At 36.2% G+C, this 550889-nt stretch overlaps 11 protein-coding genes and 1 non-coding gene across 13 annotated transcripts; 4 read left to right on the top strand and 8 right to left on the bottom strand.

The window, feature by feature from the left end:
• Positions 1-3692: 3692 nt before the first annotated feature.
• Positions 3693-95693, bottom strand: LOC143342092 (multiple PDZ domain protein). The gene is made up of 38 exons (XM_076765576.1): positions 95543-95693; positions 95164-95236; positions 94695-95077; positions 94490-94615; positions 94282-94397; positions 59756-59898; positions 57274-57608; positions 52116-52250; positions 51308-51466; positions 49643-49816; positions 47224-47443; positions 46472-46773; positions 45937-46161; positions 45641-45814; positions 45159-45320; positions 44837-45079; positions 43304-43534; positions 33251-33356; positions 31062-32571; positions 22649-23795; positions 21097-21201; positions 20688-20813; positions 13251-13418; positions 11775-11872; positions 11326-11533; positions 11157-11247; positions 10718-10914; positions 10421-10515; positions 10278-10344; positions 9972-10022; positions 9800-9901; positions 9614-9685; positions 9324-9447; positions 9095-9252; positions 8850-9005; positions 8522-8656; positions 7851-8024; positions 3693-7409 (listed from the first exon to the last, which is right to left on the bottom strand). The coding sequence occupies exons 2-37, from the start codon at positions 95177-95179 to the stop codon at positions 7854-7856; spliced, it is 8031 nt and encodes a 2676-aa protein (XP_076621691.1). The 5' UTR covers positions 95180-95236; positions 95543-95693; the 3' UTR covers positions 3693-7409; positions 7851-7853.
• Positions 95694-97172: 1479 nt separating this feature from the next.
• Positions 97173-108187, top strand: Nompa (no mechanoreceptor potential A). The gene is made up of 19 exons (XM_076764878.1): positions 97173-97311; positions 98844-98967; positions 99481-99566; positions 99657-99918; positions 100139-100268; positions 100459-100610; positions 100680-100955; positions 101199-101510; positions 101855-101950; positions 102118-102883; positions 103594-104162; positions 104545-104723; positions 104928-105076; positions 105668-105814; positions 105890-105979; positions 106396-106780; positions 106877-107046; positions 107117-107260; positions 107636-108187. Exons 2-19 carry the CDS (start codon positions 98886-98888, stop codon positions 107835-107837), a joined length of 4197 nt encoding a protein of 1398 aa, XP_076620993.1. The 5' UTR covers positions 97173-97311; positions 98844-98885; the 3' UTR covers positions 107838-108187.
• A 421-nt stretch (positions 108188-108608) lies between these two features.
• Positions 108609-110030, bottom strand: LOC143341833 (uncharacterized). Its single transcript, XM_076765113.1, has 3 exons — positions 109588-110030; positions 109154-109377; positions 108609-108992 (listed from the first exon to the last, which is right to left on the bottom strand). The coding sequence occupies exons 1-3, from the start codon at positions 109854-109856 to the stop codon at positions 108619-108621; spliced, it is 867 nt and encodes a 288-aa protein (XP_076621228.1). The 5' UTR covers positions 109857-110030; the 3' UTR covers positions 108609-108618.
• Positions 110031-112284: 2254 nt separating this feature from the next.
• Positions 112285-112477, bottom strand: LOC143342274 (U2 spliceosomal RNA). Its single transcript, XR_013079771.1, has one exon. It is a non-coding gene; the product is annotated as a U2 spliceosomal RNA (small nuclear RNA).
• Positions 112478-137783: 25306 nt separating this feature from the next.
• Dpr1 (defective proboscis extension response 1) lies at positions 137784-501726 on the top strand. The gene is made up of 6 exons (XM_076765000.1): positions 137784-138895; positions 235154-235317; positions 371193-371403; positions 469256-469475; positions 473873-473970; positions 494180-501726. Exons 1-6 carry the CDS (start codon positions 138820-138822, stop codon positions 494281-494283), a joined length of 873 nt encoding a protein of 290 aa, XP_076621115.1. The 5' UTR covers positions 137784-138819; the 3' UTR covers positions 494284-501726.
• Positions 311766-322898, bottom strand: LOC143342008 (E3 ubiquitin-protein ligase MARCHF3-like). The gene is made up of 6 exons (XM_076765489.1): positions 322711-322898; positions 316505-316630; positions 316166-316287; positions 315834-315961; positions 311972-312120; positions 311766-311796 (listed from the first exon to the last, which is right to left on the bottom strand). Exons 1-6 carry the CDS (start codon positions 322896-322898, stop codon positions 311766-311768), a joined length of 744 nt encoding a protein of 247 aa, XP_076621604.1.
• A 13586-nt stretch (positions 501727-515312) lies between the features above and the next one.
• On the bottom strand, positions 515313-522637 carry LOC143341846 (4'-phosphopantetheine phosphatase). Its single transcript, XM_076765142.1, has 13 exons — positions 522139-522637; positions 520737-521016; positions 519721-519904; positions 519550-519642; positions 519163-519322; positions 518913-519103; positions 518527-518801; positions 518045-518197; positions 517887-517974; positions 517592-517796; positions 517343-517500; positions 517083-517252; positions 515313-517000 (listed from the first exon to the last, which is right to left on the bottom strand). Exons 1-13 carry the CDS (start codon positions 522251-522253, stop codon positions 516691-516693), a joined length of 2382 nt encoding a protein of 793 aa, XP_076621257.1. The 5' UTR covers positions 522254-522637; the 3' UTR covers positions 515313-516690.
• Positions 522638-523345: 708 nt separating this feature from the next.
• Alg9 (alpha-1,2-mannosyltransferase Alg9) lies at positions 523346-527834 on the bottom strand. Of its 2 annotated transcripts, none has more exons than XM_076764728.1 (12): positions 527741-527834; positions 527289-527427; positions 526798-527003; positions 526617-526730; positions 526415-526525; positions 526057-526339; positions 525874-525990; positions 525585-525798; positions 525341-525482; positions 525127-525256; positions 524926-525056; positions 523346-524738 (listed from the first exon to the last, which is right to left on the bottom strand). In XM_076764728.1, exons 1-12 carry the CDS (start codon positions 527818-527820, stop codon positions 524597-524599), a joined length of 1809 nt encoding a protein of 602 aa, XP_076620843.1. In that variant the 5' UTR covers positions 527821-527834; the 3' UTR covers positions 523346-524596. The 2 variants fall into 2 exon arrangements, 1 of the variants encoding a protein (XP_076620843.1); XR_013079667.1 differs by having other exon boundaries at positions 524717-524738; positions 524926-525051.
• A 248-nt stretch (positions 527835-528082) lies between these two features.
• On the top strand, positions 528083-529618 carry LOC143341765 (cilia- and flagella-associated protein 300). The gene is made up of 6 exons (XM_076764923.1): positions 528083-528361; positions 528587-528668; positions 528799-528868; positions 528930-529102; positions 529172-529344; positions 529420-529618. Exons 1-6 carry the CDS (start codon positions 528249-528251, stop codon positions 529616-529618), a joined length of 810 nt encoding a protein of 269 aa, XP_076621038.1. The 5' UTR covers positions 528083-528248.
• Positions 529619-530235: 617 nt separating this feature from the next.
• LOC143342040 (uncharacterized) lies at positions 530236-534259 on the bottom strand. The gene is made up of 9 exons (XM_076765522.1): positions 534147-534259; positions 533876-534060; positions 533663-533783; positions 533055-533583; positions 532767-532972; positions 532442-532679; positions 530685-530901; positions 530432-530604; positions 530236-530334 (listed from the first exon to the last, which is right to left on the bottom strand). Exons 1-9 carry the CDS (start codon positions 534257-534259, stop codon positions 530236-530238), a joined length of 1881 nt encoding a protein of 626 aa, XP_076621637.1.
• A 36-nt stretch (positions 534260-534295) lies between these two features.
• On the bottom strand, positions 534296-549349 carry LOC143341764 (phospholipid-transporting ATPase IF). Its single transcript, XM_076764922.1, has 20 exons — positions 549274-549349; positions 542670-542774; positions 542347-542601; positions 541835-541987; positions 541475-541773; positions 541169-541383; positions 540638-540924; positions 540346-540525; positions 539956-540103; positions 539626-539768; positions 539291-539530; positions 539041-539183; positions 538766-538925; positions 538383-538691; positions 538095-538281; positions 537865-538010; positions 537672-537775; positions 537309-537534; positions 537107-537240; positions 534296-534420 (listed from the first exon to the last, which is right to left on the bottom strand). Exons 1-19 carry the CDS (start codon positions 549343-549345, stop codon positions 537181-537183), a joined length of 3432 nt encoding a protein of 1143 aa, XP_076621037.1. The 5' UTR covers positions 549346-549349; the 3' UTR covers positions 534296-534420; positions 537107-537180.
• LOC143342007 (2-oxoglutarate dehydrogenase, mitochondrial) lies at positions 543820-550217 on the top strand. Its single transcript, XM_076765487.1, has 15 exons — positions 543820-544082; positions 544160-544346; positions 544430-544711; positions 544799-545009; positions 545088-545265; positions 545319-545434; positions 545555-545694; positions 545769-545914; positions 546542-546731; positions 546810-547031; positions 547263-547539; positions 547615-547700; positions 547994-548314; positions 548508-548792; positions 548882-550217. The coding sequence occupies exons 1-15, from the start codon at positions 543820-543822 to the stop codon at positions 549080-549082; spliced, it is 3105 nt and encodes a 1034-aa protein (XP_076621602.1). The 3' UTR covers positions 549083-550217.
• Positions 550218-550889: the final 672 nt, after the last annotated feature.

Here is a 550889-nt window from a genome sequence, read left to right as displayed (position 1 = left end):
CGAACCACCAGATCACTTTATGCATGCTATCTTAATTCGTGAAAGTTAGAATCCACGACGAAACATTTTAAAAATTATTCCATGTACCTATCAAAGAAATTTCTATTATTACAAACTCGGTGGGTTCATTTTTCTCAGGGTTAACTTTAAAAATAAATTTATAACATTCTGAATTTTATGACAAGTCTGATCGGGAGCAGAAAGTGGATTAACGGTTTTCGATGTCTGGGAACCGGTAGGATGATTCGGAACTTCCGGTTGGTATCACACGTTTATCAGATTTCGTTTCGTCCGGACGAACTCTGTTCAAGTTTCCGGAAGTTCGTCGTCGCGAATCAACCTGACGCAAGACCCGAGTGGCGATCGTGAAGTTTTTAATTAAAATCCCTAATGATCGAACGGTGTCCCGACGGGCTCTCGACCGCGCGGTTTATTCACTGCGTCGACGAAGTTTCAGATCGAACTGGTTCGAAAATTTTTGCGCCAAAGGCTCGCGACTTTCTTCTTGCTCTTTCAGCCGCTGAAACGAGTCTGAGCACCCATCGCGGCAGAAACTGACATAATTACCGGTCGGGTAAGAAAATTGCACGACGCGGGTATTACACGAGACAACGTTACGAAAATATGATCTAGAGAGAGAGGGACAGAGAGTGGATCGAGCGTAACGGTGCTAAATTGATCGCTGCACGGGTCACTCCACGCTGAATCGATCACTTTTCTATTCGATGTCGACGATTTTATGCGAATTGCGATATTGTATATCGTGGTCCATGGAAAAATAAGGAGGGTTTAAGTCACGAAAATTTCGAGCTCGAACGCCCGTGAATTACTTGGTTACTCAATCCGCCTTCATGCGCGGATAACAATCGACCCACTTATCGAGATCAGCACTCGCGACTCCCCGTGCGCCTTAATAATCGGTTTCTCGAAGTTCGGGATTAATTAAATTTTAATATCTGTAAACGAGGATAACTTTGAAACTTATTAGTCGTAACGATCACGAGAGATTTGCGTATGAATTCTGCTCCGTACTTTCCCTTTTCTTTTCTTTTAACGGTTTATCGATACTTTCGGTAGGAGAATCTGGTAACATTCGAAATGGCGATTGGTTTCGATACCTGTTCGAATCGAAGCTGGACAATTGCCACGTATCAGTATTAACGAGCGTGTAGTGGGATTGGTTCTATCGCTAGTCACTTGGAACATGACTATGATCAATGATGTTTCACTAACGTCAAAATTGATCGATGTCGTGTGATACGTACAGTCATAAATAATCCACCAGTTACATGACAGAAATAATACAAGTGAAACTGTAGGTGTAGAACAAATTAATCATATTAGGGATACATAGATTCACCGTGAGAATAGAAATAAAAAAGTCCTTCTTCATCTTGCGACTCGAGTCTTCGTTTTTGAAATACGAACTGCACAAGTCTCGAGGCGCGAAATTCAAATCGCGAATAACGACGCGCCTGCGCTCACGTTACGATCCCGTCGGTGGACTTAAATTTATCTCTTCCTGGTTTCACTTGTCTCTCGGATTTTAAACGCGTAAATCAACCCTTCGATGGATAGAAATTTCTTATGTCATACTGACGTTAGAAGATTACGCTTTTTCCCCACGTACGTATCGGTGAATCGAAATATTTGCACACAGTGCCCATTGTATGCATATTATTCCTCGTCCTTGTACAATTAAATGTACAATGAAACGCGATAGGATAGTAATTCGTGCAATTTATTCGTTAATTCACTTCCTCGTACGTAAATGAATTTTGCACCGCAAAATCGATGCTATTATTTGTTGTTGCATCGTGGAGGATAAACGAGATAAGCGACAGAATATTCTCAGGGATGTAACATATATTACCAACATTATCCGTTATCTGTTCGCAACTATGGCCGTTTATAAACGGATAAACATACTTTTGTAACAATATTGTATACCTTTCGCGATATTTATCGTAAAAGAAAGGGGTTCTTTAGTGTAGAATAGCGATACTACGAACTCCAGATATTCGAACATGATATGGATACGCAAAGGGGGAAGGGGAAACAATACTCTGCAAGTTTCGTTGAGTTTAACGTGACTAGGATGCCCCTTTAAAGTTTGCACAACATTCTCCAGTTTCTTCCGCTGAATATTCGAATATTGTATTCACGATCGTAGCAGATTTGAAACTGTAAATTTAAAAAATTCATTGCTCTCGGATAAACACTGTTTAACTAAAAATTCATTCGTCGTTCACGAGTGAGTGTTGCACGAATAAATAATCCGTTAAGGGTTCGCTTAAGAATACAACGAATAAGAACTGATTCCTCGATTCCTAAACTCGATTAATTCTGAAGTTCGAAAAGCAGAACAAAGCCACCCGGAGTGATTAAATGTTATTCCAAGGGAGGGCAATAAATCTCCCGGAGCCGTCGTGAGCACACGAGTGCCAGGAAGCACAAGTAAAACGTCGAGTTTGAGTTTTCAACGGGTGGATAACGGATGATCATCGACCGCGAATTCTCAGCTTTCCTCCTTTCCCTCTTTCTCATTTGATCGCAAGTGTGAAACCGTCGGAAGTCAAGTTCACGTCGTGAGATCCATCCATTAGCTCCGGGCAAACCGCAATCGGCTGCACTTGGCAAAAATGCTTAACGCCTCGTGAAACAGCCAAGCGATCCGTGTCGTTCCATTTCGACACCGAAAGAGAGACGCTCTTTCGACACTGAGATCATCGTCGACCGCGAAAATATTGCGTACAGCCGGAAACGGACGTATAAGATAATGGGAAAAAAAACCTCGATATCGCGACTCCACCGGCGATCGATAAAAAGAAATAAAAATTTCGCAAATTTATCTGCAGGAAAATAAGAAATATAAATTACAATATCTGGTAAAAACGATAAATTGCTATTTCGCTTGGAAGAAGATAATTTTAAAAGCGTTTGGAAATTTGGGAAACGATTATGTGCAGAGTTCGTTGGGGAATAGTAAACGCTTTGTATGCATACCGACTATAATGCGTTCGTATTTTTATGGTTAATTAATCGTGCAGTTTGCGAAGCCCCGTGCCGGTAACCTACTTTTGAGGCCAATAAACGATTTCTTTGGTCCACTTAGAAGCCGCGCGCGTGAAAGAAGAGCACCGGCGAAATGGGTCTTCCGTGGCAAAACAGACAGTGACATTTGTCACTCTATTTATCTAATGGCATCGAACGAATTGGTAATTTATTCCACCGAGAACAGAAGCTACGACCGTGACTGTGCAAATAATTCAACGTCCAGCGTTCGAATCTAATCGATCGAATGCACTCGTACATTGCACCATTATGTCAATTTAAAAAATTTTCAAATTGTCCCAATTCGTCAGAAACTTTGAACCGTTTTTTACCATAATGGTACAGTTTCTTCTCCACCCAATATCATCGAAATTATTCACTTTCTCCACCTAAAAAAAATATTTTCCGTATCACAAAGACATGCTAAATAAATGATAAAAGTCTCAATCAAATCGAGGGTACTTTTGGAATAAATTCTGCCAATAGTGCCATTTTCCGCCTGAAAAAGTGACTACTCTTTCAGAAGAATTAATTGGCCTGGGGCCGCCAATTAATTTCGAACAAACTACGTTCACTACTCTAAAAGCCACTTACCTTGACATTAGGTTTCTAGGGGAGTATCAGTACACATGATCGCGTTATATTGCCACTTTGCAATGAATGCTTTTAATAGATCTCGATCTGTTCGTCCGCGCTCTATAATCAATGTTCTCTTCTGTGTCTTCGACGGTGCCGCGCTACAATGACAAGTGACCGTAATAACAATAATTATAATAATAATGACGATGGCAATAATAATGATAAATGCTAACAATACTCATAATAAGAATAATTTAAGTCGTTGACTGTAAAAGTGGCTCGATTGTATTGCTCCCCGAATTTCGAAGGCGTGTTTGGAGCGACGCAGACTCCTCTATTAATTTGCAAAACGCTTCTAAGTCCCTCTAAAACGCTACTCAACGACGAATAAATTTCCTTCTGTCCCCCCCCCCTTTCCTCCCCACCTCGTACACGCGCGCGCCATTTTACAATCAAACGTGCCCGTTGCGCAATGATGCTACTCATCGTTTCGTAACACGCGGTGCATGTAAACAGAACGTACTGTTTTACGGAGGCGGGTGCAATAATTATCAATTTTTTTTTTCTTTTTTTTTTCTTTTGCGTATTACCTTTGATTTCGATCCGGCGTGTTAATAACAAAGCGTTCTTGTAAATATGTATATAGTATATATAAATACGCGTGACTTCAATGTTCATTGGTTTTTGTTCGCTGACTAGCTTCCTATGTTTCGTTGGCTCGCTTCTTCGCGTGGGCTCGACTCGAATTCGATGTCGTCTATCGAAATCAAAAGCAACGAACAACGAACGACTAGCTCTTACGGTGCAATTCGCTCGCAGCTAGATCCCACGGGGCGATCCGTTTCGATCCACGATCCGTTTCGCGATTTTGCGAAGCAGGTTTGCTCGGAACGAAGGTGTCAAGGACACTTCAAGGTCGTTTAAAGAAACAAAATTGCGTGGATATTCGAGGGGAACCGAAAGGACCGAGGACAGCGAAAATAATGAAAGACTACTTCGAGGTTAAGAGCACACCTCAAACTGACGATCGGGGTCATCGAACTTGGACGTAAAGATGCGTGGGTGCAAAGTGTGGGGAAAGTCGTGGAGTCGGTTGATTTATTTATGAAGGTGGCGAGCAACGTAATAGGATCTCGGAAAGGATGATTCGTGGAAGCTAGTAGAGCATTTCAAGGTCGTTCTTCTATATCGTACTATTTTGTTATTTTCAAAAATATCAGCTTGGTAGGACGAGCAACAACTGACTGATAATAAACAGTATTTTAAATCGAGTCATTACTTAAATTTGCAACTTAATTGTGTACCTACCCCTGTGAGACTAAACGAGTGTAACATATTTATTAAATAGATTAAGCTTCGTTGTTCGTTTTCAAAATATATAACTAATACTCGAACCAATATGTTTGCCACATTTAGAATATTTGTACTTCTTTCCTTACCCTATTCTACCCCCCTAATACAAATGACCTTGAAATATCCTTAGCCCAAATCTTCCAAATTGCTATTGATACTTTATGACGTATAATTTCGACCTCTCTCAGCTTCCTAAACATTTTTTCCACCTGCTTTTTGGAGAAGTGATTCGAAAATTGAAACGAACCACCCCGTGTGCATTCTACCACTAAACGTTCGTGTGCTTCGCGAGGCAAGCGAAGTTCTACGGCGTTTCGATTCAGGCACGAGTGCGTGTAACAATTAATTCGAACGTCTCGAGGATATCAACGGAGGACGCGTGTCACTCGTGCATGCATCGGGACATCGACATCTCGCCACGATTAAATTCGAGCGAAAAAGCAGTCCATTGGAACCATTTCTCGCTCGAATAAACGCGTCTTTGAGTCTTCTCGCGACATTATACTATTCTTCTCTCGTTCTCACGCGCTCCTCTCTTTGAAAATCTACGCTAAGGACTAGGATAATAGGATAAATTGAACTACACGCAATCAACAAGCCGCCCTGGTGCGTCCAAAAAGGAGTGAGGCAAACTCTATTCGCGTGTAACGAATACAAACGTTTGGATCCATTCGTAGACTAGTTTTTATTTATTTTTTATTCGTTGGTCGAAACTTTTAACCGAACAGTTTGCCCAACTCCGAGCTGGACCATAGTCTGATTCCCGCCAGCGCTCAAACAACGATCAAACGACTATAAAAATTTCTGTGTGATGTTTGCAACGCGGGAGACAGTCTTTTCTTCTATAAAATGCATTTTCATGGCGATGGTGCTCTTAATTATTAATTTACGCGATAGGAAATGGGGAATGGATATTTTTCTACAAAGTCTGAACGCTGAGTTTGAATTCTATATGAGAATGGTTCCCAAGTTTGTTAAAAACAGCCTACAGGTGTAGGAAACACTGATGGCGAATGCAAAACATTCAGAATTTTGTCTAAAATATTGATTGATAGATTTTCCAAAAACCTTCCAACCAACAAGGAGATACCGGTGTCTAAAACAGTGAGATAATTATATTATCCGGTGAAGGTGAGCGTCGAGTCCCTTGAGAGCTAGTAGAAATCAAACATCATTTTCTCATCGACTCATCCTTTCCTCTACGAAAGTCTCTCCGACCGGATGTGCTGGATCTCGAAGAGAGTCAGAATTTCATCGCGAAAGTCACAGATGGTTAGACGCGCGCTTCATATCGCGCGACCCCTAATTATCTAATACGCCTAACTTAAACGTAAGTAATACGAAACGTACAAGCAAGATCTCTGTTTTATACGAAGACACGGTGAACTGGCCTCGAAAGAAAAGGAGGCTCGAGAAAAATGGCTACCCGTCTCGCGACTGCTCTGTTCTCTGAAACGAGCTCGCGATCAATCAACGTCGTCGTCCATAATTGATCTACCGTCTCGAGGGATCTTCTCGCTCCGGACGCTTCAACAAATCGATCTTTTTGCACTCTCTTAGAATGTTTCTATAAAATTATCGAAATTATTACGCTTCGAATTTATGTCACAACTCAGTGTCATATTTTTCTACCATGATTGATGTCTCGAGAATTTTAGTAGAAAACTAATTGAAATTATAACGTACAAGAAATTTTTAGATGTCTCGTGGGTCCAGATTACTTTCTGTGACGATGCGTGCATCGATTTCCTGGCTATAAAAATTCTAAAACCCTACTATGCATCTGACGAAAACGCGTGTAAAATTTGAGAAAATTCAGAAGCGAGGAGGTTCCTTGGGCGTTCCTCGACTTCCGGATGCTTTTCTCGAGATTCATTTCCTTTGTTCCCGGCACGTAAACCGTTCACCGGTGTCCCCGGGACTATTAAATACAATATTACTCTCTATAACTGCATAAATACTCTGTCATCGCTAAATAGTATGCGGTGTAACGTGGCTCTCGTATCAACTACTTGCCGGATGTTCATCTTGGCAGACGGAATCTTTACAAGTTTGTTTTCGACGCGGTTGTCGTCGACGTGTCGCGTCGAACAGGCTATAAAATCGTATTGTTCTTCGTGTGTTACCTTGCCCGTGCAACGAAACGCTCGTTTATCGTTTTGTTAAGTCGCGTTTCCTAGTTACTCGGTGTTCGCGGCGTGAAAAATGTCGGTCGCGTGGATAAGAACGTAGTTTGGATCGTCGACGCGATCGACTTGCTCTCCGGTACTTTTTCTTTTCTTTATAGAATTATGATCCTTATAGTAAACGGTACTTATATTTATAATTACTTTGGTATAGTCAGTTACGTAACACTAGAGTCCGCGGTGTCTGAGGGGAATTCGTATCCAAAGATTCGTGTTCAGAGTTCCGCCTGCAGAACCCTGGAAAAACAATAGTTTAAGTGACGTACACGATTTGGTACAATTATTAATCTTTTTGGCAAGTTTGTTTCCTCATGAGAATATTATCCAAGAGTGGTTTATCAGTTCTCTGTTATAATATTTCTACACTGGAACAGAATCTCACTTCGTACTTTAACCATGAAAATAAGTAAAAGAAGAGTTTAAAATAAAATTATTATCAACTAAGAGTTTTCTACTATCGATATAATCAGAGCATAAACGCGTTCTTGTGGGATTTGGATATAAATCAGTGACAATGCGAGTGGGGAATTTTTAATACTCTGTCTAGCATTTAACAACCAGGGAGCTTTCTCTCGACGTTAACTGGGACAAAATTGAGGACAGAAATTTTTGTTTGACTGAGTAAAGAGCGTACGCGTATCGTCGAAAGTTCTGTGACAGATTTTGAAAGGTAATTACCTGTCATTGCTTAGCGGACTTGTACCTAGCAAGTTTCAATTGCACCGGGTTAGAAACTTTCACGTGGACCGCGATGTCCTCGACAGGCGCTTCGCGAACGTCTTGGCCTCCGACTGCTACCACTCGATCACCTTTGCAGATTTTACCACTTTCCAAAGCGCTTCCGCCAGGTAACTATAACACCGTAATTTATACGTCGTTACGAAAATTACTGGCTAGCCACAAATTAACCCCTTCCCGTGGCATTTAGCTCGTAAACAGACCAGACTGATGCTAAACTGCTTTGTAACAGAGATTATAAGAATCGTGACCAACTCTTATAGCGTACTGATAGGAACTAAAACTCAATCACGATCGTCATTTGCTGTCCGCGAGCCTGGCTCGCGGTGTTTACGTTTGGGCCGACCTTCTGTTCGCGAGTCTGGCTCGTGATATTTATGTTTGGGCCAAAATCTTCATCACGAGTCAGATTCGTTAACGTACGGGAAGAGGTTAATATTCCTTCGATCTGCGTTATTACTGAGAAACGACTATATGAACCTACATTGCTACAAGATCAAATGTTTAGGTAAATCAAGGGAATCAAAGCAGTATTATTTATTACAGGTAAAATTCTTTTATACTGGAGATTTCTAAATGGGTAAAAGTGTTTATACGAAATTATATCTTACCAAATCCGATACGTATGCTCCTTTGCCACTCTTGTATCCCGTCAAACAGAGGCCAGCTCCTTTTCCGGATTTCTTCTGCAGCTCGACTTCGATTTCCTCTTCTGCTTTCTCGTGTCGATGTACCACCATCGTGATCTACGAATGCAGATTCAGAACAATCGATACAGGTTCTACGAAGGCTGTAGAGACCTCACATTGTTATATCTTATTAATATTCTACCAATTTCTATTAAATTTCTATTAATAATCTTGGAGGATCTTTTATATAATTTTATCCGCTGTTAAAAAATTGGAATCACATGTATAAAATGGGAGAAATGTTACTCACAGTTCCTGCAACTTTCAAAACAGTCGCGTGGGCCTTCTCGTGTTCGATCTCCTTGAAACTGTTAGCACACATATCGAGTATTTGGTCGCCAGCCTGCAGCCGGCCATCTTTGCCAGCTGCGCCGTCAGGAAACACTTCGATGATGAAAACTCCTTTCTGGAATGGAACAATTATTGTTTGAAAATTGTCAACACTCATTCACAAGACGATATATTCAAAAAAAATTATTTTAAAACGGATCTTACGCATGGCGTGTCGGAGCCACCAGCTATGGTGAATCCTATGCCCTTGTCTTTTTCTTTCTGGAACTCTATCGTCGTGTCCCTTCCAGCCACGATCTTGCAATCTTTTGGATCTTGGGGTGGTTCAGGTTCCTTCGGTTTCTCAGGTTCCTTTGGTTTCTCTGAAATATCGTACACAGTTCCACAACCATGTTCTGCAATTAATTTATCATAGGTGAATTATTTTCTCAACCTTTCTCAGGTTCTGGAATAATGCCCTTTGCCCTATCCTCCTCCTCCTTTGCAACTTTACTCTGATTCGGATTGCACACTGTCAGTGTAACGACCCCCTCTGCCTTTTTCAAGAGACTGGTAGCCTGCACATAAAAACGAGTACAAGAAATACACTGGGCTACTGTAACCAATCGCTTACAATAATTTCAAGAAACAGGATGGACCAGTTATTACTCCATGCTAGAAATTATAAATTTAAAATCGAAATTTGAAAATAATAAAAGCACACAGTCGATGTACGACTATTACCTCGTCGTAAGTGGAACCCAGCAAACAGTCCCTGTTGACAGCCAGAATCATGTCTCCCACATTCAGGCCAGCCTATAAAGATGCAAATGGCTTTATGTTCAAGAAAATACAGCTGTTCGTCTATACACTGTTATTCCGTGTACAATTGACGCGCGATGGGAATCGTTTTGTCTACGAATTAATTACCTGCTCCGCGGCGCTGCCTTCCTGTATGTCGGAGATGAATATACCTTGGCCGACCTCAGCGTGTTTTCCTTCGATGATCATTATACCTAGTCCGTACTGACCCTACATGTTGGAAAACCCTCATTGTAGTAATCGAAACGCTTCAAAGTACGTTCTACTCGGTAACACTTGCCTTTTTCACGGGCACGCTGCGTACTCCTTTATAGTGACTGAACATTTCCGACTGCGACAGAAGAACAATTTTCAGTTGTTTGTTATTTATGGAAACGGTGAAGAAGTGACTTTAACGTGGAAAAATTTGAGAAAGAAAGAGCAAACAAAAGGATTGCACGAGAGTAATAAAGAAGGAACGAAGAATTAAATTTGCCTGAATTTGAAGTATATAGAAATATAGACGTATAAGTTTGATCTACCAAGGGTCAGAACAGTTCTATTTGGATGGTTAGAAAATAGAAAGGACATTGAAATCGAGACTCACGTCGTCCAAAGTCGGAGGAAATTGAATGATCGGTTTGACAGCGAGTTGATCAATGCCTGCACTCCTTCTGTGGACATATTATTGTATCTAAATCGATTTTCCTCGATATAGGAGGCCCCAAGAAAAAAGAAACCGCGTCTTACCGTATGACGACAACCTTGAAACATGTACCAGCCATGCCTTTGATGCGAGCTGATGCGTTTAGGTGACATCTTCCTTGCAAAACACAGCCGTTTACCTGAAAATGTTTAAATCCATATTCCAAGTTCTCTAAAGAGGTTTTATTTTTTATGAGTAAACAATTGTAGTAAACATGAATAAACAAATGAGTAAACATAGAGCCTTGAAATTGATACTCAGGATGTATATAGGATTGCATATAATTAAGATTCTGAGTTGAAGAAACATTATGGAGTAGTGAGAAAAGAAAAATGGCGTACCTCGAGTATCTCATCGCCAACAGCTAGCTGACCCCCTTTATACGCTGAACCCTTCGGATTAAGGCCACAAATGAACACTGCCATCCGATTTCTGTCTTTGTGTCCGGAGAGCGAAATGCCCAAACCACACCTGTCTTTCTCCACTTTGACTAATAGCACTTTGTGTCCCAGCGAGTGATACTTCTTTTGAACTTTCACTGCGAAGAAATATGCGTCGTTGCATTATGCATACGTGCACCAAGTACATCCATTGATCAAAAAGAAATGTATACTTTTGGGAAAGCGAATTTTCGAATAATTATTTTCTCTACGAGAACAAAGTACCATTTTATTTTCGTATCGTTTCTTTCGATATTCCAAACTTGGAAGCATTGCTATAATTTATCAGAGTGATACTTTTGATAGTCTTTGGAAATATTAAAAGTGTATAATTACGTACTGTTCGTGTACCCGAATTCGTCTTCCTGTTCCGGATCCGCTTCGATCTCCTGCTTCGAGCGCTTCACGTTCCCGGCGCTTTTTCTCGAAATCTAAAAAATGTATTTCACCGTTTCGGCCACCGATGCAAATTAGGCTCGAGATTCATGGCGATTTGGTAGTCAAATTACCTCCATGCCAGCTTTGGTATAAACGTTTCCCTCGAGATCTCTGGTGTCCTCTTCCTCCGAGCTCTCGTCCGAAGAATACTTCCGTCTCGGTGTCTTGTCTTCCGCTTTCGAGGCATTGTCTTCCTTCTCTTCGCTCACTTCTCGCAATATTCCCGGATTGGAAGGCGGTGACGGCGCCTTCTTTCGAATCGACTTCTTCATGGAGGATCTGGAGCGAGAAATAGGTCCTCAACCCCTCATTCTGCGATATCGAGACACCCAAACGCAACGAAAACGAGTCATATTCGCGATAAAATTAATATTCGAGCCTTAACCCCTCATTCTGCGATATCGAGACTCCCAAACGCAACGAAAACGAGTCATATTCGCGGCAAAATTAACATTCGAACTTCCCCCAAATATGGCGGACTTGATTCGATCGCAAGAAGAGAACTCAAGAAGAGAATTACCTTCTCGCACTGGTTCCCGCGCCATCTGAGGTTCTTGTACTTTGTCTTCTGAAATCCGACCTCGAGCTACTCTGCTTTTCTTCGTCCTCGAGTCCTCCCTACCAAAATAGAGGAAGATAAACGCGAGATAGTTTGTTCGTCCAGCTCGAATCTTGGAAGAGTCACTTAACCCCAATCTCACGGAGCTTCTTTCGGTTCACAAATAACGCCACGTTCTTAGGGTTAGTCAAAGAAATGTTACAACACTAGAGGAGGGGATCAAAGTCTGATACGATTATGGTTAAGGGCCAAACCATACTTCTGTTGAGGGATCAACGTCAAGTACAGGCAAGTCAAAGTAAACATTTCTTCTATGTTCGTGTTAGACGTTAAAAAAAAATTATAATTAAAAATCTGAGCATAATTTAATATTGTCAACAACGAAAGAGCAATAGAAACTCTCTTATGTTTTAGAGGAAATTTTAAATAGACAATAGGTACATTCCGAAATCCATGGTAGTAAGTTGCGACGCTGGTGACCCAATGAACGATCTTCGCGTAAGCTTTGCACACACTTTGCTTCATTTTACGTTTCTATACCGAGTGGCAGGGTTCATCTTTCGCGGATAAAGTTAGAATTCGCTATCGTTCGCTATACGGGCGTTTACGAGAGCCACGATACATCGAATCGCGAGTGGATATCACTTCCGAGAAACGCGGGAGATTATCTAAAATTGGTAGCGCCCGCCTAAGCGTTTTAATCGTGAATTTCGAGCGCGATACCGCGCTTCGATGCGCAACGAAATTGACTGACAACGGGATCCGAAACGTTCCCGCAGCCCGAAGTCGTAACAATCGATTCCGTTGACCGAATTAATTTACATCGAACACAATCGAATGACGTTTCTTTTCCATCCGTTGACGATCAAGGTCTCCCGACTCGCGCGACGCGCGATGAAACGAAATGTACTTCTGGACGATTACTTCTGCACGAAGTGTGTTCACTCTCGCGAAATTTAAATGCAGAATCTACGAATCAATGCAATTTTTATATGGACACTTAATTTAAAAGATTCTGGAGACAAATACGAGGCTTCGACAAAGTAAAAGATTTATTTGAATTTTTTATATAGAATTTAATCCTCCCTAAGATTCGTTCCAAGCATTTTTAAAAATTTTGACAAATAAGGGATATATGTTATTCTTGGAGAGACGATGTTTCCATTCATTTTAATTCACCTGGATGGTCGAATAAATTCCTTCTGCTCGATGAAACAATGTTCAACAAATTTTTTAACGCAAATAGACTCAGTGGACCAGTTACTTTTCACGGTTTAAAAATTATTATCCTCATACGTACGGGTCCAGAAATATTTTTTAAAAGTTTCGAAAATTGTCAAGTAGGATACATTAGTGGATTATAACTCTGGAGAAACTGGAGTGGATGGTAGCCGCGGGGGGTGGAAAGAACAATGTTGGAGAAAGGAAACGACCCACCTGTGTCACTTCCGGCGTGATGGACCTGGCTGGCGAGACGGGCGACGCTTTCTGACGAAAGGACGCCGTGGGTGTCCCTGGAGCTGCACCGGAGGCAGGCAGACGATTCTTGGTGCTCTGCCTCCTTCCTGGTCTGCCCCCGTCGTCGCCTTGTTCCTCGTTCTCGTTCTGGAAGTCCAACAAACACCGACAGTCGCGTCAATATCGTGCAACGACGCGAGAACGACGAGGAACCCCTTGGAAAACTCACTGCGTCGCCGGAACTAACAATAGGACCTGGATCTGGTCAAAGATCTATACGTCCCAAGTCACAAATCAATTGTTTCTTATTAGCTCGATCGATCGTTTTTATATCAATTTTCGCCGTCTAGATTTTTAGATGTAAACTGTGTTTTTACACTGAGAGTGAGAGATGTGGCAGATTTCAATGACAGTATCAAGGGATGGAGAGTTTAAATTTACGTGAACCTTATTGCAAAATATTAGACGAAATATTAAAAAATCATCGAGAATAGTCATAGAGACATCGAGTCCATTTCGAAAGGTGTGTTACAATTTTTTACTTTAGTTAACATACCAAATAGATCGTCACTTAAATTTGTATGCTTTCTAAATATTTAAATTTAAGAATGCCGTGTTATTGTTTTCGAACACCGATAATTCAGTAATAATTATTTGTTCTTCTGTTACTCAAATAATACAAATGCATTCGTATGCTCCTAATTCAATGGAAGTGTTTTAATTCATTTGATGCTCCGCTCAGTTTTACTGTGTTTCTCAATAAAATACACAATCTCCACTATAAAAGGTGTTCTCGTAATTATCCACATCCGACATATCTCAACGTAGAAAAAATTAAGAAAAATTTCTGATAGTTCCACCGATGAAAGAACGATACAAATCACGTAGCACGGTTCACATAGTGGATCATCCATCCCGATAACACTGTCGTTGATATCCTGGATTCTCGCGTGTCTTGCCTGCACCGTCCACATTCTACTTACTGACGGTACCAGAGTTCCCTCGATCCCGGGATCGATTGTATTTTTTTTTTCAGTTCCTAGAATACACTATTTCGGTAGTCGATGCAGGAGCCAGAGTAAACCGTTCGAATTGAATTACTACGCGGGTGAAACGTTCGCCGGTAACGTCTTGAATTGCTGCCAGAACAACTGTAATTTAACAGCGTGACGCGTTCGATTCCATCGATCCAATCGGCGGTAACAGTGAGTTTCCCCGCGGGCTGCCACTACTGTTTGCTGGGGAACGTGATTAATGCGTGTTATTAGATCTCAGGTTCGCACGAGACTCGCTGCGCATTCCACTGACTGGGCTCAAGGATCTCAGACGTAACTTCTATCTTCCGCATGGCCGGTCTCGTTACGCGTGGTTAGAGATCGGAGACAAATGGCAGACGGGACGGATTAATTCGAGGTCATTCCACGTCGAATCGATCGTTGTTAGCGAAAAATATTGCGAAATTGAAACCGTCGAACGGAAATATTAACAATCGTCGACCCTTCGCTGGCGGCCATTTTGGAGAACACATGTTTCGAATTAAAACGGGTCTCGAGAGTTGAAAAATTTTATCGAAGCTATGGATTGGAGGGATTAAAGGCTACTCTTTGCGACTGTGAAACTTGATACGACTTGTACAATAATTTAATTTCACGATTCAAATTTTATTGTGAAATAATATTGCCTGACATTGGCTTATGTAACATAATGCCATTAACCATGCTCTGTCCACAAACATTGAATCGTGCAACACGTGGTCTTCACCTTCGGAACGAGACTATTATTTCACGTTTCCAACTGATAAAATAATGAAGAGGCGTAATAAATTTATGTTCAGTTTGGTATGAGAATCACATTGAACGTAATTTACTGATTCTTACCAATGTCAATGCTTCCCTACTGCAATACAGAAATAAATTCTATCGTTCTCCTTTCTTAAACTTTGTTATTATTTATTTTATCGTGATAGAAATTATCGTCCAAGGTTGGCTCGAAGAGAACAATTTATTTTTATTAATTCTTTTGTCTTTCGTGGTTTAGGAAGTTTTTAGATTCTTTGGAATGACCAAACGCTTATTTTTTCCCGTGGATTTTGTTTCTTTGCGCGATATTGTGAAAAATAAACCTTCGCTATTGGATCTCGATCCTCGGGCTGACTCAGAATCATAACATTACTGATTTGCTTACATAGGGAGCGTAAATACTCTGCTAGAAAAGATTCTGGAATTGTTAGAATGAGAAATATACTAAGCGTTTCCGTAGATAAATATCTGAAACTTCGACTTCAATTTTTAACGAAGTCTAAATTAACGAAACGGTGACCCTAATTTCGTCGTCGTGTTTCAATTAAAACGACATTAAAATTGTATCGATTTAGCGTGGAATGTCCCTTTGATCTAGACTTTGTACGCCGTGCAAATGATCGAATTAAGTATTCCAGTCACAGTCTATACAGGGTGTCCCGCATTGGATGGTACTTAGAAGTCAGAATTCAAAGTGGTTGAATCATAAAAAAAAATATAATTGCTACAATTTCAGTTATCCCCTTTCGATCGAAAAATAAAATCCATGTAAACGTACACAAATAGGTGAAGGGACCAACAAAAAAATAAATAAAAAAATCATTATGGTAATATCAGTGCCACCGATTGCATTATACTTTCAAAATAGCACGTTACTAATTCAAGATACAAAATCTCCTACGTCACGCATTTTCAGACGTTATCAGCCACGGTTCGATAAAAAATATATACATTATTTAAAATTCTATTCTTTCTCTGCACCGTACGATTCTTCCCAACTCACACATTTCTTTGGGAAGTTTAATCCAGTATATTTCACCGAAAACTGTATTTTTATTTGAGAAAATCGCGAAGGAGCGAAATAAAATAGTCGAGTCCCCGGAATCCGGATAAACTAAAAATTCTCAGGGAAACGCAATCACTGAGTCTGATCGTCTGGCCTCGTCCCTGCCCACTCACTTATCCACGCTCGAGCCACTACCTCGGGGATCTCGTTAAAACTCGTCCAGCTGTGCCTTTACGAGCAAACGTGGTCACTGATATCTCTCGAGTCGTCTTCCGCGCGAGTCGAACCCCGAAAGTCGAAAGTCGCGTGTCTTCGCGCTCGAAACGGCCCCAGATAACGATTCGTAACTCTATTTGCGTGTGTGTGGGTGGGTGTATGTATTCTTATGCAACGTACAACGAACGAGACGCATTTACGTCCAAAGAGGCGATGCATCGCGACGCTCTTGAGAACCGAGCCAGTTAACGTCTACCGGCCGGTTTCGTCTATGAAACTGCGGGTGTCGATATATCAGAAGCGACAGAGAGAGAGAAGGTGGATGGTGGTGTTGATCAGAGGGGGCTGAAGGCAGGTGGAAGGGGTCGGGTCCATGGTGTCGATGATGGACGCCTCGTTGCAACGACGTAATCCACACTTTCCGTCAAACCGCGGCATCCCTGACTCATTGTCAATCGCGGTCATCTCCACTCGTCTCCTTTTTCTGTTTTTTTTACCCCCACCCCCTTTGAACGTTCCCCTTTGTTCGCGATCGCCCCGGATTTCCGAATAAATTTCTACGGAATCAACCCCTGCGACCGCGGAGACCAGAACAAGGAATTTAGACGTTTCGGGGATCAATTTCGTGTCAGTTTAGGGAAATATTTAATTGAATATTAACACTGTGTGGATTTTGTAATTTGGAAACGTGTATTGGTTCCTTCTAGATTTGTGTAAATTGTGGTAGCATAGATTTTTAAGCACAGAGTGTTTATTTATGGGTGGAAGATCGTTTGGAGAATCAACCCTCTCGCGTCAGTTTGGAAAATATTTAATAGAATATTGGCACTGTGTGGATTTTGTAATTTGGAAACGTGTATTGGTTCCTTCTAGATATGTATGAATTGTGGTAGCACAGATTTTGAAGCACAGATCTATGTTTATCTATAATTTATCTATGGGTGGAAGATGGTCTGAAGAATCAACCCTTTCGTGTCAGAGTGATGTGTAAAATATTGAATATTACTACTATGTAGATTTTGACATGTAGGAAATTTAGTAAATGGTGGTGGATAAATTTTGAAGCTCAGAGTGTTTAGGACATATGATATTGTCATTTCGTCGATTTCTGGAATCTTTTAACAAATCGACCGATAAAAGATTCTCAGCAAACAAACGTGGAGGATGTTTTACGACGAGGGGATGAAAAATTCCAAGAAGAATTTGCCTATCGATCGTGTTAAACCGTGTTATTGTCAGGTGTGGTATCTCGGTGGACAAACATGGAATAGTTTGTCTTGGGTCTACCCAAGAAAGGTTTAATCCCAGAGTGGTAATGTGAAACACTTATTACGTAATTGGTAGGGTGGAGCCTGGCAGATCCGTATCAGAAAAATAGACGTTGCGCATACATTTCGGTTTAATTAAATATGATCGTGTCTGTTGGCGCTAGACCTACAAAGTTTAAGACGAAATATAATATCAATAATTTAAGTTGGCAAAATATCCTGGATCAACATAGATCGTAACATAAGCGTGAAATTTGCTTTAAAAATACATTAGTTTGACGTTGTACGACAAAATTCCAAGCAAGACAACTCTACCGATCATAGAGTGCACTGAGTTTCGTATAGACAATGGGTATAACCAATCAAAGAGATGTTTTGAAATTCTATATGGGTCGTTCGGCTCCACTCTATCAGTCGAGCTTTAATCCAACGTGTTGGACGGTCTCGCGTTCGCGAATTACATTTCGATCGACGCTTCGTTGCATCGAATAACTTCGTTCGTTCCGAATTGGGATAAAATCGATTAACACGTTTCAAATTACAAACGTACGTAACAGTTTGCCCGACAAACAGCAATTACCATCTGCAAAAGATGGTTCGTTTTTTCGAAAAACAACGGCAAATCCATTATTTAGAATCTGTCGAATAGTTTCTATGTTTGACGCTGTATGAGAGTGTTTGATCGTCTAATTCTGTTTCTAGGAAAATTAGTCGTTTCTTTAGAAACAATAATAGATATCAGTTGCATTAGGCTGTTTTCCATTTGCTCCGATTTGCACGATTCCCATTTCGTTTCTGCCTTCCACCCTGTTTCCTTCGTTTCGCCCCCAGCCTCCCTCGCCAGTATGTTTATCGGAAAGTTCGACCTCGATGCACCGTACACGTATAAGGGATGTTCGTCGACAATGGCTGTGTCTACGTGTCTCCCCCTTTTGCTTTTTTATTCACCCCTTCTCCTCCCTCTTTTTCCCACTTTCGTTTTTTCTTCCCCTATTTCGCGTTTCTCGTACTATTTCTCCCCACTTTCGCGTTCGATGCCGCTCGGTGTGTATAATTTCCTACATCGTTCTTCGAATCTACCGAAATCGAGGGTGGAAGGAATCGCAATCCTCAAATTCGTAGGCTTAGAAAACAAAACGAATTAGATATCTTTTATTTGGAAGCCAATTTTAAAATTAACTCGATTATTTCGAGTTTTATTTTTACTCTAAATAATTTCTATTTAAAATTCTATCTTGAGTTTCGTCCACTCTGAGTTATACTTGTTTGGGATTCTATTTCAGAATTAATTCCTCTGTTTCGAACTATGTCTATCTGTAATTCCATTTCAGAGTTAATTATTCCGTATTGGGTTTCTATTTAGAATTCGATTTGGAATTACTTTCGTTACCCATCGGAACGAACCTTCATCCGCGTCTACGATGGAAAACACGAAAACCGAAAACTCGATCAATCGTTGACAATTTAGAATGTGAATGAAACTGAAGGACACAGCGAGGATGTGTTCAAGGATTCGCGTCAAACTAATCTGACGTTTTGAAACGCGTGTCTTCTGAAAATGTATCGCGATAAGAACAGCCACACTGTGGCGCCTCTTGCACTTTATTGTTTGATATACATAGCGGGTCGAAAAACTGGGACAAGCAATATCCTATTTTCGTAGGACGGGAAATTGGCGGAGGATAATGGCGAATGGCTAATGAAATGTTCTATAATCTGATTTTCCTCAATCTTAACTTGCACTTCTTTTTTACAAAATAGTGCATCGTCGAATAAATCGATTCTTTGCATTATTTTTCGTACCAAACTTATAGATTCATTGGTACAGAAAGTATTATTAATTTTTCAATAATACGTACCGAGAATTTTTAAACTTCTAGCAATTATTTATATAATTCAACTTTAAATAATTTCTAGAAGTTTATTCTGTCTAGTAAGGCATTTGTTTTTACGCCCAGAAAATTTAAATCTCCAGCCCTTTAAATATCGAAAAAACCAGTCGAGCATTTTTTATTTTAATCCAAATAGCGCTTTGGCGACTGGACAATTCAGGAAGCTATTAAACTCTGTAAATGGAAATTCATGATCAGATGTATGTAAATTCTTGTTTCGTGAGCATGGATTTCAACGACACTGGAAATAATTTATTCAGTGGTTAGTATTATAAAATGGGCAGATATCGTTGAATCTCCGAGCGAACGATGTTCGAAAGTATGTATAAAACGTATTAGAAAATAAATAAACTTTTAACGAACGCGTTGAGAATGCCAGTGCACGGTAACGAAATTATACGCGCGGCGCAAGTTACTGACTTCGTTAAATGAAATATGGAAAGCAAAATAAACTGTGTTGATCGAAGTGATCTTTTCTACGATAAATATTAGGTTGCTGTACAAATTCTATCCTTGGCTTTCTTGTGGAATTCAACATGAAAATATCGTTTCTACAGTGATCTATCGATACTGTTTCTGCGATACGAAGGTCAATTCAAAATACTTTCGTTGCGACAATAAACGATAGTAATTGCGAAATTATACATTTACAGAAAGCATTGTTCGAATAATTTTAAACTGATAGTATTCGAATGAATTTTCTTTATATTGCAATATTTTACGACAAATTGATTTCTTCTGTTTACTATTGGACAGAACTTCTACAGCACCTGATACTCTAGGAATACTCTTTAACGACTGAAAATGAGAGACTATAGACTAGAGAAAATACGAGGAACATGTACAGAGTGTTCACGCTATTATCAGCCGTATTTTCTGTAAGTAGTAAGGATTAGAAAAAAAAAGTTGACACTTTTTTCTAACAGCTGCTTCTTACGGAAAAACTACTATTAATGGCGCGAACACTACAGTAGCAAAGTCAACGAACAAATCGACTTTGTCGAAGGGTATCCCAAAAATAGTCGTTGAATTCATTAATATTCAGTTATAATACTGATAACAGTGGTAAATTATTACCAAAAAATCTAATAGGTAAGAATCTAATGGAAGAACCTTCCAAGTCGATTGTTTCGTCGACTTCGTTCATTAATAACAATTTCAAAGTGTGACAAATTCGGGATAACGTGGGAGGGGGTGGGAATACATCGATATTCCTGGTCGTGGCGAGGTCTCACCAGGTGCACCAGAGACTGGACGAGAAGACAGACAGGATTTCCGGCGGCTTGTATGACCTCAACTGCCCGCTCGTGCGTGCCGTGTCGCAGGTCCACGCCATCGACCTCGATTATCCGGTCTCCGACCTGAAAGTACACGCGAACGGAAACGCAACCATTAAATCCTTCAATTTTGCTCGATTCGCCACCGTTCGTCTACTGCTTCCCCTTCTCTCTGCTTAAATCGACGAATCTCTATCGATCGAACGTTTAATCGAGCGTTCGATTATCCGGACGGTGTTGTCCAGGCTTTTTTTTTAAATCTATACGCTTCTATTTTCGTCCCAAGTATTGTATATTATGAATTTCTCCACCGACTAGATTAGGAATTTTTAGTTTAATCCCTCGTTAAAAATTTGAAAATTATTACCTTCAATTCACCGGTTCTTCCGGCGGGACTGTTCGGCAGAACGTTCTTTATGAATATCCCGGATATGTTCTGAGACTTACTAGAACTGCCATTGTGCAGATCGACCTAAAACACATATTTAATATTGTCTGAAAGAATTGTTAAACAAGGCAGAACGATAAAGCATTGTATAATATGTCAACGCGATAATTCGTTTAACCTTTCGAATGCACCGAGCACCTATAAGCATTTTCACGGCCGGAATAATCCGCGCGCGGTGAACGCCCAAGCGCGTCCAGTGAGCGTGTTTAAGAAACGCGGCTGTGAGACCTCTGCACACCAGCGCGTGTTCAGCGATCGAATTTTAAAATCGAAGGAATCGAAGCATCGAAAATTTCTGTAGATCGATTCGAGGTTCCTCAATATTCTCAGCGTCGCGAGCAATTTTTTTAAAAGCAGCATCGAAGCAGAGAAAATTGAAACCGACAATTCTATTACGTTACAAAGTCGACTTTAATGTCTCGAAGCCATTTGGTACGTTAATGCACTTATACTAGTGCAACTTTGTGCGTCATATAGACGTACATTACTCGACTGAAATTAACAACCAATGCCATCAACGTGGGCACCATTAGCTGCTCAGTACACGACGTAATTAGTCGAACAATTACCGAACCGAGAAGAATTACGTTTAACAATTGTTGACAGGGTCTGTTGTATTGCTAATTAAGTTTGTTCTAAAATTAGGAAAACGTTGAGTGAGGACGTCTAAATTAATCAATTTCATACTAAGGTTGACGTTTATTTTTATGAAAAAATATCTCTCGAAATAAATATGTATTTTCGAAAATTACAGTTTCTTTTATCTAATCGACCCTACTTTATTTATCGACGATCATCGAATCGAACGTTTTCTTGTAATTTCTAGGATCACTCTGTATAGTACTCGAGTTTCGTTAAATATACGAACGAGCGCCGTTTAGATGTAACTGGGCTTGAAATGTAGGCCACGATGAATCGAAACAGATCCTAGAATACTAGTTTATGATCAGCTGTTTTGATAAGAGAACCAGTGTTGAATATTAAAATTTCCAAAACGGACTGCATTCATTTTTAAACAAACATAGGCGTTAAAAAAAGATTGTTTTCAAAAGTTCAGGTACATTTTAAGTCCAGTTCTACTCAGATACCGCTCACCTACCAAGATCAGTCATACAAACACACATACTCACCAAAATAGTATCAAACTTTTGTTTCAATTCAACATAGGTGTGTTGAATTACGTTTCCTCCTACGATGCTCAGACCCAAGCTAGTTTCTGGTTACCTGTAGACCTCTACGAGCCTCTCTGGGCCTCACAGACGCAAACACATGCATGCAAATACACACCAGCAACATCAAACTTTGATTTCAACACAATGTAGACGCGTTACGTTACCTTTCCACCTACGATGTTGAGTTCTAAGCTGGTTTCTGATTACCTGTAGACCTCTACGGGCCTCTCTAGGCCTCACACACGCACACAAACCACATCGAACTTTGATTTCAATACAGTTTGGACGCGTTACGTTACCTTTCCTCCTACGATGCTCAGTCCCAAGCTGGTTTTAGGTTCCCTGTAGATCTCCACCAGTCTCTCCGGGCCCCAATGTTTGGACCAGTTGACGTTCCCGTCGTGTTCCCGGTGTGTGACCGTCATGTCGACCGGTTCGTCCGCGAACACGACCGCCGGGATCCTGCAGGGTGAGCCGCAGCTGGAGGACGCCGAGCTCTCGGTCTTCTGGGACACAGAGCTGACGGGTCTGCTCTGCAACCGTGGCTGATAAGCGTCTACTTCCGCCTCTAGCAGTTCATCGTCGCTGCACTGGATAGCTTTGGACTCCTGGTAGGTCTGAACCTCGACCTCCCTTCGAGGGCTGCGAAAAGGCTTGTCGCGGATCGGTGAACAGGCTGAGCTGCTGATGGACTTGCCAGGACTGGTGGATATGTCTTCGGGGATGCACTGGATGCTCTTCGACTCCTTCGCCTGGGTCCTCTCCGACCTGGATAGGCTGTCGAAGTCCTCGGTGTCCGCGTTCTTCGTGTATTCAAGACTACCTAAGTCGTCCAAGCAGCACTGGACGCTCTTGCTCTCGCCTTGGGTCTGGGTTTGTACTTCTCTCCTAGGACTCTGGTAATACCTTCGAGCAACGTGCAGAGGACTGTCCTTAGAAACTTCGGAAGGACTGACCACGGAGCTCTGCTCCGGGCTGCACTGAGTGCTCTTGGTTTCCTGGTGGGTCTGTGTCTCCGCGTCGCACTTCTCTTTGGGCGAGTACTGGGTTTCCTTGAAGCTGTGCTCGACCTCCTCCGAGCCTTTGTCTTGGATCTCGTCCGGCCAACAGTCCGGCACGGACCTCAACAGATCCTCCAAGGACGACGAGATCGCCCCGTGCAACAGATGATCCGACTGGCTCTCTAGCGTCTGGCTCTGATACTCTAACGCGTGCTCCTTGCTGATTAGGCTGTCCTCGTCGGTCCTGGAGACCGTTTCCTCCGGCAGCGGATGCTTCTGCTGCCAGAGGAGCCTGTCATAGTCCTCGTTCTCCGGTCTCTTCTCTGTTTCGCTGTCCTCGTACGGTCCTAACCTCCCCTCGTCCTGGGATGTCTCTGTTTCGGGGGACCTCGAAGGTAGCTCGGTTTTCGTCCGCGTTTGCCGCGGGCTAGGCTGATCCTCGGCTCTTCATGGAAACAGGAAACACAGATATAGAGAGGCGGAGCCAAGAAAAAGAACCGCGTAACGAGGCTGGTCTAACGAAACGAAGTCTACCCGACTCTTAACGAGCAAGCTCCGAGGGCTTCTTATTCTGGATAACGTTTCCAGCGAATCCGCTAAAGCAGCGAATGGAAAGGTCTTCCGTGGTGACCCACTAATTGCGGCGACGGTTCTGGTCGGACGGTTAATACGGTCAATGGGGGAAAAGGGTACGCAGCTGCATTGTGGAACGGGAATTGTAAGACGTCGCGCCTAATGGCTCGATGCTGGGACGTGTAACGATTAATCGCGATTGGGCAGCGATGGGATCGAGCACCAATAGGCTTCCGATTGAAAAAAGTGGGATTTCAAACATCTCTAAGCATTTGGAGAGAGGGAAGTCTCTGATAGATGGAGGATTAACCCTTAAGTGGATTATTGAGCCCATCACAAATTTAAAATAATACATACTGTATTATTCTACAAGTAAAAGTAAGACTAAAATGTTATCTAACAAAAAATCCATAAATGCTTTGTCAAGAAGTTACAACAAAAATATGAACTGTGAATCTCGGTTGACATTCAGGACATTAAAATAAGAAAAAAAATGTACAATAAAATAAAAATAATCTTTTGCAAGCAAACAGGTTTATAATTTATAATTATATTGTACCCAATATCGATTCTATTTTGTTCTATGAATATTTCTATATTATGTACTATGTTATTCATGTATGGGCATTGTTTTCTACCTCAACTGTAAAAATATAATTGTATTTTCTCTTGTACACTAATGAGGGTTTGTCTGTGTAATAAATAAATAAGAATTCTGAAATGTAAATATTGTTTGGTAGATGAATAAATGGACTACCCAAGAAAAACACTGACATTCGTCTAATCAATGCTTCGACTGGATTCTTCATTATGGAACTAGACAAATTCTCAAGTTGAAATATACGAAAGAAATAAATTTTGGTAGAATTCATGATTACTAAGACTGAAAAAAGAAAAGTGATTTACGGTCATCTGAAATCCCTAAAATCTTTGCCCCCAGTATTTTCAGCAATTAATAACTGAGACACCTGTCACTATAACTAATACTCTATATTGAACTTGACCCCATTACTGATGATGGGTTAGAAGCTAATGTCTCTACGGTGGAAATACGGTCTGTCAAGACGAAAAGATTTAAATAATCCTGTTGAGTTATGGCGTCCGTTGTACTATTGTTCAGAATATATTGTTTTAGATAGAGAAGAGGTTGAGGAAATTAAAATGAAACTAATTACAATACTTTTAATTTATAAAAAGAACCTGTAAAGGTCGGAAATAGAAATTGTTGGATAAGATTTAGTAGACTCGTAGCTTGATATGTGTACTTTTTACTGTTTATTCGGAACAAAGTCTCTGAATGTAACATTTTTCAGGCCATCAGCCTGTCGTAACCCCTGGAGTCGCGTCGCATCGAAAACACGCTTCCAAAGTACCGTTTTATAGGGTCGTCGCAGTTTACTATCTCAAAGCACCGTTTCGTGGCTGGTTTACCTGCACTGTACGCCCAGCGAACTGTTAAGAATTCAATGTTCGATCGTTTCGTAACCAGTTCCCAGAATCGTCGCTAAATCGAACAAAACAAACGAATTCTACGTGCCACGGTGCATCGAAAAGCGACCCTGGGACGTGCAGTCCATCAGTACATGAGGTTCGAATAAAAAGAATGAATAGAACAGCTTCGAAATTTGGTAGAAATATTTATCGAACATATAGAAGGTTCTACAAGATCAGAATTTTATGGTCAGTTGCAAATATCTTGCGAACTGTTATTATTAAAATTTTGAGTACGAAATCCCCCACGTAATTGGCTGTATTTTCAATATTTTTAAACACATCCATCGACCTATAAATAGTGGCGATAAAAACTAAGCTACTCCAGCTGTTGTCGTTAATCCTCGAATCATCAACGATCCCGCTCCACGTTTTACGATCGAAGTCGCGTTTGTTAACTTCAATCTGACTCTCCCGTCTAAATAAAATACACTAAATTTCTTTTCCTTCTAATATTTTCAGATAATTTTTTGTAGCTATCAATCCATCAACATTCACAGTCGATTTACTCCCAAACTACTACAGCTGTCAAAAACATTCACAGAACTTATTATACAGAGAATTACATGCCCTTTCGCTTCGATAACAATAATTTCCCCCTTAAAATGCATACATCGCAAGATATTTGCAAGTTCCACGACTCCGATCCTCCGAGCTATTTTCCCACCAGTGCAAATATCACCAAACAACGAAAACCTCGAAATCACCCTTAGTTACGGACTAAACCGGTGCGTTCGAACTCTTACGAACTCTTACGTTTCCTCGTTATCCAATCACCGGGTGCCGGATCGATTCGATCGACCGTCTCCAAGCGTATTTCCGTCGATTTTCCACCAAACGTTCACCAAACCGTCGAAAAACCGGAGTCGCGAAACGAACGACGATTCGAATGGAAACTGGGGGAGATAGGGGGCGGGTGGGAGGAAAAGTATTCGCGGAATCGCGGGCAGAAAAAGTCCAGATACCTCTGTCACGTTCCGCTCCGAAGCCAAGGTGTTCACTGGCGTGTCTTTGGGCGGGCGTGCGTCACTGCAAACTGGCTTACTCTGATCTAATAAACAACACACTCCGTGCCGCGTGTACACGAAAACGTGGCGCGCGCTCGCGTGCACCCGCAAAACAAACGCGCACCGACACCTACACACCTGGCGCAGCCGTGGTCGCGTGTTCAGGGAGGTGGGGAGGAGGGGTTTGTCTCCGTCGCGACAGAGAGTACACCACGATGCCTAGGCGGTCCGAATCACGACTAATCGCGAGCAACCACCTCCAGGAGTATTCTCCTTCGAGTGCATGCACACACTCGCGCACGCACACACGGATCCCGCGGCTCTACGTGTCGGTGAATCCACGCGAGTTTGCTGGGAAGACCGTGTGCGTGGGAGTGAGCGCCCGGCCGAGCTTCGTTGCGGCAAAGCTAGCCGTCTCTGTTCCTTCGCGAGCTCCTACAGGGCGAGTCAAAATGCAGGAGCAGTTGAAATCAATTTTTAGTGGTCCAAAGTTTTTTTTCTTGGCCCCAAAATACAGTGGATGCCTGCTTAAGTATTTTTTAAACTTGCTCCAGTCGAACTTGTGGGCTTATTTACGCCTGTGGGTGTTCTAAGATCAGTCTAGGTTTCAGACGATCGAGGGACATAAATGTCTTTTGGGGATGATTCATTGGCGACCGTTTTCTACGAAGAACTATAAAGTCTTTTAGTACAAGAATATTTATGTACATTCTCCAGCAGTCACTGAACACGCTTGACAAATTTAAAAGTTATTGCTAGAATTATATAAATTCCCAAAGACACTTCTTCCTGCTCGTCAAGAAAAGCAAATATTTTTAGCTACATTTCTCAAAATATTTTCCATCAAATCTAGTGGATCTACCGAAGTAAAAAAATTCGTACATATAGCGCCACAATCCCTTACAATGCACACCAAATTTCAACCCAATCGATCGAGTAGATTCTATATTATTAATTTCCAAAAATGACCCTTCTTCAACCTCGCCGAGAACTGCAAATATTCGCACTCAAATTTCTAAAATTATTTTCCAAAGAAACTAGTGAATCTACCAAAGTAAAAAAATTCATATATATAGCGCCATAATCCCTTGCAATACACGCCAAATTTCAAGCCAATCGATCGACTGGATTCCATTTAATAAATTCTCAAAAAAGACCCTCCGGTTTGGAACCGTCCAAACGAGGATTCCCATAGCGTAAAAGAATGTTCCACGCGTTAAAAAGTTCCAATTTCCGGGTACGCGTCCCTCCGCCGTAAATTCCAGAGATCGTCGAGTGGACCTCGTAACTTTTGACCCGCCCGGTAGACGAGTCCCCTCCCTTCCGGTGCCAGTCGCTGGCCATCGACGTCTCCGTCTTTCGGTTACCTTACGGTTTACGGTCTGTAACTTCTGTTTCTTTCAGCGTTGTTACGCCGTCGTGCTCCCTCCACCGACCGACACAGACTGTTGGTCCTTATCTTTTATCGTCTCTATTCGTCTCTCGTCTCTGACAAGCACTTTCCTATATTTATATTCGTGTTCGGTTTCCGCTACGCCGCCGATGCTTTCTGTTCCTCTAACCCACTTTCGTGGCTACTCGAGCATCGTCTTTGCCGGGCTTCTATTCGTTTCCTGTTTCCTTGGCTCCGTCGTGCAACGGTTCGACTCTGTCGTCGAGATAGACGGGTTCACCGGATAAGGTTAAGGGTTGCGAAACGAACCGGGTTTCGCACGCGAACGAGACATATGCGCGGTTGCACAATGGAACAGAACAGGCTATTTCCACGTCCGCACGCTAACTGAATATAGTGCGACTGTTTGAAAGGTGAATGTCAAACAAGTTCAACGAATTGCTGACGCCGTGTATCTGATCTGAATCACGCGTGACTTTTAACACGCGAACGATACGTCAGTCTGAGCTGGGCAAATTTCATTCGCGATCGAAGAATGAAACTTTTGGATTAATTCGTGAACTGACATTTGCGAAGACTTACGTAAATTAGAATTTGCAAATAAATGTTTTAAAGTGACATTCAGGCGAGCAATATCTACTAAATCTAGTTTTAGTATGAATCTAAAAAGTTTATTGGTTAATCGTGAATGGAAACGGTGTCGTTTTAATTTCTGAGTCCTCTACGAAGCTAAAATTTGATGAAGTGTGTAATACAGTTAGGATAGAAGGTCTTGCATGGAACAGTACAAGGCAATATTGATTTTAGAATAGTGATTAGAATTTGTGAGTCTTTTCGAGGAGTACTGAGGCCTTTAAAGTCTTTGTTTCAATGATCCAAGCTTTCGAGTGGATGTGCTATAGCTTGCTGGGATGGAAAGGATCACTGGTGTTAATTACTTAAGAAATTTTGCGGTTTTAGCAAATTGGGCACCCCTAATTAACGAACACGAATATAGAATCCGTTGGGGTGCCATTTGTGGAAACTTTTCGAGCCCCTACAGATGGTTTCACAAGTAATTCCTAAAGTCTAATGAATTTCTCGGTCTAATAATCTGACATTACAATAAAACACCCTTGTAATTTGAATAAATAATGTTAAAATAACAGTGGGTTAAGGGGTTTTCGTCGAGCATTTTGCGTACGTTTTTATGTATTTTTGAAGCTCGACTGTGCACGATGATAAAAGGAAGGGGAGAGCAGAATGATACTAGACGAGGATCGATGCTTTGAGGCTACGGAATATCGACGACATCGGGAAAGCTTCTTTCGGAATTGAAAAAAAGCTGGGCATTCTCCTCGACGAAAGTCCATGAATAATGGTTGACGGAACAAGAGATTTTGCTTCAGGAAAAAAGTACATGATTACTCGCGAGTGTTCGTGGAAAGTAACTGAATCTGTTTGTAGGCAAAAATAAAATCTGTAATTACGAGTGTTTGCTCGTACGATCAAACATTATCAAAGTGAATATCAATTACTTCTTTTTAACGATCCACAATGGAGTTTTCTGTTGGAACAGTGTTACGTGTAACGTTGAGCTTATGGAAAAAGAAAATCATAAGTAAAATCGATCACAAGTACGCGTGGTGAGCCTGAAAGAAGCCATAAACGACGCACGTAAGTATAATAGATGGGTCGACCGTAGTTCAACTATAAATTTCGTAGTTTCGCGGACACAAAATCATTCTACGCACTAAACTTCGAAATTATTTAGAAGAATATAAATATTAAATTGCCAAATTGATAGAAATAAATGTGATTATTTAATTTCCAATAAAAAAAAAAAATTATGATACCAATATTATAGTACAAGTGAATGCTAAATGAAAATGCTCGTTTGAGCAAAAAAATATGTCAGTGTCGAGTTTCGACGACGCGGAAACGTTAAAACGATCGTTCGCGACGCCCCTCGAGCGAGGTTCAAGACATTCGAGGCTGGAAAGAAAAATAATTGATTGCCGTGCCTATTTTGGGTTCAATCGCTCGGGGGAATGAGAGAAAGGGGATACGGCCATAGAATTTTCAGGTCGCGAAACAATCTGTTATATTCCAGGCGACCTACATTTCCGATCAATTGTGCGCATTTCTCGGGATTTCGACGGTCACCGCTGGTAATTTAACCAATAGGTAAAGAAAAATAATAATATTCCTCGTCAATCTGCATTGGAGGCTTTCCTCGAGGTCCACTGGACTGTAAGACTCGGTTATACGAGACTCAGAAATCGCATTAAACCTGTGGATATTTATTTAACAATCTTCTTTGGGCATACAGAGGATCTACATTGACTTATCTGGTCATCAGATCGTGGGTAAATAAGATTCTCTAATTTTAAATTCTCAAATGCACCACAATATAAAAAATTGTTCACCAACATATAGCCAAGGTCCCTAATATTAATTTCGATTTTATTTGTAAAATTCGAATTAAGAGAGGCTTAACGTTCGAGAATGTGAGGCTCGACGCCATTATTTGGAAATAAAAATAAGCTTATGAAAAGACATTTGAATTTATTTTAGAACTTTAGTGCGTCTGGACTACTGTATACGAAACGTAGGATTCGAGTAGACTCTCCTACATCACACCTACGGTAAAATATGGCGGCGGATGTGCCATGATTTATGGCTTGTATCATCGAGGGTCGAAGGAGTGTTTATATGCGATGGTCGAACGAATACAGAAAGTATACAAACATGTTGCCAAGAAATTCGGAATCTATCAATACATAACTTGCTCGAAGCACGAGAGCTTACATTTTTCTACAAAAGATTCTTGTTATACTTGGGAGGAATTGGGGAGTGATCCACTGAGAATACATGATATATGTACACTAATAATTTTGAACGTGCCCCATACAGAACGATTTTGGAGACTAGGACAAGCTGAATCTTTTTTAAGCGACCATATAAAGAATTCATAAAGTAAAAATTTGAATTCCCCATAAAAAATAAATATAGTCGATGTAATACAAAAATAAAAATAGAAGAAAAATACTTATGGGCCCATCATTTCATAGGCAAGCTAATAAAAATTTCCTTCTTTAGCAAAATACTGCAAAGTTCTTAGATCCAATGACCAATTCTGCAGAGTTTCTTTAAAATCAGAGTGCTCATTCCACGTTTAAATTACAGTTCTGAGGGGTTGAAAGCTAAACAAAAATTCAAGATGTCTCCCCTAAGTCCATCCAAAAATCTATCCATACTCACTTACATTTTAGCATCCTCGAGCGAGGCTTCTCTAACGTCTTCTAGGCTCCTCTTCCTCTCGATTAGGGCAGTTTCCAGGAGGATGGTCAGCTCAGGTTCGTCAGGTTGCGCCAGACTACCGAGACTAAATCCCTCGCGTTCCTTCGTCCTGGCCTGAGCCCTTATCGCAGCCCTCTTCGATCCCTCGCTGCCTGTTCTGCTGAGTTTCCTCTCCTTCCTCTCGCCGCCAGCCTTCGCAACTCCATCGCCAACATCGACTTTCGACAGATCCAGCAAGATCTCAGCCTTGAGGTTCCTCTGGGACACCTTGTTCTCCTCGTCCAGCAGCGGGTCCACCAGAGTATTCTCCGAGGTGGACTTGGCCAAGCTCGCCAACTGCAGCTGAGACTTGTCTATAGTCTCTGGAGAAGGTACCCTTCCGGTTCTGACTCTCACAGCATCCGGAACGACGAACACTTCCGGCGGAGAGTGAACCTCTATCCTCGTTGGAGGCTCCTCCAACCTGTTTGCAGCCGCTTCCTCAGCGGTGATGATCCTAGCCTTTACCAACTGGACCTCTGGCAGGGTCCCAACCTGCTCACAGGGCACCTCGAAGAAGATCTCCTCCACGTTCTCCTGTATCCTGACCTCCTTCTTGGCCTCGTCCAACAGGGACTCTCTGGACGACTCCCTGGAGAACGTCCTCTTCCTCATCGAGCTTCTTCGTTTCGTCCCAGACACTTCAGTTTCTGGACTCGTCACCTTCAGCTCCTCCACAGTCACGGGAAGTCGTTCCAGCGTCGTGGGTCTCTCAGACTCCGTCGTGGAAGGCGTCCTGGAGACGATCTTCGGGTCTTCGGACTTCTTCTCATCCTCTTGGGCTGGCAGAACCTGGTCCAGCTCGTACAAGCTACAAGGACGCGCGATTCTTTCCCTCGAAGGATCTCCAGGATGAATCTCTGGCTCCGAGTAGCCCAGGACACCGTGCTTCGCCAGGAACTCCGTGACCCTCTCGATGCACTCCTGCTCCTTGATGCTCTTCCTGTGCTCCTTCTCCCTCGACCTACTCGTCTCTTCGTCCTTTCTCCTCGAATCCTCGCTCTCCACAGAGTCCATTCTCCTCGTGGAGTCTTCGCTGTCCTTGGCGATCTTCCTCTTGGCACCTTTGTCCAGGGAGTCCCTGGACGTGGACATCCTCTCCACCGAGTCCATACGCCTCAAGCCTCTCCTCCTCTGCGTTTCAGGCACTTTTTGTATCGATCGTTCGTCCTCGACGAGCGGTTCTCGCTTTAACTTCACCTTTGGCGCCACTTTTTCCACGCCTGTCGCCGCGTCCTGGCCTTGCTTCGCGATCGTCTTGGTTTCTGGGGACGCTTCGCTGGCCAGGATCACGACGTCCCTCTCGCCCTCCGCGGCGGTCTTCGAAGGAGGATGCTTCGTGGGGCTGCAGGTCGGCGTCAACGGTGACGCGTCCTTCCAGTGCTCGTCATCGTCCTCGTCCGTCTCTGGCTTGTCCAACGACAGCTCCGTCACTCCTGAGGAGTTCGTAACCAGGACGATTAAAGTGTAATCGCGTTCCGGGCGATCGCGACGCCTTGGCAGGCCGTTATTGATCTCGCGATGACGACTGCAATCGCTGCAGAGGCTCGCGGTAACTGAACGCTAATTGTACCGTTTTCGAGCGGCGATCCTAATTAATTGCATAATCGTTTGCCCGCGAACAACATTCATAGACACGTGGAAATAGAATTTCGACCTTTAATTATGGGGAAAAATTCGTAGGATGTTTCTAAATGTTTGGGTTAAAATGATGGGGATTCGTTATGCAAATACTTAATCAAGGACGATTTGGGGTCTTTTGATTTTATTCTTGCGTATTTATAGGTGCTTAAATTATACTCGATGCCAGATTCTTACTATTGCCAAGTAGCGAACACTTTCGTGGTCCAAATTCTAGCAATGAATCGAGACATAGAAATTGGATTGGTCCTGGCATCGCTGATGAAACGAGGTTCTATAGATTAGAAACCCGAGACAATCGCAAGATAATTTAGATCTAATGTAGAAAAAATGAGCTTAACTTCAGTTTTGACATTGTAACCAGACTATAGAAAATATTGTACGATTCTGATCAAAGTGAATCGATATTCGCGTGTGTAAATAAAAAATATGGAAGAGATTGAGGTTTTGGAAAACGATCTAATGAAAGAATACCTGATCTTGAGGAGAGGAAATCCTCGAGCTCGGCTGCATGATCTGTCGTTTCGCTTTCGTTGGGGAAGCTTTTGCTGCGTCTCACGGGACAAATCGGCGGCACCCTCTACCGTGGGATCGGCCATCGGGACATACAAAAAAACCGAGAAAAAATCAGGCAATTATTGTCATCGTCAAGCATGTCCGTCGCGTTCGCCTCTATCGCGGCAAAAGAAGGGAGCGACTTACGCGGGAAAGAAAAGCGGTTCGACAGAGCAGACCTGGGCACTTTAAAGAATAATATATTTTTATTTAAAACAAAACAATGGAAATACTTGAAAAAATTACGTGTAAGTTAATCCTCTATAATTTAAATAAAATTGTGAGCATTGATGGACACTGACAATGGGTTAAAAATTGGAATTTTATTTGTAAATTTTAATATTAATAACCCTTCAATCGTACCCACCCTGATGTGAGAAATTGTATTAGAAAATAGTTCTTCCAGACTAAAATACTCTGCGTTCAAAATAAAGCTTCGTTGCTTCAAGTATATCTCAGTTATTTCTAAACACTGTTACATTTAAATAAAAGCCTGAAATATTATTTTTTATTTTCATTTCGAATAAAATTCGCCCAGGTCCGCGACAGAGTGCTACTTTAAAAAATACAATCGGTAGCTCGAAGCGTAACTTTCAGGTGAAACGATAGAATCGAAGGTAAAGGTGCTGCTAACGATAATTTTGTCGTTAAATGTCCCGAGATACATAAATGTCATATTTAGTAAATTTATACGCCTTTTTAAGTCACTGAATTTTCAGTATAATGATTAAAAGTTGCAGTAGTTACCAATTCATGTTTGAGAAGTTTCTAAGAGAAGAGTAACTTTTAAGAGTCACGAGCAAATGTTATTTGGAACCTCAAAAGCAGATACAGTAATTTTAACAACAATTTCATTTGCAAATATATAATTTAGACAAGTAAAAGGAGAGACAAATAAAACAAGGGGAAATGGTTAATATATGGTCAGACATATCCTGCAACTAATACAAAACAGTGTACCAACGTCTAAATTTTTGTAAATATAATATAGAAAATATTCTTTCGACCAAAATGTACAGAATTATTATCGAAAATATTGCAAATTATTTATATGCAAAAAGTAAATGCACGAAAGAAATTAAATATGAAAAGAAACAAAACAGTGTCCAAGGGAAAATGGATTGTTTATATTTATGCTGTCGTCGATAGATATATTTATAATTCTTCGTACGTACAATTTCTGATAAAAAATGTATCGAAAAAAAATTGCAATAAAATCTACATATAAAGTGCTAAAAAAAATAGAAAATTTAAATCGCGATGACAACGTACAAGTGAAAATGGATTGTCTGTGATCAGACGTGGTCTAAACCGACCGCGACAGGAAATATATAGCATCCATTATCATGGAAATTGTTTATACCAAAAGCTATTTACTGTGACAAGAACCTCCAATATAAGAACGACTGTTAAATATTTTATTAAACTCACGAAAGATAATAGAAGCCCAGAATAATGAATCTAATTGGTAATCATTAGCAGCACCTTGGCTCCAAAGTGGAAAATACGAGCTGAACGTTAGTAGAATTGGAAATTATAGTACAGAAAATCTCAGGTATCGGACAGAATAATAGACTTCAAAATAAAGAACATTCGACAATTTGGAACATTTATAGAAAAAATTAGCTAACTACTATTTACATCGCTATTTTCACTACATCGTTTTCACCAGCAATTACTTTTTCCTGTTTTTAAATCGTGATAAATATATATATATACACAACTATAATAAGTTCTGCTCTATTCTTTAGGATTCGATATCGATGTTCGAACGAAAATTTTCCAATCGTTTCTCGACTAAACCGCAGGATATAAGGATAAGCACATATTAAACGATAAATTATCGGTGCTGATAAATGCCATACGCTGAAAATATATTTATATAGTTAATGACTAGCATGTACCGACGAAGTGCATGGAAAAGACTATACGAAAAATCTTCCTGTCTAACAATAGCCAATTAAAGCTACTTTCTCTGTCGTCGATCGAATTCTGTCAAGTAGAATTTCTCTGTGTCGAGCAGTTTATTAAAAAAAAAGTAAATACTTTGGACAATACACTTGATAAGAGGTACAACACGTTGAAAGCGATACATGTTCTGTATGTACAAAATGTACAAGGTGTACTTTGATTCAAAGACTATCTTGTTTAACCCTCTGACGTCAGACGCTAAAGAAACTATTTTATCGAACAATAAAATACTCCTTTTATCAATGTATCCAATTATTAATATTCTATCGTTTATGCCGAACTGAAAATTTTGATAATAATTCGAGAAGCGCCTCGTCCAACGGACAAAGGGTTAAAGGGCGTTTCAGCGAGAAGACAGCGGGTTCAAAAGGATTTCGCCTACTTAGAAACTCTTTCGAAAAACACACTCCGATCTTTCGTCCAAGATCCAAGTCTTTTTGCCTTGATGGAAGTCGACATCCCGTTATGTAAGACAAAAAGCATTATTTTCATTAGACAAAAAAGCGTTCCACGAGTCTGACGACTCGGTCGTTTTATCCTCACCTTTCCGTCGTGCGCTTCGATCCTGTTCAACTTCGATAAATAGATTACTAGAAATCGCGACGAGGACGAAAATTGGACAAGATGGCGCGCGAGAATCGGCTTTGCAAAGCCTCAAAAAAAATGTATCGAGAGGCAGCACCTCGACGGGGGGGCGCCTCGAAAATTTCAGATAAATTTAAGACGCACGCACCACTCCAAAATTTTTACAAGACGTCATAAACAAAATTCCGTATCCATTTATTAACGTCGTATATAATGCATCGATGTATCGTTCCAAACTTGAAAACTTACCTATTTTAAAAATACATCCTTCAACGAAAAATTAGGAAAATCGATATTCCCAATAGAGCATTAGAAATACTAAATGCACCAAAAGTAAAATTATAATAAACGAACGTCCAAGCACGGTTTAATAGGTCAACGCGTATCGTCTCTGGAAAAATATTACCACGTTGTTCAGACACGTCATAATGAAAACAACGAATAATAATTAGAAAATTGACCGTATACCGTTCGTTGGTTTGCAAGATTATTCGATCGACGATGAAATCACTAGATTTTATATATGGATCGAAAAAGTAATTCACGAAAATATAATTTGAAAATTCTATCAACTGGTTTAGAAACTAGTGTTATTTTCGTGATTCTTATTTCGGAATATGCATAAAAGTCTGTGCAATTTTATCACCAATTAATTAATCTCGCTAATAAAAACGTACGGGTCTTCTCAAAATGTTCGATCGACGAAAGTTGAGCAAATTTTATTTCCGAATAACGAATACAAATTTTAGATTCGTTCGGAAATTAATTATTCGTGGCTCGGTTTTAAAAAGTTCGAGTGAAAATTTACGAACGAAACCTGAAGGGAAGCCAGTTTACGAATGAATCCAAAATTTTTATTCGTTGTTCGAAAATGAAATTTGCCCAACTTCGATAGATAACGGATAATAAAGACACAACGAAACGATAACGGGGGAACGTGGAGGGTTTTCATACGAAGAACACGTTTAGGCAAAAGAAAACACTCATGTATAATATTACATCATGATTGGTCATTGCTTTCGGATATGAATATCATTGTTATTAATAAAACGGTCATAAACGTGCACATCGTGTATCTTTCAAATTCTTTTTTTTTTCTTTTTCGTTCGATTGTTCGTTCTTTGGTCGGTTAACTGCGGCAAATTGATCGAACTTGCTTCGCAAACGGTCCCGGTGCGGACGTTTAAGCATTGCCCTGAAAATGAAAATAAAATTGCCGAATTAGTAGCGGGAACGCGTGCACAGAGCGACGATATATACATCGCCACACAAAACGTTTCGAACGCCCTTCGATCTTTTGTACGAATCGAACCTTTTCACACGCGTGTGCCAGTTTCGTTAAAAATTCTACCCTTTTATATTTAGAAAATTTTACGAACAAAAAACACTTGTCTCTATTCGTGCTTTTTACTATTATTAATATTAAATCATTATTCGACTATCCCTTCTCACTCAATATTAACAGAAAAAATTATTTACACGCTTGTTATACTTCGTTTTTAATTTTCAAGTTAAAAGAACACATTTTCCAATGTTTCAGTTTTTTGAAAAAGGTGACGATTAAGAGTTCAAAGCGAATATAATTATGATTTTCCCCCTAAAATGCTTAAGCAATGCTCAGATGATATGCAAGAATAATATTTTCAAGGAAACTGTTTACGTATTTATGAGAAAAGGTTCGTTTACGTAATAGATCGAAGTGTACTCGATATTTTTATGCAACGGTGTAACTGTCCTGATTAAAAAGAATGTCTAGTACCGTGACCGTACGCATTCCACGCGGAGCATTCCCTCTAATCTCTACCATAGAAACAAGCGCGCTAAAAAATGTTAGACGCTAGAGATGCCTTCTCACTGGACGCGAATCGTTTAACGGAAACGGGGAATAATACTCGACTATAAATATTCAGTTGACTGCTTGTTTTCCAATAAATGTAATTCATAATCTTTGTAACCCGATTTAAACAATTTCAACCAACGAAACCAACTTATTTTTAATTCAAATTAAAAACCTTCGATGCTAAAATAATTGGAAAGTTCGATCGAATTAAAACGTGCGCTTCGTTATGAATCAGTAAATTTTTAAATAAATATTAAAAAATTCCCAATGAAAAATAGACTTGACCAATTGTTTCTAAAAATTCCCTCGTACTACTGCCGTGATCGAGATACGTTTTTAGAGATCAATGTGGGTCGTTTCGACATCCTATCGAAGGGTCAAGACCCTAAGCGGTTTAGGGTCGAGGATCATGGAAAATACATCGACTTATCGATTCCACTGCGGTCCAGGTCACGAAATATTCATACGCTACCGTCTTATTCCCCCTTTCGAGTAAATGATTCATGCTCGTGTAAGTAAATGTTGCAACGAGAGCTCAAAATGGCGTACCACGGCGAGGCAAATTTCGAGCTTCGTTTCGCGAAAAGTTGACAAAACGAGGGACAGCCGTAATTCGTTTCGACGTTACCGAACTCGATCCGAAGTTGAAGCACGACTTTGCCTTGCCTCTGGTCGAGAAACAAACCCGACGAAGAATAGTTTCAAGTTTTCCAATTTGCTATCCCGGTGTCGCGCGAGATGGACGAGCTTCCTAATCAATTTTGACGCCGTTCTCCGAGAGTCAAAGGTCGTAGCCACGCAATCGAAGCCGAATTTGAAAGACTTTGGGTCAATTTGAATACCAGAAATTAAGAGTTATTTCGAGGAAATCGGAAACTTTCTTCGTTCGCGGCTCTATTTATAGCGCAACCGACGTGAATTCACGTTTTTCTAGCACGTGTTTCACGGTAGATCGCCATATTGCATTCAACTATTCTTAGCGAAAGAGTTGCGAATTATTGTTCTTATCGATGCGAGAATATAGACGATTTCTGCGAAAGACTGTGCATGTATGGAAGATCTTAACAGCGACAGTGGTTACTCTGATACTTGGGTAGAACACTGAATAATAAATAATTTATAGTAATTTCGATATCGCGGAAAATAACATTATAAAAAAATTAACACTGCGTTTTTCCAGGTTTTTTCCCCCAGTGTTCTCGTGCGAGAAGTTTGTTCCATTTGTTGCTAAACTTAGTTCTGGAAACAGAAAATGGTTTCAATATTGGTAGAACAATATAACGATAGTGATTCTTGAAATAGAAGCGATGGTGATGTTTTATTGTATTAACAATAATAAACTATCAATATCTAACCTAACGCTATCGATAAAAAAAAAACACTATTTAAAAGAACTATTACAGTGATTCAAGCACTATTACAATGTCTAAGAAATGGAAAGTATCGATGCAGAGAAATAATTACGATTTCACCCATGAAAAAAGAAAATCCAACGTCACAATAGCGTATCAGAGTCGTGTTCTACCCGGGTTGAGTCGGATCAAAATCAATTGGCCGCTCAAGGTTACCGATGGGCCGTCCCCACTCCTCGGTTTCGCTACCCCCACCACCTGGTACCTCGTCTTCTCGCGTAAATCAGCACATATTCTCGGTGTTTCTCTAACAGAGAAGCAAACTATCGTATCTGAGTGACCCTGAACGGCCAAATTGACTTTAATCCGACCAACGATGGTCAGAGCCCTATAATAAAAAGCAACGCGATCGTTAAGACTCATCGATGGGAACAATAATTAGGATGACGATGATGATGGCGATCGTGAACAATAACGACAGTGATTAATCGCGTGCCTTCGAGACTCCGGGTTTAAAGGTAACTCATACATATATATACACATCTGTGTATATACGTGTATAGTCAAAAGTACATGTAGACGAAGTGATGAATAGAAAAAAGGAAGCCTGCGGGAGAATCGATTGTATTACGTAACTTGCGGGCAGTTATCCAGCGGCTACCATCGAGGAAAGGCTTATACCATCCGTTTGCTCGTTTCGAGTATTCAGGGTGGTTGGGTAGTCGAGAAGAGTAGTAGTTTCAGGTATAAACGTGTCCCCCGTGTTAAGTAGTGGTAAACGTACACGTATCGATCCCCAGACACGAGAGCCTCTTGATAATAGTGAAGAAAGGTGCCAGTGAGTAGTAGACAGTAGTGGAATGGTAGTAGACCTCTACAAAAAGGTGAAAAGGTTCACATACGAGCTGTGATCGTTATATTCGTTAGAGAGAATCGAACAGAAAAAAGATAAAGGCGTTACATAAAAAACAGAGACAGAGAGAAGCGATGAGAGTGGAGAGGGGGGGCTGGGCTGGGTCAGGGTGGGAGACAAAGAGAGATCACAGAAAATATATTTTACGAAGGAGAAGCCGGTGAACTTGTTTCTACTTGCCTCTTCCGTAACCGTGTTTTTGCCTTTTTCTCTTTAAATTTAATTTTGTCTCCCCCTTCTGCCTTTCGTACTGTCACCACACGTTCGCGTTTCTTTCTCCCCCCCCCCCCTCCCCCCTCCCAAGACAGTTCCAAACGCTTTGTTCTAAGAACTCTTCGTCAGGATGCACCCTTCCCAAAGTATTCTCTCTCTCTCAGTCACGCAGCCTCTCTTTCACTCTCTTCCCCCTCCCCTCTACTCGACTGTAAAGAGACAAACGGCAAACGCAGTACAGTAACTCCCGCTTTCAAGTGACAATCTATACTTGGAATTTAACAAATTTCACTTTTGAGTACATATATTCTTTGTAAAGTATAATTGTTTACTCTGTTAAATCTTCGCGACGGCGTTACCAACGGATTGGCGAACTCCTCCCGATGAAAACCAGTCCAAACACGACACAATTCGAACTACTTTTAATTACACATAGTTTTCAAAATTTACAAAAATGATCCCACAAGGTAAAATCAAAAGTAGTCAGAAGGGGGTCGTGTTTGGACTCATTCAATCACGAAAACTTTACCCATCTATTTTCAACACTTTCATTAAGGTATAATGAGGAATATAAATACCAACCCCGCTTTGAAGCGAACTAATCCCGACAAATCGCTCGAAAGCGGGACTTGCTTTACGCGCGAAGAAAGAAAATCGATCAAACGAATGCAACTTGCTAAAACAAAGATCGCTAATACGGTCGCGTTCGTTTGCACGTGTTTGCGTCTGTGTGTATGTTTGTGTATGCGTATGAATCACCGACGTAAGCTTCGGACAGTTCGAAGGAATGGTGAGAATAGAGTCAGTCGAATGCAAAAATACCGTTCGTTCTGTTCAGCTACTCTACCAGGCAACTTTCATTCACTATTACAATCGTTTTATTCAGTACTTACTTAGTCGATGGTTGGCATTTCTAAAACCCATCCGCGGTAATCGCACGAACCGCATACTATCGAATCGTCATTTTTTTATTATCCATTCTCGTGTTTTAGCGCGACCCTTTCGTTCGTTCGTTCTCTCTTCTCTTTTCGTTTGTCCGACACACGGATGGATCGGCCACGTCGGGGCAACATTGTACCCCCGAGGATTCGCACACTCGTCACGTTCGTCGGGGAACGCGGCATCGTTTACCATCTCTTCTTCCCGACAATTTACCGTGCTCCGATAACTATGTTATCCGAGCTCAGCCACGGCCCTAAAGTCTTCGTTTCGTAATCGATATCGCTCGGATCCGAGTCCGAGCCGATGGCACGCGTCTCGGACAATTACGATGTTTGCATTCTCTCGCGACAGAGCATGATCGAAACTAGGGCGAAAGTGTGCTTTGAACTTCGAATCGTGCCAGAGTCAATCATCGACACGATTGGAATCGAGATTCCCGAACCGTACGCTTCCGACTAGAGCCTGAAAATATTGACTGCTCAAGGTCACTACCACTACCCCCACCCTGCATACTCTGCACGGTAATTAAACGAGGAAATTTTATTCGCAAATAAAGAATCAAATTTTTAGACATATTTGGGATTTGATCTAAAATTTTTATTTATTCGCGAGTAAAATTTGAGAACTACCCCCCAGTTTTAAGTGATTTGAAAGACAGTTTTTGAAAGACAGAGAGTGCAACGTGGGGGAAATGACCATGAGCAATTAATATTCTGCCCAGAATACAGAAGCGACAGTATCTATCAAGGTTTTGATCTTTGCGTGATTGTTAATTTTATGAATAATGCAATTTAACAGTAAAGATTTCCTTGCATCTCAGTATACTTGAATTGTCTAACCTGACAGTTTCTTTCGGAAAAAGCGGTAAAACAGAAATGGTTAAAACACAAACGAAAAGAACATAAATAACAAAACAATAATTAACAAACTAAAAGTGCAGGTAAACATAAAATAAATTAGTCGAGGCGTGACACAAAGAAAAGGGATAGGAAGAGGATTTCCGTGGACAATGTTAAACAAAATAAAACAACGTGTACGGCACCCTATTTATTATTAACTCATACACGCTGTGAAACGTTTATTCGATTTTCAAAAGAAGATATTTCCTTCGTTATACTATAACTGCCGTCTTTACTTCTAACAAGGATAATTGTCGCACGAGTCTTGTACAAAGATCGAAATAGAAACGAGTAAAATTCTCAAAGATTACGCTGGTCGATAATATGCAGTCTTGTATATTCTTTAAAAATGTTAGCAATTCCGTGCCGTAAACATAAATAAACTTTCAAAATTTGCAGTAAGATGGATGAAAACGTGCGAACTATTATATTTATGCGTTAATACTTTGCACCTCGTGCTTGTATCAAAAACGGTCTAAAAATCTCCCGAATTCAAAACGACCGTTTCTTGATACCAAATGTATATATATATATATATAAAAAAAAACAAGTCGACTCCCTTTCGTGAATACTTTCAACGATTCGATATAAACTATTTGAGCACTGAGTTTCGCCGCGAAACGGATCGGTTGTTCAGCAAATACAATCGTCACTCGAGGTCCCGGACAGCGTGACGAAGTACCATTTTCAAAGTATCAGGAAGTCAATGGACGGAAAGTTGCCGGAAAAATCGCGCAACGATTCGTTGCGCTGCGACGGTCTCGTCGTCCTAGAAACTGAGCGAGAAAGCTTAAAAATTGTCGTCGCTATTTGGAGGTCTAGAAAAAACAAAAAAACATCACACAAACGAGTCCTATCATCAATGAAACAACAATCGATCGATCATGAACGCTGACGTAAAATGTCGATCGTCTCGAAGACACGCGGAGTCGCGAACATAGGTCCAACAGAGGCTGAATAATCTCGGAAAACCGTGTCCCTGGAGGGGAGCAAACAATTATTTTCGACCAACTGGGGACACACTTTTTTCTCTTTTTCTTTTTTGTTTATTTTTTTTTAGAAACTCTCAGATTTGACGAGATTGTGCTGGTGCTTCAATCCCTCGATCAAATCCATGTGATGGGGCGGCTCGATTACGTTCACTTTACGCTCCCTGAAATATTCTCGCCTCTGTTTGTGGCTATCCATAATCAAGCACGTGGTGGTCTCGTTATCCCTATCTCTGGTCGGTTCGATCCGATCGTCCTGATCGCTCACCTGGACAATACTGTCTGGAATTGGCAACGGCTTGGCCACGCCGATGCGAACGGTGCCCTTCGGGGCCCCCTTCAGCGCTTGCACCGCTTGGTCCAGCGTCGCGTTCTCCAAGGCGATATCGTTGACGAACAAAAGACGATCGCCGGGTATCAGTTGCCCGTCTACCTGAGCTACGCCTCCAGGCACGAGCGATCTTATTACTATCACAGTCTCGTTGGGGTTCATTGGATCCTGCAACGCGCAAAATTACATCGTGACCCTCTTAGTCCCCCCGTTCCTCCACTGGAACTATCAATCGTGAGCTCTACTAACCCCTCAACGACTTACGCAATTATTTATTTTGCCTTAAAATTAATTTGGATCCCAGACCCATCACAGTTAGGTCTGTGTTATGCTCTAGCTGTCGTTGAAGGGTTGATCATTGATCGAAAACCGCGTGGAGTAGTACCAAACTTGTGAAGAATTTTATAATACGAGAAACATAATAAGGGAATTTTTCAATTAAAAGAAAGCGAGTGGAGAAGTAGCGTCCTTACTACATGGAGTAGAAATATGGAGTTTGGGGCAGACAAGCAGCAGTGAAAGGGCTCCAGGACAAGTTTACGAGATGAACGTTAGGGTTACGCCAGCGAAGGGGAAAAGATAAGTTGGGAATAGAGGCAGGGAGGAAAGTACCGAAAGAGGGAACAACGAACTGGCAAGATGCAAGGATGAAATTAGTAGAAGTAGGAGAAAGGGAAATTCGAAAAAAGGGAAGGTGAAGGATGAAGAAGTAGATAATATAATGGGAAGAGGAATACAACCAATCGATGAATTAGAGAGTAGTCGTAGGGAGACACGAGGGTAGGAAAACATTAGAAGATTAAGATATAACCAAATATATAAAGAAACTAGAACGATGGGCTCGAGATATTTCGAGGAAATGGCGAGCACGGCAAAATTTAGATTAGGAAATGTGTCCCATGCTGTAATGCTCAGGAGTTCCCAAGCTATTAGGACTATAATCTTAATCCAACAATCACGAATATTATCAAGCGTCCTCAGAGTATACCAAGGGATACTTGAGTGGGAATAACTAGCCCCTTTCTCATTATCATAGTCACAAAGGAAGGGGGTCCATTCTGTGCGTAGTTGTAAGGAAGTTTTCTCTTGGGTTATTCTCTGTTGAAGTCTAACGTAACTCTCGCTGGAATTTTTAGTATGGAGGAGGAGCAAGCCGAAGGAATGAGAAAGAAAAACAAAAGGGAGAATAACTGGAAAAAATATATGGAAAGTCCAGTAAATGCGAAAGGTAATAAAACAAATATTTTCTTTCTCTGAGTGCTCGGAAGTCAAATGATTTCAAATTACTCGAGTCTCAAGACAATAGAAAGAATATAGATTATGCACAAATTTTTAAAGAGGCATACATAAAATAATAATTCTTCGAATAAATATTATTTCGACCATTTTGTGGCACTCAAATCTTCCTAAAGATGGGTAATACCATCAACGGAATATAAAGAGTAACTGGAATTTATGTAAAAGTAATACCTGATAATCCAAAATGGAGAACCCAAGGCCCCGCTCTCCCTTTACCAATTCGATGATTTGCGGCTCGGAGCTCCACATCGCCAGGCCAGTCAGCGGTTCCAGGGAACGCGACTTTATTCTGTTCAAGCTGGCGTCAGTCATGGTAGCCGTGGTTGTCGTCGAGGCCAACGAACCATCGGACTTGGCCTTAACCAGACGATCCATCGTTGGCAACAAATTCTGCAGAGATCCGCCGAGGATGCTCTACGGAATAAATGGAACCTCGTTAGATCTGACTTTGCCTCGAGTCACCTGCCAGTTCAAAGAATATTCAATCCCTTACTCTGGTCTGGAACGCTGCCTGATGTTGAGCAGTGTCGATCGGGCAAAGAGGATCTTGCGACGCGATGTTCCTTCCGCAAACCATTCGAACGTGTATGGGTAATTCTTTTAACACGCTAACTACTTCCATATGATTAATACCGAGCAACCGATATCCGTTCACCTTACAAGCACACAAAACATGACTCTTAATTAACGAATTCCGAATCTCCTTAACCCCTCCGACCTAGCAGGATACATAGCCCACGAACATCGCCATCTTTCATTCTAGTTAAATTATTTTAGGGTTCTTCGTCATCGAGAAGAATAAAATTAGAGCACTCTCTAGCGAATATTTATGTATGTACCCGAACAGTGGCGTAACCTGTTGTCGAACTTAGAGTTGGCGCAGTGTATCGAAGCGCCGGAGGCGTTAATTCTGATGGTAACCGCGTTTATGGCGCGACAACATTCTTCATCTTATCAAACAAGTTGATACGTTACCTCCAGCAATTCGTCCCCGGAACGCAGCGTTCCATTTTGTCCCACGGGTCCTTCCGGAAGTATCGACCGTATGTAATGATGAGGTCTCACCTCCTGACCGTTCTCTACGTCGACCGTCCCTTCCAAACTAATCCCAAGACCGCTACCCTCTGCAAACTTCTTCAGCTGCGCCACCTAGAACGAAACGGAAAGGAAGCCCCTTAACTCAGTTTTCACCTGGTTATAGAATTCGTTAATCAACTGTAGTTCAACGTTATGTCGTGGGGTAAAAAGAACGATTGAATTTGGATGCTCACCACAATTTCCGTGTCTGGACCCACGATCTTCTGCCACTTGGACTTAATGGCGGCCCGAATCTGTGGCGTGAGCTCGCTGGATGGATCGCTCAACAGAGCCTCCACGTTCGCCGCGTCGTCCAGTTCTTCCGAGGCTCTTTCTCGTTCACCTTCTTGGAGGACCGCGCTGTCCACGGTCGTATGCGACTCGCCTTCCGGTTCTATTTCGGTAGTGGTTTCTCCATCCTGTAACAGGACGATCGATCACGCGATAATAGATGTTCGAACCGAATTGCTGATCAGGATTCAGGGGGCCATCACCCAGATTAACCGAGTTATTAATTATCAAAATGTGATAGACTGCTGATGAACTCGATGAATAATGCAACGTCAGAATATTTATTCGCTAGATGACTTAATACAGTTATGACTGACATTCTTCCAGAAAGATTTAATTAATGCATTAGACAGACGTCTGCGAGGAAGAGTCATCCAGCGAACAATCTAGGTGGTAATATATTCTATCCAAAGGATTGTAACCGCAAATAAAACTCACAGCACTGATGGGGAAGCTTGGTAGACTTGTTATCGATGGCGAACTCGGCTGAGGTAGTCTAAGTTCGCTGGCCGCGATCGCCTGCTGAAGCTGCTCGTACTTTGGTCCACGTAAATATCGTTCCAGGCACAAAACTACCGTTTGCCCGGTGCGCCTTAAAACTTCCACAGCTTCGTGATTCGAGTAACCCTGTAAAGAATGGCCATCCACCTCGACTATTCTATCGTTGATTTGGATCTTGTTGCTCAAGTCCGCCGCGCTACCCTCGCTGATGCTTTTCACGAAAATACCGGACAGCTCCTCTGCAAAAACCCCATCATCAAAAATTAAAGAATCTAAATCACTATTAGTTAAAATAAGTGAGCAACTATAAACTCTACAAAATTCATGGAATCCCAAAAATTTAAGACTACCAAAGAACGAATTTTCTATTTACTGACAGCACTATGTAGAACTACATTTTTACTGCTATTATTACTATCAAGGTTATAATTTTGAGACTTTGGTGTGTCTCGTGCCTATACAAAGAGTAAATTCTAGGATTATAAATGATGTTTTAAAAGAACACGTGACTCCAGCCTAGAAATAAACGAATGGACATTCAAGAATCAGCGTAAACGAATCCCCACCGATTAAGGTTTAATCTATGATAGAACCTGCCTTCGTATCGTAAAGGACAATCAAACGTCCCCTCTACGAATCTGAGCCTCGACATTAACTGACACTGATATTGTAACTCTTCCATGGATTACCCTTCTCGCAAACGTATCCGGCAATAGTGATCCCAAGGCCGTAAATGTCTTTCTTAAGCTCGACAGTGAAACGTTCCATTTCTGGCAGTGAATTAACATCGATGGTGTCCATGGTGAGAACAGGTAGCTCCGGGATCTGCACTGGAACCGCCGATATCACTGGCATGGCTCCAATTGGCATTGGATTGCGTACTACGTCCATGATGAGACCAGGTCTTGCCTACAGAAACGAGAATCTCTTGGACAACAGCACCATCAACAAGTTACAAAAACGTTTCGATGTTACGCAAAAAGACAAGCCATTACATGAGACTCTGGGAGAAACGGGATTAAGAGGGTGACTACAGAGGACCCATTACAATTACAGAATAAAAGTTAATTTATAATATTACTCTCTAGCATCGAAAGAATTGTTCTATTGTATGATGAAAAATACGATGAAATTACTTTTCCATCGGTAAATTAAATATCGAGTTTTATCTGGCAGCTCTTTGCAAATTACATCCGAAACTTGTCAGTTTGGCTACCCTCGATGCACGCTATATACGGCTGCGATTGAAATTGCGACGGAAGTTGATTGCGATTGAAATCTGAGTATTTTAATTGGAATTAATTGTTAGGTCGATTGATCGAATAAATAAAAATATAATTTACAGAGTGTCCTAGTATACAGTGACCCGATTTAAATGAAAAAGAAATACAGCACAGAAGAAGTTTATACAGTAGAGTTTCGATTATCCGGCAAAATCGACAGAGGGTAGGTGCTCAAATTTTTCAGCGAAATTGAAAAGTTTCAAATCACTCAGGAAAAATTATTTTCGATTGCAGGGGTCTATTACAATCATTTTTGGTCAATAGATATACCCTCGAAATCCTAATCATTTTCGAGAAAAAAATTCCTTACCGAAAATATAATTTCAGGCCAGAAATGTCACTCCAAAATTTCGCGTATATCTTTCAAACGTCATAACTTCTGAACGGAATGGACGATTTTAATGTTTAAAAAAGCAAACTACGCGTATTTTAGTGGGCAATATGTACAAATCGCAAAAATATTCGAAAAATTAATCCTTGACCCCGGAAAATGAGAAAAACCTCATAAAAATGGTCCAATTTTCAAACAGCCATAACTTCTACAATAGTGAATATATTTCAATGAAACTTTTTTCTGAAATAGAGCTCATGGGTACCTACAAAAAAGTATTAGACAACTTTTCTATAGGGCGTCAAACAGAATTACTAAAAATCAAAAACTAATTTTTAGGAAAAATCAACAGGGAGTAGGTGCCTAAATTTTTCGGCAAAAAAAAGTTTTTCCAAATCGTTCTAAAAAAATTATTTTTAGTTGCAGGGGTCAATTGCAATCATTTTTGGTTAAGAGACATATCCCCGAAATACTTCGCACTTTCGAGAAAAAAATTCAAGTAGGTACTAAAATTTTTTGGCGAAAAAAAATTTTTTCAAATCGTTCTGGAAAAATTATTTTCGTTTGAGGGGGTCAAATACAATCATTTTTGGTTAAGAGACATACCCTCGAAAGCCTAACCATTTTCGAGAAAAAAATTCATTACCGAAAATTTCATGTCTGACCATACCATTGATATATTTCACTGAAATTTCATGCGAATCTTTAAAACATCATAACTACTGAACGGATCGGACGATTTTAATATTTAAAAAAGCAAACGACGCGTATTTTGGTCGAGAATATGTAGAAATTCTAATAATATTGAAAAAATTGTTCCTTGACCCCGTAAAATGAGAAAAACCCCATAAAAATGGTCCAATTTTCAAACAGCCATAGCTCCGACAATTGTGAATATATTTCAATGAAACTTTTTTCTGAAGTAGAGCTCATGGGTACCTACAAAAAAGTATTAGACAACTTTTCTGTAGGGCGACAAACAAAATTACTAAAAATCAAAATTAAATTTTTAAGAAAAATCGACAGGGGGTAGGTGCCTAAATTTTTCGGCGAAAAAAAATTTTTTCAAATCGTTCTGGAAAAATTATTTTCGTTTGTGAGGTTCAATTGCAATCATTTTTGGTCAATAGACATATCCCCGAAATCCTTCGCACTTTCGAGAAAAAAAATTCGAGTAGGTACTAAAATTTTTCGGAGAAAAAAAGTTTTTTCAAATCGTTCTGAAAAAATTATTTTCATTTGTGGAGGTCAATTACAATCATTTTTGGTTAAGAGACATATCCCTGAAATCCTACGTACTTCCGAGAAAAAAATTCGCAAACCAACGAGAAATGCACCAGGCTTATGTTGGTAACCCAGTTTTTCACCAGGGTTAGACAACGGTTACGATTCCCGGTGGGTGACGCCACACCAGATAAAAATACTCGATATTATCCGACTGGAAATTTTCACTCAGCCCCCTGTACAGACGTTAAAAGTGTATGAGACACTCACGTGCATCTCGACGTCGGATTCCTGAGAGTACATGTAGCCGTTATCGTAAGCTGTATCGCTCTGCACGTGACGTATGTTATACGTCTCCGGAACGCTGTGCACCAGGTGGCGATCCAACTCATCCGGGTCGCCCAGAATCTTCGTCGGTACGATCGGAGCGTGGCTACCGAGTGCCTGAAACGCACCATCCGATTGGAATCCGCATTTCTCGTTTCTAACCGCAAGATTCTTCGGCCCTTTTTGTTCGAATATTGCCAATAATTATCGGATTCTAGTCAGGCCCGGCCCTGCGTCCTACCGCCAATTAAAACTCGCATCAAAGTTTCGTAATACGGTAAACTTAGCGTCCGTTTCAATGTAGGAGAGCAGAATCTTCATTTTCTCCTAACAATAATGGTCAAACTAAATCATACCAAAAATTCCAAGGTGCAATAAAACTTCTTTTATATGTATATCTTATTATATATTAGATTTAGAAATTAATTCTTGACTCCCAGGATTAAAGTTGGGTGGTAAATGCATTATTTATAAACCATACTTGTTCGTTGCCAAGTGTACGACGTTGAAAGCTCGAAAATTTTAGATTTCCTTATTCGTTCTTCGTATTCCAGACTCGTACAGAATCGGTATATTAATATTTAGCTGTATCGATCGCATTGCAGATGCAAAAATCGGCTAATGCAAACATTAATCTCGATTTTGGGGGCAACCTCCATATTCATCGTGTCCGAACAGCTTCTATCAAGAGTTCGTTTCTTTGCAGGGCGAAATTAACCGTCGTTCACCACACCAAGGTCCTCTGAATCTAATTTTGAACTCTGAGTTTATCTTTTTTTTTTTTTTTTTGCCAAATTAGAATTTCAAATCGAGTTGTTTTTCGGTGAATGAATGGCGATGAATATTTTTCTCGATATACCGGCAGCAAACCATTTTAAATAATAAGGAAGAACGCACGAACGATTGAATGAAAATATTGCGATTTTCTTCGTTCACTTAGATAGAACAATGCCCATTATCGACTGACCCGATACATATCCTGCAGGACGATCAATTATAACGTATTTACTGTACAAACAGACCTTACCCGATAATTTGTGAAACCACCCTTCTTCAATTTAATTAAGAAGAAACTCAATTAACCTATTCCATTAGTACTTCGAGAGGCAAGCAACCGGGCAAATAATAATCAAGTTAGAGACACAAGTGTCCCTTTTGTACATAACAATTTTTAATTGCGAATTCTGCCACGAATTCTCAAGGGGAAGCTTTCATTTCATTTGCCTCGTCGATACTTTGCAACACTGAGAAAGCTGATACAGAAAACAGAATACTTTCTTTCCTAAATTCCAGCTATTCAAATTTTACGGCTTACTGTTACCTGTAGCGCAAAAATACATGCGACAAAAGTTGTTGCAAATTAAATTTTCAAGCCTTTTTATCTCGTACAAATTTTCGATAGCAATGATACTAACTGAGATATCGACGCGACAGTTTCACACGCACAAATACTATTTTAATAAAACCTACGAATTTTTATACTGTATGTTGTGTACTTTTTTTAAAAAAAATCGTGAAAATCGCCTACTTTTCGAGCGTTTCGACGGGATGGTCTTATTTCTATGATTCGTTGGCGCGAATTGAAAGGGGGGAAAAAATGATACATACCTGGTAATCGGGGGAAGTTGGTTCCACAGGTCGCGCGACAACAAGGCGCACGTGTGTGCCGGATTGTCGCAGAACCGCGGCAACCTGTTCACTTCCCATTCCGCGCAGATTGACATCGCCGATTTGCAATATATGGTCCCCGCTCTGCAGCCGATTATCCTGCAATTCGCATCGCAAACGGACGATGTTTAATTAGCAAATTGATCGGCGAGTCAGCGAACGTGCGTCCCTTGGTTATTTCTCGCTCAGCGTTTTATTGTTATTTTCTATATCGTTTCTTTTTTTTCCATTTTATATCGAAAACGTGATTTCTAACCGTCCATGCGCGAATTCCCACGCGCTCGATTCGCTCGCGTCCATAGCGCGAACGTCAGGGAATGCGGCGAATAAACCCGGATTGGACGAATTCCATTTTGTGGCAATTTACAGTCCATCGAATTTATATTCGGTGCGTGCAAAGATACAATAGCTTATTTTTAATAGCATCAAACGCGTTTCGATGTATTTGCGAAGGAAGTTTCTTCGAATTTTTTATACTAAATTCCTGGAATTTATTATCGATGATGATTTTCCATGAAAAAACGAATGGAAAATGTAGACGAAATTTGTTTGTACGAGGCTTCGTTCTCGAGGAATTCGAATTTTAATGCGCGCGGGGCACGCGCCCCGAATATTTTTGAACCCAATTATCTTGATATCCAAGGCTCGTATGGAAAAACTTTATTGCATGTCTTTTACGCAGTTTTTGACGTAGAATCGTATGCTATGGGTGGTCCTGGAAGAAAATGCGAAAGTACGGAAAACTCACTCGATCTGCAACGCCTCCGGGGAGGATTGTCTTGACGACAACGCCGGTGCTGCGTCCACCGACAATTCCGAATCCAAGACCGCTGCCATCGTTGATGAGAATTATAACTTCAACTTGTGCCCATTCCGTGTTCAGCTGGGAACAAATAAAACAGAAACTCGTGTAAGCGATTTCTTTGTTTCTTTAAAAATAAATTGCTTCACGAAACTTTTGACCGGCTGGTGCTATACAGTTTCGTAGAAAATATCCGACAGCACTTTAGATGGACTATCCTGTATACCCGAAAGACCAAAGAGTCTGTCTCGGCAATCCGATAATTACGGCTCGAAGTTCCATTAAAAGTACAACTTAAAGTTTCGATAGATCGCTTCCTTTCGAAAGTAAAGTTCTTTTCCTTTTTACGAACAATTCCGTCGACGATCGACTTTATCGAGGCAAGTTAAATGCCGAGAAATATAGCTCGGGGACGAGTACAAAACTGCGCCGATAATAAAATTTCCCTTGCAAGCATCGTCGGCGACGCTGTTCTCTTTATCGCGGAGTTTTCAAGGGAAAAATCGATGGGGGTATGCCGCTAGACTAGATCAGTAAAATCGACGCCAACCTTATCTGAAGTCTCGATAAACCCGGAGGGTGTCAAACATCGTGGAGGGTGACTTATATAAGATGTGGCAAACTGCTTTTGCTCGAGACGATTAACCCATTAGCTATCAAACTTTTGTTTCTTAGAAAAACGATTTTAATCAGATTTAGAAAATGTGGATAATGGATAAGTGACTTTAGATTATAAATTCTCAATTAAAAATGCCTGTGAATCTAGAATGCCTCTGAAGAAAAATTCCTGTCAATTTTTATCAATCGCGTTTGATTTTGAAGATAGATTTACGTTTTGCAGACACGCAAAAAGACTCGAAATGAATTCTTTCTGTTCCTTGTATCAGAAAAAGTTCAACCGTAGGACTTACATCGAGCTACGAAAAGCCAATATCGAACGATTAGTGCTAAATCGAGGTGTTGATTGCTTTTGACGTCGATAACGAAGTTTGTTCGAAAGAAACCAATAACTTCTAGCGACCCGAAGTGGAGCTACCTTTGAGTCGATAATTGAATGAATTTTGTAACGCTGTTACTCACGCTGAACGAGCACAGCAGCGCTTTGAACGCTCGAAAAATTTTGAAATATTAAACCACTTTGAAATTAGATATCTCAAAGGACAACTGTAACGACTATATTTATTTAATGTCTTTCTTGCGCATGTATGAAAGCACAAATTCATGAATATAAATATGACTTCGTGAAAAATGAAGTGTACCTACAATGCTGATCAAACTTAACCTCGATCTAAGTAGGACACCTTTGACCCCTGTTGACGGTATTCATTTTTTAAAATAATGTTGCAGACATTTGAAAGGCTAATGGGCTGGTTTTAGAATAAGGTGATCCTTCTTTGCTTTTCCTAAAAATCTTCTCATTAAAAGTGTTCGGGGATCGGAACATTTCTTTTCTGAGATTTGCACTTGAAGATTCTATCTCGTAGTCTTTTCCACGTTAGAAAATGAAGTCATCTTGATAGCCACGACGCTAATGTTTCCGCGAAACCTATCCATTCCAAAGCTGACAGTCTCCATCCACCGTATGACAGGATTGATCCTTCGGGGACAGGGTTGATCCCTCAGCTGACGTCCACAGAAATTTGCTCGACTTCCGGTATAAACGATTTCACGACTTGTCTGTTCATACAGTACACGAATCCGTGCCACGTGCGACAACTGGGACTTTCTCAAATTGATACACATTTAAATGAAACTCTAACAGATAATATTGTTTGGAAATAAATGAATGTAGCGTGAAACTAGTCTTCCACGTTTAGAAATCAAATTTTCGAGGCGCGAATATTTGGCATCCATTAAGTTCATGAACGTTTGCTGTGTTTATCACGTCCGAAACGAAAGTTGTTGTTTCGCTGCATAAGTTACGATTAAATTAACCGCCGGAGCGAGGTTAATCGCATCAGATTTACCGTTGCCTTACTTTAACTCCCCCGTAATTGTGGAACGAGGCCGTTCGAACAACTCCCGACGAAATCAAACGTTCCTCCAAGACTCCGGTCCAACGAACGCCGGAAATCGATAGGCCTCTGGAAGGGAATTCATCCCTTCTTGTAACGGGGGAATAAGGGAAAGCAATAAGCCAATGGATCGTTAATTTTTTCTTTTTTCTCTCTCTCTCTACAATCTATAATGAGAGCTTCGAATGGTCCTGGCAGCTGCATAAGAAATGGAATCGCCGTTAAAGAGAACCGCCATTTCTCTCTCGAGGGGGGCAGTTCGTGTTTGCCAGCAGCGCTTATTCGATCCGTTGAATTGCACCGGCTATTGTGATCTCGTTAACGATTCGAGTGACGTTCGAATATTAACGAGACCGTCGTGACGCCGCGCCGGGGACATTGTCGATTTTAACGACGCTCGCGTGCACGCGAATTGTTCATTCCCGTCGATCGAATGACATCTGCTTCCCTTATCCCGTTTAGGCGCCGCAAATCTCGTTGTCTTATTATGAAAACAGAACCGGTAATCGAACTGTACCATTTCGTTTCGTTCGACGATTCTGTTTTAGTTCCAAAGCTAACAAATTTAGGGTGCTCGATTCTTCGACATTTAATTCTCGAGCCTCTGTCAAATATTCCTTAAACTCCATGTTGGGTTCTAATTCGAGCTTTAAATATCTATTCTCAGCTACTTCGTCTCTGTATCAACAGTGGTAAATTTCTGAAGTCCCAAGATTATATTTTACAGTGTCTAAAATGTTGCTAGGTATTTTCCTCAACAGTGTAAAGAACAATCGATTTCTGAACCTAGTCTGTGTATCCCAGTCTCTGAACTTCACTGTTTCTATAGTACCAGTATATTATAGTTGAACGGAGTTTGGGAATTGAAACGATCTTGATAAGGCGCAAACATTAAAGAGGAGGCGATCGTCGACGTCACAAAGGCTAAGAAAATTCGACAAGTCTGCCGTGAAGAATGTCTTTGCGCGATATCGTCGCAAACTAGCGGAACATCTCGCCAATAATTCTATTTTCGCCGCACTTGGCGGCGTTATTACCGTGAAGCGGACGGGGGATTGGCGGAAACGACGTGAAAAATACAGAAGGGGTGAGATCCGTAGCGAAAAGCATAGGCGACGAAGGGGTATCCAAATGAGGCCAATTATAGCGAGTATCGATCAGGATTTTATCGCGACACCGGTCGAACGAGCCTCGACGCAAATCTTTCTCGAATCTCGACGGAGCACCCTCGATTTTGAAGGGGACACAAAGGAGGTACAAAGGAATCAGAAAAAAGAACCGATGCCTCTTCGATGTCGAGGACGGCCTTTCACGAAACCCGAGCCAGATGGAACATTACAAGAGTGTGTTTGCCAAACCGGCGTTCGCGCAACCGATATTATTGACGATCAAGGTATCGTTAACCCGAGAAGACTTTTCCGTCGAGCATCTTATATTACGATGATTTACCCTTACTTCAGCCCTGAAAGCACCGCCAGAATCGATCAAAATCTACTGACGAGCGACACAAACTCGACTGAATACTTGTATACAATGTTTCTTCAGGAACTATCAAAGATTACTATTTTTATTAGGTATTCCAACACGAAGAATTTGATGTAGAATTTATTTGATACGTGTGTAATTCTGTTTTATGATCTTATAATATTTCTTTAAAATTAAATTTATTAATTTGGACCCTAGTATAAAGAAGAAAAGTGAAAATTGCGACTCCATTGCCAGTTTGGACGTGCAGTATTGAATTTTTTTAACGTTACGAGTATTATATTTAACTTGGATCAACACTGGCCAGCAAACAACAATATTTGTCGCTTTTCAAAGTGACTGACGCACACGGAAGTCATAGGAAAGGGCGCTCGACGCGTCAAAATAAGCGAAAATAGCTCATAGATGTGAAAAACCGGGTTTATAACAACTCTTCGCAAACGAGCGGAGCCCTCCTCGTGGGATAGAAATAGCAGACTAAGAGCAAGTGCCATAAATAAATTATTATGTACGTGGAAGATGCATGCACAACTTTAAACGCGATTTTCTCGAAACAAGCTTCTAGGAGATTGCGGAAGTAATCTCATCAAAGTAATTAAGACATTAATATCCAATTTTAAAAGCTTTTTACTGGAAATATAAAATACTTTTTTACGATGACAAACATTTTCCGAATTCTGGAGCCTGAAATCTTTGAAAAATACTGCTCTAGATGTTCGATACCCGTACGGAAAATAACGAACGTTTAATGAAGGAATCCAGAAAATTCGGGGAGCAAAAATCGGGTCGCAATTAAAAATTGTACTGAACTCAGAGACGAATAAAGGGTCTCACGGTTCGAACGACAATTGTTCGACACGACAAAGGCCAGCACAGCTCTCAGAAATGAAATCGTTCAGCAATACAAGAATTTTGTAAAAAAGGGAGCTGCACTCTACAACCTCTGTATATCGAACTAAAAATAAATATCATAGAACTCTCATATTTGTCCAGTATCTCATTTTTCTCGAAACGCATGATACGATTTTAAAGTTCGATCAAGAATAATATACAGTGAGTGTAAAAAGTATTCGTACAGTGATTAATTACGACTAAAATGCTGAATAATAATGTTTAATTAAATAAAAGTAAGTAGAATAATATAACATTATAATAAAAACAAATTCTGAATGTAATGGTCGTAGTATTTTTTTATTTTTTTATAACAAACGTTTAAATTACTTGTACATTTGATAATGGCAACAGAACTGTACGAATATTTATTACGCGTTCATTTCTGTTATTTTATTCATTTTTTGCTGAAAGCATGTAACATGTTTGCTCAAAAAATATTGTTTAATAAACATTATTATTCATAATTTTAGTCGCAATTAGTCACTGTAGGAATACTTTTTACATCCACCGTAAATTCCTTTAAAAATACTCTGTGTATTAAAGTATTAAAAAATTGAAACGTAATGTGGGACCAAAATGAAGGCTGTTCCGTAGAGTTCTGATCTAAGTTGAATTTAGTAAAGAAGGAAAATAATTTGTATTTTTTCGGCGTACCTGGGAAGGGAACGCGAAAGAACGAAACGAAAAGAATAGCATCCCGTGGCACTTACCACCATGTCAGAGCCACTCTTGGAGGCGTCGCTGACGGCGGAAGGGCTCCTTTCGACAACGAGGCCTCCGGGTAGCGGTGTTGGGGTCGGCGTGGGTGTCGGTGTGGGTGTCGATGTCGGTGTTGCCGCCGAGGTGGTGCTGGCTGGTTGGCTAGACTTCGGGGTCGGCGCTGGTGTAACGACGGACGATACTGACACCGATTGATCCTTGTCAGAGCTGGCCTGGTTGGACGCCGCACCGACAACGCCGCCGATGATGGACACACCTGCTCCCGCGGCCGTTGTCGAACTCGAACCTCCGGACAATTCATCCGTCGGCAAGGAACTCCCAATGTCTGTCGACGGAACAGCAACAGGGATGTTATAATCGTCGCCATCGATGGGGGGATGAAACGGTACCTCGACGGATACCGCCTCACCCAGCGACCCGATTAGCGTTAAGGGGGGAGGCTCATGTGAAATGGTAAAACTAGAAGCGATATTTGACATTTTTTTTACAGCATAAGGGTTCGATGAAACTTTTCGCCACTTTTTACATATATTCTTTAACATTTCGAGATACAAATGTCTTTTTTTCGTTACGTTTCTATCGACTTTGGACGAAATAATAAATGTTACTCCTTAGGTGGACGACGTTGATCGGCGTGCAGTCTAGCATTTTTTTCCTTCGATCTAGAATAAAAAATCGAACGACATTTTGTTCATAATAGTACTACGCGTCGTATGAACTAACATACTTCGTAATAATAATTATTTAAACTACGTTTATTGCATAATTAAATTAGAGATTTATTGCAAGAATCATTTTTAAGGAGGATTTCAGTTCATACTATGAACAAAATGTCGTTCGATTTCGTCCCCCTTAAAACTGTGCACGAGGACCCTAACTGTCGCACCCAAAACGAGGATCTATGGGGCTACGACTATTTTCTGGGGTGGAATTTTTGGTAAAAATAATGATTGCAAGAAATATGGTCTTTTAATAAAATACACTGATACTGCGAAGTATTTGGTATTAAAAAACAGCTAAGAATAAAAGCGTTTCATCCTGAATAAGTGATGGGGGATCACAGATCTAGAGCAAGATATCGTTATTTTTAGCTGTCCTTTATTACCAATTTTAACTATTACCTTAACTCGATTACTAGGAATATAGAGCGAGTAAAATTAAATTAATTTGTTCCCATCGTTCGTTTCTCGATTATTTTCAAGAGAACAATTATTAATTTCGCTGGTTCTGCGCCATTACTGGACTAATTCCTTAATTAAACCCATAATTCGCACAGTGTATAATTCAGACATTGTTCCGCGACCTTTTCCGAACAATAGCTTTTTGAGCGAGAGGTGACTCGACGCAATAATGGCGACATCAAATGCAGATGCGTGGGATATTTTGCGTGCAAAAAACTGGCATTGTATCGCGGAGGGACGCAATTGTTTTCAGAATCACGACAGAGGGCCATAAATCATTGTATTTTTCAAAACTATTCATTTACGATCTCCAAGTTTCTTTTTTTTTTTTTTTTTTTTAACTGAAACTAGACGTTTAATATATTTTGAATAAATCAACCAGATATTCGTATCGTTGAATTTAACGGGAGTTGATTATAATTTTCGGGGGAACAAGTTTTAAACTAATAACGCGAACTCTTCGTTTTACTCTGTTTTTGCGAATTCGAAATTTGTTTGTATGCACATTATAACTAATTTAGTTTGGTGCACGGGACGCATCATATTTCTGGATCCAGGAGTTATACGAAACTTCTGCGAGCTCGAGTTCGTATTCGCCGATACTCTGGTCACCGGTATCATATTTAAAATTTTCCAACTAGTTCAATTACTCGCGTACATTTTCTAAGTAACTTCATCATTAACCGTGGAAACGGGTACGCGACGCGCTTATCACAATGGCGGGGCATCGCAAACAGCTTCCGACACAATAATGATATTACATTACGCGTATAACAAATATACTACTGCTTTAAAATACCTCCATCCCTCCATTTTCACCACAGCCATATTTACATATTATAAACCGCGTACCATATATTTAGAATTATTGAATAAAATATTGCGTCTAGTCATATTTAGTACATATTTTGATATATTACCATAACATCCTCGAGATATTTTCGATGGATTTATCGACCAAAGGGTTTGCAACGAGAACTTTGCAATGCAAATCATCGAATCAGCATACATATTTGTGATAAGAAATAATACGAAACAAATATCTGAACGTTCTCGAAACGTTATTTTCTCAAATAGTTTCGATAATTTCGGAATGAATTAAAATATTTTAAATATCTTTTGATTTCAAATTATTCTACTTTTGTATAATATTTTATCCTGGTGTAGCGAGAGTGTGGATTATTTAATCTCTTTTCATCGAGCAAAATGGCGGATCGAAACAAGATTGGACGGCGAGATCAGAAGGGCGAGTTATATAAGGGAGAAAAAAAAAATATAGAATATAAATTACCTTGGGCGCTTCTTGCTACGACCAACTCAACCAGACCACGTGCCTTCTGAAGAATCGAGATTGCCTGCTCATGAGAGATGTTAGAGTCTAGTGGCTGTCCATCTATCGCCAATATCTGATCTCCTTCTACCAATCGACCATCACTGAAACAGAGCAGTAAAACCACTAATGAAAAAAAACGACCGACCGGAGCACGTAATTCAAAACACCATTGCGAATTATCGCGTTCCCATCGACCACTAAAGCGACCAATAAAACGAAAAAAACGCAATTGTATTATTATTCGAACGAGACACGATGTACAACAAAGTATAGCGATGTTAAATGTCTTTTATAGCGGGATCAGCGATTCGATTCGCTGTAACGAAGCAGACTGATTATCTGTTAAACGAAATTCAATCGAACCAATCCACTCATACGTGCCTCGGCCATTAGAATCTATTAACCGCGCTAATTGAGATGGTCGCGATTAAACCAGCCGTATTTACATACCATTTCCGCGGATAGAATGTGAATCAATTCATGTAATCGATACAAAAAATCTATCCCTACGTACATTAGGAAAAACAAACTATTAAATATACTTTGAATAAAAAGCTTCGACTCTAATAATCGTAGCAGACTTTTAAAAAATTATTAAAGCGATCGTTCGTAGTTTCTAATAAAAATTGCAGAAAATTTACTCGACTGAATTTCCGCAAAATTTTCGATGATAATTTACCTCTCCGGTGGGAAGTGAATCGAAGTCGATTTGAGGGGAATGGTTACAATATGAAATACCAGCAGCAATTAAAATTCAACGTTTCCGGGGAATCATGAAACGTGCTTGGGACGTCGTACGGTCGGCCGTAATCTGTCAAAAAATTTGAAATTCAAACGCGGGAAGCAACGTGACAAGACGGTTGCGATCCCCGACAAGTCGCGAGTCCGTTTTCTGAATTTGTTCCGGCCTCGTTCGCCCAGATGTGCCTTTATTAACGAACTCCTTCTCCCGGGCGTTTTCGCTGTCTCTTCGGTCGAATTAAATTGTCACCCGGACGGAAATACGCGATTACATCGACGCGTTGCAAACAGCGAAACGTTGAATAATTAAATTTGATCCTGCTTCGTTCTGACTCCTCTTTGCTTCGACTCGCCGAAACGAAGACGCTTTGAACCCCCTCTGATGTATCGAATTCCCCGTTTAACCCTTTCACGGTTCACGTCGCGAATGGGTCGCTTGTGACCCGTTAAAAATTTCTCCTTGCAAGAATATTCGTTCGATCTATCGAGTATATGAAAATTGTCGAAACACGGTACTTTCAGTTATAATTTTTTGAGTCGACTGTTATGTTCTGCATCGTAAAAATTACACGAAGGGCGTAACAAGCTATGGAGATAATGGGGAAAAGGAAGCAGAAAAAATTGTAACGTTAGGACGAGGAGGTAAACAGTAATATATGAAATACAGAAACAAAGAGAGAATGGAAAAAGCGTAACAACGGGCCAACGATAAAGGTTTCTCATTAGCGGTGTTTAGCAATTAATGCAGTTGCTGCGCGCTTGACGGAGTAAAAGGTTGATAAGGAACGATTCACGAAGGGTAGGAGTGAGTTGCTGTAACGCGAGACACGGTGAAACTGCAGATACTGTTGTACAATAACAATGATTACAACTACGTTTCCGAGATACTAACTTTCCATAATTACTAATGGCCAAGTTAGTGGCCCTTCTATCCTATGATTGATTAATTTAAATGCTCTTAAACGCTGTGGTTATGTTATATGCGGAAATTAATTCACAATAATATTCAAAATAACTTCAGATAGTGTCCACGGAAAGAAAAGCGCAATTATAAGTTTCATCAGTGAAATGTTTGAGTAAGATTGTTTGAATCCAACCCCCGTAAACAGTTGAAATTAGTTAAATAACGTCGTTATCGCGTGTGCTTGCAATACGCGGTCGACTTTCATGTTCGACGATGCGACAGCTAATTTTCTGCGCGGTGAAATCTAGTTTGAAGGCGTTTGATGTAACACACGATGCTCATAGACCTTTCGTATTAAAATCTTCTCTCGTTAGAAGCGTTATAATTTCTGGAAAATATCGAAAGTACGGTTTAGGCAATCTTGCCCTGCCAAAAACGGAGAGGATAAAATCTAGTTTGAAGGCGTTTGGTGTAACACACGCTGCTCACAGACCTTTCATATTAAAATCTTCTCTCGTTAGAAGCGTTATAATTTCTGGAAAATATCACAAGTACGGTTTAGGCAACCTTGCCCTGCCAAAAAGGGAGAGGATAAAATCTAGTTTGAAGGCGTTTGATGTAACACACGCTGCTCACAGACCTTTCATATTAAAATCTTCCCTCGTTAGAAGCGTTATAATTTCTGGAAAATATTGCAAGTACGGATTAGGCAATCTTGGCAAAATCTAATTTGAAGGTGTTTGATGTAACACACAGTGCTTTGACGTTTCATATTCAATTTTTCTTTCTTTAGAAGTATTAAAATTTCTGAAAATACCGAAAGTACGAGGCCGGGCTGTTCACGAGAGGAGGTTAATTTAATTTCGAAGATCGAAGGGTGCTCGAAAGTTTCGAGTATAATAACTGGAAGAGGCGAAGTCGATCGAGGAGTTTCTTTCAAGAAATTTGGAAAATGTCGTCGTCGTCGCCTTTAGAGAGCCCTCGCGATGTTATTTATCGGGCGAATGCTCACCCCTTGAGCGTTGGGGTGAGAGCTTTACTCCTGGCAAAGGGGTATTTAGTGGCCCGATAGCGGTTGCGTTACCTAATTTCCGCCAAAGCGAATTTCGCTACCTCTGCCCTCGCTAACGATATCGCGTCGCGATCGGGCTAATCTATGCCCCGAATTTTCCTCCGTCAAAGGCACGACGAGCCCGTGACATTGCGTTCGTGTCGATGTACAATTCGAGATTTCACCGTGGGAAATACGATCCCTCGCCACGCCATGTTACCGTAATTTCACGACGACACGAAGCCACGATCCCACCGATTGAAATTTAATTGAAAAGTTCTTCGGTACCGTTGGAAAACCCGATAGAAATAACAGACTGCGAACTGCAAACTCATCGACGTAAGCAGTTTACTTGTTTGCGACCGCAAAAAGGAGACGATGCTCGAATTAACAGTCGAGAGTTTACAATTACATCAACTGGCGTCGAGGGGCTATATAATATAATTCTAATTAATATTGGGCTCGTGACGAATGTAATAAAAAATTCTGTCGTCGTGAATTCATTTGTGAATTGTTGTATACGAATGCAAAATTTCCTCGAGTCCCGTGTACAATTAGGGAAGATAGTCGAGTCGTATAAGAAAGGTAATACTCTTATTCGATCGATCGTCTATTTTTCATTATTATCTCTGACAGCGTCGAACCGCTCGAGCAAAGTTTCTCGGCATAAATGCTTCGGTTTGATAAAGACGATCGCGAGATGAACTGTCCCTAAGAAAAAGTGGAGGATTCTTGTGGGAGGAAGCAATCTATCGAAACTTTAAGGTTGTGCCATTGAAGAACTTTCAAGATGTAATTACAGGACTGATGGGAAAGAGTCTTCTGCGCCTCGGTGAATAGTTTCGATGAATTATTTATTTTTTCTTATTACTGGACGCAAACTTTTCTTGAATGGAAATACGGAAACGTATATAACAAACAAAAGTAACACAATTTGAATAAATTTTTTTTTAAGCTGAAAGATGTACTAAATTTTGTGCTCGGGGACTTAATTTTTTAAATTCGTTACCAAGCAAAGTATGACAGGAAAATGCTGTCTGGGCAAGCCGATTTAGCGAATCGGAAGGGACCAATTTCGTTCTGCAATGAGGCAAGACGACGCTAACAAAGACCCCTAAAGAACCGCGACAATTGGGCTACGAAGTTCTCCCTCGTCCGTTTTATTTCCTCGGATCTCTCTTACAAATTACCACCCATTTAAAAGTCTTGACAACTTTTTAAAAGTAAAACAACGACGTAAGATCCGCGAACAATTCCCGGGGGATTGCTTGAGATTTATGGCTAGAACACGATTTAAAAACGTCGTAATTTAACCGGAAATGCGCGATCTCGATCGAACGCGTACAGCGTGCCAAGATCGATGGGAACGATGCTACCGTAAAAAATAATGGCGAAAATATACGGCCCCAGCTCCTTTGACTGCAACTCGTAAATTATGAATGCCACGAATATTGCGAGACAGGTCTTGAAGCTTCAGAGGGTGCTTTCAGCGAAGAGAAACGAGGCTCGCTAACGGACGGAAAACCAGTTGACGTTTCCCAATGGAGGGAAGCCCTGTATGCGCTAGAATTTTAAGAACACCTCTAAGCTTGGCTCTCGCATTTAAATTCGCCATGTGTACCGGTGCTCCAGGAATGTCCGCGGTGACTTTGTTCACTTCTTATTTACATCATAAAGCTGCTACGTTACGCGCTGAAATTGGCGAGATCGTTAACGTCGAGTTTTCAACCTGAACACGATTCAATTCTTAAGTACTCTCAGACGTGTATCAATAGAATAGAATTCCACGCAATAGGTACACGTGACTTTCCAAGATTTAAATATACTTTTTTCTTAACAAAATTCATTTCTCGCGATCAAAGGCAACACTGAAACCATAAAATTCACGACCCCCTTATATTAGATTGTCCAAAAGATTTAATGACACCATGCGTTTGATTTTTGGAGCAATTTATCGAGAGTGAACCCAACAGAGTAAAATTCATTAACATGGGAAACTAATATCTAGAACTAGCGCCAAAATTAGGTTTGAACGCTGAGTAGTTAACGTAGTTATAATTACATGTATAGTAGTCTGCGGTTAAATCAGCTATATCCTGTAAATAACTATCGTTCAGGAAGTTCCTAAAAACTGCTAATAAAGCTGTTGTTACAGTTCAATTCTTGCAATTTATTAACACTGCGTTACGAGAAATTTTATAACACTCTGAATTTTTCCTCTTATATTAATAATAATCCTCAGTTTTTAAAAAATATTTCACAAGCAACACACCACTAACGGTACAGAAATTTATTTCTGACGTTCACTCTGCATCGATCCAGTTTTTTCTGTTCATTTAACGACCAACGCGTAGGACGGTTGTTCATATTTTATTTGTTGCTCGAAGCTCGGTACGAAAATAATTTTTCCTCGACCGGATGTATCGTCGAACCGTAAGCTCTCGGCTGTTAGTGGTTCGAGAGAAATGTAATCTCTCTCTCTCGAGCGGGACGTAAAACGTGAATTATGCTTCCTAAAGGCGCCCGTCGCTCGATAGTCCGCCATAGTGATCCATCATCGTTCATAATTTAATGCGACAACATAATGTCCCGCTTATAGCGATATCAAACCGTGAACCTACCGTTCTTAATCCTTTCTGAAGCGAACCAGCGCTCTACTGCGAACACCGTTTCGCCAATAAATTTTCCCTCTCGCTTACCGACGTTGTTTGACGTTCGTTTCATTATTGACATTCTTTGAAACGAGATAATCGAAGTCACTTGCAACGGTTACGGGGATTAACCAGACTGTCGATGGATATTGCATCGACGCGTGAAAAATCCCAGTTCCTTTATCAGGATTATTCGAATACCGAATAAAGTACTCTTAGTCGATCAATGCTCGATGGTTTCATCTAATTTAGTAACTTTCCATTGAGACTATCAGTCAAGAAGTATTTAAACATCATAGATTGCTGGGAACATCAACGACTTGCATCTGGGCGAGATGAAATTCTGTCTTACAATCGAGGAATATTGTTACATTCTTCTAAGTAGATTTCTAACTTTGTTATCGAAGTTTTATCGTGGATATCTGAACTAGAATCGTAAATAACAGTTTGCAAGCCAGCTGGTCGCTAGATATTATGAATTTTTGGCCGTCGAAATGGTTGCACTTCTATTTTTAGCGCGCGTTAGAGCCTTCAGGCCTCACGGTAAACATACCCTTCGCTTTTTTATTTACGAACTCTCCCTTTTCATCCACCTTCGGCTTTTAAATATTCCCGTCTTCGCTTCTTTTCTTCTTGACTCCGCGAGCGAATCTCGAGTGCTCCTATAGGCTGTGCATTCGGGACCATGAACGTGGCCTCGTGGACGATAAAATCTTGACGACTTTCCACGACTTTCCATCCCCCAACCCCTCCTGGGAAGACCGAAGCGAAGGTTTCATTCACCCGTGAACGCGATCATGCTAAACGGAAGCAGAGAAGTTAAATGGAGATGGATTCGCCATACGCGGCACTATGACACCCATGATTTCGTCTAGTCGCTGAATTCTGCCCATCTTTCGAAAACTTTCTTGATGAACCCAGCTCTGATTCGCTTAGGGCATTTGGTTTTCAAGATAATTTCAATATCCAACGCTTGACATATGCAAATTGCACGTGTGAAAAATATAGAATACGTATACTTCGATATAAAACGAAATTACTCTCGAAATATAAGTAACAGAGTGTTTGAAATATTACTTTCCATTTCCTGTTTCAAATATTTTATGTCCAAGTCTTGATATAAAGTGACTCGATACGGTCTGGGTTAGAATTATGTCGATATCTGCAGAAGTTACAGAATTGAAGCTGACAATCGAACTTCCTTCTGTATACAAGCCACGGTCGCTTGATAAAAACTGAACTAAATAAAATTATTTCTTCTCCTTCTGTCTCTCGATTTATTAGAATTAATTACGCAACAATGATTTATACTTTGAAACTCTGCGACAGTGATATTACGGTAACTTTGCTTCGACAAAAAGCAGACCACTTCAACTTCAAAGACAAAGAGACCCAGTCTTCAAGTAATCCTTATTACTATTAATTAAGCAAATAAACAAACACAGCTCACTATGAGGTGTTTACAATAATTTTACAATTACACTGAAGAAGTTTATATCTTTGATAGAAGTAAAAAGAACTTTCATACCTCGATTTATAGATTATGGACTATACAGGGTGTTCGGCCACACCTGGGAAAAATTTTAATGGGGAATTCTAGAGGTCAAAATAAGACGAAAATCAAGAATACCAATTTGTTGATGGAGGCTCCGTTAAAAAGTTATTAATAATTAAATTTAAAAATTTCAAATCGTTCTGGAAAAATTATTTTTGGTTACAGGAGTCAATTACAATCATTTTTGGTGAATAGACATATCCCCGAAATCCTACGCATTTTCGAGAAAAAAATTCGAGTAGCTGGACAAATTTTTCGAGAAAATTAAAAAATTTCAAATCGTTCTAGAAAAATTATTTTTGGCTGCGAGGGTCAATTACAATCATTTTTGGTCAATAGACATACCCTCGAAATCTCAACCGTTTTCGAGAAAAAAATTCCCTACCGAAAGTATAATTTTAGGCCAGAAATGTCATTCCAAAATTTCGTGTATATCTTTAAAACGTCATAACTTTTGAACGGATTGGACGATTTTAATGTTTAAAAAAGCAAACTACGCGTATTTTGGTGGAGAATATGTACAAATCGCAAAAATATTCGAAAAGTTGGTCCTTGACCCCGGAAAATGAGAAAAACTCCCTAAAAATGGTCCAATTTTCAAACAGCCATAACTCTTACAATTGTGAATATATTTCAATGAAACTTTTTTCTGAAGTAGAGCTCATGGGTACCTAGAAAAAAGTATTAAACAACTTTTCTGTAGGGCGTCAAACAAAATTACTAAAAATGAAAAATGAATTTTTAAGAAAAATCGACAGGGGGTAGGTGCCTAAATTTTTCGGCGAAAAAAAAAAATTTCAAATCGTTCTGGAAAAATTATTTTCGGTTGCGGGGGTCAATTACAACCATTTTTGGTCATTAGACATACCCTCGAAATCCTACCCACTTGCGAGAAAAAAATTCGAGAAAAATTCGGTGAAAAAAAAAAATTTCAAATCGTTCTAAAAAAATTATTTTTGGCTGCGGGGGTCAATTACAATAATTTTTGGTCATTACACATGCCCCCGAAATCCTACGCACTTTCTAGAAAAAAATTCCGTACGCGCGGAACTTTAAACGTTAATAACTTTTTAACGAAATCTCCATCAACAAATTGGTATTCTTGATTTTCGTCTTATTTTGGCCTCTAGAATCTCCCATTAAAATTTTTCCCAGGGGTGGCCGAACACCCTGTATAGAAACTGTATAAAAAGTCAATAAAAGTACTTAATCGGATAAAAATGACGCGACAGCGAACTTTGTAACGATAGTGTACTCGAGAACGGATCGCGAAACGAAGTAACGCGAAGTAACACGGTAAATTGCACCACGGTAAGGCTAATTATTTCCACCGATCGATTCGCTACTGATCATTTCTAGGTACTCCAGATAAACCAATCGAACGTGAGTCTAAACGATATTGACCTCGTGGGACTTCACACCTAATCATTATCCACTGCAAATTAATCGTCTCTAATACACAGAGACACGACGCGTGCTTTCGCTTCGTCGCGATTTTTATTTCAACGATTGTAACTCGAACAATGACGCACAGGAATATCGTTCCCGACACCATTTTATTATCGCGATCCGGTCCAAGATAGAACTTGTATACGTTCTTACGTAAATCAAGCCTTCGTAAATCGTACGAATATTCTTAAACAATTTCCTGATACACGTTTCTTATTCCCAGATCGAACAGTTTATTTGATTTCAAATTACATTTGTGTTTATATTTGTATATTCTGCGAGCTGTATAAATAGCGTTCGCTCACTGCATAAATTTGTTGCAATATTTTTGTTTAACCTGTGTCCCTGAATTGATATATTTTGTCTACAGAAACCTTGCGCGTCCATATCAAGCGTCAGGTAATATTTGTATAGGAAACTTCTGACTGCAAACATGCAATACACTTGAGTCTCGTTTTACATTGTATATTTTCTATTTTTTAACAGAGATTTCGTAACGTATTTCACGTTCGAAAAATGCTAATTATTCGACGGGAAATGTGAAAATATTTCGATTCAAATTTTTCTTCGTTGCACTGTGCAGTTCTGTTTTTTAATTGACTTGAAACATATACGCGTTATTTGCACGAGTCCTTTATTTTACACGGTTCTTTTTTATAGTGTGCATCCACCGTGTAAAAAGAGACCCAGGTGTGCATTCATTTGCTTTTTTCTACGCTTGGAAAAATTCGATGTCGAACTAAAAATATTGTAAATATTTATTCAAGAGAAAAGTGACCATCTTTTATATAATTACTCCTAAATATTTGAAAGAATTTGTTACGAATTTCAAGAAATAACATAATTATTTTGTAAATGATAGTTTATTTTATAACAACGGAAAATCTCGATTTCCTTTAACTGTTAGCAGAAGGGAAAATTGTTTCGTGAGAAACTCGGAAACAATTTTAATCCTGCGAGTTTTTCGAGAGCGGAGATGTTTCAGCGTAGACAGGAAGAGTATCGGGAAACAGTATCTCTTTGTTAATGTTTAATTATTAATTCACAAGGGAAGCAGCCGCTTAAGAAGAAGCGAGGAACGAGGGGTACCTCGGCTATCTTTTCTTTCGCAGACTTATTAATAATTCGCCCGAGCGAGAGCCTGACGTTTGAGAAAAGTGTACGGCAAGAAGATACTATTTCACGTCGCGTGGAATGGATACTGGCGTCTTTAAGTATTCAATTAATTTTCATCAAGACGATCCTCTCTCTTGCCACCTTCGCGAGGGCAATTCAACATTCGACACCGAAACGCGTGAAAAAGCTTCTCGCACAGAAACGAAAAGTCTGTATAAACAAACAAAGCGTCAAAAATTGGAAATTTTACTATACAATTCTTTAATACTAAATTTAATAACCTCCATTATCCAAGTGCATCGAGAAAATGCATTTTGCGAATGATTTTATGTACAGAAAAGAGATATGAATAAAAAAGTTTAATGAAAAGGGGAATATGTAAGAGAACGTTTAAAATGCGATGCAGAAACGTTCGAGTACTCGTAATATTAAAAATAGGATGGAGTATCTATTCGAGTACTCTTGGCAAAGTTGTCGATAACCTAATCAGAACTTCTTGCGCGCAGAATGAACCGAGGGATCGATATATGTAAAAGAATCATACGGTTCCATTTAAAAGAAACAAGTGCAATTAAACGCTGCCGACGAAACAGGGGGAAAAGTTGGATAATAGAGGTCATCGAACCATACAAAATTTTCTTTCATAATTTTTTTCTATATTCGCTCTCGACATACAAAGTGGCCCAATTACTGGAATCCATTAGAAAGAAACAAGTGCAATTGCATTTTGCCGATGCGCTCGGGAGAAAAAAAAATTTGGACCGGAATAACAGAGGCCAATTGAACCGAATAAAATTTACATTTTTAATTATATTTGTTTCGTTCTATAGCAATTTATTGATAAATAACCGTTGGTATATTCGAGTGTTCGTTAATATTTAATTAATTCCTATGGCTTAAATGCTGTAATTGTAACTGAAAGGGTGCTTCGATTCATGATTGTTCACATTTCTACCAGAAACTGTTGCTTCTAGCGCTAGTAACGGGATTTTCCGTAGATTGTTTGCCGATACTGGCTGCGATCATCCGTCATTCGTTCGGAGGGCACATTTCTGCGTGCGTTTGTGTCAGTCGATTTCGTACACGAACGATACAGTCTGCTACGACTGTACTCCAAGCTGTGTCGAGTTCGAATCAATAACGAATCTCTCTCACCCACCCAACCTCCAAGCCCCTTTCCACCCACCACTCGCTCCTTCTTTTCCTTCTGCCATACCATACAACCGCGTTCTTACTGTTTCTGTTTCTATTTCAGTGACTCCTGACCGAAAAACGTGCTACAACACCCGACGAAAAGCAACGGCTGTTGCTCGAAAGAATTCGATCATCGATCGTCATAATGGAAGCTTTCGATTCAATATTCCATGCACAAACTCTCCACTGAATTCTCACAAAGGAGACAATTTATAAAAAAAACATTTATTTAGCACTCGTTAAAATAGTTCGGCATTTTTAGATTCATAAAGAAATCTAAGAACAAAAATTAAAGTCGTAAAAAGAGGAGAATTATTGCCGACCGTAAGAGCAGAAAAATTAATCTAAAAAATAGAGAAGGACGAGTGAAAAATAATTGGTATCCGTCAAAATGTCATGTGGTTTCCGGGGACAATATTTCGATCGTAACGATGACAAAACGGACAGAATAAAAAATAACAGGCGTAAATAGGACAGAATCGGAATTGGAGACTGTGTCCAACTGCCCAAGAAAACTTATTAAACGTAATGTAATTGTGTCGGCGAGAAGTTAGCGGGGTCCAAAGAGACAGAGCAAAAGGATCCAACTCGATTCAAGTTGGACTGTATTATGCAGAAGGTTCACTGCAAGAGTTATTGACATGGTCTATGCCCGCCTGCGAATGTATTGACTAGACTAGTCCAAACTAACTTAAACTGAAGTCCAAGCAGTCAACTAGATACGGGATAATTTCATTTTGCGTAAACTATAGGAGATAGCTGCGCTCCAAAGGTTGTCAAAATACCGATAACTGGAGACACATCGACTGGAGTATTTCAAACTACCTTAAACTAATGGAAACTTTCCGAACAAGCTATATTAGATGGGTTAGAGAGATATCATTGATTGACTGATGCGTTCTAGAAATTAAACTCGAGTAAAAAGAATACGTTTGAAGTTTGAGCAAACTATGAAAATGCTACAGACATTTTTTAAGTTTGACTAAATACTCGAATCAAAGTAGAAAACTATTAGAATCGATGCAAAGGTTGCTTCCAAACTAACTTAAACTAGGGCGAAGACCGTAGTCGTTTCGAAGAATCCAACTTTGTTTTAATTAAACATCGTTACACGAATTCGTAGCACGAGTTACGAAGATATATTATCGTAGTTATAAATGTGCTGACTAGATTCTTACAAACTGCCTTAAACTGTCCAAATGCTCGAATCGAAGGATCCAACGAGGTTCAAAGTTAATTATATTCGACGTGGTGGATTTTTACAAATTAATAGAAATCTCGAACGCTCAAGAGGATTCAAGTTTCGTGGAACTGTATTAAATTGGTTCGCTGGAATGCTTATTGTCATAGTCTAGGCTACAGACACGCCGAATAGATTCCTCCAGATTAACTTAAAGTACACAGAGGAGACAATTACGTCAAATAATGCAACTCTAATCCCAACTCGGTGTATCCCAACGCGAGGGCAAAAGCCAATTTCGAATATTTTGGAGAACGGTATTAAATGATTGCAAGGATTTACTAAGATACAGCTGCAGTATCTACAGATACTCTATGTAAATTCTTGTAAACTAACTTAACTTGATCATTCGGAAGTGAACACTCCGAGAAGGGACTCTTCAATTTATTCCCCCTATTATAGATTCTCAAAGTTTCCGCGGTTATCCAAGTTCTTTTGCCATGGAACGAGTTACAGAACGATCTCGAGTTCCTTATCATTAGGATAAACTGCACGATTTATGAGTTTCTCGTCTTCCATCGTCAAAGGAATAATCTACTTTTCCATTTTTGATCATTCGTCGCGACCATCACCGTAAAATTGCAGACTCGATAGATCATCGTAGATCCAATCTGTGGCTCTTTTAGCTCCACCATCCAACACAATTTATACCCTCGAGTCTCTAACATATCTAACCAGGGGAACGCAAGAAACTTAACGGATGGTCCGAAAAAGTAGGGTTGAAACGTGTAATTTATCTCTGGAACCGAAACGAGAATAATTCGAAAAAATGACGGATATGGTACGAAGAGCAAACTAAAAATAAGGGTAACAGGGGACAGTTAACGTGTGCATTTCGACATTATCTTTAGCGAACGTTTCTTGCCCCCGTTTCCAGCTCTCGTAAAATCGACTGTTTCAAACAGTAGCTCATGGTACTGTAAATTTATCAGTATCGCGGCGCAACGGCAGCTGCAGCAGCAGGTTTTCTCGCTACCGGGTCATATAACTCTTTAATGCCTCGAAACCAACCCTGCCTCGCGAGAGCTTTCGTTTATTCCCCGTTTCAAGACCCCCATATCACGCAATTCTTTTATCCAACGCGCGGAAACGCCTCCGTTCGGGGATTTAATTTTTTCAGCGAACATCCGCCCGGAACACGCAAACCGTATTATCGCGCCGAACGATCCGCCAAATTAGCAATATTGCGTGCGAGTTCAGGAGATTTTTAATACTTTGCTTTTTATCAGCTTGTCTATTCGGGGACAAAAATAAGATCGTTTCGATCCTTATCAGGTTTGAAATATTTTTCGTGGAACGAAATGCACTCTGTTTTATTATGAGAAATTTTAAGAATTTTGCTTAGTTTGTAAAATAAGTATAAAAATATATTAATACCATTACGTAAACTCAAAGCTATTTCAGTGTTTTTGTGACCGTAAAAAACACACTCGATACAGAGTATATGTAACTCATGCAAAATATTGTTCTCTAAAATCAACCGATACGAAGCAATTTTAATTGGCACTCCCCGCTGTGTTCATTGTGCCCGATCAATCGGTAAACGAGTAATATTTCGCGCCTGATCAACCTACATTTGTTTACGAAACGAAGCCCGTTTTATTACAGAAAATTAAAGCAGAAAAATTATTTTCTGAATTCACTGAACTCGGAGACCAAGAGATTCATTGAACGCCAAGATCTTTCGAACATTTTTATGATTTCTTTGAATATTTTGACAAAACAGCCTCGTGAATTTCGACGCAAAATATTTTGTTCTAACCAATGACTGTTTTAATTGGCAATCGTCGTACGCGCATTGAAGGGAGAAATTGCAACATATTGCTACCGGAATACGTAACAGGAATATCAAATTCGGTGGACGTATAATTTGAATACAAATGTCCTGATAACGCAAGGCCCGGTCTCATCAAGTTTCCGTACGATGCTGTCGGTGGCCATCGATTCGCGTGGAAAAGTAATCAAAAATGTTTCGACGCGTTCTGATCGTTATTAATGGCGTGGGATGGGAACGATATCCGCGGGAAACGATATTTTCCATTCCCATCTGGCCACTACCGACGCGTAAATCGCTTCGATAAGATTGATTCGGCATCAAATCGTCGTTTTCGTATAATGGACGCGGCGGTAGCGCGTCGAGCAGCATCGCCATCGTAAATCGAGTTACTCGTCGACATATTTCACCGTTCCCCGCGATCTTCTATTATAAGACCCGCGGAATGTTAAATCGAGGTTTCGACGAGGTATTTCGAATCGTTTTACGGTTGCTTCTCGCGGAACGGGTGCACAACGATCGCCCGTGTGTTTTCATTTTCGCGCCGCGGCCACGTAAATCGTTGCAAGATGCTTGCATTCCCATCTCTTGGGAATCGTTAACAATGAAAACAGAACTTTCTCCTCGCATTCTACGGATCTGCTTTACAAATGAATTGCCAGAGCTAGAGGGGTGGCCACCAAAATATATCTCAAACGTATAAAATTCTTTGAACGCAAATCAAACTCTTTCCTTCCCTCTACAGACTGATTTTAGATTATTTAATAAAATACTGGTCTTTGAAAATTGTCTATTTTAAAATCCTAATGTTTCAGATTTTATCCAGTAAATACTATACGAATTTATGCAAGTGAAACGATAATAAATAATTTACAGATTCAGTAATGCAGAGACTCCAAAGTGGTACCAATACTGTTACGAAGGTACTTGAGTCTAAACCTTGCACATTATTATTATATATTATTTTATCCTTTCGTTCAAGTATACTCACTCCAATTTACTGCACAGATTTCTTACACAGAGTGTGTTCGCAAAGAAATTTGTATAACTATACGTTACTCTGTTTACAGACTCCGAGGACGTCCACCACGGATAGAGCTGCCCCGTTTCTCAGAGAAAAGAGCAACAATGGAAACCAAAATTGCCCATGGAAGAATTTTATCTGCATTCCCGGGGTGGTTTGGACAACAGCTCGTAACGTCTCGTACGAACCACCCTGTAGACTCGTTCCCATCGTACTGATATCGTAGCAAACTAATGCTGATGGTCGATAAACACGCGGCGTTTATCCGCGTGGAAGGTGTTCTTCCTGCTTTCGAGGCAGGGAGAAAACGAACAAAGCCACGCAATCAGCCACGAAATATACGCCGAACGAACCCCGATTCGTCGCTAATTCCTTTTTCACGCAGAAATTATTCTGATCCAAGTAATAAATTCTCGAGACCTTCTCTACCTTCGAACTTTAAATATCTTAATAACGTGACGTGTTTATCTGTATTAATTTTTAAATTTGATATCCTTTGGAACCAACACGTATTCGCAAATTTAATATTAGACGACGATAATGTTTAATTTCGTGATTCTAAATAACCGTAGGGCAACGTCGAAAACAAAAGGGTTGAAATTTGAACGTACACGCGAATTTTCTTCTCTGAAGACCTTCTCTACCTTCGAACTTTAAATATTTTAATAACGTGACGTGTTTATCTGTATTCATTTTTAAATTTGATATCCTTTGGAACCAACACGTATTCGCAAATTTAATATTAGACGACGATAATGTTTAATTTCGTGATTCTAAATAACCGTAGGGCAACGTCGAAAACAAAAGGGTTGAAATTTGAACGTACACGCGAATTTTCTTCTCTGAAGACCTTCTCTACCTTCGAACTTTAAATATTTTAATAACGTGACGTGTTTATCTGTATTAATTTTTAAATTTGATATTCTTTGGAACCAACATGTAATCGCAAATTTAATATTAGACGACGATAATGTTTAATTTCGTGATTCTAAATAACCGTAGGGCAACGTCGAAAACAAACGGGTTGAAATTTGAACGTACGCGCGAATTTTGCAAGGTTGGTTATTTGCAATTTTTTCCCCGCAAAACTAGTCGGCTTATCTTTTACTTCCATTCATAGAACAAGCTTTCCCCTGCAAAACAAACCGGATTTAGTTGGTTAAATACTTTCATCGAAAGTCGTTACTGCAAGCTTACAACCAGTTGGTCCGTTCGAAAATTCCTAGCGCTCAAACGAATATCGTTAGACCAGTTTCTCCAATTAAAAATTCAAAGAAACTTAGTTACGCCAACAGAAACCATTTAACTATTGTCCAGAATTTTTTCCAAACACGGATACCTTTTGAAAAACGATTCTAAAATAAATAGGTTTTGTGGAAACGTTGGGTCTGTTAAAATCGGTAACAAAGTTCGTCGGTCTACTCGCAATTACTGGAACGGTTATATCCGGAGACTTAGCGAGAGACTTTATAGCGGAGATATAAGAGGAACAGGGCCATAGATTAAAGAGCAGAACGCAGAAGATTCGCGTGGCTTATAATTTAGTCAGTATTAAATATGTCTCTTATATTATTAGAGGCGACTACTATTCAGCCCGCCTAATGTTCTTACCGTAATACGAATGTGTGTAATCTCACTTTAAGACCAATAATTTGGCGCTCAGCAACAGGTTAACCTGGATTTCTAGATTCAACTAAGCTAGGGGGTAACGTCGCTTTGGAGCATTTTTATTTTCTCTAGAAGAATACTCGAGGGCCCGCGCGAAAGAAAGAAAGCCAACTCCGCGAGAAATAAATTCATTAAAAGCACCCGCATTCGTATGTTGATTTCCCGAGGGTGCTCTAATTGTAGAGGACGGCCTGTGGGAGGAATGGCGAAATAAGCTGTTAAAGGAGCCTGCAACTACAACTATCGCTAACTCTCTTGAAGTTTGGTTAACAGTGTAATTTCGCAAGAAACCCCCCGGAGAGAAATGAAGCAAGTTCTGGGACTAAATGTTCCATCGCGGTATTAATATATTATTCCACTTTAATTATAGTCATTAATAATATACCGTTCAAAACGGCCAGGGACAGAGAGAGATCTGTAACGAGATTTTATCGCGTGCACTCGACAACTTCGACCGGTTCACTGGGTCATTCAATTATACATGGCCCTCTACTTAAACGTATATTTAAAAATTAACGAACCGATACGATGGTAATGTACGATTATGAATAGAAGATCCGCGGATGAATAAACAAACGAAGGTTCGAAAGATACGCGTGAAGCTCGTATCTTCCAGTTAATAAAATTAACATTTTTATTCGTGATATTGAAAACTGAGATTAAAACATTGTCCCAGATTTGCGATTCTGTATTTAAATATATTTTGCAGGAACCTTTTGTGCTTTCAGCATCGAGTTATGTTCGCTATTAAGGTAAATATGCACGAAACAGTTATCGAATTACGTTTCTGGGTATTCCGATAGAATGCACCAAATATGAAGAATGGAAAAAAAACGCTGTGCACACAGGGTGACCTACATAACTTGATCACCTCAGTTATTTCCGATGTTAGCGGAACGATTCAAATTTTTTATGAATAACTGAATTCAGAAGGGACCAAAGTTACGGTACAATCTCGATAAATCTATTTTTAAAAACATTCGACGTCGAAAGTGATATCTTTATCGATGGTTAAAATAAAGTAATTTGTCGGAATCTCCCACGTTTCGAGAATGTAATCAACTTGTTAACAAATGTAGGCACAAACAACGCGCGAAAATTTTTTATTATGCCTCTCCGTCAACTTTTTTATGACTTCTACACTAAATTGCACCGAATGAATATGTAGGTCGAGAGTCGAATATAAATTTGTATCGGTCGTGCTCGTCAAGATGTAATCTGGCGCTCGAAACTCAATTTTGTAGGGCGCGAAGCTCCCATTCGACTTTTTCGAACGTTCCATTCGTTGAAACGTCTGTTTGCTTGACAGATAAAAAAACATTTCATATTTTTTTTACATTTTCTTAAAGCTTCGAGCCTGAAACTTTAACGAAATACCAAAATAAGTTACGAGACTTTGACTTAAACCTAACCCAGACCTAACCCCCTGTCGATTTTTCTTAAAAATTCGTTTTTCATTTTTAATAAATTTGTTTGATGGTGTACGGAAAAGTTCTTTAGTGCTTTTTTGTAGGTATCCATGAGCTCTAGTTCCAGACAAAATTTCATTGACATACGTTCACTGTTGTAGAAGTTATGGACGTTTGAAAATTGTACCACTTTTATGGAGTTTTTGTCACTTTACGGGGTTTAGGAACCACTTTTCGATCATTTTTAGAATTTCTACATATTCTTGACCAAAATACGCGTAGTTTGCCGCGTGAAACATTAAAATCGTCCAATCCGTTCAGGAGTTATGATGTTTTAAAGATATGAATGAAATTTCAGGGAAACATATCAATGTATGATCAGACATTATATTTTCGGTAAGCAATTTTTTTCTCAGAACTGCGTAGGATTTCGGGGGTATGTGTAATGACCAAAAGTGATCATAATCGACCCCTGAAACCGAAAATAATTTTTTTAAAACGATTTGAAATTTTTTAATTTTGTCGAAAAATTTCACACCTTCTCGAATTTTTTTCTAGAAACTGGGTACGATTTCGGGGCTATGTCCATTGACCAAAAATGATTGTAATTAACCCTTGTAACCGAAAATAATTTTTTTAGAACGATTTGAAATTTTTAAATTTTGTCGAAAAATTTAGGCACCTACCCCCTGTCGATTTTTCTTAAAAATTCGATTTTGATTTTTAGTAATTTTGTTTGATGCCCTACAGAAAAATTGTCTAATACTTTTTTGTAGATACCCATGAGCTCTACTTCAGAAAAAAGTTCCATTGAAATATATTCACTATTGTAGGAGTCATAGCTGTTTGACAATTGGGCCATTTGTAGGGGGTTTTTCTCATTTTCCGGGGTTACGGATCAATTTTTCGAATATTTTTGCGATTTGTACATATTCTCCATCAAAATACGCGGAGTTTGCTTTTTTAAACATTAAAATCGTCCAATCCGTTCAAAAGTTATGACATTTTAAAAATATACACGAAATTTTGGAGTGACATTTCTGGCCTGAAATTATATTTTCGGTAGGGAATTTTTTTTTCGAAAACGGTTGGGATTTCGAGGGTATGTCTATTCACCAAAAATGATTGTAATTGACCCTCGCAGCCAAAAATAATTTTTCTAGAACTATTTGGAATTTTAAAATTTTGTCGAAAAATTTGTCCACCTACTCGAATTTTTTTCTCGGAAGTGCGTAGGATTTCGGGGGTATGTCTATTCACCAAAAATGATTGTAATTGAACCTCGTAACCGAAAATAATTTTTCCGTAAATGATTTCAAATTTTTTAATTTAATGTTTTAATAACCTTTTAACGAAGCCTCAAGCAACAAATTGATATTCTTGATTTTCGTCTTATTTTGATCTCTAGATTCACCCATTAAAATTTTTCCCAGGGGTGGCCGAACATCCTGTATATTCGAAGCCTGGAATTGTCTTTTTCTTGCTCGGAACTAGGTGAGTCGATAAACTAACTGTGATAAAACGAAGCCAGCAGAAACTTTTATTAATTTCCAGATCTTTACCTCCCTTAACGGTTCACGTTGAAATATGAAAAAAGCTTCTGTTACTTATTTGTCTTACTTTCCTCGGTTCTCTTTTTACTTTTGTACGCTCACAAACTTCCATCGGATCTCATAGTCACTGTAGATACAGTTACGTACACACACGTAACACGGTCGGGCGAGGCATTAATCGTAAAATTTAAGCAAAGAATATGCCCGCGTCGTTTCATTAAGAGAAATGCATGCTTTTTTCCCTCCCACGCGGAATAAAAATGAACGGATATTTTCCTTCGCGAAGAACCGACGCGCGACTATATGCGTTTAACAATCTCCACGTTCATTAGGATGCAAAAAACTGTTTATAAAATTATACGCGGTTCGGAGGAAACACTTGCTGCGCTAAATTGAGAGCCGCTAAACAATTCAGAGGCTATCATAATTTTTCCCCCGGGTAGAAACCAGAGGATTCCAGTGGAATTGAAACTGAAAAATGTTATATTATTCACATTTTTAGTGTGTTGTTTCCTTGGTGAGTTATAACGGGTTTTTAACTGGTTGAGGGATAGTAATATCGACTGAAAGAGATAATTCCACACCGCAACGTTCGCAAACACCGACACAAGTGAAAATAACGAGTTATGGGCAGACGCGTAACGAAGTCGCATTGAATCGTACGCGTAACCCGCGGATTTTCAAACTCGATTTTCTCGAACGCCTCGTACGCAAAAAATTGCATTCTGTATTTTTGATTCATTCCCGCACGGAGAACGGCATTCCGTTTGCTTCATTGGTTACCCGACGCTCTGCATTTTTATGCACTTCGAGCATACTCGGATACGATTGGATATAAAAGGAAATCAAAACTCTAAGAGATGATATATTTATCTGTAACATCTTTAACGAAGAAAAAATTGAATAAAATTTTAATCTTAACTGTTTCACGAACTGAATAAAAAATAAAAAATACTTAAAGGGTTATTAATCGCGTATATTTCGGTGAAAAAAAATATTTGCAGGGTTAAAATGCATCGCAATATTCGAGCAATTTCGGTAATAACGCCTTATGTCGTTGGTTGGCAATATCGGGGCTTGGACCGAATCTACAATCACGGATATCATGAAAGCGGTGAAACGAGAGTGGCCGGTATTTCATCGTGACTTCGACGAGAGGCTTTCCCCGGGGCGGGAAAAGTGATTAAACGGAGCAAACTGTACGGCTCAATAAATCGAAAGAAACGAATGGATTGCGCAACAGCTTTCCCGTGGCAGCCAACTGCATTCGATTACGCAACGAGACGACGAACGGAACGGTTTACACAACCGTCGCTCTATGTAAGTTAGCACGAACCCTTGGATTCCTACGAATAATCGATTATTATGCAACAAAGGATTCCGTAATGATGCCTTGGACTGATATTATCGTTTCCGAGATATAAACAAGATTATCGTCCATACGATGGAACTACGCTCATCGAACTACCGTCAGTCACAGTCTATACATGACAAATACGAGCAAAATTCTTATTCGAGTAGAAATTTAAATTGTCCTGTAAAATATTTCAAAATAAACATGAAAAGCCAAATAATATAAGATTTGTCTGATTTTTCTTCGATCAAAATTCATGAATCTAGATATTTATTACACGAGATAAAGCAAAAAAAAAAAAATACGTCTCAAGTTGTTAAAGTCTGATGATCAAAACAATTTTTCTGGAGATTAATTACGGTTGGAGAGTTTGATTATTTATGGTATAATCCTTCCTATGATTCCATCTTATTGTATTTAAAGAAAGGAGATCATACTGTAACCAGTTAGACTATTTTCTGGTCTTTGTAAACCTAGTAGACAAACATGTCCGACCATCGTTGACTATCTCTACTTGCAATCAATGTTTGTGAGTATTAGCAACGTGTTATCTGCTTTTCCTGGTTCTAACTAGCTCACAAATACCAACATTGACAAAAAGCATCATGGTAGGATGAAATCATAGACGCAATAATGGGATAAAACAACAACGAACGATGCAAGTAGAAATATCGAATAATAGTCAGACGCGTACAATATTTTCCTCTATCTTGAGTAACCCACGTACGATTCAGTTTTATTTAACATATAACGATGTAAACAACTACAAGAAATGCTTAAGAATTCCTATAATAAAATAATATAACAACGAACAACGATGCAAGTAGAAATATCGAATAATAGCCCAACACGTATAATATTTTTCTTTATCCCGAGTAACCCGCGTACAAATCAGTTTTGTTTCACGTTTAACGATGTAAATAGCAACAAGGAATGTTTAAGAAGCCACCCGTTTCTCAAAGCAAACGCCTCCAATGCAGCCCCTTGGTTGAACCGGGAAATGAACTGGAAAATAATATGCTCGCGCTGGCGGCTAACCTCTTCCTGACTTCGATGTCGGTGATTAAGTCGAAACAAAGGGGGCGGGCAGCTATTAAATTTGATCCATCAACCGTCAGCACTGTCCCTGTGCGCAACGTTAACGCGTAAACATTAATTATGGCCGGGAACAGGTTCCAGGGAACGAAACACGCGAAGAAAACTCGCGCTCGCGGGGGTGTCGATTTCCCAGACCGGAAGTGCGGGGAATCGATTGGTGTCCAAGCGACTCGGGGGAGAATATCGACCGTGTGTGTTCAAGGGAAACGTGTGACGGCATGAGCCGTCAAGCATCGAGTCACACGATATGACCGACTTTGCGCCTCGTTAAAACTGCATTAGCCAGACAGGGGAGAGGAACGTCGGACACTGACGGCTGAAAATACGCTGAAAAATCTAAGCGATCTCAGGACTACAACGTATCGCAAGAATAACGATCCACCTTTGCCTTAATATCGTAAGCGATGTTCTTAGGCAATCGTCTAGACTATTGTCTTAAGAACTGCCTCGAGAAAACATTATAATTATTTTTTGAACGACTTAACTAATATAAAAAAATTTATTTAGTACCCTAATGATAATTCTAACTGTCGAGAGATAATTTTTGTGCCGAATTCGAGAGAAACATCACCCAATATTGTTTATATTTATATGGTACGAATGACCCTACGATTCATGTGAATCGATAACAATTGAGCCCGATTCGAGATAAAAATTCCCAGTTTTTCCCATCCTCGTTGCTCGAAAGCAGGGATTAGAACACTACTGTTGCAATTGAGAACAATAATTTTTGCTACAGTCGCGAAAACTTATTAGTGATTCCAATGACACTGCCTTTAAAATAAAAGAAACGATTTTTAAATGGCGTCGAATGCACCCCAAATCGGGGATTTATTTCCTGGCGCGGTTTCCTCTCTCGTTTCGTGGGAGAATTTCTTTTTTTGTGTACAGATGCATTTGCTTCTTCCTAATCTGTCGTTGAATGACGGAGGCCCAATACGTCTCTCGATTTCGCCGTAATATCGTGGCAGATCAGCAGCCGTAAAAATTTCTCTCCCGCGATTGGAGATTTTGTGCGTTATCTACTCTTGCTCGCGAAACAGAATATCTTTCCGCGATCATGTTCTCGTACAAACGCGGTTATAAAGTGCCGCGTTTCGCATTACGCTTTACGACAGGAAAAAAGGACCATAATTTTCAACGCGCGTTAAAAATAATTTTAAAAACTACGCGATATATTTTCATTATGAGATAAAATTAATTTGAATACATAGTGCTATCTTTCCGGATGGCGGTTTCTAATGTCTCCGTCGGGGACGTCGATTTTACGATGGTGGGAGTTTAAGGGTACGTTCGAGGGGAACAATGCCGTTTTTGCGATCGTCACCGACGCGTTTCCGGATTGTTATGTTTCTTAGGGACCCGGGTACCGACTGGTAAATGTCAGCCAACTTTCTCTGGGGAACAGTCCAGCCTGTGAATGGCAATTGACGCATCGTAAACCAACACGTAGCGACCAAAGGGACTGTAATTTATGCGCCAGTGGAAACTAAGGGACTCTTGTGCAACGTCCGCAGAGCCTGCATGCAGAACGTGTCAGACTCGTAGGCGTTGCACGATTTAGGAAAACACCCTACGCCATCGACAAATTACCGGAAGTGTCCAAAACTCTCGACCGATTCAAAATTTCGTTGCTCGACCCAACACGCGTCACAAATAATTTATTAAAATGACATTCTGCTATGCACGCTCTGCAAAACTATTTTTCTCTGGTCCAAAATTCGAAACCGAGAGTTCTAATTCCATTTAAAAGAAACTTAACTTAGACACTTAATCTTTGCAAGGGTCGCGAACAAAGGTGAAGCCTCGAGGAGAGAAACGGGGACTTTTCGAGCGGTTCCTTCTGTTTTGCACATGTCCTGCTAAAGTCTCTGCGCGAGACAAGCAATTATACAAATGCACGCGTCCTAAATTTTAAGAAACCGACTCGCAAAGCATCGCATGTTCCATCGTTTTCGAGGAAGCTGGCGAGCCTTCAAAGTTCTAATTAATTCGTGGCCCTCTCGGTTGTTTAAACAGAGGCGTGGGAGAAAGAAAGGGAACGCACGAATCCGAAATCTCGAAAATACCGCAGAAGTCCGTGTCATAAATCCAGCCCGTGTTGCGGACCTTAACAAAAGCAAATGACCTGGTTCAAGAACGGCCTCTCCTCGCTCTCGCAACTTTTGTGCACCCACGGTTCTTACTTTCCGAAGGTATCTCACGTGCTGCAATAACGGAAACCCGATACAAAGATTGAAACTCGGGAAATGTTCAGGAGAACACTGCTTCTTGAATATTACGGCTTCTTCAGAATACGGAGCTCGACGATTTTTCCATATAATTGATCGCTACACGTATTGCACCGGCAAGTCAGCACCGTTTCAATGAATTATTATGCAATCTACATTTTCTAAAATAAGTTTTTACTCCGTCTTTTACTTGTATAATCGCCTAACGATGAATGAAAATTGTAATCGTGGCTTGAATCAATTTTGTTATGTAATTGGTACGCGAGAAAATTGAAACCAATATTCCCTTTCGCGTTTCGAGTTGCGAAATGTAGTTACTTTAGAAAAGTGAAATAATAAATTATTTTCAGACTTATCACTTCGACTACTTTCATAATTGCTGGTATAAATTACTTCATAGTTTCTCTCGCTATAAAGACACTTTAGAAGCAGCTGGAAATGAAATCCTTTTCTCGCTAAATTGTCGTCTTCCACGTAACAAGAAACTTCCGTAACTCTTCGTTCCTGCGACGATACTCTATATACTTCAGCTAAATAAATTCTACCTCCTCGACGATTTTCCATTTATACAATTTTCCGTTGCAATATTTACCATCAACTGCTTTCACGAGGGATGGTTCTTCATCCTCGACCACTTCTTAAAACCTTCAATGAGGGTTCGTTATTGATAAAATTACTAAAAAAATTCTGTTACAAATAATTGGAAGATGGAAACGTTGAAAATAAACACGATTGAACTTCGTTAAACACGAAATGACAAGATATTAAATAATTATAAATTTGTTACTGAATTTGTACGTATTAAATATGCAGACTAATCTACGTCACTACTACTGGAAGGAATTTTTGAAACAAATTTGTAACGTAGCAAATAAATATAGTCCGTATAATTCAGGTTGCAGACCGTGTCTGGCCATATACAGGCCATTTCCCCTTGCATTCTATTCTTCATTATGCCACTCACACTCTAGTTACGCGGATCAATGACCATACACAATATCCCCCTGTAACTTCTAGTACTATCCATTCTCTCTAAATCCACTATCCTAACATTAACAATATTTTCAAAAATAGTATGATATTTTCCGTCGACATCGTTTAAAATTCACGCGTCACTTCGCTATTTGTCCCGTTAGAAAGAGTTTGAAATTTCCTTTTTACTCTTACTGAAAGGCCATTTAGTACGTTGAAGCACTAAATAGAAACGATGAAAATGTCATGCTAAACGAGATTAGCGAAGCACCCTGTATATGGAGATGCGTCACGCAACTGGGACAGATCGTTTCACCTGTTTCGTTAAAGATGGGACAAAATGGTAGAGGGAAAAAATTGAATGGTATTAACAAGTTCTGCCTCTCTCTGCGACCTTACTTTTTGCACATGTGCAACGATGCACCTGGTAAAATTCAATTGCACTCCTTTTTAATGGACCCCTATGGTCCCTCTTCGACTAGAACGAGCCTTCTTGTCGTTTCACGTGCAAAAACATTAAGGGAGGATGCAATATTGAATAATAAATATTCTTTGAACCACTCCTGTATTCGTTCAATGTTACGTTGATAAAAAAGAATACCAGTGTAATGTATTCTTATTATTATTTTTCGTGTTCCTCCTAATATTTTTACAAATTTCTGTTGCGACTCGCGGTATTCCAGAAGTTAAAGTTACAATTCCAAACGTTACAGTCGAAATATAAATCAATAGGGAGTATACAGAGCGTACAAATATTATCGAGCAATACGAGAGTAAGGAGAGGGTACAAAGAAAAATTTGATGCGTTTCGTGGTACAGTTAGGGAAAAAGCTAAGGTCACAGAAAGACCCTGTCATAGCATTCAACTGTGTGTTCTATCGCGTTCTCTATCATCTCGACAGAATTATATACTTCTAGTTCCCATTAAGATAATAATGATCGAACGTGTACAGGTTCGACAGTAACGTTAAAAAACATACGTCCACAATAGGGGCGAGATCGTAGAATACACATGTATCGAAAAACGAGTCATCGGCGGCTCGCTTAGCTACGACAGATCAATTCCCATTGTCATCGCGTCGTGAATGCACACCGAGCCAAAACTCTCTTCGTCGGAGCGTACGTGAAAATAATACACACTCCGGGGGGAGGGGGGTTAAAAAAGGAGCGATTTCGCGACGGCAAAAAAGATCCGTCCGGTAAGTCCGATCTAGAGCACTGCAAACTTCGCGTCCGTCACATTTCCAGGGATAATCCGGATCGTGCAAATCCGCCGCTTCAAATTCGAGTATTCGTCGACGTTCGAGTTTACGGCCGATCGAATTCTACCAAAATGCACCGAAAATCCGCGCGATAAGGCGATGTGTCGCGAGCAACAGCGATTTCCGTCGTTTCGGGGTAACGAGCTTAAAGAAACAAACGCTTTCGAGAACCTTTCCTCCAAGAATCTTCAAAAATATTGGCTCGTTTAATAAATCTGATCGCGATTTTTTGTGACATTATTAAATACTACCAAGAGAATAAATATAAAATAATTTGATATATATCCGAGTGAAAATTATTTCACATATCCGATTAATATCAATATTGGAGACTAAGAGTGATGTGATAAGAAAGTCGACTACTTTCGAGGAGAACAAATTCTCCTAAATAGAGGGAGGATGGATTACTATATTTCCTGGCTGAAAGAAGACACCTGGATCGAACGAATGAGACACGTATTGATCTAGCATCCCGACGGAGGTACGCAACGAGTTAAGGGTCAATCAATTTCCAAGTTACGACGTAGTAACGTGGCGTGTCGAGTAGACCAGAAACATGGTATTATCCGTTGCTATAATTCTTCTGGCTGAGACTGCTAAGTGAGACCAGGGAACTGTAATCGCGATTGCATCGAAGCACTTGCGCTTTTTCTTGTTCGGTCGTAATTGGCTGCTATAATGGCGCAAATGTACACCGTCGACTATGGAGTTTGAGGAGCTTTGGATCGACTAAAATCGCGAATCTACACACGGAGCTTACAAATTCACGAAAACAGAAATTTCTACCCTAACTAATATCGTGGATTCAATTTAAAAATTTTGTACTCGTTCATTGTGAAACGTTTCATTCTACGATTTATTTTCGATTCCAGATTTGTCAGTACCTAATAAGCCCAATTTGCTTTTTTATAAATGGACCGCGACCAGAAACACGTTAAGGATAATATCAGTCCATTTGTATGCAATGCCATTCAAGATGCAAACTGAAATAATCCGTGACAAGGATATCTATTTCTGGGTCATCTGTTAGTCGCTGACAGTGTTGAACTCTGCGCTGAACGATATCAATCATTTTACGACACGTGCCCGTGATACAAAGAACTGTTTACTTTCGAACGAAAAAGCTGCATATCTCTGGAACTGTCAGCTTCTGGGACACGTGTTTATCAAGATTCTGTTCCATCTCACGATTTCTACCTCCAGCACTTTTATTTAGAATTTCTATTAAAACCCTATAGAAATGATATGTTTCCCGTGTTCTAAAAAAGGGATAAGTTTGAGCTGTGCAAATTCTGGCGTTGAAATTTGTCGTCGCTGGGTTCGAACAAATGAAGTAACAACACAGTTTACTTCGGAAAGAGCCAGCTATCGAGGATAGCGATCTCTATTGTATAGGCTTAACCTATGCCGCGTAACATACGTGGTGTACTATACTCGATAAGATTGAATTTCTCTCGAAACATTTGTTCCTCCTTTAACAATCGAGTAATAAAACGAGCGAACGACCGTGCGACTGTAACTGACGCGTCGTGCTATAGTGTCACAAATAATTAAAACGTTCCGTGCCCCGGGGGTGTCGACGAAATTTTGAAAATCTCGAACACGCACGTTCGACGCGTCTGTCGATTAAATCGATGTAAAGGAAAAAATGATTGTTTTTAGCGTAGCCTGTGCACGACGAAACATGCGAGACTCGACGTCCCGTGAAATCTGAAAATTATTAATTCAATTTCGGTGATTTATCGTTCGCGCCGGACGGGATCGTCAGTTTTCAACTTTACGTGAAATCCATGGAAAATTTACCTTTAAAACGATTTTAAAATGTACATCGGGGGATGACCAAAAATTACTAAATTTTAGAGAATATTTGAAAAATTCATGAAATACAAACGACTCGTAACGTGGAGTGTTTGATGTAGTTGTAGGGTTAACAAACGAATCGCGCCGACATCGTTAACTGAATTCATCGTTCATTGAAGGAACGATTAGAACGGGAGAAGAAACAATGACAGACTGTGTACATAATGTCTAGACATCGATCGGGTAATATTGTTCGGATTGAATCGCAACCGCTGAGCCCCGAGGCATAAATAATCCAGAAAGCGGAATAATTTCACGTTGAATTCGAATCTGAGATCGATGACGACTACACCTACGGACGATCTAACCCAGTTTCACCTTCGAGGCGTATACATACCAGTTTTCCCGCAGAATGGAGGTAGCTCGATAAAAACACGATTTTACACCTTTTTCCACTTATTTGTACACCTCGTGACGTTGAACTCCACGATCCTCTAAACACCCCGATGTTTCGAACTTCGATCGAGTCGAAATAAATTAATTTTCGCGTACTACGATGTATTTACGCCATTGTGGAAAAGTTTCCTAAACACTTTTCGTAACTAAAGATACGTAGGATGTGAGTATCGAGCGAATTTTTAGATATATTTACTTGTACATCGAAATAAAAATAAATTAAAAAATTCGGTGAAAATAAAATCGTAAATTTTAGTACCGCGTTGAAACTTGTAAATATTTTGGAGTTATTTATCGTTTGGAATTTGTTGGTACAAGTTGAAACAACAACCGGGAGATAAAGTTTTCAATATTTCAGGAGCCTAACGTGTGCAATTTCAAAGCAAAACAAATATTCAAAAGCAACCAAGAGTTAATATATAATATCACCGTGGTTCGTATCGACGATAACGTGTAATCGTTAAATTAATCGAACGAAATTAACTCGCGTTAAATATTTTTTAACAATTTCAAGCTGAATATTGTGCGCCAGTAACTGAATTCAAAAAATGAAAACCGTAACCCTTTCTGCTCGTTAATTTTAAATATGCAATTTAATTATTCTTCTCGTTTATTCGTTTCTCGCTTTCACTCGTAATTAAAATTTAAACTTAATAGAGGGAACATACAAAAGTGCAGAGTAGAAAGAAATAACGAAGTTACTTCTCATCTGAAGTATTCTATTTTTATGCAATACCTGACCCCTTAACCGTCGTAAAACGTACAAATATAAAGTGGCTTATTATTATTTAACATACTAGTTCCTTTAATTTTAATGTCAAAAATAGGAGGGATTTTGTTTTCGACAAATCTAAGGATTTTAAATTTATAAATGCATTTCTATCGTTGAATTGGTACGTTGCAAATTGCAAAGTGAATTGAAACCCAATTGCCACGAGATTTCAATTTTAGTCAAAGACGCTTTGATTGACCCCGAAAGGCGTTTAATTTCTGTGAAAATGACTTAACTGCGCACGAGTCCTTTAAGTATGCGTGCGTGTGAATTCTATTTACGTAAATCCTGATCGATCTGACACATTCTGCCTTTCGTGCACGTAATTTAGAACAGTTTCTCATTCGAGCCTTTAAACCCCTATTTCGCATCCATTGTACACTGCCCAGCAGAGTTAGGGGATCGCGTTTCCAAGCAATTCAGGAAAATAAATATCAAGAGTGAAAGGCCTACTATGCGTTTAATAGAGTCAAATTAAACAACACGTCTTTCAACTTTGCAAGCTTTAAAGTATACTACGTATATAAATTAACCATTTAATACATATTGAATATAAAACACGATTTACTATTCCAATTATATGCGAAAACATAGTTTCTAATGAGTGAAGCTGACACTCATGGAAATGAATTCTAAAGATAAGATCAAGAGACGTTTCATTAACTTAATTAAACCCTCTGCTGGTATTCGTTTCAGCAGCTTGCGGGTCTCCGACATTTGACAACGATGGACTTTGAAATTGATAAATTACATACCATTAGAATTTAAATTAATCGTTAAAGAATACCGAAATTATATCCCATTTATGGTTCGAAAATTCCGTTAAAAAAAAATAAGGGTAGCTCTTTTGTACAGAAAATAAATACCATGATAAAAATCTCGCCTATTTATTTAGTTTTTACATCACGGTGAAGTTTTTAAACTATTGGGTAGCTTAGTGACAAACTCGTTCGACTAGAACCTTGTTAGGCTAAACCTTTTCGCTATAATTATTTTGAAAGGTACAAACTTTCACGAAGGGACACTGCAGCGAAATAGTTTGCAAAAATTGGGCCGAGTTAATAATAAAAAAAAAATGGAGGCACTCTTAGCGTATATAAAATTATAAACGATTCGAGGCAAAACGGAAAATTCAAAACACTTTCAAAGATAAGATAAATTAGTATTCTTGGACAGTGAAATAAATAACATTAGCATAAACCGAGATTCCACAAAATAGACAGATTCTAGTGTTCGACGACCGGGCGGATAATAAAAAAAAAAATTATATTTCTTGCTCGTCCCTCGTAAAAACGAAGCCACGAAACTCACCAGGCTGAAGAATGCGTTCAAAGGGCAGCGATGAGCATTAACTGGAGCACAGTTTCTCGTTCCCGGTGTTCACTCACCTCGATGCCACCAAACGTCAAAGAATCATCGCGATGACCCGGCTCTGCGTGCAACACATACGCGCGTAAAAAAAAAAAGGGGGGTCGAAGGTGGCCGATCGACGAGCTACATGTCTCGGGTGGTCCGAACCGACGTGACCGGCACCGAGAACGACGGTGGACCGTCGATCCGTAGGGACGTCGAACACCTCGTGAAAAACCGCGCACACCGAGCGAAAGGTCAAGGATCGCGCGTCCAGGTCGCGATAGGCTGGCGAAAACCGTACCGCGACGATCGACGAAAAACGGTGACCTGGGAGCTGCTGCTCGTGTTCGCGGCAACGGGCGAATGAATGACGTCGAACCAGCCAGCATAATACGACGAACGTGTTCACGGAATCCGCGCGCGTGCGAACAACGCCGCGACCTATCGCGCCGAGGAACCGTCGAAGACTGCGCGACGCGAAAGTGGGGAGGCCCTTTTTCGAAAGCATCGTTTTCTCGACGGTGGCGAGGCTTCCGGACACGGGTAACCGGGCATGCGTGCGACGGCCCACCCGATCAACGCACCGTGCACAGGGTGTGCCGAGAAACGCGCGGTTCGAGAGGCGACTCGAGGAAACACACACGGTTAGCATTTCCCGACCGAAATGCGAGTGCCATCGAAACGCAATATGCCCCGAATCCTATTTACGAGCATTAGTCGCCTGAAAGAGGACACAACGAAAACGCGAAACGGCTGTCGAGGGTAAGCTCCGCCAGCTTACGCAGCTTTCCACGGTCTGTCATCTGTTACTAAGGGAATTATGGCTAATATCGACACCCCCCGGGAATATTTTCCATTATTTAGACACGTTATATTGGACTCCTACGTACGAATCTCTCGTTTACTAATTGGAAAATTCCAGCACTAAGCCGAGTCCATTTTCTTAAAAATCGAACTATACATTGCACTACCCTTTTCTTGCTATAACAAAACAATATGGACACGTTTGGGTTACGTGTTAAGGAGCAGAGCTTTAAAACACCGTACCTGAGAGCTAAGTCTATTTTCCTAAAAATCGAGCTATACATTGCACTACCCTTTGCTTGCTATAACAGAATAATACGTACACATTTGTGTTATGTATTAAGTAACAAAATTCTAAGGGTATGAGCAGCTTCAAGTTTATTCGTTTATACCCAATTTGCAAACGGAAATAAACGTCCTATACGTCAAATGAATATACTTCTAACGAAGCTCTTGCAATGGATACCAGAAGAACGGTACTCAAAATGTTCGAAACATTGGGAAACAATTGGATAAGTACACTTCTCTTTACGACTCAGTGGTTAGACGAAAATGAAACCTAAATTAAGCCTTCCAGAAAAAGTATAACTGTTCCGCAGCAGGCATTATGCATTATTCTTTTTCGAAAGCTAGAGAGATAATAAATGCGGGAAAATATTGTATAGAATTGCAAGATATGCAAAACAACCTATTCTCGTAAATAAACATGGCATATTATCCCTTCGCGATAACGCCCGACTACATGTTTCGAAAACTACGTTACAAAAATCACGTGAATCGCGATACGAAGTACTTTCGAACAATTCCTATTCTCCGAACATGTCTCCAACTACCGTAAACAATTTCATAAGAGTAAGACTTTTTAAATAAAAATATAATCCTTGAATCGAATAAACGTCGAGAATTTTCGCCATCCGTTTAAATGCTTTGGATATTGCGACAGAGAATGGACGGCTGTTGACGACAGTGTAATAGACGGATGTTCATGCAACTACATTGTTGGTGAGCTCACATTTAACCCTAGAACGCCACACTAGTGTCCAATGGACTCCTTGTCAACTGGACAATATCTTGAGTAACAATAGTGATGGCGGCATAAATCACGTTCCGTACTAAGCAACGAGAATGGAGAGTACGGTTTAAATCGCCATAACTCAGCAGAAAAAAATTACAGCCCCTTCGGGGAAATACCGAGTTAAAGTGGATGTTCCAAAGTTTAATGTCCCGGTGATAAAAGTTAAGGAAAAAATTTTTTCCCCGTCGCGTGCACGACCTAAAAATTGATGTCACGCACTAATAACGAGTTTGATCGCAGCATTCGAAGGCTGTGACTTTAAAATTTCGAAATGCTTTTTTTCGTTTTACCGTTACACGGTTATTTTTCACGAAATTACGAATTCAACGCGCTGACACGGCAAAATATTTCCATAAAATTTGAAATGAAAATCTGTCGATAATTTCAACAAATTTAATTGACTGACACAATGTCATAAAATTCACAGCAGAATGTAGAAAATTTTTTAAGCAGCAAATAAATAATAATCACAAAGTTTATTTCACATTGTTTTCAGCCAAACGCAATTAAATTCACGCTGCCCATATTACTCCACGTAGTGCCCAGGTGCCCATATTACCCCACATAGGTGACCATATTACCCTGCATTACGGAGAATATGAGCACTCATATGTGCTACTATATTTCTTCTTACTGCAGCTGTCAGTGTGAATAAAATTATACGGAAAGTTACATGGAGTTACAGCCAATAAAACCTTTTTATAATATGTAAATAAAACATGAGTATTTTTCTTGTTCCTTTATTTTATAAAATAAACTCAACTACGTTATAAGCTTAGGTATAAGCTCAATATCTTAGAGGATATTTCATATCTTTTCCTATGATATTTTCTCTAAAAAATAAAGTATTTACCCCGTTTTATTTCGGAAAATAATTAAAAAGAAAAACATAAAACGTATTGTATCAATTTGAAGACAACGATACGATTATATTTATTTCATAAAATCCTTAATTCTTCGGGGATAAATTATTTCCCATAAAGTAAACTAAAATTCAAACAGATATTGATAAATGACGTCTATTAATTCTGTAACGATATTGCCGTGTTATATCATTGGGAAATTTAATCGTGAATATTCATTCGCAACTGTGACAGGTACCTCTATTCTACAGTATTTAAAATTGGGAATGGTTAAATATACGTATCGTTTGTCTCATTTAAATAAATCATTCCTGAATTTTGGCTCACGGAAATTATACAAATATGCAACTTGAATTTTGCATGATTTTTGGTTTCATATTTACTTACGATACATACTACAACAAACATAATTTGTTTATCGCAATGTTTTCCTAAATAAAACCCTAATCTAGGACTTGCAATTTAATAATTTTAATACAAAAAAATGTCGGTAACTGAAACGTTCCTTTTTATTAATATTAGGTTGTTGCATACGAAATATCCGACGTGATTATTTACCACGTTAGCCTCATCGATTTTACTGGCTTTGAAGAATGTTAGTGGGAAGAGAAATGGGGGAGGAAGAATCACTGACAAGCAGCAGTCGCGAAGAATGTCCCCCCTTCCCAAGTATTTGATAAAACTTTGTAGATTTATAAAACGATACAAGATAAGACACAGACATTTTTTAAGCTGCGATAACGCAAGTTTAAGGGCTTAAACTACCCTCATACCTTCCGAATACAAGGAAGTTTTTCTACAAAATCTATAACATGCAATAAAAAAAAAAACATTCAACGTGTGTTCGTGGTACCACGTCCATTATTTTTCAACACATATGGTGTTTCTTGGTATCGATAGTGGTACGAATAAAAAAATATCAATTCTGTTTTTACTACACGAATGAACTTGGTGCATAGGGCTCGTTTAAAAATCATTTAAACGCCCGGAATTCTAAATTCTAAAATTTACTTTTGCTTCTAAGATTTTAATCGCGATCGAATCCCCGTAATATCGAATTACTTTCGATACGCAATTATTCAATAATCAATTCTATAAAATAAAAACTGACTCACCAGCCTGCTATGCCATTGGGTTGTATCTCCTGTAGAAATATGCCAAGTTCTCCTTTGTCCTTACTACGAAGACCAACAACACTGAACCCCAGGCTGGTACCCTCTGGTTTATACAGCTTGAAAAAAGAAAATTATCACCTTATATACACATCTGTATTATATGACCCTGTATAGTAACATTAATGGAAACAAAACGTATTTTACGAACCTGCACAGTAAATATCTGTCGACCTCTTGCTGCAGCTTCAATCACTTTCTTGAACTCTTTAGCATACGTTGTTGTTGTGATTGGAGGCATTCCAATAACTTCTGATGCAAGGCTTGGACTTGTAACCTACGCCAAAGTACATGCTTTGTACCTTGATGAACAGATACACGAATAAGCTTTGGGTGTTGTTGAAATAATATCTTACTTGCGCACTTGTATCTTCGCTGCTGCTATGCACACATGGAGCAACTGGTACTCTTTGGTCCTCCAATTCGCTGCTATCTTGATATAAATCCTGGTACATGTTTGGTCCCAATGGTTGCACAGGTGTGCTGGGAACTGAGAGCTCCAACTGTCCACTGATATTGATGTCAAAATCTCCAGGCAAAATAGATGGATGCTGTCCCAATTGAGTATTTAATTCGATCAGCGAGTCTTGAATTGTCACTATACTGCGGAACACTGGATCTTCCAAAAGAGAAATTAAAGATCTTATATCCTGAGTTGTATGCATCTGTAACTTAGGATCATCACAGTCCTCCACTCTTTCTTGAACATGCTCCAATAAATGGAGCGCCGTGGATATGTCTGAAATTAAATAGAGAAAACAACTTATATGTGATAAAAATTCATAATATTAAAATACATTAAACTATCTGTCAATATTCGCTTACCCGCGCTTAAAGGCATTTTGATGCTGTCAGTTCTGATTTAACAAAATGAGTATAAAAGTCCTTGTGTGTCTACCTGTAAAAAAAGGCATACATACGTATATAAGTACACGTATTTATGCTCCTTATGTTTAAAGTATAATGTTTGCTTTCTATTTCGCGAAATTATTTAAGTATAAAATTATCATAACCTCAATAATTGACAGGAGTTAAAAACTAGCGAGTAAAATGTACCAACTATTCGATTGAGGGTAATCGCTACGATGTGGTTTAGAAATTATTCGCCATTAAATAAACTGACGTTAACTTTAGCTCAACCATGAATTTATCGTAAATCGATACGTGGACAATTACTTTAAGTATTAATACGATGTTAATTTACCTCAACAAAATTCCGTTATGAAATTCAAATAGAAGATATACGAATTCTAAATCGATAACTCCCAAGGAATTTTACAGTCGCGCACGAAAATTACAAACAATTTCATTAAATATCACAGAAAGCATGTAATTGCATTTTGCTATCAGCTGACTGTACCAAACTATCGAGTACTTGACAATTCTTACCATAGACAACAATTAGATAGATTGGCATCGAGTATAACAAAGTGATCGAACGAGCGCCACGTTGGAACGCGCGAAAGTTTAAACCTCTAGAATTAAATACTTCGTTTAAATAGTACGTGCAATAAGATAATAGTAATTCTGTTAACAGAAATAAAACATTCACAATATTTATTAGAAGTTATTATCAATGTTTTTCATTTACAAGTTCATTATAGACTAATACTGTAACACACACTTTTTAGATTATATTACCCTTACAATTTAAATTTAATACTAAATAGAACATAAATTTATTATATCATGAATACCAGTTTTCCATTTAAACTACTGCAATATTTGGAATGCAATACATAATGTTTAATTTTAATAATGATTGCAATCAGTTAGTGTCATTTAAAGCCTACTTTTTACTAATATCGTTAATATAAAGTACAATTACTGTAACTAAATTGCAAGAAATCCTAATTAACGATGCTTGCTGATAACAACGATTATCTCTACTCAACGGATCACTAAACAATGATCACAAATACAATTATCTACTATTGCTGGCTATGACAACTTGCAGCTGTCTCCTATGGATCATTAAATCTCGAAGACGCCTGCATAAAAGATTCACCAGTTGTTTAAATGACAATACCTTGAACGATAATGAACGCTAGAGACAGCGACTCCCCTTTCTAGCTCCTAAAATTTAAATAAAAATAAAATCACGCTAAAAATAGCTCGCAAATAAAGAACAGACGAGTTCGTGTTCGGATCAGTCGTCGACCACCTATCCCAACTCGTTGTTCATCCTAGTTGACCTCGGGTAGGAATCTCTAATCCATGATTCCGCTACGAGCGAACGAGCGAGCGATCGTCCATCGGCACAATCAACCCAACATGGCGACTGTCTATCGCATCGATTCTCAAACTATGAAACGCGAGTCCCCAGGGGGTCGCCAGGTGAAATCAACAAGCCCCTCTCAGTGTACCGTCTAAACCTCCATGGATACAAACAAATATTTTGGATCATCGTCCGTTGTCCTGTCTGGAGTCCCAATAAAATGACTTCGATCGAGCGGAACTCGTAGCTATCGACACGTTGTTGCAGAGGGTCGCGAAGTGACGAGGCTTGAGAACCCGCGGATCCAGCGTTTACACGCACGTTGAACGTTTTCCCGGATGGCCCCACGGAAACCGGACACAATGGAGTCACTTCCGCTGAGCACAAGGCCAGAAATCGGACGTGGGGAACACACCGCGCCTGTGTACCACCGGCGTTATCTCGCCACCTACGCGCTGCCCCCTACGGCTCGTCTATACGAATCATTCATCGAAACGATTCTTCCATCGTCATCGTTTCCCCTCCACACCCCGTCGGCCGTGTGTTATGCATTATTTCCATGGTTCGCGCCGATTTTGACCGTCAGTTTGATTACAGGTGCCATTCGCGTTGGACGGTTCTGTTGGAATTTTTGTTAGACCCTTTTCGAAGGCCCGTAGGTCGGAGTTCATCCTCTCGGGACCATCTTGGGTCCACCTAGCGGAAGAGTTCTTAGGATCAAGACGATACGTGGGAAGTTTATCTGTAACATTTCCGTAAGTACAGTGACAAAGATTTATAGAAGCTTCTGATCAGACGACAAAAAATATTTGATGGGTTTTGTTGTTTGTTAAATTATGATGGAAATTGTATTATAATGTTTTACTATGTTATTCGGATTCACAGTCTAGATTGCACAGTTTGAAATGCGTGCAAGAATGTTATCCATGCATAGAATTCAAATTCCGACAACGATAACAGCTTTGTTTTGTAGTTTATAACGAGATCTTCCCAAAACAAATGAACTTCCGGAACGCGACAGTTCTTTTTTTTATACAAAGGCAATTTACTTGAAAGGTATCCACGCGACGGTAACTTTCATAATACTGGGAATCAAATGATCGGGAAACTTATGCTTCTGAAATTTCAGCGCTGTGACTGTATGAAAAGGAGATTGCATCATTCTTTACTTTAAAGAATTTTTATATGAATAGGTGATTGCTCATATCCGGAACAATTAATAAATTTTTGATCCTGCTATTTTCTGTTTAGTGTCTGAAAACTGAGTCGTAAAGTGTTCATTTACGTTCTACGACCAACAACGCAATTACATAAATTTAATAATATATGATCACTATATTATTCAATGCAGTATTATATGTTAGGGATTCAAACAAGCGAACGTATAATTTTCTCTTGTCGGCCGTAACATTAATCACTGAATGAGCATTCATACTCTTTGGACAGACAACCACAATTACCGAGGCGATAAACCATAACGTAATTAATAAGCAGAACTTCTATGCGTAGGTCGAGTACCGTTAATGGCAAGCCACGTGTGCAACGCTTGACAATTTGTTCCAATTAATACGTTTTCTCAATAATTACTCAACGAATCAAATTCTAAAATCGATAAAACATTAAAAATTACATATGCAACAGAAAAATTAATTCTAACATATTGACAGACAATTTCTTATCCAGTTTTTTCCTTAAATGGGATTCCCAAATTCTATTTTGTCTTAGGCCCTACAAAGTTGTAGGGCACTGCTGTAAAAGTATGTTTGCAAATTCTAAATTTAGTACATCGAAAGGATGTTTTCTCTTTTCTCTGGTACCTACTTCGCGAAATAGTAACGTTGAAGTTCAGACGAGATCGCAACATGCAAGACGAGTTCATTTTGTCTAGTGGAAGCGTATTCAAAGCGCGGAGAGACAGCGCAAGGTTTTATGGAATTCCTGAACCGCACTCACCCTGAACACTTCCCACACACTGGCACCCCCGTGAACCTTTTTCTTTGACACGAGTGTAACGTACGCACCTACACGATGCCGGAGGACCAGCACACGCCCGTAAAGGCAACGGACCGTGTTTCCAACTTTCAAGCATTACATTATTAGTTGCCCATTATCGTTCCAGTTATCGTTACTAACGCTCCATTGGAACAAACCAGATGAAAGTAATCCCTCTACGGTCACGATTCATCACCAACAGAGTCACTGTGATCAAATTTCGACCGCCTCTGAGATCGTCCCTGAGATGCAACACTAAATTTCAATTTTACAAATTATAATTTTGATTTTACAGTTCCATCGATGTGGGAACGACCACTGAACGGCGAATCAACAAATGAAAATGAAAAAGTTTAACAATATATCGGATATACTACAAACGATCTCCCTCTTGGCTACCTTAAAAGTGGTAGTTAATGGTAAGTGAATAACAGTCTGTTAATTTAATTTCCATAAACCTCACACTATTCATAATTCATAGGACGTTAAACGGATGTTGAAACTTTGATTAGTTAACGGTCAAGGAACTATTCAATTAGTTAATCGACCTATTCATTTTCGATCCGATAGAGTCGACGTGTATGCTCTAAAAAATCTCTTTTGTACTCTGAAATCTGTGAATCATAATAGTCGCGGTATTCGCGGCCCTGCAAATTAGCGATGGAATGCACAACAGGAGTGATGTCACTTGTGTGCTTGCGAAATCACGTTTCGTTCCATTGTGCCCCCGTCTGTGCCACTTATGGCACATGAAAATGTCGCGACGATAAAATCGTAGCGCTCAGGCACACGTCGCCAAAGGAAATAACCTGATTTTTGCGTCACGGGGAGAGACGAAAGAGGAAATAATAATCCATTCGCGTGAAAATAACAAAAATACCGTCCATTAAATGCATTCCGAAGCGATAACGGATGGACTCCCGTGTTTTCAGGACAAACAACCTGTAATGGCGGTTTAGGTCGAGTTGTTTACGAGAGACTTCCAGATCAACAACTTCAAGGCTTCGACGATGACGTGGTACCGAATATTTACCTATTAATTCTCGTTGTGTGGCAAAATTAACGCTAAAGCGTTTTCGTTTAATTCGCGTGGGAACGTTTCCTCCAGGTACGAGACTCCGCGCCGCCGTTCAGAGTTTTGGAAAAATGTCAGGAACTTTGTCTACGCGATCGAACGGCAACGAACAACTTGGTACGCGCTTGCACGAGCTTCGACTTCCAACCTGGTAGCAGAATCGCGTCTTTCAGCGGGGCTGCAGAGTACGAGGAAAGTACTTGTTACTTAACCAGAGAACAGGCGCAACCAGAGGGCATCGGGAACCTGATGCTGGTACCAAACAGCGTTCACTTCACGGAAGTTTGTCTCGGATGTGAGTGCACTTTCAAATTTTTAACGCAATAAGACTCTAAAATTCCATTTGTTAATCCTATTGTATAATCTACTTAACCCCCGAAGAGTTCAAACAAATATCACTGCAAGAAAAGGGCCAAAAATTAGAACGCAACCTTTTAATGACTTCGACGAACTTATATACGTGTATTAGATTTATGCATTTCGTTTTTTGTTAGCAAAGTTTTGTTTTTGTACAGCGGATAGGATAGAAAGAGAATGCCCCAATAGACGTTACGTGTACGAGAGACATCCGAGGAAGAAACTGAAACTACCGTTGACAGACATTAAGGAAGTTAGCGCGGCAAACAGAACCGACTGCGAGGACAGGTATTACATAATTAAAACGACGTTAAGTTAGTAATTGCATGGGCTTTCATTGAGCCCCGCGATGAAGAATAGTATAAATACATTTTCAACAGGTTTATCGAAGTACAGACACGATCAGAATTTAGTGAAACTTAATAAACTCATTGATAGATTCTGTTCTTACTTTAATATGTCCTTTTCTCTGTGGAAGATGTCTCAACGAATTCAGTTTCATTTGCCGATCGGCGACCTACGACACGGCGCTGAGGAGCTGCGCTCTGAGTCGCTTCACCAGAAGAACGCATCCTGAATTATTGGAGGACGATCCTAATTCCGATTACCTAGAGAATACGTGTCTCAACGGTGAGTAATTAGAAAATAATTTATACATTAAGAAATTGGATGATTTTATCCGTGTTTTGAATTCCCTAGCGGAGCGACGTTGCGATGGATTAGCCGTGTTCGTCAAAGAGGAGAACAAGCGTCTACGGGGACCGTTCGAAGTTGACATTTACACGAACCTAACCCTGGACGAGTGCCAAGCCCTTTGCCTCAGAGCGGAAAAATACTTTTGTCGAAGCGTCGAGTTTGACGAGCAGACGCGACAGTGCGTCATTTCGGAGGAAGACTCGGTCTCCCAGAAGGATGATATTGGAATCAGCAGCAGCCCGAGCCACCATTTCTACGATTTGGTTTGCCTGGATAATCGTAAGTGCACCTTGGATACTTGGTGAGCTGAATTATAGCTTACGAAAGAGTATTCTGAAATCACTTTGGTCTTCGATATCCCTGTTACGGTTAATAGGATGAATATAGTATAATAATAGAAGGATAAAAAAATTATCTATAGAGTCTTTTACAGTCCAGAGTTTTAACGTTGAGTGTTAATAAAAGTGCAACGATCAATTAGTACCTTTCAACGGTTTACCAGTACCCACTTACGAAGCGTAGATCCGCCCATAGCACGTGGCTCCGAGTATCCAGACAGCAGCTCCTCGTCGCACCTCTTCTCCGACGGACGCCGACCTGACACTGCCTTTCAACGTTACCGGAATTCACGTTTAAGCGGAGAATTCCACTCGGAAATAACCGGGCGCAGCTTGAGCGAATGCCTTGACGAGTGTCTTCGACAGACCAGCTTCCAATGCAGGAGCGCTGTCTATTCCGAGCATTACCATACCTGTCGACTGAGTCGATTTAATCAACGCGACGGTCACAGGATCATCTATGATGCAGATTACGATTATTATGAGAATCTTATGCGTGAGTGTTTGGGCAAAGATATACTTACAGGTCACTTTCGAGCAGCTCGCAACTGTTGTTCATCTTCTTAAAAAACTATAACACTGTTTCTACGAAATCTCGTTTCACATTTTTAAAAGAATTCTTAAGGTACAAGTCACTTTTTTATAAAAGTACCGTAAGAACAGATATTTTTTAAAAGAAAGAGCATAAATTTTGTAGTATAAAATTGTCCATTCAAGAATATATGAAATTCGTTGAAGTGAAAATAATGAGGAACATTGTTCGATAATCAGAAAGAGTTTTAGCATAATGGTATTGGATGATACATTTTTCATGATGCTGGGGTAAAATTGTATGGACAGATCAATATCTGGACGGAGACCGAGACAACCCAGGCTACCGACCAGATCCATTAGGACAAGATACGAACTTTGGCCGTCCATCTCTTGGAAGACCCGGTTAGACACGAATTTCACTATACATTTTATAAGTTTATAATAAGAAAATCGTTTAAAAAACAATCAGTGAATATTCATAACGATTAGACTATCCAAAACATAAAAATAATTGATGTTAATCAATATCAATGTAAATAAATATAAGAGAAATTTCACATTGCACGCAGGCTATCCAGACGACTACGACAAAGGATACACCAGCAGCGTGAAGCCAGACCGATTTCCGGATCGCCACCCAGACCGATTCCCCGATCGTTACCCAGATCGATACCCCGATCGTTATCCAGATCGTTATCCCGACAGATATCCAGATCGATATCCCGACAAGTACCCAGATCGTTATCCAGACAAATATCCAGACCGTTACCCAGACAAATATCCAGATCGCTATCCTGACAAATATCCAGATCGCTATCCTGACAAGTACCCAGATCGCTACCCTGATCGTTATCCAGAAAGATATCCCATAAGTGGACACTACCCAATCGGAGCAGGTGGTGACAACTTCCCTGAACCGATAGATCGATATCCTATCAATGATCGTTATCCCACGGCAGATCGTTATCCTATAAACGATCGTTACCCGATTGGAGATCGATATCCATCCTCCGACAGATATCCAGTTTCCGATCGATTCCCGATCAGGGGCGGCGATCGTCGTCCAGTTCCTGCCGATCGATATCCGATACCCGATCCAGCTATAGACAGATATCCAACGAACACTCGTTATCCGTCTGGAGGCGGTAATCGGTATCCAATATCTCCAGGTCGCTATCCAAGCGACAGCGACCGATATCCCAACACCATAGACCGGTATCCCATTCCAGAGGATCCTTTGGATCGTTATCCTTCAGGATTAGGTGGCGCAAGGCCTCACGCAGATCGATATCCCATCAGTGAAAGATACCCAGACAAGGACCTTTATCCTAGCCGGTAAGCTACGACAGACCAGGACACATTGTTCCCGTTTCTGATCAGATTACATCGAATTCATTCCGAGCTAAATAGAGGGATAGAGGGAACAGTGGGATGTGCTATACTTCGTTCATTATATCTTTTACAATTTCATTTTCTCGGTTATTAACAGAGAAGAAGTATTGCTCCCGGTCAAAATTTTATTCCTTGCACTTATGAGTAAGTTGAGATATGCAAAAATCATTTAGGAAATCTGTTTTGCTTTATATCTCAAGAGAGATGTCTCTATGTGACTCCTATTGATTCAACAGAGTTGACAAAATGCTTCCTACTCCCCTATCCAGGCCAATGAAATTAAATTATCATAGTGCTAGTTGTTGACATTGCATAAGAAGTTAGAGTCTCATCGTGTGAGATGAGGTTTGGGAAGACTTTAGACCAAGGCAGATGGTGCTTGCAACCTAATATCATAATAATAGTTCACACTATCCTTAAAATACTTAATTCCTCGTCCTCTACCTAGGCCAATAAGGTTACATCATCACAGTGCTAGTTGGTGGATCCATATAACAAATTATCTTGTGTACAATTAACCCTGCAGATATAATAGAGGTTTGGGAAGACTTTAGCCCAAAAGCAGATGGTGCTTGCGCCCTAATATCCTCATGGTAGTTCGATATCTCCCAAATACGTTACTCACACTCATCTACGATTCTTTTCGTTCTCAGATTTCCTTCTCCATCTCACCCGAGCGGCTACCCTGCCAATTATCCGGACGACGGATACGGGCCACACGCGCATCCAGAGCGTCCTCATTATGGCGTAGCTGGACCAACGCGTCCCTTGGGCTACGGTGGTTACAGCAACGACGGTAGCATTATGGGCGGCGGCTATGTGGGTGAAGGTGGAGTCTACAACACTCGACCTTTCGGGACGAGCGGTGGTCCTATCATTGGTCGTCCGCCTCTGGTGTCGAGATGCGACGAGCAGGACAATTTCCGTCAAGTGGGGCCCCACACCAGGGTCCGAAAGCCGTTCGTCAGACGATACACGACCGCCTCGTCGCTGGCCCAATGCGAAAGGGAATGCGCGGATGCCAGGGACTTCGTCTGTAGATCCTTTAATTATCGTCCTTACGCAGCCCCGTACGGCGCTGAGAGGGACAACTGCGAGTTGAGCGATCGAGACTCCAGGGACATGGACATGGGGAACCCCGTCTACTACGACACTGGCTCCGATTACGATTTCTACGAAAGAAACAACGGTAGACAGGGCGTGGATTCGGAGTGTCTCGACGGTAAGCGTCGTAGCCGACCTTCTTGGACTCCTTGGACTAGACGGAGATATTTATCGCGCGGCTGAACTATCACCACGCGTCCACGTGGAAACCATGCGTCGATAAAGCTTCGAAGTATTGTACAGATATTGTCGAATATTGTCACTTGGAATCTAGCTTGAAGAAATAAACCGCTTGTTCTTTCCACCGACACGTATACAATTTTTTTTTTTACTTTTTTACATTTCGTTTCGAGTACGCGTTCATTGGTTTTTAATAATCTTCTTCGTCTTCTTCTTTATATATTATCGAAGAGAATCCAAACGATACAGGGCATTAGATTATTTTTTATTCGATCTACGATTCTTCGAGCGCAAGTAAATTGTGTGCCTGGTCGTTTTAGTGAGTCAAGTCTGTAGCGAAGACGGAATGGAATTTACTTTAAGGACTCCGGAGGGATTCATTGGCCGGATATACACGTACGGCTATTACGATCGCTGCTTCTTCCGTGGAAATGGGGGAACAGTAAACGTGCTGCGAATCAGCGGTCCTCAGGGTTACCCCGAATGTGGCACGCAAAGAGTAAGAAATCGCCTTATCCCTCTATGTTCTGAAATATCTCAACGTCCACCGTGTCTCATTTTTTGGTCATTTTACAAATTTTTTGATTCAAAAAGCTCTCAAATCTGTAAAGATATCTACCCACGTGGATAAACTTGCACCTCTCTCGCTAATTTTTCGTTGGATACCCGCATAATTGAGATTACATTTGACAAACAATTCCAGTACGGCGACACAATGACGAACATCGTCGTGGTACAGTTCTCCGACTACGTGCAAACCGGAAGGGACAAACGCTTCAATCTAACCTGCCTGTTTCGAGGTCCTGGCGAGGCTGTTGTCACATCCGGCTACATCGGTGCCGGGTATGCCAGGTCATATCGATTGAGAAACCGTGCCTTGCACCTGGTGCACTCGCCGTGTCCACAATTAAATATAAAATGCACCGCGCGTTGCATGATTTATGCATACAACACCGGGTGCAAGCACACTTACTTTAATATTGTATAAACACTTCCGACGAAGTCGAGATGCTTCAACGATCCCGAATTTAAACGAAACTTGCAATCCGTGTACGTCGATAACTACATCCAAGAATTTACAAGATTATTCGTGTAAATTTACAGGACCATTTAACATACACCACTAGAGAAAGAACTAACAATACTGTAGTAAACATGATAAAATGACTAAAGATGTACGTTTCCTGTTTTCTCCCTTATCTTTCATATAATTAAGTTTGAACCCTTGTTCGTTGAAGATGGGGAAAAATGGTGGACTAAAAGCTGAATGGTGTACCTGTAAATTGCACATTATTTGTGCAGAATACTTTTGTACATTTTTGGATGACATTATCGAATCACTCTGGTACATGTCTTACTTTCAGTAAATATAAAGAGTTCAAAGAAGCTGAAGGAAACATGAATTTCAATTTCGCTAATAGAATCCACCTTAATACTGTGTAGGTCAGGGTCCCCGATTCCCATTGAATATCTGCCAGCGGAAAATACCCTAAGTTCCAGAGTACGATTGCTAATCCTCTATCAAGGTAGACCTACAACCACCATCGCTGTGGGTGACCCGCTCACCTTCAGGCTGGAAGCTCAGGAAGGGTTCGTATCTTTGCGCAACATTCTGTTCAACTGTGCAAAATTGATTTTTTTACACAAGTATACTGTTTCTGATAGGTATAATTATGTAACCGACATCTTTGCTACCAATGTCATAGCGAGAGATCCTTATTCAGGGAGAAGCGTTCAACTCATAGACAGATATGGGCAAGTACTATGCAAAATAATGTAATTTTTATTCAAAGTGAATCACATAACTCTATTATTTTGATCCCTCTTTTATCGTAAACAAACAAGTATCGACAATGTTGTTAAAAATATATAATTCCGAAAACCTAGAAGACACAATGTTATAGCAACGATCAAGTACTATAGTCTTTCATATTAAATCAGGAAAAAGAATCATTCCCATAACAACAGAAAAAGCCCAGATAATGGAGTTTTGTGGTTCACTCTACGGGGGTGTGTCCACTCACAAGAAGAAATAAGAACACGTCGAAGTTCTTTGAAGGGAAATATAGTTTTCCTGTTAACGCTAATGCACCGTACAGACTGCTTTCCTTATTCGAGAGTCTGTTGAAGCAGACAATAATCTTTAGTATTAATACGAATTCTTCGTACAGTTGTCCAGTAGACAATTACGTGTTTCCTGGATTGGATCGTTTACGAGAGGGGGATAGTCTTGAGGCACGTTTCAACGCCTTCAAGATCCCGGAATCGAATTTCTTAGTGTTCGAGGCAACCGTGAGAACGTGCAGAGATGGCTGTCAGCCCGCGTATTGTTCTGGCGGAACCGGAAGAAGCGAGCCATCGTTCGGAAGGAGACGAAGAGACGTGTCGTTGAATGACACCGCCGACAAAGAGAATGAAATAAGTACGATAATCGAGAATAATGGAAACGACACATCCCCAGCGTCCAATTCCACGGACATCGATGACATTAACGCGGATGAAAAAGAAGAGGACGAGGAAGAAGAAGAAGAAGAACACGTTAGAGAAATGATCGAGGTACGACAAAGTTCTTTTTATTGACCCTTAACTGGTAACGTGGGGTTACTATTTATTTTTCTCTAATTTCTTCGGTACTAATGATCATTGTCATAGGTTCTGGACTCAAGAATGGATATTGACGAGGAGACGGTGGTCGAACGACAGACTACAATCATGGAAAGCGTTTGCATAACACCGAACGAATATTATGGTCTTGTGACAGCGGTTGCAGTGCTCGTGGTCCTTCTAGCTTCCGTAGTATTGTTATCCATGCTGATTTACAGGTATATTGTTTTAATGGAGCGTCAAATTTGCGTCTATTTACACTAAATCGATCGAAATCAATTGTTTCAGAAAATATGCTTACTCGGTAATCACGAAGAACCGTAGAGTTGATAAACCGTGCAATCGCAGCAGCCACTCGGACGACGCTTACAGCAGTCGAGCGAATAATTTTTCCTTTTTGCGATCAGGCCTTCAAAAACCATTTCAATCAACGTAAGTAAACTCTTCGAATCTATTTAACCCTGATTTTCTTAATTAAAAGTAACGTTCGAACCATTCTATTCTGATCCTCTTCAAAAACAATCATAAAGAGGAAGGTACAAAAAATATGATAAAAGTTGCCTGTGGCTAGATAATATAATACTTGCGTAGTAATGTGTAGGAAGTTATTAGTTACAGATGATGCTATTATGTAAACAATTTTTTCATCTATGAATAATAATACCATTGTCAAAAACTGGTTCATCCATGACTAATAACTTCCTACACTTTATTGTGTAAATATAATATACAATATCTCGTTTACTGTTGCCTTTAAAGTAAAAGTAGGTACAATAAGAATTAATCGTGGGATTATTTCATTTACAGGTCGATCTCCAGATCCATGAGTAACGTGATTAGTCAGCGTGTGAGCTCGTCGTCCACAGCGCTGGAGGGTGCTGTAGGATTATCGTCCAGAAGGACCGGCTTCGACCCCAGTGAACCTATTTACACCGATCCATCGCTATTCGAGGTTGCTCGATGCTCGTCGCCCAAACCAGCACTCAACGATAACTTCCACCTAATGTGAAAAAGAAAAATTCTGAACGAAACTTGAAAACGTTTAAAAACGGAAACATCGACAAGTTCAAATTTGAATGACGTAACTTTTGGATACCATTCGATCTCAATACTACTATTTAACAATCTGCGTTATACTTAAATAGCTTGATCTATAAATAATTGATAAGTTTCATCGTCTGTATTTTTAAACAACACTTTAGCTTTATCGTTGTTTCTTTCCATCACTCAAAAATAACAAATACAGCTACGTTCAGTGCTAGTCAAGTTTACTGACCACTGCCAGCTACGACTGCCATGTCAATATATTGACAACTGTACCACTCGTTGGGATAATATATCTACCAACCGTTTATTGAAATCACCACAATAATATGAAACTACTTTTCCTGATTGTTTTCATTACGTTTATACATATACAGGCACGAATACTATAATCATAGAATATTTTATTGCTTTACGATAAAACAACGCAATATTTGTTTATATTTGAACGTTAAGGGAGAAAACGTGTAAAATATGTACTCCTATCTACGAAAACAGAGACTAAAATGGTCTAACTTCAGGTTAAAAATACTAACAGAAAATTGTCATGTAGTTAGTGCTACGAACTTTTATTTATTATGATTATATTTGAATTGTACCTAGAGTAGATATAAATAGATACAACAGAATGTACGTGGAATCCATTTATTTCTAATCTAAAGGTGTCTTCTTTCTTCATTTTTCAAAACGATCAACAAGAACGTTACGCGACATCGTAGTTCCCATATGCTCGTCGCTCTCTCGAGTCAATCCTCTTTTATTCTATCGAGCTTGTACGTAAAAAGAAGCATCCTCAGTCTGGCCTCCTCTTTGCGATAGTGAGCCTCTTCTAATTTAATCCGAGCCTCCTCTTTCAACATTGCAGCGATGTCGACCTTCATTTGTGCTTCTGAGAGGGCCAACGCGTGCAGTTCCTCGTCTCTATGAAGAGATCTTTTACCTTTACGAGGTTGCTCGTGAATCGAAGGAGAGATCAACGTTTGCGTTGCGTTCGATTTATATATTAAACGACTTCCCTCGTTTTCTTTGGTAGGCGAGCCCCAATCTTTGGACTTTTCGAAAGCATCCCCCATCGGACCGTGCGGTAATAAATTAGAATCGACTTTATTCCCGACGGAATCTGAGAAAACGGAGAAACGTAGACGAAATTAATCGTTAACGATACTTTCGTCTTACAATTCTTAAGATGTACTGACGTATTTCCACAAACACTTTATTATAAACTTCGGGAAAATTTAGGATCGAAATTTACACTCTTACGTAACCAGAAAATTATATAACCTGTATCTTTACAATGATTCTCTTCTTTCAGATTTTGTTTCGAGGGCTTCACGGTATAAACGCTTTGCAACGTAAACGGTTCTGATTCTTTTGGCTCGAATACGATGTTCGGCGGCAACCCCACAGTGCCAGCAGGTATGGGAACTTCTGCCTTGGGGTTTCTATTTTCCCAGTATTTTGATCGTGCGTGATCTTTGGACAACTGGCAGAAACTCTTCGAGATGCTTCAAAAAGAGACATTAATATCAATATCGAAATACTAAAAAACACTAAAAGGAAATATCCTGTAAAACGTAAAGCTAACCCCTTTGAAGAAACAAATTTTTTTACTGCGCCATCTTTCTTTTTGACGTAAATATTTGAAACGATCGCGACAAACGAAACACCCTGTACACCGATACGAAAATTTATGAATGCGTTGTAATTGTAATTACCGTAACTTCTTTTCCTCCCGATTTCGTTTGCAAGCTTTCATGTTTTCCCAGCATCGCCTTAATTGTACGGCCGAACGCACGCCTTGGGGACCTACCATCGAGTTATATTCGCTGGCAAGTTGAGACCAGGCTGACTTCCGTTTACACATTGATACCGGATCGGACTTCTTCTCTTCGATGTCTTCGTATTTGTTTATCAACGTGATCAGAAGCTCACGTTCCTCGAAGCTGTAGGTTTTCCGTGTACTTTTCAACGACGAAGAAGCCATTTTAACGCGGTGAAAATGCTAGACTATCGTTGCCGTCTTCTGCTGTTTATGTTTCGATGCAAGCACAATTTAATGGCAAAGTTATTATACAAGGGTCAGTGGCGTAGCTAGAGTTCCTGCCACCCGAGGCGGTTCTTCGCTTTGCTCCTCCTTTCACCGATATTTATTTCGGTTTTTGGAAATACAATGATACACAGTATTTCGATATAACTTTGCTGGCATACTGATTTTCATACCGGTATCGAGTTTTTGCTTTTAAGCGGGATATCATACAAGTACTAGAAATGCCACCTACTGGCAAAATTGAAATACTTTGAGTTTTCGCCGTTGAATACCTCATATTGGTAAAACGTTCATGTTTGCAACGAAATAGTTCGTTCACAAACAAAGGTATACGAGTAGACCTTACACCACCGACGAGGTATACGAGTAGACCTTACACCTTATGGACTTTTGTGGCCCAATCTGACTGCCATACCGACCTGAAAATTCAGGGGTGATTTTAACGTCCTCTTCTCATGGATGGCGATCAGTTGAGAAACTATTCACTGAAATAATATTGATAGGCAAACAGCTGTAGTGTTGCGTAAATACATGTGAGTTGACTATGGAAGAGATTAAAATACATTTCTGAATCTGTTGGTAACGTTGCGAATGACACGAAAATGGTAATGGGGTTTCGAGACCCCATAAAAATGGGCCGAAAAAATACATTGGGTGAAAGATCTACTCGTATACCTCGTCTCTGACAATACTCTAGAATCTTTGATGAATCAATGAGAATCCAAACTAACCTAGCGAAGAAGCTCTATATTTATGATGACCTATGCAAAGCGGATCGCAGCCAATTTGCTAATATTATTTAGTTTTTAATTAATAATTGCATTACCCAGCTAAGAGCGATACGATTATTAATTAAACGCTAAATAATATTACCCAGGTCTCACCACGAGGAGGTTGCTGCGAATGGAGACCTGCCCTAACCGATTCCCAACCACCCTCCATTAATAAAGATCTTCTGTGACCAACGATCGTTGATCGAAAGTGCAAACGAAAGTGCAAGCAATGAAAAATGCACAACCTACGAAGAGAGTTGAAAGAATTTTCAAAAGAATTTATCTTCAAATAAAAATAACCTGCCTAACATATTGGTTAACCAAACACCTGCCTAACTATAAATCTAAATTCGTTTATTATATCAAGAAACTAAATTCGCAGCCATTAACTCGGTGTCACCCACGAAGAATAACTTTTCTATCGTGGGTGACACCAATTACCAGGTCTCACCACGAGGAGGTTGCTGCGAGTGGAAACCCGAAGGGAGATAGTTTTGAAAATATTTCTTCTGTTTGCTTTTGCCATTTCATTCTATACTCCCCAGCATTCGCATTCTCTTTTTTATTCAAGCGTCAACCTTTTTAATACTGTAGTATCTTTAATTTCATTATTTATATTTTTTATTGTATTTATATTTTTTACTTTGTATTACTTATTGTTTTAGTTATTGTATCTCGTTATTTATTTTTCATATTTTATTTTTGTTACATTCTTTTTCAAATTATTTACAGCGTTCTCCCGTTCATTCTTTTGTTTTTCCCGCTTGTCACTTTTCTCTCCTCGGCTATTCTCGCCCGCCTTCGACGTTTCCACACACACACACACACACCACCACACACACCACACCACACCACATCACACACACACACACACACACACAAAATTTCTTACAAATGTATTCAGTTAATATTGATAAAGTATATATTTCCAGTATATAATTGTATACATTTTATGTATTTTTGTGTTTCACGTTCATTTTTACGTGCAATATTTTTGTTCGAATATTGGTAAGGTTTTCTGCAGTTTTCCTTACCTTAGCAACAAGCTGTTTTCCTTCATAGAAACTTTTCTCTTTCCCTGTAACATTCTTAAATTTTGTTCCTTACTGGGATCCAACGGTACCCTAAGTTTTAGTTAAGTTACGGCAGTGAGGTCTGTAGCGCTCGCTCCAGTGCGCATGATCAGGAAAATCCCACTAAGTCCACCTCTGGTCGAACATAGTAATATATTTGCACAAACCTAATCACAAGGTTATTTTTATAATATGCCCCGGGGATCAGGTACACAACGCACACACAATATTGTTATACATATAAAATATCATTTTAAAGGGCGCAGGGACAATTCCCCTGCATAGTTGCAATAAGTTAAAACCACTTAGTAGCGCTAAGGCGTCCAACAACTAATGTACATAAAACAAATACTTCTTAATCAATCAATCCTTTCAATAGATATCATCCAGCCTGTGAGCCCGGTAGCAGTCAATAGAACAGAAAAGAATTTTAAAAATATTGGAAAAAAAATTAAAAATTTTTTTTTTAATTTTTTCCTAAATTTTGTTCCTATTCCTGTAAAGTTTATGTTTTTATTAAATAATTGAGCCAATCCTGGCGGCACTGCAATGCCAGGCTGACTCGCGACAGAGGTGGAGCAAGCTCCAACTGCTCCGTCAATTTCCAAAAATCAGATTAATATTCTGACTCCCCGATGGGGAGTGTATCAGATATTAAGCTGATAAGAACAGATACTACACTTTGATCTTAGCCATAAGGCCGAGAAGCGATAGCAATTGAAGCTTTAACAGTCTTTTTATACTGTATAGAAGCAATAATAGCTGTGAGAAAAAAGTTACCGAAGACATCACCTAGCGGTGGACGCTAGAACCAAATTACCACTCTTCCATGTATAGTGGTTACAATTTAAAAGATATGGATCGATTATAATACATATGTTAAATTGATATTATTTAGTATTATAATATAATTAATAAAAACAAATTTTTAAGAAAAATTGGCAGGGGGTAGGTGCCTAAATTTTTCGGCGAAACAAAATTTTTTCAAATCGTTCTGGAAAAATTATGTTCAGTTGCAGGGGTCAATTATGATCATTTTTGGTCAATAGATATACCCTCGAAATTCCAACCACTTTTGAGAAAAAAATTCATTATCAAAAATATCATTTCTGACCGAAATGATATTTCCGATGAATTTTTTTCTCAAAAGTGGTTGGAATTTCGAGGGTATATCTATTGACCAAAAATGATCATAATTGACCCCTGCAACTGAACATAATTTTTCCAGAACGATTTGAAAAAATTTTGTTTCGCCGAAAAATTTAGGCACCTACCCCCTGCCAATTTTTCTTAAAAATTTGTTTTTATTTATTATATTATAATACTAAATAATATCAATTCAACATATGTATTATAATCGATCCATATCTTTTAAATTGTAACCACTATACATGGAAGAGTGGTAATTTGTTTCTGCTAGGTGATGTATTCAGTAACTTTTTTCTCGCATATATTATTGCTTGTATTAGACAATTTTCTTAGACACCCATGAGCTCTACTTCAGAAAAAAGTTTCATTGAAATATATTCATTATTGTAGGAGTTATAGCTATTTGAAAATTGGACCATCTTTATAGGGTTTTTCTCACTTTACGGGATTAAGAAGCAACTTTTCGAATACTTTTAGAATTTCTACACATTTTGACTAAAATAGGCGTAGTTTGCCGTTTGAAACATTAAAATCGTCCAATCCGTTTAAAAGTTGTGATGTTTTAAAGATACGCATGTTCGGAAAAATTATTTTCAGGTGCAGTGGTCAATTACAATTATTTTTGGTCAACAGACATACCCCCGAAATCCTACTCAGTTTCGAGAAAAAAAATTCCTTAACGAACTTTATATACAACTAAAAGAATTTAAATTACAAGTGGCAAGAGTTACGATTTGATAAACGATCGAAATATTGATCGTTTTGGTTCTGATGAAGAAGCTATGTTTATACCAAACTAGACGAGGAAAATCGCAGCCATTAGCTCATATTATTTACTATGTAATTAATTATTAAATAATTATATTATACAATAACAAGCGATGAAATTAATTACATACTAAATAATAATCCCCAGGTCTCACCACGTGGAGGTTGCTGCGAATGGAGACCCGCCCCAGCCTCACCCCAACCACCCTCCTTTGGTGAGGAAACCTAACATCCATGGATATTTTTTGCTAAGAGAGAACCGATCGAAAATCGATCGTTGAAGAAACTAACAACAAACTAATAGTTTTTAAACGAAGTGCCTAATAATGAGGCAAAAAATCTAACAAAATGTTGATACATGTGAGATTATCCACCTTATGTTTCCTAGGAACGAAATAGGTATGTGATAGAACACTAACAACAAACTAAAAGAATTGCCTAATAAAGAGGCAAACAACCTAACAAAATATTGATACATGTGAGATAAGCTACCACATGTTTTCTATGAACAAAATGAATACATAAATGATACATAAATATCAATATGTATTTATGTCTTGTATGTACGATAGTGTCTAATAAGACACTGAAAAACGAAGTAGAAACGTGCGACTGCACGTATGAACTTAATATTAATTGGTCCTACTTAAACGTACGTTTATTTCGACAGTATATACTAAGGTGCTGTAATTTTCGTTTCTTTATTTTGTAATTTAGGTACTTATAGTGGCCACTAATAATATAACAAATTAACTATACATTTATACTTATATTCTAACGCAATCTGTGGAAATATGAAGAAATATGAGAAGATATTCTTTTCTTGATATCTTCCTTAATTCCACGATGTTTCCCTGAAACATGCACTCATATAGAATAAACATAAAACAAAAAAATACGAGAAGATATTTCCTTCTTGATATCTTCATTAGTCCCATGATATTTTCTTGAAACATAAACTCAGATAATGAATAGAATTGTATGAAATAGATATTTTCCTAAGAATGATCAAGTTCGAATCCATTGACTATTTCCAATTCCATTCTGTTATGCTTATATATTCTGTAAAAAGAACTTGTTCAAAGGATTAGTAGCTGAAATGAAAATGTATTAGTGCATACGGAAAAAAATAAATTATGTACCGTCAAGATTAGACAGTGTTAAGATAATTACCGTGTGACGAAAATCACTTATCGACGCTGCGACTCCGGCCCACCGACCGGCCGCACGCGAGCAACTTCGACGGTCACCGCGACGCGGCGCCACGCCACTAACCGTTCTCACAACTGATTTCGCGTACGGCCGAGTATGTAAGAGGAGCCTCACAATTAAGCAATTTTCTTTACACTAAATACGTGAGTTTAGTTGTATATATTGAAATAATTATATTTTACTGTATTGAAAATTGGTACACACAAGAGCAATAATGAACACAGATGTCGATTCTACATGGAAATTAAATCTGAGTATGAAATGTCAAATTGCCATTTGCATACTCTTTTGATACAAGCATTTTATTTTCCATGGATTGAAACAATCATCGCGAAAAAACTTTGATCTATGCAAACAATTCCGAATATTTATAAAAAAAATCCGCTATTTATAAATGAATATTGTGATTGGAAGTGCCAGTATATCCCGTAAAAATTAACAACTTTAACAATGAATAATTAGTGATATTTATATATTGGAATCCTGAATTCGATTTACAATCAATTTAATCATAATATAGCATTTTGAAATGCATTACACATCTGTGATAAAAATGTATTCATAAAAATTATAAATTTATACACGTTATGAAAAATGATACATTTGGTTTATATACAGCAGTTCTTTCAAACAGTATTTCGATTGACAAATATATAAAAGGAAACATATATTTCACATGATTAGGATAAAAGTCCACTCATAAATTCAAACAACCCGTGAGTGGACCATTGTGTCTTCCGCAACGCTAATTTATAAGATACAAAAATCGCGAAGGGTGCTTATTATTCGTGAAATAAACCACACAGGGCTGCTTTATTAATTAAATCGCGTGCACCCATATTAAATAATACGCAACACTAATTTTAATAATAAAGTTGAGCCATTTGAGGCTTTGTAGAATCCCCAGCTTCATCGTGATGATCTTCGAGCAATTGCCAGCGTCAAATTTTGGGCATTGGATCGCAACACTACTTAATAAAAAGCGCGATAAATCAAGATCGCAACGCTAATTTAATATAAAAATTCCAAACGCGATTTATAACAATGAAAGCAATCGCGAATTGTGATTATTCGCAACACTACCCTGAAAAGCAAACGCGAAAAATAGTAACTCGCAACGCTAAGAGCAAACCGATCAGTGCATTCGTAACGCTATCCTTAAATAACAATAAAAGCAATCGCGTATGAAATTCGCAACACTACCCTGGAAAGGAACCGCGAAAAATAGTAATTCGCAACTCTAAAAGAAACGCGATTATTGTATATTTTTCGCAACTCTATCTTTAATGGAAATATTATATTTATATCTCGCAACGCTAATGCAAATCGCGTTGCCCAAAAATGCTGGATCAGGTGCTGGCGTCTTCAGTTGTAGCTACAAACATACATGCATGAAATAAACTAACTACTTCAAGCTACTTCAAACTACAATAGAGTGGCGCATATGGGGATGAAGTTAGATGTTTTAAATATCGCAACACTACGGGTCAAGCAACGCGATAAATCAACAATCGCAACGCTAATTTATAATAGAAAAATTCCAAACGCGACTTGTAACAATAAAAGCAATCGCGAGTGGTAATTACTCGCAACACTACCCTGAAAAGCAAACGCGAAAAATAGTAATTCGCAACTCTGATTCGCAATCGCGTTCATCAATAATTCGCAACGCTATTATTCAAGCAAACTCCCGGTTCCTAGGTTTGCATACAAACAATCGCGACATATCAACGCGATAAATATTTATTCGAAACTCTACGAACAAACGCGAACATTGTATATCATTCGCAACTCTAACTTTAATCAGGGGTTAATGGCACATGTGAATGCACATGTACTGGCCACACAATAAACTAACTACTTCTAGTACTACAGTTCGGGTGGAATTTAGGCATTGAAAATATCGCAACGCTAAATAAAAAATCGCACGATAAATCGAGAACGCAACGCTAATTTATAATATGAAAATTGCAAACGCGGTTGATATTCATTATGTGTATAAAAGAGTAAAAAAGCAACGCGAATTGTGACTGTTCGCAACACTACCCTGAAAAGTAAACGCGAAAAATAGATATTCGCAACTCTACGAGCAATCGCGTTTATCAATAATTCGCCACGCTATTTTTAAAGCAAACATTCCGTACCTAAGTTTGCATAAAACCAATCGCGAATCGTGTCGAGTCGCAACGCTACCCTGAAAAGGCAACGCGAAAAATAACAGTTCGCAACTCTAAGAACAAACGCGATTATTGCACATTCGCAACTCTATGTATATTAAAACCGCGAGTTGCCCTGATGGCTGGCATGTATGGTGCAATCATGTACCAGGTGCATGCATACGTGAGCCAGCCAAGAGAACACAGGGAAGGTATGGCTGGCATGTATGGTGCAATCATGTACAAAGTACATGCATACGTGAGCCAGCCAAAAATATAATCTAACTACAATTACAGGCAAGTAAAGTGACATGGTAGTAACTGGAATGACTCTCCATCCTCATCCAAAGATGAAGATGAAGAGCCATTTGTTGCAGCCCATTCTTGAGACAGTTTGTCAGGACCTCTTCAGCTCGTATAGAGCCTTTTCTTTCTTCGGCGGTCCTGCCGAAGCCTGAAACTTACTTAAGACCGGGCTCGAGATTTTGTGCAATACGTAGTCTTCCAACAATGCACGAATTGTTGGAAGAGCGTACGTGGTGAATCTCGAGGGGGACGAGCGTTTCGTAAGGGACCTAATCACGACCGCGAGCGCGAGAGAGCGACTTGAAGAATCGCGCGATTCGAAGAATCGAAAATAAAGCCGAAACAAACAGTGTACACTGTTTGATTCAGCAAGATTTCTATTCTCCAAATCGTAACTACAGGTACAGGACTGCCACGCGAAACGCGCCTACCCGAGTGACTAATGTGACAGCCCTGCCCTGACCCTACCTACTTAGATTAAGCACACACACCAGAAAGTTACCTACCTACCTAACTCTATATTTAAAAAAATGCAAAACTCAGTCTCTCAAACAAACACTCCACGGTTCTCATTCTCAATGTCCGGGCGCGACCTAAACTAGAGAGGACTCCCCGGGGTTCCTCCGACACCCGGACATAACACTCCATTCATACTCTAAATGTACATACCAGTTTCTGAAATCGTCTGACAAAGGCTAGCGACCATTGCGTATTTATATTATAGATAATGTTTTGATATAATATAAAATCTTTATATAATTTAATATAATACAAAGTCATTCATCAAGTATATTGTATTTATTACTTTATTCTAGTATGAATTACTAGAATATCGTGTATGGAAACGAATATATAAACAGCAAAATCAATAATTAATTTGATAAATTGGTAAGTAAAAATTTAATGTTGCAGTTAATAGAAATACAGAGAATTGTAATGAATTGTTTAAACGACGCACTTCCACAACCTAACCACAACACACACATATGGACAGTACGTCGCGCACGATTCACTAACACAATGTCAGACGCACACATATAGATTATTATTGTAAATTGTTATAAACAAAGTCATCGTGCCCGTTGCCTTCGCTTATGCAAATAGCACCTGGGCATGTGCATGAACTCAGGCAACGAACACGGAAAAGTATCCTGCAAATCCTGACTAGAAAAGTTAATTAAATATAACTAAACGGTATTTCTTGTTTAATTTTTAATTAAAACGACTCGATTTCATATATTTAATACATCAAGAATAAAATACATTAATATTGAAAAATATTATTATTCAAGAAAATTATTATGAATTTAATTTAATTATTTGAAGCAAAAGACTTTAATTAAGATTTTGTAATAAAATAATTTGCTTAAAAAATTGGAAATACATTATTGAAATGAATTTATTAAACTGGTATTTAAAATATTTAGTTATCCTTGGTCGACTCTGTCGTCAAAGTAAATTTTTTAAAAGATGAAATTAATAGGCAATGCAAGTTACTTTGACTAAAAAATCGACCAGTCGCGAAATGCCTTCTTGCACGTAAAATACATCGTATGATGTATTAATTGAGAAAACGGTCGATATTAATTATTATATTAACGTGGAAGAATTAGCGTATAATGTCGTAGTAATTGATATTTACATTCTACTCAATCATATGATCAATATAATGTTTTCACATTATAATACTTCATATTCTATTCAGTCATACAATTAATATAAAGTTAATAGAAATATTTCATATATTTCCTAAAAAATATTTATTATATCGTAAAACATTTCTTTGTTATATTAAAAAACACGAGTGCAAGAAGACCCTAGCCTGCGCTAAAGAAATATAACAATAGATGGTACCACGCGCGGGTATGAAAAATACCCGCGGTCACTAAACTTGCCAAAAATACTAAGTATACAACTGGTCACCCGTGTTGATTCGGATCTTTCATCCTACAACATGGTTGGGGACCAGAGGAACACAAACAACATGCGACTTACCAATGATGAATTTCATGGGATGTACCTTTGGAATGCTGCTGCCTAGTGGAAGTCATCAGTCATCAGTCAACCTGGTCCAGCTGGTCTTCAGGATCAGGTTCAGGAACTGTAACAATCCAGCAAGAAAACAATTATAATCTATTGTTAAAATTATAGAGATTTTTAATGAAAAATTGAAAGTATAAATTTATACTTACGTTGTTCCATCATTGTCCACCGCCCGATACCCCCCAGGTACTGCTGCTGGTTTTCAAGATCACGTTCAGACTGTAAGAAAACTGTAAGAAAGCAATTAGAATCGATTGCTAAAATTATAGAAATTTTTATAAATATTTTTACAAGTATGTATTTATACTTACATTGTTCGCTCGTGGAGCATCGCTCAATAATCCTCTTCAGTGATGCACTGATTCTAATACCGCAAACGTGTTTTAATTTAAAATGAAAAAATTGTTATGTTTATTACAAGGTATTAAATTAATTTACCGCGACCGAAGATTGGAAACGGCGAACAAATGATTCTACTTTCGCGATTCATAAAATAAGGAGAGCCACGATGCTCTGGAAATACTTCAAAATTGCGTAAGAAATACTGCTTCTATTATCGCGTTTGCCTAACTACGTTGTACGACAACTTACTACAGGGTCACTTTACCCTGGAAAACAAACTGTTGCTACGCACAATCACTGAACCTACCAGCCGCATTGCGCGCGGCGAACAAATTTCCTGGAAAAAGAAGCTGAAAGAAAAGGGACAGGAGACAAGAAATACAACAAGCACACGTGTGCTTTTCCTATCGGTTTTCCTTTTCACTCTCCTTATTCAATGTTCGTCAACAGAAATACTGTTTTACTTAGAACTGTTATATAGTTCGTTACGACTGGCCGTAAAAGGTCAATGCCTCGAAGGCGAAATATTCTAAAACGATGTGAATTTTAACGATAAAATATTATCGAATTACTTCAAAGTAATTATTCAATTTATAAAAATAGTATCACCAACTTTCACAGTTAGAGTTGTAGGAATGATTATATTTATTTTATCGAATGTTTGAATATGTTGTAATTTTTATAAATATTCCAAAATTTGCAAAAATCAAAGTTCGTTAATTATTTATGCTTTAATAGCACATTCCAACTACGTAGTTTCTACGTTTTCTTCAATTTGCATCGAAAATGTATGCAAATTACAATTACAACAATTCATAGACAGATTTATGAACAATCAATTTAATAAATAATACTCGCGGACAGAATACAGTTCAATATAAACCATTCCAATTTACCCTTCATGTCTACCGTTAGCCATTCCTAAGTATCACACAAACGAAAGTACTTCGATATATATCGAAAAAGGTAAACAGTTCATTAACCATTTTCGTGATTTATCTTAACACAGACCGATTACAAAATTATGTACCAGCACATAACTTAATAAATAGATAAAAATATATAAATATGAATATGTATGTTAATTAAGTTACCAAACTCCTTTCGAAAATTGAGTTGTCTGTCATCTATCATGGCGTTTACGCACCAATATTATATCTACAGGTTAAACGTAACCAATATTCCCTTCGAAAGTTGAGTTGTCTGCCATCTGCCGGAGTGTCGTTTACGCGCCAATATTCCATGGCGTCGTATTCCAATCCGAGACTGCCATAGAAATAAAATATAAATTAAAGTCAAATGCATTGAAATAAACATATCTAATCATAATTAAACAATAATTGATGTACAAGATACGTAATTTCGTTTAGAAAGGTATAATGAATCGACGCCGGTTAGTTATCGAAGACAACGCGTGAAACCCGATTCAGTTTTTGCAACAATTCCGACTCAATTTATAGTAGAAACATATTAATATTACACGAAAGCATCGTTAGAGAATAAACGTGTGTAGTAATAATGATAAAATATCAACAGATTAGAAATACGTACCTTGTAGATAGCAAAACACCCCGACAAGTTCCGACACGTCTTATCACGCCAACTTTTAAAATAGTAATGGCGATCCCTCGTTGTGCCCAGCAGCGCTCGCGAATTGGGTGGTGGGTGGTGGTACTCTCCGATGTTTCATGAAGCTTCCATTTTGAGAAGAAATTTCTCGACTTTGAATTTCAGAGACTATAACAGAAATAAAATACAAATTAATAACAAATGTCTTACAGTAAACATAATTAAAGAATAATTGAACTTTAGATAATATGTATAAGATTCGTAATTTCGTTCAAAGAGATATAAAGTATCGACGCCGGTTGAATATCGAAGAAACCATGTGAAATACGATTTAATTTTTATTAGAATTCCGATTTAATTTATAGTAGAAACGTATTAATATTACACGAAAGCATCGTTAGAGAGTAAACGCGTGTAGTAATAATGATAAAATATCAACAGGTTAGAAATACGTACCTCGTTGGTCGCGAAACGCCAACGCGTCTCGACACGTCCTGTCATGTCAACTTTCAAATTACGAATGACCAACACTCGCGCTCTACCCAGTAACGCGTGCGGGGAGGGGGGAGCTCCAATAGCTCGCGAAGCCTATATTGCGAAAAGGAAAATTGAACCTCGTTTTCACATGTCATTAATTCGCGTAACTAAGGATGCCCCGGGTAGAAACCGCGGATACAGACAAAAAGAACAAAGATAGTAGGCCTACGTAATAGAACAACGTAAATAACCATGAGTTTAGAATCGTACTGACGAATGACAGTATAAATTAAATATAACTTACACTTTTCTCGATTTATGGTAGCAGATGACAGGGTTCTTGAATTTGTTAACTTATTTCGATGATTACATGTATTTATGATTCACAGAGTCACATTTCTTATGCATGGAGTACGTACGTGAGACGATCAACGTTTCGATTTGATTATCGATTTAAGAATATCGTGATCTGTGGACACTTCACATTTCGTAGTATTCACTATATTAAACATTTTGGAATAAATATACTTCTTACAAACACTGTTTAATCAACAATTTGGTATTGTACGCACCACCGATTCAATAAGAGGTTGTGTTCTAACCGAACCTAACAGAACCGAAATACTGACCACGTGAAAAATCAGCTTTGTAGCGCACTCTGTGTTTAAAGATAATGACTCCGAAAATTATATTTAGCGCGGTCATCGACGTCGGTAAAGTCAACAAATTCACAAATTCTTCTAATGTGATATCGACAAAAGCTTTGATAAAAAATTATTTACCCATTACCATCAGACTTAGAAATAAACATAAAGGGAAATAAAACAGAAAATGACATTACAGAAATTTTATTATTTTTTAACGGAATGAAAACTGTACGATCCCGAATTGGGCATCAATCGATTAATTTGTTTGACGACTTACAAAAATGTTGTTTAATACTTTTTTGTAGGTACCCATGAGCTTTGCTTCAGGAAAAATTTCATTGAAATATATTCACTATTGTAAGAATTATGGTCGTTTGAAAATTGGACCATTTTTATGGGGGTTTTCTCATTTTACGGGGTTAAAGAACAACTTTTCGAACATTCCTAGAATTTCTAAATATTCTTCACCAAAATGCGCGTAGTTAGCAATTTAAAAACATTAAAATCCTCCAATCCGTTCAGGAGTTATTATGTTTTAAACATATGCACGACATTTCAAGGAAACATTTCTAATCTCACATTATATTTTTGGTAAAGAATTCTTTTCTCGAGAGTGCGTAGGATTTCGTGGATCTATTCATCAAAAATAATTGAAATTGACCCCCGCCACAGAAAATAATTTTTCCAGAGCAATTTTAAATCTAACCGATGCTGACTGTCATACCGACCTAGAAATTGGATGCTGATTTTTAGCGTCCTCTTCTTATGGGTGGTGGTCATTTCGGAAACTATTCATTGAATTAACGTGGTAGGGAGACAGACTATAGGGTATGTGTAAACATGTGAATTGACTATAGCAGAAATTGAAAAACGCAATCATCATTTACGTGTGCAACAATAGCTTTTCATGTCTTTGGATTAGGAATGTTAGCAATAGTAAGAATAAAATTACTTTAAAAAAATATATTTACATATTATTAAGTACATATTTCGATCAATCGAGTTTCCTATGAATAGCATAATACATGAATATTTCATCTTTGAGAGACATTATCGATCTATCGAATGTATCGAAATAGATAATAAATATTAAGATAGTAAATATTAAGATATTAAATCATTGTTTGTTTGATATCTTTTTGTATTTACTATATTTATTTTATATATTTCCTTTATTTATAACATTTTTGTTTGTATAAATTAATGTTATTGTATCAAAAGCATTGATTAAAATTTCGATTAAAAATTAATATATTTACATATTATGATCGATCTAGTTACTTACGTGTCTAGTAATATATCGATATACGATGTTCAAGCAGCGCCACTGATTGGCTGCTTCGCATCGTGACGTCACAAGGCTATAAAGATAATAAATCATTAAGTAATCGTTTGTCTGGTATCTTTTTGTATTTATTATATTTATTTTATATATTTCTTTTATTTATTTTCAGTTATTCGAGATATCAGGTTTAACTTTTCCTTGGAAGATACATCGAAAGTCGTAACGGACTACGTGACTCCCTCACTCCACTCCCCACTCCTCGCGCGGGCAACGCGTCCGATCCTGTTCGTCATTCTTCGTCTGGAAAGTAGTGGGATAAGTACGTTGACAGTTTCGCGTCTAATTAGGTACGCATTTTTTATATTTAACTGTTTCTATCCGTTTCGTCATTCTCCATCGATGCATTTATACAATGTTAATAAGTGTCTGTTAACAAATTTGTGTTTTATTTCTGTTAGAACCCGTAATTACGATTGAAACACAGGTGACGCTCAAGTACGGTCAAACTACTGCCCATAGTGCTTTGAGAGTTTGTGAACACATTTCGACAGAAAAGCTGTATTTATGCAAAAAAGAGTATTTGGCGATGCCCACATGTGAAAAATGTAAGTGTCCTTCGTATTTTGTTCTGAGTTTGCTTAAAAAAAATTGTTTAATTCAAATTTTCCTACATCAAGTTTTCAAGTACGGTAGAAACCTTTCCGTTGAAACATTTACTCTTTCTTTCTACAGGATCCTGACATCTCATCGTCGTACTTGTGGATTCAGAGAAATTCGACGATGATTTCGCTGCTGGCATTGATGCTGACTTCGTTGCTGACATCGTTGATGACTTCGTTAATGACTGCTACCAGCCAATATCGTCGCCGGGTGCTTGTATTCTACAATTGGTGAGTCGCATGCTATTTTGTTTCCTCTGGTCCCCAATCATGTTGTAGGATGAAATATCCGAATCGACACGGGTGACCAGTTGTATACTTAGTATTTTTGGCGAATTTAATGACCGCGGGTATGAATCATACCCGTGAGTAGTAACATGTTTTATATTTCTTTAGTGCAGGTTAGGGTCTTCTTGCACTCGCGTTTTTTAATGTAACAAATAAATGTTTTATAATATAATAAATATTTTTTAGAAAATATATGAAATATTTCCAATATTGTATGATTGAATAAAATATGAATTAATATAATGTGAAAACTGTAAATATCAATTACTATGACATTATACGCTAATTCTTCCACGTTAATATAATAATTAAATATCGTTCGTTTCCTCAATTAATACATTATACAATGTAGTTCACGTGCAAGAAGGCATTTCGCGACTGGTCGATTTTTTAGTCAAAGTAACTTGCATTGTATATTAATTTCATCTTTTAAAGAATTTACTTTGACAACAGAGTCGACCAAGGATAACTAAATATTTTAAATACCAGTTTAATAAATTCATTTCAATAATGTATTTCCAATTTTTAAAGTAAATTATTTTATTACAAAATCTTAATTAAAGTCTTTCACTTCAAATAATTAAATTAAATTCATAATAATTTTCTTGAATAATATTTGTTTCTTAAATAATTCAATTTTAGTCAGAATATTTTTCTTTTCTAACAATATCGTTCATTATTAATGCATATTAAACTTTTGATCTTTATTTATCACAAGTAGAAAGTCTATTAAAAGAAATAAATCAGTATTATTTTATTATTCGTTAGCATTCACTATAATTATCTTTCTAGTTCAGGATTTTCAGGTTATTTTACCGTGTTCATTGCCTAATCTCACTCAAGTGCCCAGGTGCTACTTGGGTGAGTGAAGGCAATGGGCATGATGACTTAGATTTATAATAATAATCTATATATCTGCGGCTGGCAATGCTAGTGTATCGTGCACGACGTACTTTCCACATTTGTGTGTTGTTAGGCTGTGGAAGTGCGTCGTTTCAAAAGTCCATTATTTTGTAGTTCAGAATTTTCTAACACTAGATTCTCAATTATAACAATAATATAAAATTTCTATTTACCATTCATTTGGCAATAATTGATACTCCATACACGACAATAATATTATAAAATGCTTAATAGATTAACTTCTCAATTTTACACACATTTTATTAAAGACAACATTAAAACATTCTGTATAAATGCTTGTACATATACATATAATAAAAACACGCAATGGTCGTTAGTTTTTGCCAGCCGATTTCAGTAAATGGTACGTACCTTAGAGTATGAATGTTGTTACAATGTTCGGGTGTCGGAGGAACCCCGGGGAATCCTCTCTAGTTTAGGCTCTTGCGCCCGGACATTATGCGTGAGAACCGTGGAGTGGTTGTTGCGAGAATGAGTTTTGCAATTTTTTAAGTATAACGTTAGGTAGGCAGGTAACTTAACTTTCTGGTGTGTGTGTTAGTTGTAAGTAGGTAGGGTCAGGATAGAGCTGTTACAGATTTTATTTCTGTGGCAGATTTATTCCTGTAGTTCGATTTTAAGAGTCGAAACGTTAACCGATCCAAGCTTGCACTGTTTGTTTTGGTTTCACTTTCGATCCTTGGAATCGCCGCGACTTTGGAAGTCGCTCTTCGCGCTCGCGGTCGCGGCTAGGCCCCCCTCCCCCCGAAACGTTCGCCCAGCTCGAGTTTCTGCAGCTGTTTCGATAACGATTCTCAGAATTGTTGAAGGACTGCGTATTGCACGGAATCTCGAGCTCATAGGATTAAGTTTCAGGCTTGGACAGGACCGTCCGAAGAAAGAAGAGGCCCTGACAAATTGTCTCAAGAATGGGCTGCAACAAATGGCTCTTCATCTTCATCTTTTGATGAGGATGGATAGTCATTCCTGGTTACTACTGTGTCATTATATTCGCCTGTAGTTTGGTAGTATTTGTAGCTTTTCAGATGGTACCTTCTCCAACGTCAAGAAGAACTGCTAAGAAGAATTTTACGCATTAGTAAAATTAGCGTTGCGCATTATTTAATACGCGATTTTATTAGCGTTGCGAAATATGAATATTAACCGCGTTTTCTTTTAGGATAGAGTTGCGATTTATATCAATATATCATAATTACTGCTAGAGTTGCGAACCATGAATGTTTTTCGCGTTTTCTTTCAGAGTAGTGTCGCGAATAAGAACTGATAACGGTTTGCTACTAGAGTTGCGATATACATATTCGCGTTTCTTTTTTTAGTTAAAGTTGCAAATAATTTGCAATCGTATAATTTCATTTAGTGTCGCGAACGATTTTTCGTGTTTACTTTCCAGGGTAGCGTTGCGTGTAAACATTAATTTCGGTTTGCAGTAGCGTCGCGAAATACAAATGCTAATCGCGTTGCAAATTGCTAATAATATGAACTTGATCGCGATTGTCTTTAGTGTTGCGATTATTTTTTCGCGTTTGTTTTTTAGGGTAAGGTTCAAGGTAAATTTATTAATTGTGACTTATTTCTGTTTACTACATTTTCAATTACATTCGTTAATAGATTGATTTTTCACATTAAATTAATCGATCGATGCCTAGTTCTGAAACGTACAGTGTTCATTTTGTTAAAAAAACAGAGAAATTCCGGTAATATCATTTCCTACCATAATAGGCGCTATGGTCGTTTTCTGTTGCCTGTTGGTAATGTCGCGAGCAGCACCAAAAGATAATGGGGGAGCCCCATAGAAATGAACCGAAAAATACATTGGATGTAATGTTTACTCGTATACTTCTTCTGTGGTACTATGGCGTAATGAGAAAATTTATGTTAGGAACAGCTAATGAAATTAACTTACAAATTCGTAAATTTATCGAAGTAGTTGCAAATTTCATTTATTAACAGACGAAACGTGGCTTACGAATACGTTATCTGATGTTGATACATAATCGACCGTCGATACTGATAGGGTTGCTGGAAAATGGATTTAGTGTCTGTTATATAATGAAACTGATAGTTGTGTGAAATTATGCGTCGTAATAGTAATTTTTCTATATATTCATTTCATATATTTCTAAATGGGTTTTCTATAGAGAGTGTTCGGCCACCCCTGGGAAAAATTTTAATGGGAGATTCTAGAGGCCAAAATAAAGCGAAAATCAATGATAGTAATTTGTTGATTGAGGCTTCGTTAAAAAGTTATAGAAACTATCCGGCCACACAGTATATTTTCGGTAAGGAATTTTTTTCTCGAAACTGAGTAGGATTTCGGGGGTATGTCTATCCACCAAAAATGATTGTAATTGACCCCCGCAACCTAAAATAATTTTTTTAGAATTAATTAAAAATTTTTTTTTTCCTCGAAAAATTTAGGCACCTACCCCCTATCGATTTTTCTAAAAATTCCTTTTTCATTTTTAGTAATTTTGTTTGACGCCCTACAGAAAAGTTGTCTAATACTTTTTTGTAGGTACCCATAAGCTCTACTTTAGAAAAAAGTTTCATTGAAATATATTCACTATTATAGGAGTTATGGCTGTTTGAACATTGGACCATTTTTATGGGGTTTTTCTCATTTTGCGGGGTCAAGGATCAAGTTTTCGGATATTTTTGCGATTTGTACATATTCTCCACCAAAATACGCGTAGTTTGCTTTTTTAAACATTAAAATTGTCCAATCCGTTCAGGAGTTATGATGTTTTAAAGATTCGCATGAAATTTCGGGGAATAATTTCTGGCCAGAAATTATATTTTCGGCAAGGAATTTTTTTCTCGAAACTGAGTAAGATTTCGGGGGTATGTCTATTGACCAAAAATGCTTGCAATTGACCCTCGCAACCAAAAATAATTTTTCCAGAACGATTTAAAATTTTTCAATTTTGTCGAAAAATTTGTCCATCTTCTTGAATTTTTTTTTCGAAAGTGCAAAGGATTTCGGGGGTATGTCTATTCACCAAGAATGATTGTAATTGATCCCCACTGCCGAAAATAATTTTTCCAGAACGATTTAAAATTTTTTTTTTCGTCGAAAAATTTAGGCACCTACCCCCTGTCGATTTTTCTTAAAAATTCCTTTTTCATTTTTAGTAATTTTGTTTGACGCCCTACAGAAAAGTTGTCTTATACTTTCTTGTAAGTACCCATGAGCACTACTTCAGAAAAAAGTTTCATTGAAATATATTCACTATTGTAAGAGTTATGGTCGTTTGAAAATTGAACCAGTTTTATGGGGTTTTTCTCATTTTGTGGGGTTAAGGACCAATTTTTCGAATGTTTTTGCGATTTGTACATATTCTCCACCAAAATACGCGTAGTTTGCTTTTTTAAACATTAAAATCGTCCAATCCGTTCAGAAGTTATGATGTTTTAAAGATTCGCTTGAGATTCCAGTGAAATATGTCAATGGTATGGTCAGACATAAAATTTTCGGTAATGAATTTTTTTCTCGAAAATGGTTAGGATTTCGAGGGTATGTCTATTTACCAAAAATGCTTGCAATTGACCCCTGCGACTAAAAATAATTTTTCCAAGACGATTCGAAAGTATTTTTTTTTCACCCAAAACTTTCAGCACTTACTCGAATTTTTTTCTGGAAAGTGGGTAGGATTTCGGGGGTATATCTATTCACCAAAAATGATTGTAATCGACCTCTGCAACTAAAAATATCTTTTCCAGAATGTTGTGAAACTTTTTAATTTAATTTTTTAATATCTTTTTAACTTAGTCAATCAAGAAATTGATATTCTTGATTTTCGTTTTATTTTGGCCTCTAGAATCTCCCATCAAAATTTTTGCCAGGGGTGGCCGAACACCCTGTATATGATAGTAATATAAAAGGGGAATTAAATAATTATTGTTACTAAATCTGAGAAGATTTCATATGGAGTTTTCCTATCTTTATGAAATAGTGTATTGAAAAACTATTAAGTATATATTTTGTTGAAAGCAATTAAAGGAGAAATTAAACGTTTAGCTTACGGTTACATATAAAGTAATATTTTAGTCTCCTTGTTCCTTAAAAAGTAATATTCATTAACGTTGATCAAGAAGTTTCAGGTAGAGAGTATTACAAAGATTTCACTGATACTTAGTATGTCAGTGATATTTGAATACGGGCGTCTCAGTGATATACATGCAGATTTCTCTTTCGCAGCCACCACAGGTGACTTCATTGTCTATGCGGTAACTTTCGCGAGAGAAAGTTTAATTCGATGAAACTTTACCTTACGGAATTGGGTTTCTCGAAATCGCGGTGAGTTATCTCTGCGAGTTCAGGGAGGAATTAAATCTGCGATTATAAGTGTTCGACTAAACGAACATTTCGTTGAACTCACAAACTCAATAAGGACGTTTCAATTTCATTCAATCGTTTATTCCATACGGAGCATGGAAAATTTCTAAAAGAGACTCTCAGCGTCCGGAAAAGTTTCATTAACTTGGAAAACGATCCCATCCTTGAGAGTCTTTGATAGATTCGAACTACTTTGTATCAAATCTGATCGTCCTTCAAACAATTGACGGGAATACTGAAATCTACTGCAAGATGAAATTGCAGAGACAAGTATAAATTTTTGGTCAGGAAAATTGATTTCGTACGGGGAGATGCATCGAATTTATTACACGCTCTTGAGTATATATGATACTTGGATGTTACCTACATTTTCCATAATTTCTCCAAAATTATCGAACAGCCCCAACGTGAGAAACTTTGAGCTGTAATATTTCACTAATAATAACTTACATTTCATCTTGCATACGTATCGATTCTACCATAACTTCAGGTTAAAGTGTGGTTCTTCCACTTCACTTGAAATCACTGACATAGATTTTACTAACAATATTTTCGACACCATTGAACTAATAGAGACCCCTTTTGGGTAATAGAAACAATCTTTAGTATCGATTTTGACGGACATTCACGGTTAATTTTACAAGTATTCAAACTTCTGTTGTAAAGATGATATTAGCTGCAATGTTTATTAAAATAATGCAACGATATGCAAAGCAGTTTGTTTTTTTTCAAATTAGTTAAGTAAAACGTAACATGTTGTGTCTTCTATAGTAATATTTTTCTGTTTAAAGATTAAGATTATTTACTAGAAATATTTATAAAAACCTTTTCTATTAGATAATATTTCTAAATAAGTTATTTGGCTTTGAAAGAAAATTAGCACGGTTTATATTATTTTCGAAATAAAAGTAACGGAAGTAATTCAAGTGCTTTATTATTTAGAGTATTATTTTGTGAAGCTTGTTTAAAGAAATTTCTGTTCCCGTTTAGTTGGTGTATACGAAATACATTTTCTTCTAAACGAAGGTATTTAACTTCCTTAAAACTTTGTTTGCTCATTTAGAACAGTTACAATATAACTTCAGACATTTTGTCAAGAGTGTGGAAAGTCTACTTTAATATAAATCAGAAGCTTTAGAAATGAAGATTACTATAATTTGGTTGTTAACTATGTGCTTTGATTTGTCTTTTTAATTACTTTTCAATTATGCAATCAGAGCTGGGTAAAGTATTATTTCAAGTAGTAAGCAGAAAATAGTCTATTTTATTAAGAATAATGAAACCAGTGAGGCTTTATTTCGAAATATTTAAGTAATTTTAATTAATTTTCATTTCATATAAAGATTAATGAATTAATTTCGTTATCTGTTTCATATTTTTGTAGCATGCAATTGAATTCCTAGAAACTTAAGAGAAAATATACGTAATTACATTGAATTACGTTAAATGCGTTGCTTTTATTTAATTTTTGACAGCTATTTCTAGGAGGGTAATGAGCAATGTAATTAAAATATAAAATTACTTTCTCACTTCAAAGTGAAGCATTTAATTATGGAAATAATGCAGCTAACGAAGTGTCCAGGGATATCAGATTTTTATACAACACGAGTTTGATTAATCACGGTACTGCTTGTTCTTATTTGAAGTATCACGCAATTGTTCATTTTCTATAACGTATTGCTTTGCAGGGACGATCGATCAAACTTTTCAGTATACTCACGGTGGGGGTCCGAAAATCTTGTTACTGTTAACTGCAATACATCATGTGTTTATTGTTCCACATCATTAATTTTCATTTCTGCATTGTAAACACATTTATATTTCATGAATGTTACGATTGTCGGAATTTTATTTTCGGTTCGAACGAGCGAAGGAGATTAAACAGAAATTACATTATGATCGGCTTTGTCAACTATGCAAAATTGGAAAATGTTCGATGTTACTACAATCACTTTGAACTGTTTAAAACGATTCGCAACCTTTTAAAACTATTTCAAAGAAAATTCGGTATAGTATAATATAAGTAAATAAATACATAAATGTAACCAAAAGTCACCTGTCGATTCGATTAAGGTTAAAAGATACTATTTAAAACGGTTTGGCATTTAAATAATGACTACTGAAAATACGTATGAAGTTCTTATCGAATACTGATATCTCGCTACATTTTGCGGATATAAACTGACAGCGATGTACTTTCTTGGCTGAAGATTTTATTGGATGGAAAATCTGTACATTCTGCAGTCCTGTAAGTGCTTGAGGCGATAAAAATACGTGTAGAAAATGCTTGCATATATGGTTATAAACGTGTGTGTTTCCATTTCGGACATACTTCTTCTAGCTTCTCGATAGTATACAATTTGAAGACAATTTGAAGACTCTGATATACAGAGTGTCTTGAAACAAATATCGCGTATATGTGTAGTATTTTTATATTTCGATGGCGGTTCGAAAGCTGTTAACTCTTTGTTAGATTACGAGGGTCGATGAAAACCGTATTGCCGTTGAAACGTCTCTAGTTCTATTAAAATGTGCCAATTACAGTGTGGGGCGTAGCAATTAATCAGCGGGAACGAAAACCTCATGCCAAGAGGAACTGTGCCAGTCACCGAGCCATTATTACATACGCCGAAGGTTAAGGAAGATGTACTAAGGGTAATGGCCCGTTTACATTGTAGGTACGAGCGCCGCAGAGAATCGATATCATTCACACCAAGGCTGTAGGAAACTAAGGGATGGATCTTAAACCGCGATTTCTTAGCTGCTAGCGAAACGACCGTGTCCCACAATACAAAACACGCGAATTCACTGAATATCGATAAACTATTAGGGGCATGCATTGCAAATACCGTACGAGAATAGTCATTGTAAATACAGAAACATCAACAAAGAGTATACGTGCATTCGCGTTGCGGTGGAATTTAGGTGAATAAATTAAGCATGCAAAGGCTTAAGTATAAACGGTGGATTTTACTTGTTTATTTTGAAACGAGTATATTTATTTGTCGTATTTATGACGTTCGTTTTAAAGTAATCTCGAGTATAACAAATTTGTCTCAGTTTTTTCATAAATGAGCTATTTAAAATAAAGCTCCAACAACGGTATAAGTAATTTCTTGGACATGAAAATCCACAGCGAAATGGAAAACCAGTTATTAGCGTCAGTACAGGAAGCAACCTCCGTTTATCATAAAGTGGCGAATATCCACAGCTTTAAATCCAAGGATTGCATAACAAGGACCGTCGACAAAGTTTCCAACGACAAATTAAAATATTTGCAAACAAAGTGCAAAGCAATTATCATCAATGTTGTTGCATTGTTATCGAATTACTTAAATAGAAAGTTAGTACTTCTAGTTGTGAGATATTAGCAAGCAGAAAAAGGGATGCAAAGGTGAGAGCATTGGAGTTAATTAATTTAGGCAATAAAACTTCAGAAGTGTTACGTTTTCATCATTTGGAAGTTTTATAGAAGTTGATCTCCTTGAAAGAGTTATTCCTTCATCAGCAAATAGGACAAATAGAAAAAATAATTGGTAAACACACAATTTAATTTGTATTGGTTGTTCTGCACATGTGATACATAATGCTGTGCTGACTGCCACGGATTCCTGAAAATCCACTTGCAATTGCACTCTTACGTTTCTTTGCCAGCCAGTTAAAAATCTTTTCTGAACGATAAAATGTGTTGGAAAGCAAGAAATAACCGTAATTGAAACGAGGAACGAAGTAAAGAAATCGTTGTAGAAGTTAAATTACAGGAAGTCAGAAAAGTTTTTCAGTTCTAGAAATCAGTTCGAAGAATTAGAAAGAGAAGGCCATACAAAAGTCGAAAAGTTGAAAAGTTATGCAGTAGATTTTTATGACGCCTGCATTGAATATATTAAGGACTGGCGTACACCATTTCTCAAGCTTCTTCAGTCTATGGATTGGATCGATTTGGAGGAAAAAAAGTCTGTGACTTAAGAGAGCACATAAGAAAACTATGTATTCATGAAGACAGTATCAACATGGATGTTTGAAATCGATAAAATTGTATTTTAAACAGTCCAGCAAACATTGAAAAATTCTCATCACCATAAGGATATTCAGAATACTATTTCATCGATGCCAATCTTAGAGATTTTAGAAGATGCTTGAATGCTTATTTAAAGAATCCGTGAGCCCTAGAAGAATTTTAATTCTTGAGTTAAAAATACGAAGAGACCAAGTTCGTCGCTCTTGTTCCCCAAGAAAAGCCTTGGTCATCGTTTCCAACCATGACGGAAGATAGGACTTTCACTCGATTTTCCCTTTAAACCCTCTAATTCCAATGCACGTTCTCTACGTCCTCGTTGTTTAAGCTCAATTGCCTTGCTGACAATCGTTTGCAAGTCCTTTCTTGCCAATGGGCCGAAGAAAATCACCGAAGGAGGAAAAGGCGGCAAACCATTTGATAACCCTTCACAGCGGCAACTTACATGGACGATTCTCCTCGTCTCGTTACCTTCGACACGAACCTAGATTCACTTACTTGAATATAGCCAAGTTTTCCCTAGAACTTATCGATTGAATTTATCTACGATATCTCTGAAAAAACTTTACTCTCAACCTCTCAAAGAAATTCATTTTATTATTTCAAAAGATTTTTAATTTAAAAAACAACTTCTTCGTCTATTTTTGGGTTTTTCTTGTATAGCTAGGACTGTTCAACGTGCACCTTCCTCCTTCATAGCAAACTCAGTAAATTAAGACTCTAAAGAGGACACGTATCAGGGTTGAAACCGTAACTGCAGTTCCGTGTACGATTCATTTGCACCTAATGACGCCAATCCTATAGTACTGATGTTTCTAATGATGCAGCATCGATGCCTGCTCAAATTCATCTTCTTATCCGAATGGGTTTGTCCCATCCGGCATCCCGTTATCACCAAATCGACATCAGTTTCTCTCGTTAGTTCAAGCATATACTGAGATCGTTTCGACAAACCGTGAGAGTACCAGCAACGCACAGTAACGAAGACCACCATAGGCGGCATACGTATGCTCGCTCGTACCGGCGTGTAACACGCAGAACATTCTGCTCCAGATCCGTTCGATCAATCCCACGTGAAAGGTGTTTCCAAGCACAAGCTGGTACCTATCCTTTTACGTTGATTCGCAAAAGCCGGGCCAGCGTGTACACGGAAGCTTCTAAAGCCGTTTGGAAAATCAGCGCGATAGGCTGATAACGTGCCTGAAAGAAAGTGAGCATTCCATTTCAAGGGATTCGACGTTATTCGAACAGCAGCTAAAAGAAGAAGACAAAAATGAAGAGAGCACCTTTCTGGACGAGTAAGATAATCCAAATCGTAAGGCAGAACCCACTAATTCAACAGTTACGGATGGCTATTCCTTTAACCAGAGACATCATTATCAACTGGTCGAGCGAAACGAAATATGTTTCTCGAACTAAAAGTTACTAAGGCGAATATTGATCATAAATCAAACTGATCTTCAAATTCATTTTTTCCGTCATCGTTTTGTTCTTGGCGAGAGCCATTTTTAAATACTGAACCGCGCAGCTATCGCTATTTGTAGCTGTTACTTGGAATGATTCTAAATCTCTCAAACTAATATTTACGACCGCGACAGCGCCGATAACTGATACGAAGTTCCAGGTACAAATGATATTTCTTGCAACGAGCCTTGCTGCCAGCCATAATTGTTTGCGCCTGGTCTACGAATTATTGAACTCTCACAAGAGTCAGCTAGTGTTGCCAAACTCCAACACATTGATAGCGAAGCGTAATCGGTTCCTGTTTACAGAAATTTATAGGCGCGAAATCCGTTGCCAACTATGCAGCGACGCCCACGTTCCCTATGTATACGGTGGATGGTGTTAATGTCCTCAAAGCGTAGCGTGCGTTATTAAAACGCGGGCAATTTTCAAAACGCCAACTGGAACTACTAAAACTCGTTAACGAAACCTTTGAAAATTTCGCGCGTTCGTATGAATCACAAATACCAGTCGGAATCGTTGGGATGCGAATTGAAAAGCACAGTCTGAATGCAACGTTCAACGGTATCTACGTAACACGCGTTCCGAGAAAATTTATTACTGTTTCTGTGGCACAACGTTCAAGAAGAAACCCGGAGAAAGGCCTAATTCAAGCGTTCAAAAGGGATTGAAACGTAGTAACCAGGAGAAGTTTTTTCAACAGGGCTTTCCTCCTAAGTCAAGGAGGAAACCTGGCTGGCATACTGGACGATAATATGGCGTAGCACTTTCTTTAAAATCCTATGGTTAAGAAGAGGAACGTGAAGATTAGCGTGCGTCTTGTGCCGTTCTTAAATGCAACGTGCTGCGGATGTAACGTAAAAGCCGCGATAACGAAAGCTTTATGCAGTCTGTACATTTACGACGAACGTGGGGGATAATTTATGTTGGATTCGTGCACAATGCTCGTGGATTCCGTAGCTTCTTCCTAGACGCTTTTCATATTTTTCTTTAGAGCCGAGGGAGCATAAATTTCTGACTTGCCGCTTACCATTGATTGCAGTTAATCGTATAACTCGTCGAGAATGTATTACCGAGCAAAAGCGATTTCGATAATCGATATTTGACTTCTCAAACGTACATTACGTCCAACGCTCCGATATTATTTTATAACATTCGGTACTAGTATATTTCTTCTGTCAAGCATAACGGCTGGCTAAGGTTTGAATTATTTCGATCGAAATTCGTTATATTGAACAGGTGCATTAAGATGTGTTTCATTTTTAATTAGGATATCTAGGATTTCAGAGGTGTTTAGTTATGTGAACTCATATGTATACAGTTATGCCCCTATTTGATACGATACTCTTTTTTAACTCGTACAGATAGTTCTTGCTTTCACGAGTTAATTTAACCCAATCTATTTTTTGTAAAGTAGAACAGGAACTCGTATTCCATAGGTGCAATCTAATAAACGTATATGTTGTTCCTGAGAATTAACTGTCCCCATTTAAAAATTCTATTATACCAAGTCAAGAATTCGTAAAATGGAAACTCATAAAGCGAGAACTGCTTCTATACGTATTCACATATCAAATAAAGTTTTATTCTATTCAATTCTTCTTTCCATCAAGAAGTTCGTATGGACCCGTTTATTAACTTTTTTAATAAAGAGAAAATTAAACGTCAGTGTATAGAAATTGCGAATCGTGTTGGATCAGAGATTTTAGCTGCCTTTTAAACGACTAACGAGTAAGAGAAATATTTTTGCATAATCCACATTTCCCTTGTTTGAGTTACCACGTTGTTTTAATCCAAGCCTGATTTTTATTTTTTGGAAATGATTACACTTTGTAATAATATACCCAACAAATTGTGGAGTATCAAGTTGCTTGTGCAATTTGACAACTCCTTCTTTAAGGGAGGATCTTAAACATTCGATTCGCACGGTTATCCAAAGGTGTTATCAAGGATTCGATTTCTAATCTTAGATGAATGTTAACAAAATCGTAGAACTTCGTGTTTGACACATTTCCAGTAGCATTCGACCGATGCAATAAATACGTCCAGTGGCGTACAAGTGCATAGTAAGTTCCGATTCCTGACAAGCCCGGTATAATTATTTTCCGATCCCATGCACTCGGAGCAAGAATTCCCGAGATCTTTTTCAAAGACCGAATCCTCTGCAACGATACCCTCAAAGATTCTATCGCGGCGGAGGGCTCTGTAGCAGCTGACCCGACGACAAGCAGCCCCGACGTGCATTCCTGCACCGCTGCATCGAAGCAGTCGCCCCTTGAACGCGTGAAGTAGAAGTGGTCTGCGCGTAATACGTCCGCGTCTGGTTTCGCAGTAAATGGTGGGCGCATGCGCGTCCTAGGAATAGTCCCGCAGAATCACTTCGCGCCGCGACGCCGAGCGGCATCCCATCCGTGTGTACGCGGCTAGTCCATGTGCGTTCAACGTCGTCGCGTGGGACGCCGACGACGAGGACGACGAAGACGCCTCAGTATCGCGTGCCCTCGTGCGTTTTTTCGCGGATCGGTCGCGGTCGCGGACCGATCATTCGCGAACCGCAAATCCATTGTCTCGCGTTCGTCGAGCGAATGTCTTGGTACCGGTCCTCGCGACAAATTAGAACAGAGAAACGAGTCGAAAGATGCAATTAGCCGGCGACAGTTGCGTGGAAATCGTGACGATGATCGCGAGTGATTCGCGCGAGATCGAGCAACGCTCGGAGCGTGGCTTTCAGCACGGTTCCGCGGGATTAGGGGTCGGTTTCGTCGCCGCACAGGTTCAACGACGCGTTTGAGCGTTCCGCGTGACAGTTGGTGCGTTGACATTAATGCATACATCTGCGAGTGTCCTACGAGTGTATCTGGACACCGTGCGGACATCCGCCTGCAAGACTCTTGACACGCGATTTATTTCCGGGACTCTGGATCTCCATGGTGCGTTGCTACGTGACTTTGTCGGTGGATCGTTCCGAGGAGCATCGTTCTTTAACGACGGAGAACTTGGATATACATCGAGGAAGTATACCCTGGACAACGTGGACAGGTTTCGTTCCGTGGTGAAATCCACTCGCTATTGCCAGCTACGGTGTCCACGACAGTGAAAGCAAGGATGATCGATGACTTTCATTAGACCGTGGATTCACATATTTTAGTGGATATCTGACACAGTGTCTGGATTCGTGGATACGATAACTGGAGCAAGTTGCATAATACTGGACGTAGAGTGTGTGCCAAGGGTAGCGTGTGAAAGGTTCAAGGGAAACCAGAAGGGCGGAAAATCAATCGAAGCATCGATTTTAAAGTCGATTCAACCCGGATATATCGTCGATTTTGACTCGCTGTTGTGCGCGCTGAGGGAAGCAGAAACGATTCGACCAGGAAACGATCGACAGTGAAACGAGTGAAAGACGTGTTAAAAATGCTGTGTCGCTGGCTCGCTGTACTGATACTCGCTGGTTTTCTGCTGGTTATCGAAGGGATTGCGGTCGGTCAAGGTACGTGGTAGGAGCATACTCAAAAATTCGCAAAACGTACTCGAACTCGTTCAATTATCCTTCGAATTCGCCTCAGGCATCAAAGTAAGAACCTCTATTGGTTTCTCGGGAGGCATTCGCATGCACCGTCTACTTTCTGTGGAAGTTTGCGTAACGTTCACCGCGTGGTTTGAGAACCTAAGAATTGAATCGAAATGTTCGCTGGTTCGGTAGTTGTGTCTGTATGCGCCAGGTCAATCTCACGGCTCTCCGTATTAATACGTGACCGCAGAGTTGAAGTGCGTGCAGAGAGCTTTAAAGTGGAATGTAAAAATTCGAGAACGTTCCACTTTTAACGCTGAAATGAAGTTTTGCACGACATGCACGTGCGTCATTTTAGTTTTTAACACGTTACAACGAAAATACCTCGAGATAAATTCGTGTCGGAAATTAAAACCTCGCGAAAAAGTTCCCTGCAGAACGGTACGAAAGCAACGCGTATCTGACGAGCAAACTTTTACAGAATGTGGCTGTAAACAGTGGATTACTGCAAAGCCATCGGGCAAACAACTGATACGGATTGAACTTATTTTCAGAAATAAATGTAGCGACCCGCTTAATGTTGTCACTAAACTTCTATTAAATTTTATTGTGGATATGGTCAACTGGCGATAATACTGTTTATTTAAGTTTAGTTTAATTATGGTCGATATTATCTGATTGTCAGATCAACGTTGAAAGCTTAATTCTCGTGTTTCTTAAAAGATTTGATGGAAAGTTTAATTTTCGTTTGATGCAATTTTTTGCGAATAGGATTGAAATTTCATAGCGGAACAGCACGCGTATCGTTAATCCTCGGACGGAATATTCTCACGAATGTCACGCTGTTAACGACCTAGTATCTAGAGTGCTAACTACTTGGACTTGCATGTTTCGTGCATCATTCAAATCCATAGAGCAATAACTTTATAAACCGTAACAGATAGTTACAGCTAATTTAAACGCTTTAACAACTTCATGTTCGCGAATGTGGGACGTGCATTAGGACGCATCATTCACCTTCGCGTCTCCATACTCGTGCATAATGCGGTTGCTCGCGGACTCAGACGTCTCACTTCAACAGCTTATGAAGCACTTTAGAAGGGAACGAAGCAATCTTAAATTCTAAAACTAGACGTTTCATTCGATAAATCTGCGTCCCTGTGTTTCCCAATGTCGTCGAGCACTGCTTTATTAAAGCCGAGAGGACACTAGTATTAATAATGGGAAGAACCCGCAGCGTTGATATAAATTTTGATAGCAAAGTAAGACAACAACGGAGCGAATACGACTGTTTATCCAAAGTGTTTAGAAATTAAACCAGATCGCGATGTGCACGGTAGCAATTTACGGAATACGTGTGCTAATTGAATAATTAAAAGTCACTGCGGTCGTACGTCCATTGGACGGAAAATACAATGTTCGAGGCAGCAGTGACACACTGTGGTAAAGCAAATAATCACTGCTCGTAATTGTGCAATCACAGGAACGCGGCTGCTCAAGTGGCTACAACGAAATTTCACGCGGAACGCGTGCGTTCGAAATACCGTTTGCATTTCCTCCTACGAAGCAGTAACTTACTATCGGTCTATTTTACGTGTTTCGTTCGCTTTATTGTTGCCGCTGAATATCTGTAACGGATTACTAATTTAAATACGCTCAAAGTAGCTGTCAACGCATTTATTTCACGTTAAAATATTCGCAGAATTTGTGGTTGCATCGTAAATAAGTTTGCTTACATTCAGCACTCTATTTATTTATTAACAAAGTACAGAATTATATTGAAACTATTATATAATCTCTATCATTATTCATGACGATTTTTCCTTTTGAAGGCAATCGGTAAATAGCATTCGAATAGAATTCTTATAATTAGAATATGTTTGTACTTGCAATTGAAGTTATTTATGTTACAATTTAAATTGTTATTTTGTGTATTGAAATTAAAAATTGCTTTAAAAGCCTTGGGAACCGAGACGTAGACTCATATTTTTTATAGTAATGCCCAATAGTAAAAACGCTTGGACACGTGCGGATTTATTTTTCGATGCAGATTTGCCATATTCGAGACTTTCAAAATACGGAACGTGTCAAGCTGTGTGAGAAGCTTTACTAAAGTCGGTGTAGACGACATCAATTTCGAGACCATTGTCAAGCGTAGTCGGTATGTAGATGCAAAGCTAGGTTGTTAACAGATTGTCAAAGTGTGAATCCGTGTTGCTTGTTATAAATTATTGTGGATACAAGCGAAGAGGATTTGTCCGTGATAACACGAAGACCCTCGATATAACAGCGAATAGAGGAACAGATATATAATTTATAAACTCAAAAATTGGTGCAATTAACCAATATAAAGAAAAGTTATAGAAAATCTAAACTATGAGTGAGGTACGAACATCTGTCACTTTCGATATGGACGCAACCTTAATCAGTGTTTAGCTTTTGTGTTGTATCAATAAACTCAGAGACTTTTTGTACTTTCCAACAATATACGTGTTTGTATCGTAAACTCAGAAAACGAATTTTTCGCAAAAGACCTTTAGAAATTAGGAATTTCACAAATTTTGTCTCGTATTTTAGTGATTTCTAGATAGTCGAATGTCAGTCCCCATCGTAAATAAGAAACCTCGGTTAGTTTGTTTATTCCAGATACAAAGCTAGTTCCAGGAACTGGTAGGTCAGTCAACAATAACGACAGAATGCTTGCTAGCTAACGCGACGTGATTCTATTTACTGAAAAATGCTGTTAGTATACCATCGTTCCCAGGAGCCTTTATTAATATTTATTTACGAAGATCTAAAAGCCGGCGAACCTACCGTATAAACGTAAGCGCGGGCATACAAATCGCCGGATCTTTAGACGATAATCAACTTTCGGTGCGCCGGTGGGTAAAGCTCATTCATCATCGTGTATTTCGGGGTAGCGCATTGTTCGCATCACGTGCACGCGCATTGGGAACATTAAATCGATTCTCGTTCACGCGTGATTTACCACGGCGAATTGAATCGTAAAGTGCTCGGCGTGCTTACAATTTTTCCTATGTAATCGACCGCTATATCCTCGTTATTTATCCTGGCCCGGATCAGTCCTCTTCGAACGGTATTCGCGCCGCAGAAGGCACTGTAGGACACACGCAATCGAAAGTAGCTGACAACCTCACAAATACAAGAGCTCAAACACCGCTCGTACGTAATTTTCTCTGCCGACACAGACAAACAAGATTCCGGCCACGTCGACTGGGTCGTCCGTGCTTTATTCGCGCGTCGCACGTTTCGCGCAACATGGCCGTCGATACCTCTCGTTGACAGTGTCCGCGCCTAATAAAATTATTGCACATCGTATATATCGTTCTACGCGTTAATGCCATATTTGTTCGACATATTATCAGCGTCAGTTTCGTAATGATTATTTGTCGGTGAATTATGAAAGTTTCCTAGATATTAGCGTTTAAGCGGCAGGGCTCGATCGGTCTTAGGGCATTAGCGCTGATGCTGATATAATCTGTCTGTTTGATATTTCCAGTAAATTTCTGTCGAACGTTCTCATCGAATACGAGATATAAGAATTTTCATAGAAATTGCTTTACCTACGGACGTTTCTTCCGAGGATATTAACCCAGTTTTCTCCGCGAAGACAAAATATATCACTGGCTGAGCAGACTCGTAAGATCATATCGGATGCAGTTTGTAATCGTACTTCAGTTTCGAATTTGCAGAGTTAGCGATCAACGCTCTGCGATAAGATGTTGAATATGACATGAGATTAAGATCATTTTCTCTCTGTAGCACGTTGACTATCGTAATGAGCGTATATAGGTCACAAACAAAATTCTATAATGTATTAAACGAACCATTAGGTGTTTTAAATCTTATAAGATAATATAGGAACGTTAGTAAATAGATTTAATAACGTAAAAAATAAATATGTTTCCTAAAAGTGGATAGTTCTTCCAAAATACGACAGTTGAATTGTGTTTGATTCTCTCACCTTACGGTATGTACAGTTTGGACTCTCGCGTGCTTAAAGCGCTTACACTTTAACTACTATAAGCTGTTTTGAAGCTGTAGGCAGTTGTAAGAGCGCCAAAATGGAAGCTGAACAAGGGGAAATAATGCAGACCATGCAAAAAGCGACAGAATTTATAACAACTCTACTTGCAATTTGCTGTACGTTTTATTGCTTTCTCTTGGGGGAGTGAAATTGTCTTACGAAAGCAAATAAGCATATTCGGAATCTATGCACAATAATTTTCCGAACTGTACGTACAACACATAGTTCAATATGTAGTGTTTTTATTAAAACTACTTTTATTTTATATTGTAAATAACTTAAGTAGAGTGACGCGGTAATTAACAAATTTATTATGTACGTACATATTTTGTGTAAAGTAGGAAAAATGTGAAAAAAAGATGTACAATCCGCTTTTTTATTTTCGTTGCGTCGCGTTCTTATTCTGTCTCATTGAACTGCCTCACCTTGCAGGAGTCGTTTAGCGGTTGCTTTTTCTTTAGAATCGAGAGAATTTTTGGAGCAGACTTGCTCCTCGATATGGCACGACACTGTTTTAGTTTGCTACGTCGAGCAGGATTACTTTCTTTCGCGTATTTTCGAGCAGCGGAAATTGAGAAAAAGTTTTTAAATCTTCGTACGAGAGGAATATTATCCGGAATCTGTTCATTGCTAGTCGTAACAGCACACCAACCACCTACGTATCCAATGACAAACCGTACAGCGACAGGTCGTTTTGTTTTTCACTTATAATAAATATTTGGCTTTATCGTTTCTATAGACTCGAAACGAATTAAAATGTTTAAGATTTTTGATAACATAACGTGAAGTGTACTTACTGACATGACTATTATTCACTGCATTTACCAAACGAGAAAACGTATTAATGTTAAATTGCTCAAGTTTAAATGTAATGCTACTTTTACAGACATAAAGGGACAAGTGTTGGATGAATAAACTGGTTTTATGAAAGTATTACGGAGAGGCTTATTACTATTGGACAATAAACAACCATAGGACTTGCAACGAGGAAACTTTGTTCCCTTTATTCCAAAGAAAATTGAAAAGAATCGTTTAACTATATTTAAAGTGCGATTCCAGGAAACTTGTACTTTGGTCTTTAAGCATCGTTTGAATGGAACTTTTGCCGGCGTGCAAGCTCGTTCGTTTTAATACCTTTCCGAAAGAAGTAAAAATTTATTCTTGGTTTCGATGATATCGCAATTTGCACGAAACACACATTTATTTCGAACGTTAACTTTACATAATACTAATTTACGAAGTATGAACTGTTATTGTTTTAAGTGGCTTTCAGAGGTAAAACTGATAAACTTAATTTTCTACCAGGTGATTTTATAAATCGGTGCTTTTTCACAGCATATTTTTCACTACCTCTTTCATAAAAATCAATTTCAATACTTTTAATACTTTTTAGTTTGGCGTGTTTTCCTCAATTTTATAACGTCAAATTTCTGTACATTTTGCTTCGTAGAGTTTGACTTTCCAGGGTTTCAAGTAGGAACAGCAACAGGAAAGAGGTGTAAGTTATTTGCTTTTAAGTTTTATTACATTACATCTGGCTCTTTAGTTCGCGTGACTTCAGAACATCGAGGTAATTAAATGTTCTTTTTTCAAATTCGAGGAAAACGATCGCCAGGTTCTACAATGTAGAAAGAAGACACGCGAGCAACAAAATTACGAATTACATCACTTAGAGTTCCATGCAGAGAGAACAGCCAGATGCAATGTAATCACGCATATATACGTGAAAGGAGAGTCTTATCGAGCATACTCGACTTATGTAATACATAATACAAAGTGCAGTTTCACAATATAAAGCCAGAAGTCTTGCGTCAGGATGCTAGGCACCGTAGAAACACGAGAAGCGCGATGATTTATGATCTTCTATACGAAAGTTTATGCAGATTTTTGTGGCGATGCCTGTATTCGTTTCTAAAAAATTATTTGAACTATGTAGTTTGATATTGATTACATCGAAATTTCTACGTATTCCTCAGTAATTCAGATAGATCGTATTATTCTGAATAGATTAATTGCTATGGTATCGTATTCTCCGTTTTCAATACCCTGATATACAATATTATTAATCCATGTATCATTTGATTTCCATTGTAGCAAAATTGAATTGTTAAACGTTGACTAACTTATTCTGTGGAATACAATGTTTAGTAATAAATCACGATGCCTAAATGCATAATTTGGAATTAAATAGCGTGTGCAAATTAGTGCATTGTTTAGAATTCAGATTTATACAACCGTGTAAAATATTATTATCTTTGATTTCTTTTTGGAAACGGTGTTTTTCATGATAATAACAGAAAAAAACTTATTCTGTAAAACTTGTTTACTGCGAATAGATTAATCTATGAAAACATTTGCGGAAAGAATATTTATAGTGCCTCTCTTACTAAATATGGATCAGTGGACTGCAATTTGTACAAATGAACGGAATGTAACATCGTTTTGACATGCACAAGGGATAGATATCATCGTATAGCTCGATATTAAGTAAACAGTAGTATTGGCATAGGGATTATTCGAATACTAATAGTTTAATGACGACAATTTCCTTGTAATGTACGTAGTATTAGCTTAGCTCTGTCTACAGATAGTAGCATATTAGATGAAGATTTAGATACGCCCAAGGCACAGCTAACTTTGAGACATATACAGATATACAACGTGTAGCGTTACATGTAGTCAAAATGGTGTCCTGAGCACAAGTACGTAAATTTTGGTATACACAGTTTTAGTGTGATACACGGTACCGCTAGTGTTGACAATGAAATATACAGCTTCGTGTAAAACAATAATATTTAAACAAATAGAAACGTTCCGTATTTAATCTGTAATATAAAGTATACATGAGTAGTTGAATTATTGTTAAATTTTAACATTCGAACGTAATATTCATAATATTTGAATTTTGAAATATGAATAATAATTTTCACTTTTCAATTTCTACAAAAATAATATTAATATACATCGACGATTATATCCGAAATAAATTCGTTTGCTCGTGGAAGTGATCTTGTTTCACTGTTCGATCCTGTATCATTTCATATTTATTTTGAAACTATACATTAATATTTGATGAATGAAATTTGACTAAACGAATGGAAGAAATTTTTTAAAACGACTGTTGAAGCATCCATCGGTATATAACAAATTTCTTATGGGTTCTATCGTCAGTGCGTCGCGGAACTCGGAAAATATAAAGGTAACTTATGAGTATCTTCACAGTAGCGATTCCCATAAAGAGCTCACGCCATCGATAGTGTTTATCGAAAGCACTGCACCATAATAGTGGCACTAGCGACTCTTTATCAATGACGCGAAAATCGTCTTGCAATAAACCCTGCATTTACGATGCTCCATATGAACATAAATTGCCGTTTTATATCGCCATCCCAGTGTTTTCTTTGCGCGAACAGAATAACGCGAAATGCTCGCCTGAACGCGCAAACTTTGTACCAAACCTTGTTAACGGATTTAAAAACTTTGGTTCGACGAAAACATACTTTAATGTCAAGAATAGCCGCGTCCCATTAATTACTAAGTCGCAAAACGAATACTCTGACGAGGCAATTACGCAGCACTGGTCCTTGTTTCCATCGAATTCGCAAGCACTGCTTCCGTAATTACCCGACGCACGCCTCGCATGATCAGTTTCAATTTGCGAAAAAAGCTTACTCGACAGCAAAAAACAAGTCGAGCTGCCACGAGAAATTTATCGCGCAGTTTCATAGTCACAGATACCGTTATACTCCGCGTCCGCGTTTTTAAAAACAGCTTCTGCGAAGATAATTCACGTCCCGCTTTTATATCTTCCATTGACAAGCTGTGCCTTTCACGACTCGAACCTCATGTTTGCACCCGCAGCTGCGAATGTAGTAATTAATGTGTCGGATCGTTTCATAAGCCTTTGCGTATTCAACTGTGCAAACTATTGAATGAATGTAAACATATACAGGGTGTTCGGCCACCCCTCAAAATTTTAATGGGAGATTCTAGAGGTCAAAATAATACGAAAATTAAGAATATCAATTTGTTGATTGAGGCTTCGTTAAAAAGTTATTAATGTATAAAGTTCCGCCTGTATGCGAGTAGACCTTACATCCAATGTATTTTTTCGGCCCATTTCTTTGAGGGCTCTAGAGCTCCATTAATACGTATTGTTTGAATTTTGAATCATTAAAATCCTTCAATCCGTCCAGAAGTTATCGGAAACATTTCTGGCCACACAGTATATTTTCGGTAAAATTTGTACGGAAATGTTGTCTAATACTTGTCTATAGGTGTCCATGAGCTCTACTTCCACAGTAAATTTCAATGAGATCCACTGACTATTGTAGAAGTTATGGCCGTTTGAAGATGGGGCCATTTTTATGGGGGTTTTCTCACTTTACGGGATCAAGGACAAACTTTTTTAATATTGTTAGAATTTCTACATATTCTCGACCAAAATACGTGTCGTTTGCTTTTTGAAACATTAAAATCCTTCAATCCGTTCAGAAGTTATGGTGTTTTAAACATACGCATGAAATTTCAGTGAAACATATCAACGTGTGGTCAGACATTATATTTTCGGTAAGAATTTTTTTCTCGAAACTGAGTAGGATATCGTGGGTATGTCTAATGACCAAAAATGATTGTAATTGACCCTTGCAATCGAAAATAATTTTTCCAGAACGATTTGAAAAAATTTTGTTTTGCCGGAAAATATAGGCTACCCCTGTCGATTTTTTTAAAAATTCGTTTTTCATTCTTAATAAATTTATTTTACGTCCTACGAAAATTTTGTTTAGTACTTTTTTGTAGGTACCCATGAGCTCTACTTCCATACTAACTTTCATTGAGATACATTCACTATTGTAGAAGTTATGGACGTTTGAAGATTAGGTCATTTTTATGAGGTTTTTCACATTTTACGGGGTTAAACAACAACTTTTCGCATATTTTTGCAATTTCTGCATATTCTCCATCAAAATACGCGTTGTTTGCTTTTTTGAACATTAAAATCGTCCAATCCGTTCAAAAGTTATGATGTTTTAAAGATACACACGAAATTTTGGAGTGACATTTCTGGCCTAAAATTATACTTTCGGTAGGGAATTCTTTTCTCGAAAACGATTGAGATTTCGAGGGTATATCTATTGACCAAAAATAATTTTTTCAGAATGATTTGAAGTTAATTTAATTTTTTAATAACTTTTGTATGAAGCCTTAGTCAAGAAATTGATATTCTTGATTTTCGTCTTATTTTGGCCTCTAGAATCTGCCATTAAAATTTTCCCAGGAGTGGTCGAACACCCTGTATAAGTATAATTCTATCAGATTCAGATCAGTTATTAATTTCTTCAATGACTAACGGATACGTACATTTCCGAAATACGTTGTACAAATACCAATTATTCCCATGGTATAGTCAAATTATGATATTAATTTTCTACCAAATTTACTGAATCGAACCCTCGTGCGTGGCGATGGATTACGCGGATAACGTGGACGCCCCCTCTAAACACACCCTGGACAATCCAGATAATCTTGCGCAATGGGAATGAAGAGTCCCGTATTCTTTCGCCCTTCGACAAATCACCGTCGTAATAATTACGGCAAATCCCGTGAACAAAGACTGAATGGTTCGTTATTGCGTTTCAATTAGCAAGACCGGATATTTAAGGCAATTCCAATCAGTTATTTTGTTGCGATGCACCGAGTACCCGCGATGAAAACTGGTCGAGATGGAAATACAGACAAATGGTGATTTATTATTGGACGCCAATTATATCGTGATTAATTTGAATTTCTGTTGGAAATTTAGGAATAAGAACTTTAGAAGGGATTTAACACCTTGTTACGGCGCCAACGATTAACGATACAGAATAGAACATAACGCTTTATTAAATTAGCAAACACGCTACGATATTCCTGCATTTTCTATAGTTAACTAGAATTTCAAACGCGTGTGTAGCACCTCTGATATTCTATATTAATTGGGCAAATAACTTTAGGTGAACTCAACTAACGCAAGTCATTAATTTTATTTCTTTTGAATCTACAGCGTTATGCAAAGAAAAGGAAGTAATTCCATTAATATATTGACTTTTCGCGTAGTAGCTAAAACAATTAAATCTCACGGTGAAACGTTATAGGAAGTAAATTTAGATTAGATCATGAATTTTCATGAGGTTGCCAAAATAAGTACTGCTTAAAGAAGAATTAATTAACTAATTAATCCGTGGTAGGGAGTCGAAACATGAGTGGAAGAGCCGAGTCGATATGGCGGTTACGATAAATTCTCTCGAAAGTATATATAGAACATAAAAGTTTCCTAATTTAATTTGCAATAGCTTCAGTTTTGTACTTTCTTGGTATAACAGCAACGGTAAACTAGGTATCATATATAGTAATTTTCTTAGTCTCCATCACAAACACTTTTAACAACAAATTAAGTATGCCATGTACCTTATATTTTAATTTGAACAACTCATTAATATAGTTTCAAGTTTCATCGTGATCCTTTTAAAAGTTTCCCGTGGCGCTGTAACAAACGTGTAGACGAAAGATCGACTTTCTTTTAACTCGATTACTTCCATATATTTTTATTATAAACACTACCAGTGGTCTCCCTCAATAATAGATTTACGAACTAAAGTTTTTGTAGCACTTTGTATACTCGAGACGATGATTAGAGAGGGTGTTAAGCAAACATATATCGTTAATTCAGGCGAACAGCGAACATTAAGCGACGAAAATTTTCCCCGTAGATTATCTAGTCAAAGTTCACAAAACTAACTTGTTTTCGTCTAATAAATTCATAGAGTATAGCTGATAGCATTAAAAAATTAGTAGCATCGTTAAACTAGGAAAGTGCTGCTATAATTAGTACTTTGCTAAGGCACAAAACGGTTGAGAGATGGCTGCTGGGTATTCTCTCGTAAGAGATTCGATGTGGTTTACAGCACAACTACGTAATGAGATTGTGTCGAGTTAATAATGATTACCGCATCTAGTATACCAGTTATGGAATCCCGTGCATGCGAAGAGGCGATGATATTTGAAGTACAATTTACAGCGAACTCGACTGACTCGCTTGGGAGAAATTGGAAGCATCGTTGAAATCCCCTTTAAGTACTATATTGCTAACTGGCGTGCTACTTTGACGTCATATACGGGTAACATAAATTTTTGTGTGCGGGTCATGAACTAAAGCACCGTGCACTTAACGCCTTCTTAATTATTAGTCAGTTTGCAATAATCCACGCGTCGTATGTTACATTAATCTCACCGATTACTTACAAGCAACATCCCTCAATTGACAATTTTCAGTATAAAAATACAAAATACTGGAAGAAAGGTTTATTCTTGACAACTCTGAGAGTAATTTCACACTTTAAACGTGAATATTAGTCAACAAAAAAGATACATAATATTTTTTAAATGATGTTCCTTGTGAATAAAAATGATACACTCGGTGAGACTATTACTGGTAACGTAAAGGTGTTAGATAGCCTGTTAGCCAAAGGTTTTATTGGGCCATTAAATTGAGGTAATTTAATTAAGTTTTATAGGGCAATTTAACCCTAGGAGTGTGCAGTCATTTTTATACGCGCAAAGAAAGCTGTGCCCAAGTGGAATCGAATCACACCATTTTCAATCTGACAATCAGTTATCATTCTATTGAAGAGGAATTTGAATTAAAGATGGCGACTAAGTCGAGTGCCAGTGTTCTATTGTATGGTGTTTCTAGGTACAAGTACATTAAGGGGGTTGAAACTCCAAGAGGAACATGCATTGCGATTCTGTGTGGCACTGTTATAAGTGGCGAATAACATGTTTGGCGTCTTGTATACTCAAGGCTATCCATTTACTACCTTAGTGTGCCTCAAGCATTTCGCAGTATTCCTTTCATCCAGTAAAGTAGTTCTCCACGGTTCGTCGAATATCGTTTGTGTTTAACGGTGTTTACATATAATTATCAGAATAAAGAATGGTAATATTCGGTGCTCTGATAAATTTTACACAGATGTGTCGAAAACAGCATGAAATATAAATAGTTAGTTTTATTTGATTTTTCATCCTACAATTGAAATTGTAGTTCTATTTTATGAACATTCCTGACAAATATTTTTGCGAATATCTGGCATTTTATAGAATCGCGCATATTGTATCAAAATTCGATACAATGCTTTTGTTCACGATTTCCTTTTCGATCTATTCAAATAGCATTATTTTCTTTATTTCCTAATAATATTTATTTCATGGATAAATAAGATCGATGAATGATCGGTTAAATAACGATATCGTTGTGCACACAAAGAACGCATTTCAGCTATTGTTTTCATCTGTTTTTCTGTTTGCCAGCGCTCTTTGAGCGATCGAGTGCTTAATCATCAACGAAAAAACAAATTGTTAATCGAATAAATTCAACAACATAAAACATCGATGACGATTCCTCTCTTGTCGATTAGCTTTGAACAAATTGACACGACGTAAAACTAACGAGATCGATTGAAAATTGTCAATCAATATTGAACAAGAAACTCGTGTCAATCATTTTTTTTTTCGTTGTGGAGTAAACCGACGGTAGAAAATTGGGATCGAACGCGCTTTTATAATTGTTATCTTCTTTTTTATAAATGTTCACCAAAGACTCGAATAAAATTGGGCAGGGCTCGCGATCTCATATTCTGATGAGACGTATTTCAGCGTTTGTAGCTCGTTTAAAAAATACGCGATCGTATTCCGCGAGTCCGATTCGCGCGTTCGTTACAGCCCTTATCCTCATTCCGTTATTTCTCCTCCCGTTAGTATCAGCTCGTTTCAGCCGATTCGTGGGGACACCAAACGCTTATAACACACGAATGAAAAGCACACGCGTTCACACCGCTCGTACGCGTATATGTGCATATATGCACGCGGTTCGCGTTACACGTGTGCAATCGTTGCGGTTAATTTGCAACTGCCACGCTTGGGATTATTGTCTCGAGGGGATTTCTGCCGAGGATGTGTCGGTGCACGCACATTCGCCAAATACTTTTCCGATTCAGTTTGCGGCCGCCATATAGCGGGAATAATCTTTATTTCTTTCCGTTCCGTCGAGTATTACTGTAGATGTTGCCACAGCGTCACGTTGTAAAATCATTATCGTAATTTTCGCCGGGCAATAACGGTTGCCGTGTCAGAAAAAACTACGGTCACAATTTGTTTTGCATTTATTTACTTTGTACGCGTATCCGCGGTCACCTGAAAATCATTGCGACACATGGAATTAGTAATTTGCGAACGATGCGTTCAATTTGACGATTTAAAACATAGCCCCATAAATCCTTCGCAGGAAAACAGTGTGTGGTCCGTTGCGTAAAAAGCAATAATTACTGTTACGTTGAATAATCTTCTTTGCTGTATATTTCCATTGTAACCACTCTTTTCATTTTCTTAAAATTTTCCTTGTCGAGTATATCTGTGAGTTTTTAGAATTTTCATATTAAGTTTATGGCTAGTTTCGATTTTTCCCCAAAAAAACTATTTACAGGTTTTTTATCGTACTCCCTAGAACAAATAGACTTTGTTTAGTGAGAAAGATGAATTTTTCCGCGTTTAAAGCATGTTCCACGTTTACCTCGTAGTCGTTTTAGCAGCATATATGGTTGTATAGCTCGTTTTGGACTTATACAGCACGCAGTTCTGTTAATGAGACTTCAAATATAGGCCACAAGCACTTTTAATGCCCGATTTACATCCGAGTTCTTTTTTAGGGGTATATAGAAAAGTTTCGTACACACATGATGACCCAGTAACAATTCGCACTTTGATTAGATTCGAAAGTATAATATTTAAAGGACAATTTGTTCGATAAATTTTGCACAAAACATGTCTATATAAACAGAATTGTAACTGACTGTAATTATAAAATTTGTAGACTATTTTAGCCGATACGTTATTCTACTAGGTATTTAAGTCGTAATTCATATTTTCCGAATTTTTGAAGTTCTATCTCACTAAGTCAAGAAAACTCATTACTCGCGAAATAACTTGGGACTTTCTTTTCATCAAATTTACCTTTATAAAAATTATATATGTCACCGGAAACGTTTAAAATTCACGCCTTTTAAAGAAGTTTCAAGCGATGTTCTTTGGAATACCTTTGAAAGACGTGCTGAGATCGTTGCTTATAAAAAATGTCAAACTACTTGAAAGTTTCGTAGCCTTTAAGTCTGACAAATTTTCTACATACTGTCTTAATAGTTACTGCTCTTTTGTCTCGCGTGATCGAGAATCTTTCCTTTCTGAAGGAGATTCTTTGCAATTTTGTAAAAAGCTTTTCTACTTAGAACTTCTCGCAAATCCGTGAAAAAATACAGTCTAATTTCAAAGTTCCGGAGTAGCTGAAACTTCGTCGTAGTCGTGGGAAATACTGCACTCGGTTCGTTCCTAGATGAAGACTACATCGCGACACTGCGTTTCTCTAATTTTTTAATTGCAATAGCAATTAACGCGCCCAGGCGCTGTTTCACACTCATACGGTCCGTCGACAGAAAACATACAGAAACCGCAGTCGTTGGATATTCCTTGACCCACGTTTTGTAGTTGTAATATTTATATAAGAATGTTTGTTTCCTTTTAATAATTTTGAATATTATTAAAATGAAATTCCAGGTCTGTGTGTTTACGATTCTTCTATAACTTCTACTACATTTTCTAATTCAAACGAAAATGTTTTTAGACGTTTTCAAGCTATTTATGATAAATGGGACAGGCTTATATTTGTAGTATGTTTCGCGTTTCGAAATTTAAGTTACGTAATAAGTGTTTGCATCTCGTAATTTCGCGAAGATAAGTTCGATCACATTTCAACGTCATCCAACGCAGCAGAAGGAGCCTTTGAGTAATCGACTGCCTTCGTATCTTCGTATTCCTGTTTTTCACGAGAGGGCTAAAGTTGGCCAATGTATCAAGCTAAAAAATAAATGATTCATGAAAAAGTAGATTAAATATCTCGGTCAAATTTAATAACCAATTTCCGAAAAATGTACGACACGGTACGACTAAGTAAATCAGATTACGTGACGCTAATTACGATTTAATTCAGCTTTTAAAAATGTTACCGTATAAATATTTAAACTTTTATAGGATTCTTTTGCTCCGTTTCTTTTATTTACAAATATGAAATCAAGTTTACCTTTTATACGGTTCGAGAAAAATCTCACGATCAGAGTAAATAAAATCCATTTCGAACGAAATACCTATTTCGAGGGGTTTCGTGTGACTCATCTACGAGCTAATAATTCCATGGATAAGAAATACGAAACTAGAATCTCGTAATTGACCTGAGATCGTGTAACGACAGTCGTGTGACCGCGTGACAAGTCCAATTATCCGATGAGTTGTCCCCCTTGCTCGTTGCACAATGTTCCAATCTACTTGGGAATAGCCTTTAAGCACGCGTTTCGATTGTTAAGAGCTCTTGGCGTAGTTTCACCCGGTTTCGCGCACGTGCACCTATCGTTTATTGTGTTTATCGCGATGGAATGGTTCTATGTATTCAGCTTGCAAAATTTCGTTCGCGACGCAAAAATCCTACTGGAATTGTAAATTATCTAATAACAAATTTATTCATGCTATTTTCTTTGCGGGTGAATTCAAAAGAAATTTCAATGTTGTTTTGTTTGTTTTATTTTCGAACTTATTACATGCAATCCATATTTTGAGCTTGCTAATATGAAAAAGAAATCAGCATTGCTGGAAATAAAATCGATAGTTCTCAAACAGCGCACCGTAATTACACGATCAAGATACCTGCAACGTTATTTTGAATTAAAACGTAGTTCGTGCCCAAGTTCGATCTGCGTCTAATTAAAAAGCTTTCGCTGCAATTAAAAATTATTCTCTTAACATTCTTTTTAATCGCGTCGCGTCTCGGGCTCTCGGCAATTTCTTTTCGCGTCCATGTACTTTTTATTAACTAGCGATGCTTTTAAACTGAAATTCCGTAAAAACATAATGCTTCGAAAATATCAATAAAATAGTCAGTCTCATTAGGTCGTATTTTGTTCGTCTTGTTTCATAGAACACGAGATACTGCCAGGATATTACACGTCTTACAGGAATCAGCGTTCTATTAAAAGTCGTTTACCACGATAAACAGATGTCGTGCAAATGAACTGAAAAGAATCCGGTAGAAAGAGCTTCAGCTTGCGATACTTTATCGAAACGACGCGAGGAATTCTTTTATAAAGCCACTAGGGAGATAAAACGAGTAGTTCATTTACAGAAAAGGAAACAGTGGTTTATTTCAGAGAAGTTAAAATGTCTCTCGACGATTTCTTTGATGACAAATAGTTCGCGATTTAGCAGTTAAACAAGATACGGGATCAGTGAGGTTAAAAAATCGTCTTCTATATAATGTTGTCATTCCTGACGTCTAGTTGCTTATCTGAAATATAGAATGATTGACGTTACACAAAATTACTCCCATAAAAGCGTATACATGTTTGATATTTTCCCCAAAAAATGAACGATCTTTGTTTTGATTTAAGAAACAAATGACATATATTTTATAAAATCGACTGTTTCCAATGATACGATATAATAAAATGTTAAAAATATGTATAATTTTATTTTATAAAATTAATTCATTGAAATGTTAGTCACGTTTGTTTCATAAAAAGTCTGTAATATTTTCGGAAGCGTGGGATGACGTTTTGTTAAAAAATTTGGATGAATTTATTACTCAGTTTAATAGTTTCGCCGAAATGTATAGATTCGTACTCTTTGTCTCTAAACCTGCGGTTTCTCCTCGCGACACGTTCCTATTAACAAAAGATACGTGGATCCTGGATACCCGAGCTCGAAATTCCCGAGTGTGTCGTTTAGTGGTCGCGATAAATAAAAGAACGCTATGATCCAAACAGCCCAGGCCGTAGCTTACGTATATATGAAGGGGTGTTCTCGCGCCCAACATGGACAGACGCTCGACTATAGGCGTAGGCTGTTCCAGAAGTTGATGTACAGCCTCAGGAGACGATCCCTGCTAGCCTTCGACATTGAATTATAATCGGTTGCCTTTGATTCAATCGAGAACTTGTTATTCAGGGTTATGACAACGTAAAAATAATTTTCCGTTAAGCTAACACTGACGAGAGTGACGTTGACCATTATCGCTGCATTGAACGGATGCCTCTGTTACAAGGGTTTCAGAAACTCCAGTTTTTCCATCCCTCAGAGTCGAAGGAACTATTCTATATTATTTTTGTCAGTAGTTATCGTCTTTATATGGAGGGCAACGAGAGCATAAAACCTAATGGCAGCATTTGAATGTAGTTAGACGAGATTGAGAACCTTTTTACACCCGTAGCGAAATACAATCTCATCCTCCAGGGGGAGGAAATAAAATTTTGTTAGGTGGAAAGATGGTTATCGTTGAATTAATTTAAATAAACGTCGATGGATAGCTTCACACTGTGTATGAATAATGAAGTAACGTTTGAAAGATATTTAGCTTTTAGAAGTGACTTGTTTCGGAATTTTCATATTAGAAATACAGGACATACGCACATATATGTACGAACATAGACACTTCGTTTACATAAACGTCTGCTACTCGTTGAACGTCATACACCGTATAATATTTCATCCTCATTATTCCTGTCTGTCTTTTCTTTCTCGTAAAAGAGCTTATGCGTGTTATTATGTGTGTTTGTGTTTTATTATTACTAATAGCGATTATAACAAATTCTTTTTTATTGCTCATAACAAATGAGTTCTGTGTCACTTACTAAGTTTAAGTAACTGTTGGGTCTGCAAATATATTTTGTGTATAATTAAGTCGTATCGGACATTTATTATTATAATAATATATAATAAATTTATATATAGACTTTACAGTTTACTCAGTATTTTACCTAAAGTCAGTGATGGATTCAAGAGTTATGAAATCTTAAAAAATTAACAGAAGGATATATTCTGTGCAAAACATCGTATTTTAGACGCAAAGAAGATGCATGAAGAACTATATTTTCTTTGTCGAAAGAAGGCAGCGGAAAAAGAGATGAGAAATGAAAATTGACGAATAAAATTGGATATACAATGAATTAGATTGCCAGTGTACTGGAATAGGAAAAAGAACATAAAAGAGAAACAACAGTGACTGTCTGAGGGTCAATAATTGCATAGCTTGCCATATGTTACATTATAACCGTAGAACTCATTAGCGAAATGGAGCAATACTAAAGCGAAATAACCACGCCGATCTGCTTTGAATATCTACGTGATATTCTCTAGTTTGTTGTAGGATTTTTATAGACGTATCCATTTTTTTTTTCCTGTATATCATTCTGTCAAGAGTGAAAGTCTATTACGGCGATGCTAGTTAAGGTGAAATATAACTTCGCACCGGAGGGCAACCGTATACAGATGCATTTAAATCGTAATCTATTTTCATCAGTTAAATTGAACGCAGACTTGACTGATTGCAGTACAGAACGTTAGAACCTAATTATCTTTTAATAAAATACAATGGAAAGTTTACATTCAAAGTTTTGTACAAGGGTATTTAAATTTTGGATTTTGAAATCATTAATATTATTGTATTAACTTTGTCAGTGTATTCGTTGGATTCAAATAAGAAACAAATGTTATGTAAACATATGTCGTTTAGAGTCTTATTCAAAAGTTATGATAGAATGTTTACCAACAGTTTACAAAAGGACAAACCAAATGTAAATGTTTAGAGACAGATCGAATATTCTTCGAAACTGAAACCTTTGTAAAATAACATCCCTATTAGAAGTAACTTCGTTCGAGGTAAGGAAACTGGAGAAATTCCCCTTTATAGTTTGAATCGAAATACCTAGTCGCGAATACAGTAGCAACGGCCTTTGTGCGAGAACAATTCATTCACTTCGTTTCTCAAATATGGAGGAATGCCAAAGAATTCGCCTGAAACATCTTTCTCCTGTGCTAGCCACAGAAATGTATCCTCTCTGTTTATCAGGAGCATTGTACTCGTAGAATGTCCTCGACAGCTTCTTTCGGAAACTGCACGCATGCCGGGGTAAGTGGCTGTCGTAAAAAAAATTGCAAAAATACGCGGGGTTTCGTGTAATGTTGTCGTGCTGCATTACCACAACTTTGTATCGTTATTATTCGAGGGCATTTACATTATTCAGAAGACGTCGTGTCATGTTACAGACCAAAAAAGTGAATCACTATTTAGTTGCGTTGTTTTCAACTTTTTCTTTTCTTTCTTCTTTGTAATATCATTTTTTCACAAATTGATTAATGTCCTAGTTTGCCAATTCGATAATTGATTGGTTTTGCAAAATTGTTAAATGTCTCCATGGGAAAATATCATGTGCAAATGCTATAAAATTTCAATGATCTCTGGAGATACATAATATAATAAAAAATTCAATTCTATTGTTCATTGCCTGCAATTATAATTTTCAATAGCTTCTCGTTAAAATCATTTCCGTTGTCCCTCGAAACTGTTTTGAAATTATTAAAACTTCGTAAGTATTCGTTTAACTCAAATATTCCAGGAAACAGTGAGGTATGGTATTTCGTATTTATGATACTAATGCTCGACAATGTGTGCAGCATGAAAACGTAAATAGTTTGTGCTTGCTATTTCTGCAATGAACAGCAACGGCCACTCGGTGTTTTCTTTGTGAATTTATATTTATAATCTAGTTTACTCGATGTTATGAGTCCTGTAGACTTTGTTATTATTGAGAAACAAATGTATTTTTAATACCAGTAAATATTAATGGTACGTAAATAATATGTACATAAGTTTTCTACTAATTTTTGAAATGCTAATTAATATTTACATTGACTTGTGGATCATTCTGACGAGAAACTTCGTCGTAATTTTACGGAATACTATGACCAATAAAATTAACGGGATGTATTTTCATTGATCAACAATACTCGACAATTGAATCCTGATTATGGCAGAGTAATAATTAAATACCTACTTCCCTTCCAACGCTTTAGTGCTGGCGCATGCTATTCCACGATATGTTTGGGTCTGCAGGTGGCCTAAATAACCTCGTTTCGCACAATTTGCAATTATTTGATAATCCGTTAACATGCCGCGTTTAATTGATTACTAATTTATTAGTCCGAAGAATTCATTGAAATTACTGAAATTGAGAGAGATTATTATCAGACAAACCGCGGCAATATATTGGCAAACGTGGCCCCCATTGTTCGAATAACACAATGCCCGACGCTCCAAAACGCTTCCGGTAAATCAATATTTAAATCTCTTGAGCAGGACAAAGAAAACTGTTCGAAGATAGTCTTTCGATTTCTACCTCAAGAATACGGTTGTTGAGCTTTGAGGATATTTTTCCAAGTCGAATAAGACGCGGTTATTAGATTAGTATCGGGATACCATACAGAAATAATAATAGTTACGGTGTAAGAACAATAATTACATAAACTAGTAGTTTCATATACAGGGTGTTCGGCCACCTCTGGGAAAAATTTTAATAGGGGATTCTAGAAGCCAAAATAAGACGAAAATCAAGAATACCAATTTGTTGATGAAGGCTTCGTTAAACAGTAATTAACGTTTAAAGTTCCGACCGTACTGAATTTTTTTCTCGAAACTGAGTAGGATTTCGGGGGTATGTCTGTTGACCAAAAATACTTGCAATTGACCCCCGGACCCGAAAATAATTTTTTTAGAATTAATTAAAAATTTTTTTTTTCGTCGAAAAATTTAGGCACCTACCCCCTGTCGATTTTTCCTAAAAATTCCTTTTTCACTTTTAGTAATTTTGTTTGACACCCTACAGAAAAGTTGTCTAATACTTTTTTGTAGGTACCCATGAGCTTTACTTCAGAAAAAAGTTTCATTGAAATATATTCACAATTGTAGGAGTTATGACTGTTTGAAAATTGGACCATTTTTATGGGCTTTTTCTCATTTTGCGGGGTCAAGGACCAACTTTTCGAATATTTTTGCGATTTGTACATATTCTCCATCAAAATACGCGTAGTTTGCTTTTTTAAACATTAAAATCGTCCAATCCGTTCAGAAGTTATGACGTTTTAAAGATTCGCATGAAAATTCGGGCAGACATTTCTGGCCAGAAATTATATTTTCGGTAAGGAATTTTTTTCTCGAAACTGAGTAGGATTTCGGGGGTATGTCTGTTGACCAAAAATGCTTGCAATTGGCCCCTGCAACTAAAACTAATTTCTCCAAGACGATTCGAAAGTGTTTTTTTTCACCCAAAACTTTCAGCTCTTATTCGAATTTTTTTCTGGAAAGTGGGTAGGATTTCGGGGGTATATATAATGACCAAAAATGATTGTAATTGACCCCCGCAACCGAAAATAGTTTTTCCAGAACGATTTGAAATTTTTGAATTTAATTGTTAATAACTTTTTAATAAAGCCTCCATTAACAAATTGGTATTTTTGATTTTTGTCTTATTTTGGTCTCTAGAATCCTCTATTAAAATTTTTCCTAGGGGTGGCCGAACACCTTGTAAAGTAAAAAGTAAACTGTAAGCTTTGTTCGTGAAATTTAACGTAAAACTCGGGAATTAAATTGTTAAATATTTCCACAATAATATTTCCATTTCATAACAGAAATTCAATAAAACTGTGTTTGCGTTTAGAATTGATTTTACGTGTGTCATGTTAAACAAGCATTCTTCAGTTATTTTGAATAACATGCACGTTTATTGTTCCATGCAATAAATTTGTCGGTTCTCAAATACGAACATTGTGTACTTAAAACATTAATTAAGTACTGTGCAATTTGCCATGACATGGAAAGAATTTAATATTTATATATCTGAAAGATTAACTTTTATTACAGTATTTTTCTCGTTCCATATGTCTATAGTACTTGATTGCTAAAAAGCAACTACGAGTTTATATTTATTAAATTTTATGTTTGCTAAAAAATTTCACGGAATAAAGTTTTAGGAAATTAATATTCAAATTTCCTCGTAGAGTGTATTACTATTTTTAATACGAGTTTTAGTATTTTACATTTCTAGTTCAATGGCTTTTGAAAGTGAAAAGCATGTAATTCCTAGCACCTATTCATTTGCTTCTGTTTTACTCATTCTTTTCCTTTACTACATATTTTCAGAACTAACTTTATGTAACGTATATTTTCCATGAGCTTTTGTAGAAGTGGGCGCATATGAATTCACTTTACTTTCGACATTTTTATCAGAACGGATTTAAATAGCTTCAAGAACTTCCAGTTTAATTAATTAAAGTTTGATATATATTTTTCTTGGAAAAATCACAACATAAAATCCATTTGAAAAATTGAAAATCAAAAATTCGACATTTTAATTTACTACAGTTATCACTAATTGTCCTAGAGAACATACTTGAATACAAATAAAATTATAGTCTTGTTCTATTAATATCTTTTTCACTTTCGGGTATATTTCGTAGGATTACAATTAATTGGGATCAAAATTTCACAATATTGAAGAATATTTTTGTTTCATTTTGTACAGTTACCTAAAATAAAATCGTCCAAATGGAAAATAACAAGGTATCAGACCGTTACCATTCAATATGGTTTGGACCTGATATTTTCGGTTTATTCTGAATATTGGAGGAATACTGGTAGTTACGTTTATATTTAAATAAAATTCCACTGTCGGCATTAGATGAAAAATTTATCATTTTGAATTATACATTCTTTTAAACATAATAATTCGTATCAAAGAGATTACAAAGTCATAGTATATTTCTTTCAAAAGCGTGATCTCTTTTGAAGTGTGCGTTGAGACTTGTTATCTTGTGGAAATCATATATTCTGGAAACTTAAACGTGGCATCTCCGGTACGATAAAGTTCTTTAGCAGCAGAAGGTACCGTTCGCCATCTACGGGAACGGAGTTACTTGCTTCGTTTAAAAAAAAACGAAAATTTAACCTGTAACTTTGGAAATAGTTATGTCGTACCAAATATTAACTTATCAAAAGTAAAGTGATGATAATTTTGGATTTTTTTCATTTCCAAGACTCGATTTGTATAAAAATATTGATTTTTAAATAAAATTGTTTACGTAGAATGATGATCAACGTCTGTGTAACTCTCAATAATATTCGAATGTAATATTTACCCACTTGATTAACTAGCCTTTATTACAGTATGTTTCCTGTTTTGTTCGTATTTGGTTATTGAAAAACAATAACGAGTCAATTAGTGGCATACGTGTTAAAAGCTTCATAATATTTTTGTGAGAAATTTTATACAATAACAGCTTTTGTATCGATTAATAAAAGAACTGCATACGCTAGGTTAAATTAATAAAAGTATAATTACCTTAGTAGCTACGTTAATATTTTACATATTAAAGTCGATTACTTTTGCAATATATCTCAAGCCATTCGCTGAGATAGAACTACAGACCGATTTTGATATTGAAACCTTCCTGTACATCTACGTATTACTTTGGTATGGTGAACATGCCTCGGAAGTTCTATTCATTAATAACGTAACAATGCGTTTAATTTAGCATACATGTAATACTATTCATGATTCATTTCATTTGCATTATTACAATTATCGTTCTACATTCAGTACACAGTGGAATTGATTTCACTTAACGATGCACAGTGTTCCTCTTATCTAGTAACGCGTAAATAATGTGTACGTCTAAATTATTTGCTGGACCGTTTCTGCGTTGAAAGTATTGGAAAACTGGGGTTCTATACGAAAGCCAAATATCAACACTCTGAAACTACGCAAGAGAATCACAAATGCACGTGAAACAATAACGTAGTGCATATCAGGTAACGTTAATTAAGCCGGGGGCTTTCGAAAATGTTTTGACATTAGCTACAAGAATATCTAATAAAAAAATATAGGGTTTAATGAAACGTAATCCTATATTAATTTATCGTGCATAGTTTTTGAGATATTTACATAATTTTAATTAAGCTGATTAGTATAATCAGTTACAGCACTAGAAAATGCAAATCAACGAACTTACGTTTCAATCGATCAAAATATAAAACTTTGATTGGTGGAAATTTCATTTTTGGACATTTTTCGACGAGGCAGTCTCGACCAATGGCAGATGAACGATCGAAAGTTTCTTCGAAAGCCGTAAACCGCGTCGTAAATCTGAACGCAGCTTTCTCCTGCGAAATTATCGTTCGAAGTTAGCCTATCGCGCGGGCTCAACGGAAATTCGATTTCTACATTGGGAAACGCGTACCATCCGATACTTTATTATGGGCGGTCAGATGGACGGATTCAGGAAGTTTGCAAGGTCTGGTACCGCACTTTAAGCTGACCTCTCTGAAGCGTATCCAATCTTCGTGAAGATGCAAATAGAGATGCACGTAGTTGAACCTGTATAGAGGTGAGGCCAGGAATGCTAATAGTAAAACTTTCTGTTCGTATTCTCCTTAACTTGTGCCAGCGTCTGTATTCAATCACAACTAAAATGCGGCTTTTTCAGCTCATAAAAGACCCTCACGGACGCTTTGCGATACAGGTTTAGCTCTATATTGCTCCGTATTCCCGTCCGTACTTCTTCATCGTTTCCATTTGTGGCAAGATTTATTGCCAACCTTCGATACATGTCTAATCGCCTTGATGGATTTTCCGATCGGTTAACGCGTAAAGCAAATATTCGTTTTTTTGACTCGTCATTCAACAGTAAATTGAAGTTGCTCTGTTCGTGAATATCTGGAGGTTAAATTTATGAGGAAGCTTAATATTGAATAAATCAAACGATTAGGTTAGTTAAGGTTGGAGAGACGTTTTAAAAGCATTGATTAAAAGAGTAGAAAACTAAATTAACGTTTCGTTCAAGTTCTGCCGATGAACTCATTGGTAAGTCTGATCCAGTATCTCTTGGGTAGGATTAAAGTTTGATCGGCTCAAAGTGTCTTCAGGATATAATCTAATCTGGAGGCAACAAATTAGGGAGTTTTTAGAATTTTATCAGAGAAAAATATTTAAGGTTTTAGTCGATCAGTCTGTACCATTATTTATGTGTATCTTGTCAAATTTTATACATTTCTTTTTTATACAAGAATACACATGAAAAAGAAGTATTAGTACATATATTTTGGCAACCCCATAGATTGAATTTGAAAAAGGGAAATAAATTATTAAGTCATATGAATGTAGTTATAATTTGAACTAAAAGAAATTGAGAAATTCAAAAATTAACAAAGTGGTAACGTTTTTGAGTCAGTTGATCAATGATTTTCATTTTCAAAATCCATTCGTGTTCCTCTATACTAGGTGTTTTCTGTTTTCTGTCAGCAGAGGTTGTTATGTTTGAGAAGATATTGGAATTGACTCGGTATTCTCCTGATCAGCTAACATTCTCTCATTTCCGGAACTGCAATTTTCCGATCGAGTTGTCGAAGTTGTTCCATTTTCTATCTTGTCATATAGTTTTCAGTTCGATATGTGGTCTCTCGAAATATCATTATTTTCTTTGCCTTGTCTCTATGAGGCAACTAATTTGATTCGCGACGGTAAGAAATTGTTAAATTTTCCGGAAACGCATCGTTACGCTTAATTTAAGATATTTCTTGCGTTTCGGCATCGCGAAAATTTTTTAACAATGTTTCACAGCGGAATGTGTGAACTGAAATATTAAGATAGTATCCGAAAAAAAGTTGCAAAAACGTAATGGATGAAGAAATACGAAAGAACCACTTTCATAATTTTTGAGAAAGTTGTAAAAACTTAATGAAGAAATATGGAAGGACCACTTCCATAATTTCGGGAAGATAGGATCCCTTTTTAGTAAAAAGTCATACCTTTATAGGTGTTTGCAGAATGTACCTATAAACAGAAGATGGTCATAAGATGGAAGTAGATGCATAAAAAGTAGCAGTGACGTATATTGTATACCAAACATTGATGACCATTATTATTGCGTGTAAGAAGTTTTATTAACTTTATTATAATATACAAGATTTATTAGTCTTCAGTTTAATATGATGAATATAAAATTAAACTGGATACAGAATATGCTGATGAAAAAGCTACAAGCAATTTAATGTTGAAAACGAGTTCCATTTACGAAAAACTGAAGAAGTATGCAGTACTATGGAATAGGATAATCGTCCCTAATGCATATTATAATCAGCGATAGATCAATTATTGACCCACGAACGTTTAAGCTCGAGCTAACGATTTAACGGTGCCAGATTGTAAACACGTGATGCCAAATAGTCGTTAGGATAATTCAAGCATCGAACAAAGGAATTTCAAATTAGACCGTAGGGGTGCCATCCCTCAACCGTCAAGAAACGACCCACCCGATTCATTAGGCAAAGATATGTAAGCTTACCCATCCGAAAAGACAGTACAAATTGTTGTTAATTCGTTCCAATTATCGTATTTATTTCAATCAGGTGTCGTAATCAATCGTCGTAATCAATCGTTCGCAATCGATCGTCGTAATCAAACAACGTAATTAATCGTCGTTAAACATCGAGCATTGATAACCAAATCATGTGTTACCTCAAACTACTAAAACCTGTTAGGTAAGCTCGTGTATTAATTATGCATAATACTTATTACCATTGTAATCTGATTAGATTACATATCGTTACGATCTTTATTCTTAAACTTTCTGACATTGCGGAACGCGATATTAATATAATTTCTTACATCGGATTTCGAATTAAATATATTAAAAGTACGAAGAATTCTTTGTTTACGAATTTAATGCTCAGAAATTCTCTCCTTCTTTAGAGGTGCGTATTACAAAATATTTGAAAACCGATGGTACAGTTAACCCTATTATGTATATACTTCTTTAAAATGGATGAACACTCTTTCGAGAACAATGCACCGACGATTCGCGCGTTTATTTAAACTTTGACGGCACAAGATAATAGTATTCTGGTATGAAAATTGTATGAATTTATGAGGACCGATTTGCTGCACCGCTTTGTCGCTGCGTAGTAGGTTGAATACAATGGAACGCGACTGCGATAAAAGGAGACAGGATTAAAGTTTCCAAAGCAGATTATTGCTTGCCGGTGTGTTTTAAACGTAAATTTTATAAAAGAAACGCCGTAGCTGAGAGTATTTCTGTTTAAACAGTATAAGCGATACGAAACATAAATCATAAAGCATTTTATAACTACGCTTCGAAGGTGTTCGACGCGTGCGATTGCATTTAGTATAAAGCTTGAACGTGAAATGTGAAATTTGACGAGCTAAAGCGTACACGGCATGACGATAATCACGACCAAAACATCAGAAACACGAATTACAGGAATAATAGAATCGAACCACGGTTAATTGAACGCAACGAGATTTTCATTTTAATCGCGGCTCGCTCACTCGAATCTCTAACCATCGCCATCGATGCGTTGTTTCGCGCCTCGTCACCCTCAAACCTCATCAAAGCATTCAATGCGCGTTTGCCGGAATTAAACGCAGGGACGAATAATTACGTCGAAAGACACATGCGATAAATAAATTCTGATTTCGGCTGAGAAGTCGTCCGGCATAAAGCAAGTGCGAGAATCAACGATTCGATAAGATAAGAAAGAGGTGTGCGAGAACGCAAAAATATCGGGTTGAAAATTTTTCTCAGGATCGCATTTGGTTCTCAAAAAAAATAAATTAAAGTTAACAAAATTAGAAAAGCTGGAAGATGGAATAAACGAGAGAGAGAACATTTTCGAAAGAATGTAGTTCCATATTAAATATTTAATATTTAACTCTCAAAATGGAGGTACAAACGTGTACAGACACTTAAAAAAATTTGGAAAAAAATTTGCATCGACGATTTCGTGGCTTCGAAATCGCCAAGCTTTCATCGCAGTAAAATCCGAATGCTGCTTGAAAGGTGGAGGAAAGTCGTTGACAAACGGAGAATATTTCAGTGGCTGAGCGTATTTTAATTTCCTTAAAGGAACGATTGAATTGTGCTGGAAATAGCAGAGAATTCTATCCCACGTCTGATCTATTTTCCATTAATATGAAGAAGTTCAAATACTTGTAAAATGAAAAAAAATATTAGTCTTTATTAAAGTTTACCAAGGTTTTTAAATGAAATAATCTGTTTCTCTTTGTGTCGTTTAAAAAATTGAAGTACGATATCTTTTATTTTATTTACTTTATAAATTTTCATACTTTTTCTTTTTATTTTCGAAGTATATAAAAATTGACGACGATGGGTATGAATTCGAAACATTTTTCGCCGTCGATATTTTTATACTGGAAGTTGAGAAATTTTTATAACGTTTACAGTTTTTGGTTGGAGTATTTTCGCGAGCAATTGCACGTTTTTCGATTATAGTCGTAACAGAGTCGTTCGACGCGAAGCGACTGTAGGAATCGAGGTTCTTCGAATCGAGAAATAAGAAAAGGGTACGGAACCGACGCGGTTGCGGTGCATCAAAAAGATAAGGAAGGTTATTCGGCGTAGGGACACCAACGGGAGGAAAAAAGAGAAAAGTGGACCATTGCTCTGCTAACGGCGTGCATAAAACCGTTGCAAGCGATACGAACTACCACGGTGAGCCGATGTATCGAGCAGCCTTCCAGGATATAATCGTGATATACAGCCAATATTACGGGACATATAGATACTGCAACAGTGCTTTCAGACGCAGCGGGGTATATGACAGAGGGGACCGGACTGAACGCTGCTACGACGGGGTATAGAGAAAAGTAGGATTAAGCCCAGCACGATGTATTGGAATCCTGTTGTTCAAGCTTGCCTGTAACGCGCCTTTCATTCGCGTGCTGAGCGTTGAAATTAGAAAATTTTTGGGAAAGAATCGTGGAAGAATAATGGACGGTCCGGTGCACGGTTCGATGACAGTTTATAAATGTCCTGGCTTCTTTCCGCTTGGGTAGCTTATTAATTCTTCGTGACCTATTATACCCTTAAATTTATCTGCTTTCTATTTACTAACTACATATACGGTGTTCGATATAGTTTACGAACTTTAAGAAAGATTGTATTTAGGTACTCTATGTTATTGATTAACTTTATTTAAGAGGTTACGTGTATCTGCAAGATTGTAAATACTTCTCACGTAATTCTTTCGTATAAAGCATTTGAGGCTTTCGAGACCCGGGTTTTGACAATTGATACTGGTTGAAGATTCTGGATTCAAGCCGTGTCCTTTTACGACAAAATTCTGAAATTCTTCGAGCATCGCAGCTAGTTCCTTCAGGGTTCATATTAGACACTGATATCGGTGTCTTTAGTGTGGTTTAAATTTATTTAGCAAAGTTTCGATTCATGCCACGGATCAAATATTGAGCTGGAAGATGTATTAATTTATATTATTTTCATTTGAGCCTCATTTCTCATAACGTACATCAGTCAATCAAGTATTAAAATGTATTAATGACATCAAAAGCTTTCTTCGTAACTTATTTTAATAAAAAACTACATGATTCATTTTTGCAATTAATACGAAGAGAGCTATCCAACAAAGTATTAATACCCTATACTTTATTTAGATTGACAAATTTATTAAAAGTACGCAGTATTATCTTGGATATTCTAATATTTGAAAGATACTAAACGCGGACACTTAAATCGTAAGCATGACGTATAGTAGAAGTTACTACAATTATTTACGTATGACAGATTCCAAGTTTCAAACTATAAACAGTACCTATTAGTGCCGGCTTTGTGGTGTTATAGGTCAGTGGTTCTTAATCTTCTTAAGCTCATGGCATAGTTTCGAATACTGATAGAATATAAATGGCACATGTACCATTTTCGAATCGTGATAAAATTATATTGGCACGCTTAAAATTTAATTGAATTTTTGTTTCATTAAATTCTGTCTTCGATCACTTTAAACGCATTTCAATCGTGCATTAAAATTTATCCGGAGTATTGCGTACTTTTTGTATTAAACAATATGAATTATAAGTAATAATTTCTTTCGAAAATGGGTTAAAGATTGAAATTTTATCATGATATTTCGTAAGGAAAAAATAACATAATAGTATGTCGCTTCTAAGGGTATTTTAGAGCTCGCCTTTAAAAGTTTCGCGAAAATCGGCTGAGAAAGAAAATCATTAAGGTTGCGTCATTGCAATCACGTTTGTCCGTTCTTGCGCGTCCTCGGTGATTGTCGACGACAATGGAAGTCCGACTAAAACTCGGTAACGGGCTCTCCCCGGGGTATTACGTTTCGCCGACTGTCGTGAAATAATCGAACAATGAGGTCGTGTAATTAATCGATCACGCGAGAAATATCTGACATCGTTCGATGTTTGGTCTACGTTAACGCATTCCGAAGCATTGATCAACGAGGATCATTATTCGACATATGGACTACAGTGGCCTGTTCGGTGATTCAATTATACCGGGACTCACACATTTGAACGTGTTTGGCATTCTTGTACGATCTGCGTTTGACGCCGCTTGATTCATCCCGGCGTGTTAACAACGAAACGCATTTTCCGCTAGTTAATACTGCCTCGAAAATCACCGCGGAACATTGAAATCGTGGAGGAACGTCCTCGGAACGGCACAATGGCGTGTCGGATTTTCAATCAGAACCATGCCGTTCTCGGTTACGAGCCAGATCGGTATACTCTTGTCGTAAAAATATGCTCGCGAGCCTGTTGATGGTCTTTCGAGTGGGGTGTTCTATACCAAACCGAAACCAATTTGTAAACAAGCTCGTATTAACAATATTGGTCGAGTTAATTCACTAAAGCGGCCGATGAAACTCGGTTCAATTTACCGATAAATTTGATTCAGCGTGTAATATGGTTACAGATTTAGACCCTAAAGTTGCAATACATTTATTGTTGTGGTTACTTGCGACCAGCTGACGTGTACTTTGCGTACTTTGAAATTATCACGCGACACTTTCCACTTTGAGATTTTCTTTTCAAGGACACAAAAGAAAATTTCACGATCTCAAAACACATTAATATTATATTTAACTCGTTAGTTTGTCAACACATCAATTGAATGAAGTAAGCACGATTCCGATTAACTTTTTACAAACGTCCTACAAGTAAATTCAGATATCTCATTTTCAAACTTGTAATTAGTAAAGTTCTCTAAAAGTAAGGCTTATAAATAATAATAAAGTCTTTATTCGATATTTATTTATATTCGGAATTATTTACACTCGAAATTGATAAATTTTATGAACGTGCACCAACTATCCGGTTTGAACTTGGAAAGTGCTATTATTCTATTAACATATATCGTCGTGTACATCAGGAATGAAACTGTAAATCCGATAAGTCCCTTTAGAGTGGGTCAACGTACATCGACTGTTTCTGTATCGAACTTCCTGATACTAGGGATACTTTATGTAGAAGTTTCCTGCTTCCTCTAATCCCGTATTAAAAGTTTTCCCTAGTGTTAAAGCAGCTAGTAAACCTAATCCACTATGATACATTGGATGACAGCTTGAATTGCAGATGTGATGGGAACCGATGTTTCGGTGCTTGTTCGAATGGCGGACTATTATAACTTGTAGCGCGCAAGATAAAACGCAAAGTTTAGCGTTGCAGCTCGGTAGGTTTTATTGCGACGAGAAGACTGCCCGGCAAGTAACGAGGCTGCCCAGAAGAGTGAAAAGAAAGAATGGCTCGAATGAATATTGTACCACGAGATTGTAATAAGTTCTGATGCACCGTCAAAAGTAGAGAAAAGTTCCGAGATTTGTATTCCCGTCAATAGACTGGATGCTTACTCTTTGACAATTTTTTTAATACTGCTCCAAAGGGATGTACATTCAAGACTGTCTTATCACTGTTCTTTCGAGTAAGTTTCTAAAAAATAGCAGTGCAGTCTTTTGTTTTTGTTTGGCTACAACTATGAACAGATAGAAGAGTGCCACTCTTAAGGACAACGAGCTATAAAATGTAGTCTTTTGCAATTTAGTTCATAAACGGGTACGAAACATTTATAAAATGTTTTTAAATAACTAAAAATTTCATTAATCTACGCGTCTATTAAATTCTGGTCACGAATGATGGTCATTTTTGTGTGGTTGCTTTTAATTTATCCAGTTGTATCTTTCGCTATTAATCGTTTGGTTTTGCAGTAAAAAAATTGATAATAATGTATTACAGAATAAAGTAGGTACGTAAATAACTCTTATAAGTATTTCTTCACACTATAAACAATTCATAATTTATTTAACAACTCGTGGAAAGCGTGTATGTTGTTAAATAGATCACAAGTAATTTAACGTGTTTTGGCATTTTCATTAAATACCGCTATAATGGAGGTAATGTCATCATTCACGAGTACGAGATTGTTACATTATGGTGAAAATACGTTATAAGGTGTGAAGAGTAGTGGCAAATTAACTTCGCATCGTTTCATCAAGCGTTACGGTGATAAAAGGTTTTTTTAAATATTCAAACTATCAAATTTGCAGGCACACATGAAAATGTTCGTAGATATTATAGTACTTTGTAAATAGGGCATCCCAGGATAGATGGTAAAATCGGATTGGAGGTGATTTTGCATGCAAAGATAAGTCGTAAAAGTAGAATAACATTTGTTCGTTTAATGCTTTGTTTTCGAAAGAATCGAGTTTAAAAATTCATCGATTACTCGTGCCTGCGACTTGGATATCAGCGCAAGTAGAAATAGTGAGTTATGGTCAGACGCGCCGGCAAATTCGTATTCAATTGCTCGCGTTCCTGGCAAATTTAAAAATTCCATCATCTCGAAAACGAAATATCGCATGAAAAAATGTTGTTATATCTTATTTTATTAATAGAATATATTTTATTAGGAGTTTCTTCGTTATTGCGATCAATAATCCTAATGACGTTTCAAGTTTCTTAAAATTCGTTAAACGATAACTATATTTTGGTCTGAAAGTCGAAGTATTTCGCGATAGAAAATTGCCAAGATTGAACGAAGGAATAGTACGGTACAAAGGGCTGAAGTAACAGGAAACAGTGACGTATCGTGAGAAGGCATTTGAGGGAACTTCAGAACTCATTCTCTGGGTACAGCGTGTTAAGTATGGCACGCTATATCCGACGCGAACCATTTCGATTCGTGTCACGAGTTATAATCGAGAGAACGCGTTTGTCAGAGTCGCGAGCGTTATGGATCCCGTGGTATGGAAAATGCTGTCGAATCGAGAATGATTTACGATTCAAGGAGTCGCCGCGACTTCGTTCAAGCAGCTTGGTGTCAGAAGTATTTCTCAGGGTTGGGGAACCGACAGGATTTTCTTCACGAATGCGTCACAAGCCATATTACTTTCAGAAACATTTCAGCGTCGATTTCCTGTTCCTTCATTACGGAAATTCTCGCCGAACTATAATTAATGTTGCCAAGAAGAGAACTCTGTACAGACGTCTTGCTACGCAATTCATTACACTCGAATTTCGTGAAAAATTAAATACGCTACAATTAACTCCCAAAATCTTTGCATGAATGTGGAAAAGGTATGAATAAACAAACGATTCATCGAATACTTTATTAATGTGATTATAGTGGGCGCGTTGCTTCGAAAAGGCCATACGCGAATAAAACAAATAGAAAGAGAAAGTTGAATCTAGGAAAAGAGTTTATTTTTCGTTGTAACTTTTGCAAGTATGAATAAATAAAATGTTTTTTGCTCGGATAGTGAAGCAAATATTATATAAAGTAAAAGAATTTAAAACTTAACGTCAGGTACGTTGTAACAAGTGTAAGAGGAGGAAGATTGCACTTCTACATTGAGAGTATAAACAATAATTGATATTACAGACACTTCGAATAAAAATAAATATTTGGAGATTCTAAAACTAATTTGGTAACAAAATGCTAATATAGGGATTTGATAGTTTGAATTTTTATCAAGACAATGATCTCAAGCATAGATCAAGCATTGTAAAAAAATACTTGTGTCGTTGTTAAAAAGGTTTGTTTAGAATTTTTTCAGAAATAAATACCTCAAGTTAAAAAGTATTCCTACGAATTTACAGGAAATTTCTGGCCAAATACTTCGAAACTCTTTGAGGTTTGTTTGATCGAATAAAAATATTCACATTTGATGCAATTGCTAGATAAGAACCGCAAACATGCATATATATACGGGTGGTTCAGATTTGCTGTTTGAAAAGTTAAAAAATGCTGGCATGCCGAGTGCGTGGCTAGCATACTCAACCACATTGCGGCAGGTCATGAAATCGCGCAACATTTGTTGGGCTTTCTATCAGGAGTGGCTCGATTTTCGCAGTTTGTTGCACGGTCTCTATGGTGTAAGCAATTTTCCCACGCCTTTATTGAGCATGGGCAGCAGTCAGTATTTCATTGTTCCGAAAACTGAAGGGCCTTTTATTTTTTTCTATCTCATATTACTTTTACTTCCTTTATATTGTTGTTTTCGAACATATTGCGTTTGCGTTTTTACCATTTTCAAAATAATAAAATTTTCAATAACTAAAATGACGTCCAGGAACTGTAAAGTTTTGAACATTTTTCACACCTGTGAATTGATATTAAAGTATAATATAGTATCGAGAACAGTATAAACGACAAACAATTAAAATTACCGTGCAATCAAGTCATAATTAGTAATCATTGTTTCTGAGTAGTTGGTAATTATGTTGGTAATTAGTTGGTATTATTTCCACCCCTGGAAAAAAATTTTAATGAGAGATTTTAGAGGTCACGAAAATAATAATAATACGAAAATTAAGAATACTAACTTGTTGTTTGAGGCTTTGTTAAAAAGTTATTCACTAATACATAAATAATACATCCAATGTTTTTTTCGGCCCATTTTCGGGGAAACATTTCTGGCCACACAGTATATTTTTGGTAAAATTTGTACAGAAATGTTTAATACTTTCTTGTAGGTACTCATGAGGTCTAGTTCAGAAAAAAGTTTCATTGAAATATATTCACTATTGTAAGAGTCACGGTTGTTTGAAAATTGGACCATTTTTATGGGGGTTTTCTCACTTTACGGGGTTAAGAAACAACTTTTCCAATATTCTTAGAATTTCTACGTATTCTCCATTAAAATACGCGTTGTTTGCCTTTTGAAACATTAAAATCCTTCAATTCGTTCAGAAGTTATGGTGTTTTAAACATACGCATGAAATTTCAGTGAAACATATCAACGTATGGCCAGACATTATATTTTCGGTAATGAACTTTTTTCTCGAAAGTGCGTAAGATTTCGAGGGTATGTCTATTCACCAAAAATTATTATAATTGATACCCAAAACCGAAAATAATTTTTCCAGAATGATTGAAATTTTTTAATTTCATTTTTTAATAACTTTCTATCGTAGCCTGAATTAAGAAATTGATATTCTTGATTTTCGTCTTATTTTGACCTCTAAAATCTCCCATTAAAATTTTTCCCAAAGGTGGCCAAACACCCTGTATAATTATGTGGTATTATTAACCAATTAATAATCAATCACAAAATAAGTACACCTTTAATTAAGATTGAATCAGCAAATTAATAATATAGAAACTAAAAAAAGCTGGCAATAAAGATTCAATAAAGTATGACTAATAACAAGCATAAAGTAAATATTGTTGATTTAAAGAGAGATATTTTTTACAACTTGACTACCTTAAAATTTTGTTATAATTAGTTCTTGTCATTTGTCATAGAAATCCTACCTCGATTTTTGAAGAAAAGTAATTTATGTGTTCCTTTTAATCTCGTTTTCGAAACAATACAGGATTCAAAGAATGCTTCATATTTCATATGCTCGCTAATTTATTACTTGCACGATATTTGCCGTTTGCTTTGTGAACTTCTCAAGTTTCATTAATAAATTTCGGCATGACCTAAGACAATATGCTTAGTCAACAAAACGTTATTAGAAGAGCCCGAAAGAAAAGTAGAGAGAAGTCACTTTTGTTCTCGTTTCGTTCATAGCTTGCAGCTCCTTTGTGGATGCTGAAGTACTTTTAACTTCACAGTAAGATAGAAGGCGGTGCGTATTCTGTCTATGAACCTTCGTTGAAACTAACAAACGGATTGGATTGGTACGCTTTTACCGGCGAATTGGACCTATTTGAATTCTAAAGCACAGACGATCCTTTGACATCCTACGTCGACTAAATGAAACAAAGGTCCATTGTGTCCAGACATGTGATTTTCTGTTTAAAATGTGACCGCGTTTGAGATCAAACAAGAAAGTTCACGGGTCCCTGAGGTCAATTGATTGAACGCATGAAAAAGTTTGGTAAATCAGAAATCAGAAACTGTAAAGAAACAATGATAAAACTTTTCTTAAAACTAGACCGTGACAACAGTGATCTAGGTCCGAGAAATACTATTTCCAAAAATAGAATTCTTGTGGTCATTCCCTATATTAGTTAACCTAAAAGATTACTATTATTCCTATTGTTTCTAAACACGTTAGCAATGTAAGAAATATAATCACTTTAAAGAAAGGTAAAATTGAGAAATATGAAAAAATTAGAAATTTGTATTAAAGAACATAATATTGGATCAATGTAATTATTTTTTACGGAGAACATATTTCAATTTGACGACTTGGATCGATACATATTTCATTAGAGCATTCATCAGCAGTCACTATTAATAAATCATACCCCTCGAAAGAATGAAACGGAAAGGAACGTGTTTGAAAGACGAAATTAAACATTTACATTATAGAACTACGTTTCTTGCTTTATTGCCGTAGAAAAGGGTGAGAATTGTAAATTATTCATCTCCAAAAGTATGTATATTCGGTATTTCATCTTCGCTATAAATGGAAATTCGAAATATTTTTGTATTTTTATTTTAACATTTCGTATAGCTGTTTTATCGTTACATGTTCCTCTCTTGTTCATGCTTTATTCAGTAATACCACTTGTTTGTCTTATGTCTATATTACAGGAAATCCTAACAAATTTGTCTAACTAAATCAACGATAACTTACTTCGATACCCATTTGACTCCATAGCACAATGCTTGGAAATTGATGAATATCGGTATTAGTAATACTGATACGCGTCATTATTCATGCATTTTGGATGTTATGCTATTGCTTCTACCATTACTGCTACTTATGGAAATATATCGCAGTTACCATGCCGAGGCTACGTGCTTTCTCAAGGGGCAACAACAATAATCTATAAAACAAGGGACCTTTGCACTTCCTTTTTATTTGTGAGAATGTGCATTCACGACCATTTTTCAACGCTTGGATATGCGATTTGTGATGTATGGCAGATTGTACAAAGCCAAGATGGTCGCCAAGAAACAAGTATGACTGGAAACATGACTATACATAACTTAACCATAGAGGTAAAGAAGATGGAATGAGTAAATAACAAGAAATTGTGAAGAGAGAATTTCTTTTATGAGAGAGTTTACTCCACGAGAAAGTAAACTTTAAATGTAGTCAACATTTGTGCAACGTTTTCTTCGTTTGTAGCATAAAGAGGCGTTACATAATAGGAAACAGATCATTACGTCCGTAACCTAGAACAAATTCGTTGTACTAACGTTAGTTACGTAAAGTATAATTGGCCATTCTTTCTACGGCATTGTGCTTCTCGGTTCGGTACGCGTTATTGTCCCTATATTTGCAAGGAACATAATTTCCTGCGTTTTTCATTTAAAAACGAATCTAATATGAAAGAAAGTTAATTTCTCGAGTCATATTATATTTACGCTAGGACTTCGTAGCCTTGGTCGTCGAAGACGCGACATCGTTGCGAGCGAGCAAGCAAAACTGTCAAGAGATTTAATTTCATGGATCAAAAATTCAAACAATTCGGGCAGTGTCCAAATCCTAGCATATTTTATACGCGCTGCAACCGCATATTTCGTCGAAACCCGCTTTGAGCTTATTTCTGTTCTCTCCTCTGGCTCTTACGAGGAACAAAGAGAACTATATAATTTAATTAAGTACTATAGAGAATGTTCCAAATTTAAGGTACAGAAATGATGTAACGTTTCTATAATAAGATTAATAATACTTCGTACTTTTTATGCATCTGCTTTTATTTTGTGGCCAGCTACTTTTTATACTAATATTCTATACGCATAGATAAAGTTGTGTATTTTGTACTAAGAAAGGATCTCATTTTCCAGAAATTATGAAAGTGGTTCTTTCATATTCTTTCTTTCAAGTTTTTTCAATTTTCTTTAGAAATTATGGAGAATGGGTCTTTTGTATTGTTTCATTTGTTACATGTTTGCAACTTTTTCTCAGATACTATATTAATATTTTGGTTTATATATTTCGTTTCCGGATTACGAAATTTGCTCATAATATTCCTAGTTCAATCGTATACACCGTGAGCTAGTATGAAAATTATTAAGACACTGGAAAGTCTCAAAACAAGGAAGTCAAAATAAACATGGATTTCCTTTTAGTCAAATATAACAGTGGTATAAGACTATTTTATTGCAGGTAGTAATAGCGTAACTTCAAAAACTGGATTTAAGCCATTAGTCCGGATATTCTTAAAATCAGAAATTTTAAATTCATTCTTATATAAATAGAAATCCGTACAAATTAAACAGGTTAACAGAAGAAGTATACTTGAGATTTACTATTTTTATAACGAACTCAATTTTCATAATGGTGAGGTGTTGTCGGTTGTTAACTGAGTTTAATATCATAGTATCTTCCAAAGTATTTAGAAATGTTTCACTATTGAAAAGGTGCATCAAATATTGCCCTTTACGTTTCACCATCTCTATGATTAGCCTAAAACTAATCGAGCACCAAAATGGGTGCTAATCAATCGGTACGTAGCAGAGTTGGGCAGCAATTAAATTAAATTAAATTAAATACATGCAATCATGATAATTATACTCATTAATTAGTTAATCATTACTTCAGCTTTTTCTAGCTTGTTTTAGTGTTTTTACTATTTACCTAATCAAGTCGAATAATTACAATCGCTTTGGTTATTTGATTTGACCGATTCGAAAAATGCATCTTTGCTTTTGGAAGTGTCATACTCGGATGTACTATTCTGTCTAAAAATGATTGCATGTAACATGGCCGACATGCACAAAGCATCAAATTTTAGGCAGGCCTCCGATTCACGATTCACCAGTGTTACCGAGACGCTGCTGTTTACAGCCCGATTCTGTGAGCCGTGCAGTCAACGTTATACTTCGACGAAAACTCATAAAATCAGAATATAAATTATGAAACAATAGGCCAACAGATACCGTGAGGAAACCATTGTATTGCTAGTAGCCAAGTAACAATGGTCTACTGGGACAATAATATGGCAGGGAGGGATGTAATTATCTTTGGTACAGGGGATACTCTGCATTGTCCTGTGGATGTCTATCCGACCGCCATCCGAGGCGTTGGAGATCCGTCAAACGATGAAAGATCTGCGAGAGTTTCAAAGTTCCACCATAGAGACTCCGTCCATCTCGATTAATATCGGGATACGCATAATAACCTTTTGTAAAACTTGAATGCGTTAAATGCCGTCATTATCGCGTATTAGTTTCTATTGTTAGCAACCGAATATTGGTAGTACAGAGTTTTTCGTTCTTATTGAACGAAAGAAGTAGCTTTCAATTGACGTTGAATGTAGTTACGAAGATCTGGAACGAGCCAATTGTTTTATCGGCGACGGTGATTACTTGTTCTTGGTTAATTAGGCACATTGTCCGCGTAAATGAATAGGGATCGTGTAATTAACAATGCAGGTATAACGATTATAGTATTTTCAACGATTTCAGCGATATGTCATAATTACTATTAATTTAAAACTAGAGTAATAATTATGTTTCCACGAGCCTTTCTTTATAATTGGATATTGGGTAGCTATTATCAAAAATATATTATAATTCCTAAAAGAAATATCTGTACATTATCAGAGGCAATTATAATCAACGCATAAAATAATTTTTGGACGTGCTTTCAAAATGTCTCGAATGGCTTGATTATGGCAAGTAAACTAAGAATTTAACGACTAATTTTAGCTACCAACAAGGCTCTTTCATTTCACCCGTCACTCTCAGGTTTCAGTTTTGTTAATATTTAGTATCGTATCAGCGATTTATTTTAAAGCAGCTTCGTGATTACATATTTATAACTGTATACAATTATTATGTATATTCGTGCGTGTGTGTTGCTTGGTCAGCGTACACTTTGTCTTCCATGTTCTCGCATGCCACCCACGATTCAATCTCCGTCTTGCGAGATCCAAGCGAAATATACGTGCATTAATAAACACTCATTATCTATCTCAGAAATTAGTCTTTTCCTACAATTAATGAGTATATCCACTTATATGTCTTTCAAAATATATCGTGCTCATTTTTTGCTATCGTTCCTTTGTAACTGTAATGTTTTTCAAATTTAAGCAATTATGGCGAAGAGAAAAAAGTTGGACACATTTTTGGCTCTAAAAGGTATTCAGAACGAAAATTTATTAGTCAAAGTTTCTACGGTGCAAACTTTCGTCAGTACAATACCTACATTAAAGTTTAACAAATTAAAAAAAGTTAAATTGCACAACGTACTCTGTTTCTCTTCTCTTTGTGAAGTTATTGATTATATTTTACAGTAACATTAAAATTGTAACTTAAAAAATAAAGAGAAACATTAAGAAATTTTAATCAATAACAACTTCTTTCTCGATTTCATAAGGAATTGAACGCATACGAATTGACTTTTATTACTCTAGTAACCTCGTAGAGAATATCAGTATTTTCAATACGTGCCTTGGTACTTTACATTTTCAGGTCAATGGCTTTCAAAAATGTAGATGTGGAAACTTGTTTTAATTCTTTGTTTGGTTCTGTTATTTACATACTTTCATCGTTTGCTACATATTTTTAGAACTAACTTTACATGACCTATATTTTCCACGTGCTGTTGTAGAAGTGGACGACTCTGAATGTTTTTTACGCCGAACGTTTTTATCGCAGCGGGCTTTAATAACACAAAGATTATAATTTGCTTTATTCCTCTTTTCTTCCTGTATTATCAAGATATTTTCGTTTCGTTTTCATTTTACTGATTTTTTCATGTTTCTCGACAAGACTCGTTAACTGTTTTCATATCTTCAACCTAGTGAATGAAACTTTTAATAAATCACACTATACGTACATAACTGTGTCATTAAAATTGTAATTGCTTAAAAAATTACAAATTTAAGTTTTTTCAATTTTCCTTTATTCGGTGATTATTTGGAATGACTTAGATGGCATTTAGCGTCACTAAAAAGTTACTTTCAACTTTCCTACTTATAAAAATGAACTCTAAGAAGTATCGAGAAGTACTTGACGCTTATTTTGATCTCGAATCTTGAGAACACAATGATGTATCAAATATTCTACAGTAAAATAACGCGCCAGTTCACTTCGACAACAGTACGAAAGCATGGTTTGCTAATCGAGAAATTCTTATGCTGAATTGAACAGCTCCTTCCGATGGAAATCCTATTGATAACCTTTGAGGCATAATGGCGCTTCGTATTTATAGAAATGGAAGACAGCATCACGCAGTTCGTGATCTCAGAACGGCCATTAATGATGCTTCCAAAGAAATCGGCGTTAATATCATTCAGAATCTCGTTGAATATATGCCAAATAGAATTTTTCAGTTAATTAATCTTGTCGTAGTTCCTATTAACTAGTGAAATTTATTACTTTATTCTATTATGCGTAATTACATTAAATAATCATTTTTTTGAGATAGAATTTATAATTGTTTCCAAGTAAAAAAATGTCTAAAAAGGAAAAAGAAAATCATATCTGTTACACGAATCTTCTTATTTTGTGTTTGGTAATAGTGGTATAAAATGTTAGATTGATATTGTTTGAAAGGTATAATTTCTAGCCCAAGAATAACGTATTCTTCATACTCTCGTTTGAAAAATTAAAAGTAAGATTAATATGTATATAATTTTATACATGAAATTCCTTCCCAAACTACAGTTTTAATGCTACTGGCATGATACTAATATTCGTATTTGCATATTGTTTGCGTGCAAAGGATACACACAAAGCCGCATCATTTTAGAATCTACAGGTTCATGTTTCTCATGGTTTTGATTTTCTCTCGTAACAAACCTTTGTGCGTACGAGAATCACCGAAACCGCGTACACGACTATGGCACACTATGCTCGCAACCTGTATAAGCACGTACATTCATCCTCAAACTGATACTTTATGTTACAAGAACTTTTCGAACTTGCGTACGCTTTCTATTTACCTGTATTTTCGTATATGCTTTGTGTTTATCACTGCTGCACACATGTTTATCATCGCGTCTACGGATTTCCTGGTGTCTATTCTTTACGACCGTACCTTCGCCTACATTTATAGTATTCAATATTGTTTGTACCTGCTCTCCGAATTTACGTGTATTTCTGCGTTGCCTGCGCTGCACCCATCTCCATTACACACCCGTCTGACTAGATATGTGCACTCTCTACTGGCCAAGTAGTTTCACAAACGCATAGCATAGTGGGGAGGCCTCCCATTTGCTTGAAATTTTTATACGAGTAACGGACAGAATGGCTTTTGAACAACTTGAACATAAAATGTGTACATTTGTCAATGCGGATTGTACAAATCTCTACACAGATGCTTGTACGAATAATATTTTATACGATTTTAAATGAGCAAGAGCTACGTGTTTTTAATTATCGAAGTTGTTATGTTCAATACTTGTGCATGTGTTACTCCTAGTGTGTTAGTGGTAAAAATCCAATATTTAATAACTATTGATTTTATGCAATATATGTATATCCGAAGAATGTCGCTTTTCCCAATAAGGGAATACATAATGTTTGGATATATTTTGCATAGTCAATAGTCATTAAATATTGGATTTTTACCATCTCGTCTTTAGAAAGGTTCAGAAGCACGATTATATAATATTATATAATTTTTTGATTTTTTAAACATCTCGATCACGACGTAAACTTCAATTTTGCTCGCACTTCCACTATCATTTGCCACACATTCTTTCTCGTGACTTTCCATCCAATCTTCATATTCTACAGTGCTCTTATCTTTCTCATGAGCTTCGCAACTCTTGCAGTATGCACATAGAGCCTCGGGAAAACTGCTAACCGGGGAACGTGCAAGCCTAAATTATTACCGATTGCTTGCCGTACACGCTGTTCCAATTTTAAATACAATTTCGTCAAATTCCGGAATATTTTCATGAAACTTTCATGAAATATTCTCTATATTATAAACATTTAAATAAGTAGATAACAAAATCGACTTACGAACTTGTAAAAATATTTACCTACACCTTCAATGAATTTATGAATTCATTGAATGATTGCTTTCTCCTCTTGTCTTCTTCATTAGTATTTCGGTTAAATCAATTCTGATCCCTATACACGAATCTTATACTGACAAATATTCACAGGTAAATTAATATTATAGAAAATTTTAATACAATAATTTTGAAAATGAAGTTTATACGGTTTATAAAATAATCAATATATTGATTTCACGTTTAAGCTTATTGCCTCTGTCGCGAATATAGAGTTTATTGAAAATAAAAAATATAATATTTTTACTGAACTGCTCTTCATCACATTCGTGAAATAAACTGTCAGGGTCAACGACCGGGTTAGCCTCGAAATTAAATGCACTTGTCTTACCGTTAGTTAGTAATGTCAACAGAAAACATGTAATTAGAATTCCTAATCCACTAAATTACTTTTCTGAAGATATTGCTGTTGCATATGTATGTAGGCAGTGACAGTTGCCGGTTCAAACTTCTTGATTGCTTTACAGCTGTTTCCCCCTTTGGTTCAGTTTACAGGAATAGAAATAAATGTCGACTTTGCCATTAATTAGATTTCGAGGGATGATATTACGAATTGCGTACTTGATTTAGGACAAACATTTACGAAGTATCTGGAGAAGGTATTTCCTATAAAAATAGATGTTTATTATAACAATTAAGCACGTACCGAGTCTCTATTTACGTAAAAGAACGTACGGTTTCACAAGCAATAAATCTGTAGAAGAGAGATCTGATAAAAAATACGAAAGAAGTGAGCATGAACGCGATCAGACAATAAATCACCTTAAAAGATCTGGCGGCTGTGAACGAACCGACAGAATTTCAGAAAATAAATGGCCAACGTCTATCAGCTTTATGAATTTCCTTTCACGCAGCAGCAAATTACAATTATTACTGCAACACGTTGAAAACGATCGTATTTACCTTTGCATCTTCACAAACAAAAAGGTTCATCTATCTAAAAATCTATGAGCGCTATAAATTAGCTGTAACGTATATTATTTGATGGTAACGAAACAAATAAAAGAGAGATATTTTGATCGTAAATTTCGTTGAATTTCGGGTCCGTTTGTACGTTGCGGTGGGCATATGTGTGCGACGCTGAGCACACATTAGCACCTGCGCCCGGCAGTGGTGGTGGATGTAACGTGTCTAGGTGCAAGTGGATTCTCACGAGGGATAACTGCAGAGGGCGGAGAAGAGGTTGCGCGCCTCGTCAGCGTCTCCAACCTTTCGGCCTTTCATTAACTCAAACAGCCTGGCTTCCTCCCTTTCAGCTAAATGTAACCATGGAACCGACGCGATTGCATTCTGGAAGGTTGCCGGCTACGGTACTAGGTGAAACTACCCGTTTCTTTCCGCCTGGATTTCTCCTTTTGTTCGCTTGAAAATTAACGAGTAGACAGGGAATCATGACCCCCATGCAGCCGGTTGTTTTGCGCGTTTGTTCGCTGCGTGAGAGCGTCAGAAAGAGGTAGCCGGAGCGAGGCGACCGCCACCAACCGGCGAAGTGACGAAGGAAAAAACCAGAGAAATATATGAAAGGACAGATAGGAAATAAGGACGAGGGAGCAAGGTGGATGACGACAGAAAGAGAATTCCACTCTTTCTGCCTAACCTTCGCCCGCAACTTCCTCGCTACGATTTCGGGGCCCTGCGCCGAGGAAAAATTTCTCTGCAAACATGGATCGCTACTTTCGCTCGTTTCACGTATCAGTGGCTACGCTTTCGTACAGCGTTAACCCGAAGTAGTAGATATGCTCCCTTTCGCGAAAGGCTATTCAAACATATAACATTGTTTTAGAATACTTTTCAATATTTTCGCGCAGAAAATAAACCGACACGATTCAATAGTAGGCACCTGAGTAGTATCGATTCAGCTAAGATTCGATTAAGTAATTATCTTCGTTCTCGATATAGTGTACGTTAATTAACAATTTAATTGTCACTTCTGCTATTCTGTCGCAAAGTTCAAACTTCAGAAACACGACGTCACATTCCACCAACGTTTACTTATGTATATTCATGTTGTAATTACGAATAGTTTACAGATAATTGTTGGTTAATGAGACACTTATCATTACATTGATGACTTTGGTCCACACACATACGCTAATTGAAGTTCGCGTGATCGTGTTGTTGCATGAAAATACGCTCATAACTTGCTGAGTCACGTAGTTAATACTTGCATCTGAATACAGTGTTTAGTGCATCGTGTCAGACGGTGGCATCGACCTCCTTTTCCGGTCTATACCTCGCTCCTAGGCAGAATTTTTTGCTGAGTATTTCGTTTGACAGGTGCTCCACATGTAATCTTTGTTTGCTCGGAAGTCAGCGTTCTAATTTTGTTGTAGCGTGCGTTCGTTGTTCGCACAAGAATATAAACTAATTTATCAAAGCCTCGAATTCAGAAGCGTTCTTTAGAGAGTATTTTCTCCGTCGACTTTATTTTACTTATAGAAATTCAGACTCTTTAGAAATTATTTCTATTCCACTGATTGGTTTACCGTACAATTCGTAACCGCGAAAGATTAATCAGAGATCGGTTATATCTCTCTGCTTTCTTCTACACTCGGAAAATGCAGTCTGCAAACTTAATTACAGATGAAGTTGTTGCACGGTCATTGATGATCCCGCATTGTTGAATGGAAGAGCGGATATAAATGAAAATCGCAGACCTAAGATAAAATTACAGATGAAATACTTAAGGAAAGAAAGGACCGCGAGGCCAATGAAACCCAAAGCCGATTCTTATTTACACGGAACTTGAACGCGAAGTCTTCAGCTTGACTGCATACGATTTCTATGAATACAACGTGCATTGTAGGTATATTAAATTCTGTAGAGCGTATTTCATGCCATTCGTATTAAATATTACGTAACGTTCGCGTATACAAGTCACGAATGAAATTTGTACACAAATGTACGATCGAATGTTTTGTAGTTTTAATTAGTATTATTGTCGTTCCTGCTCGAATAAATCCCATAACGTATTCGATCAATTATTATTCTCGTATGCTGAGTAATACCTTCTACAGAGAACGACACAATTTTGTTGGGTAAAAGATACATTAACGTCGAATAAAAATAAAGTGTGTATCTGGTGTAAATTCCTTCGAATTGTTTCCTCTTCCTTTGAGATCAGATAAAAAACTTTTCTTAAAGTATCACCGAGCAACCAATTGTTTAATTTCAATTTCCATAGCGTGTAAATGAGTGTTTGTAAACGACCGAATTAAATAAACGCGCGATTCTTTCGTGACTTCGATCTCATTCCTCTGGAACACGATTTCGAGCGACCGAACAAACCTGTTCCTCGGTGATTTCGTGATACACCCTGTGGTTTTGCGTACGAATTAAGCGGCGTCTTTATGAACTTGTTGCAGCAGTTACGTACGTGTTACGTACGTGCCGGCACGAATGGAAATTTTCACCCCGTGGGGACGATTGCGATACACGCGGGGACCGATTCAATTAGACGGCGAATATCTACGCGTTCTGGTTGCCTAAGTATTCGAGGAGTACACGCGAAAGCGCCACCGACTTCGTTACCAGCGTATGCATGTAATTTCGCCTCCTTGTACAACTGCAGCAATCGTGCATCGGGGGAAGAAGTGAAACAAAATTTCATGAAGGATTCTAGATTTCCACTAGAATTCGACTCTATGAACATATTGTGAGGAACAGCATTTCTTTCAGTAAATAACGCTAGATTAGAATGTTCCAACTTTAAATTATATTTATTTAAAGCTAAAATTTATAGCCCGTAAGGTGGTATATTCGTTGGTATATTTTCGCGCCATAACAATTCTAGATTTTTCTGAATTTCGAGGATGAAAAGCTCTCATGCATTGTTTAAGCAGGGTGTACTCAAACAACACTGTTGCCACAGTACCAACGAGCTTGCACGAGTAAGATTGGACAAAACATTATTCTCGGGTCAGAAGAGTTTTTTTTGTTGCGTCATCATTAACGGACAATAACTTGCAATGTTACCTTGAAGACCACTCCAATTACAGTATTGCAGCAGCCGAATTGCTCTTTGTACATCCTCGTACGTATCACGTCCCAAATAGTTTGAAAGAAGACAAAACAGAACTCAAATAACGCTCGAAAATCCACGACTCTGATAGGGGTAACTTTAATTCCTTTTCAAGGCTCGTTACTGCACCAGTAAATCTTTTAGTGGCGGCGCGGTATCTTTATTCTCAAAGAGAAAAACTTAATTACGTGTTGTAAAAGTTACAGATTATCGAAAATTAACCTATAATTATTGAATATAATCTCGGTCGACACATTTAAACTAGCATAGTTTTATTAAATGAAATCTTAATCGTGCAGTTCCGGAACTACTAGAGTTTTATGTATAATTGAGCCATCATTAGCAGCGGTAAAGCTTCCTCTTTGAAATGGCTTTTGGTTTACGTCGATTCGACTTTTCGTTTTGAAAATATCGTAATTTAAGTTAGTTACAAGAATTTACTACGCACGGTCATTGACCTCGCGCTAATGTCAATAATAAAAAGTAAACAAACGCTTTGATCCTTTATATCTGCGGAACTAATTACGCTATCGACTTAAACGAGCACTCATTTTAAAGGGCATTTCATCCTCTGTTCTATGAATTTATAGAACTATTCTAATTTATGCTGTCTTCTATGTTCATTTTGTTTTATTTACTTTGACTCTACACACTCAAAGAAGTTTCAACAATATCTATTAAGCATACATGAAGTATCGGTAGATTTAGTATTTAGATGGTTTCAATTAACTGCCCAGAATAATATTACGTTACTAGTTAATAAGACAGATGGATAATTACATTGTGGTAGACGTGACAAACGCGCGTATGAAAAAGAATTACATATTTTATCTTATCGCACCTTACATGCAGCATTGCCCGAAGAATTATTACTATTATCGCGACACCCTTCAGAATAATAACCGCAAACTCGCAGTTACACGCTCAGATTTCGCCGTGCTTCGCGTCCTGAATAAAACCTTGCAGCATTTCGAGACCCCGTTTCGTCGACTCGATTGCTTTAAAATTTAAAAGATCGCGTCTCGCGCAAGTCAGCTTCTCCGCTCGTATCGATAAACGAGCGGAAAAGCTTAATGCCGTAGCGCGGTAAACGCCCTTACTGTAGGGTAACCGCCATAACCCTCCCTGTTCGTGAATTTGTCGCAACGCGAGGATGGAGGTAACGTGCGTACACATGCCAACTGAAGGGAATTTCGCCCCTCGGCGGGTAGACCTTCTCATTCCATACACGACTCAATTATGCGATCTCCTTGCTTTTGACATTTAACGGTTTATACGTCTGAAAGTAATCGCCCGTGAAGCTTAGCTAATGCGACTAGCAAATATCTCGTAATTATCAATCCGTGTAACCGCTGTGCCACGCGTCAGCAATTCACGTCTAATTGAATATCGATATCTGATCTTCTTATACCATAATGATGTTACTAACGATTTTCTTGAAGTAAACGCAAACGTTCGTTCGTGTTTTAGCTTTAGATACGTTTTGGTGTATAATAGAATGTCGATAATTGGAACGTCGATTAACAATTCGCCGACGAAAAATCGGACTCGCTCTTTATCGCTTCGTTTTGGTTGTTTTGTGTTTATATTAACTCTGTAGCATAGTATGCTATAAGAAAATGGCTTGTCTAGACTATGGAGTTTACAAGGCTGCGGTGTTAATACTCAAATATCGGTATTGTTTGAAATCCTGTGTTGGTTTTCATAACAATTTCAAGATCCTCGATGTTTTGTAGGCGTAACATGTTAAAACCGTGGTAATTTATATTTATTGACTAAAAGTACAATACAGGAATAAAAGTTAGAGGTGTGCATTCATTCGGTTGGAGAACAGGGTACAGAATAATTAATATCTGTTAAATAATATAGAACAAGTGTATTTACATAATTATAATTTCTCAGTAAATATTTTGCCATTTCATATATTCAATAATTAAAATCAGTTTACAGATGATGGTCTTGACATGTTTGCATTTTCAATGGAAAGTACGTGTGCTAATAAAGCAATGAATTAATTATTTCGTAATTTGGTGTCCTACATACAGTAACGAAGTTGTTTCTGTTATTCCTGTGAATGCATTACATGAAACATTTTTATCATCGTGATATTGAAAAATAAAATAACATGAGAATATCGATGTTCGTTAAGGCATGGTTGTTCTGTTCTTTATACCATCCGACGAATCGAATGAAAAGGGAATTATAAAATGAGAAGAACAAGAAACGACACTCTTTCTTATTCAATATCATTTTGCTCGCTCGTTTGATATTTCCATTTTATTGTGAAACATGGTAATACAAATCAAACGGAAAATCCTGATTGGAAGTCTTAAAAAAACATTAAAGGATAGTCATATAAAACGGGTTTAATTGAAATATTTATTTAAAATATTTGTTAAATTAGATATTGGATACAACTTTATATGTGTCGGTTATTATGAAAGTTAAATCATATATCTTTCGTTTTTAATGAATATACATGATCTACACAGTAATATTAGTTTCATCTCACTGTACTTTCATGTGTATTAGAAATGTGAAATCCTTTAATCCCTTTTATTATACCATGCACATTGAAAATATCATACAAGGTCCGCCTGTACAATAACCGAGTAAATGCTCTGAAATGATTTATTGAGAAATTATACAATGGAAATATTACATTTCTAATATACCTCCTTCTCCGATTCCTTAACTGCTTTAAGCAATACAACAGATCCTTCTTCGACAGCATTCAACCCGTCGCGTTTGCGTTTACCACATCTAAAGAAACAGTAAATTTGGTAAATACGGTAGACACTCCAACAAGGTGATTTTGTAAATACTTCGCAAAAAGCTGCTCATCGGAGAGCTTTTCCTGATAATAGTTTCTGGAGATCGTCAGTAATTCCTGAATTCCTGTTTCCGTTGCACCGCGAGATCAAACGTTTCGAGGATTTTCTAGTTAAAAGAAAAATTATAAACGAATATTTCTATTTAATATTTAACTTTATTGATATTAGGTAGGTTGGTGGATATAATGTCCTTCGCCAACAACACGTACACAGATCGACTTTCGCTTTGATCGTGGCTTAAACGTAGCCGAGCGAAGCACTGGCGTAGTTGCAGTAATAATCTGACAGTAAGGCTTACAAACTAAACGAAAAAGAAAATTCAGTTTCATGCTGAATGTTTTAAGCCAGCCTGCAGAGGAAGTATCTCCGAACGCACGTACTGAGTGCCATCTGCAGTTGTCGTGGCAGATAACTTTGCGTATTCCCCGACTTGTCCAGATTCTATCCGCTATTCTGACGTGGTTCGACCGACAAAAAAAGAGGACAGAAGTTCCCTTTCCTTTCGTAACTTTTTGATCGACCGATGCCTTTCTACTTGCATTCTATTGACAGTTTTCATTCGATTGCCGGACTCTCGTACGCTTCCATGGATATATTTTTTCGTGTACGCGTTTCATGAACGCTGACCATACCAGCACTATCCACGTGACGTTTGTATATTACGTACCGTATTATCCATTCAGCATCGCTCTCGTCAACCATTCAATAAGATTAGGCGCGATATATCATATTCCATCGCATTGCAGCCATTTCATTGCGATATCGGCATTAATTTCAATGCGCGTTAAACACGGAGATTTCAGCGACATCTGAATGCTTGATTTTCGTCCGGCGGTAGCAGCGATTGTTTCTGACGAGTCGCCCGCCGGTTAACTGAATAGTTTTTGCCCGTATATCCGCGATTGCTCTTAATCAAAGTCGGATCCTTTTGTGCTCTTCGCTTTACACCGCGATGAACGATCGATCGCTGGTGAAGGCTGCGATGTAATAACAAATACTTCACAACTGACGTTCACTACATCGTAAAAAAGAAATACAAAAATTGTACAAGGTATAACGAAATATGATTGCACTACTAGAAATATGGTGAAACAGCTTTGTTGTAAATCGACGAAATCATTTTTTTGGAAATACCACAGCTATGGGAAACATTTTTTGTCACGAAGACAATTTGAAATAAAAAACACATTACTTTGGATAAACTGTTAATTCTGAAACAAGAACACATGAAGCTTGTCCATTCTTTTTTGTAAATTTGGCATCTTCTAAATTTTCATGTTTATTAATAGTTTTTATAAAATTTTATGGAATATTCTAATATTCTAGAACATATGTTTCGATATACCGTGCTATAATTTAAGCTCGGGTTTGTTCAAAAAGCGTACGTCCAATTCGTGTCGTGCTATTCTAAATGTCGAGGGTGCGGAGCAGAGGTTTGAAAGTGCGGTTTCACGAAAATCAAAATAAATTTGTAACTAGATTGTGGCTTTCACGCACGTATGATATGTAAAATGGATATGACATTTACGCACGTAAAATATGCATATATACGAAAAATATGCTAAGTGTGCGAATAACACGTACAGTATACAGGGTGTTCGGTCCATTTTTGTAGTCTTTCTCACTTTACGGGGTCAAGGAACAACTTTTAGTAAATTCTTAACATTTCTACATATTGTTCGCTAAAATGAGCATTGTTTGCCTTTTTTGAAACATTAAAATCCTTCAATCCGTTCGGGAGTTATGACGTTTTAAACATACGCATGAAATTTCAGTGAAACATATTGATGGTATGGTCAGACATTACATTTTCGGTAATGAATTTTTTTCTTGAAAGTGCGTAGGATTTCGGGGGTATCTCTATTCACCAAAAATGATTGTAATTAACCTTTATAGCTAAAAATAATTTTTTTAGAACAATTTGAAATTTTTTTTTTTGTCAAAAATTTCTGCACTTACTAAATTTTTTTCTCGAAAGTGCGTAAGATTTCGAGGGTATGTCTATTCACCAAAAATAATTGTAATTGACCCCTGCAACCAAAAATAATTTTTTCAGAATAATTTGAAATTTTTCAATTTCGGTCGGTGTGGTAGTGGGATTGTTATATGGAATATTACCCGAATTTTGGATTATTGGTAACAAAAATTTCATGCAATAACGTGTAAACAAAATTATCGCCATTTATATTGAAGTAAAGATATATGTGAATGCTATTATTGACTTTGCGTGACGCATACAAAGAAGTATAAATGCTGCTTATAACTCTTGTAATGGAATTTGAGGACAAAAACGCAGCGACTGTCGTTATCATTCGCGTACAAACATGGATAAATGTGATTACTGTCCGAATAAAGCGCTAAAATATGCAATATTTGCTACCTACGCAATTACGAGATATTCTTGGTTGAATGGCGAAGCTGAATAATAATCTGTAGTGAGACAACTTTTCTATATACTGAAAGCAACATAAAATAAACAAACGTTTATTACGTTCCAAGAAATACCTTGGTGTTCTCGATGAATATTTCGTTTGTTTAGGTTCTTACTCCTATTGCTGCCATTCGTTCCCACGGTTCAGTCTTATGGCAATATGACGAAAAGCAAGCTTGAAAAGGGAAAAGGGAGCAAGAATCGCGAATAAGGTTAGGTGCTTTTTGTCCTAGGTCTTTCAGAGGACTCTCGGTAAAGCTACTTCTAGTGATGAATAGAATCGCTTCGAATCAGTAAAATGGCGGAAAATTCGCATCACTTTGAACATGATTCGAAGCCTAAAACTTTGAGCAGCGTCGAATAGTCGTTCACAGCTTTCAAGTCTCGACTGCTTTAAAAATCTTGAAAGTTTTAATCGTTTTAAAAGCTTTGAGAGTTTCGATGTGTTTTTAAAATTTTATGAGTATTTAATATCGTACAAATATTTTTATTATTCAAAAGTTGTAGTTACCAACTTCAAATTCTTATATGCAATTTAGATATGAATATATACGGTTATTTCTTTTTTGGAAATGAAAGTGATACTGAACACAGACTTGAACGATATTAAATTAGACGAGAAATAACACTCAAACGATTAGAATTTTTCTCCAATATAAACATATTCGAGCCGACTAGAGAGATAAGAGCGATCAAGTGTCGTATCTCTGTCTTTCAAGTTGCAGAAACCGGGTCCCAATTGTCCTGAAACATGACTGACATCACTGCACTGCTAGAATACCAAACAGATTAGCCACCACTCATAATAGATCCATTCCACCGACATATCTGGTAACATTGATACGTATTAATTTCCAATCATTGCGTGGACGCGTGAAACAGATATCGAAATAAGTTGTCATTGATATTGATAAGATATAATCGAGAAGAGCGCCGACTGACGAATTTTTAGATATTTTGAGATCCGATTTTTATTACTGGAAAATGATGGAGATACACTATGAGAAGAATAACTGTGAAGGATAAAAAGTTAATATGCTTTATTGTCGGAGATATTTTGCTTAGAATATTTGGAAAACAGAATATTGACAAATTTCTAACAAAAGTAAATTGAGATAAAAATTCGAAAACAATCGCTCTCTTTCCCCCACACGTGTACAGTTATTATGTCGTATAGTATTTGTATATTTGGCAGTTTGCTCGAATGCTGGAATCTTTCTGCTAACGTACAACTTGTACAACGCAGTGCATAACGTTAATTCTTGATAAACCTGGTTTTTCATAGAATTTCGCTTGCAGTAAGAGGCTCTGTAAGTCGATTGCGAGAGGATAATGCGAGAAGCTCGAGGAGCACATACCTCTCAACGACGTAAAACCGAACGTATCTCGAAATTTTCAGCCTCCGCTCGATCACATAAATACGCTGTAGCTTTTGTTTTTAGCGCTCTCGCGTACGCGAATTTACGATTTAATATATCGCCACCACGCGATTATTTCTCGAAGAATATTTAAACGCTAACGCATGAAACGAATCGCTGATTGTGTAAATTCTGTAACACGCATTTGCATTTTATGGAAATGTCGCGATAACGGCTATAGCAGTAAGAAATGTTAAGCTCTAAATAATTATTGGCATTAATTATGAAACACGACGTCGCTGTTGAATGAAATTTATGTAACAGAGAGGAAAATCGAAATCAGGGCGAATTGGATTCTTTTCAGTAACACCGAGCAAAATTATTATATATTCATTAATTATCTGCAAAAATAATGCAAAAGTAAACAATTATTCTCCTGTAATTTTATTATTCGGATCTTGCTTTTTCAAGCTACAAATTGTCAGCAAATATTGTTGCTATACAGCCGAAACAGAAAAATCGTACCATTTTTCTTTTCCTTCGAGTAACATACTTAGTTCGCAATTCTTCTCGACAAACTAGGAAAATAAACAGATTCCAAGCGGATGTTGCAGAGACATGAAACGGTGAACGAGTAAACATACTTGTTCACGGTCAAAAACATAAACTGAATTCTATCGTTAGATCCAAATACGCGGAAGGTAAAATCTGTATTCAATTTGATTACATAACTATCCCACAGATGCATTTACTTGGATATATTTTGGTCGGTGTAATTGAAAATTAATTGCGCCTGAATTTGAATTACGAGCACAGAGTCCAACAACTACTCGCATCACACGTTTCGTAAGCACTCTGATTACATCGCTTCAAAATACTCAAAGCAGCGTCCCCGTTTCATTAATCCAACGGTTTACTAGACGAAGACCACTAGCCTGCTATGACCCTAATTAATATGATCCCGCTGCCAGCAAACGGAACAAAGGCTGGCGAGATTACTCTCTTCGGTGGGACACTTTGGGCACAAGAAACTGGATTGAATTCGTACGATCGATCAGAAAACAATTTACATAGACGTGTTTGCCACAAGACGGGTCGCGTACGCTGGGCTCCAGCTGCTACATGCACTCTGAAGTGGGTGCTTAAGACGTTACGCTTTGCCTCGAATATTCTTGTTTTTCCCTCTCTTGCTTGGTCACCTTTAAAACGAAACCTGTCACGTTGGTCGTGCGCGCCGCGTTCGCGTGTTTAATGCATTTCGAATTTCTTCTACTTTCTGAGAACCGTGTCTTTACGAAGATCGTGGATGATGTCTTCCTCAAAAAGCGATTTTCATCGTAATCCTCGAGGAACGCATCTAGCATTTTGAAGAACGGTACGAATTCTATACTCGTCGATCGAAAAATGCCATCGTTCGAACAACCTCGAACTTGCACTTCTTTATAATACGTTTATCGTTTGAAGCGGTGTTCGATAACGTTGCGAAAAGATGTTATTACGAAATACTTTCTATGGTAGCACATTCTTCGATGAATTCATATTCGAGTCTCCATCGTTGCGACATTCGACAATGTATAGGATGATGGAATCTACTAAAATTCGAAGCATTAATCGAGTATAATCAATTTCTGTTTGAAAGCCAATAAAGAAATCGTGTTCTCATAAAATTCTTATTTCTTATCACCAAGCATATTTTTAAAGCCACCACGACCTTTCTTCTATTGCATCTTGAATGCGCCACTCCCTGGAGACGAGGTGTATGTCAGTACTCTCATTATTTTCATGGTAGACTTGCAAAATGTCACTTTGATCTTTGCAATCGACAAATATCTGTCTTCTCATTAAAAAATGAATAGGGTGAATATATTTACCTCTGTCTATGCGTTTCTTCATTAGGAAGAAGTCATATATTCTCACTTTGGCCACTGGCACTGAATTCTTAAAAATAAGAATGTTCTTGTAATCGTGTCACGCCACAGTGAACGTCATAATCATTTACAAACCAAATTATAGAAATAGATAAAAATTTTCAGCTGTTGTATAGGATATTGTAAAACAGTTGTCTCTTTCATCTTAAACGCAACCGAGGAGGATCGTTAAAGTTTTCGTCACTAAAGTCTCTCGCTACGAACTTCTTCCCGATGAAGCTAATTACCGGATCCCATTTCCCATATTTATTGCACAACCCTTGTACTTATGATTCCAACGTCCTCGAGACGGATCGTATATCATCGCGCGTTGAATGCGCCAATAGTTTGTGGAGTATCATGGAGATGAGACGACGAGAGCGTTGTACATCCACAAATTATTGAGCCGCTTAGTCGGCTTCCCAGTCACACGGCTTGATTGAACTCAGCAGTGATGTACGCCACCGTTAGACGTTGGCCACGTACCGATTTCACATCGGTATCGACCCAGGTGTCGCATATTGTTGCGTGCGGCAGCCTCGTATTTTCCAAGGAAACGTGAAAGATCAAATTTTGACTTTAATGGGTCTCGAGCAACGCTATGGTGGCTAGAAGGAACCTCCAAGACCTTAACCGTATTCCGTCAAGGCGATCAAAAAAGTTTGTGCAAACGTACAAAACCTATGTAAAGATACAGTGAAATTGATCACATTGTAGTATAGTTTCTAGTAGTCTTGACACACAGATTTATTAGAACATTGAAAAAATATTCAATTTAATTTCTTTCCATTAAAACAATTTTGCATTGATCGAAGTATGTGGTAGTGGTACTGTATGAAATTTTCAATATCTCTGTCTCGAAATTTTCGAATAGTCCTTATTACGTATAAATGTGTATAAACAATGCCAATGATGACAGCACTAAATGGACTGTTAAAAAGTAACAGGAACTGACGTTTTGATAAATTAATTTCTGCATACTACGATTCGCAGGTAACGTGAAATATCGTTTTAAAATATATGTGTCTACATATACGTATAACTGATTTAATGCAGCAATATCCGGGAAATGTAATGAATCGAAAATCAATCACTTTCTCTTCCATATGTGTAATTAACTAGATGTATGCAAGCGAAAGATAATATTTCTAATAATTGGGGAAGTGATCTGCAACAACCAATTTGATTTGATGCTGCTACAGTTAACAGAGATTGATGTGGATGTGACTTCTTGTTGTTTAGAAACTCGAATTATTCATTTTTAGAGGTGGTGAAACTTAGTTCCCTCAGAAAGAGTGAAAAATTTGTTGTATTTGCAAAATATCATTGGATATTGAAGCTTCTGACAATGAAAATAGTTCACTCTTAAACCTTTACGGGTGGTGTCCCAAAGGTTTAAGAAAAATGTTTGACATTTTCAATAAATATTTGTAAGACGCAAAAGTGTTTTACAAATGTCTGTTTGATTTAGTCGTATAGTTAAAATATCAGGATGACTTAAACTAGTACACCACATTCATGAGGAACACGAAGTCGACATGTCCCTTAATTCCGTGGTTCCTAAATTCTCGTATAGGATAAACAACCAGAGACAATAAGACACTGAAACGGAACGTGCTGTAAGCAACATGCAAAATATTCGGAAACGGTACCCAAAGGAGCATTTCCGTACTTGAGCGCCTCCGTTAGTATACATTATTGTGTTGGTTACAGTGTAATTTTACTTCAAATCAAATAGGTATACAGTCTGTGACAAAATGATAGAACGCTCCATATTTTTGTTTGTTTTGCAAACTTTTGAATTTTTCATAGCTGTCTTCTATTTTACTAAAATCCAAAAATATGTACATACGTACCACGTTATTTCCAATGAAAGAAACGTTCGTTTCGTTAAGTGATTTCATTGTTGGATATCGAGGGAACTAAAATAGTATGTATGTTCACTGTTACTTGAATAGAAGATCAAGGTATGTTTACTATTACTTGAAATGGAATTGGTATACTAAATTTGACTTCTACGCGACTGTAAAGGTTACGAATCGTTTCCGCCTCTTCCTACATGATAACGTGAACAAGTTTCGAGGAGGCACCGGAGAAAAATGAGGTCAACTGTGCGGGTAAAGCAATCCTAATGCAATAATAAAAATTCTTTTATTTGTGATTCTGTTTTCTGATTAAAATAAGACTTAACGTAATATATTATCGTTTACTAAATTATAGTTTAAACTATAATGTGTTTGGTTTTATTTTGATTGAGGAGGAGCTATTTCCTATTTGTTATTGTGCAAAAAACGAACATTGCACTGGCGGGATCGTTAAACGATGGTGGAAATACCATAAACGTGATAACCCAAGAAGTGTTTTATGATACGTTCGATGACGATATCGATTGACGTATCTGTGTGAGTATCTGCATCCGAAATGCATTGTGCTTTCGTCGCGTGCAGTAGGTCGCAACCTGACTGCAACGTGATATGTGATATACAGTCTCGTAAAAGGATTTGACAAGATATCAAGAGACATATCCAGCGGTGAATTGTGCTCGTCTAGTGTCAGCCTTGTATGGTTAGTTCGCTAGAACAACATAGTCCAGATAATATTGACAGGGAATATATTACTAACCGGGCGCTAATTGATAATGCTCACTATGATCCATCTATACTCAACTGAAACCTGTAAATTGCAACTGTATTATGCAGGACAATCCTTTACAAACAAAACATTCTATTGCCTTCTTTGCAGATGAACATGAAACTCCTAACGTAAAAATCAATTAATTTTATCACGAACGTAAAGAATAAGAGTCGAATAGATGTGATATGGCGCTTGTAGACTAAATTATAATAAATTAATTATTTCTGAAAGTACGATTTAGGTGGGAACATAGTAATACGATTTAGAACAATTTTCAAAATAGAATCTTTTTATTTTCTTTTTAAATTTATAAATATTATAAGATTAATAAATAACTTCATTTAATATTCTTTGCCCATGAAAGCAAGTCTCTTAAGGAGTATGATTTAGTCAAGTTAGTCAAGTGATGAATAAGTGGACTTTCAAAGTCGAAAAGTTTCGCTCTCCCGTTCTATACACATACCGTATTATTATTTTTCCTTAATCAGCACTACAAGATTAAACAAAAACACAGACAGAGTGAGGAAGACCAAGTTGTTGCCAATGAATCGAAAACTCACGGAACGTTTGCCGCTAGGGAGCTTCAGTTTCTATTTTCATTTCCATATGCGCGAATCGAATAAAAAACGACTCGATTTTTTTAACTTTTCTTTTGACCTCTCTATATCGACACGCAGGAGCGATGCTAAAGATATTGTTAAATGTTTCTTGGGGATTTCGGCTTGATATCGTTTGCTCACTCGTTTGGAATACTTCATTACACACTTCAGCGGAAGGTAATTAGCTGGCCATGCAGAGTAACGTCGTAGCTGAACTTCCTTCGTTTCTCCACCACCCACTTCTTCATCCGTGGCCTCGTTTCCCGGAAACATTAGAATTAGCCGTGAAATTAGCATATTCAGAAGTTTTGCAGTTTAACGGACGACTTCTACGCTCTCGAGCCGAGTAACCTCATGCTGACTGCACCGGATGTCTCAAAGCAGCCAGTGCAAACAATGAACTCGCGTCGTCTCATGGGCAAAAACAACTCTAAATTCGAATAATTGTAAAGGGGGGGGGGGATATTCTAGGCGTTTCAAGGCAAATGAGTAGGTACGGTACGTGTATTTTTATCACATGTTTCCCCTTAGTTACTGGATCGAGCAAAATACTTGCGGTTTAGTATAGTGGAACTCCATTTAAATGAACCGGACGGGGGTCAAACAGTTCGTATCATAAGAGCCCGCTAATTATCTTCGCTATTTGTAACTTCTTCTTCGAGTAATTGGAGTTTTCATTCAGAAAAATAAATATGAATGAATAATATTTCAATCCTAATTAACTTGGAAATAATTTATGGAGACAATGATTTGATAAAGCTTGGTAAATACATTCTGCATTTGGTTAAATAGTAAACCATGTTTAAATATTTCGTATTATTTAATAAACATGCAATAGTAATACAAAATATCTAACGAAATATCAATTATTAGATACATAACATGTTTTGTTAATTATAAACATAGTTAAATACAGTAGTTTAATATTGTAAATATATAATATTTAAATAATAATTACTAAATTCTGTTTGCTGATTTATTGTTTGCATTACGTGAGCAAATGTAAGTTTACCATATTAATTGAAATATGCAGTAATCGATATTTACAATATAACCTGACGAACGAAATCAGAATTTACAATTCAAGCACCGTATTGCGAACTATTCATGTTTATGAAAAATATGCGTTTGCATACATTGTACGTAATAATGAATAAGTTTACCGTGCATTCAGATCACAGCTTGCACGAAGAATTTAATTCGAAGTTACATACACGTAGATCTATGTATGTTGAATTTGATTAGTGCCATGAGATGAATACGAATGCTGATTAAAATGAAACAGTATATTTTAATGTGACTGGCAATATGTCGACTTTCAATAATAGTATGTCCATACATCTAGTGTTAAACAATTAATGCACTAACCAGCTTTACATCATCGAACAATTTACAATTATTTCTTAACAAACCAGTGAATTCGAATTTATAATTTGTTGGTAGTACAAGAAAGAGACTCGAAAATTTCATTTAAGAGTGCAATTAGTAACTCGTATTTCATCCCCTTCGTTTCCAATACGTCTCACAGGATTCTTTGCCCAAGCTGGTCCCTTGTCATTAATTAAACGGCATTCGAGGAGGAGAAAAACTTTTTCTTTTCAAGGAAGAAAGGTGAGAGGATTACTTACTCCCCCCCTTTCCCCTGCAGCGATTTCCGTACTGTGGCGTGGGTTCGGTTGTCAATCACCTAAACTTGCTAAATTGCCTATATCTCGTGCTACCTTCAAATTTATTTCGTCGATACCGTAATGGTAAAACTTTTTTAGTACTGTGTTTCACTGTATGAGACTGAAATCTACTACGCGATTCAAATAAAGTGTTACGAGCTGTTTTCTTCGAAACCGACAAAGATCTAGGTTTCATGTTTTTAAATTACATAAATGATCCATACATAGTATAAAATGTTTATGTATATATGAGGTCTAGATCTTTATCGGTTTCGAAGAAAACAGCTCGTAACTCTTTATTTGAATCGTGTAGTAGATTTTTTATAGAAATTTTTTATACATAGATTTTTTATACAAAAGCTTCGGTAAATAATATCAGATTTTAAAAATACGTACAACGAACATAAATAAAATATGTAATATAAAAAAATACAATTTTAAAATCCTGTAGTGATGAAATATTTCTATCCAGGTTTCACTTTTTTATCTATTTTGTATAAAAACATGCATTTCCATCAATATTCGCAGTTCACTGGTCATTCGATTTCCTAATGAATCTAATTACAATGCTCGTGAAACGTTGGTTCGTACTGCACGTAACGCGTGAACGAAATTAATACAATTTGTATAATGAACATAATTAGAACATCGAAATAACATGAAACGATGGTGTTTATTAGACGAAATAAAGACGAGCGATGGTAGAAAATTCACGACTTGACGGCGTGTAAAATGTCTGGTATGGAACTTGAACTTGGAGAATTGTTATGTGTCTTCACGGAATGTCACTTTGCGGTTTAGATGTCTGGCCACCAATTACAACAAGTATCTGGAAAGTATTTCCCAGAAACATACAGACACTATTTCGAATTACGGTTTAACAGTATCCATTTCTTATCGTCTGACAGAATGTGGCCAAGAAACTGTTTCTGTACACAGCGAAACAACAGGGAAACGCAAACATTTATTCGTTGTCGTCGGTTGGGATCCGTTAACTACGAAAACACCTAGTTTCCAAACATTCAAACCTTTTCAAACTCGTTTAACCCTTACGCTGTGACGTTCGACTTTAGTCAAACGTTGCTGCGTATACGTTAAACACATATGGACAAAGACTAAGAAATAAAGTAAAAAGGTGCACTGAAATCTTGAGAATTATACGAGAAAAGATTTATAAATGGAATTAATATATTACAGTTGAGAATATAACTAATCGAAGATGACCAAACATTAAGTAACAGTATAATATGTTTGTAACAATTACGATATTAAAAAAAGGCAGAAGTTCCACGCTGTTTACATTGCATTAGTATGATGTCAATAAGCTCTTTGCTTTATTAAAAGCTTGGCATCTACGTAACATTGAAATGACTAACTTTGTGCACTGGTCCATTAGCGTCTGGGAGCACAGTTTCGTTATTTGTCGAAGTAATTCATTTTTGTTAGCGAATGGCCGTAAAACCAACTGTCGTTTTGTGTACTCTCATAGATGCTTTATGGGATTTATACCAGGGCGACTGAGTAATTTATTTGAGAATGTTGATTTTCTCACTATATAAACAATTTTCAACCAACTTGGTCGAACGCTTCCGATCATTATCATTCTGGAGCAAACTAATGCGGGTGTTGTTAATTAATCAATTAATTCAATGATAAATCGCGATCGTGAGTGAGCTTTCGCGATAAGTAGTCGACGATATAGTTTCTCATAATAACGTTAATATTAAATCGAATATATCTATCTTCAAATTGCAATTTTAAATAGGCAAAGAAATATATAATAAAAAACATAAACAGTTTTAAGCTTCGTATACCATATTTTTATTTGTAACAATTGTTTATAAAACATTCCCAAAAGAGTACCAAATTCTCTTCTTTTCCTATCAAGAGGGTTTCTCGTCGCTTTTCAAGTCTCAAAATTCTCAACTCGGTTCGGATAGCGTGTTAATAACTTGAGTGGCCAAAATTTAGGGATTTGTAGACAATTTTTAGAGGAGCATTTTTTGCCAATATATCTATGGATTACCGCGGCAAAAATGGGGAGAAACGCATTGAAAACAAAATGACGAGCATAATGACGAAAAAGTGACCACTTACTAAATAAGAAAACGAGCAACACCTATTTGGTGAACAACACTCGAGTGCTTGTTGAGAGGTCTTCAGCAGAATGCTACAACGCCTCCTCTATGAACTGAGGAGCGATTGTCATCTTACTAGGTGCTTTAGCGGGCGTCTTTAGCGTCGCGTAATGTCGTAACAACGTGTCGCAGACAATGTGTCTGTTACTAAAAAATACTCCTTTGGACGTCGTCTATGAGTCTTTAAATTTTTGGGATTCCAAATTGTACAGGTAAACATAAATAAATATATATATACATAAATTGTACAGTGTACAACCGTAAACAATATTCCTCTATTTACGTCTTTGTACTAGGTAATGACAAATATTGGAGATAGCCAATTGTGACGAGTCGAATATCTAAAGAAAGTGTGAATGATGTACAATGACAATGAATGATATACACGAGACAAATTGTTCGGATATTTATAATCTTGGATCGTAAGATAAGGCGAGTTCCCTTTGCGGTGGGGGAAACGATGGAGTGGGGATATTATCCTTTGTGGTATAGGAGACGATAAAGTGGGGATAGTATCTCACAGCCAACGCAACGGTCTAAATTGAAATTCCTGTGCTCAGAATTAACGACTACTTTGGATCACGTGTTTACAAATATTGAACCGTTAAATTGTTAGCTCGTCTTTGGAGCACCGTGGCTCGATAGTTTATCTGTTGTCCATGCAAACGATCACGTATCGATTCGTAGAGTCAGTCCTAAAAATTTATAATATTTGTATTTTTCTAGTCTCTTTAAAAAATAGTTTGTCAAAATATCATCGAGATAAACGTGATCGTTTAAAAGTTGCGTTGTGTTACGTGTACGTATAAATGTAATATAACGAATCCGCGAACTGTGCGCAAAGTATGTCGAACCTTTGTACGATGCGAAAAATTCCGAACCGGATACGCGTTAAGTAATTCAGCAATCAATCCTTGCGCCGATTTGCCGCAAATGCGTGCAGTTGAACAAAAGTTGAACTCTCCCGTTTCACTCGAAGCACCGCGAAATTGATTCCCGTCGAGAAACGAACAAAGTTTCAGACCGTTTCAATACACCGTTGCCTGGAACTCGAAGAATCGAAGGAACGATTGTATCGGTGGCAAGCACATCCACAGCCGTGTTCGACGATCGGCGAAGAAATTCGTTTTCCTGAATTACAAATCTGGCCCCGTTCGACTTCTCTCGCGTTAAACGAACGCTGACAAACGAAAAGACTGATCGACGGAATTACAATCGACTCCCGCCTTTTATGATCGAACGGAGGAAATCGCTGCTTCCTTTCCAAGTGCAATTACCGGCCGACGATCGAGCGCCGTCTAAGCCTGCAATTAAACTTTATCTTTAATCGGCCGGTATAAGTCAAATTCGAGCTACCGTGGACATTAGTTGCCTACTAGAAACCTCGACGTTCGATCTGCACGGGAATTAAATCTTTCTTGGTCGAACGAAGGACTCTTACTCGGATTATTTGTAATCGCCTCTGTAGTTTTTTGGCTTCTTATATAAATTTCAACTCTTTGACGTTTCAAGTACCGTCGTTCCAATTTTTTACTTTTAATTCCATTCTCTTCGTTCCTAATCCTAATCCTACTGGGACGCGAATTTGGAACACATGCCAACGAATGTTCGAGTAACTGTAGACTATCGACGAGACATCATTTTTTCGGGTCAACAATATATACTGATCCATCGTTATTTCCGTAAGTACGATTGAAAAGTTATTATTCGCTTGATATTTACTTGTGAAACGGAACTTGTTTTAACTAAGCAATTACTGTTTGTAATTACGTGATAATGAGTACCGTCGAACGAAATATATCGATATATTTTCGTAGTAATCAACGGTGGCGGTCACCGGGAGTTTCGTGTAACCATTAATAATACCCAGCAACTGTAAGTTAACATTAAATTGTTTCAACGTAATAACGTAATGGCGAAGCATTTCTACAGATACCATCAGCAAATGTACGCTCCTAGTGTGCGCTTTAACGAACAAATCAGTTTGCCAAGTTGTCAAATATTTTCACAACTCTCGCTAAACAAATTCGACGTTTGACACGTTTACCGCGATACGAGATATACAGGGTGTTCGGCTACTGACGTTAATTCTGTTGGAGAAATTAAGAATTAATAGAATTGATAATTAGATCCTGTGTTGTCGTACCACATCATATTTGGTCGAATAACTCTTTCGTCGACGGTAGAAACGTAAAATCAAACAGGTTTCGATTATCGGGAAATGAAAAGTGACTTCCGTTTAGAACTAAACGATGACAATTAAATTTCTTGAACGGAGTTTGAAGGAAGCGGATAGAAAAAAGGGGAGGAAAGAAAAGGAATTACGGGCGCAATATGAAAGACTGACATATTTAATCTTGAACGCGGCACTACGACGGTACTTAAAATGACTCTGTCGTCACTGAGGACGGAACAAATGTTCATGGTTAATTGCCACGGGCGATCTTTTGTGGCCGTGGAAAGATTAAGACTCTCTGTTCTTCTTCCTCGCATTGTCCCTGTGAACGTTCTGCTGCTTTAAAAGCCAGGACACTCTTAATATCCACCGAGCGAATAAAGGCGTTAATTCGTGGTAATTTCTCATTGACAATTTCGGGCTGTCCCGTTAACACTTTTGACTGCTTGATATTTTATGAGAAATCCGTTCCACCCAATTCTTCTATCATCAGTGTCCTAAATTGAAAAAAGTTAGGAAACAAATCAATAGTAGAAAGAATTCCTTTTTTATTAATTATTTATAGACTCAGGACTGCTCACGAGTTACAGTCTATGGAAAAATTTTATTCTTTTCTTAATTTTTATCATTGTATTACTTAAAGATACTTCAAATAATCTTTTGTAAATTTTAATTCCACACTTCGTTAAAGCTGTATATAGAAAACATAGGAGACTACAAATTCATATTTTCTCTTACTTATTAGCAACGATTCTCGTTAAATAAGTATTGCCCCAATCTTCAAATTTGTACGCGAAATAAATATCAGCCCTGAGTAGGAAAAACATATATATTCCTGGGACAAGAAATTCGTGTTGTTATCATAGTCGGCAAATGAGATAAACCGAAAAAGAATGCAAAGAAAGCAAAAAAAAGACCACGGCGGTCTGAAGAAGAGCAAGGAGGAGAAAAACGGAGAGAAATTTATCACGTACAGGTGTCTACGAGGATACATCAGGGTAATGAGATTCGTGCTCCTTTCTCAGCCATAAACTTGTAAAAAACTTGGCGGCGTGTAACAATGTTCCCTGGTCCACGAGTGATCCGTCCGTGTTCCTTCTTTTTACGACGGTTTCGAAGAGGCTCGGCGTCGGTGGATAACGAGTGACAGTAGTTCCTTAGGGTCATGCCCAGACTGGAGAACTTCGTTTCGGAAACATCGTCGCCGTACTTGCTGCACAGAGAGTGTCCTATAACTTCTCCGCATTTTTATGAGCGTCTCTATTGTCATCTAGATTGCCATCGATAGCAAGCGCTCGAACGTGTCTATGATACAGAGGAAAAATCCTGAAAAATACCGTCTCCCTTGTCCTTCTTACTTTCTTAAGTACGAGGGAAGGAAATATTATAATGGAGAAGATTTTTATGATTACATTTCTTAAAAAGAATTTCAGTTTCTTTTCTGGTATACATTCGTTGCAAAAATTCCTTCAGTTCAGAATTTGTTCACTTTCAAGTAACAAGAAAAGAAACCAGACTAAATGTAACTTTATATTGAGATTTATTGAAACTTAACTTGTAATTCTATTTTTAAAAAAATTGTACCTGAACAACATAGTTCTTAAGTGTAGAACTGCTCATCAACTAATTTCCATAAACTAATTATGGAGCTACCTGTCAATTAGTGCTTGCTCGATGACTATCGATTATATTTGGTCAGATTATAATCTATCAGCCAAGTACCAAGTTAAGTTCCTCTCAAAGTAAATTCGGAACATACATTAGACTTGATTTTGTCTGGCTCTCTCTCTAATATTAATTTGATAATTGAAACTGTCCGACAGTCGTGAAAAATGTAGTCGAGTTATTTTTAAGAACACGTTCCGAAGTGTTCGGTGAGTTAATTATTATTAAATATAACGGGGCAGAATTATTTCTAGAAAAAGTTTAGTTGATATTTGTTATCTGTACCCACGGCCTTAAGAAACTTGTATAAAAAAAAGCATGTTGGTGACGACTTCAATAATGGCATTGTTCACTTCGACCGTAGAATAAGACCAGTTATGTGTCCTTAAGACAAGCCTCAACAGCTGGTCTAAGGGCCTTCACGAGTTCTGTCACGAACGTTGTGGCGCAAATCATTTGGAAGAAGCGACAAGGGTCATTTTGCTAAGGAACCGTTTTACTGAGAACTGTTACTCGCCCAGGGCTCTCTCAGCCCACCGACTTTCCGTCGCAAGAAAATTGTCGTGGGTGTAATAGAGGTGATAAAAAACATTATTCTGTAGTATAGACCAGGTTGGGTAACGAATACAATGAATAATATTTAAGCAGGAGTATTAGAAAATTTATGAAAAAAGAAACGTTGATCGTTAAAAACAAAAAGTGAAAACTGTTTATGTTACATTAAAAGGTCTTGAAAAGAATTTTAATAAACCATTAATTATCTCTAAGATCCCACAATGATAGTGATCGATCGACTTTGCATAGTAATCGACAGGTTGTGTAATAATGATTGAACGTTGTTCTGAAACAGATAGACACATTGAATAATCGTATCGGTAACATTGTTTATTTATAACAGAAGGAAGAATTACAATAAAAAATATAGTAAACATTTTTATCCTGCATAATATTGTGTGTTATTTGCAATTCTGGCTGGGTTTAATTTTTCTTTCTCCCTGCAACACATTTTCTATATAAATGAAATTTCGAAATTGGTTTTCTGGTTCGGAAAATTATTGTACATAAATAGGAGGTTACATTAATTACGTTACTGATCTCATTAGGAGAAAATATCGATATTCTAGATTCTAGATAAGAGTCTCCCCACTGTGGGGCGCTCGAATGTTTCAAGGGGATGTTAAAATGACATAAAACTTTAGGAGTACGTTAAGGCGTTATAGAGGGTCATAAAAATTGTAAATTTAATGCAATAGCTAAAGGGCTAAAATTTTAATTTATCAAATATATAAATCAACAATTTGCAAACATTCTTAGGTACTTCGATATGTTCCTTTGCAAGAATAATCTATTAATTTCGTTAAAACATTTCAAACCTATACATTCTTAGAGCTTGCAAAACATTAGGCAGTATAATTTTCTCTTATATCTTAAAATACAATTTTAAATTTGCAGTCATTTGCTCGGTGTTACCCACGAAGAAGGACTATTCATCGTGGGTAACACCGATTACCAGGTCTCACAGGGTGGCTGCTGCGAATGGCGACCTGAAAGAAGATAGATGGAATCCAAGTTCCATCTATCTCCCTTTTACATTCTTAGAAATTAGACCACTAAACTAAAGAGATAGAAGGAAGCAAAGTTCCTTCGATCTTCCAGTTTAGTTATACCAAACAATTCTTTCGTTTAAAGGGGATGAAGATAAATTTGAACCATGTAACGGATCTGCGAATGAAATTGATATCATGTAAGAAATGCCATGAAGTACGTATTCGAAGGTTCACGTATGTAAACAATGAATGAATGGGTCTTTTGCGTGAACTGAGACATTCTATACCGACATGGAAATTCCAGATGTCGAGCTGCGAGCAGAATCTATCGATAAATTACTTATTTACGTCAAATGCTCTGGAACATTCTATACGGGATCGGTCCAATTGCAATGCAATTCCATCTACTGCCGATATAATGCTCTGTGTCTGTTCGACGTGCCAAACGGGGATGTTGAATTAACTGCCAGATTAGTTCGTGATTTTGAAATCTACTACGTAATTGACTCCATCCTTCCGTAGACGTGATTTGAGGTATTTAAATGTTCATGATAGTAAAATTGGGAACTAACGAAAATTCAATTCAATCGACAGAAAATTTACTTACATGTACACTACTTTTCATAAATATTGTGCAATCTTCACTTTATCAGAAGTACACACAGTATAGTTGAAATGAGATCTTCCAATTGTACCTTTACATTAAATTATTTTGAGAGAGGCTAACATAAAATCGTACAAATATATAATAATCCTCATGATTTCGAGCATTAAAGAATCTCGCGAATTATTCGTATAGTTAATAACAAAAGAATAATGCTTTTATACAGAATGATCACCTGTTGCAATTATACAGACTTATCAATCAATTGTCATTGCACGTACAATTTTCGAAGTTGTTTCAAAAGCTACTTTTATTGGAGTGTTCTTCAGATTAATCTAAGTTTTTAAAAACTGGGCTACCGGAGAGCCAATCTTCAGCTAAAATGAAAACTGGAACATTGTTTCGTAGCTACACTTGAGTTATTTCTTCTTTAGAAGTTGGAACGAAGTCACGTTGAAAAACCATCTTTATTTTTGAAAAAGTATCATTGTCTGGGGTTTTGCTACTCCTTTCAAGATTGAGTGAAGTGATTGAGAGATTCGATAAGTGTAAACTTGGTAAATAAATTTGAATTTTGTGTGAACCTTTATTAGTAAGTACTCTACAATTTAGACTATTAAACATTTACTTTTCATGAATAAATTGTCAAACGAAGATATACTTAAACTTCAGTGAACGCAAATTAAATAAGTATTCCATTAATTTGTATAAAATTATTATGTTTTGTTTTTAATAAAAATTCCTAAATAATTTTATTTATTTGATGTATTAGGATTAATTTTAGTTTTCATATTTATTATTAATTGAGATGTATCTGATTTACACAAAATATGTTCACGAGCAAACAACTGGTCTACAACGATACTTATATGTAAATCTGTGTTATGGACGCAGTTAATTAACACAGATTTAATAATAAACGCAGCCAATTAAATGAAATAGAAGCATGTAAATTTGATACGTTTCATTGTCACAAACAGTTACAGTGCAGTAAACATCTCATTATTTAATAATGGGCTTATTTATTCAACTAAATAACTTCTCGATGTAAAAGCTGATTTGTCCATAAAAAATCAATTTAAAAAGTTGTCTAAAATAATAAAATCAAAGACAATAATAGCAAAATTTTGCTAATCGCGTTTTCTTTTTTCCCATAAACTATTATCGTCGATGAAAGCTTCTATTCCCACAAAAGCAAATCCAGAGTCTCTGAGTTAGAGAGGAATTTCATGTAATTCGGACTTAAATATGTATGTAACACTTGACAAGGTACCTTCTGCCGGTTTGCATTCTAACGAAGGTATTCTACGGGAATAATTCGCAATCGACTAAATGGATTTCGCCACTATTCGCAAAGAGGCTGTAATTACTCGACGAAACTCGAGTGTTCGAGCACACCTGTCGCTAGTAAAATAATATTTTACAAGTTTCCTGACGTCGTGACCTGTTCGATCGTCTTCGGAATTAAAATCGAATTAAAGAAGCCGCCAGTTAACATTTCTTTAACCCATTAACACTTGAATTTTCTATTGCTCTTTTTGGCCAGTATTCCTCAGTTTTCTTATCGTTCAAAGCACATTACTGATTATACAAGACATTTTAGAACTGCAGATACACATGCAACTGATTGACAAAACTAATAGCCAATGCCATTCAGTTGTACAATATTTATTTCAATAGAATAAATTAATTTCTAAAATAATTTATCAGGTAGTCTTCGTTTGACAATCAATCAGAGTGAAATCTAAATTGACAAGGACGAAACTATTGTTTCATTAGAACAGTGTACACTGTTGCATCGTTACGCCTAATTCAGTTTACTATCACAATCGAATTGTCTTTTGTGCGCGTACAATTAAGTCGTAAACCTTGACATCCGTCTCTGACTGAAAGCCTTTGTAATGGTACGAGACGACTTCACCTGTTCCAAATTACCGAATTTTCCAATCCTCGACCTTCATCCTTCTGCAAATCTATAAACTTGTTTGCAGAAATTCTCCTGCAAATCAAAATCAATCAGATTCGTAACCTTAAAAAACAAACGAAAATATCGACTTTCTTAATTTCCCACTTTTCTTTTGTACTTCGTCAGCGATCATTTCCAAACGACATACGAAGTCTGTCGGAGTGAGCCCGGTGAAATTTCTAAATCTAGGTCGATCTTTCCATTTCAAAGTATCGAAAAGGTTAACGTGTCTGTATTCTTCTGCGAACAATTGACGCATCCACCAATGTTTCAGTTTCCTATTCCTTTTGCTACAATAACTATTCTTTGTACGCCGTACAACTTTTATATACATTCTTTTCATGTATCAAAAAATAACAGAAATATTTCAAGTGGACGGAATTTCTATTCGACTCTGTATGTGTGTATACAGTGTGCTCCATAACATGTGAGATTAATTATTAAATTAATATAATTATTTCGTTTATGTTTCTTGAATTTATTGGAATTTTCATGTTGGATCTACGTATTCTTTTTTTTTGGAATATAATTTGAATTAATTATATTATTACTGATATCCAGTGGTTTACATTGTGTGTGCATTCGATTTACTCAAATAACGTGCTCTGCACGGTTCCATTGATCGAGCATTAGATTCTGTCTCCGTGATTTTCAAAATCACACGCCACTTTCTGTTTTGCTGCGCCTGGCAAATAACTGACAGGTGTCAGCGCACGTTGACACGTGGCACTCGCAACAAATATTATTCCCTTATTTATCTATTCTTCTTGGTTCTCGAACGCGAACAGATGTCCGTCGTTTTCGGGTCTTATCCCTCCGTGCAACTGTTCGAACGTCTCGGGATCCAGGAATTTGGAAGTCCATATATTGCGATGGTAACTGGCAGGTTGCGTTCCCTCGTGGCACGTCTTAGCAGGCCCTAAGGGTCTCTTCCCTCTTCCTTTCCCAATTTCCTCGCTTCGTCCAGTACACATGGGAGATTCCGGGAGCAATAAAAGCGCGCCACCTTCTTTCTGTCCGTTTTAAAAGTTCGACCGGCCTGCCATGGAAAGACGAGTTTATGGCCATGGCCTCGCTACGATTCGCACGGGAGATACACTGCAATTGGCCAGAAGCCCGTCTTCTTCGTTCTGTGTTTTTCGTCGTTGCTCTTTAACTAGTTTTTCGTTTCTCTCGAGCAACACCGTGAATTATCCAGCGCGTCAGTTTAATAACAGTGTTCAATTAGCTTTTCGTTTTACGGTATCTGGAATTCATTAGATAAATACGTGCTATGTTAAAGCTTATAACATTGTTTTTGATAATGAAGATAGCATTAAATTTTTCACTTTATCAATATATAATCTAGAATTCGACAAGGGAGAAGAGTAAAATTTGAATTTATAAATAATCGAATGGACAGAAATAATTTGCATGAAATACCGTAAATAATAAGTGAACAATTTTGCACTGTGTCGTTGCATATTTGGAATAAAATTCACTGAATCATATTAACTGAAAATCAGAATCCTTTATACATGGGATGCGTTATTTTTCGGAGTTTTGATCTTTCAAGTAACGTTTTCCCTAGATTGACAACGTCAAAGGGGGAAATCCGGCAATCAATACAAAAGGGAACTCGTAACGCAGGCAATAAAATCGATTTTTTTACCTTTTCACCTGAAGTGATAATAAAAGAATTTGTTTACCTTTTCACCTACAGTCTCATAAAGTGTTTTTAAACGCATACGAAAAGAAAAATACGTCGAATCGTAAAATATATCTAAACATTAACTGTTTTGCCCAGAGATACCTTTAGAAGTAATGAATATTTTATTACACTGTGAAACACAACGTATGCGTATAGGAATACCATATCGAATCCCTTTTATATTCCCGATCGATAAAACTGATTCATTTGCGCATGGTACCGTAAATCAGAATCGCATTCGGCTTTATTCAAACGGTCTGTTTTCAAAGTTCAATCCACTTTTACCCATGGGGAAGTTTATGGTTGTACAACAGAATAGTTGCTGAAAGGAACATAGAAAACAGGGGGGACTTCACCAATATTTGTTTTTTCCCTCATTCTTGAATCTATGATTTATACAAACAACATTATCATTTATAATGTTGTATACAACACATTGATAGAAATAACAGTACTATTTTTTAATTGGAACATAGATAGTTTAGATTAGTGTTCTTTTGTAATTTGCTTTGAATATTCAAAGTTTCTTATACAGAGTGTTCGGCCACCCCTGGGAAAAATTTTAATGGAAGATTCTAGAGGTCAAAATAAGACGAAAATCAAGAATACTAATTTGTTGATGGAGGTTTCGTTAAAAAGTTATTAACGTTTAAAGTTCCACCCGTACTGAATTTTTTTCTAGAAAGCGAGTAGGATTGCGGGGGTAGGCCTATTCACCAAAAATTATTGTAATTGACTCCTGCAACCGAAAATAATTTTTCCAGAACGATTTGAAATTTTTTAATTTAGTCGAAAAATTTCGCTCCTTCTCGAATTTTTTTCTCGAAAGTGGGTACAATTTCGAGGGTATGTCTAATGACCAAAAATAATTGTAATTGACCTCTGCAGTCAAAAATATTTTTTTTAAAACGATTTGAAATTTTTTTTTCGCCGAAAAATTTAGGCACCTACCTACCCCCTGTCGATTTTTCTTAGAAATTCGTTTTTGATTTCTAGTAATTTTATTTGACACCCTACAGAAAAGTTGTCTAATACTTTTTTGTAGGTACCCATGAGCTCTACTTCAGAAAAAAGTTTCATTGAAATATATTCACTATTGCAAGAGTTATGGCTGTTTGAAAATTGGACCATTTTTATGGGGTTTTTCTCATTTTGCGGTGTCAAGGACCAACTTTTCGAATATTTTTGCGATTTGTACATATTCTCCATCAAAATACGCGTAGTTTGCTTTTTTAAACATGAAAATCGACCAATCCGTTCAGAAGTTATGACGGTTTAAAGATATGCATGAAATTTCAGGGAAGCATTTCTGGTCTCAGATTTGATTTTCGGTAAATAATTTTTTTCTCGAAAATGCGTAGGATTTCGGGGGCATGTATAATGACCAAAAATGATTGTAATTCACCCCTGCAATTAAATATAATTTTTTTAGTATGATTTGAAATTTTTTAATTTCGTCTAAAAATTTCAGTACCTACTCGAATTTTTTTCTCGAAAGTGGGTAGGATTTCAGGAGTATGTGTATTCACCAAAAATGATCGTAATTCAGCTCCGCAATCATAAATAATTTTTTCAGAATGATTTGAAATTCTCGAATTTAATTGTTAATATCTTTTTAACAAAGCTTCAGTCAAAAAATTGATATTCTTGATTTTCGTCTTATTTTAGCCTCTAGAATCTCGTATTAAAATTTTTCCTAGGGGTGGCTGAACACCCTGTATAGTGTTTAGTGAACGTCCACTTAAATATTTAGTATCAAAAGGAAGGATGAATTAATCTGGAAAAATGATGTGTTTTTTTGTCATTTCTTTTATATTAATATTGAAAAATTATATATTCTATGATCCGAAAATTACGTCCCGGAACAGTTATATCATTCTATTAGTCCGGATAACGTTGGTTCTATTACAGAGGGTGGATATAATTTCATTCCATGAATTACATTCCGCGGTTAACGTTGCAATAAATTATTAGAAATAGGTTATGCAGAATTTCAGTTTGCCCTTAGATTGAATACGGTGCCCATTAGAGTGAACTGATTATAGTCAGTTTCTGTGCCCGTTAAAACGCGATTTCAACGAACATCGTTCTCGATGGTATCAACATGAAAAGGTGAAACCGATGAAAGAGAAAAATGGCACTTGAACGGAATAAGGGAACCAGAAGCACGGGAAAATAGAAGCGAAAGGAGCGCTTCGTTTAATAGAAATTCGGTTGATTCAATAATCTTATCTTGTTGCTCATTCGTATGTAGCACAGAGACTGTCTCTTTGATATCATACAAGTTTCCTTCTTCGTGTGCACTCGCATCAGTCACCTTTTCCAACGACAAATGGTTTGCATTACGTTTGATAGATACCATCTGTAAAATGCATTTTCGAGAGCAATAGAAAAGAGATTGTTTCTATACAAAAATTGTTATTGGTTACTTATCTAATAAATAACTAAACAAGCGTAATTTAACTTTATCGCATTGAACGTTTCGATTCTAAGATTGGGCCATTTTCAATTAAATTGTAATTATATATTTTTAATAACGTGCTAGAAAACCTGAATATATTAATTGTTAATTATAATTTGTAATTAAATGAAAATAGCACTGGCTGTACTACACAAAAGTGGAAAGAGTACGTAATATGAATTTTAATTTGAAATGCTACTTAATTTAACTTTAAAAGCGCGATAAAGGTTTTCTTCAATTTTCAAATTTCCAACTTCCATGGAGCGAAAAGTAAACCTCGTTGAGTAGGGATAGAAAATTGAATTCTACCCGAACTAAGGTTCCTGAAGTACGACTCCATGTAAATCATTTTCCTCAACTACAGTCGTAGAGCAATTAGTATGTAAATACACTTTCATTGCTAGTCTATGAGTCAGCAAAGTACGAGAGCTTATGCTTCGACTTTTACCTCGTTTTCCGAATCACGGTTGCCGCGCTGCCGCGTACACAATTCGATTCTTCTTTGCTTCCAGAAATTCAAAACAGTGAGGAACGCGCTCGTTAAAGCGAAGACAAATAGTTCCAATCAAAAGTTCAAAAAGTGAATTCAATCGCCTTCTTACTTCGTTTTAATGAAAGTTTCCTATTGAAGTATTCCTATAAGTACTTTGAAAATAATTAATGCAACGAGGTCACGAATATTATTAAAACGACGAACTGGAGATTTCTATATAAATGTTAGAATTTTTATAACGAAAGTGATGAAAATGATTCGTTCAATTTCTCTTTGACAACTAGTATAAAAAGTAACAAAAATGTTTTTTAGTTTGAAATAAAAATCATTTCACTATTATAGCATTTACAAAAAACTGAAAATAAAAGTGGTTAGATTTTGATATTTTTATTCGTTCTTTTACCGATGTGTACATATATGTTTTCAATATATGAGTACGTAATATTAGCGGCTTCAATTTTTCAGCGATTTTTTATTGATCAGAACACGACTACTACAAACATGCACATGTCCGCGAAACACCATACAAGATTTATTTTTAAAACTTCCATTTATTTTATTCGATAGGGAAAACTTTGGAGGGTAGTTTCATCCCTTAAATCTGAGTTACCGTAGGTAAAACGATACGTATCCCTTACTTTACGTCGATCTACAAACTTGCGAACTTTCATCTAAATCGGTGGGAGGAAATACTATGCGGATGTTTCTTGTAAATTCTGTATTCAATCAATGAAATTGCCTTCCCAGTCCATATCACGTAAAAGATACATTCAATCTTGATTATCCGTAATGGTATACTTATGATCGTTTGTGGATTTAGTTTCGGGCACAGATAACATGAGTTGCATTTGATGGTCGATTGCGCGTGTGTAGGTTCAGTATATCAGAAGTCAATACATTTCTCATTAGCAAATAATAATTTAACCCTTTGAAAGAAATTTCGTTAATTTAACGCATCCGCAGAGAGAGTTGGAAACAATAGAAACGATGTATGTACGTTGCTCAGATCCGAAAATGGACGTTCCTGGCCACTAGTTTTATCGACATAGCGAAGATAGTCGTGGCTCCGCCCTACCAGTACAGGAGAAAAATAAGATCGAAGGAATTGGTAAATCCTTGCTGGATTCTGGCCCCTTAACTATAAGTAACGTAGCAGGAAGAGATTTAGACACGTACCTGGCGGATACGTATAACTGTAATGCGTCGTTTCAACAATGAAAAATGTTTTCTTGCCGCTTCCACGCACGTTCATCCTTTCTTTTCGTCAGCCGAACTTTCTTCCTGAAGTTGAAATTCTTAAGAGTCACGAAGTTTCTAACGTTCCACCGGTGACCAGGGAAGAATTACATTAGAGCCATGGGGGTAGTTTCTCGCTAGCGTTAAATATTTATGTACTTTTGCAATTGCCATGCAAAACTTAGGATTTCGTTGAAGGAAATATAATATTTCACTTATACAAGGTGTTCGGCCGCCTCTAGCAAAAATTTTAATGGAAGATTATAGAGGCCAAAATAAGACGAAAATCAAGAATACCAATTTCTTGATGGAGGCTTCGTTAAAAAGTTATTAACGTTTAAAGTTCCGCCCGTACTGAATTTTTTTTCTCGAAAATGCGCAGGATTTCGGGGGTATGTCTATTCACTAGAAATGATTGTAATTGACCCCCGTAACCGAAAATAATTTTTTTTAGAACGATTTGAAAACTTTTTTTTCGCTGAAAAATTTAGGCACCTACCCCCTGTCAATTTTTCTTAAAAATTCGTATTTCATTTTTAATAACTTCGGTTGACGCCCTATAGAAAAGTTGTCCAATACTTTTTTGTAGGTACCCATGAGCTCTACTTCAGAAAAAAGTTTCATTAAATTATATTCAGTATTGTAGGAGTTATGGACGTTTGAAAATTAAACCACTTTTATGGGGTTTTTCGCATTTTACGAGGACAAGGAGCAACTTTTCGAATATTTTTAGAATTTCTACATATTATTCACTAAAATACGCGTTGATTGCTTTTTTAAATATTAAAATCGTCCAATCCGTTCGGAAGTTATGACGGTTTAAAGATATACATGAAATTTCAGTGAAACATATCAATGGTATGGTCAGACATTATATTTTCGGTAAACAATTTTTTTCTTGAAACTGAGTAGGATTTCGGGGGTATGTCTGTTGACCAAAAATGGTTGTAATTGACCCCCGCAACCGAAAATAATTTTTCCAGAACAATTTGAAATTTTTTATTAAACTGTTGAAGCCTCCATCAACAAATTGTCACTCTTGATTTTCGTGTTATTTTGCCCTCTAAAATCTCCCATTAAAATTGTTTCCCAGGGGTGGTCGAACACCCTGTATATAATTCCCATACTGAATCATCAGGATTACGAACTAAATATTAGGGGTTTCGAATTTGTTTAAAAATACAGACCTCCATAGTTCACGACTTTTATAAAATGGATTGGAGTTAGGAATTATTAGGATTTCCACTAATCTTTGTTCTTTTATTTAAACTGTTAATTATAATACTCGTATTAATATAACGCGAAAGTGGACACGCGGTATTTTTTGTAGTTTGTCACGCGATGTTGAAACCTTTCAGATAAGCTTCATTTCCGTTCACGATTTTGTCGAAAGGAGTTCGACGGCCAGTCATAGAGGTAACTCTCCGGCACGCCATCAAAATTTCCGTGTGTTGGAAAAGAGAATCGTAGAGGGAAATAGGTTCTGCATATCACCGATTTGTTCATGACGTCTGCACGTCGGTAGATTACAAAATTTTTATCATTCGCTGACGAGTTGTGTTTCCAGAGCTGGCTTTCTGCCGATCATAAAAGGTAACGACACGACCAGTCATTTTCGTTTCATGACATTGTCCGGATTTTCAGCCGGAAAAACAGAAAAACGCAGGGAATCGCGGAAAGAGAGTTATTCGGTACGTTTATAATTTACAAAAAGATGTTTGCGATGCATCGGTGTGTTAAGACATAGAATTAAACATACACTTTTATTTTATGCAATTTTAATGTCCTTCGGCAAAATCTACAATGCTTTTTACAATTTTGGAAACATACGTTTCAAGTATTTAATGAGCTCTATTGAGAACTTTAACGAGCTCTATTTTTCAGCACTTTCGTAAACCTTAGTCTGCTTTTTGTACGTAAAGTGAAACTTTCTTGCAACGTTGATTTTAATGCTTGTTATTTCTAAGTTTATTTATATGCTATCCATTAAATTCTTTCCCCAGTAATGCTTCAACTGGATTAAATCCGTTTTTAAATTCTACAGCAAGTTATTCTAATTATTTAATAAATAACATTTTATGATTTATGATTTTTAGTTCCAAAGTCAATCACATTTATTTATAGAAACGAGGAATTATAAAACGAAAATATTACAATTGTATTATGTATTATGTTTCTTTCAAGTAAATTCCATTACTGTTGATTAAAGGGAATATACTTTGTGTTCAATACGTTATTCATTTCCTTTTCAATTTTACCTTCAATATATAATAAAGACAATAAAGAACATATACCTGCAAATCATAAATATTTAAATGTGCAAGAAATTAATGAACTGCATATAATACTAACAATACTCAGAGAACACAACGTCAATCAGGAATTATCGTTGAACGAAATGATAACGTACAATAACATCAACATCGCAGGTTGAGCTTAAAAATTGCTGAATATTTTAACGCTGTTACCAAATGTAAGCAGAATATTTAACTGCTTTTTATTCTGAAAACAAAATACATAAATTTCAGAGAAGTATTTTGAAAATTAAACAAAATTTGAGTTTCGTGTATGAATGTTATAGCATATTCGTGTTTGTTAATTTCTACTTACACCCTCCTTTCTGAATGTATGTCTGTTGTACTGTTTAATTTAATGCTGCTTCCCCACCGATGTATCGTAATCGAGGAAAGCAATTCAGGAAAACACAGAACAAACCAAAATAAAACGATTTAAAGCTGCACCACACCAACCAAGATACCATCGTGCTCACGTGGAACCGTGAAAATTTCAAGTACGCCTTTGGGTCACAGCAGAGTGCATACCCTTCCGCCGAAATTCCAAAGATTCCACGAGCGAACTTGCAAGCGAAAAAGGACACAGGACGTTCATTTCTGTTAAAAGGCTTCCTTCCCAAGTCGTGTTCTTAATGGGTCACTCGATCCTTCCGCTGAAACAGGAGTCGCCGGTAAGAACAGCTTTGCAAACCAGCCTGCAATAAAGTGTTTCTCTCGCTTACGTTTCGAAACGCCCCTCGTCACGTGCATGCGCCATCCTTTCTTCTCGCAATAGCGCATTCGGACAACCGCTTCTCCCTCGTGTTCCTCGTTTTCTGAATTTCAATACAATTCGAGCGAGCGCCGTCTGTTAATTACCGTCTTCTGAGTTTAACAAATATTTGGCGACTATTCGCTACGCGAAGCGAGACGATGGAAGCGTCGCACTTTGAAATGGTAATTTAACGCAGTTCGAAGAACTTTCTCTTCGATTCTCAGACCAGAACCTTTGGAACTTACGTGTGCATTGAAATACATAAAACGTAAATGCAAACGTTAAGAGATATCGAATAAGATTCACAAACAAATCGAATCCTTGCTATGAAATTGAAAATGTTATTTTGTAGCTGCAAGACAAGAGTTCAGCTTTTACGTTTTCTTTTTAAGTCGATTGAAAAGCAAGCGATTTTACGTGAAAAAGTGAAGAGAAAATGTAGAATTGCAAAATTGTCTGGCGATCCGCGTGTGTACATACATTATGGTTCAGTAAATTAATGCAGTCGAGAGCAGGATATCGGCCGATCGGTTGATAAAATAGAATGAAATTAACAAAAATGTTTACGAAACATCAAGTAACCGACGTCGTTTCATTTCGATGAAAGCAGATATTCCAAAGTGGAGTTTTAATTACGATAAAACATCGATAAAAGTTAAAATATCGTGGTTTTAATTCGCGTTGTTACCACCTCATTTAATCGCTTTTCCGGCGCTTAGTTCTCGTCCTCCACGAAAAATTACTTGATTTATATATTTGAACTTTCTACTCTAAATTTTTATAACTATCCCCCCCGCGAGAATGAGTTAGCGGTTGTTTCACGTGGTCTGTCTGAAAACTTTTTTCAATGAAGATTGCGAAACTTTTATTACTAGCGGCATACATTTTAATACGACAATAGCGTCGGCAGTCCATTGTTTCCGGTGACATTAATATTATGGTCGCTGGATTATTCGTCGTAGAAAGTACAAAGGATATCCTTACGTCGTAGAATAAAAGATAAATTCTGAACTTACGTGGATGACACTTTAACGATAAGTCTTCTACTCTTGTATGGGTCATTCCATGCCAAATCGATTACTTTTTCTCGAGTGTCGGAGATTTTGCTCAAATTAAAATATATTGCAGTCCACGCGACAATAGAGAGGGTTTAATACATCAAGTTGCTGTATCAGAAATTGTTTAAAGAATACAGATTCGCAAAGTTAGCAATCTTCGTTAATTTTTGCGAAAATATTGTTGAGGTAGAATGTAAGTTTGGGGTTTTATATTATATCCTGATATTCTTATAAATAACATAAATCGTAATATTTGTAAATAATGTTGTGTAACTGACCGACTCTAACTAAAAACAGGTTCTGTAATTTGTAGCAGTAAATTCAGTAGTTTGCTACGCGACCTGCGGGAATAGGAACAATTTGAACGGAAAGGAATAGATCCATATTGGCACATTAAATTGGCAGATCAATAGAGGCCATACTAACTTGTTTGAGTTTCAATATCCACAACAACTGAACTGAACTGACACGAAGAATTCCTTTTCACCTGTTTGTAAACACTCTCCCTTCGATGCAACGAGGACCAAATGTTTTATGCTTGTTCGTTAACCTGCCATTCATTATCTCGTTAATTAAAACAGAATAGAATTCTATATTGCAAATCCAACGAAGGAGGAAATAGTTGAGGACGTTCTAGAACGTTCTCAAAAGCCAAAACTTCTTAAGGAAAATATTAAGATTAAATAAAACCTAATTAGTTTTTTTTATAAGTGCATTTCATTGCACAAATATGCAATCTCACTAATTGTGTTTTTCTGAATGCTCAAACATTCTTTTCTTAAGACTGACGGACCATCTAGTTTCATAATTATGGTTACGTTTATTGTAAATATGGATTTATCATCGTACCGAGTTTCATTTAAATTGGTGAGGGTCATTGAGACTTTCAGTAGAACAATACAAGCATTAATCAGACATCTCTGTAGATAACTACTCCTCAAACACTTTCCCTCTCAAAACCTGAATAGTTGATGTTGGAGAAACCCTGAAACTTCAAACGTTGATGATGAATGGGGTTGGGTGGTTGGGTCGGTTGATCAATGCTTGACCTATTCTACTAAACTGCAGGTTCCGGCAGCTCTGAATGACAGTGGTGCGAGGATTCAATACCGCCTCTATTATGTATCGAACAAAATTATTTAGTTTCTACTAGGCGGAACGTTACTCGATAATATTCGGCATCGTGAGATCTCCCAAATCGAACATAATGTCAAGAGGTACTATTTTAGATATGATTCAATATAACTGTACATGTCTCCTTAGAGAAACCACTTCATATCAATTTACTATTTCATAAGGTTTGCACATCTCTCCTTGGATCGTGCTTTCGCAAAAGAAAACTTGGCAAAATGTTTGAAAAAGTAGTTTTAGGAATATACGATTAAACTTAAAACGTGTTGAAAACGGTATGTTTATTTATTGTGTATTTCACAATTGATGTTGTAAATAATATGGTTACTCTAGTATAAATAAGGAACACTTTGCCCCAGTTTTATACAAGTATTTAGACTATTAATTTGTTAAAAATACAACTATAATCTTCTATTATGGTTAGACTATTAAATAACTATATCTTTACAAATTATTATTGATACACAGAATAACCAACATTTATTCACGTTTTTATTTTTGAGGGCGTAATTTTAAATCGTGCACTTTGACTTCATTCGTGTAAAAATATACCTGTTCAGACGAACCATAAAGATTGATAGCTTTGGAAGACAAGAACGTGTAGTGAATACAAGATGTTGACATCAAGACGCGTATCGAATAACTCTGTTGAAGGGTGTGTCCAGAATAGAGCACGAAAGTACTGCATAATACCACACTGATGGTTCTACTTAAAAAAAAAATCACTCGTTCACGCTTCGTTAGTAATGACTGTAAATGTTTATATTTATAAAATTCTGAAATCTAATAAAATGGTACTAATCATTTTTAAAAATAATTAATAATTATAAAAGATTTGTAAAAGATTTTGCAGGTCTGATATAAGTGGGAATGTAGCATTGGTCGTTCGACTCGTGATCGATTCTATTTGGTTTGGACTCACCCTCAGGAGTATACAAACGCGAACTAAGTTACGTATGCATCTATAGACTGACGCGTTACGTCTGATCAAATTGACACAGCAAGTGTGAGAATTGTATAGTCATTTGTTTTTCAATTTCCCATGGTATTGCAAACACGTACGCACACACGCCTCGAGGAAAGGCCATTCGTTTCGGTCATCCAGGACAGGAGAATTTTCTCCTCGAAGTAACGACGCAGGATTCTGGAAACTGTCGATCGACTTTCTTCGTGATAGATAGCTCCACGGTCGTCTAGATTTTCTGCTTAGCTCCCGATCTGTTCCGGTACAATCTATCTTGCAGGTAATCACCTACTGAAAATCCCGATGAGCCTTTTGTCCGTGATTGTTGCGCGTAATTATTCCAAGGCTCTAATCACTCGCTAACGCGTGTTTGTCAATCGCATTATAGCGTCAACCAGTTGTTATTTATTTTAAAAACACGATATTTGTTTATTTTTTTTCATATTTCAATATCGAGTGCATTTTATTATTTCCACGATGGCGTGAAACTTCCAAGTTATCGCATTGATTTTCATTCATCATTCTATTAGAAATACGTTTCTCTGTGCATACGATTTACAAAGTAAGTAATTTTCACGATTGTTTCGATCGTTCGGGCGATACACTTTTTTACGTAGCTCCGCGCCGAACTTGAACAATTTCATCAAACTGGAGCGAAAGGATTTGTTTTACCAATCTTGATGAATCAGCACAGCGTCCAGAATTCACAGGGGCGTTGCGTTGCCAGATTAATCCTCCGGTGTGTCGAGAAAGTATCGCTAGTTCCTTTGCCCCGCATATCCGTCGATGACACGGACAAAGCCGAGCGCATCGCAAAGGCAACGACCTACGATTTGTCAGAGTCGCAGGATCGTTTCGCGACGACAAAAAGAAATGTACGACACGTCTCACGACAAGATCTCCTTTTACATTATTTCAAATCTTATTTGCGTCCAAGGGGCGTCTTTTCGAGGAGACAAATATTTTCTCGGTAAGAACTAATTTTAATTGCGATACACGAGTGTTGCATTATTGATGGGATCCGTTTCAACGCGTTGACTGTCAGACAAATACTCGTGAAATTTCCTACAAAGCAACAATTTTGTCCTGGGACAGTTAGAAACTGCGTGGCCCAATATTTTATATTAGATAATTTGTTATCTTCACTAGGTGGGTCAGGTTTGGAAAAAGATTCACTTCTCAGGCTGTTTTTTTAATTAGAATCGATCCATTTACTCCATAAACGTCTTGGGGTCTCAATTTTCGGGCGTACATCCAATTTTTACATTCTCGCTGTAATCTGTCTTACATATGGCGCCAAATAGCACTTCTTTACACTTTTTATGGCACTCAGCGAGTTCTTTCTCCTTGGAACATAATAATACAACTGGCGACCAAACTGTAGCTTTTTAATCCTTCTAAACTTCTAGACATTTATTGCGACTTCCTTATACTTATGAAACTCGTTAAACGCAGACATTTATTTAGTCTCATCTTCTTTTATACTATGACTCAGTATTCCAAACTTTAACGTTCCTCTTCCCTTCTCGCGTCTATTAAAATTCCATTTACGACCTTTCAGATTTTATTCACTTCTAAATCTGTTCACTAGTTGTTATAACACTTTATTCTCTTTCATAATTCTCACATTCCATCGTTCCCATTGCATAGCTTACGTTTTCTACTTTATTCGAATTCCAAGTATTTGCTTGTTGGCGTCGAATTTTGTGCTAGTTTTTATTTCTCAACTGACTTCTCTCTCTAGAGGTTATAAATATTCGTTGCCTGTAAATTTCTTGTAACTGTTATTGCACTCATCCTTTTCTGTTTAATTGGAATTCTGTGTATTTTTGAATAATAGTCGTTCACAAGTCCTGTACAGCTTATAAAACAATGTTAATTTATACTCCTCGAGCTTGGATGCTTCAACCTTGTTACTTATTCAGAGGACTAAAATCAGTTTCATGAATATGTTTTCATAAATTTATATCAAACATAAATCTCGTATTACTCAGAGTACTCGGAGAAACATACTTTTGTAACCGAATGCTTTGTAAAATGCATTAATTGAGTAATTAGCAAAACATTAAGGTCTTAGGAGTTGCTTCAAAATTTCTATAAATTGTAACACATACATCGGTTGGAACTTCAATATAAAAATAGTGACATTCAAGGTACCATGATATACACGAATAGAAAATTCCACGGGGAACGCTTACAGTTTTTACATATATTTTTTATTTTTACTGCAAATTACTCCTGTTTTCGTATTTTCATTAAAACAGCTTTTTCAGGTATCATATAATATATGGTATGAACGTGCAATAAGTAATCTTATTCAGTGAGCATGCAGCCATTTAAGGTTTAAAATGGCAACGAAGAAAAACGCAGAAAAAGTTCTAATTAGAAGCTCGCGTAAAATCCACAGATTAAACGATGAAAGCTTTGTACATAACATCAGCCGACCGCGCAAAGACCGCATACACATTTTTACACATTTCCTCTGTCCCTTTTTCCCACAAATACTGCTGCGCGGAATTAATTGAGTTCGTGGAGGGCGGGCTTTCTCGTTTGCAGGCACAGTTTCTTTAAAACGAAAGAAGTGCCACCAGTTATTTGGCGCGATTAGTTGTAATCTTTATTTATAGATGATAAATCGGGGCGGTCCTGCTAATTTCTTTAATCACGACGATCGCACGGCGGGGCGTACTAAATGCCAGCAGTTTCCGATTGCTTCTATGTTCCATTATCGAGAGAACGTTTAAATCCAGAATACGTGTTTTAGAAACTAAGTGTCTGTTAGTTTGTTACGCGATCGTACGGCATGATTGCGAGTTACAGAGTGGTCGATAGGATCTCGAGTGGTCGTAACGACAATTACTAATCGTTCCACGCAATAGAAAAGACGTATTGTCTCCAGAAATACTTGGTAGTTAAAATTTTATTTATTTCGCTCCTTTCTTTTTCTTTCCTCTTACTGTCTCGCTTACTCACAAATTCATTATCATTTTTATAGTATTTCTTGATTTGTTGGCTAAAAAATTCTCCTATTGGCCGTGACATAATGTTTTCGGATTGTATAATCATTCCATCGCAAGTTTATCATTTTTAGTTTTTAATACGGTTTCCACAATAAAGATTATTGGAAAATTCGTGTAGTATTTCTGGCTAACTTCGGAATTTCATCTCATTGTGGAATTGCAAAGTCAACAATATAGACTGCGATCACGTCGTGGCCTCAATACCGTACGTCTCCGAGTTACATTTCAGTAAATTGAAGCACATTTTGGGAAGTTTTATTTGGAACGTAACAGCCAGGAAGATCGCAAATTGTCGTCAGGCTAGAATTCCGCGAGTAGGATTTCACGTCAAAGCCAGAAACTTTGTCGTGTTGTTCTATTATGAAACAGAAAAACCGGGGACAACAGCTGCGTGCGACGTTTGGAATAGGATTTACTATCTTTCGTCGGTGACTTCTTTCGGGTACAACCGCAACACTCTCTGAAATATCGATGAGACGCAAGCGAGCACGAAATCGTTGCTCATCCAGTTACATTCCTTGCGTGACTTCTGCTACCGCGAGCACGCTCGAACGGATCGAAAATTTTGCAAACACTTCACAAAATGATTTATAGCGAATCGGATGTTTGAAGAGTCACTGGGACGCGCCGATAGCTGCATGCAAATCTTGGGAATTTATTAACCGTGTGTGCAAACTCGAATGAAAGCCATATAGATTATGGTTTGTTTCGACGTACAGTAATATCCGCGGCAGACGGTTATTCGATGGATTGGAAACTACGTGATATTTTTAAAAAAATTGTGTACGTGTACAAGATAGAAATGTTCTCGAGTGCAACCGCCCTTGTAATTAAAAATTCTCAGTATTCGATATAATATTCCTCGTAAATTATATATTTTAAACTTCTCACTTCTAACTACTTAGTTTGTAAACAGTTTTTAAAATGTTCTTAATGCAGATACGTAACATCCTTGACTGGTAATTAAATTTGAATTTTAACATAAAATGTGACTTCTAATGTGATAAATTTTAAAACTGTAATCATTTGAATCGTAAATAGCAGCAAATAATTACAAATATGGATGCCTATGGTTTTTAACTTACATTGTGAAAGTAACTATTCTTCAATTCAAATTATGAAATATAATTTTACTTTCGATAGTGACGCTAATTAGGGCAATTAACAGTAGTGACGGATAATTGAAAAAACCTGAGGAAACATTAAGAGCAAGGAAGGATAGAAAAGCCAGGAGGGAGAGGGATCAAAGTGGGCAAGTTGGGCAGATCCAGTCGCAGTTAGTTTGCAATGATCGTTAGTCGACCTCTGGCCTGATCGTACACTGCAAATGAGCTATTTCGTTTTCCACCTTGATTGCGTGTCAACCACGGTGATAACGTTTGTATAGAGTCCCTTTATGCCGTCTAGCCGACAAGGATTCCGAGGGATTTCGTGTGCACCGTCACTAATTTCAGCCGTGAAATTGTGGCCCAACCTTCACTCTCGTCACCGGCCTGTCACATACAAATTTCGCTATTTGGGTCAACATAGCTAAAATCGTTCTCGTGAGAATTAGTTTCGCCGCGGGCCTTAAACGATTCCAATCGAACCTCCTTAGCGTTTTTCCGTTCAACCGCGTTTCCTTTTCCGCGGTTAATTTGCAATTCGAATAATATCGCGAATGAATTTACTTCCCACGAAACGGATTGTTGGTGTGTTGCATTGGAAAATCGAGAGTCTATTTATAATAATAAACAAAAACATTTTTAAATTCTTGCTAATTCAAATGATATACAGGGTGTTCGGCCACCCCTTGGACAAATTTTAATGGGAGATTCTAGAGGCCAAAAGAAGACGAAAATCAAGAACACCCCCTTGTCGATTTTTCTTGAAAATTCGTTTTTGATTTTTAATAAATTTGTTTAACGCTGTACGGAAATGTTGTTTAATACTTTTTTATAGATGGCCATGAGCGCTACCTGAGAAAAAAATTTCATTGAAATATATTCATTATTATATAGTCATGGCCCTTTGAAAATTGGACCACTTTTATGGGGGTTTTCTCACTTTACAGGGTTAAAGAAAAACTTTTTCAATATTCTTGGAATTTCTACATATTCTTGGCCAAAATACGCGTCATTTGCCTTTTTAAACATTAAAATCCTTTAATCCGTTCAGAAGTTATGATATTTTAAACATACGCATGAAATTTCAGTGAAACATATCAACGTATGGCCAGACATGACATTTTCGGTAAGGAATTTTTTTCTCGAAACTGCGTAGGATTTCGGGGTTATATCTGTTGACCAAAAATGTTTATAATTGACCCCCGCAACCGAAAATAATTTTTCCAGAACAATTTGAAATTTTTTTTTCGCCGAAAAATTTAGACATCTTTAAACGTTAATAACATTTTAACGAAACCTCAATCAATAAATTAGTATCCTTGATTTGCGTCTTATATTGGCTTCTAGAATCACCCATTAAAATTTTTCCCAGAGGTAGCCGAACATTCTGTATACTATATCATACAGTATCATACTTGGTACTTCATGACTGAGTATTTACAAAATTAGTAATTTCTGTTTTAAATTATATATATTCAATCATTTGTTTCCTATTGATCTTAAGTCGCCCTAATAAACGGAGAGTGGTATTAAATTTGTGTTCTGAGTAAATTATTGTATATGGATAATAATTGGTTGATTAAAATTTTTCATTACAAATGCAGTTGTTTGTGCATTGCTATTATCTGGTTCTTCGTCGGTCAGCTATTTCCATAGCGAGAAGTGCATACCACTCTGAAAATCTAATTAACCGGTTGCAATTACTAACTCCCCACCCGTATGTAATTAAGGCTGATTCTCATAACCACTCGGGGTCGCAACAAAATACACTTTTTGATGAATTTCCGAGATCCATGTACGGCCTCTTCCTTCGCAGAAATTTTCGTATTTAATTACGCATGAAGCATCGCGCAGAACGATCGAATACTAAGCTCGCGCTTTAATATGTTTCGCTTTCTTTTTTCGATTTTACGCAAACTGCAATTACGACGATATTGTTGCTTGTAATTTGCTTCGTTAGTCTCGTCGCAGTCTACGCTAGAGCGTAAAGTCTTTAAATTTAGCGAAATAGTACACTTTTTGCAAGTTAATTAGATATCCTTTTGATCATTTTTTCAACTACATAATTAGAAAGATGTACTACTAGCACGAAATAGTACAGTAACTTGAAAATATATAAGGACTTGAAATTACGTTGCTCATTTGATAAAAATACTACTGAAATCGTATCTTAACCAAGTGTTTCTTAATAAGTGTTTATATTCGTATAAATTAAAAATTTTCTAAATTGGATATAATAAGAAACTACATCGGGTTTAGTAGTGTTAATTTATTGAAGAAGAATTTATTAAATTACAAATCATAACTTTGAATAATTAAATCAACAATTAATTAATTCAAATTAAGTGGTCTTCAGAGTTTTCGAATCATAAATTGAATCTTGTCTTCAATAAGGACTTTTCTATGTATTGAGTGCTATCAAGAAATTTGTGAGAAAAGAAGATAGACATTCGTTGGGCATCAAAGATGAGGGTTTCTTGGTCTCCACTAGGGCTTTGAATTTTCTCTGTTAATATGTGCATTGATCTTATAAAACAGAATATTTTATTAAACAGGTCACTTTGACGTACAGTTTGACGTATAGGATGAAAGTGTGTATTTCCGTTATGTTTTCTTTCAATATCTTCTTTCAATTTTCAAATATGAGCAGTATATTGTAAATAATCCATTCTTTTACGATTCAAGCTGTGAAAGTCTTTCAATAATTCCAGTCTGAATATTTATCAATTAAAATGATGTGAACTCTATTTCATTTCGACTGTTTCGAATTAGAATTTATTCGAATCATTTCTGAGAACTGTCCAATTATGTAGACTTAAAAATAGTTCAAATGAGGTTATTCGTAGACTTATTTTCAACGGGAAAATCCCATCAACCGTTTGATAATACTTTCATGAGGGTACGAGAAATATAAATGTTCCTATTGCATTATTTAATAGCCGCCAGGTCGATACGCGTGCGACATCGCTTTGAAGTTCGGTAAGTCGGATTTTGTTTTCACAGCTGTTGGCCTCCCGAGTCAACGCACAACAGGGATTAACAAAATTCATATAATATATTGAGTTCGTGGAAAGTAATCTCGGTTTTGCAATTTAAAATAGTTTCACTTTATTGAATTAGTTATATAGTTTCTCTTATTTTCTATAATCTTTTTTCCAACGCTCCTAGATTACGTCATTCCATCCATATGAACTCTCTTATGCTGGATTTCACAACCGAAAATACTCTAATATTATTTTAAACGCGAGCGTTAGTGGCAAATCGTTCTTGCTCGATGCGTCTCGAATTTAGCGTGAACGTTCTTGGGGTTGAACATCCCTCGAACGTTGGTGGGAATCAACCATAATAGGGATCCTCTCGTTAGCTCCTTTTGTACTATTTGCACCCTTCGCGTTTAACCACGAACGGACTTAAGAGCGATGGCAACCAAAGGCACACGAGTTCGAATTCTAACGTTCGGGTCAAAAGGATCTGCAACCCTTGCAGTTCGCACAAGGCGCCAGCAATTTTTTTACTATAAGGTTTAAAAGACGTTGTTAATCGTTTCTGTACGAACAAACTAAGTCAAAAATTTAAAATACAATTTTTTCATACGAGTCTTTATTTTAAAAATGATAATGTATAGGTAAATTGTTCTCATTCTTATTTACGTCAATGTATGATACGTAATTTTATTATTTTAAAATTAATATTGTTTTTTATGTTCCTTTAATCAACTACAAACAAGTTACTAAAATTTAATTCAATTTTTTACGTTCACAATATCACCAAGACCATAAATACTTACTACGTGTGCGATATTTTACTTTTTTAAGAAATTCACTTTATCTTTGCGTCGATCGAACTGACTGACGATTTACATTCATAGCGCGATGTATCTGACAGTATGATGTCTTTTCGTATAGAAATAAATATCTGACCCACGAAAAAAATTCACGTTATCGTGACTAATTTATTATTAATCGTGAAATAGAGGAATTGAATTATGACATAGAAGTGTTCTAGGCACCTCCGACGCGAAACGATATTTCCTGGTTGCAATTGACAACTCAGTTATTTAGCGTCCTCTATTTATTGATCAACGTCAGTTAAATATTTGAAATGACAAAACTGGTACTCAATGCGATGAAAATGTGCAAGGTATCCTTTACGCTTCATTAAATTTACTAATCGTGTGCGAACATTAAAAACAAATTCAGAATGGATTTTGACTCAATTTTATTCGAATTGTGAATCTGAAAATCGGGGTGTTGGTCCAAATCAAAATAACCTTTGCTAGAAATATTTAATTTCTTAATAATATTAAGCGTCCTTAAGTTTCATACATAAGTGAACATAATTGAGCTTGAGTTCACCACATATGTGATAATTAACACGATGACAATTTGTATTATAATAATACTCATGATTACAAGAAACTATGAACTCGATTACGTTGTTCTTAATTTTCGTCTTATAATATTTATAACTGTAGGAACTCGATGAGACACATCTGTTCTCGACGTACACGTCGATGGAACGAAAATTCGCGCTGCATCCCGGAATGTTAATTTCTCATTGCGAGTCGACCTTGCATTCATAAATCTTATTTCCTTAAGATTAATTACAGCTCTCTTGCTCAAAATTGCCTAAAGTTTCGCGGCTCGAACAGATGCTTTTTCATCGATAGTTTGGGAGTGAATGGCGGGATCTCGCGAGAAGCTTCTGCGCTCGAGTCGAAGGCTATTGGTTCGAATATAACGCGAAGAAGAGGAACATTTGCACAGAATTAACATACGAATTCCGACGAAACTAATAAAATTTCCATCATCGCGGGAAAGGGGAATCTGCATAATTCGATCGCGCCGGCGCTCAACAGAATTCCATCGTAGCGCAATAAAATAAAATTCGAATATCCTTTCGCGAGACGATCCGCGCGCCTCGCGACTCCGTTTGACCTAAATTTCTTCGATACACCCACGCGCTCCAAATGGTACGATTACAGCAGCCGTTAGTTCAAAGATTACCAGTGAAATAGTCTTCGTCAAACATCTGACAAGTCGTTTTACGACTGTTGTATAGTGCTAGAGAAATATCCCGTTTCAACGTGTCAAACATAAATCACCATTCTCGCGACGTTTACTACACTCCTGTCAAAAGACCAACGAGTGTTGAAATTCTGCTGAAAGTACTGCTTGCCAGTTGTATAAAATTCAAACTTTCGTTCGCGAGTCATCAGGGTCCTCCATTAAAGAATTACGGTTGGAAGAGAAACTCGTTTATTCGAAGCCATCGCCAAAACACTTAAAGCAAAACGTCAACATAAACGTTTACGTGCTACGGTTCTCCAAGTAATTTATTTCCGTAGAGACATTAAAATGTTTCTGTTCTCCTTGCTGCATTAAGCAAATGTACATTTGAGAGATCCAAATGCAACGGAAGTTTGATACTTCGAAATACATTTAGAGTCTTCTGTACGAAGACTCTACGTGTGGTTGCGCTGCCCAGAAACCTAGAAGAGACTGAAGAGACTTTAAACGACAATATGTACCTGTCACGAAACCTGAAATATGTACGTGTCAAGTGCAAACAACAATCGCAACTGTTGGATGACTGGTGCATTTGAAGACATCAAGTTGACATGCACTTGCTCTTTGAATAATAAAATTTTATCTTTTTGGAATTACGTAAAGTTTCAGAAAATTACATTTGGCACATAATATCACTTGGAATACCTTGCATTGACAAAATATAATTAAAAAGTGTACATGAATCTTATAATCAGGATAAGAAAAATATAGAGGAAATTAGTGACATTGTGCATATAGTTATTTCATATAATCATGATTCACTTATAAATAGATTTGCAAGTTTGCATAAAGGATAACTAATATGGAATTTTCGTGTTCGAAACCGCGGGTAATAGCTAGTGTATTATAATTTTCGTCGAAACTTGAGAGAAGTATCTAATGCAGAAATGGACTCAATTTCCAAATCTCCCGTCAAAGCAGTTGGGATTAGATGAAATTGTGCAGAGATGCATGTGTATAATTATAATAATCGCATTATGCATCCAGTAGTACCAAGTCAGGAGGGTATTTACAATAGTGTTTTTAATAGTGTAATACAGAATGGACAGTAAAATTGATTTACTTGAACGTCTCACTATTTTGGCAAATTTTCAAACACTTCTTTGATTCAACAACGAGTAAACGTGATTTGACCAAGAAAGAAAGAAAGATCAAAGCAAAGATAAATAAATAAATGCGTTTCTCGTGATTTAAGAAATCAACGTACGTACGTGCTACGATCTCAGCCAAAGAATTACTGGCACACCACTTCGAAAGCTATCTCTTTAGGATATTGATTACCGATTCGCGAATTCGAACTCGAACTCCACGAAAGCTAACTACCTGGAATCAGTCAATCGTTTTAGGGACATTTCCCTGATTCCAGTGGTCTTGATAGAACGGTTTCGTGATTGCCTTGATACACGCTAATTAGTGAAAAGTCCTTTCTTTCGACACTTGTCGAGAAAATTGTATCACTCAAAGCCAGAAAGATGATTAACGAGATGGCACAGAAGCCAGAGGATTGCACGTTTCATCCAATATCCACCATTGACACTTCTCTAACCACCACCGCTCGATCCTTGGTAGTACGCACTGACATAGAAGTAGCTTTGAGTTTAGTAAATGCGACCACTTCGGCCATTAATGAACGACGAGATGTGTGCGTAGAACTGTAAGACTAATCTTCTATGGCCAATCGTGCCCGCATTCCTTCCACTCGTCGTCCTTTCAGCTTTGCACGATACATGTGAACATATTTTGGCTAGATTCTAGGGGCATATTCACCCCTTAAAATCGACCTCTGAAATTTTGTTGCGTTTTTTTCATCAGCCTCTATGGTATTTATATTACTAGAATATTTAAATTTGTCCCAGAAATTTCGCTGTTATTAAATGTACTTCGCAATACCAGGTGGATGGACATTTCACGTTCGAACTCCAAATTCTCTGGCATAGAATTTAAATCTTATTCAAATCACGTATCACCTCCGTTTAACCGCGAAACTTTACACGGCAACGTGGAAATATGTGCCGGATCACAGGGTTCGGTGAATTGAAACTTTAATCTTTGATGGGCGATAAATCGTTCGCCGAGAGAAACGTACCAGGGCACTGACATGTCATCGATATCGTTTTGTCGATAATTGACACTCTGCTGGTCGATGTTACGTGATTTTATTTCTGCAACCAGTATGTTACCACTCACGATCAGCTTATTTTACGCTTGTTAAGAATTAGGTCTTATGTATAGTTGTTTTATCTAATATTACAATTGCTTCTTTCATCGTAATATAATGTCACAGAAAATATTGCTTACCTTAGTTACTTTAAAAATGTCTGTAAACAAAGTATATGAATACTTAAAAATTTCACCCTCAAATTACTGGCATATTATTCCAGGGGAATACAATTAATTTCAAAATAGTGAGAGAAGAATGAAATATTGTTTCGATGTAATTATCACATATTCGATTAATGTTTTGATATGTGCAATATTATCTGGAACACCTTATAATTAATAGTTTATTGGGCTTTCATTGTACACATAGATAATAACATGGCAGTGTACGTACATTGGTCGTTTATTTTGATCTATTGTATATCATATCAATTGCGTGCATGTAATATGAGTAAATTTATGCATAGTATGCCTAAAAGAAGCAGCGAAAAACAGTTTGAAGTCCTTTTTACGAAACGTATAAAAGATATAATCGTAAAAGTGTTACATAATTTTATGGATGTTTCTCACTTTCGAAGTAAAATAATTAATTACTTGAAAAGTTCAAGTAGGGTTGTAATTACGCGCTTTGAATCTTTTGACGAATCCTTAGTTCGCAACTGCGCGCGACAAAGTGGTTTTTTTCATACCAGCGCTATTAGTCAGAGTAAAGCCCGAACATGGCCTTTTTTTATAATAAAAAGGAAGCAAATTAGGGAATGCAATGAGTACTGATATTAAATTAAAAGCTTCTTACCTAAATTACGAACCGGAACTTTTTTCAGTAAAGGATGTTTTCGTAAAAATATTAATAAATCAGTGGAACCTAGTAGACCAATAATTCGAGTAAAAAAAGCAAGAACGAAGGTATCATTACCTTGAAAGCTATTAATCTAGCCTATAAATTACGATTGGTATATTTTTCGTATACTCTCGACATTGCAATCTACTTAAACCAATAATATCTTACTTCGGTACCCGTTTGGTACCATAACACAATGCTTGTGAATCAATAGATCTCAGTACTAACACATGTGACATTGAATTGGTCCCACTATTGCCTTACATTGTTTCCAGCTTATTTAGGCCATTGCTGAGAGCACCGATTAATCTGTCGTTGACGATCTCGGGTCACGGTTAGGTAGAAACACCTACGGTTATCTAGTTCAAGCGTCAACAATCAATAATGAAGTAGACATAGACAGCTGCCACTGGAATCCGTTGTTTCTCTTGATAGCAGTAACAACGTCCAATAGAAATTACAATGCTCGAGCCTTGGCGATACAATTTCATAATGGCGGCTATCATAAAAGACCATCATGGCCGCGGAAACAATGGGGTCTCAGGTGTTAATTTTGACGTCAATGATGACCAGTCGATTTCGAACAGCGTTATTGGATTTCACTTAGCATACGATTATGCAGTACTAGGGATGATGTTACAATGAAACGAGAGATTCCTAGTCCAGCGGGAACAACGTTGATAGCCAAATTTTAAATTGGATGCCCGAAATTAAGTGCACGAAATGCTGCAAACGTTTTAATTTTATCACGGGTAGCAATTCGTGTATTTTATAGAACTAAAACTTACTCGTAGACTTTTAACTTTTGAATCGTTTCTTGTATCATTTAAGTTAATCGTTTACATTAACTCTTTAAAATTATCGTGAATTGTTTCAATAATTGTTTTAAGGCGATACGAAATTAAACAATTCACCTTATCTTAAATTATGAAGTGGATTTGAATAAAAATTAAGAGATTCGTTCGTAATCAAGCTTGAAACGTAAATGTGTATATGTTCAAAGAATATTTAATTGGTGTTTCTGAAATGGATCGACGCACTGACCGTAACGCAATTAGCCTTTCTTCTGTATCTCTCGTTTTTGTTACCAAAATAAAATTTCAAACGGAATTTATTAAATAGAGCGCGAGGAGGGTAGCGACGATTGTCAGTTAATTCTTTCGTGTTATTTTTCGCCAGGTAATTTTGTACGGGATCAGAAGCTGCTCGGCGGAACTGTCTTCAGCAATCACAACGTCACTAATGCGACGTTCGAGATGAACGTTTCACGAAACGTAACCACCGCAGTCGGTCAGTCGGCTTTTCTTAATTGCATAGTTCATCAGTTATCAGGTAATGAAGAGGTGAGTAAATTTATCTGTTACTTACGGTCAGAAAAGAGCTAAGCCCGGAAACAGGGGGTAACAAAAGAACACTTGTTCTACTTATTTCGATTTAATCTCTTCAAAGTTAAACATTTACAAAGACTTCAATTATTATCTACGATTTTTTACAATTTTTTGCAACAATAAACGCTTTTGTAAAGCATATGTGAAATGTTTGGTGGCGTAAGAACGAACTGAACAAAGGCATGGTTAGATAAAAACGTGCTTTGAACATTTTCCATAAGGATTAACTCGAGAAAAGTGTTCTGGTATCTTTGTAATTATAAAAATATGAATTTCATGTGTATTTTGATAACTGAGCAGGTAAACGTAGTAAGCGTGAAAGAAATTGAATACTCTTTCGGATCAAAGGCGACTCTGTAGCTCTGTTGTGGTTACGGTGCCTCTATTGTTTTTCAAAATTTTCGATCCAAAGGTATACATTCGCATGGTGTATATACATGGCTATATGAATCTGAGAGGCTTCTGGGATAACAATACCGCAAGGCTGCCGTGCGGTTTTGAAACTAGATCGTTGATAGAATATTCATTACGTGTATTTCAAGAGTGTAATAACTTTAAAAACGGAGTAAATATGCGTGAAATCGTAAAATTAACATCATGGCTGTTTCTGCGAAAGTTTTACTAGAACTAAAATCAATGCTATCACGAGTTTGTGCAAAATTCGGAAAAGTCATGGCTAAATGATATATATACGTATTAATGAACACATATTAATTATTAATATGATGCAGGGCTCATTATTAAATTATATAAATTGTTTTTATCCAAACCTATAACGATAAATTAATATCGTAAATTCCAACGATATTAAACGCTGTCAATAAACTCGAATTTTAATTGGCAACAAGGACGACGACTGTATTAATTAGACCGCGGACGTCTATTCATTTTTGGGAAATTTTAATTTTCAAAAAACTACCGTAATCCACTTAATATACAAATATATAGGAAATACTTGAAGTAAGATACGAATTGTTATATTTTGGGATTGAGGCAACCCTCTACAAAGCACCAAATTCATTAATTCTATTAACAAAAATATGAATTTGCATAAAGATCCGCAGTCTAGTAATAACCAAGAATTATGAATTCAATATAAGTTTCTTGATACGATAAGCTTATGTCAGCACGATTTATTCATACCTCCGTCATTAAAGTTTAATCAAACCGCATGATCTTCACGTTCCGTAGACGCGCACAAGTTCAGAGAACGTGCATAGTGCCGATATTTGTTGAAGTTTCAGTAAATGCTAAACTTTCGAACTATGGAGACCCAGGAACTGCAGAAGGAGATTTGATACAACGGAATGCCGTATACTACGAACATTTCCATTATAGATGCATGCTTCGATTAACCATTCGATATTGATATTATTAAAATTAGATATTGATCGACTGCGACAGAAGTTTTAAAATGACTATTAAATTTGTGATGGATTTTAAATCTTAAACTGAAATCTGACAGTTAACACGTGAAAATGACTCGAAGCATCCTAGTATAGATTTATTTAGAAATTCACAAGAGCATTGAAGTGCACTAACAACAGATTATTCTCACCGTAATAATGTTTAGTCGTTACACCTAAACTTTGCCTGATGTACTAGTCTCTTCATGCAAACCTGCAAGTATTTTGATGAGAATGAGTGCTCTTCCTTGGGGATTATCACAGTCATAGAGATGACCGGGCTTAGTGTCGTAGTTATATGTAGTTGGCATGGTAGTTGTGTTGCAGGAAGAAGGCTAGGTATAGCTAAACAAGTTAAATAAGATCCCTGGGGTCAGGAACGTTAACCATGCCCCTTCTCCTTCGGTTCACCGGTTGGTTCTTGTCATCCTTCCGTAATCGTACTTCCTCCAAACAGTATCGAGTGACACTCGTGATATCGCAAGGATCATATTAAACTCGTATACGTGCCCATAAGACAAAACAAATACCCAAAGAAAGTCTTTTATTCTCCGTGTATCACATGCTCTCTGAGTCTGAAGCAAAGTGTTGACATCAGTCCATTTCACTACGTTCCCATTACACATAACATTTTCTTTAAATGTTACGAATTATCTTTGTCATAATATTACAAAGTTATCCTCACAACTTTCTGTGACTGCTCAATTTACATAAACATTCAGACACATATAGTCTTCGCCTTGCTTCGAATACAACTCGACGGTCAGTATCCAATATTTGTTATCACTAGCATCATTTTGCTAGTTATTTACTAGAAACTACATAGATACGATGTTCTTCCAATTTTTCCCAGTTTCTAATTTTCTTCTCACGCGATCGGTTCTGCCGGAACTCACCGATCAGGATATTAGCTAGCATTTCACGAACAAAGACGTCATTATGTGTTTGTCACAAAATTACTAGCTAATCGTGAGAAAGGGCCGCTGGTTTTATCACAAGTTAACGACGTGATTATTCATCTGCGGGTCCGTAACGTGAGTTTCGAGCATTCGCGACCAACCTAAAATGCGGCTAGCATTCGATTATCCCGCATCGATGAATTACCATCGACGTCATCCTATTTTCATTTCGCTAATTACGGGAACCTTGGTCTGCAATTTCGGTGTGATTTCAGCGAATCGGGAAACATAGTTGTCAACCCTCCAGTAGATGTAGTTTGTTGCTTACACGTTGTGCATATAGTTGTATTTTTTCGAAACATCCTTACATTCGTGAAATTCACAGCCAGTGTTAGAAACGTCCATCGATATTCGTAGAATTTTAACGATAAAAGAATACCGAGTTATAGCTACGCGAAGGCCCATTCCGTCGTTGAAGCGATGCAAAATTACGGAAATGCAATTACAACGCGCAGGCGGTTCATAAAAGAAAATATAACGTCGTTACTCTGGAGCAAAGTAACTCGACAGATACCTCCTAATTTAATTTTGGGCTTTCGAGACACGCTGCATATCTCTCGACGGCCTTAAAAAGCGCAAGTTCGTCAAATTTTAAAGAAATAGCAGAGGGTAGAACCGCGTACGGTGCGTGTCGAAATCCAGGCGGTCTCTTTTCGGCGCTTTTACGATGAAAAGTTTCAAGTTTCGTGCTCAAACCGCGCTATTAGTCCGAATATCGTTTCGTCCCTTCTAATTAGGTCACAGCTTGTCGGTGGATGCTCCTTTCCTTTTAAAGCTATTGATGTTCGGTGAACGAGGCAATTAGAAACGTGAAAGAGCCCTGAAATATCGGTAGAATAGTATTAATCGATTTTATCTTTAAATTTAGAAATTCATCGACCCTCCGTGTTTTCACCTAATAAGCTGGATTTTTACCAGAAGATAATTTAACTCGGATTTTTCGACGTGTTTCTAGCGTTGAATAAATCACGATATACGCGTCAATTTTAATAATCATTGAGAATTGTTTTTGAATTATTCTGAATGATTGGATTAAATAGATTTCAAAAACTTTAAACGTGAACCTATCAGAGAATTTTCCATTTTGTGTTTGAGAGGATTGTTATAAACTGCTTTGTGCATTATAAATGTTTATTTCAACGATTCAATCTCGACTTAAAAAATAATTGCTGATAATTATTCGATATATTGCAGTACGATTTACGCGAGTTTAATTTAGTTTGTGTAATGAGTTACGCATAGACGAGTTTTTCTATGGTTTTTTTATCGAGTACTTTAGACAGAATGGTCTACTTCCTTCGAAACGAGTTCTCCAAGTACCAATTTTATTATTCTTAACCGTTTTATTTCAACCGTTAAATACAAGCAATCTTAGGCTTAGTGTCTTCTTCTGCATTCTTCTAAAACTAACATAATTCCTTATGGAATATCTTCTGGAATGATTCACACAGCTATATTATTATAATTAAAAAAATTTCGATAGTTTTGAAATGTTGAAGTAAATAACTTGTGAAATAATTGTCACTTCGGTTGCACGACAAAATATCACCAAGCAGTAATATTATAAAAAATATTATTAAGAAACATCGCGAAGAGCATACCAAGCAAGAGAAACTACTTTTTACGTTGAATCAGAATTACAAAATATCTGTTAAATTTTTCATGAGTTTGTATAAATTCAAAAAATTTTATACAGAGTCTTGAATTTCAAGGTTTTTATCATTTTTAATTCTTAAGATGACACGACAGTCAATGTGTTAAACAAAACACTTTATTATCATACATACAGAGTGTTCGGCCACACCTGGGAAAAATTTTAATGGGAGATTTTAGAGGGCAAAATAACACGAAAATCAGGAATGCCAATTTGTTGATTTGTCGTTAAAAAGTTATTAACGTTTAAAGTTCCGCCCGTACTGAATTTTTTTCTCGAAAATAGGTAGGATTTCGGGGGTATGCCAATTGACCAAAAATGATTATAATTGACCCCCACAACCGAAAATAATTTTTCCAGAACGTTCTCAAATTTTTTTTTTTCGCCAAAAAATTTAGGCACCTACCCCCTGTCGATTTTTCTTAAAAATTCGTTTCTTATTTTTAGTAATTTGGTTTGACACCCTACAGAAAAGTTGTTTAATACTTTTTTGTAGGTACCCATGAGCTCTACTTCAGAAAAAAGTTTCATTGAAATATATTCACTATTGTAGAAGTTACTGCTGTTTGAAAATTGGACCACTTGTATGGGGTTTTTCACATTTTAAGGGGTCAAGGAACAACTTTTCGAATATTTTTGGAATTTCTACTTATTCTCTACCAAAATACGCATCGTTTGCTTTTTTAAACATTAAAATCGTCCAGTCTGTTCAGGAGTTATGATGTTTTAAACATACACATGAAATTTCAGGGGAACATATCAATGATATGGTCAGACATTACATTTTCGGTAAGGAATTTTTTTCTCGAAAGTGCGTAGGAATTCGAGGGTATGTCTATTCACCAAAAATGATTGTAATTGACCCTTCTAGCTAAAACTAATTTTTTTTAGAATGATTTGAAATTTTTTTTTCGCCGAAAATTTCTATACTTACTGAATTTTTTTCTCGAAACTGCGTAGGATTTCGAGGGTATGTGTATTTACTAAGAATGATTATAATTGACTCCCGCAACTGTAAATAATTTTTCCAAAATGCTTTGAAATTTTTTAATTCAATTTTTTAATAACTTTTTAACGATCTTTTAACGCCAGTCAAGAAATTGATATTCTTGACTTTCGTCTTATTTTGGCCTTTATAATCTGTCATTAGAATTGTTTCCAGGGGTGGTCGAACACCCTGTATAGCAAGTTATACGAAGTAGAATAAGAATTATTCTAATGTTTATAGTTAGACATTCTTTTTTTCTTTGAATATTTTATCTAAACATTTAAATGATGATTTATATAGAACTTCATATCGTTTTGTTGTAAATTAATTTAATATCTAGTAAAAGGGAATTTTAGAAATCTGGAGAATGTTAAAAAATGTCTGCCTCGGGGGTTTGAAAAGTTTTGTATGAAAACTGGGCTGATTAGTAGGAAGTAGACTTTCAGATATTCTTTACGTTCGTGTCCACAAATCAACCGTACCTATGGCAAGCTTTTTTGAAGTTTCCAAGTTTCAGAAATAATTCATTCGATAACTTTATGTATACTGTTCCGCAAAAAATTTATCGAAATTAAATAAAGAGTCAAATTAAAAAAAAAAATGAATAGAATCCACATTCAGAAATATTTCACAATATTAAAATTAAAATTATTAATTATGTATGAATTTTATATGCTTCTATCAAACGGCTTTTGTTTAGTAGAAACACAGATCGCGAATGCAATAAACTTCGTTCGTAAAAAAATTTGTTTGTCGTCTCTTGAACAAACACTGATGAAATACATGTTTCGTGATAATTTGACGGGAATATTGAAAAATATAAGCGACGCTGTTTGTATACAATCCTACCACAAATATTTACGATCCCGCAATTTCGTTTCTTCTTCGGGAATCGAATTAAATACGACAAAATAGAGGTAAAATTTCCCCCTGCGGGGAAGCCAAAACGCCATGGCAGAAATTGCATTTCCGCCCATTCAAACTGATTCAACGTATTGTCAAATAACTTCTGAATTCAATAGCTCCTGGCATTGAACTGATTCGGTTACCACGTGGGAAAGTACAGACGAGACGCGGACATAGGAAGTTTCTTGCGATCCCGGTCTCTGATTCTTCTTTCGTAACGAAGTTACTAACGCACGACGGCACGTCTAATGCTATTTAGACTGTTCCGGAATTTCGACATAGTGTTTACTCCGCCATATTATGTCAGTGGTTTAGTCCCGCTTCGAAATCGGAACATTAACTACGTTTGCACGTGCGGCAGCAGCGACTTCGGTCTGGCTTACGCGGCTTACACAGGCTGCCCATCCGTAAAATGGGACAAAGCATTTGCATTGCTAATTTTGCGCACGACGTTACATCGCACGTTTGTTGACCTGGAACAGGATTTCCAAAGGGAGAAATCATTCATTTCGTTCGTAGGCTCGTGCCTCTGCCCTCGATGTACACGTTCTCTCGTCTTTGCCCGTAGCATGCTGCTCGATGGAATTAGAGGATCAGCTGCACGAATAGCTTTAGCGTTCGCTATATTAGAAACTCAAACGTGATACGCAAGTTGCCCCCAGCTGTCAAATCAATGCGAATTACATTGAAATTATTGGCCAAATATGCAAGTAATATGATATAGTTCTATTGCAACATATTTTATTAAGTAAACAACTTATTTTTTATCTGTTGTCATTCTATCCAAATATTTATCACTCTTATAAGCTAGGAATTTTCGTCGTACAATCCAGATTCATTTACTTGGAAACGATTCCAAATCTGATTAAATAATATAAATTCTGTATTGTAAATTTTATTAGCGGATTTGTAATAACTTTAAATTAATATTCGTTGAATGTTACATTTGTCAAATAGAATTTTCTAATCGCTTTTTTCAGTCCATGCATTTAAATATATCATTTGCTTACCAGTAGAGCAATATTTAGAATATACTTACAATCTTTAAGTTGTTTATTCTCGTGAAGTAGTGATTCAGTACATGTTTTATTAACGAACAATATTTTTGTGTCTCGTTACGTTCTTATTTGCAACGTTAATATTCTGAAAATAAAGCTGCACAGAATTCTATATTATATTGAATGTAGCTCCATGCGAATACGGAGAGGTAAAAAGATACTCTGAATATACAGCTTCTTATAATAATAAAGAGTTCTTATCTATTGTCAATGTAATCTCACGGACGAGCACTATAATACGTAATACTATGTATATTCCTAACAAATGTTTCAAGTAAGACGCGGAGCGAGCTCCTCGGCTTCATATTGCTGGGATATCAGCAGGAAGTACGTTATTCAGAAGTTCTCAAGAAATAATTATCTATGTATTAAATATAACCGAAAGAAGAATGCAGACTTGCTTATTCAATCTATTAAAAATTATAAATATTGTATATACAGGGTGTTCGGCCACCCCTGGGAAAATTTTTAATGGGGGATTCTGGAGGCCAAAATAGGACGAAAATCAAGAATACCAATTTGTTGATGAAGGCTTCGTTAAACAGTTATTAACGTTTAAAGTTCCGACCGTACTGAATTTTTTTCTCGAAAATGCGCAAGATTTCGGGGATATGTCTATACACAAAAAATGATTGCAATTGACTCCCGCAACCGAACATAATTTTTCTAGAACGATATGAAATTTTTTTTTTCCGTCGAAAAATTTCACACCTTCTCGAATTTTTTTCTGTAAAGTGGGTAGGATTTCGGGGGTATGTGTATTCGCCAAAAATGATTGTAATTGATCCCCACTGCCGAAAATAATTTTTCCAGAACGATTTGAAATTTTTTTTTTCGTCGAAAAATTTAGGCACCTACCCCCTGTCGATTTTTCTTAAAAATTCCTTTTTCATTTTTAGTAATTTTGTTTGACGTCCAACAGAAAAATTGTCTAATACTTTTTTGTAGGTACCCATAAGCTCTACTTTAGAAAAAAGTTTCATTGAAATATATTCACTATTGTAGAAGTTATGGTCGTTTGAAAATTGAACCAGTTTTATGGGGGTTTTCTCATTTTGCGAGGTCAAGGACCAATTTTTCGAATATTTGTGCGATTTGTACATATTCTCCATCAAAATACGCGTAGTTTGCTTTTTTAAACATTAATATCGTCCAATCCGTTCAGAAGTTATGACGTTTTAAAGATTCGCATGAAAATTCGGGCAGACATTTCTGGCCAGAAATTATATTTTCGGTAAGGAATTTTTTTCTCGAAAATGCGTAGGATTTCGGGGGTACATGTAATGACCAAAAATGCTTGCAATTGACCCCTGCAACTAAAAATAATTTTTCCAAGATGATTCGAAAGTTTTTTTTTTCATCCAAAACTTTTCGACACATACTCGAATTTTTTTCTCGAAAGTGAGTAGGATTTCGGAAGTACGTGTATTCACCAAAAATGATTGTAATTGACTCCCGCAACCAAAAATAATTTTTCCAGAACGATTTGAAATTTTTGAATTTAATTGTTAATAACTTTTTAAGGAAGCCTCCATCAACAAATTGGTATTTTTGATTTTCGTCATATTTTGGCCTCTAGAATCCTGTATTATAATTTTTCCCAGGGGTGGCCGAACACCCTGTATAAATATTTTTGTTCTATATACATTATTTTCGTCTGAAAACATTGTCATCTGAAATTTAATTTGGGTATAGTTCCATTTCATTTAACTCTTGTTCGTTATTTGAAACGTTTATCTAAATCTTTCATTATGTAAATCCGATAGAAAAATTGTCGCCAGAAAGCTGGAATCACCGTCTTCCTCGTAACGCATCAAACGTGTTAACTAATCTCTTCTCGTTAATTCAGGCTCACCTGTATCTCGCGGTTTAATATAAGAATAATATTGTATTCCGTTGCGAAACCTATAGGTCTGTTTTTCCGAAATAATCTGTTCCGTGCTCGAGATATTATTTCTGAGCTCATCCTAACTTTATCAATATGAATACTTCTCCACGGAATTTATCACAACTTTCGACTTCGAGACACAACACGTGCAACCGTGAAGTTCGCTTCAAAAGCGCACCGATGCTCGATTCACAGCGGCCTAGTTGTCGTAAAAACACCGTTAAAGAAAGTTTAATTCGAACGAGTTCTCCTGAGAATGTCACGAAACGAAGTTACTCGAGAGAAAATGTCAGGAGTAGGCAGTTTCGTAATTTGATCGCTTCAAAAGAAGCCCCTCGGCTCTTCCCTCATCTCACATAAATATCACTTGGGAGATGTTCCGTTTCGTACATCGATCCTCTCGGAAAGACGCATCGGGTCGTAAATAGATAAATTACTTGTTTACTTGCCAGATATTAAACCGCGAGATTCGCTCTGACACGAAGTAGATTTAACGAGTCGACCGTAGATTTTTAAATTAGAATGTTGTTAAATCTTCGTGTATGAACACAAGTATATTTAGATAGCTAATATTCTCATGAAGTCTTTTAATATACAGTTTACCTACCCCTAAAGTGCAAATAAATTAATAGTTTTGTACGAAACACGTTTGGTTGGATTCGTTCCTCTTTTAAACTCTAAAACTTTTGTTTCTGACGCTTTATTCTTGAGAACTTAATCCTTGGAAGGTATTTCAGGTTTTTATTTTTCGTTTTATTTTCTCATTCTGTAAAGATGCTCGACAGTGACGACGTGTTCACAGTTTGCATTAACCTTGCAAGATCGTAAGCCGTGGATATCCCTGTCGCAACACTTTTACTGTTCTAGTCGTAAATGGAATATACCTGACACGCACAGTAACTCAGTTTTACGTTAGTCATTGACTCAAAAATTATTGATATTAAAGTGTTACCTAACACTTTGCTGTTTGTCGACGGTATTGGCTGTCGCAGCACTTTTACGGTCAATTCGGGGCAAAGAGATAGCCCACTCAACATTTCTGGTGATTTCTAACCATATATGTAAGAAAATATAAACGAAAAATCGTTTCCGTGGAATCTGGTTTCCGAAAGTTATAAAAAGGAAATGTAAATAGAAGGTAAAGCCAATGGGACAAAATGACAGCACACTATACACATACATACACGTAAACTGTGTTGAAAATGCTGACACGTTGCTGATATTCAATATTGTTTTGTTTGATAATTGAAAGCAATAGAAAAGAATTTTGTTACTGATTTGATTGATTTTAATTTTTCAATGATGGTATAACATACCTTGTTATTTGGGAAATGTCTAAAGCTTACCTTATGTGCTTGTTCTATGTAAAAGAGAAAGGAAACCGGGAATCCAATTATTGTAATAATACTTGTAAATACCTGGAAACCAGTCTGTATATATGTATATAGATTATTTGTTTAAATATATCTTGTCAGAGAAAAGTATATCAGGTAATTAAAATATTTACTAAATATGTTGTTTTCCTATGACACACTTTAAAATAATTTATATCAATTTACGTTAATTTGTACATTGACCAAAAGAACAATGTTTATTTGATGTATAGAAATTATGCCCAGGAAAATAATTTCTATGCAGAATTATATGTTTTAATTAATTTAATTTTCATTTGAGATTTATTCCCGTTGATAGTGAAGAAATTATTCGCTTTCGAGTAGGTCGTCTACATATGAAATTTTGTGTGTACTGAAAAACAAGTAAGAAACGTTAGTGTCTGCATAATACAGTTCTGGAAGTCGATTAATGTTTCTACTTCAAAGTTTCGGCATCTTCCTGGTCGTTACAGAGTTTTGATTGCTTAATGAGCTCGTTAGTACTTCCTGAATTTTGAAGGATTTCCGGTGAAAAGGTCTCAGCCATCTGTTTTTGTAGGTACCTCTTACGTGCGTACAAGTTTCAACATAGAGAAAATAATTTAATGTAAAATTATCAGTCTATATCATCCAGGTAATAAATTATTGAAGAAAGTTATGTTTTGGATATTCACATTAACGTGCAAACAAAGTTAAATTTATAACAGATAGAGTAAAAATATTACTCCAAAAATTTCTCGTCTCGTCCTTATTAAAATACTTAAGAATTTATCTGATATACTCTGATATTTTCAGGAAAGAATCTCGTAGCATATTTACATAGGTCAAGTCCAGAGTTAATATTTTCATTCCTTTTATTAAATGCTGTAATTTGAAATTTAAGGTTGAACTGTTTATTGTAGTAAAATAAGAAAGATGGAGAAACTTAGAGTAAAATACGTTTGTACTACTTTCCACGAAACTTTTTAAATCAGACTGTACGATACAATTTCTGTTCTCAATTTAAGAAATTTTCTTTCTTATTCCTGTTTATCTTTGAAGGAAGAACACACGAATTTTCAGTACTGTTGCTTAATTTTTCCTAACAAGCTCACGCATTGGAAAAACAGGTTTCCACAGTTTCAGACGCGAACTCGAAAAACAATTAACACTTTGCTAATTCCCGTCGTTTAAATAGAAATGCCACGAGCGAACAATGTAGTTTCTCCTTTGCATATCGAATGCAGAAACATTTGGACGCGCCATGCTCCAAAACTGATATCCTGCGTTTCCGTTTTGCGACATTTACCAAAAGCTTTTAATTTGTTCCCAGATTAAACTGAAATAGACCCAAATACTCCGCATCGTAAATTCATATGAAACGCGCGAGCAGATCGTGGAAATACGAAGCAAAATTTTAGATACGATGAGTGTGTATTGTGCAACTGAAATAAAAAGTGCTGAAATCGAGGAACGTAATTTTATCAAATTACACTTTCTATAATTAAACGAATCTGCTGACAAGAATTCAAAAACGTTAATTGGCAAATGAATCTTCGTTTCTGTATTGTTCTCACAACCAAGAAAGAATCTAACTTTTAATATTAGTTTATACAATTTTATTGTTCGAATAACATCACTTTTAAAAGAATATTGTTCTCACGAATTAAAAAATTTTAAATGATAAATAAAATGAAAACCATATAGGCATTTAAAATAGAAAGTTCAAGTTTTTCCATTTTGCTAGAAGTGTTTACAGTTACGCCAAATATTCTATACATATAGAGTACGTATGGGTTGATACATTATGTATCAGTATCTAAGAGCAAACCACCAATTTACACGGTAACGAAACAATTGTTAAGTTTGCACGTCGCCATTAAATTATAATTTACATCTGCTGGTGTATTGTCGTATTTCTCAACAAAGCAGAGTTTCAACTTTAGCTACTGCTGGTCTATTCGCCTGACAAAGCAATTTATACAGTCGACGCAACTAACCGCACACGAGTTCTACTATTTCATTCCCGTATGATTTATGCTTGTTTTTTATCCGTGGTCGATCTTTCGATCATTCGAACCTTGTAATGTATTTGCATACGATGTATTGGCAATTAATATAATTCTCGAAGAACTATCTTCAAAAGAAACAAAGTTTATGGAAACAAAACTAAAGATCAATATGAGGCAAGATGTAAAAAATAAACTGTTGTTTTTGTCTTAATCTCAGCTAAATCAGATCTCATTTTTTTTCTTCGTGAAATGTGTCAACTAACTTGAGGAAATTCTACGTGCAATGTCTCAAATAATATTTATGACAAGATTTCCGGTTTCTCTAATGATCGAGACAGGCAACAACGAAATGCAGCTTGTTAGTGGTTTCTGGTTATATTTCAGTAACAAATCGTCTGACTCGCAGCAGCTTGTTAGTGCAAACGTAACGCTAATAATACGGGCGCGAATTAATCGATGCCATTAAATTAAAATGCGTTTATTTAAATCGGCCGGTAGCAGGCAACCACAGACAAATCGCGGTAAATTTCGGATTGGTTGCAACCGGAAACTGTACGTGACGTTGAACGTTTAATGTGCCCTAAGAATAATTATCGTGCGCGATAGCGTGTAGCAGTTAGTAGTTTTCTTGGGGAGAAACTGTGTCGAGAAAATAGGGGCGCGTTGAATTTAAAATGACGTTTATGGAGCTTTAATGGTTATTAACAGTTTCCCAAGCCATTGAAAGTAAAAAAGTTACAGAAGTTTTTGACGCCTTTTAAAGTAAAATTGAGAAGAAAATACTAATACTTATAGGTAAACGTTTAAATATTGGAAGCATTAATTTTCCACGCGTTGCAGCATACAAATTTACAAAATAGAAACATTAAATCTTTGTACTTTTTCGAAATTCAAATATTGAAAGCAATAATTTCTTTGTGAATTATGTAAATTGTTTTTATTTGATCGAAATTTTGTCCAATAATTAAATCGTAAAGAGTTTATGATCTACTATGGTTTATAATGTAATTAAAAAATTTTCTGAAGTTTGCTTTGGGTTAGTCTTCAATGTCACATTTTGTATTAATCGCAGTTAATTTTCCCAACAACATATTATTTTACACATACTTTACTGAGCTCAAATTTAAATTCAGTACCCTGACAGGGGATAAAATATTTCACTTGAATTTTCTTTGAAGTGAATTTTAAATTAATCTTGCTCGGCCAAAATGTAAAACGAAATTTACATCGCTCATGCTAGCGCAACAAAATGGATGAATGTACCATATTAAGTAACATAATAAACGTACTGTATAAAATTATTACTATGCAAATGCAGAAGCTTTATTAATATATATTAGTCAACGAAAAACAATGACGCCATGTGGGTCGTAATATCGAACATTCTATTGATATTTATTCAAATAAATATTCACCGTATTTAACAGAGAGATAATAAGAGCAACATTTTATATTACAACAAGATACGCCCTACGTTCGTTCCGTATTAATAAATTTTGTATAAAACGGAATTAGCATTTAAAACTTATCGTTCGATGTATTCAAAAAGTTCTTAAAAATATTTTGAAGGGCAATCCTACACACGTATCTGATTACAGGGGTGGCCCTGCATGATTAATTGGATATTTCGAATTTCTGATCAGCCGGCGATAATCGCGATTCGATCACACCTCCCGCGCGCTAGGTACGCTTCGGGAATAAATTAAATCTGGATATGAAAAAGACCACGGGAAAACTGCTGCGTTTAATTCGAACAATTGCTTCTCCGATGCCACCATTTTGTTCCACGCCCGTCCGTTTTCCAATTTCGTGTTCTCCTCTCTCCCTTTTGCGCGCTCTTTTTTTCTGTTTACTCATCTCACGCCCTTTTTATAGCGCAGCAATTGGCCGGACAAAACGAGCCGATAAAATTGCAAAATAACTTGGACCGGCCAGCAGAATTCGATTTCCTTTTTCCTCGTTTCCCACGGAATTATATTCGTTAAGAACGCGGCTTTGTCAGAAAATGCCTTCATTGTTCGTTTTACTGTTCCTTCCTTTCTTTCCGTCGACGTTTTACAGTTCGCTAACATCGCAGATCCGTTCGTAACAAAACATTTAACATGTAGCTTTTTAACTGCTCGTATAAGAAACATGAATCAAGAATCATTCGAACAAATAAAAATGGATGACATGTACGGAACATATAAAAATATTCGACATAACGTTCAAAGATAAATCATATCTGGATTGGTATAGATTTGTTAAAAAAATTTGTTGCAAAATTCATCCGGGCTATAGAAATCGGCTTAAATCCATTTATTATTTTTACGTATTGTACTGGTAAGAGGACCAAAAATTTAGGATGGACTACGAGTGTAAATGATTGATTTTCTTACAAAAAATTGTTAAAGCGTCGACGCTAGTGTTTCACTTTTAAAATCAGTAAAACCTGCAAAATTTCAGGGCTTACAGTTTTTAAATAAAACAGAAACAAAAGCGATTTATTTAATACGGAATGGTTCATATTTAAGAATGCGTAATAGTAACCGTTACAAAATGATGCACGATCGATCACTACTAGCCTAATTTATCAGCGTAGCAAACTTGTTACAATTAGCCAAAATAAAACTATTGCTCCCAAATTGTAAATTGACTTTTGTAAAAACTAGATAAGCTGACAGCCGGGTTTCCAGGATACACAAAACATGAACGTAACGTATTTCGTGAATATTCCAGCATTCTGCTTGAAAAAGTCCCGAAAAATGTTCGCGGTTAAGCCATAGAAACTCCACATGCAAACACTGCGTGTAATAAATAACCAGCCAGCGTGTGTACTAATAAAAATATCACCGTTGGCGACCCTTCGAGCCTTAGAACAGAAATTCTCGGTTGCCATTCTATTGCCTATTTCATGGTGTTTGCTTATACAGTAGGTGTACCGAAGGCTTGCGTAAGTAATATGTGTATGTACCATAGTGTTTGCTCGCACACAAGTTTGGAAACACCTCATAGAATCTCTAATATCGATAACTTACATGCATCTTTTCTAACCACTTTTAGTGTTTCAGAGGGGACAAGGTTTAAAAAAATAATTTTTTATCATTTGTAATGTTTCAAACATTCGACATAATGTGGTGGAATATGAGCCTTATACTTTTTCTGTCGATAACACGGTATATTTAAATAAAACTAAGCTAGATTGCAATTAGGTCACCCTATAAGCTACTAGATAGGTGTCACGTATTAAAATCTTACTCAGTTTGATCCTACAAATCAGGTTGAAATCTACAATATAAAAGATTGTTTCCATCAAATACGATTGCCTTACACTTGGTTTTCACTGGAGAATTTCGCTGTCAAGAGTAAGACTGTTGTGTATACAGCATTGAGAGTAAGAATTCTTTTGCACGAACACACGGGGGCCGACCTTATGATTGAGGAGGCAACTTTCAGCATGGAAGCTTTTCCACTTTCTCCCATGAAACAGCTGTCATTCTCAATTTCAACTCTCAAGAGTAGAACTCTCAAGTGAACACCAGGCATACGACAGACTCTGCTAAGCTATACTGACGACTCCTAGAAATTTATGTTCCAGCATTTAAGAATTTGTATCACGTTCTGGTAAATCGTTGTCGCGATGCTAAGCATTTATAATATTATTAACACACTCGTGGCAGAAATACCTGATAATTTGCGGTAAATAATTTCACATGAAAATATTACTGGCCAAGCTTTTGTTGGACAGACTGTACATTCATCGTCTGAATTACGGTACACTCACAATTTTTTAATTTGACACTCTATTCGCTGGCTCTCAATTTTACGATTCTCGCCCATCGGGCTGTTTGATCTGAACTTTCTGCGACCCCTCTAAACTCAACCGTAGCTCATCCTCGTACTTTTTTAAGTCCTCAACACTCGCGACGTACATTCGTGTCACTTGTCGCCAAGTGCTCAGAATTCCATGTAGATGCCTAGAATCCATTCACCCTTCGTCATTCTTCTTATAAACATACACTCGACCTCGTCAGTTCCGTTTCAAACATTTGTTATTTACGCTCGGCTGTACTGTCTGCAGCTTACAGAGACAACTCTTACCTACGATAGTAATCTATTATGTAGCTTCATTATTCATTTTACCCGAAGAAAGGAAGATTAAAACGCAGAAAGACCGTGACTGACAAAACAAGCGTACATTTTAATTCACCTAACAAACTACAAACAAGACGAATCACTTATTATCTTTATTTTTTAAATGAAAAATTACATTGTTTTGGGTGAAAACTGGTAATATAAATCAAACCTTTGGAATTGGAACTTGGAAACTTTAATTCTTTAACGCACTTTCTGCGATCAAAGAAATCCCAAATCGCACAGAAATATACAAGGAATAAATTATGCAGCAATGCAAAGTACACCACTCCAAGCAAACGCGTACTTCTGCTCTCGAAGTGGAAAGCGAAATTTTCTCCCCTCTAGAATTATTACATTTGTGGGAAAATTATATGAACTTCAGAATTTTTAGTTACTTTAATTTCTTCTCGTAGATTAAAAAATATTGCATATCAGTGTATTAAAAAGTTAGTGAATTTTAAGTGATTCATCCTGCACATATTAATTCACGGTGACATAGCATACATATTTGTCGCGTGAAAATCGAGAAACCACAAACCTGAACACTCAGTTGTCCGGAAAAACGTGTAACTATTCGCGTAATGGAAAACACGTCTATGAAACGAGGAACCATCTTCGTCTGCACGCATTTCTGTTCGAAATTCACAAGCGAGACGTTCCCCGCGGATGTTTTTTAACAAAGTGGAAAGCCAAAAGTGCAACGACCGATTGTGAAACCTTTCGTCACCGAGTTCTTATTGTTTCCGGGTTGCAATATTTGAAAAATGGATGGTTTTAGCTGCACGGGGATACCAATGTTCACGCTACCTCTCGTTTAAGCGCTATGCACTGTTAACTTGACCCATATACTACTCGGCGCACCTGGATGCAGATGTAGCTCTGTGAAAGCGCGTAGAAATACATGAGCGTAGAGACGCAAGGAACGTATCAACAATGCGACACCGAGGCCTGCTGCTCCGCCGATGAATTATTCTTACGCCAGTCTCGCCATCGTCACGATTATTGCTTGCCAGGGGAGACTTTGTCGTATGAAACGTTTCTTAGCGTATGTATAATGTATTTTTATGTGTCGGAATACACGTAGTGGCGTATAGGATGTCTCGCGAGATCAGAGACTTCTACTTGAGGGATGAATTTAAAGCCCCTGGCCATCGAACTACGACCACTTAAAACTCTTAACATTTTTCATTCATCTAGTAGAAGTAAAAAAGGTTAGCAAATTCTAATAGTAAACTCTATTAATTACTGAGGTGTTACTCAAATAAGTACAGATATATTTATCTAAATTTATTTCATTTTATTTCATTTTTATTATTTTTGCATTTAATTGCATAAATATTTTTGCGCACATTCTAAACTCTCGAAGAAATCAATAACGCTCTACTAACGCACTTCGACGCAAAATAAAAAGCTTCTTTAAGTCTAAAATCCGAAAGCTTGTTGTTCGATGGTAAACAATAGTGTCTATGAAATTATATAATTAAGACAGTCGCATTTACTTTGCTATTTTGTTCTTAAATTACTCAATAAACATAAATCAAGTGACAAATGTAAAAACTAATTGTATTTTGCACGTCTTCCTGAATTTATATGCATCACAGACATCAATAACGAAGTATTATAATACGCCTAGGCATTGTAATGAACGATCACGTTGACAGACCAATTATACAAATCAACCGTACAATGAAGGAAGTGTACAGCTTAGAAATTTTGCTCCCTCCCCTAACCATACGATTCTAGGGAATCTCTACTGAGTTGGAAGGATTTATTTCAGTCGAAGAGTTTAAGCGTAAGGAACGTACAATCAGTGCCTGCATTGAAATTCAGTGGATTTGAAATTCTGAAGCCTTCTGAATGCGAAATTAATGAAAATATAATATTTACATAAGCCGATTTCCCGGTGAATTTTAAACTACCTTTAATCTCTACTCCTCGCCGTACACGTGTGCGTCGAAAAAGAAAAAGGAAACCGTCGCGTCTATTTTAATCAAATATTTTACCTATCGTTTACCGTACGATTCGAACTAGGTAGTTTGCGATAAAATATTCAATTCTTTAGTTAATAGGAAGTACATATCTGTCTGATAATAGTAAAATACAATACCACGTTTTACGACATCATGATTCTGATAAGAAAAGGCACGCGACTCGTCACTGTTGACACATTAAACGCACAAGAAATTCATTTCCTCGCGTACAAGATCGTTCACTTTTCCTACGCGCCATAAAACAGTGATTATTTCACAGTGAATAATTTCACATGTTCGCGGAACGTTCTCCTGAGAGCACTACCGACTTTTCGCGAAACTGTGTATCGAACTGTGAACTGCAAAGAGCCCGAACGAGTTTACAAAATTGCAGCGTGGTTTTAAAGTTATCGCTTCTTTTCAGTCTCAGAAACCAACCTCATCAATCTCTAGCGTGGTTTCACCTTAAAACCATATACGAGAAGCAGTTTCGCGATCGCATTGACTTGTTTATACTCGAAGGGAGAGCAGGAAATAAAAGAGAAACGAAAGGGTGGTTCGCAGTTAACAGTGGGATCGTTTGAAACGCGCAGCATCGAGTACATCCCAGATCGGGTTGTTCGACCAGATTGACAAATATTCAATGATACGCAATGCGCGGTAGTTCGAACAATGGAGTCCAAAGACTATTCGTGAATGTGTTGTTCTGAACGTAAATTCAACGCTATTCAATCTTAACGACGTTAATTCGCTCTTTGCACGCAATAAACGAAATGCTTAGTTACGCTACTACGATTGAATACGAGATCCGAAACGCGCTGCATGTCAATAGTTTCGCTTCTATGAAATGTGTATTACACAGTGTTAACCAGAGTTGGGCAAATTTTATTCGCGAATAACAAATACAAATTTTATCAAAAACAAAAAAAGAAACGTTCGATTATGTAAGAATTAAAAATGATTAAAATTATTTAAAAATTAAAAAATGAAAGTTTCTTTTTTTAAATTTTCAATGCTTTTCTTCTTTATGGGTTTGAAAGTAAAAATTATTGACTGACGGAATTTCTCATCGAAGGAAAATGTTTAACTATCCATTTTCCGATATCGACGCTAAAAGGAATTCGATAACGGACCTTACTTTAAGATTTCATTAGACGAAGTTAAATTTCAACTTTTATTAAGAACCGAAACTCATTGTGCAGTTGTTTTCACGTCTAATAAGAGTTTAATTGAAATTGGTACATACGTAATTCAGTAATTCCTTTTGTCGAATAAAAACAACGAACCACTGTTTCCTTACTGTAAAACATTTTAATTAGAAATCACGAGTCACACGTGTCACACAAGAGAAAATCGATCAGATTCTATTAACGATTGAGTGACCTAAGTTGGCCCATATTAGGCAGTTCACCCTGTATGCTATATACATATGTTAGTATTGTTCCATTCGTTTTTCCATTCAATTTGTGAAGTTGAGATTCGCGAGTCTTGCAGTCGGTGTCCAATATCACGGAAAGAAAGTAACGATGCAGCTTTCTGGAGGCTATTGAATCCTCCGAGAAGTCGATTGGCCTTAATTGAGCTGTCGGCAATTGCCGTGTTTCGTTCTCCAATGGAAAGGTGTTACTTCAAGCAGAGACGTGGTTCCTTCGGTCGCGTTTTAAAGTTACCCGTCGCGATTCAGCTTTCTGTAATTTGATCAATTTCGTGATACTGTCGGTTCCGTCACGAAAATCGGTGTAAATCCGATAACTTCTTCGCAAACAGAGATTCACGGCTGAGAAAGAAACCGTTGGAAACGAGGTTGTTCGTTTCGTATAAAACAATAATGCCTAAACTGTTACTCGATGTACTTTCGATCCTGTCAAAAGGGAAGTTGGACAAAATTTGCCCGCATTTTTTATGGCTCTGTTGCATGAACGGTAACTCATCTCCGCTTTAATGGTTTTCGCCGCTCTTCCGTCTTAAACGTTTCCCTTACGGTTGCACCTTTATCTTTTCAGGGATTCATAAAGTTGGATGTTACGTCGTCGTTGGTTTTATGGGCGTTGTAAATGCCGAGCTTAGTTCTCGCTACTCGAGTCGGTTTGATAAGTTTTTGCGAGCAACCTGGCATTGTTAAAATAGAATGCTGTTGTTTTGTTTTCAAGATTATACGAAATATTTCATTAAACGATTCTGCCTCGCGCGCGCGGACACGGCAAGCGTTTTCATTAAGCATCGATAAACTTTGATGTCATTGTAACGTTAAAATTATTACGTTGTATGCATTTAAAGGAAACATTGCAATTTAAATATAATGTAATTAAAAGGCAATCAACCTAATACCGAATGAAAAAGAGATTAAATGAATTAATTTATTGTATATATTTTAACGTTACAATTGCCATTCGATACGTATGTATGTGTTTGCATATGTTTAATATTTGAACATGTTTTCCTCTTAATTTGAAACGAATAAATATTCTCGTTGTTAAAAATTAATTTGACACAAAATCCTGCGAAATATTTACTGTTACGAGTTAACTCGAAACGTATTTTTCTCAACTTTGTGAATAAACAGGTCGATCTGCCCGATCGCCACTAAAATTTTTGTTTCTGCCAGATTGTTGATAAAACACGATTACCTATACGATTATCGGTTTTTCCGGCAACGGTAATGAAACGAAAACATTCGACGCGATGAAATGGGTTTCTGCTCGGTAAGCAGGACTTTTGAAAAATCCATGGACGATTTAAAGTTATCGTACCTTCGTCTGTACATATAACACAGTAATGTAAATATACTCTCATTTACTCACGCACTAGTTCGTTGCATCATTTGGTCTCCATTGATTCTGCCTTAATTATTAGATAGAATTTAATGAAGGCGTCCACGTAACTCGTTAACTATGACAGCTAATCGACTAAACAAAATTTGAATCCGAGTTTTGGTTTCCTCGTTGAAGATGAAGAATCGATTGACAAATGCGATACACGCTTTCGGTTCCCAGCGTGTATTTTTCTTCGCGCGCGTTCTAGCAAGATTGATACCAGAAAGCTAAAGGTAAAAATCAGAAGAGGACGATATTGATTCGTTTGTATTTTTCAGAGCTAACGGAAAGGTTCTCGGGCGTGGATTCGCGCGCGAGCAATGTACGAAAAAAATATAATTTATGACACGCTATACTCTCGAAAGTCATCAATCTTTGTAAACCACAGCTGAGCACGTTTCCGCGTGACCGCAGGGAATCATGATAGGAAATCTCATTGCTAACACATTCGAGGTTCGGGGCGAGGTTTCAGAGACCGTATATCGTTCAGTCGAAACCATCGTTTGATTCCTTTACTCATAACTAATGGTACGTCGACCCCGTCGGGAATACATACTATATGGGTTGTTCTATTTGAGCATCGAGCATCCGAAAATTCATTTCTTCGACGTTCGTTCGATGCATGCATCAAAGTTAAATACCAGTATTCGGTGTCCTCGATTCGCTTGACTTTTATCAATCACTCGTAATACTTTACGTACAGCCACGCTCTATCTTCATCCTTCACAATGCCACCAGCGCCTACAGGCGTTTAGTTTGTCAGTGTGGCGTGTGCGTTGAATGCCTCCGGCCGTTTGGTGAATACACTGCGCGAAACCTGTTGGGACTTATCTGAATTTTATTACGAATATTGTAAAATGGAAGGATTGAAGCAATGGAATACTATATATTTATTACTTACAATATTATAAACGGATACACATTGTTTTATTAAACTTTCTATATTATTTGTTGGTCAGTTTAGTCGATAATGTGTTGTGAAGTCTACATTTAACGTAATATATAGTAAGCAACATTTTCTGCATCAAAGGCTAAATAAAAAGTAGAATTTGAATAACATATACATTTACATATTGACATATTGACAGAAAGCAGATAAAGTTACTTTTGAAATTCAATAAAATCTAACTGAAAATTATTTAATAACTAGATTTCAAAATAAACATAGAAAACATCGTAAATAATAATAGTTTGTACATTCATCGGATAGAGGATAAAAAAACCCTTTAAAATGAGTGTCTATTCAAGTTGATCACGTGGTTAGTTTCGAAAATTGTGGATGATATTTTCAATACAGTTAGGACGTTTATTGGACATATTTGACGACTCTTTATATAAGAATCGTCTAGATAGAACATAGAGTAACAATAGAATTGTCAAAATAGTTTGAACTTTAAGAACTTTGCGTTACCAAAACAACAGTACATTTTCAGTACACATTGTGAATAATTGGACATTTTTGTGGGCATCAAATTGGTTAGACAAGGGGTGATAAAATTCCTTTATCATTCAGTCGATTTTCCACCATTAGACAGCCGGTTCATTGTTAGCATTCCTTTCAGCTCTGTGTAGTAGGTATAAAGGGAGAAATTCTCTTCCTGTGCTCGAGTGGAACAGTGAAGTAGGGGAAGGAGCCATAACTAGCTAGCGAGACGCCAATTCGTCACTTCTGAATTGAACAATTCAGTTATTACGAGGACTTTGAAACATTTTACTTTTATCTGTGTTTACACGTGTTTTTAGTAGAATAGTCATTGTTGGCTGATAAATTACTTTGCTTTGTAAGTAATAAATCAAACGATAATTATTGACGAACCTTAAATATATATTTGTAATATTCGTCCTTAATATTCATAGAAAGTGCACTTAGTCTTTAATATCTACTTTTCGCTACTTTTGAGTAATTTTCATTGCCTTTCCGTTGCTTCATTCGCGTCGGTGTGAACTTTGAAGTAAGTAAATTGAACTAAAGGAAGTCCTGGGATATTAAATACACGGAGACGATCTTCCTCGAAGTTGTAAATCTATTATATAGAACTATAATTAACAAACGACGCATACGTGACAAGACTGATGCCTGAAATTGCTTTACAGTTCTTGGCAAGCTAACGCTGTGATCGTATATCAAGTAGAACGAATATACCATTTGTCGGACTGGGATCTCAGTCATTGCTGCTAGGTCGTATCGACGCGTGACTTCATATTTGCGTGAATTTATTAATACAAATTATAGATCAATACGAAAATTACGCGTACCTTGAAATTTATTTCATTCTCCCAATTAGCGCAAATATGAAAAACCAGTTTGAAAGACAAACATATTTCAATATATTTCAAAGAAACGAATATATTGGATAATTATTTGCATGATAAAATTTGTTATCTAAAAGAATATAATTTTTGTCTAGATACTGCATATTCGTTTAGATATTGAGGAAAAGAATTTAGTTTTTCAACCGTTCTATATAAAAATTCACTAATTACATGTGAACATCTGTGGACAAAAGTACAAGAAATCTTGTTATTTTATTCAAATTATATAAGGAATTAAGGAAATAGGTTAATTAGGCTGCCGCTTAAATAGAAAGCATTATATGAATACAGTTATCGTTTCATCTAAATTTATAAAAAGGAACGCATAGAAAACTCTTTTCTTTGAGTTCATAGAGAACGCTTTACTAAGTTTCTTCTTTGTAAAACGGTATAATGAAATGTTTTTAAACATTTTCATTGAAACTTTCGAGAATGAGAATACAACTTTTTAAAGGCTCGGAAATCCGTAGCAAATGTCATTTTAAATGAACATTATGTAACTTTCAATTGAATCCTTTCAGATAAATCCTAAGTAATGAGCTCAGAGAAATGTAAAAGTTGCTAATAGAAATATGAATGTTTACAATATGCTGTTGAATGTTAGTAGTCTGTTTTTGTTTGGTAATTATTTTCTTCCACTTGTTAGGAAGAGAATTCTTTCCCTTATAGAAAAAGGAAGTGTACTTGTTTGCAGTTAACAAGGATTCTTAATCATCGAAAGAAATTTATATTCACTTCTTTTGTTGGAGATATAATAATCATTGGATGGTCTCAACCCTTTCTGTCTTTATGGATGCAGTGCTTTAAGTTAATCCATCTTACCGCTACATTAGCATAAAGCCTTTTTGATCGAAGGAGTTAAAAGAAAGTGCTTCAAAGTCTTCTTCTGATGAAAATTAACTGCATCAAAGCGGAGTGACTTTAATGCAAAGGCAATCTGATACTTTCAAATAAAAATATTTCACGTTATACAATCAGAAATTTAGTGTTGTCAATTTGTGCAAACATATTAGTATCTAAACGTAATAAAATTTATTTATGAATAAGTTAACGTTCAAATTTGTCTTGCTATTCTATTAACATAAATTGATATACATAGAATGTTATATTTAAAAATATTGGAGTATCTACTTCTGTTTTGATTATTTTAGAGTTATTGAAAATTAATAGAGTTTATTCGCGTATTAGATATTTTGCCTAGCATAGGCGATACCAGCGAGAATACACATTAGATATGCATACTGGCATCGAAGGAAACCGTGAGTGGAAGGTGTAGATGCAAAACAACGTGAATTATAGATCCACGTTAACGTTGAAAATGCATGTGCAATCAGCAAAGTGTGCCTGAAACGTTATCAGAATTATTAGTATCCCAGTTTCATAGATTTTAACGCGAATCCGATATTTTCATATATAATGCAACGTCTATAAACTAAGCGTGAATCGAAATACAGGAATGGAAATAATAAAAAGTGTTCGAATCGCTGGACGTTCGTTTCAGTATAAAGTGCATTGAAACAGTGGCGCTTCCAATGATATATTAAACAACAAAATTTTCATGAGAATCGAACGTTTTTAACTAACATATACACATATCGAAATAATGATCCATATAATACGCGTCGGTAAAAAATCAAACAATAAATGAACGTTACTGCAAAAAGAACCGAAATAAATGCTCGCCGTTATTACTAACGATACTTTTAGAAATGAAACGGAATTTAAAACAATTCGTGGAGCAGTATGGCAAGAACAAAAGTTTGTACGTAACAGAAGCGGCAGAATTCTCGACGAAACTGGAATAAATTTACAAACGTGTGAATAGTATTTTAAATTAAAACTCCAACGTTTGTAACGAAGGGATCTCATAATAGCAAGTGAGGTCTGTCCGTTTGAAGTTCACAGCCGCACCTTTAAACACTTAACTCCGAGATGGTATAAAACAAGCGTATACATTTTTTCTTGTAGTTCGCTCTGTTGTATGGTAAACCATAACCGATATAAGTACATACAATCCCTCAGAGTTGTTTTTAATAACATTTATGAATAATACTATGTCAAGACCAAAGAAGAATCGAATAAATTTTGTACAATTATTTGCATCAACTGTGTTACAGTTTTTGAAAAAATTTAATTCGTTTTGGAACGTATAAAAATGGTGAATATGTATCTTGATAACTTGAAGGAATGGGGATGACTACCGTTCACTTATCCAGTCGAAATGACTCGCAGTTGATTGGTGTTCTTTGTAGATGATATAAATTTTAGCTATGATGTTTGACTAGCTAACGTTCTTTTTACCAACGGCGATCGTAAAGCAGAAGAAGTTTCGATATCATTGAAACAATTTCGAAACGAGATCGAGGCGGAGCCGTCAAAGGAGCAAGCCGTACTGAAAGAATATGCAAGGGCAAACGCGGTAAAGGAGATAATCATTGGTAGCGAGAAGCGAATGTGAATGAAATGAAAATAAAAGGAAACGTCTGTACGGAGTGCCAATGAAAGGCTTTGTGAGATTGATAGAGTGAATCAGATATGAGCCGCGACGAGACAAAGTGCGAAATAAAGTGTGAGTCGTGAACAGCCAGTGACGTTACAAAGGGTTAAAAGACGCGTTACATTTTTCCGGATGAAGTAACTGCACTTGTCGCGCAGTTAAACTTCACCGACTGTCGGGAATATCGATTGGGCGCCCCGACAATGCGAAGGTGAAAATGATTCTACGAATGCAATCGTATGGTTCGCTGGAAATTCCAAGCTCCTGTGAACTCGTTTATTTACGCGTTCATAGTCTGCGAGATGTTGTCGATTTTTCTCAAATCATCGAAATATTTGCAACTTACGCCACGTCCTAATTACACGTTATCGATTTGTCTATATACAGTCGAGTACTATTTACAACCGAGTTAAGGCCGGAGCATATGTACATATCCGCCACGGCACTGGTAAATTTCGACTATTTATGTGCTCAGATATAACAATCAAGAGTATATGTTTAAACTCCCTTAAATTCATATTTCACAAAAATCTAGATTATACCTTTCGTTGGTCTTTCTGGATAATATTTCTGTTTATAGTGTTAAAAATCTTTTTCTAAACCCGGGTGAATTCTATTTTAATTTTATTTGCTGATATGTTACTTTCCAAATATAACATTTAAATTGTAGAATGATAACATTTTAAGATCTTAAGATTTTTGATATTCAAGTTTTTATTCCTAGTAATTTCCCAAGAAATTTGTACCGTCAGATGAAACAATTAATCAAACGTTTTAACTGAACGTTCTTTGAAGACTGTGAAAAAAAGCATACCATCGGATATCTCTTGCTCTGCATTCTGTAACATGACAATGTGCTGTGTCAAACTTCTTTCAACGTACCTAACCTTTTGTCCGGTAATAAAATTCCGCGGTCCGGATCTGGCTTCTTGTGACTTCTACCTTTTACTAGAAATAAAAGATCAACCGATAGGTCATCGCCACGGGACAATACAGACCGTTCAGAAACATAGGCTTTAACTCCCTAAAAAGAAAAGACATTTCATCTTGGAATAAGACGATCTTCTTTTTATGTTTTTCTAATTAATATTACTGCGAATGAAAAACTGAAATAACATTTCGAATCATCGTTTCTGATACTGATTTTAAATAAAACCTATGCAACTCCGATTTTATATTATTTGTTGATCAAACACGCGTATTTCGGCGTCGAAAATATCAATAACAAGGGCATTAGAGTGCGATATGTGGCGATTACAAGGATAGCAATAAAAGCACAGATGTTTCTAATGAACCTTGCACAAACAACAGATTCACAGACGAGCATATCGGACAGAGATGTCAAACCTATCGAGTGAACGATCGAACAACTAGATTTGGCACGTTTACGTGCACGCATTGTACCAAACATTGGATCAAAGCTATTCCTACGTCCACCACTCTCCCTCTATCCGTTCGTTCTTGGTTCATCCTGGCAGAATGTGTGTACCAACAGGAGGTCAACCAATTGCGTTACACGCTGCGAAAGCTATCGTTACAATGCTCAAAGTCGTCTTTACGTTCCGTTACGTGACTTGGTCACCGCCGATAACGGCAAATCCTGAAATCCAGCGCGATCCGAAAGCCATTTTCGTGTGCTCGCTGCTATGTTTGCTTGCAACGCCTATGTAAAGACCTTCGCCGGAGATTGATTGTCTGAATTTGATTGAAATATGAAACGCCTCCGCAGTAGTCTAACGCTTTCCGTTTACTTTGGCAAATGTCTAGCGAAATTATTCCGACCAAAGCAATTGCCCATTCGGTCATCATTAACTGTTAAACGGTATTACTGATCGAATGAACGTTATGATCTTTGTTAGGGTCAATAATGTATTCCGGTGGTGTTTACCTTTCACCGCACCCCTATTTAACATGCCAGTAGTTCTTAGAATATTTGATCGAGAAACTAGGTATTAATATCTAGACTGTGGGATGTTCATTATTAGATCCTTTATTTTGCATTTCGAGTATACGTGAAACCTAACCTCAGATAAGCAAACGCGAAGAGTGTAAAAATTTTATCGCGATATTTTTATGTGCACTCGTACTCGTTCATATATCAGTCGCGAAATGTCAATGCAGCGATTCGCTATTAAAAAATGTTGTTAGTTACGCGCGCGACGATGCATGCAACGCGTCGAATCAGCAAAACGAGAGATTTTTAAATCTCGTATCCTAGAAAAAAAAAAAATAAATGACGCACTTTTACACTGCGTAATCGCTTCCACTCTGCTGATTCCACCACTTTCAAAAGTTGCAGTTGTCGTTGCCCCGTAACTCGCACTACTCCGTTAATGCCTTCATTTTCTTCATTCTCTGCTTCATTTTCTTCAACACCGAAGAACGACCCTTAACCTTTTTATTTCCAGCGAGCTTAGTGTGGTGTTTTCTAAAACTGCTCGACCATTATCCGTAAAAACGTACGGTACGAGTTTATTAAATCTGTCTTCTTGAAATCAAAATTTGTCAGCTGTGATTTATAAAATATTACTAACACTGACATTTTATCATTCTCGCGTGTTGAATTTACAACGAATTTTTAACTATATTTTTCAATTCCATCATCGTTATTCTACACCTTTTACTATTTTTCACTATTTTTTTATCTTGTTTTTATACACATTCCTCGTACACAAATTATGATTCTATTTTCATCTTGTGCGTGTGATCGTACGTATTGAATTTTCGACAAATTGAATGATGTTTAGAATCCTGCGTTATGTTGCGAAAAAGAGTGAAATGTTCAGGATTGTTAAAAGTTGTTTGTAAAATTTCAAATACCAGGCATCGTATAACATTTTCCGGCGTATTCAGAATAACATAGCGCATTTACAGTCCGCAAAACAAGCAGAGATTCTCTGTGCTCTGGAAATAACATAGTAAATTCCCCAGTAGTACACAGTTACAAACAAACATTGCTGGCTTTTCTCATACTTCTTTGTGCGTGATGTGCAATACATCGAATCATGTATGGAAAAAGATATAGAGATGAAGGGGTAATGAAAATAATTCTGCAATATTAGACATACCAGATTATTTTCTATTAATTTCGTCTATTGATTGTCAGTAAGAACTTTAATCCTGGAAAAGCTCCTAAGAAACTTTCGATGGAAGAGTCGGAGCATTCCGGTTAACTAAGCCAAGTGATTATTTCGACACGTTCGTTGGTGATAGGAAGTCGAAGTCGAATGACAGAGTTCCGTCGACGAGAGTGGAAATTGAACAAATTATTACTCTTCGATAATGAGGGAACTCGAATGGCGATACCATAGAAGGACGTTAGCCGTCGGTGTATGAACAGCTTATTGTGACTGTCGAAACTTTTAACAACGGCAAGGGAGCGCGTGATATCTGCTTCTGCCGTAATGAGCTTAATGCAGAAGTTTCGGAGTTCTCGTTCGTTTCTATTTTGCCGGTCCAAAACTTCCTTTAAACTCTGTCCGTTTGACCTCCATTTCCACTGGAGATTTTTATGAATTGAGATTGAAGCCTCTGCAATTGTTTTCGACGGCCGCTCGAGATATAACACAAACTGTCACGGATAAATCTTTGATAAGCAAAAATTACTCCTATCGCTCTTATACGTTCCTCTCTCTGACAAAGTATAATTTATTTGAAAGGATTTCTAGATTCTAGGTAGAAGAGAATTAAAATTCAATACTTATTAAAACTTTTACATTAACCAAGCGTTTCCTCATTCTTTCTGTAGTATTATACAAGATCATATTTCACATGGATTCCAAGTAAATTATTTATTTCCATTAATGGTGCCAGTACTTTTTATCATACGTATTTATAAAAAGGCTATACGGCTTTGCTTCGTACAATTATTTCCATACTCGTATAAAAATTTCAGTACAACAATTTTCCCAGCCCATTACATTATTTTAATAGGAATGCTGATACGAATACAAACAAAAATTGCAGTTATTTTCAAATTTCAACATCCATAATTTCCAGTTTATTGTTTCATACTTTTACTGTCGACGAAAGGAAACTTTTTAACAAATCAAAAGAATTTTCGATTCCACTAAACAAGTTTGTTGGTGTTTTTCGGTGCTCGTGGATCATAATTTAAAAACCGTTAAATGGATTAATATTTGATACACTAACCGATTGGATTGATATTTCTGATAAACATCTGGCAAAAGAGGAGACCATTTTACGAGACTCCAGAAAATCAGCCGAATAAAACGAATTTCTAACAAAAGAGCGAATGCTTTACCACCAAATTGGTAAGAATCAATCATCGCAGTTACTATCGCTTTATTCGATATCCGCCGCTCAAGGCGGCAGACGAGAGGCTTCAGAAAAGCTCCTCGAACGTCCTGCAAGTTGATCTGGAATCTGAAAACGGCAATCCATAGATAGTTCAGAAGCTCGTCGTCGATGGAGGACGAGTCGTAAGAAGTGGCAAAAGTTTCCACCGAGAAGTCCGATTTATCGTATTAATTGAAACTCATCTCTTAATTTAACTTAGCTAACAGTTTCGCCCGGATATCCGACAGACCTTTGTCCGGTTGACTCGGCGAGATCGAGAGTTTTCTGAGAATGGTCATCAGTACAACGCTAGATGGAAATATAATAATTGTGAAATTGAAAATATAAAGAACTTTATTTTGCTTTAAACAATATTATTACTCATAATTTTAAAAATTCAATCCTTTGGCGGTCGCTCATAACGAAAGATGTTACTGCGACTTTAAACGAACAAAGATGAACAATACAGCGCTTCCTGGATAATCGAACAACACCAAATCCTCAGCGTTTCAGTTATCCGGAGAAGGTCGAGTTCCCATTCCAGGAATCCAGTGCTTTTATCTCGAGCTGAGACTGAGCTGCACATACCATCCGACGCGGAGAGTGAACAGAATACTCCTAGAATGAGTGAAGTATACCAATAGCCAACGAGCTTTGGATTATCTGCGTTCGGAGGCTTGGAATCGAAAGTGCAAGATATGCCATTCACTAATGAAAATTAAAGTTCTCACATTGTTCACTATATTTTCATGAAAATACTGCTGACGGAATTGAAAAATGTTCCGATGGAAATAATATAATATATTATAATAATATTATTCGAATTCTCAGTAACCTTCTAAAGATATTATGGCGATTATAAATATTTTAATTTTCCTTAATGGATGAAATTCGACGAATCGCTTGCGATACATATAGGTGAATTTATTGCAATTCATATTTCTAAACCGTTTATTTCGAACAATTCCGAGAATTGTTAATCGGGACATTACATTTCACTAATTGCAAAGTTTCGAGTAACGACATTGTTCGAATGTCGATGTTAAGAAATAATTAATTTTCAGCTTTAAAATGAAATAACGTGTAATTAGCTCATTCATCGCAGTACTTTTTATTCAATGGCATTCAATTAAAAAATAATTTGAAAGTAAACGTAATTGTTTGTGTTTTTCTTTGTCTTAAGGTTTTTGTTACGCGTGAAGCGGCTTGTACAATCTTATTTAATTTAATTATTTTTTAATTGAACAATACTTTTTATGATTAGTAGCGGGCACTATAACATTGAGGCCCCAGATCTCTGCTCTCACGATTATCAGAATTAATCGAACGTTTGCGCAAAATCTTCGTGGAGGGTTCCCGGAAATGTTAGGAAGACAGAGTTATCGTCACCACTGCGCACAAACCTGCCATTATGATGCGATGAGTCGACGATAATCGTTATCATCGAAGTTAAGCACCCTACATTGAGATTGAGTTTAGAAGGGATGACATTTAAGCGACCGCATTTAAGTAATGGGGGTTTTCCCAAAGTACAAATTATCTAACTTAATCGAGCGAGAAGAAGAAATTATTCGTTCCAACAACCGCGGTGGAATATTACTTCTAGTATTAAAGATTTTATATTTTATTAAAGCTCCATTTTGCTTGAATACTTTCTCTTACGACTAATACGTTTTATCAATTCTGTGTCACTTGCAGGCATTTCAATCGCATCAAATTATCATGATATGTAAAAATAATAGTATAACGTATATTTAAAGAAATTTAGGTAAACACGTTGTTTCTTTTCCTCCATAGCTTTGTTACAAAAATTTGTTAGAAATTCGAAATCCTTATAGAGCGCTAATGTTATAAACAGTTTCATTCGAAAAGTAAAAAATATCGAAAATATTGGAAAAACAAGGACTGTTTGGTTATAAAAATCAATTAACGCGTACGTTTATCGTTCCGGGGAAGGTTAAGAGTCACGTTTGGCCGTAATTGCAGTATTTCACGCGGAGAAACCCGCGTACCGTTTAATGACGACTTCAATGCTTTAATTTTTCACTGTCCGACCATTTAGTATTTTTGATTGCTCACAGGAAGCCACGCATATGCAAATTATTAGAAACGAGGCAATTTAAAAGTGCAACGGTAGAAGCCAGAAAAACGAAAAAAGTACTTTCGTTTCGCGTTGTGCGGACCTCCAGTTACCGTAAAGCCGCCGGACGCCTCGAGTAACGAGTGTTCTATTCAAAAAATCCGCTTCCGCAGAGTTCCCCGAGGCACTTTCTACGGTCACTTTCTTTTTTGTTTAGAAAAGCAACTTGACTCCCGTATTCGCCGATAAACGAATACTAACTTCTTGTTCTATTTACTTTTATCGTTGGTCGTATTGTTCCGATTGACCACTTATTGAGAATTCGTTGCAGATTTATGTAGATAAAATGCTAGTTGTCGTTGTTGTTCTTTAACTTTTTAAAAAGTCGGGACAGTTTTAGCAGAAATATTTATTACAAAATATTTTAAATGTCAACTGAATAATCAATGATTTGTCTGCGCGTTAAATGAGTGAAAAGATTTTGAAAGGTCCATCCTATGAATGGTAATGAGATTTAAATTTAATTTCATTTAATGCACGGTCCTCGGTATTTGCCAATTGACAAATCGTATTAATGCAACAGTATAAAGTACTCTCGGCATGAAAAGTGTCATCGTTACGAAAGCATTTCGAGTCTAAGTCATTGATCCTGTTCGCACTAACGAGAAGAGTATCGTATTCATTATTTTAAATTTAATTGTGTTTTCTTTAACTCGAGGGTTACAAGAATAAATTATCTTCTATTATTTTTCTATCTTTCTATTATCGACAAATTCGTTCATCAGGAATAATAGTTTTCCTTCTATTTCCAATGATCGACTAATATAAAATATACTAAATGAAGAAAGAATATTATCAAATGAATCATATACAGGGTGTTCGGCCACCCCTGGGAAAAATTTTAATGGGGGATTCTAGAGGCCAAAATAAGATGAAAATCAAGAATACTAATTTGTTGATGGATGCTTTGTTAAAGTTATTAACAATTAAATTCAAAAATTTCAATTTCTCGAATTTTTTTCTAGAAAGAAGGTAGGATTTCGGGGGTATGTCTATTCACCAAAAATGATTGTAATTGACCCCTGCAACCGAAAATAATTTTTTTAGAATTAATTAAAAATTTTTTTCTTCGTCAAAAATTTAGGCACCTACCCCCTGCCGATTTTTCTTAAAAATTCCTTTTTCATTTTTAGTAATTTTATTTGACGCCCTACAGAAAAGTTGTCTAATACTTTTTTGTAGGTACCCATGAGCTCTACTTCAGAAAAAAGTTTCATTAAAATATATTCACAATTGTAGGAGTTATGACTGTTTGAAAATTGGACCATTTTTATGGGGTTTTTCTCATTTTGCGGGGTCAAGGACCAACTTTTCGAATATTTTTGCGATTTGTACATATTCTCCATCAAAATACGCGTAGTTTGCTTTTTTAAACATTAAAATCGTCCAATCCGTTCAGAAGTTATGACGTTTTAAAGATTCGCATGAAAATTTGGGCAGACATTTCAGGCCTCAGATTATATTTTCGGTAAGGAATTTTTTTCTCGAAACTGAGTAGGATTTCGGGGGTATGTCGATTGACCAAAAATACTTGCAATTGACTCCTGCAACTAACAATAATTTTTCCAAGACGATTCGAATGTCTTTTTTTTCATCCAAAACTTTTCGACACATACTTGAATTTTTTTGTCGAAAGTGGGTAGGATTTCGGAAGTATGTGTATTCACCAAAAATGATTGTAATTGACCCCCGCAACCGAAAATAATTTTTCCAGAACGATTTGAAATTTTTGTATTTAATTGTTAATGACTTTTTAACGAAGCCTCCATCAACAAATTGATATTCTTGATTTTTGTCTTATTTTGGTTTCTAGAATCCTGTATTAAAATTTTTCCCAGGGTTGACCGAACACCCTGTATATAAAATGGACCTCTATTTTGTGATACGTCAAATTGACGTCGTGTCATCGTTGTGGTAGCCATCGAAGGTTAAATACGTAACGTGGAAAATTTCGCACCGATTACGCGCGACCGTAATCGTTTAAGCGAAATAGTGGGGAAAAAATCCGTTTGAAAATTATTCCTAAACGGTAACGTGTATTCTACGTCAATTGTCAGGCGACTTTGTATCATTTGCAAAGTGACGATCGAAATTTTCGGGTCGCTTAATCGAATGAACGCGACGTTCCCCGCAGTACAGCAATCAGCAGTCCGATTTCCCGGCATTTGTCCGTGCAACGTTCGCAGAAGCAATTTTCCGAAGCGGAAAACCGTTCCCGCGCCGAAGACAGAACAGAGAAAGAGAAGAGAACGCCGAACGGACACGGCATGGTCACGTTTTACGGTCACGGGCCATGGTAATTGTTTTTTTATTGAACGTTGAGTCTCGCGCCAAGTCGACTGGTAGCCTGTCGATCCATATAAAATCCCCGCGAAATGACTGACTGACTAACTGACTGATGACATTCATTTCATACGCAGCCATTGAGCGCCTCGTTAATTTTGGCAACGCGGCACGCAGATTAGCCGCGAAACCGAACGCTTTGATGTCAAATTGACAATTTCGCCGGCGCGTTTACGATGAGATTTACCTTTTATAAACGCGTAATTTATTTCTCTGCCCGCGTAACCGGCTTATTTTCGCGTGGTTGATTTTTTTCTCGAGAACTCTGTTATTGCAACGCCAATATGAGAAAACTTCTGACGGGACGAACAACAGTGTTTCATTAAATTATAACGTCGCGAGAAACGGGCACTGAATGTTTGCGTATTGTTGGCCATCCAAAGTGACGAGCGTGATTGAGAAAAATAATAATCTATAACGACTCCCACCGCGGAGATGTTTAAATAAGTTTTTCGATTCATCAACGTGTTGCTTCTGTTGACGTTCGAGAGACGTTGGGTCACTCTTGACCCATGCGTTGTTTCCGTTTAGACGAAAAGAGAGTATTTGTACAAAATGACTATTAGATACTAATCATTATTATATTGCTTTTTAAATAAAAAATGTAATTATATTTCTATGAAGACGAAATAGAAACTATTCCTCGAAGAGTTAGGGAATGAGCTACATTCATAAATCACACAAAATTGGCTTGAAAATTCTTGAAAAGAATATTATATGTACTTAGGCAGACTAAACTGAGTTTACATGTTTTGAAATTTTCGTTAAGTACCTCTTTTGTGAATGTAACCACTTTCACAGCTTTTGCACGGTTTTCATATATTTTTGCTTATACATGTTAATGGGAACCAGCAGTGGCGGAAAATTAGTTTTACATCGACTCGATATGCGATATGGTGACAAAGCAGTAAAGTAAATGTTCAAATTACCATTAAATTTACATACCAGAACGAATTTCTAAAGACTTTTCACAGAAAGAATTTTCGAAAAGAAATTTTTGCTGCCTAAATTGACTAAACATCGTCATCAGTACTATAAGTATTCATATTACTTTGAAAATTTGAAACGTAAAACTAATTTTTTGCTACGGTTGGTTTGTTTTAACACGTGTTGAAAAAATGTTTGCCTCCATAAAAGTGGTACTCGACGAAAATACCAAAACACATAAATTTACTTTTGATCTGCTTAACAAGATATATTCCTTTAATTAACTTTCAGGTCAATTATGAATTATTCATGTATCAACGAAGCATCCATGGTGATAATTTATCTTTATAAAATTCGACGAAACAAACAACCAAGTGACATTTTTTATTATACATTAATATAGACATTATCCAATTAATTTCACTTGCGTTGACAGAGTGTTTTTGTGTGGACCAACAAAATTTACTTGCAGCAACTCTAGTGTTAAACATAAATTTTATTTTCTTCTATGTTGCATAACATATCTAAAAACAAAGGAAATTAGCTACGACAAAATAATGTTCTTTGTAAGTCCGAAGGCGGAACAGAAATGATAGGAATAACGAAATATTTCATAATCGTGTCGTTTTAATTTAGCTTTAAAATGTTTATTTATGGAACGACAAAGAAGAACTATGCTCCAGTTTTTAATTAGAATGGCACTTTCTCTTGGCTGACATAAATGAAAGAAGATCTGTTAAGGATAAAGGAATATCCCAGCGACTATAATTAGAGATTACAGAAGACGTAGTAGCCGTAATTATCTCGAACAGGCAAATATCTCACCTGGGATTTTTCCACAACGAAGCATAAAAATGAACGGGAGAAAACCTGCCAATGACCTTATTCCACCGGACACTCGCATCAGCTTTTATCCCCTCACATCCGTTTATTTGCATACCGTACAGTCCGTTAAAGTTTTATCTGCCCAATGTCAGTCCATGTTCACTTTTATTACACCAGAAGTTTTCATTGAATGCGTCTTGAAATGACAGAAAAATAGATCGCTGACATTAAACTTCGAGTTTATAAAATATTGCTAATTAAAATTCCCATATATTCGATGTTCGTATCTTCTACAAGACCGATATTTTATTATTTCGCGCGTATATTTATTATCATCGATAATCAGCTTTTTAATATGAATTCTAAATCAACTGTGAAGGTATCTTAAATATATAAATTTCAATTAATAATGCGTAAAAATTTACCAACGATCTGTAATGTGACATTTCGTTAGTGACTGTCGATCAGAGGCCTTCGACGGTAAATGCATCGCAAATCGATTGCGCCGATAATGAATTTCCAAATTCAGGCGCAGCTGGGTAATTAAAAATCACCTTAATGCATCTGGGTCGTGGCGCGAATAACTGAATTCATCGGTTCATTGATTTTCTATTTTTCCCCACCTCTTCGGTGCGGTGCCGTTGATGAGTGTTTGGTTTAATCGAGATGAAACGAAGGTATCGGTTGATCGGCTTGGTAAATAAATCGTTGCTCATTGCACGCATCGTCGAAACGGATTAGTTTGGCTCCTCTCCAGGAATAGTTGACATCGACGACATTGATCTTCGGCTCACTCAAATTAGGGGAATGGAATAACCAGATATCGGGGTGGTTAATCCTCGACTGGTTATGACAAACTAGTCAAATCTGAAGGCGTATTTGATCGAGTTTCGAATTTAATTAGATTTTAAAATCGATATAAGACAATTCCTTTTTTCTTTTTTTAATAATATATTCGATACATAACATTTCAAAAATGTATTCCAAGACGTTGATCAGATTCTATAATTTGTAACTAATCTTTAATTTTAAAGGCAAATTTCGTTTTCCAAAAGTTACAAATATCGATGATAAATTCAAGTGTTGACTAATCTATTATTTTTAGCATGTTATAACACATGTTGTCGTCCATCATATACATCCTGTAATTCAAATTTACCGAAACTAATTCTGTTATCCAATAGAAGTTGTAAATCAAGTACCTGTTACACCATTCTCTGCCAGCAAGTTAACATCAGGATCGTAATTTTATAACATGTGTGTTCTATTAAACGGTGAAACTTTTCTAATATGAACGTCAATGCTCCGTGAATACTTCACATAATAACATTATTATAATTACTTACTAAATAACGAAAATCTAGGCAATTACAAATTATGAAACAAGTTCATAAACGTTTCAAAATACGAATTAGTAATTGATATATCTTAATCTTTGATCGTACAATCTAATTGTTTCAATTTCGTTGCGCAACGGATAATTAGCCGTGAATCTTAATGAAGCAAGAATTATCCCCTATTCGTTGGAAACCCTGACTACTTAACACTTTCCAGTACGCAACGCTACACAGAGTTCGGTTTAACGGTTCAATGAAACTCGGTGTGTAACCGGTTACACGGCTAGAAGATTCGTTAAACAGGCAACATGTAGGTTACATAGATCGTATTAGTGAGTAATGAGAAGACCGAGCGGGAGACAAGATTAGAACGATATCTCGGCAACTTAATCCCGAGGACCACAATTTCCCCTTTAAGCTCACCACTCCTCATCGGATAAAGTTCGCACAATTAACGGGCAGACACTGTTAAGAGATCCTCCAATGTGCGGATGCGCCACTTTCATATTGCTTATTTCTCAGACGAGGCTGATTTCGAAAAGAAATCGTTTCAGAATCGCGATCGATCGGTTACGAAAATTCGTCGATACCTATCGTTTAATGTTTCGTGTCAGCAGATCATTAAAAAATATGTAGTTGCACTTTTCAAATGCATCGATCTATAAAACGTGTTAAATATTTTTTTTTAATTTCATTTGGAATAGAATCACAGTCACTCGTTTCGTAATAACTGGCACAATATTTTAAGCTCGCCAATTTCTTCCAGATTACGTAAATATCGTAAAATAATAGTGGCAGTTACGTTTAATGCTTTAGTAATCTCGCGAGTCGTGAAATGGCGGTTGCTATCAATTGTAGCCTTGATTTCATCCATATCTATGGTGACAGCTGGTCTGGCGTGAGCTGCATATTCGGCAACAAAATTTTTCTCCCCAAATCTAGGAAACCATTGTACACGTTGTATCGTCAACAGTATTGGCTTCGTATACAGCATAAATTTGTACAGATGTTTTCAACGTTATTTTTCTCAATACGAAGTAAAATTCACCTTTCAAACGACACAACACTTCTCTAACTAAAATTAGTTATTATTTGCATTCGTTTACTAATGGGCTTATTGATTTGTCTTAGCATTATTAGACTTTGTTCAATAGCCTTGTCCTCTTAAAAAAATCAATTCATTTCTTAGAGTTTATTCGGTATCGTTAGTAACAAAGATGAGCCTCTAAAGAAAAAATATTTCATATAATATCTGAAATAACAGATGCTATAAGTAGAAAATGAAATTAATGTATTAGAATATTAAATAGGAAATTAAATTTCTAGCAGGTTTATCTGTTCTTATCGTAAGGTGAATGTAGGTTAGCTTCATGTAGCCTAATTTAACTTTTACCAATTTTGTTTATCTGTTTTTACTAAGATTGATTTACTATAGCCACAAGTTGAATTTACAATACTCTACAGTTTTGTGTGTATTTGTTATTTTCACGGGTTTTCAGAGTTTATTCTATGCTTTGTTGGCGGCTTTTGTATTATGTTTGATAATGTTTTTATCTGGGACGAGTATAGAATTTCTGTTCAGTGGTTTGATTGTACCTACCTTTGCAATTCAGTCGACCAATTTGTTTTCTATTATTGCTTTGTGTACGGCATTCAAGCTCAAACAATGCTAAATTTGCTATTATCCAATTCAGTGTACAGTTTTCTAATTACCAGTGTTGCAATAAAATACAAATTTTAGTCTGGTAATCTTAAAAAATCCATTATTCGATACGTATAGTTAAGTATTAAGCAAGAAATTTCTTATTTTCGTCTTGAAATTATTGAACACACTTCAAATGATAGCAATTTTTTTAATATTAAGGTCTACAAATAATCTGAACACAGGGAGAGAAGTACACGTTTATATAATTTATAATTTAAATGTCGCTTTGCTATATCAATCCTCACATTAGGAGACGTGAATTAGTAGTAAATAGACTCAGTTTAATGGAGTACTATAATTAGAATACCACCAGTTCTAGAATTATTAATGTTTCCTGCCAATATATTGGGTATGTTTCATTTTATTAGTCAACCATGAAGCGCTGCGGCGTACCTCACATTAAACGCTACAGATCTATAACAGTGAGTTACGTAATTAAGCTTTTAACTTGCATGGTGCAGAATTTAGTATCCCATTACTCCGTACAGAAAAGTAGAGGCACAAGTAAACTGAAAACAACTATTAATAAAAATAGCAAATAGAAGTATTGACAGATTTAAAAAGGGTACATTCTTTAATGAAAAGGTCCTATATTATTCTGTTTTATTTTTATATTGCTCGTCACTTTATATTTTGTGATTGTTTGTGACATTCAATAATTGGGTATTTCAAAACTGGTTATTCATTAAATCAATTTAAGGTAGAAATACGATATCCTTTCAACTTCCCGCAGATTCTTCGGAAATGGAATAGTTCTTCAAGTACTTAGTGATCTTCAGCTCGGGAAGTTTCTTTGAGTACTCGCCAATGTCTCTTGTAGAATTTCCCTCTTATTATATTAGGAATTACTCAAAGAGCGAGGATAACTTTATGCAGCCTCAATTTCTACGATGACATTAATATTATTTATGACGCATTCTTCGCTTCCAATGTTTTCAGAAAATTCACGATAATATCGTAATTCCTCGCCTGAAAGTAACTGATATAATTTTCGAAGCTGTTAGAAGTATGACTTCAATCTACAAGAAATACGATCTTTTTAAATTTTTAATTTCCAACGAATGTTTACTTTTCATTTTGCTCTTATAACTAACAACTAGTCTCGCAATTAACATCGACCAAGAAAGAGCAGAATTAAAAATTTAAACATGGATGTCACACTTCCAGACAAGAAGTTTCCTTGACTGTAATCGAAAGAAGGAGACGAGTAGCATTTAAAGATGCTTCCAGACCAAAGACAATGGGAAAACATTATCCGGAGATTAAATCGATCGTCTGCGAATGACTGCGAGATCGGTCACGAAACGACCAATGATTTAGCTCCGTATATAACTGACCATCCGATGGATTCTCCGGATGTCGTGGCCCAGGAATCTTGGTCAGCCTGCTCGAGAGGAAAACGTGACGATCAGCGCCATGTTTTTTGGCGCGTTGCCAGATATTTCTACGGATCTTGTACGATCACACTCAACCAACTTAGAACATCCCTCTATGAAAGCGTCGCGAGTCCCTCAGGTGCTTGCTAGACGATATTGAGATTCTATCTTGCTCTGTCTTTTTCAGCCCTTCCCCCCTCGATTCTATCGATCTTTATCTATCCGAATCTGCGCTTGCTTAAACGCCTAGCTGGATATTCTGCCAGCTATCCGAGCGTGTAGCCAGTTTTTGTGCATCCTCGTTTCTTATGTAAATCTGTTGTCTGATAAATAATTTCATGCGAAACTTTCTATCCTTTTGTCCTCTTCGTTAAAGATGATTTATTGAAAATACCGAAGAGCACTTTCCATTAAAGAAAAGAGCGAAAACCTTGAAGAGGGTTGACAAGCCGCCTTTTGTGCTTTTCGGAATCGAGAAGATGTACCGATAGCTTGGTTAATTAGCTTCGTTTTAAAATTACACGGCGCACTCGGAAAGAGAAGAAAACGATCCGTTGGAATATGATACGGACTTTCATATTTTATTAAAAATAAATATTATATTTTGCTGAAATTAAGTTTATACGGTATTAAAACTACGAATAGCGATTTTTAATATCAGTAAAATTTTAGTGGAAGATTCTGGAGGCCAAAATAAGTGATAAAAACGAGTAATATAATCACAGATCTCTGGCCACACTATATTTGCGGTAAAGAATTTTTTTCTCAAAAGTGCGTAGGATTTCTGGGGTATGTGTAATGAACAAAAATGTTTGTATATAACCCTTTTAGCTAAAAATAATTTTTTTAGAACGATTTTAAATTTTTTAATTTCGCTGAAAAATTTCTCCACAATCAACAAATCAACAAACAAATTGGTGTTCTTAATTTTCGTTTTATTTTGGCTTCCAGAATCCCCCATTAAAATTTTTCCCAAAGGTAGCCCAACACCCTGTATAGTTATGAAAAATCGATTGGCTCTAAAAATGAGTTTTATATTTGCGTACATTTTTAAAATGATGTATAATCAAGCATTAAATTATGAATGTACCATTTATTAAAGCTTTTCAAACTGCGCAAAATATATTAACTTTTTAGAGAATAATATCCATTTGAATTTATTTTAAAATGTTAATATTCAGTGATATATCCTTTATACTTCATTTGCATGATTTTATTAAATTTATAATTAATTTTATCGGTAGGCTATTCTAAATATTACGTAGGTCTTTGGAAAGTTCAATAGTAGTTTTATGAATATATTATGAATATAATTATTTATTTATTATTAAGTATCGACGTTTAATTTCATATACATAATAAATCATAGATTTTCTATGAAGTGAAAATCAGATGATGAATTAAAAATAACGTCCCTGTTTCAAAACAGTTATTGTCGCGTTTTCCAAAAGTGAAATGAATATCAATTACCGGAAACAATAATAAATTTTATATTAAATTCCTGTTCAACCTTCATTGCTTCATTTCGCAAGCTTTTCTCGTCATATCCGTTTTATCGCGTTCAGTAAAATACAGATTACTCTAAAGAGAACATAAATGATTTTAAAATGTCGATCAATCATTTTCTTACATCCCCTTCGACCCTTATATTTTCAACTTTTTCAGTCCTATGTACTTCTCGAGGTATATCGATTTCTAGATTAAAATAGTATATTCTGTACATTGGTCCACTAGACTCAGAAATGGAATCACCAATGGAAATCCCAGCGGAGGCTCCGTGGCGATGACACTTTGCATTTCCGAATTCACGAGACACCATTGAACAGTAACTACTATTGCTCGACCCATTTGTTCCCATGGATACTGTGTTTCTGCCGCGTTGGTCTCGAGGTGGTGTTGTCTTGTTGGCGTTGGTACTTTCGGTGGATGTTCACTTTCAAATTCGTATTAGGTGCATGGAATATAGTCGAAATAACGCGTGACAAGGAAATGGGTCACCATTTGCGGATTCAGTGACAGTGCTCGTCGTATTGATCGACATTAAAACGTCTTAAGATACAAAAGTACTCTCGATGACAATTTAACATAGTGAAGGTATACAAATCTTGCAATACTATCCATTGATGACCAGCCATTTAAAAAAAAAAAAACTCTAAATGTATGTCTCCTTAGTTTCATTAAAATCTAAGTTATGAAATGGAATTCTGAATTTTGAAAACTAAACTTTTGTTTTTTATAATGTTCTTCGTATTGAGATTTATTACCAAAAGAATAATACACTTTTTTCGATTTTATTGGAAATCTAATTGGAAATAACGTCATTTACTAATACAATACAAAGTTTTGCATTTTTTTCTATTATAATACCTTGAAAATAATTACAACTGAAAATAATGATACAGTGCATTGCTGCATTGTATGATATAGCGTCCATTCTAATTAAAAAAATAATTTTCATCAATATTTTTCATATAATATATTGTTCCTTTTTCCTAGCAATGCATCGGTGCACACGACGAAACAAAACCAACATACGTGTATTTTTTTCCAATTTTGAAAAATTTCCAGGAAATGGAAAATATCGATTTCTGTTAGGCGTGGATGCAGCGTTATATGTTCCATTCTGAAGTTTGGAAAATGGGTTTACAAAATAATATGCAAATAATTGAAAGAAAGTTAGCGGTGTGTAAAAACGGAAATAAATATATTGTTACTAACTATAATAAGGGAAGAACGTATGAAAAGTAACATTCTTTTAATGACTCAAATATCGAAATGAACACTTACGAGAAAACTGGACGGTATAGTTTCGAAGCTTAAATACGCGGCAATCGTTTCTCGATTAAATTTATTCCATTACACCCAGCACATTCGAAAAGTGCAATAAAACGGAAGCAAATATTTTCCTTCCGATACCATAAAATGTACAGTAGAAAGGATACTGTTCCGTAAGCTGGAACGTCCTAGTTTTTTTGAAACCTTTTGACCAAGTCATGACTTACTAATTCGACAAAATACAGGGAAAGGTTAATTTCCTTCTTTGTAAACTGGAAATAGTATAATATTATAATGAGGTGAATAGTTTCACCTTATATGACTGCAGTGAAGATATTGAACTGATTAATATCGAATAGAACATATTATTTTACGAACTTATTCCTGAAATTCCCGAAGTGACCGTGCAATGCTTCACCAGCGTCCAACAGAAATCGATATTTTTCATTTCCTGATAATTTTACGAAATTGAAAAAAATAATACGTACGTAGGTTTCATGTGTTGGTAACAGATGTTATTTTTCGTCAAAATACACGTCTTTCATGGAAATTATTTTTTTCCTACTCATCAATTTTATCTACCAAATATGTATTTCCGCTATTAAAGAATATATTGTTGCATAGTTGTAGATACTCTATCTGTTTGCCTAATGTCCCTAATTGGTTATTAATAACAGTGTCTTTCCAAACTGTATTTTATACTTAATTATTAATCGTAGTTTCCGTAGAAGAATACTACTTTCAAAGGATAGCCCTTTCTTCTGTGTTAAAAATTAATATGTCGTCATAAGAGTCACCAAATATAATCATGAAATTTAATTAAAAATGTAATATAATATCTCCGAAGACAGTACGTAGAAGACTATATGTACACACTCGTCTCAAAATAATATATAAAAAGCTCTTCTTCATTAGTCGTGCCAAGTACCTTCCCAAGAGTGTAAAAACAAATATTTATACCATTTTTCATAAATAAACACGTTTAGGTCTTTAACATTTATATAAAAGTTTGTTTGATTAACAACTGTTGTATGTACTGAAAAATCAACACACATGTTTGAAACTATTTACAACAGGGTACTGAGAAAGGTACTATGTATATATGTCAAAGTGTTTGAGATAAAAGTATAAATTCATATTATTTAAGAATAAAGTTGCATACGACTTATTTTACGATTTCATCTTACTGAAAAGGCTAAATATAAATTCTAAATTATGTTTTTATTAAAATATGTGTATACAAAATAAAAGGTGAGTGACGACTGCACCCTAGACTATTAAACACGTTATTTTCACGCGACTAATGAAGGGTTAACTTTGTAGCCCATTGAGCATTTATCGTTTATTATAACGCTTGCAACCCTTATGTTGGCCTTCCTCGGTGAAAAATTTGTTTGAAACTACAATAATAATATGAGAAGTATATACATTAACATATTCTTCTTTCTTTTCTATTCATCTGTTTATGTTTGTTTCTATACATTTAAAATAATTCTAATTGAGAAAGGGTTGAAAGCATTATAATGAACGATAAATGCTTAATGATCTACAAGCATACCTTTGAAGAAGAGCTCTTACCAGCAACGTATCAAATATAGTATTCATCATCTCACTTTTTAAATATGTAGCTACCGAGTTTCGATGCGTCCCACGACGCTGATTTAATGGAAAACACTCTAGTTATTAGAACTCAATAATTAGATTTATGAAACGGGCTGAAATGCATAGTTTATATATTATCCCAGTATCTCAATTCTACAATGTTCCTTCAAAATCATATCTAGAAACTCACATATAAACATTATTTCTCTCTAAAACGTCCATTGCTGCATGATAGATAAATACAACAAAGAATACATTGCAAAATCACGAGGCTTATACAAGATCAATCCAATTAATAAAACACGTGTCTCAAAAAATATTATACACATGTGTTTCTATGACAAATATTTTAAAATTATAAGTCGATGATAGGTTCATATTTAGGAAGAACTTATATTAAATATTTAAAACATTCCTAAGTTCTTTACTTTGATGGATTTCAATTGCTCCTTTCCCAAGTATTATTTTAAATAGAGGAGTTACGTATAAAATGGTAAAATTTATATTAATATTTTAGTCTGTTATGGTTGAAAATCAGCTTAGGGTAAAACTAGAATGCAGTCACTCGCATTAGTTCCCCCGGCGTCATTCCCTCGGCTTTTGGCACGTTCGAACTTAGAACGTTTAAAAGCGTATTGGGATTTCAGAGGAGCAGTTATCCTTGTGCTTCTAGCCATTTAAGTTCACAGCTCGCGGAAAGCATCGCGTTGGGAAATCTCTCTCCCGAGAACGTAACCCGCTCCGAATTCCCTTTCTTTGGAAAAGGGGTCCCACGATTTCATTTTTCCTCTTCCCCTTTGCTCCCTCGCTCTTAGTTCGTAATCCGGTAACTTTACGACTCTCGCGAGTACTTTAAAATGAAGAAACAAAAGCAATTTTTGGCCTGGGATTCCGTAAAGACGTACATAAACACGACCGCGACAGAGATATACTCCGGATAGAAATGAAATGCAGAACTTCTTGTTCAAATCTTGAAATGGTCGACCGAACGCGAAGAAAAATTATGCGGTACTTTCCCTCGCTAAACCAAGTTGTAAAAAGTATATCGCGTTTTGATGACGAAAAGAACGGGGAACTATTATTTTGAAAACTTGAACTTTAGAAATGACGCGAGTAATAAAACATTTTTTTTTTTTTGTTCCAAAGTCATTTCTTTCTGTCACTAATGATTTTTTACGCAAATTTTGAAATCACTAAAACTTTAGCGCGACCGTCTCGAGCTAATGGATTTCTTGCGATCTTGGATTTCGTGTTCGCTAATTTTCTCGGAAAATAATGCATGATAAGCTTCGCAAGCATCGTACGATTTACTGTAAACAGTTTCGAGATGTTCAAAAATGCCACGGTTGTACGACAATGTAAAGATTGAGTATTAATCCAAAAAAACAGGGAAACGAAAAATTGAGTATCACGGTTTATAAACTACGCGTTTCTTGCGATTATACTTTTAAAATGCCATCAAACTTTTATTGCTTACCTCGGAACTTCTATTGCCAATATAAAATTCATGCGTTTCGAAGTCGTAAATTTTCCGCATTTTGCATTTTCATTTACGAAAGAAGAAACAGAGAAATTTCCACGGTATAGAATCTAAGATCTGGAAACGATCCACAAAAAAAAAGAAGCATGAAATTTTATTGTGGACTTACTATGACTGAGAAATCTTACAGCAGGTACTTTTTATTCGTTACAGTGAATAAAACTTGGGTTAAAAAATAATAAAAAGTTGCAGCTTTCGGTTTATATAGTTTACATCGGGGTTTTCAATTTTCATTGTATTTAATACCTGATATTGAACTTCGTTTACGTTTCTAGAAGACATATCCATCACAGTGTCATTTTGAATATATTTTAAATTTCGAATTTATAATCTACGACTTCAAAAGCTGCGTAACAGCTTTCGCCACGATCTGTTTAATAGAAAAATTTATGCAACGAAGGATTGAATGGGGCAAAAACTGCAAACCGGCAGGTACGCCGTTTCCGTTCCAGCCTCGAACAAATACCTCACCAAGATGAGAGAATAGGACACGACGAGGGTGAGCGAGATGGAGAAATAGAAATGAACCGCGGCTTATCTGCTTTCAACGGTTAACAATCGAAAGCATCAAAGTTCGCTCACGGTTTGAATTCCACCCTCTGACGAGAATCTCTTGCATGGCTAAAGGGTCTTCCGTTCCAAGCAAGAACGAGGAAGCGAATGCGAGAGCGAAAGAGAAAGACAAACAGGTATCACTGGCATGAAAGAGATTGACGATGAATTATAATTAACTTTATTTTCAAACAAAACATGCTCAAGTGTGTCACACAGTATTATCTGGCTTTTTAATCGAATCAACTTTAGAGGTTGACACGCGTGAAAACGAACCCCAACCGGTCGAATTTCAAATCGATGGCAGACCAATATCGGGCAAAGTGTAATCTGATTACATTTACCACGATCACAACTACCAAATAATTGCAATGCAAATTATCTTGCAGGTGACAAATCTAATCAAATTACATTTCAGCTCGACAGTTACTAATGCAACATAAAAACAGTTGTATTTTATTAATCCTGCGATTAATCGTTCGATGAAATTTTCCAGTTACCTTTAATCAGGACTTGGAGTTTAAAAAGATTGAATTCACTGGTTCATCGTTTTATCGTGGCCCTTACTTTTTAATTATATGCAGTTAACAGTTCTATAAAAAGGATTATAAATTATAATTAGAAGCAGCTCTATTGATATCGATACGAATCGAAACTCGTTTCGAAATAATTCACATATCCGTTAATATTAATCTCGCGAAGATAAAATGGAAATTTCTTTTAATTCGAATTCGCATTGGCGCCGACGCGCAAATACGCGTTTGGCATCTCTTTGAAACATCGGCAACGAGCGTTCCATTCATACGCGGGAATGAATTCCAGCTGCCAAACTCACATGGACGTGGATGAAACCGTTGTTGTTACTGTATTTCGTTTACGACCGTTGTTGTTTCTCATTCACTTTTATTGTCGAATGGCACCTGTGAATACTGGCGATTACAACGCTGTTTCTTCAATGCGAAGTTGGATTCCATTTTGACAGTTAAAGCGAGCGTGTGTGTATCGATTTTTATTTCGAGCCGATTCGTGCAATTCCTGATTTAAAGTCGACCAGAGTCATAGGGAAACCAGCCATAAATTTTCCACGCGTACGAGCCCACATTAGGTCGAAGCTTACTATACCAGATGCCCCGGAACGTGCTATATTTTAGAAACTTCTGCTAGTAATGCTAACGCTACTAGCAACTAATTGAGCCGGGGATTAAGGCTCGAGAAATCTCTTCGTTGTCAGAAACTTCGGCATATCTGCCAAACACTGTTTCTAAGCGCTGCTGTACCGAATAGCGATTGATGCATCGTAAATCCATGATTCGAGGCTCGGAATTCTATATCTAAAATAGTTAATAACGATGAAAAAAGAGAATTAATCGAAGAACAGCTTAGAAGACTAATATCTATCAAAGAAACAAATTACGTTCTATAGAGGATTACGAAAGAAAACGCTTAAACCTACATAAAAATAGAAAATGGCAACTGGGCACGGAGTGACCCAGAAAAGGCAAAAGCATTCGCAGACCACCTAAAGGCAGTATTTAAATCCTTCCCGCAAGAAATAACGGACGAGAAATGGAAGGAAATAAACGAATACCTGCGAGAAGAACAACAAACAGTAATTTCTCACAAGCTATTTGAAATAACCAAAGTCAAACAGATTAGCGTTAGAAGGGTATTAAATTATTCCTGATTCAGTGAAAAATTGCACAGGTTATATTAAACTGTCAACAGGATATATACAGAACGATAAACACTTTTTCAATTTCATTTTTTAAAATAATTGCGACAAAGAATGGCTAATTAACGAAATACATGGGTATAGGTGCGTGTACAGGGTGTTCGGCCACCCCTAGGAAACATTTTAATGGGAGATTCTAGAGGCCAAAATAAGACGAAAATCAAGAATACCAATTTGTTGAGTGAGACTTCGTTAAAAAATTATTAACGCTCAAAGTTCTGCCTGTACCATTTTTATGGTGTTTTTCTCGCTTTTCAGGGTTAAGGAGCAACTTCTCAGATATTTTTGCGATTTGTACATATTCTCCACCAAAATACGCGTAGTTTGCTTTTTTAAACATTAAAATCCTCCAATCCGTTCAAAAGTTATGATGTTTTAAACATACGCATGAAATTTCAGTGAAACATATCAATGGTATGGTCAGACATTATATTTTCAGTAATGAATTTTTTTCTCGAAAGCGCGTAGGATTACAGAGGTATGTGTAATGACCAAAAATGATTATAATTGACCCCTGCAATCAAAAATAATTTTTTTACAACGATTTGAAATTTTTTAATTTTGTCGAAAAATTTCACACCTTTTCGAATTTTTTTCTAGGAAGTGGATAGGATTTCGAGGGTACGTCTATTAACCAAGAATGATTGTAATTGACCACTATAACTAAAAATAATTTTTCCAAAACGATTTGAAAATTTTTTTTTTCGCCGAAAAATTTAGGCACCTACCTCCTGTCGATTTTTCTTAAAAATTCGTTTTTGATTTTTAGTAATTTTGTTTGATGCCCTATAGAAAAATTGTCTAATAGTTTTTTGCAGATACCCATGAGCTCTACTTCAGAAAAAAGTTTCATTGAAATATATCCACTATTGTAGGAGTTATAGCTGTTTGAAAATTGGGCCATTTTTAGGGGGTTTTTCTCATTTTCCGGGGTTAAGGATCAATTTTTCGAATATTTTTGTGATTTGTATATATTCTCCATCAAAATACGCGTCGTTTGCTTTTTTAAACATCAAAATCGTCCAATCCGTTCAGAAGTTATGACGTTTTAAAGATTCGCATGAAAATTCGGGCAGACATTTCTGCCCAGAAATTATATTTTCGGTAAGGAATTTTTTTCTCGAAAATGCGTAGGATTTCGGGGATATGTGTAATTACCAAAAATGCTTGCAATTGACCCCTGCAACCGAAAATAATTTTTTTAGAACGATTTGAAATTTTTTAATTTTGTCGAAAAATTTCACACCTCGAATTTTTTTCTAGTAAGTGGATAGGATTTCAAAAGTATATCTATTGGCAAAAAATGACTGTAAGTGACCCCTGTAATCGAAAATAATTTTTTCGTGAATGATTTGAAATTTTTTAATTTAATTTTTTAATAACTTTTTAACAAAGCCTCAATCAGCAAATTGATATTCTTGATTTTCGTCTTATTTTGGCCTCTAGAATCTCCCATGAAAGTTTTTCCCAAGTGTGGTCGAACACCCTGTATACAAAATAATAGAAATCGTGGAATTAATTCAACACATTTATGTCAAATATAACATTGCATATGAGTAAAGGTGGAGAGAAATACGTACAAATCGTATTATATGACTCAGATTCAGGTACATAAGGAAAATTTAACAGTACTTAACATGAAAAGCGTTTTTGTCTTTGTATAAAACAATCGCAAAGCCCCTTGTCCCAGAGTTAATAATAAATTTATGGATTTATGGACAGGTGTATGAGAGAGGATAAATTATTCTAATAAGGTTTTGTGGTGTGAATTAAAGAGGAGAAACATTCTTATCCATTATGTATGATCGATAATGTGCAGTGCACGCTTTAAAATGTATAAACGTAAATTCATCTGATTTTTATCAAGTTTATGTCTTAAGCAATGCTTAATCATTACATTAAAGGAACATGTTTACGAAGTATTCTTTTGATCTTGTATTTCTGTGTCGTCGTTAATTTTTCTATTAATTTGTAAATAATTTCTTTATTATGTGTTTATAAAGATGCAACCGAATAGTTGCACTACTTTTGTAACTGTTTTTTTTTACGCGTGATTTGCTTGTAAACTCAGCACTAATAATGCATCTCTCATACAGAAGCAAGAGATGGGACACTATACAATTTGTATCCTAGTAAGTGGATCCTACTTCAAGGATGGATGAGAAACGATAAAAGAGGTTCAAATTATAATCTACTAACCTTTGTAACTAAATATTTTCATTCCAAGATAACGTTTTCCTGCGTCGTACAACTACTACGTCATATTAGACAATAAGGTCTATTTTTTAAAACTATATTTACACAATATGACATAACAGTTACCTTTTATAGGGCATAATAATTGTAATTTAATATCTTTGAAATTATTATAACTCGATATCAGATTTTATATAATTTATGACGTACGCAAATGCGAAAACGGTATACAAAACGTATGCAAATTGAAACGTTAACATCATTATATTAATTTACGAAATCTATATTGATATATATACATTTTGCACATGTTTTCTATATTAGCATACATCAGATACATATTGAATAAATAATTTAACGATGACGTTAATATATTAAAAACAACGCTTCGTATCTTTTGAACAATATTACTGATCATTCTGTGAACACTTTCTTATTTTGTTCTTCGAGTCCTTACAGTCTATTCCTTCGAGGAGAGCCATTTGCGTTGACGATCGTATGTCTTATCTTCGAAGTTACTATTCCGTGCTCCTCCACAAACGTACATAGACATACATGTAGCAGATTTGACGAAAATTCTCTGATGCGACGGGTACGGTGACTCACGAAAATATTTGGCCCTCTGTGTGGGTTGGATTTATATAAAAAAACACATGAAAAATTTATTTAAAAAAAAAAAAAAATTAAAATAGAACAGTAAAATACGAAAAGTATCCAACTCCTATATCGTTTGTCCTCGTTAATTCGAACATTGCAATTTCTTCGTGCGTTTAATAATGGACGCGTACGCCAGAGTTACGGTCGAACGGTTACATATCCAAAATGAAAGGAAAAAAAAACAAGCGCTCGTCGTAAACGTTTCTTTCAATCTCTTTCATCCGTATTTTCTCCGTAACGCAATATTTTACCAATTCCGTGCCAGCAAAAAACCAGAAGTCAGAATCTCGGGAAAGCATCTTTGTTCTTCCCGGGGATCGATAAACCCATTAAACGTATTTTCCTCGTGTCACGATATTTCTTCCATTTCATAAAAACAATTCGAAAGCTCGAGGTCGCGAGTTCGAAGCGCGGGGGGAAGGAGGAGTGGGTGGAAGGCAAAAGGAAGTTCCTAGGATCTCGTTTTTTTTTTTTTTTTTTTTTTTTTTTAACCGTGGATCGATCCCTCGCAAATGCTTTTTCCACGCCCAGGAAAATGACACTGGACAAGAGGCGCGTATGTGCACTAGGAGCGGCGTATAATTTCCCAGTATCCAGCGGCCAGTGACACAGACGTGGTGGCACCGAGTCTTCCGGTCGGGATATTGATTAAATATAGACCGAACTAGCGACCAGTTTCTTCCTGAAACGGGGACAATAATTTCACGACCAGCAGCACAGGATGCTCATGTTAAGTGGAGCATCCCTCAAACTCGAATACGGGCCACAGGGGAAGATAAGAAATTTAAGGAACGTCGTGATAAGTTGTTTTTAAGTCGATACCGCCGAATTTCCGGCTCAACTCAGATTTCCGCGCGGAAACGAACCGGAAAGCGGTGCATCTTTCGCAGAAAACGATCGATCTTATCGGCCAGAAAGAGGAAACACGCTTTAGTCCCCTCGAGGGACCGAGGCAGTTGAATTGCTCAAAAATAAAATCTTCCTTGTATCTGTATCTGTATTAACAAATTTATAAAAAAAAAAAAAAAAAAAAAAAATATTTCGAAACAGCATTGTTAACGCATACGCTATTCAATGACTTCCGTCAGCGTGGTACAATGTTTTTAGAATTGCATCAACGTCGCGTGGCCGCAGACTCCACATTCGGCTCTTGTTTGACTTATTTTTAAGGTAAAAAATTTTTTTTTAAATCGAACTAACCACCGATCATTTTGTGAACACCTTCCTACTGTCAAACTAGAAATTTTTCGAATTTCAACACGTACAAAAGAACATTTTATTGACGATAAAAAAGTAGAGTAACAAAAAAAAATTGACGTTTTGACTGCCTGTTCCCCTTAACGCATAGGTATTTTCCACTTTACAGTTTAACCGCTTCGCTCGTACTTTTTTTATTTCGCGAGATAAAAATTCGAGTTTTGCTACGCACGCGTTGCCCCGGTTTTGTTAAATTTAGCACATTGTATACGAACGTTTGCGAGATCAGTCTGATCTGTCAATCTGAAATATTAAAATATATTATTCTTTTTTTATAAAAATATCTAGCCTGTGTAGAATTCGTAATCATCAATAGCTGTTTCTATCAATTTACACGATTCACTCTGCATACAGAAAAATAATACAATGTATTGTAATAAAACACGTACACAAACACGCGTGAAATACTACAATTACATAAAAGCTCGCTCCAAAAATGAAATGAAACCTGAGTCGAAAGAAAATCAATATTATTCTGTGTTCTAATTTTGAATATAGCAAACACAAAAGTTTTAATTAATCCGGTGGACATTCATATTACCTCAGTGTTGAAAAATACAATCCCGAATCGTATGAATAGGCATTTTTTTTGTGGAGAAATAATGAAAAGTGTCGGTGAATTGAGAAATTGGCGAGTTATTTTAATTAATGGCGATCGCCTCTTGATATCGACTATTCTAAAATTTAGTTCGCGTAGAGTTTAATCCAGATTCGTTGGAAATTCGAGGCCCTTTCAACCTTGTCAAAGGTATTTAAAACGCGTACATCATTTGCAAAGCCACGCAGACTGGCTACTATTTATTTGGAATTTTTGCCAAAACGAAAAACGGTCCAGGCATCATTAGGAAACGTATCAATACTCATTTCCTTTCTCGTGTTACAGTAAACAACTTTCTATGAGTTTCTTTCGGCGAAAACCAATTCAAATCCGCGCTTAAGCCGATTCTTTTCACGCTGCTCTAGTAATTGCAAACGAGACGAATGCAAACTGTTCGGTGTCAATTCACGGGGCTACATTTGCTCTCTTTTTTACGCGTTTTATTTCAAACCGAATTCCGAGCGCTATGAAACATTCACTGGCGTCTGGGTGTTTTGTTTTATTCAATGCTTTTGGCCTACTCCATAAAGGGCGAATCAGAAATATTCACAAAGGTAAACAGAAGATTCAATTTTCCAACTGTGAATGAGGCAATACTATTTACACCGGCTCGAGCCACGTCAAATGGGAACCTTTTTGGAGTAACATTCTGGTATATTCTAATGTTTAGCAATATTCAAACGTATTTCGAAGAATTTTTAACAATTTGAAAAGGTATTATAAATGTTAAATAGTTATTGGATGAGAAGGGACTCTAAAGAGTTTACACTAGAGACAGAGGACAACTAAATAATAATTACTTTACTTGAAAGAGAAACTTGTTTAACGATTCCTCGAACTTTGTGTCTATCTCGAACAGAGCTTCTATTACAGCACTCAGTTGCGAGTCAGCGATGTTATTTTGAACGATGGACGAACCATTTCGAGAATCGATTACCTTATCCACCATCGACATAATCAACTATGATTATATCTCGCGAAAAATGTATTGTTAGAAGGTTAGTGGTTATCGAAACGTAGCAACTTTTCTGCTTCGGTAACTCATTAGTAACCTGAAATTCTCGCGAGTTGGAAATAATACCCGGAGCTCCAAGCTTGCTCGAGGCGAGCAATTTCAAAAATTAATATGGATAATTTTGTGACACAATGGATGGAACAAATTCTGACACAATAAAAGGCTTTTACGTTAATATGGAAAACACATTGTATTTTAATAGACGTCTATTAAGACAACGTGTCTAATTTTTCTGAAAATTTAAATACCGCAAGATTTATAAAATGTTCATTGTAAAATTGTATTTGTCGAGCATGATGCAATGAAAGGTCTATTATTGTCTCTACAACTTTGCTTCTAAAATTTAAATCAAAACAAATGACTTTCAGTGATCAATGTCGTTTTTGGAAATGTGAGTGTCAAAAGTAAAAATGGTGTATCTCGTTAATTAATTCCTTGTTTGTGTCCATCGTTAGTTCGTCCCATTGTTATATTTCCACGAATATATATTAAAAGGGGTTGAATGAGTCTGAAGCACGTCTGCGACGCTTTGAAAAGGCACATCATTATGTCGATCGCTCAGCAGTCAACGGCCAAGAGCTCGTGGCGAACATTTCTCACGAGCGGTAACTCTTTATACCACCTTTTGATTTGCACACGCGCGGTGAAAGAAGTTTGTTATTCCCTGTGTAAAAAGGTCGATGGAAAAGGCGAGACGGCGAAGTAGAACACCGCTGGCTTTCGGAGACGTTAGGGATACGTCGATCTTCGTACAGCTTTCCGACAATAAAGTAAAAGTGGAAACTTTTCCAATCTAGATGGATCGCGTGCAGAAAGAAATCAGTCTTAGACTTCGCGTTTCGATTAATCTTGCCGTTCTCTGATCCTTCTTTTTAAAACTAAGGTTAAATGATTCATTCGGGTCAATCGAATGTTGGGCCGTAGATAATACCGTTACTCAAACCTTTGGGTACTAAACTCCAACTTTCGAGCGATCTTTTTTGTGGCCGATCGTACCGATGCCATTATGTTCCTTTAACTTCATCGAGAAATCCATTAATATTTCCTATCGTAAAGAAAGACGAACGTCGATGAAATTTCATTGTACTGCCAGCTATTGTTTGCATTGTAGGCTGGTTTATTTCACCATTCGATTCTGATTTGTTATATTCTGAACAGAAACGAGTCATTTTGAGTGACGATTCTTTCCTCGTTGATACGAAATACGACGTTTCGGTCCGTTTTCTTGAAATCATATTCAGGTCTTAACATAGTGCATATACGTACATTAGAATATTCATCAAGAATGCCTTGTAAAATCTCTGTTTTCATAGAAAGCAAAGAAATTTAATTGCAATTGCACGGTCAAGTACATGCATCGTTTAATATCTTTAAATAAATGCGCGTTTGATATAATTTTCATCGTGGAAACCCCATCGATCCGATTAACGTAGTTTTATAATAACAAAATAAAAAACGTAAAACTTTTACTTTTCTGCCTTAGTATCTTATTATTAACTTAAAACATCCTCGGTCGCGTATTGGAAATATAATACAATAACACGAGGCTCGCTCGAGGCAAGCAGTTTCAGGAACAAATGGGGATATTGTGACATAACGGAACGAAAAAATCGCGGTAGAATGGAAGGATTTATTATAATATAACTGATTCGTTAAAATGTAATGCGACTAACAAGCTGAGACAACGTATTTCCTTCACGTTACGAAAATGTAACAGCTATTAAATTATATTTTATTAAAATATCTGGTTACGAACTCTATTTAAGTAACTTTTGAAAAAATAAGAGAATCTTTCTTGCTATGTTAGGTATAATAAATATTTATTTTAGTTTAAACTTTCATGTATCCAATCATGGTCCGGATTCTTTTCAAAACTTGATTGTATCCAGAAATTACAAAACCAGTATAACATAAGTTGCAATAATAAATTATGATTAGAGAAGAAATAATATTATCACTGGTAGTTGATGCAAAAGTTTCAAAACAATTATTTTTCCAATTGAAGAGATATATTGTAATATTTAATCTGAATAAATAAACGTTAGAAAATGAATTCTGTAAAAAATTTCGCGCTATTGTGTTCGGTTACATCGAGCGAAGAAATACGATTACGATAGGAATATTTCAATGATAATTACGGTATCCGCGTGTAACTAAAAATCCCGTACGCCGAGAATTTAATACGCGGAAAATTATTTTCCACGGTGAAACGAGCCAGCTGAAACGAAAATCACCAACGCGCGTAACGAATAATGCGTGTATTTGCATAAAAATGTTCCGTTTGCACGATCGAAAGAAGCCAGGTATTGATCGCGAAAAGGTATCTAGAATTTAAATAGTTCACGGATGCACGGTATTTGTTTCGTCTCGAGCGAGATCAATACGTATCTTTATGATTCAGCGAACCGTAGACGTCCCGACGCTAACGGAAATAAAATTACGATGCTACGATACCGAATATTATAGTCCACGTTCGAACACTCGATAGGAAACTTAGCAGGTAAAAAGCCTTTTCAACGAGCACACGAAAAACAAAGCTTTTCAAACAATCCCGTCCGTATGCGCGCACGCACACAGTCAATTTCGATTCTCGATTGTTGACGGAGTCTCGTGTTCAGCAATTTGCAGCGAGGAATATTAAATTGCGAATTCACTGACTCTCCATCGACGAGTGCGTTTGATTTCTCAATACACGGTTCCCTTAATTTTCAGAGACATTTTCTTAGCTGATTTCTCACGCATTTCATTTTTTATTTGTATTAGTGGTTCTCTTGCGTTGCGTTTCTTAATTAAGACTAAAGAGAATAGACGAAAATTATAGAAAAGCACGACACAAAATTATTTTCTTGATTTTTATTTTTATTTTTCTAATGGTACAGGAGAAATATTAGAAAATTTAACAAAACGGTAGAAGGAAAAAGCGACAGATGTTTATAATACAAATGTAATTAGATCATAGACTGTTTAGAAATTGTTTCCCAGAGTTGAAGCTGAGTAAAGTAGCAACAAATACGTTCTCGTCTCAAACAAATACTGTTTTTTATTTTGGTAGGATAAGTCTCAGTGTAATTCATTCTGAGTTGTTAACACTGAACCAGACAGTGCGAATTTTTATAGCGAAAAGCTGTCGCAGCTGAACGTAGAATTTTATGAAAAGGCTGCAAAATTTTACTGTCTTAAACTAGGAGGTCACGCTTCGCCCACCTTATTCACCCGAGCTGCTCCGAGAAATTATCATACTCTTCGTTGCCTAGTAAACTTTTTATCTGGGGAAAAAATTCTCGAATAAAAATGTTTGAAACATACTTTCATAATATTCAGTCATAAAAGCAGTATTATTTAATCAGAGTTAATTTTATGACGATGAAATATTACGAAGAATGGTAGAGAATATGTCAAACATTAGAAACAAAACCGTGTTGTTTGGATAAGCTGTATATTAGAAACTCTAATATATATAATAATAATATTTAAAGTCACCCATACATTTTCAAGATATTTTGCATGTAGTTCGTGATACAATCGAATAGTTTGCAATCTCTTGTGTAAAAATAGCAAAGAGCATATAAAAGATTTTCGTACGAAACTTTGTTTTTAAAAAAATTGACTTCGAAGATTATAACCATCCCAAAGATGAGGAGTAAGCTAGAGAGTTTAATTACTTACGGTATAATCTACTTCCTATAGACGTATCTACTTCCCTGGGTTTATACGAAGGAGATTATATCATAACTAATCAGGCCAGGTTTCCAACTTCTGGTTGTTGTACCGTATGAGAAACGACTTGAGTACTAAGTCTGATCATTATACGCCATTTCTACTTGCAATCGTACTTCTAAGCATCGATAGCGGTGCAATATTGTCTTGCCTAGTCATGAGTATACAATATTTAACACAAATTCGTTGAGTTTTATTTATACATATTTCTAATAATAATATATAATAATGGAAGACAATACATGTTGTTTATTTAGCGTATTTTTATTTTTGAGTCATATAAGTATATCGAAATAATATAAACGTATAATTTTAATTTCCTATACAAGATTGACAGGACTTTTATTTGGAATAGTGTTTTTACAGTTTTGCCCACTGTGTCGCAATTAAAAAGGAGCATCGTGTTTTTAAGCGGGATTTTACGCACGAACGTTGTGGCTACAATTCGAGCAACGTGTATTAAAACATCGCTGGACGATGAAACGATTAGGAACAAAAATTTTGTTCGCATTATCGGTCGAGTGGCCCTACAGAATTATGAGTGGACCAGTCTCGAAGGGGTGGAGATGGAAACAGGAAGGAAGATGGTTGGTAGAGAAGTCGCCAGTAGCTCGGTAAAGGAAGAAATAATATCTCCCACCTCCGGCTAGTCGATAAGCATCATTTCGAGCCAGTGGATGGGAAATTGGATTGTCTCCTTTCATACATTTTACCCCTATTACCAGAAAGTACGCCCGATACGGTCTGATTCAACTTGACACTTACGATTAGTGGAGCTACAGAAACTTCTGTCCGCTTCTTTTATGCATCTTCGAGATTGTACCGGTGCCCAATTTCTATTCTGCATACGTTGTCGACTCCTCTATTCCGGTTTTCTCCCAACTATACAATAAACAAACGTTCGGAGGCTGAATTGCTTAATTGGGACGTTTTCCCCCTCCGTTTAATACTGCGTGTCAACAAGTCTGCTTGATTGTTGCAACAGCCTGTGTTTGGAAAACCGTCTAACCTACACACTTTTATCGATTTTTCGTACGTTCAGTATGCTCGAACGTTAAAATGTTTAGAATTTACATGGTTCACGCTAGATTCATAGACATTGATTGCACACTTTTTTATCGAAACCCTTAAAATGTTTAGAATATCTTCCATTACATTTTAACTGCTTAAGAAAGACTTGGAATAAAATTAAATGTATGTTATATTCGTATTTGTAAATATTACCAACATAATGTAGTTCTTATTAGCTTAATAATCTCCATACATCGCGTCGTACAATTTCTCATACGTTATTTAAAGACAATTTTCAAAGGTTCCTACATTATTGATGAAGAATTTCTTTGTGTGCCTCTGTTATATTCTAGACGACTTCCATTTCAGTTTTAACAACTAATCAAAGTTTGGCGTTAGGCACTATTCCTCTATTCTATTTAAAGTTTCAGAAACAGAAGTTGTTTGACCGCAGTTTCTGAGACTACTGCATAATGAATTGCGATCCCTCCGTAACTCTGATTTGCACTTAAATGTTGAATTTAACCGTCAAGATTGCCCAGTACTCGCAGGAAACGACGTATATGTTTCCTTGACACGTTCTTTCTGTCCGTAACGCGTGACGTAATCAATTTCTGAGCTTCCAAACGGAGACTACGGTCGAACAGAGTTTCAGTTTTCTGATATTTTGGCAATCTGTTTACGTCGACGCGAGAAGGTCGGAGATTTACGACGGTACAAATCTTTGTCGCTCGAATAGGCCAGGTATCTAGCGGATTAACGCTTGCCAAAAGGAAGAAGGGGGGCCTCGTTCCGCAAATCAGTGACACACCGAACGCTGACGAGAACGGATCGCGAATCGCGGATTCAAGTTCAACGATCGAGCTTCGTAGTGGCCAAGTTGTTCGTTACCTGTGCATTTTGACAATTAACCCCTTGACATACAATGATGAGTCTGATTCTTGACAAGTTCCTAATGTCAAGTTTACACAATCATGTGGCCACTGGTCATCAAGTCTTATAAATTAAAATCAACACATTTTTACATTCACAAGGTAGTCGTAAAACAAATCTATTCTTTTTCGTGGCCTTTCCTTGTACGAACAAATTTAAACAAAATTAAATAGTAGATAGAAATAGTTACGCGAGTGTTGAAAATCAAAATGTAGCGACCACGGGGTACGTCAACATGCACATTTAGACCAGAAATTTTATTGGTGGGCGTTCATCAAACACAATTAACTAGTTAGCTAATTTTCGCTGATCTCATAAACATATGTACATACGAGTTAATCGCCCGCGAAGGGACACGTATATTTAACGTACATACGATACAAAATGATCTTTTTCAGTAGTACAGTATTTTTGCATAAATTGTTTGTACGCATAGCTTACGGATCCGTGATTATCCATCCGTATTTACTTTTGAATAACTCCGTCCGTTGTATCGGAATCGTTAACCGAACCGTCTCTTTTTGCAAACAGTTCTCGTGCAGAGCTGTTACTACGTTTGTTTAAAGGCAAAAATATATACAACGGAGAGAACGTCATCCCATAAAAATTTTATCGCTCGCGTTCATTGCGTATCTTTGCGTTTCTGTTGCCTCCGGGAAAGCTTTAGTTTAACGGAACCGACGAAGACCGGGCAGAGATCATTATGAACTAAGAAAATAGACGGCGTGGAAAGTTAAAGGGTCGAATCGCGTCTGATAAACGAGACGCATTTGAAATAATACGTGAAAAGCATTCTCCGTTTTGCTCTTCGGTCTCTCTGTCTGGCTGTCTGTCTCTATCTCTCTCTCTCTCTCGTTTCTCCATCAGATTCCCTTGAGCTTGTCTGAAGGCTGTCCTGCGGCAGAATTCGAGAACGATAAAAAGCTCGGAACTTTTGGTGCTTGCGAACAATCGTTTTTCCAGTTGCTTCGGGGCAACTTCGAGCCGCAAAATTCGCACGCGAAGTCACGAATACCAATGCGCTCGCATGACTGCATTCATGACGGTACGTACAGACTGCATTTTCTTGCATCTGGTTGAAACGAGCCGTAAGTTTGGAACTGTTAGGAATTGTAGGTAGAGACTCTTGACCGAGAAAGTTCAGCATTCTTGCTTCTTACGTGACGAATTCCGCGAGACGTTTCAGCCGCGGGTCTGAAAATTTTTAATGACGCGACCATTGTTCTGCCCCTTGGGAATTTGGACGTATTCGAATCAATGGGTACCGTTGGCTAAATAGAAGCATCGACAATAGCGAGAAACTTTATACGTTTAAACTAGCGTGATACAATCGACGCTGTTGAACGATAATTGGCACATCATAATTTTAAGGATGTCACTGAATGAAAAAATCTGATCGATCTAGACCATTCTAATTATTTTACAGGTCACTGTACCACTATACCATCGCGATGCAAAGGGATCCAGAGCATATCTCTGAATTTCTCGAGCAGAATATTGTTTAAATTCTTCGAATATTTGTGTGGTTTCCCGTGAGTGATTATTCATATATTAATTAAAATTTTCCTATCGATCGTTTGCAAGCAGAAATAGAACTCATTCCAGTTTTCTAAAATCATGAAGGTAGCTTTTACTTTGACAACTTCTACCACCCATATTTGAATATTTTTAACAAAATATTGATGTTTATTCTAAGAAAATGTTGAATTTTAGTCATTTTTCAAATTAGAGTATGCCTTAGTTTAATGATTCAGTTTACAGAGTTTAATTGTAACGTTCTTTTATTCCAATGTTCTAAACTCATGAAGAAAGCTTTTACTTTGATAACTTTACCAATCATATTTGAATATTTTTAACAAAATATTGATGTTTATTCTAAGAAAATATTGCATTTCAGTTTTTCAAATTAGAGTATGCCTTAGTTTAATGATTCAATTTACAGAGTTTAATTGTAACGTCCTTTTTTTCTATTACCACAGTGCATGCAATAGTCTGGCATAATTTCGTCCACGTATAGTAGTTTTCCTTTTGCCAAAGTTTACTAATAAAATTCCATCACGATCCCAAGACACTGGAGCCATAATACTTCCTGTCGACTTTGGCCATTCTTGGAGATGATTCTCCTATTCGCCGCCAATTCTGTTGATCCTTTTTCTAAAATATGATCCTGTTAAAGTACCACAGTTTCATCCACCGTTGTAATGAATTGCACCACTACTTTTGCATTAGCCTTACAAAGCTTTAAAAATGAGCGCGCAGAATCCACGCGACGTAACACTGACGCTGAAGGGTTGACAGAATCATTCGTCTTAGTGCTGTTCAGACAATAGTGGCAATAAAAATTTCACGGTTTCACGGTTTAATACTATAAGCTAGCATTATTTGTAGCGAACGCAATGTTTGTCGTGTGCATTCGTAAATAGATCGGGTGGGAAACTTTTAACGCGAGTCTTTTTTAAGAAATAAACATATTTAGAAGGAATTAACCCGAGTTCGAGTTTTACCGATAGTTTCATTCGACTTGCTAACTAATCGCCTTTGTATTTGCCACCAAAGAAAAACCAGCGATCAATCGAGTCTGGGCCGGCAACTATTTCTCTTCCTTGAGCATCGTACGTCACTATAAGCACAGGGCATATTTCCAGGTTCATCTGCGCCGAAAGTGAGGAAATTCATTTTGTTGAACGACCCTCGTGCGTTAGCTACCCACGGTAAATTGCTATTGAGGTCTTCACTGAGAAAAGGTAATTTCATCTTTATCGGTTCACAAGTTATTTAAAACATCCGATTGGTAGTACTTTGAAGAAAAATAGACCGTAAAAGTATCGATGTCAGAAAATATAATTAGCAACTAAAACAATTTTTCGATTCAATGAACTATATTACAGTAAATATTAAAAAGAAATAAAAAAGTATCAGGATACTACTCCTACCTAGCGTTTGTCATTTCACTGTTAGATTTATAATGATATAAAAAGAATATTTTTTCTAGTGTTTCGTTTTTATTAATCAAACAACTATTTCATTCATCATGAATATCATGAAAATTGATATTCTGAATTATTTTTGGGAAACGTATAAATGCATTCAATTCCTTCGCGCTTTGTCCCGAATCTGCAAGTTGGTCTCATCAATAAGGCTTTAACTACTAGATGTGACCTCAGATATAATGGTTTCGAATTGATCAGGATTCTGTTTGATTTATTATATAGTATTCACTTCAGATATCTGCTTTCTAATGTTTGTAACATCTTAATATAATTTTGGGGCAAAAAATGAAGGAACGTTAGAAATCTATGAAGATAATTTTAGATAAAATTGAATATGAAAAATATGATTGAAATGCTTGGAGAGATTTAAAAGTAACAGCAATGATGATATTATTGACCCGGAAAGTTTTAATACAAAATCATTGTTTGATTTCCTATCGATTGTATTTTGTGCTCGTTTCGCATTTGCGAAGCCGATTAGCTCTTATTGAATGTATATTTAAATTTCGACAACTCATCAATCGGCTTAATTAAAATCGTATTAGTCTTGTTTAAGTAGAGACTAACACGGTATCAAAGCAAACGAAGTTTCATGAAATAATCATTCTCAGTAACGTCAAAAACATTTGATAGAATTGTTATAAACGAAGTTATCCGAATAATTAACTTAGTAATTATGGTATTTTAATAAATAGTCTAACAACGTGTATTAAAAGTACCCAAACTTTACACGCGTGCAGTTCTGAAGCCATTCATGTTTTCTATATAACTGAGCTATAATTAAAAGCGGTAAACCTTCTCCTTTAATATGGTTTTTGGTTTTTGACGATCGGACTTTCCGTTTTCGAGATATCGTAATTTATGTAAAAGGTAATTTTTTTTAATCCGACTCTCTCACTGCCCGGCTCGTGTATAATAGCCTATTCATACGTATCAAAAATACTAAAAGTTTAGACGCGTGCAGTTCCAAAACTATTAGCATTTTATTAATTATTAAGGTATTGTTAGCGGCGGCAAAGCTTCCTCTTTGAAATGGTTTTTTGTTTTTGTCGATCCGACTTTCCGTTTTCGAGATATCGTAATTTATGTAAAGAGGTAATTTTTCTTAATTCGACTATCTCTGTCTCTGTCTGATGCGTCGCGCCGGACCTCTCTTTCTCGTACGTGACTCGTGACCTAGTTACTACGAGTCACGTGTGGTCAACGACCTTGACAAGGCCATAATAAACAAACGCTTCGGATTCTTATATCTCCGGAACTAGCCACCGTATCGACTTGAAACTAAAATCGCTATATCTCCGAAACTAATAAAGCTATCGACTCGTACAAACGCTCATTTTAAAGGGCATATCATCCCCTATCCGATGAATGCAATAGCTGTTCTAATTTATACAGCCTTCTATGTTTATTTTGCAATTTACTTTGTCTCTACGTACTCAAAGAAGATTCATCAATTCCGATTAATTATCACAGGCATTGTTTAGTAGAAAGGAACATCCTCATCTATGCTGGGTTCGTTTTCTGATAATTCTTCGACGATAAATAAATAAAAATAAGAATTAAATTCTTTTTATGCCTCCATAGCGAAGTCTTATATTTTCTGCAGTATAAGTATGATATCCCGCCAGTACAGCCATTAAGGATTAATTTCAAAACGAATATTAATTTATTTTATCAATGTCCAACAAAAGGAATCAGTAACAGTGGATCAGAATTAATTCGTTGTGCCGGATTCGATACGCTACAGAGTCAGTTCGATTATGAATACTTTTTACACCTACTGTATGCCATAAACTTCGCTATGGTAACATTATCTGAAGGTATAAAATGTCGGTGTTATAAATTCCAAGATGTTATTCGATATCCGGGCACAAAAGTGTATATCGTGCTGTAACGACGTCATTAATCGAGCAGAATTTTGTACCCATTGGGACCTCTTTACGGTAGATACGCAAACAGATATCGCCTCGATTGGGGATTAACAATGTACAATCGCGCAAACTTGTTGGGTTCTCTGTTCGTGCTATATAAACTTGTCCTCCTCTTTCAGTTGCATTTCTCCTCCTTACCCTTCGCCCTATCCTCTGTTCTCTCTTCTGGAGATTCTGTTGGCATCCAATTATCGGTTATTTGGAGCGTCAAAGCAGGTCAGCGGGTCAGGTATTCACGCTCGCAATTGTTGTTGTTGTAATCTTAGTGGTAACAAGTGGTACAGTTGTGTTGGTCGCGAGCGGACAAAGCGTTTCACGTTGACGGAATAAAGGTCCGACGCGTAGGATGCTGGCCCAACGTGTGTAATCACGTTTTTAAATTGCTAAATTCCTTTCCCCCACGACGGAACGCGTCGTTAATCATTGACCCGTGATGGGAATTCATTGACATGATTGTTTCGAATATGACGTAGGAGACGAGGAAACAGGATCATGAAAAGCATTCTACAATCGATGAGGTATTTGTTTCCGAGTGACGCGAGAGAAAGGAAATACGAGCGACGAAATAGCCTCGAGTATTCCTGAACATTCTATGGTACGGAGAATGTTCGATTTAGCCTCGAGAAGTGCCATCCCCGAGCACAATTTGTTAGATTCTGTACGCTTATGCAGACTTGAAACCTTGAATTGGGATGCATTAACACTGTTTTAAATTCGCAGTCATTGGCTCGGTGTTAAAGCCGATAAAATAATTTAGTGGAATATATGTTACGATCGCGCGAAATTCGAGCACCTAAAAGCATACACTTTACCGAGGCGTTTATCGATCACGTGCATCGATATTAAAGAAATGCTAAGGAAATATTCGATCGCTTATTCAGTACAATTTGTTCATTTTCAGCGTTAGCTTTTCGAATGCAAGAATCGTTCGCGCCGTTATTAATATCCGTAATATATTGGGTAAATCTTAAGTGGAAGATTTGCCAGTTTCGTTATAATCTGGTTCATTTTCCAAATCGTGGGATAAGCGCAATCCACCGCAATTGGGGACGTATTCTCTCCGCCAGGCAGATAGTTGGTTGACCCAATCCAGTCATAACCATTATAGCTGGCTTTGCTCCTTTTTCCTCGCTCCAGCAGTGCACTTGGATTTTGCATCAACTGCACGTTTACTACCAATATCGAGTCCTCTTTTGATTTACGGTGGTGAAGTGCCATTATAACGAAAATATAACCGAAGAACGTAATACCGGTGCTCGAGTACGATTGAGTAGTTTACTGCTAATGCAAACCAAGTCCAATCTTAAGTTGAATTCAGTGTCAGTAAGTAATCATTGACTGTCACAGTTTTTACACGAAAGCGTATTAAGTTCAATCAAAATCACTGACAATTCCTTTTTCTCTGCAGGAACGAACGTAATGGATTTTTTGGAATTATTTATACGTATCAATGGATAATTTTCCTATGTAAATTCTCTGATGTATATCGATCGTCTTAGATTATTATTTCAAATTAGCGCTAAAATTTACACTCAAATGCTTCAAGACAACTTATATAAACTTGGAACTTGATCTAGGGTCAATAACCTGGAACTAAATATATCAAAGTGCCATATAATGAGATTTCGTCGTAACTCTCACATCTATCTTCATCCCTACATTAAGGAAAACGTGCCTCTTAGCAGCGTCAACGAGGTTACTGATTTTGGTGTAATTTACCTTGCTCACCTCCCCACATTATATCACCGAAACCGTTAATAAATCCTTAAAAATTTTGGTTTCACTTCCTATCAATATTTTCTAAATTCAGGATTCTCGAATCTTCGAAAACTCGAAATTTTTTAACGATTTTTTGTTACCTTTCTCCCCTTTGAACTTTTCTACATCTACCATTTCTTCGGTATATTTAATTAATATACGTGAGGCATGAGAATTAGATGCAATTAAAAGTGGTGATTACATTCGAAATAACTATATTTATTTTTGTAAGTACCCACTTCCACAAATAGCGCGCGCGCGCGTGTGTGTAATTCAAGTTTAGTATCGTTAGTGTACCATTCGATCGAACTTTTCTGTCGCAAAGTTTCTTCTCGACGTAATTCCGTAAAATTCTTTCCTCAATACTTCCGTACGGTCGGAGACTCGATCAAATGCAGGATAATATCGACACACCTAGTTTAGACAATTTATAAAGTTCGCAAGAGATCTCGAAACGCGGCGAATCCACCTAAAGAAGACGCTTTAATAACCCGACCCGGAACGTAGAGGGAGATAAGACCAGTATGAAGTTCTGTTACGCCTTCGATGAGATTTAAACTACTATAGAACACCGTACTTTCTTGACTGCAGTTTTGAAACACCTATAAAACTGTACTTATCAATAATTTACTGGTAATTCATTTGATTCCAGTCCTTATGGTCGCTTGGAAAATTGAAGATTTCAGTTGTTACTGCAGCGACAATAGTTTTGAAAAAATTTAATGGCATCCTTATATACTTTCCGCTTTGTTCGTAACATTCTTACGTTACGTTTCATTTTTTTGCAGTATTATTGTAATTAAAATAATAAATCAGAATATTAGCACGCGTTCGAGAATTTATAGTCAAATGTTCTTTCTATTTAATCTAGATCGATGCTAAAATTATTCTTTTTCTATAAAAGAGGGTTCTAAATTAAAAATTGTAGTTTTATCGAGTGTTGCTGACCACTCCAGATTACGAGTAGTATCTTTACAAAATTTATAGAATCATTTTCGTACAACCGTTTTATCCTTTCGCAATATAAATATTTCGCGTCAATGAAATGATAAACTCCGAACATGAAAATTGTATTTTTCAATCGCATAAATCATCGAAAATATTTCTACCTCTCAGTTCCTTAAAATAGCGACTCTACTACTTCCTTATATTTTAGAATAACTTATCTCCGTCAGAAATGCATTCATCATGCAACATCCTGAGCATAATTCGTCTGACAATAAATCATCTGTGTGCGCTTCTTATTCTGAAAATAAATGGACTTCCTGTTATGAAGAAGGTAGAAAGTCAAAGAATTAACTGGAGCCATTCGGGTCAACCGAGAAATATTAACCATATACGCGAATTTGATCGTTTTAATTATTGACAATTCGTTTCACTCGATTTTTTCGTAAATAATATTCGCTTTTAAATTCTAATATTTTCCAATATAAATTTATAGTAGCGGAAAACGATATTTAAAAAAATAAATGTTGTTGATTCGCAATCGATACAAGACTTTTGAAAGGGCATATTTCGCGTTCGTGGATAATTGATATTTCATCGCAGGAAGATGTTATAAAAATTTCCGTTCGTCAGCGTAAATCACTCTCCCGTAACTATTGTGCGTTTCCCTTGGTCTCATTCATTTCGTAGTCAGCAGTATCGATAATTGGCTTTTCCATATCCACGGATTTCTTTTGAAGGATTGTAAACCGTGTAACTACAGGCTTCTGATCGCCTGCAAACCGTATCCTATGAATTGTGAAATTGAAAGAACCAGATTGTTATTTGCATGTGAGCGTGAAACAATTTGTTTTGAGCTTTATATAAAGGAAACAAATTAAAACTTTAACCGTAAGTACAATGAAAATATAACGAATCGCGTGTCGAAGTTGTTGAAATAAATAATTTGAAAAGATTTAATTAGAGGATTCGAAAACCATAAAACAAATCATGATTAGAGGAGTCATAAATGTACATTTTACAAAGAAATTTTACAGAACGAATTCAGTTCTTTGGGCTCTGTTCTCTGTTTCGTTTATATTTATAAACAAGATAAGAGACCTTTCGTCGTTGACTTCTTATCTTCTGTCCACGATTGTGTTTCTGACAATGAGTGTTCTTTGTGTGGTTAACTTTAATTACACGCTTTGATATTGGCGCAAGTGCGAAACAAGTCAGATCTCCAGGTAGCATAAACGTCAGTCCCGACACGATAATTATATTCTGCACGACAAACACAAAGACTCCGACAAAACTGTGCATTAAACGAAATGCTTACATAAAACATTCGGAATAGAAAATTGACCACGCGTATAAACACGATGTTATTTCCTGTTTCGTTGGCATGAAATGCTCGCAGAATTTCGTTGCAGGTTCCCTTTATATTTCGTTGACTCGTATAAACGTTTTAGTCGTGCAATATACTTATAGTTACGCAATGGATGTTGCAAACTAGTTTTCTAACAAAGAGCCACTGGGCAAGAAAATTGTAACTAAAAAACATTTTAATTGATTCACTTAATTCAAAAACGTTTATTCTTTTTTCTAAACACCCATTGCATAATCAACTTATCAATTTTCTCAACTACCAGATTGCAAAACAATTTGAAATTAAAGTAAAAATTCTATTGTGTTTAAAGCACTAATGTTACGATGTTAAAAATTACTATTTTAAATGCTACGAGAAGCTTTCGAATTTTACAAGTCTCGCAAAATATATTTCCTTCCAACTTGAATACTTTCGAAGATTTTTGAGTAATTTAATTTAATGTAACTTGTCGACCTTGTATGTTTAATTTTGATTAGAATAATGCAAAACCGTATAATCTTGAAGCAGGCATCGCTCTGCGAGCAGATGGACACTTTCCACTGTAATTCTTTCATTAACATCAACGTCCAGCATTATCAGGCCTCCAGGCAAAATATGAATATTGAAATTCTCATTATTCCTGCCAACTGTAGGCCGACCGCGGTCATGTATCAGTAGATATAATTTAAAGTTCGTAAACTAGCCGGTTTAATTATGGATGTATTCAGGTGTCATCAGACATTCACAGTGAGTTAGGTGGATGTTCATCTTGACCCTCGTTCCTTTTCACTCAGGACACGTGACTTTTGCCATTAGAGATTTAAAGGGGTTAAAAAGGGTTGAATTGAGCGAACGCCCCTTTCATCTTAATTAAAAAATACACAAGAGCGAACTAGGTTTTGTACACCACGCTTCAATCTCAGTAAATCTCTCGTTAATTTCACGGTGATTCTTAAAAATATTTTGTAACAAGAAGGCTCTTATATTGTTTAAAATATCAATAAATTCTATTAGTAGCTTTTCTTCAGACGAAAGTGTAGAGAATACGCGATGATCAATTTCGTTCTTCTCTTCAAAATATATAATTTTTATTACATTAGTTGATGCAGTTCTTGATTTAGTACGAAAAAGTAATATGGCATTTGTGTAAAGTAAGTTATTAGTTTTAGAGATATTTTTATTTTAATATCGGAAAATGGAACTCATTGATTTCAATATAACTTTTAACATTTACACTCGATGTTATGTAGGACGCTTTCAAACGATTAATTGCTTTAAAATTCTTATCTCGTGGTGCATATCAAATATAACGTTTCTGAAATGCGTGTATGAAATTATTAAAAATTGCAGATTATACTGCAAGCGAAATTATTTACATAATTTTAATCTTGACAGAGTGTTATGGGAATTACAGCGGAATTTCTAATAAAATGCTTGGGGATCAAGTGAATCTATGTAGTCGGACTGAAAGGCATTCGTTTCACTTTGCAATATTAAAATCAATACTATTTGTTATAGAAATTATATAATCGCTATAGTTGTATCGGTTCACTTAGTGAAATAATGTTGACTCTTATGTCTCCTCAACGTCTCCGCGTACAAGAAATTCATTAGATTGTAAGGAAAGTTCTTGGATATTCTACAAGATGACACTATAACGTCTCATAAATCGTGTCTCTTCAGAAATGTGTCGTCGTCGTTCCCTACGTATTCTCCTATTCGCTATTTATTATCAAACCAGAAGCGTACGATGTCGTAAACGCAGTTCATTTTGAATTAGCAATATCTACCACTAATTAAAAGATTAATTTATTAGTATTTAAAACATTCAAAACTCATTTTATTAAAAGGAAAAGCATACACGTATAAATATTTTCTGTTGACATTTTCGTATCTATTAAACATAAGTATTATATTGACTTGTTGAAACAAATACCTTGAAAGAATTATTAATAGAAAAGTTGGGAAAATGTGCAAACGATGAGGCAAGCCTCGTTTAATTCGAGTGTTTACTAGATGTCGAATGTTAATGTATACGTAGCTTTCTTTCAACGTTTTCAACATTCATTCTACTTTGTACCTTAGTCTTCGTCTATTCCTTATTCATACGTAAAATATTACGGTGCGGACAGTCGATATTTCCCTCCAACTTCCCTCGTTGAATGCGCTTCTTTCACCAACTATAATGCAAGAAGGTTCTCAAAAACAATGTGGTCATTCATTCTCAAAAGCTCTGACCGCATTTCCTGGGAAAGCATTATTGCACTAACTTAGCTCTTAAACGGCGCCATAAATTGCACAGCTATTACTATCAAAAGTACTTCAATGAATCTTTGGAAAACTGTATATTTTGTAGTATCATTCGTACCTAAAACGAAATAAATCGTACCACGAGAATATCTACATTTGTTTTAGATTACTTAAACATATGACAATAAAAACAGCAATGTCTACAATTTAATCAATGAACTTCAACACTAGTTCAAGTGTACTCTATTATATATTAATTTTTCGGTTAGTTTGTTCAATTTTTAGATACAGTTTTGAACGTACATGCATTCAGGGAAATTCATGCAAGAAAATATATTACATATTAAGCAACAGTAACATACTTCTCTCCTGAGAGGTAAGATTACGCGTGGAACAATATTTCTTATTTACTATTTCCTGTACTCTAAACCAGCAGTTCATAAAGTCTAGCTTGCAGACTAATCCGGCCTTTGCATTAATTTCATCCTGGTCGCAAAATAAAGTTGAAAACAATTTAAAAAGGGAATATCGTAATATTCCACTAATTAGCAAGTCGATTGTTGTAGTGTTTCTGATTATGCAAAATTCGTGATTTTGTTACGTCGATGAAGTAGATGAATTTCACGCGTTGTAGGATCACGTCAGAAATTTTAGTAAACGTTTAAAGTAATGAAAATACACGAAAAGAGATTAATATTGTATACTACACACTCCATTCTATATATTAATCCCTCCAGGCTGTGGTAAATACGTTTTAATCCCTTGAAATCTATGGTCAGCCTCTTTTTTAAGGATTGGTGTGACCGCCTGTGCATTCTAGATATTAAAATGTCTCATATTTCATGTATTTCTTTTACGTCTTTCTTTTTCCCGTTTCACTTTCCAATACATTATAATTTGCTAACATTTCTATACAAAGGAAGGTTTCAGATACGAAGCACTACTTCGATGCAATTACTAATGCACGTGTTAAACTCAAAGCACTATAAATACCATATTTACTTTTAATTGTAACGTTTTTTGATAAACGAGTACTATTTTATTCGAAATTGTCATACAGATAAATATTTAGACGAATTTAAATTCGTTGACACGATAGGAATTTATAGAACGATATTCGCGAATAAAAATTAATTTCTTATTAATCTTTATTATCGTATAAATATACGTGCAGAGCTTACCGTTGTTTACACTCGATATCCGATCCATAGTTACGCGATGGAATTAAGATTTAATGCGAGTCGCCGTGCATCAACATTTTCAGACATTCATTCCAAAGCTTTGAAATAATGAATCTAAGCTCGAGTCCCTTCTGTTTATTGTATTTCTCAAACTGTCGTCGTTTGTCTGTGTACAGATTTAGTCAATAACGCGGCACGTGTCAAAGTGTCGGTGGTAACTCCCTATCGTAAGCGGCTCGTCTACGCGGCCATTAATTACACCACCTAATTCCGCGAATTGGTCATTAAGGATCAGCTGTTCCGCACTTAACGTCAAGCTAACCGCGCAGTTCACTTCGTCCCTGATCCAACGATAGTCAGTGCTCCTTCGTGCGACGCGGGACACTGTAATTGGTTTGTTGGAGCTTAACTAACTACCGGATAAAGTCGAACGAACCGGCCGACGTTTAAGCGCGGATTATCCAGAACGAGGTGAACAATATTTACTGCTAATTGCCAGGCTTTGGGTATCCGATTTATTTCCGCGATAAGAAAATTTGGCGAAAGCGCAGCTGGCCGTTGGATTTCTTTTTATCGGCTTTTGACGTGGTCCCTTTACGCTGGTTCGATTGCTTTCCCATTTCTGATTTATAATTCGATCGTTAGAATCGAATTTTCGCATATTCCAGCATTTATTCCTCGATATTTTCATTAGCTAGATGCAAGATGCACTTTTGATCGGACCAACCGTAATCAAAATTTGCAACAGTAATTGAAGGTTACTCGAGAGATGACAAACGATGAAAATATATCAAAAAGAAAAGTTGACTAACTGATAAAATATTCTAAACTGTGAGAAAAAATTCTTTCTCTACGTTTAAAAATGAAATTTCATTCCAAAAAATAATAGTGTAATTGAAAATGACAACGTGATTCTCGTATAAAGTTATCCAGGCCTGCTATTTCAGACGAAACTATGTTAATATATACATATACAGGGTGTTCGACCAACCCTGGCAAAAATTTTAATGGGGGATTCTAGAGGCTTCGTTAAACAGTTATTAACCTTGAAAGTTTCGACCGTACTGAATTTTTTTCTCGAAAATGCGCAAGATTTCGAAGGTATGTGTAATGACCAAAAATGATTATAATTGACCCCTGCAACCGAAAATAATTTTTTCAGAATTAATTAAAAATTTTTTTTTTCGTCGAAAAATTTAGGCACCTACCCCCTGTCGATTTTTCTTAAAAGTTCCTTTTTCATTTTTAGTAATTTCGTTTAACGCCCTACAGAAAAGTTGTCTAATACTTTTTTGTAGGTATCCATGAGCTCTACTTCAGAAAAAAGTTTCATTGAAATATATTCACAATTGTAGGAGTTATGACTGTTTGAAAATTAGACCATTTTTATGGGGTTTTTCTCATTTTGCGGGATCAAGGATCAACTTTCCGACTATTTTTATGATTGCTACATATTCTACACTAAAATACGCGGCGTTTGGCTTTTTGAACATTAAAATCGTCCAATCCGTTCAGAAGTTATGATGTTTTAAAGATTCGCATGAAAATTCAGTGAAACATATCGATGGTATGGTCAGACATTATATTTTCGGAAATGAATTTTTTTCTCGAAAGTGCGTAGGATTTCGGGGGTATGTGTAATGACCAAACATGATTGTAATTGACCCCCGCAACGGAAAATAATTTTTTTAGAACGATTTGAAAAATTTTTTTTTCGTCGAAAAATTTCAACACCTACTCGATTTTTTTTCTCGAAAGTGGGTGGGATTTCGAGGGTATGTGTAATGACCAAAAATGATTGTAATTGACCCTCGCAGCCGAACATAATTTTTTAAAGCACCAGAACGATTTGAAATTTTTGAATTTAATTGTTTATAACTTTTTAACGAAGCCTCCATCAACAAATTGGTATTCTTGATTTTCGTCTTATTTTGGCCTCTAGAATCCCACATTAGAATTTTTCCTAGGGGTGGCCGAACATCCTGTATAATATACTATAGTAATGAGGAAATATAATTTAAATTTGGATAATCGACCATCGTAAAATGTAATCTTTCTCGTCAGTGTTTTATTTAATTTATATAATTATTTATCGTGATTCGACGTGAACGCGTTCGTAATATTTTTATGCAAACTTCAATTTTACTTAAATATAAAAAAAACTTCATAGTACATGAGAATGCAACACAATAACAGAATTTAATTTTCAGTTTGCTCGGAAAGAAACATAAAAATGATATGTGGAAGCGAAAGGAAATTCAATTACGTAAAGTTACCTCGGATTCCTTAGTTCCTAGCTTCTGTTCCAAATCCAGGAACAAATTACTTGCTTTCCGAGCCACGTTTTCCACAATCACGGATACATGAATTTATTTTTGTCCTCGATACCTTGTTTTTCGCGTCATATTGTTTCCTCGAACGTTCTGTTTATACTACTGTCTTATTTTATTTAAAAATAAATATTTCTTCATTCTCCATAAATTCCATACAATACTACTATAGTAATTTACATGGCAATTACTATTTTTTATTTAAATTAAATTTTAAAACGTGTATTAGGAAAATGAAAAAAACCAAACAGGAACCGTTTGAAACAAGTATAAATATTGATATTCGTTTCTAGGTCATCCCATATAATGATATAATCTCGTCAATTTATACTTTTCATAGCAACGAATAACACAAAATTTTGGAAAGTCAAATTGTAAATTGTTTACGAGAAGCATATTAAGAAGAACATTTTGTTCGTTGGAATAATAACGAATTCTGTGTTGCAACGCGACCCAAATTAGTCTCATGTTATCCTTTAGTTGCACAGTTCTGTTTACTTATCCGTTAATCCCTGTACCGATTTCAGACCTCTTTCTGTCTCGAAACCTTTACATATTTCACGCGGCGTACGAAAGATTTAATCTCGCAAATGAGATCCAAATGCAGGTACACCTACGGCGATGCATTAAAGAGGTATATCTTGCCAGCTTAAGCACACCTCCTGCCAAGAAAAAATTAGCTCAGGCGAACGTGCCTGCGCAGAAGAAACGAAACTACTGCTGATCTAGCAATTAACTCACCTGGAATACTGCCAACTATTTATATTGCACTATTATCATACGTTTCGTTCCGAAGCTAGGCACAAACAACCATGGTTATCTCTGTAGTTTAGATGATAGTTGAACGAAAATGCTTGAACTTACTTGTTAGTCCTGCTGCAACGTTCTGTATCCCTGATACATTTGTTCGGCCTGAGACAAAATTGTAGGAGAAGCGTCATATCGACCGCGTTGCCTCGTAAAATATTCGATTTCTCGTTTGTTCGAATAATTATATTCATATTTCTCGTATTCAATCTCTTTAAGAATCATTGAACTCGAATTCAACCAAAATTGAAATAAACGACATATCGGATCAGGAGAAAGAATTGTTGTTTGAATATTCATACAAACTTATTTCAAAATAGAGTACTACTTCATTTTCTAATACGATTGTCCAAGATATAAACGGAATGATAGTACGACGAACTCCGATGTTTTGTCACTGACGTACCGAGCTGTCACTGGGGTATCTGAAAACATTTAATTGCAATTTTAAATATTTAAATGTTCCTAACGGTTTGTACCAACAACAAAGTAAAGAATTTTGTACGTGTATCTCGTGTCAAAAAAGAAATTAACTCGATCGAACGAAGAGTGTGATAAAAATCAGTATTTTTACACTCTCGAATTTCTACATTTACGAACCTGACGTCGCTTAACGGTGGACCGTTAGTCGTTTGATTTTCGAACCCTTGAAACGACTCGTTCGAGGATCGCCTGAATAGTTGAGGGTCCGTGATTAGCCTGACATTCACAGTACTCTTCCACCACCTGTACCAAGGCGACACCTGGTCCTGACGAAAAGAAAAATGAGCTCAGCGGAGAAAACGAAGGGAAAAATCTGTACAAGTAACCGTTCCACCTCGTCGATTTAAATTATCCGGACAGTTTCGGTTGTCACGGCCAAAAGACACTCTGCCCGATAAATTAGCCTTGAGTGTCTTCGAAGTGGCCAGACTTCAAGCTAGCCTGATCGAAAAGGGGGAAACTGATTCCGGACTGTCACGTATTCACGATAATTCTTAATTAAATGTGCACGGTCTGGATTTCGATTCGACTACCTGACGGGAATTGAATTTATGCAACCGGGAACAAGGTTTTGCTTGAAATTCTTGTCTCGTTTCTGTTGAGATATTCGTTCAGCTATGTGCTCCACGTTCCTCAAGGATCAATTAATCTAGTGCCCTCCTAATATTTTATTTTCGTTTATATCCTCCCACTGTAATTGTCTAATAGCTCGATCATTGCTCTAAACTAAATTTATTAAGAAAATAAATTTAATTCGTACAATTTTATCTATCGTTTATTGACTAAATCAGTCTCTGATTAATATTCGTATAAACTCTTTGAATAGTAAGAAAATTCAAAAGGATAAAGGGGCACCTAATGACTCATCTTAAAGCTACCATCAACTTGTAACATTTTTTGACTCTTTATTCATTTGAAGTTATAATTATTCGCCTTTCATATACCCTTCTGCGTTTCCTTACTTAACCATGGCAATTTTAGAGCAGTTTTTTCTTTGAAAACGCTTCGCGAAGGTGAAAAAAACATAGTTAAACAGTCTAGCAAAATTTTGTACTTCAAAGCGACCGTGCTTTTTACGCGCTTTTGCAATTACTTGGATATTTTCATCAACGTTAAGGACCTACTTTAGAGTTCCTTGATTACACGTCTTTACCTGCCGTCTTATTAGGGGAGGAAGTATTGTAACTGAGAAAATTTTTGAAAAGATTTCTTCTCTGAAGAACCGTGTCATAACTCCTGATTACGTGTTTGTCTTTCAATTCGAATTTCAATTGAAACTTTATACTTAAATTCCATATTCTAATTGCAAAATGTCATTCAATTTTCAACCAAATGGTCTTTGTAATTTCTCGGTTTTTCAAATACACAGAGAATTTTTCTTGAATTATATATATAATTATTCTGTATAAATAATTATTTTCCTGTATTAAAATTGTCTACTAAGTATCCATTAACGAAGTTTTCGAAACTTCGTTCTCGTAGTTTCTACATCAATATTATTCTGAAGATTTTTATTTATTTTCAAATTCTATAACAAGAATATTTTGTTAAACGTCTTACTTTTTTTTGTCAATTTACTTCAATATATTGACACAGAAAATTAAATCTCTCTAGGTAACAAGCTTTTAATAACAATTATTTTTTTTTTTCTAATTTTGTTACGTTAATAAAATTAACTTATGTTATTTTGTTATATTGATGAGTTACAAATGCTAGCGTAGATGTCAAATTTTCAATATAACAGTCTATTATTTAAAGGGAAACAATATATGTTGAGATTTTGCAAAATTCCATATTGTTTTCATTCACTTTGTATTTTTCTCATAGTCAAAACGTGATCAGGGGTTTTAGAACGCGATTCTTTTGCAATTTTCTTAATTGCAATACCCATAATCACAATTCTTGCTTCATGAGTTGGACAATGAAAAAGTCTAAAACGCATTTTCTGATATAATAAATAAAATTCAAGTGGATTGAATAACTATTTGTACCTCTCATTCCACTTGACCAGTATTTCTGCGTAGAAGAGACAGAACGCGAGGAAAGACCTCGGGTCAAACGCCTCAAAAACTGTCATCCCTGATTTAGATAATAAGCTGAGCGTGGATAGAAGAAAGGTGCATGTAAAGTGCATTATTGACTACCCTTCGAGTTCATTCGGTGTCGATCCATTTAGAACGCATCCCGTATGTTTCAACGCTATCAGTCTCTGGGCGTCTTTCATGTCATTTCCATGGCCGGAAAGAATGTGTCGTGAAGCGTTTGTTCCGGTTCACGTGGTTCGAGCAACATTCACGCAGCCAAGCGTTAGCTCACCTGTTTCACCTTTGCGCCGTGCATTAATGTCTCCGCTTCGAGGCAGGTTGTTATCTGGGTCGGCGGAATCGTGTCGCATAAACATAAACCACGAAAGGCAGTCGTGCAGCAGCCACAATGCAAAGCTGCTGACCTAGACCTGCCTCCGAGCTACTTTCAAATGCACCGTCTCCGACGAAATTCCATACGGTATTTTTACCCTTCGAACGAAACACTCGATACTCCTTTTGCAAAAATTCCGCGGAAAAACAACGGGACGCGGATAAAAATGTACGCTTCTCCTCCGGGACGAGAGACTGGGTTTCTTCCTACGAAACTCTCGATGACTCAGTGTTCGAATAAAATCTTAGCGATTTAAAGAAACGAATTTTGGCTTCTGTCAACGCGGTACGACATTTTTATTTTATTAACGCGAATTAACTCGCTCTAAATCTTGTGTCAAGTTTTTAAAAATGGTGCACGGTCTCTTATTATTTTACACATGAGAAGAATTTGTCATATTTGTCTGTTTTTCTATTTTATTGTAAGGCAAATAAATAAGAGATAATTCCACGGAAAGCACAGTGCGGTGTTACTACTTTTTAAAGAAATGTTTGGCTTCTGTCGACGCGCTACGACATTTTTATTTTATTAACATAAATCGTCTCGTTCTAAATCTTGTGTCAAGTTTTTAAAAATGGTGCACGGTCTCTTATTATTTTACACGTGAGAAGAATTTGTCATATTTGTCTGTTTTTCTACTTTATCGTAAGGCAAATAAATAAGAGATAATGCCACGGAAAGCACAGTGCGGTATTACTACTTTTTAATTTTTCAAGGAGGAACAAAACGAGTTTCATTATCCTCGAAATACTGCGACGCGACCCGGGCGCAAAATGTCTGCATATTTAAATGAAGTACGTCAGGCCATGATGAAAACAAAGGTGGCAAGTTTCAAGTTTCAGTCTGACCACCTCGTGGATGTACCAGATGGATTTAAAGTTGGCAAAAAAGAGCAAACTGCAGTACCATTAAGGGGATTACTCGCGGGAAGAATATGCCTTGAATACATTTGTGCAGAAAGTCTATTCGCGGTTGACACAAAAAAACTCCAAAAGTTTGGATTACAAAAGGTCATTTAGAGAACTTGTTAGTGGCCGTATTACTTCGTATTGCTACCTGCAGAGTGAACTGCCTAACTTTAACATCGTAATAGCCACCTCGAATCAACTATCGTATGTAAAATGTTTTTATACTGAAATTGTATTACCCTGGAAATTTTCTTCGCTATTGAATAAAGAGAAATCGGTTTGTTTGGCCAGGAACTGGTATATACACGGAACTTCGGTAAATTCGATAACAAAACATAAGCTAGATTCTGATAAAAAGTTCAAATCAAGCATTGCGGAACCAGCTACTTATTGATCGGTTTGTGTATTAATTAATACATTGTGAGCTATGCATATCCAATTGGATACACATCTATGTGGATCTAGAGCCCCACGTATATCAATTTGGGTAAACAGACGCTTCCCATTTCCGACCATTCGTGTGTAAACCGAGAATAGTGCTTTCACTTTATATGATATGTATTATATACTGTACAAATAGCGTTTATAAAGCAAGTATCACTTACCACTTCCATGGAGATATACGGTTTTAATTAAATTGTAGAGTTAATTACTTTTGCCAGTAAATAAACTGTTGTAATGTATCCAAGTACGACGATGGTCAGGAAAAACCATATGGCTCCTCTCGTCCAAAGTTTTGAAATTCCGATTTTCTTCCCTTCGATGACGAAATATTGCATACCTGCATTACGATATAAACAATATTATAATTAGTTTTCGAAAGGAGAGACGAATCGTTCGCTGCATTTTCAAATAAATTATTTGCTTCGGGGCACGCGAAAGTTGGAAATGTCGAAAGGAATATGTTTCGAAACGATTTTAACGTATCAAAAAGTTTTATCTGAATTCCACTTCGGTGATTCTTTCTTGTTACGAGTTAACTCACCTAAAAGACAAACTGTAACCAAACCCACCGTAACGACAGAAAGTAATGTGAAGATAAGCAAATCTGACTGGATGTTTCTACGATTCCTCGGATGACTAATCCATATTCTCAACGATTCTGGCCTGAAGGTTCCCATAAAAGTGATCACTATGCAAGTCGAAAACAAGTTGAATTTCATTCGTTACTTTTCAAATAAAATTTTATTTTTTTACAATTTAAAAGAGGGACGTATATTCTGTAATGCGTTTTCAAAAAATTTCAATTCCACAGTTTGGTTGTAAATATCGCGTAAAAAGTTTTAACGACTCATAAGTATTAGATAGAATATGCAATACTTACAAACGATAACGAGGTGTCTCTACAACATTAAATCGATAACGACACAATTCGCAGTAGGAACGGCACGTTTGATTCAACCATCTTTCCAAACAGGCCAAGTGTACGTAAGCCAATGTTCCTTTGCATCTGAAAAGGTTTGATTCATCATAGAAAAATATATCAGAAAGCTGGAGGTACCAAAGAAATAGCCATTGTAGTATTTCGTCTGTGTCATGCTTGAAATAGTTAAAATAAACAGTAAACGTCAAAACGAAAAAAAATAGTTAATAGTTTTCTCCGTTTACTATTGCATATTTTCCTAGCATCCCATATCCATTCTTAATTTTCAAGAAACATTATTCCATTTCACTCCGCTAACATATCAATTATGCAGTTCTCTCGAGAGTTGAATTTTCATTCTTTCATCGAGTCTATCGTGAAGTATCATTTTTCTCAGCCACAGCATGTCGGCAGTTAAAAATAATATTTATTTGTTATACGTACAGTAAGACACGAAGAATAATATAAAAGGTCCAACCTTCGATCAATCGGTAATCTTGAGAAATAATTTTACTAGATTCTTAGTAAGGAATTACCTCCATAATTCTTTAGCCGAATCGAGGATTTATTCAGTCTTAAGTCTTATGAACGTGTTGAACGTGACATTAAACGAATGTTCGTGCATACATCACCGAGCGTACTCGATTCGATTTTACTCTTTTATGCTATTCAGAATCCTTATATTTCACAGTAACATTTGGATAAGAAGGGAACTTCGGTAAGCTGGAAACTTACGAAGACAACTGTTTGAGCGACTTGCAACCCGATTTCTCATATTTTGCCCATTCGTTTTACGATTCTGTATTGATTTTACAGAAAGAACCTTCGGAATTATTCAGACACGTTTTCCAAACTATCCGTTCGCGCGTTAGAACCATTTCGGTTTTCTTACGAAACGCGCCCATTGAGCACGATAACTTTCGCGCGAGGTGTTAAAATTATGTTCCTACGTGAGGACTATTTCGCAGTCAGGTGAAGAAACGTGTCTGTGAAACGTATGAATAAAGTCGGTGAAATGTATGCTTAATTCGTGATACGACTGTTTTCACATGTTTGTCTTTACACAAGACTAAATTATAATAGCTCTAGTAATAATGATAATATCGAAAAGGAGGCAATTTTGCGCGAAAAAAGAAATTTGAAAACGTAGGATTAATTTTGCTCGTACAATGCTCCGTTTTCTAGATGATCGAATTTGAAAGTTCGTCATCTGATCATTATTCGCTATTTCTACTTTCACTGATGTTCGAATCGTACTTTATTGCATGCGTGTTTATTAAATTTAAAATGAAGTCTACTCTACACAGATGCATGATATTCTATAGAGATAGTATGAATACATTCGACCAAATCCACGATGCATTTAAGGGTTAAATAATGTTTTGATGTTAATGTCTCTTTGTGATTCGTACCGTTAAAGGTTTCATAATCGTACCAAAACTTGACACGAATGCGTTGATTGTAAAGGAAAATCCTTTTAATAGTATACGTTACTTCTTTATTTTTAAAAATTGCTCTATTTTTAATGTGGTACATTATTTACAAAATATAATATTTTTCTTTAAAAGAGGTCATTTGAAACAACACCTGGACTATTAATTCTCTAAATTATTTTAGCCCAATTTTGATCTTGAACTTATTTTCAACGAAAAAGAATATCATATTTTATCTATAAAATGGTAACAGATTGTTCCTCCTTCGCAATTTGAAAACATCAGTAGTTCCTGTGTTACTTTAAATGGTACTAATCTTAAGACGCTCGGTAAAAAAAAGGTTACATCTTGAGAAAAACGTTACTCAAGTGCTTTGGCATTAAAGCTCATGAAAAGACTTCTAAAGAACATCCGCAAAGTGCCTCGGTCTCGCAGTTTTGATGAAACTTCGTAGGCTTGTAGAATGGTCGAAAATAAGGGATACGTATTTTTTGTTTCAACTACGAAAACTCAAATTTACAGAATCAACTTACCCGCTCCTTTAAGTATTCCTGTTCCATTGTTATCTTGAAAGCACTGTTCATTAAAGAGTAGATATTTGCATTAATTCATTTTATGAACAAACTACTGTCGTTCAAAATAAATTTTTAGTGAGGGGTTATAAAAGAAGTGCAATTTCGAAATGTTTCAACTCGTGTCTGTGTCAATTTCAATGCGTCAGGTGCTGGAATTTATCATATTGCTAGCATTGTACGCGTTTCGAAATTTTCCTCGTCGTTCTGTGTCTCGCTAACGCGCAAGTTCAGTTTCGTTTCCTCCAATTGTTTTCTATATACTGGACGCATACTCCGCTTTCTAAATTTTCCATTGTGCATCCGTTTATTCGTGAAACTGTTCGCCTCACGCCATTTATTTGTACGTGTCCTCAAGTTGTCGGAAAACAATAGTAAACGGTCAATACTTTGTCACAATGAAATTTCCCAGTCCGCCGTATGCTATCATTGATCGGCCATAGTATCTGGTAAATTAGTTTCGGAACTATAGAATTTTTACTATTCTCGTTTCTGTACAATGAAACGCTGCTCTGTCGACACAATAGTTTGACGTTGGTATTCCTGATATTGCACAATATTTTTGCTTCTAACAATAATAATTTGAAACTCTTCTCGTATATTATTATATTGCAATTAATTTACAGTAAATACGAAAAGTTATCAAATATTATTTATCTACAAAGATAAGATAATAGGACGATTCGTTTGCAGATTGTTTGTAGGTCGAATGATATAATAGGTGTAATAATAGATACGGGATGGATTTTCTTAAGATTTATAGCTGATGCCTGTCCAATAGACGTCTGATCCAAGTCTAATCTAGATACAATTCGGATCAAACGCAGACCCCACGGGGAATCCATCGAAATCAAGCTAATCGCACTGACCAATTGCATAATCAAATGCAATCGAAGCACATACGTATCGCGGTTAAGCCCGTGAATAACACGTTCGACTGGATTGTTATTTTTGTTTAAATTTAAGATGTGTATAATCGAGGTTCTGCAATATTAGATTAAATATAATTTTTTTTTAACTCAGCGTATCTCAGAGTGTTTAGAATTCAATATAAACAAAAACGTTGACGTTAACGAATAACATAAATATAAATTTAAAAAATTACAGTTGTAATTGTCTACTCAATAAAGCACGTTACTTTGATTCATCGATTAACGGAGGGTTATTTTCAATTTTAAAAGAACAATCTTCAAAAGTAAAAAATAACGTGCTTGTGTTTAATTATGAAGATTGTAGGGGTTTCAATTTTCAATAAAGTTTGACGTAAAGACGTGACAATAGTTTTCTGTGCTCTCAATAAAAAGTATACACGTGCGCCAAACGGAGCATTTTTTGAGCAAACGGGCGCTTGATGTCTTGTTAAACGTACATCCTCCAGGTGACATTACAGTCAAGAATTCTATGGGCGATATAAACCATAGAGAGCGCGAAAAGAAATAGGTCACGCGATACGCGTATCGTTCCTCGAGAATTCTCTCGAGGATCCTCGTGAATTAAGTTCTTCTCAGAGAGGACACACAGAGAGGAACAGGTAGACGGGGAATGAGAAAACAGATAGGAAGAGAGCAGACGCGGGATATAGTTAAGAGAAACGGGGAGGAATGCAAGCGAACGGCAGAAAGAAGAAACCGGGCAAACGGGAAAGGAAACGGCGCGAATGGAAGAAAAAAAATGAGAAGACAGGAACAAAGACATCAGCCGCGGAACACCACTTAGATTTATTCGTATATTGAAAATACTGCAGGTGTCTCTTTTGACTTCAGGAGGTCGCGAAGATTAAAATTGTGAACCCTAATGACGTATTTATTATTTAATTAAGAATAGACATAGCAAAATTGAAAATTTGTAGAAGTGTCAACCTGAAAATAAATCCGGAGAGTAATGTTTTATTGTTAGAAGAATTTATGAAAAAGAAAAGAACGTTACGTTAAGGGGAAATCAATATACTTCTCAGACCTAACGGTTGAAATGATTTTTTACAATTTTAATTATTATATTAACCATATTATTAATACATGGTGCCAATTGTGAATCGCTCATCGTTGTAGCCTGCCATAAGTTGAGAGCTGTTTGTCATAATTCTTAATTGTCATATTGCCAAATCTAGTATACGTGTTGTTGTACATAATAGGATTTATAATCATGATTCAAAATACATATATGATCAATGCTTCCGCAACACCTGTTTTGACGTGATTAGTTTGTTACAGTAAATTCAGCTTTCAAATACGCATTAGCGAATTATATGTATATTTACATTTATCGGGGAATGTGCGCGTTTGATGTTATTGCGTTCAATAAATTTGAGATTACTATTCTCAGTGGGTTTATTTGCGCGCACGATTGTTTTTAGCATGAAAAGATTCAACGTATGTAACTTTTTCCTGAATAAACAGTAAACAACGCGTCGATGATGTATATCGTTGTCGTATTTATATATCGAACAATATATTAAAGTTTACTAAAAATATGTTGCATGCTGTAACTAAAATTTAGGGGACGAAAGTATATCCTCAAACGTCACCTGATACCATTTGGAAAATTACTGAACTGAAAAAGAATGTTTGTACCCTTTGTATTTTAATTTTGCCAACCCCTTCGAATAAGGATCCGATTGATCGTGTCACGAGACCACTTCAGAAAATCTGCAGTAATTTAATTTCGCCATTATCTGTAGTTTAACTGCGTTTAAATAATTTGCCGATTCATCTTGTAATTTGTTCTAAGTGCACGTGCGTATTTCCCCTACAATTAATTAAACAGTCATCCCACACAGAGGTGCTGCGATTGCGTATTAGAGGAACAAATTAATTCTAGTCGCTTCGGTGTCTTGGAATTTCAAATTATGTCGTCTTGTTAATTTCGATGCGACGTTTCAGCACAATTAATTAAGACGGTATGGCCATTATTCAGTTGACCTTTATCCGATCGAATTTAGCATCTACAGTTCGAAATTTATTTGTGAAATTGTTTTCGGAATAAATATTCGTTTGTACACATTGTACAATTTTTATATTCTTTGGAAGATCGATAACATTTATGTTTTTGAAATATTGGCATTCGCGTGATTTCTAGTTGCAATTATACGCAGTAAACTCCAATTAATAATATATTTATTTCTCAGGCAAATAATTCGTCGTGAATGCCAACACTTGACACGCTTCTCAGAATGTTTTTAAATAATTCGTACCTGGCTTTTATCCCTTCTAACTGAATAGGCTCCGCAAAAAAATTAAATTGTAACACGTTCGCGTTAAAAAATTTATGATAGAATTCACGATTTAATGAAAAAGTGAAATTATAGTCTCAATTTAGAAGTTTTTATGTATGTTCATATAAAATGCTTCTTCCAGTCAAATTTTAAATGTGTATAACTGTTTAGAACATACTTGTACTGTTTATTTTCTTTTTATTTAACGCGATCAACTAAACTCATGAAGCTAGCATAATTTTTAAATCACATACGAGTTGAAATTCATATTTTCATATTTTTAATTTCACATCATTGCTTTCGAATCTTTCGATGCAAATGTTGCATTGACAATTAGAGAAGCACAAGGTGCTCTTAAAAATGAATCGTTAGTTCAGAATTTAATATTTGTCAAAATACATTTTCAATAAAATTAGAAACTATTGGAATGCCTCTAAGTGAATCGATGGAATTATTGCAGAATATAGATCAAAATTTTAGGATCCTTCCTGGAATTTGCGGAGAGAACATTATAACAAAATGGAATGCAGTTTTAGCAAGAAATTCCGGTTACGAAACAATATTCAAAATTAGTGATATTTTACGAGGTCGGATTGTTAAAGAACCTAAAACAAATAAAGCATTCTTAAGCAAATTCAAGTATGCCCCAATCACATCTTGCAAACATTGAAAAATCACTCGTAGGATATTCTAATTTAAATCATAACTGATTATTATTATGTTTAAATAGTAAAATTATTTGAACATATCTCGAGTAAATTTTTGCATATTACTTGAGCATATGTGGCTTACATATTTTGACATATTTTATTGGCATAAACATCCCTAGTCTAATTATTAGATATTCAATTTCTGAAGTTCAAGTATTGTTTATAACGTGAACACCAAGGCGGATTTCGAGGCGTAGGAAGACGCGGCGAGCTTTGTAGAATGATAATGATGAACATTTACCTACAAGGCGAAATAAGGGGCTCCTTGGACGTGTTTGTGTGACATATTCGGCAGACGCTCGAACCAACCGAAACTAGACTGCGGGTAAGCCTCTGTTGTTGCTCGACCTCGAGAGACATTTGCTGCGTGTCGCAGTCATTTAAATTGCAGGATGCACCCTCGGGAACCGTGACCGGTAACATCGGCATGCCGCGCTCGTGATCCAAGTTAACTAGAATCAAAGAGAAGGACACACATGAGGTGGTGCATATGTATGATCCACCACGCTCCGTACGCGTTTGCGTTTACTTACACCCCATTCGACGTAATGGCACACATTCTGCGAAATGCACTCTGACCAGATAAATTGTTCGCGTTTATGGTTTAACTGTTCGGTATTCAAGATCATACTTTCGTAGAGAGCAACATTTACGGTGGGGGAAGTTTCGTTAATCACTAGAGAAAGCGTAGCATATTTGAATTAAACGACGTTAATAGTTTTCTAAACACTTTGATATTCCAAATTACCAACAGTATTCAAAGTATGCTGTGCTTCCTCCAAGTGCGTATGCAGGGTGTTCATCCCTGGGAAAAAGTTTAATGGGAAATTCTGGAGGCCAAAATAAGACGAAAATCAAGAATATCAATTTGTTGATTGAGGCTTCGTTAAAGTTTTTAAAGCATTAAATTAAAAAATTTCAAATCATTCACGAAAAAATTATTTTTGGTTGCGGGTGACAATTACAATCTTTTTTGGTGAATAGACTTACCCTCAAAATCCTACCCACTTTCGAGAAAAAAATTTGAGTAAGTGCTGAAAGTTTTGGGTGAAAAAAAAAGACTTTCGAATCATCTTGGAAAAATTATTTTTAGTTGCAGGGGTTAATTGCAAGCATTTTTGGTCAACGGACATACCCCCGAAATCCCACTCAGTTTTAAGAAAAAAATTCCTTACCGAAAATCTATTGTGAGGCCAGAAATGCTACCCTGAAATTTAATGCAAATCTTTAAAACGTCATAACTCCTGAACGGATTGAACGATTTCAATGTTTAAAAAAGCAAACTACGCGCATTTTGATGGAGAATATGTACAAATCGCAAAAATATTCGAAAAGTTGGTCCTTGATCCCGCAAAATGAGAAAAACCCGATAAAAATGGTCCAATTTTCAAACAGCCATAACTTCTACAATTGTGAATATATTTCAATGAAACTTTTTTCTAAAGTAGAGCTCATGGGTACCTACAAAAAAGTATTATACAACTTTTCTGTAGGGCGTCAAACAAAATTACTAAAAATGAAAAAGGAATTTTTAAGATAAATCGACAGGGGGTAGGTGCCTAAATTTTTCGACGAAAAAAAATTTTTTCAATCTTTCTAAAACAATTATTTTTGGTTGCAGGATTCAATTACAATGATTTTTGGTCAATAGACATGCCCCCAAAATCCTACGTATTTTCGAGAAAAAAATTCCTTACTGAAAATATACTGTATGGCCGGAAATGTATCCTTGATTTTCGTCTTATTTTGGCTTCTAGAATATCCCATTATAATTTTTCCGAGGGTTGGCCAAACACCCTGTATACACAGGAAGGTGTTTTGCATGAATTTTGAGGTATTTTTAAATGATGAGATGTGTTGGACATTGAGGGCTACTTTTTCGAATTTGTATCCACCTTTATCTAAACGTTATAAAAAAAAAAAGAAAATAAAATCTGATGGGAAAAATAATTGTCCCATTTTGGTGACCTGTGTCGATGTTTGCGTGGTTCACTAAATGTTTAATTTGTCATGGTTGCCTTCTTCACGCTGTGTGGTAGATCGCTATTAGAGCTCTCACGAGACCTGGCTTGGATAACGTTGTAGTGGAATCTAACGAAGCCTTGAGTGGTCAATGGATGTTGTTATAGCTATAGTCAGTGTTATATAAACTCAGTTTGCAAATGAATCTTTACATCTTCGAAGTCATCCTTTCAAGCACCAAGCTACTCGATATGCATTGCATGAATTGTATTTAATTGTTACAAGTCAATGACTTTGTCTCTTTTCGATCAAAAATGTCATAAAATATCTGATACGTCTGAATCTATAAAGATGAGTTATTTTTAGTCATATTACGTATGTTACAACATGTATCTACCACCTTTGATAACTGATAATATACGGATTGAAATGAATTCAAAGGTAAAATTCTATTTGATTTGGTGTAGTTAACGCAATTTCAAATACTGATGTATGGGAACGAATTTTTCGAATTTTATCTTTTACTTTAATTTCAGAACTTTCTGAATTTGAATTTTACAATCAAGTTAGTCGAAGTATTAATTAGTTTTCTATGCGTAGACTAAAAATAACAGAAACCATATAGTTGAGAGAACGCAAAATTCGGCGCATATGTACATATGATCTATCATATTCTGCACGCATCTGCGTGTATTTACAGCCTATTAGGCGTAATGGCAGGCTTTGTGGAAATTTACTCCCCAGAATTAATCAATGCGAAATCTGAGATAGGCTGTTGCATTACAAGTGGGATAGCATTGTTTAGATTCCGTATGCCAAGTTTTACAATGGTACAAACTGTTGTTGATACATTGCTTGTTAAATGAATTTGAATGGAAAACCGTTCGAGCAGGTATTAGTGATTTTGTTGGAATCATTCTATTAATTTTAATAACGTGATGATATTTTAAATCGTTTTTAACGATGACATGATTAATAATATAAAACATATACGCTTAGACGTAATAATAAAATATCATAATCGTTACTTATATTTAAGACGAACAATTTAACGAACGCATTAAATAACTTACCATTTGAAAAATAAACCGATTGTTCGTGTACAGTACAAGGTAGTTTAACGAAATTATCTAAATTAAAAACGAGATGAATAATTTGAAGTAATTAACTTGTAGGTTACGATACTAATTATCACGTTGCTCAAATAAATGCTACAACTATTTTCAAGTAAATATTCTCGAGAAATATCGAGCTTCTCTGATTTGTGTACAGTACGTTATGAAAACATTGCTTAATTACATGAAAATAATATTATATTATGTGTTCTGAAACGTAATGATTTTGTTACAGAATCAAAGTATCTGGAAAACAATATATGAATATATTAATAATGTAAAATCAGGTAAAATTTAAAACATTTCCATTAAAAAATATCAATATAGTCTTATATTTCAAATGAATGTTAAGACATACGGTTTCTACGTAATCCTATTCATTTACATTTACAACGGTTACTACTTTAACTGAGTACACTTGTATTTTTTAGCCACTTACTAGAGAATGTACTTAATGGAAAAATCTTTTGTAAACAGGAATCTAAATTAACCATCAAATTAAAACAGTACCTGTTTGCATTCTTAACGCGATGAAATCTTGACGACGAAATCATAACCAAACAATTCAATACTCTCTTAAGGGGCATGACCAAAGAAGTCCTCGAAAGTAAGTTCGTACAATAATTTCTGCAAGATCTGTTTCTTATTCAATGAAATCCTTCTGTATGCAAACGAAGTACGGGCGAAAGAAAACGTAGCAGAAAAAAGGGAAACATGCGCTGCGCCCCCTTTCTCAGCCGAACGATTTCTTTATTTTCATCTCAGCGACAAATGACAAACGAGCAAACAAATATGTCGAAAGGAAAGCGAACGAGCTGACGGACAAATTTATTAAATTCGACGGAATTATAAACGCAGTATTTTCGCAGTATTTTCAAATTACAGTGCCCGTTCAGAAATATTTTACCACCAATTACCACTTCTACACCCCTTCGTCATTTCCTGCCAAACCGGTTGTACGCGATATGAACGCGATTCATTTCAATTGAGTAATATCTGGTATTAATTGAAATTTTTGGTAATTTCACTTTAAAATCATCAATTTCAAACATTTTTCACTCGCAACACATCGTAACTATATTATTAGTATAAAAAAGTATTGCTTTATTTATGTTGAGTAAACACACTTGTTTCTTTTTTAGTTTAAAAAATATACCAATTGAGAAACCATCAATAAATTCCACTTATATTTTAATATTTATAACTTCAATATTACTGATGTTTATCACATAATTTTTTTTTTTTTTTTTTAGATACTTTGAATCGTGTCGCTGAATTTTGACTTTTCTGTTGATTGTCGAATATAAAGAGAGGAATGCATCGATCTGTAATGAGATTAAAAAATTTCTGTAAAAATACGGGATGGCAAAGAATTGATTTTGTATCCCTTCCATTACTCTCTTCTATCAATGATACGAAATTAACACGTTCAATTGACTTATCAGTAATTACATTTAGAAAATTACAGAGGCTCGTGTAAAAGTCGAAATCTTTCTCAATTCGATTAGCTCTCTTTTTCATACCGAGTTCACGTATGACATTATACATGACTGAACGCTATCAAAGTGGCATTTGAACGAAATCACGCGTAAATTCGTTTTCATTTCAGTTTTTAACGTAATTAAGTTCTTTAATATCCTCTGTGTAACACACATCATTAACAAAGGAAATAATTTCACAAATCAATCATATAAAATATTAGTTTGAAAAGTAAAATAAAAACTACTTTTTTGGGTTTCTATAAAACGAACAAAATAAAAACAATTTTTTTACAATTCTTGAAACTACTTGGTGTGTACTACTCGTTTCGATAAAAATAATTTACTTTTCATTTTATAAAGGTACTTTCGTTTAAAAGTTAGATCCAAAAGTGATGGCGAATTGAGTAAACGTCTTGCATGCTTATTAATAATTTAATATGTTATTAATAATACAAGAGTCAATTTAGTGTTTACGAATGGCATCGCGTCTACAGAAATAAACGGATTCATTTTGCAAGCTTGCACAGGGATAGGTTGGTTATTTCGGGATATAGTAATAATACGACGATTAAATGTTGGCTACCCCGTAACCATAATTATGCTTGTATATCATTTACTCGGATTAACATCGCGAACAGTTTTGCAAGGAAATTATTTATTGTGGGGAAACTATGACAAATATTTATGTAACATGTATTTTATGATGTAAAATTATTATTACATTTTATCAGCAATTGCTTCATATAAACGTATTAATTTGTGTATCCCTTTTCCTCGAAAAGCTCTTGTCGAGTAAATTGTTTGCTTCTATGTCCACTTTAGTCTTGTTTGCCGCTACAGAAGTCCGCTTCTCGGATCGATCGACTCATTATCTCCCTTATTTACGAATGTCAGAGACTCTTGACCTATATATATATAGTTATTACCATAGTTTTTAGTATACTTCAAATCGTATTAAACCCTCCATTAAATCTACAAATTTCCAGGTGCGTAGCGCTGGAAATGGTTAGCAGTTAAAGTTGAAATGGAACAATTTAACCTTTCAATGGTATTGCGTGTCCGTGTGGTGCTCCAGAACATTTCAGTAACGATTCTTCTAACATTAAATCGTTATAAATTGGTTTAATCGCCGATAAAACATTCTAGTTTTTAACTGGGCAAAAAACTAATACCCTGATAGAACTATTTTATACCGGAAACATTTTTTCACATTTTTTTTTACATGTTTGGCTACCTTGTTTACAGTTTTGAATTCTCGAAAATTGTTAGGAAGTACGATATACAGCTTTCGACTGGTAATCTGTAAGATATCGCACGGAAACGAATCAATATTAATTTTATTCTTGCTTGAAAAAATAAGGAGAAATGATATCTTGAGAGGTAACCCCGGTCACAGGATTATGAAGATTAATTAACTGCAGAAACCGTGCTACGGTCGACGTCGGTAAATTGAATCTCCCAAGTCAGCTGACTCTCTGATTTATGGGGCCACTGTATCGAAACTTTTCCCGTGAAATACTCGGATTTGCATTACATTAAATTATAAGGTCTGTCGCTCATAAGCGATAGCCGTCGACTCCTGTGTAAAACAATTTCAAATTGCGATCTACGAAATCGTCCAAGTTTTAATGAATTGCAAACAAGTATTAGTTAACCAACAGGTCCTTTTTTTTGCGTGGCACGAGAATACCTCACTCGCGGTAGAAATCCCCCCGATGTTGCATAAGTTATATTTTAAGTTGGGCTGCTTTATGGACGCGTTCCAAATTTCGTTGCAAACCCTTTATAAATTTTTCCGGGGACCGTAGTAACAAACAAGCAAACAAAAGTGAATATTTATACCGAGGGTGGTATGTACAATAGGTTATACGAGAAACTCGCTTATTTTAAAAAACAGTAAACAAAGTTTTGAAGCCATAGTTGTTCGGTTTATTTGCTAGTGGAAGTACAACAAATATTGAATAACAACGGGGTAACTACGGACAAATATTTAACTCGTTTCAAAAGACAAATATAAACAGTTCAGAAACTTACATCTTTACATTCCATGTATTAATTTATATTCTTGAAATAGCAATCTTAAATAACAATCCGTGTTTTGCAGCTGTTTGGTACGAATGTTATTGCGTCTGAAGTTTCATTATTATCTTAAAATACAGTGTATGTAATCAGTCCTTAAAATTTCGTACGGTTTTTGCAGTTATACTCCAGAACGAATTAACCGAGTAAATGGAGCGCCGATATCATTCGAAATAGAAACGAAATACAAACAGTTCGACGGTATTATGCCAGTAGAATTAAACGGGTCGCGAAGTTTTGAGAATAACCATCTGTTCGATAGCTGGTTTCTTGCGTATCGTCTCGTTCGTCTATATTAAAGGGTAGGAAAGAACGAGCAGCGATCCTTCAACGATTTTTGTCCCTAGCTATGACCACGACAACGAATGACGCGGCGTTTCACATGGAATTTACTCGTTTTCTACTGCTGGACGTAACATTTCTTCTCAAGATCTCCGGTCTCGAGGAAGTTTACCTTTCGAGTTTCGTATTCGAGATTTTGTTTTCGCCAATTTCGCGTCCTGCTTGAGTCGCGGAACCGCCAAAGTTTCCCGTCCTCGGGACGCCGTTCAACGGATTTCCTCCTCCGGAATTTCCCATCCTTCTCTTTGCATTGGCTCCGAGGCAGAAAAACAGAAACATTTTCTGTAAAATTCTTCGGACGTTCCTAACATCGTAGTTCGGCTTCTCTGCTTCCTTCTTCCGTCACACAGTAATCTGAATCGCGAAATTTAGTTACATTTTATCAAATAATCAGCCCTCTGCTTATTTCTGACGTATTTCCAAATGTTCGCCAACTTCGAAAACGAAACAACGTTGTTAACCCTGTTCGATATTTCTTCTTCGTTTGCGAAACGAAAAGTTCCATCTATCGATACGAGATAACATTTTCATCTTGAAATTACTGTTTGAAATACGTTTAATTCGATACAAGAAACGTAGAAAATCTTCAAAATTATATATTTATAAAAACATCGTTTATACGATTATAATTTTAAATTAAAATGATATTAAAGTGAATTGTAAAATGGCAAAAATTTCACAAAATAATACATATTATTTCTGCATAGGTATTTTGTTCCCTTTCCAAGAATCGTAGAAAATCTTTAGAATTACATATTTACAATAATATCGTTCACTTTATACGATTATAATTTTAAATTAAAATGATATTAAAATGATCGAATTGTAAAATGGCAAAAATTTCACGAAATAACAGATATTATTTCTGTGCAGGAATGTTGTTTCCTTCGATTTATAAATTGAATTGTTTAATGAAAGTAATGGTCTGAAAGATTCGAGAACTGCCAGTAGAAAAATTACAATTTAATGTTCATATACATACGAGCTGAGCTGTGGTATATTATATACCTATGTATGAAATCCATTGTGCATACCTTAGATAGTTCGGTCCATTTCATCTCTACTGCTTCATCACTAAATAATGCCTTTCTTACACAACGGAAACGGTTCAGTCGCTGCTGAACGTATCCAAAATGACTTCGTCGTCCACGTTCTATTCATTTTATTCTTATCGGTATGCCGCGTTCTATCGACATGCGACGAGCACAGGATTTTTTATACAGTAGGAATTGTTGTTCCATTTTTATAATTAAACGCTGACAATTATCGTTCGGTAAAGAAATTTTCAAAAATTAAATTCGTTATCGACCGCGTAGTTTATTTTGATCGAGCTTTGAATAATTTCTATACACGGTAAGAGACGATCTAAACGAAATACTTGCTTAAGCTTCTGAAAGTTTTGGAAGGTGAAATTACGACTATAGCTTTGTTAATGGACTTAGAATAATATTGTTAGGCGTCGAACAAACTTTTCGACCTACTTGCCACGACAGTTGAGGATGTAATTACATGTTCTAATCTACGTGTCATTTCCCACTCACAAATACTGCGTTGTCCCTATCGTACGAACCCAGACGTCATCCTAACATTCCACGAAACTTCCTAAACCTTGTTTTATCCTGTTACTCGCTTTCCTACTTCAAAGATCTTTGGCAGTCGTCGCATTTTTATTCTCAGAGCTCTGCTTTGTTAAAGGGAAAATTACTGTACATCATAAAAATTTATGAACACATCAAATTATGCAATCTAGAATCGAAAAGAAAGTCAAAGGTTTCCAAATTAAAGCGTGGGGCTTTCCTGTTCAGAGACGAATAAAAATACAGTAAAAGTTGGATATATTCCGAGCTTTATGGCGTGTGAAGCTTTCTATCGATGGTGGGGATGAACAGCGATCGTTTACACGGTAGATCAGTTCGAGCATACATCGAACGTTCGCTGTACCAAAGTGAAAGTAAACATAAAGTCTTAATTCCAAATGCAGCTCAGCGGTCACGCGCGTATTATAAATCTCAATTCGTGCCATTATTCGTAATAAAATGTTTTCCATGGAGCGTTGGCTCTTCGACGAAAGGTACTCACACATATTCGTGCTGGTGTCTCTGTATCGGCCAGGTCCTAGACGATACGTATTATGGGATACGCGCGCAATTTCATGAGCAGCCACGAAGGTGGGTTTTCAGTGTGTCGTGTTTAGTGGCAATAAATTTCAGGGTTGTACCTTAGGACGACCATACTTGCACGTGCACGTGTATACGTACACGCAGAGATGGCACCATGCGTGAGTATTAATGTCGAGGCAGTTACGAAGGTAGCTCGAGCGACACAAGTTTCCGAGTTGGCAACTGCGAGGACATATTTAAGACGTCGCTGGCATGTTTTCATAATCTCTGTAATTTCCATTAGCGGGATAAGCGTCCCAGATCTTAAGAATTCAGTGAATTTTCTTTAATCGTGGCAAGTATTTGTTTTCTTTAACCATATCGCGGAAGTACACGAGCAATTTGCTATTCTTCATCGCGGTTTCGTTGTTCTTGCACATTTGATTTGCCAATGTTACTAGAAAACGTTTAAATTTATATTTATCGTCAGCCATATACAAAATGTTTCATTTTAATGGAGTAGACCATCCATCCTTGATTTTAAAATTTCGTTTAGAATTTCTAACACACAATATTATTTTAACGCCATTTAACTTTACGATCTTTCTTATAGTATATGTATAATGAATTTTATAATATTCACTTCTATTCTTATTGTTTGTTTTCTGAGAAAAATATGTAATCTGTCTTGCCTACCACGAATGAATGATTTATATTTTTTTGTAAAACGACTGGACAAAATTTGGTATCAAATTCTGGTTAGCTTCCGATGTAAATAGGAAATATATGTATAGCAATGACTATCAGTTTCCACTGTCTTAAAACAGTCTAACGACGCGTATTGAAAAATAGTTAAACTTTACACGCGTACAGTTCCGAAACTATTCATGCTTTTTGCATAAATGAGCCATCGTTGAAAGCGGTAAATCTTTCCCTTTAATGTGGTTTTCGGTTTTTGTCGATCCGACTTTCCGTTTTCGAGATATCGTAATTTATATAAAAGGTAATTTTTTTTAATCCGACTCTCTCACTGTCCGGCTCGCGTATAATAGCCTATTCACGCGTATTAAAAATACTAAAAGTTTAGACGCGTGCAGTTCCAAAACTATTACTGTTTTATTAATTATTAAGGCATTGTTAGCGGCGGCAAAGCTTCTCCTTTAATATGGTTTTTGGTTTTTGTCGATCGGACTTTCCGTTTTCGAGATATCGTAATTTATGTAAAAGGTAATTTTTTTTAATCCGACTCTCTCACTGTCCGGCTCGCGTATAATAGCCTATTCACGCGTATTAAAAATACTAAAAGTTTAGACGCGTGCAGTTCCGAAACTATTACTGTTTTATTAATTATTAAGGCATTGTTAGCGGCGGCAAAGCTTCTTCTTTAATATGGTTTTTGGTTTTTGTCGATCGGACTTTCCATTTTCGAGATATCGTAATTTATGTAAAAGGGTATTTTTCTTAATTTGACTGTCTCTGTCTCCGTCTGACGCGTCGCGTCGTACCTCCTTGTCGCGCGTGAGTCGAGACAGTCACGAGACCAGGAAGTCGTAGTATTTCCAAGAATTTACTACGCACTGTCTACTATCTACGCGCGCGGGGGATGAATGAACTCGCGCGAGCGCAACGAAATGTAAACAAATCTTCGGACGCTTATATCTTCGAAACTACCCACCGCATCGACTTGAAACTAAAATCGCTATATCTCCGGAACTAATAAAGCTATCGACTCGTACAAACGCTCATTTTAAAGGGCATTTCATCCTCTATCTGATGACTCTACCACATATTATTATTTATGCTATCTTTTATGTTTATTTTGAAATTTATTTTGACGTTATATACTTAAAAAAGTTTCAGCAATTCCTACTGATTGTACGACTGGTGTGCAATAAAATTGAACCATAAATTGTTAACAGGATTGTGAATAATACTAATTTAAAATGCGTTTTACAATTTTATTGGATCAGTTGGGATTATTTAGTTATGAACAGTAAAATTCGTTGTTGAGAGTTAATCCACTGCATACGTAGCTAACAAGTTTACGAATTCGATTATTGGTCTTTATTTTATTTTTTTTGTTTTTAAATAAATTTTCGTTTTCTGAAAAACGTTATCGTGAATAATAAAATCTGTTGAATCGGGAGGTAACTAATTGGATGCGTTCTCAGTAAATGTTCAAATTCGATTATCGCAAAAATAGAATATAATACGACAAAATTTTATTGTAAATTTTCAACTTACCTTTGTATTAAGTCAACTGATCGATCTTGGAGAGTTAATGGAATAAGATCAAATCCTATTATTATTAGTTTTAGAAAAAGGAAATATCAAAAATGAAATTTAATATTATTTCATTCTATAATTAGTAAGCCAAAATGTCTATGCTTTTGCAATTTGTAAGAGACTTCTGATTTTCGTTTTTTGTAATTATTTTGATACAATTTTTCATCGGTTATCGCGTCTCTCTCTCTCTCTCTTCCTCTTACTCCTAGTAACTCTACCGTGTCATTAATCATTTTTAGTTTGCTTAAAACTTTATGTACCCTTTCAAACACTTTTAATCACACACACAGCTGCTGCAAGAAGAAATATATCATGTTGGGATGCTCACATGTCCTATGGAGCAATACGAGAACCAGTTCCCTTGAGAGAAACTTCTAGTATTTATTAGACTCTAATAAAAGAAAATAACATAGAACAAATTGGAGTATGTCCTATTTTTGCGAATGAACGTCATGTATGACTCACGATAGAATGTATAATATCTAGAAATATAATAAATCTCCCAGTAAATATTCAAGCTAGTGGTGTAAAATGACGATAAGCTGTAAATGTATAATTATTTGTTTAAACAGGCATATATAAAATCGTCCGTGTAAATTAATTCACCTAAATACGTTAATTATAACTGAAAATTTGAATTCACATATTAACGTAAAATTAATCCATCCCATTAAACGTAGTTTCAAAGTAATATGTTCTTCTTTGTTGAAAGCAGAAAATAGTAGTTTTGCATCTATTCTGTACCCACCATTTTTTACATCAATTTCCATCGTTACTTCGACGCAGAAGGAATACGATATTTGATATTGAGCAAGAAATAAATTTACGAGCTCCAACAGACGTTTATGCATTCGATAATGTCTCCTGTGCGGTTATATCGCTTTGCACGGGTTGCAATTTCACGCCAGTGACTACTTCGGAGACGAAAACATCATTCTAAAACATATCGTAAGTGATAATGTTCAAACGATCCTTTAGGAGACTAAAAGCGAAGCTTGTAAGCTCTTTAATGTCGGCTTTATATACGTTCGCTATATAATGCTATTGATGCAGGTGTAAAATACATAGGCGCCACTTTATCATTTACGAGACCATTTGAGGGATTGTTTTCTGAGATTTTGTACGTTTAATACAATAATATTATAGTACATTGCATTTTACAACAGCACCTCTGAATTATTTACTAACTAATTTCGTTACTCGACACAAAACATCATTTGATCTTTTCTCGATTTAAATACTGGGGCAGAAATCGATAGGACTCTGTCACTTTTTACCCTCACAGGACACTAAAGGCTGAAAGGTTTGAATAAATTTTATTAAAAATGTGTATAAAACAAAAGTTTCCAAGTTTAATTTAGGGCAATATTTGTTACGTGCATTTTTCCCTATAAAAGTGACTTTTATTCTAGAAAGCCGGTGAGGCTTTCCCGATGAAAATATGTCCGAACACGACCAATTTATTCGAAAAATTTTTAATTACACATTGTTGAAAGTTTTTCAGGAACACTTCGAATAATTTTCAATTAAAAATATTCCGAATGAGCTTTTGCTTAAACTTGTCTCACCCATATTGACCATAATAATATCAATATCAAAGTGGATTAAATTTTATTTTCGAAAGACAAATATATGCATTCGTAATATGACTTCAATTTACGTTTACTTCGTAAATTTATTCGCATTTAAAATTTCTATTTGTTACTCGTAAATGAAATTTGACCGTATAACTTATTTATGCGGATTTATATTCAATTTTACGAACGTTACGAATATCAAGGAATTGAAAATTACTTTTAACGCATGAATAAGTAGAAACAGAATTGCTATAATGACTGAAAAAATGATGACGCAACACATAACTAAATGTAGAAAAAGTATCTCCACGGTGAAATGCTGTGTTTCTTGCTATGTCGTTTTTAAAATAATATTATCATAAACGGGTGAGACTCGTCATAAAAGAACACGCGATGTGCATTGCGGAGAAAGTTGGAATACAAGTGTGCGGTTTAATTTGTGTCCTGCCTCGGGCTCGCATTCACGGAGTTTGAAACATATGGATCAACAAAAGTTGTTTCCCTGACATTTATGGGACGAAGCAGTAGAAAAATATGATCCAAATATATCTCTCCTGGCTATTTTGAGATGCTTCTTTCATCTTCAGGGTACATACTATGACTAAAGTGTTTGTATTATAAAGGCGACCTCGATACGAGCTGTCACGAGCGGTGAATTTGCTGACGGTTGCTGAAAGACAAACTCAACGACTTCCGTATTATAAAATAAAATAGTAAAACTGCATCAGCTTTTTTCTAACATTCAATAAACAATACGTGCCAAAAATCAGTAAACCTGCGTGATTTTTATAACCGTAAACGCCAGCTAAGAGATAACTTGATACTTATTTTATTTTGTATGAATATTCGATTCTTTAATGCACACTTCGTTTAGTTTTCTTCAAATTTTCTTTTCATTTTTTGGTTTGGAATAACTCCTGCAATCAATTTTGATTAAAATATGTATGTTATAGGACAATCAACGATTAACTAAACAGCTTAATAAACCAAACTTGCTTCGGGATTTTATAAATCTGCTACCCAAGAAATCGATTGTTTAATTTTGTGTGAATTGTGAAAATAAAGTGAATAGAAGGGTTTACGCGCCTCTCATTTGTCTTTAAAGTCATTCATCCATATCTTGATACAATTTTATTTTCAATATCGTATGAAATTTTTGTTTGAAGGAGCAGTTTTTTGCCATTCTTTCTCTCCGTGTAAATTCAAAGAAATATGGGTCGTACGTTGTCCTTAGACTTTGAAGAAACTCGCGTTTAGAATTAGGTTAAAAAGTACCGTTGCGTTGTAAGCAGGAAATACGTTTTGGAGAACAATGTTTCCTTCTGAATAATATTCGAAGCAAGGGAGATGATGGAAGGTTGCCGTATTTTAAATCGTGAGTCGCGCGTAAAAACTGAAAAATTCGTTATTTTTGTTTCGGGGGCGGTTGACGTTGAAAAATGTATTACTTGTACAAATGCGCTTGAAAAGGTGTATAAATTAAGCACGGGAACGCGTGTTCATGTATCAGAGCATGTTGCTTGAAATTTCTGAATAAATTTATCGAGGCGATTTCTCTTAATTTAATACAACTGTTATATGGAGGCGTTCAGGAACGAAGTTTACGCGAACGATATATGCGTACAATTACAATTGCCATTTGGAATGGTCGTGTCGCCACAAATTATTTTCATGCCTGCCAACGAATCGTATGAAGGAATTATGATCATCGCGAAATAAAATGTTACTGTTAATCTATCGCACTGCGTCGGATAATTAACAGTTATAATTACGACGCGGTTCATTGAATCGTCGAATCGATGAGCCGAAGATATCGTTGTTCCGATCGAGTTTAACAGGAACCAGTTAGAAATAATTTAAGAATAATTCGAATCAATTTCTAGAATGTTGATGATTTTATGTCTTCCTTGTAATTAATATATCGTATTTATTGGTTATGACATATTCCAATTTAAATTAATTAATGTAGGATCGGTTGTAAATTGTTTTGATGTAGGAGTACATTTTAGGATAATTGCTGACACTCTTCAAAAGATGAATTAAAAAATAATATAATTTTAATTCAATTTAAAATAATTAAAAATTATCTCGGAAAAGGTGTACTCTAATTACCAATTGAACGAACACTGTGTCACTGACAACATTGTTTCAGTCATATTAGAAACAGAAAATTGTAATTATTATTGGTTCAAGTTAATTAAGTATAAAAAAATGAGAGCATCAATTTGTTCTGTTTTGTGACACTCTTCTGTCGAGCTACGTACTTTTTTCCTTACAGAATGAATAACTTAAGGGTGGGGGAGAGGGGGGTTACCCATTTTTCTAGATTATACAGGGTAAACCGCTTAATGCCACCTCGAGTGTCCCTTTTATCATTCATTACATTAAAATTGCTTCAGGGAAAATGTATACGGCTTAAAAAGGCAAATGTTTTTGAGCGAAATAAAATCGTTACGCGGCAGAAAATGATGCATTGATTTTCATACCCACTGTGAGAATGTTTATAGTAACCGACAATGTTTATGAAGAAAGAGTTTCAAAGGTGAAACGATGTTATTGCAGACTGCACAATAATTGAAGTTTCACTTTTATAAATTCTACGAAATACTCCCGAAGTAATATTTTCACAAAGGAGATGAAATTCAACGACAAATAAGCAGCGGAGATCTAATGGATCGGGTCGAAATTACTTGCTTTAATAATACCGAGATCAAATTAATGGACGGTAAAACGAATAGCACAAGCCATATAAATTTAATGAAGAAGCAAATTAATAAGTATGCAGAACGCATTTTCAGGACTGGATTCATTTTCTAGCAAGATAATAAAATTTATTCACGCCGCGAAGCTTGTACAGGATTATTTACAAATTGAAGGTATATCTGTTTTAACGTAGTTTGTATGCTCTCTAGTTATAAATATAATTGCAAATTTGCGGAGCTAACTTTCACAAATGATATAGAAAATTATGAGACAATTTGAAAATATTATAGTACAATGGAATATATATTGAAATGCATTTTGATCGTTCCTCTTAGTATCTGTATATTATTTTTTCATTACAGGTTTAATTGAACTCATATTTACAACTATAAAATCTGTACTCTAACCAAAACATGATTAAATACTAATATTTTATCGTCTTCCTTTTCGATACCAAACTATGCACTTGTAAGAATTGATTGCGAAAATCTAATGACAGCAATGAAAACATAACTATACATTCTTTCCATAATTTGATTACTCAATTTAGCCTCACTTTTCGTCAGTATCATCAGCGTAATTAAAAAATTTATAATTGTACACAGGGTAAATCTAAAAGTAATTCTCATTATTCCTTTCGCACTAACGAGTTTCCCTCTTTCAATCCAAACGTTTTTTCAACAGAGAATATAATCTATTTAATTAGTCCCTGCTTTTAACGAATTCGTATAAATGTGGATAATGGAACCTGGAAACGTTAATTTTTTTCAAAGAACGAATTCTTACTGGAGGAACAAAATTTGATTTGATCAACATACGTCACTGCGAAATTCTGTGTTTCTCAAATTAGATTTGTTTAAAATATTTACACACACGGGACATTACACTTGGATTATTGGAGTAAATTACACGTTTCTCGGCTTCTTTAAAGTGATGTAAGCAGAAGAGGAACATGCAATTCGTGATCTAGGTAATTAAAAGCAGCGGTGAATATAGTAGTAATGCTCGCCGACCCACGGGCGTAATCAGAGGCGTGCGAACGCACCGAACCGCTTAATAAGTAGGTAGTTTGCCAACCATAATTTCTTCGGAGCAAGTTCTACAATTTTCCCGACCTACCACAGCTGCTTTTTCTCATCTCGCAGGTTACCCTTTTCGTATTACAATTCGAATTTTGGTCTTTCATTCCGCATCCTTTCCTTCCTTTATTCCTCCTTTAACCCTTAAGTGAACTCTCAATCCCAACTGAATTATTTTACTCATTATCGAGTTTTACCAAATCGGTAAATGGAAATCAACTTTCCTTTAAAGCATTTAAAAAGTAATGAACAAATAGGAGATTACATCAATTTTCAAATAATTACATTGACATTACATAATTGTTAGTTTAAACTTGCGGAGAGCCTCCACTTAAGGGTTAAAATCTTGAATTACTTCAAAATTTAAATTGCACGAATTAACGTTCACTTGTGTACCTTTTTACTAAATAATAGGACACGTTTCGAAAGAGGGCATTTAAAATTCATTTCATTTTTCTCGAACGGTCAGATATTTAAAATCTGAATGTAGATTTCCAGCGAATAATTCATATTAATCCAGTTTTCTAAATTTTTTTATACACGTAGAGATTATGAAGAAGAGTCTGTCAGTGTCTGTCAGAGTTATAAATACAAGGTCTCAGCAATTTCACAAATTAATTTACCGATAAATATCATTGTGACAGAAGCTAACAGGAAGTTTCATGGCATCGCTCGAATTTTTCCCACAATTATCTCGCGGGTGTTGATGAACTGAATACACACGGGAGTACGAGATACGTATGTATACTTAGCGAAAGAGTGATCTACTCGAGGCACGCTGAAGTAGTATGTGTAGGAATACCCTTCCGGATACAAACTGCCAAATGTGTTTTTCGCCACTCAGTACAGAGCCGCGCGGTATGTAATACCTAGTCCCTTGGTGAGACGAGGTTAACACTTACCGACCACACATTTTAGGCGAAAATTTTCGCCTGCCACCAACCACTTTTGTGAGGTAGAATGTATCGTGCTTATGTCCGAACGCATTACAATTGCCATTTTAAAACAGAATAAATACTCCACACGTGTAAATAAACCGCGAAAGTCGTACAAATCAAATACATATTTACAGAGAGACGAAAAAATAGTGAAGTTTCAATTTTCTATAATTATATAATAAAAGAACAGTTCATAATTTTTTGTCATTATTATAAAATACGTATATTTTTCTTTCCGTACTTTCTGCCAGAGAATTTATAGTACATATTTATTCTTTCATCTGCATTCCTTTGCGTGCCAATAGTAAATGATATTTCAATTTAATAAATTAAAGTATTCCTTGAAAAACCTAGTGAAGCTACTAAAACCTTGTATACTAATAAATATTGTATATCCCCCTCGATGCTATTTTCGCGTTTGTCGATATTCCGCATAAAACCAGTAATATAAGAGAAATCATGAAATATGGAAATCCGTTGAAAGGTCTTTTTTTCTCCGGTGAAAGGTCGCGCGAATTGATCGCTGGAATCATCGGCTATGCCTTTAAACGCTTGCTAATAAAAACGTTCCATCTTCTGTAATCGTACGTAAGCCAGGAGGGCCGTGCTGATAAATTTTCACCGGGGTGACAGAGACGATGTATCGCGTCGTTCTACCAGATAAAAGCCAAAATCACGGCAAGCGTTCCTGATAACAGAAATATTCTTTGCCTCATGCTCGACAGCAGGGTCAGAGAAGGGGGGAAAAAAAGGTTGGGCCGAGAGTAAGTGAAATTTTCCCGGTTTTTACAATACCGAGCTATTCATATCTGTCAGCGGCAAGGTAGACCATATTGCTGGTCGCACAAAAGCGTTTGATGAGAATCTCTGCGATATATCGTTCGATCTAACTACCTGTGTGCATTTCTCGTCGATATGGTTCAACGTTCAAGCATCTCTAAATCAGTGCCTCGTAGAAAATGAAACTCATTATCTCATAGAAAATAATGAATCATTCGTGAGACACGAGAAACCATATATCATAAAGTAATCGTATTCTCGGCTAATTTTAGTAGAAATTCTTTATATTTCGAGTTTGTCTCGTGAATGCATTGCTAGAAATAATCATATATGTGTGCATTTCTTGTCGATTCGATTCAACGCTCAAGCATCTCTAAATCAGTGCCTAGTAGAAAATAATGAATCGTTCGGGAGACACGAGTAACCATGTATCATAAACTAATCGTATTCCTAGTTGACACGTTCACTGCCAGATCAAAACCATATAATATTTTGCAAAAGTAAAATTTTGATTTTAGACCATTGTAAATTACGTAAACTAAAATTTCTTTCAGTACTTATATTTGTAATCTTGCTAAAAATTCACAAATCCTACCCAAATTTATTTCTCTCCGAATCTTAACTTGGGAATTAATTTTTCCAGTTCCATAGTGGAAAATCCTGTCATTCATACGTGGGTGACGTGGCAGTGAAAGTGTTAATTTTAATAGAAAACCTTTGTATTTCGAGTTTGATTCGTGAATATACTGCTGGAGATAATCATATTTTTTCTATATTATTTAATATGCTTCACAAAGCGTGATGAAATCTCTTTGGGGCATTTGGATGCAGTGGTCTCGTCTTAAACACACATAATTGGTAATGCCATAAATGCCGAAACTGTAGCGATACGTTATTCTGCTTGTAGTAGCCATCAGAAACAATTAGACTGGGAAATGGCAACTGTTCAGAATATTGGCAGTCAGTATCGATTCGGAACAAAGGAGTTATACGGTGGATTTACATTGCTATGGTCTCTTTGTTTACTAATAAGGCAATGTTCTATAATTTCTCGGTAAAGAACGAAATTACATTTTAACCCCTTACCGTACAATGTTTGACTCGTAACATTGATGTCAAGTTTTACAATCATGAGGCTACTAATTCGTCATTAAATCTTACATACTAAAATCAACACATTTTAACATTCACGTGATATTCCTAAAACAAATCTATTATTCCTTATCATTCCTTGTACGAATAAATTTAAACAAAATTAAATAATATACATTTAAAAAATTACATTAAATCGTACGTTAAGGGATTAATTCATTACGAAGATAGACGATGTCTGTAAAATTTGAGAAACTATATTATCAGAAATTTTTAACCCACCAAACATAATATCAATTATAATTGATATAAACTGCGATATAAGGGATGATTAACACGTATAGGTAAAAGAAATGTTTTTAATAATCCAAGAAGTTAGTTTCTTATATCTATTTAATTTTCAAACGCCCTTTATACATCGTTTTATGAATGAAGAAATACACGAGTTACGCAACATAGACATCCAAGAATCTCCAGAAACTATTCTACGGAGACGAACGGAATAATAGAAAGTTTCTGTTTATAGTATTTATATCCTTCGTATGTCCCGCACGATCTTTGCGTCGAGACTCCGCGTTCACCTTTGTTATCGCCTCAAAGCGATAGTTCTCGAAACTATGCGCCACGAGTACAATACTCGTGGGATCATGGCGAGTCCCGGCGTAACCGGCTCGAGCCACGCAATCAAACCGTAAAAATACAACCGTAGTTTACTAGAAATTCCTAGTCTTTGATATCGCGAATTCCATGCAGAGCATCCCGACAAACGAGGCTGCCTTACGTATCCCAGGAAATGGAATCAGGTGAGCGTCAAAGGACGTTTGACGGCATCCTCTTTCGATGGGAATCCTATAGAGGTTCATTGGTCTGATGTAAATACGACATCTTACCCATCTTCCTCTGACCTCTGATCACGACGTAAGACAAGACGATGTCCTTTCGCGAGAACGAAACGTAATTAACGCTCAAGACCAGACGGAACACCCATCTTGATACTGTTTCGCCGGCCATCCGCGATCGAAGCCATTTCAAATGGAAATAATTAAGACGCCACTGTTTCAAAATATCTTTTCATCGCTCGCTAAACGAAGAAAAAAAACGTGCTTCGATAAACGAGAAAAAGAGTAATATAGTTTGAATCGAACATTTGATTTTATTTTGAAAGACTAGTAGAATAAACTTGCGAGTGTGAAGGAGAAAGTGTAGGCAGCTGTCATATCGAGTAGAAGTCAGATTGCACGTGTCACATTGTCCGTTACGAGGCTTATAGAGAAGAAGAATTAATGTTTGAAGCAATCGACCGTTAACCAGCCTCTCTCTAACAAAAGGTACACGATAATTCACCATGCGTACCGTAATTTTTAATTCAATACGAGGATGAAGAGAGGAAAGTGGCGAGAACAATGGCAGCATTTAATCAATCGCGTGACAAGGACGGACACCGTGTAACTAGAACTATGCGAGATCTTGGTCTTTTTTTACGAGAAAGTTCTCGGAAAACTCGTTCGGAAGTCCAAATACGGGGGAAATGAAGGGAACAGTGAATTAGTCGGGACTTCGTAGATTAATTTTAACCCTACTAGCAGACGGAGCCAGGATTTATACTCCGACGATTCGTTGAACGTAGATTGCAAGTTACAGGAGGGAGTTTTAAAAAAATTCATGCAGTAACTAGGTTCACATTATTTAGTATCCTCGGAATTAATTCGAAAGGGAACTCGAAAAAACAAAAATTAATACCATTGTTAAAACCGTAATCGTTTATGTGAAAATTTTGAATAACTTTTAATTGCGATTCTGGGTAGAAATCGAAACAATTGCAATTTCAGAATATTCTGAATTGTCTATACTTGTATACCAATATGTTTTTCAATACCATTTCGAATGAAAATTGTACGAATCGTTGGAGTGGCTTGAGAATTGGGTTCACGGGGGCTCGTGTATGATTCTAACTAAAGAAGCGAATCGAATCGAAGGAGCACAATCAGAATGTTTCCAAACACCGCGCCAGTGCCAACTGTTCGTTTCGACTGGTACGCGATTAAAACGTATCTTGCCAAATTGAGTAGTAGTTCTATCAAGCGTAGACATCTCGATGAGAAAGTAGAATGAAACCAAACCTCTAATTCTGCCGGATGGAAAATTAGACGAAAGAAATGGTGGCCCCGTTGTACGTGCGATGCACTTTTACTGCATCATCGAGAGGGATATTTGTTGCGGTGCGGTATCAGTAGTAGCTTCTTCTGTGCTTGGAATTTTAAAACACTGCAAATTACATTTGTTTTCTATAGACGTCGATTGCGCTGGCACGCGATATAAAGGAATTTATGTGCTGGTTATCTTCGTAACTGCGTCATGACTTTGCCAAAACTCGAGCTTTCTAAATTTTATACCCCCGTTTAGTAATTTCATAAATATTTCTGAATTAACAATTCGTGAAAACGCTGACTCCTTAAGTTATTCATCAAATTCTTTAAACAGTACCTTTTTTAATCTTTTGTCATTTGTAAAAATAACGTATTTAATCGTTTGGGTACACTTGTTCATTTTGAAGCTTTAGCTGGCTGTTAATATTACACCTTGAGTAAATTTTCTAGCTTCCATTTGCTGTTTTTTGATTTCTTAAGAGAAGCACATTTTATAGAAATTGTTCTTCTTCAACATGAGATTAAAATTCTTTGAACAGTAGCTGTTTTGCGATTTAATCTTCTGTTAACCGCGAGAATGACGTATTTAATCGTTTGGGAACACTTGTCCATTTTTTAGCTTTGATTGACTGTTAATATTATACGTTGATTAAATTTTCTAGCTTCTATTTGCTGTTTTTTTATTTCTTACAAAGAAGCAGATTTTGTAAAAATTGTTCTTCTTCAACATTGGATATGATCCGCCATTGTTGTTTAATACTTTCTTCGTGGCCAGGTGTACACGAAACCGGAAGAAATCCTTATACCGATTCAAACGTTGCCCATTTGTTACGGGAGAAATACACCTTGCGCGGAGATCGTTGCTAGGAAATTGTTAAGAAAATCCTTTGTGCGAGATACAAAATATGTTGGCACCGAACCATATTTTCCAATCAATAGAAGTGGAATGAGAACGTACGGTAATGTAAACATGTATATAACGCCTACGGTGGCAAGTAATATATCGTAGCAAATCTCCATCTTCTTTTTTTAAAAGAATTGAAGTGTGGAACGTCGTGGTGCGCCTTAGAAGTAATAGCTTTCAATTTTCGACACAAAAGCTCCGATGCACGTTCCTTTGGAAACGTAAGAGCGTGACCGATCGGTGGACGGCAGTGAACTTTGTATTATTTACTGTTACGGTTGTTATTTGTGGTTTGAGAATTTTCAAATGTGTGATTTAATTAATTTTTCATTCGTTCGTCTCAGGTTTTCTATCGAAAGTCGTTGTCTATTATCCTGTGTATTTTTAGCACTTTTCAGTTTATCATTTTCTGTTCAAACTGTAATAAGGACCAGATAAGCTGGTTATAGAAAGGCACACTTGGAAATACGTGTAAGTACAACACCACTTAACTATTGGTCGATGTCTGTGATTGTCGATGTGATTTTAATCCTTATGTAATTACGTTGGGTATATGGAGCCTAACTGTGGTAAACTGTATACTGTTATCCAATACATAGTGACGAGCGACGATCTGAACTCCTGACGCTAATCCCGAAATTAGTGATTGTTTTCACGGGATTATTCGTTTTAGAAGATTGGGAAATCAGAGAATTTATCCTTTTGCTGTTTATTGAGACTCAGGAAAATAATATAACGGTGCACGATTTGAAATAAAACGGCTCTTTTACTAATAAAAATTCTTGCAACATATAAATTTCACAAATAAATTCGCTTTCTTTAGTAAATATAGAAACTCTGTATTTGATTGCAGAAATAGTCACGTCAGTATTAATTTGTACAAAATGCCCAAAATTACGAAGAGTTTTCTTCGAGAATCGAGAATCCTATAACAGTTAATAATTGTTTTCTCAGGGAAAATTAAAATTTATTAGAATATCTCAAGAATTTTCAATATGAAATTCTCTAGCACAATGACTACTAACAAACAAACGATAATATTTAAAATTCTCGTAACCCAGTAATAAAAGAAAGGTGATTAAAATTATAAAATGTTGGTATCATGCGAGACTGTGCAAGATTAGCATGATCTGAGAAAAATGGATAGCTAATTTTTTCCCCAGTGTAAAGTCTTTTTATTGTTAGGATAATGTGCCAGTGTTATTTTATCCTGGCGGTCAATGCCCAGCATGAGCTCATTAATTTTAATACTGGAAGAGATTTATACTCCATTTTTCCTCTCTTTGTTGTATTTTGATCATGGTATTGGGAAATTTCGTCTATATAGATAGTTGATATTTCTTTTGTCGCTCCATCTTCTTATCATCATAGCTTCTAAACACTGAGATTCCTCTTTTAAATGTTTAAAGAATATCGTACAAATAAACATTATCTTTTTATACTATTACTCTAAATAACGTTTTCTAACGATGCACGAATGGATTGCATGTTCCTCTAATATATTTCGAGAAAAATGGTAATATTCAAGTAACAACATCACCTTTTGAACCGAAAAAAATGTTAATAGGGAAATTTTCCAACGAGACGGAATGCGTAATATAAATTTTTCATATCCATATTGGAAATACATACTTTGAACAGCGTTCCTGTCATTTTTCATGAAAAATGTTAATCTATATAGATACTGTACGTAGTACAAATGTCCCCGTACAACGCTACCAGGAACTGAATAAAATAAGGATTTTTAGGAATTACACGAAATTCTCTATCGTTTTGTGTTGAATTTTAAAACTATTTATTTGCAAGCTTCTAAGGAAACAATATACATTTTACAGAAAACAATATTATCTCTTGGTTAATATTTCAAACGGTAAAAAATCAAAATTTACAAATATATAAATACTTCCTTATTTGAAGCATTCGAATATCTACAATATATTGAAGTATTAAATTTTTCGTATAAGCCAAGCCTTGCTTTAATTCAGAATCGGAAATAAAAGTCTAAATGGTAAAAAATGAGCAGTGCAAGCTGAACGCCACAACTTCAAGTTATTTTAAAAGTAATCGCTATATTTTATTTTTTATTTTTATTATGTTTACAATAAATGTTTCTACGTACATTGTATACCTTCCCATCAATATTCGTTACAAAAATATCGATATCGAAAATTAATATCGAATACGAACGAGCTATTGTAAATGATACGTATCTATATTTTCGTGTAGTTATGAAAACGATTTAATATAAAATGGCATTATATTATCTGATATCAATATTATCGATGTCGATATTGGACAATTTAACCGAATACAGGCTCCCGTTATTTAGACTGCTGTTACTAAAGTTTATAACCATTATTGCTGTAACACTCGTTTAAAAAATTTGTAGTCATCGTGTAGAACATCGGTGGATTTCTAATAAACATTTTATTTTTATACGAAAAAACATAATTTAAACAATTGATGACACAATCACGATTAGACATATAAAATTACAATTATGGTGTACTCAGCTGTTTGGTTTTTCTTTACATTTCAATTTCGAAACACGTCGTGTTTTTTAGCTAATAATATTATCCATTGAAAACATTTACACAAATACAAAACTATTCTACATATAAAAGGACATTTAATTATTATAAAATCATAATTTCTGTGTACTTCAACGTAACTTGGGAGTCGAGAATAGAATGATTAAAGAGCAACCATTAAAGCAAAGTGTTTTGAAATTTAATTCGAAACGTAACGAACGAATAGAAATTTTATACACGTTTCATTAGCTACATAAACAGAATGTAGCCTAATTTATGGGCGTAACACGTGTTTTTATTTTTGATTGTTTGCTGGATTAGAAGATGGTAATGCTGGCGGGAGGGAGAATTTGCAGCTGTAGAGAGTGTGATATGTATTTAGGCCAGCAGTTAGCATGGAAACTACGAATATCCACTTGGCGGGACTTTAATCTAAACTAATCTCCTGCAATCTCACGCAAAGTCATCTATACACATAACATGTACTCTGGAGTTTATTTACTTGAAATATTTCGCCGGAACTGTATCAATCTACAACGGAAACGTTGTCCAGAATAATTGGATTATTCCACAGAATTATTCTACGTTTCCACCAACACGTAGAAAGACATGTGTACTACTTCATGTTTTACAAGCAATTTCACTGCGATTAGCTTTCGAAAATTAGCTGGGACTATAATACAGTAAATTTCTAAACTAATATATTTCATTTATAAAAGTAACTAAGGTTTGCATTAAGGCAATTCTTATGGCTTTGTTTTTCGAGAAAATAAGTTTCATTTATGATCAATAACTTAAAGTTTGTTCGTAATCTCTCTGCTGTAAGTTAAGATTGCAAGACTTATGTTTATAACCTTATCATTGATAATAATTTTATAATTTATAATAAAAATCCCTTTTTCCAATTAGTTTTCTATGGCAAATGTTTATCGTCTGGAAATTATGTTACTTGCAGTAAAAAGTGCCCCAATAAACACAAACCAGTGAGAAATGAATCGTAAATATTGGACAATTCGTGGAGTCTGTACTTAACTGTAACTGTTTGTAAAGCATCGATCACACTTTATTTTCTCTGCTTGAACTGTCTGTAGATTACCACGGAACAAGTTTTTTACAAATCAAACACGTTAACATTCTGTGTTTGTTTGCTTCAATCAATAGTATTAATAAAACCACATACATTTTTTGGTGACATCTATTAGTTAAACAAACACTTCGTTCGAGAACCAATAATTTGTTTCTGGTGTTTTTGCAAGGTCTGCAGACGCGCAAAGTAAACATTTGATTTTTATGATCGTAAATTGGAATGGATGAAATTGTCTTTTTATCCTCAACGTCGAATGGATCCATATTTTCCATTTCAAATTAAAGAGTACTAGTATCAATTATTCTTTAACGAAGAATACTAGATTATTAAATAAATTTCTAATTAAGTTTAAATGAATTTTGAGAGATAAAGAAAAGAACCAGTCAAAAAATAACCCAGAAAATATTGTGTTAAAGTTATAACTATCACAAAAATACTTTCTGCAAGGCTTTCTACCATCGTTCCAAAAGCAATTATATTCTTCTGCAATACTATACTGGTTCTTTAGATGCAACAAACTTTACACATTCACATTTGACGTCGTCATTATTATTAAATCGCTTCTCGTACAAACAATGCGCCATTGTTCGAAAGAAATGATAGTCAGGCGCAGTGATTATCGAATGAATGATAGTTTCGATCGTTTACATATAATTTTATTTTCAATAATGGCATGAAAGCGCCAAATCGACTATTTCGCAATTCATTCTAAAAATAAACGAAACACGAGACATATTTTCATGAGATTAATTTCACATAGAATTCCTTCGTATTATTTTCATATTTTAAAGATCCTGTAGTTAACAGATGCACCATAGGACAGAAATAGGTTCGAATTTTGGCCCTTCCTTAGTGAATTATTTTATTATCATTGTAATTAATATTTGGCTGTTGCTGCATGGTCGTTTTGGCTCATCTGCTAACACTTTAGACATCTTAAGTAAACGTTCTCGTACGAACGAGCCACGTACTGGGTAATATTTTAAATTTGACATTGTACTTTCACGCGAGTCAACGAACTTCGTCGACCATAAATTAGAAGACACCACTCGACCATGCCGAAATCTTATCTACTTTCCTCAGATATTTTTCGTCGTCGATCTTTCCACTTGCACTCCCCTTTTCACGTCTTCTATGACCCCTTATCACAACTTCCACGAATTCTGAATCTCCAAACCCTGTAATAGCCGCACTCAAATTTTCCTTTCCGTCCCGCATTTCTGCGCCAATAAAAGCGAACCAGAATTCAGATCGTAAGCGATCATCAGAAGCAAAGAATTCTATTCCAAAACGACCGTATCCCCCCTTCTCCCATACATGGATTTCCATCAAAATTTTGCACATTCGTGAATCCATGTGATCATCATCAATTCCCGTTAGCAATTTTCCCTTGAGTTCATAGGGCACGGTGCAAAGTAAAGTAAAAAATTAATAATTTCTCATATTTTAACCAACTAACAAAACTAATGTGATTCTTTTATCGTACATAGTTGTAGTTAAGTTGCTAGTTATGTTACAAACGATTCACCAAAAGGTTTGATCAATCTGATGCTTGACTGTCCATAAAAAATAGTGCAATCATCGGAGATCTCTTTTGGAGATCTAAGAATCTAAAAGTGAAACTTTAGAAACGCAGGGCATCGAAGATATGCGACTCGCTGTCTTAATTAAACGAAACTGTAATTGGAGAAACCGGTGTATTCGTTCACGCGAAAATTAAAAACCGCTGGGACGTTGATAAAAAGCCGTCAGCGTCTTCGTTTCGCTGAAATCGAATAGCGAAGAGTCGAGGGGGTGGTTTCCGGTACAGAAAGTTAGCGAGGAAAGTGGTAGACCAGCCAGACCAACACAGGGTGGGCTAAAACAAGTTGTCCAGATAGGGGTAAGTCCAGAGGAGGGATGATAAATGCAATCGACCCCCCGCGAATTATGATATCTTGGAAAAGTACAAGGTGGGCTGCGGGAATCACGATTTTTAAAGTAAATTAATAATGCTGACATTCGAACGCTACTTGAGTTAGATTTAAGGGGACCAGGCAGGCAGAAAATCGATTCTTTTCTTATTTTTTTTTTTTTCGAAAGTAATACTATTCAGAAATTAAATGCCAAAATTTATAAGACAAGTTTTTTACTTTGAAAATATGAAAGTTATGTGTGTTACTATAAATTCCAAATTTTTAATTTGAAATTCCAAACTTTTAGCTTGCAATCCCAAACTTTTAATTTGAAATCCCAAATTTTTTATTTGAAATCCCAAACTTTAACTTGCAATCCCGAACTTTTGATTTGAAATCCCAAACTTCTAACTTGCAATCCCGAACTTCTAACTTGCAATCCCGAACTTCTAACTTGCAATCCCAAACTTTGAACTTGCAATCCCAAACTTTTGATTTTAAATTCTAAACTTTTAACTTTAAATCTCAGAGTTTAAATTTCAAATCTTAAAGTTTAAATTTTAAATCTTAAAGTTTTAATCTTACAATTAAATTTTTTAAATTGCTTTAATTTAATTTATTTTATTTTGTCTTGCCCTGCCCTGTCTTATCTTGTCTTGTCTTGTCTTGTCAAGGTAGCAAGGTGCAACAACCTTTAACAAAGTTCTTTTTTAATTTATCTTATATTATAATCTTTTTTTATTTATTTTTTTATAATGAATCGCTGTTATAGTGTAGGAATACACTAAACTGTACACATTTTCCTACTGTAACAATACAATTTTAAATTCATTATTAATTATTAATATTAAGGTAAAAGTAAAGTGAGTAAAACCCAAAAATTTCAAATCACTTTGAAAAAATTATTTCTGGTTACGGAAATTAATTACAATCATTTTTGGTGAATAGACATATCCCCAAAATCCTACTCAGTTTCGAGAAAAAAATTCGAGTAACTGCTGAAATTTTTCGATAGAATTAAAAAATTTCAAATCGTTCTAGAAAAAATATTTTCAGTTGCAGGAGTCAATCACAATCATTGTTGATCAACAGACATACCCCCGAAATCCTACTCAGTTTCGAGAAAAAAATTCCGTACCGAAAATATAATGCCTGACCATTCATTGATATGTTTCCCTGAAATTTTGATGCGTATCTCTAGAACATCATAACTTCAGAACGGATTGGAGGATTTCAATGTTTCAAAATGCAAACAACTCATATTTTGGTGGAGAATATATAGAAATTCCAAAAATATTCAAAAAGTTGTTCCTTAAAAAGTCTCACTCGACAAATTATTGTTCTTGATATTCGTTTTATTTTGGCCTCTAAGAATTTCCCATTAAAATGTTCCCCAGGGGTGGCCCAATACGTTGTATATCTCTTTCAATCAAAGACCCCGCGTCGAAAACGGAGAAATGCAAAAAGGTAGGTAGAGTCTGGAGGCTGATGGAAAGTCGAAGCTGTTAGTTACAATAGGCGGTAGTGTTTCCTGCGTAACTAAACTGGATTGGCAGTTTATTGGCAATATTCGTTTACGTGGCGTTATGCCAAGGTTTCGTGTTCCCTGCGACCGACAAAAATCTCATTCTTGCTCTGTTCCTCTCGCCGTTGATGATACCGGCGTCGCGTGCCTCTCGTTCAACCCATCGTCTACACGCCGAATGCAAGTTTCGTCGATCGTGGCTAGGGTGGAATATCCCATCCCCCAATAACGATTCTGTTCCTGCTGCCAATACGTCCCACTGACACTGTTTGTTACTCGACGTCGTCGCAGGACGCTGGTACGGTATGGAACTGGCATCTGCATTTCCTTAGTCCTTTTCCCCGCGACGAGTGATCTCGTCGATATTTGAATTTCATCCTGGCGTCTGAATTTGCAGCTGTTCCTCCCGCGGCAATTTCGAAAATTCGATATTGGATCTCGCGGCGGTGGCACGATCGCTTGGAAATTCGGTGGATTCTATCTCCATCGTAGACTTAATGACTCGAGTTCTTTTTTCTTGCGAGTCTTCGTTGACGCGATAATTTTGTTGACCTCGACGTACGAAGTATCGGTCTGAGAAGTCCGCGAAAAGAACCTCTACTTTCTATGGAAATATAAGAAGTCCTTGGTGACTGGACGGGATCCAAGTTACATTGGTATTAGGGCAATCCTCCTTTCTGTAGTTAAGTGACGTCTGAGGCCAGGAGAAAGAATAAAATGAGATCAAGGTGTTTCTATTCTTTAATGGTTATTTTACGACGTTTTATAGAATTCTCTTTGAGAAGGAAATCACGCGAAATTGTAACTTTTTCTGTGCGTAGAACCAACGTTTAATAGCGACGTTTGTTATATAATTAGTGTCAAAGAAGATTTCAAACTGTAAGATAATAGTATCAACGCCGAAAGGTATTAACGGGGATTCGCTTTAACGTGAGAGTGGTATGGTCTGCTTATGGTAGCAGCTGGACGTGTACCAGTCGATAACCTAAACCGGGTCACACCGCAGTTTCTGATTACTTATTACAATGCCAATTACAGTTTGTAAATGTAAATCGATTTTTCTTGTTTGTAGCGTGTCGATTTTTCTTAAAAATTTGTGTTTGATTTTTAATAAATTTGTTTGACGCTGTGCAGAAATATTGTCTAATACTTATTCGTAGGAATCCATGAGCTCTACTTCAGAAAAAGATTTCATTGAAATATGTTCACTATTGTAGGAGGTATGGTCGCTTGAAATTGCGACCACTTTTATGGGGTTTTTTTAATTTTAGGGTGTTAAGGAACAACTTTTCCAACATTCTTAGAATTTCTATATATTCTCCATTAAAATACGCGTTGTTTGCTTTTTGAAACATTAAAATCGTCCAATCCGTTCAGGAGTTATGATATTTTGAACTTACGCATGAAATTTCAGGGAAACATATCAATGTATGGTCAGACATTATATTTTCGTTAAGGAATTTTTTTCTCGAAACTGCGTAAGATTTCGAAGATATGTTCAATGACCAAAAATGACTGTAATTAACCCCTGCAACTAAAAATAATTTTTCCAGAACGATTTGAAATTTTTTAATTTCATCGAATTTTCCGGTCGATATGGAAATTTAAACGTTAATAACTTTTTAACAAAGTCTCAATCAACAAATTGGTATTCTTGAATTTCGTCTTATTTTGGCCTTTAGAATCTCCCATTAAAATTTTTCCCAGGGCCGGACATCCTGTATAGCAGATCGTGACTCGACAATAACAAAATAAAAAGTCGTATAGAAACCTTACAATGCAAAACGATTTTCTAGTCTAACAAACAATTTAATCCAAATTCTCAATTTACAAATTGAGTTTATAGTTTCAGAGATAAAAACTCGTTCGTGCAGTCCGATTTTACTTAAATCACCAACAATCGGTAAAACTCGATGTCGTGTATTTTTTGAATAAATTTGAAACCAGTAACAAACGCTTCCTAATTTTCCATGGATTACAACATATTTGAGTTTCAACCAAATCCCCGAAGTCGACTGCGAAATATGATCGATTTGTCGTGGAATGACCGACCTATGAAACTAGGACACTCTATATTTAGGTATTTTGTTTTTGGTTATTCGTGCTGTATTGAGTGGAATTAATCCGCGCAATAAGTTTTGCAATTTACCAGTGTCTGTACAAAAAGTATGGAGAACAACACAATTTAGCAATATTACGTTGCTGGGGAAATAAATAAATAGCTAAGTATCTTTCATTGCAATCCACACGTTTCTGACAAATCCGTCTTTTTCAATTGCTCGATACTTTAAATTGTTTTGAGTCCACAAATAAATAAAAATAAATTACATATTTTAACATACGTTTTGCGTTAGAAAAACTTCTACAAACGATATACAAAAATAGGGAAAGCTTTTTATTCCACGCAGGCCAGACATTATCGATACAATTGAGAAATCACATGGTAAATTTAGATATATTTCCTTCCAAATTAATATTTAAAAAATTGACTCGTTGAATCAAAGTGCCTTTCTCTTTCTCATGGTAATTATACTCGAGTAAACACGGAATACTTTTCAGGGAAACACTTCCCTAAAATAACAAACCCAAATAAACAAACGAATCACATGGAGAAATAGGATCCAATTTCTAGAAAATTTATGAAGGAGCTAGAGCAAAGAAAAGAGGAAGAAATTTAACCACAGAATTCAACCTCAATGTTGATCCTGAACTTCACCACAACCGTACAGCATGACAAGAAATCGATAACGAAAACGATGTTCGTTTTCTATCCGTACCACAGCGAACAAAATAAGGAAATACCTGCAACCGATTGAATTTCATAAAAATAAACAGTCGCTCGTTGTTTTTATATAAAAACATCGCGTGGAACAGTAGTAAACATCGTATTTTATCCAAAAACAACATAGATTGTTTTCGTTTTCCCTTTGTACAAGTACAGCGAAAAATACGCTGTTAAATAAATTAGTCGAAAATTTCAAAAGAAATTCTTTTTACTTGGAATAATTTGTTACGAAAATTTTTTGTTATCCGTAAGTGCTTTCTTTCTCGTTTATTTTTTTCTTGGAGATTTTGTTTGCCAGGCTTTCAAATGCAACGCAAAATACGGCATCGGGATCCTACCGTAAATGGGGCGGATAAAAGAATTTCAAGCTGTTAAGACTTCTGATAAATGTACAACTGAAATGTTCGCCTCGACGCACCATTCTACCTTTTGTGCAAAGTTTCGACGAATTTTCGAAATACTCGCGAGGAAGCTTGATAACTGGGGATTGTGTCATCAAAGGCTTTTAGTCGGAAGAATGAACTGTTCGTGAAATGCTTTAGATTATCTTAAATTGAAACATCAAATATTGCGTTTCGACGAATGTTGAAATTTCATCCCGACGAGTAATACAATACGTACGCGTTCGTTCACGTGAAGCGATAACTCCGTGAAACTTTCTTCTTGTTCGAAGCAACTTTGTTAACGTCTTATTTAATACAAATTCTGCCTTTTTATTTGCCAAATCGAAAACCAAGAAACGAAATACATTGACAAAACTTTGTGTTTAATTCTGCATTTTCTTTATTGCACTTTCATCGATTGTACACAAAGTTTTGTAATATTTTGAATTTTTGGAGTTTCGAAACCTCCCTTGTAAGCAATTCTACGTACGATTGCCTACGTTCGCGTCCATAAAATTGAACTTAGGTCTTGGAAATGGAAGGGTACTACGGAATATCCACAGTTATCCTTGAAAGTGAATTCTGCAGCAATATTATTGCATTTTTATACGAAGTTTTGTAATATTTTGAATTTTTGGAGTTCCGAAACCTCCCTTGCAAACAATTCTACCTACGATTGCGTTCATAAAATTGAACTTAAGCCCTAGAAATGAAACGGTGCTATGGAATATCCACAGTTATTCTTGAAAGTGAATTCCATGGCAATAATATTGCATTTTTACACGAAGTTTCGTAATATTTTGAATTTTTCGAGTTTGGAAACCTCTCTTGCAAGCAATTTGAATTCCATGGCAATATTATTGCATTTGTACACGAAGTTTTGTAATATTTTGAATTTTTCGCGTTCCAAAACCTTACTTGTAAGCAATTCTACGTACGATTGCCTACGATTGCGTCCATAAAATCGAACTTAGGCCCCAGAAATGACGTCATAGAAATGAAACGGTACTACGGAATATCCACAGTTATCCTTGAAAGTGAATTCCGCTGCAATATTCGAGGCAACAGAATCTTTTCGCTACTCCTGACTGTGCTGATTCCTATGGGGAAAGGAGCCACCCTTGGTACCAACGACATCGTCGTTGCCAATATGTCCTTCCGTTCCGAATCGCCTATACGCTCCGATCGAAGATGGAAAATTGCTGATGGAAACGTATCCTTATTCTTCTCTCTTGTAGCTCTTTTCTTCCTTCTTTTTTTTTTTATAGTCTAGAAATTTACGACGTTAACTTTGGTCCCGATGAATAAAATCACACGATCCCCGAAAGAATTTCGCCGATGCACAAATTCCATGGCTTGTCGAATTCGTCAGGATTCCAGGGGATTTTAAGAGACTAGTTTACACGAACGTTGCCACCATCTCAGGTGCCTTTGAATCGTTTCTCATTCCGATCCAGCGAATCGATATGATGCAAGCTCGGTGATCGACTTGTTTCTGTCTTCTCGGGAGTAAATTTTCGACGCACGTAAGTGAGTTTCCGCTTTGAGAGGCAAACTTAAAATTCTTTTTGGATACGAACGCAATATCGCTGCAAATTTAGACGCGTGTCAAAGACAGGTGTATCGATATCATCAAACCACGGTTTTATCGTGGGAGATTAGAATTTCACAAAATGTTTTATTAGACCCCATACGTGTCATCACAGACATTTCATCTTCACATTCCCAATCACATTTGGAAATGTGAATACGGTGTTGTGTCGAGACAATGAAATGGGAAGAAATAGGATCAATATCAGAAACAGTAACGACAAATGAAATTACTGCGTTTGATTAATACAAATAAAAACAAAAGAAGTTCTTTAAATGTTTTATTAGACCTCGTACGTTTGATCACAGACATTTCATCTTCACAATCCCAATCACATTTGGAAATGTAAACACTGTATTGTGTCGAGACAATGAAGTGGGAAGAAATAGGTAACAAGATGAGGAACAGTAACGACAAATGAAATTACTGCGTTGGATTAATACAAAAACAAAAGAAGTTCGTCGAAAGTTGAAGTTTTTCGCGAGATGGTGGGCATTCGTTTCATGCGCGCGAAACGTCAATGCACACGTAGGTTGTCTGTACGCTGCTTTCGAGTTTAGATACCGTCCCCAACGGATCGGAGTATCTTCGTGCATACCGAAGAAGTTTGCTTTGACGCGTCCTCCCGGGTACAGCTCGCTGCATGCAATCTGCAAATGCGTTTTTTAGGTCGCATTTCGACAGTTCATGCAACGTCGCCTGTAACAACGTTCGTCATCGACTTCAGACTTGTTCTAGCCAACAAAATAATTTATTTCCTTTAACCCCTTGCCACACAATTACGTGTTCGACTCCTGACAAGTTCTTGATGCAAAGTTTCATAGTCATGAGGCTACTGGTCGTCGAGTCTGAAAATCAACACATTTTTACATTCACGAGGTATTCGTAATACAAATCTATTCTTTCTCGTGACCATTCCTTGTACGAACAAATTTAAACAAAATTAAGTAGTATATGTTTGAAAATTTTCATTAAATCGTACGTCAAGGGGTTGATACTAAAAACTATGGTGCATGACAGATGGCTAAGGTTTACGTTGAGGAATTTTCTGAGACAAAGTAAGGCTTTTTAAAAATATTACATAGATATTTATTTTGATACATTTGGAGAAAGATTACTTGGATTTTAAATTTTATATTAATTTAAGCTTTATTCATTTGACAAGGAATACTTTTCTCTATTTTTTAAGGCCATCTGGAGCTTCCTAACGTATTTTTTAACGTGCTTTTTTAAATTAATTTCTGTTTTCGCAAAATTGAGGTCAATAGAGTAATTCTGCTGTCGAATTAGTGCTTGGGGTAAGAAACTCCATTAGAAACACCTAGTGGATATTGCGAATCAGAACAAAGTTTTTAATTTGTTAGACAGAGTAAATGTTCTTATCATCGTGTTAATTGACGTTCCCATGAAACTTTTCTAATCCAATACTGCACTCCTTTCATCGAACAGTCCTTATTTAATTCTGTGTCTTTCAAAATATTGGCAATATCCCTTGAATATTCGATGGCCTGATGTTTCTTATATAAAATATCAACAATACTGTCACCGGTCGCCCACTGTTTATATTGAATTTAGAAAGAACAATAAATATTTCGTTTTTATTATTACTAAAATATTGTTACAAATTAATTCTGTCTTGTACGTTATTTCGAGGAAAAATATGATAACAAAAAAAGCAGCAAAAAGTGACAGAAGTTAAACATTAAAACGATCAAAAAATATTCTATTATATCGAAATATAATTGTTTTACGCCATATGCTATGTAAAATTTAATAACATTGTTCTGTGTTTATTCGAACCAATTCGTTATTCGTTATTTAAAAATTAAATGTAAATGAGTTGAATATTAATCTTAGTATTTTGTGGCCATAGTTTGAACGCGGAATAAAAGCTAAAGCTGAAACTGTTGCACGTTTACTTTTCTTTTATTATAAACCGCGAATTATTTTTCGAAAACTCAGGGTATGTGTTTCCACAAATAAAATACCATAATACCCACTGTAACGAGCAATTTTTAAAGAGTATGCGGTTACAAAAAATTCTAAAAAGAAATTTAAAATAAGAATAGCTCGTATAATAGTGTATCTTCAAACAGTATTACGAGTGAATGTAAAAGTTTTTATAAATCGTTATTTTCCAAATAATTTATTTCCTCTGCGAAACTTTAGTTTTTCAATTTGTTAAAGACAAAGTTTTAAGTACAGTGAAAATCGTATGACACGTATGTTGGAGTAAACATCATTGTCAATACACAGAGAATTTTATACGTAACCAATATCGATTTCTCCGACCAATTCGTACAGAATTAAAATAGATATTTTTAACCGTAACAGCAAGTAAACACTTTATGTTAGTACAGTTTCAAAGCAATTTAAAATATCCATAAAATAAACTGTTACACAAAATAAAACCCCCGAAACGTCACTAACAATTAATAGAATACCTATTTCGCAGCTGTTCATTTTTTGTTTTTACGATACGCGACAAATATCGCGTAGCTGCAGTGTTTTGCGGGAAAACATTCAAACGTTACGTAGTTTACGAACTGAATCGAAAATATACATAGAGCTTGGAGCAAACGACCAAGTATAACCTGAAAGCGATTGATTCTTTATACTGAGCGTTCTCGTAAATGAATATACAGAAAAATTGAAAAAGTATAAATTCTTATGTATTTTATAACTAACGTGAAAGCGTATTATTTATGTTAGCAATAGCTTTTCGAAAAATGAATATAAAAAATCATTTTCTGGCGTAAAAAACGACTCTTGTTCCTCGTGTTGGATTTATTTCTAAGCGAGAAATCACACTCTTCTCGGATTTACCGCGAATTTTTATTCGCCAGCTATAAAGAGCGTTCGCGACATTAACCCGTTTTCGAAATCGATTAATCGGAACTACGGTTTCGCGCTTTCATCTCCACATTTTCTCGCTTTCCCAGAATTTTTGGCAGTCTAACGCGATACGAGGCGTTTAAAAAATCGTATATCGCGATACTTGTTTACGTTTTCCAGGGTTTATATCTGCGGCCTCCTTCCTGGCCATGATTTATGACTCATAAACGTATCTCACTGTACCCGACCGATTTCCACAAATATACGAGAGATCGAAACGTTATTGCAAGCTAGCCGGGGTTATACGTTCCACGCAATCAGCGGATTAAATCGTTATCCGTGCCACGGAGAATTCGAGATCTATTTTTCATTTACTGGAGACGTCTGATACCGCGTGCAAAGTGTAACAGCCGATGACCTCAAACCGCTTCGATATTACAGAACGTTTAAGTAACGTCGTGACTGCCTACGTTTTCCCAATCTCATCACGTATAATTAAAAATGTAGGAATTCGTAATCGCGTTTCACCTGCTTGTACAGTAATTATTCATCAACCGTGAAGATTACATTCCTGAAAATTATTGCGGTCGTGAGAATTAAAATTCTCTGCAGTATTAGCTATTAAAGGCAAAACTAAAACAACATTGAATTGTTTACACTAAATTTCATTGGAATAAAAATAGCAAGAATATGACAGCTTCGAGAATTCCTCTTTACTTCGAAACAAAATGCAATTGGCATTTTTATAGAGCGAAAATACTATCGATCAAAAGTGCGTTAAGCTGAACAATAGATGTCTGGTCTCTAGTCATTCATGTGCAGTATAGCACTTATCTTAAAAGCTCGAAAGTATCGGATGGATTCCATCTGCGAATGAAGAAGATTACGCGCGAAAGTGCTTGAAAATTCCAAATAGCCTGAAAAAAAGGCTTCGTATGTTATCTATACGTGAAACATTATATATTTCTTGATCGTAAAAAGGTAATCCAAAAATAAAATGGAACTATTTTCAGTGATTTTCCAAACGTTTTGTTAATAGAGTTCGAAAAGTAATTCACTGTCTGTATAGGTTACAATCTTAATTTTAAAAAACCCTTGCTTGAGTGGTCGAGGGGTTGAATCATGTAAAAGTATAATTTTGAACTTTCTTTTATATTAACTCGAAGTGTGCTGATAATTTATTCATTAATATTTCCATCCAAGAGATTGTTAATCTCGTACTAACTACTTATTCAGACAAGAACATAACTTTCGAGGGCGGTAGGAGCCTCTGCCGCTTTTCCCTTAGTTCCGCCACTGGTAAAATCCTGGCAACTTTGTTTGCAGAACTTTTTCGGTGATGTGTCAAATTTTCTCGCTTCTAATAGTCGAAACTTTTAATCAAAAGTTTTAGAAACGCAAAAGAAAAAGTCATAGAGTACGTATTTCACTTTCAAAGTTTGTATACAGACGAGCATATTTTTGTACTCCAAATTCATTTTGGTTTTTAGGAATATGAAAAGTTGGGAACCTACAATTTTCTTATCGAAAATTTAAATTTGTCCAACTTCTTGAATTCTTTTCTCGAATAATGCGTAGGATTTCGAAGGTATGTTTATTCATCAAAAATGATTGTAATTGACCACCACAACAAAAAATAATTTTTTAAGAACGATTTAAAAAAATTTTTTATCGCCGAAAAATTTAGGCACCTACCCCCTGTCGATTTTTCTTAAAAATTCGATTTTGATTTCTAGTAATTTTGTTTGACGCTCTACAGAAAAGTTGTCTAATACTTTTTTGTAGGTACCCATGAGCTCTACTTCAGAAAAAAGTTTCATTGAAATATATTCACAATTGTAGGAGTTATGGCTGTTTGAAAATTGGACCATTTTTATGGGATTTTTCTCATTTTGTGGGGCCAAGGACCAACTTTTCGAATATTTTTGCAATTTGTACATATTCTTCACCAAAATACGCGTAGTTTGCTTTTTTAAACATTAAAATCCTCCAATCCGTTCGGAAGTTATGACGTTTTAAAGATATACATGAAATTTCAGGGGAACATATCGACGTCTGGTCAGACGTTATATTTTCGGCAAAGAATTTTTTTCTCGAAAGTGTGTAGGATTTCGGTGGTATGTCTATTCACCAAAAATGATTGTAATTGACCCCCAGAACTGAAAATAATTTTTTTAGAACGATTTTAAAAAATTTTTTTCTCGCCGAAAAATTTCTGCATTCTCGAATTTTTTTTTCGAAAGTGCGTAGGATTTCGGGGGTACGTCTATTGACCAAAAATGCTCGTAATTGACTCCTGAAACTGAAAATAATTTTTTCAGAAGGATTTGAAAAAATTTTTTTCCGCCGAAAAATTTAAGCACCCTATCCTATTATCCCCCTGTCGATTTTTCATAAAAATTCCTTTTTCAGTTTTAGTAATTTTGTTTGACACCCTACAGAAAAGTTGTCTAATACTTTTTTGTAGGTACCCATGAGCTCTACTTCAGGAAAAAGTTTCATTGAAATATATTCACAATTGTCGGAGTTATGGCTGTTTGAAAATTGGACCATTTTTATGGGGTTTTTCTCATTTTGCGGGGCCAAGGACCAACTTTTCGAATATTTTTGCAATTTCTACATATTCTCCATCAAAATACGCGTAGTTTGCTTTTTTTAACATTAAAATCGTCCAATCCGTTCAGAAGTTATGACGTTTAAAAGATTCACATGAAAATTCGGGCAGACATTTCTGGCCAGAAATTATATTTTCGGTTAGGAATTTTTTTCTCGAAACTGAGTAGGATTTCGGGGGTATGTCTATTCACCAAAAATGCTTGTAATTGACCCCTGGAACTGAAAATAATTTTTCCAGAACGATTTGAAAAAATTTATTTTCACTGAAAAATTTAGGCACCTATCTCTTATCGATTTTTCTTAAAAATTCGTTTTTGATTTTTAGTAATTTTGTTTGATGCCCTATAAAAAAATTGTCTAATACTTTTTTGTAGGTATCCATGAGATCTACTCCACAACTAAATTTCATTGAAATATATTCACTGTTGAAAGAGTTATGAACGTTTGAAAAAAAATTTTGTATACAGACAAGTATATCTTTGTACTTAAATTCATCTTGGTTTTTGGGAATATGAAAGTTGGGAACCTAAATTTTTTCTTATAATAAATGTAATGCCATCGATGCTTGTACAACAGTTACTGTGCCAAATTTCGTAACGTCCTGATTATTCTTAAATTTTGTTAAATAAGACTCTTCCTTTCAAAATACGCTGTTATTATAATGTGATCACGTTTAAAAACGATGGTAGATTTCTTTAATGAAATTGCGAATATGATTCTGAGGTTGTTAGAACGTAAGCAGAATTATCGCCTAGCAGCGCGATTATATTGTGAAAATTACACGAATAGACGACATCTAAATCACGGATCCCGAATTTCACGATTTGCGCCCAACAAGGACATTTACAACGACATCGTAACGCACTTCCGTCCGAGGACTTGCAGATTGTAATTCTAGGAGCGGTAACGTGTCGGTGCGTATTCAACGTATTGAACACGTTGACGCACTAGTTTGATCGTAGATTTCGAGTAAAATTGAACGCAATATTAGAGACCTAAACTCTAGATCGTTACGTACCACCGAAATCATTCGACTTATTCAATTTAAATGCTTTTTTACATCCTATGTGAATGAATCGAACACTTTCGATGCTCGACTGGTGCTCGAAAGGTGCGTCGAAATTCACGCGAGGCTCCTCATTTTAGTTACATGGACTGTACATAGAATTCAAAATTCGTTGGACGAATGCTGGAAATGCTAGTTCCACCCGTAACGATCTATCCAACGTAGTGTTTCCATTGTTCACACGGAAGATATTTGCTAGAACCGGCGTCCAAATACCTCTCGCCATTCGAACTGTCGTCCAAGTAATCCGCAGAAGTTTCACGAGCGCAAGCTGCTTCCTTAGACAAGGACAAAACCAGTTTACGATTTGTCAATCGGCAATGTTATTGCACGGGAGTCTAGAAACATCTTCTTGTTGTGCCCTGGTTCGAAAACTCACGGAGTATAAATTGTACGGAAGGTTAACAGTTTCGCGCCACGAGCGAGAAATTAGTCTTCCGTCTCTGCGATCGATCGATCGTTACAGGATGAAGTACAAAGGTGATTGCTAGAGACCCTGGGAACCATCAGTCGTGATCTGCTCGTGTCACCATGATCTCTCTAAGCGAGATGTGCCTCGAGAGTTCGAACATAACGACTATTTCAATGTAGAAATATATAATCAACGTAGGTCTTAATTTTAAAATTAACTTCGTGTTATTTCGATCGGTCGATTTTTCAGTTCCATTACGTACGTTTACGTTAAATGTTTTGGAAGTTAAAAATATTTTACTTCGCGTTGCGTCTCAGCAACACGGCAATTAGAAGCTCGACGAAAAAGGGAGAATTATTCTGATAAGAAACATTGCAGGTTTATAGGGCAGCCAAAAGTAGGGAACTCGTATTTTTCTTTAGCTACGGAAACCCAAGTTAAAGAGGTGAAACTATCCTCCAAAGTTCCATTCCTCCAATGCTATCTTAAAGACCGTTGCAGATGCAAGGAAGTTTTCTAAATAAATTCTTTATCATTTTTAACGAGAAGCGTACGGGTCAACAAAACGGACCGAACAGAAAAGTAAAACGATTACTTTTGTCGCCATTATTATTAAAATTCCTGGTCTCTGTGGACGCAATAGTTTTCACTTTTTTCTGAAGTCAGGATTTGTAGTAGACAGTAACCAAAAGAATCTTAAAAAGTAGCGACGTCATCCTTCCTGATTTGTAGAAATAAATTCGAATTCCAGTACCCTTGACTCTTTTTATTTTTCCGTCTTTTTTTTTCATTAAAACACTTCTGGCGGCAATAATTAAAATATAAGACATAAAATAACGAGCTAAATTAGTGAGAAAATTTGGTGTAATTGTTTATTTTGTTGTATAAACACCCGACATTCGCGCGAGTTTATATTCTATGTAAAAACATATTCAATGAGACGTAGATTCTTTTTAAATGTGAGTGAGCCGGCCTTTTCATTCGTCGTCCACAATGAAAAATATAATTGCACGAAACTGGGATCCGTAAAATATACCTGGCGTAGGAAAAATTTATGCTTTTCGCGTTTTTATACAGAACATCATCCACGAGTATACTGAGTGTTTATAAGAACATAACAAACAATGGCGTGAAAGTTTTTACATTAATTTTTCCCGCTACCTGATATTTCATATACTAAATATTGCATAGTTCCACAAAAATGCAAATTATAGCCAGAAAAATATTATTCCATTATTCTCTAAGATTCACAGGTGTACCATTTTGTCTTGCAAATATGTAAGGAAAAGAAATTTCCGTCGTTAGATTTGAAATCTGCAGCTTCTATTATGCGAAGAAACATATTAGAAACAATTAAAAAATTTTTCCTTCTCCGAGGTTTCATTATGCATAATATAAAAAAATGGTTCCAGTAAATCTCACTCAGCTTGGCAAGAGCTATCCAAACAACAAAGGATTTATGCCATATTTCATTAAAAAATCTCCCCTTTTTCCTCCTAACATTTCTGGACCATTTAATGGGCAGACTTTAAACACTAGTCACATTATTATTATTATTCATTTATTAACAGGAATAAACCCTTTAGTACAAGAGATGTAATATGTGAGGAACTACAAATTTTACATAGTCAAACATTATCGCTTATAAAATTTTAGCAAAATAATTTACAATACGTTGCAAGGATAATTTTAGATTTTTTAATGATTGTTCAATTATATCAGTCTATTTACAATCACTCTACAGAATTCTGAGATCCAAACGTTGTGCGGTAACTTTCAGAATAAAATAGAAAGTGATTTCTTAAAGTATCTGAAAACTCCGAATAAGTCCCAGAGAGCAAAGACTATACGAAAGAATTTTTTCATAATGAACTTTGAAAGATAAGTTAGAAGAGAAAGTTATACCAAGTACTTTAGCATGATTAAGTGAGGTTAATACGATACCATTTAGAGTATAATTATAAACTATGTTATTTTTCTTGTTACTGAACTTAACAATATGGCACTTATCTAGATTGATTTAATGAAGCTTGTTAAGGTCATCTTGAATTGATTGAGCACTTCAAATCATCGGTATACAATAAAAATTTAGAGTGTTGGAATACCTTAGAAATGTCATTAATAATAAATAAAAAAAGGCCCAAATGTGAACCTTGTGGAACACCAAATGCAACATTAATTTCTCTTGAAAGACTAGACAATCAAGAAAGAATACAGCTATTTATCCCTAATGTCTTTAATTTGAACATTGAGATTGAATGATTAATAGAATCAAAGGCTTTAAAAAAGTCAGTGTAAACAGTATCAACCTGCATGCCTTTATCCATACAGTTAGTTAAATAATAATGATACTCCACAAGGTTAGTCACAGTCGTTCTTTCTATGATACCTTTGCAAAGTAATAATAGCTTACGACTAATTAAGTCCATAATATTAGGCATTATATAGACTTCAGTTCCCCTAGTTTAAAACATTAAGCGTTCCTGTAAAAATAGGACGTTACGAGGATTCTCCAGCGAGTAACTGAAACTCGTTTGCTATTCTGAGCCCGGTAGTTTTAATTTCCCCACAATCTATTCCCGTCACGTTGAGGGGAAATACGTTTGGTGCCCATAAAAGCGCACAAGGATTTAATGCAAGAAATTCTTGAGGGCGCGTGTGCGCGAACGCGAAAGCGTATCGTAAAGTTTGCTCGTCGAGCGCGAACCAAAACGCGAGATCAGCGTCTCGGCTTTTCACGGCTCGTCTTTCATCTCGGCGTTCATCGGAACATTCGAGAGGCCGTGTCAGGCTGTTTGAGAGGCGAATAGGTGGGATCGATACCCGTCAATTTCGAATGAGCGCTGATCGGGGTATTTCAGCGACCTCATAAATAATGAAGCGTTCTCAGATACGTCGTAGATATTACTGGCGCTGTAAACAATGTTCGGATTGCGCGTGAAATTTGACAGGCCATTTGATGCTCAACGGAGGAGATCCGGGATAATATATTGTCCAATAGTTCTATTTTAGCGGGGATTCGGGTCCGCCCTCGTCTAAGGAAATTTATTTTCGTAATAAATAATCGCCTGTGAAACAGAAATGAACGGTGACGCGTTGATTAAATTTTCTAGAGCGATCTCTTACCTGCGAACGACGAGTATACTCGCGTAGAAATAAGAATTTCTTGCATAACGAATAATTATAATTAAACTATGATTAATTCAGTGTTCGTAATATGCGCTGGCCAAAGTTGTCAATCATTACGCGGTGTAATTAAAGAAGCTTTTCTTGCGAAGAAACTAATAAATAACGCATTCAGGTATTTTTTTCTTGCACCTTCGCGACATATTCTGAACGCCTGACACTGAGTTTTCCAATTGTTTCTAATTTTATATTTTTCCATGCTTCTTAGAACTCTTCTGAAATTTTAAACTTCATTTATCAAATAAAAATTTATACAAAAACCGTTCGATCGAACGAACATTACGAATAAATTATTATAGGACGCTTTCATTGGTTATCTACTATTTAAACTGACATTTTCTCGACTCTTCGTTAATTTCATTCTAATACGTTTGGATAAATATAAAAGAATTGACGTACATTTTGAAATTTATTGTATTAATAAAAAGCAGTTTAATTTATCACATTCTGAATATTAGATACAGTTGCTTAAATCAAGTAACTACAATTTCTATATGTAAACTGACTGAATTATAATCTCTCCTACAAACTCGCATAACTGTAACTAACACGCAGTACTCGATCATGTCCCGAGAGATTCAATTAGTCAAATTAACTTGGCCAACTAATGGAATGACCATTATACTCGATCTATTCGGTAAATAGTAATGTGTACTCTACTGTAATTTTCTCGAACTTTTATGGAAAACGAATGTAATATTTTATACAATTTCGTGATATACGCGATTTAATCAAACGTTCGGACATATTTAGAGATGCAATATACAATTAGGATGGTATTCAACGGCATATTGAAATAATGAAGTAACTTCGCTCGGTATAGAACATCTATTTAAACATAATTATACCGTGCTTCGCAATTATTCGCGCCTTTCTGTTATTATATTACTACGTTCGCCTCGTGCATCCCCGCTGCATTATGCATATTCCATGCGATGATCCACCCTCGTGAACTCTTACGGTGCATTAATCTACCAACGGATAACATTCGCGTATTACAAAACTCACGCGCGGTTTGTACGCGCGTGAGAGACAAAGTCGGTTCGCGATACGTAGATACGTCGACTGGTTGAAATTCGCATTGTTGACGATAATCCGTACTTATCAGCCCGTAAGCTATAAAATATACGGTCGTTTGGGAAAAAGAAATGCGACGAACGAGTATGGAAACAATCATAAAGCAAGTCCGGTTAGGTATGTAAAAGGCCTCTAAGATAAGGAAAAAATAATGGGGACTTTATAAATGCAGAGCAGCCATTTTAATTTGTGTTCGTGAATAAAACGATTCGTTTAGGCGCCGAGGAAATTATACACGACGTTGCGCAGAAAACGTAATAGCGAGGAACACGAATTTGTGTCAGTACGTGCGTTGAAATTGGAATATGCATTAGAAAAACACGATAAACTGTTCGAAGTTGATTTATCGTGAGTTCGTTAGTTTAACCGGGCTTTGTGTATGGTATACGTCAAATGTAATGAGAAGAGACAGTCTCTAAGATATCTACCATTTGCACGATGCGATAGAATTTGGTCTGTCACATTTGAAATTTCTTGGCGAAACAAAATGTTCTAAGAGACGAGTTTGTAAGAATTTATTTATTTGGACTAAATACGCGTAACGCTATGTTTGTACTTAATCTAACTCGTAAACTAGTTCATTTACAAGGCACTAACGTATGGTGACGCCTGCAGTACGCATACCTGGGTGGAAGGGAAATGGCCGCATTAACGCACGCTCAGCGCTAGTGATCCTATTACCGGGACAAGGGATAGATATCTTTTAGATTTAGTGTTCCTCCACACGTGTCTCGCCATACATTCTTTCTGATTAGCTCCTCCATTCGTTATTAAACTGAAATTCTAAAATGGTGGTTGAATCCTTCAATTAATTTATTTGAATTTAACGAACCATCGTTTCGATACGAACAGCTTTTTATGTAGACATTGTAAGTGTGGAGATGTCATAACGACACTCGTTTTCGTTATTTGATAGTAGAGAGCTATAACATCCAACCGTTATTTTTTTTATTAAACTAATTTAACGTCTGAGTAATTTCCCTTGCGAGTGAAACTGTACAGATGAAGTAAGATTTAGTATGGTTCAGGTTGACATACTCCACTACAATTTCTATGGCTATACACGCTGCTGGAAATACAGAGGCAGCTTTATGTAGCGAAACTAGTTTACTGTAGTCCGTTTGTGGAACTGCACACGCTGCACCTACTGACGGACTATCGTCAAATTCGGAACCGTCTGTGAATATAAATATATCATCCGTACACGATATGTTAATGACGTTAAAGTTCTCGATAGGAGATTACTGGAAAATTTTAACAAAAACAATATACACAGTTGTTCTATTCGCATCGTATAACTAATCGATCTGATAAAATGTTAATAGGACGCATAAAATCTATTTTTGTAATACTTCCTTCTATGAACGATGTAAAACATAGCATTATTTTATCTTGTATTCATTCAAAATTTAAAAAGAAAACAAATGTTATCTGTTCGAAGCAGCTCCAGATTAACCCCTGGACGTACAATGACAAGTCTGACTCGTTACAAGTTAACGATCATAAGGCTACTCACTTGTCATCAAATCCGATATATTAAAATGAACACTTTTTTACATTCATGAGGTAATCGTAAAATAAATTTATTCTTCTTCGTGGCCATTCTTTCTAAAAACAAATTTAAACAAAATTAAATAGTATGCATTTAAAAAATATTTGCAATTAAATCGTACGCCAAGGGGTTAATATAATGTACGAAATTCTTGACGAAGACAAACTTAAATGCTGATACAATACAAAGTGTATGTATTCTGAAAGAGTATTCCTCTAAATACTGTGGATCAATAATTGATATTTAAAGATTGTTTAAGAGGGAGGATTAATCGTGGCTGGTGGACGTAACTCATGGTACGATCAAGCCCTCAATAAAATATTACTGGAAAATTTTGTTGTTCTGTTCGTATCGTATAAGTAGTCGATCTGATAAAATGTCAATGGGATGCATAAAATCTTCTATTGTTTTAATACGTCGTTCTATAAATATATAAATGGTAAAATTAAAAAAAAAAATAAATGTTATCTGAAGATTCGAAGCATCTCTAGATTAATATAATGTACGAAATTCTTGACGAAGACAAACTTAAATGCTGATGCAACACAAAGCGTATCTATCCTGAAAGAGTGTTCCTTTAAATACTGTGGTTCAATAATTGATATTTAAAGATTGTTTAAAAGGGAGAATTAATTGTGGTTGGTGGTTCGATCTTGAGATCTAATCCTCCGGAAACATTCACGAGGCATTAAGCAGGCGGCAGATATGTACGTTAGCGGGCAAAACAATGAGAAGCTATAGAGAACGCTCCGCGACACACGTCGACCGTCCAAAATTTACGACCGCCAGAGACGGCGGTTTTTCGTGGTCTTTGTTCCAATACAAGATGTTAGCGAACCTCTAGGAGGACCGAGACCAGTTTAAACTTTCCCCTTCGTGCAAATTTATGACTTATTCCGTTTATTCTGCGCGATTATTTCGGCTTTTCAGACACCACGAACATACCTGGGCACTTTTAAAATTATTTTATTCGACGCTTACATACGTCGTGTCTAATTGGTGAATTTTGCGTTGCAGGGAGTTGCTTTTCGATCAATCGAATCGTTTTGTTCGAATAAATAAAATTACATATTTTTAGTAGAAACAGATAATAATTCAATCGAAGTAAAAAAGAAATTAAATAAAATTTAAAAATTATGTATTAATCATACTGGAGCGTATAAATGAGTAATTTTAACATTCTTAAATGGTGTTTTTATTCTAATTTTATTTTACTTAACAATTTTATCGATTTTTAAGTATAATTATGTATTTTCATAATATAACGATTCGATACAAACAATAACAAATTTTTTTAACTAATTCGTTCATGTAATTTCGACACCTGTGTCGGTCCCTTTCAAAATAAATCCATAAATCCAGTCAATAAATCCATAAACACATACATTGGAAGAAAGAAAAAATATTATTGCTTTGTATTATATTTGATAACATTTAGTACTGTGATAGTCGAGATTTAGACACTGACATGGCGAAAGAATAGTAACAAAACAGCATGTACGACGATTTGAAACGTAATTACAGGTGCAGCTGCGAACCTCTAAGGTGGATTTAGAGAATCGGTGGCTTAAAGGAACCCGTTTCTGTTTATCTGACAGGTGTCCTGGATGCGTAAGAGGGACATGCATATCCTGAGCGCCGGAATTTCTACTTACACGTCGGATCTGAGGTTCGAAGTGATCCATCCGGTCAAGTCTGAGAACTGGACTCTGCACATCAAGTCGCCGCAGAAACGGGACTCCGGTGTGTACGAGTGCCAAGTCAGCACGGAGCCGAAAATGTCGCTGAACTACAGCTTGAACGTAGTCGGTGAGTGCATTCTGAATTATTCAACTTTTCACGTAAGTCGCGAGGCTTGTATTGATTTTCATTTCCCGAAGAAATCCATCCGATTCGACGGCAAAGCCGATTGTCCCTGTGGAACTTGCAGGCTTGGCAAGTAATAGCGTATTACCATGGATCGGAGTGTGAATTATTAATAAGCACAAAGTGTTTATACTGATCCTTGTACTTGTTGCGTGCTCTCAGCCACCGCGAAAATCATGAGAGAATTCTTATTGAAAGCACTCGTGCAAATTTTATGGACAGAGGATTCTTATTTCGTGGCTGGAACAGAGGATCTAGACGAAACTTGAAAATATTTGAGGGTCTAAATACTTGGAGAAATCACAAATACTATTAAACACTGTTAGACTCTAAATCTAATTTTCAATTTATTTTTAGAAACGGTCAAGACTATTTAGAGTTAATAATAATTGCAATAGTAACGAAATTTCTCTTAAAGCTTTAAAGATTAGAACGCTTACAATCAGTTGGTTTCTAAATTTCCGGTTATTATACATTATAGATTATATAAAAAATTCAGATGGAAGTATTATTACATCGAAAAGCAATACCTTTGATTCTTTAAATAAACGCAAAGAAAACAAATACCAATCTTTTTATCTGGTAAACTAGGCAAACCTCTTAATGGATGAGGTTCGATCTCGTGTCCGATAATGATCGCTTTTAGCTGCGGGCTGCCTATTGCAGGTAATCCGTGGCTCAATCGCTATTGCTCTATCTCATTCACTCTTTGTACGTTCGCCAGACGCGAGCAAAATTCTCATCGAGATAACGTTTTTGAATAACGAGTAAAAGATAACCAACTATTTATCCGGCACTCGTTAAACGAACGTAAAATTTTCAATTATAGAATGAATTATTTTGCAATGAACAGATAAAAAGTAAACGGTACGAATAAATTGCTGTACGCTGGTTTTTATTTGTTATCTATTATTTGAATAAAGTTTCGTCGAGCTCTGGCCAGGTATTGTTTGCCATTTAATACGCGATAAAAACAGTCGATTCTTTGTTTGAACAAAATTACCACCTGCCTCGCGTAACTGCAAGGAACATGCATCAGATTTAGTTAACAGAGAGTTACTATAAAACCGTCGGGATATTTGTTCCAAAGTATGAGAGATGCGTCGAGTTTACAACTTAAGCCATAACATTTGTCGTTTCCTCTATCAATGTGCCTTTAATGTAAAATTATGTCCAAGCAGAGTATTATTTACACGTTTGCTCTTAGGAGCCCTGTTCAGTCCGAGACATCTTTTATATTTTATTCTAGCTGGTGAGCAATTCGACTATTTAAATTCTGATAAATCGTTTGGAGAGTTATATTTACCAAAGATTAATTTTTTTTAATACAAAAGAAATCAAATGAAATCTTAATTAAAAGTATTACGTGCTTCTTTTTACGTAGAAAAATAGAGCATGATATTTATTCTGGCAACGAAGACAAACATGCTGTTCTTCGGAAGACAAATGAAGCGCGTGTCGGTTTGATGCGACTATTGATTGCGAACGTCGAGTTGTCATTTCATTTTGCGTCAATCCTTATTCAGGACGTGGAAATAAGACGTTAGAGACGAGCGTGATTGGCAGAATCATGGAGATTTTGCAACAATGAAGCAACTTTTGGAGCTTTAAAGAAATTTTTAAAGCATGAAACTGTTTGATTAAATGATATATGTTAGCCAAAACATTGCTCTCATTTCACACATACCTATGCTTAATAATAAATAATTAATACGTGCGTCGATGGCCAGGCATCGGGGCATTATTTGCTCCGGTGAGTTATTGGTACATTTATCTTAATCCATTTTAGTAATTTATAACATACCCATATTTCACGAAATTATATCGTTTAAAACTATTTGTCTTCTTAAGTTAGTCTTTATTGATGCAGGATTATGATCAACATTAAACTGTATTTTTTACAGATTTTAACAAGCAAAAATGGGTTAAAATAATTATCTCAATATTACAAATGAGTACACTTAAAATTTTCAGCCACTAATCAATTATTAAATATAACAATTTAGGTAGAAGAGGTTGTGTCTCTTCTCTTACATCCCATCTTCGAAAAATACAGTCCAAACGTTACGCGTGTCTCATTATAAATGAAACTTTAAATAATCCTGTGATATTTCGACTTGTGATGTTATGTCACATGTTGTTTTCGAACGTAACTTTTTATCGTGCCACCGTTTTTTAGGCAGTTTTTTTTTACGCAAATCTTCCAAAAACGTCAGGGTAAACGATAACGCAGAATCTCCGCTACGTATTCCCGTCCGCAGTATCTGGTACTCGTGAAATAAAACGAGCAACGGGGAATAACTTATTTTGCTATCGGAAGCTGAAGTTAAAGTCGCGCTATAAACAACCTAACTTTGTTTCGTATAGTCCGGGGAGGCTTTCATACTTACATAAATGTCTTCTCAAGAACTTAATCATTGCAGTTCAATAACTCAGTAACTCGTAACCTGATCCTGGCAAACTTTCGACTCTGCGCTCGTTAGTTTTCCGTGAAATTAAAAGCAACACTTGCAACAAATTACGCTCGTTTTTGCGTCGACAACTTTCTTCTAAATTTTAATCAGCGCCGCTTCTTTCACTGTAGAATTTTAAATAATTTTTCTGTAAATTCCATCAACTTATCGTGCCATCTAGTAATATCACGTCAATTTTGATGAGTGTCCGTATTTTTGCCCGTAGAAACGACCACGTTTCATTTTTATCAGCAATAAATCGGTCGTACTGTAGATTTTTTTGAGCATAAAACAAGATGAGAAGGAAAATATTGTCTGGCTTGATGAGATCTCTCTTTCTCTGGACATATTTTTTTTTAAAAGACGGAACAGCGCGCCCGGGTAATGGAACAGGAGTTTTATTTGCTTAAATGGAACTATCTTCGCGTAAAATTATTCTGTCCAGTGATGAGAAGGATTTATGAAAATGACAGATATAGTTTCTGTCGTCGTATGTCGTAAAAAGAGTACCTAAGTATTTGCAACGCGCATGAGTTGGCCTCAAAAACGTGCAAAATTCTTATTCGATTATTATTATTACTTATATCGAGTATCGTAAAGACACGATCGATTGTTTATAAGAGAACCTAATATCCCGTGCATTTGCTCGTCTCGCTGCGCGACGGAACGAAGCTAAAAATCTATATACCGTTCGCGATGCTTGCATAGCTCCCTCAAAACATCTCGAGCACGAATTCCGGTTTACAGCGTGAGCAAAAAGGCGTGGCAAGCGCGACAATCCATCGAGAATCGTCGAGCAAAAAGAGCTTGATTTTCTGAGCACTCGCGACCCCCTTCTACAATGGTCCGCTGGTTGTAGACAGGGAAGAAAGAGGCTGGAATAGATTTATCTGCCTCCGTTCGGCGCGACGGCGCAAATGCGAGACCCCGGAGACAGGCGTTGACGTTAAAGTCTTGGCAAGATATGAAAAGAAAAGAAAATTAGGAAGTTACGGGCGTAGCAGGGCGACGAGTAAAAAGCTACGTAGTAACGGGCGAGGTGGGGAAATTCAAGGAGTTGTATTCTAATAGAAGACGACCGACGAAGATGGGGGCAATTCGATAAGCGTCTGGAGGGAAGCACGTCGAGAACGTAAGCTCCTTTCGTCGTGTGAGATTACAGAATCGCGTGTATATACGTATATACGTGTCTACGGTGCGTCTAATGCGCGCGGTGGATCGCCGGGAGAAAAAGCACGCACGAAATAAATTGTCCTTTTTTGGCAGACGCGTCGAGTCGCAGTCGCTCGAAGTCGTAAACCATGAACTCCATGGCGAAATCAATTTTACAAATCCGTCGTGCAAAAAACACACCCCGAAGCTTCGCGCCTAGACGGTGTCGCGCGGAACACCCGAGAGATTCGCTAACCGTGGAGCGAAACCATTTCAGGCCGGAATGTGTTTAACTTTATTTGATAGACTGCGTTCCGATGATAAGCCAAATGGGATTCATGTAATTTCCTTTTAGAATCATTCCACTTTATGCACACTGCATTTCTTTTTGAAAATCAGTTGAAACAGTTTTAGTTTGCCAGTTTGAATTTACTTGTTGTCGAGGTTTTCATTTCTGAAGCCCTATTTTCAACCGGTTTTATATAACGAATTTTTGTCGTTGAACTTTTTAAACTAATCCCGACAGATATGGTGGAATTAAGGAAAAATTTCTGAGCAGTGTGCAGAAATAATATAATTACTATAGTAATGTCTGACATTCTCCAGTAGTAACATTACTCTCAACGGTGCAGATCGAGTTTCATCTAACTTTTTAACCAAATTTCGACGATTATGTATGACGACAAAATCACGTATGTAATTTACGATGGGTATTTTTTATTGAATGCTGAATTTCAAAATAAATTTTAATAACATTAACACGCTCTTCAATCGTATACAACTCCATTGATAGAATTGTTAAAAGTTTGAATTTACTTGTTGTCGAGGTTTTCATTTCTGAAGCCCTATTTTCAACCGGTTTTATATAACGAATTTTTGTCGTTGAACTTTTTAAACTATTCCCGACAGATATAGTGGAATTAAGGAAAAATTTCCGAGCAGAAATAATACAATTACTAATGTCTGACATTTTCTAGTAGTAACATTACTCTCAACGGTGCTTTCAACGATTACGCGGCGCGTACAAACACACTTGCAGCGTCTGCGTTCTTTCGTTTCGCAATTTGAAATCAGAATCCGTCACAATTAATTTTACGTTGGCGTAATCTCCGGGGAAAGCCTTTAAAAACAAGTTTAAGCGGCGGTCGCGCGATCTTTGGGGAAATATTCTTCTTCTGTGAATTATTTTCGTCCCTCCGTTAGGGCCTGAATGAATGAAAGCAAATTAACTGCTAATGCGTTTTTTTGTTCGACTGTCGTAATATAGTTGACGGGGGAAAAGTGTATCGACGTTGTCGAAATGACGCTGTGCTTTGTGCTCGATCGCATTATAACGTCAATGAAATCTTAAAGGAAAGCTGCTGGCTAATGATAATCGATACGAACAGTATTCCACAGCTAACAGAATGTACAATAAGGAGAGAGAATCACAACTTTTGTATAGATCATTATTTACTGCTAAGAATATAGGAAAATATTAAAAAACAAATATTATAGTTAAAGGTAACATAAGAAAATTTTTCAACAATTAATGTCTTATCGTTTGGCAATGGAAAAAGGAATAGATTCACTCGATTTTGCATCAGTTTGAGAAAACGATGTTTACATGGGATGTCTTAGCAATATGTTTGCATCTAGCAGTTTCAAATGATTACAATATCATGTAATCACAATCAGTCGAACAAAAAAATACGCAAGTAAAGTGAATTAATGCAGTTTTGCATGCAAAAGGCTTGTGGACAAAATATTAACCCTCAAGTACAAATGCTCAAATACTTACGCAGAGACACAACTGGGTCTGTGAGACCCATCGTATCAATCGTTTATATCTCGGACTGTACTGCATTGATTCAAGTGTCTTTGTTTTGAATCGATACGCCAAAGATTTAAGAATAACACTGTCCAGGTTAAATTGTCGGATGAGTTTGTACAGTAAAAATATTTATGAAAAAGTGAAAGATAAAATGAAACATTTTTGCAGAAATTTCATTTTCTTCGAAAAATCATATCTTTTTATTGATAAGAGATAAAAGAGTTTTACCACACGAAAGTGAAAAGGTCATGAAACGACTCGTGGCAAAAACTGTGATATTTATTTTTTAATATTCTCTCACATACTTAGCAATAAATAATGTAGGTAGCTTCTCCGTAATTAACATTTTATTTCTAAAAAATTTCAAATAGTATCAACTATTTATATTGCAATAATATTGCGTAAATATTCACTTTCGGTGCTCAAATTGCGCCAAAGAAGTATCAATTTCAAAAATAATCTTCGTTCGTGACGAAACGACGAACAACCAACCGCGATTTTAATTTGTATTTTTACGATTCTGTACCTCCTACGTGGAATTTTTCACGATCTTCCCACACTACACGGCCTCTTAATTGGAAAGCGTTAACTCCTAAGTCTCGAACGGTGACGGGTCGTGTCCATCGACGACGTATCTGCCAGGCGGGTTGAAAATGTTAATTAACCGACGCGGATTTCGGGAAACGATAACAATGTCGTAGACATCGGACAAAATCAAAACAAGGGAGAACGCGTCGCTCTTAAGAGCATCCTTTGAACATTCGCGACCACGAGTGCAACGTGCGACGTTGGACGACCGGAGACAACACTAAGCGTGGGTGGGGGATCGGTAAGCGGTTTGAGGCAATACAGGAAGCGTATACATTAGCCGTTAAGCCGTTAACGCCGGTTCTACGGCCAGCAGAATTAGCGGGATAATATCAGCGACAACGAGGGTAATTGCGACCGCGAGCGCAAAACGAAAAGTAATGCGCGGATCGAAATATCGATCGGGCTCGGCTGGATTCCCGGGCTTTTCTTGATTTCTTGTTCGATTATGCGCGCCGCGCGAGTGTGTACGTGCGCGCTCTTAACCGACCTAAATATGCCTGGAATTACATAACGGGTCGACGAGCGAGTTTTTGCGTGAGATTTCTTCGATCATTGTTCTTTATTCATTCGGTTGGATAACCGAGGGTGTTCAGGTTTTGTAGCCGAGGCTACCAGATATTTGAGTGGAAAATAACTGGAGTGTCTGACTGCAGCGTACCTCTAGGCCCTCGACCTCCATGTATCTTGCACGAACTCCGCGTTTTTCACCTATCGTCCAAATTAATGAAAAATACGGAGCCACGAAGCTGTTGAATCCGCGGATTCGTAAATTCGATGATACAGAAATTTCACATGCATACCTTTACGTATGAATTTTGAGCATTTATAATCGCAGTAGAGGAACGAATCTTTCATAATTTTATTGTCTCTTATAGGCTACTAATTTGTAAAAATATTTGACGATATTCGAGTGGAGATATGTTTCTTCATATGTGTTTGCAATAAACGATTTAGGTATATGTTTCTAAACTTTCGTTTAGAATTTCTCACAGAAAATATTATTTTAGTGCCATTTAACTTCACGAACTTTCTTATAGTATACGTGTAATGAATTTTACAATATTCACTTCCATTTGTATTGTTTGTTTTCTGAGAAAAATGTGGAGTCTGTCTTGAATGATTTATATTTTTTTGTAAATAACTTAACAAAAGATATCAAATTCTGGTTAGTTTTCGATGTAAGTAGGATATATACGTATAGCAAAGACGAAAAAGGAGAATCTTCAGTTTCTACTGTCTTAGAACAGTCTAACTACGCGTATTAAAAATAGGTAAACTTTAGACGCGTGCAGTTCCGAAACTACTAGTGCTTTATCCATTATTGAGCCACCGATGGCAGCGGCAAAGCTTCCCCTTTAAAATGGTTTTTTGTTTTTGTCGATCCGACTTTCCGTTTTCGAGATATCGTAATTTATGTAAAAGGTAATTTTTTTAATCCGACTCTCTCACTGTCCGTCGCGTATACAATAGCCTATTCACGCGTATTAAAAATAGTTAAACTTTAGACGCGTGCAGTTCCGAAACTGTTAGCGTTTTATTAATTATTAAGACATTGTTAGCGGCGGCAAAGCTTCCCCTTTAAAATGGCTTTTTGTTTTTGTCGATCCGACTTTCCGTTTTCGAGATATCGTAATTTATGTAAAAGGTAATTTTTTTGATTCGACTATCTCTGTCTTCGTCTAGCGGAGTCGGACCTCCTTGTCGCACGTGCGTAGTGCTGACCTACCTCGCGTACGTGACTGTCGTGACCTAGTTCCGGCGTAGTATTTCCAAGAAATTACTACGCACTGTTTACTATTGACACGCGCGCGAGATGAATGAACTTGCGCGCGTAAACAGACTCTATCTCCGTAACTAGCCACCGCATCGACTTGAAACTAAAATCGCTATATCTCCGGAACTAATAAAGCTATTGACTCGTACAAACGCTCATTTTAAAGGGCATTTCATCCCCTATCCTATGAGCATATCAACTATTATTTTTTATGCTGTTTTCTATGTTTATTTTGACATTTACTTTGACTCTACATACTAAAAGACGTTTCTGCATTTCCTATTGATTATGCGACTAGTGCGCGGTAAAAATGCATCATAAATTGTTTATTTAATTGAAACTGAATTTAAATTTGTATACAGGGTGTGTGCATAATTACTATGCCATTTTTTCGTAGATAATTGTTTTTTCCGGAATTAACTACGGTATCGACTTGAAAGAAAATTCGTTCTCAAGTTTAGTATAGTATTGTATAGTAGTTTGTAAATTTTCTCAACGAAGTTAAAGTACTAATGCACGTTTAGAGTAAAAGTGTTGAATATTTTTGTAAAGGTTCTTAGATTTGATGCATTAAAAAAAACTATGCGACATAAATGAAAAGGATATCTTACGAATAAATTTCAAAACACAACTTTCTATACATAGAATGCAAAAGAAGTACATTGCCCTGTAAAAGAGAAAAAGGAAGACTGGTTATTTGACGTTACGTATAAAAGAACATCCAATTCTAATGATACACCAAGAATAACTAAACTAAGAATTGGAAATATAAAAAACAATAACAATCAATTGATTAGAAATAATTATGTTTTGAGACGATTAACATATCATGCTGTAAAAATACTATTCGCTATTTGTTTCTGATCAACCAGAATAATTTTCGACCATTTTCTCCAAATGAAAACTATCCGTGTTTCGGAAAAACTGTAATATTCGACAGTGAAAATGAACACAGCTTTTTTATTCATAACAAAATTTGTTTCTTTTTCATTTTAAATGGATTTTATTCTGTAAATGCTGGAACTCGACTAAAACATATTTTATCGTACGGACGAGAAATGAAAAAATGTTTACGTTCCTTTCTATTTTATGATAGAAAGAGAGGAATGCAATTGCATTTTTTTTGTATTAATTTTGAAGCTTCTGTTACTGAAATATGCATATTTCGTGTCCCTTGGCAACCTTTTTATACATATTGCGCTGAGTTTCTCATTGTAGGAATCCATGATATATGAATTCTGTTCAATTTTGAGTTAATTTAAATTTCAATACATATTTATATAATCGTAAAAACAAGTAGTTGAAATTACGGATCAGAAGCATAACAAAAACGAGTCACAAGGGTTTTTCCTAAAAATTTAAGACATTTGTTCGATTCTTGGCGTCGTTATTTATACATATATTACCAAAGTAAATAAATTTTCACACAGAAAAACACGTGATCGTTCCAACGGTGTAGGTTGCTTGTACAATCACTGTGGAAAAAAGTATCCTCTTGATTGACATGATTTTGACACGGTGGACCAAATTGTTAAACCGAAAGAAATGGTTAATTTATGAATTATGTTCTGTTCATAACATGACAGCGTTTTATGGTCAATGCATTAAATTTTTTCGTAAAAATGTGCCACTTTTAACTCTTTAAGAAATAACTTTTAAGATATCACATTTTTCGTAGGTCTGACGATATAGAGATATATATTTCATATATAGGCCAAGTATCAAATCGGTTCGTTTATTGGTTTTTACTAAATCATGTCAACCTTATCGAAAAATGTGGTTTCAAGAAAAACGCGTCTAAAGTATCGAGCAGATGTAACAGTATTTCTACGATTTCTTGACGTTTCTTGGCATTTTGGAATCTAGATCCATTTCATTATTCAATACACTCCCTGCGCTGCTCTTCCGTCAGGTAGTATTACTTTGAAAGAAGTTTGAAAACTCTCGCTGTTGCTGCTTCTAGTAAACATAATTCACTCACCACTTGCACAGTGTAACGCGTATAGTAACACTATTCCTACGAATATTAATATAATAAAATGTTAACAGCATATTTTGGAGATTCTAAATTATGAGAAAAAGAGATCAAATTTTATTATTATCTATTTTTCGTACATTTCACAGTCTTGTAATCACTGATACTCGATTGAAACCCACTCATGTAGAAAACACGAATACTGGTCAGACACGTTAGATAAGATATGTTCAATCATGCGTGTTTCAAGTGAATATTCAACGTCAGTTATCTTAAAAACTTTTATTTTATCAGTTCGACATATTTTCTCGCGTAAAATAATCATATCAAAATAATATTCTTAAAGTAAATAGTTTAATTCCTATTTTATTCTGAATTTCTAGTAGTGCATAATTATTTTATGTTTCCTTAATTTATTAGATCGACAACTCGTACTCTAAAAGAAACGTTCCTTTTGACTAAAATTGAAATATTAAAATTTCAAAATGTTTGCTTATTGTATCAAGTCTAGACAAAACAGTCAAATTATTTCTAGCTTGTTCTTTTATTTTAAATGTGTTTGATCCAGAATTGTTCAGAATACTGTTTCTCGTGAAGTTATTTAAATCGATAATTTTCAGCTGTTTGTCGTTAAACATCAATATTTATCCCTTTTATTGACTGAACGATATTCTGCAGTGATATTCATTTATCGTAACGACTGGCAACGAGCTAGTAGTTCGAGCAATATACAATTTCATGCGTATAAATACTACTAATTTATTTACGAGGCTGCGCGTCGAATAGGCAGGCATTACAGCATGATTCCGCTAGAAATGAATAGCGGCCATTCGGGCGTAACATCGCGATTAATTAGGCAATCTGACGAGCAGCGCCGATGCGAAACAATCGCGATGGCCGATGCAGATGAATTAACAATATTTGACCTGCATACTTCCTGCAGGAAGCGTATCCGGCTCTCAAAACAAAGAGCCAACCTCCAAGACAGCGAAGCTTTTCCCGGATTCATTTAAATTTTATCAATTCGGATCGAAAATAATATTCAATTTCTGGACAACGGTTGCACCAGAATAAGTCAATGGTTCCGCCACTGGCGTGTTTCCAAGCTGAATCTTAAAGGGCTGGCGACGATCGAACGTAAGGAAGGAAAAAGTATAGGGTTACCCAAAATAGACTATAGGAAGTTTTCTTTAAATAAAAAACAAACTTGAATTTCATTGATTTTTTCATTTAATTATCAAGTATCATCTATGACAAGTATGTGTGAAAGACGATGTCAATTCGAACATCGAAATTTTCGATGATATTTTAGCATATTTGCTTATTTAATTTACCAATTTCATTTTTAATGTTGTTTTTTAACATAATATAAATTTATGTACTGATAAAGGACTGTTGTGAAGCAACTAATGTGTTGATCAGATTAAAGTCGTTAATAGATTTTTGTGTACTTAATTTCCCAAACTTTGGTCCGAAGAATATCTGGAAAGTACCTTAGTTTTCCCCAGTTTTGATGAAACTGCAAATTTGCAGAGCGGACAAAAACAAGTGATATGTATTTCCTTCAGCTGCAGTAACTCAAGTATAAGGGATGAAAGTTTTCACCCTCGAATAGTTTCAAACTTTTGATGGTATCATTAAAACTATTGGATACATAAAGCAGTCTCTGAAACAAAGCCTGTATAATTTGTAACACGAAGTACCATGATGTACAAATCTGTAAGAGAATTATTAATTTTGTTCGTACATATACAACATGTTTTCTGTCAAAATTCATACGAAATTTAGAAAATTTCCGTACGCAATATAATTTTAAAGATAGGAATAAAAGATTAAAACTTTCGAGGATAAAAATATGACTTCTATATAATTAATATTTAATAACCATACAAATAGACGAATATCTAGTTTAAAAAATTGTTCGAAAAATGTACACTCTGCAACAAAATTAATTATTAGTATATTTTTGCGAAAAATAGCCTTGGAATGAACCTAAAAACGGGTACAAACTTTGAAACTTCAGCTTTCAAATTCTATTGAACGATTTACTCCGCTTCTTTTCCAAGTAGTTGAACCATTTTCGATCCAATTACGTCAAATTTGTTTAAATTCCTCGGCTTTCAAATCACGCACGGAACTTTAACAAACTTTTCTTCAATTTTTTATCAACGAGGCATACAGTTTTAGAATTAGCACTCAAATTCTGTCTTTCTCTACCCTATATACATGTTTAAACTCATGTTCAATTAAATAAACAATCTATAATCCAGCGTTTATCTTACACCAATATCGATACGAATTGCTACAACTTCTTTAGGTAGATATTGTCGAAGTAAATTGCAAAATAAACGAGGAAACCAATATAAATTAAAATAGTTATTATGTCATCGGATAGGGGATGAAACACCCTTTAAAGTGAGTGTTCATTCAAGTTGATAGCATAATTTGTTCCGGAGATATAAGGGTTCGAAGCGTTTGTTTACTTTTCATTGTTTACGTCGCGAGGTCACTGAACTTTCTTATAATGATAATTTCATTCGTAACAATTCTATGAAATATTTTCTACGTTACTGGTAATAATTAGTTCATGAAATTTCTTTTACTTTAATAGCCTGATAGCTTCCATTTAACAAGGGTAACACGATTTCGATTAAGCCGTCGAAATTTGGACACACCATTAACGAGAGTTAATTTATTTTACGATTGCAACTTTGCAATCATTTTTTCTATGAATAATTAATCATTTTCTGCTTCGACTACAAGATTTTCTGCATTGCACGCTCGAATAGCTTTAAAATATTCGTGATAAATTCGTGGAATTTAAAATATTCATTGAAATTCCATGATTTGAAGTATTAACTTAAGTAGTAGTGTAAAACTCTACGCGGAATTTATGCGATGGCTTAATAGAAATCTGTAATACTTAAATCGAAGGAATTAGAGTGAGGACGGTCGGTGAAGAATTAATGGTAGTTCGCGCCCCCGGAGATTCTTAATTCATCGATGAAATGGCGTTACGGAAAGCGGTCGACGAGTTTGTAGCAATGGCAAGTAATTATTAGGCTTGCGCGCGGCATTGTCCATGCAATTAAGTCTCATTGTCACGATTGGTCACAATATGGGACTGAATGACACGCGTTAACGCACTGACGGCTTAATTGGTTTTACCCTCCTCCGAGCCAACAACCTCCCACGCCAGCCGTCACGTTAGCATTATCGCAACGCAGCATAGGAGGCAACAAATCAATTGCGAAATTCGCGGTAATCGCACGCGAATAATGGTATTCATTCTTCGAGGCCGCTTCAGCAATGCGTGATTTCGCCAGAAAGTGATGGAGATCAATGAACTAATATTCGATGCTCGTTCGAATCCGCTTAGGGTTGCTAGGTCCAAGATTAACCTCTCTACGTCTATTTTCTCGAAATATTGTGATCAAATGTAAACATCTGATAATTTCGTCAGTGCTTGCAATATAATATGATCGGCACAAGATTGGGTCGATTTTATTTTAAATTGTGTTTTAAACGCGTATTGATTTGAACTGATTTTATAGCAGACCACATAAATATCACTGAGACCTTTGAACTTCACGAAGGTCGACCAATTATTTCTGGGACACTGAAATACAGAACTCGTGTGAGAATATAAACGAGACTTGTTATTTTTTAATGTTTACCGCCGGCTAAATTTACTTTTCGTTCAAAGGGCATCTGTTATTTTTAGATCAAAGCATCTGTTAGCTTTATTCGGAATTTTCTTAGTAAAGATGGGAAATACCGCGATGCAAACTACATGTTATGAAATCTTAGTCAAAACTAATATTTTAAATTCTGAGGTACAAATTACTTCGAGAAGGTAAATATAATTTTTATCAAGTATAGAATTTGCAATAAATTGAATTAATGAATGCTATAAATTTTTTGAACTTTATATTTGGAGATACAAAACCATATAATTATTTATTATTTACTTATTCAATCAAATGTCCATTTCACTAACTTGATATTTAAAGTAAATGTAATGTAAATGTAATGCTTTTTGATTTGTAGTTAAATTCAATAGTAATGTAAAATTACATGAATTTCGGAACCAAATTTCGCCTGTTTCCAACTGGGTAACTTAATTGTCAAAGAGCAAAACAGAAATTTGATTTTATCAACGATGGCGGTGAGAATTTCACCATGTTGTTCAAAAATCATTCATCAGTACACATTATAAATATTGTTTTCGTGCATGTCAATGTGTTCTTTCGCGAATTACATTTATTGACGAGAGAATTGAATTTTTTTCTCAACATCCTCTGAAATAATATTTTCATCGTGGCACTAAAGTACTCCAGGCAGGAGTACTGTAACTCCTTTTATGAGTGGAGATGCAAGGTAAACTCCCGGTAAGTAAATGCCAATAAAGGTTTTTTCCGTCCAAGAAGTTGTTGAAGCATGTTCTAAGGCCAGAATTTTAAGTAAGTTAACGCAACGTAAAATTACGATAATGCAATTACAAACTCGTTTAAAAAGAAATTGCTACGGTGTAACCTAACGTAAGTTATACAGTTCATGCGAAACCATTTTTATCGAGTAGATTTAAATTTAATTAAAATTAAATTTCGTTATTTTTAAAAGTGTTTAAAAATTTTTAGAAAGTGTTTAAGTTCAATTATTAACAAGAGACCTAAAGACTTGCGACGATTCAAAATTAGAATCGAAACTGTGTCGTTTCAAAAATTGTTTTATAAAAATTGCATTCCTATTTTAACTTAGTATTCATAAGATTTTGCACCGCAAGAAAAAATGATTACGTGAGCTGAAACGAGTTGCAAAAAATGATTAACAGACGCAATAAAAGAGAAAATAGCATTTGGCGCTCGTAAAAGAGCTTCCTGCGGGAATAATACGTTTGTACAGTGAGTGTATTAAAAACATGAGCGTGAATAGTTATAAAATACTATAAAATCGAGAACGAGTAGCTATACTTCATTATGATTGGCGATTAACGCCTAGTTATAGATCCTTGTCAAATTGACGTTCAGGTGTTGTTTGAGATCGACTTAGATTGACGTGCTATTGGTTAAACATTAATTACCCCTTCTTAATTTTCTATTTTTACGTGTGGATGGAGTGATGTTGATAGGTTTCTTTATTTTGTTCTGATTAATCGACTGTATTATCGTCTTTATCGATGGAGTTGTCGAGTTGGGTTCTCATTTATTAAAATATGCAATAACGCGTTTATATTTCCGTTGATTATTCTACGTAAAAAGTACTTGTTGTAAATATGTAGACATTAAATGAACCCACGGATACAAAGAGAAAAAAAACGAAAAATAGTCGAGTGAAAGATATATGCAATAACGGAAGTAGTAATAGAATAAGGGAACAACGTCTGCAATTTGTAACACTATAACCGTTCTACACTGCGTACCTATTGGTCATTCCATGTCAAATCGATCACTGTTTTCCCTGATGTCAAGGATTCTGCTCGAATTGAAATATGTTACTGTCCATATGACAATGGCGGCGGGGAAGCGGAGGGAATAAGCCATTACTCTACTGTTTTCGAAATTGTTTGAAAAATACGCATCATTAACGATGTCAGTTTCCACCAAATTTTACTAATAATCTGAGAAATTTACAATTGAATGTTTTTCTTCTGCATCAACGATTGTAATTATAATTTATTTCTTTTAACAATTAACATGTTTCAATTTGTTCCAACGCATCTAACAACTAGCATTTTGTTCTGGATTTGATAATGGATTATTTAGTAAGGCTCAGGAGACCCTAATAGACGCGTATAAAAAATGGAAGAGCCTCTCGTACATCTGGAATTCAACGAGCAACGTTGTCTAATGACTGAAAGGTGGAATTGTTGAAATTAATTAAGAACCAGGAAAAAAAGAGAATTAAGGGGAGAGAAATTATTTTACCAACGCTCGATTTAAAATCAAAAACTTTAATTTCACTTCGTTCCTCTTGATAATTAAAATAATTAAGATATATTAATATAGCTTAAAGAGCGTTAAAACTGGCGTTACGTTCCGGATCTGCTAATGGACTCTTCGGTAAGGCTCGTCAGATCTCGTATATCTGGAGATCATATTCGAACATTGCAATGGAAAAAAATTATTAAGGGTAACAAATTAAAGTTAAATTTTCTAATATTAAAACGATTATTTCTGGTATAATTGTTCATACTTTTACAGTTCTTTCTATTTCTTTCTTATACTAAAAAAGATAGAAGTAGTTGAAACAAGCAGACCTTTATAAATAATACAAAAAATATCGAAATTTGTATATTCAACGATTACAGAGATACAAATTCTTTTGTAAAAACACTTTTCGATAAAATTGTAGAAAATTGTTGACTTTGGGCGTATATAGTTTTCAAACAATTTCGTAAAACAGTAATATGGTAACGTTATCCACTCCTCATATTTCCTCACGGACGCAAAATTGTATTTTAACGCAAACAAAATCTTTCACATGACGAAAACAAGTGATCAATTTAGCGTTGAATGAACCATTCACAATGTGAAACACTGATAACGCAATAGTTTTTCATAAAATCATTTCTAGCATTCGAATATATTGGAAACGTTTTCAATTTACAAATCTGACACCCTGGTTAAATCTAAAACACTGTAAAAAAGAAAATTATGTTTCCTTCGTTTCACAATATCTCTGTATTTTTCGTTCAACGTTTGCTAGAATGGAAATACTTTTGTGAAAGTAGTTTTCATAAAAATGAGTGAAAACTGTTAAATTTTGAACTTTTTGAGCAATTTCAAAAAAATTGATGGGTTTAACCCACCCTGTTGCCACGCGAATAGCAACATAATATTTCAATTTGAACAAAATCCCTGACATCGGGGAAAACGTAATCGGTTTGGCGTGGAATAACTCGCGTGCAGCTGCGATCGAGGAAGAGAGAGAAGGGGGGGAGCATCACGGATGCGAAGAAATTTATTATGCGATGCAAACTCTGCGTCATGTATGCATTGAAAGTCAATCACTTTGAATCCTATACTATTTTCGTCTGTAAGTCGAAAGTCAAGTGTAACTATGACATATAACATGTAGAGTGTGTGCTGGAGTATGTCAAGCATCGAAAGACGATAGAAAATTCACTTTAAAAGATCGTTATCCGATCAAGGAGTAAAGAAAGTATCTACTGCAAAACCTATTTTACAGTCTATATCATCGATCGTTCTTAATAAATTATATAAACACGAGAAATATTCTCTTAATAAAATATTAAAGACTGAGACACTGAATCTGCATAAATTAGACGTATAATAATAATCTTTACTCGTCCGTTAAGTCTGAAACTCGTCAAGCAGCATCTTAATAAAATGTTAAGGACTGCAGCACCGAATCCTCATAAATTAGATGTATAGTAATAATCTTCATTCGTCCGTTAAATCTGAAACTTGCTATGCAGCAGAAGCGAAGAAATGGCACTGGCAGCTATTACGAAAGATAGCCACAAGATGTACCGACAGTAAAACCAACGAAGCTAAATTAGAAATAACGTCCCCCTTTGGCAATTCTACGCTTTCATGACGCAATGAACTCGAAATGTTCTTTTAACGCATTCGCCATATACAGGGTGTTTGGCCATTCCTGGAAAAAATTTTAATGGGAGTTTCTAGAGGCCAAAATAAGGCGAAAATCAAGAATATCAATTTCTTGATTGAGGCTTCGTTAAAAAATTGTTATAAAATTAAATTAAAAAATTTCAAATCGTTCTGAAAAAATTATTTTTGGTTGCGGGGGTCGATTACAATCATTTTTAGTGAATACACATACCCCCGAAATCCTACACAGTTTCGAGAAAAAAAATTCCTTACAATGTAATGTCTGACCATATGTTGACATGTTTCCCTGAAATTTTTCGGCGACAAAAAATTTTTTCAAATCGTTCTGAAAAAATTATTTTTAGTTGTGGTGGTCAATTACAATCATTTTTGGTGAGTACACATACTCCCGAAATCGTACGTACTTTCGAGAAAAAAATTCTTTACCGAAAATATACTGTGTGGCCGGAAATGTTTCTATAACTTTTTAACGAAGTCTCAATCAACAAATTAGTATCCTTGATTTTCGTCTCATTTTGGCCTCTAAAATCTCCCATTAAAAAATCGAAACAGTAAAACTTTTAGCCTCAAGCAGATTTCAACCGTGTCGCGAAAATTTTCCAAATGTGTATGCAACGAAATATATTCATGATGTTACGTACTCAGCTTTCATCGAACTACAGTTGGTTCTTTCGTAATAACGTCGACGCGTGATTTTATAGAAAATCAATTTCCCGTATATAGCATGCATCTGCTAGGTCAGGGTGAAACGAAAGCCTCGTTTAAAGCTTTGTTTTTATAGGTAGCAGGGAGTGCCTCACCCAAATTGCTATTGGTTACGCTGGTTTACGAGGCCATTATTGGGTGCCTGCCACTAAACAGTCAATGGAAAATTTCCCTTGGACCATCTGATTCTCACTGTAAAGTTCTATCGTCAAACTCTTCGTAGCTCATCGAGCCAAATTTCACCCTTACGTGTAACAGCGTCTGATGTTCCAACCACATTAACATCTGACCGACTATTACCAGACCGGCCATTGGAAATTTCGCAAACAATTCTCCGGGCAATGCAACACGCTACAGTGTGGTGATAACGAAGCAATTGATTACAAAATGTGGAACTGAATGGATTGTTGAAATTGTAATCACCGGGTGTAAATTTCAGACGCGGAAGTCTGACAAACGCTGAACTGCGAATGGTACGCTCTTTCATTTGATGGAGAGATCTAACTTTTCGGATAGAAACGTATATGGTACTGGAACGAGTTAAAATAAAGTCTTAACACCAATTAAATCGACCTTTAGGAGCCATAAACAGTCTTTGTGAACGCTACAACTTCTATTTTAGAAGTTTTTTTTTGTTGAAAGCTCGATTCTTTGGAGATATTTCGGTGTTTTGATATTTTTTCCTTGCTCTGTATACGCGATAATCTAAAAGCTTGGAATAATATTACATTACTTCGGTCAGATCAACCGAAATTTCCAAGAGACGACACTGGAGGGCGACGGACCAATCGATATATTCAATCCAAATCCAAATGAGATAAGAGCCATTCAATATGACTGCGGCCACTTGGCTATCCAAACGTTAATCAAAGTCCCAACACAATTGAACAAACTCAATTTCGCTTTAGCTGCAGAGACAAGCGTGTTCCTGTTTAGGAAAAATTTGCAATTAGGAATAGATGAATAAAACATTGTTTATTCCATTGAACGGCTATTAAAATAAATCTTTCTAATTCTATTCTATGATTTAAATTATAGTTTCTATTCAACAAATGAGGGATCGTTCTTCATCTACGTAAACACCCATAAAAAATACACAAAAGTCACACGCACAATACTGTTGACACTATCGAAAATGACATACTATTTTCAAGTTCGAAAGATTAAACTACATGGCCTTCCACTTTATTTGTTTAACTTAAAATCTAATTCTATTCTACGATTCAAATTATAGTTTCTATTCAACAAATGAAGGATCTTTCTTCATCTACGTAAACACCCATCAAAAATACACAAGTAACATGCACAATACTATTGACACTATCGAGAATGACATATTATTTTCAAGTTGAAAAGATTAAACTACTTTCACTTTATAAGATTCCTTAAATGTCCGCAACAGTTTGTAATATTGTGCTGATGGGAAAGGTGCCAGTCGAACGGGTTACGAAGTCGCGTCGTCGGCTTCCGGATCTCAAGTCGGTTTCTTGCTTCAAACGGAGTTTCTGCGGGTTTGCCGTCGACATTTTACACACCGGTCGAAAGTTTTCTTGAGTAGAAGTTGTCTCATGTCGCGGATACTTTTCTGGCCAAAGCTGTTTGGGTTCCCTTGCGGGAGCCAACGCGCTGAAAGTGACAGCTTCCGTTTCCCCCTCCGGTTACCATTTTGCGGAAATTCGCGCTTTCTCGTGAAAGAATTAAATCGCGACTGTCTATTGACACCAGCAGACTGCATACGTTCGCGAAAACACATATTTTTCAACAGACAGACGAGCGGGACTTGGACTGAAACTCGTTTTGAAATTAAAATGGTTTACATAAACGAGTAAACTTTAACGAGTCTGACTCGTGACGAAGATTTTGGCCCAAACATGAATGCCAAAAGCCAGACTCGCGGACAGGAAATGACGATCGTGATCGAGTTTTAGTTCCTATCGGTACGCCACAAGAGTTGGTCACGATTCTTGTAATCTCTGTTACAAAGCAGTTTGGCATCATTCTGGTCTGTTGACGCCTACCGTTTGGAAGGAGTGAAGAAAATTTAAATAGATTCAGCGTTTCGTCGAGAGGAACGTCTGACAATTTGTTAATCTATTCTATAATATTACGTCGCTTGGATGGTCCGCTCGTTTCTCCGATCGTACAAATATTATCTCGGAAAATTCTCCGTCGAGGATGCTTCTAAAGTTCCACTCGAATCGGTTTCAATTTGTAATGAATCTCCCAATACCCATAAGTCTCGTCTGCGTTTGCTAATCGCAAATAAACGAATCGAGGACAGATCTGTTCTCTTGAAATTTTCTCCTCTCATTGGTAATTAATTTAACTTTAATTCATTCTCGAAGATTGCACTTTTAGCATCGCAGGGACGGGAAATCGCGAGGCAGCTGCCCACCTCCTTCGAACTGTCGTTGTCCCGGCAATAATTAAACAATCTCGAAGCCCTTTCGTCTAGTTTCCATTTTTTTTTTTCTTCGATGTTAATGAATCGATTCTCCTCGCTGTTTCGCATCATCTACGACTTGGACGATTTTCTCGTTCCCCGCTCATTAAGAGGAAGAGTCTTGCCTCCACTCGAGGCGCAACTTCACGAGCCATAAACTGCATATTTAATGCGACCGGCAACGGCGTTCTTTTTACCCCGGCCAGCACGTGATTAGAATAAGTTTTCTTTCGATCGAGCCCCGAGATAAACCGCATCTGATCTTCGATGCACGAAACCGCAATAATAATCCTTAAGGGGGTCGGTTGAACGTTAGTCGCGAAAGGTTCACCCCGAGAATAGACAATCGAGCCTCTATGGCGTCGCTTTATGGACGTCGATGTATAGAAACGATCGTGAAATCCTTTTGTTCGTATCCTCAGAAACTCGAACGCATAGTTTTCCAAAGAAGAAAAGCTTTGATAGAACTGTGGAAGGAGTTCCGGCAATCGTTAGTGAAGCATCGTGAAATTTTATACCGAACACAGGATGTAGTCTATGCATAAATATTCAAGCAAAAGGTACCACCGTTGCTTCTTAAACTTCAATCGGTTCAATAGTAAAAACAAAATGCATCAACACAATTTTTATACTATTTTTGGCTGTTCTTCGAGTCCTCTTTTTTAAGTATCAATAATTCAATTCTTAAATATTGTCTTATCTGTCTGAATAGTGCAATATTGTAAACGATTAAGAAACTGAAGGCTCTATCAGCAAATTCAATAAATGCAATTCAATTTTCTATGATCAACGTTCAAATTATAGACGCTCTAACCCAATTACTATACTATTTATTGCCTGTTCCTGGGGTCCTCTTTTTTAAGTATCAATAATTTAATACGTCAAATATTATCTTATCTGTCTGAATAGTGCAATGTTGTAAACGATTGAGAGTGAAACTGAAGGATCTATCAGCAAGTCCAATAAATGCAATTCAATTGTCTGTGATCGGCGTTCAAATTATAAACACACTAACCCAATTTCTATACTATTTATTGCCTGTTCCTGGGGTCCTCTTTTTTAAGTATGAATAATTTAATACGTCAAATATTATCTTATCTGTCTGAATAGTGCAATGTTGTAAACGATTAAGAGTGAAACTGAAGGATCTATCAGCAAGTCCAGTAAACGCAATTCAATTTTCTGTGATCGGTGTTCAAATTATAAACGCACTAACCCAATTTCTATACTATTTATTGCCTGTTCCTGGGGTCCTCTTTTTTAAGTATGAATAATTTAATACGTCAAATATTATCTTATCTGTCTGAATAGTGCAATGTTGTAAACGATTAAGAGTGAAACTGAAGGATCTATCAGCAAGTCCAGTAAACGCAATTCAATTTTCTGTGATCGGTGTTCAAATTATAAACGCACTAACCCAATTTCTATACTATTTATTGCCTGTTCCTGGGGTCCTCTTTTTTAAGTATGAATAATTTAATACGTCAAATATTATCTTATCTGTCTGAATAGTGCAATGTTGTAAACGATTAAGAGTGAAACTGAAGGATCTATCAGCAAGTCCAGTAAACGCAATTCAATTTTCTGTGATCGGCGTTCAAATTATAAAAGCAATTACTGTCATAGATGATTCGCGTGCAGCCCACTACTCCATTGTTTATTAATCGTTTTACGCGTGCACTTTCCACGTTTCTCTCATCGCGTAAATCTCGCTCCTATTCCCGAGTATGGAGGCGCAGGCTCATCCATTATCCGTATCTTGTCAACTTTTCAGATCTACTTGAAAACTCCAATAGGGGCCCATTCCTTACCTGACGTCAACAGCGTACAATGCCTCGAGTATTCATTACGGGACGGAAGCGAATAATTTTCTACTAAAAGCGGAAATCCAAGTGCACCGACCCCGCACCACTACCCCTTCCCATTAGTCGACTTCTAGCTTGTTTATTTCGACATGATCTCTGAACGTGGATTTAATTGCACTCCGAATCTGTGTCTCAAGTCGGGACACTTATTTTCCCGTTCCTCTCCCGCCATGTTGGACTCGTTACAATTGAAAAGTTTATTTCCAAAATGTCTTTACTCTAGCAAATACGAAGCTGAGAAAATCACAGTTCTCTGAGAATTGCTCGAAAGGTGTATTTTCATTGCGAATTGTATTATTTTTACTTCAATTTTTCGTCTACGTCAAAACTACTTCAACGAAAGAAACTTAAGTTTCATCCTTTAAAATTTAAGATTTTGTTTGAAAAGAAAGGTACGTTTCTCTTCAAGTAGCTCTGTTATTTCGTATAAAATGTAACTTTTAAGAAAGATGTAGCGACTATTGAGAAGTGGATAAATTAGAGAAACAGCACGTTTTCTCGTATATTTTTTTTCTGTTCTTGTGCACGAGATATTAAATGGAAGTTTCATTCTCGTCTTTGATGACCGTTGCAATTTTTTGAGATCAATATATTACAGAGAAAACTGCCTCGTTACATTCGAAATGCTTCTATATTCCTTTAACGGTTCATTATTCCGTATCGTTCCACTAATATCGTTGATTTCGTCCGAATAATGTCGGAGCTTATTGGTTTATTAAGTAATTTAAGATTCGTGTGCATGCAGTGCATGCAATTGTGTCGTTCGCGTTACGTATATCGATTTCTGGCAGGAAATAGAACGCGAAGTTGAAGAACAGTACTCGTTAAAATGCACTTGGGAACTTCAACAGAGAAAGGAAATCTTTCTGTTGAATTTTTAATTGTCGAATAATTGCTTTGAAAGTAAAAAATACGTGCTCGTTACGCATCGCTGTTACCCATCGGCGTATCGTGTGTAATATTTTCTGCACTAATACATTTCAACACATTTTCGTGCGTTAATAATTTATCAGTCTCGTGCAATAGTAATTTAATTTTTTCTTTGCCAAAGAAGATAGAAAAAAATATTCATATACCTTTTTCACGTCGAATATTATTCTCTCTGCGTTTGAAACATTTTCAGAATTTTCACGAGCAACGAATATACAGTGTACGGCCACCTCTGGGAAAAATTTGAATGGAAGATTCTAGAGGCAAAAATAAGACGAAAATCAAGAATATCAATTTCTTGATTGAGGCTTCGTTAAAAAGTTATTATAAAATTAAATTAAAAAATTTCAAATCATTCACGGAAAAATTATTGTTGATTGCGGGGGTCAATTATAATTATTTTTGGTGAATAGACATATCCCCGAAATCCTACGCAGTTTCGAGAAAAAAAATCATTATCGAAAATATAATTTCTGACCATTCGTTGATATGTTCCCCTGAAATTTCATGCGCATCTTTAAAACATCATAACTTCTGAACGGATTGGGCGATTTTAATGTTTAAAAAAGCAAACTACGCGTGTTTCGGCGGAGAATATGTAGAAATTCTAAGAATATTGGAAAAGTTATTTCTTAACACCGTAAAGTTAGAAAAACCCCATAAAAATGGTTCAATTTTCAAACGCCTATAACTCCTACAACAGTCAGTGGATCTCATTAAAATTTAGTACGGAAATAGAACTGATGGATACCTACAAAAAAGTATTAAACAACTTTACTGTACAGCAACAAACAAATTTATTAAAAATAAAACACTAATTTTTAAGAAAAATCGATAGGGGGTAGCTGCCTAGATTTTTTGGCGAAATTGAAAAGTTTCAAATCATTCTGAAAAAATTATTTTCGTTTGCAGGGGTCAATTACAATTGTTTTGAGTGAATAGGCATACCCCCGAATTCCTACACAATTTCGAGAAAAAAATTCGTGTAGGTGTACAAATTTTATTAATAATCTTTAACAATAATTTTGTAACGAAGCCTCTATCAACAACTTGGCATCCTTGATTTTCGTCTTATTTTGGCCTCTAGAATTTCTCGTTAAAATTATTCCCAGGGGTGGCCGTACACCCTGTGTATCAGAAAAAAGTTTTAAACGACAAGAGGTAACCACGCAACTAGGGCGAAGCTAACGTAAACTTTCGTGAAGATACTAAAAGGATTCGCCAACAATTCCAGAAATAGCGCCGAGAATAACTGGTAGTAGTTAATCAAAGAATCACGGGGGTCGATTCATAGAATCACTGTCGAGGAGACGGACGCTTCTTGCATTGTTAAAACTAATCATACGTAAGTGAACTTCTCCAGGACGTAGTGATAGTGTTTCATCTGTTATTTGCACCTCCCCCCAGGGTAAAGCCGTTTTCCCATCCAGAACATAAACGACGAGTGTCTTCCCCCAGCACTCGTGTCCTCCTTGTCGTAGGAAGCGCTCTCGTTATCTTTGCAGCCTGACGTAGACGCAAACGGTATTTCTTGCGATTATTTCCGAGGCGGTAGATTCATTAGGGATTCAAGGGGAACTTCGTCATACCTTGAAGTTTTGGGGATACCTCGGCACATCCGTGACACGTTTCTGGAATCTGCTCAACTATTTTCGCTGTTCGCTTTAATAAGCGAGGCTTTTTCGGTCCACGTTAATGTGGTGTTCTCTGTGCAATTTCAGCAGGATGGCGCGTTTAATTAATCTGAGAGCCGAAATAGCTGAAGGAACTATGAACGGAAAATGAACAACCCCGATCCTAGTTTAATTGATTTTTGTAACGCTTTTGGGTAGCTGCCTCGAATTAGTTTATACGTTATTTATACATTTTACAATCTTGAAAATAGTTCTCTTGAAAAATCAAGTTCCATGGCAACATCTAATATAATGCAGAAAACGTTGGGTAACAGATTTAAATAATTTTTACGGTGGTGGGACTGCGACTTTGATGATTAGAGCAACACAATTTTATTTATTATATACAGTCGTAAAAACATTAGAAAATAGGAGAAAGAAATTATTTTTTTAAGAGAATAAAAATATAACTAACACAAGTATTAAGCAAATTATTTGTAGTATTCTTTTCTACGTTCAGTCCTCGGTGAAATAAGTAAATTATTTTTGTCACGTTACGAATAAATTGTTTCACTCGTAGTTTTCACCATAGAGGAATTTCAATATGAACTCGGTTCTCCACCGGCGACACATTTCGACTGCCAAACGTCAGCTCCGTAAAAATAATATTGATCCTGGTATTTTAGAGTCGAGTTCAACGGTAGGCAGTAGACTCCAGCAATACTCATGTGGTTTCTATTGCCAGAATATCGTTCATATTCTACGACCATCCGGAGACATGTCTCAGTTTCCGAGAAAAATGCTTGTTCCTCGTGTGATTTTTCGTGTACCAGAAGCTCATAGAGTGTTTTTGATTCAGTTTGTTATTTTGTGAAAATTTTGGCAAACGCCAATTCCATTTTCAAATCGTGCGTAATACGCGAAAATATTTATAAATGTACACACGTTATGCTGGATTAAGACCATTTCAGCAACGCGTATCTTCTGAATTAATTTTCGGGTCAATTATAAATTATCAATGAGATGAGTATATAGATTTATCAGGGTGATTCATCCTCTATAAAATTCCATGAAATAGTCGACCAAATATGATATTTCATTATGCATTGAAATACACATTTTGCAATTAGTTTCATTTATCACATTCCCACCTTCGGACTACTGTTTTATTCCTTTAAAGTGTTTATGGGTCGATACAATAAAATACGTAAATTTTCATTTCTGTTAGTCTATAACATATACAGGATGTTCGACCAACCCAGGGAAAAATTTTAATGGGAGATTTTAGGGGCCAAAATAAGACGAAAATCAAGAGTATCAATTTCTCGATTGAGGCTTCGTTAAAAAGTTATTGAAAAATTAAATTAAAAAATTTTAAATCGTTTTTGAAAAATTATTTTCGGTTGCAGGGGTCAATTACAATCGTTTTTAGTGAATAGACATACCCCCGAAATCCTACGTATTTTCGAGAAAAAAATTAATTACTGAAAATATAATGTCTGACCATAACTGTCTGTTACCCTGAAAATTAAAAAATTTCAAATCATTTTGAAAAAATTATTTTCTGTTGTAGGGGGCAATTACAATCAGTTTTGGTGAATAGACATACCCCCAAAATCCTGCGCAATTTCGAGAAAAAAATTCAGTACGGGCGGAACTTTAAACGTTAATAACTTTTTAACGAAGTCTCCATCAACAAATTAGTATTCTTGATTTTCGTCTTATTTTGGTCTCTAAAATCTCCCATTAAAGTTTTTCCCAAGAGTGGCCGAACACCCTGTATATATTACTACCATGTCAGCATTAAAAATTTTAACATTCTTAAATATTCACTTTTTCACAGGCAGTGAACACACAAAATTAATTATGAAATATTTAGAAAAACAATTAACCCATTTTAATATGCATTAAAAAATATATAGTTAGATTCAAATTACGAATGGTGGCAGAACATATTTAAAAAAGCACATTTTTATTTCGCTCTCTACGTAATCCTTCTTGAATTTATATCATCCCTCATGGGCGCAAATACGTCGGCGTTTATTATGTTATAACAAGCACACATTCATTAAGTCTGATTCTATTTAACGAGATATTCTCAACGTAATGTTAGCCTATTAACACTCTCGAGCCTAATAAAGATCATTTTAATAATGCATACAGTGCGGAGGGACGAAGGTTGTACACTTAAATAATTAGACTGTAAAATATTCAAGCGTTTATTCATTAGTAAAGCAAACGCGGTCCCAGTTATCGTTAATTAATGTCTTTTCTTTCTGTAATAACGTTCACGCTCCTTTTCCCTATTTTATTCATTAAAAAATAACGTATACGCGTTTTCCGAACCAGCTATTTATAATTTACAAAAATTTCAATAAAGCACATTAATTAAGAAATGCACGGAAACTGAGAGAGTTTATTTCAAATAAACAATTTCCTGTGCGTTAATTAAGAACTCCGTAATAAAGATGATGAAAAACATAAAAATCATAGCGTACTGCTTCCCTAACGCGTAAGGTTTCATTAGAAACTTCACAAAAATTTGTTTCGTAATTTAATTAAAATTAATTGCTATTGTAAACATTGTATTCACCTGTTGCTCAGATAAGAGATGATTTATTTAATAATACGCAAACGAGAATAACGGTATATGCAAGAAATGTAAGTTATTTTTATTATGGAGAACAACGGGAAAAGCAACGTAAATAGTAATAACGGTAATAAATAATAAAACATTTTAAATTTATACGTAAACGTTTAACAATTTAATGGACCATAATTTTATTTAATAAATTGTCGTTTACTGTGCACCTACTGTTCGGTATAGATATTAATTCATTTCACTATTTATTCGTTTTTTCTTAGTTTACCAAATAATATTTTCTTTGCAAGTCTAAACTCTTAATTTCTTATTTCTATTTTACTCTCCTGAAATTCATTTCCATTTCCATCATTACATCTACCAACTACTTGTAATAGCAAATTACAGAGAAACGAAAAAGAATAGAAGGAATTCCTGCTCACAGAACTGCCTTCATTTCGTCCCTTTGCGTCCGGAATCTTTCAACTGCTGTCGAAAATTAACTTCCCAGTTCCTTCGAACGCGTTGATTAATTCCATGAATCTTCAATTTAATTGCGTCAAAACGAGGCGAAAGAAAACAGAGATCGATAGTAAGGAAACGAGTTTCAGAGCGTTTCCAGCGGACAGTCTTTCAGAAAGTTGTGACGCCAGAACTCTGATGTCCGGTCGAATGATCCTAAAATAAAAGTTGTCGAATGCAATCGCGTATAACGGTACGAGAACCGCTCGATGGACATCCAATCTAATTCGATTGTTACATCCGCTGTCCGATTATTTCGAGTAACCTGCAGCGCACGCATGTAACGAAACCACATTGTTCTCAAGTGCATCAAACTTTCACGTACCAACTTTGATAGAGAAGCTACGTGCCAGTGATTGTAGTTGTAATATTGCAAACAACTTTACAATGTCGACAAGTATTTAAATATTCCAACAAATATAATATTTATACAAAGTACGGAAACGCTAATAAAATAAGCACTTAACCTTCAACGATTAGCAGTTTCAATTCAGTAATTTCAGACTTGAAAGGGATAATCTCCTTTGATCAATTATACCTTGAAAATGATATTTACTGTTACGATAGTTAATGGATAGTTATATATAGTTTGTGAAGTAATTAGGCTGCTTGTTTCGTAACTTAGATTATTAGTGCTGGCTGACAGATGAGGGCTACTGTGATCTTAGAACCAGATTATGTGCAGATCAATCAATTTGTTTGATAGTGTAATTTTCTAATAATTAATAGCATTTCTAATCAGAAAAATACGATGATTAATCGAGAAATAATATAGAAAAGTTTCTTTGAATAGAGTCTCTTGAGATACAGCGTTGAATCGTAAAAGTAATGCAAGTTACACGAATTTAGAAAATTACGCTGAATGGTCTGGCAAGAATCATTTATTACAAAACCACAAATCGGTAAACCAATATGTCGTTCAATCCCATTGCGTGTAAATAACGTGGACAAACGTAACCGCGACTAAGAGTCGACGATCGACCACATTAATTTATTCAAATTTGCACAAACTCGTCGCAAAATTTAACAATTTCTAAACCAACGAGGCAGCCATGCAAGTGCATCATTTTAAACGCAGATTATTGTGCATTATTGCGTCTTTTCATATGCAAACGCTAATGGCTGCGGGCATGAGCCTGCATCTTTTGTTACATAGAATCTACTTCCTCCAGTTATTCTATCCATTCATATGCAATTACTTACAAGGAACATTAGCTAGGCGTAGCTCTCTTATTTGTTTTACTTTTACGTATTACAGGGAATCGACGAAAAATATTTAAGTGCTCTCTTTAATGGATTTAATAACATTTTGAAGAGACAAAACGGGTATCCAACGGGTACGCTTCTTCTAATTTTATACAGAGTAGACCACTCTGATGAACGTTTCATCGATCCCCATAAATAATTCATAATTGACCTGAAAATTTGTGATAAAATATATTTTGGTGAATAGATCAAAACTAAGTTTAGGTGAACACGTCCTCTTCTGTAGACTCTAACTTTGTATCATCATTATGTGTTATGTAGTGATAAAACGTGGTACAAATTATCATTAAAATTTGCATATAGAAACGGTCTTTTTAACATAATTTAGCTGCTTTAAGCTGCTTAAGGTGGGCATAGCGCGAGTAATTAATTGTATTTATGTCTGCACAAAGCTATAATTTTGATTTTCTCAAGGCTTTCGAACGTTGGATGAAAATTCCAAGTCTTTTTCGATTAAAAATGACCGATAGTGAACCTATTGATGAAATGTCCGGTTTATGATACGACCGGTAATAAAATAATTTCCGTCATTTCCGCAGCCTTCAACAGTTTTCCACAACAACGTAGAAATATAATCTTAACATCCATCGATTTTAACGAAACTTTACAGATAAATAGAAAACCAGAAAATATTCCTCTCTTATTCAGTTGTTATTTTAGAAATTCATCGATTCTTTATTCCCTTTTCACTTTTTTTATATTTATTTCTGTCATTGTAAATCTTGAGTGTAATAAATAAATACTACCACTATTGCTAGCTTGTATTACACGACTTTTAGAGTAATGAAACAGAAAATATCCTTGCAAGCTTCCCAAGATTGTATTTTATTTCTTATCCCCGGTCAGAGTACTCTATCGATACTCTCATTGGCAAGGGTTCAAATTCTTTAAAAGAAGTCACTAAATTGGAAAAAGGAATACAAAACATACTTGAATTTGTTTTATCTGAATTTATCGAATAAATAACTTCTTTGCAAAGATCTGTGGTGTCTAGACTTCCAGCAAACATAGATCACACATTTTTATTTTTATGCACACACAATAAAAGTTCAAATTCTTTAAAAGAAGACAGTAAATTGAAAAAAGAGAAAGAAAACACACTTGAATTTGTTTTATCTGAATTTATCGAATAAATAACTTCTTTACAAAGATCTTTGTCTATACTTCCAGATAAACACAAATCACACATTTATTACACATTATTTTAGTTATTACGTATTTATATACAAAAATATCTGTTATTTTTGATCCCCAGTTTCATGTTAGTCACTCTCGTACTTTCACATTCTCTTTTGTAAGTAGTACGAACACAGTTTGATCAGACCTCGCTCCAAGTGAGATTAAAGACAATCGAATTTCACTTTCAATTTACCGCGTAGGCTTGTAATAACGTTCATTCTCGAATTACTATATCTTTTCTGAGTTTTCTTTCTCTCGCGCGGCGGGGAAACTCGATACTCAAAACCCATATTCGAAAGAATAGTTTGGCGCTGAAATTGCAAATCTCGAGCGCTATCTAAAGCGTAAGGACGCAAATAGTCCTATTTTCTTCTTCTGTTTTATAAATCGAATGGTATTACACATCTAATCCATTACGTCTCGCATATCTCGAACTAGCGTGTAGGTGTACCGACCAATATCGAGTAATCGAAGCGTCTGAGAAGGAGATTGCAGACCCTCGGAATGCTTAAGGTTCAAAGAACTTTGATCGCCGGTCGAGACGCCGCCGAGCCAGCAATCGTGTAATGGCGACAGAGCGTAGAAAAGAACGATACAGAGATGCGTTCACGGCGATTTTTCCTCGCTGCGGCGTCTTCGCTAGCTACAGATCCCACAAACTGGACTCTATGGATCCTATGATCATTTTAAAATAGTGATTCTTATTCTTCTTTTTCCACCAACCCCCCTTGACAGTTTGCTATCAGTTAAATCAAAGTTTTCTAACCAGAATTTAAATACTTATATTAAAAGATATCAATCGAATATTCTCAAAGCTAAAATTTGGTTAGAGATTACTGTATTTAGGAAGCTCAAATATTAATAAGTGATTTATGTATTCATGGTTCATTTCCTTCAATATTTGAATAAAACCAGGAGGACAAACGATGATACCCCCCACGCTGTACTGATAGAAATAATAAATAACCAACGCAATCTCGCTAAATGTTTTGTTGGAGTTCCGAACAGGCGGGCGTAGTATTTTTACGAGCCAATCAAACTGCATCACGAAGGAAAACAAGTTTCAGAACGTGCCAATTTTACGTTCCAAGCTGATCCGCTAACTTTACATTTTTCATTATTGATTCATTTCTGAATTTTTGCACAATATTAATATATCTAATACAGTACTTAAAAAATTACCATTATAGAAATTATACTTCACGATATTTTATAAGCAGCCTAAATAAATTTATATAAAACGTGGGAATCGATTTTATATTTTTATTTTAGTTCACGAAGAAAAGTTTCTCTTATCTATGAGGCAAAGTTCATTGCTCCAATCTATGTCGTGTAAGCATTTTCACTTTGTTTGGTGAGCACTCGTTCCAAAACCCAGCATAGAATGTAAACGTTGGCCTTATTTTACTATGCTATTTTCGATCGAGCGATAAAATTCTTTTTTTGTCCAAAGTTCGTTCGGAACAAAGTCCAAGTACACGGTATACGATCGCTTTAAGGGGTAAATGCGGATCCTCAGATTTCTACGGTTCGAAATTTTCAACAGGAAACGACATCGTCAAGTTTTATATTCCACGATTTCAGTATAGAAGTACAATCTCACGTTCGGTATCGCCATCCACGAATATATATACATATATATATATACATATATATATTATATTATATATATATAAGTATATATACACGGAACGCATACGAAATTAGTTTCTACGTCGTAGTCTCGTATATTACGCACGCTGTGCGGATGTTTGCCTCAATATTCCGAAATTACAATTTCGTAATTAGCAGCAAGATCGATCGAAAGTAATGAAGCAAAATAACTCTGTATTCTGGCACGGGATACTGCTATTTTGTAATTAAATTTGTTGTTCCGATGCTACCGATACTACCCGGCATTGATGAGCAATTCGAAAATGAGACCAGTTGTATTTGGAACGACAACTTACATACTAATGATCACGTTATTAGCGCACAGTGTCACCTTTTTTATTTTTCTAAATCGCAGACGCATGGAAATCTCAATATTTTGGAAATACTTTCCATTAAACGGAATTAAAAAATAATTGTAACGACGATATTACGGATTATATTTCAGCAGACGGTACTAAAGAGTTGACGAATACAACGTTGGAATTTTATGTATTTTATTTTTTACTGATAAATTGTGTTACTACATCAGCCGTGGTTGTGTTCATTAAAAATGTAAAACATAATTTTTAAGAATAATTGATCGAGAAATTTTTCGGCGAAATTAAAAAATTTCAAATCGTTCTGGAAAAATTATTTTTAGTTGCAGGGGTCAATTACAATCATTTTTGGTGAATAGACATACCCCCGAATTCCTACGCAGTTTCGAGAAAAAAATTCATTACCGAAAATATAATTTCTCACCAAAAATGTGTGCCCGAAATTTCATGCGAATCTTTAAAACATCATAACTTCTGAACGGATTGGAGGATTTTAATGTTTAAAAAAGCAAACTACGCGTATTTTAGTATAGAATATGTAGAAATTCCAAAAATATTCGAAAAGTTGTTCCTTGACTCCGCAAAATAAGAAAAAACCTACAAAAATGGTCCAATTTTCAAACATCCATAACTCCTACTATAGCGAATATATTTCAATGAAACTTTTTTCTGAAGTAGTGCTCATGGGTACCTACAAAAAAGTATTAAACAACTTTTCTGTAGGGTGTCAAACAAAATTACTAAAAATCAAAAACGAATTTTTAAGAAAAATCGACATGGGGTAGCTGCTGAAATTTTTCAGCGACAAAAAATTTTTTCAAATCGTTCTGAAAAAATTATTTTTAGTTGTGGGGGTCAATTACAATCATGTTTAGTGAATAAACACACCCTCGAAATCCTACGCACTTTCGAGAAAAAAATTCGAGTAGGAGGGCAAATTTTTCGGCGAAAAAAAAATTATTCAAATCATTCTGGAAAAATTATTTTTAGTTGCAGTAGTCAATTACAAGCATTTTTGGTCAACGGACATACCCTCGAAATCCTACTCAGTTTTGAGAAAAAAATTCCTAACCGAAAATATAATATCTGACCATGCGTTGATATGTTCCCCTGAAATTTCGTCCGTATCTTTAAAACGTCATAACTTCTGAACGGATTGGACAATTTTAATGTTTAAAAAAGCAAACTACGCGTATTTTGGCGGAGAATAAGTAGAAATTCTAAAAATATCCGAAAAGTTGATTCTTGACCTCGCAAAACGAGAAAAACCCCATAAAAATGGTCCAATTTTCAAACAGTCATAACTCCTGCAATAGTGAATATATTTCAATGAAACTTTTTTCTGAAGTAAAGCTCATGTGTACCTACAAAAAAGTATTTGACAACTTTTCTGTAGGACGTCAAACAAAATTTCCAAAAATCAAAATCGAAGTTTTAAGAAAAATCGACAGGGGGTAGGTGCCTAAATTTTAGGGCAACAAAAAATTTTTTCAAATCGTTCTAAAAAAATTATTTTTAGTTGTGGGGGTCAATTATAATCATTTTTTATGAATAGACATACCCTCGAATTCCTACGCACTTTCGAGAAAAAAAATGCTATACCGAAAATTTAACGTGTTATAACCCAGACCTAATTCTAAATCGATGAAGCCTTCTCCTGAACCATATGGATTTGCTTGAAATTTCGAATATTCCCGTAGCTATGTGGGTGTCGTCAACTCCTCTTGTCAGTCCATAGTCCTCTCCCGTGTCCACAGGGGTCGAGGCAAAGGGGAGGTGGGAATGAAGGCGCCGTCTGACGAAAATCGAAATACAGTAATTCCCAAATTCCCGTCACTCGCTTTAGGTGGAGGAACACTGTCTAGATAGACATGGAACCGATTCTGTTCCACGAACTGACTGCGTTTGTTCCCGAGTCGCTGGGTTCTAAAGGTGGTTGCTAATACTCGGGGTCGAGGCTGTCGAAAGCAGCCACGCCGCATGGGATTCTCTAAATCCTGGGAGGATTGAGAAAAGGTACTAGATACGATGGAGCTCGTCCCACTCCTTCTCGTACCATGCGTTGTAAGCATTGATGTGGGAGAAGGCAACGATCTAACATCCGCTAAGGGTCGATTTGCATTATCAGTCCCCTCTCGATCATTTAAACGAAAGGAATGCGGGTCTAATTGGTATCTGGATCCCCACTCTAGAATTTGGCGGGTCCACGGGACCATCACACGTAATTATTGGCCTAAACGACGAAAGTGTCAGATTTAAAAGTAGTAAAAATAGAGTCAGACTCTAAAAAGGTCAGATTTGCAAGTAAACATTGAACGATATGAACTCTAAAAATCAGAAAATTAGACACTTCAATTTTAATTAATCGGGGAGTTAAGTTTGTGGGAGCCAACAGTATGAATAAACGAGTCCCAATGTACAATATTACTTTCCCCCACTCCTCCCAGTTAAGGATTTAGGGAATCCCGTGCGGATTCGTTGGTCGAGAGTAAGAAACAGAGGTAGACTGGGATGCAGTTACAGGCTGCTTACTTAATAATTCGCAAGGGACAGACCGAAAGAGATAATCGGTGCTTTTAGTGTAACTGGAGTAATTGCAGCAAAATTTACATGAATATACGTAGTGAATCGCCTAATTCGACCGCCTTAATTTACTCATAATCTCTTAGTTATATAAAAAAAAAGCGTTAAACAAAACTCGTGTGATATCAGGAGGACACGCAGTACAATAATTAGTTTTATTTTTTTCTTATTTCGTGTTTTTTATCGAGATACGAGAATTATCTAGAGTTTCTTTTTTATATGGAATATGTAAAATGGTATTCTTTAAATGATTTTTAACATAAGTAGCACTCGAAATACTCTGCATTACATTCAATACAAACGCGTAGTTAATTAATTGGAGCGAGATTTGGGTTAAGGTTCGAATTCCTGGTTCAAACATATCAGTATAAGTGGAAATAACAGGTCATGGACAGACACGATAGTAAAATCGTATTCAATCGTACGCGTACTCCGCGATTTCCCAAAACCAATATTCTCGAAAACGAAATTCCGTATGAAAAAAATTTGATTCGATATTTCCGATTCATTTTTTCATGTGCAGTAATCGTATTGCTGTTTGCATACACACTGTATGCATGACTGAAAAGTTGTTACGGTTATAGAATTTTATAAGCTCGATTGTCGTTCAATAGAATTGTCTATTTTGTATCATTTTTTCTACGTCGAAAATCTAAAATAGGAGTGCACCTAAGAAAATATTTCTATTTTCAGATCGTTTTTAATTAACAAAGCACATTAAAAATGATTGCAGTAATATTTTCGTAGCGTATAGTCTCCTTCGTTTCCGTTATCGCGGAATGCAATTTGTTTTAATTCATAAACGAAATATTTTCCCAATTTTCGACTCTTGTTACTTGCAAGAACACTCAACATTCCGTAATTGGAATTTATTTAAAATCAAACGGGAGAACAAAATTTTCTCTCGTATAATTTATATATTGTTTCAGTCTTTCGTAAGTTTAATACTGTTTTTAAGTTTGTTCATGTACAGTTTTACTTTAACAGATTATTGAGTAATATTACAATGCAATTTTAAAAATTTAATGTTTCTTTTCTAATATATAATATTGAACAAAGAAATTTCTCAACCTTCTTTGTGTTTTAAATAATTACACAAAATCGATTCCTCGACTGTTCGATACAAATTGTTTACAAAATGAACAAAATAAAATATTGAATTATTTATTTATTATTTCAATTAATAGAAATAATAATTCGACGACATCGAGTACTCTGAAAGCATGTTAAATGAAACGTTTATTTGTAATTTGTAATATTTCATATGATTGAAATGGCACTTGGGTATTGAATTGATTACTATTTTCGTATCGTACTCGATCCCATCGCTACCCAATACTTCTCATCGTTATTCGTTCGATCTACAAGTTATGCCCGCGTTTATTCATACTACTTTTCCTGCGTCGTCGCGAAACAAACGATGGAATTTATATGAACACAAACTTGAATATAAAACAAGGACTCGTTATTCAAGATGGGGATTCGTTCGAGAGTCGAAACATCGAAACGCGATTCCGAAAGATTCACACGGGAAATATACATATGTATAGAATTTCACGTGAATTCTACTTTTCATTTATCAACCAGGAAACTGTGTTCTATATTTCTTGCCTTCGATTCTCTTCCCTCCACTGCGTTTCATAATTTTTTAAAATTATTTGAGCACTGCCAAGGCCATGCTTTGAGTTCAGAAATTCCGAAAATGACATTAAAATAATTCACACAGTAAACGAGCTTGCAAAAAATCTCGCATTATAGAAACGCGTTTCATCTCTGAAAACGTAACAAAAATGTTTTAAATTACGCCATAATGGATAACGTATTTAAGTTGGAATATCTACCATGCGGGAGATATTTTTTTTAACGTCGCTTTCGAGTGGCTGATCTCCCCCTTCGGCAAATTGGATAAAGTCGGAACTGGTTTATCTCAGTTCATTTTCTACGTGGTTGGCTCGAGCACGATCTTCTACAAGGAAAAAAGTATTTTGGATCTCGTTTCGCGGCAGAGAGTATGCTCCGGAATGCACACGCCGCGATAAATTCCAAACATCTTCGACGAAGTGTAGGAAAAGATCGCGAAATTTGTGATCGATCTGCTTTTTCCGCGCGGAGCCCGGCAATGCGTCATTTCCCGGCTTCTTCGCTCCCCCGGGAATATATCACATGGAATTCGTTTCGCGATTTTCGAGAAACATTATCGCTCTCCGTATTCTGCCTCCCGTTGATTCGATTCTGGGCGATAATGCACTCGAAATGCGCGCGTCAAAATTCGTAATCATAAGTCTATTGCCAAACGAGATTTGAAATGTTTTTCGTGCATATTTCTCGTGCCGTGTTATTGAAAATTGAACGATTACGACAGGATTTATGTGACACAAAATTCAAAAGCTTAAGACGAAATAATAATGCAAGAAATATTTTCGTAATAGAAAATTGATTAAAAATAAATATACAATACGAGGCCTGCAGGTATTTCAATGGAAAAATAGATAATATCGATGAGTTATTGTTTATTCGGTGTAAACAATGTTGTATGATTTTAAACATCGATTATTTTATTGAGTAGACTTTTTTAACAAAGTACCACTTGATCAATATTTATAGAGTTTAACTAGTCCTTGAATCAGAAATAAAATAACGTAGGCGCCAGTGGTATTTATGGGGGTATTAAATACGATAACCGATAACCGAATATATTAAAATATACTTACATATATCTGTGGTGTGCAAAATTCAGAAGATTAGAATTCTATGAAAATTGTATACCCTTTATTTTATAAAGCGTGCCCATATTTGATGCTCGTTAAATTTACGAAACTCCATACAATAATTGCATCTCGAATTCTATACAGGGTGTTCGACCAACCCTGGGAAAAATTGTAATGGGAGATTTTAGAGGCCAAAATAGGACGAAAATCAAGAATACCAATTTGTTGATGGAGGCTTCGTTAAAACATTATTAAGGTTTAAAGTTCTGCTCGTACTGAATTTTTTTCTCGAGAATGCGCAGGATTTCGGGGGTATGTCTATTCACCAAAAATGCTTGCAATTGACCCCTGCAACTAAAAGTAATTTTTCCAAGACGATTTGAAACTTTTCAATTTCGTCGAAAAATGTAGGCACCCTGTCGATTTTTCTTAAAAATTCGTTTTTCATTTTTAATAATTTTGTTTGACGCCCTACAGAAAAATTGTCTAATACTTTTTTGTAGGTACCCATGAGCTCTACTTTAGAAAAAAGTTTCATTGAAATATATTCACTATTGTAGGAGTTACGGTTGTTTGAATATTGGACCATTTTTATGGGGGTTTTCTCGTTTTGCGGGATCAAGGATCAACTTTTCAAATATTTTTGCGACTTTTACATATTCTTCACCAAAATACACGTAGTTTGCTTTTTTAAACATTAAAATCGTCCAATCCGTTCAGGAGTTATGACGTTTTAAAGATCAAACATGAAAATTCGGGGAACCATTTTTGGCCTCAAATTATATTTTCGGTAATGAATTTTTTTCTCGAAAGTGCGTAGGATTTCGGGGATATATGTAATGACCAAAAGTAATTGTAATCGACCCCTACAACCGAAAATAATTTTTTCAGAATAATTTGAAATGTTTTAATTTAATTTTTTCATAACTTTTTAACGAAGCCTCAGTCAAGAAATTGATATTCTTGATTTTCGTTTTATTTTGGCCTCTAGAATCTTCCATTAAAATTTTTCCCAGACGTGGCCGAACAACCTATATAATATGTGGAAGACGAAAGTCATAATATTCTCCAACACATTGTTTCAATATCATTTTAATTGAAGAAAATAATTATTTAAACAAATCGGTATTTTCATATTAATTTTAATAACAAATTGTTAAACATTATTGGCGTGAAAAATACAATTGGAAATGTACTTTTAAAAATACTTTGTATTAGTCAAGTGCATAGAAGAAGATAAATGGTGACGTATTAGCATTGAAATAAGTTCTGAAGAGGCGAACTGAATGCAAATGCGCGATTCGAATGATTCGGCTGATAATTGGGAAAGCTCCAAGAGTTCAGGGATCGGAGAAGTTATTCGTGACCCGATAGGGAAAAAAGAGAAACGAAAGCAGGAAGTGGTAGCGGGGACAAATCCCACGGATAAGCATAGTAATGGTCAACAAGTTTTATGGTTCATATCACTTACGGTGATTAAATGAAGAAACATGGGGTCGTTTTCAAAATCCCATGCTTTGCGCTACCATGAAATATATTTATTCGAGGAAACTTTCAAGTTTTAATGGTGTCTATAGAATTTAATAGAGAACCAAACTGCAACTCCAATTTAATTAATAATTTTCACAACATATTTGATGGGTCTCATATTTAATTTAACTTTCGAAAATCTGCGTTTAATTAATTATGATTTCATCCAATTTGTTTTAATAACGGTACCGTTGGCTCGTTAGCATTGGACGAGACACTAAGGGTTTAAACATAATTATACTAGTCGTTCGTTAATCAATTACAGTGATTAAGTACATTCGATAAACTCTTACGAAATAAATATGTACAATGCAAAAGTTGCTGGGAAAATTCGACTTTTAATTATATACACGAGGGATTGATATATTTTCAGAGCGGCGTAGTTAATAGAAAGACTGGGAAAATATAAAAATGAGTGGAAGAAAAGAACAACGTTGTTGATAGAAAGACTGGGAAAATATAAAAACGATTGAAAAGAAAAGAAGAAAAGACGAGCGAACGGCGGCTTCAGAAAGAAAACTGAAACGTGCGGAGTCGATCGATGGTTGACCTCGTGAGAAAATTGTTATACTGTAAATATTTTATTGGGTTGTATCATAATTAATTGTCTACTTTTAATTAGATTCGAGAAACCTCGAATATTTATCGAGGGTCTAATTAGTAAAATCAAATTTATTAAAGTGCTTTTAATTATACAATTTTGATCTTTTTCAGTAAACCGATAAAAATGTATCGAGAATAAATTCTACAAAACTATGAATATTTATGGTTTCAAAAATTTGAATTTCTATTTAAAACCCACTGTCGAGTAGGCTACTCTAATTAGACAGCCATTTGTTCGCTTCACCAGCACGTAATATATGTTTTCCACGTTCAGGTGCTATATAAGCTTACAACCTTCAAGACCACCTGTAAAGGACATGAGAAATTTTCGCCCACGTCACTCGCAGGAGCATTCTTCTATCTGAGGGTTTCTATTAATTGTGGGCGAGCACCCAGAGTTGGAGAAATTTTATCCAGGAATAACAAATAAAAACCATAGATTCATTCGTGACCTGACTTTTCTTCCATTCGTGAATTCAGTTGTGAATTAAAATTTATTAATCCTTTGCAGCTCGAGATATTCTCGATATTCAGTATCAACAGATTCATGCATTTTAAATCGTACGATTTTTTTCGTTTTTTTTTTGGTTACTCGTACGTAATCAGATTTATCGTTTAAAAATTCGAAACCGGTCAGACCACTCATCTATTTTATCGAGCGATATTTGAAGGATATTTTTCGATTTGGGTGAAATCGTCGACGAATTACAGTTTTTCCATTTAAGCTACAAAGTGCAACTAATTCCCCAAAAATATTGCAATTTAAAAAAAAAACACTTTGCGGGATCATCTAAAATGTTCAACCCTCGAACGCAAAATCATACGATAGAGATTTTCTCGTTTGGACTTTATAGATTTGTCGTAATTCAACGTAATATAAATTACCTGTCTGTCGGGAGATAAGAAAAAAATATCGATTCGACCGAAGACGAGCTGAGACGTCATTTCACAGGCACGGTTTCACTGCGGCCGTAAAAGAGCGTGGCTAATAATCCGCGAGGATGAGATAACTCCAGGCTTTCCTCCAGCGTTTCCGTGCGAAAGAAGCTGTCGTGCGTGAAGTGAATTACACCGATCTAGGTACAAGAATTATTCTATCGCGCATACCTCGTTCAACGAATAACTCTGTCTACGTGCCTTGTCACTTCGAATCCTTTGCCATTTCCATTAATGGAACCTGTACGATCAAAGAAAGTTCATTTCAATTAGGTGATCTTTATTCTCTCCTGATGGAAGTGTGTTTCAAAGCGGCGTCTGCACTACGTTTTATTTGTACGTCGTGGAAAATAGTTTTTAAAGGTTGTAATCAACAAAGACATTTTCATACAACATTTTTGATCGATTTTATTTACGTATTTTCTAGTAACTTTATAATAATAAAATATCAAAAAATATGGAGAAATTACAACTCTGAAACTGAATTAGATATACTTACAGAACTATAATTAAAATTAAAATTATATTTTTAAAGGTTGTAATCAACACAGAGACTTCCATACAACATTTTCGATTGATTTTATTTACATATTTTCTAGTAAATAACTTTATAATAATGGAATATCAAAGAATATGGAGAAGTTACAACTCTGAAACTGAATTAGATATATACTTACAGAATTACGTGTGTGGCCATGTATAAAAGAAATTGTAGAAGGTTATTGATAATCTAATATTATTCGACTCATTATTAAACTTAACAATATTTTTGCAGGCAACATAATCACAGTAAAGAATGTAATTTTCTGATAAGTTATAATTTACATTGTATATTCACATACAAATACTTTATAATAATGTCTTTGATTATTAGAATATTTTTTTTTAATTTTGGTTGCCAACTCCACATTAACTATATCAAGTAACAATTATCCTGCTTCGAAGTCAGTGAAATGTTTTGCTTAGAAGTAATTAAATGTTTCTATTTGTATATATATTGTACAAGAGACATGGGTAAATGAATGCACGAAAGCGTGTTCACCTAGTTGCAGTCTGACAACTGTTTGTACTCCGCAGAATATCTTATACGTCCTTTACATCTGACGTGTCTTCTACACATTTGTAAACTTGTAAAGTGAACTCGTGCAACTCCGTGATAATTTTACAGTTTGTTTGCTAAATCATAATACTGAACTGCAATGGGAACAAGTAGTGAATATAATGTCAGGTCAGACAAATGATAGAGAAAAAAAATTGTTTTTTAAATATTATCGTACGCCTTACTTCGTGATAGGTCTGCTCAAACTACTCGTCTATTTTCTTCATTTTAGTGAAAGTGCACTTTAATTGCATCAGGATTCCAAAATAAGAAAATAATTCTGTATCGATGCGTTGTAAAATGCGTCCTCTAATTATTAAAGAATTTTATTTTATAAAAGACTTCGCAAAAACAGCTATCACGAATATTGAAGTCGTTGAACGTTCGCACAAGTGACTTGCAGCAATTTCGATGGAACTCAAATCCAAGTTTAATGAAGCTATTAATGTAACTGGCAATAGTTAGAACTCTCAAAGCGAATGTTCAAAGGATAATAGGGTTACGATACCCCATGGCTTTGTGGAGAAACAAGAAGGATAATATTATCAAATAAACTGGCCTTCCCTGTGCTAAGCTAGTCTCCATTTTCGAATCTTTGTTCATTAACGAAAATTAAACGTGTATTACAGCGAATGTAATTTTACACGATCTATAGATTGTTACGATTCCGAATGTGAGTATAATATTGATGATTGTAGACAGATTGAATATCCGCGACAAGGGATGCCAGATACAATATTGGAAGTGATATTAGCACGTGTTCATGACAAAGTATTTCCGGTACACTTGGCTATTAAAAAACTGTATGGAATATTGTCCTTCGTTTCAGGGATGTTCACGAAATACTAATAAATTGCACATACTGAAATACGAGCAGTTTCTGCTGCTCTTTCTCATCATTATTTTCATCATTCTTTTTCCTTTTAACACAGCATACCAGTTTCATTTATAAAACTCTGATTGTAAAATAGTACACTTCTTAATTTATTCACTTTGAATTCTTATGACTTGTAGATACCATTTTTGCTTATTTTTTCTGTTAACACATTCATGAATGAGTTACTTTCAGGTTAAGGATTTTTTATGAATTTAGCTATCGTGGACGACGAATTATATCCATTTTGTATTTTAGAAACAACTTTGATCCACCATTCTCTGATTAATTACAAACGAATTTCGCATGGATAGATCCAAAAAACGATAAGATATCTGTATAGTACTTCTTCCCGCGTTATCGCGACGTGAGATGTTCTGATAGATGTTGATCTACTCGATCAGCGTTGCCCATTGTGTTATTGCACTCCATCATTGCGACAGGTTTTCTTATCTTCGTTTCTCGTTTTTCTACAATTTTTCATTTCCATTGTGTGTACAGTAAAAACTAAAATACTTCTCGTCTTTCCATTTGATATTCGAACGATCTTTGTTTAACACTGGAGATCTAATTGTCTCTGTTTGAGATGCGAAGATAAATAAGAAAGACCAAATAATAAATAAAATTGTTTTAGAAGCAATTCGTAAAGAGAATATTCTTCAATTTTGTGAAGAATGAAAGTTTGTGTCTATATTTACGACCATTTATTCGGACCTGTCGATAAATATAATTTGCACATGATGTCTTCGTTCAGCGTCGCGTCATTGAACCGGAAAATTTATAGGAACGCGTTATTCCAAAGAAGTAAAGTCTGCAAAGGCATTCTTCGTCCTCGTAAATGAATGAATGCATGAACTGCGTCGTCCAAAATTTATCGCAACCGAGACACAGTATTGAATTTTTACTTCGTACGATGAGCGTATAATCGACTGAACGCGAAATCGAAGAGACGTGAAAATATTTGTTTTTCAAGTATTCAAATTTCCATCCTAAAAGAAAAATTACAGCGGACAGCATACACGGGGAATAAACAAATGTATTCATCGTTGACAAAACGATAAATCAAAATTTTACGATTGTAATAAAGGCTAAATTCGCGTGAAAGAAAAACTATCGTAACAAACAAATCAACGACGTGAAAAGAATTTGTTACAGATGAATAGATCAAGTCCCTCGATCATTTGATTTAAAAAGAAAACAAAAGTTGATATCTTGTTTTTTTGAAAATAAAACAGCTTGTAACACGTTATTTAAATTATATGGTAAATGGAATATACGATTTTAGCTATTTTCACGATCACCGGTACGAGAGGAAGTTTATGGGTTAGAAAAGAAATTCGAAATGTGAGACATTATACAACAACGCGACCGATCGCGAGTTAAAATGAGACTCATAAAGCTGAAGCGGTAATAAAACACGGTTAACGACGGGAAGCGTAGAATGGTGAAACACACGAAGGCGGAAGGAAACTTCGACTGCTCGGTTTAAATGACGTTTGACTAATTAAAACGTCAGCCAGCCACACGCGGAAACCCTGGGTTATGTAGTGAAAATCAGCCAAACGTAATTTCCAAAGATTGCCATTCCGTGGTAAAAAAATTCACCATCGTAGCTAGAATTATACATAATTGCTTCAACAAAATCATTTTGATCGTCATAGAGAATATTCTATTAAAATCCTGTCACTGCCAGACTGATTTCAAATCAATTTCTACACTTTTCATTTTTTAATTTATAAGAAAGTTACAGTAGATTGAAAAAAGGAAAACATTTTTCTTGACTGAAGTACAAGTTTCAAGACTTGACTGTACAGGGATTGCCAAACTGAAAAAATAAAACTTAATATAACAGATTTAATACAAAAATGTTAGTATCATGTTACAATAATTTCGACTGAGAAACAATTATATGATACAGTTATCTCCCTTAAGTTGTCTAAAAAAAAAATTCGCACTTATTGTTATTAAACTCGCGGCTTCTGTTTCTTGATATTAAATTTCAGAACAATACGCATTGTCGTGCAGAGAAAGTAGAGTAACAATAATGTCGGGAAAATCTTGTTTTAGCTAGTTGTCGCTCGAAGCGCAGTGTTACTCGATTAGAGTGCAATGCAATCGAATATAGCGGCGCGTTGCCATTAATTTCAAAGGAAACGAGACAAAGGTGAAGAGGGGGGAGGATAACGTCGACGGGGGATGTTTTATCGTCCTCCGGGTTGGATCGAAATTTTCAACGTGAATTTTCAATAGACCGTCGCGATCAAGGACAAAGCTGGACCAGGCTCGCGATCTCACTTAGTCTGCCAGCGCCTTTTCCACTGTTCCATTTCCTCTCTTTATTTCCCTTCAAACTTCCATCCCTGTAGTTCCCCACCGTTTCTCGAACTCAACGGCTCTACATCCTCCTTTTCCAGGAACGCGCAGACCAGTTTCCACCGCTCCCTTTGCCCCTTTTTCGCAATTCGTAAGCGAGTGCTTCCTGCCAGGAAGCGACATCGTCGGCTCCTGCCTTGTTTTACTATTCTCGCCATCAGGAACGTCTTAAGGCCGCCTGTTCCCCCAGGTTTTAGACACAGCTTCTTTTATCGTGCTTAGGATGCAGAAACGTAGCGACTAAATGAGAAAATTTTCCATCCTTAACCTTCCAACGTTCCTGCGAATTTTTGTGATTCGCTCCAAACACTCTTTTGGGAATTTAATCGTCCGATCGAATGTTTTACGTGAAATACCCGTGAACTACATAAACTATTTAATAAACACAAAGTTTCTGATCAAATTTTCCATTTATTATTAACGTTTATTTTCGCGAGTTCATTTAGTATTCGGGAGTCTGAGTAAATAATTTGTGTAGGTTTAAATGTAATCAGGTCATTTCACACTGAATCGATCACTTTTGTACTCGATGTCAGGGATATTGAAAATGCAGGGTTTAAATCGCATTATTTCTTATAAAGGACTCTTCTTTTCGATTTGATAATTTGCAAATTCAACGCCTGATTCGAGTATTGCACGATTTGAAAAACAATATATTTTCACAATCTGTGTTTTCCCCTCCGATCGGGTTTTCTTGATTCACTCTCGCTTTGAATTGTGGTCACGGCAAACCGACGAATGCCGCTCGACCACACTCCTCCAATAGACTCAGAAAACCCGCATGTCCTTTGTACTATGAACAGTGTCAATGAAACGATACAGTAATACAGTTGAGAAAATAGGATTATTACCGTTCTCGGAATAAACAGTTTCATTATTTCCCAATATCCCAATTACTGTTTGACATTTTACGCGGTGATCTTTCCGAATAAGTAAAACGTATTAATTAATGGTCTATCGTTAAATAAGAACGCCTAAGTGCGATGTGCACGCTGGGGATTTTATGAAAATCGCAGAAGCGTTTGCTCGTTATTAATTACTTCCGAAGAATCATTGTTTTATTCGTAATAACTATTACACGAAGTAGTTAATGTAGGATAAAAGTTTCTTGGTTCGAAAGTAGGTCAATGCGTTTTCTCGCTGATAAAGGAGGAAGCGTCAGAGCCTTTTTCTCCTTTTCTCTTGGCATCCAGTAGGAAAGAACTCTCGTAAGGATCGCGTTTCCCCAGGAGTCGATTTCTAAATTCGCCTTAAGGAGCGGCTCTGATGCGAAACGTATTTCTATCGATAGGCGAGTCACCGTGGAAAGCTCGGCTTAAACTTTAATGCATCGACTTAGGTCGTATCGGTTTCTCGATCCGCATTACACTAAGACGATCTTTAACTTTGACAATGACTCGACGGCCGAACATGACCGCATGATCTGAGAATTAATGTGGCTCTCGTCGTCGATAAACGACGATCCTCGTATTTTTAGAAACTCCACATTGCGTTACATTTATATTCGTCCATGAAAACGAAACAGTTAATTTATTAAGACACGCTAAATTCAATGCAGCATTATTTAAAGCATTAAAATGTTAAAATCTCAAATTTATATCGAAATGAATTAATTGTCAATCAAGTTCGTTGTATTTCAAAAGAGAAAATCTAAGGACAAGATGAACCTTGGAATTTTAAATATGAACTGATTACTCCATTTGTATTTACGATCCACAATATCGTTCGTTCATTCCTCTATTAATATCTTTTTTTGTAATTTTCGTTTTACGAGTATTGTTTTTGGCGCTGTATATTATTCACGGGTGTAACAATTATTTAAATGCTTATAAAACGTTTTCAGTATATGTTTGAATTCTGTAACATATGCAGCGTATATTGCAGTACAACGAAGAATTAATATTTCATATATTTTTATATGTGAAACATGTTCCACAGAGAATAATCGTTTTAATAAAAAGTGCAATATAAACGTGGGCTGAAACGGAATTAATTTTCGACGCGCTGTGACACATATATAGAATAATTTAATCCTTGGATCGATATCGCGTTAAAAATTTTAGATAGTAAGTCGATAATGACGGAGCATTTTTCATATTTTATAACGACACGACGCACAGTGACGAATTTTTTAAAAATTGTGACCAAAATATAAAGATATCTTGGATTTGAACGAAGCTTGGTATAGCAAGGTTTTCGTGGTTGCTAATTACGAATCAAAAATGCAATAAAAGGATGGCAGATTTAAAAGGATAACGGAATTCGATAAAATAAGTCTAAAATATAAAAATATTTGGAATAAATAAATGCGTGTTCTGTTTAATTTATAATTATCGGAGTCTTCTTGGAGATTAAAATTGTATGTATTACCAAAAAAAAGAATATGTAATTGCGTTCATTTGACACCGAATGAAATCTGTTCCATTTGTACCTGAATCGTTATTATCCAAGTAATGAATGAAATATGAGTTCTCGAGGAACGACGTTCTTTAGCAATGGCTCTTGCAATAGACGTTGCAATCCGAGAAACTGAAATTGAGGAAAAGGTGTCAGAAGCTTCAGTGGGAAACCCGTTAAGACCTAATAAGGATAGACCAGCCACTGAGCGGGATTACATTTCCTCTAAGCCGAGAACTACTTTCTTAATACTCGATAACATTCTGCGGATGTCATATTGATAACTTCGCCCGCAAACGCTGTCGCTGTGGGATCGTTTCTGATATTCGCTTCGAAGTCACAGTGCTCAAAATGGGGGCGAGAAAATGGTATCGAGACTTTAATTAATCTGTGAAACATACCTTTCTTCTCACTTTACGAAGTATTACTACTAGAAACGTTTTAACAATTTTAAAAGGCCATTATTACATTCTTAAATTTGCTTTCATCTTTAGTCTTTTTGTCCAACGTTTCAAAATAAAATTCCCAATTGAATGACAACAATTTCCCGGAACCTATGTTTCAAATATATTTTAAGTATTCGTACAAGATTAGACGTTTGACGTATCATCGTGCTCCAACCGTAATGGCAACCGAAAGAAGAAAAAACTATTCACGTTCGTTGCGCTGAAGTACTATTACTTCTCGGATACGTCCACGAAACAGATGAATGGTCGTGTGCATATACTACTACTTATCACGCATACAAAAATCCGCAAATGTTTGCAGCGAGTACTCTACCATGTCCAATGTTAATTATGCAGCCACGTCAATACCATTCGGAGAATTACTAGGCAACCGCACAACGAATTCCTCGTCTTCGTTGAAAGTATCTCGATATCCCATCTACATAATTAGTCCGGAACTTTAAACCATACGATACAGAATACGGTTATGGGCATCCCCTATTCCATCCACAATTTCACGTTCCATAGAAACAAAATACAAATGCAAAAAAATATCCAGCACACGCTCGAAATAAATACGTATCCAGGAATATTGTTAATGAAACGACTACAAAATCTGGCTGAATAAATATTGCGAGAAGTACACGAAACGATAGTTCCTTCAATTTTTTGGCGGAACGTACATATTAAAGGGGACTGGCTATTTCGTGATACATAAAGAGCCGATGAAAAGGGACTGCGCGTGATAAATCGTTCTACCTCAAATGGGATAACTAAATACGATATTTCCAACACGTATACGCGATCTTTGTGCTGCTTGTAAAGTTGAAAATATGATAAATGATGGTTCAATCAATAGTTACATTTCTGTCGGGCAATAACGATCATCGGCGTGATGGTAACACGTGATAAAACTTGAGATATCGATCATGAGTACGGGGGATATTGAATTGCAAATTAGGGCAGTGCAACATCCAGGAATTATCCAATGAAAATGAAGGAACAAAACAATTTTATGAACAAATGAAGCAGTTACATATACTGGATAAGCCGCTTAAGATTCATCCATTCCGCGTTTTAAATATGTCAAACAAGTTCAAGGCTGACCGATAAATCGATACGATGGTTGCAAACTTTGTTGACTTTCGCCCTTTGAGCGCATGTACGTATGTACATGCTAAATTCATAGGTTACAGTATTTCAGTTCGTTATTCAATCTCTTGATTTACACTATTATTTTTCTTTTTTTCTTCAGCAATTTATAAATGTTTAATAAGGTACAAACTGTTTCTCTTACTTTTCGGCGTATAAAAATTATGTTATACGAATGGAATCATATTTCATCGTATTTCTAGCCCATTGTGCGGTGGACCGTGATCCGAGAGGGATTATACTAGGAGGTTCCAACCGACTGAGTTGCAGTCGTCGTCATATTCTTGCATTCAACCGCATTTTTTTGTAACACTCCCATCGCTTCTCTGATGGATTACAGTTAGCTTCTGATTCCTTTTGAACGTGCACATTTCCACCGTGAAGAAGTGTTTGGTTCTCGATAATTCTCAGATTCGCCTTTTTTAACAGCCTTTATTACAACAAAGGAATTTGAAGGATTAAAATTAAAAATGCACCATCTCCGTCTGACTATTATTCACTAGTTCTACTTGGAAAAAAAATTCATTTAAAATTTTCAACTAATTTTTTACCGACGAAAGAGTAATTCTATCTGATTCTTTTAGAGTTCCTCAGTCGTTCTTGCTATTCTGACCCTTTGACCCGGGCTTGGCAAAATTCATTTCGCGAGAGTAACGAATAATTCCCAAACAAAACGTTCATACGTTAGTAGCCAAATATTTGAGACTTATGGCAATAGTAAGGTTCTCTTCTTTTAACTCGTCTCACTTTCCCGCCTCTGTCACTCCCACTTCCCTGCCTTTTCACTTTTCCGACTTTCTCTTTGTCCCTCGACTTTAACCTCCTGACCTCTTCCAGACTCTAGCCCTTTCCAACACCTGACCTCTTTTAGTTCGACTCTTTCGTCTTACATTCCCGTCCTACGCCGTCGCGCTTCATTTTCACGTATCGCTATATTTCCACCCACTCTACACATCACTCGGTTCGTCGTCCCCTACCCTCGTATCTTTTTCACTTCCTCCCGCTTTTGACTTTCTACCCAACCTTTAGACACCGTCTGCAAGCGTGCGAGCGAATGGAAATTAGCGAGTCAAGGGAGGTGCTCGGGTAATTAGAAAACCCCTGTCCGTACCTCCCCGCCGTACTTTATTTGTGCCCCCGGGTGTAATTTCAGGCATTTCACGCCAGGGTGTGTTCTAAAATACAGTAAATTGGATTTGTTTATAACGACTGTGGGAATCGGTGGTTTTATCGGTGCTAGAGCAAACCGCTGAGTTATGACACAATCGCATGTTAGAGTTAGAGTTTCTTCCGCGTCGGAAATGTCATTTTTATGGTCGTGTGGAAACGTTAGAATTTAATAGGATGAGTAGAATTTTTTTTCGCTTATACGACAACATACAGTTGCAAATAACTTTTATTCCTATCAATATCATAGCTTCTCTCATTCAGCACCTATCTTATGCGCAATAAACACACAATTTAAAAGTTTTCGATTACAACCTGTTCGTATGTGCAATATCGGCAGACTTAAATCGACGATAATCACGAAATTCGCATGTTTATCGAAGTAACAATAGCACTATTGGAGCACTGTTGTAAAAGCACACTGGGAAGCCTCCAACAATATCGACTGGAACAATTTACGAGTTGCGTGTATCAGTTTTTGCGCAGCCTGAGAAATGGTCGTCTGAAGATTGGAAGCGTTGGTAAATGGCCCAATATCAGGAAATTTTCGAAGCTTATTCTTAAATTTAGAACACGCTCGTTTGCGCTAGAAATATATTCCGATGCTGTTATATGTTTAGAAATATCTTTCGCGGTCTACAAACGAAACGAATTTAATCGTTGAACGAATTGATTGCACTTGAATCTTTTGATTCGAGAACTCTGAGCATTTTTGGTCGAATATTTTTAAACATATCAGGGAACTATTTTTTATGAAAATTTTAACAACATGCAACAGGGTGGTGGCCACAAAATTGTTTATTCTGTTATATTCTATACTCTTTTATTCTGCCTTCGTTCTGAATGTGCATTTTATATAAGTTAAAGCATAATAATTATTCAGTGGTTTGGTTTCCAATTATTCTATATGTAACCGTTGCACAGTGGACTAACTGCAGTCCAATAAATGATTCGCATGAAAGGTGGGCATCGCTGGTGTATAAAAAATTAATATTTACTGAATTTATATTGTTTTCAAAATATGCCATAAAGTTTAATAAAAATTATAATTCTGATGAATACTTACAGTCGAACATTTTAAAACAAAACTTTTTACCAAACAAAAATGCTTATTACTATTACATTATTATATAATTTCATTTGATTTATATTTGAACTGTCGTTCTATAAACGTTCTAACAATGTTTTTGCAAGAAACGCGACAATAATTGAAAAGGTGCAGAATTTTTTTAAAATTCTTTTTCGTTGTATTCCTTAATTACTGGCGTAGATACAGTTTTACAGAATATTCTTTGCTGGAATTTAGCATCGAAAGCGAGAGAAAATAATAGCAATCCTCCGTGAAATGAAATAACGTTGTGCATTCCGGATTCCATGCAATTTTTCTCGCTTCAATGCATATTGGAGATATCGATGTATCGTATTGTGAATTGGAAATCCTATTCTGCTTGATAGTACGAAAAGAATAAGAAACGAAAATATCGAAGAGAATTACCTTTTTGGAAATCTTATTTCAATTCAAACACGTGTTGACTATTTAATTTGAAAGTTTAATTTCACTTATTTTAACTTACTACTTAACCAGAAATGTCGAACACATTTGTATAGCACGATCACTGAAATTAATATTCGAACTCGCAGCGTACCTGTTTCTCAATTATTATTAATAATAAATGAAATAATTGTATTTCATTTCACGGAATCGAGGTGAATATTATTCCGCACGATTTTGTGTAAATTTCAACCAAATCTAAGACGTGGCATTTACGTTTTATACGCCATATTATTCATAATTTCGCAGTTTCAATCCGTCGACTCGAAACGGTCGATGAAAGGAAGGAAACGTTATTTAATTTAATTTATGACAGGCACCCGTTCCTTTCGTCTACCATAAACTGATTAATTAACTACGGAGAAATTACGAACGCTGAAAGGTACGCTGCCCCTCTGAGTGTCGCGACGCTTTTCGTCATTCGAATCTCGCGCGATTTCCGCTTTCGGGTGGGAACGGAGGGCATCGTTCGTTGAAATCGGAGAAGCTTTTATCGTGAATTTCTATCATCGCAGGCAACGGAGTTCACCTAGCTTTTCGCGAACGGTTCAGCACTTACTGAACGGCTTCTGAAACGGAAGAACAGCCCCAAATAAAGTTGTACGGTCTTTACGCGTATGTGAATTTATTTCAAACAAAAATCCGTTTTGAATAATTCCGCTGCACATTTGACAATCTGATAGATAAAGCGACTTTCCCATCGATTGAACAATTTCAACGAAATAACATATTACTCGTGCTTATAAAAGATATTGATTTACTTACAAGAAGCAGAACAGATTTTTAAACGTATAAAAGTTTCTAAAGATCGATCAAAATCAATGCTAGACGCTCTTCGTCGTTTGATTCGTGTTTAGATTTTCATTTGAATTTTGAAAAGTAAGGTTCTTTCCTCTCAATAGTGACTCGAAATACTCTGACCAACCACTTTTCTAAAAGCGAAGAGAAACCTAAGGGGCCATTCTACTTTGTAGGCAAGAAAAATACATATTTCTTTATGATTTCTTTTGCGGGCTATTGAAGAGCGATTAATTCTGGGTTTTGTGGGTATATTTATTATTTATTTAACTATATTTACAAATTTTTGCAACGCATAATATCAAAGATATTCTTAATATAGATAAGAACTAGGATCTTTTCAAAAGAACGAAAAATGGCAAAATGGCAGATATTTTACGAAAAAATACTAACTATTTTCATATATTCGGTTGCTTTTTTGTTAATAAAAGAAAAAGTATTGCATATATCGCAATTATCCTAGTGCATGATATAGAGAGACCAGTTCTAAAGATACTGTATAAATTTGATGTTCATATCTTGAATAGTTTTCACGTTATCGTCTACGCAGTGCCGAAAAATGTAGTTTCGAGAAAAACAGCTTTAAAGTTTTACGTCCATTTACGTACATTTCATCAGACTATAACTTCATTAGTTTTCCGAATTTCAATTTAACATTTGGTTGATATATTTTCGAGACTATATACTAAAAGAAAATGCAAAAAAATTCAATTTTTTTAATCCCACAAAGTAGAAAGGCAACTTGAAGTTTTACGTCCTGCGCGTGGCACACTTCAGCAGGCTATAACTTCGTTAGTTTTCCGAATTTCAATTTACTATATGGTAGATATATTTTCGAGACTACATACTAAAAGAAAATGCAAAAAAATTCAATTTTTTTTATTCCCACAGAGAAGAAAGGCCCCTTAAGAGCTGTTTTTTTCGCGTATTTACCCAAGTATCGTACACTGCTCGTAATCAATGTATACGACAAATAAAGAAATAATAAAAATATAACAAACGGAAATTGCTAATGATAACGTTTCATTTTATTTTGTGAGAACAACGTCGGTTCGAATCCAGTTACGAATACATCAAACTTAATCAAGTTCGCGGAAACAATGCTTCCGCAAATGCTCCACGGCCAGGGGCGCTTAAATTATCGACAACGATATCGTTGCAACGCGATCGTCGACCATTAATATTATTATTCCCACTCTCTACTGAAATAATCGGGAACAAACTACGAACGGACAGCAGGTGCAGTCGGACCCGTCGCCCCGACTGACGCCTGATACGTTAATGAACATTCAATTGTCCAATAAAAAAACCGTCGCCATTATTTCAGAGCTGCAGTAAATGCCAATTTAAATTGAATCGAATGTTGCGCCATTTCGCAAAGCCACGTCCATTTGCCTCCTGGTATTTCCCTTTTTCCTTTCTGTCCTTTTTTTTTTTTTTACTTCTCTTTAACGTGCCAATTTATCGCGCGCTGCTTCTTATTACGTGCCATTGGATAAATAATAAATAACAGGAACGGACAATTCTTGCATTTTCAACGATCGATTGAACTCTGCTGTCTGGCAAGCATATCAAATTGAATCGAAGGTAGAACGAAATTATACAAGAGTTTGAATTTTAAAAGTTGTTGAGTTTATTTTTTAGTAATTTAGTATTTCGTAGCAGGGAATTTACGAGAACGTTAGCTTTCAATTTGTTCGAAGTACTTGTGGGGAACATGCAAAGGGAATAAAGAAGATGGTAGATCTTCTCGTTTTGCAGGGAAAATGCGTAGGGGGTTTTGTTTCGGTGCCCTATTATCAAATTGTTAGTTACAGCAGTGTACTACGTGTATGCACGTTGCACAAGAGGAAGCCAGTTTTCCAGGTCAAAACGAGGAAATGAAGAGGCCTCGTCAGCACGACAACGCGTTCATATTAATTATCGCTGCCATAATTAATAGTCCCTTCATTAATACAATTTATAACTCGACGAACGAGCTCTTTGTCGGTCGAACGGAGGGACTGGGGCGCGGATGGCGCATTATTCTTTTTCCAACTAAGTGTGCTTTCCCCACCGATCGCTAGTTGAACGGTAAAGCTCTCCATGGTAGAACAGTTTTTTAAACTCGCCAAGTCATCGCCAGTTGTTCTGAATTTCTAAATAAGTTGTAATCTGTCCGAGTATTGTTGTTTAAAGTCGTTGTCGAGTATTGTAGAGTTAGATGCCAACTATGGAGCAGCAAATCACAGCGCGTTTAAGAACGTTTATACTCGATCCTCTCTAAACAACATAATAAATTTCAAGGTCCATTTAAGCCCTCCTGGAGAATCGTACAAGTACGAGGAATCGATATTATATTGCTTGGAACGATTAACGTTTAAATGCCACGCGATGCATTATGGAAGATTCATATTCTCGATAGGCAATAACTGCGTGGCATCGAATGCAGGATCATCTAAATTGCCTGGAACAAATCTCGAAGAATTATTTGCCCTTTAGTTCCAAACTCGAAACATTCTTTAATAATTTCTTTAATTCTTACTTTAGTTCTTACGTACGATGATCTATTACCGCGTTTAAAAATACTGAAACTTTAGACGCATGCAGTTCTGAAACTACTAGTGTTTTATTAATTATTAAGCCATTGTTGGAAGCGGTAAACCTTCCCCTTTAAGGTGGTTTTTGGTTTTTGTTGATCCGACTTTCCGTTTTTGAGATATCGTAATTTATATGAAAGGGTAATTTTTAAAATTCCACTGTCCGCCTTACGAAAGCCTATTAACGCGTATTAAAAATACTAAAACTTTAGACGCGTGTAGTTCCGAAACTACTAGTGTTTTATTAATTATTAAGGCATTGTTAGCGGCGGCAAAGTTTCCTTTTTGAAGTGGTTTTTTGTTTTTGTCGATCGGATTTTCCGTTTTCGAGATATCGTAATTTATGTAAAAGGTAATTTTTTTCATTCGACTCTCTCACTGTCCGGCTCACGTATAATAGCCTATTCACGCGTATTAAAAATAGTTAAACTTTAGACGCGTGTAGTTCCGAAACTATTAGTATTTTATTAATTATTAAGACATTGTTAGCGGCGGCAAAGCTTCCTCTTTGAAATGGTTTTTTGTTTTTGTCGATCCAACTTTCCGTTTTTGAGATATCGTAATTTATGTAAAAGGGTATTTTTCTTAATTTGACTATCTCTGTCTCCGTCTGACGCGTCGCGTCGTACCTCCTTGTCGCGCGTGAGTCGAGACAGTCACGTGACTAGGAAGAGTAGTATTTCCAAGAATTTACTACGCACTGTTTACTATCTACGCGCACGATATCAATGAACTCGCGCGAGCGCAACAAAGTGTAAACAAATCTTCGAACGCTTATATCTTCGAAACTAGCCACCGCATCGACTTGAAACTAAAATTGCTATATCTCCGGAACTAATAAAGCTATCGACTCGTACAAACGCTCATTTTAAAGGGCATTTCATCCTCTACCTAATGACCATATCACCTACTATAATTTATGCTGTCTTCCATGTTTATTTTGACATTTACTTTGACGTTAGATGTTTAAAGAAGTTTAAGAAATTCCTATTGATCACACGACTGATGTGCGATAAAACTGTATTATAAATTGTTTATTTAATCGAAAATGGATAAAACCACCACCTGGAAAATTTGACGTGTCAAAGCGGCTAATAAATTTTGAATAAATCGTACTTTTCCCGTGATTATCGTCGTCTCACGAATACTGCCACGTTCTAACGTGGCAAAATTATTCAACTATTATTATTTACGTTATCTGCTATGTTTATTTTAAAATTTACTTTGACTCTACATACCCAAAGAAGTTTCAGCAATTCCTATTGATTATACGACTAGTGTACGATAAAACTGGACCATACATTGTTTATTTAGTTGAAAATGAATTTAAATACAGGATGTTTGCGTAATTACTAGCCAACACTTTTTCTCAAATAATTGTTTTCTCTAGAACTAACTACTAATTGTTTTATCTTCTATGCGATGAAAATTAAAAAATTTTTTAACATAAAAGGGAAGGATATCTTATGAATAAACATCAAAACACAACTTTATATACATATAATGCAAAAATTAAAAATACGTGGCGTATCAATCTCGTTTACTTTTATCGTAACCATTCTCTTTCTTTTCCAGGCAATGTTTGAGTCCACTTGTATAAATAAAAAAATATAAATACTCTATAAAATGTAAATAATTGTATATGCGAGGAAGCCGAGCTCTTTTAATATTGCCTATACGACGGCGACACACGATTCCGTGTCGATAAAACGGAGTTCGCATTAGGAGGCAGTTCGCTATGCCAAAGAGCCTCATTTTCCAACAAGAAGTTCGCTGATTGCCACTACTAATGATTTCTGATTCCGATAATAAGAGCTCGCGTACGAATAACTGCATTCGGGGGTATTTTTATTTCCTTGCCTATTGTTTGGATTTGGACTGTGCAGGCGTTCGTGTAAATGGAGACTGCTTGGATATAGTTACGGTAATAAAGGTTGAATAGCAAGCTTAGTAAATTGACCATTGAGTAAAACTTCGCTCGGATAAACGGAGTTCGGATAAATACAGTCCTGGTGTGTTATAGCGTTCGCAGAAACAATTGTGTAACACGAAATATTTTAGAGCGACTACGGTGGTCTATTAAAAGCAAATTATTTAACGTAATGGACGCTTACTCCCTTACAATGAAATGCGAACTATCGTAGCACTTCGATTTTTATAAAATTTTCATGTTGAACACGCAAAAGTAAGAAAAAAATGTTATATGAACATATGCTCTTAAATGTTTTATTAAGGAGTTGTAACCAATAAATAAATAAATTAGAGAAAATGAAGAAGAAATTAGTAATACAATACGGTCAATTTCTGTTAAATGCCAATCCTGTATTCGTAATAACGGACGTCATTTTGCAATGTTAACTCATTAATGAAACGTTAATAAAAAATGTCGATATCAACTACTTCAGTAAGTAAATCATGTTCATAATACGTTCGAACGCTATGTCGACAAAATGTTATCATTTCGTATTATTAGTTATAACTCCTTAATAAATCATTTAAGAGCATATGTTCATATAACATTTTTTTCTTACTTTTGCGTGTAGAACATGATGGCAAAGTTTGGCTGGAAAAAACTAGGACACTCTGTGTATAAAAAGTTAGATAATTTTTCTTTTATAAATATCGAAGAATGTCTTTGTCTGATCATGTCCAACTCTTCAGGAAACACTGATTTAACCCTAATGTAATACGAAGTCGTATAGATTCGTGGATTCGATCAAACGTGACACGCGTGATCGAACATGCAACTAGCATGGAAAATCAAAACAATAAACAGAGACGATGAGTCAGTGAAGCAGCGACACGAACTGCGACATTTATTGACAGGAAACAACGCGCGTGGAAATGTAACTCCATAGAAGCGGAAGATATCTCTCTTGGGATAGGATGCGACAGTTCCATAATTTTATTGGGTCATGGTTTAATTACTGCTGCTAACGTTGTTCCCTCAATATACTTCGAGGAATTCTGTGTCCATTTTATGGAGCGTAGCGTTACGGGAGGTGTTGAGGATTTTTATTAGGTCGATGCTTAATGAGTATTGGGAATTCACGATACTCGAACGAGAGGTTGTTTTGAAAATAGAATCTCTGCGTTAAAGCAGAGACCGATGACGACGCGAGTATAAATTAATTTCACGCTAACGCGATCGAAATAGTATATTTGATGCACGACAGTGTATAAAAAAAAAGCTTTTTAGTTAGCGTTAGTTCATAAAATCTGAACTTTTCCACGAGTTTTGAAACATATAAATACATTGAAAACAATAACAGGACTTGAATGACCCAAGGTGTCGGTAGCGCTATTGAAAAACAAGAGTGTTATTGGATATTCACAAATAACAATACACGCTCCCACTCGTACAACAGCATTCATCTTTTCTTATTGTGTATTCATTGCGTTGAACTACGAGAACAACGAATTCTCTCCTGCTTCGCAATACACGTTGGAAATACGCGAAAAGGTACGACAAATACGAAGAAACACAGAAAATGAAGCTCATGAAATGAAAGCAAACGATAACGACGCATAAAAAACAAGCGTAACTTAATTTCGAATCGTTGATTTAATTCCCACGGGAAAGCAACGAATGGTACAGTGGTTTTTAAAGTTCCGGAAAATAAAGAGACGCACAGATTGGAAGAAAACCCAACGATTGTTCCTCAGATTCGTAACGACCAGAGGACCTCAACCGTTCCATTAGCCGCGATTGGTCAGTTTATTCACTCAAAGCAGCCATTCTGGTAGCAGTGATTTGTCCCAAAGCGAGAAAAATCTCCTCTGGAAATGCTACGTCTAAGTGAAAGAGACGTCAAATGACGACCGTCCGGAAAATCGAAGCCCAATTGCCCGGTTGGACAATGCGCCTGACAGGGTCGACATCGAAAGAAATGGCAAAATGGACGAAATCGCTTCTTATTACGCGTCCTTTCCTCGACATTCGGTTAGAGACACTGTCTTCCAATTCTTTCTATTACGTACCTTGTATCAAAGGAATCGACTGTTAATTTTCCCGATGAAATCTATATTTTTAAGACAAAAGACATTTTAATACACATTCTAGTGTTATTCTGTCTGTTTTAAGAATCATAATAACTCAGAAAATTATATTTTAACGTTTATAACGACTTCAAGTGGAACATTCCAGACGTTACTTTCGAAAAAAATGCAAACATTCCTTGCTACGATCAGATTCGACCCACGAGTTATTGTCTCGCTGATACGAAGAATTCTGCTTATTGTTACGAATACACTAAATCAGAAATATTGCATTCCCCGTCAACGCGCTGTTATTAAGAAATAAATCAATGAAGTCTCGCGTTCCAGCTTCTTGCGAGCAATTTGCTCGTAAAACAAATACAATATATTAATTTTCGCCGTGGACGTTCCCATCGGGCGAACGTTTTATAGCTTGTCGTCAACCAAAGTTGTTAAATTGCGGTAATTGAATGGACGGGAAAGTGTCTAAGCTCCGGAGCTTAGTTTGGACATCTCTGCCCTAAAGAGTACCCCTCCTCCCTCCTCTGTTTCTTTCCCCTTACTAGCCGTTCGAACGTCGCCATTGTTTCGTCGAACAAAGGAGCTCCAAAGGAATTCCATTCGACGTCCCTTGATTACGAATCGAATTGTAAGAGATACAGAGTCGCGTCCAACTCGGACTCTTTGATTAATCCTCGATAAATGTTACGCTGCCACGTTTAGAAATTGACGTTGAAAGTTCCTCAAATTGGGTTTTTCGCAAATGCATGACGAGTGGGAAAATCTCTCAGCGTCGTGGATCATCGAAGATAATTTGCACTGAAATTTGGTTTGCAATCGATCAAACTATACAGAAATATCTCTGCCTACTTTCGTTTGTTGCGTACGGTCGAGTTTCTTATCGATAGTTCTGCGAATCGAACCAAAAACCCGCCGTAATCGAGGATTAGGTCCTCGAGAGGATATTGCAAATACAGAGTGAGCATCCCGTTACAGTAGCAGTAGTAATTCAGCACGCATGCGTTCGCTTCGTTTCCCCTTTTGACAGATAAACCACTAGAATGTCCCGAAGTAAGTCGAAAGGAGCCATTGGAAATTTCCTTCTTCTCTTTTATAAGCCTTCTTATCGGTTTACGAATCGTTAATGTTCCTCCCAGGACGACGAAAAGAAGTCTCGAAGTACTTATTCCTCGTCTGCGCGCGATTCTTCTTGGGATAGAAGTTACTCGAAGATCGAGAAAGTCATATTGTGTGGATCGTGAAGATGTTTGTTGATCTAGACTACCCGGTATGTGTGTTCCTTTTTTTATACCTCAATTGTAAACTCTTTTCAATCTTCCTCCTCTATCGCACTAGTTTTGATGGATTTTCTCGAGGAATTCGAACGGTACAAATAACGGAATTCGATGCAATCATGCTCGATGTAAGATCGCTAGTGTAATTTTATCGATGGTCTGCGGAATGTGAATTGAAAGGATTCTTATCATTTTCGAAAATATTAACACCCACTTTTTGCAAACTGACAATGAGTTTTAGTTATTTGTATTTGATACTTACTGTGCACGTAACGACTTGAACTTGATATTTAAAATATTGCGTAAATCGTAAATAAATATCGAGGAGCGAAACGTTGGAGTGTAAATATTGTCGGTTGTCTAATTATTTCGTGCAACCATGGATTCTGCACCTTTAGCATATTAAACAGCAAAATACAGTACAAATATACAAAATGGAAAATAGAGGATTCGGAAATGCAAGTTCGGATAAACATGGAAAACAAATATGACGATTCCAGAGACAGAGAAAGAGAAAGCTTTCCTCAGCACGATCACTGCCCAGCATGCGTCCAGTTTAATTGAAAGGATATACGGTATACGTGAAATCTAACAAATGGCACGTGTCACTGCGCCAATTTCAATATTTACACTCCATATGGACACTGAGATTGAATCGAGTCGGATGAATGCAGGAAAGGTCACTGAAAACAAGATACTGAATAAATAGAAAAATGTAAAATCTACGGACACTTTCGTCCAGAAGGATCTTTAGACAAGCGTCGTGTGTAACAAAATTTCTCGTGAGATATAAAGCATTTTTCTATTACTTTAGAATTATTTTATTTCATTTATCCCTCATATATTCAGCGTTGTACGTGCAGGGTATAAAACATTCTCTTTTATAACTCATTGTGAGTTGCATTGAATCGTACACATTGCTTTAATCTTCAAATACTATTAGGAGATAAATAAGAAATAGACATATAAAATATTTGAAATGAATTATCTATTTTTACTTACTCGACGTTCAAAAATCTTACTATAATTCTTTTAATATTTCATCTTAAACAATTTCGTACGAAAAACGGAAACCACCGAATTTTACGCGTACAGTCAGTATCGCAACAGCATTGCGAGCAATAATTAATACTTCATCGTCGGTGAATGAAACGACAGCGGGTGGTGAATTAAAATGAACCGAGTATCGACGGTTTTCAACGGAGAGAAAGCACGCGATATACCTAAATGTTTACACGAAACTGTCGTCGTTTCGAAGCTAAAAGCAAAACACGAGCATGGGCGTACACACACGTCGCGGGCCTACATCTGTTTTAATTGAAACGGCACAAAAGAAGGCGGACGTACACACTGAAACGTTGAACGAGGCTTGGTGTTAGCGCCAATATTTGCAATCAAGTGTAGAAATTGGAAACACAGCGAACACTACGCCCTAAAGAAGAATAACGTCGTTTTATTTGTTCTACTTTGTCCGCACCACGTATCCATTCCCGACAATTCCAAAGTATTCGCCGGATTCTGATTGATTCTCGGTCGCGTACGAACCAATCGATCCCACGAACTTCCGGTTATTCGATGCTAAATGCTCGTCTAATCGTTCGTTACGTATATTTTCGTATTAAGAATACGTTCTATTTTGTGAGACGTAATCTCGTTATTAGGATATCCGTATTTCCCGTGAATATTGGAATCTTGCTATTACGTAAACATATGCCGCATTTAGGGGATTTGAGGCAGGGGCAGGTAGAGAGAATCATTACTCATCTTGTCTCAATGACCCTACTGATTGCCAATATCTGATCTCGCAATAGTACGCACACACACATAAACAAGACGCGTCCATCGCATTTTCACACGTGGAAAAGTATCAGAATACTAAATGGAAAAGGACATTTCGATCTCTCTTTGAAATTTTCATATTTTGGCTCGTTCTAATGTTTGGAAACACCTTGTATATTTGATACTTCACGAAAGTATCGATTCCCAATTACCGCTTCCTCAGCTGGGCGAATTTTCAGAGTATTTCACACTGTGTTAAAATAATAATTAAAATTAATGATTGGTTGAAATAATAGAAATTAACCTTCTGCTAAAAAACAAGCAATGTGTTTTAAATGTTTCATTTATATCATAAAAATAATTAGATGCTCCTGGAATTAAAACGATAGAAAAATATTTTGATATACTTTGCTATTTATAAATTTCTATTTTATTCTATTTTATAATTCTAATATTATAATATTCCAATCGAAATATTCAAAACGAAACGCCTTGTGGCAAGTGCTATTGTCGCTAATTGTTTCTACACAACGGGCACACAATCCTGTATTGTTAATGAAACTATTCGCACGGAACTCCTCGAGGCCAGTGCAGTAATCCAATATTAAATGAAATTCCTTCGCAGATGTCGTCATATAATTGAATTCGTTGGACACTTAATGTTGAATAAAGTTAAATGAAGATTAAGAGAAAAATGGAAATGTTTTCGTAGCGGGTAATATTATTATCGACGATTAGAATAACGAACGTGACACTATCGCGAGAACATGGGAAAATTAGATCGTTGAAATTTATTTCGCCGAGTCTTCCTCCTTCTTTGGTTTCCTGGTTCACAGGGCTTCATTGAGAATTTTACGTGTCTGCGTGCGCATAATAATAAAATTGGCCAACGTAGAAATTGAATTCCCATTCGCGTCAGGATTTATGTCGCGAGTTTTTTGCCCTCGCATTCGTTGCCTGGAATTTTATACTTTTCACATCTCTGACGGAACGGAAATTTCATGCAATCGAAATTGCTACTCGCCTTCTGGTAAATATGAATTAGCAACTGGAGAATCGATTAGGCACGTTCCGATTACTTCCACAGGGTTATTGAAATTTCGAATCTTATTTACCCTTTTGACATACTCTGTACACTTTCTGCACGTTACTTTGTTTCATTTGGCGATTAAAGATGTTAAATAAAATAAAAAATTGCGAGCATTTATGCTGAGATTCTTTCAGTAAATAATTTTTTATATTCTATGATCGCAAGATTTAGAGACCGCTGGTTTAAAATAACGTATTGTAGAAGTCAAACAAGCAAATTATGCCGAATCAAAACAGTAAACAAAGTGTGGAAAATACAAAGTGTGTGGATACTACGTGACACCGTTTACTCGGATACGTTCGAAGACGTGGCTGCAAACTAAGTTGTGGAAACTCACTAGCAGCTCTCAGACCAGACTAGTATCGAAGCAAATGACATCCTAGAGCAACGTGGAGGGATTAGCACAGTTTGTGCTAGCAGTTTCGTGACTGGCTGACTCCTGCTGCCGCAGGATCTAATTGTCCACCTGTATTTCTACGTACACGCGCGTATACGTGCACACAGATTACCGTGTAATCCGTGTAGCTCGTGAAAAAGATAATGTTGCATTTTATAATTGAACGCGTGGAAAGTCTTAATGCATTTCCATTCTCGTGAGCTTTTAAAGAAAATTTAACGCGTAAGTTTATCACTTCATTATTCATTGCGTTCATATGTGTTGTTCTTTCAGCAACAGTTGTATTCTACAAAACGTAACTTCCCTCAGTAGGAATTCATGGTAACATGAATTAACAATTGTACCGTAACTGCATTGCAAATAATTTCCGTTCTGGCTTTGCCAAAGCGAACGTTGCAAGCTACATGGCTGTAATAAACTTTCGACAGTCATAATTATCGCGTAGATAGGGAATGTTATATGGAATTCAAGGTACCAGGCAATTCCTGCGGCCCGATCGAAAACAAACTTCACGTTTCTGGATTTAGAGACAAACGATAAAGATGATGTAGTAATTCTAAATTGCACGCTCGGCTTGCACTTCGTATTTCTACGTAAGCGTATGAATAATTATTTGTGTAACTTCGATTGAAAATTCAATGTGCTCAGGTGATTCGATTAATTTGAAATATAGCGTATCATTCGACATCGTCGCGTGGCGTAAGCGGATTTGCAACTCGATGGATCTATTGTAGATCTCGGTGTTACGGTATGAAATTAATTTCAATAATCGATTTTATGGATAATCGGTTTAGGAAAACCAGAGTTGCAAGTATCTAATAAAACAGTAAGGAATGAAGTGATTTTGAAAAAGTAATATAATAATTGAATTAATGATTCTTATCGTGCATACTTTGCACATAATATTTTGCAAGGAAATAATATTTTTAACTTGCATTAATCGTTACATGGCCTATGTTGTTTACCAAGATAGCTTAGGGTATGCTTTTCAAATGCGGCAAATATTATTTAACTTTATATTTTATAAATGTGAAAATAAACACAGAAGTTTTACTAGCTTCTGAACACACAACTTGGTTTTACCTATTTGGTATTACCTAATTCTATCGACTGGAATAATACGTTATACGACGTGTTAGACGATGGAGCTGATGATATTTTATATTTACATTTAATCCGTATGTCAATAATCGGAATCCCTTTTCCATATTTCGTTCAAAAATGTTTTATCTTCTTGTTGGAGCATCGCCAAATCCATCCGGATACTCACTCTTTAGACAATTCAACGTTAATTCGCGCTTTCAAAGATAAAAATTATGATGAAATATTTATACAAGAATTTGTACAAGGATTTCGAATGTAAAAATGTATCACTTAATCAGAAACAGACCGCTGTTTTCGCTTTTTATTAAACATCGTTCGTTTGAAACTTTCTTTATCAGAATTTATAATAGTCGATAGAAGAATTCATTGTCTAATCAAACTAATATTGCAGAGGTTTTATTAAAGTTCATACCGCGTAATTGTTGAAACTGGAAAATAAAATGCATAAATTTTTCACCAATATAATACGAAAAGTTTACCTACGTTTTGTAAAGTGTCGGAGTAATATTGCCGCCATATTTCCGTCCTAAGTACCATCTTCAATCTTCGTTTAAGTGCTGTCTTGAACTAGTTTTGATAAAGTTAAGTGACTTCTGGCGAAAGTGTTGGTGTTGTTGAGTAATCTTCTCATTGGCAACTTGATGCATTACTTCGACGAGAACCTTCTCGCCCGACTCTACGAAAATGCCTCAACTATTGATAAGATATGAATATCGATTTTTCATTAATTCCACAGGTTCACGAATTTCATTGCTTAAACGAGTAAGAAGATTTCCAGTAGAAAACTTTTATAATTTCATCGCCTTAAAAATAAATTCTTTCGAATATACAAAGTGATCAGCCACACCTGAGAAAAATTTTAATGGCAGATTCTAGAGGCCAAAATAAGATGAAAATCAAGGATACCAATTTGTTGATTGAGGCTTCGTTAAAAAGTTATAGAAACATTTCCAGCCACACATTTTCGGCAAAGAATTTTTTTCTCGAAAGTACGTATGATTTCGGGGATATGTGTATTCACCAAAAATGGTTGTAATTAATCCCTGCCAACGAAAATAATTTTTTTAGAACGATTTCAAATTTTTTAATTTTGTCGAAAAATTTCACACCTACTCGAATTTTTTTCTCGAAAGTGGGTAGGATTTCGGGGTTATGTCATTTCACCAAAAATGATTGCAATTGATCCCTGCACCTAAAAATAATTTTTTTAGAACGATTTGAAATTTCTTCTTTTCGTCGAAAAATTTAGGCACCTACTCGAATTTTTTTCTCGAAAATGCGTAGGATTTCGGGGGTATGTCTATTCACCAACAATGATTGTAATTGACCCCCACAGCTAAAAATAATTTTTTAAGAACTATTTGAAAAACTTTTTTGTCGCCGCAAAATTTGAGCAGCCTACCTACCTACCCCCTGTCAATTTTTCTTAAAAATTCGTTTTTCATTTTTAGTAATTTTGTTTGACGCCCTACAGAAAAGTTGTTTAATACTTTTTTGTAGGTACCCATGGGCTCTACTTCAGAAAAAAGTTTCATTGAAATATATTCGCTATAGTAGGAGTTATGGACGTTTGAAAATTGGACCATTTTTGTGGGGTTTTTCTTATTTTGCGGAGTCAAGGAACCACTTTTCGAATATTTTTGGAATTTCTACACATTCTACACTAAAATACGCGTAGTTTGCTTTTTTAAACATTAAAATCGTCCAATCCGTTCAGGAGTTATGACGTTTTAAAGATTCGCACGAAATTTCAGGGTAACATTTCTGGCCAGAAATGATATTTTTGGTGAGGAATTTTTTTCTCGAAAGTGCGTAGGAATTCGGGAATATGTCTAATGACCAAAAATGATTGTAATTGACCCCCGCAACTGAAAATAATTTTTTAAGAACGATTTGAAAAAATTTTTTGTCGCCGAAAAATTTCAGGGAAACATGTCAATGTATGGTCAGGCATTACATTTTCGGTAAGGAATTTTTTTCTCGAAAGTGCGTAGGATTTCGGGGGTATGTCTATTCACCAAAAATAATTATAATTAACCCCCGCAACCAACAATAATTTTTCTGTGAATGATTTGAAATTTTTTAATTTAATTTTTTAATAACTTTTTAACGAAGCCTCAATCAACAAATTGATATTCTTGATTTTCGTCTTATTTTGGCCTCTAGAATCTCTCATTAAAATTTTTCCCAGGGGTGGCCGAACACTCTATGTAAGAAATTAAAATAGTGTGTTTTATGCCTACTCATTGTCAGTAGCAAATATAAATGTTTATATTTATTTTTTGTAGCTTAAATAATAATATTTTTATTACTTTGTATACTTTCATCTATTCCTTTACTTTGCCACTGTGGCTATAATTACAGATTTTGTTGGATCAGCGACATATTCTTAAAGAATAAAGCTGAAATAATGCAAATCCCTTAGAGGAATCTATAGCGCGATATCGTTCCTGGGGGAGCCCATCATACTTTCAAAGACGTTTTTACAATACTGGTATAAAGCCGATCTCGAGTAAGCCTTGATTCGGAAGCGCTATTGGAAAAGAAAGATTTCACATTATATGCAAAGCATATAAGATTCGATTCGTTCTGGATCAGCATCAGAATTGCGACAAAATGAGCATGAATTTTAATCACGACAGATACACTCTCTTTTTTACAAAATGGACCATTAACCTTAATTATTTCTAGTACATACATACGTTCTATATTTTAATACTCTAGGTTAAAAGTCTTCTTCGATATATATAAAGTACTGCTCTTCTTTCTCCAAGAGGTCATGAACCCTAGCCAACGTGTCTACGGACTTCCAGGAGTCCACGGAAACCCAGTTCGAGAAATGCTGGGTTAGACCATTTAAATGAGAACACTTATGGTTCGGCAAACGAAAAAATCGACTCGAGAAACATCGCGCCAGTTACCCTGAGGAAAGGAACTCTTCCCTTTTACTGTCGCTGGAGATGCCCAGAGTGCAACAGCGTTTAATGAAAGTAGCAACGATACTCAGAGAGTGAGATTTCCCATTTCTAGAACCTCTTTCTCTAGTCAGATCATAAGTATTTCAATTAGTTATGAACGTGATATACTTTTCTTTATTATTCGGAGTCGTAGCAACTTCTGGAATTAATTACTAACTCAACTTCAGTACTACTTGTTACACAGAATGATCACATGGTCTATAGATTGATGTTTGCAACTTAGTTCTACTTTGAGAGAGAAAGTCAAAATAATATTTTCGTAGAACTGATTTACATTTGCGAAATATTCAAGATGGTTAAGACTAGAACTATCGACAATTATAATGTATTTATTCGTACTAAAGAAATTAAAACGATAGATACTTGAAAAAATGTTTAGTGCAATGAAAATAAATGTTCATTCATTGTCTTATAGAAAACCATGGTAAATTTGCAAAAATCCAGTGGACTATATTTTTTACAATTTTTATTAGAAATTACGAATGGGTCAGTTTGACCACTTTGGTAGTTCTAGTGTTGAGTATACATATAGAGTGCCATGTAAAGAGGGTGAATTATCAAATTTGGTAAAAGATAGAAGAAACTGTAGAGGGAGAAGTTGAATGTCTGTTTTTCTACGACGAAAGAAATATTTTAATGATTGTTACGACACAAAGAGGGTGTACAATAGATGCCATAAATAGGAAAATGTACTTTCGTAACACAGTTAGCACAAATTCCACCTTCAAACGAGGAACAAACCGTAGATAAATCCATTGAGATTTCTTTTCCAAGCGTCTCCAATTAACGATTTTCGCGATCTTGGGATTTTATCCCCAGTAATTATCAACCGGATTCATAATAACTTTGTAAGTCCGCGAAGTAAGTCGAAGCGAAGCCGTTCGCTGTGAATCCCTCTCGCTCTTTCTTCTTCTATCTCTCTGTCCCTCTGACTAAATCACGGGGACGGAAATTTAAGAACTGACTTGGAAATCCCTTTCATCTCGAAATGGACGGACTCATTGTTAGCATCGCGAGAACTCGTTTTCCACTGGTCGGCCATTCATTCTTGCGGCGAGCATAACTGCCTTCGCTAAAAATCTTATCTCCTGACAAATTTTGTTACGTGCTCGCAGCAATTTCCGTGCATAGTCCTCGTTCCTATTCTCTGCCGTCTGTATTTCAGTACGCTCGTTTCGCGCGGAGACCTCCACGCTACAAGTTCGCGCCAAAAATCTAGATCAAATTCAGGTCCTCCCAGTTCTTTCTTCTCTAATTTTCAAAGTTTATCAGGATTTATTTTTTAAAAATTTCTTTTTATTCGATTCGATGTAGAAATGTATGAGATGTTAAAAATTAAGTTCTGGGTGACTGACGTGGAAGTTGCAATTTTGTTTGGATTGGTTGTTTCTAAAACGACTGTCAGTGTAATACTTTTTAGCTCACTTTACAGTCTCTTGGCTGACAACAAAGCTTTTTCGTAAGAGAGTATATTAATTTAATTTTATTAGAATTTCACATTTATTTGACTAAAACCACTATCTTTTTAGCGTATCATATGAACAATGAAATACATTAGTCACTATTGATCGAGACAAAGATCCCAGTGCTCAATTTTCCAGTTTAAAGTTCCCAGAGTGTCGTTAGCTATAAATTTATGAAAAAACGTCGGATCTAGCGACCGTTTCGAGTCTTCGTTTATCATTTTCTATTCTATTTTCTGTCACCTGGCGAGAATCGTAAAATATCGCAAAACTGAATTCTTAAAACGGCTGTTCTATGAGCAACCCTTTGAATAGCGCGTTGAATATGCACATGTTTGCTGGGCGCTATGAATGCACGCCTCGATTTTGCCGTCGAAACGAGGGATGAGAAACACGCGAGGCGTGTAACCTCACACCGGACCAGTTCGAACCAGGCGGTTGCATAATACGTGTGAACCGCACAAAATAGCCGAGGCAGACAGACACGCGTGTGGAAGTGCAGAGCGGCTTAGAGAATTACGAGCTCCTTCGTGTTCTCTTTGGTGGTCGCGCCGGTACAAAGGGCAACCGGCCCGTGAAAATTCATAATTGCGCGTATAAACGTATTCGGGCCGGTTGTGTGCGTGCATTTCACCTGACACGCGTGTCGTACGCGAGCTTGTGTGGCGGCGATCGCGCGCTGTACGCGGCCCACAAGAGGTCGCGTAAGCGACGAGCGAGTCAGTCGGCTTTTAAGCTCGTTGCTCATCCAACTGAATTACAGAGGCACGTTTTTTCCCTTTTCCTCTGCGCGCAGGCAGAGTCGAGGGAATATAAGATTAATTTAAAAGGTATCGGATACTCGGATTCTTAATTGACACACGCTTCGGCGTACATCGTTCGCGCACAGTACATTTTTTCCACTCTCGGCCATCACTCGACGGGATCCGTGACTTTTGATGAACGATTCTTGAGTCGAAACGCGATTTCTATATTAAGACACTTAAGGTTTCTTTTAAGTCATTAAAAAAATACTTTATGCCTTCTATACTGTTTTATTTATAATTGAAGAAACAAATAATATTATTATAATAGTTAACTGAAAGTTTGGTTAAACTTTGGTGTAGAATTTAAACAGATATAAACATAGTTATCCGCACAAGCTTCGAGTATCCTTTTTTCACAGCTACAATACTGAATCCAGTCTTCTTAGTTTCCAAGTTTCAATCTCGTAGCTTGAATGTTCTGGTTTTTTACGCTTATTTCCCGAATGTTTTCTTTCTTCTTTCGTTCCTTTTTTGTTCTCTTTCTCCTTGGTCAATAATTTATTTATTCATGTCTTCTTGCTCTTGTGTCAGTTCTCTTTTTCTTGGCGTGAAATATTATCAGCAACACTAGTAGTTGGCTGCACGTCTAATGTCTTATCTTTTTCTTTAGGATCTTCAGATCCCAGCGTAGAAGTCGAATTTTGCTGGTTCCTTAGTTCTTTGTGTCGAATATTTGTCATTTCACAACCTGCTTAATCAATGTCTGAGAATATATTCCTATTCGGAGGATAAATTCCAGTACATTTGAAACCATTAGTACGAATATGAAAAAGCAAAATTTAGATTTTTAGTGTCCAGTAATAGGGGACAATGATCTGTCTGTCTTATGTCTGTCTGTTTTATAAAACCCAGTGCACTATACATACAAAATACAAAGGTAATTAAAAAAGTACGTACCAAAAGATATAATAATACCATTCACGCGTTTTTTCATTACAAAAATTAAGAGATACAGTAGTTTATAATTTGTAAGATACGCTAGCTTCTAATTAGCCGCAACAATCAACTGATTTTTTTAGCTGTGTACGCGAAACTTAATCATTGTTTATTCTATCCCTACTATCAATCGCGTTGGCCGATGATTTGAATAATCGAACGCTCAAACTTTATGGAGGTTTCATTGATAATTTTATCAATCCCAAACATCTAATTTTGACTAATTTTTATTTATTTAAACGTATTTGAATATTACTAGAGCAGAAATCATTGCAAGCGTGTCAGACGAGTTTTCGACAGCCTCGCGTAAGAACGATTCTACGTTTTAAAGTGAATCGCTGCTTTTTCGGTCGCGTTGCGAATTTCGCCGCGCCTTCCGAAAGCACAGACAACTTGCAATAGAAACATTCTATCACGAGAGAAGTTGGACGGACGCCAATGCAATTGCAATTAGTCTGCAATGATAATTCTCTCGAACACTGACCATTAACCTAGTTCTTGCTCAAGGGAAACGTACATAATCGAGCAACGTCCATTCTCTTTTTCGCTCATTTTGTATCCCGATCCCTTGCCCTCGCGCGTTCTCCTTTGGTAGTGACTTTTCGAGCCTCGAATTCGTCTTCTATATCCGACTTTGGATCGCACGAACGAATCACCTTGTTAGAACTTCGAAACGACGCGAGGCAGCAAGTTGGCCAGAAAAGGCATTATCAGGCAGCGCAAAGTGACGGTGTCTCGTCAAAGCACTTTAACAAAAATTACTTCGCGTTTCGTGTGAAAAAGAGAAAGTTGAAATTAAAAGATGCAGATTAAACGTCGTGTGTGTGGAGGCGGGCTGTCTCTAGAGAAGCCGGACTACTCCTCTTGATTAAAGGAATTCTTTCTCAAATGACCCTGATGATATATTGTTTGTCGACGAGATATATTGCTTTTTTTAAATCGCTGCAGAGCGTGGACGTATTCAGGTGTCATCAGAATTTAAAAGGGAACAGGAAACAGAAAAAATCAAACTATCGATGAATAAATTTATCGTCAACGTACGTTATTGCCAACAGAGTTTCAAACGATTCAACGTTAACATTTTCCTACCTCTTAGATCTCACTCGTGCTATCGACTTTCTGGCGACGCAACTGTTAGTAGAAATCTAGCGGAGGCGATAAAAAGTATTGTTCTATAGTCGAGGAGCAATTGACCAGAAACCACATGCATCGTCCAAATAGCGACCAAAGTAGTTCTCCAATAAAAGCGAAGGAACTTTCAATCATTAGTTGCTCTACAGGTTGAAATTATTAAAATTGCCAAAATTTTTGCTCGATTCGAAGGTTTCGTGAACAGAGCTCACAATGTGTCGTTTAATTGAAAAAATTCGAAGCCACTGGTTCAGTTATTGATCAACGCATTCCAACGCGTCAACGTAGTGCAAGAAGCGAAGAGAATGTTGCTACTGTAAGGGAAAGCGTTGCTGAGAATCCAAAATCGATTTCACGACATTCTCAAGAATTAAGCATTCCTCGAACTTCAAACGATACGGTGGCTTGTGCCACGTTTCTGTTAAAACTATCTACCAGACTTGAATAAACAAAATCAGATGGTTCCATTTTAAAAAAGAGTGCAATTGCATTTAAGAAAATGTATACGATAATAAAAATCACGTTGCATTTTGAATCCAAGTATTACAATTCACCATAATATGAGAATAAGTTTACTTTTCAATGTCAATAATAAATTAAAGTCATTTATATGAATGTGTCGTTTTAGTGCGTGAGAAGTTCTCTAAAAATCCGTGAAAAATTGCGTCAAAGTTACATTAAAATTGTAGGAGTCTCTTCTACTGACCACTGCATAAATATACACGGTTCAATCGACAGTTTATTGGGCTTGTCGTGTGACAAATTTCATGGCAGCGACGAACCTTCATTTCGTACGATCGATTTCCGTTCAAAATGTGTGTGGCCAATTTCCTATGCAGCTGGATTGGTCGTACAGAAAATCGTTGCGACTTTTCATACTGAAGAAAACAATGTTCTGCAATGCAAAAGTCTATGGGAATTAATTATGAAAGATTCAATGTATCAGTTTTCTAGAACTACATAAAATGTTTACTTCTTTTACCGTTTCTTTTACGCTGGTAAAGCGTGTCGAAGTTTTGGCTGAACATTTTGCGAATACCTCGTACTATGAATTCGGAATAAGTTCATTTTTCGTTGTAAAAAGAATTAGGATTTCGAAGCACGATTGCCAAGATTTTGTCAAGAAATGCAAATTTAGAAACGGTTAAACTATGCATTCAGGTAGAAGAGGAAAAACACATAACAGCTGTGTAGGGTTCTTGCTATCTTGAATATTCAAGCGGGAGTAGATAAGTACATTTTCGGTCAGACGTTCCTGCCAAGTTGCAATGGCGTTCTTAACCTTCCCTTTCTTACATATTTCCTTTCATTTGAAGCTTTATTCGACGATTGTTGCTAATTATAGAATCACATTGAAGAATGTGAAAATGCTCGAATGTATAAATAAAGTATATTGTCTTACAAAGAGGGTATTTATATTCTAAAAAGAAATGATAAATTTTATAAATTGTAAATTAACGAGCGAAAGGAAATATTAAATGTTTAATTCTTGATGAAATTTATCGAAAGCAATTACTCATCGCTTTACCTATGCATTTACGTCCGTAAAATAAATTCTATTAACTCTTCGACGTGAACTGCAATTTCTTTCGAGTAAGAAAAAGCAATATCTGTGATTTAAAAAGTTCGAAGAGCAAAAATGTGGAGATCGTACTTCACTGAACTATACGAGTTATGGATTTATTATTATGAAATTTCATGAAAATTGCTTTTTGAAAATTGAAAAATCGTGATCGATTTTATCATATAAGTATACGTAAAGAGTAGTGTATTTTATTGGACAGTCAGAAAATATTGATCTATATGAAAAATGCAATTTCTTGGCAATCCATTCTTCACGATTTCCGATTCAAATTTCGATTTACAAGTTAAATTCATCGTTGCAAACAACATTATTTTATAAAATCTATATTGTAATAATCTTTCGTGTAAACGTGAAAAATACTAAGGGATACGTCCCTTCCTCGTCCCTGATCTAAACCCAGCCCAATTATTCTGGGAGACGTTACTTCTTGTAAAGAAAGCCGCAAAACACGTTATTAGAGTCGAAATAAAAAACGCTACGGCAGAATATACTGCCAGAAATTGTATAGAACTTCATTTTATACGCGTATTGAGGCATCCTGACGTTATGGTCGTCGTAAACTCTCGATGCACATATTGCATCCAAGCATAATATAGTCATGAAACTCTCCTTCGTTTCGTCGCAACTTCAAGGATTGTGCAGCTGACGAATAATAAAACCTGCTCGCTCCATTTTCCACGGTGCTTCTCCGTTATTTTACAGCGTTGAACATTCGGCAGATGCTTATTTTATTTTATACGCGGACCTAGCGTTTGGCAGAAACCGAGAGTTCACTTCATCCTGTTTGTTACGCCATCCGTTGTAATTAAGGCGCCACAGCCAAGGCTTTCCGGTCTGTTCTGTCTAAAAGTCCAGAGTTACCCGAACGCGGCGGTAATCTTAAATTCATAAATAGTGTCAATCGAACATTTCTCTAAACCGTCTTTAATTATTTGTCAAAGTAGAAAACAAAATTTTACGATCGTACGCTTTGAAGCCAAAAATTGAATTGGATTGGCGGAAGGATGTAAACTGGTTTTTTAAGTGGTGAAATATTTATTAAATAAAGGAGCATCATTCATAGAATAAGTCTTACTGTCTAACCCAATTTTAATTTACCTAATGAAGTTTCTAAATAAGAATTTATAAAATAATTATCTTAAAGATATATTTCCTGGATTATACGCTCGTATTAAACAGAATTTTCTCATCCCGATTTTGAATAAGAGAAAACATTTCGACGTACTGACCCATTCGATTCGTAAATGATGCATTCAAAAATCACCTGCCGTACAATCGAACCCCGAAAACTTTCGAAACGTATGCAGCATCTGGCGGTGGCAAAAAAAATTGCGTTAAAAAATCACCGCCACGGGCTATTCGAATCGCGAAAGTTTTCAGGCACACCTTGCACTCTTGCAGCAGTTCGAATGAAACGCACTTGGCCACGATCGATGCGGTCCATCCGAAAAGAAATATTGCTGGCGTATGTAAACAAATACTTTTCGAATAAGGGCATCCGATACGTACGTTCATGGGATTTTTTTCTCCTCCTCCCTCTCCAACAAAAAAAAAAAAAAGAAAAAAAAAATAAATAAAAAAACGAACATCGCCTCACGAACGCGAGCACAGGCCCAACCGCACACGGCGTCGGCCCAATTTGTTTGTACCTCCACTTTCGATACACTCGGTGTGTACGGAAAAAATATTGCCGGCGTACGTAGGCAAATAACGTCGTTTAGGGTGACAGAGAATTGTCGTTTTTCGACGGCGGCTTCCAGGACAATTTAAATGGCCCCCTAACGACACGCACTGATAAATGAAAACACCGATTGGTGGATGTGTCGCAAGAATGCCACTGGAACCTGCTAATGGTTATTTTCTCGCAGCTGGTTCTTTGCAGTATTAGCAGATCCGCCAGCTCGAAACGAGAAACAGCCTCTTACGTAAGAAGTTCCTGGGAGTGTTTTAAATCGTGTTTCTTGTTCTTCGAGACAGTTATTTAACGATCCACATATTGCAATGGATTTCTTATAAGATCTCGAAACTTTGTTCGAAGAACAAATAACGAATAATGTACTTAATGTATTTTGTATGGTTTTTAAGTTTTACAAATTTTGAAGGATTCGTTTTGCTCCCATTTTGAAGAGTGGAGTTTTACCTTTGTTACGGAACAGAATTTAACTGCAACTAGATAATAAAAATATATAGTTCGATACAGAAAAACAACACTGTGTAGACTTCACACTGACGTACGTAATTTATTGGGTATTAAGTTATACCGAAAGTACTCGTCCATCTTCTTGTTTTTCCAATAACTTTCAGATGACAAGGAACCGTTCCGATAGCAATATTTAGATCTGCATCGAGCCTTAGTGCAGTTACAGAAGGATTGGCTCTCGCTATGGTCAGCAGAACGTCGTTATCAATGGAGCCAGAGTAACCTCAATCTTCTTCCTCTCTAAGAGTTTCGTTTGCATCACGAAACCTAGGAAACCAACGTTGAATAGTTTGTTCTGCAATTGAACCCTGACCAAATGCACTGTTAATTTCTTTTACAGTTTCAAGTACTTATATTAAACTTGAATTTATAAAGGAAAACCGACCACAAATATCGATTCTCCATTTTACTTTGTGTATCCTTAAAACGATTACAAAATGGCTAAGAAACCATTAATTTATTTCCTTAGAATCTTGTTTTGAAATCCTTTGAAACGTAGAATCGTCAGAAATTCGATGAAAGAAAATTTAAGGAATCCAACAAAATTAGCAGAAAATTCGTTGTGATTATTATTTAAAACGCGTGAGATATCATAAATAACATTAACTTGCAACTGGAGTTACTTATTCATAATAAATTAGATCTACGCGTATGTTACTGAACGCAAGTATAATTGCAGTGTGTTTTCTGTAAACTAAAACTCAGGTTTCATTTTCTGGAGTGACATAACATGGAAATGTGAAATAACTGTATCACGATGTGGCAATATTTCTAGACTCCATCGTTAGGTAAAGTTTCTGCATGCGAGATCTTCCTAATGACACCTCCGTGGCAGGTTTTACGTGACCTGAAATATGATTCACGATGAAAACGATGGAAATGTAAGATACGTATATATATTTTTTAAATCTGAAACATGCTTCGCCCGATTGAAACGGTCAACTTTCGAGAATTTTTGAGAAACAACCTTTCTTTGTTACAATCAACGATATTTTAAATCTTATAAATGTTTTAACATTCGTATTAATAAAGGTTCCGAGGATACGACTTAAATATAAAATAAATATGATAACCTACGAGAAAATCGTAGAGCATGCAATTTTGTTATTTTCTTGTAATATCAGAAACAAATATGTGCCAGACTCGAAGATCCTTGCATAGTACTTTTATGTTAGAGAAGATTGCTACAAATGTAGCATGGTTTGCGGCGGATAATTTTTCACCTAAATGGTAGCTGCAAACGTGTTAACTCTCGACTTAATGGATGTCTCTAGAAACTATTACTTCTGCACGCGACATCACCAGACTCCACCCGCTCTTAACTTTTATTTGTGGGGTGATATTAAAGAAATAGTGTACGCGGTAGATAGTGAAAATCGTCTACGCTCAAAGAAGATAATCATAAACGTTTTACAATAATTATGGCATTGAAACACCGAATAGCCGGTTCAGAATTCTCTAATTCATCTAGCAAAGATTTATATGCGTCGCGTCCCGTCCTCGGATTAAATTATTTTAGAGCATCCGCGAAGAAAATTTATGTCCTGAGACATCTGCTTAATAGACCTCTCCTTCGCAGAAAATTGATCGCGTTTTTAGGCGTTTAGACTTCAGATTTATCTACCAGTTCTTGTATCGTGTTGCAAACGAGGAGATTTCTCAAATAACGTTGCTTGAAATATTATTTCAATTAATACGTTACCTCGTTTCGAGATTACTTCATTTATGGAATAGAATTAATATTATTTTATAATAATTTTCTTAGATAGCGAAATACACAGATGGGATTGCAAATTTCTCGAGTCGACAAAATGACAATGATTCGATCAGTTTCGATCGGTGACATATGCAATTAAAACATCTTTCGAAACTATTTATAACTATAAAAATCGATGAAGAGGTTCCCTCGATTCTCGTGCTTGGTAAAAATAAAATTTTATCGGAGTAATAGTTCGAGTGGCCTCTAATTAGTCCAGCAGAGATTTCTAAAACGGTATCGACTATCGATACCTGCTCACTCGATTCATATTCAAGCGTGCTGCTCGACAATTTTCCGACTGGTAACGAACAAATAATACGCGAGGAGCAAGTACCTCGTTAATTCTTCGGCGTCGCGATTCCACGGTTTTCTGGCATCGATAGTCGATTTTAGAACGACAACACTTCGCATCACCATCTTCCCCGGGCGGTTGTTCTTCGAACACGGCCAAAACACGAAATCGTTCGAGCTAATAAAAATTCGTTTCAAAAAGCTTCCATTTCCATAAATTGTTAAAAAAAATTTAATCTGATAAAAAGACGTATTAAAAAGAACACGGTTGCAAAACTGTGTATAGTGTATTTCATGAATTAAAAATGCTTTTGCGATCTATAATTCATTTCCATCGAGAGGAAAGTCGCCTGGGTGTCATGCGTTCGTTCGACTCTCATTCGTGCGACTAACGAAAGGATTAATTCCGTTTCCATAGAACTCTGTATCTTTGGAAGTGAAGCGTCCAGTCGCCAGATTTCCATTTAATTCCGAAACTGTATACTTTGTACGTAATTATCCAGCGCCAATAAAAATAGTAGCTCGATGAAGCACCCCCAGCAACAGAGTGAACTAAAGCACAAATATTTTTATAGCCCATAATTCTTAATCCGTTCTGTTTTCCCTTTAAATTTGTTCTCGTTCGGAAAGCTCGAGACGCGGATAAATCAAGAGTTCTTTGAAACGCAAGTTTCTATGCTCTCGTAGTTATTTACGATCTCGCGGTGTATACTAGCTTTTAAAAGTAACGGAGATTCCTTGGTTTCTGTTGGTTCGCGGACAAATAAATGCTCTTGTCCCGCGAAAGAATGGGTTTTTTTAAAGATGAGAGTTTAAAAGATGACTTTTGCAAGTCGTGTCAATAGGGGCCGAATGGAACTCGAAAAATCCATTCCGCCGATTTCCGAGCGGCCCTCGCGGCACATGCGTCTAAGCCTAAATATTTTACGAGCAACGTCGTAGCAATTCTCGACTCCGAGATCCCTGTTTGTACGGCCGTTTCGATATAACGCCTCGAGGCACGAGGCAGGCAAAAGTAGAACGAAGGCGTCGTCATGGGGCGGCGAAGTTCGTCCTCACCGGGACTTGCCCGTCTCGTTTTATTCAGCGGCGCTTGTTTGTGCAGTTGATTGCCTTTGCAGACACGGGGTTGAAGTTAAGCGATCAATTAAAAATGTAAACTCGACTAATTGGGTCATTAAACGGCATATCGCTTTGAAGGCTGAAGAGATCAGCGACCTGATTGGACAGTCACCCTTTACTCTGTCTAAACTTTCGCCCAAAGTCGCTGGGGCAACGAAGGCTGCACAGAAGCTAATGAAGATGAAAGATTCAGGTGCAACGAACGCACGCGTTGATTACTTCGAACCTTCATTTTAACTACGATGTTGCAACGAAAAGGGAAAATGTAATTTGCAGGATGTTTGGAAACAAAGTTTTACTCGATGAACGGGAAGGGCGCCGAAACGCGTGAAACGAGCAGAGTCGACGGCCGATTATTGCGTTAAATTTACGAGTGAATCGACAATTTATTTAAATCGATTTACGTACGATTCCACGGCAATATTCACCGTTGAAACAAATTATGGTAATTACTCGGAATCGAGAGCGCATCGTCGATTTTGATGACCTTGGAATAGGGTAATTTCCCCCAAAAATCGGACAGTTAATGAAAAATAAAACACGCCGTACGTCAGAAATTAATTAAAACAGTCGTTTCCATCGCAGAATTTTTAACTTCGATTCGTAGTTGCTATTTCTATATTTTCCTCGATTCGAAATTAAAATAAATTTAAATATATTCTCGCTAAAGTTGAAATTCAATGACTACTTTCGCTCAAAGGATAACCAACACCGCGAACGTTCAAAGCAACGTAAATTCGCGAACGTTTATTAATGCAGTCCCTCTAAATGTTTTGTTTACCGTTATTTTGAAACAATCGCGCGGTTTTTTAATTGCAAAGTTTTTAAGCTTCTGCCGTCGTTTACCAGGATTTTCGTCATTGGGAACGGAATACAATTGCAACGAAAAAAAATACAAAAATATAACCGTGTGCTGTGTATCCGTTCCTTTTATCTCTTTTATCTGGCACAATTGTCGGTGAGAATTTAATACCAATATTTCTTGAGGTAGACAGCGTATTTTCTGAAATATTCAAGCGTAATAATAAGTAAAGTATTTTTAAGCGAACTCGCACTAAACGACCGGTCGGGATTACGACGTTGCGGAAACTCGGGAGTGTGAAACTGCGCGAATATGCTGCATAAATTACAAAAGTGGATTCCTATATATAACGCGTGACAAAACGACCAATAAATATTTCAAGATTCCTCCGCAACGAAACACTCGAATAACGAATAAACAGAGAACGTCGTTCGGAGCTTTAATTATTATTTACTCCGACAATTCCGTTTTCCTTTCCACTATCGCTTTTTTTTATCAAGTTACTCGTTGTCCCGAGCAATTTCTCAATTCCCTTTGAAAAGAAACGAACGCTGGGGAACAATGGGTTGACAATAATTGTACAGAATAAAGCCTCTTACATTGATAAGCAAATTAAAAAGTATGGATTGCAAGTTGTATGCACCGCGAAATTCAGAAAAATTCTTTGAAATTACACTAATTAAACTTGATACAACACGATGAAATGTGGACGAAATAAACACATAAGCTTATCGGAGCTGTTTATGCAAACCGTATCGTCGAGTGTGCGTTGAAAAATATTTGCACTTAAATTTCAGTAAGGCTCAGCGTATTCATTAGATTAATTGGACGTTTTTGAATGGCTTCGAAATTTTTTTGCTTCTAACCTCTCGTGAAAGGTCATATGATAATTCGTATAACAAAATTTATCTTGGAATACAGTTTTATATATTGGAAAATTAATATGATTTGACCTTCCATAATGATTCATTATCTTTTTTATTTCTAAATTCGTAGATATTGTATATACATGTTTTATTAGCTGTTTATTTGTTCTACTTTTTGTTTAACGTGATACGAAAATGAACTTTATAAGATGTATTAGAATTTATACAGAATTCTTATACAGAATACTTGTGTGTATTAAAAATGCTTCCTCGACGGATAATTTACATGTATGTACACATCGTGTACTTTACACAGAACGGCAGATGCACTGGTAACAGTTGGTAGAGATGCTGCTGACTCAGATATTAACGCATTTATTTAAACGCAGCTTTCAATTACATGTATGTGCCAACAGACTTCAATTTTTTTAAATAAATCGTATGCCAGGAGATTTGCCTTTCGCAAACAGTGGAATTTGTTATTTTATGCTTTATAATGATATGGAAAAAAACAGGCTTCCATTTAAGAAAATAATAATGACTTTACAACCTCGTAGAAAAATGATCTTGAGCAAAAGTTCGTTCCAGTGACTTTGTTTTGCTAAGATTTTCATACGACAATAAACAAGACATACATACATTTATAAATATTCTATTCTAAATATATATATTGTAATACATATAAATATTGTGTTATTAGGAAAGTATCTGCTGAATTTGTGGATACACTTGAATATACATATAAAAACCTTGTTAGAAGATTAGAAGAAATTAGATTAGAAGATTCTAGAGGCCAAAATAACATGCAGATCAAGAATATCAATTTGTTGATTGAGGCTTCGTTACAAAGTTATTAACATTTAAAGTTCCATACCGATCGAAAAATTTTCCGGTAAAATTAAAAAATTTCAAATCGTTCTGAAAAAATTATTTTTAGTTGCAGGGGCCAATTACAAGCATTTTTGGTCAACAGACATACCCTCGAAATCTTACTCAGTTTTGAGAAAAAAATTCCTTACCGAAAATATGATGTCTGACCATACATTGATACGTTCTCCTGAATTTTTTCGGCGAAAAAAAATTTTTTCAAATCGATCTAAAAAAATTATTTTCAGTTGCGAGGCTCAATTACACTCATTTTTGGTCATTAGAGATACTCCCGAATTCCTACACACTTTCGAGAAAAAAATTCCTTACCGAAAATCTAATTTCTGGCCAGAAATGTCTGCCCGAATTTTCATGCGAATCTTTAAAACGTCATAACTTCTGAACGGATTGGACGATTTTAATGTTTAAAAAAGCAAACTACGCGTATTTTGCTGGAGAATATGTACAAATCGCAAAAATATTCGAAAAGTTGGTCCTTAACCTCGTAAACTGAGAAAAACCCGATAAAAATGGTCCAATTTCCAAACAGCCATAACTCCTACAATAGTGAATATATTCCAGTGAAACTTTTTCCTGAAGTAGAGTTCATGGGCACCTACAAAAAAGTATTAGACAACTTTTCTACAGGTTGTCAAACAAAATTACTAAAAATCAAAAACGAATTTTTAAGAAAAATCGACAGGGATAGGTGCAGAAATTTTTCGACGAAATTGAAAAATTTCAAATCGTTCTGGAAAAATTATTTTTAGTTGCAAGGGTCTATTACAAGCATTTTTGGTCAACAGACATACCCTCGAAATCCTACACAGTTTCGAGAAAAAAATTCGAATATGTACCTAAATTTTTCGGTGAAAAAAAAAAATTTCAAATCGTGCTAAAAAAATTAGTTTTAGCTAGGGAAGTCAATTATAATCATTTTTTATCAGTAGATATACCCTTGAAATCCTACGCATTTTCGAGAAAAAAATTCGTTTAAGTGGACAAATTTTATTAATAATTTTTAAGGACAATTTTCTTAATAACTTTTTAATGAAGCCTCAATCAACAAATTGGTATTCTTGATTTTCGTCTTATTTTGGCCTCTAGAATCTCCCATTAAAATTTTTCCCAGAGTTGGCCGAACAGCCTCTATGTCACCGTACTTATATCATTGTCTCTATTAATTTGATGCAAAGAATGCAACGATTGAAACTAGAGAGTCAGAAAAGTTGCTAGTCGCGAAAGGGCGATTAGCCAAACAAGGAATGCTAATTGTATCCGATTGAAACTATAGCGTAACCGAATTTCTGGAATTCGTGGATCGTTCTTCAGTCGGCATAGATCGTGACGGGAACAAAAGAGGCAACACGTGCTTCCGGCAAACAATGTATGGCCAGTTATAAGCAACGAAACAGTCGGTAAATCCATTCTAGCGCGGGCAGAGCTTTCGCCTCGGTGAACAGTCGCCCATGTATTAATTATCTCGTTATACGACACATTCCGTTCCTGCCCGTAATTTATGCAACCTATTTCGACTGTTTCGCACTTGCCACGCTCGTTGGCAACCGTATAATTCCGGCTCGTCGCTCGTCACGCGTTTGCGTTCCTCCAAACATTTTTATACAACGTTTCATTTTTTCCACGCGTGGACGAACTCGCGAAATTTTGTTACAAAGACTACATTATTGTGTCTGCTTTTAAAGCGAGAGGCTCGGTTGCCTGTCAAAGTCACGTTCGTTAAAATTTATGTGCTTATGTAATTACAACTTTGACGTACAGTCGAGTCACAAGATTATTGCCAGGAATAAAAATGTAATAATAATGTCCAAAATAAAGAGGCAATAAAATAGAGTATTTTTTATAATCAGTAAAATTATGACTAAATTAATTGTAACCGATTTTTACATTAGGAAATTATCGTCGTATTTAAAATACTTTCTTTTTATTCCCGTACAATTTTTTTTCATGATTCCTTGCATGAAAATGTGGATATCGTTGTTAGGAGGATTAGCTTGCTCTAGCATTGCTAATTCTAAGCTACAAGTGGTGTCGTTTAAGTATCTCGTACAATTTACCAGAACACCTAAGGAGATTGTAATTATTCGGCAGATGAACGTGCCGTGTAACCGGATAATAATCGATGTTCCCTTTTGATAATGGTAGACACGTGTGCTACTGTATTCAGGTTATGACTAGAGGTGTTCTAATCATAAACGCGATTATGCTTTCTCACGCACACGGTGCGGTTGAAAGTTTGACGATAATTACTTGGTTTGACGAGATCACGGGCTGGATAAACGCGAGTACAAATATGGAGACTAATTAGAGATTATGTAACTATTAACGAACACTTGGCGCAAATAGCATGTTCGCGGTTTATTATAATTTTGATCGTACAATAACTGCGTTTACATTTTATTAATGCGTGAAAAATAACAGCTGTATCGCAAAACTAGCATATTATAATGACTTTTGACCGTAGAAGATTGTAAAAATCATACTGTTCCATTTAAATGAACGAAGAAACTACTGACATCGAATTATGTTTCTCTTGAAACTAATTGGTTCGATAGATTCTGTTCTATTGGTGACAGTAGACAAATTATTTATGTGATCTGTTTTAAATATTTCAATTTTCATACGTGGACGTGTACGATTTTCAGCATCGTAAATTCGTACATTAACATTGCCAACGAAGGATAGTACTCTGAATAGGGCACTGTATTATACGCCTTACTGCGACACCATGAGCGTACGTTAAGTTATTTTGACACTAAGCAGCTTAAGGAACAGGTAGCCTAGATTACGTCGTCCATACGGCACCGACTTAACTATTCCAGTGGCTATTTGCTTCTAAATTGAAACTTCCGTATTACGCAGTGACATATTATTTCAGATCTTAATCTATGTGCTTCGTACAAAGTTTGTTGGGGACACCGGTGTTACATAGTAAGAGCGTTGAAAATACTGTGCGAATAAACGTCAGAATGCAAATGTAGACTAATTAATAATAATTAATCGATTTTACTCTCGAAGCTAAACTTCTAGACAATGAATAGCCATACAAATTGAAATGTTAGTGTTCAGCAAAAATTTAAAAAGCTTTTCAAACATTATCAACGTGAAAACAATACGAACGATACTTATAACGGTTAATTATATCCGCTAAAATTATTTATGGGTGCTTTTAGTAGTTCCATACAATACCCATTCATTTTAAACGCTTACGTGCATTTCGTCTCTATACACACGCGTAATAATTCAATTTAAATAATACAGTTTCAATTTCAGGCCACGCATCTTTTAACAGCGCTTAAATGGTTTTAACTTTTTCCCACTTAAAACTTAATTCTTCGTGTCATTTCGTTATACCGATAATCATATTTCTCACAATTTTCTGATAATTTGTCCGAATTAATATGCTGTGTAAAAAACAATCAACAAAGTTAAGAAACTAGAGCCTCCAGTCTTCAGCTGGTTACTTTCAGTAATTTATTAGTGTAAAGAATAAGTAGACGTAAGCAGAGAGAATAAGTAACATAAGCAGGTAGATTTATCTTATGAACCTCGTCTATGTTCGAAGGATTCGAATGTTAAATTAAATAATGCGTTGACGTCAGTACAGGTGGGCGTCAAAAATACGTGCTAGAATTCGCGTTCCTTATATTTGGTCGCCTTTCTCGTACGCGGGGCTTGCACTTGACAAATAAGGTCATAAACCACTCACTAGACTATGAGTCAAGCACCTCCACGTATGGGCCATAAGAGTCTGCCAACATTTTATCGTTAACCTCTCGCGCTTACTCCCCCTCCGCTAACATCGCTAAGAAATCCACAACGCGCATCCCTTCCATTACCACCGGCCAATAAGAATTGTTAGAACCACGCAACCACGATCGTTCGCTAACGAAGAACCGACTCCAATCCACTCAATAGTATTTAACTTCACTGAGAATTTCAGTCCACCAATCACCTCGTCAAATGTACCGAAACGAACCTACGTTCTGCTAAGAACACGAAGAGGTGGTCAATTACGTTCTCACCACTTGAATCGATCACGTCTACACAGTTTTACTCCTACGTCTCTAGTAGTTTTAACAATAAAACCAGTCGGCTAAAACTTCCACGTTTAATTTGCTCTCTCGAGATAATTCTATCAATTCCAACGTGTTATCAGTGTACGATGTATTACAAAACATAGTCGAGTGTAATTAATTCTGGAGTTCTATTTTGTTGAACTTTCTAAATATTATTTTGTTAAAATGCATTCATAGCTCTATCAATATTATTTCTCCAATGTTGACACTAGAATTTGACTTTTATTTTCAAGCTTTATTTTAATAAAATAATGTATTTTTTGTTATTTTATTGAGAAAGCTACAGATGAACTTGTTGACGTCATTTCGTACAACAACAGTAATAAACATGATTCGTTGACGCGCCTCGTTCTCGAACGGTTCGACAATGTGATACCAAACCATGGAGCCTAGGTGACGACTACTTTATCGAATTTCAGTCCAGTCATTAGCATCTAAACTTAAATGAACTTCCGCAAACTCGTCCGGACTGTTTTCTGGTTCTCCGTCGGGTTACTAAACTGCTCCGGGGGTTTTCTTGGACTCGTCGACGGATTCGCGGGTTTTTCGTCGTGCTTCCGCGAGCCCCATTATCGGCGGAGCGAACAACGGGGTGATTATCATCAGCAACGATTGTTCGCGCTTTCGTCGAAGTTCTCTTGGCGGTCCCACCAGTCGAATAATTCACTTGGCCGCGGTTTGCATTACGCCTCGGCTACCGTCTAAATTCACTTTATCACCTCAAAATTACGGAAACTTAGAAATTCGGACGCTTATTATCCTACAGACGACAGCGCATCCATGTTGATGGCCCGAGGGTTCGTGAACGTTCGCGGGGAAATATGAAAGTTATGTCTGCACCGTATCCTCGCCCACCAAGAGTAATTTCCTTTCCCGAATATTGAGAGAAAGAGGATTACTCGCATCGCTGTTTCCATAGTCAATTTGGATTTCTAGATGTATAATTTTCGAGACGTACTCCCCGAGAATCGGGCGAGATTATTACTACGATATGACAGATTTTAGGGAACTCCTATTAGAAACCTTCGAACCTTTTCCCTGACTTGATAAGCGAACTCTTAATCTGAATAATCCAAAATGTAATTTCCTTCGTCTGCGTCGATGTATCGAGGAGAGAAAAATGGAGTTGATTAAAACGTTTAGATTCGTTGGAATGCGATCCGACACCGACGAATGACGTCGAGTATGTACTTTTCGTTTCCCTTGCCCACCCCCAATGGGCACTCTTAACCCAGATACCCGGGCAACATCCCAAATTTTACGGCGTTAGAAGTGTATATGATATAAACGCCGCGACTGCACCCTCCAACCGTCGTCGAGGGTGGCAAACGTTGGCGTAAGTGCAACGCTTTTGAATCGATCCAGTCGAACGTATTTACTAGCTCGAATCTTCTATTCAACGTGGTTAGATCACATCAAATTTTTTCCTTTGCGATCTCCATCGATTTTAACGTTTGCAAGTTCTACACCCTTGTTTTCGCGATATCGAATAGCGTTTACAAAGAACGTAAACTTTACAGATTTATAGAACTCTATCTCACCCTACGAGTATTATTAATAGTGGATAAAAACTGTTTACTTTGTGTAAAGCCTTGTGAAACAATTTAAAAAAATATTAATAAATCCAGTGTTCCGTTTCTGTTCCTGACACTTTGTATACCCGTTTTCATGGATTAAAGATCGCGTGATATTTTCTGGAAAACTATGAAATAAACTTTTCCGTGTCTGCATTTCAACAAACAGTGACATTTAATAATACCGCGATAAAGTGAACAATAAATCACCGTTAAATTGATAATCCACGCGTTACTCAGCTTCGAGCTGGCGTTCCATGATTCATTCGCGACAGACTTTAAGACGAATCGTTCGAACTAATTGCTTTCCTGTCCAACGCATCGTTCCATTACTTGCCACTAGTTGTTGATACGTTATCGTATCGAGGATTATTCGTGTAATTTACGCCAGTAACGTGCACCGTGGTCGAAATCGATTATTTGCCACGTTTAACTTCCATCAGTGTCCAACCAACTGTGTTTATGCGCTCGACAGTTGTAACAGAAATTGTGCGCAATTAGACACAAACTGGGAACGATGCGACTTAGTGTCTGTTATAAGAGAATATGGTTAACTGTTGTCATTTAAATAACGATACAAAAAACATATTTTTAACCATACGTTTCCTACCAAAATGCAGAGAAAAGAATATGACATTCAAAGTTCATAAAATTTACTTTAGAACATATAAATTGATAAATTTAAACAAGAAGTAGTTTCATCATAGATTTTAAGAAGCCTGGCCTTCGTTATGAAAATAAAAATAATTAAAAAGTACTCACAGATTTGTTAGAAAGCTCCAAAAATAATAAGCATCGTTTCAATTAGTGAATGTGTCAGCTTTATTTGAATAAATCCGTGAGTCGTCGTGGTTTCAACTATGGGTAAAGATATACTGAAAAGGTACGAGTGCGCGAAAAGTGGAGTAATTCATAGAAATGACAGTTTGAATTTCTGTTGCGCGTAATTAAGAAAAGTTTAATGGCCAAGGTTAGAAACTTTAGAGTACTAACGCGCGGCTAGCAAAGTGTTACGTTTAATGAGAAGTATGTAGAGAGTCGCCTCTCTTGAATCCTCCATATTGCTGAAAACTCTGTATATGTCAATGGTCATCTAACATGCATCATACATTTGTGTTCTCTTTATAAACGAAATAACTAGCTTTGTTAGTTTAATTCGTTAATTTCAAACGCATATTGGTCAATATACCCATTTAAGCTGACTGAACATTTCATGAAACTAAATGAAAATAGATAAGAAAATTAAGTATACGAATTTCGATATAAGGTAATTCTTTCATACTAATGTTTCTGTGATTGTTGTATGTTAAGACAGCGTAGACATTTAACGAGTGTTTGAAAGTATGCCTTCTGCACGAACTTTCGGCCGAATTGGAAAAACAAAGTTATTCTGTTATAGGCATAAATTATGGAAGAAACCTACAGTGGCGTTCACGAAAAGTTTTACGAAATCGGACGGCCAGTCAACGTGTTAATGGTGTATTAAAGTTTTAAATGGTGATACATCAAAAAGTTTTACTTCTGTTCTGCTGTTGCTTATTTTGTTTTATTCCATGCAACGTTGCGTATAATCTATAAATCATACATGTGCCACCTGCAGCATTCTTAGTGTGTAAAATAAAATTCCTGACAAGGCAAAAACCTATTTTTATATGATCGTTTGTTAGATACAGAAAAGAACCTACGTTAAAATTCACAATTATTTAAAGAGACATTAATTTTAAGTGTATATTCATTTCAATTCCATAAATAATTTGTTCGCCCAAAGATTAAATATCATCATTAATCGATTGCTTTAATCCTGTTAAAAGATAGTCTCGTTTCGTTATTATTAATTAATAGTTACGTTCCCCGTAATTGCTTGCGTTTCCATGGCCATTGTTCATGACTATATTTACCGATTACACAATAATCATAATTATTAATCGCGGGCTACAATCATTAATCATTAATCGGATTATACTTTGCACAACTGTATCGCACAAGCATGCACAAAATGCGTTTCTGCCATTTTTGATATATGAATAGCCATTCACCGTCATCGATTACATATTATCGATTAAATGTTACGAGTGATTATCTTTTGGAAGAGAGAAATTAAGAAATTAAACGAACCCGTGCTTCGTGGAAGCTATCAAAAACAGCCAGAAATTAGGATGGAACGAAAAGCGAGGGAAAGAATCGCTCTCTTGCGTGAAAGCTCGTTTCTAATAAACCCTAATGTCCTGGGAAGATATTAGCATCGCCGGTAACGACACTGAGCGTCGCGACATCGGGTGTCGCCAGCCGCCACAATGGGGAGACGAAAGAGCAGGCACGCTTTCAGAATTTTTTCTTTTTTTTTTAGGTAACGTTAGGTCTGACCCTTTTTCACCGTGAATCTAGAGGTACCCAGGTAAGGTCATAGCGTTGCTCGGAAAGCTTACCTTCCCTCACCTTTTTCATCCTCTTTTACTCCCTTTTTTCTGACTCGGCGTAAATCTCTTTTCGAGGACGTGGTGAACAGTACCACGCGAAGAGCAGGTTCGTTTTGACGAGGTCTGGTTAGACTTTCGTTTTCCTTTTTCTCTGTTCGCGAAGACGACTTGACTTTCCGTGTCCTACTGGGTGTTCATAAATTCATGATACAAACTTCGCATGCATACGGCATTCATTACTACGAGCGAGAAAAGTATTACCACGTGTATGTACGGGAAACTAACTACACAAATTATTGTGACATATTTTCATAACAGAAGAACTCCGACCAGCTAGAATTCCGCTTTCGTGGTCGGTGATATTATTACCGCTTAAGGTAAGAAATTTTCTTCGTGAGATGGACTAGAATATTCGTTTGAAAATCAGTTGTTTTTGGATAGATAAGATATTAATTGTATATGTATACGTATATCTTGTCTTTCAGATAGTTTGTCGATCCTTGGTGTAGAGCGTAGAAAATAGAGAGTAGTTAGTAGAGGCATATTACGTTTCGATCATATGGGTCATCTGCATATGCAAGGTAAACCGCGTAAATAATTGATCACCCTGATTATTTCCGGCATTATCGAACCGATTGGAATCTGTGTTCCTTGTACACCTTTAACGTTTACGCGATCGACATTCACTCTGATTAAAATCTTTTATAACGACCAGCGTTATAGTTATTCAGCGTTGAAATTGAAACTCTAAAGAAACTTATTAAGCTAATAATATTATGTATCAGATAATGCACGTAATTTTTCCCAATGAAATATTTCGTTCGAGGTTTTTTTTAGAGAAATTATACAAAATTCAGTCCATTTAAAACAATTTTTATTCGATTTTGTTGGACTAATTTGGGAGATTTCTAGCTGCGCGCGAAAGTTGTTGGCTGTTACGCCACGACCCAACGACTCCACAAATCTGTCCCCGAATAGGCTGTTAGTGCAATTAGAACCACGCGAGTGGTTCTTTGCAAATTTCCACGTTGAACGGTTCCACCACGATGAATTCCGCAATTTAACATCACGCAAAATCCCGGGCTTTTAAAGTTTCCAGCTTTGTCTATTTCGTATGATTATCAAATTTATTCTGTGAAAAGGACCAGTAGATATTAAGTGCTAACTACCTGGGATTTTAAAAGAATTGAGAGAACTGTGTTATTATTTCCCACTGCGTCGTTTGTCATTGCCCTCCTACTTAACATTCTGTTGAATTTTTTAAGAATACCCTGACCTTTCTCACGAACAGAGTGAAAAATTTCCAGGTATTCTTAACTCATTTTTTCTGAACTAATATCTTCACTGTTGTTTAAATCTTGTGGAAACTCAGCATAGTTTTAATTATATTTCACATTGTATCTTTAACAGTGTAGTTAACTATGTAAACTACATATTGTCCTTATATACAAATAAAAATATTTAATTCATTGTTTTGCACAAGGAGTATAAAATAGTAATGGTCGTTTGAAGGTCCATGTTAAATAAATATCGATGACACAAGATTTATTTGTGCATTATAATCTGCCTTTTTGAATTTAGTAAAATCGGTTTAATACATTTTTTTATCATCAAAAGTAGGCAAGTTGTTCAGGTGACTTGTTTTGGAAGTTTCACCTTGTATAGATAAACATGTAAAATTGCAATAGTATTTTATTTCTTCTGAAGTACGTCTAACATTACTCATCCTACATATTTTCATTTAGAATTTGCTTGAACTAATCGCTAGTACCAGTGCCAAGGAATAGAAAACAAATTCAAACTTGGAATTAATTTCCTTTAATTTCCTATGTGACTTTTTCTTTTTCAAACTCTAGCAGTAATCGAACATCGTTTTAAATCGTTTTCACAAACTGTGGTTGTCATCTGCAAGGTTCCTTATATAAACTTGAATAATTTGACAAACATCCTATCGAGTAAAGTTTCGAAAATTACTTCGAGCAAAATATTACTTTTTCTCTTTTGTCGATAACTGTGCGTATAAATTCTTATTTTTAACTAGATATTGCTTGTTAGTTTACAAAAGGATTTCCCAACAATCGGAGGCCACCAGGAATAGTTTTATCTGGCTATCTCTCTCAATTTCGAGCGGCACGGGCGAAGCTTTGCGAACTCTCGTATACGCAGAAGCTTTTTTCGCGACGAGTCCCGCTAGCCGCATTCATTCGTCGCTGCGAGCGCTCTTAAATCTTCCGCGAAATATGCACAACAATAGCGACGATGATAAATTCACGCAAAAACATTAATTAGTGCGCGCAGAAAGAAAAAAATTGCGTAAAATAAAATCACGGCTTGATGCGTTTCGACGATTCCGTTTGAAATTATTAGATTTTCACTCGAAACCGTTTCAATTTGGAAAACGCACGAAAGCTTCGAAAAAATATTGGCGGTGCGAGGACTTCAATTAAAAAGCAACGCGAACCGACGTATCCGAGCTCTTGCAACGAGCGTAGATATCGATGAATCACGATGGTATCCTTCTACGCTTCTGTTTTTCAACGGATTTATAAGTTACCGGATTTACAACGTCGACTGTATTTCGACCTATGAAACCACCATTTGTGGTCTTTTTTATGCACATTATTACTAATTTTATGATGAAATTTGTCAATCTACAATTCTTTATTTCTTCGAGTATTGAAATATTGCCACTAATAACAATACAAAACGTGTACTATTATAAATAATCATTGACGATAACGTCGAAAAGATTGAATAGGATTGTTATTTACTGGTTGTTAATATTTTAATGAACAGTCTATTGACGCGTATTGAAACTACCAAAATTTTAGATGCATGTAGTTTCGAAGTTACTCGTGTTTTCTTCATAACTCTGCCGATATTAGAAGCGACCAAGCTTCCTCTTTGAAGTGGTTTTCGTTTTATGTCGATCCCATATTTGGTTTTGGAGATATCGCCGTCCAAAGGAACCCGTAATATTTCAAATTCCACTATACCTTTGCGATAGTATAGCAACGCGTATTAAAAGCACACAAATTTGATAATCTTTCGTATACTCGTAACCGAGGGAGATATTTATCTGTTCCTATTTAAGTAGTCTGTACACATATAGCCATCTGATAATTTTTACAATTATTTCTCTACTACGAAAGCTCGGAAGATTCGCGTTGCATAAATAACAGAAGAAAAAAGCATAGAAAAAAATAATTACTAATTTATGCGCGACTTGCTGTAAGTAAAACATTGCCTGGGAATATGATATGACTTAAAAAGGTCAGAAAAAAATTAGAAAGGGTCTACCTCTTGTTACTTTTACCCTTAAAACCAAGAGTCTCTAACCTAGATTCTAAGTTAACGCGGAAAGAGAATTTTCGAAAGAAAGAGAAACAAGAATAATGTCGCTATTTTACACAATTCAAAGATAGACATTCTGTTAAAAACTTTAAGCAGACTTGTTCTTTTCTTGACGATCGCTAGTATTCAAAAAAGGGTAATAGTTTCTCACATGGTATTCAATATTATTATTTTTTCCTTTTTTAATAAATGAGGTTTTCATATGAGAACATGAGACTAACAACTTTATTATTATTAGTCAATTTTGTAAAGTTATGATGCCAAAATTTAAATCCTTGGTTTAATCAATGTTTGGCTTGCATTACAAAGATCTCGATGGATCCCCAGATTTATGTCGAAATAAATCGGACGCCCTCCAGGATGCACCCTCTCTTCTCGTCGAAGCATTTCCGATGCATCGCGCAACACGGCGCCTGGCGTCGTTAATATGCGCACGTCCTTTCTCGCGTCCGCAGTGTTTCAATCTCTCGTGGGATCCGTAGTTGGAAACGCGTGACGTTTGCCACACACGAGAAACCTCGCCACGAATGAATACTGACTGCTCTGAAACAAACAATATTTTTTACTCTAGATATATTCTACTATAAATAATTTTGAACATATTTTTGTGAAGCCTACCCGTCATTGACCAGGCAGTTCCTTCACTAGGTCCATCAATCCTTTTTGCAGCTACACGAAAGGCAAATTTAAATGATTGAATTGTTAATTATTTAGTCATAAAGAACAGTTGAAAAGTACGACGTTCTGTTCCATGTCGACAATGTTGAATACAACCTAAAACGAGGAGTTGCTTGATTTATAATATGTAACGGAGAAGAGCGTAGGTTAGAAAATGTAATTTAATCATTTAACTTGCTTGATGCAACCATGTTGGTTTGAAAGTTTATACGTATAGAGTGAACATGTAGCAATCAAACAAATGTCACAAGCTAAATGTCAAAGACAAAGCAGAGAAGAGAAAGCAGAAACCTTCCACTTCCGGCTAGAATACAGACATCATTCAAAATACATCTAACGTTTACTAAACACACTCAAGAAGAACAGACAAACGCACAAAGCATGTCATTTAGCTCACATTTCATACATAAACATGGTATTTCTGTTTTACACATACCTGAAAAGTTACTGTTTTTGTTACAAAGTTCAAAGTTGGCTGATTAACATTCGATGTAAATAGGAAATATATAGCAAAGATGAAAGGAGATAAGCTTCAGTTTTCACCGTCTTAGAATAGTCTAATACGTATTAAAAATAGTTAAACTTTAGTTCTATCAATAATTGAGCCATTGTTGAAAACAGCAAGGCCTCTTTTTTAAAATGGCTTTCGGATTATGTCGATCCGACTTTCCGTTTTTGAGATATCGTAATTTAAATAAAAGAGTAATTTTTTAATGCCCATTCTCTACCTTACAATAGCCAATTAACGCGTATTGAAATTACTAAAACTTTAATTACTTGCAGTTTCGAAATTATTAGTATTTTCTCCATTATTGAGCCATCGTTAGCAGCGGTAAACCTTCCTCTGTGAAATGGTTTCTGGTTTTTATCGATCCGACTTTTCATTTTGGAGATATCGTGATTTATGTAAAAGGTAATTTTTTTAATTCGACTAATCTCTGTCTCCGTCTAACACGTCAGACCTCTTTCTCTCGCTCACTCGTGCATCGTGACGTACTATTTACTACGAGCACGTGCGGTTAACGGCCTTGCGAAGTTCATTGACCGCGCGACGTCGACAATGAAATGTAAACAAAGCTTCGACTCCTTATATCTCTGTAACTAGCCACCGCATCGGCTTGAAACTAAAATCGCTACATCTCCGGAACTAATTACGCTATTGGCTTGATCGAACGCTCATTTTAAAGGGCATTTCAACCCCTATCCGATGACCATATCAACTATTCTAGTTTATGCTGTCTTCTATGTTTAATTTCACATTTACTTTGACACTGTGTACCTAAAAAAGTTTCAGCAATTCCTAATGATGATACGACTGGTGTGCGATAAAACTGGATCGTAAATAGTTTATTTATTAGCCATAATTTTTCATAAATTATGGTTTTCTCTGTAACTAACTACGGTATCGACTTGAAACAAAATTTCTACTTTTACTCTTACTAAATATACACATTTACAGTAAAATTATTGAATATTCTCGTACAGATAATTGTAATTTATCATCCATGATGAACACATTTCAGCGAGTACGAGCTCATAAATCAATAACTGTTCGATATTGTCAGGAAGCTTGTAAATGGTTAAATTTGTCGTTCTATTCTTTCGAATAAACTCTTACCCATTCTTCGGCAAAGAATAAAACAACAACCAAGGATCGAAGTGACCCTGTATCCGCCGTACGAGGATTAAAGCTGAAAATGTTCGTTTCTCTCATCCACAATGGCAAGCAGACGTGTCGTAAACCCAGGAGTTTCTGAAGGGTAAGATGGAAATTAGTTTTCAACAGTTCTCGGTAGACCGGCCTGTTAAGACAAAGGATTATGGGTCTGGAGGAAATTCCGCATCGCTCCTAAAGTTTCGTCCATCCATCGTTCATAGGCAGGTATCGTTGCGCCGCCTCTCCTGGAAAACCGCGTTCAGGGTGCAATTGAAAGGAAGTCGCAATACCCTCGAAAATACTTGTTAGTTAAATCAGAAACCAGTTAGAGACGCAGTTATCACTAACAGAATACGGAGCAATCAGTCTCTCAGTTAGAGTTTAATTGTCATTCGAGTCATACAGGCGCAATTAGGCTTCCAGTCAGACGGTGGTGCCTGTCAGAATACACGTAACCACTTGTATCCCATACGTCTATACTGCTCAACTTTTTTCACTGCAAATTTGTTCTATCGGTTACAAAATTCGCGATGTAATCCATCCAAACTACACGAGGTACTCTCTATAGTAGTTTTTCTGAATGTAACTACACCGGAAATGCAGTTGTAAAAGCACTTATCGAACAACTGATCCTCGTTGTCAACCAATTCCTATTGATACATCGTGTTATCATTTGAAACGATTCGTGTACATGTGTAATACAACGTGTGATAAAATGTGTTTGCACCATCGATCACTTGTTCCCCAGGACAGGAGAGCACACAGACCTTGATTCAATATGGTTGTCTCATTTTTTTTTTTTTTACAATGCTATGGACAGGCATTTTTCAAGCTGAATGGAACCATATCTAACATTCATTGAACATCGACGTTTAAAATAAAATATCAAATAATAATCAATGGTCTGGAGAGAGAGATCGATGATCAGGGCTGGGCAAGTTTCATTCACGAACGACAAATAAAAATTTTCGATAATGATCGTTTATAATTAATAATGTTATTCGTTAGGTATTTAAAAATAAAGTTCATCCAACTTTATCGACGGTTAGGTCAATTGCAATGGACTATTTCGTTTGAAGCCGGCCGCAGATCGCGCGACGAAATAAATCACATAGTCGCTTGGAAACATTTATTCAACCGGTCACGCGACAAATCCAACGCAATCTTTTTATCGGGCTGCTTTTATTCGATAGTTAACAGTGCCCCATACGCATATCCAGGCCCGCGATTATTCATGTAATCGGGAGTTGTACGCCCGATACGATCAATGGGAATTGTACACGCGGGGTATAGTTTGATAAAAAATGGAGGAACATCTTGGTAATATTCGATTTTTGCGTTGGAACAAAGAATTGCAGAAAACAATCCATATTGATGATCAGTCCATAATTACACTAATTTTTTCTTCTGCTCGGCCAAAATCAACGAATTATTCTCCGATGGAAACATTCTCTGGCCACAATAAAACTAATGAAACCTTTCTAGAACCACAAACTCCCTTTTCAAAACGGTATTTGAAAATTTATTGTAGAATTATTCGATGCTTGATCTTTTAATTGTTTGCTTTAAAAATCCATGCTTATAGTTTTTGAGCAAACACATACAAAGTTTTGTATCTTCCATCGAAATTAAAATACTATAAATGTTCACGTTAGAATTGACGTCTGACGATAAAAAATAATAATAATTAGTTGACGAATTGTATACGATCTGTGGAAATCCAGATAGAATTTTCGAATCATTATTTTGACGTAAAATCAGCACCATGGAAATGCTTGTCTCTGCAGTCTTTTGTCCTCTGAGAGTGCATGTAAAGACGATTTGTTCTGGGATACACTTTTCCTAGTCGCTGAAAATGTAAACGAATGGTTTCATCGCTCACATTCAACTTTTTCGTATGCTCAGCGCATGTCGGATTGTACTCCAACTCGGTTGCAGTTTTTAGTACATCATGATCAGAGGTATATGGTTTCCCTTCACGAGATGTGTCGTTACGTAACTTATTTCTTGGTGCAAATTTTTGGAACCGTTATTCGTCCGTGCATTCTCTCGTTCTATCCTCTTTAAGTGTCGTCAGAACTTTGCAAACTGCTTCGCTAACGTTGGTCCAAAGTCTGCTGATATTCTTCACTCGATCACTCAATGCTTCAGTGAACAGTTTTGCAAAATTCATAAAGCTATAAAAACGGATATTACGATTAAAAAATCCTCTAACAAAGTGTTTTAAAAAAGCAATGAAATACTCTAAACAAAACATGAGTTGTCGTGACGTTGGAATTGAAAAATGTTCTCGCTTCTTTCTACAACTTAATGCTAATATAAAAAAATATTATTTGTTTTAGAGGCACGAGCCAGAATAAGCGGCCAGTCGGAGAGGTACGTGAAGACCGGAAGTCTTCTTACGCTCACCTGCCAGATGTCCCAAGGACCTCACGATTTGGGCACAGTAGCTTGGTACCGTGGTAATCAGCCAGTGGTAACATCACCGTATTCTGAAAACGATGTCAACGGCAAACCACGAATCACCGTCGAAACTGAGTGGAGCGATGCCCTCACGTCGAAGTATATAAATTATTTATTGTCTCGTCAGTAGTTTTCAAACTGTTCGCCCGTAAGATACTCTACATTTTTGGAAATCATTTTCTGAGACTTCATTCGCTGATTTTCTTTATTAGAAAAGATAAGGGTTTATGTAACCTTTCTATGTAAAATTTAATTCTCTGCAAGATTCATTTCTGCCATTACGTCGCAAGTGCGAAGCGGATGGAAGTATGGGCATGTTCCAACAATTCATACTTTTCACAACTGCTTGAAACATTCTAGCATCTTGGAAAGACAGACTGAGAAATATTCGAGATAACGGTGTACATACATAGTATGTACTACATACACATTCTCAAGACAATCCGGATAATCGCGTGCATAGGTCTCGAGGAAGCCGACAGATGCCGACTTCGCTCTAACAATGTGAAAAGTCCAAGACACTCAGAACACTAGAATCTCGGTATACAATCGGGATTTTGATTTCGAATTCAAAATCTTGGGAAAATTGCGATTTTCTATCCTCTGGAAAATGGTATTAGAGTACTTGGATCTGGAAAATGTAGTGTTTACTGGTGTGTTATGAAAATATATTCCTAATTAAAATTTGGTTCTACCTTCTATTTCAACGCCACGGTTCGTGTTAAATACCGTGGAAACTGAAGATGAAATGTAACTTTTCCACGCACCTAGTACGGCCATTGTTCGACTCGTTACTGGCTCAAATTCGTGAATTGGGCAGGAAATTCAATGTGCAGCTGCGATTTTCACGTGACGGAGACACGTCGTACGCAGTGGCAGCCACGAGACAACTAATGTAGGTTCTTGAACCGGAGGGGTCCTCGTAAATTCATCGACGCGAAACACCGTCACCATGACAATCGTCAATCACGTCCAAAAACAGATGCAGCCCGTCTGCAATATTCGCGCGACGCACAAACGGCAGGGTTGGCAAGGGTCGGCTAGAAATGCAGAGCATGCCCGATATGTCTTCACGGTGCACAGACCAACTGACAAAGGACTACTTTGGTGACTCTCCGCAAACGATCAACCGAATGTTATAGCACGTAGTAGAGCCGCCAGGAATTATCTGCGAGGAAAGCACTACTGCGGCTCGTTGGAAAGTAAACAAGTTGCTTTTGTAAATGAAAAAAGTTACAGGAACTCTTGGAAAATTGAAAGATACGGTAGCAACGGTAAAGAGAAAGAAGGGAAATGGAATTTCACTTGTTCAAGAAGTTGATTTTCGTAAAACGAACTAGTGCTGTCCTTCTTCGCCACTTCGTTAAAGCAAAGGCGTAATCTAAAATCGATTTCTGGCTTCGGAAGAGTCCAAATGCGAATGTCTTGTCGCTATGTCTACTGTACAGGCTGTTGCGATAAGGTTGTCAAAGTTTATTTTTATAATTATTATAAAACATTGTAATTGATGGTCACGTATATAGAGAAAACAAAGGTAGAAATAGATTTGAGGGAAAAGTGTTGCTCGAGGAAACTGTTGTAAATGTGATACTGCAAATATAATACATATAGGGTGGGGAAGGTTGGTACAGAAAAGGATAACTTTATATGTAAAAATAAGTAGATAGAAAAGAATAAATCGACCGTGAAAATTCGAGTCAGGCGTCAGCGCAAGTAGAAAAAGTGATCACTGGTCAGACGCGCCAGTCAAATTCAATTATCTCAAAAACGAAGGCTCGAACGAGAAAATGTCACTCGTTCCTTTCGACTTGCAATTAGTTTAGAATTATTTTAAACTGATCTAATAATGTCCAAAAGTAATGTGAAAATAATAAGGGTTTTAAATCGTATAAGCAAGATTTCAGAAGCAGATATCAGACTATGACGGTGGCCTACTAGCATCGACCTAATATTCATTTTCATTACTCGAGAGTTTATTAAAGGCAGATGAAACTCGTTGGGCAGGTATTAAAATAATTATTTCTCGAGGCGATCAATTTATTTGGCAGGAGGAGTGGGTGGGTGTTACCGGGACACCGTTACGCAACTCTTAAATGATCATTATTTGTCCTCAGGGTACAATACGTTACAACAGCATGCGATGAAACTAACTACTGAAATACGGGAAGTAAATGATTAATCAATAATCCATTGGGAGCAACTTGCCAGAACTTCTTTACGAGCCACAGTGTCGGTCGACTACTAGTGCATCTGACGTCGAATTACTTCTCGTTACTCCAGAGGATACTCGTTCGAAGGTCATTCGACCAATCGGAATTATTGTTTGGTCAGGGGCCAGCTTTTACTATACCACGAACATGAAATAAAAATCAAGGCAGTAAATGTTTCACGCGATATACAACGCGAAGTAGTTAAACCAGCGTTTCTCAAACTGGGATCCACAGACACCTGGTAGTCCATGAACTCTCAGAAGAAATAACATTACACTACAGTAGAATCTCTACTATCCATACTATTATACTAGAGAGACTAGAGTTACTAATTAAAACTATTGCATGAATTAATTTTTAAAAAATTCCTTTTCAAATACAAAAAAAATTGCTCAGAAGTCACGACTTTTTGACCGATATCTAACTTGTTTAAGAATAAAACTTTTCGTGATTTATCTTATCATTTTAGCTCATTTAAAAAACTTTCAATTATGTTTTCTTCAAAATATGTATTCTAAAGCAAATACAAAATGGGTGTTCTCTACATACGCGATAAAATACGTTATTCTTCGCGTGACTAACAGGGGGTTAAACGCGAAATACAATCTATGGCGTAACGTGAACGCTAACGTCAAAGGTGACAAGCTTGTTGAATGGCTGGGATTGAATGATGCGAGATTCTGGATCGTCACCTCCATCCGGAACTTCCGTCGTTCCCGAGGTCGAGGCGATCCTGACTCTAGCATTAATCGACAATAGGCTTAAGGACATCAACGGCCTAACACCACAATTTCTCAAGTTGTTACTCTACGACAGCGGTCACGGTACGACTCAAATTACGTCACCCACAATAGACATGCCCATCAAAAGAAGCAGTGTTCAAATCGAAAACATTTTTACGAGAAATAAATTGAAGAACTTATTCCAAGAATTTAGTATTCAGATAGCACTTTAAAGACAAAGAAATTTATCAATAACTAAAATGGACCCTACACATTAAAAGCAATGTCAGACACAATCCTAAAATACAAAAAACTGAAAGCATCATATAGAAAGGTAAAACTCTTAAAAACATTTCGACCACGGTAAACAACTGTAAGTCACATCTTACATTTCTCAACTGTTCGAGATCTAAAATAAATTTCGAGCCATTATCGTTTCGAAGGAAATACGAAAACACTTTTCAGGACTACATTCCTTCTAAGAAAACAATTTATTTTACTCATACCCGACATACTGTCCTAGAAACATTATAGTGTGCAGAGTATTATACGTACATGTTACGCAGAAAGAAGTGTTTGGGGCCATTATTACGACGGTGAAAGGGATGATGTACAACCCTGCAACCAAGATAATACGATTAGGTGAACATGATCGTTGGATTTATTTCACGACGCTTGTCCGCGACACCCGATACCTTTGCTATTTTTCCCAACATTTGTCTGTTGCTTTTTTACCAAAACTACAGAATGTTGAACGACGTTAGAAAATGAAATTCCGTATATTGTTTATTAGTAAAATTATTAATCCCATAGTTGATTTGAAAAATAACAATTACTTGCTGCATTATCGATCATGTATCTGGTATAAAAATGAACTTTTTATTTGTGTAAATTTTTTAGGCTGATTTAACTGGTTTACAGATTTTCTACCAATTTTTCCTACTTTAAAACCTTACGTTACTATAGAAAGGCTAACTTCGTTTATTTCTATTATAGCCAAGCTGCAGAAAGTGTCAGATTATATTAAAGCATACATTAATCAATGAACGGCCACAATTTTATAAAATTTTGCTCGAGGGTTTATCAGATTTTATCCCGACATATTTTTACTACTTTTCAGCATGCCACTTAAATATTAATATAAAAATGATTATACACAATGCTTTGTCCTTTAAATACTTACAATCTTAATCCAGACATTGTTTGATATTAATAATCGACGATATACGATAAAATGGAACACTTTGCGTCAATTGTGTCAAATGGGCAATTCTTTAAGTCAATGTATAGCAAATTTATTCATGGCGCGTATTCGACTGATACGTTGAATTTTTATTATATGGTTCTATATTTCATTTAACAAAAAATGAATAAACAGTCATTCATTGCTAATTCGTTGTTCGATGTCTTTGTTTGGATTACAAGTTTTCTCATCTCTGATCGGTAAAATACATACGATGGTAGCGCTCGTCCAAACAGTTTGAGAACGTACTGAAAAGGAATAATATTTTGAGGATACGGTTGAAGTATTTAACGCAAGTATCGGTTTTTCACTGTATTACAGGTTGAACATCACTCATGCGAAGCCAAGCGACTCTGGAAACTACAGTTGCGTACCCACTGTGGCGGATAGTGCCAGCGTCATCGTACACGTTATCAATGGTGAGTTATATGTAAAACTTGTATGGAACCATTGCTTCTAATACCGTGTCATTTATATATTCCAATTATTCTAAAGAAACTAATGTTTATATTTGAGACACGTTACTGTCATCGTAAGACATCCCTGTTTGTGATTGATCGAAAAATAAAAGACGTAGGTGTAGTTTCTTTTTTTCGAAATATTTCTTGCTGTGAAAAATACACATATTATCTTTTTTATCCAGATCAGAAAATGGTGGTGAATCGTAGAATCCTTGCAAAATATGTGAAGTGTCTCTGCAAAACGCATGAAGAAACCGACCCATTGTGTATGCACGCGATGCGATATATTCCATGTACGTTGTTTAAGTTTTAGTCGGAAATGTCTGACTGTTCGGAAAGAATTCGGAGAACAGAGAAATGTTTGGAAGCTGCCTGTTTCGGATTTTTTGCTCGGTCGACATACCCCCGTGTGTTTAGTGGACTGTAAAAGGTGGAAGGGAACTTTTACCAAAGTGTGCGCGTGAAATTTAAACGACTCATTTGTGTGCCGCGTAAAAACGAAAATAGCGGACAGAAGTTTCCATTACCGAGCAGGAAAATTCAATTCCGTCGATCGCGTTACAAAGTTTTAGTTAGCGGATTCGATCACCGCGGGTTCCAAAATGGCGCCCAAGACAGTAAAGCATTTTATGGTCGGACCGATCGTAACCGTTGTTTAGCTAAACGCGAACAAAACTGTGCAACTTTTAGTTGTTTCTTACGAGTCATCTTCCGTGGAAGAATGCAGCGTGCGATAAAGTATAGCTGGGGTTTAAACAGGTGCAACAATTTGTCCATTTGTTTAATGCATTTGAAATAGTAATACTATAATTTTCTTTTATTTATTTTCTTACGCATCCAATAAATATTCTGAAACACGACGTAAATAATTAATTTTAACGTTCGTTAATTGTATGCTATTTGTATGACAAACGCTTGAATAACAAATTAGCTCCGGGAATCCAAAATGTCCCACGCGATTATTTCTAGCGAACTTCGCATTAAGCGATATTTCCGATCGATTTACCGATAGGATCGATTAATCCTTATCACCTATTGCTTTATTCGCATAGATGTTGGTTCTCATCGTTCCAGTGAGAACGTTGGAAAATGTTCGAGGAAAACGAGGGCAAATCTGAATTTTCACGTCAAGTAGGCAGATATAATTTTCGTTGAATTGTTGTTTCGATGAAAATGTCAATTATTACCAGATTGAGAACAATGACCACTGTGGTTTGATTATGCAATATGGGCAACGGATCGTTTTCAGCGTGTTTCCATTTTCAAATTTACGACCGCCGGTAATAAATGTTTTTAGCATCATTCCGTTTACCGAAATTATCTCGGTCTGTTTCAATTTAATTGCTCGTCGTAAACGTCCCAGCCACTGCATCCACTGATAATTACTTATTAGATAAACGCTTTCGTAACGTTATTTACAATCTTGACCGACGTAATTTTCAAGCGATTCGATCAATATGAATTATCAAATTTTTATGTACATTTTTGTAAATCTATTTTTTATTGGATGTATCACGCGCAATCTGTCAGCATGTGTCTCTGAAACTGTTCATGTACGTGTGCACGACGAGCGGATACGTGTCATTATCTGTAGTATGGAATTGATAATGAACTGACAAGCTACGCGCCTTGTCCACCGTTGTCGGAAACGCGTGTCACCACATGTTGCCAAGCATGCAATATTAACCCTTTTGCGGTCTTATATCGAGTTCAACTCGCCATCAAATCTTTTGACTACAAAAATCTGCTAATTATATCGTCAGTAATTTTAATACAAAATTACTAAGACAAGACTAGATAGATTTATGTTTACATTTCATTGTGACGTCATTTAACTTTCTCTTCCTCGGGAATAAATTACCATCGTAATGTACGACGCGAAACACGGGAATATTTGTTTGACAAAAATGAATAAATTCGCTAAAATTTCGTTCTTGGCGTCGCGCGTAGGATATTCCATGAATAGGAGCGCTTTTCATAGCGGACTTTTCGTTTTCGTCCGCTTTAATCCATACGTTTTTCAGTACATGTATTCCTTGATTCTCTCATTTCGACTTCCGTCCATCTTCGTGAAACGACGAGCACTTTGCATCGTACGTCTTTTGGGTGTGTCACTTTTCAGTTAGCGTCTATGCAAATTCGAATTAACGTCGGGAACCACATGGAAATTAGACCGTGGGTCTAATGGGATTTCGCCTGCCAGGAAAACGGATTCTACACGACTCGCTATAAATCTGAGCCAAACTTACGACATGGACTTCAATATTTTCAAAAAACTTTCCTGGCTGTTAGTCAACGGACAAGGTTCGCGTTATATATATAATACAATTTTTCCCCTTTGATGCAGATCTCGGCTTACGACACTGCGGAGTGTGAATAAACTCCAGAAATCATAATACAAAAATTAATTTGCAAGCCAACATTTATTTGGATGGTTCACATAATGTATCGATCTTTAACGTAACTTAAAAAACTGCAATTGGACGTTCAAAGGAGGTAAAAAAATGTCACCCTTCAGTTTTCCAAAGTAAACAGCACATTGATCGTTGTATTTCAAGATTCAGAATTGGGTAAATTTTATTCGCGTAATGAATACAAAATAGATTCGTAAACTAGCTTTTGCCTGGAGCTTCACTCTCTTGAATGTCAATTTAAAAAATTCATTATCCCTTCGTTAATCGCGTGGATGACACGTGGCACTCACCACTATATTGCTCTTCGAAGTTTTAAAGTGCTTTAAGTTAGCAACGCTAACATTTATGCTAAAACATTTCCTACCGTTTTCCGTAAATAAACGTGTTTAGTAGTCTAACATTTACGTAAGACTTTATGCTGACCTCTTGATGCTATTTAGAACAGGATCGCAAGGGAAATGCTATGTATATGGAAGGTTTCGAGATAAGACTACGAGAAAATTCTATTCTAAATGTATCGATCGTTTACACAAAGTATTTCGAATTGTTTAAAGATAAAGTTTCGTACGATCTATTTATTCATCTTATTAAAAAATCTATGTTCCCATCGAAATGTTCAAAAAGTAATTAAAGTTAAAAATTGTGTCAAACAAAAATGAATAACCACTGTCCCTCGCATGACAAAATAGATATTTCTCCATCACTAACGAAGGTCTAATGGATTTTAATTAACGAATGAAACGTAAGCGGAAGTTGGTTCGTCAATGAATCTAAAATTTTTATTTGTTATTTGCGAATAAAATTTGCACAACTTTGCTCGCGCGCCATTAAAAAGTATAGTCGACGGAACAAACATAAAAATTCTAGTAAATCAGTTTCGACAGGCTTAAAAAGTGATGCTCTTGTTGGCTGCGAGCCCCTAATGGGGTTTTCCCAGCAGGATGTTGGTCTCCTGACTACAGGGGTTGTACTGGGGTTTATTTCTACTTTTTGTAGCGAAACTGATTTTTTTCGTGTCAACGATTTTACAATTTTTACACACTCTGTTCCCTAATCGTAATTCGAGGGGAAATGAGACCAATTAAATTTCACTTATCTATCCTTCAGACTAAGGTAGATCAATCCTGAAGGATACAGTGTCTCAAGAACACTACAATATCTCCAAAATGTTGCTCGTTTTATACTAATCCGCTGATATTGCTACAAAAGAAAAAATGTAAAAATCAGCGTATAGGAAAATTGCAATCGGAGGCAACGAAACAATCGGAAGAAACGCACGGCTGCCGGCGGAAAGTTTGTTAGACAGCCAAATGACTACTCGGACACGCTCGATCGTTTCGTTTTCATTCAATTCTCGTGCTGTTATCTCGTGGTCAGTTGCGGGTCTTCACGGTCCGTCGGACTCGTTCGTCTCCGGTGGAGAAAAAGGTAACCGTCGGTGAAAAGTTTTTCGATTGATACGTGTCCGAACAAACAGATACTTTCGTTGTTTTCCTTTGGCAGCACGTTCGGAACCGTTCCATTCCCCGTGACGTAGTTTCCTCTTTGCCCATCGATGAAAGCGTCCCGATGCTTGACGGAACGCTGGTGGCTAGGTTTGACGGCCGCTTTGACGCTTCGTGTTTCTGTGGCACGAGGTCCGACGTGATCGGTGCGTTTGACAGATTAATTAGATTGCACGCTTTTTAAAATGATGTAGTGTACGGTGTCGAGTCGGGGGAAAAAAGGTCAGAAGAAGCCCGGGAACATCCGTTCCTTTTTTCCTCCTTTTTCGTTTCAAGACCGAGGGTAAGATTGGTTTGTTTTTAACGCGATCGCTGTGAGAGCTGCGGTGCTTTGAATAGCTGATGGACCAGTGATTGAAGGCTCCACGACATATCGTCAGACACTTCCCATCCGTTTGAATTTTAAGATCGAAATATTTATAGAATTCATATCTTATACAGATGACAAAAATTCATAGATTCGTGGACCTTTAAACAATAAAAATTAAAATTATAAATTTCCAAAGGCAAGTGTTCCGTGTTGAAAACAAAGACGAGCTGAAAGTAAAACAAGATAGTTCGAATATATTCTATCACGCGGTAATAAAAAGCAACAGATTGCAGTTATACAGCCATCTGTCGAAACTGGCGGACGTTAAACGTGGACATAACGATTTCGTATCCATCAACGTCCTGTTTGCGTAGAGATTCGATTCAACCGCTGAATACATTGTCCGTATTTGCTACACTCAGCTTAACTGGGAGCGTTGCGACAGTGGATACTATAATTAATTAAAGTCACATAAAAGAATTCTCGCTGGTTTTATCTCTGGGTGCTTACGAATTCTTTTTCAGGTTTCTGTAATTGCGTTTTCTACTCCTTCGCTTGGTACACTAACAAGAGGTGCCCAAGTCAGGTCTGGATTAATACCAACTGATAACCTAAGATACACCCTTTAATTACTGATGATTAATCCAAATCACTAGCAAGCCTAGAACGAAACGTTATTAATAATATTTCCTTTTCTTACTTTATTACATTTATTATTGTAATGGGAGATTCCAGAGGCCAAAATAAGACGAAAATTAAGAATATCAATTTTTTGATTGAGGCTTTGTTAAAAAGTTATTAAAATCTTAAATTAAAAATTCTCAAATCATTCACGAAAAAATTATTTTCGGTTGCGAGGGTCAATTACAATTATTTTTGGTGAATAGACATACCCTCGAAATCCGAACCATTTTCGAGAAAAAAATTATTTACCGAAAATATAATTTCAGGCCAGAAATATGTCTGCCCGAATTTTCATGTGAATCTTTAAAACGTTATAACTTCTGAACGGATTGGACGATTTTCATGTTTAAAAAAGCAAACTACGCGTATTTTGATTGAGAATATGTACAAATCGCAAAAATATTGGATAAGTTGTTCCTTGACCCCGCAAAATAAGAAAAACCCTCTAAAAGTGGTCCAATTTTCAAACAGTCATAACTCCTACAATAGTGAATATATTTCAATGAAACTTTTTTCTGAAGTAGAGCTCATGGGTATCTACAAAAAAGTATTAGACAAAATTTCCGTAGGATCTCAAACAAATTTATTAGAAATAAAAAACGAATTTTTTAGGAAAATCGACAGGGGGTAGGTGCCTAAATTTTTCGGCGAAAATAAAAAGTTTCAAATCATTCTAAAACAATTATTTTCGATTGCTGGTGTCAATTACAAGCATTTTTGGTGAATAGACATACCCTCGAAATCCTACTCAGTTTCGAGAAAAAAATTCGAGTAGGTATTGAAATTTTTCAGTGAAATTAAAAAATTTCAAATCGTTCTGGAAAAAATATTTTTAGTTACAGGGGTCAATTGCAAGCATTTTTGGTCAACAGGCATACCCCCGAAATCCTACTCAGTTTCGAGAAAAAAATTCCTTACCGAAAATGTATGTCTGACCATACCGTTGATATGTTTCCCTGAAATTTCGTCCGTATCTTTAAAACGCCATAACTTCTGAACGGATTGGACGATTTTCATGTTTAAAAAAGCAAACTACGCGTATTTTGATTGAGAATATGTACAAATCGCAAAAATATTCGAAAAGTTGGTCCTTGACCCCGCAAAATGAGAAAACCCCCATAAAAATGGCCTAATTTTCAAACAGCCATAACTCCTACAATAATGAATATATTTCAATGAAACTTTTTTCTGAAGTAGAGCTCATAGATACCCACAAAAAAGTATTACACAACTTTCCTCTACAGCGTCAAACAAAGTTATTAAAAGTCGAAAACGAATTTTTAAGAAAAATCGGTAGGTGCTTAAATTTTTCGGCGAAAAAAAATTTTTTCAAATCGTTGTGGAAAAATTATTTTCAGCTGTGGGGGTCAATTACAATCATTTTTAGTCAATATACATACCCCCGAATTCTTACGCAGTCTCGAGAAAAAAATTCCTTACTGGAAATGTAATGTCTGACCATAACTGTCTGTAACCCTGAAAATTAAAAAATTTCAAATTGTTCTAAAAAAATTATTTTCCGTTGCGGGGGTCAATTACAATAATTTTTGGTGAATAGACCTACCCCTGAAATCCTCCCTACTTTCTAGAAAAAAATTCAGTACGAACGGAACTTTAAACGTTAATAACTTCTTAACGATGCCTCCATCGAAAAATTGATATTCTTGATTTTCGTCTTATCTTGACCTTTAGAATCTGCCATTAAAATTTTTCCTAAGGATGGCGGAACACCCTGTATTGGGACCCATATATAGGGATTAATAATCCCTTTCTCCTTTCCTTTGCTTTCCTCCTTTTCACTTTAAGATTGATTTGACATTAAACAGAAGCAGTAACCACAAAATTCAAAGAATCCAAAGAACATATAATAGGAATTAATATCGCGCGTCCAACTTTCTTCGAAAGAAAAAGATATTCGATTAATCGATTCCGTAGAGAGCCAGGGCCGCACAAAGAGATTTCGTGATTCGAAAACGGGCCGGGAAAAACTTTTCTCTCCCCCCCGCGGATTTCCCACGGTAAGAAACGGGGAATTCCCGCGGGAGAATGGCAGGATATCGAAATCAAATCAGGGCCAAGTAGATAAGCAGCAGGCCAAGCACGTAGAGGGAAGAACGTAAACGCGCTCCTCGCGCTTCCATGTCTAATTGTAAGTTCCAGGCAAAAGCCTTCGGTTCCTCGAATCTCTATTGTATTAGAGAGGACTGCTGGTCGATTCATTCTTTTCATCGGCGCGCAATATTGCCAAGCACTGTTTCTCGAAAGGCCGTTAGAAATCGCAAACAATTCTCTTCTGTTCGACGATTGTCCGTTTTTTTTGATTTCGTTTCGTTCTTTGTCTCTATTCTACTCGGATACGGTGAACGATAGAAGCGATACCATATTGATACCAGACGATAAAGTATTATTTTGTACCGAACAGTTTGATTCCAACGTTTAATATTCGAACGTTCTCGAACAGTATTTCGAACGACCAGATTTGCTTGAAAATAAAGAATCACCTATTGTTTGAAAGGTGAGTGAGTTTTCGTTCTGACGCCGCTTTTGTTCTTTTAGACGAAATAGGTGGGATGGCTTTTCCGAGATCGGTTTTTCCTCTTTCCGCTATCTTTGCAGTCTATTTGATTCCCCAGTAGATCGAGTTTCGGCTGAAAATTCCGTCAACAACTACGATTTCTTAAAAGTTTTTTACTCTGGGTCAGGTTGCTTGCGTAAATATAATGAAACGAAGTGGAGTCGAAACTATAAGGAAATAGTAGACGAAAAAGTAAACCACTGAGCAATTACAGAGAGAAGTGTCCGCAACCTATGGCTCTAAAAGATTATACGTGTCTAATACTATAGAGATGGATTCTTCTTTCAGTTGTGTTCTTACCACTTGGCTTTTAAAAGTTCCTTGGAAGTTCAAGGAAGAAAGTTAACGGTAACTAAGTCGCGGCGATAATGAACGATCGATTCCTTATAAAGAAACACGTATGTCTAGGAAGTTGGCTCTGGATTGTACACGTAAGACAAGGAAATGGAATTCTATATACGTATAATTAGAGTTTCGATTCACTGGCAAATTAAAGCAGAGTCTGAAATGGCGAATGCAGTAGATGAAAAAATATGAGTCTGCGTTTAAATAAAATATCAGCTTGAGTTTATTTAATATAACAAAAGGAGAGATTTCACAATGCAACTACCAACGTAGGCGAAATCCATAAATTGCGATCCTCTTACAAAACTTGCCTTCCGCTACAAAGCGATTTTATATATACGCAATCATCGTCATGTATTTATACGACCACATTTATGTCCCTGCACTTGGGGTATTGCCGCGGGTTAATTCGGTCATAAATATACGTGGACGTCTTTACAGCGATAATCATAGGATCGTGTGCGTACGCACGTGCATGTTTCTATACGTGTACATGCATACAGAGCATCGTAAGATGAATAAAAAAATATTTGAGCATCGAGTAATGTATATAAAAGGCAATGCTTGAATAGCTTCATTTCTGTACGATACATTACTCTGACAGCATAATTGGTCGTTCTCGAGGTTTCTAAATCTGTAAAGCTACGTTTAAAATGCTTCAAAGTATGCATTGAAATATGTATGGTATTAAAATCACGCACTTCTAATAGAAAAATAAACAATAAATATTAAAGTGGAAGTAAGATTGTTATTGTAGAATGAAAATATAAAAATTCTGATAAAAATTCAAGCGAATGTTATTTCACTCGTCCAATTTTGGTAGATACCCTAGAGGCAGAATGTCAGCCACGTTGCGTTTTACCAGAACCGAGGATAATCTGCGACGGTGGCGAATACAGATCCATTATACGTGTCGTATGAAATACAGGGGTGACCCAGGGATTCTAATTCGCATCGTGGGTGCGCGTATTACCATTTTGAAATGAAACGAAAATTACGCGGGAATGTAGGACGCTTCAGGCCCGATTGAATCGCGGTTTCGCTGAACCGATTCGCGATTACGCTCGCACTAATTGTAAGTAGTAACATTGTTCTATCGATTCTGGCAATAATCAATACTGTTTCGTAAACAGAAAGCTGATAATCTGAAAGACGACTTGTTTGCTTCGAATATTAGTGTAGACTGTAAAATATTACCGATAAATACGTATCGATGCGCTAATAAACAATAATTTAATGCAGGATCGTATACGTATCAGAAACAGATCACATTGAAATCTTCAAAATGTTTGATCGCTCTCATATTGCAATATCCATAAAAAGAATTCTTTAATGAATAAATTAATAATTGAGAGCAATGGTTAATAGCAACATTAGAATTCATAGAAAACAACTGTTCGTTTCGAAAGCGCAATGAGTGTCGAGTTGGGAACTTCAAAATAAATTGTTACAAAAATTAAATGGTGTTTCGTCCAGGTTATACTCATTACTGAGGCACCAGTAAACCCGTGGAGCATCGATCAATTATTTTTTTAATTAATCAGTTTGAATAAATTATCAACCTTAATCGATTTCAATTGCAATTCATAAAACAAATTTAATTTACGATTATTTATTACCCTGCCAGATTTCATTAAAATCGATAACACCTGAAATTTCTTTTATTGGAGATTTGTCTATAAATCTCTATATTTCGAGTTATTTTATATTACATAATAACATTCATTATCCTTAAAATTGTCCACGGTGTGTTAACTTTGTGGAACGTTCGTCTATAACGAGAGACTACCAGCCTGTATATTATTTTTTTAGAATCGAATGTATTATATGTGTATCCGGACAAAATCTCGTAATAAATAGTGACAGTGTCCGTGCAACACGACATTCGAAAATAGGTCGAAGCGGGTCGTTAAAGACCATCATTATCGCAACTGCGAAAGAACAGTTAATTCAGTCGGAAACAGTAGCCATTCTTCGATGGAAAACTAATATCCAGAATTATCGACTGGCAAGCGAAGTCGTCGAGTTATTTACTTTACTTTCGCGGAGAAACTGATTACTTTTCCGATATTTATTTCAGCTGTTTTCCATTAATCACGAATGGAGGTTCCTGTGGGCAACCGACGTTTCTCGTTCGATTCGTGTCACTGCATTGATACGCAAACGTTGAGCTTGTAACACACATATATATACAAATTGAATGCTTACTTGTTACCTGCTTGACATTCGTTATTATTTGACTCTTAAAATTTCGTATCAAATTCTGGTTGGATTTCAATGTAAATAGGAAATATACAGGATGCTCGACCATGCCTGGGAAAAATTTTAATGCGAGATTCTAGAGGCCAAAATAACACGAAAATCAAGAACACCAATTTGTTGATTGAGGCTTCGTTAAAAAATTATAGAAACATTCCGGCCACACAGTATATTTTCGATAAAGAATTTTTTTCTCGAAAGTACGTAGGATTTCGGGGCTATGTCTATTGACCAAAAATGATTATAATTGACTCCCCAAGCTAAAAATAATTTTTTTAAAAAGATTTGAAATTTTTTTTTTCACCGAAAGATTTAGGCACATGCTCGAATTTTTTTCTCGAAACTGAGTAGGATTTCGAGGGTATCTCTATTCACCAAAAATGATTGTAATGGACCCCCACAACCAAAAATAATTTTTTTAGAACGATTTGAAAAAATTTTTTTTCGCCGAAAAATTTAAGCACCCTACCCCCTGTCAATTTTTCTTAAAAATTCGTTTTTCATTTTTAGTAATTTTGTTTAACAACCTACAGAAAAGTTGTCTAATACTTTTTTGTAGGTACCCATGGGCTCTACTTCAGAAAAAAGTTTCATTGAAATATATTCACAATTGTAGGAGTTATGGCTGTTTGAAAATTGGACCATTTTTGTGGGGTTTTTCTTATTTTGCGGAGTCAAGGAACCACTTTTCGAATATTTTTAGAATTTTTACATATTCTACACTAAAATACGCGTAATTTGCTTTTTTAAACATGAAAATCGTCCAATCCGTTCAGAAGTTATAACGTTTTAAAGATATACACGAAATTTTGGAGTGACATTTCTGGCCTGAAATTATATTTTCGGTAAGGAATTTTTTTCTCGAAAATGGTTAGGAATTCGAGGGTATGTCTATTCACCAAAAATAATTGTAATTGACTCCCGCAACCGAAAATAATTTTTTCGTGAATGATTTGAGAATTTTTAATTTAAGATTTTAATAACTTTTTAACAAAGCCTCAATCAAGAAATTGATATTCTTGATTTTGGTCTTATTTTGGTCTCTGGAATTTCCCATTAAAATTTCTCCCAAGCGTGGCCGAACACCCTGTATAGAAGAGATTAAGGGAAAAAATCTTCAGTGTCCACTGCAAAGGCCGTAGTAAAAGTTCATTGACCTCACGACGTCGACAATGAAATGTAAACAAAGCTTCGACTCCTTATATCTCCGGAACCAGCCACGCGATAGACTTAAAACAAAAATCGTTATATCAACTTATATGGACACTCGTTTTAAAGGGCTTTCCATCCTCTATCGTAACAACTATTCTAATTTATGCTGCCTTCTATGTTGATTTTCACATTTACTTTGACACTATGCACCTAAAGAAGTTTCAGCAATTCCTATTGATTACCCGACTGGTGTACGATAAAACTGGATCATAAATAGTTTGTTTAATTGAAAATGAATTCAAATTACTAGGTAATATTTTTTCGTAAATAACGGTTTTCTCTGTAACTGACTACGGTATTGACTAGAAACAAAATTCGTGTTCAGAGGTGTTTTGTCGTCCATGTGATGAAAATTTTAGTTGCGTCAAGAATTCTTGTCCGTCCAACGAATATGTTTCCCGGCTATTCGTTTCCGATCTTGTTTGCTTCGTCAACATTCGTCGTTCGAGCGATTTTCATAAGGCGTTGTTGATTTGTCCAAATCGTATAAGCGCTAACGCGATGTACACGTTCGTCCAATATTTGCGAAAAGTGTGTCGATGCACGCGAACAATTGTGCCGTTTCTCCCGTGCAAATACGAGTGCGAACGTGTTTGCCGCTTACGGAAGTGTTATAATATTTAATTTGTTGTTTCGGAGCTTGTACCGCGTTCGATTGATTACGATGCGTACTGGCAATTCCAACTGAAACCAGATCGGGTTTAGAACTGCGTCAAACCTCTGGTTACGTTGTTGCTAACGTCTGCAATTTAAATGCAACCCTAACGCACTGGGATGTAATTTTAAACTACTATTATTATTCCCCTCAAACACATTTTTTTCTGTTATAAATTCGTCTCTGTACTTCCTGAACATTATAAAGTTTTGTTCGAGCAAATCGATGCTGACGTAATCAAAAAGAAAAAAGAAAATATGTCCAATTTACTAAACTATCCGCAATGAAAACCAAAAAACAAAACAAATCAGTGTGATCAAGCTGTATAGAATTGTTTTTATTACAAACGACGTATAAAAAAAAATCACTGTTTAATGAATTTGCTTTCAAGGAAACACTCTTAATTCCTCAGGTTTAATAATTTCTGGAAAAAGCGGGAAGAGACTGCAGCCAGATACGACCTCGACGATTCGTTGGAGCTTCATCCACCGAGACGAGATGATATCCTTTGAACAGTGATTTTTTGAGCCCTCTGTTATTGTCTTCATTTTTATTGTTTGCTTGTCGCGTCCTGCTGCGTGCTCGGCGACAGTCAAAGAAAAGGCTTTATGCATTCTTTACAAAAACATTCGGTATTCCCGAGAGATGAGCAAAGCAACGTGTCCCTCTACAGACAAGGAACAAACTTTTTTGTCCGACATATCTTTCACTCATCTCTGGCCGAAAGCGGAGGAACTTCTGGATTATCAGATTGCTTACTTGCGGAAAAGTATAATTACCCTTTGTGAGATATTTTGCAGTTACGAGACTAATTTTGTTAAACATACAAAGCGGAGCTCTTTCTTACGATAGTGGTGCATACTACTTTCTGTTTACGGTGTCATCCATTTCTTATTCTGTAATAGAAGGCTAAGCTTGAAAGATATTTTGCGTATACCTTCTTCTTTTAAAATGGAATTCCTTCCAATCAAAGCTGAGTAAATTTTATCCAGATTACGAATAAGGAATAACAAGGAACGTTTCATCTTAGTTTCTAAATAAATGTTTGACTAAACGAAAAACTGTCGAGGTAAGATTTATTTAGATTGTTACAAGCCGGGGTTGAAGGGTTGAGAAGCCGACAATTTTTCTCATTGGAGATTTGTGAGCACGCTGGTGCTTGGTTATCTTCGGCAGCCATTGAATAGAACGAAAGGGCGTGGTAGAGCAATTGGGATAGGTGATTTTTCTTGGACCAAACGACGCGACGTATGGCTAACATTGGAAGCCACTAGGTTGATTGCGGACAAACCGATATATGGCTAGTATCAAAATAAAAAGACCAGAAAGTTCAGCCCTTAACTCTGGAAATATCGAGCCTAAGAATTAATGATCTTTTGTTTGCGCGGTTGCTTCTATAGTTAAAATTTTCGAATATCCGGGAAACTAAACCATCCAAGTCGATTTCGAAAGTATTCTATACTATAGTCGGAAAGTTCAGTTTCGTGCAAGCTCTAGACACGTAACTTGGCAAATTCGCGTGTTTCAATTCGCGAGTGCTCTTAAACCGTTGAATCCCGCGGAAAGCAACGAAGACTCAAATGGTAATTGCACCACGTTCGGTAAGTTTCGCGTTCTTACGAACAACTTAATGTCATTCGTCGGAGGTGGGAGCATTCAGCTAACGTCTTCGAGAAGAACAACAGCTACAATTTCTATCTAGCAAAAGTTAGATTCGAGATAACGAAGAAAGTTACATTCGAAAGAATTAATTTAACTTCAACTCGCCCTCCATCTGCAAAAAATAATTATTTTGCGTGAAGCCTCTCTTTGTAATAATTTTTGAACGAACATTTTCGACAATTTTCTAAAAACTCTAGAACGAAGTAAAACTTTCGATAATCAAATCCTGTTAACGAGGTCTCAGAAATGAGGTCAGCGTACCTGGACAGTAATCCAAGCTACGCTTCCGGACATCATTTAATGACCGCGAAGTGCTCCGTTAAATCCTGGATCAGACGATCTTAACCCACTGTGGCGATTTGGATGATGAATGAAGGCTGAATCGGTGAGGCTGCGCGGGACTGTCCTCAAAATTAGTCGACGCGATCCACAAGGGAAAATACCAAAGGGGCCGCCGCGTCGCGAAATTTCTGACATTCTCAACTTCCAGCGTGACTGTGGGATTTGTACCGAAAACCTCTGTAATCTTCTGGGGCACGGGCCTGCCCGTAATTAATGCGCATAGTTCGATCGACTGAAAAATACCGGGATTATCCGGCTTGTTGCTTCTACGTAAATCGACAGGAAATTTCGTTCGCGGGGTGTCACACAAGGTTCCCGCAGGAATTTTGGCATCGCTCGCGACTGGATAAACCGATTCGTTGATTTATGGAAACAAAATTAGTCACTCTTACGCGCGATTGTAAAATTAACTCCTTGACTTACCATTCTATCCACGAATAACGAATAGAAATGCTGGGCTCGCTCGTAAACTAGCTCTCGATCGTGGCTTTGCTCGATTAAATATCGGTTCAAAGAATTCGTTAATAGATTCTGATTTATAAAGGTTTTCTTGATTTTTGTAAGTTGAAAGTATTGTTATTGCATCGAATATGTTCGCTTTTAACTTAACATCAGTTCATTTAAGTAATATTTCAGAAAATGTATATACACCAAGAGAAATAGATTGTTTTAAATGATCGATAATATTTAATTTTTTCTGTAAATTCATGTGCAGTGTCATTTTATGAAAAAATCAATCTCTTAGTGTCCTAAAGGTGTGGGATTTTGATGAAATCCAAATATGATATAATCCGCGCGAAATAAATTGGGGATTTAAATGATTATTTTGCTGTCCTTGAATTTCTTTAAAACTCCTGTTATAAAAATGAATTTCTCTCGAACCTATTTGTCAAAAAGGACATTCTACCAAATGTGAAAATATTTCGTTACATACCATATTACTATAAAATATCTAATTAACAAAACACAAAAGTAATTTGTATAAATCACAGAATACGATGGGGTTTAGTTGCCCCTTTCTATCGATCTTTGTAATAAATGTTCATGTTAAACTTCTAGATAGGTCCTTTTGATGCAAAACGAGCCCGACATTCTTTGATCCGACATTGATAACCACGGCAGTCGATCAAAGCCAAAGAATATTCGCCAAAAAGAGCACGACTTCGGTTATCACGTGTCGCTGAATCCTCAAAAAGGATTGCAAATTTCTCTGATTCTATATATTTTTATACCACGCGAATTTGTGCGCCAAATGTGCTCCAGTTGACGATAAAACAAAACTATTTGCAAAATAATTACTAGTACAAAATGAATTAAAAAATAAACTAAATTATTTTGCCTTATGCGATCATTAGCAACCAAGAAATACTTTATACACTGATCTCTTTAAACTATACTTAGGCATACGAGGTAACGTAGATATGTAAATTGTACACATGTACGTACGTATTACGCCACTGTAGCATCGACTAATTATAATCCTTTTTACGTATATTGATCGATTCGAACAATTGAAAGATAATCCTCATTATACGTACTATTACCATTGATTCCTCTCTGCTCTTCGCCTCACAATTGATTTAGAGTAGTTAGGAATTCGATCTGCCTATTATTTGTTGCAAAGAAAGAAAGCACGACTCCTCGATCGATAAAATAACTAAAAATACTAGTGAGACCAAACTAACTTCGTAAGAAATAGATTAGGTAGTAGATTAAACTGATCTGAACTGTGTTTCGATCTCTGTGCACTTACGATATGTTGTTGAATCCGAATCTTAGTACGCAGCTCCATTCTGACGATCGTTCACTTTACATTCCACAGTGATTCAATGGAATTACTCAGGTTGCATTCAGTACGTAATCGGTGTTTGGACCTAGCTGTTATGTGACGATTCAACGGAATGGTTTGCACTGGTTTCGATCATCGACCCGTCGACCTAGGAACTCTAAGCTGACGATTTTGCGAAACCACTAACAACCGTTAGAGTCGGTCGCTGGTTCCTTCCGATCGCACGAAAATCCATCATTAATATTGTGTGGTTGTCAAAAGAAAAATGTTGGAAGAAATAAGTAACGAAATATTAGCATTCTTGGCGTCAGCGACTAAGCAAAGTCTACACAAAATGTGCACCAATGTCGTCTACTGGTAGAGCTAATTCTTACCGAAGTTACTTTCAATCTCCACACATGTGTAATCACAGACGAGGTATAAGTAGACCTTAGATCCAATGTATTTTCTCGACCCATTTTTCTGGGGCTCTAAAGCCCCAATTCGTGTCACTCGCAACACTGCCAAACAGGTTACAGGAATGAACGCAAGAGGATGTGAGACAGAAAATGAAATTACAGAAACATTGCTAGCCACACATTATATCCTCGGTAAAGAATTTTTTTCTCGAAAGTAGGTAGGATTTCGGAGGTAGGTCTATTCACCAAAAATGTTTGTAATTGACTCCCGTAACCGAAAATAATTTTTTCAATATGATTTTAAATTAATGTAAAATTGAAGTGAGGGAAACCCAAAAATTTCAAATCATTTTGAAAAAATTATTTTTCGTTGCTGGGTCTAATTTTAATCATTTTTGGTGAATAGACATAACCCCGAAATCCTACGTACTTTCGAGAAAAAAATTCTTTACCAAAACTATAATGTCTGACTATGAATAGGTATTCTACTGAAATTTCGTGCGTGTCTTTAAAACGTCATAACTTTTGAACGAATTGGAGGATTTTAATGTTTCAAACGGTAAACAATGCGTATTTTAGTGAAGATTATGTAGAAATTCCAAAAATTTTCGAAAACTTGTTTCTTAATTGCGTAAAGTGAGAAAACCCCCATAAAAATGGTCCAATTTTCAAGCGACCATAAGTATAGGCGGGGTAAATGTACCAGTTACTCGGACGTTCCGGATAATCGAAACTCTACTGCATATCTTCCTCAGTCTTAATTTCCAAATGATTTTCATTTTTTTTTTTTTTATCTCTCTTCGACGCGACGCGTAGCTTTGTTTTTTGATTTTTGTCCCGTTTTCATAAATGTCTTCTTTCGTACCGTCGGTTGGTCTTCAACATGCTTTAATATATATGCAGAGATACAGTGCAGCGACTGGATCATCAAAGGGCACATCTCAACTCTGACACGACGAATATAATTAATGAAGACGAATTGACCTACGTCTCTCCGCTTTGTTTCGTGTTGAATTCGCTAACGAAAGATTTGTTCCCAAGTGAACTGTACTTCCTAATGAATCATAGATAATTAAAATGAATAACGGACAATAATAGCCGCTTCTCGAATGCCGAGATACGAAAATACAGGACGTGAATACATTGTCTTTGTGGGAAGGCTTAATTCCTGTACTACCATTCTGAATACATTATTTTTGCTAGGAAACAAATTATACTAGTTATTTTGCTGGCTGGTAGCTGATAAGAGAGCAACTCATCGTTCTCAATTCATATCATTATGACGAGTGTTATATTCGCTTAGAAATTCTTGATATCCGCGCAATTGTTGATGCACGTAGACGAATAATTTCATTTTTCCGTTATTGGTTTCGACGTTATTTGATTTCGAAATGCCTCAGTTATTTACGAATCGAATATATTCACATTATTTGCAGTTTCTGCCATGGAAATGCCACGTATATCAATTAAATGAGAAATTTAATTTCACAAACTTGTGTAAAGATTGAAATAGTCAAACAAATACCGCAATATCTCTATCTCTTAATTATTATAAATTCCTTCGAGTTCTGTAACGTAAAAGCGATCCCGAGTTTAGATGTTTATTTATTTCTTTTTATTGTTTACTATACGCCCTCGTTGCTCATTACGCGAACGAAAATGCAAACAGTGCCTAAAATTTTAATTTTATACGTTTATTACGTTTCACGATATAAAGGGGTAGAAATAGAATAATTTGCTTTCGTTCCTGTCGATACTGGTCGATGACAGTTTCCCATAATCGTGCAGGCAGCCGATTCTGCGACCGAAAACGGCACGTAAAGTTTAGATTTATTATTTAGCGTGGCTGGTTCTTGGATTTATCGCGCGACGTGGGTAACATTGTTTTTCAGGACTTTCGAAATAAAATTCCCCTGTATTTTTGGCGCGGAGACAAGGGTTGCTTTCGCTACTAATTTCACCCCGTCATACACCTTACTTGCAGTTGCACATCACGCGCAATGGGATTTACGTCACGTGCGGAGGCTCGTGACGAGCTTCGCAGCGTTCTGTAACTGGGCGCATCCCTTATGTAGTAATTTCGACCGAAAATATTGCAACTGCACAATGTACGCGGCGCCAGATTTACGAACAACGCGACTCAAATGAAGTTTACAAGACATTTATTGCCCGAGAGAAATTTAAATTTTTATTGTCCATAATCTTAAATTATAGATCGTTTGGATAATCCAAAAAATTAACGATGTTCCAAATAAATATTTCACATAAAAATTACTCTGATTTGAGGGGGACATAATTACTTTTTCTATTCGAGTCAGGCGTTAAACATTCGATAAAGCTTTATTTTTTCTGTTTGAATATGTATTTCATATTCGTTACATTAAAATATACCACGGATACCACAAATTTCTTCGTCGAAGTTTCCATCGTTAATAAAAGAGTATTTAATTATTTCAACAGGCCGATGACATCGTTTCAAAACTATGCGAACCCCGTACTAATGCTTTTAATTGTCATTGTTAAGTAATTATATTTCCGACAGTGCTCAACTTGAAACGATATCCACATTCCTAGCACGAGTGTTCCGACCAAACACATCGAATCATATGTAAATGTGATTATACAGGGTGTTCAGCCATCCCTGGGAAAAGTTAAAATGGAAGATTCTAGAGGCCAAAATAAGACGAAAATCAAGAACATCAATTTCTTGGCTGAGACTTCATTAAAAAATTATTAAAAAATTAAATTAAAAAATTTCAAATCATTCTGGAAAAATTATTTTTGGTTGCGGGGGTCAATTACAATCATTTTTGATCATTAGACATACCCTCGAAATCCTACCCACTTTCGAGAAAAAAACTCGAGAAGGTGTGAAATTTTTCGACAAAATTAAAAAATTTCAACTCGTTCTGAAAAAATTATTTTCAGTTGCTGGTGTCAATTACAATTATTTTTGGTGAATAGACATACCCTCGAAATCCTAACCATTTTCGAGAAAAAAATTACTTACCGAAAATATAATTTCAGGCCAGAAGTGTCACTACAAAATTTCGTGTTTATCTTTAAAACGTCATAACTACTAAACGGATTGGACGATTTTAATGTTTAAAAAAGCAAACTACGCGTATTTTGATGGAGAATATGTACAAATCGCAAAAATATTCGAAAAGTTGGTCCTTGTCCCCACAAAATGAGAAAAACCCCATAAAAATGGTCCAATTTTCAAACAGCCATAATTCCTACAATTGTGAATATATTTCAATGAAACTTTTTTCTGAAGTAGAGCTCGTGGGTACCTACAAAAAAGTATTAGACAACTTTTCTATGGGGCGTCAAACAGAATTACTAAAAATGAGAAACGAATTTTTAAGGAAAATCGACAAGGGGGTAGGTGCCTAAATTTTTCGGCGAAAAAGAATTTTTTCAAATCGTTCTAAAAAAATTATTTTCGATTGAGGGGGTCCATTACAATCATTTTTGGTCAACAGACATATCCTCGAAATGCTTTCTAGAAAAAAATTCAGTGCGGACGGAACTTTAAACGTTAATAACTTTTTAACGAAGCCTCCATCAACAAATTAATATTCTTGATTTTCGTTTTATTTTAGCCTATAGAATCTTCCATTAAAATTTTTCCCAGAGGTGGCCGAACACTCTGTATATATTCAATGTAACATACTTTTATTAACTTTAAATTTCTTTTTAAGTGCAACGGTGCATGTAAATTCTTTAGACTTCTCAGACTCGTATAAATTCTTGTTTACGAGACTTTGAAAATTCCATTGGGTATGCGTGGCACTGAAGAAAATAACTTCGACGTCGATATAAGTAGAAAGAACAATTAATGGTCAGACGCGCCAGAATAATTGTATTAAAATACTACTTTTTTCTCGCGATTTATTTTCACGTTTTGAATCATTCCCTGCCCGGTTTCACCACACATGCTGCGCGTATGTGTGTAATGGCAAGTATGTACAAGGGCAGATACTAATCTGAGTCTCGTTGTTCTTGTTTCAGGAGAGAAACCAGCTGCAATGCAGCACGGGAACACGGCAGCAGGCTCGCCGACATCGAAGACTGTCCTTGTAATGCTCGCCTTCTTTTTGGGTCAATTGAGATAATGTGTGTTATCATGCGTGTTTGAACGTGTGCTATGAACTGTGTGCGTGTGTGCGTATATGCACGAATACATCGTGCACAACCCGACAAATGTTACCGAGCATTAACAAAAAATTCGATGGATCGTTGGACACAGTAAAACGTAGTTTCCCCTTCCCTGTTTGTGTCTCGATCGAAATTTAATTGACAGCCCAACATGCCGCGGAGCGATCATCGATGAAGAAGAAACTTTTCTTGTAACGCAAGATGAACGTTTTTTTGGTCGAAGCGAGTCGGTGAATCCTTTCTTTCAGCTTGGAGATTTTTATTTAAAAGGAGTCGTCGATGACAATGTTTTCTGAAATAAAATTTGTGGGACGTTGAATTCTATAAAACGTTTGGCTCGTTTCAGAGAAATTGTTGCAGGAAGGATCTTGAGAACTCTATTATCGAGTTTTATTCTTCCCTATCGTATTAGTTTCGGAACTAGTTCACACCACGAAGAAAAAGATATTGTTGGTATGCGATCAGTACACGCTCGCCGTACTTTTAAAGGGAATTACAACCCGCTAATGAAAAAAGTTTCATGTTTAATCCTGCAACAGGCAAAAATAACGATATTTTTCCACGGTGTAATTTTCTATATGGATTGTGGGATATACCTCTCAAAAGGTCGAAGGGATTTGCTGAATTTCACGCGAAGTGGATAAATGAACTTTCTCGTGTAGTTTCGTCTTGCTAGCGATAAATTCTAGATTCAAGTTAACATTTTTTACGAACAAAAGACACTTATTTTTGTTTTATTATATTGTGATTATTATGATGGTGCCTCAATGGTAATTCACCTCGTTGAATTTATGATTATTTGAAATGCCAATAAAATTGTGGTATTCTGCTACCGAAGAATTGTCATCGACGATTGGAATCGAATGAATTTTTAAATTATAACTCGATTAAATAATGTTCGGAACTTCTGTCACGAATGAATACATCGCCAGTGATTCCAATTACTTTTACGTAACGTTAAATTTTTTACGATAATATTCAGTTGTTATAAGTCGCTTACTATTATGCTAAATCAGGATCAAAGTGTAATCGGTGACAGAGATACGTTAATTAGGAAATATTGAAGCAGTCTATCGATTAGATTCCTGATTCACTAGTGTTACTTTGGCAAACAAGCATAATCCATATAAGCAATGACCGTATCGGACGTGATCTCAATTGAACTCGATCTGATTATAATTTTGAATAAACGCGAATAATAAAACAAAAATAATGAAACACGAATGTTCAAGATTCATTTCAGGGTCAACCGTTGCATAACGTAAGTGAACGTAATTGTGCAAAGTGCCATACCACAGTTCTCCAACAGCTGTTCAGGAATCCCATTTATAAACATGAACATAAGTTTATAATCGGATCAGAATTAACTGATCACGTGGGCTATCAGACATATGCTTGTATCTCTCAATTGAGTATAGCTTGTACATTAGATCAATCTCCCGGAACACAGTCACACTGTGAACGTAGCCAAAGTTATATTTGCTATTGTGTTAAAAATAAAAATTTACATTGGATTCTTAAAACACAGTCTTCAGGGCTTAATTAAATTTACAAGTTCGTTGTATCTCTTCCACCGACTATACGCGACAGCCAAATCGTACGTGACAGATTCTGCTCAATCAAAAACTGATTATGCGTGACGTTTTCAATGGCGTTAATGAATCAACGCACAAGTGTACATAAGTTATGTTGATTATTAAAGGTGTTCAAGTTTCTGTATTATAGCGCACTGGTAATCAACATAACGTGATCATTGATTGTATTATTACATCAGAAATTAACAGTACTTAGTTTTTTAATAATATATTGGTACGTGCACAAAGAAAGAAAGAAGAAAAGTACGGAGGTGACACAATTTTCCAAAACATTCCTGACTAACACCGTTTCCATCTCATACACAGATCTTCGCAAGTACCACGTTTACTTAATATATCTTGCAAAACAGAAAAACGATATTTCAGATTACGATTACCATAAGTTGCCAGTACATATTTTGTCCGCTATTGTACATCAATTATCCGTAAATCGTAATTTCCGTAAGTCGTATTACTATGTGTATGACCAGACAAGTATTAGTCTGCTTAAAACCATAGGAAAAAGGTTCTTCAGCCGCAACGCGTAACGGGGAATATAAATTTCCCATGACGACTCGCGATCGAAGAAGAGAAATCAACAAACAACGATGGAAGTTTTTCGAGTACACTTTACCATTCGTTTTTGTCTGCTACGATACCCATTGTAAAAATAATCATCGATGAAAGAACTCTTTCCCGACCGGTTTCACGACGAATATACATATGTAACCCCACGCCATACGTGGAGCCCCTTTTGCGTGGCTTTGTCTCCCTCTACACACCATATTGGGTTTGTGCTGGGCCCACACCATACGCAATCCGTTACTGTTGGTACAACCAAAATGGAAATGATACTTCGCAAAATGAAAACAAAAAAGTGCAGCGTAAAGTTTCCGCGAGTGAGCTTTCGTTTTTCTGGAAAAATAACTTGAAATATTCACTGAAATTCTATACACAAAGGATTATAGCTAAACCAAAATGAACGAGTCAAAACATTTTTTATAAATTTAAACTTGATAAGAAACTTCTAATTATCCAATCGCAGTTGAAGTTATAAAATTTATAAAAATTACTAAACGTATCCAAAGGGGTCACTTACAAAAACTTTATTCTGCACTTTCGACTTATATTTTCGCGTAAGTTTACGCTGATTTGTGTTGTATTGTCAGTAACGGACCACTCTAAAGCAGTATCAACGGTCACAGTAAAAGACTTTTACCACTCAAGGACTTTTGAGCGACCATATCCATCTGATCATCTTAACGCGTGGGGTTTAAAAGACACACAGGCGCGAAAAAGTCAAGCTGCTCTGGCCAACGACGGATATAAAAGAGCTTAAAGGGAGGGGGGCTGACAAAATGTCGGGGAGGAATTCGAGTATCTGACCTGTGGAAATTACAAATAGAATATTAAATGCTTCGACGATCGTTCAACATTTGTCGACGAATAAAGAGATCGCTCGAAGCGAATAAAATTCAGGTAATAGATGTTTTTCTTATTGTGTTTAAGTTCTTGTACTCCCCCCCCCCCCTCTCTCTGGCCCTTGTACTGTTTAAATAATGATCGTAATAGGTTGAGAAGCGAGTGGTCGAAGTCTTTTGTCGCGATTATAGTATTCGTGTACTACGGTAACGGCGACAGATTGTTGGAAGCTATTTTGCTACCAGAAACAACGGTTGCCAGTATATCTATAGATAACACTCTACAGAAATGTCGTCGTAGTATCCCAGGTTCGATATGTGTAATAATTTACAGATTACAGCGTTCTAGCGTCGTCAGAGTAAAGAAAGAAAGAAGTATCGAAGTAATGTTGTATATTGTTTGTTGTAAATGGGGATTCGAGTGATTGATAGAGCGGAACCGTGGACGTGCGTTTGCAAAAATGATATTTCGATGTGTAAGTGTGTAAATTAAGCGAAACGACTCCGTAAATAAAATTGTTACAGACGAGAACGATCGTTTGCGTCGTAGATATTCGTTCGTTCGTGGTAAATGGCACGTTAAGGAATTTCATAACATATGTGCGAATGTTCAGCGTGATCGATCTCTTTCTTTAGAAGATAAAAGCAAGATACGAATCAAAATACCGATTGTGAGTACAGAAAATGCAATTCTTTTTAAATCTAATCCCGAGATTTTAAATAACACGTATATTCATCAAACTTACTAATCATGTGCTTTATTTATAATTCTAATCAAGAGGAACTTATTTATTTGCAATTTTCCTACTTTCGAAAAAAGGACCGCAACGTTAAAATAAATAAAGAAATTGTGATCGTTCATAAAAAAAATTCTCGTTCGATGAGCAGTCATTTCTTCCATAAATTTAGACTTACGACAACTGTTTATCACAAAGAAATAGCTTTTTAATAATTTCTGATTTTATTGATATCTCATACAAGGTACCACGCAATTATCACTGTAAATCTTGTAAATTATTATACATGTGCAACACTTTTCTTGGAACATTCTGTATAAAAGGGGCTTCGAAAAGAATCTCGAAGAATGTAAAACTATGTTATAATGGTCACGATCGCGAGTATAAGTGTACCATAAAAATCCATTTAAAAATCGATCGTATACGAGCAATATGCGATTTCCTGTACCACAACTGCGAGTGATTTATGTATATCTCCATTCTGTCGCAATTTATGAAAAAAGCATAAATACTGATTTAAGTCCTGTATAATTATTCTTCACAGTATTGCTATCCGTGGATTTCAATAACACCTCTCATAACTCCTACGTGTGTTTGAATTAAAGTTTAAGTTATTTGTTACTCGTTACTTTTTTTTAAAAAGAAAACAAATAACAAAATTCTCTTCAAAACCTAAAGTGTTTTTTATGCAGAATGTCCCACTTAGAATTAGTTGCAAGGATAAAAAGAAACTATCGTTTAAGGACTAATGTTAATGTTTCCAAAGGACGAGTACGATACAGAGAAATTTTTATTAGCAAGGACATTGTTTTCAGAATTATCATGGCCATCGATGTCTGTTCAAATGGAAGCACATATGTATTTCTTTTTCTTGCGTGTTAATACCAACAATAGTATGGATGAATTCATGTACAATAATATGGTCGCGAGACGACCTTCAATTCTAAAATGTAAAATCAAAATGAATCGATGATTGCTAAATATATATACATGTACATTCCGAAAAGGTACACAAAACAAGAAATAAAAATATTTATAAGAACAATGTCTCTGTTACTTTAATTTTAAAAGAATCATTCGATAATTTCTACAGTAACCACTGACATTTACTGTAAAATGTTCTTATAAAAAATATTTTACATAAAAAAATATTGTACTTCGTTCCGAAACGCAACAATATATTGTTTTAGAATTTTCATCGCTCTTTGTGTCTGCGTTCCATTCGAAATACGAAACCACAATTACTTTGTATACAAGTAATGAACTGTGCATTCATTAAAATGAAATGTTGTTACGGCGCTACGTGAAAATAATACAGAAAAAAAAATTTACAGGTATTTTTACGTGGAATACGAAAAAAAAGATAGTAACTACTGACAGAATCTATTTTAGATTCCCAAAGGAATTTAAAGCAGACATGTTCTGAGTTCCCTGGGGATTCGAAGTGCCGCAAAAGAGACCAAGCGAATCTTTTTCGTTCATTAATAACTGTTTTTGAAATCTTAGACTTTGTCGCAGAATAAAGCAAAAAGTTTCTTTGGAAAATTATAATCAATTAGGAACGTGAATCTATTAGAATACATTTGTTTACATATGATTGGAAAATTTTGTATCCAAATGTACAAAAATCGAAGCGACGTAATTAATTTTCATACGTTCTAATTGTCTGATTTTTATTAGATGAAGTAACAATCATTTTTATGTACATGAAAAAAGATGATAAATAAATGTACTGTCGTACATCAAATAATCTCCTATCTGTCACGAGTACTTTTTTAAGAAGCAATAAATTTTCGAGTATTCATAAAATCAGAAATTATTAAGATGGCTATAAATAGTGAATATTTTCATATTTATACTGCAAAAATTCATTATTGCGTCACAAGTATATTACCATTTTAATTGTAATACTATAAAATAATTTGAAACGATTATGAATTCTAATTGAATTTTGGATTCTAATTTCTAATTGAAATGGAAAAATCTAAAAACAAATATAATATTGTGCATTTTAAGCACATTGGGAATTAATGGTGTATTTTTTACAATACAATATTCTATTATTAAAATTCTACCGAAGAGTTAAATGTCTTGTGAGTACTTGAATGTGTTATTTATTCGCGTTCAATTCAATAACAAGAAATTCAATCTTGAAACGAAGGACTATTGTGTAATTTGACGTTCTGAGTCGATTTTCATTCTGTCGAGTCGAATACATACAATTAAATTATAAAGTGCTATTGTATTGTAATTTTATTACATATAATATAATAATGTTACTTGCTCAGTTTATATACAAAAATGGAAAATTAAAAACGTTATAGATTAATATCTTTAAGGCTATACGACACAGAATCTCAATTGTTACGTTTCATCACCTAGTTAAAGAGTATGACTGTATACTTGATTCTACACGCTGTATTTGTTTTTCTTTAATTTTTGCTTTTCCCATTTTCCTTGAAAATTAAAATAAAAGTCTCAACAAGTATTAACGTTACACACTAGAATGCTATTAACAATCCCAAAACTAACGACACCAAAAATTCATAAACGATTGTTATATAATATTTGATCTGAATACATGAATTCTTTGGAGACTAAGAGGATGAATTTAAAAACGATACAAACAAGCGTTATTATAAACCAGTGTTTGTGAGTATTTTCTTATTAAAATTCAGCACATGCACTATCGAAGCATAAATTATTATTTTAAAATTATCATTTCGAATTTCGTTTAGGTGGATTCGAGTCTGAGCCACTGTACTGTCGTCTTTACATTTTGATCGATTGTCGTGCGATAGAATAATACGAAGTTGAGTAAAGCAGAGTGAAAGAGAGAGAGAGAGAGAGAGAGAGAGAGTAAAAGGTCTGAGGAAAAACAGAGCTTGTAAGAAGAGCGTTAATTAGAAGAAGAATGTATTAAAATTCCACAAAAGCAACCAAAAAGCTAGACGTCGATGTAGAAAAAAAAACGACACCGAATTAACCCTCGTCTACATCCCATCCCTCTAACAACATACTTTCTACTACAGAGTAGGCGTTAATATAAAGACCAAAGTTACCCTGAACTGCTGCCATCGTACGAGGTAACACACTTGCAATAACATAAAAGAAAATCCTCGAGATGTCATCAATCTGAATTTTGTATCGTGAATATTCGTTTGTGCTACTTATATCCCAACGATTTGCCAATTTTCAATAGCTTTCTCTATTAATCGTTGAGTAATGTGGATTATTAAATGGTTTAAATTTTCTACTTAAATTGGTTCTATTTCCTTTTTTTTTACAATAGATAGATCACTATATTCTTCTGTTGCATTTCAAATTCTTTTATCACGCAGTACTCGAATTCTTTGCCTTTATAAAAGAGTCGTTTAAATATTGCTTAGAAAGACACGCGTAATTTAATCTCATTTTTCGTTTTCCGTTAACGACGTATTTCGAAACGACGTGGCACGTAATTAATCACTTTTTCTATTCCTTCTCGTTATTCATTCAAGGCAGAAACGTTGATGAACGTTCGAGGAAAAAATAGTGCCAGTTCAGGGTTACTCGAACAAAAAGGAAAACTGTACAACTCTTATAATTTACATCGTGACTAACGCGTAAATTGAAACTGTGTTCCCTATCTACATCCTTCAGCGTGTTTTGTTTTCATACGATTCTCGAGGCATTCTTGTACATAATGTTTTACTCTTGTAAATAAATTATCCATACAATCTGGACTAATCGATTATTCCTCTGTACCGAATGTACTTTCTATTCTCAACGATATTGCCAAGATTCGAAATTATACAGTTCATGTAGTCGTTAAATGCATCGAACGATTTGAAAAAAACAATCGATTAAAATATATGTGCCAGTTTTTAGAAATATCTGAAACGAAGTATTTAGCTGTGAGCTCGTTTCTAGAGCGACTAGCCAGACGTTTCGATTTTTAGAAGCACTTCAGGAGGGCCGATTGTGATTCGAAAGTACGAAAAGTGGAACGAAGGCATAGGTCAGGAAGATCGATAGGTCTGACCCCGATGCGCTTGAACTTTTCTTGTCTTCCAGGATATTTAAGGATACCCGACTTCGGTTCACTTCGTCACAAGCATCGATTAGAAAATAACCACAGTTGACCTGTAATATAAATATTTTCTGCACGAAACAGTCCATCTGGAATAGAAAGAAGGATGTGCTCTCTTTTTCTTGACTCGTAAAGATTTTCCAATTTGGGTGGAGGATACACAAAATTTCCCAATTATGTACATAATAAAGTATTGAGAAAAAGACTGTTTATAATTAATAATTGAACCATAAAATTTCTTTGTCCACGAAATGAAGAAAATTTTCTACAATGTGGATAATTTACACAATTATTCTATATATTTACCTTAGGATAAATCATAGGGATTGAGAATGGTAGCCATCGTGTGTAGAGATTTCATTTTAAATTGCCAGTTTGCTAGAAAGAAGATGCGATGAAAAATTTCTCGAATCGTTTAATTTCAACCACTGTTTCAGTCCACGGTTACGTTCGCAGAAACTGAGCAACGGAAAGATATTAAGCTGGTAAAGGATGCCTGGCCCAAAGGAAATGTCAACGGAAATTGCAAAGGGCACGCTCCAGCCATTCGGTGGCACGGTAGTCGTTCTTTTGAACTCACGGTTTTCATTGTTTGCTCTCGAAACGGTTTAAGGATACGCGCGATATCTCACGTACGCGCGTGAAATGAGCCCCTCGAATGGCGCCGAGGGTTGAAACGTCGTGACTCCACAAAGGCCACCGAATTCCCTGGCTTTCGAAGCCGTGGACGCAATTTATCTGCATCTGAAAGGTGACGGCAAAACGACTTAAATGAATTGGAAAGATAAACCAATGTAACGTCGGTATCGTTTTCTCCATCAGCAAAATTACGTTTCATTTAGAAATTTTACCTGACAATTTGCGTTGTACTCGCGACGAGAATTCCAATTTCTTTTTGACACTAGAACTACCGAAGTGGTCAAAATGACTCGTTCGTAATTTTTAATAAAAATTGTAATTCTAGACAAAAATGAATAAACATTTGTTTCTATTGCGTTATACATTTCTTCAAGTATCTATCGTTTTAATTTCTTTGGTACAAATAAATACATCATAAGTGTCTATTTTTTTTTTAATGGTAGGTAGGCTGTTTTTTACTGAGATTTTGCAAATATGTATATTTATTCATCTTATGAGCATGTACAGTATTTTTTTCATAAAAAAATATTAAAAATTGTGAGAGTTATGACTTCTTGTTTAATGACTCTTCTGAAAAAGAATCTTCATTAGAAAGGGTGTAGCAGGAACTAGAGAGAAGTCGAAATCTCGATAAATAAAAGAATGGCTGGGCTTCGAGTTTTGAATTTCTATTTTTTAACTTTTCTTTTGCCTTTAGCATATTAAAAAAAATAGTAAAATTCAATATTTATTAAATTCTCTAGTTTCAGAGATAAAGACGTGTCTGCTGAATATTCTCTCCGAATTTGACGTCAATCGATCTGCTAGATCTTGAAATATCATGGAAGTAAGTTTTAAAAAAACACATTTATACAAGAAATTATAACTTCGACAATTTTTAATATTTCTTGACAAAAAAAATGTCGTACATACTTATAGGATGAATAAATATATCTGTAAAATCTCAGTACAAAACAGCCTACCTACCATTTAAAAAAAAAACAATTAAATGACAGTCTAAACAGCAATACCCCTTTAAAAGAAGCTTCAAACTATTTTCATTATGTGTCACAATTTATGTAGGCGTTTATTTATCTATGCATCTTCAAAATTGCAGTATAAGAAAATAATTATGATAAATACTTGTTAATTCTTAAGATTAGATGTTAAAGAAAATAAATTTAGACTAACTCTTGAATTTTAACGAGGCTGTAGAAAAATGAAAACAATCGTTTCCGTAGACAATTTGAGGGATTTGGTGTGACAGTGAACGTGTTAATTTATTCTATTAAAATAAAGCTTTAATAAATTTAAGTTGGCAGCGAAATTCGTCGCTTCACACGCGAGTTAGCTTTAGCGGAATCATCGCGATAAACCCGTTTCAACTCGCTTAAAAATCCGACCCGCCACGCGGAGAATCGTATTCGAGCCGCAACACTATCCTTTCATTGACCAGGCGAAATTCAAGTGGCCTGATTAACGTTGTTAATTAAATTCAGCCGGCAAACAACAGCAGGTTTGAACATAGTGTCGAATTTAGGATACGCCGGCTCGAGTGTCGGTTAATCAGAATATCGCGTCTCCTAGCTTCCCCTTTGCTGCTGGCTGAAAATGTTCAACCACCGTCGCAATTGAAATAATTAAAGTGGCACATTGTACGCAAGAATTGTCTTCTTTTTCGCAGAAATTTTAACAATCTGAATCGCGAGCAATTTGAATAGGCGATCGTACCGTTGTTTCGAGGCGACTCTGTTGATTTGCAACCACATCCGTTTTCTTTTCCAACCAGTCTGCATAATAATTTTTAAATTCAACGGCCAAGTATACCGACGACAGTGCATTTACATGTCAAAGGCGCGAATAAAGTACGCAGGAGATCAGAAGTCTTCGACGCGTTGCATCTAAATCCGCGAACAAATGTTACAGACATTGCAAACAGCAATGAAACATATTTTATGGAGAAGAATTAGTGAGAAACGATTGGCTTGTAATTAAGGTACGAATATTTTATAAGCTAAGTTTATAGTCGTATTTTCGAATATATAAATTCTTTTTAACTGTTTTATGAACGTTGTATTCTAGTTGAGAATAACTGAAAAGGTATATCAGTGTTTTATTACAAAAATATTGATGTACGAGGTTTGTATGTATAAGAAAAAATTCTATAATGTACTACTTTTTCCGCAATCACCATTTATCATCTGACTATCCCTCTTGAATCTATGCGTAAGAAAAAGAACTTGAGAATTTATGAAAATTGAGGAATTAATGGGAAAGGTTGGATATAAATAAGAAGCATGGAAAATATGTACTATGATTTTGATTTTTTATTAATATAAACATAAGGAATGTTGTATACATTTCTAACTCTATTAAATAAAAACATGCCCCGATATTTATTAGTAATATGTTTTTATAGTATTTTTATGATTTGAATTATTTCGTTTTAAGGCTCAAAGAGATTTTTATAATTTTCATAATAGGCTGACTGACTCTGAGAAAGGTTTTAAACATTTCTAACTTTATTAACCTCTTTTCTCGTGATGAAGATTTTGGCCCAAACACGAATATCACGAGCCAGGCTCGCGAACAGAAGGTCGGCCCAAACGTAAACATCACGAGCCAGGCTCACGGACAGCAAATGACGATCGTGATTGAGTTTTAGTTCCTATCAGTACGCCACAAGAGTCGGTCACGATTCTTATAACCTCTGTTACAAAGCAGTTTAGCATCAGTCTAGTCTGTTTACCGCGCGTTGACGCATAATGTTTGGGCACGGATTTCGTCTAAATGGCACGGGAAGGGGTTAACGAGAACTGAAGGTGAGCTGATCAGCGTTCGACTTTGTGCTCTGTCCAACAGCTAGAACAAAGGGACCTGACGTCACGTTTACGATAACACGTGGCTCTCGATTAGGGGTCCCCAGAGCCGAGGACTGGATAAAATCAGCCATTCATTAAGGGTTTGAACCGAAGGTTGAGCGACCAGGGATTTCGAGAACGTGATGTTAAAAGGTATGTTCCTTTGAAACGAGAGAAAGAGAGAAAGTTCACCTCCATTTTGTAAACAGAATCGTTGGAGATTCGTTAGGAAAACCTGCCACTAAATGCACCTCATTGTTAGATTTGAAAAACAAAAATCTAAAAAGCAAGTACGCATATAAAATCAGCGATCGTTATGCCAATATTATTCTTTTTAAATAAGAATTTCAATATAAGGTTACTTGCATTACTGTTTGTATGGAAAATAGAATTTGTCGAGCTTTAGTTTTATACACAAAGAAATAAGCTCAAAAGAATCTTCTTGTTCTCGAGCAGGTATTAAAACGTGAAAGAGAAAAAGAAATAATAATGGAAGGGGAAAAGATTATCTGGCAAAGAGATCGACTAGCTGCTGGTAGCCTATCGTTTTCGTAGCCATCGCCAGAGCCCGTTTCCGGAACATTCGATTTCCTGCACGCGAGTCAGTAGGAAATTGATTCGAACGATGTGCCGCCATCATTTCTGCATTTCAAAGTTGGGCGTAAAAAATGAGCGTCGGGGGAGAAAGTATGAACGAGGACTATCGTCAGATTCGTTGCACGCGTATCATCCCTCGGCATTCAAAGTCTATTTTACTACATTCAGATTACGAACCGCGGTTCGAAACGTGCACTAAAAGAATTAAATTTTTCAATAGGGACGATTTTAAATTTTTAATCGAGAGACAATCTGGTGCTCGTTGCTTTATTTCGTTTCGAATACGATGAACCTTCGTTTTGAAAAAAATAAAGATGAATGATTAACCAAAAAACAATGAATGTGTAACGTAAAAAGAGGCACACAGGATTTCCTGGGAAATCTTGAAAATTTAATTTTGCAAAATAACACAAGATTCAGATCTCAGAAGTGTTTCGTTCGGTGCTTAAATACTTTACGTTCAGTTTAATTACACCACTCAGGTTTAACAATCTCGTTCTATTATACATTGTTACAAACTAATGACGTCTTATTTCAAGCTAAATATAAAAAATATAGAAAATTGTAAAAAGTTATAAAAATATAAATCTTTCAATTGTTCTATCTTCTCTGACTTATTTCACGATATAATACAGTTTCAAGACACCATACGTTTTAGTTTCAGTAGTTTTTTATTAGATGCTTAGATACTTATATACAGTTCTTTTACACTATGCATCCGGTTTGACAATTTTTCTCTTGTTTCTCCTTTCCATTCTTACAAATATAGAAAGTTATAAAACATTGTATAAGTATATATCACTGCCTTTTCTTCTGTCTCCATTAATTTTTTTTAGTCGACCACAGCGATATTTATTTACAATGATTTCTTCGTTATTAAATTTTTTAAGAATATAACGAACCGTGGACTTACTCTTGTCTATAAATTTTGCAATTTCAGTCATAGATTTTCCTTCTTTGTACCATTTTATTATCAATTCTCTTCTCGACTTACTTGTTTCTGACTTTTTCTGATTCATTTTGCAAAAAATCGATATTAATTTATTTCTTTTTGACCAACTGTGTATGAACTGAACAATGTTTACATTCATCACTGGCTAGAAATATTGTTAATACGACGGTTGCATTTCCAATTCGAACACTTTATTAAATCTAATAAAGTCTTTCTAACTCGGATATATGTTATTTGATTTCAATAAAATTTTTACATGTTATTCTCGCGTATTCCCCATACGCGATATAGACGACAATTCCAAAATATTTACCATAGTTTCGTGTAAGTTTCAATTAGGAATACGTTATCGTTCGAATACTTCCGCGAGCCAGTGTATGTATAATATTGAAAGAGGAAAGTAAGCCTTAATAGCCATTCTATGATTAATTTAACATAATAGCAGCGGTATATCGCGAAACGATTAACGTTGAATCCCATTATGATTCCACGATCTAACCAATTTGTGCAGAGGCGACAGATGAATTGGATTTGCAGATTCGTTTTAACAATCGACCAAACGACGCGTCTCTGTCGGAATCGATCCGCGCGATTTCCAGTGAGATCGCGCGTGAAATGAATGATAAATAACAGATTGATTCGTAGGAACTGTTTCCGGCGTTACGCGAAATAATGCAGTCGTTGGTACGATCGCGTTTAAACGGATACAAGACAATCGTTTCACTTTTGACGTGCAAACGGGCTTGCAGGGGAGGATCGTAATGCATAAACGGGACAGACGTTGGTTACATTATCAGCGTGTTGTACTATAGCGTTCGTGTGCCCGACAGAAGCACGTTGGACGATGGAATCTGATTAACAAACGTCGATGCAATTAAACAACAGTGGGAACCAAATCCGCGTATCGAGACGAGTTCGTGCGATCAAAGTTGGAAAAACCGGTAAAAATGTCAACATTTAACTCATCGATAGAATTATGCGTTGGAACGGAACGTGAAACAGAGTTTAAAATTGACATAATCCTCAGGATTCTGCACACTCTTACGAGTATTCGATCGATAAAGTGCATTCGATGGCTGCCTATTTGCGTACAGCTTATACAGTGCATAATCATAACCTTTTTCAATGTTTCGGAGCTTCGAATACGAATAAAAAATAATTGCACGACAAAGAGACAAAATAAGACGAAAATCAAGGATACTAATTTGTTGATTGAGGCTTCGTTAAAAAGTATAGAAACATTTTCGGCCACAAATTAGATTTTCGGTGAGGAATTTTTTTCTCGAAAGTGCGTAGGATTTCGAGGGTATGTCTATTCACCAAAAATGATTATAATTGACTCCTCTAGCTAAACATAATTTTTTTAGAACGATTTGAAATTTTTTTTTTTCACCGAAAAATTTAGGCACTTGCTCGAATTTTTTTCTCGAAACTGAGTAGTATTTCGGGGATATGTCTGTTAACCAAAAATGATTGTAATTGACCCCCACAACCAAAAATAATTTTTTTGGAACGATTCGAAAAAATTTTTTTTCCCCAAAAAATTTCAGTAGCTACCCCCTATCGATTTTTCCTAAAAATTCGTTCTTGATTTTTAGTAATTCTGTTTAAAGCCCTATAGAAAAGTTGTCTAATACTTTTTTGTAGGTACCCACGAGCTCTATCTCAGAAAAAAGTTTCATTGAAATATGTTCACTATTGTAGGAGTTATGACTGCTTGAAAATTTGACCATTTTTATGGGGTTTTTCTCATTTTGCGAGGTCAGGGACCAACTTTTCGAATATTTTTGCGATTTGTACATATTCTCCACCAAAATACGCGTAGTTTGCTTTTTTAAACATTAAAATCGTCCAATCCGTTCAGAAGTTATGACGTTTCAAAGATATACACGAAATTTTGGAGTGACATTTCTAGTCTGAAATTATATTTTCGGTAAGGAATTTTTTTCTCGAAAATGGTTAGGAATTCGAGGGTATGTCTATTGACCAAAAATGATTGCAATTGACCCCCGCAATCGAAAATAATTTTTCCAAAGTGATTTGAAGCTTTTCAATTTCGCCGAAAAATTTAGGCATCTACTCGAATTTTTTTCTCAAAACTACGTAGGATTTCGGGAATATTTCTATTCACCAAAAATGATTGTAATTGACCGCCGCAACCAAAAATAATTTTTACAGAACGATCTGAAACTTTTTAATTAAATTTTTTACTAACGAAGCCTCAATCAACAAATTGATATTCTTGATTTTCATTCTATTTTGGCCTCTAGAATCTCCCATTAAAATCTTTTCCAGGATGGGCAGAGCACCCTGTATATTCTGTTGAAATTAAATTAGGAACGAATGTAAAATTCGTATTCAGAACGAAGATCGCGCAGTGCACAATCCCGTCCGTTTAATATGACGCTGCCTGGGCGTCGTTATAATTTGATTTCGAGAAGGGAGACATCAAGAAAGGCTTGCGTAACATTGCACGTTTTGGTTCGTCGATCAAAGCGCTAGAATCGTTTCGAACATATGTGAGAATTCTCCCTGTTGATTTCGAATGGTAGTTTGCACGGTTAGCTAAGCACCTTTATATGCTCTCGAGCACGTAACGAGGTCTATTCCCGGAGCTGGCCTTAATGTCGTTGTCCTGGAACAATCCTATAACTGAGTTCTGGAGACGCGGCGAACCGGTTCCTGGGTTGCTGAAGAGAGCAACGCGCAAAATAATCGTGGAACGATCGGGATATCGTGCACTGAGGTTCGTAGTACGAGCATTTGTACCGTCAATGTTGGTTCATGCGAATGCATGATGTGCAAATGTTGAGCGAAGGATTAAAAACTCAAAGAGTAAATATGTAGAAATATTTCAAAACGTGGGTGTTACATGATAACAACATATTTACAGCGCAACCCTGAGAAAAGGTCCAAGGAAACCCTGAATTGACCCGTAGCAATAATAAGTTTATGAAGCCATCGACCTATCGGTTGCCTTCTGCGACGTTTTACAATCAATAATATGGTTCCTTTATTTTAGACTTAAACATTTTTCAGTTTTATTTCGTCTTGCATAGCTTAGTAAGGTCAAGGCGCTTCGTAAAATTATTACCTGCTACGGTCGAGGCACGCGGAATTCCTCGAATGTCACTCGATGGCGCCCTCGGTACCTGAGGGTGACCGATGGCTTGGAGGCGGTCACTCCGTTAAATTTTACCACCAAAATACTTCTCCAGTCAGGGAAAATATGTAGAAATATTTCAAAATGTGGGTGTTACATGGTAACAACATATTTACAGCGCAACCCCGAGAAAAGGTCCAAGGAAACCCTGAATTGACCCGTAGCAATAATAAGTTTATGAAGCCATCGACCTACCGGTTGCCTTCTGCGACGTTTTACAATCAGTAATATGGTTCTTTATTTTAGACTTAAACCACCAAAATACTCCTCCAGTCAGGGAAAATATGTAGAAATATTTCAAAACATGGGTGTTACATGATGCAGCGGCCATTGTATAGCCACTACACCTTTGCCAGAGTATGAATAGGAATGGAATGTAAGGATAATTTTAAACTTTCTATTTTTCCATTTTCCCAGGGTCTCGTGCGAGCCTGGTCGTTCTATTAACCCCTTAATGTTCATGCCCGAGTCTAACTGCTTTGGAAAACAATATTTGTTTAACCTAATGGTTTAAGGGATGATAATATTTGTTTTCTTTCAAATTATACGTTGGATACAACATTGTAAGTAACAAAAACTGCATTCTTAGAAACAAGTCCAATAAAGGAAACTGATCATTCTTGATTAACCCAAAAAATATGAGCGTTAAGGGGTTAAATACTTGACCAGAGCCGTACGAGGCGCCTGTTTTACTTTAAGGTTTCGCCTGGGCCTCGGACCACCCCAATCTGGGCCTGGCGAGCCTCTTGAGTTTTATTACTCGCTTCCACTCTAGGTAAACTTTTCCTACACTAAGTATTTTCCATTTTCGTTTTTCTGTCTTTCTGTCCTATCTCTTTTTCTCTCCCTTTGCTGTTAGGTTAAGGGAGTATTGTTGTCTAGGCTGTCATTTATTCGGCCTTTTTTTGTGATTTTTTTTTTAACGACAGGTAGGTTGTTTTGTAATGACATTTTGCAGATATATTTATTCGTCTTATAGGTATGTACAGTATTTTTTTCATCAAAAAATATTAAAAATTGCGAGAGTTATAGCTTCTTGTTTAAAAAAACGCATTTAAACTGGCTTACATGATATTTCAAGATCTAGCAGACCGATTGACTTCAAATTTGGAGAGAATATTCAGCAGACACGCCTTTATAACTGGAACTAGAGATTTAAAAAAATATTGAGTTTTACTATTTTTTTTGATACGCTAAAGACAAAAGAACGATTAACAAATATAAATTCGAAACTTGAAGCGTCGCCATTTCTTTATTTATCAGGATTTTGACTTCTCCCTAATTCCTGCTATAACTACAACCTTCCTTATGAAGATACTTTAACCCCCTCTGTTTCAAATTAGCGACTCGACTGGAATTCTGGAAGCCATTGGAGCACTTTTTCCTTTTCCAAAAGAGCCATTAAATAAGAAGTTATAATTCCCACGATTTTTAATATGTTTCCATGAAAAAAATATTGTACGTGCTTATAAGATGAATAAATATATCTACAAAGTCTCAGTACAAAACAGCCTACCTATCATTAGAAAAAAAATCACAAAAAGGGTCGTGAAATTGACAGACTAGACAGCAATACCTTCTTAAGGCTGTGTATACAGGGTGTTCGGCCACCCCTGGGAAAAATTTTAATGGGAGATTCTAGAGGCCAAACTAAGATGAAAATCAAGAATATCAATTTGTTCATGGAGGCTTCGTTAAAAAGTTATTAACGTTTAAAGTTCCTCTCGTTCTGAATTTTTTTCTCAAAAATGCGCAAGATTTCGGGGGTATGTCTATTCACCAAAAATGATTGTAATTGACCCCCGCAACCGAAAATAATTTTTCCATAACGATTTGAAATTTTTTAATTTAATTATTAATAACTTTTTAACGATGCCTCAGTCAAGAAATTGATATTCTTGATTTTCGCGTGCCTCATCCCCGCCAGACCTCTAGACCGATAAGTATTTAAGGGTAAAATTTTCGACGGGAAACATTGGAATACAAAAAACAAGTATAAAACAAACAAGTTAGAATCAAAGTTAGATTAATCGAGTGTAAACCATACTGTGCTTATTAAAATAGATGATTAAATTCGATATAGTTTAACTGTGATCCATTATTGCACCACCCCCAAATATTTAAGCGCTATTAATTTACCGTTTGAAGCGCATATCTAATATAATTCAAAACAATTACGAATTATATTTAATTGTGCACGCTGAACAGTGAGTGCAAAACCTTCAACAGACTTATAGAAACATTTCTCTGAGCAAAAACTATTATCATAAATATGAATTATATTTTAAATTGCATTTGGAACTTATATTAGCCTTGAGTCATCAAACAGTCCAATTTACAGCTTCGTTATAACGATTATTTCTTTTTTTAATCATAACGGTTTCGTATATCATTTTTTATAATCATTAGTAAACGCATTAATTTCCTACCTGGACCACGCCAAATCTCACTTAATTTGCACAGAGTCAGTCAGCCTATTATAAAAATGATAAAAATCTCTTTGAACCTTAAAATCAAATAATTCAAATCATATACTATTAAACATATTACTAATAAACATCAAGGCATGTTTCTATTTAGTAGAGTCAGAAATTTATACAACATTCCTTATGTTTATATTAATAAAAGATCAAAATCATAGTACATATTTTCCATGTTTTTTATTTTCATTCTCCTCTAACTTTCCCTTTAATTATTTAATTTGTATAAATCTTGACGTTTTATTATACCTTAAAACTACTCTAAAAATTATTCAAAGTTCTTCGATCGTTACTCTATACATTATTTCGTATAAATTATAAACGATTACTCGAAGTGATTCTTATTTCAATATCGCGCTAAAAAGTGACAACGTATAGTATCGCCATCTAGTATCAGGGACTCGTACTATCCGGAGTACAAGTCCCCTCTCGCCCCCCAAGGATTGGTGACAACGTATAGTATCGCCATCTAATAACGGGATTTGAACTAAAAATTTCGTGCCAGGATCACAGAATGTTATTGGAGGTATTCGGAGTACAGGTTCCCCCACTCCTCCTACTCCTGATATACACTACCTTAATTATTCATTAATAACTCATTTCCTGAGATTCAAATATGAACTTTTAAAATTGAAGAATATAGTATAGACCCTTGGCTAGATTCAAGGATACTTTTCATAACCATTCCGCCCGTAATTAACAAGTTATTAACGACTATCGAAAGTCGGAATATTTACGACTGCATTAGCGTCTGCTTCAATCGATGAATTATCAACTTTTCAACAATAACACACGTATTTTTGCTATTGGAGAACCAAGTAGATATCCCTGGCAACATTCAAGGATCAATTTTGCAACGATTTTTGCTCTAATTAATCAGTTATTAGCGATAGTTCTCTAAGATGCTAGGTTAAAGAGTTCGAAATAGTGAGCCGACTTCCGATATTGATTAATAACTATTTAATAACGCATGGAATGGTAGTAATAGTTATCCTTGAATCTTGGCAAGGGTTTATACTATATTCTCAAACTCTAAAAGTTCGTAATTTATTCCCAGGAAAGGTGTAATTAGTAAATTATCGAGTAGTGATTCATTGAAAGTGAAGAAGTACGTAGTACGCTGTTTTCGCCACTAGGTGGCGCCACAATGCAAATAACTGATTTTAATGAACCACTGCTCGATAATTTACTAATTACACTTTTCCTGGGAATAAATTACGAACTTTTAGAGCTTAAGAATATAGTATAGACCCTTGCCAAGATTCAAGGATAACTATTACTACCATTTCATGCGTTATTAAACAGTTATTAACCAATATCGGAAGTCGGCATACTATTTCGAACTCTTTAACCTAGCATCATAGAAAACTATCGCTAATAACTGATTAATTAGAGCAAAAATCGTTGCAAAATTGATCCTTGAATGTTGCCAGGGATATCTACTTGGTTCTCCAATAGCAAAAATACGTGTGTTATTGTTGAAAAGTTGATAATTCATCGATTGAAGCAGACGCTAATGCAGTCGTAAATATTCCGACTTTCGATAGTCGTTAATAACTTGTTAATTACGGGCGGAATGGTTATGAAAAGTATCCTTGAATCTAGCCAAGGGTCTATACTATATTCTTCAATTTTAAAAGTTCATATTTGAATCTCAGGAAATGAGTTATTAATGAATAATTAAGGTAGTGTATATCAGGAGTAGGAGGAGTGGGGGAACCTGTACTCCGAATACCTCCTATAACATTCTGTGATCCTGGCACGAATTTTTTAGTTCGAATCCCTGATATTAGATGGCGATACTATACGTTGTCACCAATCCTTGGGGGGCGAGAGGGGACCTGTACTCCGGATAGTTCGAATTTCTGATATTAGATGGCGATACTATACTTTGTCACCAATCCTTGGGGGGCGAGAGGGGACCTATACTCCGGATAGTTCGAATCTTTGATATTAGATGGTGATACTATATTTTGTCACTTTTTAGCGCAATACTGAAATAAGAATTGCTAACAGTAATTGGTCATAACTCATTAATTACATGAAATAATGTGTGTAGATTCGAATATTTATAACAGTTATAAGAGACTATAAATCATCAGAATTTATGAAAATTAAGAAATTAATGGGAAAGGTAGGTAAGTAAATAAGAAGCATGGAAAATATGTACTACGATTTTGATTTTTTATTAATATAAACATGAAAAAGGTTTTACACATTTCTAACTCTATTAAATAAAAACATGCTTTTAAATTTATGAGTAATATGTTTCTATAGTACTTTTACGATCGAAATTATTTAGTTTTGTGGTTCAAAGTGATTTTCGTAATTTCAAGAGTGGGCTGTGTAAACGATCGTCATCGCTAATGAAATTTTTCGAATTCACGATCCATTAAAGGTATTACGAACGCTAAAGGAAACGAACTTATGTTGTATAAAATTTATTACTAAAAAATATATTTGCGTTTTATTTACAGAATTGTATTTCATTGTACACTCGTAGAAGATTACAGCAAAGCTTAATATATTCAGTGAAAGTTTGTATTGCATTTTTATTTGGTCAACAAGCACAACCGAGATTACAATTTAATAAGAATTTCCTTTCGAAATTTATATCAAGGTTCGTCAGAGTAAATTTTTATGTAGATTACAAATTTTTAAAAAATCGTGTCGCTTAATCATTAAATACCCTACAATTAAGTCTCAAACGGTTCATGTTTTATTTACACATTATGGAACAATTTGTATATCACGCACAAGTGCCATTCAGATTTAATATTAACAAATTATTATCTTGTCTCTGTTCCAGACATTGTCCAGACATTGTTCTTGCTTTATTAATGCTGTACAATTTTTATTTTACACTTTATTCATTTTCAATTTTACTCGTTTCCTTCTTTTCTACAAAATGTTCTGGGAAATTGATAATATTCTTCCCTTACAGACATAATGTAATTGTAAATAATGTCCTAACGGCACACTCGATTCTTCGCGTCAGATTGAACAACACTTTGGGGTTATATTTATCAAAAAAATGTTATGAAATTAAAAAAACAGACAGTTCGAAGTTAATATACAGAAACAAATTTTCAGTCTACACTGTCCTATCTGACACGAAGTAATAGGAGATTCCTATACAAAAAGTTTCGAAACAAGAACGTCCTTTCTTAAGGCACTTAAATTTTGTACACATTACTCTATTAGGTTCTTTCAAATTTCAATTTACACAAACGCGTAACTTTCTCCTTGATCGCTACGTTATCACAGAAGATATACTGTACAGTATTATATGATACATGTCTGTATCTATTGTAATTGGTCATAATCACTTTTTCTTTCATTTACAATAAGTTCTTCAAACTATAAAGAAAATAATATTTATTGTCTTTGACTAGGTGTTAGCCGTTATTTATTAATGTTTTACGTAGATACTACCAATTTGTATACTCGAGTAACAAGTATAGGCTACATTATGAAACTTGGTTGATTCCGCGATATTAAAAACTCTAATATACTGATCTGCGCTAAAAACGTAAAAACGTCTTATTAAGCTGCGTTCGTTCATTAGAGAATAAAATACATAACGTAATCCACCAAGCTTACTTCTCTTATCGTTCTTAAATTTTATAATAGTTACATTGTTGAAAGCAAGTAATAATAAATTTTGTATAAAGTATTTTAAGTATTTTGAGTATATTCTTATATGAAATTCTAAATCATACTTGAAAGAAATTTTCTGTTAACTTCTCTTATTTTATTTATATACATAGCTCAATGTAAATTAAAAAATACTTTAACCTATAATTTTTCAGTTCCTATAACCGAATTCAAATTTTGCGTATATCATTGATCCAAAACACAATTAGATAGTTACTTAGATAGTCATTATTTAGTCTTTGTCGTCGCATATACAAACGTCCGTCACTGCCTCTACACAATCTGATGGGCATTCTTCTGCTGTTATTTCTATATCATAAATTTTCGTTTTTGGTGGTGGTCGTTCATATTTACATATTACAGCATACATATCGCCACCTAATCGAAGCGCCAACCATCGATTCTTAACAACTGCCAACTTCAAACACTCGCAAGTTAACTTTGCATAAAGATTGGTATGAAGGGTTCTGCCCATTCCCTCAAGTACAATGAGATCAACATTGTGTTTTACCATCGCAAGGCATAAATCTAGATTCAATCGGCTGTTAAATTACAAACAATTTGCATTCATTAACATAGCTAATGCTTAAAATAACTATTCTATTCATATTTAATAATAATTACCTTAAATCAAGGCAGGGACCTGCTTGAGCTGTTTCCATAGCAATTAATCGATTTTCTTTTAGAGCATGTCTAATATCTCTGCATATTTTTGCTGCGTCTCGTAATGTTACGACTAATTCTGGATATGTCACATCGTTCAAAGCTGGCATTGAATTAGCGCACAGTATAACCTAAACAGTTATTAATCAAATCAATTCATTTAGTCTTTATAGCTAGATTCGTAATTTAGAAACGTTATATTTAATAATGCGGTAACTAACTTTTGTCCCTCGTAGCAACAAATCCCGTGCAAAAGGTAAAATTCCTAACACTATATCGATTCCACTGTTGTCAACAAAGATGGCTGCACATTTGTGTGGTGGTCCAGTTTCTAATCTGTTTATCCAATCATCTAAATCATCTTGCAACCACGGTCTACCTAAGTTTAAAAAAAAATAACACATTAATCTTAGAAAATATATTTCGTCTACGCAGTTAATGTTGCGAATTATAATAAGATAATGCAGTACCCGGTATTTTCGATTCAGCTTCAGCAAAACCAAAGTCTGTTGTTTCCATTAACGTAGAGACAGCTTTTGCGCCCCAATCGAACATATTACCGCTCACAACTCCTAGTACAAGAGCTTTTATTTTCTCTCTTCCTTCTAGTTTGTCCAGAGCAATTATACGATCTTTCAGGTATTTTAAGGCTTCTTCGTTCTCTAGTTTTTTTTGCTATATATTGTCATTTTTTAAAAAATTTCATTAGGTATGTATGAAAACATTTATAATTATATTGGTGGAAGTTTCAACTTTACAACTTACGTGCAAATAAGGATCGGGAAAATCAAATTCCTTCATGCAATGCTCAATGGTATCCAGTAATACCCTCACAGTGAGTGTTCCATACGCACTATAATACAATAGGTCTTAACACTTCATTGCATAATGTAATATTATATTTTGAGTAGGGCTTAGCTTACAATGGTTGCAGACGCAAATAATGTAGTCTATTAATATATTTCTCCTTAAGTTTTGTTGCTCTATCTTTAGCAGTTAGACTATGTGGTTGACTATGGATAGCTCTTGCAACAAATTTATCCACTGATTCCTCGAAACACTGAAGCCAATAGTCTCTAAACACATCAATTTATGCCATAAGAAAAGAAACAATATACAGTAGTGCTCAAATAAATGACCAAGCTCGGGATCGGCTTCGGTCACTTATATGGGCATGGTTAGTTCTGAATTCAACGGAGATAAGGAAAGAGGATAAGTGCGAGCGAGATACAATAGTTGACACCCGAAACCACATATACAATATACCGATAACGACCGGCGTCAAGTTACGCTCGACACGCTCGATGTTCGAAGCCGCTTGGCTTCTAAAAATTGGTGGGAATAACTGTGGTCACTTATGTAGGCACTACTGTAGTATTTCTACAAAAAAAACGTTATAATTTACCTAGCTTCTTTGTCCTCTGCAAGATCTGTCGTGTCAGGATTGTAAGTTGCAGGATCTTTTAAAAGGGGACAAAATGTCACAGCATTTTCTGCCTGATCAATTTCCAACTGATCCACTTTAATTCCAAGGTCGGTTGGTATTGAATCTTTAAATCCTGAAGAGCCTGCATAGTTTTCCAACCAACTATATTTATCTGACTGTTCAGCACCATATAAAAAGGCACCAATAGCACCAAGGTAGCCTTCGTGACGAAGGAAAAGAGGCTTTACTTTACCCTAAATGTAAAAGAAAAGTATACTAACAAAATAAATATTTAATAAATGTTTGTAGCAATTTTTTTTTTTTTTTTTTTTTTTTTTTTCTTTACTAGGAATTCTAAAACTAACGTGAGACCAATATTTGATGGAATATGAAATAGTGTGCATTGACAAAGGGTGATTTCGAAGAAAATAACCACCAAAGTAAACTTTACTCATTTTATGCACAGTTGCATATAGACTAGCTATTTGTCCAATGTCATTACTTATTGTGAGCAAAAGACTTCTTGCAAGGTCTGCTTCAGAAAATGTTGGCTGTCCTAAAACACAATCAAAATATGTTACTTTTTAATCATTCAATAGATTGCTATTTTCTTACCTTTATTATTAATATATGGCATGGCCTTGCCAAAAGAAGATGCAATAAGCTCCCCTGATAATCCTTGGGAAGAATAATCACCACCATAAATATCTTTCACTAACATATCAACGTTACGATGATCTCCGCGTTCTGCAAGTTGCAGCAATTCATCAAAGTCCTAGCAGGGTATTTTTAAAGTCACTTATTAAATGCGTACATTTGTTTCAGCGATATTACACAAACATAAATTTAATGCAATATCTCTTAGATAAAAAAACAAAATGACAAATAATTCATATATCGCGCGCATAAAGACATTACAATGTAACATTAGTAAATGTGTAATTATAATCACGTTGAGACATTAATGATATTTTTAAGATACTAAAGAATTAACATTAATACCTTTCTTTTTGTAAGAAGGGAACCTAATCCCCAGAATGTTCCCCCTCCTGTAGCTGTACCACCAACCCTTTCAAATATTTTGTCAGACTCTACCTAATAAATATTATATAGACCTTCAAAGTAAATGAGACTACTTATCCCAAGTTCTTAATCAAAGTATTTGCAACTTACTTTCAGAATACTGACACCACTACCAATATTCACTAACATATATGGAAATATATTAGTACAAGCCTTTTGAAATACATATTCAGGATTTCCATGTCTCTTAAATTCGAACGCTTCACATGGTATGTTTTTGAGTAAAAAATTGCAACCTTTTATTAAACACGCTATTTCGTCTTCTTTATCAACGCTAAAATAATATTTTAATTATTTTTATCTCTGTGTTAAAATATAAACTCGACGTAACAAGTATACATAGTCGTGCCATAAATTCTGTCAGTAAAATTCAAATTAATATACAATTAGTAAATTTAAACGTAGATCGTAGATGAACGGTGATAAAAAAAGATCGAGCGTTCGAAATAATTGTTCCAGATTTATAGAAGAGATAATTACAAAAGGCTTTTATTTACCAACAAAAACATTTTCATGATAGAAGAGAAATTTAAAAAATAAAACAATAAAATTTATGCTTATAATTCATACGAAATTCTTGAAAAGATTCATAAAGTTCAACAAGTTCATTGCCCTTGTGTATAATGATCTAATAGACAAAGCTGAAATTAAAATGTCAGCAAAAATTTACCAGTTAAAATATCACACCCACTTATAAAGCAAAAACAACTCAGTATTGTTTGGAAACCAATGATCCAGCATTCAATATGCATAAGCTCTATAAGGATATTCTTGAGCATAAGGCATGCAAAAAAAACAGGCCAGAGTTGAAGTCCTCCAAAAAATGCATCACCCAAACAACATCACAAATTTCAAACATAGTTGATGCAATCCATGCAGCAATCAATGACTGTCACCTCATTTGCAACTTTGTTAGAGAAATGGAGGTGGCCATATTATATAAATTAAATACAGTTAGAAAGCTTTTTTTCTACTTTCAAAACATATGTCTTTATTACCCTATATTACATTGTACTTTTAGTATAAGCATTCAATGTACTGTCAAAACTTCTGATAAAACTATGTATAACAATATCTACACCACTCCTATACTATAAAATACTTACATCAAGCCCAACTTCTCCTGTAGTAAAGGAGTATATTTGTATGCTCCACCACCAGTTACTTTAATACTTTTACCATGAAACCTTTCAACATTCACTAAATTTTTTTCCACAAAATCCAAACAGTTTTCAATGTATCTTGTTTCAAATTTAACAAAGTGAAGTCTATTTCCTTCATGAACTTTGTATGCTCGTTCACCACTATTCCCTAAGCCTGCATCTTCATACAGTGCTTTACGATAACTAACTGTTGAATAATAAGCTATTTTGGTCAATGATAAGCCTGCAATTATTAAATGAAAAATAGTCATCCTTACAAACAAAGTATAATGATACTTTATTATGATCATTAATCATGTGTGTAACTATGCTCTAAATATGTTATTTATATTTAATGAAATATTTAGTAGTATATACAGTAAAACCTTGATTAAATTAACTTTATGAGAAAAGTTATATCTATAAATAGTATCTATACAAAACTAAAAGTTAGTTAAATAACAGATTATGTAGTTTTAAGCATAATACAATCCATTTTTACATTAAAATTTACAAATTGAACTGTATGTGAGTATAATACATATAAGATAATAAGAAATATATAAAAATAAATCACTCACAAATTTTATCATTGTTTATTAACAACAACAAAAAATGATATGTTTTTTTTTCATTCAGAAGATAAATTATTTAGTTGATCATCCTCATATTTATTTTAATATACACTGGCAAGGTATTGATATCATTTACAAAAGAGGAATTATCACAAATAGCTATAAACAATCTGTTTTTTTTCACCTAAAAATTATTTTCATAATATTAATGCTGTTAGTCATTAGTTTATAGGATTCAATTAAAATTGACACCAGAGGTTATTTTAAATAATGTTACTTGTTTATTTTAAATTACATTAATTTAACATGATGTAGAAATAAAATAAAATATATAGAAGCAAATTGTGAATAGTCAAGACCATCTTAGCTGTGAACTAAACATGAAATGAAATTACTATATTAATTTATGTGACACAAAATCCTGACCAACAGTAAAATAATCTTTTATCAAAAATTCTTGTCACTAAAAATAAATTTGATTGAGGATTCCCACCAGCTCTCCCATATAAACTGAGGTGACATGGTCTTGAAAAAATTCAATTTTAAAACAAGGAAAAAAACTATGTTGCACGTAATTTAGGAATGTATCAACATTGGACGATAAAATTCTGGTCGTTAAATCTAAAATCTATCAGATCGAGATCGGTTATATCAAAGTTTATTCTGTACAGAGTTTACTCAAATACCATTGTAGAGTTTGACGACTACAGGTTAAATATTTTTCTTGTTTAGTAAGATTAAAAATAAGCTCCTAGGATATCGTGATATGTAATGTTAGATGAGATACATACCGACGTCGATTGCGAAATTTTGAGCATTTTTTAAATTTGCAAACACCTCGACTGCCGCCGGTAATTTTATGGAATGAGTATGAGTCTGTTCGTCATCGAAATCCACCGTTTCCATTTTACATCGACTTTTCCGCGACACTGCCACGAATCGTATTTGGTACTTCGCGTCAGACGGTGTAAAGTACTACATTACGATAAATGCCAATTTTATCATTAATCAAACATTCTGTCGTCAACGCCGTTTAAATACTCCAACAGAAATTTTCTTGTCTCTAAGACATGCATGGATGAATACAATTTAAAGGCTTGTTTACCCAAATCTTAGGGCGTTGTTGATTTTAAAATGGTTATTTAACATCAAACAGACGGAGGCGCCGTTTAGTACGTACACACGGCGCTAAAAATTTAATTCTAATGAAGAAAAAGCTGCCGAGAACGTCTAATCATGCTTGAATGCAGGTAAAGATAAATCATTTTGATAATTGGCTAAAATTTGATAAGATTGCAAAATCGACGTAAATTGGAATTATATCTTAAAATCCTGACTAAAATAAAATTTTATTAATATTGATATATGTATATATTTTGATATGAAGCATGATATGAAGTACTCAATGCAATTATCTGAAAAGTTTGGGGACATACTAGAATTCTTTAAATAAACAATCTTTCTTCGATTAAACTTCAGAAACATTTAAAAATGGTTTACATAAATTTGTTCTAAATGGAGTTTGTACATTTTTTAAAAAGGTTTTAAAATTTCGGGTCACTACAAAAATCATATATAATTGAAAAACTAAATAAAATAAAAATTGTCACGAATGAAAAAATGTTCGTATTTCTAATAGCGATATTACGAGGAATGTGAAATTTCGTTATACGTTCTGCATTCTTATTCAGAAACGAAACATTTTATTTAAAGATTACAGAATATTTATGTCGAAAGTTAGTAATTAGATAATGATAAAGCAAGAGAAAAAACGAACAATATACAATTAATCGTGATCAAAACATAAATATATCAAGAAAGAAATGAAATTTGTTTAAATTAATTTTACAAATCACGTTCACATTAGTAAGTACTTAAATAAAATGTCATGAATTACATTTAATTATTATTATGTACATATTATAGTAATTGGATGCACTCAAAATTTGCATAAGGTGAATCAAAGTATGTTTTTTTAGAATTAAAAAGGTTTAATGGAATATATACTCCTTGGTAACAATTGTTCACACTACCTTAAATAAACATACACTACATTTCTGAAAAGTACAAGATTTCGATGTAATTAACGTTAATTATAGTAACTTGTAGCTGGATATTTCTAAAAGATCATACAATAATTTATAGTGTATTTACAATGAAATTATTATATTTACATTTTCAAAAATATATTACTTAATCTTTCACTAATATATGTACAAAAATTTGTAGATTATAAAATAAGTACTTAATTATATGCAAAAGCATGTGTGAATTTAATAAAAAAATTGTTAAGAAATACTATTCACCCAGGCAAAAGGTAATGTTTTAGTTACTCTGTTTTTATCATTATGTGAACTAGTATCATGTATACCCTATAAATGACTATTCTAAGAGATAAAAACAGTAAATTCTTGAGTTACATGAATACATAGATTATGCGGTTGTATGACCATTTATGTCCTAATACATATTTTATAGATGTTCTAATACATATTGTATAGGTATGTATATGCTTACATATTAGATGATGTTTTTATTTCTTAAATTTTTCTGTACTTGAAAACATATACGGTTATTTCTAACTTCAATTATCTTTTAAAATTAAGATTTTATATCAAAAGTACAGCATATTTATACAATTTGATTTACGCGGTAAGGTTTGGATCGAATTAATTGCATGAGTGAAAGACTTACCATACATATAACGATATTTGGTCACTTACTGGAATTTATGTTTACACAATTATGCTATGGCTACACCAATACAAGAGATTAATTAAAATACTTTCCAATATATAACGTTTAGCATGTACGTATATAATATTTAGATGAATTCAACATTTCTGTGTTGAAACTCTAAGGTAATGGAATTTTTCATAAATGTATTATAATTTATGAGCATATTCACTTTTCATATCTACTAGTGTTCCAATAATGCAAATTAATTGTCATATAAGCAACATAAAATCATTTCTATTCCATTTGAAATACACTTTATATGCGTATCAATTATTATATAAACATACATATATATATGTTTCATGCATTAATTAATGTTTGTTGAAACAAATTCTGGTCTACTAAAAATTTGATACAAAAACTTTTCACTATGTAGGTAGTAAGTGTACTTATGTACTATATTTAATTTTGAACGTATTTTAATTGTCTCGAATTACTTCAGTTTTTGGTATAATTTCCCTGATAAAAACCCTGTTTATTAAAATTATAGACATATCCCAGTATCTCCATTCAAGAAGATTTTGTATTCTTTTCTTTTGACACAGGGGAAATCAACTTAAATTTAGTATTTTGTAATAAATTATATGAGCCATATGTACAAAATCGGTGTGACGCGAAAGGTAGATAAAATGCTCTAAAATATCGATGTGATCTGAAAGGTAAGCGATAAGTGCTTAAAATATTGTTCTTAAATAATAATATATATTAATAACTATATTAAAGACAAAGTAAATAAAAAATTACGGTGGTCTGTATCTCTTACTGACGCCGGCGATATGTGAAAATCACAGGGTTCGTACGAGATACAGAGCCTGTTGTTGAGGAGTTAATGCACTCACCTTGTGGAATCTAAAAATTTAGATGATTTTATTATTGTAAAATTATCCATTAATCGAGAATAATTTGGTTCTAAAGCTGTCTCAGTGCCAATGTCCAAGTCTAATACAAAATGGCATTTATCTAAACTGAACTGAATATAAGAAACAATTATTAGTGATTATATTAAATGTTTCTCAAATCTATTAAAAATAATAACTTACATAACGTGTTGGTTCTTCTCTGTTTACATCATTAAAATGTGATTGTATTAGACTAGTTGCATTTTCATGATCTAAGAAAGCTTGTGGTAATTGTCCCTTAAACTCTGACCTTAAATACTGAAGTCTCCAACTAAAAATAATATTGTTCTATTATATTTGAAGAAAATTTATATTAATCGTAGCAATTTTAAAACATATTTATTCTATAACTCACTTATTCGATGGAAAGAAAAAACTACTTGGAAATCGATGCCATTCTTTACCAATACAAAAATTGATATTTGTATCCTTGAATATTTCTCCTTCTGACTCAAGTTTATTAGTTTCGATCATTATTTCCATTGGAGCATAGTAACCTAGTATGACGACACAAAATTTATTTTTTAAGTCATTAATGTTTGAAGTTTATAAATACCTTAAAAGGAAGATATAATTATATTATATTAAGTTCTATGTACCTTTATATATTGCCAATGATCTCGATATACCAAGAAGACCACATATTAAGATCGTCATGAGCGTAATATGTATAGTATATTGTAAATAATGGTAAGCAATATGCAAGGGACTAAGTTTCGTTCTAATGAAAAAGTACAATTTTTGAATGACATCCACAGCTATTGCTCCAGCCAAACAAATCATTGGATATACAGGAAATAAAAATCGTTCTTCCTGTAGACAAATTTTTGTTATGTATATTCATATTTCACATTAATATTAACGCACAAGGAGTTCTATTCAATTCACCTTATGAGGTTGTAAAAAGAAGACCAGAAACCAAAGGTACAATGGTGCCAAAGAGTACCAGTAAGATAAACAAAGTCGATCTCTTGGTCGCGATGGTACAATTAACCACACTAAAAACTGTATGACTTATTGAAATATTAAAAGTTGCAAAGCTTTAAATATAATAAATTTCGTAAATATTACCAATCCAAATGGAGCCCAAAGTGCGCCAATAAAAATGAAATTGAAGTTTAAAAATCCGTTGTAAATATAATAACTAAGAGGTTCAGTTCCATAAAGATTTGGACCATGATTAGTGAAAACATTGTACATTACAATGTTTAATGGTGCTATTACTAATTTACCATAGTACATTGAATCAATCCATACCATTGGCACCAAAACAACAACACCAGATATGATTACCCATTTCATAAATTTACTCCACTCATGCTTGTGTATTAACATTTCCATTGCAATTGGTAATCTATAAAGAATATGAGAAAAAGTACATATTTCTGATTCTGTAATATATAAAAACTTATGTATATATTAATAATACCCAAGTAATGCAACAAATGGCCATCCTAATAGGGCAGATATGGCAGTGGCAAAAATAGCTAATTCATACTGTCTTCCATACCATGCAGCTGTAGCAGTAGTACTTAAATACCTATATAATAAATATATATGTATAAATAGGATAAATTTAAATAATTATTACTTCATTATTTTTTCAAACACCATTGCTTTTATATACACACATTGAGAAGGAAGATGGTAAAAATGCAGCACTGGCAATGTACATGCCAGAACTGAAAATAAGGAACACTAATGTCAATCTGCCTATGTGAATTCCAAATTCTCTACACACATTTCTGAAACAATAAAACTCATACAACATTTCCACCAGTTGCTTCTACTAGTCATAGCATTGATACATACTTATAAAAGTATGCTTCAGATAATGCACATCCTAGTGATAGAAGGCATCTTACAAAATAGAAGACTAGAACAGGATTTGGTTCTAGCAAATAATGGTAGAGTTTTGCTGGTACCATATGAATTAATAAATACATGTAAGACCTTAATGCAAACTGTGGACTATATTCCCATGTTTGTTGGCCGGTTCCATATAATAAGTAATGACTCTATAAAAATTAATAAAATTTAATTTTTTAAAAATATTAAATTTTTATAGCATAAAATAAAAAAAAAACGTGACAGACAAAATGAAATACTCTTATAAAATAAATAACTCATTTATTCAAAAGAAATAATATAATACAACTGGTTAAACTCAGAATATTTTGCTTTCATCACTACATTATTCAATTATAAAAATTACAAGATAAAAACATAATTCTTCTTTGACAACATTAAATAAATAAAGAATAATAATATAATAAGACATTAGAATAAGAGGTGATCCTTACTGGTTCCCAATAATTGTATGTTTCATCGCAATCTGTTATATGACTCCATGTAGCTGAGCAAAATCTAGCTGATAAAAGTAATTTAAATGCTGTATCCACACTAGGATAAATAAGTCCGACGTCCGACGATTCTTCTGGTCTGAAATATATATCTTTAATCTCCTCTATGATTTTTTACGTATTTATCCTAAATTTATACTATTATTTTCAATTATCCTAAATAAAAGAATCTGTCACAAAAATATATAATGTGCGAACTTATCAAGAACACAAGTGTTACAATGTAAAATGTTTGAAATATCTAAAATTCGTTAATAAATAAATGCCACGAAAAATTGACAGAAAAGGTTAACCGGCAAACAATATGTTTAAGTTTGTTAGATACGATACAATAGAAAAATATCCTAGTTGTTTCTTATTAATGAAAAAACTATAAATATTATTATCTCTACTTTGAGAATCTTCTGCCATTGAGCTTTTTCAATTCTTTCTTTGAAATAAAAAGTTGACGTTGACGTTGATTCGGCGCCATGGTCTTCCAAGAGTCCTAAGTTCTAAGAGCTTTTCAAGCTGAAAACTATAGTCAATATACAGTATATTTACGTATTTGCTACTATTTGGTATGATAACATTGCATCGACGCATTTATCAATGTAGAATTCAATAAAATTTACCACAAATGCTATACGTAGAATATTGTCTATTTATTTTATTATTAATAAAAATAAGTACATGACAAAGTTCATAGATACATAATTGAAATTTCTTTAATAAGTTTTATATGTATACATTTGCGAATAACAATTTCATGTTCAAATACGTATATTTTTTCTAATTATGTATGTATATAATTAGAAATTACATAATTTTAAAAAGTATTCATATTTTAATATAAAAATGCATACATAAACGGTACATATACAATACATATTTATTGTTTTCCGTTTCCATAGTAAGGATATGTGTAATTGTTTAACAATGGAAGTCGAACCTAAATATACATTTGTACCTTTGCCACAAAAGAATTACGTTAGAATTTATAATAAAACGACACAAGAATTACTTTCTAAATGGTAATGATAACATAATTCTTTCTCAAGTTTATAAATATTTCGTAACATATAAGGCATTCTGTATTTTCGATTTAATTTTACTACAAGAATTACGTTTTTTCTTCGTCTCTTTGTATCTATAAATGCGTGTTTAGACATTATATCATTTATATAAGATGTATATACTTATGTATATACAGTTTTAATATCGCAACTATTATAACGAATCGCTTTTCGATTTTGCAGGGGACTAAATGGAAATTTTGTTATTCAACATTTTTCATTCAATGAACCTTTTCAGCAATATCACAAATATCATTTAGCAGAAGTTAGTTAATTGTTGTACATTTTATAATAAATATAATTACAATTCAGTAGTAATTCAGTAAATAGTATTTCGAAAAATTATTTAGTTTTACAATTTTCTTCTCAGTTATTTGTATTTTAATTATCCCTAGACATTCTTTAAAAATGACACTGTTGCAAAAGAACTATTAACAAAACAAGGAAATTGTTGGGCAAAACAAGGTAGTAGAAATATCTTTCATAATATAGTATTATTTATTATTAGATTTTTTATTATTGATAGGTATAATTGCATCACATGTAGAGATAAAACCTGTGCCTTGTTCCATTTTAAGTATGTCATTTTTTGATAAAATGAAAGATCCGAAAAATGGAATTGTACAGAAGACTGGAACTATTTGTAAAAGATATGATATGGAAGTTGAAAGTCTTTTAGTTTCTGATAATCTTAGAGGAGTAAGAATTTTCATTTTACATAATTAATCTTTTAGTATTATAAATTTATTCGTACATTAATATTTGTAGATGTTATTGGACAATGAATGCCCAGAGTATAATTTATATCTAAAAGATGAACGGGAGGAATTCATATTTCGTATTTTTCAAATGCTTGTTCTTGGAGGAGTAATTTGTCAATATGAAGATGTTTTAGATCCATATTTAAATACTACCAAAGCTATTTATAAAGATTTAATAAGGTTGCATAATTCATTCAATTCAATTCAGGTTGTATAAACTCATATTCTCATGTGCATAATGTCTAATTATTTTAGAGTACATAAGAAAGAAGATTCACATTTGTCAGTTAGTACATTAGTTCTGCAAGTAACAGCCAAAGACTGTAGAGGCCAAGAATACTTTCCGTATGATCCATCGCATGTACAAAACGTTGGGTTTCTATTGGTAGATGCCACTGCTCGTGAAATTACAACATTTGTTCATCAATTTGGAGAATACTCTCTTTCACAGTAAGCATAAGGAAACAGAAATTTGTATATAAGTGTAATTTTTCAATAAAATTGATTTATTATATAAACATTGAAATAGCTCAATTAAGTATTAATAGTAGTAGATTGTGCACTATTTACATTAAATACAGTAGTGCCCACATAAGTGACCGCATTTTTGCCCACTTAATTGACCGCGGTTATCCCCCACCAATTCTTAGAAGCCAAGCAAGTAACTTGACGCCGGTTGCTATCGATACATACATTGTATATATAGTTTCAGATGCCAGTTATTGTATCTCACTTGTACTTATCCTCTTTTCTTATCTCCGTTCAATTCTGAGAAGTAACTATGCCCACATAAGTGACCGCAGCCGATCCCGAGCGTGGTCACTTATATGGGCTCTACTGTATTTAGTTATCCTATCAACTTGGCAACTTAACATTGTACATAGTGAGGTAAACTGTGCGGTAACATTTGTAGGACTTACTACATTCTTATAAAGAATAAAACTAATAATCTCATTACTTTGTTTCATAATGAATGCGATGTTTAAATTTGTTCAATTATAATTTTTACCGAATTATATAGTAACTAAAGTATACTTTAAGTCTAATTAACTATAATTAAGCATCTCTTTTTTAATCTCTGCAATAACAATATTTGCGTAAATGAAATAAAGAATTTTCCACGCATCTTGCTTGAGATCCATACATGTTAATTCTACTAACATCTGAAATCTAAAATCCAACAGATTTTATATACTTTTACATATATCAAACATGAGTTTGTAAAATTTGTATCACATTAGTAGAATATTTTTACTAACGAACTTACTTTGGTTGAATATATATTCTTCCTTATATCATAAGTGATGCTTACTTCAAATAATGCATCTCCTGGCTCTGTTTTTACTTTCAATTGATAAGTTTCAGTTGTCATTTTTGTTTTTGCACTAAAATCTCCTATGAATCCATCTTGATCTCCAGATTTTTGAAATTTCAATAAACCTATGAACATTTTATGAACCTTTATTAATCTTAAACACACATAAATTACAGAATTAAAAGACCAAAATTATTCATGATACCTTTATTAGGTATAAGTTTAGCAGCCCACAATATTTCTTTTAATTGTAAATCTTTACATATGTCACGATGATCTTCCGTATAAATATTAAGAAATTGAACAAAATATTTGGCTGCAGCAATTACGATATCGTCATCAATTGAGATTTCTTGCCAACTAAGGCAAGCACACCAATGAGGTTCTATAAATGCATCTGCACATGTCCTCTCTAATGGTACCTGTATTATTTCGTAATATGATTATTTGTCTATTCTTATAATTACTGTGTGTATCTTTAATATCAGTTAAAACTTTGCTGTGTTAAAATTAAAATTATAAATATGTATACAGAACGGTAATTAGCGAACAGCTGCGTGCACGCGATAATAATTATTATGGGGCTCTAGAGCTCTATTAATACGCATTGTTTGCATTTTGAAACATTAAAATCCTCCAATTCGTTCAGAAGTTATGATTTTTTAAACATACGCATGAAATTTCGGGGAAACATTTTTGGCCACACAGTATATTTTCGGAAAAGAATTTTTTTTCTCCGAAGTACGTAGGAATTCGGGGGTATGTCTATTCACCAAAAAAGATTGTAATTGACACCCGCAACCAAAAATAATTTTTCCAGAACGATTTGAAGTTTTTTAATTTTCTCGAAAAATTTATCTTCTTACTCGAATTTTTTTCTCCGAAGTACGTAGGAATTCGGGGGTATGTCTATGAACCAAAAATGATTGTAATTGACTCCCGCAATCGAAAATAATTTTTCCAGAATGATTTGAAATTTTTTAATTTTATCGAAAAAATTTGTCCATCGACTCGAATTTTTTCCTCGAAACTGAGTAGGATTTCGAGGGTATGTCTGTTGACCAAAAATGCTTGTAATAGACCCTTGCAACTAAAAATAATTTTTCCAGAACGATTTGAAATTTTTCAATTTCGTCGAAAAATTTCTGCACCTATCCCCTGTCGATTTTTCTTAAAAACTCGTTTTTGATTTTTAATAACTTTGTTTGACGCTGTACAGAAAAGTTGTTTAATACTTTTTTGTAAGTATCCATGAGCTTTACTTCCAGACTAAATTTCAGTGAAATCGAGTGACTATTGTAGGAGTTATAGCCGTTTGAAAATTGGACCATTTTTATCGGGTTTTTCTAACTTTACGTGATTAAGGAACAACTTTCCGATTAGTCTTGGAATTTGTACATATTCTTCACCAAAATACGCGTTATTTGCATTTTGAAACATTAAAATCCTCCAATCCGTTCAGAAGTTATGATGTTTTAAACATACGCATGAAATTTTATGGCAATACTTCTAACCTCACATTAAATTTTCGGAAACGAATTTTTTTCTCCGAAATGTGTAAGATTTCGAGGGTATGTGTATTCACCAAAAATGATTATAATTGACCTCCGCAACCGAAAATAATTTTTCCAGAATGATTTGAAATTTTTTAATTTTATCGAAAAAATTTGTCCACCTACTCGAATTTTTTTCTCGAAACTGAGTAGGATTTCGAGGGTATGTCTGTTGATCAAAAATGCTTGTAATCGACCCTTGCAATTAAAAATAATTTTTCCAGAACGATTTGAAATTTTTCAATTTCGCCGAACTACACTGTGTGGCCGGAAATATTTGTATAACTTTTTAACGAAGCCTCAATCAACAAATTAATATTCTTGATTTTCGTCTTATTTTGGCCTCTAGAATTTCTCATTAAAATTTTTCCCAGGGGTGGCCGAACACCTTGTATGAGGGTACACTTACCTTATCAAATAAACTAATAGCTCTTTGATGTCGATCCCCATCTTTTGGAGTTTCAAAATTTAATATACTTTCTAATGTTTTGTGTACATCAAATGGTGTTGATAGGTATTGTGTATTGTGCAAAAAGTTTTCATAGGCTTGTGGATAAGCTTTTTTAAACCAAGGTGGAAACGTAAAGGAAAAAAATGGTAGTCTTTCCTCTTGTTTACCCTGTAGAGTATTGCGAATTTCTGCAAACCTATAAAATCAAATTTGTCATATTAATTTATAACTTACATTTAATTTTATACAAAAATTTCATTACACATGTTGCTTGAACACGAACCTGTGCCCATGGTCGCTCATCAATATTAATATTGTATCATTTAAGTGACCAAATTCATGTAAATCTTTAATCCAAGTATGCAAGTCTTCATCAACCACACCTATATCATTGTAGGAATCATGTGAAAGTTCCCCATGAAATCCAAATAGGAATTTCGGTTGATGTTTGTAAACATTAAAAATTTCCTTAATGTAGTTCAACATTACCTATGATAATAATTATGATATATAATTTTATAATTTAATATTTGTATCTTACTAATTATTATAAACAGAAATTCAGTCATACCATGTGTCGTGGAATGCTTCCAACACAAAATTTATTATAGTATCTAAAGTATGGGGTTGCAGCTAAATAGTATGTTCTCATATAATGATCAGTTGGTTGTTCTTTAAAGCCTTTTAGACGATATGTAAAGGTTCCAATATGGTGTACATCTTCCATGAATCCTGTTATATAACCGTTTTTTTTATATTGATTCCATATTAATGGATAAATATTAACATAATTTGCTTTTTGTCCCATTCGCTTTCTAGTATCTGGTAATTCAAGTTCAATCTTTCCAGTTAGAATAGGAATGAGTGCTTGTGGTGTCCCATCACCTACTATATTATATCCTTCTAAAACTAAAGCACCTAAGTATTCCCTTAAATACTGATATGTCTTTGGTAATTTGCGTATGAATGTATTTCGCGACAGTGAATCAAAACCAAACATAAGTACATTTAATTTAAGAGCATTGTTTGGAACATTTTCCCATTTATTTTTCTCTTTTATCTGAGGATCATCCTTAACTCCTGCCATAATACTGTGCCATCTAAAAAATGATTATTGATATTATTGCCAAGAATCTTATTAAATTGATATATTGAAAACTTCATAAGCATTCTACTTACTCTTCCCCATTTTTTGATTTGCATTTGACATCAACAAAATCACTATGCCTGAGAATATAAGAGTCATCCGACTCAACTGGAGTCAAAAATGATATATTGGAGTCATCGTTTCTAAGAATTTCTGTAAAGAAAAAACTAAATTAAGTGCATGCAATAAGAATAATGACAAGAATAAATGTAACAATATATTATTAGAAATTTTACATAACTCACCACTGAAAGAACAAGATATTGAGCCATATTTCTTTTTTGCTTTTTTGCTAATAACAAGTCTTGAACCACGGAGTATAACCCAATCTTCAGGTGTACATACTAATGGTGGAACATCATGTAAGAATTTTGTAATCTCTGGATTAGAGACATTTAACTGAGGCAGCTTACAAGCTACAACTCCTTCTCTAGAAATAGAAATCTCTTTAATAATTCAAATATACATCAAATTGTACAGTCCAATATTCTTATATTACTAAATGAAACTATGTACCCAACATAAGTTTGTTCCGACTCTTTGATTAACTGAGATATATGTATTCTGAAATGACAAGAATCATTGTAATAGAACTGACAACATTTCACACCACAAGAGAATTGAAACATCTCTTACAATTTATCCAAATTGGATAGATCATTGTTGGTGAAATCTAGTTCTGATCTAAAGACTTGGACAATGCAGAATAGCAGTGTAATAAGTAATACTGTTATAATAAAACGTCGAAAATAACATGAGAGAAACCTCATTTTTATTCAGAGTACCATTTCTGTAAAATAATAAGTACTTAATATTTCACTTTTCTGGTTTCAAAAGTGTCCTTACCAATCATTGGATATTTATAATATTTATCAATTCACTGTACAAGCATTTATTTCAACGTTTGACAATCATTCGTTTATCGTACGAGAAATCCATAAACCGTACAAACAACACTATGTACTTTAATCAGTTAGTCGTTCTGACATTTTTTCAATCGACTTTTTAGGAGCCATAAATAATGTTAACAACGACTGCACGCAGGAAACATTTAATAACTATTATACCAGTTTTTTTCTCGAAATGTTCCACTAATTCACGCGCGGACAGAAGTTCTTTTCTGTTAAATGCATTATCCGGTGCATCATACACGTCTGTCAACCACAACTATTTCGACCAACAGTTGATCTGTTTCACCCTCGTTGCTTCGTGCCTAGTTCGATTCTGTCAAATATTAGTATGTAAATATTATATAAATATCAGTGCATGAAATAACATTTTTGTTCGCAATCACAGACATGGCTTCGAAGGAGCGCGATATTCGAGGAAAACGTAACTTTCATAAATGTGCAACGCATCTGTTTTTTCTCATATACGTATATATGTTAAGTGAAATGCATTTCAATATTTTGCAACGCATGCATTCTGTTATCATTAATTAGATATGTTTGTTGAATGAATCTCTCGAATTTTAAATTCGTCATATATGTGTATGGTGTAGGCTTAGAGCGAAGAACGATTGTGTGGGCATCGAGATAATTTTTTAAGTAAACATTTTTGAACTTCTTTTTTTCGCACGATTTGAAATTCATTTATTAATATTTGTATTCGATGATAACCTAAATAATCAAGTTTACATTGATCAATTTTTTATATAAATGCATAATTAAAAACAGTTATAGAATGTAATGTAAAATGAATAATAAATATATTTTTTAAGATTACACAACTCGTGAGGGAGTGGACAATCGCTTCTTTGGATTCGGCACTGTTCTCATGTAAACATATGTACATATATCGCGTTCGGTAAGTTTTCATTATAAAATTATGTTTTTTACAAAGTACAAAATACGTATAGTTTAGTTACAAAATACGAGGACACGTACCCTTACTTTGTTACGTTTCTAGACTTTTTAAAATGCAATTAAAAATAAAATACATTACAATAAAATAAAACTTTTTTCTTTATATTTGGTCTTCGTGTAGCTATTTGTGTAGGAAATGATTGATAAACGTAAGCTTGAAAAATAAGATTAAGTAAGATCGATTAAAGTTAAGCACGCGAGTAGCAACATACTAGAAGAAATAACAAGATTGTTAAGATATATATGACATGCGAGAAGTTGGCTTTTTATCTGAATTTTCGCAGACTTTTGTTAATATTTACAACAATCATTTACAAATAAGTAAACTAACGTACTGTTTGCACAGGTACATACAAAATACACTCACACATACACAACATATTTGATCAAGTCTAACGAAAGAGTCTACCTTGTATTCATGTGAAAAGTAGAATGCACCCCTCCCTCCAATATTTTAAATAGAATGGACCTTTAGTCCTTTGCCCTACAATCACGTGTGAGACTCGTGGTCAGGTATTTGGGCCAAACTATCACGTGTGAGACTCGTGACAGTTTTGTCTATGTTTTGGGCCCACTTATAACATTACGCGTATGACACTTTCTATATCGGTGTAGTGGGCGTAGCATTATCACTACTCAAGTTTCACATTTACAAATCAGTGCTTTATCTAAACTGATATTCAGAATTCCGGTCGATTTCTCTTTCAGTATCGTAAAAAAAATTCTTTTAAGTACGTTTCTTAACGAAAACAGGGACTTTACTTCAGAGCGAACACGAGATGTGACAATTTCGTCGCAATAAATATACCACTAAAAATATAATAAATTACGGGAACATACAAAAATATTTTAATTATTACGTTTGATTCACTCACATGAACGTCTACAGTCGATAATAATTTTAATGAACTGAACAGCCACGTATACACTACGTATGGTATACATATGTGTTATATTCGACCGTATTTATCTTATCCCGTTATGGTGGGGTTACAAGTACGCAAATGTAGATATAAAATTTCTGGGACAAATTTCAAAGAAAAAATTTCTAGATAATAGATAACGAATATTAAAATATTTTAAATAAGAAATTAGTTTGTGCAATTGGGCCTTAATTATCGAGAAACGACATTTTGGCGCTTTGCGTAACGCCATAATTAGTGTAGCCACAGTTTATTTTTAATTTTTTTAGAAGGAATTATTTGTAAGCGAAAAAAAATTATTTGAAAGCATTATTCTTGTAATGAAATCTATCGTATTTATAATCAAAAATGTATTATCATTACAGCTACGAAAAGCGTTTAAATATTTCCTTTCTCGGTAAATAAGATCTAATAGCACAATCGTTAAAAAAATGCATATGAATTTTTTTACTACATAACACGTTCCTAAAATTTTATGCATATCCCCGACGTAAAAGGGATTACTTTTCCCATTAAGAAGCTATAGAACGTATTTAGGGCCTCGAAGTCTTGCGATTTGTTCGTACAGACTGATTTAAACTGCGATTGATAAATCCCATCTTTTATTCCATGCGTCGTAACAAATGGAAACGCAAAAATAAATATATTTACAAGGGTTGATCGGTGTATGAATCAATGGACGACTTACAGTTTCGGACGTGACGTGGTATGATTTACTAACTTGATAATGGCACAACGAAATCTATTCGTTATGATTATATTTTACACAGTCTTCCTTCGCATGATGTTCACCCATGGAACTATACGGAAGAAGCTTCGATTCTGTAAACCAATGACACATTGAAACGTGATATTTGACTGAATCATATCGTATACATCTGATAATTTACCCGTATTTGCAACGGTACAGTTTCTCTGGTATTGTTAGCGTTGATGATAACATGACGTGGATGTTCCTCGTTTCGTCTCGCTACACGTGCAGATCTGTATCTGTTGTATTTGAGAATTAAACAATCGGGAACTAGACAAAGGATGACGATAACTATAGTCAACAACCAGAAGGCTATCGATGATAATATCATCGGGTAGACCATTAGCATGTCGCCATCGTACCTTCTGAAATTAGAAATAAAATCTTTTTTAGCAAATAACTCGATACCTCACGGTTGATGCGATTTAAGCTGGTAGGTATCAATAATGTTCTTTTTTTTTTACATAGATTTTTTACGTTTTGTCTTATTTTTACTGCTTACTTGTGCACGAATGAATATCCAAACGTGAATGCGCAAAACGCTAATTGTGATAATACCACTGCTAACAGGAACGGCTTTGTTAAATACGAACTGCGTAATAGTATCTGAAAATTATAATAGACTATGATACGTTTTCTTTAGGTCGTGTCTGCATTCCTGGATATTGGAATTTTAATGTTAATCATTCGTTTACCTGTACATTGGCCACTATTGTAACTAAATGAATAACACATGTACTGAATGTCCATTGGTCTACCGGTGTATTATTGTACAAAATAATAGGATTGGTCTTTATGTAATAGTACGTTATACAATATATGACTGAGGTATGCCAGAAACCTGAAGAGAGGTTTAAATAATATTCAGTAATGATAAGTTCATATTGAATTTACTCCATTCAAATCAACAAATTATTTTGTTCACCTAGTAATGTCCATATAACGAACTGTTTCCCCGACAATAAATAATTTCTTTTATACATTTTATACATATAAGGATAATGCAGCAGCGTATTAGCGCTATAATCTTGCTCAAACAATCCGTACGTCAGTATTGGTAGAGACGTAAATAGTACATTGTAAAACATTAAAAACATACCGTCGTAAAATGCCTGTAAATACATTATTGAATGAACTTTAAAAGATTATGAAATCAATACTGAAGAGCTGAGAAATAATTTTTATGATATTAGTTTGCAGATTGGGTTCCCACCTGACCAGAAAAACCGCTGTGAAAGCCAAACAGCACCTGTGGCGTTATAAACAGAATGTTCTTGTAAAAGAAATACAACGTCAAAGTACTGATTCGCATGTAGAACCAGTGTCCGTGCACCAGTAATGCCTTCTTCAAAAATCTAAATTTCGCTATCGCAAAATCGGAACTCATGGTCGCTTGGCGGCCTTCTTTACCCATTATGCCGATTCCAACGTGCGCTTCTTGTATCATCGCGACATCGTTACCCCCGTCGCCAATGGCGGCCGTGTGCGGTTGAGTTCTTTCTTCTTTAACCATCCTCACGATCTGCATAGTAACCATCAAGAGTCATTGTGTATAAAATTACACGTAAAAATTATTTGCAAAAGCATGTAACCAACCTCGCTCTTTTGCAGAGGCGTCAACCTGCAACAAACTACCGCCTCACAGGCCATTCCCACGAATCGAAATTCTTCCAGGCATGTTCTCAATGCGACTGTTATGCTACTACCATCGACCAACAGTCCGTACTGTTTGTAAGGTTCGAGCTTTATCCTTCGTCTGGAATCGAAAAAAAGTGAGGTCAAGGTACGTTGTATCTATATTACATTACTTACAATAGAAGTACCGATTAGATATCGAATTACGATATGGAAGAGCAGCAAATTGTACCCACTCAAAATCCATTACACGATGAAAGCAAGTTTGGTCGATGGATATTTCTAACAATCTCAATATTTCGGTACCCTGTTTGAATTGTCCACAGAGGAAGGCTATATTCTCAGCGGTTTCTGCTTTGTCTCCGGTCAACACCCATATCTAAACACCGCAAATCAATTTAACCGTCGCTAAGGATCAAGGAAGAGAAGCCGATCCCTGTCTAATTTCAAATTTCAGTAAGGAACTATTATGATACAATCTTTAACCTTAATGCCAGCGACTCGTAGACATTCAAGCGTGTCTTGCACGCCTTCCTGAAGACGATCTTCGACCGCAGTCACACCTAGCAGAGTAAGACCGCTTTCCATTTGATTGTAAGCTCTCTTCATGTACGCTGCTCGCTCGATGCCAATTACCTGTCTGGCTTGTTCCACTTTCTGCCTCAGTTCCTCGAACTGCTCCTGATTCATCTTCTTGTATGCAATGACCAGAGTTCGGAATCCTCTCTGCAAGACGTGCTCTTTTTAATCGAGATTAAATTAGCAAAAAGGACAAAGTCGGAAAGAAACGCTGCCAGTTAGTGGCAAGCTGATGTACGAACCATGGAGAAATCGGCTACGTGAGTGATGGTTTCGTTAGTCAGTCCTGAGACTATTAGCGGCAGAATGGCTGAATCCGCTCCTTTGCAGTACAACCAGTAATCATCAGCACTATCTTTCACTATTATCGACATTCTCTTACGTTCTGTTGAAGGGAATGTTAATTAATTTTGTGAAACTTGGTGGCGTCTAAGTCAAGACTTGCTTGGGTCAGTCTACGAAACACAAATTAATTTGTGTAAACTTATCTATTACTAGCCATATTATAAATTCTCTAATAAAGTTACGGAAGATGTTCAGTAAGGCGAGAAGTCGTTCGTTCGAATACATACCGGAAGTGAATTCCAAAACTTCTAGCTTTTTAAAGGTCATCACGGTGTCACGGACATTAAGTTCTATCATGTCGCTGGTAGCATTTTGAAAAATGATTCCGCATCTGGCGCTGGCTTCAACCAAAGCTTTTTCGTCTGCTGACGTTGCCTGCAAAATAATGTATTTTTACGGCTACTTTGCACCTGGCAAGCGTCGCTTAAATTAGACTAGGCACAAAGAAAGTATTGATACTCTTATTTAACTGGATATCTAACGTCACCGTACCGCGTTAGTACAATTTGTCACGCGAATCTACCGTCAGCTGTTGTTTATCGGTGTTCATCAGAGATAAAAATAAGCACCGCAGCGAGTTTACGCAATGCTGTTTACGTAAAACAGAGACTTTCTACCTGGTACTCCGGCAAATCCGGATCCATCAATAGGGAACTGTGCACTTGCAGAATCTTCTTTTGTCTGAAGCTCTCGCGAAACTCTGTGCGTCTAGCAATGACGTCTGACTTTTGACTCGGAGGCGTGATTTGAACCGAGTGGCACAGAGAGATGCTTATCATGAAGTGCCAGATGCTTGGCTGCAATCAGTATTATTAGACTTATTTTGTTCAATCGCTAGATTTTGATTCAACGGAAAGCAAATCATAATTGCAGGATCATCGATCTTATTTAGGTTTAAGCTTGGCTCACCTCCCATGTCGTTAGCTTCTTGGCTTCCTCTTCGCGTCCGCTAGAAGGCAATTGATACAGAAACCCGTCGCAATCCTTTTCCATGTATGTTTTCCCGTTGATCGAACAACGTCTGAATACCATCAGATTTTCAGTAAGCGTACCGGTCTTGTCAGTGAACAGGTACTCGACCTGACCGAGTTCCTCGTTCAAGTCCGACGTGTTAGCCAATGCAGGTTGATCGGTGCTTGGGTCGTACATATCGATATCCCAGCTGAAGAAAAACGAACTGAGGAATTTTTGTAATTCTGTAACGAGAACAATTGATCGTAGCTTGACAAATGCCGTTTTTTCTCAGACACGATTAAATTCTTTACATTCGAGTCGCGGTTACGGTGGCTACGTCGTTTTCTTTCTCAACGATACGAGCGTTCGCGAAATTAAAGAATTCTGATCGAGGCGCGAAGTAATTCGATATTGTGCAACAGATTTCGGAATAGGTACGAAGAGGGAAAACAATGGAGAGTTTACGATGTGTAAAGTAATGCTTACCTACGGTGACATATAACGATATGGGCACAATGTAGTTATATAGGATCGTGAAGCCAAAAAAGTCATTGGTCAGCGAGGAGAAGGTAATATCGTCACCGGTACCGATGTAGGATTTCCACTTCGCCGTTGAGCCTAACACAGTTTTCATCATGCAAGATTCTATCACTTCGATCACAAGCAGTATCATGTATCCGATGATGTACTTATTGATGCTCCTGTAATTGTAAGTTTCGTTAGAGGATGAAAACGTCGTATCGTCATGGAAAGCATTCGGTCGTTCGTTAGATCTTGTTAGAAAGCGCTTACTTTTCGACGGTGGAGAATTTGTTGCTTCTGATCTTCGAATTAAGGGACAGTTTTGTGTCCTGGCCTGTGTAAACCGCGCAACCGATAATGTGATCAGTGTCTTTTAGTCTGGATCCTCGGAGCAATAGATTGTCGATCGTCAAATGTCCGCTGGCTGGATCATCATCGCCATTATTAATTTCCAGCTTGCCGTGAAAGCTGTAGAGATCGGACGAAGGATGTTGACAGATGACACTGGCCTCCATGGATACTATTTGCAATTCTGACAGGTCCGAAAGCACCTTCGGAACCATTAACGTCTAAACAAGTAACGATTAACAAAATTTGCACTCCTTCCTCGTGTTATGTTACTCGTGTTACCTTTAAATTCGTTTCACCGTCAAGATTAGATGTGGTAACGTAACAACGATCCGAGTTTTCTGTGCTGGAAAGAAGCAAGAGATCGCAGGGTATGTCCTCGTCCCGACCAACCTTCACCAGGTCGCCAACTACTATTTGTTGCCGTTGAATGGTCTGAACGCATAAAACGAAGATTATTGCAAAACTTGTTGCAAATAAATGTGACGTAGAACTGCGGTGAAACGCAACAGATGGAAGTACAGTAAAATAAACAGTGGAAAGATAAAGATACGAATACGTCGTGAATGATTGATAGGGGTTATTATAAATCGATAGTAATAATGAAATGTGAAGCTACAGGTTGTTGGTACATGCTGCTGATAGCGTACCAAAATGGCGGCAGAAAAATACATATCGCCATATGAGTAGAGTCAATGTTGCGATTTTCAGCTTTAAGACAGTATTCTGATACGGATGTACATATATCACGTGAATGCGTTTCATTTAAAACAATTTTAAGCACGTGTACTGACCTGTAAGCATTTATTACGGATTACGGTGACCATTGCCCGATTCATACGTTTGTCCACTACGTGTCGAAGGTAATCCTCGTACCCTTGTTTGCACGCGGTCACGAATACGACGAAGCTCAAAGGTAAAGCACTAGTCCAAGGTGAAATGGGGGACACTATCATGGCAGATATCAACGCCGATATGAGAAAATACATGTTCGCAATTCGTCTGAACTGTTCAAAGAGATTCTTCGGTATAAAGTTCCAGATCGTATACTATAAAGGAAATAATTTCGTTTGAAACATTTTGGACGCTAGAGTTGACAAATATAATTTATACATACCCTCTTTGATACGATACGATTAGTTGGAAATATTGTTTTCGACGGATTATTGTCCGGACTGATAATTATAACCCTATGGTCTGCGTATGTGGAAGTTGAGCTATCCTATAAACATACAGATGAATCAATACGAGAGAATATCAAGATTGCATTAACGACTATTTTCATTTTGCATGATTTTATCTACAAGTTAATTACGTCTTTTATACAAACAATTGGATATTAGGTCTAGTTTAGAGAATCTCTATGTGTTTCTAGGGCCGAATTAAGGTCTTTTTTTACATTTTTAAATAATTTTATGGTATCCAAAGTAAATTAAATTTTGTAAAAAGAAATGTTTTCAATAAAACACGAGGTTCGACAAAGCAATTTTTGAAATATGCTCGGTTTGACGTTAACTCTTCAATGGAAATCGCGTGTTCCACCCGCGGTACAATTAGCGAGACTAACGATAAGATGTCGAGGACGCGTGCCATTCGTGGCCAGTCTGTCATATTTTAATAAAAAGTTAATCAATAAAGAACGTAAGGGTTAATGTTATCGAGTAATAAACTTTTGCCAACTTGCTTCCCAAAAGAGCACTGCAAGGGAGTAGATGTAATCGGTTCGCAGTAGAACCGGCACACGGATCAGTTGTCTTGATTTCAGAAAGGTTCTACGAATGAATCGCAGCAGCCTTGCTCCGATTGACTGTAAATTCTTTTGCAATTCTATGTAAGGGAGGTTAATTAAATCGTCCAAGGGTTGTGTGACGTGATTCATTGTGACTTCCTCTCTACTCCGAAGACGACAGTTTAAGGAACCTTGTCTCCCAGCGTCAAGCTACTGACGTCTGCCACGAACATTTCTGTACAAAAATGAATTCTGTACGAATGCTATTTCAGAGTTGCACCGCGAAAGGCGAGGAAAGTTGCGTCGGTACGAATCGATTCAGTTGTTTCTCACCGCGACAGAATCGAAATTTTAACGCGCCACCCGCTTGTTAAATGTCATCGGAAGATCGTCGCAAGCGCGACCATCGGAGCAGTCAAATGTCATGATGACATGACGCTTGGTCATCATCGTAATTTGTTCGAATTGTATACGAAAAATTCCGTGCATAATCCCTCGTTCTACGATACTTGGTACGCGTGTAGAAATAAATGGGGACATGTACACGAACTTACGTCTCGTCCAGCGTCTGTACTGTCGTAATGTTAAAGCGCAAGCTTCTAAACGGCTCCTCCTTGCGACTTCTGTGCCACGGAAGTGTTTCAAGCGCGTAAAGCACGACGGCTATGATAGATTCAACAACTTGCTCAACACGAGCAACAGCCAGTACTTGGAGTACATCTATCGGCAGTGGCTCAAGGACCCAACGTCCGTGAGCCCTTCGTGGAGCCTGTTCTTCGACTTCGTCTATGGGGACAAACCGTCTGTGTCGACGATCGCGAAACCTCCGACTGCTCGCGTCGAATCATCGCCTTCGGTTGTACCATCTAACTTGATAACCCCGCAGACAGGTGGATTTGTCTTCGAAATATTGACAAAATAGACTTTCATTTGCTTTTTTACTTCCGAGCAGTATCGCCGGATTTCCCCCAGCAGAGCTTGAGAAAAAAATCGGACAGCGAGCTGCAAGGTGATCAATTTATAAGCGGGGCATTGGACATCAACGCTACGATTAGAGCTTATCAGGTATATCAAGTTGGATCAAAGCCCGGACCATTTGTTTGCTCAATTGGGTTGCCTGAATCAATGTCCTGTTCTATTTGTTCAAGGCACGTGGTCATCTGATAGCCGACATTGATCCGTTGGGTATACAGAACCCGGAATCTCATAAGCTTCAAGGAACTCCGAATTTGCCACCAGCGATCGTCGTACGAGAACATTTAAAGGGCATGACGGAAGCTGACATGAACAAAGAGTTTCCTCTTGCACCGTTCACCGTGATCGGCGGCCCCAAACGAAGTCTTCCCTTGCGCGACATACTAACCAGGTTGAACGAAGTTTACTGTGGACATTTGGGTCTCGAGTACACTTACATTCACGACAATGGGATGGTAGGAGCTGATTGTTTCGAGTAATACATTCCACAACTCGCGGTTGTCGATACAATTATGCTTTTCACAAGCCGGAATATCTTTTAGTTAGACTGGTTGAGGGAAAAGTTCGAGGTCCCCGGCGCTTGGGAACTACCTGAGCAACACAGAAAGTTTATTTGGATGGATATCATGAGAGCAGTAACGTTCGAAGGGTTTCTAGCCAGGAAGTATCCCACAGAGAAGAGGTTTGGCCTAGAGGGTTGCGAGTCTTTCATTCCATCGATGGTGGAATGCTTAGAAACCTCGGCTGAAAAGGGTAGAACTTCCCAACGTGTTTCAAACGTTCGTTCCTTTCGAAGGCAGGTGAAACAAATATAATGGAACATTTTTGTAGGGGTAGAAAGTTTTGTAATAGGCATGGCTCATCGTGGTCGACTGAACACCTTGATCAACGTTTGCTCGAAACCGCTGCACCAATTGCTCACTCAATTCAATCCGATTCCTTTGGAGGGTTTTGGTTCCGGTGACGTGAAGTACCATTTAGGAATGCACACAGAGAAAATACTAGAGAGGTAAATCTCTTGGAGATTGTCACCTTGATTTTGATGTCTTTCTGAATCCACAGAAGCAACAAAAAGATTCTATGCGCCGTAATGGCTAATCCTTCACATTTGGAGGCGATCGATCCAGTGATAGTTGGTCGCATTCGTGCAGAACAAGTAGAGAAAAACGATGCCAAGCGTATGTATACAGAACATTGCTGATTATTATGAAAGATTAATGGAGAGTAGGCCTCAGCCAATAAATACTTTCGAGAAACTTCAGAGAGTGCGTTCAATTTAGAAAATTCATTCTTTTTAGTGGGTAAGAGATCGCTAGCTATTTTGGTTCACGGCGATGCTGCATTTTCGGGCCAAGGTGTCGTTTACGAAACCATGCATCTAACGGATCTACCAGAGTATACAACCGGTGGTGTTATGCACGTTGTTATTAACAATCAGGTGAATTTTAAAGCGTTTCGTGATCCGAACGTAGCTGGACTATCGTGTAAAGAACAACTTTTTATGTGCTGTAGATTGGTTTCACTACCGATCCGAGGTACTCCAGATCCAGCGCGCATTGTACCGATGTAGCACGTGTTGTGAACGCTCCTATATTCCACATACACGGCGATAACCCCGACTTGGTGGCCTACTGTAGTAAAGTTGCCAGCGAATATAGGTAGACTATGCGGTTCTTGATTTTTTCGATGCACACGGACTTTTTCTTCGTGATGTTACCGTTGACGAGTTCGTTACGGTTTTCTTTAAGAAAGTCTTCGATGTCTTTATACGATCTCGTTGACCGATATCGAGTACGTCGCTTCCTATAAAATGCCTATGATATTTTTCTTTTCGATTCGAAAGGTTTCTGGATACAAATTTTGTCAATCTTTGCTGTTTCTTCGACATACAATTGTCGTTCATTCATTAACGATTTCAGTCGCGAAATACGGTATTATCGTAATCTTACGTTGATCCATTTATTTGTGTAGCTCCTATCGGTCAGTCGGAAATGTAAGCCCTCGAGATAAACGCTTCCGTATATAAAACATTTTATGAATATTGTTACTTACGTTGAGTAAAACGGATCATTATAGTACAGTTATGAGCAACCGAAATAAATTTCCCTAGTTGATAATAGTTATTGGCAACGGAACAAAACTTCGACCACTCGCAGCTGTTGTTTCCGACTAAAAACATTTTAGTTGAGAAAATAGTTGTCATCCTATAACATTTTTTTTATTTTGGTTCTAATAGTTAGAGTTCTTGATAAAAAAAATCATTCCCTGTAACATTAATCCAACAGAGCAGAATTCCACAATGACGTCGTCATAGACGTCGTAGGATATCGACGATTCGGCCACAACGAACTGGACGAACCAATGCTTACTCAACCCTTGATGTACAAGCGTATAAAGGAACACCCGAACGTGCTCACTATTTACAGCGACAAACTCTTGAAAGAGGGAGTAATAACGGAGGCGTTCGCCCAAGAAGTACATAAGAAATACGACGCAGCACCGTTTCGTTTGGCGCTCGTGCAAATGATGTTGCAGATTCATGCTCGTTTCTAGGAAATACAGAAGTATTGGAACCACTGTGAGTCAGAATTCGCGAAAGCGCAGGAGATAGACTCGATGAATATGAGCGACTGGCACGACGTACCGTGGTCCGATTTTTTCGCTACTCAAAGTCCACAGGCTCGCATACCGCCAACTGGTATCGATACAGAAACGATCAAGACGATTTGCAAAGCCATATCTACGCCCCCTAAAGATATCGAGTCGCACGGTCAAGTATGTGTTCAACCGGGTGGTACTTATTTCTCGACTTCCGTTCGAAGTAAAATTAAAAAGTCTTTCATTGTTTCAAGTACTCTAACTTAATATTGACATAACATTCTATGTTTAAATCTGTATTATACAACTGTTATCGAAACCATCGAGACTCCAGATATTCAATACATTCAAGACTTATTAAGACTTTCGAGAATTCTAAATTATTCAACCTAGTAAATTTTCACGCAGGTGTTGAGGGTAATGGACAAACGAGCACAGCTGATGGAAGCTCGCAAGGCGGACTGGGCGATGGGTGAATGTCTAGCGTTTCTCAGTTTGCTGAAAGAAGGTCACCACGTGAGATTGTCCGGCGAGGATGTCGAGCGAGGTACTTTCTCGCACCGCATACACATCATCCACGATCAGAGCAGGGACAAAGTCTACAAAAATATTCTCCACGACGTGTTCCCCGGACAAGCCCTGTACACCGTATCGAACTCTTCGTTATCGGAGTACGGTGTCTGCGGTGAGGTTTTTAAGAAATAATAATGATAAAAACACGGTAAGGAATTAGTTAAATGACTGTTGATCGTGCATTCAGGATTCGAGTTAGGGTACTCGGCCTATAATCATAACACGTTGACAATATGGGAAGCCCAGTTTGGCGATTTCGCGAACACTTGTCAGGTAATCGTTTTTCAGTATATTTACACAAACAGATATTGGTATTGCACAAAACAGCCGCTTTACGTCGGTTATCGATACTTGGAAATAAACGATATCTAATAATGTTACTTTTAGACGCAATTTCGTAAATATAAAATTTAATTTATGACCGATCGGTATCTGAATTATTTGTCTGTATTATCATACGAATTATAGATTGACTTTGGTCAGAAACGATTGGAATAACGTGCTATAGAAACGTGGAGGTGTAGAATAGTGTTGAAAGAGGAATGTTCGAATAAAATAATCTGTAGGTTACTCTAGATACTATTCTCTGTTCCGGGCAATCGAAATGGGGTAGGCAAGTCGGATTGGTACTCCTTCTGCCGCATGGAATGGAAGGTCAAGGACCGGAGCATTCGTCCGCGAGGCTTGAACGATGTCTTCAATTGTGCGACGATGATTGGACCCATATCCCGGGCACGGAGCCAGGAGCTCCGCAAGGGGAAACCCCGGAACAGATCATGACACGGCAACTGTTTGAGATAAACTGGATCGTTTGCAACTTGACCACTCCAGCGAACTTATTCCACGCTCTGCGGCGTCAAATTCATATGCCGTTTCGAAAACCACTGGTTAGATCTAATATCAATACCTTTGATCAGGTGTGAAGTAGTCTGGAAGACCGTGAAAATCATGTGACATTTTTTTAACATAATGATATCTCGAAGTCTTCAGCGCGACAAACTACAAATTCAAATGTATCGCGACGAAATGTTATTAAGAACAGTTTTCACTGTAATTGTGTCTGTTCGTTCGTCCAATCAGGTTGTAATGTCACCTAAATCCCTGCTTCGTCACCCAATGGCTTTATCTTCTTTCGAAGAAATGGAACCTGACACTTCGTTCAAGCCTGTTATCCCAGACTCGCTCGTCAAACCGGGCAACGTACAGAAAATATTACTTTGCAGCGGGAAGGTGTTTTACGATCTGGTAACAGAACGCCAAGAGAAACAAATGGAAGATAAAATAGCGATAATTCGTATCGAACAACTGTGCCCGTTCCCGTATCATCTTCTCAAACAGGAAGTAGAGAAATACCCGAACGCCAAGGTACAAGAAGTTAATCGTCGACTGGATATAGCAAACTGTTTTATAGTCTCCTTGGAGTAGCTTGGACTGTACATGTATCGTGTGTTTAGATCATGTGGTTGCAAGAAGATCACAAAAATCAGGGCGCCTATCTTTACGTGAGGGACAGGATAGCTCTAGCTCTAGGACTTCGTTTAGAAGACGTTATTTATGGTGGTCGACCACCGTCAGCTGCTCCATCAACTGGCAGCAAAATTATTCACGCAAACGAGTACAGCGATCTGATGTCGGTTGCTATGAAACTTGACTGATCCACAGGTAATTCAAATTCAAAGACATACTGCTGCAGGGTATGGCAGGAAGTGCATGAAGCAACGAAATAACAACACGATAATGTGTAAGTTATCAGAATTGCTCGTTGTGAAATAGATAATTTGTCTTCTACTTTTTGTTTTCAATTATTTTTATCTTAAATATTTTTATTGCGTAGAAACAGACTCACCGAGAGACATAAGTATTTTGCATGCAACTTTTTGTGGTACGAGAAAATCCTTCCATCGAAAAAATTCCACATTGCATTTTTTTTTCACAGCGTTAACGGTTCGTCGAAAATATTTTTAGCTATCGCAACAACAGCAAACAATTATACGATGTGCAAAGTATAACTGAACTTGAGATCTTTCTAGGCAAATGGTGCTAATAGTCAATACAGTGTATATAGATTCAACGTGACTGTTGCACCTACAATATCAGACTTCCTGATGCGATGTGGTCGTCCTTGTATAGTAATACTAATATTGTATGAAAGTCACTGTTTTTAAAAATTTATCGCGATTAAAAAAATATCGGGATGCTAATTGAAGTTGTACCATCCATGATGGTATGTGATGTAATATTGCATAAACCAACGTTCTTTGTATCAGAATCTATTCCTTACGTAGTTTTTAAATTTTATATCAAATAAAAATCTATTGTTTATCTAAAGTAATAATTCTTTTATCTAACGTCCATATAAAAATGGCAACCGTAATCGTGTTTAGTGTTTCCTATCTAAACGCAACTAACAATATCGGGACGTAGTATTAAATTGATTTTTTTGTGGTGCATTCAATGCATTATAGAACCTGACTTGCAATTAATTTATTCAACCTTGAATCAATTAAATGTGAGTAAACCTGAATGTACTGCCGTGCACGGTACTACATACACATTGTTAATCTCGATTCATAAATAATGTTAAGTTTTTTTAATAATGTAGCGTGGTAAACAATGCTTTAACGTTAATTATCGATGTTTAAATTTATTTTTAGAAAATGTTTAACAGAGTTTGTAAGGGTAAAGTGCAATAGACGTTGAAATGATTTTAATGCAAGAAAAATCTCTTGACGCTGTACAGGGTGTACGCGTTAAGCTTTGTCACCATTTTTTAGGCATTTCCGGTAGAGAAATTAAAAAACGTGTTTCAGATAAAATTTTTTTAGTATTTGATGGGTTACTTGTTCCCATATTCTTAAATCTCAAAAAATACTTTTTACGTAAAAAAGTTACGGTCACCTTGTCTTTTTTAAATAGTACTATTTAGAGAAACGACAACGAAAAGGTGACCTTGACTTTTTTACCTAAAAAGCATTTTTTGAGATTTAACAATTTTGTTTGAGATATTTTTTAATTGCACTACCGGAAATGCCTAAAAACTGGTGACAAAACTTAACGCGTACACCTTGTATATATATGTATTTAATATTTTAATAAAATTTACCGTTTGAATCATAGTTTATAAAAGTTACAGAGAAAGGATTCTTCTCTTCTAGGGCCCGCTGCTTTTTTTATTTATGTTTATATTTGCTGAGTGAGAAGTTTGAAATTGGTCACTTTGTGTTCACTGTTATTGAAACTATAGACCGAATTTTAAATTTCGGGAAATTAATTTTATCGTTACTGTTACGCAAATTAATGTCATAGAAGGATTTTAAGCTTGGAGTTTCAAAAACTCGACAGCAAATATAATTGGATTACCACTTTGTCAAATTTAATATAACATCACTGATGATCATTTAACTGCACTTAGTCGAATTAACTTTTTTTAAACAATTCATTTGGCAAAAAGTACACCGATAT

This window comes from Colletes latitarsis, chromosome 5 (genome assembly GCF_051014445.1).
Source record: "Colletes latitarsis isolate SP2378_abdomen chromosome 5, iyColLati1, whole genome shotgun sequence".
Taxonomy (NCBI): Eukaryota; Metazoa; Arthropoda; class Insecta; order Hymenoptera; family Colletidae; genus Colletes; species Colletes latitarsis.
This window is presented reverse-complemented; position numbering and strand designations above follow the sequence as displayed.

What these genes read in the sequence shown, in the direction of transcription:
- Nompa (XM_076764878.1), top strand. Translation starts at nt 98,886, where the DNA reads ATGAAAATGAAAAAGTTTAACAATATATCGGATATACTACAAACGATC. An exon ending in TTATTATGAGAATCTTATGC is followed by an intron (nt 101,511 to 101,854) that starts GTGAGTGTTTGG and finishes TTGTATGGACAG; the next exon opens with ATCAATATCTGGACGGAGAC. An exon ending in CAACTCATAGACAGATATGG is followed by an intron (nt 105,980 to 106,395) that starts GCAAGTACTATG and finishes TTCTTCGTACAG; the next exon opens with TTGTCCAGTAGACAATTACG.
- LOC143341764 (XM_076764922.1), bottom strand. Translation starts at nt 549,345, where the DNA reads ATGTGGAATTTTTTCGATGGAAGGATTTTCTCGTACCACAAAAAGTTG. An exon ending in ACGGTGAAACGAATTTAAAG is followed by an intron (nt 541,774 to 541,834) that starts GTAACACGAGTA and finishes TTACTTGTTTAG; the next exon opens with ACGTTAATGGTTCCGAAGGT. An exon ending in CGCCTCTGCAAAAGAGCGAG is followed by an intron (nt 538,692 to 538,765) that starts GTTGGTTACATG and finishes GTTACTATGCAG; the next exon opens with ATCGTGAGGATGGTTAAAGA.
- LOC143342040 (XM_076765522.1), bottom strand. Translation starts at nt 534,259, where the DNA reads ATGTTTCAATTCTCTTGTGGTGTGAAATGTTGTCAGTTCTATTACAAT. An exon ending in AAATCAAAAAATGGGGAAGA is followed by an intron (nt 533,584 to 533,662) that starts GTAAGTAGAATG and finishes ATCATTTTTTAG; the next exon opens with ATGGCACAGTATTATGGCAG. An exon ending in ATGAGCGACCATGGGCACAG is followed by an intron (nt 532,680 to 532,766) that starts GTTCGTGTTCAA and finishes TTGATTTTATAG; the next exon opens with GTTTGCAGAAATTCGCAATA.
- LOC143342007 (XM_076765487.1), top strand. Translation starts at nt 543,820, where the DNA reads ATGTACACGAACTTACGTCTCGTCCAGCGTCTGTACTGTCGTAATGTT. An exon ending in AGAAACCTCGGCTGAAAAGG is followed by an intron (nt 545,010 to 545,087) that starts GTAGAACTTCCC and finishes ACATTTTTGTAG; the next exon opens with GGGTAGAAAGTTTTGTAATA. An exon ending in TGCCGTTTCGAAAACCACTG is followed by an intron (nt 548,315 to 548,507) that starts GTTAGATCTAAT and finishes TCGTCCAATCAG; the next exon opens with GTTGTAATGTCACCTAAATC.
- Alg9 (XM_076764728.1), bottom strand. Translation starts at nt 527,820, where the DNA reads ATGGCGCCGAATCAACGTCAACGTCAACTTTTTATTTCAAAGAAAGAA. An exon ending in AATGGCAGAAGATTCTCAAA is followed by an intron (nt 527,428 to 527,740) that starts GTAGAGATAATA and finishes TATATATTTCAG; the next exon opens with ACCAGAAGAATCGTCGGACG. An exon ending in ATCATTGGCAATATATAAAG is followed by an intron (nt 525,483 to 525,584) that starts GTACATAGAACT and finishes TCGTCATACTAG; the next exon opens with GTTACTATGCTCCAATGGAA.
- LOC143342008 (XM_076765489.1), bottom strand. Translation starts at nt 322,898, where the DNA reads ATGCCGATGTTACCGGTCACGGTTCCCGAGGGTGCATCCTGCAATTTA. An exon ending in CCCCTTATTTCGCCTTGTAG is followed by an intron (nt 316,631 to 322,710) that starts GTAAATGTTCAT and finishes AAACCTTTTCAG; the next exon opens with ATGCAAAGGAACATTGGCTT. An exon ending in GAGACACCTCGTTATCGTTT is followed by an intron (nt 316,288 to 316,504) that starts GTAAGTATTGCA and finishes GGGAACCTTCAG; the next exon opens with GCCAGAATCGTTGAGAATAT.
- Dpr1 (XM_076765000.1), top strand. Translation starts at nt 138,820, where the DNA reads ATGCTGTGTCGCTGGCTCGCTGTACTGATACTCGCTGGTTTTCTGCTG. An exon ending in AGCGATGCCCTCACGTCGAA is followed by an intron (nt 469,476 to 473,872) that starts GTATATAAATTA and finishes ACTGTATTACAG; the next exon opens with GTTGAACATCACTCATGCGA. An exon ending in CATCGTACACGTTATCAATG is followed by an intron (nt 473,971 to 494,179) that starts GTGAGTTATATG and finishes TTCTTGTTTCAG; the next exon opens with GAGAGAAACCAGCTGCAATG.
- LOC143341765 (XM_076764923.1), top strand. Translation starts at nt 528,249, where the DNA reads ATGTGTAATTGTTTAACAATGGAAGTCGAACCTAAATATACATTTGTA. An exon ending in ACAAATATCATTTAGCAGAA is followed by an intron (nt 528,669 to 528,798) that starts GTTAGTTAATTG and finishes AATTATCCCTAG; the next exon opens with ACATTCTTTAAAAATGACAC. An exon ending in ATTTATAAAGATTTAATAAG is followed by an intron (nt 529,345 to 529,419) that starts GTTGCATAATTC and finishes TAATTATTTTAG; the next exon opens with AGTACATAAGAAAGAAGATT.
- LOC143341846 (XM_076765142.1), bottom strand. Translation starts at nt 522,253, where the DNA reads ATGGAAACGGTGGATTTCGATGACGAACAGACTCATACTCATTCCATA. An exon ending in TTCCCGATCCTTATTTGCAC is followed by an intron (nt 517,797 to 517,886) that starts GTAAGTTGTAAA and finishes GACAATATATAG; the next exon opens with CAAAAAAAACTAGAGAACGA. An exon ending in GGTCCCTGCCTTGATTTAAG is followed by an intron (nt 517,001 to 517,082) that starts GTAATTATTATT and finishes GTAATTTAACAG; the next exon opens with CCGATTGAATCTAGATTTAT.
- LOC143341833 (XM_076765113.1), bottom strand. Translation starts at nt 109,856, where the DNA reads ATGGCTTCTTCGTCGTTGAAAAGTACACGGAAAACCTACAGCTTCGAG. An exon ending in CGGGAGGAAAAGAAGTTACG is followed by an intron (nt 109,378 to 109,587) that starts GTAATTACAATT and finishes CTCTTTTTGAAG; the next exon opens with CATCTCGAAGAGTTTCTGCC. An exon ending in GAATCATTGTAAAGATACAG is followed by an intron (nt 108,993 to 109,153) that starts GTTATATAATTT and finishes CCGTTTTCTCAG; the next exon opens with ATTCCGTCGGGAATAAAGTC.
- LOC143342092 (XM_076765576.1), bottom strand. An exon ending in CGTAGCAAGAAGCGCCCAAG is followed by an intron (nt 57,609 to 59,755) that starts GTAATTTATATT and finishes TTCCGTCGACAG; the next exon opens with ACATTGGGAGTTCCTTGCCG. An exon ending in AATCCGACGTCGAGATGCAC is followed by an intron (nt 47,444 to 49,642) that starts GTGAGTGTCTCA and finishes TCGTTTCTGTAG; the next exon opens with GCAAGACCTGGTCTCATCAT.